Raw genomic sequence first — 466,781 nt, forward strand, 5'->3', positions numbered from 1 at the left:
CCCATAATTCTTGGAATTTTTCATATCCACTTTCCTCATGGCCAGCAAGACTCCATTACAGTTACATACCATAATTTGTTCAACCATTCAGCAATCGATGGATACGCCATTTTCCACCTTTTTGGTATCACAAATAGTGCTGCTGTGATTTTTTCATACAGATCTTTTATTGAGTTGTCAGCCTTCCTTGGTTACTAAGTCAATAGTGGGAACCATCACTAAGTCAAAGTGTATGAAGAGTTCTGTGATTTTTCTTGCATAATACCAAAACATTTTCCAAAATGCATGGACCAACCCATAGCTTTGACTGCAGTGAAGTATTGTGCCTATCTTCCCTCATTCCTGCCAACACTGAATGAGAGTCACATTTAAAGAGTCTGGCAAAATGTATTAGACAGACCCAATGATGGATCCAAATGGTCAGAGTAATGGCGTAGGAGACTTGGAACTATCCAGTGTCAGGAAAGAGTGAGACTTGGGCCTCTCAGCACATGAGATCTGGGAGTCAAGGCAAGGGGTAGACAAGTGGGGATGATAATTCAGTTAGGTAGGCAGGGTGGTATGGTGGGAAGAGTCCTGGACCTGGAGGTCAGGGGAGATCTCTAGAGGTTCAAACACTAGCTCTGACATTTATCAGCTACATGAGTCTGGGAAAATCAGTGAAACTCTCTGAGCCTCAGTTTCCACATTTGTAAAAAAAAAAGGATGCAATAATACGCTACATATCTCACAGATTTTAGGAGGAAAACACTTTTTATATTTCAAAATATGATGATGATGATGATGATAATGATAGTGATGATGATGACGGTGGTGGTGGTAGTGGTGATGATGATGATGATGGTGATAGCTAACAGTGCTTTAAGGTTTGTAAAGCACTTTAAGTGTGTTATTTCATTTGAGCCTCACAACAATCCTGGAAAGTAGTTGCTATTTTATCCCTATTTTACAGATGAGGAAACTGAGGCAGACAGTGGTTTTAATGGCTTGCTTAGAGTCACACAGCTAGTAAATGTCTAAGCCAGGATTTAAATTCAGGTCTTCCCGACTCCAAGCCCAAAGCTCAATCTACTGTACCATCTAATTGAGGATACAGAATATAAGTTACAATTTTATGATTTCATGATCTCTAAGCCCCCGACCAGCTCTTTTTCCACATGGTCCTTTATATTTACTGAATACCTCTGATGTGCCCAGCTCTGTCCTAAGTCCTGTGGGGGTCAAGTCTATGACAACCTCTGGGGAGCCTACAGTTGTGCTAAGGAAACCAGACTGACATACAATTCAACAATTAAGCAACTACTGTGTGCTGGGGTACAAAGATAAAAACAAAACAGCCCCTGCCCTCAAGAGGCTTAGATGCTACCAGAGGAAAGCAACATGTATGCAGACAAATGAGATACAGATATGTAGGAAAAATTATATACATGCATATATATTATATATGTATGTATATACATATATATATGTGTGTACGTATATATATATATATGTATATATATATTTGTTGTTGTTCAGACATTTCAGTTGCATCCGACTCTTTGTGACGCTGTTTGAGGTTTTCTTGCCAAAGATAGTAGAGTGGTTTACCATTTCCTCCCTAGCTCATTTCACAGATGAGAAAACAGACAAAGAGCATTGAGTTGCCCAGAGTCAAACAGCTATTAAGTGTCTGAGCCAGATTTGAACTCAGGAGGATGAGTCTTCCTGACTCGAGGTCTGGTGCTCTACCCACTACAGCGCCACCTAGCGCCTATATGTGTGTATGTACGTATATGTGTATGTATGTCCGTATGTATATGTGTGTGCATGCGTGTGTATTCATATATAAAAATCACAAAGTAATTTCAGCATAGGAGGAAAGCACCAGCAGCCTGGAAGGTAAAAATCTAAGAAGACTTCTGTAGGAGGAACCCCCTGAGCTGTTCTTAGAAGGAGGCTAAGGATTCTTCAAAGTAGAGGTGAGGAGAGAGGTGCCAGAGGGGGGGGGGTGGAGGTGGGGGTGGGCACAACCTTGGCACAAGTAAAAAGGCAGGAGATCAAACACTCTCCACAGGGAACAGCAAGGAAGCCAGTTTGACCAGAAGACGGTGCGTGAAGGGGGACAGTATAAGTCAATCTAGAAAGAAAGTATGTTGGAGCCAGACTGTGAAGGACTTTAAATGTCAGACTGAAGAGTATATTTTATCCTCGAGGTAATAGGGAACCATTGAAACTCCTTGAGCAGAAAAAAGAACATGGTCAGAGAATAATATGAAACAGATAACAATCCAAAGCAGCATATAACTGGCACAGAGAAGAAGCACTATGGAAGCACTATCAGACAGTAAGCCCCTTGAGGGCAGGATCTGTATTTTGCCTCTTTTCGTATCCCCAGCACTTAGCCAAGGGCCTGGCACATACTTGGTTGGTTGCTGTCCGTGTTTGGACAGGACCAAAAGGACATCACTATGTCAGGGTAAAGGTACAATGTGTCTGACTGTAGTAGATCAGACCCATATGAGCATGGAAGGCTTGACCACAGGTTGGGCACAAAAATTTGGAGGGGAGATGTCTCTAAATTCACACTTCTCATGTTCTGTTTGAGCTACTGCAGTTGTGCTTCACGCATAGAGCACAACGCCTTCTCTGATGAGGACACACTATGCTGGTTGGTCCTGTGCCAGTGTTTCCCGTGTCTCACAATCAATTCCAAAGTTCTTCAGAGAGACCTTGGGAATGTCTTCACATCAGTTCACTTCTTCTGCCCTCCATGTGGGCGCTTGCCTTGTTTAAATTCTCTGTAATATAATCTTTTAGACAAATGTACATTTGGCATTTGAACAACGTGGCCAGCCCATCTGAGCTGTGCTCTCTGCAGTAGAATTTGAACACTTGGCAGTTTAACTCGAGAAAGGACCTCTGTGCCCAGTACTTTATCCTGCCAGGTGATCTGCAGAATCTTCCTAAGATAATTCAAATGGAAGTGATTCAGTTTCCTGGCATGGCTCTGGTATTCTGTCCAGGTTTCACAGGCATACAACAATGAGGTCAGCACAGTGGCTCTGTAAGAGTTTGGTAAGCAGCCCAATACCTCTTCTGTCCCACACTTTCTTTCCCACAGTTTCTCTGAGCCTTCTAAACACTAAGCTAGCTCTGGCAATGCATGCATCAGCCTCATCATCTATGTTGACATCCCTGGAAAATATACTGCCAAGGTCAGTGAACTTATCCACAGCATTCAAAATTTCTCCATTTCCTGCAATTAATGGTACCATGTAGGGATGGTGTAGTGCTGGCTGGTGGAGAACCACTACTTTCCTGGGGCTAATTGTTAAGCCAAAATTAGCACTAGCAGCAGAGAATCAATCCATACTCTTGCATCTCAGCCTCAGAGGCTGCATTGAATGAACAATTGTCCGCAAACATAAAGTCACACACCAACTCTCCCTCCACTTTAGTCTTGGCTTGTCGCCTTTTCTAATTAAATAATTTACCATCAGTATTGCAGCTGACCTTGATGCCATTTTTGTCCTGGTTGAAAGTGTTTGACAACATCACTGAAAACGTCATGCTAAAAAGCATAAGAGTGAGCACACGGTCCTACTTTACTCCACTGGTGAGTGGGAAAGTGCAAGAGCATCATCCATTATCCAGAACCCAGGAAAGCATGCCATCAAGAAACTGGTGTGCAATACTGATGAACTTCTCTGGGCAACCAAATTTTGCCATTATTCACCACAAGCCCTCATGACCAACAATATCAAAGGCCTTGGTCAGATCAACAAACATTGTGTGCAGACCTCTGTTCTGCTCCTGACATTTCTCTTGGAGTTGTCAGGCAGCAAACACTATAATGACCATTCCTTGGCCCTTTCTGAAGCCACACTAGTTCTTAGGTAGATGACCATCTTCTAGGTAAAGGATCAGCCTATTAAGGAGGACTCTGACAAGAATCTTGCTGGCAGTGACTAAGAGAGAGACGCCCCCATGACTGTCCCAGGACAACATATTTCCCTCTCATTTATAGAGACAAATAATGGAGGCATCCTTGAACTCCTGGGGGTAACCTCCTCTTACCTTCCTTACTGGAAGATTTCAGTCAGTTTTTGTATGAGCAGTGGACCCCTGCCTAAGTCTCAACTGGACTAGAATCAGCACCAGTGCTTGGCCACATGAGAGGAGCCTAATGGCTTCAAAACTCTTCTTCAGTTGGAAATTCAGGTAATGAGAGATTGACTTCAACCTGAGGTAAATGGTCAGTGGCTTCAGCATTGGCTGAAGATGGTCTGTTGAGAACACTATGGAGGTGTTCAGCCCATCTCTCCAGGATCATATCCTTATCACTAATCAACGTGGCTCAGTCGGCACTGAGTAGTTGAGATATACCATATGTCTTTGGCCCATAAATAACCTTTAAGGCATCACAAAAGTGCTTTGGATTGTTACTACCAGTGCAAAACTGAATTTCATCTACCTTCTTACTGAGCCAAGAATCCTGCATCTCTCTAAGCTTCACTTGCACTTTACTTTTGATGGAATTAAATGCTGCCTTCTTATAGATGGATGAATTATCCTGCTGGTAAATCCCATAGCATTCTCCGTTTTGATTTACCAGCTTCTGAATTTCCCCATAATTTTCATCAAAGCAGTCTTCATGCTTGCGTGAGTGTTCTGGCCCAGACGAGTAAATGCGATGCTGTGTACCAAATCTCTGAAAGTTCCCCACTTCTTTTCTGCTGCTCCACCATGTGTTGGTTCAGCTTTTCCTCCAAGTTAGCAACAAACTGTTCATGCACAGCTGGAGAAACTCTCTGATCTGTTGACACTAAGTCTTCTGGTAGTTGTCTTGCTTTGGAGCTGGTGCTTTTGTTGAATGTGAATGTTTGGCTTGGAGCAGATAAGTCTATGATCAGCCCAGCACTCTGCACCACACATCACTTTCATTAATCTCGCATCCTGTCTTTCTCTTCTCCTTACAATGACAGGGTCTATTAAATACCAATGTTTGCTGGCATTTAAACCCTCATCAGGGTTCATCATGGTGGGAGCATACACACTGATGATGGTGGCATGGTGCTTTCCTGCAAGGGACAATCGTGTTGTCATGACCCTGTTGTTCACTTCTTTTGGTAGACATACAGGCCTGTTGACTAGATTAGTTTTGATTGAGAAGCCTATGCCCACTTCACAGGGCTCCCCATCACTGCCACCACTCCAGAAAAATATGTATCCTGCTCCGACTTTGGTAAGCTGGCCTTCATTTGTCAGCCTTGTCACTCAGGGCTGCTGTTTGGATATAATACCTGCTGAGTCCTCTCACAACAAGAACTATTCATCTTTCAGGTCTACTGGATTTCATGTTGTTCATAAGCATGCACACATTCCATGTACCAATGGTAAGTGGAATCATCTTTGCAAAAGTTTTTGTAAATTTTTCGTGTTTTGACCACAGGGAAGGATTCCTGCCTGGCACAGTAGTAGGCCAGGGTTAAGTTGGATGAAGCAGAGAATTTTAGGGTCCTTTTTCTAACCCATTCCCCACACCAGGAGGTGAGCAATATGGTCCTTAAAAAAAGGCTGTTCAACCCAGAGGGCTGCTGCATCTCACTGCTGCTTCAGTCCAGTGAGAAGATGACCCAAAGCCTGGGTTGCCTGTTTGCAGGGTTGTGACTACAGCTCCCAGTGTATCCATACCTGCTGCTTCATCACTTTTCATCACCATAGAACTTTCAGGTAGATAAAAGTGTTAAAATGTTTATGGGTGATGTCTTTTGACTCTCACGTAAATTGAATTTAAGTGAGGCAGAACTGAATAAAGTTGTTAACCTCATCCTCTCTTCTAGAGTCACTGAAGTCCAGTGGCAAGAACAAAAGTTAGGATGACTGGCGATGACCTGGGATGTAGTGGATGACCTTGGCATCTTCTACATCTAACCAAGCTCTAAGCACTCCACATCTGCTTCAGCCACCTTCATGGCTATTGGTACAAATTGTTCTCATCCACCCATTCTGCTAGGGAAAGTCTTCACATGCTTGCAGTAGACACCCCACTAACTCTCCAGTTACCCTTAACCTGGTTTAGCCCATCTGCCAAGGCAGTCTTTACTGGGGAGTGGCCACTGCACATGCTATAGCTTCTTGGAACCACAGGTGAGAGTTGGGTGAATCAAGTGGACACCAAAGGTGGAAAACAGTCCTGGAAAGGGGGTTGGCATAAATACTAGTTGACTAACTGGTCCCTCAATTTTCCAACACAAAATAACAATCTTTAAGTAACTGGAAGGCTTTCATATAGAAAAAGAATGAACTTAATAGGTATAAATGTAAAGTCTTACACTTGGGAATCAAGAAAAATCATTTCATGAGTCCAAGATGAGAGACAGCTGGCTGGTCAAATGGTTCATCTTAAAAAGATCTGGGGGGTTTAGTTGACCCCTAGTTAAATCAGTCACTCACTAATCTGACACAGCAGCCCAGACAGCTAGTGTTACCCTAGGCTACATTAAGAAATGCCCATTATCCAGAACTAGGCAGGAGCTGGCATTACTGTAGTCTGCTCTAGTCAGACCACATCTAAGATGGTGTTTGGTTCTAGGTACCAAATTTTAGGAAGGATGCAAATAAGCTGGTGAGTATCCAGAGGAGAATGACCAGGATTGTGAAAAGCTTCATAATTGTGCCATCACACAAATTGACTAAAGGAATTTATGACCATTAGTCCCAGTTGGGGAGGAAGATGGGAAGAGAGGCATGTTGGCTGTCTTCAGTCATTTCTTTCACATGGAAGAGGTAATAGATTTGATCTGCATGGCCCCAGAGGGAGTGGTGAATAGAATTTGCAGAAGCAAATTTTACAGAAACCCAGGACTGGACCTCCAAAGTCCATCAAATCTAATCTGTACTTGAAGCCAAGTCAAGTCAACCAGCATTCATTTTTGTTGTTCAGTCATTTCAGTCAAGTCTGTGTCTTCGTGAACCCTTTTTGGTCTTTTCTTGGCAAAAATACCAGAGTGGTTTGCCATTTACTTCTCCAGTTCATTTTGCAGATGAGGAAACTGAGGCAAATAGGGTTAAGTGACTTGCCCAGGGTCACACAGCCAGTAAGTGTCTGAGGTCGGATTTGAACTCAGGTCTTCCTAACTCCAGGCCTGGCACTCCATCCACTTTGCCACCTAGCTGCCCTTTATTTCAGCTGCATTTACTGCTGCTACTATATGCAAGGCACTTTGCTAGGTGCTTGGAGATACAAAAAAAGGCAAAAAAAAAAAAACCCAGTCCTTTCTTTCCAGAATGCAAACAAATACATAGGATAAATTGGAGATAATCAACAGAAGGAGGCTACTAGAATTAAGAGGGATTGGGAAAGGCTTCCTATAGAAAGTGGGATTTTAGCTGGGACTTGAAGGAAGCCAGAAAACAGAAGCAGCCAGTGCAAATGTATGGAGTCTGGAGACTTAAACAGGAATCCTTTTTATAGTATCCCTAAGGAAGTGGTCATTTAGGTTCAGTTTGAAGATTTGGGTTGGGGGGGACCCACTACCTCCCAATGCAGCCTATCCCATCTCAGGACAACTATTATTATTAGACAACTTTTCTTATTTAGACTAAGATTTCTTCAGCTTTCTTGGCTGCCACCTCATATTGGGCTCACTCAGATTGGGCTTGTGGTCCACAAAAACATTTGGATCTTTTTTTTCAGAAAAACTGTTGTTTCATCATGTCTCCCCCAGTTTATACTTGTGAAGTTGATTTTTTGCACCTTTGTGATGCTTTACATTTATCCCTATTAAATTCCTTCTTAGGAGATTCAGTCCAATCTTCTAGCCCATTAAGATGTTTCTGAATGCTAACTCCATCACTCAGAGTGTTGGCTTTCCCTCCCAGCACTGGGTCTTCTAAAACCAGACAAACATGCCATCTATGCCTCTACTCCAATGTAGAACAGCCCAGGGCCAACTGTACATTCCTAGGATATTTCACTGCTGACCTCCTGCCACGCTGACATGGAACCATTAATGATATGGGTGAGAATACTGAACAGTTTACCATCTAACCTAGTTTGTGGTGTTGTTCAGTAATGTCCGACTCTTTGTGACCCCATTTAGGATGTTCTTGGCAAAGGCACTGGAGTGGTTTGCCATTTCCTTCTCCATCTCATTTTACAGATGACGAAACTGAGGCAAACAGCATTAAGGGACTTGCCCAGAGTCACACAGCAAGTAAGTGTCTGAAGCCGGATTTGAACTCATGTCTTCCTGACCTAGCTGCCTATCAATCCTAAAAAAAATAAAAATAAAAAAACCGGTTACGCTCTAACAAAAGGAACCCTCCTAAGCCAATGAGAGACACAGAAAAAAAGGGAAGAGATGCCTTAGGAGATGGTGGATTCCTCCTCGACAAAGAAATCTCCACCTGTCCTAGGGTGGATTCTTGTTCAGGGATGGGTTGGGATGAGAAGGCCTCTGTGGTCTCCTCCAACTCTGAGATTCTTTGAGTTCAAAGGGGAAGTGAGGGCGGAAGTCGTAAAGAGGCAATTTGGGGTTTGGTGTCAGGAAAAACTTCCTAATAATTCGAGCTATCCAGAAGTCCCATGGGCTGCTCCATGAGGTAGGGAGTTCCCCATGACTAGAAGTCTTCAAGTAGAGCCTTGTCAGGAAGATTGTAGAAGGCTCGGGTTGGGCCAGATGACCTCTGAGACCTCTCCCAACATGGAGGTTTTGTGAGTTCTCAGATGTACAAGGGGCAAGGTGGATGAGGTAACTTCCAGCTCAGACAGTCTGTGCTTCTGAGACCGAATAAGTGAGGGATGTGCTCGGGCATCCTCTCTGGATGGCTAGGTACCTGGGCCAAACCTCCTGTGTCTGGGCTCCACCCCTGTCTCCTATCCGAGGTCCCATAAACCATTCGAACGAAACTCAGGTATTTCTGGGTTAAGACGCCTCTCTTGGGTAATCTCCAAAGGGTCATGGGGCCTCTTCACAGTCCACTCTTGCTTCCAATACTCACCATTGGGCCACCTCACTCAATTCCCTTCTTTGGGGATTTCCTTTGGAAATTTGGAATTCCTCTGGAATCCCTCCCTTTGCTTCCTTCTGCCTGTGTTTCCCCGAAGGTTCTTGAGCTACCTCCTTACGTGTGTCCCCCCACATTGGCTGGAGGCAGACACCCCACCCCCACCCCCAAGCCCCCTCAAGCATTAGCCTAGCTCCTAGCAGGCTGCTGGTAAAGGGTTAAGCTTCCCCTCCCCCACGGGGGAGGGGTGCCTCCTGACCTTGGGCAGCCCCGGCCCAGAGCTGTGTAATGGGGACAGCTGCGCTCCCACTCTCCCCCCTCCGCGCGTTAGTAACGCAGCCGCCCGTCTGCCCCGTCCCCCTTCCCCAGCGCCAGCCCGCCCCAGCCCGCACAGCACATGGGCTGTCACTCAGCCAGGCCACCGGCTTATTTTAGCTCGGAGCTCAGGCGCTCACCCAGAGAGAGCCGGGCACTCTGGCCCCGAGCTTGCGAGCTCCCACTCACCGACCTCAGTAGCACCCCTCCTGGCCCTTGGCCCACTTCGGGCTCCCGCTGGCATGGGCACAGCCCTCCTTTTTTCCCTCTGCCTCCTGGCCCAGGTAAGAGATGCTCCTCCTGCTGTAACTTTGCCAGGCTCTCGGGGCTCCGGGAGCAAGCCCTCGGCCCCTGGGCGAAGGGAGGGAATGAGGAAGGGCGGAGAGGCCAAGGAGCCAGGTGGGGCTGGGGCTACCTCCTCCTCTTCTCCTGTTTCAGAGGAATCAGACCCAGCTCCTGGCGGGGGGAGGAAGGGAAACCTTACTTAGGGTGATCTTTGAAGGGGGAGGAGACAGCCCCACCAAAGTTGGTAAGGAAGCGCGGAGGGCGAGAGCTGGGACATTCGGGGTGGGGGCAGAGTGGGGAGGCCTCTGATCACTTCGGGGAACTCTGGAGAGACGATCCGACGTTCTGCGTGCTGCTCTGACAGTCTCTATTTGGAGGGATCCCCTGCCTTGAGCGCTAGGTTCGAGGCTCTAACATTCTCTGTTCTAGGTTCCTTCTGACTTCATGCTAGGGTAGGAGGCCACCTGTGTGTTTCTAATATGTACATTGTGTGACCTGTTTGTGAATATGTATGTCGAAGCCTTCCTGTTTGTGTTTTGGGGAATACGAGGGAAAGATCAGGACGAATAAGAGAACTAGCATTAATTAAGCATTTAACATTAAGTGGGGAAACAGATCCCCACTCCCTGAGAAAGATGGAGTGAAAAGAGGGCTGGATTTGGAGTCAGGATCTGGGTGGAAATTTGAGTTCTGATACCTGAGACATGTTGGACAAGTAATTTTGCCTTTCTGGGCCTCAGTTTCCTTATCTGTAAAGTGACAGGTTTGGAGTAATTGGCTTCCCTCCAGCTACCTCTCTCCCGCAGCCCCCTCCCCCCACTCCCTCCCTTCTTCTTTTCTCTCTCTCCATCAGCCCCCTTCCCCCCTGCCTGCCTCTTTGCCCTCTCTCCCTCAGTCCCCTTCCCCCCACTCCCTACCTCCCTCTTTTCCCTCACTCCCTCAGCCCCCCTCCCTCCCTCTTCTCCCTCTCTCAAGATATATACATGCTACAAAGATTTTATCTCTAAGGTCCGTTTAAGCCCCAAATCTTTGATCCTATGAAATTACAAGAGGGGCCTTCCAGGCTGGAGTTTTTAACCTTTCTGTGGGCCTGGGCCCCTTTGACAGTCTGGGGAAGGCTGTGGGACCCCTTCTCAGAATCATGTTTCCAAATGCAGAAGATAACAAAAGAGGCAAAGATGAGCGAAAATGAAGATGAAATTTTTTCCCACCCCAGTTCACTGACCCCCTGAAATCTATGAGTCAGTAACCTTTCTTTACCAGGGCCTCTCAACTACACCCATACTCCCAGGGGTCAAGGCCCAGCCTCAGCCAGCCAGATTTACCTAGATTTTCCCAATTCTACAAATAGTTGAGGATTTCAAAGGAGCTAGAAAGCCAAGTTGCCTAGAGGTGGCTAGCCAGGGTAGCTCAGTGGGTAGCGTGCTGGGCCTGGGGTTAGGAAGAACAGCCCCGATCATATCCTAGCCATGTTATCCTAAGCAAGCTAACTTCTGCCTCAGTTTCCTCAGCTGTAAACTGGGATGATCATGTGTTATTTTTTAGTTGTGTCCTATCTTTGTAACCCCATTTGGAGTTTTCTTGGCAAAGAAAAGTGGTTTGCCATTTCCTTCTCCAGCTCATTTTACAGATGAGAAAACTGAGGCAAACAGGGTTTGTTCAGCTGGTAAGCGCCTGAGGCCAGAATTGAACTCACCAAGATGAGTCTTCCTGAGTCCCAGCCCCGTGCTCTGTCCACTGTACCACCTAGCACGTATCTCCCAGGGTTGTTGTGAAGGTCAGACGAGATAATGTTTGCAAAGCACAGTACAATGCCTGACACAATGCTTGTTTTCTTCCTTTACTGGATTTCCACTTCCTGCCACCCAGTGACCCAGGATGCCAGCTACTGATGTCCTCCAGTGGCATTTAGGTGCCCCCTTCAATTATGGCCCACATGGTCTCTTGTCTAAGAACCCATGTTCTAGAAAGCATGTTTGCTAGATAAGGGGTGTCCTTTCTCTGAAAAGCACTTTGGGAATCAGAGAGCTGGAAGGAACCTTCGAAGAATTTAGAACATGAAGTGTTAGACCACAGAGTGGAACGTTACAGCTGGAAGAGACTTTAGAACATAGAGGGTCAGAACTGGGATGGCCTTCAGAACCACCTAGTTCTACACCTTCATTTTACAGACGGAGAAGCTGAGTCTAGAGAAGTCCAAGGTCACACGGATATTCAGTGTGTTCTGCTGATTTTCTGGGCCCCAGGACCTCTGTCTGTCTGAAGTAGTCCCTAACATTTCTCATGCTGATATCCTCTGTGTATGTGTGCGTGCCTGTGTGCGCATGTGTACACACACACACACACACGCACACACACACTGGTCAAAGAATGTCATTCTTGCCCCAACCCAGCCCAAAGCAGCTGGCTCTGGAGCAAAACGGAACAGCTGCCTCTTTGCAATGTGTCTGTCTTAGAGCACCGCAGCAGCTGGGGCCAGTTCAGGCTGAAAGCTCGGGGAGATTGGCCTCTTGACGCCTTGGCAGCCCATCTTGCTAGCCCTGTGCTGCCCAGCCACAGTGTGCCCCCATCTCCTCCTTCCTGGAATGGTCCCCAAGCACAGATCCTGCCCATCCTCACCCTTGCCATTTTGCTCCTTCCCTGGGCTGGGGTACAAATGGTACACATTGTCTTTGTGAAGCCCCAGGCCTCATCGCTTCCCTAGACTTGGCCCCAATGCCAAGTCTGGGACTAGGGCTCATGCCCATGGGATCCTGGCTAGAGCCAGCCGGGGTGACTCTGTCATCCACAGTTGACTTTCTGCATGTTCTCAGCCAGCTACTTTTAGTCCATGAGTGACTGCCCCAAAATGGGAGGCTGAGAACCGGCTCGCAGAAAACCTCTGGCCTAGCTGGGAGATAAAAGCCCAGGTGTGTCCACTGTGTAGACAGATCATCTGCTCCCTGCTGTAGACAAGGATGAATCAGGGCCCTCTGAGCCACTTTTCAGGGGTACTGATTTCACCTAGGACCCTGAGGCTCTCTACAGAATCACAGCTGACCTGGGGTGGGCCTAAGCCTCTCAGGGAAAAGGAGAGAGCCTTCAAGGTTGAAACAGGGAAATGGAAGAACCCAGACATGCCTTCCCAAAACCAAGCTGCCAAGCCATAGTGGGCTTCAGCCTTCCTCCTGGACACAAGACTTTGTAGGGGAATACCCCCCAAGTTATAGGGATCGATCCCTCCTCTGCCTAAGGCAGAGAGACAAGGTCTCTACAAGTCCGAGCCACAAGGCAGAGACCCTGCTACCCTCACCCTTAAGAAGTCCAAAGCTCCCCCAAGGCCCTGTACCCAGTTGCAAGGCTTTTGATGTCATCACACTAATGTCCCCAAGGGCCCATACCATAATAAGCCTAGGGGTAGGAAATGGACCTGTGATTTCATGAGTGTAGGGAATTCCAAAATGTGGAAGCTGGCTCACCAATGCAGGTTGGCACCCTCTCCGAAAATCATGGTCTTAGAGGTGGTTCTAGAGCAATGAGAAATTAAAGTGACTTATGTAGGATCATGCAGCCAATAGGTAAGAGTCCTCTTTCCACCAATAACTTGTATAACCTCACTTATTTAAACTACTTAGTGGCTCTGGGGCTTACTTTCTCCCACTTTGAGATCAGGACCACAATCCCCATCCCATCGCCTAAATCAGGTTCCCCACCCCAGCCTAGACCTGGCTTCCAGGGCTGTGCTCCCTCCAGGATGGCACACTTCTTCAAACACACATAGTAGGTATTTAATAAATACCTGCTGCACAAATTGAATTCGATGCCTGCAGCATATGAAAACACTACCTCCAAAGGGGCCCCCAGCAACGGGGTGTCTTGGTGGTTTCTATAGCCTGGTAAGGTGTAAATCTGTGTCAAGTGACAGCTGCTGGACCCTCCTGCTCCAGGGGGTAGATTGAACTGGAATGGAATGGGCCAAGGGACTGGATCTGAGTTCAAATTCTGCTACTTCCTCTATGTGTGGTCACACAGTTGAGCTTCAGTGATGCATGTCAAGGACAATGGAAGCTGGAAAGCCTAGAAAAAGCAGGGAGGCCCAAGGCAGAGATAGTGAGTCCTTTGGTGTCTCTTGCCACCTCCTGTCCCTAGGCTTGGCTTTAATCCCCTGGCTCTGGCCCAGGTCCCCAGGCTCCAGCCAGGCCTTTTAACAGCTGGGTCTCTGGAGGGCACAGAGCCACTGTGACTCCAGCCTCCACCCACCACAACCTTTCTGCTGTGCCTCCAGAAGAACCACCGAGAACTGCCACCTCTGGGCTGCCCACATCCTGCTGGTTCAGCTCTCCCAAGGTTAACCTCAGGTCCCTAATCACAGAGGGGTGTGTGGCTCAGGGGGGGGGGGGAGGGGCTGGCCCTCTAGTCCCGTCTACTTGTCCCTTCAGCTAGAAGACCTAGCCTAGTGGGACAAAGGCCGGACTGTCTGTATCCCCCTCAGGCCTGTCCCGTAAGGGAGCTCTCTCCCAGAAATGCACAAAGGAAAAGTAACAAAATCCCCAAGGCCCCTCGCTTCTCTTCCTTCCTCTGTTTCTCTTCTTTTGCATTTCTGTTCCCCTTCCCTGGCTGAAAGCTGCAGAGGGGATGGCAGTGATGGTTTCTGCCCTGGTCCTAGGCCAATCCTTCTACACCCTCCCTCAGGAAGAACATTGAAGGCCCCAGGAAGACAAGAGGAGAGCAGGGCCATGTGAAAACCTCAGGCCCTGGGGCTGATGGCTCAGGGTGTCAGCCAATGAGAGAGTGTTTTCCAAGAGCTACCGAAGCTCAAATTAGCTCCAGAGGGAGGAGGGGGAGCACATCTCTTCCTAAAAGGCAGAAGGATGCCATGTCACGACCTAGGGAGCCTCCTCCCCCCAACCCGGCTCAGCTTTCAGCCCTTTGTCCTGCTCCCCACCCCCTCCCATCTGTGAACACAGCCAGCTGCCCTGAGGCCCCTGACCTTCCCTCCTCAGCCCCATGGGGGGCCTTCCCCAAGAGCGGACAGAAGACCCTTCCCTCTGCCGGGCCCCAGGGACTTAGGTCCTAGCCCTTTTTCCCCCAATTAACTTGCTGCATAACCTCACTCACTTAAACTCCTTAATGGCTCTGGGGCTCACTTTCTCCCACTTTGAAATCGGGACTATAATCCCTGTCCCATCGGCCTGAATCAGGTTCCCCACCCCGGCCTAAATGTTGGTAGGCTCAAAGCAAGCCCACCCGTCCTTCACTCATTCGACCAATGAATCATTCGTTTGTCTAGATTGACGATTACTATTTTAATAGATCATATAATATGCTAATACATAATAATCAATATAATGATATGGTTAAGATACTTATTGTGTTTTATGATTACAATATAATCTACAATAATATATTTATATGTATTAAATGTACAGCTTCGTGCTACATAAGACATTCTGTGCCTGCCTTCAAGGAGCCTCCAGTCGAGTTGGGAGGATAAATGAATAGTTAATGTGAAAGCCATAGTACAAGAGATACCCCAAGGCAGACCATGGGATCAGAGATTGGGGGCTGAAAGGAACCTCAGAGGTCATTTTAATAAGGAAACCTGGAGCCCAGGTATGTTACATGACCAGCCCATGGTCACACGGCTCCTGTGTGTCCATGGACAAAGGACTTTACCTCACAAGAGACACCAGATAGTAGAGTGTAGATTGCTCCATGCAAGCCCAGCCCCACTGATTGGGGAAAATTCCATCCCCAGTCACCCTGCTTTTGTCCAGGAATGCCTGGAATGCACCCCTTCCTACCTTAGAATCCCTGGTTTCCTTCTGAGCTCATCTCAGGGGCTACCTCCTGCCAGAACCCTCTCCTTGCCATGCAGAGGGCATGCCTGTCAAGTGTGTGCTGCCCCCAACGCCCCAAATGATGCTGTATGCATTTTGTATTTACATATCTATGGTCATTATTTTGTTATTTGTATTTATTTATATGTCTACATATTGTCATTCCCCACCCCTCCACTATATACCAGCGAGCTCCTCAAAGGTAGCGGATGTTGTGTCTTTGCATCCCCCCCATACCATGTGCCAGGTACACAGTAAGCACTTAATAAATGTCCATTGAATAAATGAATCTGATGGATGGTGGGATCCTAGGATCATAGAACTTGAATTGTAAAGAATCTCAGAGCCCATTTTACACACGAGGAAAGAGAAGTCCAGAGAAGTTATGTGATTTCCCCAAGGTCACACAGGTAGTATCAAAGGGAGGATTTGAACCCAAGACTTCTGACACCACAGCCCAGAGTCTTTGTGAAGGAAGACCAATTACAGAGACAAAATTAACCTAGTAGAGCCCCAAAGGGAAATCGGCCTGGATCCATGAAGGGGATGGGTGGGAAGGTGAATATGGAGGTAGTTCGGGGAGTCAGAGCCATCAGGACTGAAGTTGCCCAGAGGTGAGAAAGACTTATGCTATCCTGAAGAGAAAGAGAACTCTCTCCGTAGCCTCTGGGATCTATCCACCATCTGATGAATGAGGCAGCTGGGAGGCTGGGAACAGTGGGCCCCCTCCCAAACTCATTGGCTTGGGGGCCCCCTCCTCGGGAGGCTAGACCTAACAGCTGAATCCATTCCAGGCATGCCTCCCACTCCACCCACGAGAATGGAGAGGCCGGGGTCATAAGAGCCAAGAAGGGACAGAGGCCCAGGTCCCAATACCCCTCCTGCAGTCTCTGCCTGGGACAGACCCTCTCTCCACTGGAGAACCTTTCTGAAACATTGGCTCGATGACCCAGAATGTTTTGGCCCCAGATAGAAGAGAAAGGCGCCTTCCCCTCTTCTACACCTCCCCACCTTTCACCAGATTGAACCCCACCCATGTCCTCCACAGCCACTCTGGTCCATACGAAGCAGGCTCCTCTGGCATTCTATGGGCCCCCCGCCTCCCCACAAAACCCGGCACTTGTAATCCTACATGATTTAGGCTGCAAGGAACCTTAGAAATCTTCCTGGCCATTCTGCAAACGAGGAAGCTGAGACTCAAAGAAATGAGGTGACTTTTTCAAGGTCATACAGCTACTAAATGGTCCTGGCTGGCAGACTAGAACTGAGATTTCCTGGCTCCTTCCTTTGCCCCTTTGAGTGCTCCTCACTCAACCATACGCTGTGGAGGACTGTTTCATAATGATACCATACGTGTCCAGGACCTAAGGTTAGAAGGCCTGGGTTCAAATCTTGCCATCACTTCTCATTGGTTGTATGATGTTGGTCAAGTCATGTTAACTTCCCTGGGCTAGGGTTTCCTCACTTGTAAAAGGAGAGGGTTGGATTAAACGGTCTCTAGTGTTTCCCTTCAGCTCTAAATCTCTTCTTTCTAATAGTATAAAACTCATTGAAGGCAAGAGTAAAGGCTCCTAATTTTTGAATTCCTAGTTTTTAGTACAGCGCCAGAGCTCAATAACACTTGTTGGCTGATTGAGATAGGTGAGGAGGTGATAAGAAAGACAGAGGGGGGAGGAATATGACAGAGACCCAAATAACTATTCCCTGGCCTGAGAGAAGTGACCTCACAGGAATTGTTGGATCCTGAAGCTAAGACTCTGGAAAACCAACTACGCACATGTTTTAGAATCAGTGTGGCCAAGTAGAGAGAGAGCAGGAAGACTTGGATTTGAATGACGCTTCAGATACTTACAAGCTGTGTGACCCTGGACAAGTCACTTCACCCTGTTTGCCTCAGTTTCCTCATCTGTAAAATGAGCCGGAGAAGGAAATGGCAAAGCACTCCGGTACCTTTGCCAAGAAAACCCCAAATGGGGTCATGAAGAGTCAAACACAACTGAAACACTGGACAGTCACAACAACAACACCTACCTCCCAAGGTGGTTTGAGATGATATATTTAAAATGCTTTGCAAACATTAAAGTGCTTTGTTCCCCTTAATCAATGACCAAATTCAGCGCCCTTGGCCCTCTTGGATGGTATTAAGCTTATGGAGAGGGAGAAAGAAGCTGCTGGGGATGGGTCATTTCTGACTCTCTCCATTGTATAGGTATGTCCTGGGCCTGCCTAGGCAGGAGCATGGGCTGGTGGTGGGATTTGGGGCTCCGCATCAATGGCTCCCCAGAGCTCCTAATAACCATAACAGCCCCTGCCATTTATACCTGCTCTATCATGTACAAAGCACCATCACCACCATTATGTTCCATATACCTTCCACCAGAGCTGAGTTCTTCCCCCAGATTCCTTCTTCATCGTCTCCTCCTTCTTGTTGTCATTTGTTCTTTGTTTTCAAAAGTGACCGGTGAAAACATAGGGTGACGTCTCGACTTGTGAATGAATTGGGTTTAAGCGAGGCAGAGTTGTGTGAAGTTGTCGGCCTCACTCTCTCTTCCTAAAGTCCGATGGCAGGACAGAAGTCAGGACGACCTCAGTGGCTCAGGACGCAGTGGCTCGGGACGCAGTGGATGATCTTTGCCGTCTAACCAAACTCCACACTGCTTCGGCCACCTTCATGGCCATTGGAACAAACTGTTCTCATCTGTCCATTCCACTAGCATTCCCGTGTTTGGGGTAGACACCCCCTGACTCACCAATGGCTTCGAGGCCTGTCAGTTACCCTGAACTTGGTTTAGCCTGTCTGGGGTGTGGCCGTGGCGCATGCTGCAGCTTTCTGGAGCCATGGGTGAGAGTTGGGTGAAGCAGGTAGATGAGCAGCCCTGAAAAGGGCTCAGCACTCCTCACACAAGAGGTGCCAGTCCTCTCTGAACACCACCCCCCCCACTTCCATGTCTCTCCCTAGCTTGGAGGTGACCCCTACGTTCCTGAAGTTTGTGATGACCTGTGCGCCCAAGCTCTGGGAGGCTTTCCAAAGGTGAGCCCAGTGATGGGCTGATAAAAAAATGAAGAAACTGAGTCTCAGAGAGCAAGTGGCTTCCTCAGTCCCACAGCTAAGTTTTTGAGGCAGAATTCAAACCCAGGTCTTTCTGCCTTCCAGTCCATCAGTCTATTCATGCTACCATGCTCCCTCTAAGTGATGAATTTTTGGCCACAGAAACTCACTCCTCGAAACAGAGAGGATCACAGGCTGTATGAGGAAGGATTGTCCCACACCCGTAAAATCACTGGTTCTTGAATGATTGAAACAACAACCCTGTGAAGTAGGTAGGGCTGAGCAGAATTGTTTCCATTTCACAGAAGACTCAGTTTAAAAATTGTTAATCTAGGGAACTAGATTGTTCCTAGTTTCAAGATCTTATTCCCAGGCTTTTTTTTTTCCTAGGACTGGCCACGTCTTCTTGGAAAGGGGCGGTGGGAGGATAAAGAATGAGTATAACAAATGCTCATTGAAAACTGGGCATTTCAGAATGAGCCCATCCCTTCCCTACCCACCGCAGCCTCTGATCTGGGAGCAAAGGCCCAGGGCCAAAGGACTGTGGCTTCTCTTTGACCTCGTGAACTCAAGCTATGGACAGGCGGGGGCTGCGATTCCCAGGCTCTGTAGAATAGGGGAGCCTGGCTCCTCGCCAGCTTAGTGGACTTCCTGGAATCTCAGCCTCCTGCAGCTGCCAGGGACGGGAATGGAAGGGAGAGAGGCAGCCGGGATGAGAATGGCTGGGAGGCCAGGTTTGGCAAGGGCATGGACCGTGATGGTCACTGCAGGAGACAAAAAGAGAGTGGCCTGGGGATGGAGAGTAAAACTACTTAGGTAATGAGAATGTTTCTGCTCTAAACCAGCAAAGGCAGATTCTTAGCCCTTCCATGTGTGACAGATACCTTCTAGGCTACTCAAAAGTTCCTGTCCATTGTATTATCTACTCTGCTTCAGCCAAGTCTAAGGGCACTCAATTTGCTTCATCATAGTTCCTCTTTGAACATAAGTTGGTTCTAAATAGTCCTGGTTATTTACCTTAAACAAGGATTACCTAGTTATCTGCAGGCAGTCAGGTTTCTACATGCAGGCTATAACCTATAAACAAAGATGGCGTCATGGACCAACCATTGATAGGATACATACTTTGAGTTAGAGTCAAGTCAACAAATGTGTATTAAGGGGGGCAGCTAGATGGCATAATGGATGGAGCACCAGCCCTGGAGGCAGGAGGACCTGAGTTCAAATGTGGCCTCAGACACTTACTAGCTGTGTGACCCTGGGCAAGTCACTTAACCCTGATTGCCTTTAAAAAAAAAAACAAACAAGAAATGTGTACTAAGCACCTGCCAGTTGTGAGGTACTATGCTAAGCACTGGACGTAGAAAGGCAAAAAACCAGAACCTCATCTTGAGGAGCTCACAATTCAAAGGGGGAGGCAACCTCAATGGATAGGATATATTGGGAGTCAGGAATATCTGAGTTCAGATCCTGCCTTAGATAATAATACCTACTAATTGTGTGACTCTAAGAAAGTCACTTAACCATTCCCAAACTCAGTTTCCTCACCTGCAAAATTAGGATAATAATAGCACCTACCTCCCGGAGTGGTCATAAGGATTTAATATTTGTAAAGCATTTTACAAACCTTAAAGTACTATATAAATGACAGTATTTAATGTGACTTTCCTTGAACCAGCCACTCTGTGGCTTTCCCTTCCCCCTTGTGACCCAGACTATTTTCAGTTGCAAGATAGAAGGATGCTGTTAAGGAAGACAATGAGATGTAGTCTCCCTCTCTCAGCGATCTAATTTTACTCTTACCTCTCTGTGATATACTGAGGGTGAATATAGAATCAGTTCCACTTCCCAGACAAGGAGACTGAGGCCAGAAAGGTTAAGTATCTGGATTATCATCTTTCATCAATCCAAAGGCAGGGCTAGATTCTTGGCTTCCACCACAGAGCTCTTTCTTTGCGAGAGGCAGTATGATGGAGCAAAAAGAATACTGGAGATGGGGCAAGGTCACCTGGGTTTAAAGCCTGGCTCTGAGACTTACTAGCTTTGGGATCCCCAAGGTCACTTGAGAGCTCTGAGTCTCAGCTTTCTCTTCTGAAAAATGGGCATAATTCTAGTAGCATCACCTTCCTTGTGGGACCATTGAAAGGAAATATCATTGTCATCGCCATCATCATCATCATCACTCCCACCAGGCCAAGCGTCATCTAAGGCAGAGGTTTTTAACCTGGGTTCGTCCCTTTCCCAACATGTCTGTGGATAGATCTCAGAGAGTCTGTGAACTTGGATTGGGGGTGGGGGGAGGGATTTATATCTTTACTTTTATTTACCTTTGTTTTTCTCTGTAATCTTATGCATTTAAAAATAGGATTCCAAGAAGGATCCTAGCCTTCTGATTGACCAAGGGGTCCTTGACACACAAAAGCAGCCCTGGTCTAAGGCTTGGGCCCTTGGCCATATATGTCTCCCGTCACCCTGTGCAAACCATCGGAGCAATACCCACTGCTCGGGCCCAGAGCCGTCAGGCCTTCTCCTCTTTGTGCACTGGCTGGGCCAGCCTATGGCGAACACTGTTTATGGGGTCAACACAACTGGAGGGAAGCAGGAGGTGAAGGGCCGGGAAAGTACGATTCTTCTCAGTCTCGAACAGAACAGGAAGAAATAGTAAGAAACTGGAATACCAGGGATGTAGGTTAGACCTAAAGAAGGACTTTCTGACAGGTAGTAGGGAAGGTAGCCAAGGAGATAGATATGAATTCCTCCTTGAAGAAGACGGGCTCCCAACACAGGGTGTACCCCCTTCTGCTTGGGTGTGGTCAATATGAAGACATGGAAAAGGAGAGAGAAAGAGAAGAGGGGAAGGAAAGGAAGGAAGGGAGGAGGGAGGAAGGAAGGAAGGAAGGGTTTATTAAGAACTGACTACCTGTCAGATATTCTGTTAAACATTACAACTATCTCATTTTACCCTTACAATATCCCTGGGAGGTAGGCTCTGTTATTATCCCCATCTTACAGATGAGAAAACTAAGGCAAAGAGAAATCAAGTGACTTGACCGAGATCACAGAGCTTAGGAGTGAGAGAGCCAGATATTGAACTCCAGCCTTCTGACTCCCACCCTATTGATCCATCGGCTCCATGAGGCTGTGAGATGACCCTAGAAGGTGTTTTCCAACCCTGGAAGACTGTCAGGCTGCCCAGTTCTATTGCTTTTTAGCTTTTCCTGTTCTGCTTCAGAATAATGTCCGCTGGCAGCCTGAGATGTGAAGAGATCAAATAGGGAATGATCTGTGAAAGGATCAGATAGTGTCTGCAGGGCTCCCAGGCCCCCAGGGCTCTGGAGAATGAGTCGGGATCTCCTTGGCCCCTCTCCACTGCCCCCACCCCCTCAGCAGCCCCTCGGAGTCTGGGAAGCAGAGTCTTGGCTCAAGAGCACAGGAGGCAGAAGGGCTGAAGTGAGGATCTGGGAGGGGAACCAAACAGCCAGCAAGCGGGAGGCGTCCCCCTCACATGGGCTGCTTGAAGCAGCTACTGCCCAGCTTGGAGGTGGGAACCGGGGGGCGCTGTGCCAGCCGCACAGTCGGTGCTCCTGGGAGGGAAGCTCTTACTGGCCTGCCAGCAGCTTCCTGATGCCAGCAAGAAAAAAGCCCCAACCCCAGGGCCTGGATGAAAGGAAACCCGGCCTGGCTTCCATGGCATCGAGTGCTCTGCTATCGAAACAGGATCAGTTGTTTTAGAAAATACATAGACCACTGTGGGTCCCGTGCCAGATGGATCCTTCACCATGTGACTTTTCTGCATACCACCTGTGTGGCCCTGAGCGAACACTTAATCTCCTTGGTCTCAGTTTTCTCATATGCAAAATGAGAGAGTTGGAATAGAGATCCAACTAAGGTCCTTTTCAGCTAGGAGTCTATAATCCTGTGTTTTTTGAGAGAAAGAAAGGAAGAAAGAAAGAAAGAGAGAGAGAGAAAGAAAGGAAGAAAGAAAGAGGAGGAAGGAAGGAAGGAAGGAAGGAAGGAAGGAAGGAAGGAAGGAAGGAAGGAAGGAAGGGAAGGAAGGAAGGAAGGAAGGAAGGAAGGAAGGAAGGAAGGAAGGAAGAAAGAAAGAAAGAAAGAAGGGAAGGAAGGAAGAAAGAAGGAAGGGAGAGAGAAAGAAAGAAAAAGAGAAAGAGAGAAAGAAAGAAAGGAGAGAGAAAGAAAGAAAAAGAAAGAGAGAAAGAAAGAGAAAGAAAGAAAGAGAGAGAGAGAGAAAGGAAGGAAGGAAGGAAGGAAGAAAGAAAGAAAGAAAGAAAGAAAGAAAGAAAGAAAGAAAGATAGGAAGGAAGGAAGAAGGTAAGGAAGGAAGAAGGAAGGGAGAGAGAAAGAAAGAAAAAGAAAGAGAGAAAGAAAGAGAAAGAAAGAAAGAGAGAGAAAGGAAGGAAGGAAGGAAGAAAGAAAGAAAGAAAGAAAGAAAGAAAGAAAGAAAGAAAGAAAGAAAGAAAGAAAGAAAGAAAGAAAGAAAAAGAAAAGAAAAGACAGAAACAGGAAGGAAGGAAGTCTATGGTTTAGACATGTGGTTTCCTCAGAGTTAGGAATTCCTTCCATGAATACAGATCAACAGCTCATGTCTAACATTTTATCTTGCAAAGTTGTCTGGGGCAATGAGAAGTTACATGATTTACTCAGGGTCACATGCCTGTTAGGTGCCAGTGTCAGAATTTGCACCCAGGCCTTTCTGACTCCAAAGACAGTTCACTACCCATGATGCTCTGCTGTCTCTTTTAAAATAGTGATAAAATAATCTCTGGGCTTTGCCCAGTAAGTTCCATCTTGGCTTGGGTTCACACAGGACTGGACTGATGGGAAGGTGCCGGATGCTGACCTTTCTCCCAGGGGGACTCACTCAGGACTTCCTGGCTAAGGCCAGGCCTGATTTGGCCTTTTCCTCTGGGGTCAAAGAGCGATTGAGGCCCCTGCCTGACCTGAATAGTGGTTTTCAGACTTGGGATGGGGAAGGAGAAGATGTTTCTAAAGAAGGGCATATGAGGAAGGCGGATGGGGAAAGGGCGCTCAGTCACCTGTTGGAAAATGGCTGAGTCCCGAGGGAGCAGCTACGCTTGCAATGCTGCCTCTCGGCTGCTAGCAGCGTTAACCATCCAGCCCTTCACGTACCTTGCCTCAACTTTCCCAGTCCTTCCACCGTGCCCTCTATGTTAGGAGTGTGGTCATTCCAATTCTTCTCCCCCCGAAACTTCTTCGGCTCTTTCCTCCCCTGTGATGTGGGGAGGATGGAACTGAGGGCCTGGTCAGGAAGGGATGACTGTCACCAGTGCAGAGGGGGAGGGGAGTTGGGTTTCCCTGAGACAAAGTTACTCTCCCACATAGAAGAAATATTGGTCTAGAGCTGGTCTGTCACAGTGCCTGAAATTCCACCATTCAAGTGTCATTCATTTGGGTTTCTCACAACATCCTTTTAACAGGAATCCCCACGGAAGAGTTGACCCATTAAGTCACTAACGTGAGCCCCTCAGCCTTGGGGGAGCAGCAAAGCTAAAACAGGAGAGATTTCCTCTCAGGTGTGTTTCCCTCAGTCCCTCGCATGGCCCTGGGCACCTGGGGTAGCAGGCATTCAGCGAACACTCAACTGGATGAGCCAAGCGAGGTGGGCATCTCAGTTTTGTCAAACACCACCTCTGCCCGGAGCCCCCGGCTCACTGACATGGCCTTTTCTCAGTCCAGACTGTGGCTTGGCTCCCCCCAGGCCAGCTTGGCTCAATGCACAGATCCGCCATCTGCTCTGGGCCTCCAGAACATGCCTCCTTCCCTCTCCAAGAGGGCAGAGATGAGAGCAAAGCTGGGGCCCTCTGCCACCTTCTGCTAACTCCTCTTGGAAGCCGAGGTCCCCTTTCCTCCTAAGGAAGGGAACCCCACTCACTACACCTGGCCCCTCCCAGCACTCCACAGGGGCGGGTTTCACCTTCTCAGAGCTCTCCCAGTGTGGAGCAGGTCCGAGAATATCCCAGCCTCCCAAAATAGAATGACAGAGGGAACTCCCCACACGCCTTCACGGGGACAGTCAGGTGGCAATATTTCCAGGTCCGTAAGGGCTGGCAAACCTGGGAAGTCTTTTCTGGCTCCCTTGTTCCTTCCCTTTCCCCATCTTTGTGCCTTTCAAGTGCCCCCTGTCCTCCCCCGCCCCATCCAAGCCTCTTCCCCCTGCCATACCCCTTCACACTGAGGTACCCAATGATGAGGAGGCTTAAGGGGTGACTTCTCCCCTGGGAACTACACTTTAGCAACGGACCCGGCTTTAAGCCAGAGCAACGCCTCCCTAACCGTAGAGCCCTGGCTTGGACCAAGGAACCTCCATACAGCCATTATGTTCACAGCCTTGGCCAGCCACACAACCATCTCATCACACACCCCTCCCACCCAATTTCCCTGCCAGTCCCCCTAACCACCATCCCACCCCACCCCTTTCCCACCCTAACCATCCCCCTCGTTCTTGCAATACATGTGAATTCTTACAAATCCATGGTTCACCAGGAGGGATCACAGGGGAAGACGGGCCCCCAGGGGTTAATCCCCAGATTCTTGGGTCCAGCTGTTTTTCTCTGCAGCTGTGCTGGCTCGTCAGGTGCCCTCCCCTTTTCCCCCGTAAAAACTAGCTCGCCCCTAAGCCAAGGGAAGGGAGAACAAGCCAAGTTGGTGGGGTTGTTTTGAAACAAAAGAAGTCACTCCCTCACCCCCATGGGAAGGGAGGAGGGAAGAGGAGGGGCCGGCTACTTGGAAGTAGGGAGCATGAGCAAGTCTGGAGAGGTCTGCTCCTCTCCCCGCCCCTCCACACCCCTCACCGCATGGCTCATGAGAGAGATTTCAGAGGTAAAATCAACAGGGCCTGGTGTTAGATTGGATACGGGAGGGGGGAGGTGAGAAAGAGGGAGGAGTCCAGGATGACCCTTTGGTTGTGAGCCTGGGTGCCTGGGAAGATGGTCGTACCCTCAACAGTAAGGGGCAGTAGGAGGGAGGGAATGATGAGTTCAGTTTTGGACATGTCTGCGAGACATCCAGTTTGAGATGTCCAATAGGCAGTTGGAGAGGGGATCCTGGAGGTCAAGAGAGAGGTTAAGGTTGGGTAAATAGATCTGAGAATCATCAATATGATGATGCTCATTGAATTTATGGGAACTGTTGACATCACCAAGCAAGACGATATAGAGGAGAAGAGGGCCAAGGACAAACCCATGAGGACAGGGGACAGCCATAGGTAGTGGGAGTGACCTGGATGAAGATCTGGCAAGAGAGACTGAGAAAAAGCAGATGGACATAGGAGAACCGGGAGGGAATAGCTCATGAAAACCTGCAGAGGAAAGATTACCTGGGCGAAGGTGATTGACAATGGTAAAGGCTGCAGAGAAGTCAAGAAGGACACAGATTGAGAAAATGTTGCTGGATTTGGCAATTAAAAGAATGCTGTTAACTTTAATGAGGACAGTTTCAGTTAAAAGATAAGGCCAGAAGCCAGACTGCAAAGAATTTAGAAGAGAGTGAAAGGAGAGGAAGGGGAAACATCAATTAAGGTGGCCTTTTCAAGGTTAGTCATGCACTAATGCATTGTTGGTGGAGTTGTGAACTGTTCCAACCATTCTGGAGAACAATTTGGAACTATGCCCAAAGGGCTATAAAACTGTGCATACCCTTTGACCCAGAAATACCACTACTAGGTCTGTATCCCAAAGAGATCAAAAACAAAAAGGAAAAGGACCCACATGTGCAAAAATATTTATAGCAGCTTTTTTGTGATGGCAAAGAATTGGAATTTGAAGGGATGTCCATCCATTGGGGGATGGCTGAACAAGTTGTGGTTTATGATTGTGATGGAATACTATTGTGCTATAAGACATGAGAAGCAGGATGATTTCAGAAAAATCTGGGAAGACTTACATGAACTGATGCTGAGTGAAGTGAGCAGAACCATTGTATGATGATCCACTGTGAATGACTTAGCTCTTCTCAGTAATACAATGATCCAGGACAATTCCAAAAGACTTATGATAAAAAAGAAAATGCTGTCCACATCCAGAGAAAGAATTGATGGACTTTGAATACAGATTGAAGCATACTTTTTTTAATTTTCTTTATTATTTGGGTGGGGGTCCTGCATTTTCTTTTGCAACATGGCTAGTATGAAAATGTTTTGTTTAACTGTACATGTATAATCTATATCATGTATAATCTACATGTCTATGCACATGTACATGTAAAATCTATATGCCGTCTCATCGGGAGCATGAAGAGAAAGAAGGAGGGAAAGAATTTTGAATTCAAAACTTAAAAAAAAAGAATGTCAAAAAATTTTATTTACATGTAATTGAGAAAAAATTTTAAAAAGTGATGTATGAAAGGGAGGAAAGTTATAGCAGGTTTTTTTTTTTAAAGAAGAGGGGATGTAGACATGTTTGTAGTCAGAGAGACTGAGGATTAGTGAGAGATCGGGGATAACGAAGGAGGGCAATCTGCTGGAAAAGGTGGGAAGGAATTCAGTTAGAAGGCAGACTGTCTCATTTGATCATCAGAACAGCCCTGACCAGACTGAGGAACAGAAAGAATAGGTGACTTGGTCATAGTCACACAGCTAAAAATAGCAGAGCTCAGCGTCAAACTCAAGCCTCTCTTGGGGCTTCATCAACTCACTAACAACCCTTCAGGTGTCTTCCCCTGTTGGAGCATAAGGTCCTTCAAGGCAGAGACTGTCTTGTTGGTATTTGTAGCCCCAGCTCTTAACACAAATTTCCCCCTCTTCTCTCTCTCTCTCTCTCTCTCTCTCTCTCTCTCTCTCTCTCTCTCTCTCTCTCTCTCTCTCCTCTCCCTTTCCCTCTCCCTCTCCCTCTCCCTCTCCCTCTTCCTCTCCCTCTCCCTTCCCCCCCTCCTTCTCTCTCCCTCCCTCTCTCTCTGTTTCTCTCTCCCTCCCTCTCTCTCCCTTTCCTTTCCTCCCTCCTTCCCCCTCCCCCTCTCTCCTCCCCCCTCTCTCTCCCTCCCCAATTTCCCTTGCTACCCCCCCACCTTGCCTCTCTAGTAGCTGGCAGAATCTGTGTTTGAACTAAGGTTTTTCTAATACTAAATCCTGTGTTCTTTCCATTATGCCATAGCCATGGTCCACTCCTGGGCACACAGCTCCCTGGTGATACTTCCAGCTGGCTCAGAGCTTGGCATCCCATTCAGGTCTTAATCTCCCATCAAGCTCACCTCTTGTGCTGCTATCAAAGGCTTCATTCACTGTCAGTTCTCTACCCTGGGGTCTCCTCTGAGTCTGGGAGGCTGTCTCTGGCTAATTTCCCATTAAGGGGAAACATTGGGTTAATGGTGAAACCAGCCATGCTGGGAAGTAGGAATCATATCATGGCACCGATGTTTTTCATTTCTTAATTCTAGGGCCTCAACCTCTCCATGGGGATGACTGTGCCTCCTAGCCCCCTTTATCTCTGGCGACATCCAATGGGGCTGAATCGAGTCCGGAGAGCCTGGGTCATCCCACCCATCAGTGTGTCTGAGAACCACAAGCGGATTCCCTACACCCTGGTGCAGGTTGGCAGGGGCACTCAGGGGCTTGGGGCAGGGAAGGGAGGAGAAATCAGGACAGGCTTTGTAATTGCCCTCCACATGTGCAGGAGAGAAGAACACCATATTACACAGAACTTGACATTACTGCCAAAGCCCAAGGGTGATTCCCACCTACACCCCCACCTCTCCCCAAGGCCTCCCTGTGACTTTCCCAGCTGAAGCCAGAAACTCCCAGGCCTACCCAGAATTCCTGAGACTTGGGGGGCAAGGTGGGGAAGGTGGGGGAGGACAGGACTGATAAGGGGGAGCCAGTCACCCTGTTTCTCATCAGGAAACATTTAAGATCCTGCTACGTGTAAGACATCATGCTAGGTTCTGGGGATACAGAGATGAAATAAAATAATATGTACCTACTCTCAAGGACCACATAGTCTAATGGGGAAGGGCTGGGGGAGGGATAGAAGTGACACACTAATAAATAGGAATGATACCATGTCGAATGCCACAGAGGCAAAGGAGAACCCAAAATGTTCATGCCAGTTTGAGGAGGGGCCAAATACTTTAGATAGGGAGGAGGGGTGGCCAGGAAAGCTTCATGGAGGAGGCAGCACCTGACCTGAGCCTTAAAGTATGAGAAAGATATCACCACATAAAGATGAGGCACCTTTTGTTCCCTCTTCCAGAATCCCTTGGTAGGTAATAGTCCCTACCAAAGGACAGAAGTAAGAGAATGCGTGTCGATTACCTTTCACCAGGAGGGATCACAGGGGAAGATGGAGTCCCCAGGGGTTAATCCCCACATCCCTGAGCTCAGATTTAGAATTAGAAGAGACCATAAAATCTTGTCCAAATGCCATCATGTTATAGACGAAAAGACTCAGGATTCATCAAGGTTTAAGTGACTTGTCCAAGGTCACATGGGGAGTAAAAGGAAGAACAGGATTTGAACTCAGCTCCCCCGAATCCAGATTCAACACTGTTCTACTATACCATAGCATTGCCTCTCTTACCAATCCATTTTCTCTCCCGGGGCAGATCAAGTCTGATAAACAACAGCTGGGTAATGTCATCTACAGCATCAAGGGCCCAGGGGTAGATGAAGAGCCTTTTGGGGTCTTTTCCATCGATAAGTTCACCGGGAAAGTGTCCCTCAATGCCATGCTGGACCGAGAGAAGACTAACCACTTTAGGGTAAGAGCTGCCGGCAGGAGGGAGCCTGTTCTAGCCTCACCCAGCTCCCCATGGCTCAACCCACTGCAAGTCCCCCACCCCCATCCCCATCAGGGTCCTTCCCAGCGCTCCTGACATGTTCTTGGGCTCAACAGAAAAGCCACACCTGGGACTTAGCCTCTAGCCCTAGACACGAGAAACTAAGAGTGGCCTCACAAAGTCAGCCCTACCCAGAGCCCATCCATATACAGATGTGCCTATTTTGCCCCTTTAAACAGATGAGAACCCCACAACATAATGTGGTTCAAGTAACCTTCCCAAAGTCACTTACTAAGTGATGGAGTAACCCCCACCAGAAGCCAGGACTCTGGATTTCTGTCCCAAACTCGTTGCATCATCCACATGGCTGCTCAGACAATGTGCCCGCGATGCCAGCCCTGGCTCTCTCATTTAGCTCAAGGCCTTTGCCCTGGATCTGGGGGGGTCCACGCTGGAGGACCCGACTGACCTGGAGATTGTGGTAGTGGATCAAAATGACAACCGGCCAGTCTTCCAACAGGAGGTATTCACCGGCCACGTCCTAGAGGGAGCCATCCCAGGTGAGGCTGATCAGCCTTCCTTTCCCCAAGCATGTGCCGTATAATGTTGGGAAATAGGACCTGGGTATGCTGGGATGCCCCTGGTTTACCAAAAGCTTAGACGTTCCTTTAAAGGGCTCTATGTAAGTAAATGCGGTCATTAAAATTGGGCCAAAGACCATCCAGGTAAACAACCACATTTCATCAGGTGTTTCCAAAACTTAAAAATGTTTCCAAAGACACAAAAACAGAATGCATGAAAAAAAAATAAAGCTAGATTCGAGCTTTGGAAAATAAACTACCTGCAACCTGTTTATAGCAAAGGGGCTGAAGTCTTAGCAGTAAAAAAAGATGATGACCTTTCCACCTCCAAGCTTATCAATATGCGCCGGGCAGTGAGGACACATGTAAATATAACAAGATGAGTTGTTTGATTCCCAGACCGGAGCTAATCTCCTCTCTAGGAACTGTTTATGTTGGATATTGGACAGTTTCTTTATTGAAATTGAATCCCCCCTTCCTCGCCTATCCATGACATCTGCTCCAGGAAAATTACAGGCTTTAAAAGGTTGGAAAACATTGAACTAATCCGTGTTTGTTCAAATACTGGAGAATCGCCAGCCTGGGCTGTTTCACCTTGGTGACCCCCCGCCCCGGTTGACATTGGGACATCCCCAGTAATCGTCCCTCTTCATTTTGCCTGGAATATACCCTAGGCTCCCCCACATCACGCATTGATTCTTTGAGGTCTGCTTTGATAGATCTATGTGCACCATGGTTACTGGGGATGCTGATGGAGTGAGATCTTGGCTGTAAGTGTATGGGTCCCATAGGGGAGCGGGGCGGCTGGAAGTCAATATGTCCATCCTCCCTCTAGGCACCTATGTGACAAAGGCCGAAGCTACGGATGCTGATGACCCAGACACAGACAATGCAGCCCTGAGGTACTCGATTCTGGACCAGGGCGAGACAGAGCATTTCAGCATCGATGAGCTTACGGGCGAGATCCGAACTGTGCAAGTGGGGCTGGATAGAGAGGTGAGGGCCCTGAGGAGCATGAAGGTGCAGTGAGGGGTGGGTGTGTGGATGCTGTCCACACTGCAGGGCACCCTGATCGCGTGTATTCCCTGTGTCTTACTATAATCCGACCCAGAGGCTCCTCAGAAGGGCCACGTAGAGAGGCATCCCTACTCTGTAATCCAGCCCTTTGAGTATTAAACCAAGGCGCCATAGTACATAGACTCAGGAAGACCTGAGTTCAGATCTGACCTCAGACTCTTACTTGCTGTGCGACCCTGGGCAAGTCACCAAACCCTGTTTGCCTCTTTTTCCTCGTCTGTAAAATGAGCTGGAGAAGGAAGTGGCCAACCGCTCCAGTGTCTCTGCCAAGAAAACCCCCACTGGGGTTAGTCACAAAGAGGGGGACATAACTGAGCCTCAACACTATTCCAAGCACTGTTGATTTCCTGGGAGCTTCTCCAAATAATTATAATAGTAGCCATAATGGCACTTCTATTGTGCCTTATGTTTCATGAAGAGTTTTACATATGTTATCTAATTCTCATGACAAGGTGGGGGGCATTATTATACCGATTTTACAGATAATGTGAAATGGAAGTTGAGGGAGATTAAGTGACTTGGCCAAGGTCGCACAGCTAGTAAGTGTCTGAGGCTGGATTTGAACTCAGATCTTCCTGAAAATTAGTCCATCATTCTATCCATCCATTGCCAGATGTGCCCACACTGGTGGTGGAGGGGGAAGCCGTACCCTCTGGTGTCCTCTTCTAGCTTCAGGCCATGACTCTGTCAGCAGATGAGAAAAGGGTGGGGGGACACTTTTTCATTTGCTTGATACTTCTCCCCCTCCACCGCCCAGCAGCGAGCCCCTCTGGGAGCCAGACCTCCTTCTGAGGTGCTGGACACCTGAGCCAGCTTGCTGCCCCCAAGCCCCAGCTGGGGAGGGGAGGGAGCTTGGCGGGGCAGGTGATGATAAACCTGGACCTCTGAAGCTTCCTTCTACCCACCCCCGCCCCCGCCCCTCCTTCTAGAATCTCACCCCTTGGGATGGGAATCAGTCCCCAATTCTGAAGTTCCGACAAGTCTCTCCAGCATTCTTTATCCCCTCCTCATTCAGCAGAAGTCCCCAGCTGTCAGGCGGATGAAGGAGCCGCTCTCCAGATGGCTGCTGACCTTTCCCAGCTCCTAAGATTGTGTCTTTATCTCTAGTCTCGCTCCTTTTTTTTTTTGCCCTGGCCTTCTTCCCCTCTCCCCCAGGTGGTCGGAGTATATAATCTGACGCTGCAGGTGGCCGACATGTCTGGGGACGGGCTCACCAACACCGCCACAGCCATCATCTACGTGGATGATATCAATGACAATGCCCCGGAGTTCACCAAGGAGGAGGTATTGCCCTCTCTCTGCTCCCTCCCCTATCCCCACACCCACCCCCAACTGGACTATAGTGGGAACTTCAGGTTCTCCTCCACTCCTAAAGTCAGTGCTGGCCTTAGCAGCAGACACTTCTCTTCCAGAAATCTTTAAACTATTCAGCTGTTACTCATGGGTGGGTCAGGCAATCAATAAGCATTGATTAAGCACCTACTATGTGCCAGGCACTGTGCTAAGAGGTGGGGAGACAAAGAAAGGTAAATACATCCCCTGCCCTCAAGGAACTTATAATCTAATGGGGAGATGGCATGTATTTGTATGACTATATGAATAATACATATACAAAATGTTAATGCAAGATGGCCATGGAACAGGGGACACTAGAAGCTAGGGTAGCAGTGAAGGGAGTCAGCAGAGGCAGCTAGGTAAATGTTCCAGTGGCTAGAGTTCACATCCTACTTAAGATATTTACTAGCTGTGTGACTCTGGGCAAGTCACCTAACCTGGGGATAATAATAGCAGCTATCTCGAAAGGCCATTGTGAGGATCAAACGAGATTAGATTTGTAAAACATGTGGCACAGGGTGTGGCACTATAATAAATGTTTATTCCCTTTCCTTCACCCTAATGTTAAAGGTGGTACTTGGCTGAGTCTTGAAGGAAAACAGAGATTCAGATAGAGATGAGAAGGAAGATCATCCTAGGTATGACAGCACAAATATGGGAAAGGTAGTGTCATGTACCAAGAACAGCAAGTCGGCCAGTAGGACCAGTTCTAAGAGGGATATAGAAGAAGCCTGGAGTGGTAGGAAAGGGCTAGCCTGTAAAGGGCTTGAAATGCCTAATGGACGAGTTTATATTTGATCCTAGAGCTAAGAGGCAACCATTGAGGTTTATAGAAGAGGGGAGTGAGTAAGGACTTGCTTTCAACTAATGAAAATTCCACTGGCAGCTTTGTGGAGTATGGATTGGAAAGGGGAGAGGGGAGAGGCAGGGTGACCAAATAGGAAACCATTGGGTTAGTCCATTTGGGAAGTCATAGGGGCCTGAACTAGGGTGGGAGCTGTGAGTGGAATGGAGGGGTCCTGTTGGTGAGAAGCGATAGGGTAGAAGTGATAAGCTTTAGCAAATGATCAAATATGTGTAGAAAGAGTGAATTCTGCTTTGGACGTGTAGACTTTGAGATGCCTCAGGGACCTCCAATTTGAAATGTCCAATAGGCAGCTGGTGACACAGGAGTGTAGCTCTGGAGAGGGGCTCACCAGGGCTAGATACTGAGATGAGTGTCGTGTCTGCCTAGAGATGGCCAGCCTTGTTTGGAGCCCAGAATGATGAGAGCAGCTCACATTCACACAGAGCTTTAAGGTTCACAAAGCACTTCCCTCAGAACAACTCCAGATAGGGGGAAGTTATTATAATCTTTTTTTTTAAGATAAGGAAATTGAAGCCTGTGGAGGGTGACTTTCCCAAGGTCATACAAGCTATAAGGCAAAATCCAGTCCCTAGAGGGATCATATCCATCAACCAGACCTCCCTCCCATGCCAAACTCCCTGTTCTTCCTGGGTAATAACCGGGCACTGTGGCATCTCTCCTAGTTCTCCATGAGAGCCGATGAGGCCATCGGTGGAATAGATGTGGGGAGACTCGAAGTTCAGGACAAGGACCTTCCTGGCTCTCCCAACTGGGTGGCCAAGTTCACCATTCTGGAGGGAGACCCTGGTGGGCAGTTTGCCATTCGTACAGACCCCAAGACCAATGATGGCATCCTGTCTGTGGTGAAGGTGAGCAAGGCCAGGACATAGACTGTGCCAAGTCCAGGTAGGTGGGAAGATTGCTGAGTTCACTGACCCTCCCCAGGTGGTGGATGGGCAATGGACTTTGCCTTATTTCACAGTAAATTTTAGGACTCCTGGCTCCTTGGCTTGGAACTATCTCATCACCAATATACCTAGGAAATCTGCTCTTCATCCCAGCAGACCATCATGCATACCAATTAATCAATGTTCATTTGTTAAGCACCTATCATGGGCCAGGCACTGAGGATAGGAAGACTACTCTGGAGGAATTTATACCAGGAGAAGATGGACTGAGGGAATGGGAGTAGGGAGGGGGAACCTATCTATCTCCATCCCAGAAACTCTAGCCCAAGGGTGGGGAACCTACAGCCTCGAGGCTACATGGGGCCCTCTAGGTCCTCAAGTGTGGCCCTTTGACTGAATCCAAATTTCACAGAATAAATCCCACCCCTGGGCTAGAGGTTCTGTCCTATGAGTCAGAAGTCAGGGCTTTTGTTTTTGTTTTTTTCTCATTCAGGCCTGTTAGTGTTTTATGAGGAACAAATATGTCATGGCCCTAGATAAAAACCAAGGCCCCAGGGCTCACAAATGTGTGCCCAGAATCATGTATGTTTGGGGGAGGGGAGTGGCAATAGAAGGAGATGGAGGTCTTAGATGTCACCATTGGTTCCCATAGCCCTTGGACCATGAAAGCAGAGAGCAGTACCAGCTTCGAGTGGCTGTGCAAAATGAGGCCCCCCTGCAAGCTACTGCCCCAAAGGCTGCCCGAGGCTTAGCCACAGTGACTGTGAAGGTGCAGGATGTGAATGAGCCACCCGTCTTCCACACCAACCCTCTTCGAGTCAGTGTGGCTGAGGGGGCTGCCCCTGGGACTGATGTCACCACCTTCTTTGCCCGAGACCCAGACACCCAGCAACATCAGCATATCAGGTGAGAGCCAAGGAGGCCTCAGGCCTTCCCCCCAAACCTTCTCAGGGTTTCAAAATTGCAGAGGCCTTCTGCAGTCTGGGAAAGAGGCAGGGGGCTTCTGTCCAGCGGCCTGATGGGTAGGGTCTATAATCCAGCTACAGTAACATCCCACAATGCATGTGTCTCAATGTGTATGCATGGAAATGCACTTAAGTTTCTGTTGATGCGTGTGATTGAGTGTGCTAAGTGAAAGCCCAGGTCCATCAACATCTGACCTTCCCCTATCTTACTTCAGTTACTTCAAAGACTATGACCCCGAGGACTGGCTTCGAGTGGACCGTGCCACTGGTCGGATCCAAACTAAGCGTGCTATCAACCCAGCCTCACCCTTCCTCAAAGATGGCTGGTACAGGGCCATCATCCTGGCCAGTGATGATGGTGAGGGGATGGTGGGGGGAGGAGGCAAGGCCACGGTGGACCCCTACCCCATGGAAAACTATAGGCTTGAGGGCAACGGACAGAGACCACCCTTGCTGGCCATAGCCATGAATTTCATATGTTATATATGTGTTCCTAAGTACAGAGGTCTGGATGTGGGGTGAGAGTACAGAATGTCTCAGAGGCTAAGGGTCCCAGATTCCAAGGAAAATGGATCTGGATTCATTGATGCCCATTTGGGGCTATCGTGGAATGTCAGGGATAGGATCATCTAATCGAGTTTCACCATGACATGGTATGCTGTGACACCACAGAATCTCAGAGGCCATCTATTCTGACCCCTTCCTAAATAGAAATGCCCTCTCCACCAGCCAGGATGAGTAATGGGTGTTTGACAGCCACTGCCCATAGGAAAAGCAGATTCCCCCTACCCCTTCCCCAGGTGCCAAGTTCACTGTAGTTCCCAAATGTATCCTGGGACCATGGATAAAGGTCTAGATCAGGGCAGGGTCAACAGGTCCAAAAATTACATGTAGCCTCCCCCTTCTTGTATCACCAGCTTCCCCAGCTCGCACAGCCACGGGTACCCTGTCCATAGAGATTCTGGAGGTCAATGACCATGCACCACTCCTGACCACACCAACCGGTACCCTGTGCAGTGACCCTGGCCAGGGGTCTGGCCTCATCCTCAGTGCTACCGATGAGGACTTGCCTCCACATGGGGCCCCCTTTCACTTCCAACTGAGCCCCAGCTCTCCTGAACTGGCAAGAAACTGGAGCATCAGCCAACTCAATGGTAAGAACCCAATCCTCTTCCTAAAGTTAAGCCAAAGAGTTAGGATACTTCAGGTCTTGGGGCTTAGGGCAAAAAGGAGGAGAAAATAGAGGTAAAGCAGTTATATAGCGGGACTTGGGATCAGTAAGACCTGGGTTTGAATCTCACCTCAGACACTTATTAGCTTTGTGGCTTAGGTAGATGGCTTAACCTCCCTGAACCTCAGTGTCCTCACCTGTAAAATGAGACTAGTAATGGCACCTGACTCACAGGGTCGCTATGAGGGTCAAATGAAGCAATGGGTGGAAATCATTTAGCAAGCCCCCAAATGCTCTGTGTCGACTGTCATAATGAACAATGCCCGGTGGGGGCTCAATAAGAACTTGTAGATTGATGGTGATGATGACTGGCCATTCTCGATAGACTGAAAAAGTCAAACTATTCACTCAAGGTAACACAGCAAAGCAGCTTGGACAGCTGGGATTAGAACCCGGGTCTCTTGACCCAGTGCTATGCAGTGCCTGAAAGGAGGGTAGAACAGGGGTTAGGGCCAGACAAGGAGCTTTGAGGGTAGGGGTGGGGTGTGTATGATGGAAAGAAGAGGAGCTGGGAGGGGGGTCAGGGGAGAGTTGGGGGAGGGTGTTCTTTCTCTCCCCTCCTCTGTAACCTCCTCTCCTGACAGTGACTCATGCCCGGTTACGCTTGCGGACAGAGGCTCAGGAGGGGCTGTACAGTCTGGCCCTCCTGCTCCAAGACTCGGGGCAGCCCCCCCAGCAGCTGGAGCAGCTGCTCAACGTGACCGTGTGCCGCTGTGGGGAGGCCGGGGTCTGCACCCCTGGGGCAGCTGCCCTTCTGGCCGGTGGGGCAGGCATCAGCCTAGTGGCCCTAGTCATCGTCCTGGCCAGTGTCATCCTTCTACTCTGTAAGTCACCCTTCCCCACCTCTACCCCACCTCCTCCTAGAGAATCTCATCTGATTCCCCCATGCTCCTCATTGAGGGTCTCACTCGAATCCTCACCCACCTCCTCCTAGGGAATTCTGCATCACCCAGAGACCCCCCAGAGACCCCATTTAAGGCCCCCCTTTATTCCTCCCACCCACCTTGCATATTCCTGGGGAATTCTGTCTTGGTGTTGCCTAGAGGTCCCCTGTACTCCCCCATTTGCTCTCCCCCTCCATACCCATGGGAGCTTCTTCCCCTGGGGACAGCACTCATCTTGTTGGTGGCCATCTTTGAGCGCTTTCGCCAGCGAGTCCGGGAGAAGGGCCTGCTGGATGGGCTGCAGGATGATGTTCGGGACAATATCCTCAACTATGATGAGCAGGGAGGTGGAGAGGAAGACCAGGTGAGAAAGTGGAGAGGTGGGTCTGGGAGAGAAGGGACCCATTGAGGGGAGAGAGGAGGTGGGTCAGGGAAGGAGGGAGGGGGACCAGGTGAATGCCAGGCAGAGGGAGGACCTGGAGACAGGTAGAAATAGGGAAGAGACCTCACTTTGGGTTTGGGGAGGGACAGAGATCCAAGGACAAAGATGGAAGACCTAGATAGACAGTGTTGGGCTTTCTTCCAAGAACCCAACCTGTTGATCTGGGAAGAGGCGTGATAACTGAAGACTTCCGAGTCCCCTAATGATAGTAATAGCTAGGGTTTCGTAGCATTTTAAGGTTTGCAAACACTGCACATATTATCTCATGTGGGGAATATCATCTCTAACCTGAGGTCAAGAATCTAGAGAATTCTCAGCCCGAATCCTAGGGCCAGCCTATGGGGCTGGGTGCCCCCCCACCGCTGATCTGTTACCCCAGCTAGGGCCGCGCCTTTCCCCCACTCACCCAGGGAAGGTACCAAGACTTTGGATATTGCCACAAAGAAGGGTGCAGGGAAGGGAAGGGTGCAGAAGATGGGGCACAGGTATCCAAGGACTCGGGTCCTGCTGCCATATCAGTACCCAAGACCTACCCTACGATGGGAAACACACCGTTACTTCCTAGGATTTATAAGGGACTTTACACATGCCTTCCCCACACTGCAGGAGAGGAAATGGACACCCAGGGAGACCAAAACTAAGCGTCCCATGTAGGTACCATTTAATTTTTCAAGGTTTGGTGATCCCATGTGTGGGTTACCAAGGTCTGACTCCCCCTTGCCCAGAAGGCTGGCAAGTAAAGGAAACCACAGTAGGTTGGTCTCTGACCCTCTGTGAGCAGCTCTGGTGGGATCAAGAAAAGGGGAAAAGGCTGCCTAAGTTGTGGTCGTTTGTCCAATGCTACAGGATGCCTACGACATCAACCAGCTTCGTCACCCTGCAGAGCTGGTGCCTCAGACCTCCTTTCGGGGGAGACAGCCTCTGCGAAAGGACACACCCTATCACCGGGTACCTCCACAGCCCTCCCGGGCCCTGCCCACCAGTCCCTCGGACATTGCTGACTTCATCAGTGACGTAAGTGCTTCCAGGGTGAATAGAGATAGACCTAGCAGCGGGGACCCTCCTGGTCTCTCTGGGACTTTCACCTCCTACTGTCTCCCAACCATCCTGACTCCCGTTCTCAGCTATGCCCAAAGGAAAGGTGATGGACAGGAAAAACTCCCCTTCTTAGGCAGTGACTGGACCCAGCCTTGTAAAAAACCCCCAGGGTCAGAGCTTCCCATGACCTCCCTTTTCCCCAAAGCAAGAAACTGTCTCTCTCTATTGTCCTTCCCCTGCTGTATGTTTTTACAGAACCCATCAATGACGTGTTTCATGCCTTCTCTTATGGATAATTCTCATAGGTCCTGTGGCCACTGCCTCAGTTTCCCTAGGACCTCCTATCTATCCCAATCCAGCTGGTGGACCCCTGTGATCTCGAGCAAAGAGGATGCAACAGCATCAATAAAAGCTAAACAGCCCACCACGCAAAAATTACTTCATTTTGGCTTTCAGATACACTGTCTCAGTAGTTCTCAAAGCCTTGTCCAGGGACCTCTTTGGGTTGCCAAGACCCTTCCAGGGGGCCTGCAAGGTCAAGGCTATTTTCATAATAATAATAATAATATGTCTTCATTTCTAATACAATGCATATCAATAGGTTAACCCACATAAACAAAAGCTCAGGAATTTTTAAGAGCATAAAGGGATCCCGAGACCAAAAGCATGAGAATTGCCATGCTTCGATGATTCCTCTCGCCTGTGTCTCTGCCTTCCAAATTATTGTCCTTAAGCTGACTTTTCGATGGATTTTCAATCCCTTGGCCCTTGGCCCTGGAGCATCCACCAAAGAGATCACTGAGGCTTAACTCCAGCATTCCTGTCTCTCCCTGTCACCAGGGTCTAGAAGCAGCTGACAATGACCCCAGCGTCCCACCCTACGACACAGCGCTCATCTATGACTATGAGGGGGAAGGCTCCTTGGCAGGAACGCTCAGCTCCATCCTCTCAAGCTTGGGAGATGAGGACCAGGACTACGATTACCTCAGGGACTGGGGGCCCAGATTCACTCGGCTGGCGGACATGTACGGGCAGCCCTGAGGGCCAGGGGGGACTTGGGGGTGGAGCAGGGGAGAGAAAGCTAAACTCTTCCTTTTCCGAGGGAAAGAGGTGCTGGTGAGAACAGAGAGGAGGAAGGGCAGCACTGTAGCCCTTTGTGGGGGCTCAGACATTCCTGTGGCTGGTGGGCCCTCTCCACCGTCCATCCCAGGGGGCTTACTGAGAGCCAGGGGAGCCTTCCCCTTCACCCTGAGCTCTACCCACTGCTCCCTCCCTGTTTAGACCTAGGTCCCTAGATAGGGCCCAGAGCAGTGAGGAAAAGCAAGCTAGAGGTCACCCCATGGCCTCCTCGAACCAAGCCAGAGGGCAGCTCTCCAGGGGAAACCCCTTTGCCTCCCCTAGCCTCACCTTGAGGTTTCAGAGAAGACCCTCGGGGGACAGGGAGGGACCAGGGGTCCAGTCAGCCCTTTTAAGAGAAGATCACGGTCCATTCCAGGCTCCAACCATATTCAAGCTTCAGATTGGACTTGCCTTATTCTTACAAGGTCAGGGGTGCTGTATGGTACCCATGTGTTCCTGAGGAAGCAAAAGCTCCATGGTGCTATTGGGTTAAACCTTCTTGGAGCAATAGAAGAGGTATCCAAAAGCCAAGAAACACAATGAAAATCCAGGGACTAAGTGATATCCCTTGGATGGGGTAGTGCCAAGCTGAGCTGAGCCAGGCTGGGCCTCCAAGAGGGATCCTGCCTGGCTGCCCAGATATACCCTCCTTCTACCAACTCCTCCCAGGTGTGGCTCAGACCTTCCTGTGAAATTCCCCCAACAACCCCCACCTACTCACCCAGTGTTTACCCAGCTCTGTTGCAATGTGTTTTTATAAGAGGAATTAGCTGCATGGTGCAGTTTGAATTAAAAAAACCACCTTAGAGACATTTCTATATAAGGCCCTGAATCTTCTGGAACAAGATGGCAGGGGTCTTTCTGGGTGCCAAAAGCCAAGTTCATGCTCACTGACCACCCCCTGACACACCACTGGAACAAGAGGAGGAAGGAACGGAGCCCTGGAAGGCCTAGAGGGAAACCCAGAAAAGAGAATGCAGAGGGTCCTTCCCCAGTGGAAAGCACAGGGAAGACAGAGTGGTTGTCACAATGCTTTTAAGTAAGGAGGGGAAAGAAAAGCCAGGGCCGCCTCGAACCCGGTCAGAAGGCTGGACATTCTGCCCCAGAAAGAAGACTATTACTTGAGGCTGACGGCTTCAGAAGTAATTCCCAGGGTGACAGGAGGGCAGCCAGAGCAGCATTTGTCTGTCTCTTATGTAGAGAAAGCTTAGTTGGTCCAGAATTTGAGTTCAGCTAAGCTGGGAATCTCTGCCCCACCCCAGGCAGCTCAGTGGTTTCCAGGAGACTGCCCGGCAGAGTCCTTCCCTTCCTCCTCATCCAGAAAACAGGTGAACTGGGGATGAGGAGAACAGTCAGGGCCCACAAGCAACACCCCAGACTCATTGCTCTCCACAGCCCCAGATTCATCACTCTCCATAGCCATCAAGGCCACGGTAACAACACCATCCTGTTTTCCAAGCCCTCCATTGATAAAAGCAGTTTCCGTGGGTGGCCTCCTGAAGTTCAGGCTTGCCTTGACTCCTGTGTGGCCTGGGACTCTGCAGTTAGGTGAGCCCTGATAGGTAGAGGTCATTGGCCACCAGTCCTTTGGGAGGGGACCACTGAACAGGAGTGTTGCTGCCATCCACGGCGGGCCTGCTTACGAGAGGGCAGAAGCAGTGGGACATGGTGCTCCTGGGGGTGGCGCCAGCCAGGCAGGAAGAATGGGGAGGACCGCCGGCCATCAGCATCCTCCAGGGACTCAGGGAGATTCCTGCCCCGGCTCTCTGGTAGTAATAGAATGCAGAGCATGGAGAGGACGGCAAAAGAAGCAAACACCACGTGGTGGAGGAAGAAGCCTCGGTTGTTGGAGATGCTCATGATGGGTGTAGCCACTTGGCCCAGAAAACCAGCTGCCATGATGAGGCCCAGCCCAGCCCCTCTGAAGGAAATGTGGGGCAGGGGCAGAGGTCAGAAACACAGAGAAGTGAGAGGGAAAGCCTGAAAGTCACCCTCAGTCCCACCCCCCCCACCCTCCCTGGACAAAAACACTGCCATGAGGCTGGAATGAGGGCTGGCCAAATTTCATCTAGAAATGTGAAGGCCTGGGGATAAAACCTGAAAAAACCTTTGGGAAAATAACTTATGTTTCTCCTTTTCTCCTTCTCCTCCTCCTCCTCCCCAGCAAAGAAAAAAAGCCAAAAGGGACAAATCTCTTTTCCCTTCAGGCTGTCTCTCCTCACCCTCCTCCATTCCTGCCCTGGCAGTCTCAGGCCCAGATATCAAAAGTATTCAGGATGTACCAGACCCACCCCTACCCCCCACAACCCCCAGGGTAAATGCATTTACAGGCTCAGGATCTTAACCTTTTCCCATCCAGGGGTTTTAGAACAAGACCCACAGGGAGACAGCAAAGCTAGAATGTTGGGCAGCAGCAGGATAGCGGGGATATGTTTTGGGGGTGGCATGGCCATGTGGGAAAGAGGAATGGCTCTGTTCAGAATATGGGGCCTGCTGCAGGCAGCACCCTGTTCCTGGCTCTCCTCCAAGCGTGAGCTTGGGGCAGGCTTACCTGATCATGGTGGGGAGGATCTCACTGGCGAAGAAGATGCTCAGAACAGACATAGCCTGGGAGGCCAGGAGCCCCAGGGCAGAGAGAAACACCACTATACAGACTGGCAGGTCTGGGAGGAAATGAGAGAGGCACTGGAGCCATTGCTCACCATCCCCCTTCTCTTGGCCTCTCCCAGCCCTGGCTGACCATCTCTGCTGGATAGTGCAACCCCAGAGAGGGAGGTACCTTCCCCAGCCCCTGCCCCTTCCCTGGGGTGACTGGCACAGGAACTTGGCTCTCTCCAGTCACGATCTGATCCCTGCTCAGGGCCCTTTGTAACTGGTCCAACTCCCAGCCTAAGCTCCATCTCCTCCGGGAAACCTTCCCCAACTATTCCAACTGGCACTGACCTCTCCCTTGTCTGAATCTGGGTATCACTTAGAGTCAGTGTCAAAGGAGCACAGATTTGGAGCTGAGAGGGACCTAAGAGGTTATCTTGTCCGGATCACTTTATGATAAGAAAGCCTAGAAAAATTAAGGCCATTTGTCTAATAATAATAATTAAGAATAGTAACAGCTGGCACTTGTATTGTGCTTTGTGACCTTACAAAAGTTATCTCGTCTGAGTCTCACGACAACTTTGGGAGAGAAGTGCTGTTACTATCCTCATTTTACAGAAAGGGAAACTGAGGCAGAGACCTTGCCCAGGGCCACAGAGCTAGTAAGTATCAGAGGCTGGATTTGGACTCAGGTCTTCCTGCCTCCAGGCTCAGCACTATCCACTGCAGCCCTAGTTCAAGGTTCCCCAGAGAACAGAGGCAGACCTGCAATGTGAACCCCAGTACTCTGGTCCCCAATCCAGCACACTCTGTAGGACATCACGTTGTTCTGTGATTTCATCTGTGTCCTCGGAATTCCTCAACCAGACTGAAAACCCCGTAAGGGAAAGGAGCCAGTGGAAAAAATGCTGAACTGGGAGGGGAGGGGTCCTGAGAGCCCCGGCTGGCTGTGTAACCTCAGACAAACTCTAAAACACGGGTGGGGGTGGGGTGGGGATGGATCTCTTCCAGCCTGGAGATTCCTCTACCTGCTCACCACCCCCCACCCCCAGACCGTGCTTCTGCTTCCAAGGCCCTGCTTTCCTCTTACACTGGCCAAGGGAGAGGAGTAGCAGGGAGGCCAAGCTGGTGAGGACAGTCCACAGGAGCAGGCTAGCCCGGCGGCCACAGCACTGGCCCATCAGGATCAGCAGAAGGCTGGCGGCCACCTCCAGCCCAGCCAGCAAGAAACAGGGCAGGTAGAAGTGGGGCAGATAGGGAGCCAGGTTCTGTGTAAAGCTGTACTGGATGCCATTTCCAAGCAACCTGTGAAGGGAAAGAGGCAGGGTAAGGCCCAGATGGGGATCACCTCAGGCCTAGCAGGATGCTGAGGTTGCTGCCCAGAGGGAGAGAAAGAGGATCTCCGAGCTGGAAGAGACCTCAGAAGTCTTCCTGGTCCAAGGGTTCCTAACCTGGGCTCATGGGGGGATTCCAGGGCATCCATAAACCTGGATAGGAAAAGCATTACATGTTTATTTTCACTAATCTTTGGTTTTCTTTTGGTTTCCCTGTGCATTTTATTCATATAAAAGCATTATTCTGAGGAAGGATATCCAGGCTCCACCAGACTGGCACATGGACTTGGCTCTCTGTCACCATGATCTGACCCCTGCTCAAGGCCCTTCCTAACAGGTCCCACTCCCAGCCTCCTCTGGGAAGCTTTCCTCAATGATTCCAGCTGTCACTGACCTCCCCCTTGTCTGAATTCAGGGATCGCTTAGTCACAAAACCTTGAATAGATGACATTTCCAAGGGATAGGCAGGCAGACAGCCTTTGCTTGAAGACTTCCTGTGGAGGAGGCTCACTACCTCCTGAGGGCACCTCATCCCACTTCAGGACTGTCTTAATTGTCACAAAGTTCCTCATGCCGAACTTATATTGGTGTCTCTGCGTCTTTTCCTCAGAGGGGCCAAGGAAGGGTCCCAGCAAAGCCATAAAAGGTGAAAGCGCCCAGAGAGGGTAGGGATAACTCCCAATTACATAGTAATTTACATTCAGTGCTACCCTTTTGGAGAGGAGGTCAGGGGATTATCACCTCCATTTCAAAGAAGAGACAGCTGAGGCCTAGAGAGGCGGTGACCCACAAAGATGGCTCCTCTGACTGCTCCCCAATCCCACCTGACTCCGTGCCACACATCCCAGCATCCTCCTGCCCACACCCACCACAGCCCAGCACCCCCACAGGCCCTGGTCCTTTCTGCCTCCCTGACTCCCTGCTGGGTGTGGTAGTTCCTTACGTGGTGAAGGCCAGAATGAGGATATTTCTCCAGATGAGCTGAGTGCTGAAGATCTCAAAGATGGAGTGGTACTGGGGCAAGGCCTTCCCCTCAGACAGCCCGTCTAATTCTTTGGGTATAAGGAAAAGAAAGAGTTAACTGAGCCTGGCCCAGCTCAGGGAAAGACTGAAAAGGTCTCCCCACCTGATCCCACCAGGGAGGGCTGATAGTGGACCACTGAGGAACAGAGTCCCTTATGTCTCAATGAAACGCCCAGAAACAGTCTGCTGGAGGAACTCAGTACATGTTATCTCCTCATCCCCCCAACATCTGCCTTCAAGACAAGTGTGCACAGATATGTCTCACACACACACACACACACACACACACACACACACACCTAGTCTTTCTTTATCGTGGTTTCTCATGATTGACGGGATTCTGCCCTAATTCCTCAGCTCGGCATTCAATGCCCCTCAAATCCATAGTACCCTTCCACAAAGACTCACCGCCTTTGCCTGCCTGACTTATCTCTAAATACATCCCTGCACATTCCTGCTTCCAGAGACCAAGCCAGTCGCGGCCTTTGAATCCCCAGGTCCTGGCAGCTTCTCCAACATAGTAGGTGCTTCATAAATGTTGGGAAATTGACCACCCAAATGCTCTTCCTGCACCTTCACCTGAACAAATGTCCCATCTCCAGGAACATCATCACATTGGCATTTCGTTTCTACAGCACTTTAAGCTTTCATAATAATAAAGGCAGGGGCAGCTAGGTGGCACAGTGAGTAGAGCACCGGCCCTGGAGTCAGGAGGACCTGAGTTCAAATCCGACCTCAGACACTTGACACATGTACGAGCTGTGTGACCTTGGGCAAGTCACTTGACCCCAATTGCCCTGCCTTCCCCCCTCCAAAATAATAATAATAATAAAGGTAGTTGGGTGGTACAGTGGATAGAGCGCTTGGCAAAGAGTTAGAAAGACCTGAGTTAAAATCCAGCCTCAGACACTTACCAGATGTGTGACCCTGGGCAAGTCACTTAATTTTGTCTGCCTCAGTTTACTCAACCACAAAATGGCACTGAGCTCCCATGGTGGTTAAGAGGATCAAATGAGAGATTTGGAAAGAGCTTTGCAAAACTTAAAGCACTCTCTAAATGCTAGTCATTATTAATAGCTAACATCTTTATTCTGGGGGTAGCTAGGTGGCACTGTGGTTAGAGTGCTGAGCCTGGAATCAGGAAGACCTAAGTTCAAATCTGACCTCAGACACTTACTAGCTGTGTGACCTTGGGCAAGTTACTTAACCCTGTTTACCTCAGTTTCCTCATCTGTAAAATGATCTGGAGAAGGAAATGGCAATCCGCTACAATATCTTTGCCGAGAACAGCGACATCGTTATTCTGCCCTGAGGTCTTCAAAACACTTGACATAATGATCTCATTTGGGGTCCTCATTGAGGGTTCTATGGGGCAGGTAGTGCGAGCATTAATATCTCCATTGTACAGATGGGAAAAACTTCAGGTTGGAGAAGCCAAGGGAGTAACCTGCCCAGGATCAGATGACTGGTGAGGGGCAAAGGGGAAATGCAAAGCTCAGCTCTCCTGAGGTTGTGGCTAACTTAGACTTAAAAAGATCCAGGTTTTCTTGGGCTCTTTTGTTTCTACATCTGAGTCCTTTGCAGATATCAGACTCCCCTTCCTCCCTCCCCTCACACACAGGGAGCCTTCCCTTGTAACAAAAAAAATCGGCAAAGTCAAAACCACCTGACACCGGAACCTTCTCTGATGGTGTATGCACCATTCCATCCCCCTGGTCCCCAACTTCTCCAAGGAAAGAAAAGAGGCACTTTCATTTTCTCCAGAGCAATGACTGGTTTTTTAGCTGCCCGTTGGCCTTCATTTTTGTGTTTTAGCTCACTTGCTGTAGTTCTTGTAGATTCTAGGAGCTCTTTAGTCACGTGGTCCTTCTTGACTAACTCCAGGCAGTAAGTTGCAGAGATCAATTGACTGAGAGTGGGCAGGGCTAGGTTTCGAGGCCCAGCTTCACCACTCTGCTGGACCACCTCGAGCTAGCTGCTTCATGTCTCTGACCCTGTTTCCTCAACAACCAAATGGGATTCCTGATTCTTGCTTTGCAAACCTCCCCAGCTCCCGTGAGAATCATAGGAGATAATGTGTGTGCATGGGCTTTGTAACTGACAGTAGTAATGATATGTAGCTTTGCAACAGCCCTATTGGGTAAGTGTTACAGGTATTATCACCCCCATTTGAAAAACAGGGCCACTAGAGCTTTGCCCAGGGGCGCCCCCACCAACGAAGCATCCAGGTCTTCTGGACCCTGGAGTCCGGATCTGGGTTCACTCCTTAGATGACCGGGAAGCTCATCTCTGGCCATTCCAGGTACTCAGGAGCCACCATGTCTGAAGTAAGGGCCACCCCTGGCTTAGCCTGGGCTCTCTCCTCCTGATCCGCCTGCCTGAATATCCAGAGAGGCTCTCCTCCCTGGAAATCACACATCCAACCATCCTCCCAGCCACCCATCCACCCATCCAAAAAAATATTGATGCCAAAGACGGGATTATTTTTGCAAAGCTAAGACAAAATAATGCATGCTAAATCCCTTTGCAAGCAATATATAAATGTTGGTTATTATTAATTATTGTAATTATGGGTCAGGTTCTGTACTAGGTGTTGGGAATAGAGACAAAATGAAAACCACCCTCAAGCATTATCCTCTCCAGGGTGGGGAGAGGGGAGGAACGGGGATCAACACATACTTATACTCCTTCTCTCTACATATATGTGTGTGTACATGTGTATATATAGGATAGGCATGTATATGTGTATATTATATGCATCGTGTATATATGTGCATACATGTATGTATAGTCTATGCATGTATATGTGTATATAGTATGCGTATGTGTGTAAATGCACGTATGTGTGTATACGCAAAGTAAAGACAAAGTCATTCTTTTGGAGGGATAGAGGGGGACCAAAAGAGACATTGTGTAGAAAATGATAACTGAACCGAGTTTGGAAAGAAACTAGGAATTCTCAGACATGAGGAGGAAGCGCATTCCTGGTATGGGGACCAGTCAGTGCAAAAGCATGGAGATGAGAGATGACAGAGGAAAGAGCTTAGAATGCGAGGTCTCACCTGCAGCCAGAGCAGCACCCTCAGAGGCAGAGTCCCCAGGCTTGAGGTTGTCCCCTGCCAAGCGCCACAGGATCTCCTTGGCTCTGCCCAGCTGCTGAGTGGCCACCAGCCATCGGGGGGACTCTGGGAACAGGGAAGGAAATCTGCAAGTAGATGACACAGAGGACAGGGTTTTGTGCAAGTTCCTTCCAGCCTCTGGACTCCTGGAGCTACTCCCACCTCACCAGGCCCCGCCCAGAGTCCTGTCACACTTGGTAAAGCCATGGGGATCCAGGAGGCTGTGGTGACTCCCCAGCTCCCAAGCCTGGCTGAAACCAAGACAGACTTTCTGCAGGAACCTTCATTAAGGAACAAGGTCACAGCCTTGGACACTTTCATATCTTGTCCCATAGTAGCTAAGAGTCTGTCTCCTGGACTCTTAGAACTAGAAGATGCTAGAGTTAAACTCAGTAAGAACTGGGTTCAAATCTTGCCTCAAACACTTACTGAGTGACCCTGACTGAGTCACTTAACCTAAGCTTCTGCCAATCCTTTATAAGATGAGGGGGTTGGATCTGACGGTCTCTGTGGTCCCTTCTAGGGCTGAATCTATAATTCTCTGATCTTGTCTACTCATCAAAGCCCACCAGACACAGACGGCAAGCCCTGGGTAAGTTTTTCCAAAGCTTGGTTTCCCCCTCTGTAAAACGGGGTGCTTTCTAGCTCTGAATCCATGACTCTACTACATGGTCTGTGTGCCAGAGTGGTATATCACTCACTCAACCAACAAGCATTTCTTAAGAGCCTACTGTGTGCCAGGCACTGTGCTGAGCTCCAGAAAGACAAACAGAATGAAACAATCTCTACTCACAGGGAACTCTTTCGAATGAGGGGGAGAATAAGGACATACAAGGATATATACACAGTGGTGGGATTCAGCCGGTTTGCACTGGTTCAGCAGAACCAGTACCTAATTTTAGGTTGATTGGGTGAACCAGTTGTTAGCGGGGGCAGGGCCTGCCACGTCAGTGGCGGTGGCAGTGCCTCAGCTCAGTTCCATGGAGAGCCTGTTGTTAATTTTTTTGAATCCTGCCACCGTATATATGGAATAAACAAGAATAAAATGTGTAGGAGGAAGTGGAATAGATGGCAGTTAGGGAGTTGGGGGGGCTCAGGAAAGGCTGATCTAGGTGAGAGATGAGAAGGGCCTGAAGAGAGATGCTGTGGAGGCAGAAACAGCCAGATTTAGTGAGCGCTGAGAACGTGGAAGTTAAGCATCTGAGAGACAGAAAAGATGGCAGTGCTTTTGACAGAGATGGGTCAGTTTGGAAGAGAGCTGGGTTTGGGGGGAGGAGAATGAGTTCTGTTTCAGACATTTTGCGCTGGAGATGTCTCCAGGACACCCCTTTGGCAATTGATGATGTGGGACTGAAACTCAGGAGACAGACTTGGGCTGGATATATTAATGACTGTAGAAATGGGCACTAAACTTCTGAGATGATGAGAAACAGAGACAGACAGAGATGGGACGAGACAAGAGGAGACAAGGAGAGAAGTGGAAATCTGGTCCAGAGCCTTGGGAGACAGTCACATTAAGAGGACCTGATGTGGATGATAAGCCAGTAAAGGAGGATGGGAAGGAACTGACGGACAAGCAGAAGGAAAACCAGGAGAGAATGATGTCATTAAAACCCACAGAAGAAAGGGTGTCTATAAGGGAGGGAGATCAGCAGTGTCAGACACAGCAGGCCAGATGAGAAAGCATGGAGCTTGGAAAAATCCATCAGGTCTGGCAACCAAGAGATCATTGGTAACTTTAGAGTGAGCATATCCAATCAAATGATGAAATCAAGAATCAGATTACGAAGGGCCAAGAAGATGGTGAGAAGAGACAAAATGGGAGGCGCTTTTTTCTAGGAGTTTGGCTGAAGAGAGGAGAAATAGAGGACAATATCTGGAAGAGACAGTAGAGTCTAGTGAAGGCTTTTTAAGGACGAGATTTGGAAATGTTTGAAGGCAGCAGGGAAAGACCCTACAGATAGGGAAAGACTGGAAATAAGACAAGGGGGGAGGGATGCAGCCTGCTAGGGACAAGATGGACACAGTCAGAGGGGCTAGCTTTGGCAATGCAAAGGGACATCTCACTGACAGACACCGGGGAGAAGGGGAGGGTGGGAGGTGATGTCAGAGGGTTTTGAGATAAAGAGAAAGGGAGAAGAGAAAGCTCCGATTAAATGGCCTCACAATCAAATAAGTGAGAGAGGGAAGAGAGAGAATGTGGGAGGCTTGAGAAGAGAAGGAAAGAGCTGGAAAAACTCTTGTGAAGAGAGATGGTCAGCACTGAACTAGAGTAGAAAGAGGGTTGCCTTGCCAGAATGAGGGCTCTGCAGAGGTTGGCTTCCATGAGTACGTCGTACTGTGCCCTGTACAGGCAGAGAACACTGTGGGACTTCATTCATGAGGCTCATTTGGGCAGCATCACACAGAGGAGCAGAGGAGGCAGATGAGGCAGATGGAGGGTGGGAGTAGGAAGAGAGGCCAGGACTGAAGCATACGAGGGATGGGCAGTGACAAGGGATCGGACAGAAGGAAGAGTGTAGAGTTGAAATGACTGCCAATGGGGTCAAGACTGGAAAGGGAGGAAAGTCAAGCAGGAGTGGGGGTGATGACCTGAGGCAGGACAGAGGGAGGTGGGGAATGGAAGTCTCGAAGAGGGCAAAGAGTGGGCGGAAAAGTGCCGAGGTGTGGGAAGGCATGGAATGATGGGAGGTTCCCACCAGACGGACCTGGGCACCAAGAGTGTTTGATGAGAGAAATGGAACCACCCTGAGTGATGGCGAGAGCCGGCGTGTAGCGGAATCCGATGGCTGATTGGAAGAGCCATCATTTTGATAGCACGAGGTTTGCTTTGTGAAGTCCTTTCCAGATGTCTCCTCATAACAACCTTGGGAACAAGGTGCTATCGTTGTCTCTATTTTACAGATTAGGGATAGAAGTTAAGTGACTTGATGATAACAGCAGTGAGCTTTCATATGGTGCTTTTTAAAGGAAGGCTTGCAAAGCATTCTATAAATATCATCACCTTTGATGCTCCTCACAACTCTGGGAGATAGGCACCAATATTATCCCCATTTTTACAGATGAGCAAACTGAGGCAGACAGGTTAAGTGATTTACCCAGAGTCACACAGCTAGAAAGTATCTGAGGCAGGGGTTGAATCCAGATCTTCATGATTCCAAGTCCAACATGATATACTTTTTCCACCCAGCTGCCTACCAAAAGGTATTATCCTTCTGGAGAAGGCTTCATGTGAAAGGTGGCACCAGATGGGCCACGAAGGATGAGGAGTGGTAGAAAGAGCATGGCATCAGACTGGAAAGAAGGGAACTGTGGGTTAGCCCTTATGACCCTCAGCTTCCTCATCTGTGAAATGGGCTTGCTTCTACTCATACCACCTACCTCACAGGGCTATTGGGAGGAACGTGCTTTGTAAACCTTAAAACACCACAGAAATGGGGATTATTATGATTATAGATGAGGAAATGAAGGAAAACCCAGAGAGAGGAATCAGCAGGCCTGGGACTAGAGTCAAGGTTACCAGACTCCTAGTTCAGCAGCCTCCCCTGGCTCCAGCCCAGAAGCCTGAGGACCTCGATGTCTGCCCCTTTCCCCAGAGCCCAGATGCCCCAGGGTGGAGCAAGGGCAGCAGCCTTGAAGGGCACTCACCCCCAGAAGAACAATACCAGGCCCAGGATGAGGGTCACCAGCCCCTGCAGAAACCTCCAGTCTTGACATATGGCTGCTAGCCCTGGCAACAGGATCATTCCAGAGGCAAAGAAGAGGCCGGCCACCATGGAGAATGGGAGGCGATGGTCGGGGTCACAAAGCTCCAACCCTGCCAGGATGGATGGATAGGTGGATGGGAAGACAACTTGAAGAGGGGCATCCAGGGATGAGGGACAGGTTGGCCTCCTTGGAGGATTCACTTTGGCATTCCCCTTTCCCTCCTAAGCTTCCAGAATCAAGCAGCGACTTCCCCAACTCGGGCCCCACTTAGCACCCAACATTCTCACTCTCCCGGGACAGAAGGGGGCCCTGAGCTGACGTGCTGTGCTCTCCATTCCCGGAGGGGTCTTGCAACATCGTTGCCAGGAACAGTCACTCCTTCTCTGGGTAAACACTTGAGCTCACTGGGCAAACAGGAGAGGCACTTCTACCCTCTGCTCATGCCCTGAGAGCCCCAATCTTCCCCCATGCCCACCCTCACTATACATGAACCTGCTTTTCCCCTTTGCCTTCTGGCCTCTTTTCAGTCACTGGCATTCCCTCCTCCCCCCCCATTCTCACTGTGGCATCCCCTCCAGCATGGCCCTGGTACCAACCCTGCTCCCCTAACTGGTCACCTTCCTTTTCTGAGATCTACCTCAACTTACCAGGCCCCTACCAAAAATAAGGTCCTAACGTGTCCTCAAAGTGGGAGGGGCTAAAGTTCCATAAAGGAAAAGAGAGAGGGAACATGAGCACAGGTACCCCAATTCCCTGGTCTTAGCCCAAGGATTAAGTACTCAGGGTCTGGGGGGGATGCCTGAAGGTTCTAGATCACCCATATCTCTTTCTAGAGCACATAGGTTTACAAAGTGCTTTCCTTACAGCAAAGCTGGGATGTATACATCTCCCCTTTCTCCCAGTAGAACACAAGAGCCTTGAAGGCAGGGATCACTTCTTTGTTGGCTCTGTATCCTCAGAGCCCAGGACAGCAGGTGCTTAGGAAAGGACATAGAGTGTAGTAGATAGGAGTCAGAAGGCTTGGGTTCAAATCCTGCATCAGACACACCAGCTGGGTACACAGCTAGGCAAGCCACAGAAGCATTTTGGGCCTGTTTCCTCATCTATAGAATGAGGGGGTTGGCATCGATTGTCCAAGACCCTTCTAGCTCTAAATCAATGACCTTATTGAAGATGGCAAGAAGGATAGACTTCATTTTAGAGATGAGGGAAGTGGGATCCAAACTTGCATTGTTTGTCCAAGGTCTCACAGCTAGTAAAGATGACACTTGAACCCCCATGTCCTGACTGCAGGCCCGACAGCCTTGCCATCACACTATTCTGTCTTTCAAATCACGGAGCGGGTGGAGCGGATTCTGGGGAACCTCTACTCCCCTGATACTCACGGGCCATGTAGAGGGAGAGGAAAGCACCAGCCAGGGCGGTCCCATAGAGCAGCCTCAGGGATAGCAGCATGGGGTAGTTAATCGCCAGGGCCACCCCACTTCCCAGCACTGTGGCCAGAGCCAGGGAGGTCACAAAGGTGACTCGCCGGCCAAACCTGCAGGCAGGCACAAAGGATTGGTGAGAGAAGACCAGGGAAAGAGTGGGAGATCCAACTTTTGGGGTGCCAGCTAAGCTGGTGGAGGGCACAAGTGCCCTGGTGGAAATTGTCGTACCCAACAGAGCTCAGCGTCCTGGGTGCTCACACAGGGAAGGTGACTCCCTAGAAGGGAACTATCTCCTTCCAGGCTGAGGAAGGAGAGGAGAGAAGGAAGGACAGGGACACTTACCGGTCACAGGCTGAGCCTAGAGTCACACAACCCAACAACCAGCCCAGAAGATAACTCATCTGCTCCAGGGGCACCTTCCATTGATCCCCACATACGAGATTCCACTGTAGGAGAACAGAGAGGACCCACCTGTAACGGCCCCAGGGTGACCATGTGTTCCATTTCCCACCCACCCTCATCCCCCAGACCAAGAGGTGATGCAGGGCTAGACACTATTTCATCCACATTTTCCTGGGGCGGGGAGGGGGGTGATAATCACACAGCCTAGGAGCTGGACAGGACTTTTAAAAAACCATCTTGTTCAGCTACTTCTTTTTATAGAGCTGAAGTTACATGCTTATGGTCACACAGATGGCAGGGCTGAGATTAGAACTCAAATCTCCTGACTCAGTCCAATCCCCTCTCCAATTGGACATCAATCCAGCTCCCCCACCCACCCACCCCAAATGCCCCATCTAGCATGCTAGTGTCAAGGAAGGACCTGGCGGGTTTCCCAAACGGACTCAGCCCTTTCCCCCGACCCCTGACCCCCATTCTGGGCCTCAGAGGTGATATTAGAGGCAGACCTTGAACCAGCGGGACCCCCAGAGCTGTAGTCTCAGGTGGGAGTCTCAAGCTGAGAGTAAGTGGGAACGAGGGAAGGAGAAAGAAGGGAGGGGGAAGGGTAAGAGGGAGATGACAGCCCCCTCCCATCATTGAATCTGAGCTGGAGGGTCCTTAGAGAGGTCATCCACCCAGGCTATCCTGAGCAAGGAACCTGTCTACAACACCCTAACAACTGGCCATCCAGGCTCCACCTGAAAACTCTCGGTGAGAAGGAAGCCCTACCTCCTAAATAGCTCTTGGGAAGTTTTGTTCCTGATATCAAACACCACCAGACAGCACTTCAGATACTTGAAGGCTTCTACCGCATACTAAACACTACCACCAGACCGTAAAGTCCTGGTCTCTCTAGCAGACCTGGGGGCCCCTTGCCCCCTGCCTCAATACAGTATTGGGCCCTGGTCTCTTAGAGCAGATCCACCAGATTTGAGCCCGTTCAAGCTGAGTGTCTCTGGACTTTGAGGTGCCCCCAGGCTGGTGCAAGAACAGAGAGAACCCTAGGTTTGGAGTCAAGAAGCTGGGCTCGAATCCCTGCTTACTAACTGCATGACCTTGAGCAAGTCACTCCCCTCGGCTTCCTTCTCCGATAAATGAAGTGAGGACGCCTCAGTTTCCCCTCGGGGCTCCGCACCTGGGTGATGGGGGTGCGCAGCAGGCCGGCGGCGGGCAGCGCGAAGGTCCAGCCGCGGGTGCAGGGCCCGGTGCCATTGGGCTCGGGGCCCGGGCCCGGGTAGCGGAGCAGCAGGCAGGGGCTCCAGCCGCGCGCGGGCGGCGGCAGGCGCGGGAGGCTGGCGTTGAGCAGCTCCGGGCCGGCCAGGGAGCGCAACTCCGGGGGCAGCAGCGCCGGGTCTGGCCGGCAGTGGTGAGCGGGCGGCGCCGGGAACAACAGCACCTCGGAGCTCAGCGCCAGCGCCAGGGCCACATTGGGCAGCCAGGAGGCGGCGGCCACAAGCCGGAGCTGGCGGCCCCAGGTGCGCAGCGCGAACACCCCACGCGCGTCCAGGTCCATGGCCCCAGAGCAGCTGTAGCAAAGAATCACTGAGCGTGGCCCCAGGTGCGCGGGGATGGGCGGGGATGGGCGGGGATGGGCGGGGGTGGGCGGGGATGGGCGGGGACAGAAGGAGGGGAGGGGCAGAGGGAGGGGAGAGGTGCCAACCCCCACCCGCTACCCCAATCCCGAGATTTAAGAGGCGCGCGCCAAGGACTGGACCTGATTCTGGTTGGCGACTGGGCTGTCCCGGTGGCTTTCCCCGCCCCCGTTTCAAGAACCAACCTTTAACCACCCAGGAAAGCCCCAAGGAGGGACGTTGGTCCTTGGTTCAGCTCCCCAGGGTAGCGGCCTGAGCCCCTACAGGTGGGTCCTGGAGGCCTGGGAGAGGAGGCCCTCCGGGGAGGAGCTTACAGTGAACCTTGGGAATCTGAGCTGGAAGAGATCTCGGGAATCCTCTCAGCCTACCCTTATCTTGAGTTTCCTCTGTCTTGTAGAGGAAACTGAGGTGCTGCAGAAGCCAGAGATTAGCCCTGATCAGTCAGCCGCAGAAGGCCCTCTAGCTCCATAGAACCCAGTGATGAAAGCTGGCTGTGTACCCTGGCCAAGGTCCTGAAGAGGGTATGCTTCCTTCCTGACGCTCAGGTGGTGAATGAGGAGGAGCGCTGGTCTGGGGTGCTGCAGAGGGGCGCCGCTTAAGGGATGCACTAACTCAGCTTAGGTTCCTTCTAATCCAGTTTCTTTGACCTTTGCCATCGCTCCCCTCCCTTTATTAAGGGAGAAGCCTGGGCCCAAAGGCAGAGAAATGACCCGTTCAAGGAAGGAAACAAGGGTTTATTAAGCACCAATTGTGTGCCAGGCACTGTGCTGAACACTTTAGAAGTTTTCTCTTATTTAAGACTCACATGGACCCTAGGAGGTAGGCACTATCATTAACCCCATGTTACAGTGGAGGAAACTGAAGCAAACACTGTGCCCAGGGTTTCTTTACAGGCTGCTTCATACAGTCGGCATCTGAAGCTAGGTTTGAACACAGATCTTCCTAGCTCCGGGCCTAGCGCTCTATCCAGTCCACTACCTAGCTAGCTCAAGGCTGTCCAAGGCTAAACTCAGGTTGCTGGGACTGGAACCCAGAGGATAAGTCCTCAGGAGAATTGGGAATTCCAGCAAAAACTAACTGCAAACCACTTGTCAGGTAAATTGGAGAAGAGCTTTTTATTCCTGCATGAATTACCCTGGCTATCCTTTCTCTGGAGTCCTTTCCAGCTCTGAGCTCCTGTGATCAGTGTGGTACAGGAAAAAGGGCACCAGGTTTGAAATCGGGAGAGTGGGGTTCAAATATGGCTTCTCCCACCTGTGCGTGTGACCTTGGGAAAGTCAGTTCACGCATCAGCTACACGTTCTTCATCTGTAATGTGAAGTTAGGACAAAAGGAACTTTAAGGGTCTCAACAGCCAAAGGAAAGATGCTGTGACGTTTCGTCCCCACCTGCCCCTCCTAACACCTTCTTCTCCGGAGACAGGCAGGCTGTTTCAGACTCTGGTGCGCTGAAGATCTGGATCTAGCAGCAGCTCGGGGATAGAACTGGGGGTCAGGACACCTGAGTTCTGGCTCTGCCACTGGCTTTGTGTGACTTTGTCAATCCTCTTTGACCCCTGGGAGAAGAAACCGGGACTCTAGTCCCACTCTGCCAGAAACGTCTTGTGTTACCGCCGACCAGTTCCCCTAGCCTCTTGGGGCAGAGTGTGTCCATCGATCAAGTGTGGTGTAGTGAGTAAGCCATTGGACTCAGAGGCAGAAAAACCCTGGTTTAAATCTTGCCTCTGACACTTACTGTATATAACAACTCTATGCCTGGCACATGGTAAATGCTTAATAATAAATGTTTGTTGACATGTTGACTGACTGTGACTCCTCTGTAAAGTGAAGTAGTTGAACTTGGTGACCGCTAAGATCCTTTTCCAACTGTAAATCTTAACTGTGATCCTACATGAAAGTACCATTTACATGTCAGCTATTATTTCTGGAAAAATAAATGGGCAGGGAAGACAAACTGTGTTTGCTTTCAAAGAGCTGGTCCTGGAGTTAGAGGCTCTTTTCTTTGAGATTCATGATTCTCACCCAATCTGATGAGATGGATATACCCAGAAATTCAGTAATTCAGGGCATAAAATTTGGACCTGCCTACTGTGATCTGTGGTGTGCTGCTGCCCCCTAGTGGTCAACTAAGATATTAAAGAGTAACGGTCTCGGGTTGGCTTCTCCTTCCATTGCATCACTTGATGGGAGGATAGTCAGGAAGGAGTGGGCAAAAACGTGTTTGTGAGTCATTGAAGCTAGAGCTGGGGAAATGAATTTGTGTGCTCAGGGTAAATGTTGAAAAGGATGTGGAAAAATTGGAGCACTAATTCATTGTTGGTGGAATTGTGAAATGATCCAACTACTCCAGTATCTTTGCCAAGAAAATCTCAAATGGGGTTGACGAAGACTTGGACACAACTAAAAACAACTGAACCAAAAAAAAAATTATAAAATTCTTTACCATTCTCGTGCAGACCCTTATCATCGCACACCTGGACTATTGCAGTGACTGCTGGTGAGTCAGCCTGCCTCAAGTCTCTCCCCACTCCAGCCCTTCAGATCTCATCATGTCACCCTCCTACTCAATAAACTCTAGTGGCTTTCTATGGCCTCCAGATACAAATGCAAAATGCTGTTCAGCATTCAAAGCCTTTTATAACCTAACCCCCTCCTACCTTTCCAGTCTTCTTACACTACACCTACTGTGGGACAGGTACTCTCTGATCCAGCAATGCTGGCCTCCTGGCTATTTCGGAAACAAGACCCTCCATCTCTTAGCTCTGGGCATTCTTTCTGGGTGTCCCCCGTGCCTGGAATGTTCTCCCTCCCTGTTCTGATTGTTGCCTTCCCTGGCTTCCTCTAAATCCCAACTCAAATCCCACCTTCTACCCAAAGCCTTCCCCAACCCCTCTTAATTCCAGTGCCTGTCCTCTGTTCATTTCCTACGTATAACTTGCTTTGTATCATTAAATTATAAGATCCTTGAGGGCAGGGACTGTGTTTTGCCTCTTTTTGTATCCTTAACACATAGTAAGTGTTTATTGAATTAAACTTCACCACCCTGTGAGATAGTTATTCCAAGTATTATCATCACCCCTCTTTTACATAATAGCCAGCATTTATATATCCACATTAAGGTTTGCAAAGCACTTTACAAAGCCTGGGAGATAGATGCAGTTTTTGGCCCTGTTTCACAGATGAGGAAACCAAATGCCCACAGTCAGAAAGCTAAGTGTCTGAAGTCAAATTTGAACTCAAGTCCAACACACCAGACTGCCTAGCTGTCCTAGGTGCCATGGGAAAGGTTTGGGTTTTTTTTAACAAAATAAGCATTTCCATAACATAGTGCAGTAAAAAAAAAAAAAAAAGATGGTTAGACATGATATCATGTACAAGTTGCTATTCCTTTCAAATATACAACAAAATTATCATGTAAATTTCTTTTTTCCCTTTTTTCTTCTCTCCCAGCCTCCCCCCCCCCAATCTAGAGACGGCTACCATTAGACACAAACACGTGTGTGTGTATGTGTGTATATATATATATGTATATACGCATATATATGTATATGTATATATATGTAAAATTATTCTAACTAGGTGGTGCAGTGGATAGAGCACCAGCCCTGGAGTCAGGAGGACCTAAGTTCAAATTCAGCTTCAGACACTAGCTGTGTGACCCTGGGCAAGTCACATCACTCTGATTGCCTCCAACAAATAAATAAACAAAGTTACTACAGGTCTCTTCATTGTCAAATCTCATGACCTTTTTTCATTCCTTATTCTTCTGCCTTTGACACCATTGATCACCCTCTTCTCCTTGATGGTATCATTATTATATATGTTCAGGAATCCTCTCTCCCGCTTCTCCTCCTTCCTATCTGACTACTCTTTCTTAGTTCCCGGTCACACCTGATAACCATGAATGTCCCACAGGGCTCTGTCTTGGGCCCTCTTTTCCTTTTATGCTTTTTCACTTGGTATTCTCATCAGCTCCCTAAGGATTCAGTTATCATAGCTTTTTAATGCTTCTTAAACCTACTTATTGAAATCAGCCCTAACTTCTCTACTGACCTTCAGTCTTGGGTTTCCTACTACCTACTAGACATTGGGAACATTGGACATCTTAAATTCGACAAGTCCAAAACTAATTATCCTCCCCAACCCTGCCAAACCTTTCCCATCACTGTCCAGCCCATCACCATCCTGAACATAACCTAAGTGAGAACCTCAATTCCTCATTCTCTCTCACCCTCTATATCTGATTTATTGGCAAGGCCTGTCCATTTTAATCTCTCCCACATGGCCCTTCTTTCCTCTGACACCGCTACCACCATTACTTCCCAGCTGAGTACTATCGAATGGTTGCCCCAGATCTCTCCCCGCTCCAGTCCATCTCCACTCAGTGGTCAACAGTGATCTCCCTAAAGCACAAATCTGACTATGTCACCCTTCCTCCATTCAATAAGCTCTAATGGCTCCCAGTTACCCCCAGGATCTAATATAAAAACCCTCTGTTTGGTGTGTTCAAAGCCGGATTCCATAACCTGCCCCCACAACCACCACCTTTCCAGTCTTCTTATACCTTACCCTTATGTGCGCTGCTATCCAATGACACTTGCCTCCTTGCTGTTTCTTGCACAAAACTTTCTGTCTCCAGACACCATGCCTGTTGTCCCTCATGCCTGGAATGCTCTTAGTCTTCATCGCCACCTCCTGGCTTCCTTGCCTTCCTTCAAGTCTCAGCTAAAATCTTACCTTCTACAGGAAACTTTTCATAGGACCCGTTAATTCTAGTACCTCTCTCTCTCTCTCTCTGTTGATTATTTCAAATTTATCCTGTATGTAACAAGCACATAGGTGTTGGGTTGTGTTCTTCTTTTTTTGCTAGTTGTCATTCCCATTAGATTGGCATCCCCTTGAAGGCAGGGACCGTCTTTTGCTAATTATTATTGTAGAAGGGATTCTTAGAGATCATCTGGACAAGACAGTATCTAAGTTTCTGTTTAGCTCTGAAATTCTGATTTGTATCTCCACCACAGCACACACAAGAATGTGTTACTGTTGTGTAATTATATATGCTTCCTGTTTCAATAAATTATTTGTTCCTGTCCTTCCTGCATTTAAAATAAATTTTAATCAGCAAAAATCTGCCTTCTGTCCCCGCTCCAACTTCCCACCACTGAAAATGAAAGAAAAACAAAACTGCTGTTATAAACATGTATAATCAAACAAAATAAATTTCCTCATTGGCCATGTCCAAAAAATTATACATCTCATTCTGCACCTTGAGCACTTTACTTCTCTGTCAGGAGGTAGGTAATATGTTTTATTATTAATCCTCTGGAATTGGGGTTGGTGATTACACCAGAGCTCCAAATTATTTCAAAATAGTTTGTCTTTACTATATTGTTGGCACCGTGAGTTGTTCTGATTCCACTCTGTATCCGATCATATAAGTCTTCTCAGGTTTCTCTGAAATCATCTCCTCTTTTTTATACCACAATAGTATTCTATCACATTTGTATACCATAACTTGTTCAGCCATTCCTCAATTTATGGGTCAGATTCCCATTCTCAGCCACCTCAAAAAAAGAGCTATAAATATTTTTGTACATCTTAGAATTTGTTTTGCTTCGGATTAATCCCTCTCTTAAACAATTCCCCCTTCTCTCCTTTCCCTTCTATTTCTCTGTTGAATAGAATGTATTTTTGTACTCAGTTCTGTGTGTCTTCTTCCCTCTTGTCTAGTTCATATGTGAGGTTCAAGTGTCAGTTGCTTCCCCACCCCCTCCTCCTTATTTGTGTAGATGTCTATTTGTGCTCCTTCATTACATGAGATAATTTTTCCTAACTTTCTTTTCCCTTCTATCCCTAGTGCATTTCTCTTCTTCTTCCTTTCCATTCTTCTCTTAAGATCAATAAAAAGTAACAGAGCCACTCCCAGGCTTTTGTCTATGTAGATCCCTTGTATGACCCCTGATGGTGATAGCATTTAGAGAGTCTGTAGGGTTCCTATTGGGAAAAAGCCATAAAATACAGCAATAAGTGAAAAGCTATAAAACCTTAAACTTTGTGAAAGGTGGAAGCCTGAACATGGTGACCTGCTACCAATCATAACTTAAATACTGAATCATATTTTAGTCACTGAGTCAAAATGTAAGATACCATGACCTATGAAAACTAAAACAAGAATATTGTGACTTATATGTGACCAGGACATGATCGATATCACACTTATGTTTGGGCATAACACTGGCTTAACTCCCAAGCTCATCACTAAGCAGAAAACCAAAAATATCCAGCAATCAGTAATGATGCACTCTCTAGCTCTTCCTTTTGTCTGTTTCCTATAATTACCATGGGGATTTGGGGGGTTCTTAGTGGAGACCCATTGAACTGTCTAGCAGCCACCCCAGATTGCCCCCATTTGTAAGTATTCATGATTGATCAAACCACTAACTATAATCATTCTAGAACTCCATGGCCTCTTCCTTTGGTATCAAAAGAACACCCCACAGTTATAGGGGAGGTACAGGGTTCCCTAGTTAGAGGAATTGTGGACCTTACAGGGCCACACATGTCATTTCCCCATGTGAGAATGTAAATAGTCTATCCTTTTTCAATCCTTTGTTATAGTTTGTTCAGGACTACCTTTTTATGTTTCTCTTACCCTGAGTGTTTGAACTTCACTTTCTATACAGCTTTGGACTTTTCATTAGGAATGTTTGGAAGTCCTCTATCTTATTAAAGATGCTTTTTTTTTTCATCTTTAGGATTATATTCAGTTTTCCTGGGTAAATTTTCTTGGCTATCAGCATATATCCTTTGCTTTCTAAAGATAGTATTCCAATCTCTCTCCAGTTCTTTATGGTGGTGAGTAAATCTTGTATGATCCTTATTGTACCTCCTCAGTATTTGAATTATTTCTTTCTGGCTGCTTGCAGCATTTTTTCTTTGACCTGGAGGCTCTGGATTTTAGCTCTAATGTTCTTGGAAATTTTGACTGGGAGACTCTTTCAAAAGATTGGATTGGTAAATTCTTTCTCTTTCCATATTGCCCTCTGGTTCTAAAAGATCTGGGAAGTTTTATTTTATTTCTTGAAATACATTGTCTAGGCTCTTGTTTTGGTCATAGTATTCAGGTAGTCAATGATTCTTGAATTTTTTCCCCTCAGTCTGTTTTCCAGGTCAGTTGTTTTTCCTATGAAATAGCTTACATTTTCTTCTGCTTCTTTCAGTCTTTCTACTTTAATATTTCTTGTCGTCTTGTGGAGTCAATGGTTTCTATTTGCTCTATTCTAGGCAAAATTTTGTATCTCTTTTGCAAAACCATTGATTCATTTTCTAGTTTTATATCTCTAATTTCTTTTACAATTTTTTTCTCTAGCATTCTCATTTCACTGGCAAAGGCACTTTTAACTCTTAAAAAATGTCTTGCTTTATCTCTTCCACGAATTCTGGTTGAATGTGTGCCCCTGCTTTGCTTATAGATGTTTTGAGGTAATTGTCTTCTGCAAGGTTTTTGTCTTGCACATCCCTGTTACTATAATGGTTGATTATGGTGAGATTTTTTTTTGTTTGCTCATTCTTTCAGCCTACTTTTACATTTCAGATTTAATGCTAGGGCCAGGCTTTGTGTACTTTTGGAGGGAAGGTCTAGACTTGTCCTTTTTCTGCTTTCTTGGAGTATTACATTTTGTGTGTGTGTGTGTGTGTGTGTTCTCAAGGACAGCTAAGGCTGAGGATCTGCAAGCTTTTAGTGCTCCCAAAGTGGTCTGAACCATGGCAGATCTGATCACTGTACCCTCTAGTCTGCAATTTGGGACCTGGGTTTCAGTCTGAGCAACAGTAGATCACTGCTGGACTCAACCACTGTCAGCCAGGTGGGAAGCTCAGTTACAGAACTGCAGGCTTCCTTCCTATTCATTTAAACATGTTTCAATGACCCCCCCCCTCTTTCCCTCTCTCTCTCTCTCTCTCTCTCTCTCTCTCTCTCTCTCTCTCTCTCTCCTTTTCCTTTCTTGCCTTTCTTTCTTCCTCTTCTTTCCTTTGCTTTTCCTTCCTTTCCTCCTTTATTTATTTCTCTCTTTTCCTTACTTTCTTTTTGTTTTTGTATTACATAATGGCACTGTTTCTTTTGTAAGGGCTTAGCAAGGTGCCTGGTACACAGCTGTATAAAAACTTAGTTCCTTCTCTCTCCCCTCCAGAATAATACTGAATGGAATCAACTCTAAGCAGGTGCCAACCAGCATTGGTAGAAAGAATTCTCCATACAAATGAAATCACAGATCTGATGCTTCCATCCCCTCCATTCCCCCCTTCCCTGCCCAAGTAATAATAATAATAATAATAATAATAATAATAGACATTCACAGTGATGATCCTGACTCATATTTTATATTTTTATAAACATTCATCTGTTTCACTTAAATTGTTAGATTTATTGACATATAATTGGGCAAAACAGCACTTCATAATTGCTTTAATATCATCTTCATTGGTGACAAATTCACCCTTTTCATTTTTGATAGTAGTAATTTGATTTTCTCCTTTCTTTGTTTTTTAAAGTCATTTTGTTTTTATCTTGATTTTTCCATTAAATCAGCTCCTAGTTTTATTTATAGTTTAGTGGTTATCTTACTTTCGATTTTACTCATCACTTCTTTGATTTAAAGGATTTCTGATTTGGTGTTTAATTGGAGATTTTTAATTAGTTCTTTTTCTAGGTTTTGGGTTTGTTTGTTTGTTTTTTAGTTTCATGCTCAATTCATTGATCTGCCTTTTCTCTATTTGTCTGAGATCACAATTGCTACCCCTACTTTTTTTTTTACTTCAGTTGAAGCATGATAGATTCTGTTTCAGCCCCTTATCTTTACTCTGTGTGTGTGTGTGTGTGTGTGTGTGTGTGTGTGTGTGTGCTTCAAGTGTGTTTCTTGTAAACAACATATCATTGGGTTCTGATTTTTAATTCACTCTGCTATTTGTTGCCATTTTATGGGTGAGTTTGATCCCATTTGTATTTATAGTTATGATGACTAACCGTATATTTCCCTAAATCCTGCATCATTTTCTCTCTCTTTTACCTTGTTTCTTTTCAAAAGTGTTTTGCTTCTGAACATTGTTTCCCCCAATCTGCCCACCTCTTCCCTTATTTCTCTCCCCTCCTACTTCCCTGCAGAGTAAGATAGATTTCTATACCCAATTGAGTGTGTATGTTATTCCCTCTTTGAGCCAATTCCAATGAGAGTAAGGTTCAAGTGTTCCCTGCCACCACCACCCCCATCTTCCCCTGTACTGGAAAAGATATTTGCACCTCTTTTATTCAAGATCATTTACCCCAATCTACCTCTCCCTTCCCCCTTCTCCCAATGCATCCCTTTTTCTCACCCCTTAATTTTATTTTTTTGTATATCACCCCATTATAGTCAACTCATACCTGTGCCCTCTATCTGTGTACACTCCTTCTAACTGCCCTAATAATGAGAAAGTCCTTAGTTGTTACAAGTATCATCTTCCTATGTAGGAATGTAAACAATTTAAACTTATGGAATCCTTTATGATTTCTCCTTCCTGTTAACCTTTTTTATGCTTCTCTTGAATCTTGTATTTGAAAGTCAAATTTTCTATTCAGCTCTGGTCTTTTCATCAGGAATGCTTGAAAGACCTCAATTTCATTAATTTGGCTATAATATTTGGCTATAATATTCTTAGTAGTTTTCATTTTGTGATCTCTTTCAGATAGATTCTTTCAATTTCTATTTTATTCTCTGGTTCTAGGATATCAGGGCTGTTTCCTGTGATAATTTCTTGAAATATGATATCTAGGAGGATAGCCTTATACCCCTTCTCACTGAGGAGAGCAGTGTGTCTGGCCTCTGGCCCCAACATACTGCTCCAATTTCTGGTAGGAATCAAAGTCTCCCTTGGAGAAGGATGGGGAAAGGAGATGCTAGAATTACTTAGAACCCAAATCTACCTCTCTGAAACTCATACTCTCCTGATTGGTGACTGACTCTTTTAGACCACGACTTCTCAAACACACACACACACACACCCCAGTTCTGAAACTATGAAACACAATTAAATCAACTCTGCCATTTTGCCTGGACCTGGTCTATCTATTCCCCTATGTTTTCACTCACCATGTCTCTATCTTTTAGGACCAAAGTGCTCCGTTCTGGCTACCATTCTCTTATGTGTGTTGTCTCCTCCATTAGAGTACAATGTCTTGCCTTGAGGTCAAGGACTAACCACTTTTGTTTTTGTACCTCCAGGGCTTAGTACAGTGCTTGGCACACAGTAAGGTTTTTGATCAATACCTTTTATTCATTCACTCATGTTCTTTTATGGTTAAGCAGAATAATAAATCTAATCTTTCTATGTGATAGCCATTCAAGGATTGAAGTCACATCTCACTCAAATCATCTCTCGGGTAAATTTTCCCTGTCTTCAAAAGATCTTTTTCTGGCATGATCTTGAGGCCCTTCTCTATCCTGGTGGCTCCACTCTAGACACTGTCTAGCTTTTCAATGTCCATTCTAAAATATTCCCTGACAACTGAACACAATATTTCAGATAAGGTCTGACCCAAGCAGAAGACAGTGGAAAGATCACTTTCCTGGTCCTGTATACCCTACCCTAACATTAGCTTTTTTGGATGCCAGGCCATACTGCTGACTCATTTTGCAGTCAACCTCAACACCCAAACCTTTTTCACAGAGACTGTCATGCATCCCATGCCTTGTCCTTGGGAAGTTGATTATTTTTTTTACCTCAAATCAAACACTGCATGTATCTATACTAATTTTCACCTTCGTTTTGGCTCACTGTTGTAGTTCATTAGCTTCCTAAGTGTGAATGTCCCATGAGGCTCTATTCTGGGTCTTTAGCTTTATATTATCCCCCTTGATCTAATCAGCTCCCAAGGATTCAACTATCTCTACACTGATGACTAACAAACCTGTATATCTTGTATGATGTTATGAGTGGTAGCTTAGACAGAGAGATGGGCTTGGAGTCAGGACCATCTGGGTTCTAAGCCTGCCTTGGACATTAACTCTGAGGTGCTAGACCAGTGACTCACCCTCTGTGTGCCTCAGGAACTTGCTTAGGAGTTATTTACTAAGTGTAAAGAGGGCATTCTCTAGCTGATTGAAATCACAGATCCTCTGTATTCACCCAGTTCTTATGAGGAAGAAATGAGTGTGTACACACACACACACACACACACATACATATATACACATACATACACACATATGCACATATATAATATACACACATGTATACACATATATACATATACACACACATATACATATATATATAATGTCAGCCATTATTTGCTAGATAAACCCATAATTTTCTTAGTGTTGTATTTGAGTCACGATTATATTTGTCTGAAAATGAATTAGTAAGAACAGCATTCCATCTTTTTCTGTGATTGGAAACAATTTATATAACATAGGGATTATAAATTCTTGGAAATTTTGAGAAAATCCTCCTCTGTACCCACTTGGCAAACCTTTCATTTTATAGATGTCACATGCTAAACTCCATGGAGCAATCTGTACAAATCATTGGGGAAGTGGGCAAAGTCCTCAGGTGTGGCACATAGTCAAGTGCCAGTGGGTAGAGGAACACAAGGAAGCCCATGTGAAGTCATCCCTCTCCTCTCTCTCCCTTTTTGTCCTTGACTTCTAGGGTCGCTAAAATAGAAATGTGTATGCAAACACACACACACACACACACACACACACACACACACACACACACACACTATATATATATATATATATAATATGCATAGACACACACATATGTGTATATATAGTTCATGTAAAGAATTAAAGGTTAAAATTCAGATTCAAGTTCAGTTTAAAATTCTTCTCTTTGTTCTTATTTCTCCTTGTTTATGATCTTGGGCTCGTGCAATGTTTGAAAATTTTGAGAGACATAATTTCTGGGTAATTAATCATTATATTATTAACGCTAGCATTTTATTAATAAAAGGGTCAGTGACACTCTTGAATGCCAAAGACCAATCATGGCAGTAGCCTCACAGTTTATATGCCATTGGAAGAATGGGTGTTCCTGAGGGTGGCAATCAACTCTGATTGGTTGACAACAATTAGTGAGAGAGAATGACTATTACAATGAGAGGTTGACCTATTCTAATGAGGGGCCAGGGTATGTAACTTTGATTATGTCATTCACTTCTAAAATGTCCAACCTTGGGCCACCTAATTAAAGAATTTATCCCCACCCAAACCTGTGTAGAGGACAATAGGCTTCCCCACCTTAGATGAAATTCCTTGTAAGGTTGGGTGGGGTCTAACCAATATTGAGGAGAAAGTTAATTCAACCTTCAGAGACTGAGCTTTGAAATGAGGACTTTAGAAAAAAGGGGAAGTCTGGGTCTCCCCAAATCATTGGTTATTAATAAGCATTTCTCTCAGCTGTCTAAAGGTTAATATGCTGATGTTGGTGGAAATGGCCCAGGGCTGGTCCCACTACACAGCTGCTTCTTCATTTGCTAGCCTCACACTAGATGTTAGGTGAATCTACAGCTTTTATTCCAGACCAACTCTATATCCCCACCACCAGTGCCCCCCAAATAATCACATATGCCAGGCTAGTGTGCTAAATTAACTTTATGTATCAGGAAAGATGAGAGAACAGAAAGGGGGAAGAGAACAACACACTTGGCGGGCAGAGAAATTGATCAGCACAGAGACTGGAAATATGGCAGCCCAAGATTTTCCCACTGCAGGAAGAAAGGGCTTCCTGCTTAGATGTGGAGAGGGGCAAGTTAATACCTTCCGCCTGGGCTCAGAGACAGGGAAAGGGAGACTGTCTCTGAGAGAAACTATTTCATCCACACTGGATTAGGCCCACACCCCAGTGGCAACACTTCAGAGACAACAGCTCTGTGATCATTGGTTCTCATAGCCTTTCTAGATTCAGGTGCTGAGAAGGAAACAAGTTAATTGTTAATTGATGCATCCCCACATGTGATATCTCTGTTTCTGTAGATGTGTCTCTATTCATGTCTTTGCCTCTTTTTCTCTATCTCTGTCTTTCTGCATCCTTTCTTTTTGTGTTTCTGTCTCTCTGACACCCCTGCCTCAAAATGGAGGACATATCTGCCCTCTTTGAATCCAAAACTCTCTCTTTTCTTCTTCCTTTTTCCTTTATCTACTCAGAGCACCCTCCCTTTTTTTTTTAATTTTTTTTGTTACAAGAGATGGCTTGCTGAGTGAAGGGGGAGGGTTTAATTCATAAATGAAGGTGATATAAGAAATTAATTCAATTTTTAAGATGTTCCCCCTTCTAGGAGTACTTCTGTCTTATTAGAGAGCTCTCAAAGACTCTTAAAAATCTTCAAGAATGTTGGACAAGATCTCTGGGGTCCTTTCTAGCGCCATGATTCTCTGACCCAAAAGAATGAAGCTCACTGGTGACACAGAGAGGAGGTGTTTGTTTTTGTTTCACTAGGGGTAGGTGTTGGTGTAAGGGGAATGAATATCCCTCAAATGTTACCTATTACCAAGACTAGCCCTCTTTTATAGGGTGATAGGAGTTGTAAGGCCTTAGAGAACATCTAGTCCTGCCCATTCATTTTACAGATGAGAAAACAAAGTCCTAGAGATTGGAACTAAGTTGCCCAAGATCACAAAGCTGTTAAGTGGCAGACCTAGGATGGGAACTTGACTCCATATCCTATGCTTCCCTACAACATGCAGTCTGCTCCATTTTCTTCTTACCTTTCCAGTTTTTCTTTTTTCTTCTCCCACTCCTCGTGGTCTAGTGGAGACTGCTTTAGTGCCCTGGGTCATTTCAGAGGCTAAAAGGCTCTTCCACTGATCTAGGTAATGCGAACAGTGAGGAGTCATGAATTCTTGGGCACCCCCAAGGGGCTACCATTAACTTTGGTGTTTTCTTTGTTCTTCACACACACACACACACACACACACACACACACACACACACACACACATCTCTCTGACCCTTTTTGGAAGAGTCAGTGAGTGAACAGTATCACCAAAGGGAGCATGTAACATGGGCTTCTAGGGTCACCCCCATTCTGGCCCCTACCTTTCTTTGCAACATACCTCCTGTTCACCCACATATCTGGTCTTTGCTCCACTCTTCCCTGAAAACACAGTAGAAACATATTTAAAACCTCCTTTTTAGTTCAACTGAAAATAAGAATAAATATTTCTCTAGTCCAAGGTTTTCTCCAAATTTACCTGAAGGAAGAAAATTTTATCAGTTTATCATTTAATCAACCTTCTCGGAAAACAATGTCCTCTGCTTGAATTCTTCCTCTTTGACCTAACTCCTTTTTCTTGGGAAAGTATATATAATGTGTGAAAGGAACAACAGCTATGGGCCCCCAAAAGGATGAATGATGGTAATCAAACTTAGAACATGCAGTGAGGTGACTCAATAGATAGAACATTGGACTTGGAATCAGGAAAGCTTGAGGTTGAATCGCCCCTTAGATACTTCACCTCTGTCAGCTTCATTTTCCTCTTCTGTAAACTGGGGATCATAATAGCACCTTCCAGGGTGGTTGTAAGTGATAAAATGAGATAATATTTATAAAGGGACTTATAAACCTGACAGTACTATATAAATGCTAACTGTTTCTGTTATTCCATTAGATTGTGATCTCCTCGAGGGCAGGGACTGTCTGATTTTTCTGCATATCCCCAGTGCCTGGAACACAGTAGGTTCTTAATAAATGCTTTTTGAATGACTGATTTTGAGAGGCATGGTCAAGAAAGAATTGAGTGATTTTAGGAGAATGATTCTCCAGGGGGCATTTCCAAAATATTAAGGGCCTATTTTTCTATTAGATAAGTCAGAATATTAACACCAAACTGTCATATTGTAAAATTTTTCTTGTTCAAGATTCCTATAAATGTTCATTCTAAATGTCTTATGTTAGAGACATGTCCAAGACATCAGCTCAGACCTCTCAAGTAGATCAATTTCTTAATTTAGAATAATGAAAAATTAATTTTAAAAATTGTTTCTGGGAGATTTGTACCTAAGACACAGAGTATGGTCATAATCATTTTCCCCTTACCGTAGCTTGCATGTTCCCTTAGTTTGCTGCTTGGAATGTGGCATCCCTTCCCTAAATCCTACCTGGTCTTAAAGGCCCAGGCCAAAGCTCCCCCTCCCTCCCTGAATGAATGTTGGAAAATTACTAAGAAACCAGCATGGCCCCAAGGAAGAAATAAGAGAATATACCTCCTTCCATTCTTTTGCAGAAGAGGGAGTTGGAAGTGGGGAGCATCCTTAGATGTGGAATATTATATATGTTTTCATGTATACTAGCAACTCAGCAAATTTATCCCCCAGTTCTTTCAGTGCCTGGGGATACATACAGGCCTTGTGACTTGAATTTTTTTTTTTTTTTGAGGGCAACTAGATGCTATCTGAGCGTTCTCCTCGCTTATCTTGGATTTTACCTCTTCATTAACCATTTTCATTCAATCCTTCTACTTCAAGGACAGAAGAAAAATTGGGGGTTAATTCTGACTCCCTATAATTATCTGTTAGCATCATCTCATCCAACCCAAGACAGAGAATCAGTCTCTTTAAATATCTTCCACTTATGTTAGGGGTCTTAGAATTTTGCTCTCAAGTGTCTTCCATCCCTTTGTGGCTGACTATCCCCTATAGAATTTCAGGCCACAGTCTTTGATTCATCCTAACTGAATTCTGAAACCTATTCATCAAACTGTGCCTGGCTTTTGCTTTTTTCTTTCACAAACTCTGTGTGCTCTTTGATGCTCCTACTCTATCTACTTACTGGTTTCTTGACTCTCAAGACTAGAAGAGCAGCCCACTTTGTTGTTTCCTCTACCTTTAAATTTCATTAGAGTAACTCAAGATGTCAGTGCCTTTAGTGGAGAAAGTAGTGGAGAGTTTCGGCAGTTGTGCAGATAGGTGAAGTCTCCCATCATGACTCCATGACAAGATTGGGGAATGTTTCCTAAACTCCTCATCCATTTCTCCATTCTGGCTCGGTGGATTATAGTATACTTCTTATCATAACATTGCTTCTATCAGCTCCTCTTAATACTTTCCATCATGTTTTTGCCCCACTCGCTAATGGATTTCCTTACATGAGCATATGTTCTTGATTTAAAATGCTACTTCATCACACCTTCATCTAATGTTCCTTTGAATCACTTAACCTCCATCCATAATCCAGTCTTGAACCATATTCAAAAAATGATGGGAGAGGATAGTTCCAGAAAAACGTGGAAAGACTTGTATAAACTAATGCAAAGTGAGCAAAGTCAGGGTAATGATTTACACAGTAAAAAACAACATTGTAAAGGCAAGCACCTTTGGAAGACTCCGATCAATCCAGTGAGCCAATCAGGATTCCAGAGGGCCAATGATGAATCATGCTACCCACCTCCTGTCAGAGAGTCCTTGACAGACTCAAGATTGATACTGAAACATTTATTTTTCAACATGGCCAGTTCAAGAATTTGTTTTGCTTGTATACTATTTCTTACAAGCGGTTTTTTTTTTTTCATTTTGGAAGAGGTAGAAGAAGAGGTTAGGATGGGATTTTCCCCCTCCCACCCCAATCCTCCAGATAAGAAGGGAACAAAAGGAATCACAGATAAGTAAGATAGCTTTGAAAGTTACATGTTGAATTTATTATATACTTCAAAAGAGAAGCAAACTGTATGTAATAGACATTCCCAATTTCATGGACAATCCTCTCCTGTTCCATAATGTACACAGAAATGCTCATTTTAGTTGGCATTTGCTAAAACTGTGATTAAAAAATGAAACAAAATTTTTTTAAAAAATTAAGTAGTCCATCTTATTTATAACCCATAATCTGTGCATTTGCTTAGGGAATAGGGCATGGTTTTGTTGCTGCTCTTCTTGATATCGTCTCCAGTGAATTACTGGAGCTCTCGTGTGCCATGCCCACTACTCTGCCAGTATCTGACTTGGCAAACTCATGGATGTAGTTATTTTCTCTCTTCTCTACCTTCAGCTTATTGCCCTCATGATGAGATCCACAAGTCTTCAGGTGAATCTATTTTTACCAGCCCCCATCAGATGTACTCCTCTGTGGCCACCAAAATGATTTTCCTAGGGCACAGGTCTGTCCATGTCACCCCCTCCCCCAATTCAGTAGACTCCAGTGGCTCACATTGCCTCTTGGCAACAGATCAACTACAAACTGCTCTGACACTTAAAACTCTCTGACAATTTGGCCCTTTCCTACATTTCTACTCTTCCGGAACATTGTCTCCCTCCACATACTCAAAGGCCCATCCCTAACTGGCCTTCTCACACAGCAAGGATTGGTCTCCCATCTCCTTCTGTCCTTGTCTCGAATACTTACCCTTTGCCTCTTGGAATCCCTGGTTTTCTTTAAGACTTCGGTGAGGAATCATTTTTTGTAGGCGGCTTTTTCTGGTCCTCCAGCTGCTAGGGCCCTCCTCTCCAAGGTTATCGTGCATCTGCGTAATATCATATACATATATAAACACACATGTATAAATGTATATGCACATGTATGTATATAGAAATGTGTGTGCACATGTATATGTGTGTATGCACACAAAAAAACATACAGACACACATTACCTAAGACATGAGAATGTAATCTTCTTGAGGGCAGGGGTCCCTTCTTTTGTCCCCTAACTTAGCACAGATTAATGCATACTTGTCGACTGACCTTAAGGTGTGGTTAAGAAGTCCAAACCCACGTTCTCAGGTACCATCTTCTTAACCAGCTGTTCACTTCACAAATTCCTCTTTTTCTTTCTGAAACCTGCACCTTCCATCAACCGTAGCAATGAAATAATCACCTATTTCCCTAAGGTTAGCTTTTTGACCATGGCTTCACAATCCCAGCAATACTTTCTAGGTTACTTCCAGAACTGTAATTCACTCCCACAGAAATCATGAGGTCCATCTTGGTTGTTGAGTTTGACAGGCCTTGGAGAGGCTCCCTGTCGCATCTTGGATACGTGTCCTAGAAATGCAGCATTTTACCTTACTGTCGTTGTGTCTAGTTGGTATATGGCCACCTAGATACCCTTCATCAGAAAGTCATTACCCGGTATACCTTTTCTTGCTGAGAACATTTCCGTCAGTAGGTAAGCATTTATGTGCCAAGCATGTGCCAAGCACTGTGGATACAAAGAAAATTAAAAGAACGGAGCTCTCCCTTATTCTTCACATTCCCCTCCCATACATCACCAACAGCGGCTCAGGAGCACCCTCTAATTACACCCTTTATCTGGTCTGAGTAACTTGGAACTCATTCAGGACACCTAGACGTTTGACCCCTCACTAGAGTTTTAATTTCCTAGTTAAGTATTTTTGTTTTCATTCCAAAGATTGTTCTTGGTTGAAAAAAATTAAAGTGAGAACTGAAGTTTCCTGTACCCGTTATTCTGGTCCCAAATACTCCATCTTTTGACCTTCCTATTTCTAGTCTTCATTTGAAACTTCATTTTCATCTATTAAGAGATGGGCTTCTTTTTTTAGAAAGTATATACAATTCAGTATGAAGTTGTGCCAGCTAAGAAAGAGACTGGTCTATTTCCACACAGCTACCTTACAATTGCTCCACTCTTTAGGACAAAGACAAGAAAGGCAAACCAGCAGAGAATTCTCTGGGCATCACTTACCCAGGTTATTAAAAAACTTAGTGCTGGTAGTCAAAAAGCATTTATTAAGTACCAACTATATGGAGGCAGCTAGGTGGCTCTGAGGATAAAGCGCTGGGCTTGGAGTCAGGAAGACCAGAGTTCAAATCCTACCTCAGACACTCACTAGGTTTGTGACCTTGGGCAAGTCACTTAACCTCTGTTTGCCTTCATCCACTGGAGAAGGAAATGGCAAACCACTCCCGTATCTTTGCCAAGAAAACCTTATAGACAGTGTTGGTGTGATATGGTCCATGGAGTAATAGAGTCAGACAGGACTAAACAGCAATATGCCAGGAATTGTGCTGGGCTAGATTAAACAAACGATGGTACATAGAATATTACTGCTAACATAGAATGAAGATTTCAAGAAAACATGAAACGATACAGGGCCAGTTAAGAAGAACCAGGAAAATAACACACACAAGACTACTATGTAAATGAAAACAAGAAAGAAGAAGCTGAATATTGGTTATTGACCAAACTTTGCCCCAAATGAGGAAAAAATGCTCCTTTTAATGAAGAGGTTGGGGACAATAGGTATGTGATGTTTATATATGGTGCCAAACTTGGTTTTGTATTATAGTTTGCTTTTCATCTTTGGTCAAGGGAAGGCTCCCTCAGTAGGGGAGGAGAGAAATGTTTGGCAATAAATTCAAAAGTAAAAACAAAACTCTCACTTCCAAAGGGAGTAGAGAGAACATCTAGGGACTGGCAGAGGAGGGTTTCAAGCTAGTCTGTGAATGCCAACATAGCTAGGAAAGGTAGGTAATCAGAACGAAGGAAGCTGTACCCAAAAGTGACATCAAGTGTTGGATCTTGTAACAGGCAAGGGTAGGAATCAGGTCTGGATGTATTGGGCTCAGAATAAATAAGTGGTCAGAAGCAGTGACATCAGATAATGCCCATCTGCCTTGTCTCTAAAAGCCTTTATATCCTCTTTGCTTTACTAAGCAGGAGCCAACCCCTTAATGGTTTAGGTGGAAGGGCTCCAGAAAAAGCCAAGTGGGAACAAGTGTCTGAGAGGAGGCATCAAGGAGGGCCCAATTCTCAATTTTACGAGGGCGTTACTTGCCCAATGTCACATCCGGGTCGAGTGGCAGAGGCCCAATTTGACCCTAGGCTGATGTTTGGGCTCCATGCTGAATCAGACACGGGGTCTATCTATCTAAATTATGTTTCTCCCATCTGACAATTGATACAAATGCTTACCGTCACCCTATACACCCATCCCATCCCCCTTTCCAACCCACCCCAATAACCCTGGGAGACTTAAAAAGGACAGACAAGGTGGTAGTAGTTGTTTTTTTAAAATTTATTTACGAACATTATCTCTGAGGGACAACAGCATGTCTCTGGCGCTCATCTCTGTACATGCAACTGTAGAAAATAACATTTGTATTCACTTTGTCTCTTTCTGCAGGAAGTTGTACAGCTAAAGACAGTACTGGAGCGGCAGAGCTGTGGCCGAGGCAGCACCAGCACTGCCAAACAATATGTACACACACTACATTGTAAAAAAAAAATTACATTGTTACATTACAGACAATGCACTGTCGCTGCTGTTATAACCCCACGTTCTACGCAAATGGACCTAGTACAAAGAAAAGGGTGTGAACTGACCTGTGAGCTATTTACATCTATATACACTGTCTCAGAAGCATTACAAGGAGGGAAATTTACACTGTCCGGGGAGGGGGGGGCAGGGGGGGAATCCACAAAGCACATGGGTCAAAGGTAATACGTTACTTTTGCTATTGTTCCTTGAAATTGCTGATTAAAAGGACTCTCCATGCTTATACAGATTAATTTATGGTTATTTAACCAAAAAGGAAAAAAAAGAGCAGGGCTTGAAAGATATCTGACTGTAATTTGGTATGTCCCTTTGAGAAGGGGCAGGGAAGCGGGGAGAAATACATAACCTAGTTCATTCCTTCTGAATCTATGTGGGATATTTCTTCTCCCCACTTCTTCCTCCATCCTGGGAAATGAATCTGTGCTGGCTCTTTGACAGTAAGGAAAGCCAGCCTCTGAATTGGTTAATTTAGATTAAAAGAAAAGTGGGGGGGGGGGGGTAACAGTGACAGGATAAGGACCTGAAGAGTCAAGATGGGAAGGAAAACAGTTGTAATACATCCATGAAGCTCAAAAATACTGGAGCAAGGGGGCATCGTTACATTCCACTACGAGCAAAGTGACGTTACAGCGCATACAGAATCGCATCCTCACCGTGCACTGTCCACTTGAACAAGGCTGGGGGCATATTGAGGAGGGGGCTGTGCATAGCACCCACAAACAAAACATTCCTGTCAGGATAACTAGATGTTCAGAAGGAAAAGGAAAGTTGGAAAAGATTCATAGCAAACTGCTGGCCACACACAAAAGCTGACAGGTCTGTTTGCTGCCCTGGCTGGCTGCTCCCCACGTAGAGGAGGCTGGCGGAGTTCTTGGGCAGCAACGCTCTATCCTCCCCCCACCTCCCCAGAACCTGAAGATCTAGAAGGTGGCCCATCCAAAGCCCGAAATTCTATTATCTCTAAGCAGGGCTTGGAGAGGTGGGGGAAGAGAGCAGGCAGACAATTGGTTCCAAGAGCTTGTGTGGTAGGGCTAACCGTGGTAATGAACAGAGGAAGACTGGAGGCCTCTTTTCACTTGCCAGATCCATCTCCCCGCCTCCCCCTCTTAAATAGACTATAAAAATTGTCCTAAAGATTTTTTTTAATCCTCTCCCACCGAATAAGCTGCCCTTAATTCTACACCGATATTCCTACAGTGCCTCACACTTGGTGCTAACTCTTCCGAAAGAGTGAATACATTTTGACTCATCCTTTGGGAAGAGCTGCCTCTAGGCTGCCTCTTGTCCACTGCTGCACCAAGACCTTCCTCTTTCTCTCTTTCCTCTCTTTGCTTTCCCAAACACGTGTGTAATTCTGAGAACTCCGGGAATCTGATGATTGATCCCCAGGTGTGGGTGGAAGGGAGGAAGGGAGAGGTGACTAGGAAGAGAAAGGAGTCCGTTTGCTTCTCACGTGGCCAAAGCCAGGCTTCCTCCTCTTTAGCATTCAGGGACATCAGCACAGGAACAGAAGACACCAGACAAGTAAAACAATTTAAAACACTTTAAAATGCTGATAAAGTTGGACTTCTTTTCAACATGTCGAGAGCATACAGCGTTAACAAGGATTTCAAGTCACCATTTATACAGCACCAAATGTCTCTTTGCACATATTTCTGGGCACATTTCTGGAGGCCCAATGTCTCAACTGTCATGCAACTAACTTGTTTGGGGGTGGAGGGAGGGAGAGTTGAGCAGATATTTCATCTTAGGCATTTCCTAAATTGAAGCTGATTTATAAATAAATAGGGAGAGTGCATTGGGGAAAGGTGCCTGGATTGATTAAAACAAACAAAAACAACAGACCATTTGGGAGAAGTACTTAAAATCTGTTTCCACTATTCATCTTTGCTTGGAACTTCACCTCACCCCACTGCTACTTTGAGGATGGGTGCCTTCATTAGAGCAATATAATCCTGATGAGCCAAACCATAGCCTACCCACCTCTGCATAATAGCTGGGCCTAGCTAGCTACTCAGTCAGGTTCTGATCCACTGCTTTCTTGGGGGCCTTTTGCATTTTCTCTGTAGTAGGACTTACACTCTCATAAATAAACCCAAGGCACATGCTCTGTCCTCCAACAAAGCAGGAGCCCCAGAGGAAAGCTTTCTTTTACTTCTGTCCCCTTTCTACCCAATCCTTCACTCACTTCCATGCACTGCTTAGCTGTCCCCCACGGTCCTCACACCACCACGGGAACCAACAAGGTTCCACTCCAAGTAAACTCTAGTTGTTCATGGGCTACAGGTACCCCTTCAGAGAAACATGAAGGCAAGAAGACACTTTCTTTGTCCACATGGGTTTCTCTACCTTTTCCCTTCACCCCAAGGCAACTTCTGGAACAGAAACCTTCATGCCCTGTGTCTAACTTCTAGGCAAACGCAAGGAACTCAACTGAGGTGACATCCAACTGGCTGAATGATTCAGCAGGCGGCATCTCAGCCTCTCAGACACCACTGTTTTCGTCAGTGGGGGCCCTTTCCCTTAATGCTGGAGTAGCCCGAGGAGAAACATGACAAAAAAGGTAAAAACGTTGGACCACACCATTTCTCCTTCCTGCGCGCTGCCTCTGAAACGAGCCCAATTAGCTAAATAGACAAGCTTCTTCCAAATAAGGCCTGGTCTGTCTCTGTGGAATGGGAGATGTCCCCCCAAGGGGCACAAAGTTGGGAATGGATTGTCCTAGGCCACCAGAGGGCTCCAAATTTCCCCCCATCATGGACTAGGGGTCATTTCTTCCACAAACTGCTAAGACATCCTCTTGTGATGATTTACTTTCCATGCTTTCGAATAGAACAATTCTTTTTCCACCAAAAAAAAAAATACCATTTCCTAAGGGTCTAAGGAAGCTTAGCTCGTCCACTGCACAGGAGAGTTTGAATGAATTCCCCTTGACCTAGGGCGGGAAGCTCATCTTAAAGCAATAGTGATGACAGACTTCTCTTTGGGGCCCCTCCAAGCTGGACCAGACATCTCCTTCATCGCCTGCTTACCACCCCCAGCCTCATAAAGAGAGGAGAAAGACCCCAGCACAAGACCAGGGAAGCAGATTACAGGGTGGACCATGTGGGCAGGGAGTTTTGCTACTTGTCCTAACTGAAAGGACAGGGAAGAAAGGAGGAAAAAAAAAAGGGCTAACATTTCAAGAAAGCGAAGAATGCAAATTCCGAGTGGAGTTCTCTTGTCTTTTGGTTAGAAGACAGGCTTCAGAATACTGAACGTTGCACGCCCTTTTGGCCCTTCTGTTTCCTTGAAAGGGAAAGTGCTGCCTAATGTGAACTATACATATACAAAGATAATTTTAATTAATTTATTTATTTCTTTACACATAACTGAAAGTGATGTTACAGTACATAAGTTATTTACAACTGTGCAGTAATGTGTTGCAAAATAAATTATCTAGAAGGCAGCAAAAGTACATTGTTAATGTATATAAAAACTGTACAGCATTTATGGGATACATTTTTATATGAGTATTGGCTCTGTAGTGTTTTCAAGTTATGTTCTCAGAAAGAGAAACAAAATGCCCAAGATTAAAGGAAAAAATATATAAACCACATGGATTTGACTCCATTAAAAACACAATTGGCAGAGTCCTAGCTCTGGGTCACCACTTGCCCCCCAGCTTCTGGAGGGGGCGGTTGGCGCCGCCTGGGCCCTCGCTCAACACAAGCGTCCACAGCCCTGCTGTCTGAAAAAACGGGGACCAGTGGCTGCCCTGTGATTTTTAGCTGGAAAGCATCCTTAGACTTGGAAGTCCATTGGCTCCACCCCATTTTAATTTTGTCCATGAAAGGTGGATTGGGTGCCTTTTATTTTATTTTTTTCTGTTAGATCCAGATGGAACGAGAAACTTAAAAAATGAATTCTCTTCTGCAACTTCTCTGAAATGAATCTGCAGCTGAATGGAAAACACAGATCTGAAAACTGCCATTTCCACCAAGATGGAAACCACCGTGACTCCTGGCCCCTGCTCAGCAGCTCCCACTCCCCACATGGTGGCAGGGCAGCCTTGAGCCCGTCCAGGCCCTCCGTCAGACACGCGTAGCGTGCAAGCTTTTCACCCTCCGCTGAAGCACCTGGTTCATACAAGAGATGCATTTCCCACTTCTGCGGCTGGGTGCCTGCCATCAGTCCAGAAGTGACGGATACATTGTGAAGAAAGTGCAACTGTTCTCTCGCTCCCTCTCCCCCACCCCCCTGAGAGATGCTTCTTCCTTCCACCCACGGATTCATCAACAAGCGTTCGGGATGAACAGGAGCTCAGCCATTCGTCCAGGAGGGCTCCTGCCTTTGCCAGTTTCCTGTGACACTGTCTTGGGATCTGGTCTTGTCATGCTGGCAAGAGCACAAAGTCATCGTTGACATCGACCATTGGCACATAGAAGGACGGCACCTCATTCACACAGAGGGATTTGTGCCCTGCGGGGTCCAGCTCCTGGACCTTCAGCTGCCACTCCATCCTTTGCACCGCATTGAGAGCCGCCGCTTCGTGTTGCTGTCGCATCAACAGACACGTCTGTGCAGGAGACAAAATCGAGCGGTGAGGAGGGGGAGCAGGGACACAAGGGACCCCTCCCCAACCCTCGGCCGCTGGGCCAGAGGCCATACCTGACTGACTGGTGGGATGACGATCACACCTGGCAACCACCCGGGAGCTTTTTGGACAGAGCCAGCCTTGTAACCAATATTTCTGACTTCCACAAGCGATTCATTATTATCACCAATAACGTATGTGGAAGCACGGTCACATGGTCCTTTATGTGGGTCTTCCCTTAAGGGGTTCCTGCCTGACATCGGGACCATCATGCTGAATCTCACAGCAGGGCAGCTAAACTCCACATGTCAATCTGTCAGATAACATGGTTTAGCCCATAGAAAAGGGCTGACCATGAGCTATAGCTATGCAACATTCACCTGACCAAAGCTCTGCTTTTCACTGACATCAAAGCAAAGATAAAATCACCATCCCTTCTACTCCCCGAAATGAGAAAATGTTTCTGACCCTCATGTTACAGGAAGACCAGGCAGCATCAGCCAATGATTGAATGAGTATTGTGATCGCCCCAGATTGACAGCACCCAGACAGTGAGGACAACCTCTCCAGAGACCTTTCTGTGTGGCAGACTCAAGATGACTTTATACGCTGTAGATTTTCTTGGGGTCAAGTTGTAGAGATGTTACTGCTTTGTCATGAGTAGGATCCCAAGGAAGGAAAAGGCCCATGTCTCACAGTGCTTGACTAATAAAAATATTGGATATGCTAGCTTTCAGAAACAGAAGTCTCCTTTAGAAATGTTCGATGGAACAGTGACAGACTCCACGAGTAGCTTTTTTGGGCCCTAAAAATACCCCAAGATTACAGAAAAGGAAAGGGTTCTGACCTTCATCCGGTCGTATTTGTCATCTACATCCTGTAACCAGGAAATGAATTGTCGAGCGTTGAAACGATCTCTCACTGACTTATTTTCGTCCCCCTGTGGAACCAATCAAGGAAAGAGGAAATTTAATGAGGGGAAACAGGTATGATAGATGGAAATGTCCTATCCCATCTTCTGGGGAAAAGAATAAAAACAGATTGAGAAAACAGACACTGGAGTCTCCACACTGCCTCACATGGAGAGCGGCGGCATATCAAGTCCAACAGACACTTTTCCATTTCTATCTCAGACCTGCTGAAGCCTTTCCCTAGAGGAGGCCAAAGCTTTTTAAGCCATAGTGTGTATCCATCTTTCCTGGTGAAAAGGCATTGCTAAGCTCATAGTAGGTGTCACGCTGAGGGCTATGTAAGGAGAAGCAGAGGAAGAGGTGGATGAAGATGGGTCACCAGGTGTAACCCCGGTGGGGCCCAGGTCCCCAGGGGCATCACTGATATTATCGAGCAGTTGGGCCAGAGGCCTTGCTCTGCGAGCCACAGACAGGAGGTGCCACATCAACAGTCTCCCAAAAGCTGGCCTGGCTTTCACCAAAGCAGCAAGCCGCAATGCTGTTGATGCTTTTTAAGTCAATAATCATTAACTAATATCTACGACATGCCAGACACCTTGCTAGGTGCATGAAAGCACAACATTTCCAACATCCTTGATTGTTGGAGGCTCTATTTTAGGAGCCAGGCTAAGGGCAGATGCATGCTACGTATCTTAAAATAGACAATGATGCACCACCGTTGTGACCTGGGACGGAAGTTGGGAGAGAGAGAGAACAGCTCCGGCTAGTTTTAATTTGTTTATATAATTTAGAATAAAAATTTGGTACAGCATGACCAAAAGATGTTCCGTAATTAGGAGGTAAATTGCTCTGAATTAAATGACAGGTCAGGATCTCAATTAGGAAGCATGAATTAATTGGCCTCCATTTTAGGCCGCTTTAGCCAAATTACCTTCTCCCCTGCAAAACGAGATGTGATGTCAGTAAGACGGACAAACATCCTCTCAAGAACCTGGACAACCAAGAACCAAGACACCTGGAGAAAACCACTGACCTGGCTTTCCAGGGGCATGTTGTAGACTTCCGAGTCCAGCAGCATTGTACAGGCACTGAATGGGACAGCCTGGTTAGCTATCGTCCGTGCTGCTCGACAGTGAACCCGCAAAATCTCCTGTTCACATGAAACAATCAGCTTTTCCTGGGAACAAGAGAAGCAATTTAAAATGGGGCATGCCTCTTTAAGCAGAGGCCTGAGAGGCAAGTAACAAATTCTGCCATTCTGATACTTTCTTACCCGCTCTATGCTGTGTTGGAGACGGAGTTTTCCCCTGACAGTTTCCTGCTGCTTAAATAATTCCTTCAGTGGTTCTGCCAGAGATGGAGGCGGGGCAATCTGCAGACCCAAAGAGAAACACACACCAATTATCAGAATACCTAGCTGACAGAGTCTTTGGCTACTGTCAACAAATGGTGGTAACAGGAAGCTTCCTTCACCTCTTTCCCCAAACTGGCCCCACCTCTTCAGTAGTCAAGATTCCTACTTATTTCCAAAGGCCAGTCACCAGCGTGTTCTAGTACTGTTTCTAGTATTCCCTGTGCGAGGTGAATGTTTCTGAACTCCACAGGAAGCCGGGTAGGGCAGTGCATAGAGCACAGGGCCTGCACTCACGGTCAGACACTCACTAGCTGTGTGACTCTAGGCACGTCCCTTAACCTCTGCTGCCTCAGTTTCCTCAACCATAGGAGGAGGAGGCTAAGAAGAGCACATGTCTCCCAGGGTAAAACACCTGAGAGTGCCTGGCACATGGCACGCAATTCAGAAATGCTCATCCCCTTCCCTTCCACTGTGTTTAAAGGAATCAGCATGCTTGCGGGGGCCCCTCAGCTCAGCACCAGATTGGGGCTGGTTCTTTGTGCCTAGCACCAATCGGGTTGGCAGAGTTCCCCAGCCTCTGGGCAGCCTCACATGGTCCTTAGGCCTGTGTCTGCTAAGCACCTCTTGACTCTAGCTTGGATTCCCTAGACTTAGCCCCCAGGTCCCTTCCACAGGATCATTCTCTTTAGCTCTACCAAAGCTCCTACCCCTCAATGAGTGGCTCTCTTGGAAAACAAGTAAGATAAGAGCTGAGGATTAACTTTCCCCAAGTATGGAGAACAGTGAATTTTGCAGTGACTGACGCCATGTACAATTGGTGTATTTTTGCCATGGCCAAGTGGCTGCTACCCATAATGATGGCTACCATAATAATGACAGGGTTAATAAGCTATAAGAACATCTCTCAATTATTGAGGAGAATCAAGTTTCTTTTTTTAAAATGAAGGACTTTAATGTAAAAACAAAGAAGAAAAAGGATTTAAAGATAGTGCAACAGAGAAGAAAGAAGGGAGACTGAACACTGGGAGCCAAAAGGAGATATTCCCAAAGAGAGGGGGATGTAGACCCTGAAGATGAACATACCTAACAAGGGCTGGATAAAATCACCTACTTACCTGGAATATTACAAATAAAAGGGAGGTTATTTAGAATGAAAAGGAAATAGAAGAGAGACAACTACTGGAGCAAATCCACCAAGCTAGATGATGGACAGGAGCTATAAGAGAAGAATCAGTATAGCAGCAGACATACTTGAAAGGTCACAGGAAAAGGAAATCTAGACCAGAAACCACTGAAAAAGCACAAAGCCTCACAGAGGCAGCAACTCTAGAATCAAAAGGCCAGACTTCAAACCCTACTTATTACTGATGGAACTTTGTCAAGTCATTTTTAATGTCCCTGGGACTCAGTTACGTCACTGGCAAAATGTCAGGGTTGGGCTAAAGCATCTGGGGTTCCTCTAACTTTAAAGCTATAACACTATGCCTTCCTCCAAATGCATTAAATATGGGTAACAATCAAGACAGACAAGGCAAATCTGACAGCATGAGCATTCCTAAGACTTGGTGGAATGAGAACTACAACAAGAATACAACTTTGGAAAACTATTCCATGATCAATGGAAACAGAATAGGTGACAGAGGAGTGGGTAACATCGTACTATAAGAAAACACAGAGAATCGTGAAGCATGGTAGGGACCAATAAAAAGAAAAATAGAAGCAATACAATCCTCACAGTAGACTGCTGTAGTTTGTCCTTCATTTTCAGGATTCAAGTGAGGCAGAGGTGCACAAAGTCATCAATCTCACTTCTTTCCTCCAGAGTTAAAGTCCTGTGACAGGACAAATGTCAAGATGACTAGCGATGGCCTAGGATGCAGTGGATGACCTTGGCGTCCTCAATGCCTGACCAATCTCTGGCGCTCCATAGAATGCTTCAACCACCTTCATAGCCGTAGGAACAAACTGTTCTCATCCGACCATTCCCTGGAGAAAGTCTTCACATGCTTAGGGCAGATCATGCTCCTAACTCACCCATGGGTTTGAGGCCTGTTGGTTACCCTCAACTTGGTGGAGCCCATCTGCCAAGATGGTTTTACTGAGAGGCGACCTCTGCCTATGCTCAAACTTGGAGCCACAGGTGACCATTGGGTAACAGCTAGACACCAAAGGTGAATGAGCAGCCCTGAAAAGGGCTCAGCAGACCTCACAGAGTTGCACCTCTGGAGTGAGGGCTTGCCGAGCCCATTCTGGGGCTGCTCATCTACTTTTGGTGTCCAGCTGTTGACTCTCATTAGAATACACTAAAGACCTGGAGAAAGAGGGAAAAGGGAGAAAGCTTGACAGGACACAACAGTGATTTCACTTATCTGAATATCTCCTGGAGTTCTCTCTCATTTTAAGATGGATCAGTTAACAATTTCTTGATTTGTCTTAATGAAAATGTCAGTCTTCAAAATGCTGAGGAACTTCAAAGGGGAAATCATATTTTGAATCTGATTTTTACCACCAAAAAAGAACTGGTAACCACTGTGAAAACTATGTCAACCTCAGGAGGAAGCAACCACTTCGGGCCAGGAATAGTCTGATGTTCAACCTAGATATCAGAAGAATGCATCTGAAAGAGTTCAGATGAAGGACTGATAGGATCCCATGGACTAAAATCCATGAAATGAAAGTTTTCCCAGGAGTGGTGGGAAATACTTAAAACTGAAATTCTGAATATCCAAAGAGAAGCAATTCTAATGTGGAAGAGGAATGTCTAAAGAGATTGACATGGGTACAAAGGAAATCCAAGAGCCAACTTGGATTTTTAAAAGATGGAAGGAACTGGTACTGGTTAAGAAACAGGGGTGTGGATCAGTGGAATAGGATAGGTACACAAGTAGGTGAAATCAACAAGTTTAGCAATCTACTCTTTGATAAACCCAAAGAGGCCAGTTTCTGGGCTAATAATTCACTATTTCACAAAAACTGTTGGGAAAATTGGAAAATGGTAGGGCAAAAACTGGGCATAGACCAATATCTTACACCATATACCAAAATAAAGTCAAAATGGGTTCATGATTTAGGAGTAAAAGTTGATACTCTAAGTAATTTGGGAAAGCAAGGAATAGTTTACTTATCAGATTTGTGGAAAAGTAAAGAATTCATGACCCAACAAGAGATAGAGAGCATTACAAAATGCAAAATGGATAATTTTGATTATGTCAAATTGAAATGTTTTTGTACAAAAAAAGCCAATGCAACAAGAATTAGGAGGGAAGAAGAAAATTGGGAGAAAATCTTTGCAACTAGTATCTCTGATAAAGGCCTCATCTCTAAAATATACAGGGAGCTGAGCCAAATATATAGGAATACAAGCCATTCCCCAATTGAGAAATGGTCAAAGGATATGAACAGGCAGTTTTCAGAGGAAGAAATTAAAGCTATCTACAGGCATATGGAAAAATGCTCTGGATCGCTGCTGATTAGAGAAACGCAAATCAAAACAACTCTTAGATACCACATCTCTCCTGTCAGATTGGCTAAAATAACAAATCAGGAGAATGATAAATGCTGGAAAGGATGTGGGGAAATTGGAACAATATGGCATTGCTGGTGGAGTTGTGAGCTGATCCAGCCATTTTGGAGGGCGGTTTGGAACTATGCCCAAAGGGCTATAGAAATGTTCATACCCTTTGACTCAGCAATACCACTTCTAGGGTTGTATCCCAAAGAAATCACGCAAGCGGGAAAAGGAAACATGTACAAGAATATTTATAGCAGCTCTCTTTGTGGTAGCCAAGAATTGGAAATCAAAGGGATGCCCATCAATTGGGGAATGGCTGAACAAGCTGTGGTATATGAAGGTGATGGAATACTATTGTGCCATAAGAAATGGGGATGATGCAGACTTCATAACAACCTGGAAAAACCTACATGACATAATGCTGAGTGAGCGGAGCAGAGCCAGGAGAACGTTGTGCACAGCCACAGATATATGGATTCCGTGAGGACCAACCCTGACATACTGCGCTTTTCTCAGCAACCTAAGGGGCAAGGACAACTCCAGGGGACTCACGATGGAGAATGTTATCTTCATCGAGACAAAGAACTGCGAAGTTTGAATACAGACTGAGGCACACTACATGCTCACCTTTTCTGCTTCTCTTTTGTTTTTGTTTTTGGGTTTTTTTTTTTTTGGTTCTGTTTCTTCTTTCTCATGATTCATTCCATTGGTCAAAATTCTTCTCCACGACTTGACTAGTGCATAAATTAATTCAATGCGAAGTTATACATGATAGTTATATGATACTTCATGCCGTCTTGGGGAGGGAGGGGGGAGGGAGGGGAGAAAAACTGGAACTCAAAACTATGTAGAACCGTGTGTGGTAAACTAAAAATAAATAAAGAAATTTATTTATTTTTAAAAAAAAAAGATGGCAGGAAGGCCAAGTAACAGACAACAGAAACCAAAGTATGACACAGTAAAATCTGGCTAAGGCTAGAGAGGAAACACAGGTAACAAAACAGTGTGCTTAAAAATATATTGACTACAGGTACGCAACACACAGCAGTAAATGACTAGTAATCTAGTGTTTGATAATCCCAAAGATCCAAGCTTTTGGAGAAGAACTCACTATCTGACAAATATTAGTGGGAAAACTGAAGAGCAGTTTGGCAGGATCTAGGCATAGATCAGTGTTTCACACCTTATAACAAGATGAGGACAAAATGGATAAATAATTTAGACGTAGAGGGTGACATAAGTAAATTAGGAGAGCATGACACCTGTTAGATCTATCAATAGGGGAAGAGTTTATGACCAAAGAAGATATGGAGATATAATCATTTTGATTATATGAAATGAAAAAGGTTTTCTCCATTTCTCAAACACATAAGGAACTGAGCCAAATTTATAAAAATAGGAGCCAGTTACCAATTGATAAATGGTCAAAGAATATGAACAAGCAGTTTTCATAAGAAGAAATGAAAGTTGCCAATAGTCACATGGAAAAAAAAATGCTCTGAATCACTACTGATTAGAGAAATGCAAATTGAAACAACTCTGAGGTACCACCTCATACCTATCAGAGTGGTTAACATAACAGAAAAGGAAAATGACAAATGCTAGAAAGGATATGGAAAAATAGGTACACTAATGAACTGTTGGTGGAGTTGTGAACTAGCCCAAACATTCTGAAGAATAATTTGGAACTATGCCCAAAGGGCACTAAAACTGTGCCTGCCCTTTGATCCAGCTATACCAAAGAGATCAAAGAAAATGGAAAAGGACATCTATGTACAAAAATATTTACAGCAGGTCTTCTTGTGGTAGCAAAGAATTGGAAATTGAGGGGATGCTCATCAATTGGTGAACAACAAGTTGTGGTATATGATTGTGATGGAATACTATTGTGCTATCTAAGAAAGGACAAGCAGGGTGGTTTCAGAAAACTTTAGAAGACATATGAACTGATGCAAAGTGAAGTGCGCAGAATCAGAAAAACACCGTACACAGTAACAGCAATATTGTAAGGATAATCAACTGCAAAAGATTTAGCTACTCAGATCAATACAATGATCCAGGACAACTCCAAAGGACCCATGATGAAAAAACCTATCCATCTCCAGAGAGAGAACTGATGAACTTTTTTTTTTAATTAAGATTTTTTATTTTTAGTTTACAACACTCAGTTCCGCATGATCCTGAGTTCCAGATTTTCTTCCCCCTGCCCCTTCCCCAAGATGGCATGGAATCCAATATATCTTCTACATATAACTTCACAATGAACTTATTTACACAGTAGTCAAGTTGTAAAGAAGAATTATTACCAATGGAATGAATCACGAGAAAGAAGAAGCAAAATCCCCCAAAAAAGAGAAACAAAAACAAAAGAGAGGAAAAAAAAATGGAACGCTTCACATGCTAATCTTCTCTGTATCGTTCCAGTTTTAGTATATGTGCTGCCGAAGCAAGCACAACTGATGAACTCTTAGTTCAGACTGAAGCATACTGTTTTTTACTTCCTTTTATTTTTCTTGTGTGTGTTTTCTTTTGTGACATGGCTAATAAGGAAATACATATTGTATGACTTCACATGTATCAACTGCTATCATATTACTTGCCTTCTCAAGAGGTAGAAAAGAGCAAGAGGGAGAGAATTTGTAACTCATTTTTTTAAATGAATATTAAATTTTTAACATGCAGTTGGAAAATATGTAATGAAACAAATAAAAATATATTTTAAAATATTGGATAAAAGAGGAGAATCAAAGAAGAAAGAAGATAGCTGCTGAGGGTGGATAGTATAAGAAGGTAGAGAGAAATTCTCGACTTCTTATTTTACCTTTATTCCCTCTGCCAAACAGAGTGACCTTTGGACTAGAAAATGCCAAACAAGAATAGCTCAATAAAGACCTAATTCTAAATAGAACAGGATAGCTAGTTAATCTTGTTGAGTTCAAATCATCAGGCTGAGGTAAACAAAAAAGGCATATCTAATTACAGAGCCATTGCTAGGGATCTCTGAAAAATTGAACATATGTATGGATCCTTCTTCAAACAACTTCCCACTTCCTCCATCCACCTCAGCTATACACACAAAAATAGTCATACCATTCACCGTATTATCACTCCTAACTGCTCTACTTAATGAACCCTGGTATTCCTTTACTGGATAATAATCATTTATTATTCCATCTTTCTTTGTAACTCCTAACCCTATTCTTTGTCCTCATCATGACCTCCATTCTGTTCACCCTCCTGTTCTTTTATCTGCCCTGCACTGGCTACATTCTCCTCCCTTCTCCATCTCAACCTGTTGGTGAAACAACTTAACCCTACACTATCCTCTGATCCAATCATGCCTTGCCAAACCTCAACCCTAGATTACTCTCACCACCTGACTGGGGGCATTACATGTGTCATCTCTCACCTCAGCTGATCCCTTACTGCAGCAAGGCAAACATTTTATTTCTCCCCTAACTGAATCACTAGCCCACTCTCCATACCAGCTGTGCCAAACATTCTCATCTCTCTTCCAGGCTTCCTTTCCCTATTCTCTCAGCTGACGACCTCAGGGGAAAAAAAAAAAAGGTAAGTTGATGAGATTACCTCTTTCCCTCTTCATTCTTATCTCATGTAAATTAAGATATTTCCCCTCACTATCTCCTCCTTCACTCTTGTCTCACATGAAAAGGCAGTTTTCCATGCCAAGGCCAATCCTTTGACATGCGCCCTGGATCCCATCTCCTGCCATCTTCTTTAGCAGATCACCTCCTCTCACACCCCAATATTCTTAGATTCAATCTCTTATCTACTTGCTCCTTTTATGCAACCTAAAAACATGTCCCTGTCTTCCCCCACCCTCAAAATCCCTCCCTGGAGCCTAATATCCCTGAAAGCTATCATCAAGGCAGCAAGCACATATTAAGCACCCAGAGTGCCAGGCACTGTGCTAAGTATTAGGGGTTCAAAGAAAGAGAAAAAAGTCTCTGTTCTGAAGGAGCTCAGAGTCTACTGAGGACCACCACATGCAATCAATGACAGTTATCCTTTCCACATCAAGGGAGTTAGGGGCACAGTGCCCTTGTGATCTGGAAAAATCCAAATAAAATTTTTTGGCCCTCCCTTTGTACCAGAGAAGTCTGAATTTTTTCTTTTTCTTTTACGGGATGTTTACGGCACCTTACTGTAAAATTTGGGTTGATATTATACAATACTATACATATATTTTATGCATTTCTCAGTTTCTAAATTTTCTGCACTGTCTGCTAGCCTTTGAGTGTTGTCTGCAGCTTTTCAAAACTCCCCAAAAATTCCCATTTAATTTCTTATGCCAACCTGTGATGTATTGAAACAGTGATGGGGAAAGCTGCAACATGGAAAGGATAGCTATATATACAAATGATATATGCAAGGCAAAAATGGAGATAATCCCAGAGTGATTAAGATTAAGGAGGGTTGGGAAAGGCTTCTTGTAGAAGGTGGGACTTTACCTGAGTCTTGAAAGCAGCCAGGGAAGCCAGAAGGTAGCCAAAAGGGAGGAGAAAAGTCCAAACATCGGGGATGGCCAGTGAAAATGACTATAGTCAAGAGGTATCTTGTGTGAATAGAAAAGAGGTGAATGTAAAGAGATTGTAGAATATGTGGAAGGGAGTAGGGTAAGGAAGGAAATGGAGGAAAGAATCAGGTTATAAAGGCCTTTAACGTCAGGATTTTATAGTGAGAGAGTGTGTGTGTGCGCGGGCACATGTGCAAATGAGAGAAAGAACAAACAAAAGAACTTGCATTTTAGAAAGATTCATTTGATAGGTGGGCGGAAGATGGACTGGAGGGGAGATCCCAGGCATGAGATGATAATGGGAGCAGCTGTACCAGGGTGGTGGGAGTGTCAAAGGAGAGAAGGATGCATATGAGATGAGAGGAAGGCAAAATGACATGGCATGGCAGCTGACTGGATATAGGGCAGAGAGAGTGGAGTCCTAGTTTGGGAGCCTGGGAAGATGGCAGTACCCTAGACAGTAAAAGGCAAGCTAGAAAGTAGATAAGGTTTGGGGCGGGGGTGGGGGCGTGCACGGGCAGAGGAGAGGAGGATGATGGGTTCAGTTCCGGGCTGATGAGTTTAAGTTTTAAGTTTTTCAGGATGTGCTGAGTTTAAGAGGTCTATGGGGGACTGGCGGTCAGGAGAGAGGTCAGAGCTGGATGGAGGAGGATTATCTGAATAGAGGTAACGGCTGAAACCATGGGAGTTCATGAGATCACCAGATAAACTGTAAAGAGGCTCAGAGGACCCCCACCATCAGCTGTCAGCAGATAACAGCCAAGAGAATTTTGATTCAGTGCCAAATGAGGGCAATAATAGCACCTCTGTCCCAGGCTGTTGGGAAGATCAAATGAAATATTTGTAAAACACTTGGCATGCTGCCCGCACATGATAGGTGCTGAACAAATCTACGCCCCCGTCCTGAAAGGGGTGGGATGCTGGGGAGACTGAGCTGAGAGAGATGGCGGTGGTGACTGAGAAGGGGGAGGTTCAGCATCACTGGGATGGGGGAGTATGATGAAGGGGGTGTTAACCACTGAAGAATGAATTCATGTAGACTAGGGCCTAATCCTCCATTTCTCCATCCCTTCATGCCTTATCTTCTTAGAAAGCCACCCACATTCATTGCATCCCCACTTCTCCTCTCACTAAAGTCTAAACCCTTACCATCTAGCTTCTGGCCTCATCATTCACCTAAAACTTCCATCTCCAAAGTTACCAACAATCTCTTGATTGACAGATTGAATGGTGTCATCCTTCTTAATATCTCTGCAGTATCTGACACCACTCACCACCTTCTCCTGCTTTTCCAGTTTTCTTTGCAGATTTTTCATCCATGTCATAGCCACTGACTGTCAGTGTTCAAGGTACTGCCCTAGCCCCTCTTCAAGTCAATATTATTTCATTTGGTTATCTCATCATCTCTGAGGTGTCCAATTATCTCCATGCAAATGATCACCAGATTTCTATGTTGGACCTGAATCTCTCTCCTGCCCTCCAGTTCCACACCACAAAGCACCTACTGGACATCTTGCACTGCGTAACACAGAGGAATCTCAAATTCGACGTGCCCAAAACAGAATTCCTCTTCACCAACAAATCCTCCCTTTTTTCCAATTTCTATCGCTATCAAAGAGCAATACTATACAATCTCAGTGTCATTTGACTTCTTACTTTCACTCCATATTTCCAAACTCTGTCATTTCTATCTTTACATCTTTTGTATTTGACTGCTCCTTTATTCCCATTCCCTTCAACTCAACCCTCCCAAGATCTCCACTTTAATGCCATCAACACCCCCCCACCCCCACCCCTTCCAGGAAGGAAACAAGCACTGACTAAGCAGCTGTTAAGTGCCTGACACTGTGCTAAGCACTTCCATATCATTAGAGGCATTTGGTAGTGAAGCAGAGAGAGCCCTGGCCCTTGAGACAAGAATCTGGCCCCAGACACTAAGGAGCTGCGTGACCCTTGGCAAGTCACTTAACCTCTGTGTGCCTCAGTTTCCTCATCTGAAAAGGGGATAGTAATACCATCTATCTCCCAAGGTCATTGTATCAAATGAGATAATATTTGTAAAGGGCATAGCACAGTGTAGTTGTTTTAACAAATCCTTCCTTCATTCCCTCCACTCATTCAGACACAACTCTAGCTGAAGTCCTTATCAACTTTCACTTGGACTATTGCAGTAATTTTCTAGCTACTTGGTTTGCCTGCCTCAAGTGTGTTCCCAATGCAAAACACCATCTACTTTGACTGCCAAGGTGATTTTCCTAAAGCACAGATGCAATCACATTATCTTGGCTCCCTATCAACTCTAAAATCAGACAGAAAGTCCTCTGCTTGGCATCTGAAAGCTTTTCTCAGTAAGATCCCTGCCTAGATTTCCAACTATCTCACACCTTACAATCACTCTGACCCAGATACCAGCAATTCCTCAAACCTGAGGCCGTCTAGTCTGTGCCTTTGAAGGCCTCTTCTGCTTACAGTGTTCTGCCCTCTCACCTCCACTTCTTAAGTTTTCCTGGCTCCTTTCCAGATGAAGATCAAATCCCACCCTCTCTCTACTCCATAGATTATCCACTTTCCTAATTATTTTCAAGTTGTCACTCCCTGAGTGTGAAGACCATTGCAAAACTGATTTATATCTCAAAACTTAGTACAGTTCCTGTCACATAGTGCTTAATAAATGCTTGCTGACTGTGTAATATTGAAGGTTTATAAAAGGACTGAAGGACAAATAATATTATCTGGATATTCAAAGAAGGGAAATGAAATCCACTTTCAAAATTGTGGAAGAGAATAATTTTTTTATGGAACCAGTTAACACCTTTAGGTGGAAATATCCCTCACTATTACCCTTCATGTTTATCTTGAGGAATATGGAAAAGAATGGGTCAAAATTGGTACCAAACCTCCCAGTTACACTGAGGCAAGACTCAAACATTCCTAGATGAACTTGGATCAGTTCTAAGCTACTTTTTAAAGGGGCTTTGACCTTGATGCTCGGGCCATTAGCAAGTTACAGTGTTTGCTGGAACTGGTGTTCTGATATGCTACATAAACATGTTTTGCTATTAGGATAATCAAGCCTTAAAGTGATACCCTTAAGAACACAAAAGTTAAAATAGGCTATGGTATTTCATAGCATTCTAAAAGGGAAGGTGCCTTGAGGAACAGGAGGCATTTAAAAAGGAGTCTGATGACACAATTCCAAGTGATTCTATTAAGGAAGATAAGAGGGAACTGTTAAAAAAATAAAGATATATAAAATGCTGTGATCCTGTAAAGATTGGAACTGAGGGCATGAAACAGAGGACAAATATAAAAGTGTAACCTGGTCTTGTAACAATCACGTTTCAAAGGTTAAAGTCCAGAATGAACTGATTTGCTGTAGACAAAAGGGTCTTTTTAAATTATATTAGGGCAAGAGCAAGGAGAAGGGACTGGAATGTCGCATTAGATGGGTAGGACAGTGATAATAGAGAAGAGAAAGCAAGCAAACCTGTTCCACCTTGATGCCAATTCTGTTTTCTCTACCAGGGAGAATGACTGAAACTCAAGATCAATTATGAGACATCTGAGTGCCTACCTACCAACTACGTGCCAGGTACTGTACTGAGAGTGAAAGAGAACATTTGGTGCTTAGGGCCATGATAAATACTTACTGGGGTACTGAAACAAAGTTGTGAGGGTAGCTGTTGCTGGTAATCTATGGGGGACAAGGAGACAGAGAAAATGAGAAATTATCTCAAGGGAGTGGAAACTCACAAATGTGCTGATTTTTAAAAAAAAGAAGGCTCATTCAAAGTGCAGGCCAATGAGCTTATGTTCACTCCTGGCATAATTTTAGAACAGATGATTAAAGGAACTGTTTGTGAAAGCAGGCAAAGGAAGAAATGTTCTCTATGAGTTAAGATCAGACTAATCTTATTTTCTTTTTGAAGAAGGTTACTAGATTGAGGCAGGTCAACCAGGAAGTATTGTAGACCTCTAATCCCTGAACTGAAGTGCTCAAATGATTAATTTCAGCAAAGAATTGAACCTGGTTAACTGGCTGGCCCCAAAGAGTGAGGTATTTTAATGGCTTCATGACACCCTGAGAGAGGATCTCTAGCGGAGATTTTCGACCTTGACCCTGTTGTTATACTGAATGTTTTTTATCAGTCAACTGGATGAAATATGAGAGGTAATATTAAATTTACAGGTGAAAAAAACTGGGAAGAACAGTTTATTAGATATCAGAAATGGAACCAAAAGAAATTCTTAGCAGGGTAGAACTAAGGGTGATACTAAGATAAAATTTATTCCTACTAAATTTTAAGTCATGTGTTTCTACTTTTAAAAATCATCTACATAAAGCACAGGATGGGGATGATGTGGCCAGAAAGTATTTAATAAGAAAAAACAAAAAAGATAACTTGATGGTTTTAGTGTCCTGAAAGCTCTATATGAGTAAGTAAAGCGATATCCAACAGCTAAGAAAGCCAGCAAAGCTTTCTTAAGAGAAACAGAAAGTCTACACTGCCTTGGCCATGCCATGTCTGCAATGTAGCATCAAGTTCTGGGAGGTGTTTTTCAGGAAAGATATTGACAGGATGGTGCATCTACAGAAAAAGGTGACCAAGACTGGTGATAGGGAACAAAAACAGGCCATATGAAGATCAGCTAACAGAGCTGGGCATGTGCAACCAAAAGAAAGGACGTCCATTAGGGAAAGGACTTTACCTTCTGTCAGCTTTATGTCCCCAGGGGCCCAGCCCAGAACTCTACAGACACAGCAGGATAATTAAGACACATCTGTTGTAAAGCACAGGGGACAATGATCACCACCTTCAAATATCTGGACTAGATGACAGACAGAACTAGGACCAAGGAACACAAAGTTTCATTCATGGAGGCAAATCTTGGTTCGATAAATACAAAACCTTCTAACAATGAGAGCTACCCAGAAATAGGATGGGGTGGCTCATGAGATTCTGAGTTCCCCGTCACTGGCAGCCTTTAAGCAGACATGTAAAAAGGATTCATGTTTTAGTTCTGTGTTATACCAGATGGCTCTGGAAGGCTCTTCTAAACTCCAAGATTCCATGATCTGATGATGAAGTATAATGCTAAAATTAGCAAACTCCTTTACCACTAAGAGGAATTTTGTACATATGCAAATGGATGGCACATGCCCACCCACCCTTTTCCATTGAGAATATCAATATTCAGGGAGGACATACCTCTTCCCACTGGGTGAGGGTTCCATGACGATCCTCAACCTGCTTCTCAAATTGCTTGAGAAGGCAGAATATGATAAGCTGACTTTTGAGTTCCCTTTTCATAACAAATGACAGGGTGGTTTATAAGGACCAGTTGTAAAGAGAATTTCACCCAAGATCATAGATAAAGGCAAACTGAGTGAACTGCTAATGAAAAATTTTTGAGGAGCTCTGCAGATGATGACAGATTCATTAATTTTTTTCTTTTTTTTCCAGCTTCACTGTGGCTGACAGCACATTAGATTCACATACTGCAAAAAATTTTATTATCTAAAGCTTTAGAAACCTGACATGAACATTTCACCTTCTGATCCCCTTAAAATATATAATGATCATGCTGCAATTAAGATTTTCAAAGGTAGGCCAACTTACCAAAAAGCGATTCTATATATTTAATAAGTAAAGAGTAAGTACTGATGTCTTTAAAAAAAAAAAGCTACAAGAAAGTTTTAGAATGATTACGTTCATGACTCAATCACCCAGTCCCAGGTCACTGAGTGAACACTGGACAGCATTTTGCCATGTGGTAGCTCACTGAATCTTCATAGCAGATGGGGGAAGTGCATGCTGCAGATGGGTTATTACCCCCGCATTAGAGAAAAGAATCTGTATGTAGCGTCCCACAGAACCACCTCTAGAGCCAAATTCTCAACTCTCTGAGATTTGCCAAGGACTTTTAAGTACTCGGGAACTGAGGAGTAGTGTTGTCAAAAATTCACCCTTCTTTGAGGTCCATACAATCCACATCTTCCATCTAATCAAAAGCCTGGTATTTGTTGTCCACAGACCTCCCCTTCTTCAGTAAGTTTAGTTCATAACTCTCAATATTTTTTCTCCTCCTCAACTCCTACCTTCTTACCAGGGGACTTCAATACACATAGTGACTGTCCCTCAAACACCCTAACTTACTCAATTCCTCAACCTAACCACCCAGTTCCCATGATCTACTTCCTCCACCACACCTAAGCCACATAACAAAGATGCTCATACCCTTCGATCTTGCCACCATTGACATGCACTGACATGGATCCCCTCCATGTTCAAGAACTTTGAAATCTCCTTTTCTAACCATTAGCTTTCCATCTCTCCTTCTCTTTTCCTATACCAAACCCTATTCTTCATCCACAATGATGACCTCCAACCCGTCAGTTCTCTCCCAGGTCAACCCTACAGTAGATATTCTCTCCTCTTTTCCCCATCTTGACCCTCTGGTTCAACTCTATCATCTTTTCTTGAATCCCTGACTCCCTCATCATATTGTACCCTACCCAAGCCTCAGCCTTGGATCACACTCCCACCACTGCTAACTTGGCCTCTATACATGTGCTGCTGAATAAAGTGGAGAAGATCATGCAATCATTCTAACTGGGTCCACTACAAATTTATGTTACAAAACCTCAACAGGGCCCTCAATGTAGCTGGGCAATCCTTCTACATGTCCCCTGCCAATTCACTATCCTACTCTCTACAGAGATCCTTTTCCTCCATCCTCAAACCTCCTACAGATTCCCCACTCCCCAATCTCTCAGCTGAGAATCTTGCATAATATTTGAGAAAAAAATGAGGCCCTCTTCTCCCTCCCTTCTCAAATATCACCCAGATACCTCATGCTACCATCTTCTTTACCCAGTCTCACATAATGAAGTGGTCCTTCTCCTTGCCAAGGAGAACCCCTCTATACACACAAATGACCCCATTCCATCTTGTCTCAAACAGAATGCCTGCCTGCCCCCCACCCCACCCCAGTCATCCCTACTCTCTCATTTATCGTCAGTTTCTCCCTATATACGAGCTCAGGACAGGTAAGAGGCATAGTGGATAGAGTGACAGGCCTGGAGTCAGGAAGACCCAAGTTCAAATCTAGCCTCAGATACTTACTAGCTGTGTGACTCTAGGCAAATCACCTAACCTTGTTTGCCTCAGTTTCTTCATTGGTAAAATGAGCTGTAGAATAAAAAGGCAAACCACTCAAGTATCTCTGCCAAGAAAACCCCAAAAAGAGGTCAGGTAGAATTGGACCTAACTGAAAATGACAAAAAAAACCCAAAAACAAACAAACAAACAAAGAAAACCAACAAATCTACTGGCTCCTTCCGTACTGCTTACAAATATGCCCAACTCTCCTCTATTCTCAAAAAATCCTCAATGGATTCTTCCATCCCCACTGACCATCACTCCCTTTGTGGTAAAACCTGTTGAGAAGGCCATTTACAATAGATGCCTCTACTTCCTCTCTTCTTAATCCTTATAATCTGGCTTTTGATCTCTTCATTCTACCATATTTACTCTTTCTAAAGTTACAAAGGATCTTCTAACTGCCAAGTCCAACGGCCTGTTTATCTCAATACTTAATTGTCTTGAACTCTTTGGCCTCTACAGCCTCTGACACTGTCAATCCTCTTCTTTTCCTCAATACTCTGTTCTCTGTAGGTTTTCAGGACACCTCTCTCTCCTGGTTCTCCCCGTCCTCTCTGACCACTCCTCAGTATCCTTTGCTGGATTCTCATCCAGGTCATACCCTCTAACTGTAGGTGTCCCACTAGGTCCCTGTCCTGGGCCCTCTTCTCTTCTCACTCTATACTCCACCTGATGATATCATCAGTTCCTATAGATTTAATTACCTCTATGTGGATGAGTCCCAAATCTACCTATCCAGCCTTAATCTCTCTGTTGACCTCCAGTCTTGTATCTCCAAATGCCTTTCAGGTATCTTAAATGCAACACGTTAAAAACTAAACTCCTCTGCCTTCTGCTCTAAATAGTACCTCCTTACTTCACTATTATTGTCACAGGCAACACCATTCCCCTGGTCTGTCAGGATTGAAATCTAAATGTGATATTAAAATAAGCAAGCCTTCTTGAGTTCTCCCTCATTATTTCTCATGCCCCATATCCAATCTGTAGCCAAGGCCTGTCCATTTCCCCTCAAATCTTCCCCCTTCTGACAGGGCCCCCACTCTAGTGCATGCCCTCATCCCCTCATGCTTCCATGACTGCAATAGTTGCTGGTGGGTCTCCCTGCCTCAAGTCTCTCCCCACTCCAATCCATCCTCCACTCTGCCACCAAAGTGATTTTCCTAAAGCGTAGGTCCATTCATGTTACACCCTTATTCAATAAACTCCGGTAAAACCTACTGCCTCCAGGACTGAATACAAATGCTCCGTTTCTCTTTACTCTTCACCATAGCCTTTCTGATGCAGTGATCCTGGACTCCTGGACATTGACAAACAAGATCCTTCATCTCTTGGCATTTTCTTGGGCTGTCTTCCATTTGTGGAAAGTTCTTCCTCCTCATCTCTGTCTACTGCCTTCCCTGGCTTCCTTCAAATCCCAACTAAAATCCCACCTTCTACAGGAAGCCTCCAACCTCTCTTAATTCCAGTGCTTTACTTCTGTTAATTATTTCTTGTTTATTCCATATATAGCTTGTTGGTATATTGTTGTCTCCCTCATTAAATTGGAAGCTCCTTGAAAGCAGGGACTATCTTTTGCCTTTCTTTCTATCCCCAGTGCTCAGGCACTAAATAAATGTTTACTGACTGACTAATGGAAGTAGTTAAGGACAGGAACTAGGCTTCTGTAATTAAAGATCCATAAACCCCAAGAAAAATAGAAAGAGCATTTACTGTGGAGTCAGAAAAGCTGGATGTGAATTTAGGCTCTGTTATTGACTGAACAAGTAAACAAGTTATTTAATATCTTTGTATCCCAGGTCTCTCATTGGAATAGGTCAGGTGTCAAATTCCCTAAGACTATAACCAGATGAAAATGTAATTGGGAATGTTAAACAAAATAAATAAAAACGCAATATAGATAATATTGATTTGTGTTTTCCTAAGTCAATATGTGCCTCAGCAGGAATCTGTTTTTATTTGGGTTCAACACACTTAACTAAAGTCCCTTTGAGCTTTGAAATCCTATAGGGGCAAGCACAATAGTGAAAGGGAAGGATTAATAGGAGACACAGGGTTATGATGCTCATATGGTGATTTTTCTGGGACATGTAGGTTATAATCCTATTTCTAAGGTAAATCAGAAATGCTTATTCTAGGAGACAAAAATCCAAAAAAATCTCAGAGTATTAGGAAGAAAGTCCCAAAGTCAGTTATCCTAAAACTAACAGACTTAAGCTAATCTCAAAAACAAAACAAAAAACTGTGACCTTTAATGTAAACTATAAATGCAACCAACTGATACCTGCTCAGCATGGGTAGGGAAGTCTTTTCAGGTAAAATGAAATTTCCTGATTAACTGAAAATTGTCACCACAGTGAATATGAATCACAAACTTTCAAAGACTAAGAACATGACCAAATACACAATAAAAAAACCATGCCAAATATAATGCACTCTTTCTTTAATGATCCAAAACCCCTCAAGACCTAGGTGTGTTACAGGAACATCAATGTGAATATCACTCCATGCTATACAAGTGATAAGAGCCTTGTCTGAATCTGGACTGATTTTGTGGTTCTGAAAAATTCCCTATCCCACCCTGCCAATCTTCCCTCTCCTAAGCAAAAGGTACACAATGTCCCAAAAAGAGAAAAAGAAATTCTAGTAAGTGCATCCAATCCAAATAGAAGGTGGGCCCTTGGTTTAAATGTCCATATTTGCATAAGAGGGAGGAGCACAGAAAGGGACTAAACAATGGGGGAACATCTGCTGCTTTTAAAAAAAATACATGCAGGTTCTTGCTACTGGGGAGGAGCTAATACACTAAAAATAATACCACCTTTGGGGGGAAAAATACACACAGGAGCAAATATCACCTCACTCTATAAGCATCACCCAGTGAATATCCAGGCTAGAACAATGAAGTCAACTTTTACTTCATACAGGTCAAGTAACTACAGCATCCACCCTACTCTTCACATCTCCATCCAGATGGCTTTCCTACTCCCTAATTCTCAAGAGATTCAGTAGCCCTGGAGTACTGACTACAGCTAAGGGGTAAGAGGATGGAACATCTGTCAGGAAGACAGGAGTTTGAATTCTGCCTCACACGCTTGCTAAGTGTGGGACCCCAGGTCAGTCACTGAACCTCTTTTCTCAGATTTAATTTCTAATCAGTAAAAAGGGGATATCAACAGCACCCACCTCACAGGGTTGTTAGGATCAAGTGAGAAAACACTGGTAAAGTATTTTGTAAACCTTAAAGGGCTATAAAAATGCCAAATTATTGTTATCAATGTGATAATTGCTGCTGCTGCTACCTCTATGCCGGGGAGCAACTTACCACTGGAATGTGAAGCTTGCTGAGAGGCTTGCCATCCAACAGGTAAGAACCTGTGTAAGTGACATATTCCGCATAACACTGGGGGGCCTGGGGAGTGATGTAGCAGAGAATTTTCCGCTTTTCCTCAATCTTTTTTCTGATCTGAAGGTATTCAAAATATGGGTTTGACCTATCACTATGATAAGGTTCAATGTCATCCAGTTTTATAGCATCTACAATGGCTGCCAATGTTTGCTGTATCATTTCCCTTGTCTGCTGGGTAGATGTATTAATTTGCTGCTGCAGCTGTTGGTTGGAGCGTTGGAAACGACGTTTTCGGGGATGCTGGGCTTGAGAATCTTCTTCTTCTGTGACTCGTGCCTTTGCTCTTGTGGAAGGAGTAGACACTGGTGGAAATTCCTTTTCCGAGGGGGAGGTGTTCTGTTTGTTTTGATTGGCTAGCATTTGAGCACGGTTCCTGGTGATTCGTTGAGGAATTTCTTCTACTTTGGGAGGTTTAGGGACTTCAGGTGCTGGTTTGGGTACAGACTCTACAGTTTCTGGCTGGGCATTGCCTTGGGGTGGTTCCACCTGGGAAGAAGCTGTCTGACTGACAGTGTTTACTACAATGTCTTCTTGAGTGCCAGCACCATCGGCACTTGCCTGGGGCAAATTATTCTCAGCACAACTCTCCAATGTACAGTTTGAGACAAAAGAGTCTTCAGGATTTGTTTCCCTTTCTTGGTCACCTGTCTGAGAAGAAAGTTCAGTAGATGCCACTGGCTGAAAAGAGTGGGACTCTACTAGTTCTGAAGTCTTCTCCTCAGGCACACTCGCTGCTTCCGCAGCAGATTCCACAGAAATGGCTTCTGGCTTTGGCTCCTCGGGTTCTGGCCCTGGTGCCACAGGGAGGAGGGTGGCTGCCTGGCTAGGAGGTAGCTCCTCTTGCTCATCTGCAGCTAATAAAGAAAGGTTCCCATTGAAGACTCCTGGGTCTCCAGGATTTGTACTTTCTGAAGCAACAACAGGACCTTCTCTCATAGGTTCTGCTTCAGTCATTTCAGCATCTGGGACATCTTTAGTTTGAAGTGGAAGTTCTGGCAAAGAAAAAGGACCCAGATCTAAATCATCTTCTGCATTTGTGAAAGGATCAGGCCATGCCACTGGTTCTTCTTGATTTATGACAGAAATGTTATTTTCTAAAAAGTTGTTTTCTAGCGAGCCTAGAGCTTCTACCTGAGTTACCGTTGGTATGCATGTGGATTCTTGAACAATCTCAGGTGTTTCTTCCGGAAGAGGCTTACAGTTAGTAAAGAACGAGTCTAATCTAGAAGGGGGTATGTAAGAAGTTTGTTCCTCTGACGTTGTTATTTCTCCTGGAATTGCTTCTTCAGCAACTTCCTTTACATCACTAAGACCTGGTTCAGACACGGACAAGGGGTATGAAATAGGAGAAACTGGATAAGGAGAATCAGAAGGTATAAATGGCACAGGAGCTGGATGTATGGGATCTGATGAACAGAAAGGTTTGGGAGACTCTGGAAATCTCTGTGGGGATTTAATCAGAAGTTCAGATCCTACTGTCCAATTTACAGGGGTTTCAGAGGAAGTTCCAATTAAACTCTGAGTAATGGGTTGCTCTGAGTTTCTGGAAGGGTTTGCCCAATCTGCATTATCCTCTTCTGAAATAACAGCATTAAAGGGGCCCTCTTCAATTGGTTGTAGATAACTAGGCTCTGGTGGAATAATAGCAGCAGTTGCTTGTTGGTCTTCTGTGGCATCTAATGGGATGCCCAAATCAGGGGGAAGAGCACTTTCTATAGATGGAGCTAAAAGTTCATCTCTATGAGAAGGAGAAGATTTTGCTTGCAAACCAGAGAAGACACTTTCAGGAGATGGGGCAACATTTCCAATAGCCCCTGACGTACAATGTAATGTTTCAACTTTAGGTGAAGGAATCCCATAATCTGGAGAATAGTACCCAGGAGACAAACATGGAAACTTTTCTGCAGGAACAGATGGTAAAGGAACCTTTTCTTCCATTAAATGTTGCACTGGAGAATCATAATTTGATGTAGCAGGTACACTTTGCTGTCTGAAAAACTTATCCCCAACAGTGAACTCCTCTTCAGGGGTTCTCCTGATATCAACAGAGATTGAGCGATAAAGGTTAGTGGGGAGAGTCCTTGTGGGAGTTTGACTTGGGTTTTCAGGAAGCCCACCGGAAGTATTTGTATATCTGTCAAAAAAGGATGGTGAGCATGCATTCATGGACATGGTGGAGACAGGAATAGAATGCTGAGAATCAGCACAGTCAAACATCAAATCAGTGTAATCTTCATTGCTGCACGATGGTGTTCTGGGAGTCTGCATCACTTCCTCGTAACTAGGGCAAGAAACCACAGAGGCTGGAGCGGGAACCCCCGTGGGACGACTCTGGTCTGGTCGTGGGGAAGCAGGTAGGATTTCTTTCATGTGAGGACCAGCCAGCCAGTCTTTAGAGTCAGTGCCCACAGCAGGGTGGGGCTTGCTTTCCGTTGACAGCACAGGAGTCAGTGGGCCTAACTCCTTCATCTTTTTCTCTTTAAGCTGAGAATCCAGTCCCAGTGGTTTTTTGGAAGGCAGATCTAGACTCCTCTTCCTCATCTCCTCTGAGGACTTCACTTTGTCTTTCAGTTTGGGGTCCCCAGATCTGTGTCTCATCTTCTCCATCTGCTTCATCCGTTCTTTGTGCCTCTTGTGACGCTCCTCTATCTCCAGGTCTTTCTGGCACAGCATTCTCTCAAAACTTGTCATCATCAGGTCACCATCTCCTAAGAGTTTTTCTCTGGGTCTGGTATCCTTCTTTCCTGTGTCTTTGGATGGTGGAATTTTATCATTTCCATTACTAATCTTCAATGAGTCAGACTTTTCCTTCTCTTTTAATCTGCTTTCACTAAGCTTTATACTTTCATCTTTTGATTTATCTTTGAAAGCATTCACTTGAGGATTGTCCTTCTCTTTAGTCACAGACTTCTGTTCATCCTTATGATGCTTAAAAAATCCATCTGTGTGTTTTTCTCTGTGTTTCTCTTTTTCATCTTTCCATTTTTCTCGATGTTTATCTCTTTTCTTCTTCTCTTTAGTTATACTGATGGAATTTGAAGCATAAACTTTTTCCTTTTCTGATTTCTTGGAAAGTTCTCTCTCAGAATCATTTTTGTCCTTCTTTTCAGTTGAGAAAAATTCAATAGTTTTGTCTAATTCATCTTCTACGTCTGCTTTCATGTTATATGACATGCCAAAAGCATCACCATCCAAAGAGAAGTCTTTTTCATACTGGGATGAGTCTTTTCTACTGTCCTTAAAATCATCACTTTTTTCTTTTTTCTCAGACTTATCTTTCTTGGCTTTTTCCCTTTCATGACTTTTCTTTGATGAAGATGAGGAATGCCTGTGTCGCTCCTTTTCTTTCAGTTTGTCTTGTAGGGAAGGAAAGGGAATAGAATCCTTAAATTTATCCTCAGCAGGCTCTGTGAATGATGATTCAAGCAGACTGCTCATGCCCGGATCTTGCCCTCGGTCTGTAAAGCTGTCAGATGAGAGTTCACTTATCTTATCATTGGAGTCATCTCTATATTCATTGAGAGCTTCTTCTTCCAACTTCTCCAACAAGCTTTTCTCCATATCGCCCCCCTTCGAAGATTTCCTCTCTTTGGAATGTTCTTTATCTGGCTTTTCTTTATGTTTGTTTTTAACTTTGTCATCAGTGGAGTGTTTCCTTTCGACCTTCTCAGGAATTTTTTGTTTACTTTTCTTTTCTTGGATAGAGTCAACAGAAGTTCTATCTTTTCTATCTTTATATTTTTCAATAGAATCTTTATCTTTCTTCTCTTTGTGTTTTTCAAAGTTTTTTTCTTTTTTATCTTTTCCTCCTTCTGTTAATCCCTTTTCCTTTTTCTTCTCCTTGGATTCTTTATCTTTCTGCTTTTCTCCAGAGTGTTGCTTATCTGAAGAATATTTCCGGTGTTTCTCTGAGGTGTAAGGTTCTTTATCCTCATCTTTTTCTTGTACATTCTCCACTCTTGGCACCTCATTGCCAATAGCATCCCCAATTTTGAATCCACCTGTACTATACTCCTCTTTCTCATCTTCACTTTCATCTGTGAAAATATCTGCAATGTACCAGCTTTTATCTTTAGTCTTTTTTTCATCCCTTTTTTCAGCAAAGTCTTCTGAGATGGATCCTGAGAAACTTTTGTCTTTCTTTTCTTTAATTTGATCAAGGGAAGACTTCCTTTCTTTGTCTTTGTTGTGCAAATCCTTGTATTTTTCCTTTGTCTCTTTTTTGTCTTTAAAACATTTATCCAATTCTTTGTCTTTCTGATTTTTTTCAAGGATAGATTTTTCATTTTTTTCTTTGTCTATTTCTTTAGATTTTTCTTTATATTTATCTGATTTCAGCTTCTCTTTTTTCTCCTTATCAGTAGTGTCTTTTTTATCCTTTTCTTTCCCTGAATGATGCCTTTCCCAAGTCTCTAGATTTTTTCCAAATTCAGAATCTAATTTGTCCTTAAAAAAATTTTCACAACTGTATTCTTTAAGGTCATCTCTGTAGGTTTCCTCTTGTTTAACCTTGGCATCTTTTCTGTCTTTGGAACTATCAAATGAGTCTTTTCTCTCTTTGCAGCTATCACCCACATCTTTTTCTTTCCGGTCTTTAATACCATCTGCAGAATCTTTCCTCCTTTTCTCTTTTTCTGACAAGTAACTGGGAATACTTTTGTGTTTCTCAGTTAGGTCTTTCTTTTTTTCAGATGTTTTGTCCAAATAGTCTCTGTCTTTCTTTTTAAAGAAAGAGTCTTTTTCATTACGTTTTTCATTATATTCTCTCTTTTCTTTACTTTTGTTATCCCTTTTCTTTTCTTTTGTTTCCTCCTTTACTGTTTCCAAGATTAGTTTTGCTACTGAGTCATTTTTTATCTCCCTATAGTCTGTCACTGGAGAATCCCAACTATCTTCTCCTTTGAAATCGAATGATGAGTCAGATAAATCAGAAAACCACCTCTCTTGCTGATCATCAGAAAGGCTGAATTTGGTATCTTCATTCTCTAAAAACTGACTTTTATTGCAAAATTCATCAAAACCAGATTCTTCCCTATACACTTTTTCTTTTTTAAATTTTTCTTTATCTTCTTTAAAACTCTTCTCTTTCTCAGATTTGGAAATTTTTTCCTCTTTCATGTCATTTTTCTTTTCTGACTTTGATTGCTTGTCTTTTGATTTTTTCTTTCGTTCTTCCTTGTGAATTCTAATTTTCTCCTCTTTTGGAGACTTTTCCTTTACTGATTTCTCCTTTTCAGTTTTACTTGATCGGTCTTTCTCCTCTCTGAAAGCTTTACTGAGTTCTTTGTTCCCCTCTTTGACTCTCTTTAGTGATTTCTCTTCTTTGGAGACTTTTATTATGTCATCTTTAAACAACCATTCCTTTTCCTCAGACTTATTTTTGATTATTTTCTCTTCTTTCTTGAAATGTTCTCTATCATGCTTTAGTACTTTTAATTTATTTTCAATCGGATTTTCACTATCAACAATTAAGGCCTTATCTGACTTTTGCTTAGAGTCCTCATAATCGTAAGGAAAGCTTTTCATTTTAATATCTTGATTGTTTGAACACTGTCCTTTCTCTTTGTTTTTGTGTTTATGTTTTGTTTTATGCTTTTTAACAACTTTCCCCTCTTTATCTAGTTTTGGAATTGCTCCATCCACATTGGAATGGAATGAGTTCTTCTTCTCAGATATGGTATTATGTGGAGTATTTTTCTTTTTGTGTTCCTGTTTCTTCCTAACTGGTTTTAATGATGCCAAGCTGGAGTCTTCAGATGTATAATCAGACTCACTGGTCAGTCTTGTTCTTGTAGAGTCCGATAAGGAACTGACATCTGACCAAGCTGGAGAAGAAATGGTTTTCCAATTATCTGTTCTCCAATGCTTGGAGTGCTGTTCTGCAAGATTCGAGTTATGTTTCTGGGATGCTAAACTTCCATGAGAAGAAGTAGATGAAGCAGAAAGTGAGCTGAAAAGTGAGGGTTCCTTTAGCACAATAGTGGAGTCCTTGATACAATTAGAACTTTCAACAGAGTCTCTATCATCCTCATCACTCTCCAAATTCTCACTCTCTGACTCTGAAGAGCAAAACTTGTCATTTTTTTTGCCAAATCGAACTTCCTTGCCTTTTGTCTCTTTCTTCCGCTTCTTTTTAACTTTATTTTTCTCTTTCTGTTGCTTGATGTTCGATGACTCTCGTGTCTTGTTACTGGGCAATACAGAATGAGCTGAAAGTCTTAGCTTCTCTCCAGTGCCCACAGTGACACTTGCATCCTCTTCATCTGAGGTGTCTGAAAGGATGCGATGGGCAGCTTTCTTTGGTGCAATTGTGTTATTTTTAGTATATGTTTTAACTTCCATTTTCGGAATAGATATAAAACTATTTGATTTCGTTTCTTTTCTGTAATCCTTTTTCAGTAAATGCTTATCATCGACTGGAGGAACTCGGTCTTGCTCATCATCCTCATCAAATTCATATTCGTCCTTCACAGGGGTAACTGTTTTTGGTGGCTCCTGATTCTTGGCCTTATGTTTCAGGCCTTTTTCAAATTCAGAGTCCGTGTTATTGCCATCAACCGAGCTGGAAGGTGCAAACGATGGGGCATCTTCTTCTTCTGAACTTTCTGTTAGGAAAAAAGAGGGAAAAGAAAAGCATTGGAATGGGGAGTCAGAAGACGGAACTCTCATTCCCTTCACAAAAAGACGGGAAAGCATGCCTTTCTGAAATACTCGCATCAATATAATAATAAAGGAAAACAAGAAGTCTCCTCCCCCTTCCCCCACAGGTAACCTATGCACATGAGAGGAAAGGAAATGACCTTCATTCAGTAAAGCTCTCAGACCTGCTGCCACTACCTTCTTAAACATACCAGTGGTAGCAGGAAAACTAAGAAATAACTCCTTGGAGGCAGTTATAGCCCACGGTGGATGAGGCCAGGTACAGTAGCCCAAAAGTTCTATAAATTCCAGTTCTTTAATGAGGACCCTCTGACTGACTGTCTTGGAAGGAAAGATTACTTTGGAAGCCATAATAGTTTTCTAATCATCACCACAGTAAGCAGCCATAATCTCTGTATACATATGATACAGTTTAATGCCCACATTCATAAGTACACAAAGCCGCCTTCTTACCTGTTGAGCTCTCTTCACTGGAGGTATAGGTACCCTTCCCCAGTAGGAGATTCACCATAGTCGGAGAATTGGCTACTTTCAAAGGCGTCTCTCCCTTCCTGTTACTCTGATGAGGATTACCTCCATATCGTAACAATAACTTCACCACCTGACAAAACAAAACAACAATCTCATCAGAGAATGTTTTCAGGGAAGTGTAGCTCACTTTGTCATACTGGTATGGACCTGTAAATGGGATATGCTTGAGATGTGGTCATATTTTTCTCTTCAAGAAAGAAAGCACCTAGACATAGGCGTGTCAGGAAACAGCAGTTTGGGGGTGGTAATGAGAATACAAGAAAGCCAAGTATTCACGTTTAGAAGACAAAGAAATGGGCCATGGCAACTATTTAAGAAGTGATTCTCTCATTTACAGAAGCTGTATGAAGGATAGCTGTCAAAAAGAAAATGCAGAGCCATGGCAGAGCCTTTACGACAAGGAATAATCCAGGAAATGGGGTTACTCACCTTGTAGTGACCATTATTGGCTGCATCATGCAGTGGGGTGTCATCATCCAACCCCTTTGTGTTGACTTCAGCACCTGCGGCAAGCAACTGCTTTGCAACATCATAGTAACCTCGGTTACATGCCTCATGCAATGCTGTCCAGCCTGGAAATGGACATGTGATATTTAATACTGGAGGAATGACAATTGAAAAATAGGCAGGCGTATGGGGTCTTTTAGATTTCTGTGTCCCAAAAACTTCAGCTTTAATGAAAGAACTCTAATAATAGAAGACTTTTCTTTGAGATGGGAGTTGTGTTAACCGCTTGGATCTCAGGACGATCTGGGTAAACGATGTGGGCAGAAATCTGAATTGAATGGAACAATTCTCCAAACAACCTGGACAGGATCAATAAGATTTGTCAGTGGTGTAGGGTAAATTCTTTTTGATTCCACAGAGAAAAGAGCCAGATAATTTAAATTCAGAAGCTCAGATATACAGACTTACCCTAATACAGACCCTTATCTTCAAATAATATAAACAGATTAACACTTTAAAATTCCATTCTCAGGTATATTTTGGGAACAATAAAAAGGGAATGCAATTTTATTTAGAAATAAATTTCCTGTCTTTATATTTCTCATGAAACAATGATTGTAATGACTCTCAGAAAAGTCAAATTACATATATATATAGATATATATATATAGACATGTGATAGTAACAACTCTATTCATACAAGAAAAAATGTCACTACATATGAAACACCTTTTTCCAAGCCCTGAAAAGAGAAGTTGGTGCCTCCAAACCAAAAACATTTATGGAATCCCTTTAACAGTCACAAAATGTCAGCAATGGAAGGACCCTTGCAAGAAAGCATCATTATCCAACATCTTTTTTCTTTTTTTTACTATTTTTGATCTTCATCTTCCTCTGCTTTTCCTCTTATTACATATACTATTAATACAGATAAAAGATGAATGAACATTCTTTAGTAACTACATTCCGTTTAAGGGAGTGTTTCTTGCATTCTATTTTTCCTCCTATAGATACAAATACTGTCACATCATACATTCTAAGTATGTACATGAAAATGAGACAGAGAAACACACAAAAACCTGAAGAGTCAGAGCTCAGCTGAGCATGCTGTTAGACCTTTTTCTTCTCTGAGTGAATCTGCCTGTTTGCAAAAGGGAACTTTGCTGGATTTAGTAAGACACTTTCATGGGACAATGGCTTTGGAGCTAAAGAGACCTTAAAGAAACCAGAATATAGGCTCCGCAAAGACAGACAGTCTGAGTTTCTATGTCCCCAGCATCAAGCACATTGCCTACAACATAGCAAGTGAGATGTATGTGCTTGCTGAACTGAACTGAATAAGGGAGGAAGCAAAGCCCTGAGAGGTTAAATAACTCACCTGACATCACGCAATCGGGACTGAACCCCAAGGGCCTCAGCTCTAGCCTAGGACTCAGCTTGGCTGCCTCGGGGTTAAGTCGACTCCCATTCCTCCTATGGGAAGGAAGCCTGCTGATGGTCCCAGAGAAAAAGACAGCCACACTGAAGGGTTACCTGCAAAGTCTTTCACGTTGACGTCGGCGCCCTCACTGATGAGTTCCTTGATGCGCCGGGCATCTCCTCTGATGGCAGCTCGGTGCAGGCGAGTTTCTCCACGCTCATTTCTCTTATTTACTTTATCTTTGGTTTTGGAGGCAGAGTTAGGAGTTCCCTTCTGACAAACTGTAGACTGAGAGGGATGCTTTGGTGTTGTGTCTACTGCTCAACAAGGAGATCATAAGGGAAGAGTTTTACCAGAAAGAAAACCCACAGAGGGAGCTGTTGCAGCATTTAAAGCTCAAGTGGCCATCAGACACCCTAGCTTCTCTCCCAGCAGCAATGAAGCCTGGTATGACTGGGGAAGGGAACTTAAAGCGCTCTATGCTGTAGGAGGCTCAAAGCTTTAAGCTGGACATAAATCACTTAGCGCTTCTATGGAAACAAGGCACATGGAGATCCAAGGCCAGGCAGTGCTTTTTTCTTTCTGTTTTTAATTGTATGGGGAGAAGGAAAAATTCCATCAGGGACACCACGGGCAATATGACACAATCTACTATCTTGAGTGCAATAGGGACTTATACATCTGCTATACATCTTCACTGAACGATGCCCTGGATCAGAAGGGCTCAACTCATGGTCAGCATTGCTCCACCCATCACAGCAGCTCCAAGATGGAGCGGCCAGAGTGGAATGCAGTGAGTGGCCTAACCTTGCCCACCAAACAATCACTTCAGCGCTCACCTGGGCTATTTGCAGACTCCTCTGCTGTCATCTGCATGAGAAGGGCGACCTGCTGGCGCTCTGACAGTGGATAACCTGCTCTAATTCCAGATAGCCCCATTCCAAACAGTAAACCAGGCTTCCTGGTGGCGGGCTCCTTTTTAATCCTCTTCCGCTCAGGACCCTGCTTTTCTGTGAGGTATGTGAAAGGAAAAAGAAAAGGGAGGGGAAGATTTCATCTGGTGGAAACTTTCACAACTGAAACACTAATTAATTTTTAAGGGAAGAACTAATAACAGCACTTTCATTCAATCTGACAGCTTAAAGAACAAAAAGAAAGGTCATTGAGTGTTAAAAAAAAAAGTCAGAAGCACTGATGCTACCCAAGAATGACTCTCCTGGCATTATTTCTGAAATGTAGAGCAATTTAAATGCCTTACAAATCAGCCAACAAATTCAATGCTAAGACTCCAGCTATCAAGCCTTCACCCCACTGTGCCTTGGCAGTAAAACACACAAGGTACAACCTCATTTGCTCTTCTGAACTTCTCAATAACATTTGGGGCCAGAAAAATATTAACATACATGGGGAGCCTTGCTTAAAACCATTATTTTCTGGTCTGGGTCAGCTTGCTTGCACGTACAGCAAGTTTTTAGCCATTAAGTAGAAGTAGCTAGTAACGTTTCTCTCCCCCCCTCCCCCCCCAAAATAATGCAGAGGTAAAAGGGGAAAATAGTTAAAAATAAATAAGTCAAGGCCAACTGGTCAGTACTGTACCTTTCTTCTTGCTTCTAGGAACCTCCATTTCATGCCATGATGCTTCGAGGAGAGTACCAGCCTTGTAGTACCACAACATGGACTGAACTGGAGGCATCTAAAAGCATCAACACAAAGCACTAACAAGATACAATGTAACAGCTCTGAAATGTTTCCATCTCATTCTCTTCATAATAAAGCAAATCCTCGACTTATTGTCTGAACCGTTACAAAATATCCTGTCAATTGGTAGCAAAAACACATTGTGCTTTTTTTTCCTTCTTTTGTTTTTTTAAAAGGTGTAGGGAGGGAGTGGGGGAGGGAGGGGAAGGAGGGTTTAATACCTTCAACTTTACGGATGTTTTCTTCCCTCAATTGGGAAGTCACTAATCTTTGTCTTCCTGATCAAGGCCACAGCAAAGCCGGAATCTAAAGTGCTTCCTGGTTAGTTCCAGCCTGGCCTGGCCCAGCTGGCACTGAAGTAGCCTGGCCACAGGTAACTGGCATCTCAGTGGAAATCTGGGCCCTCTAGGTTGAGTACAGACATGGGGGGTCTGGTAGTAATGGCTCTTCAAAAGCAATCTTGTGGCAGGCCTTTTTAGGACTCCTTGTAGGTAAAGTTACCAGAACTCAGAGGTTTCTCCTTTCTGCCACAGAGATCTTCAAATTTTTGAAATACAACTTCAAGTCAACATAGCCATAATCTCCGTAATTCCTAGGTCCCTTCTAAAGGCACTTTTGAAATGAACACCAGAGACCAACTCTTTAAGAGTTATTAGTTTCTCAGGAAAAAAAAAATGTTGAGGAGAAGGGTTACATCCTGGCCTGTTCTGTTACTAACAGTTTAAAAAGAGGTATATTATTGCTGAAATGTGATGTACTCATTTAAATCCAAAAAAGTCAAACCAATTGTAATGGTTACAAGAAAAGGTAGATTGGGGTGAGGGGGAGACAACTTCAAGAAATTCCCATTTTATAAAATTTTCCTACATGATTCACATAGATTTCCAGGTTCCATGATTATGTCTATAATATTCTAGCTTTCAAAGGAGTCATCCCATCAAAAAGGCAGATTTCTTAAAAAGCATACTAAGAGACAGTGTTTTGTCTGTTAAACTGAATCTCTTACTTTGCTGGGAATGTTTATTACTAGATTATGTGTTTGGGTTACTTGGCCCCTAAACACACATATGTCAAGCTAACTTGCTTTAATAAATACCTGGGAAGTCTTCCTAACTACTTAGGGCTAAGAGAGCTGGGGGAAGCAGGGGAGAGCTGGGGGGGGGGGGGGGGAGAAGATGAAAAGTTCTTAAAATCAACTACACTAGATTTCATGAGGTCAAAAGAGGAAAAAAAAAATTCCAGAAAGGAGGCTCACTCAAAAAACTGCTTATTCTCTAATATTGTAGAGTTTAATTTCCATTATTCTGGAAATAGACAAGCAGATTCAAAAAGGCCAAGCTAGTAAGGCCAGTTATTTTGGATCTTTTTCACTCTAAAGCCTAGAAAGATTTTATTATGCCTCGATATAGAATTTGTGAACTTATAAATAAAAGATTCCTAAAAAGGATGTCTTCTATAGTAGATGATCATAAATAGCTTTTTTAGGTCCAAAGGCTAAAGGAGCTCCATGCTTAGAGTAGCAGACTTTCAGTAGTTGTTCCTATCTATTAATTTACCCAGGAATATTTAGAATGTATCACAAACTTATTTTTTAAAAAATGGTATGGAAAAACTACTTCCAAACTTTAGCTAAACTGTCTAAGACACTGGTATCAAACTCAAACAGAAATGGGTGCCACTAAACTGTACAGCAAAGTGCATATTAACATTACCTATGCTCTTTGTACTTTTATTTTTTTGCTAAATATTTCCTAATGGCATTTTAATCTGTTTTGCCTCAGCCTGGATTCAGAATAAAGGACAACACTACCAGATGCCTCCTTTTTCTCTCCAAAGGCAAAAACACTCCCAAACAGTTCAAATTTCAGGATGGCTTGAGATAGTATTAAAAGGATCCTTTGCCAAAATTTTTTAAATCTTGAATTTATTTCTATGCAACTGTACAAAATCTCAAGACGTATGGACATCTATTTTAATCCTGGCAATCTAAAGAGTGTATGTTTCTTACACATGCTTACTTTGTGTATTCCCATCTCCCGAATGCCCATTCTGGAAAGTTGTAAGGAAGGGTAAGACTGTTGTAGAAATCCATTGTAGATGTCACCCTACATGAAACAACATAACTGTACCCTGCCATACCTACAAACTTATTAACCTTCTGTAAAATACCACCTGAAATAACTTTGCTTAAGAAGGACCTGGCAGAAAATTTCTTGATATCAAACAAAATCTGACCCGAAACCACTATGTACTAAGGAGCTGAAACGGATCATGGGTTATAACTACAGGATGGTTCAGTCTGGGTGATCGGTCCAGGATGAAACTGACTATTAAAACAGGATCTGACAATTTTTCAAAGTTACTGTGCCTCTAAGTTTGCATGTGTGGATCCTTGTAAAACAAAGGAATGAATGAATGCATGTTGGTGAGAGGAACTGGTCCATGCAACCCTGAAAATCGGCCTACATCTATTTGAGATTTGAACCACAGGATCCCAACCCCAGACCTAGGGCTTTGGAAAATGTTCAAGAACTTGTCGGTGAACAGGATAGCATGGCCATTTGCAAAAGTCAGTCATCAATCGTTGTTTAAGGGGCTGCAAAGGGATGCAAAAAGACATCCAGCTCTCAAGGAGCTCACAGTCCAAGGGAGGAGATAACAAGCAAACAACTATGGACAAAGAAGATAAACTGGAGATAATCGCAAAAGGCACCAACATTAAGAGGGATTGGGAAAAGCTTCCAGAAAAAAGTGAGACTTGAAGGAACCCAGGAAAGCCAGGAGACAGAGATCTGAAGGAAGAAAGTCCCAGGCATGGGAGACGGCCACTGAAACTGGTGGAGAGTAGAAAGAGTGAGTATCTTGTGGGAGTGCAAGGACACCAATGGCACTAGATAACACAGGATTTTGTATTTGATTCTGGAAGTAATGGGGAGGAACTGGAATTGACTGAATGAGGGGAGAAGAGGGTGACATGGCCAGACCTGTATTTCAGGAAGATGGAGGATGGACCAGAGTGAGGAGAGATCTGAGAGGCAGGGAGACCAACCAGGAGGCCACTGCAATAGTCTAGGGGTGAAGGGACAAGCACCTGCATTAAGGGAGGCAGTGTTGGGAGAGAGGAGGGTATAGAGAGAGATGCTACAAAGGCAGAAATGGCAAGACTTGGCAACTGACTGGATGTGTGAGGGAGAAGGGGAGGTTGAGAGAGAAGTTGAGGAGTCAAGAATAGCAATATGTTGTGACCCTGGGTGACTTAGGAGGGAGGTGGTGCCCTTGACAGTGATAGTGAAGTTAGGGAGATAACACCAAGGTAGTATATACCTAGTGTTTCCTGAAACGATGATAGTTAATGGGGCTTTAAAGACCTTTACAGTTTGCAAGGCTCTCCACAAATTTTATTTTTGAAGTCCTTTATAAACTAGCCACCTCCTGCCTTTCCTATCTTCTAACACCTTAACACTGGTCCCTAAGCGCTCTTCATTCCAGCTACACTGGCCTCCAGACCCAGAGAGAGCCAAAGGGATGGGGTAAGGAAGAGCAGGCAGCCTTGAATTCCCCATGGAGAAGTTTGTCTTGATAAGCAGATGGCAGCTGAGAATGCCCAGGGCCCTTCAGGTTCGGTGTCATGGGCAGAGGGTTTCCACGTCAATAGGCATTAATACACATGTGGATAGCTCTAGGATTGGGCTATCCTTTAAGGTTCCAAAGCTGGGTAGGGAGGAAATTTCATTTCCAGGATGTGTCTATATATTATGAACTGCTGCAGAAATTACAACCTTTGGATGGAAAGTCTGCTTTGACCCACTATGAACATAACTATCAAGATTATGATTCCAGAGTAATTTAGAACCTGAAATGTCTGGCTAAAATCACTATAAAGTCGATTCCATCTGAAAATAACATACCAAAAGTATGACATCATGGAAGGCACACACTGAAAATACCCTGAGCCTCTCCCTGTAATTGGATGGCTCCTCCCAGAACCTCTATTCAAAGAGAATGTCCAGGCTAACTATATTTTGTTCCTTTCCAACATCATTGTCAGATCAAATGAGGTAATATTTATCAAACGAAATATTATTTGCAAAGAGATTACATATTGCTAGACAAACAGTAGGCACTCAGTAAATTTTTATTTCTTCCCTCCCTTCTAGGCTGAACTCACAACTTCTCTACCAAGAATACTAAGGAGCAGAATGATCCTGTGCTGGGGGGTCCTACTGGCAGCAATGTCCCCTGACTTCTTATTTGGGGGCAGATATATTACTTCTAGAGACATCATCCTCCCCTCAACCTTCATGTTAAAGCTAATGATGAAAAAGGTCATAAAAGGAGGTCAAAACCAATCTGAGTGAACTCTTGCCACTAAATCTATTCCAGAACAACAGGAAAGTACCCACTGCAACCATGTGGTAACAGGCAGTCCATTAACTTCATCTTCTTTTCCCCTTCCTTCTACCTATACCTAATGAGACCCTACTTTCAAACAGTGCTCTGGCCAGGATTTAAAGTGAAGTTCTTACTGAATTTAGTGGCTGTTATTTTTCTAATTATTCTAACAAACTTAAGTCCTCATTTTTGTTCAGCACTATAGTCACAGAGGATTCCACAGCACTACTACCAGCCACTTATTTACTCTTTTGTTGCTTTCAGGCTGGTCCTCTCGTCTAGTCTGCACCCCTGGTAAAATGTTCTTCCCTTCAGTATTCCATCTGCATAGGGTAGAACTCTGAAGAATGTATCTCCTGCCTTTCTAGTGCATGCATGAGTAGCTGCTCTATCTTGGCTTCTCTTAGGCCTGGCCCAGCAGGAATAGGGTAGTGAAAATGCAAGCTCTCCATTTCTTTCTCTGACTCTCAAATTCAGTGACTGAATGCTTCAAATGCTAAATCATTCCCAAAATGATTTGCGGGTTTGTTTTTTTTTTTTAACAGATTTTATATATGTTAAGTGTATGGACATGTTAAAAACTAATCTATTTCACAAAATGGTAATTAAGCCCCAGTATAACAAAATATGGGAAAATCAGGATTAAAGAAAAGTCATATGACCAAAATATTTTTTCAAAACTGAAGGTCCCTCGGGACTTTTCCCCAGAACTCTTTTATCTGCAACCAGAGAGAAGCTTTCAGTTATTTCAAAGTCCTCAATTCCAAGCCACGTGGGGCCTCTTACAACCAATTTTGTATTTACCTATTACTCCCATTTACCATATAGTATGATCCTTCCTCCCAGGTCAAATTTAGTAAGTAGTCAAGTATGTGTATGCATGCGCATCACCAAATTCTCTGACTACAAGTGCAAAAAGTTCTGATATGCATATGTACCAGGTACATCATTATATAACATATTCATCTCTTGGACTGTACTAATGGGGAAAATGTATATTTCACCATGGCAATGGCAGTGCTATCTTGTGGGGCCTAAAAGATCATGTTAGCAAAATACAGGCTCTGGCAAGTCAAGAAGCACTTATTAAGCTCCTATTATTTGCCAGGCACTGTGCTAAACACTGGGGATGGGGCATGCATGGGCTAGAGGCCTTTGATCTCAGGAGTTCACAATCTTTAATTCTACACACATCTACCAAGATTTCAGTATGGATATTGTGGCAGACTACATGCCTGTTGTTTGAGCATTTGTCTAACTAGTTTTGATCAGGCTCATCATCAAGTTAGCTGCAAAGTGACACATTTTTTTGGTTAAAGAGGCTCTCAAAGACCATTTATCAAGTTGTGGAGGGGCTGAAATCTATACAAGTAAAAGGAAGTATCTTCGCTAAAAAAGAAACAAGTAAAACCACCGAACAGATTCTTGAGGTACTTAATTGGTTTAGAAAGCCACTGTATATTAGAAGCTAATCTAGTCTAATCTCTCAATCTAGCTGAGGAAAATGAGATTCAGGGAGTTTAAATGATTTGTCTAACCCAGGGCTGTCCAAAATGCATGCAATTTATGCGGCCCACCTACAAGCATAGAAATTTACACAAATGCTTTATTAAATAATGCCTAGCTACCTCGGAGCTCTCACTAAAATGGCAAATCAAAATATATTGTCTATTGTTTCAATAAAAAACTAAGGTTGGACAGCCCTGGACTTAGCCAAGGAAAGCTATGAGTGGCAGAGGAGGTACTAGAACTCAGGTTTCCTGACTCTGAGGTCTGTGATCTTCCTTCTATAAAGAAAATGATTCCCCAACAGGACCTATAATTCTTCAAAAGTTCAAGCATCCTAAAGTTCAGAGTAAGAATGAATTTATTATCTGAAGCATATAACAATGTATTTATAGCAAGGGCCATGTATACCAAAGGCAGCAAAGATTAAAGAAAGCAGAACTGAAGAGAAGACCATTCATGTGACCTGTGAAATCTTGTGGTCCTTCTCTGCACTAATCATTTCTGTTGTTTTGTTGCTGTGCCTAGAAGCCAGACTCCCCTCCTGTTCCAGCAGTCTCTGCTTCTCCTTGCTTGAGTCCAGCCTCTCTCAGAGGTTCCCAACCCAAGTATCCATCATGCACTCTTCTCTCGCTCTCACAACCCTTTCATCTGATCAGCTACCAAGGTCTGTTATAGACTTTCCCAATCTCTCACTCCTCTTGACACAGCCACCAGCACCCTGGCCCATGCCTGGTCTACTAGCAATAGCTGCTAGTGGGTCTGCCTGCCTCAAAGCTCTGCCTACTGTAGTCCATCCTGCACTCAGCTGTCGAACTGATCTTCCTAGAACGTTGGTCTGACCAGGTCACTCCTCTCTTTCATCAACTCTAGTGACTCCCTATCAACTTCAGGATCAAATGTAGCCCTCTCCTACTTTTCCAGACTTCTTACACTTCCTCTTCTCTACCTACGCTGTGATCCAGGGAAAACAGCCTCCTTGCAATATCTTACACACAATACTCCATCTCCTGACTCTCAGCATTTTTTAGAGGATGGCCTCAACACATGGGATTCTCTCCCTCATTAAATGTCTCTTGACTTTCTTCAGGCTCCAGATAAAATAGCAATCTTCTATGAGAAAGTTTTACCCGACCCCCTCTTAATACCAGTGCCTTCTGTGATCATTTTCGGTTTATCCCAAGTCTAGCCTTTCATCTAGAGTTGTTTGCACATGGTCTCCCCTGCTAGACTGTGAGCTCCTGGAGAGTGGGGGCTATTTCTTGCTTTTCTTCCTTTCCCTAGCTCTAACCATAAAATGTATGGAACCTGGTAGGCACTTAAAATAAATGCTCGCTGACTTGACCAAATACCATATGCATAGTTGAAAGATTCCAAACTAGAATGTAAGTCATTTTTGCATTATCAAATAAGTAAGAGTAAAACATTTTTCCAAAGTCTTAAGGGAAGCTTTGAGCATCAATCACATTGTAGCATCACACTTCCACATCCTACTCCAATTCGTTCTTGGTGTTATCGTTGTTTCAAATTTATAAACGTACTTTTCTCCAGGTCAACAATAAACAAGCAAGAAGTTAAAAATACTGTCCGTTTTCTTTTTCTTTTTTTTTTAATTGTAAGAAACCAATGTTTATTTTCCATCAGCATTTTTCCAACACTATTAGAGCATCTGGGGCAAAACTTAAGACCATTCTGTGGTAGTTCCTACCCATTCAGTGGCCTGAGCAGTAGGAGCCGCAGACCAGTCCTCAGTAGCCGGCTGAGTGCTCCAATCTTCGGTGGGAAACTGCTGAATGGGCACAGATGGCACCTGTACTCCCTCAGACCAATCCGCCACCTCCGGCTGAGTAGCAGTGAATTCTGGGGCAGGTGCGGTCCATTCACCCTGAAACTCTTCCTTTGTCACTGCCTTCTCAGCTGCGGCCTGCTCTTCCTTTTCAATCTCCTCTGGATCCCTGTAGAAGTAAAGATCAGGCATAACCTCCCACGGGTGTTCACGAGAGATGGTACCACGCATACGCAGGACTTCACGGGCCAGCATCCACCACATCAGACCCACTGAGTGAGCCCCCTTGTTGTTACATGGAATGGCAATATCCACATAGCGAAGTGGAGAGTCTGTGTTGCACAGTGCAATGGTTGGGAGGTTAACATACGATACTTCAGTCAGAGGCTGGTGATCTGCCCGAGGGTCAGTGACCACCAAGAGGCGAGGCTCCCTGAAAGCTGCCTGAATCTGGTTAGTGAAGGTGCCCGGTGTGAAACGTCCAGCAATAGGTGTAGCGCCAGTGGCAGCAGCAAATTTCAGAACAGCTCGCTGGCCAGTGTTCCTGGATGAGATGACACTAACATCGGCTGGGTTTTCAATGGCAACAATAGAACGAGCTGTCAGCAGAAGCTTTTCCCAAGTTCTCTTCAAGTTAATGATGTAGATACCGTCACTCTTCCTTTTGTAGATATACTGTTCCATCTGGAAGTCCAAATTGGTGCCACCCAAATGGGTTCCTGCAGCAAGAAATTTGAGGACATCCTCCTCCTTCATCTGCAAGACATCCAGGGCTCCGGACATTGTGAAAGTTTCCCTTTAAAGTTACGACGGAAACCGAGAACAACGCCATATGGAACCCTTTTCGGGGCAGCGCGGAAAGCTACTGTCCATTTTCAATTGTCCTGCATTGCAGGTATTAAACATAATAAACCCTCTCCACTAAGATGAACACCATGCCTACAACTTGAGGATTCTTGCCTCATCTTTTCTCTCGAGTGTAGGTTACTCACATATCTATTCTCTGGCTACTAGGAAGGCCAAAGATTTTCTTCTTTTTTAGATTCCTATAGCACTTAACAGTATGAACCACAACATTCAGCATTTATTTATAGACTGTTTTGTCTTATTTGTTATTTCTCATGTGTGTTACATTGCCCCAAATTAATTACAAATTCCCTAAGGGGAAGAAGCATGTTATCTAATACTTTGTATCTCCCTTAAGATACAGAAGTTACAAAATAGTTATCTGTTGATTGATGTATAATTATCTGCCCACACAACTAAAAAATTTTCTCTGATCTTTTATTTTTTTCATCACCTTCATAAACATAAACTTCTCTGACCCCCCAGTCCCAAATCATCCCTTAAATGGAGAGAAGCAGTTCAGAAAAACTAACAAACCAACCGTCTAATGGCTAATGTGTGGTTCCCCACCCAAAGTTCCCACTTGTGCAAAGAGGGGATGCTCAATTTCCTCATCTCTTCTTTGGTTATTATAAAATACCTAACATTCAGTTTTATAGCTGTCATCTCCATGTCACCCAATTGGTAAAGCATTTTCCCCGGTAGACAGTGAGTTCAGGACCAATTAATATCCATAGAGATAAATTTAATCAAAAGCAATAGGCTGGGAAGTCAGGGAATCTGAGCTATGCTCCTTGCTCAGAGGCCAAAATGGTAAGTGCCCGCAGGGAAGACATTTACTCCCTGATGAAGGGTCTGGATTAGCTCAGGGCTCTTCACCTGCTATCAACGAACCTGCTTGTAAAACAATTTGATGAATGTAAATACATCATGTGTAATCTTATGTATTTTAATTTATATATTTTATAATATTAAACCAGAAGCGTTCTGTGGGCTTCCTTTGACTACCAGGATTCCGTGGCACAAAAATGGTTAAAAACAGCAAGTTTCCCTCGAGATTTTATATTCTGAGTTTAATATCATATATGCCTTTTTCTCTGGTCTCCTGATGCATCTCCACTTCTCTTGGGATATCGCTTTATCTTTCTCCAGGGCCGGCCTATGCTCCTGCCTCAGATAACAAGAAATTTTTCAGTTCCAGAAATTTCCTAGCTCTTGCCTATGTCACTGTTCTGTCCTAGAGACTCAATCTCCTTACTCTCTTGTTAAAGGCCTTAAGAACAAAAGTTCCAGATAATGGCTTGCCAGTAAAAGCACTAAATTAGGAGGCAAGAGCACTTGGATTCAAATTCCAATTCTGCCACCTAGGAGACTCTGCCTAAGTTATTTCTCCATTGTGGGTTTTATCAATAAATGGCTAGAAGATCCTACACTCACTTAACAGGAGAACTAGGTCTCAATTGGCTCAAGTCACAGAACCAGTCACCTTTTAAACCCCTTAAAACAATTAAACAAGCTAGGAAAATGAAGAGAAAAAAAATCAAACTGTCTTGTTCAGAAGTGTTGGGAATTCTTCAAGTCATAGATACAGGTCATTCATTTGCTTATGACGAATAAAAGAAAATTAGCATGTCAGAGCAAACAGTGATATGACCAAGTAGAAAAAAAGTTTCCTGACTGTTGTGTTATCTGATACAATCCAGCTCTCTGTTGGCACTACAAGTTTCTTTAAGATGAAGGACAACTGGAATCCTTTTCCCTTCTCTAATTTCCTACACCTGTAGGTAGAATGTCAATCAAAGAAACAAGCGCCAAGAAGCCCGGAACTGAGCCTTGGCTGTGCCACTGAGCCTCTTTGGCCAAGTTAACTTCATCTGTGAAATGAAGGAGTTGAAAATGAAAGTCTAAAATCCTTTTTGAAAAAATTTTTATGGTTTCTTTTAAAAGTTACTATGTCAAAAGTCATAGATTTGAAATGGGAATATGGCTTCCTACAGTATGATGCATAAAAGGTAGAGCTCCTGGTTCAAATCCTGCCCTTGACATCAGCTATCTATATGACCATGGGCACTTCCCTTAATCAGCTCTCCATCCCTGTTAAGTACCTACTCCACAGAGCTGCTGCAGTTTAGTGTTTATTGTTATTGTTATCATCGAGATGGCTTTTCAGTTGGCCCACAAAAAGTCTACTTAACCGAAACCAACTTTCCTTTCCTTTTGATCCATGGAGTGTTATTATATATTACACTTCTCTAGAAGACATGCATGCTCCAACCTGCACGGTGCTGAAAACGTTTTTCCTTGACCCTGCCACCTCCTTAAGCCACTATTCTTTTTCTTCCCTTGGCTGCCAAATTTGTCAAAGCACAGTCTAGACTCACTGTCTCACATCCACTCACTCCTCAAATTCCTTATGCTTATTTATACCCTTACAATTCTATTGAAACTTTTCCCATCCTTATCTTCTCTGACCTAGCATGACACTGCTACTCACGAAGGCCTTTCTTGAATTTTCCACCACACTGGCAATTGTGACACTGCATTCTCCTCCTTTAACTTTTTTCTCAACTGGTCTCCCTTGATGGCCTCTTTCATTCCCACCATAATCAGTTTCATGAGGAAAATTCCCAAATCTCCATTTCTATAGCTGTGACAACTGACTGCCTAGTGTGAAGGGAAGTCAATGACTCAAAACATGCTTTCTTCTTTGGACCTCTGGGGCTAATCTTCTCCTCACTCACTGCATAACATGGGCAAAATATTCATATTTATGACTATTATTCTTAAAACAAATGAGTGTTTGTAATTGGGGGCAGGGTGGAATAATACCAGACTTCACAGTGCAAGTTTTTAAAGCAAGCTCTGTCCCAGGATTTTGAGAGAGAAGGTTCCCGAAGCTCCTGGAAGAAAGACTCGCTCCTCTTGCTTTACTGTGAATCTGTTAAGGGACATTCTCACTATGATACCTCTGTGGCACAAAGGTGACACTTGGTTCTTGGAGGCAATGCCAAAACACAAGGCCTAGCAGTTCCCACAATATTGGGTGAGTTTGGGCTTAGTGACTGACTCTTGCCCAAGATCTAGCTCAGCTAAGTACAGAGAGGCTCACTGCCAAAAGGTCAGCCAAAGGGAAAAGGAATCTTACAGCCAGAGGAACTCATGAAACCCTCGACTAAGGCATGAAAGGTTGATATTTACACTGCTGGAGGAAGTACCCACAAAAATGAAATCACAGATCTTTTAAATAATTAAAGTGTTTACCTACCAAAAAAAAAAAAACCAACAACTCATCTTCAACGTTTTCACTCTGAGAATAAAGGTGTCATACCAAAGTATTGCTGTCTTTTGATTTTTGGAAGTGAAAGGAAAATAGGAAGAAGCCTACTGAAAAATCTAAATATTTTATAAATACATTTAAGACTTTCCCCAATCTTAAGCTCCAAGGCTCCTTCATGAATGCCATACCTCCTCTCTTCTTGGTTAGGACCTACCTAGACAAGCTCTTAAGAGGACCAGAGTCAATGTGGTGTTGCTGCTTCTCTCATGCTGTTCCAGGTGCCTGAGCTGAATGTTCCTCCTTTCTCTCTGATGCCCTTTGACACCCTTGTATAACCTGAGTTGCCTTCCCTAATTAAGAGGCACCAAGCTCCAGGCACTCAAATCCTGATCCTGCTTTAGACAGGAAATTAATCAATATGAAGAACCTAAATGTCAGTCACAAAAGAAGAAACACAGAAATGTTGAAATACCAGTGTCCATGAATGTACACATTGAGTTATAACTGTATCAATACTGTTGTTTTAGACTCTTCCTTCAGATGAGCATTTTAAAATATGCTCTGTCTAGTAACTATCACAGTAATGTGTGCACCAACAATCACTGCTAAATGCTACATGATAAAAAAGATTTACTGCCACCACAATCAGTAAAGCCACTTTACCTTTTAAAATTCTCGTTGTTTAATGGGAAAAAAAAAATCAAACATTCCCAAGGGGACAACAGTGGGGAAAAGCCCAATATGTAAAGTTCATAAATGAATTCTGTTTTACTCTTAATAGAGATGGCTAGACCTAATAAGTCAGTTCAGCCACTCCGAGATTGTCTCACAGCGATCAGGGTAAGTCTGGTTCTCTTTCAGAACTTTCAGGGTCGGGGGAGGGGGGGTGGGGGGGATGGAGTACATGAAGTTGGCTTTTCAATTGGGTGAACTTTGTTAGATACAAATATAAGATTGCTTCCTCTGACACAACCCCTCCACTTAAAGCTTGAAAAATGTTTCACATGTAAAAAAGGTAAAAAAGCCCCTTCTGGCTAGAAAAAGCATCTTCTCTGTACTCACTTATCTTTTGAGACAAACAACTAGACTCATACTTCCAATACAGTTTGTTTCTAATCCCCTAGTATTCTAGTGCCACTAATATTTATCAGCTTTATCAAAGGACGCTCTCGTTTTCTCTGCGGGGGCTAACATCCTCCTCCTTTTTTTATCCTACACTGTCTTCTCACCTCCTTCTCTCTCAGGGCCCTTCCAGAATATCCACCTGCTCCTAGTGGCAGCTGGCTGCTGAGATAGCACATAAGCCATTGACAGTCCCCAGAGGCCCAAAGAGGGCATCCTTCCCACTCAGACCCCACAAGAATGCCTTAACATTCACCCTAGACCTATTTCCAAGATGTTGTGGACTAAAATAGCCTAGCTGAATGACAGTTGTAAGGCAGGCCTTGTGCAAGAGTCTCATCTTTGACTCTGCCCCAAATTGAGTGAAAAGACAGAACAAGATAGCATACAGCCATCAGAGAGCAGTGTTGAGCTACTGTCTTAGCTATGCTCAGAGAAAACTTTTTGGCTCTGCCACAATTTAGGCTTAAGCATTCCAATATAGATTCATTCAAGCTGGCAAAAAAGCACAGCCTATGTCTTATATAACCTTAAGTGGAAAAAAGCATTTCTGTGTTTTGCAGTCACAAGAAAATCATTCCCTCTTCCCTAAGTGATTTTTTGGGCATCATTACCCTACCTGAGTATACATTCCAACTTTATTTTCCATACCAAAAGGCATGGAAAATCAGTGAAAATATTTTTTTCCAAGAAATTTTTGCAGAGCTAAAACTGTTCATTCAAAACATCTCTAACTTTAACCATGAAGGTACCATTAAGGGTACGGATGTTATGATAAAAGGATCTGTTTACCCATTTAGAATCTTAAATCTCACAGGACATAAAAATAGGGATTTTTTTTGGGGGGGGGGGGGCGGAGTCTTTTTGCTTTTATATATGTCTTCCTCCCACCCCTGTCTCCACACAGGCAGTCATGCTTTTGTTAAAGAAAACGAGAGGAGGAAAAAATTCAAACTAATCTATGTAATAGTCAATCCTGAAAGTATATGGTGGTGTTGACCTCCACAGTCCCCCACCTTTTGCAAAGATGGGATGAAGGTGCATTTTTTTATCTTGATACAACGGAATTATTTCCAAGTGGCTGAGGTACTGCCTTCTAATAGCAAAAACCGCACCCATCCATGGCTCATACTTCTTTTCCCTGCCCTCCTATAAAAACCTCCTCTGAGGGTCTATCCAACCCACTGAGGGAGAGGTTTCCTTCCAGGTCTTTAAATGTTTCATGAGTAGCAACATGGCTACCCTGTGCAGCAATCAGGTGATTCACATTTCATCTCAGACTCTTGCCACCTGACTTTTCTTTGTTTTTTAATTTTTCTTTTTTTTTTTTTGAGGGTGGAAGGCAGGGCAATTGGGGTTAAGTGGCTTGCCCAAGGTCACACAGCTAGTATATATGTCAAGTGTGTGAAGTGGGATTTGAACTCAGGTCCTCCAGACTCCAGGGTTGGTACTATACTCACTGCACCATCTAGCTGCCCCTGGCTTTTCTAATCATACATTTCCTCAAAGACATTTTACATCACTCTTCATGCATAATTAAAAAATAGGATGCAGCCTACTTGTGCCCATAAGATCTCTATACATACACATTCATAATACAGATTTACGTGTGTGTGTGTGTGTGTGTGTGTGTGTGTGTGTGTGTGTGTGTGTGTGTAAAATGGACCTCATTGATTATCTCTAATTTAGCCTGTCTGGAGTCTGTTTGTACATATTTGTTTGTTTACATGTTGTCTCCCTCATTAGACTGTGAGCTCCTTGAGAGAAGGCACTGTCTTTTATGCTTCTCTATATCCTTGTTGCTTAGTACAGTGCCTGCTACACAGTAGGATCTTTTAAAATGTTTACTGACTAAGTTAATGGGCATGTCATTAAACATTTAAAACGTTAACCTTCTGATTAACTCATAAAAGAAAGTACAGGCACAATACCAATGTCTACTTGAGATCGACCCATTTTTGCACATCTAGTCCAGAATCCAGGAAGCTCATTACATTACAGCCTCAAGATGGCTTTTTCCAAGTGTTTTTCACTTAATGTGTTATGCATCCTTTTCGGCTAATGTGATTCTCTCAGAGGAATTTCCTGGGTAGATACAGATTTTAAATGGTCTGGGTTCTATGGAGAAACATAACATTCTATGGGCTTCTGATGAGACTGAAATGTAAAATGACTTCTGAAAGAAAACGCTCTGCTATACCCTTGGTGTGATGAAAGATTTCCTTCATTCTTCAGGCCTATTTTTAGGGGAAGTTGTGGTCATCCTTGTGCTTTTTGTTAGCCTGATATTTCCTGTTGCAAAATGGATAAACAACGTTTTTTCTTTCCTACTCCCATTAATTATATTACAGACAAACTGGACCTGACCACCACATCTTAAGATTTTTACACAAGTCTCTGATTTCTTTCCAAATAAGCACTACAACAAAAGAGCCAACTACAGCAGAACAGAACAAAGTTCTATCTTTCATTTTCTTGGTCACTACTGCTATTTGCTTTGTTAACAGCACCTGACTCAATTATCCTCCAGTGCCTGCATTTATTAGTTTTGGTTTCACAGGTTGGCTCTAATTCTGGTACCATGTACAAAGCTTGTTAATAGGTATAAAAACTTAACTTTGATTTTGATACATCTCTTCTCTCAAGAAGCTAAAAATACACAATATGTAACATATAAATATATGTAACACATAAATATATGTTAAATATATAAAATATAAATAAACCTATAATAAAAATCAGGACTTCATTATTTCCTACTTGCAAGAGCTGCTCTGTCATCAGGCCAACCCCTTTATGGAAGTGAATGTTGAAAACTGAAAATAAGTAAATTTTATATATATTTAGGAGAATTTGTCACACAGAAAAAGACATACAAAAAGTTGACTGAAGAGAAGAATCCTTTAAAAGTAGAACTGGCCAAAGGAAAAAGGACGTATGAAAGCTCAATGAAGAAAATTATTCCTTCAAAATTAGAACTGAGCAAGTGGAAGCAAATGACTCCATCAGATATCAAGAAACAATAAAACAAAATCAAAAGAATGAAAAAAATAGAAGAAAATGTGAAATATCTTATTAGAAAAGCAACTAACCTGTAAAAAAGATAGAGGAGCATAATTTAAGAATTACTGGACTACCTGAAAGCTATGACCAAAAAGAGCCTAGATATCATAGTTCAAGAAAATATCAAGGAAAACTGCCCTGAAATCTTATAAACAGAGGGCAAAACAAAAAATGGAAAGGAATCTACCATCTCCTGAAAGAGATCTCAAAATGAAAACTCCCAAGAATATTGTATCCAAATTCCAGAGCTCCCAGGTCAAAGAGAACATACTTCATTCAAATATCATGGAGCCACAGTCAGGAAAACACAAAATTTAGCAATTTCTACATGAAAGGATCAGAAGGTTTGGAATGATATTCCAGATTGCAAAAGATTACAACCAAGGATCACCTACCCAGCAAAAGTGAATATAATCCTTCAGTGGAAAAAACAGAAATTTAATGAAATTGAGGTCTTTTTCAAGCATTCTTGATGGGGGAAAAAAAAGAGCTAAATAGAAATTCTGACTTCCAAATAATAAAAGTAAAATAAATAAGTAAACAGGAAAGAGAAACCATAAGGGATTCAGTAAGGTTAAACTTTTTACATTTCTACATGGTGAGATGATACTTGTAACTCCTAAGAACCATATCATTATTAGGGCAGTTAGAAGCTATATACACAGACAGAAGGCATGGGTGATATCTAAAAAATAAAATTAAGGGGTAAGAAAGCAGAATGCACTGGAAAAGGGAAAGGTAGAATGGGGGAAATTATCTCACGTAAAAGAGGTACGAAAGAGTTTTTACAATGGAGAGGGGAAGATGGAGTGCTTTAACTTTACTCTTGTCAAAATTGGCTCAAAGAGGGAATAACATACACATTCAACTGGGTAAAGAAAGCTATCTTACCCTACAGCAAAGTAGGAGGGGAAGGGAATAAAACAAGGTGTGGGAGCTGATAAAAGGGAGGGCAAATTGAGGGAAGTACAGTCAGAAACACTTTTGAGGATGGACAGGGTGTAAGGAGACAGTAGGATAAATAGGATGGAGGGAAATGCACAGTTAGTAATCATAACTGTGAAAAAAATTTTTGCAAGTTGATCTGATCAAGGCCTCATCTGTCAAATATATAGAGAACTGAGTCAAATTTATAAAAATAAGAGTCATTCCCCAATTGATAAAGAGTCAAAGGATATGAACAGGCATTTTTCAGATGAAGTAATCAAAAGCTATCTGTAGTCGTATTTTAAAAAAAAGAAAGCTCTAAATCGCTCTTGCATAGAGAAATGCAAATTAAAACAACTCTAAGACACTCCAAAACTATCAGATCAGATAATGTGACACAAAAGGAAAATGACAAATGTTGGGGGGATATGGGAGAATTGAGACACTAATGCACTATTGGTGGAGTTATGAAGTGATTCGACCATTACAGAGTACAATCTAGAACTATGCCCAAAGGATGAGAAAAGCATGCATACCCTTTGACCCAGCAATACTACTATTAGGTCTATATCCCAAAGAGATAAAAACAAAAAGGAAAATGACCCATATGTACAAGAATATTCATAACAGCTCTTTCAGTAGTTGCAAAGAATGGGAAATTGAGGGGATGCCCAAAGTTGTGGTATATGATTGTGAGGGAATACTAGTGTACTGTAAGAAATGATAAGCAGAATGCTCTTAGAAAACCCTGGGAAGACTTATGTGAACTCATACAAAACGAAGTGAGCAGAACTGCAGAACCAGGAGAACACTGTACACAGTAACAGCAATATTGTAAAGACGATCAACTGTAAAAGACATCTACCTTTGATTACTACAATGATCCAAGACAATTCTGAAGGACTTACGACGAAAAATGCTATCTACCTCCAGAGAAAAAAAACTGATGGAATCTGAATGTCAATTTTAGTGTTCTTTATTTTTCTTGGATTTTTTTGGTCTGTGTTTTCCTTAATAACATGACCAATGTGGAAATATTTTGCATGACTGCACATGTATAACCTATATAAAATTGCTTGCCTTCTCAATGAAGGGAAGGGAGGAAGTAGGGAAAGAATTTGGAACACTCAAAATTTTACTAAACAAATGTTAAAAATTGATTTTGAGGAAAAAATAAAATATTAAATATTTTTAACAAATAGCAGACAACAGGAAAAGCCAATGAACTCAACATGAACTCACTAACAATAAATTGACAAAGAAATGTTGAACAAGTGGCTAAGTCATATGGATTTATTTACAGAAATAAGGAGTTTAGGACAGTGATTCCAAACTGGGTCATTGCCCCACATTAATTATAGAAAGGTTGTCCTTAAATATCCTAGACTTATTGATCAATGCAGACCATGAAAAGAAATAGTACACTACAAGTTGCAAATCCAAAGCTTATTCTCTTCCATGGACTGTCACCTGACAAATTCCTATATTATGAACAAATTTTAAAATCTTTTTTAGAATACAAGTAAATTGTACTAGAACCAGAGCATTAATACTCCACTCTGCATCTGCTGTTCTGGTTTTCAGGGCAGCAACTCCATGGAACAAGAAGCTGCTGTCCTAGTTTAAGTTTGTCATTTCTAACCTTAACAGCACCATGCTGGTTGACTCAAACATCCCTCAGCCTCCTCTTCCCCCTGACTGGAAGGAGGAGTACCAAACTCCTCCCTATGTCTTCTTTTATAGAGGGTAGAAACTGAACTCTCAACTCACTCCTCTTTGCATCTGCTGCTTTGCCAAGTTTCAGCTCCAGGGAACAAGCTGGTGCCATTCCCCTGCCCTTATCCTTCCTGCTTCCTTTTATGTGCTGTCTCCCTTCCATTAGACTCTAGACTCCTTAAGGGCAGAGACTGTCTTTTTATTAATGGTATCCCTAGCACTTAAGCACTGTGCCTGGAACAAAGATGATGCTTAATAAAAGTTTTTTAGACTGGATTATCATAGACAAAACTATTGAACAGCAATCACCCAGACATAATGTTGATATGTAAAAATTTCAGGACATTTTAAATTATTGAGTTGTCCCTGCCAAACACTCAGAATCTAAAAGCCTTATATAAGCGATGAGAAGTTTTCAAAATACAGAGATCCAGCAGAAGAAACAAAATCAGTAACGGAATGAAGTATGTATCCTTTCAGTCTGCTACTGAGCAGTCCCAAAGCATGCACTCGATGAACTTAAAGAAGACAAGCTTATTATTCATATTTTTACTTGAATGCAAAAAGCACTTATTTTATTCACCTGTGCAACAGTCCCCAGAATGAGACAGACATAGCTATATAAATAAGAAGATAGTGTCCCAGTACTATTTCTATCTGAACTCCACTGCAAAAGATGAGAATGAGGTAAATAATAATGACAATAGATTCAGCTTGTATAGCACAATAACAACAACAGCAAAATAATTTGAGTTTCTAGTGAACTACAAGGGATTTTTTTCCCAACCCAGAGCCCAAATCTTTCTCTAACTTCTCCTAAGTGCCCCTAGTTCTGCCCTCTAGGGACCAGCTGAACAAATCTAATCTCTCGCAGGATGGCTATGATGTTGATTCAAGTTTTTTTTAAGCCTTCATTTGTATTCCCAGAGCTGAACATAGTGCCTAGCACCTGGCAATTACCTATTTTGCACAAGGCTCTCTGCAGGACTTTATGGATACAAACACAAACAGTCTCTGCCCTAAAGAGCTTCAATCCTACTGGGGGATGTAGAGCACACATGGAAAGAGAGAACACAAGTACGTGGATGTTCATGTAGGAAAGGAAGTGGTACCTGAGTCACGATCCTAAAGACAGGAGTTTTCTAAGGGGAAGCTGAGGAGAGACTGTGGCAGGCTCAACAATGTACTTCCTCAAGTTGGTTCTCAAATAGCATGATCTCAAAGCCTTTCACCATCCTGTGAATCGTGTGCCATCCTCTGGATGTTCTCCAGTTTATGAACATCCATCCTAAAACAATAGCATCTCAGAACCAGAATGGACCACAGAAGTTGAGAGCAGAGATGTCAAACTTGTCCAAACTAGATGAAAACGCAAAGATAATACAACATAGGTGTTTTGATGTGTGGTTTTCTAAGCCAATGTGTGGCCCTCCAGGATCCGTTTGTGTTGCTTCCCAGGTCTAGACTACGTTTTTCTAAACAAAAATCCCCAGGGGCAGCCCACTCTGCTCTTGGAACACATCACCAGGAAGCTCCTGTGTGCACCTCAATCTGCCTCTGCAAACTTGTTACCAAACTGCTCCCAGTTCTGTCCCTGGGAGAACAAGCAGAGTCACTGTTTCACATGATGGCTCTTCAATACTTCATGACTGGTATCATGTTCCCCATCGTTTCCCAGGTAAAGGCCTCCCATTCCTTCAACTGAATCTCACATAGCACAATCCTGAGGCCCCACACAGTTCTTGTTCACCTCTCCCATAGACATCCCCCAGATAATTAATGAACTTACCAGAACCAAAAATAATACTCTAGAGACAGTCTTACTCAGGGGTGTGTGTGTGTGTGTGTGTGTGTGTGTGTGTGTGTGTGTGTGTAAGAGAGAAACACTATTATCTATCTCCCTAGTTTCAAATGAAGCCTAAGATCCAGGTTTTCTGACTGCCATATCAAAATGTGGTGCCCAGAAATGAAGACAATCCTCTAGATGTGGCCTGAGTAGGTGACATGAGAATTAGATGACTACTATCCCCACCCCCATGTTCTGATCATCAAATCTCTGAGAACCAAACCTGCATCTGAGGCAAGATTTGAACCCATGACTTCCTGGATCTATTAGAGAATCCTGGAATCAAAGAATTTCAGAGTTGGAAGAGACTTGAGTGGCCATCTATTCCAATTCATACCTGAAAGAGACTCTTTTCTGTAACACAACTGATGAGTGATCATTCAGCCTTTTTATCAAGACACAATGAGAATATACCACAGTACCAGGAGGCTCTTTCCATTTTTAGAAAGCTCTTTTCGTTAGGAGTTTTTTCCCCTTACAAAGACTAGGTTTGCCTAATGGAATCCATGGTGCCTCATTCTTCCCCTTGGGGCCTAACACAACAAGTCTAATCCTCATTCCATGTGACCACCTTTCTTGAAGAAGAGTATCATGGCCCCATTCTGTATGGTATGGACTTGAGAACCTTCCTTCACCTTAATGCTGAGAACAGCTGAGAACAAGAGCCAACTGAGAGTTTCTTTCTTTACAAGATCCTAGAGCTGCGATCTTTGGATATATGACCTCAAATATACTTACATCTGATATCAGTCTTGAAATGAAATAAAAACCTCCTCCTGCCTGCCTCGTAAAGAGAGTCAACAGTACAATGGAAATGGTCTGGGAGTCAAAAATACTGAGTTCAGATTCTACCTCTGGCACTTACAACCTAGATACCTTAAGAAAGTCACTTCACTTAAACGGAACTAAGTTTACTCATCTGCAAAATGAAAGCATTGGACTAGACGGCTTCTTAGTTCCTGTTCTGGGCTAAACCTTTGATCACACTATTGTACAGGCAGGTCAAGGAACAACATGTCTGAAGCTACTCTCTAAGGGTCTAGAGGTAACTACATATGGCTCATATGGAAATGTGACAACTTACAAGAACCCCACAAAGGATTTTCAACTCTAAAGGATAGGCCTTTAAAAAGAACATATTGCTAGAGAGCACAACAGAAGGGTGTCCCAGGACTAAGAGAATACATGTACGTAAGTAAGTGAATGAAAGGGAGTGGTGAAAATGTGTGTGTGTGGGGGGGGGGGGGGGGGTTTAAGTCAAAGACTAGAAATAGGCAACTTTTTCCAGTTTACATCACTCCTCAAATTAGGATGAGTGGCTGTGGAAACCAACCATTGTTCTACATGAGATCCTACTTGTAACCTATACCAACATGCCCTAATACAAAAACCTCTGATTTTCCTGAAAATCCAAGTCTAATTCTTGTCACAGAACCCCCACACCCAGTTGTAGTCCCATCTGTAAAAACACTCTCATTCCTCTCTACTTAAGTCTTTATACGAGGCCTACCTCCTTTCATTCCAACAAACAATAATTATGTGCCTGTAAGTGCAAGGCCATGGTGGATTAGGCCCTGAGATACAAGACAAAAAGGAGGCAATTCTAGCCTTCAAGAAACTTGAGTTCTGCTGGAGAAGGGAAGGGAAAAATTAACATACATACAAATCAGGAATACAAACCTCTGTGAAACCTTCTGAGTTCCAAAGCATTTACTGACTATTTATCTGGCCCTTAGCATGAACTATTTTGTATTTTTCTTATATGCAAAATCATTTCTTTCCAGCTAAATAAGTCTTTGAGAGTAGGATGGAGAGGACACCTTACTGAGATAGAAATAAAGCTTTCAAGTCAATTTTCAATTGCATCCGACTCTTCTTTGTGCCCCCATTTGGAGTTTTCTTGGCAAGGATACTGGAGTAGTTTGCCATTTCCTTCTCCAGCTCATCTCACAAATGAGGAAAGTGACTTGAGCAGTAAATGTTTGAGAAGAGATTTAAACTCATGAAGATGAGCCTTCTTGTCTTCAGGCCTGGTGCTTGCTCTATCCACTGCGTCACCTAGCAGCCCCAGAAATACAGCACAAAGCCTTAAACAATATTTTTATAGATCACTTCTAACAATTAAAATATCTACTATATCTGAAAGGATTCTCATATTCTACTTTTTTAAAGTTTACTTTTATAAAGTAACCATTTATAAAATGAGCAACAAGTTTATTTGCTTAAAAATGAGGCACATTCTGGGAACAACAATGTAATTATATAGTTTTACTGAAAAATCTTGAGTGTGTCTCATAGAGAAAAAAATGCTAGAGTGAGTTATATCATCAGTAAAGATCAGAGCCTTTCACAATAAAAAAAAAAAAGGTGCCTGCATTCTCTAGCTATACCAGAATTTCAGGGATATGAATACTGTTTGGAGAAAGTGGGTCAGTGGATGGGGTTGAAAATCTTTCTGTCATAAAGAGAATTCTTTATGTACTGGAGTACGACATTTGGAAGCTGGCAATGTTGAATATTTCCGAATTAGCTATAAAAGTATCTGACTGCAAAATTGTGCCACAGAGAAATCTTTTCCCATCCATCAATCGGGTTCTGATGTAAAATATGAACATATTCAAATGCTAGAAATTTTCATCTTACAAAAAAAAAACCTATATGGTCATTTCAGTTGTACCTGATTCTTTGTGACCCCATTTGGAGTTTTCCTGGCAAAGATACTGGAGTGATTTGCCATTTCTTTCTCCAACTCATTTCACCAATGAGGAAACAGAAGAAAATAGGGTGAAGTAACTTGCCCAGGGTCACACAACTAGTGTCTGAGGCCACATTTGAACTCAGGAAGATGAGTCTTCCTGACTCCAGGCCTGGCACTCTATCCACTGAGCCACTTAACCTCCCCATACTGTAATTTACAATGTAAATTGTTGGCTAGATTAGTTACACTGTTACTAATGTAACTAGTATAATAGTTACAATGTAAATTGATAGCTGCCCCATAATGTAATTTGTATTGTTCAAAAAGGAAATTCTTCAAATTCATATCCTTTTCAAAGTTCTCTCTAAAGCTTAGCTTCTTTATATTATGGGAGAAGACTCCTAAGAGTAATATCTAGCTGGTTTTCCTTGGTCCAGTCATTTTTTCCCCTCTCTTCCTTTATTTCCACGGGGGGATTCCTCCAAACTAGAAATTATAATTATAGCTATAATTTCTCCAAACTAGAAATTATAATAAATGATCCTAAAGTCCCTAGTGAACCCTAGATTCCATGATCCTTAGGCACAGTTGCTCTAAGTAAAGTAAATACTGGTATTTCAATAAATTTATACAGTGCATAGGAGACTTAGAAACTATCACAGAGCAAAGATCTATAGCATTTCCCAATATATTAACGCAGAATTTACAACTTCTCTTATGTAGCTGGACTTTGTAAAGGATAAGTAACTATCCAGAGGGCCACACTCCACACAAAATATACTGTACCACAGCATGCCAAATAAAAAAGCAGGGCATTGCATTTGGTTTAATGACTTTGGTTTTAATGACTTTTTTTCACATAGGCCACGATCCATTAGAAACAGTCATAAGGCCAAGTAAAGTCACTTGGATGTCTTGAATGCTACATAAATGCTTGCTGAAGACAACAGAAATATGGTGGCTTGCCCCATCTGAATACTGAAGCCACTCTTACTCAAAGCGCAGAGAGGAATGGGAGGTTTGGCTAATACTACCGCTTAGTTCAAAGCCTCATCTTCTCCTGTGACTGTTTCCAATAAATGTACTTATCTATTTGCCTGAAATATGTCCTCGCTGCTGTGGGGGGAGGTGAATCCAGCTAAGTGGCTTACCTGGCTTTATCTGGCTGGTTGGGCCAGCATATGTACTAATAAATAAGCAAGAGAACAGGCTGCAATGTGTTAGTGGAGATAAAGTGTGACACAATGGTTAATTTTTTAAATTCTCAGAGTATACTTGTGTTTCTCCCAGAGGAGAAAGTACAAGTAGATAAGAGGAAATCAGGCCCATAAGCCGGTTTCATCAGTTCTAATGCACTTTTAAAAAAAGAGGACTCACACAGCTTCTTAAACATTTTTGGAAATTAAGAAAAATGTTCATTTGTACAAATGACATTGCAAAATGCTTATTCCCTACAACACTGGTAAGAAATTAATGATGACATAGCTGATATGGAAAGGCTTTGCATGACTTCACATGTATAACCGATATCATATTGCTTGCTTTCTTAAAGGGTGAGGGAGGAGCAAAAGAGGGGGAGGAAAATCTGGAGCCCAAAATTTTTTTAAATGAATGTTAAAAATTTTTAATTCAACTAGGAAATATTAAATAAGAACATATTTTTAAAACATTTAAAGGAAATTAATGATGATTTCTTTTCCACAGTAATGGAATTGTATCTGAAAGGGGTAAGCTGAAGCTTAAAATGGAAACTCTAACTTCTTTCAGTAAACCTCTTGGGGAGACGACTCAGCTCTATTTATAATATTTCAGGTTTAGCTAGCAGTCTCAGTGCCTACGTTCCCACGCAGGCTGTGAGTAAAACAAATGAAATATATGTAGAAGTACACACTCAGAGGAGATTCCAAAGTAATGCAACCCAGAGTTCCATCACCCCTCTGAGGAAGGTCTCAGAACAAGAAAAGGCAAACCAGATTTTAGACTGAAGATTACATGTGTGTATGTGGCTGAGTGCATACCTGTTTGTTCACGTGTGGGAAGGAAGATGGAGAAAGAGAAGTCCAAGAAAGATGCAAATGAAAGAAGAGCAACTATTCAGGAAATATGGCACATTCTTCAAAAGTTTTGGTAAAATTTGTTTCTTTTATCCCAAACAGAAATAAATTGGAATTTATTCAAATTCCAAACTAAATTGCCAAATTTCAACATGGAAAGTTGGAAGGCTCAAGGAATTATGTTTTTCAGTTCAATCTGTGGCGATAAGAGAAGGAGGAAACCAAAGAAGATAGCAGAGGCAAACAGAAAGAAAGCAGAATGTATATGGTACTGACAGCCTGTCTCTAACATCTATCTTAAATAGGGAGGAAAAACATGGGTAAATTCAAAACCAGGGCTTTTATGTTCAGGCTCTTGATTCTAGAGATTCAAATTCTTTTCTCTGTTAACAACCACCACATATAACCATTGATAGGTGATTCTAATCCACAAAGTCTCATTGGATCTGTCCAGTTAGATGTGAAATTTATATTCATCATTTCAATTAAGTTCACTTTGTATGTGTCTGTATACATTTTATCTGTCCCACTACAGTATAAGCTCCAAGAAGACATATGCCAGGTCTTTGGACATAAACACTTAAATGTTTTATGAAAGCATATTAAAATGCAGTTTTCAGGGGGGTGGAACCAAGATGGTGGAAGGAAAGCAGGGACTTGCCTGAGCTCCCTGCCAAGTCCCTCCAAAAATCTATAAAAAAATGGCTCTGAACCAATTCTAGAACGGCAGAACCCACAAAACAGCAGATGGAAGCAGGGCTCCAGCCCAGGACAGCCTGGATGGTTGCTGGGTGAGGTCTATCACACATGGAGCTGGGAGCAGAACGGAGCACAGCCCAGCGTGGGCCGCACGGACCGAGCAGGCCCTAGCGCCCTGAATCACCTACCCAGCAAAACTGAGTATCATGCTCCAAGGCAAAATATGGACTTTCAATAAAATAGAGGACTTTCAAGCTTTCTCAGTGAAAAGACTAGAGCTGAATAGAAAATTTGACTTTCAAACACAAGAATCAAGAGAAGCATGAAAAGGTAATCAAGAAAAAGAACAAGAAAAAGAAATCCCAAGGGACTCACTAAAGTTGAACTGTTTTGTTTACATTCCTACATGGAAAGATGATGTGTATGATTCATGAGACCTCAGTATTAAGGTGGATGAAGGGAATATGTGTGTGTGTGTGTGTGTGTGTGTGTGTGTGTATGAACATATGTATGTGTGTGTGTGTATACATATATATATGTATATATATATACATATATGTGTGTGTGTGTGTGTGTGTGTGTGTGTATGGCACAGGGTTAGTCGAATATGAAGGGATGATATCTAAAAGAAATAAAATCAAATTAAGGGATGAGAGAGGAATATATTGAGAGAGGGAGAAAGGGAGAGATAGAATGGGGTAAATTATCTCGTATAAAAGTGGCAAGAAAAAGCAGTTCTGTAGGAAGGGAAGAGAAGGCAGGTGAGGGGGAATGAGTGAATCTTGCTCTCATCAGATTTGACCGGAGGAGAGAATACCATACACACTCAATGGGGTATCTTACCCCACAGGAAAGAAGGAGGAAGAAGATAAAAAAGAGGGGATGATAGAAGGGAGGGCAGATGGGGGAGGAGGTAATCAAAAACAAACACTTTCAAAAAGGGACAGGGTCAAGGGAGAAAATTGGATAAAGGGAGATAGGTTAGGAAGGAGCAAAATATAGTTAGTCTTTCACAACATGAGTATTTTGGAAGGGTTTTACATAATGATACGCATGTGGTCTATGTTGAATTGCTTGACTTCTTAGGGAGGGTGGGTGGGAAGGGAAGAGGGGGGAGAATTTGGAACTCAAAGTTTTAAAAACAGATGTTCAAAGACAAACAAACAAAAAAGGTTTTTGCATGCAACTAGAAAACAAGATACACAGGCAATGGGGCGTAGAAATTTATCTTGCCTTACAAGAAAGGAAGGGAAAAGGGGATGGGAGGGGAGTGGGGTGACAGAAGGGAGGGCTGACTGCAGAACAGGGCAACCAGAATATACGCCATCTTGGAGTGGAGGGGAGGGTAGAAATGGTGAGAAAATTTGTAATTCAAACTCTTGTGAAAATCAATGCTGAAAACTAAATATATTAAATAAATTAAATAAACTAAAAAAATGCAGTTTTCAAACAAGGCAGGTTTGAAATGATGAAGTGATTTACTCACTCACTCACTCATCTAAGTTTGGACTCAGCTGAGAATTAGATTAAGTGCCAACTGCATGCACTTCTATTCTTACCTAACCAATTCTCTCACTCACCAAAGCAGCTGCTTTGAACTTTCTCTTCTCTCTTCAAGTCTCATATGACAACCCATCTTTCCCCACAACTCTTTCAGCTGAGGACCTCACATCCTACTTCACTGAAATACACTGAGGCCATTTGCTGTGCTCCATCTCTCTCTCCTCTCATTTCCTGCCCCTGATATCATTCCCTCCTAGGTCTCCTTTTCCACAACCTTTTGATGAAAACATTCCTGTCCAGACAAATCTATGTGTACCCTTGATAGCATTTCCTCACATCATCATCAGCAGATTACTTCCCCAACTATCATTCCCATTCTTTCTCTAAGCTTCAATCCCTCCCTATCTATTGGTTCCTTCTCTGTTGCCTACAAACACATCCATGTCTCTCTCATAAAAACCCTCACTAGATCCTTCTATGCCTGCAAGCTGTATCATCCTCTATCTCTTCTCTCTTCAGCTAAATTTCCCTGGAAAAATTTTCCACCTCACTACCTCCACTTCCCTGTGTCTCACTCTCTTCCAAACCCTTTGCAACCCAGCTTCTGACCTCGATCAAATGAAACTGCTTTCCAAAGTTACTAATGATTTGTTAACTGTCAAACTTTCTGGCCTTTTATCAATCTTCATCCTTCTTCAAATCTTTGTACCACATGACACTGTGACTACCTCCTCCTGATCCTTCTTTCTCTCTAGATTTCTGAGATACAGTTCTTTCAAGGTTCTCCCCTAACTTGCCTGATTGCTCCTTTTCAGTGTCCTCTGGATAAGATCCATATCATACTTCTGGGGTGCACCACAAGGTTCTGCCCTAGGCCTCTCTCTTTCTTTTTCTTCTGCTTTTTCCCTGGTGATCTCATCAGCTCCCATGGGCTCAATGATCATGTCTGTGCAGGTGATCCCTAGGTCTTCTTATGCAGCCCTAGTCTCTTTCCCGAGGTCCAGTCCTACATCATCTCTTTTCCCCCATGAGAGGGCAAACTCCTTGTAAACAGAGATTATTTGTTTCTTTTTCTTTATATCCCCAGAATTGTCAGTGCCTGTCAAATCTTAAGTTCTTAGTAAATGCATGTTGTTTGACTGACAAGGCTATATAAAAGGTGTAAAAAGTCAAACAGCTGCATCACAGAAAGGAGGAGAAAAACATTTCATTAGATTATTCAAATAAAGTCATGCCTGAGGAAACAATAATCCCAAGTTCTATAATCTGAGACTCACTGATACATCAAATAGCATTTTCTGCAAACTTATCACCTCCTTATATGCACTACAAGTGTTTTAACAGCCACAACATGATGCTATAGGAATACAAGGTAAGGCCCTGAGTAAAAATGCCATTACTCTAAACGGGATACATAACCTGAAACTTTTCAGCACTGCTTGGGAAAGTGTTCACTACTTAAACACACACATAAATACCAGGTTCTCTCACTATATTCTCTGTACTGGCAACAATGACCAAGATCAATAGGAGTGAGTTAAAGAAGTCCAGCCAGAAATGGAGACTGTTATACCTTTCTTTGTTCAGAAGCTAGCAACCATCAAATGACTCATGTAGAGCACAGATATTACAGTACAGAGGGAATTGAAATTCTCAGTTATATGAACAAGAAAAGCAAACTATTTCACCTAGGTTCAACTTGGAGTTTAAATGCTGAAAAGCAGAACACAGGGATGATACTTGGGTTTCGTTGTGGTTTTTTTTAATGACAAGTACACTCACAAAACCAGAGACTCAAGGAAGGGGTCTAAGGGGTAAGGGGTCAAGAGAGACATACAGAAAGGCCAAAGTGATAGTACAGCTGGATAAATCATATACTTACAAAATGTTACTGAGAAAATGAAATTGATTCTATTTTGTAATTGATTCTGTTCTGTATAACTGCCAACATTTCATATCACTGCCCAAATCAAGTTTGTCTCTGAGTTAAGTTCAGAAGCTTAATTTTCATCTCATGTTTAAGTTGAAAATTTGGTTTCCCTATAAATGACTTAAAAAGCCCATTATCTCTGTATCACTACCTGCCCTCATATAATTAGAAGAAATCTGTTATCTATATACCATTAGTTATTCTTGCAGGTGAAATACATTAATCAGAATTTCCTAGAGGGTTTGCTGCCAAGCCGCATTCTCTATTTCCAGCCAATCACATTTCCCTCACATTTGATAGACTTCGGAACTGCCTTCTAGTTCTCAGACGGTCCTCCTGTTGTCTGTAAAAATGATCTCTCCGCTTTCATTTGAGGTCTTTTGGCTTGCTGAGGCGATAAAGACCCCTTTTCATTGGTGACTGCTAGCCTTTCCAACAAATTGAATGTGCTTAGAGCTTTGATGTCAGTTTACCTTAATTTCCATTGGAACACTCTGACCGGAAGGACACAATATGTCACACTACAAACCCTTTCTAACAACGAACCTTGCTCAACCTACGACAACGCAGTATAGAAAGGACATTAAAAAGAAATAAAGTAATGTATGTTTTTACTGTAGATATAAGAGAAAAAAATCAGTTCACAGTGAAAGACATTCAAAAATACTGAGATCAAAAGATGAAACATACATGTTTTACACACGTTCTTGCTCACATTTAATATGCGTTCATTACATGATCAACAGGACGTCAGGCCAAATTCGTTACTTTCTCAAGAAAACATTAAGCTGGCAGCAGGATGAGTAAGTACAGCACGCAGGATAATGCCGGTTGCAATTTTTCTTCTTCCAAATAAAATAAAAATGGAATTCAATTCAACAACAACAACAAACCATTTATTAAGCGCCAACTGTATGTACAGGACTGTGGTAGGGGACTGGGCGAGACACCTTTGGAATGGTCCTTAAACTCAACAGTTTTATAGTCATTAATGAGACAACAGAGACGAGCGATGATAATAAAAAATAATAGATTTTCTGTGCACAAGAGGTACGAGGTACTCTGTGAAGGAGGAAGAAAAAGGTCACCGCTGACTAAGGGAATTAGGGGACATTTCACGTTACAATGGCATTTAAATTTAGCTCTCCAGGGTGAGGAGGAATTTACTGGTGGAAAGAAATGAGGGTAAAGAACTCTAGGCGTACGGCACAGTCTCTACAAAGCAGAAACACATGGCATGTGAAGAGGAGAAGCAAAGACAGTCTATGGGGGGATGTGGAGGACACAGTACAGGAAGCTTAGCAGGGGAGATGACTATTTGCCGAGAAGACATCTTCAACGCCAGATAAAAAGGATTTCCATTTACTCAGTAGGCAATAGGGGGCAACACAGGGTTTTAGGTAGAAGTGACTGTGAATGGTTTAGATGGCAAGTGAACATCAGCATTTACTTGAAGAACACACAATTTGCCAATTTTAAAGAAAATTTAATAGAGTACAAAGCTTCTGCCCTAACGAGGGCTTTCATAAATACATTTTATAAATGAAGAAACTACTACTGCTGCTACTGCCACCACTGCCACCGCCACAGTCACCATGACCACCGCTGCCAGCTAACATGTACGCAGCACTTCCTCTGTGCCAGGCTCTGTGCTAAGAGCTTTACAACTGTTACCTCTTTTGGTCTTCACAACCACATGCTGAGGCAGGTGCTATTATCATGACCGTTTTACAAGTGAAGAAGCTGAGACAGACAGAGGCTGAGTGACTTGTCCACGGTCACAGAGCTAAAAAATGTCTGAGGCCAAGTTTGAACTCAGGTCTTCCTGATTCCAGGCCCAGTGTGCTCCATCTACTCTGTGGCCTAGCTGCCTGAAATGTTAGGTTTCCTCACCGGTACTTTTCTGAATATATGTACTATAAATAACTGTTTGTTCTCTAAGTAACAGTTTAATACAAAATCCTGTAACTTCACAAAATTCGTCTAAGTTTCAAAGGAATAGGCAGGCAAGTCATCCAAACTGAAGTAGCAAGATACCAGAGGGAGAGACAGGGGGAAGCATGTGCCAGCAAGTCAAACCGTCCTGAACACATTAATCACTATGACCCCCCGCCCCCCACCCCTATGAACACATAAACACAGTCTAAAACCCTGATCCAAAGAGCCTTGGGAATAGCAGGGCAATATTGCAAGGATAATCAACTGCGAAAGACTTAGTTACTCTGATCAAGACAATGAACCAAGACAATTCCAAAGGATTTATGGTGAAAAATGTTATCCACTTCCGGAAAGACAACTGATACAGTATGATGAGGGCAGACCGAAGCATACTTTTTTCACTTTCTTTATATTTCTTGCTTTTGTTTTTTTTTCTCAACATAGTTAATACGGAAATATGTTTTTACGATTTCATGTGTATAATTGATATATTGCTTGCCTTCTCTATGGGTAGGGGAAGAATGGAAGACAATTTGGAACTCAATGTCAAAAAACAAAAAAGCAAGTAGATCATATAGTAAAAGAAAAAGAAAGCAGACTCCTTGGATATCAAGCAATTGCACCTCATTATCATTGTTAATATGGTTATGATTGAACACTCTTATTTTAGCCATCTTTAAACCCAAGTTGAAGTAGTCAGTCTTCAAGACTATATAAAATACTATTCAGTCTTAGATATTTAGACGAAGTCTTATATAACTTTCAGGTTTTAGACACAACACGCTTTGATTATGGGCTACTATTCAGTCTTAGATATTTAGACGAAGTCTTATATAACTTTCAGGTTTTAGACACAACATGCTTTGATTATGGGCAAACCACATAATTTGCTTAAGCTACAAATTGGATTATAATTTTTAACAATAATACACAGATTAACTTAGAAATATTACAGAATAATATTTCTTCAAATAAACTGAGGTAGAAAATAAAATCTAAACTCAAACTACAGTTATCAATACACTAAGGAGAAATATATTGTATTTTTAAACACGCAAACATTGTGTGATAAGCATCAAAGTATAATGGATGGGATTTGTTTAAAGCAACTCAAACCCATTTGAAAAGTCACAAGATGAGTTTGGGATACCGGGCAAAAGAAGGGCCATGCTATGTATTACTCTGCCTCCCAAAGTCTAGATAATGTTACTTTAACCAGACACCTCAAGTCAACCACAAACCAAATCAACCAATAGTGAATTATTGAGAGCTAGCTTCATTTTTTCAGCTCCAAATCTTTGCAACTGAACATTGAAACATATCAATTATGTGGCATTTGAGGTTAGGCTTATGAATTGCTTGGGCTCTAAAAAGGTAGAAGAACTCGTGGAATAAAAAGAAAATATACTCTCACCACAGGAAAAGTATATAGGAACTCTGAAGTGAAGGAGGGGAAACAAGTGAGGTGAACAAGAATTAATTAAGCACCCACCAGGTTCTAGTCACAAGGCTAAGTGCTTTACAAATATTCTCAAAACTTACATACCCAAGTGGGTTGGCTGTATAGTAGGATAGCATTGTGAAAAGCTTCATCTATTCCAATGGCCAGGTGTCAGGCCTCTGAGGCTCACCTCGAAAATTTCTTCTTTGTTCCTCCAAGATGCAGCTCAAGTATACCACCTTCTTTAGCAAACCTTTCCTAATTGCTAGCACCCCCTACACCATGCTGCTCAGCTCTCAAAACTGTAGTCTTGCCCCATGCCAGTTTCCTTTTGTGTCTTTCTTCCTCTATTAGAACATTAGATCAAGAGTTGGGACTGTCATATTTGTATCTCCAGGACTTACCATAGTGTCTGACACATAATAGGCACTTAATAAATGCTTTATCTCCCTACTTTGTATTTAAAACCACTTTGGATTTAATTTTAAAAATATTTATATACAACTCCATCCACAACAGTTGTCTTGCCCTATGCCTGTTGGCTGGCCTCATACCAAGCCACTATTTCATTCTACTCCAGGCAGCCTCTCTAGCCTCCTATAAGTCTACAGCAGTTGCCTGGCCCTCAACCTGCTTTCTAGATACACACAATTGCCTGACACTGGGATAATTCCACCCCAAGGTGGAAACCTTATAGACAATGGTAACCTGTGTAAATTTATCCCTCAATAACCTACCTTAAATCATTCCTCAACTTCCCTCTGGTAATATGTACCAATACCGGTGTTTTCAAACCCAAGGTTGGCATCAGGCACATTTCAATCTCCATCCCCTACTACCCACTCCATTATTCCCATTTTCTATCAATCCAATCCCTACAACATCCCACACAAAAGCTACATACTATTTCTACTGTGCCTGCTGGAACATATACTCTGTAGGTAAAAAACTAGCTTTATCTTGAACCTTTTCCTTTCTTCTTGCACACTCTGAGGCCTGGATGCCTTTTGAGTAAACAGCTTTCTTGACTCACTGGTCATGGTGGGAAAGTTGGAATATTCCTTGCTCCCCATTGCCACTTCAAAGCCATACTGCTCCAACTATCATTCAGTAACCTATCCTTCTTTGAGATTCATCTTATCTATATTTATAACCCAGTCAGGATTCTGGTGGCTACTTTCAACAGTCCTCTAACATACTCTCTTCTTGCCTTCTTAATGAGTTCAGTGCTTGGTTGGTTCATGGTCTTTCCGTTCTTGTCAATTCTTGCCCTCATACTAGGAGACTTCAAAATACATACTTATGCTCCCTCAAACACCTTAACCTCCCAGTTCTTCAACTTACTCATTTCTCATGACCTCAATTCCACCTCAGCTCAACACCGAAGTCATGCCCCTGGTCTTACCATCATCACCTGCAAGTGACGTTCCAGGTTAATGAATTTTGAAATTCCTTTACCTGATTAGAATGGTTGTCATTCTACATCTCCTTCTGCCTTGCAACTCCAAAACCAGTTCTTCATACTCATCATAACCATTAATCCCTCCAGCTCTCAATTCCTTCCCAGGCCATCGCCAACGAACCAGCTACACTCCCTTCCTTTCCCACCTTAATCTCTTAACTCTTAACTCAGTTCAACTCTTCATTTTTCCTCTCTCTCAAGTACTCTTACCCCTTATGCTATCATCGTCAATCTTACCCTGCCAAGCCTTAGCTTTGCAATATTCTCACTATACACTGCCCCTGCTCTTACTCACACAGTACTGAGTGAAGATAGAGAAAGTCACAAAATCATGACTAACTACAGGGTTCGCCACAAATTAATGTTATATAATCCCAGTCGGGTTCCCATTATAAAAAGGCAATCCCTTTATAGCTTGTTAATGAACTCACTATCATACTCAGCATAGTTACTTTTTCCAAACCTTTTCAGCACTCCTCAAACCCCTCCTCACTCTCTCATCTAAGAACCTTGCCTTATATTTCATTGAAAATATCAAGGTCATTTGCTAAGAATTCCCTTTTTTACTCTCTTCCTCACCTCACATCACTCAAATGCATTCTGCCATCATCCCTTCCCTCACCCATCACACACAAAGAGGCGGCTCATCTCTTTGGCTAGGCAAAGCTCTCTATACACAAGTGATCCCGTTTGATCTCATCTTCTCCAGCAGATTGCCCCCTGTCATCTTCACTGTCTCACTTCTCCTTAATCTCTATTGGCTTCTTCTCTACTGACTGCCTAAAACATGCCCATGTCTCTCCCATCATGAAAAAACCCTCACTTGATCCACCCATCTCTACTAGACACTGTCCCATACCTCTCCTCCTTTTTGAGGGTAAACTCCTTGAGAACATCAACAATCAGTGCTTTGGCAACCTCTTCTCTCACTTTCTTCATTTGGGGTTTTGACCTCATCATTTCACACAAAATGCTCTCTCTAAAGTTACCACTGATTTCATAGTTGCCAAATCTAATGGTACTTTTTCAATCCTCAATCTTCTCGATTTCTCTGTAGCTGGCACTGTGTATTGCCCAGTTTTCCTCTCACCTCGTCCTAGATTTTTGTGATACTGTTATCTCCTCCTATTTGTCTGGCTGCTACTTCTCTGTCAACTTCGCTGGATCTTCATAAAGGTCACTTCCACTAAGTCTGGCATGTCTCCCATGACTCTGTCCTGGTCCCTCTTTTTTCTCTCTCCATACGTGTCCTCACTTGAGAATCTCATCAGGCGCATGGATTCAATTCTTTTTTTTTTTTTTTGTGCAGGGGGGGGCGGGGGGGGGAGGTGGCGGCACAGGGCAATTGGGGTTAAGTGACTTGCCCAAGGTCACACAGCTAGTAAATGTGTCAAGTGTCTGAGGCCGGATTTGAACTCCGGTACTCCAGACTCCAGGGCCAGTGCTCTACCCACTGCGCCACCCAACTGCCCCTTCAATTCTTATCTTAATGCAGATAATTCTCAGATCTGTTTGTTTCCTCCTAGTTTTTCTCTTGACCCCTAGACTCCTATTTCCAACTGCCCAGTGACATCTCAAACTGGCAGTCTCATAGACATCGTAAAACTCAACGGGTTCAAAACTGAACTCACTGTCATTCTCTCCAAGTCCTCCCCACTTCTTAACTTACCAATTACTTGTGAAGTGACCACTAGCTGCCCAAAGACCAAGGCTTGCAACTGAAATGTCACTCCCCACTCTGTTATCCACCACTGCCAATATTTTATTAAATCTTATCATTTCAACCTTTGTAAAATCTCTCACATATGTCCCTTTGTCTCCACTGCCACCATGATGGTCCATGTCTTCATCACCTCATACCTGGACTATTGCCATAGGCTACTGGTTGTTTTCCCTTCCTTAAGTCTCTCTCCACACTAGTCCATCTTCCAATCAGCAGTCAAATTGATCTTCGTAAAGCACAAATCTGATCAAGTCACATTCCCACTCTAATTAATCAACTCCAGCAGCTGCTGTAGTAGGGAACTCCCTACTCCTCAGAGAAAATAAAAAATTCTCTGATTTTCTTACCCTCAGAGATTACTTTCTATCTACTCTGTATATTCTTGTATATACTTATTTATATGCATTCTCTCCACTGCCCCACTAGAATGTGGGTGCAGGGATCCCCTTTTGATTTCTTTGTATCTTCAGCAATTAGCACAGTGCCTAGCACATAAGTGCTTGATAAATGTTAGCCACTTGACAGACTCAATGGACATAACTCCCCTTTGCACACTCTGCAATCCTAACAAACTGCTTTCCCTCTGTTCCTCAGACACTCCATCTGCCATCTCCATGTGTGTTTGTGCTGGTCATGCCACATGCTTTGTATACAGTGGCTCCTTACCTCTACATCACAAGAGATCCTTTATTCCTTTAAGACACAACCCAAACACCACCTTCTGTGGGAAGCCTTTGAAGGTTCCCAGTGCCCAGCTAGGACCCTCCCTTCCTGACTACTTTAAATAGGTATGTATTTACTACATATTTATGCTGCATGTTTTTATATACCCACAGTATCTAGTATAGTGCATAGTGGCTACTTAATAAATGCTTGTGGATTAAGGATACCTATATGATTAAAGAGGCAAGCCAGAAAGGTCACTTTGGTGTTAAACATAATAACAACTTAGGGGAATAGGGCAGGGGTTCACAAAGAGTGACAGAGCCCCCTGATGGGCTCTGGAATGGTCCGGGGAGGGGGGCAGTAGTAGCCTCTGGCACAACTGGGGGACACTGAACAAAAATAAGCATAAGGAAAGAAGAGAATTTTGAAAAACCGATCTTCCAAGTTTCCTCTGTTGCGTGACAGAGTAAAAGTTGCAATAATTACATTATTTTCCAAATAAACACAAAATATGTAAGTTATAACCAATCAGTGGTCAAGTCCACCAACAGGTCTTAACAAGCAAGTGTTGGCAGAAGAGTCTTGCGTTGTCGGGAAGTGCAGGATGCATCAGCAGGAATATGTGCGTGTAATGACTTGTCTACAATATAATTACTATGTAGTTATAGGATGCAATATTGTGTCATCAAAACTTCAATGCAGGAAAACCCCTCACAAATTTACAATAAATTATTAAAGTGTCACTTTTTTTTAATTGTATTTTTTGGAAATGATGCAAAAAAAATTTTTTTTTTAAACATTAAAGGGTTAAAGAATATAGATTTCCAGGTGAGCACTGAGCAATTTTTTTTTTCTTTTTGAAAAGAGGGTAGGAGGCCAAATAAGTTTGGGAACCTCTGGGTTAGAGACAGCTATGAAAATTACTTCAAAGTGAAAAGAGGGAAAGTTTTTACATGTTATCCTTCATTTTTTGGTAAGGAAATGAGATTGCAAAGATGAAGAATTTTTCAATGATGAAGCAAAATTTGAAGGTGACCTGAGGGAGAACAGTCCAGGGTGGACACTAAAATGACATGTTATCTATATTTAGATGACAATTCAAAATGTAGAATTATCAAGAGGTAATAAATTGCATGGGAATGAAGCTAGAGAACTAATAAATACTCACAATACAGCTTAAAATACCAAAAGTATGTGTCTTAGAAGAGACGCTAATTGATCAGAATTTAAACTTATAGATTTAGGGTAAAAAAAAAGGTTTCTAAGGGAAGCCTACCATTTGAGGAACTTGAGATTAAAATAATTCATTATGAAATTATTGATTATATTATCAATTACAAATCACTATGAAAAATGGCTTGCAAGCACTCATAGCACCAGACCTACCTACAAGCAGATAAGTGATCATAGGCACAAAGCTGGAGATATTCTGTGACAAAACAGACATCATACTGTTAGCAGCCACAGAGAACACAACCAAACTAAGATCCTAACCAAAGGTTTTGTCAGACAGAACCATTGCTCAATATCTAATTATAATATGATATCTAATATAATCTCAATATCTAAATAACACTCTTGTTTTCAGTCTTTCCGAAGAAATAGCTGACAAAGGTAACTAACTGTAATTTAGTCATCTCTTCATTAGGAAGGAGACCTAGAGCAAGGACAGGAAGAAGCCCATGAAGAACAGCATTACAGTCACCAAGAAAGCAAAAGGACTCTTACTGCTGAAGTATCTGTGAAACCTCTGGCATTAACAATTTACAAAAATAAATTAGATAGGAAATGCATTACTTGTGGCACTCTTTTGATAGGCCAAAGACTAAGCTTGTTTCTGAAGGCACAGGATCACTAAAGTTTAGGAAATATATTCCTACAAGATTATGGGAGAAGCTTAATCTTTGCCCAGGAGATCAGATTACCACATGAAGTCCATAGAAAATGCATATTTTTATTCTTTAATGTATTTTCTTTTGACACTCAGCATACAGGGGTAATGGGACAGAAACTGAGCTAGACTTGACATAGGCTAAGCATATATATGGACTAAAATCACTTATGAAAAGGACTAGGGACAGAAATTTGAGTTCATTTGGAAAGTCTCTTCTCTACAGTCTGGCAGAGCCACAAAACTTGGATAAGACACTCAAGCTTATTTGCTACAGAAACTTGAGCACACATGCAGGTATACACACAATGTTAGCTAGCTCTCAGCATGACAGTTAACCTGATTTCAAGAAAATGTAGGTAAATTAGGAGGTAAATAACAGTTAACCAAACAAAAGGAGCAGATATAGGATTTAGAGCAAGTCTATCCATCACCATTTTAGAGATGAAGAAATTGAGGACTAGAAAAGAAAATCAACCTGACCAAATTAACACAGAGTAGCAAGCATAGCCAGGTGCTCTGATTGCAAACCCAGTTCATCCTGACTGCTTGAAACAGATAGTCACTCAGCTGGATGAAAAACAGAATTGCAAAATATAGGTCAAGTAATTTTTTAGGGAAAAAATAGATTCTAAGCCTCACAAATGTTCTGCATTTTCAGCCACCAAAACCACAGTACTAAAAAAATTAAATTAAAAGCAGATGTACTGGGAAGTTGAATTTTTAAATCAGTTACCAAAATTAGGGGCAGAAAGGGATAAGGAAAATATTTACATGCTCATTTGCATAACTAGACCTGTTACTTGTGCAGTTAAGACTGTTCTCCTTCCACATTTACATTTTGTAAAATAGTTCTTCTGCCTTTAAACTTATATTCAACTGTTCCTTTCTATAATATTCCTTCTAGCTCATCACTATCATTTTCTTGCATCCCAACCTGAAGAAAGGGAAAAGGGAAAGAGAAGCTAAGAAAGACTTCAAGAAATCAAAGTAAAGTTAGAGACATCCTCAGTGCATTAAGAATATCCTATGACTTTAGAACTGATAGATTTCCAAAGGACTTACTTCCCTAGAGTAGGTTTACAAATGAAGAGACTGTGACTTAAGAACTACTTTCTAGGGGCAGCTAGGTGACCCAGTGAGAAGAGCACTCAGGAGGACCCGAGTTCAAATTTGACCTCAGACACTTGACACACTTACTAGCTGTGTGACCTTGGGCAAGTCACTCAACCCCAATCACCTTGCCTTCCTCTCTTCAGAAAGAAAGAAAGAAAGAAAGAAAGAAAGAAAGAAAGAAAGAAAGAAAGAAAGAAAGAAAGAAAGAAAGAAAAGAAACTATTTTCTATTGCTGTGATTGATAGTCATGATGAATAAAAAATCTCTGTGAAGATGTCCAAAGCTTCCTAGGAGTTTTTGTTATGACCTCTTAGTGCTTTCATCAACAGAGAAGCTGTTTCTGTTTTCCAGACTCTCAGAAAGAAACTATTCCCATGATTCAGCAATGAATAGACTAATTCTATTGACCAGTGATCTCCAAAGCCAAGGTTGTGCACCCCAATGCACATGGAGAACAATTAGTGAGGTGTGGGAAGACAACAAAAGTCCTCCCATCAGTGTCAGGAGCTGTTCTATCTGGGTGCTAGAAGTGACAATGGGACAGCTTGACCTTCCCACCTCCTACCAAGAGCTGGGCAACAGAGACAGAATCAGAGTAAGTGAGGGAGCAGTACAGCTGGAGTCAGGCCTGAGACTGGATCTAGAACCTGCTGATTCCTGAGGAACAGAGAAATGGAGTATCTTGTTCATACAACAGCCAGGAGGCCAGTGTCAGCTGGAAAAGGAGATGATGGGGAGTAAAGTATTAGATGACTGGAAAGATAGGCAGGGACTAGCTTATAAAGGGCTTTAAAACAGATCCTTTTGTATTTGACCCATAAGGTGATAAGGAGTCACAGAATTTTGCTGAGTAGACAGGGTGACACAACAGGACCTTCACTTTAGGAAAATCACTTTGGAAGCTGAATGGCGAATCCAAGTATTGAGTCCAAGTATTACAAAACAAATCTTTTTATTAAAGGGATTTGTTCTATGAAGTTTGGAATCAATCAAAGAGCTGTGATTGAGGACCTAGAAGGTCACATGTGGCCTCAAGGCTGCAGGTTCCCCACCCCCAGGCCCTACACCATAATGATGATGGTGTTTGAGGAGAGAAGTAGATATGTTGAAGAGATGTTGCAAAGGTAAAACTGCCTCAGCAACAGCTTGGCTATGGGGGTGAGAGAGAGTGGAGTCCAGGACAACTCCTATGTGAGTCTAGAGGGCTGGGAGGATGGGGTTGCCCTCTACAATAAAGAGGAAGGTGGGCAGGGAAGGGAATAAATTCTGTTCTGACCCTAAGAGTGTAAGGTTTCTACTGAACATCCAATTTGAGTTTCAATAACATAGAGATAGTACTTAAAATGATGGTAGCTAAAGAGATTTCCAACTGAAGTAGTATAGAGGGAGAAGAGAGCCCAGGACTGAAACCTGAGGGATACCTGATAGAAGATGCCAAGGGGCTGGGAATGAGATAAGACAGTCTTTAGGGGTGGTTGTGGCAGTAGTTTCTACCAGCCATCCAGTGCTCGCAGGTAAAGGTGAACTCAGGCTCCATTCTGTGGAAGCTCACCATAATATCATTCCTCCACTGCAGTCAAATATGGGCCATATAGATATGCTATTACATGAAGATAGTCCTATAAAAAAAGATTTACAATCCTAAACTGACATCTCACTACCTCAAGAGTAAGAACAGAAAGGTGGCTCAAGAGAAATGTCCCAGAAAAAGTCTCTATGATTGAAGAAAGGACCTTGGAATCTTAGCAACCACCAAGTACAACCACAACCATTACAGAGGCAGAGCTACCAGAGCACTCGACGGCATCACTTCCTAGGGAAAAAAGTACCTGAAAACTGAGATGTCTGAAGACTTAAGGGGGGGGGGGGGGGGGGGGCGGCCTGGTGAAAAAGGAGACAGAAAATAAGACAAAGCCCCAGGAAAAGATTCTTATAGGCATATCCAAAACCAGCACTCCAGCATGGTTACTGCAATAGGCCTAATTCTATATGACAGAATTTTTCTTTTTATTATGAACCTGACAAACATCAACAAACACGAACATTTCTCTATGCTAGTGGTTCTCAAAGTGTAACCCAGGGATGCTGGGAATCCCCTAAAACCCTTTTCAAAGGGTATAAAAGGTCAAAATTATTTTCAAAATAATATTAGGAACTAAATCTTGTCAATTTTCTGCTATCTATATGAGATAACCGAAGGGTTGGAATGATCTATGAATGGCCTCTAAAATTTTTTGACTCATATCCCTATCAATAAAAATATTAAGCATATTCTTCTAATATATATTTACTTAAAAATCAAATACATGTGCTACTGTACTAATAAAGTGTGGCTATTATAAAAAAAGAAATTAAATGAATAAGATAAATATAAAGTATATCATCTGAAAATAATTTATAAATGTTTCAAAACTTTTTGCTCTTATAAAAACCAATAATATCATCTTTAGTGAGAGAAATGTTGCTGAATAGTCTTCATTACTTTTAAAATTTTGGTTTATCCACTTTGCAGTACAACACACTGCAAAATGGTAAAAGCGAATGAATGAGTGAAGGTGCCACTCCTCCATACTGTGAGTCTATGCAGCAACATTCCACATAGCCAGAAGTTCCTCATACACGTCTATATATGCCCTAACATAATCACAAGACAGAGCTCTACCATAGGAAAGATGTAACCAACAGAAGAGTACTGATGGAAAATGATTACAAAAAATTCATCTATTCTTATGGTAACTGAAAAAAAGGATCACCCAAACAAGTAATAAAAACTAGTACTATCTATTGAAAAGGAGAAAGCTATAGACTTAATCATAACTTAATAAATATAACAATAAAAATAATAATACTCAATTAATACTTGTTCATGCACACCAAGAAAAGAGAGAAACAGTAGGTTTCAATTATAGCAGCACCTTTTATGAAAACTAAGAATTGGAAACAAAACAGATGCTCATCAACTGGGGAATGGCTAAACAAATTGTGGTACATGAAGGTGAAGAAATATTACGATGTTTAAAGAAATAACATGCATAATGAACACAGAAAAGCCTGGAAAGATCTACATAAACTGAGGCAGAGTGAAGTCTGCAAAGACAAGAAAACAATAAGCAGTCATCCCTCGCATTCATGGGTTTTACATGTGTGGTGTTGCTTCTTTGTGGGTTGGCCATCAATAAGTAAATGAGGAAATTTTTGGTATACTGTAGAAAATCATAGATGACGTGTATATGTGAAGAAAAGTAAAAAAAGTTATTAAGTCACAAGTGCATAAATACTGCATATTATTCTTTTGTCTTTTTGTTTGTTTTTTGGGAAGGGGAAGGCAGGGCAATTGGGGTTAAGTGACTTGCCCAAGGTCACACAAGTTAGTAAACGTGTCAAGTGTCTGGGGCCACATTTGAACTTAGGTCCTCCTGACTCCAGGGCCAGTGCTCTAACTCACTGAGCCACCCAGCTGCCCCAATACTGCATATTGTTAATCTATCATATCTTTTACTGCCATAAGTATACACAAATTTAAAGTTTCATTACTAGTCTCAGTGTGCTTCAGAACCACAGGCTCCACCCTGTCTCTGGGAACTCCTCCTCCCAGTGTCTCATCCAGACTCAGCCAAGTGATTTTCCTCCCACAGTGATCTTAGTATCTTGCACTTTTAGCGGCTGCAGCTAAACCCGAAAGACCACATACTGTTTGAGATAGTAATCTCTCTCATAAAGAAACTGCAACATTTTCATGGGTGCAGTGGGTTGTTTTACTTATTTAGGGTGCTAAATAAATATGATAAGAATTATTAAAAATAAAGGTTCAGGGTGGGGCCTAGAGGTATTTGCAGTTTTTCATATTCATAGGGATCCCTGTGCCCCTCACCCTGACCCCCACAAACATCGAGGGACAACTGTACACAGTAACTACAACAATGTAAATGGAAAGAACGACACATCCCCAAATCTAAGTAAATGTAACAAAATTGTAAATATCGAGTGGGATTCAAATGAAGAGAGGTGACAGGACCCCTTCCATGGAGGCGGGCAGCCCACTGATGTTAGACACTGCCCAGGTTTGCATACTTTGTCAATACTTTGCATACTTTGTCAGCTGGGCTGACTTTTTTTCCTCTCTAAGAAAATATATAGTCTGTCAAAATGAACGGCCCAGGGTGGGTGTGAGATAGGTAGGCATGCATGGGATAACCATGCCAAATTAAAAACAGAGAATATCAATGAAAACTTAAAGGAAAAAGAAAGTGAAGGCTTCGAGCTTGACTATGGAAAGTCAAAATTGGACCAGTAGATGAAAGCAATTCAAATAACTTCATGAAGAGCACAAACTTACCAAGGAGAAACCTGTACATGAATATTAAGAGACTACTGGCATCCCAAAAGCAAAGCTCAATAACACAAAAATAACTTAATCTTACATAAGACTGGCCTTAATGTGTAGTTTCAGAACTCTAAAGTGGACCTTAACAGATTCAGAAAGCATTCTCACAAAAAACATACTATTAACAAAGAGAAAGATGTCTCATCGAAATGGGGGAGAAGAAAAATATTCTCATAGCACATGATAAACAGGTCAAAAAACCAGAGAAACACTTTTGAAACAAGTAATTCAACAAGTAATAGTAAATGTTGAAAATGGATATATGCCATTAAATTTTCTGAATGGAACAGAAAGCAACTTCCCTCTGGATGGAGCCAATCAATAAACATTTATTAAGCACCTACTATGTTCTGGGAACTGTGCTAAATGCTGGGGAAGCAAAAAAGGCCAGAGGACAGTCCCTGATGTCAAGGAGTTCGGGCTACTAGAGGAGACAAAATGCAAACAACCTATCTGTAAGAAAAACTGGAAATAGAATACAGAAATAGAATTCAATAGAAGTAAGGTACCAGAATTAAGGAGGATCAGGAAAAACTTCTTGTAGGTGAGTATTTTAGCTAATAGCTGAAGGAAGCAAGGAGGTGGAGATGAGAAGGAAAAGGAGTTACCATATGTATTATGTTTACATCTGTAATTTAACTACTTTTAATAGGCCTCACAACCAAGTGGTGAATTTTTTTGGCCACACTGAAGCATAAAATCACCTAAGTCATGTAGGATTTTGTGATCTGTCTCAATACATATCCGTAAGAATAAAAACAATATACCTTTACTCACAGCAATAAATACAAGGCTCTTTTTGCATGCTAAAACACATACAAATAGATGATCACTTAAAACCTGAGCTGTATTTCTTTAGGTGGTTTCTGATTAAGGATCCCAAGTTTGCCATCAATGTAATTCCTTCTAGAAACTCTAGACTGATATAGTGCTGCACAGAAGATTATAAGACAAAGACCACTTACAAATTAATGTCTGATGAACATGCCAAATGAATTGATATTCTAGTTGTAAAGACCACACTCAGAACAAGAGGGTCTCTCAGCTAGACCGCCATGAAGACCCACTTCCATGTCTCCTCACTGAGCACAGACAGGTGGCAGGAGGCCTAATCTCTGCTGTTATCCCTGAGGCCCATTTAAATGTGCAGAGAAACAGCAAACCTGACAGAGTTCCCACCCTCACAGGTTGCACTTCCACTCACCTTTCCAACATATGAGGACTTTCTAAGAGTCCAAAGATTAATCTTGCCTGTCTCTAGTCCTAGAAAGTTCCAAAAGTAACATGAAAACAAGCTTTCCAGGCCTCTCTTATGAGTATCTTTTTGTATTCTTTCATCCTTTGGAGCAAATTACATCATACTTTTCCCACCCCCTCAAGATTTGGCTCAAATATTTCTTTTTCTTGACTCACTTATAATATTGACTATTTTGAATGGGTACCTTGGGGAAGGGCCCTGGGGATGGTACTGTAACCTCTGAGGAGGCAGCTACCCTCATCTTATCACCATTTCATCCTCACAGGACAAAGTCCCGGAGTGGGTGACTGAAGGTAGAACTTGGGCTGGGTGGGGAACTTCTCCCCATCCCTTGTTGAATATGAGGATACTTCTTGGAGGAATTGGGATTTAAGGAGACTTTTGAATGTAGAGAGGAGGTAGTTTGGCAGATGTGAGATGGAAGGTTGTTCCTGGGGCAAAGGATAACCTGGAAGAAGTCAGAGGAGGGAACAGGAGAAAGGAACGGAGGGGGATACAAGGAAATTAGCTTGACTGAATTGAAGACAGTAAGACATTGGACAGTCAAAGGAAGAAAAGACTCACTGTGAACTTACTATTTTCCAATTAATTTTAACATTAAAACAACAGTTTTTGTAATTGACTTGGCCTCTGGCTTTCAATTAAATATAGAGAAAGGCAGCCTTACTAAGATTTAATTCATTCAGGAGACATATGTAATTAATAAAAAATGACTTACAGAAGCTTAAAATCTGCCTTTTGTGCTGATAAGGATCAAATAAAAGTGTGTTGATTCTTTACCTGTATCTGAGTCTTTTTGATCTCCATTTGTTCCAACAGTGAAGGGCAACTTTCGCTTTGTAGCTCTTTCTTTTACTTCTTTCCCTCCATCACTCCGGTCCAATTTTGGAGTCTTGGTTAGAGAAACTTTATCTTTATCCTAGAAAGAAAAGCAAAAACTTCAGATATACTTTAAAGGGCAAAAGTGCAGCAAGAAGTCTTCCAGTGTTGCTTATAAATACTAAGACAACTCAGTGCACAAAGGGGAAAGGAATAAGCATTTATTAAGGGCCTATTATGTGCATGGCACTGTGCCAAGCCCTTTACAATTATCTCATTTGATTCTCACAACAACTCTGGGAGGTAAGTACTCTTATTATCCCCATTGTACAGTTGAGGAAACTGAGGCAAACAAGATTAAATGACTTACCCAGGGTCACACAGCTAGGGAATATTTGAGGCTACATCTGAATTTAGGGCTTTCCAGGCCCAGCCCTCTATCTACAGGATCACCTAGTTGCCTCTGAATTCTTAGCACAGAGATAATATCTTAAAGAAATAGCTACATAACTTAATTCATATATTTTCCTTATAAGTACATACTTTTACAAATGTCTTAGGTTTCCTTTCAGAGGGTGGTAATATAGTACTGAGGAAAGATCACTGAACAGAGAGTCAGGAGGACACCTTCAAATTCCAATTCGCCCATGAATTAGCCAAGTCAGAAAACTCTTTCAGAACACAGGTACCTCTTTTTTTTGGGGGGGGGGCACCAGTGGTGAGGAGAAAGTGGCTTTGTATCCCCAGTGATTAGCACAATGCCTGGCACATAAAATCTGCTTCATGTTAGCTGACTGACAGTGTAACCTCAGACAAGTCACCTAGCCTCTATGGGGCCTCAGCTTCCTAATCTAGGAAATTAAGGAATAAGAAAAAAATATCTGTAGTATTACATTTACATTTTGGTTAGATATGGTGGTGGTGCTCATAAAGTTTCAATCCAAGTGAAAAGACAATATGGAAAAAACAAAAGTAAAGAATAAATAAGTGAATCAACCAATCAAGGGATTAACAATCTTACTTTTTGAAAACATACATTTATCATTCACTTAGATCCTGGGGAAAAAGTCAGCACTCTGAACTTCAGAATAAATACAAATAGAAATTACAGAGAACATAACAAATCAACAGACAGATTTCTAACTGCCTGACCATAGCAATATATACATAGTTACCAGAGAGCGAGAGAAAGAGTTCTTGGCCACCACAAAAAGAGCTGCTACAAATATTTTTGTATATGTGGGACATTTTCCCATTTTTATGATCTCTTTAGGATACAGCCCTAGAAGCGCTATTGCTGGGTCCAAGGCTATGCACATTTTTATAGCCCTTTGGGCATAGTTCCAAATTGCTCTCCAGAATGGTTGGATCAGTTCACAACTCCACCAACAAAGAATTAGTGTTCCAACTTTCCCACATCTTCTCCAGCACTTACCACTTTCCTGTTTTGTCATATTAGCCAATCTGGTAGGTGTTCTGTGGTACCTCAGAGTTGTTTTGATTTGCATCTCTCTAATCAACAGGGGTTTTAGAGCAATTTTTCATACGACTATGGATAGCTTTAATTTCTTCCTCTGAAAACTGCCTGTTCACATCCTTTAACCATTTATCAATTGAGGGACAACTTGTATTCCTGTAAATTTGCATCAATTCTCCATATATTTTAGAAATGAGGCCTTTAGTAGAAATACCAGTTGTAAAAATTCTTTCCCAGTTTTCTGCTTCCCTCCTAATCTTGGTTGCATTGGCTCTGTTTGTGCAAAAACTTTTCAATTTAATGTAATCAAAACTATCCACTTCGCATTTCATAATGTTCTCTAGCTCTTGTTTGGTCATAAATTCCCCTGTTCCTCATAAATCTGACAGATAAACTATTCCTTGCTCCACTAATATTTGTTTATAGTATCAGCCTTTATACCTAGATCATGTACCCATTTGGACTTTATTCTGGTATACGGTGTCAGACATTAAGTCTATGCCCAGTTTCTGCCATAATATTTTCCATTTTCCCAGCAGTTTTTGTCAAACAGTAAGTTCTTATCCCAGAAGCTGGGGTCTTTGGGTTTATCAAACAGTAGATTGCAATAATCATTGGCTACTGTGTCTTGTGCACCTAACCTCTTCCACCGATCTACTCCTCTATTTCTTAGCCAGTACCAAGGGGTTTTGATGACAGCTGCTTTATAATACAATTTAAGATCTGGTATGGCTAGAGCACCTTCCCTAGCATTTCTTTTCATTAATTCCCTTGATATTCTGGACCTTTTGTTCTTCCAGATGAATTTTTATATCACTTTTTCTAGCTCTATAAAATACTTTTTCGTAGTTTGATTGGTACAGCACTGAATAAATTAATTTAGGTAGAACTGTCATTTTTATTATATTAGCTCAGCCTAGCCACAAGCAACTGATGTTTTTCCAATTATTTAGCTCTATTTGTGTGAAAAGTATTTTGTTATTGTGTTTGAGATTGGTATTTTTTAAATTAAAAATTCCTCCTTTTTGTCTTCCTCTTAAGGAGGCCCTTAAAGTGATCATGTTTAGAACTGAGAGAGGCCTTTTGCTGTTTTTCAGTCATACCTGACTCTTCGCAATCCTCTGTGGGTTTTTCTTGGCGTGGTTTGCTATTTCCTTCTCCAGCTCATTTTACACATGAGGAAACTAAGGCAAACAAGGTGAAGTGACTTGCCCAGGATCACACAGCTAAGAAGTGCCTGACGCCAGATGTGAACTCATAAAAATACTTCCTTACTCTGGGTCCAGCATTCTATCCACTGCACCCCCTAGCTGACCCATCAGGTTCATCACTATGGCTCTAAATTACTTTTGGCTATTTCAAATCATCAGAATTAGAGTAAAAGAGTACAGATTTGATGAGATTTTGCACTATCTAGGATAAGGCTGTCCAAAATGCATACTGCTCACAGTGATATTTATGTGACCCATCTACAAGCATAGAAATTTACATAAATGCTTTAGTAAAGGAAGGTGAGCTACCGCAAAGCTCTCACTAAAATGGCAAATCAAAATATATTGTCTATTGTTTCAATAAAAACCTAAGGTTAGACAGCCCTGATCGAGGCTATACAAAGAACATGCTATATATAGGTGAAGAAGAAAACTCTCCAAGAAGAGTCCAATGGACAATATTGCTGGGATAAATATCTAACCTTTCAAGGTTCAGATATGGGGGAAGGGGGGGGGGGGGGGAGGCGGCTCCAACAGGACTCAAAATTTTGAAGGTTTACTCAGATTCTCAAAGAGTACTCTGGCCCCCTAATCTCAATGGCTGGCTAACCTCTGTATTCAAGGTGAAACTATTCCCCTTTCCCTCCTCTGGGTGGCACAAGGTCAAGAGAAACAATCCACTGTGTCCCTCCATCCCCACTCCCAGCATCCTTCTTTGGGGTTGGAAAAAGTGGTGGTGTTGGTCATCATCTGAAGCTGCATTGTCACAAGATTCTCCAACTTTCACAACTATACTGTACTGATGGAGTGTGTGAGTCCAGGATTAACAAGAAAAGCCAAGTAGGAATCAATGAAAGTGAAGGCTAGTGTTTATTTTCCTAAGGCAAAGGATCCAAAGATCTTGCAGCATTTAGGTCACCTGCTCCCTAACTCATCTAACCTGGCTTGCCCTGTTGCAGCGATCTGGATTGCAGAGGAAGACCTCTGTGTCTCTCTCCTCCATCTACAAACATTTTTTAAGGTCCTTGCTCATGGCAATAGAATTGCTAGTTATGGCTCTGAGAGATAGCTGCCTGTGAGTGGACACATTCATTTGGATCTATTTATCAAAATATTACAATTACATTCATACTTTATTGCTGCCAGCGGCCGTGGCCAGGCCACCAGAGAGTGAAAAGGATGCCACAGAGAGTGAAAAGATTACACGGGCCAGGTGGAAGAGTATAGGACGGCTCCATTTATTAAGCTGAAGAAAAGGACTTATATACCTTTTTAGGCAAGTAGATAAACAAATTCATGTGCGAGACATTTGTTATATAGCATGACTTCCGCATGCTTTGTTCCCCTTTTTTAAGAATATTGTGTTAATAGCCCACAGGTAGTGTTTAGCATGTGAGTGCCAAGGGAGCTTTGGGGAGAGGGGGAGAGGGAGGGAGGGAGGGAGGGAGGGTTGGAGAGCCCACTTGCTGAGCTATTAGCCCAAGGGCAAGAATAGGCTTCAGGGAAAACCTGGCCTGTATCTTATTCCAGAATGGGCTTTTTCGGAGCTGGCCCTCTACACTTTATGTTTCTGATATGTTCAAATTTGTGCTTTTGAATGCTAGAAAAGAGCTTGCAAAGCAAGAACAATTTTAACTATCACAAAATACCTACTAGGCTCCCTCACTCTGACAGGAGAAGGGGAAGGGGAAGGGGAACAACATCTTCAAAGAGATAAGCAAAACCCTCAGGAAAAAAAGGTTTTTTGAAAAATAATCAAAAAGCTACATTTTATTTTGGCAAAATTGCTTGTTGGGACTAACTAGAGGATTCACTAGCTGAGAAACATCAGTTCTAGAGAGCCAACTGCCACATTTAAACTAGAAAAAAGAGAACTTTGATTATAAGAGCGAGGAAGGGCAGTGGATAAGATAGTAGGTATGGAACCTGGACGACCTGAGTACAAATCTGGCTTCAGACACTTGGCTGAAAGTGTTTACCTCAGTATCCTTGTAATAAAATGGGGATTACAGCACCTGCCTCTCAAGGCTGTTGTGAGGAGGCAATGAGGTAATAATTTTAAAGTGCACGTGCCTGAAACACAGGAATCACTATACAAATATTAGCTGTTATTATAAAGATAAAGATAAAAAAATCTATTACAAAGATTAACTTATCAATATTCTTTCATGGCTAACAAGAATTCTGCATAGTCACAAATAAACTTTCCTAAAAGGTTCCATAAAGAACAAAGAAATATATGAATAAATTTTCTAAATATACTTATATGAAAGTAGCTTGTAATACTACCACATGAAATCACTGTAGGCAAATGTTGATTTCATTTACAGCAGTAGATCATAGCAAGGACAAAAGGATCAAACAAGGACTGGTATTATGTCGAAAGAGATAGACACAAACATATACTATTATTCAATGTAGAGCTTTTGGAAACCTCAGTTATGAGTTTTAATTTTGAAAAAGCCTCACATAATGGAAACTTTGAAAAAAAATTCTGGTTATACATCTTGAAACTCAGTCCTCACTAACTAAAGCAGAGTTCTTAACTTGGGATCCACGAACTTTTAAAAATATAGATAACTGGCTGCCTTTGTCATCTTAAGCACTTTATTTATATATTTTAAAACATTCTACAAAGAGCTCAACAGGCTTCACCAAACCAGAAAAGAGGTCCATTGCACATAAAAAGGTTAAGAAACTTTACCCAAGAGCTTGTCAATAAGTATATATACACTACACAAATACAGAAGAATACACACATGTGCACTATTATCACCACTCCCAATTATTTACCAATTATTTTTATGTAGATTTCAAAAAAAAAAAAAAAAAAGACAAATGGAAATGAGCTGATGCCAGAACTAAAAAGTAGGAGAATGGGCTGAAGTGCCCACAGAGTATATTACAAAGTTCCTTTAACAATTCAAATATTTCCCAGAATCAGAGGTTCATCTTAACATGCCAGTATTTTAGGATGTAGATATATAACTGAAGAACACAAAATGTACTAGTCTTTGGGAAACAGAATGGTAGAAGCACACAGAAGGAAATGGAGACACTAAGGTACATGCATGAAGGCAAGATGCAATAATATATCAAAGAATAGGAATAAACTTGTGAAACTGAGTGTTGTAAACTAAAAATAAAAAATAAATTTATTTTTAAAAAAACAATAAGACTAAAGAATAAGGAAAATACCATTTTTTAAAAAAAGATGAACTGGTCACATAGCAAAAAGATATTAAGTTAAAGGTGGAGAAAGTCACTAACCGCCTGAGCAGATCCTCTATGAAGAATTTATAAGAGGACATTAAAGAGTACACAAGATAGGCAGGCACAGATGGATTGAGATTTATATCACTGATGGGAATATCTTAATGAGTGAAATCACAGTCAACTGAGTTTCTTTTTTCTATTATTTCTATTATTACTATTTTTTCCTTTTCATTAATATACATATAGTATGTAGAACTGACCAAGTATTCTCCTCCTAAAACATCTAGGATGTAAAATAAATGTGATTAACTTCTACTCTTCCAATTAAATCTTACCCATAGTTCAAACTCAACTTAGTTCATAATTCAAACTCTGCTTCAGAGAATGCAACTTCGATGGGCTGGCTACGTTCGAATGCAAAATGTATGGTTCGCAAAAAGACTAATTTGTGGAGAACTCACACATGGCAATCGTTCACGTGGTGATCAGAAGAAGAGATACGAAGACACTCTCAAAATCTCTCTTAAGAACTTTGGAATTGTGTGACATGGGAGAAACAGGCACAGGACTACTCAGCATGGAGTGTCCACATCAGAAAAGGTGCTGTGCTCTATGAGCAAAGCAGAATTGAAACAGCTCAAGGAAACAGAGGATGCACAAATTTAGAGTATTGACCCCAAAATGTTCACACAGACTACTTGTGCCCAACCTGTAGTACAGCATTCCGAGCTCATGTTGATCTGATCAGCCACAGTCGGACACACTGAAACTTGACTCTAGCATGGTGATGTCATTTTGGTCCTCTTCGATAACGAAGGATAACAACCAATTAAATCTTAGCCACAGTATTAAAGAGGCAAAAAAGGAGAAACTTTCAGGCTTAAAGGAAATTTTTATACAGAGTTGGTATTGTTAGTTGGTACTTGAATCTCACTAGCTGGAGTATGACAGCTGTATCAGTTGCCATGGAAATGGTTACAAAATCAAATGCAAAAGATTATGGTTTTATAGTCATAAAACTTAGAAATAGTAAGGTGAATTTTACATACTACTGTGAACTACTGTATAACTGGGATTAAAAAGTAATATCCACCAAATATGGCAAATATATTAGGTCTTTCTTCAGTACTCATTCATTAAAAAACATTTTTACTGTTGTCTTTTGTTCTTACGTTGCAACCTTTTCCGTGTTACTATATTTAAACCTTCCCCTTTGCAACAAATTAGGCAATAACATCTGCTACAATAAATGTAATATAGAAATGAACATTGTATGATACTAAATACAATATTCTATTCTAATTGTTACCCCTTCTTTTTGGCAAGGGAGGGCAAAGTATGTTTTGTTATCTCCTCTTCAAGTTCTCAGTCTTTTTGATCTCCCTGTATCAGCTGGCACTGCTGACCAGCTGACATCACTATGGGTTTAAAAATAATCTACATATCTAACTCAATTGTCTCTGGTTGGCAACAGTCCGGCATCAATATTTGCCTATGAGAGATCCTGAACAGATTGCCCATGGCATCTCAAATGCCTTCGTTGTTTTAAAAGGGACCACCATCCTCTGTATAACCCAGGCTTGCAATGTCAGTGTTACCCATGATTCATAATGAATCTACGTGTCCCTAACCATTTTAAAATGTTATTTTTTTTAAACTTTGGTTCTTGTCATTCAGTCGTGTCTAACTCATTGTGACCCTGTGAACCATACCATGCCAATGGTGTCCATGGGCTTTTCATGGCAAAGATACTGGAGAGGTTTGTCATTTCCTTTTCCAGTGGATTAAGGCAGACAGAGGTAAAATGACTTGCCCAGGGTCACACAGCAAGTGAATGTCTGAAGCCAGATTGAACTCAGGTCTTCTTGACTTCAGGCTCAGCACTCTATCCACTGCACCACCAACCTGCTTTTTGTTTTGACCCTTACCTACATAATATTCCCTTGATCTTCTTTCCATTCACAGAGCCACAAGCCCACTACTATTAACTCTTGCCTGCATTACTGGAGCAGCCTTGTTCCTCATGTCCCTGCTTCACTCTGCTGCTAAGACAAGTTCTACAAAGCTCAGGTCTGATCATGTCACCCCACATGCTCCATGAACTTCAGTGACTCCTCACTACCTCTAGGAGCAAACAGAAATATTGCTATTTTAGCACACAAGTGCTTCTCAATCTGGCCAGTTCCTAGTTGTCCAGATTTCTTACACTATACACTCCTCTTTGACCTCTATATTGTCTTATGCTTAGTTCCTCAAATACCGTACACTCCCTCTCTTATTTCTGGACCTCTGCACTGGCTTTCCTTCACTCTTTGAATCAATGCTTTATCTCCTTGTACCATACTCTTGGTTTCACAGGATATTTCATTTAAGACTCTGCTCTAACCCAACCTTCCCCTGGAAATGAAAATTCAGATCCCTACCAGCTACTTCTGTCTCTTCCTCTCTCAGACTATATTCAACTATTCTATAGTCTATTAACTTGATTTTTTAAATATATTGATAACTATATTAATATAATTGGTTTCCATTATGAACTTAATTATGTATTTGAAAACATTCAGAGAAAAGGTACATGGAATTCAACAGTCTGCCAAAATGGACTATGATAACCTCCCAAGTTAAGAACCCCTGATTTATTCAGTATATATCTTGTATATACTTAGGGATATATACCTTATATACCAGTATATATCTTGTGTATACACCTAGCTGTATACCTAGACTATGTTTTCTATCTAAATAGAATGCATGCTCCCTGAGGGCAGGGACTGCTTCTGCTTGGCTGCGTAGCAATCAGTAACTCAAACACTTAAGTACCTGCTATTTACCAGATACCATAGTGCTGGGGATACAAAAGCCAACCATTGCCCTCAAGGAGATGAAAATCTAATGAGGACAGACATTGTGCAAACAAATATACACACAGGGTCAATAATAAGTAATTAACAGAAGGAAGGCACTAGAATTAAGAGGAGTTGAGGAAGGCTTCCAGTAAAAGGGATTTTAATTAGGGCTTAAAGAGAGCTAGCAAGGCTAGCATATGGAGTAGAAGAGGGAAAGCTCTTGGCATGGTGACCAGCCAGAGAAAAGCCTAAAGCTAAGAGACAGAATGGTTTCTTTGTGGAACCACCAGGAGGCCAGTGTCACTGGATCAAAGACTGAAGGTTGGGGAACAAGAGCAAAGTGTAGGAAAACTGAGAAGACAGAGAAGGCTAGGCTATGAAGGGCTTTAATGGCAAGCAGAGAATTTCGTATCTGTACCTAGAGGCAATAGGGAGCCACTGGAGTTTACTGAGTAGTTTATTGACAAGATCAAACCTGTGTTTTAGGAAAATCCATTTAGTGGCTGAATGGAGTGGGGAGAGACTTGGGGTAAGCAGCCCACCAACAGGCTTTTGCAATGGTCCAGGCATAAGATGATAACGGTCTGTATCAGGGCAGAGAGTGTAGGGACAGAGAAGAGAAGGGAACATACATGAGAGATGCTATAAAGGGGAAGCTGACAAGCCTTGACAACAGTTTGGATGGCACGCACAAATGTGAGAGGGAGGCATCCAAGAAGACTCCAAGGTTGTGAGCCAGAGGGACCGGATGGTATTGCTTTTGACAATAACAGCGAGGATAAGAGGGGAGTGAAGATAGTGGCACTAAAAGCATGACATAGCCTGATTAATAACTTCTACAATGTCCAAATAAAAAATGCTTCGTGAAAGATGGACAGAATATACTCAATTCTCTAGGAATTTTTATGACACTGCCCACTTCTTTATGGCCTTGCCCGGGTTCTCTGTCAGTTCTTTTTTTCAGTCTCCTTTCCTGTGGATGTATTCTATCCTGAGCATCCAACTTCTGAATACTCTCCTTTTTAGTATTCTCATCCAACCTCATGGCTTTAAATACGACTGAGAGGTCAGGAAGTGTCCTAGTGGATGGAGCACCAGACTTGGAGTCAGGGAGATCCAAGTTCCAATCCTGACTCAGACATTTACTGGCTGTGTGGCCCTCAACAAGTCACTCAGGTTTTTGGCCAGTTTTTTTTGTTGTGAGGATCAAATATGTTCACATAAGTAAATGCCTTGTAAACTTTAAAATTCCATGTAAATGTTAGCTATTATTAGTATTATCAATATTCAGATGAATTTAGTTCTCTTCTGCATTCTGTTCCCAAGACACCAATTGATTAATGGATAATTACAATGGATGTTCCAAAGACATCTCAAACTGAACTGTCTAAAAAATAATTCATTATTTTTCCTCTTAAACCCACTCTTTTCCCAAACTTCCCTAATTCTATTAAGGGCACAACCATTCTTGCAAACATCTAGATTCACAATCACCCCCCCCCCCACATACTCCCCATTCATTCACATGGCAACCACCCTAGTTTAGGCCCATATAACTTCTGTTGTTAATGAAACAGTCTACTAATGAGACTACCTTCCCCAAGTCCTGAACCAAGTCCCTATGACCCTGGGGCTCCCAAATTGACATTCCTAAAGCACAGGTCTCCTCATGTCAGTTCTCAGCTTCAGTGACTATTTAATACACTAGAATGAACTAGAAAGTACTTTGTTTGGTTCTTTAAGTTCTTAACAATCTGGCTCTAGGCTTCATTTACAACCATAATCAATAAATGCCTACTCAGTACCAGGCACCGAAAAAGTAAAAAATCAAGGAAGGTCACGGTGTAATGGGGAGGCAACAAAATACTATCTAAGATAAGAGGAGTGCAGGAGAAGGTGGTGATGACCAACAGAGCGAAGGTTCTAGCAGCATTAAAAAGGATAAGGAAATATGTCTCCTAGAAGGCAGGATTTTAGCTAGCATTTAGGAAAGGAGAGAGGGAGTGAGGGAGGAAGAGAGAGAAGTACCTGACATGAGAGACAGCTAGGAAAAAGTGCACACAATCAAGAGATGGAGTATCTTGTGCAAGGAATACCAAGGAGGCCAGTGTCACTGGACTGCAGAGTTATGTGGGTAGGGAGAGGGAAGCACAGAGGAGTGGGACAGTTTGCAAAGGGCTCTGAATGCAAAACAGAGGATTTTATATTGATCAGGGAGGTGACAAGAGCCACTAGAGGGTGTGGTATGTGCAGGAGAGGGAGCCAGTTTAGAGGAAAATATAATCAGCTTAGTTTTAGACATGTTAAGTTAGTTTAAGATGTCCATGAGGTATTCCGTTTTAGATGACTAATAAAAAAGGGAATTGGAGATGTAAATATGGTGGTTAGGAAAGAGATTAGGGCTAAATAAAGAGATCTGAGAATCATTAGTATAGGGAAAATAAATGAATCAATGACATCTGATGAGACCAACAAATGAAATAGTATAGAGGGAGAAGAAATAAGGGTCTAGGACAGAATCTGGAGGTTAGCAGGAATGAGTTGGATGAACAAAGAAGACAGAGAAAGAGCAGTCAGACAAGTAGCAAGAGGGCCATCAGAGATGGCCTACAGAGAAGAGAGAATGAAGAAAACCTGCATGATTTACAATGCCACGCTGCAGAGAAATCAAGAAGACTGAAGATTTTAAAAAGATCATCATATCTGGCAACACTGAGAACAATGGGACCTTTGATGAGAGCAGTTTTAGTGAAATGATGATGTCAAAACCCCAGATGAAGAAAGTGAGAGGAAAGGACATCAAAGCATTGATTGTAGATGCCTTCTCAAGGAGTTTATCCACAAAAAGGAGGAGAGGTACTGGACAGTGACTAGAAGGGATGGGTGGATCAAGTGAGGGTTTTTTCATGATGGGGGAGACACGGGCATGTTTTAGGCAGTGGAAAAGATGCCAATAGACACAAAGATTAAAGAGAAGTGAGACAGTGGGGATGATGGAGGAGGCAATCTGCTGGAGAAGATGGGATCAAACAGGATCACTTGTGTATAGAGAGCTTTGCCTAGGCAAAGAGAAGAGCCACCTTTTTGTATGTAATGTGTAAACGAAGAAATAATGGCAGAATGCAACTGAGTGATGGGAGGTGAAGAGGAGGGTAAAAGAGGGAGCTCTCCACATATGAGAAAAAAGAATGGTTTGATATTTGAAAATAATAGGAGAGGTAGAATGACAAAAAACTGATAAGAGAAGGGATTTTTTCAGAGTTCAGCAACATGAAAGTGATGCAATGGTGAGGGATGGAAGATCCAGGGTATTACAATCAGATGTACATGAGGTAGTGTGAAGGAGTGGGTCATTTGAAATGAGTAAGTTTAAGGAACTATGAGTCTATGGTGTCTGGAGAAAGTATCAGTGTGTATGCTGAAATCCTCATATAACAGCATGAGTTGGGAAGGAAAGAAGGTTATTTCCTACAATGTGTGCGATACATTTCAGCCAAACTGGTCTATTTCTTGATCCTCATATATGTCATTCCACTTTTTACCTACATGTCTTGGCACAAACTGTCTCCAAAGCTGGAATGCCCTCCCTCATCTTCACTTTTTTGAATCTTTTGATTCAAGAATAAGAGAAATTTTTAACTAGGAAATTATCTTTGTGATAATTTGCTCTTAAAAAGGTCTTTTCAACATATAAAACAAATGGGTTCAAATTTATAAGAACAAGGACACTATTTGACAAATGCTCTAAGGTGATACAGCCAGTTCTAGAGGAAAGAAACCCAAACCACTGACAGCCAAATGAAAAAAATGTTCCAAATCAATCATTAATATAGAAATGCAAATTAAAACAATGCTGAATTTACACCTCAAACCCATAAAACTGACAAAGAAGATCACAAATATTGGAGGGGCTTCAGAAAAACAGGCACACCGATGCCCTGTTTTTGGAGCTATGAATTAGTAGGCCATCCTGGAAAGCAATTTGGAACTTTTCTGGTTACTCAACTGAGTAAACTGAACCAACAATTTCAATACAAGTTCTATAACTAAAAGAAATCAAAAAGGAAAGGTCCAGTATTTACAAAAATGGTTATATCAGTTCTTTTTATACTGGGAAAGATCTGGAAGCTAAGGGATAATTTCCACTGTTTGGGGAATAGCTAAACAAATCATCATATGTGAATGTAATGAATACTGTTGAGCTATAATAAGAGATGAACTCAGAGAAACCTAGGATTATTTGCATTAACTGATACAGAATAAACTGACCAGAACCAGGAGAATTTGTGAGATTTCAACATTATAATAAATCAGCAATTATGAAAAGCAAGAAGTTTGATAAACACAATGATTGACCAGGATTTCAGAATACTGATAGTGAAGGATGATGTCCACTCCATGACACAGAGAGGAAGAACTATGAGAAACAGATTTCTAGATGGGGCTAACGTGGGAATTTGTTCTGCTGGACTATGCTCATATGACACATAGTTTTAATTTTTCACATGGATGGGGTGGGGAGGACAAAAGAAAAAATTTTAAATAATATATTATTGATTTGGTTACAATAGAAATTTCAGTCAGTGAAGTATTTTTTCCCTTAGCCCCTATGTATGGGACAGCCATTGTATATAGAGAAATACTATTTTCAAGACATTTCTCATCTGCTAATTCATTTTAAAACTTAAAGGGCTAAAAGAGTGAAGAGATAGTTGAGCTCTAAACATTATTATTAGTGATTATAATATATTCAATATTCAATAAACATTTATTAAGCACCTACCCTATGCTAAGTGCTGGGGACACAAATTTGAAAAACAAACAAAAAAAAGAAGATACCTATCCCCAACGAGCTTATAATGGGGAAAAGACAACAGAAAAAGAAGATGAAAAGTAGGGGCAGAGGAGAGAAGGTAAGCAATGTGGGGGCAGGACAGAAATATCAGAGAAGTCTCAAAATAGTACAGCCAAGTGAGAAATGAGGGGACTATTAACATATTGTCACTATAAAATATTAATATTCTTTAGCATTTTATTTCGATGCTTCAAGAATTTGTAATTTGCTTCTTATGGGTAGTCACACCACGTATCTCCCCCATTGCCAATTTAACAGTTGGTTTTTCAGAATTGTTATGATTGAAAAATGTCTTGTGCCTCAAGGGCAAAAATTCCTCACAATAAAAATTTAGTTAGGCTAGTCCTTGGGAAAACGCCAATGCAGGTCATGATGGAACTCATTCCAGTTTGGTAGATAATAAAAATGTCCTGTTCAGGCAGAATAGCCTTTAAGAATTCCAGGGTCATTTGCTTGCCATAGTGAAGCATCACAGGAAGATGTTTTAGAATTCTATTAACATAGGATAATATTAAATATATCTTGCTAAATCTAACTTCTTAACAAGACACACTCTAATCCAGTCACTCTCTTCTGAACATTGCCCTCACTGTAAAACACTTACTAACTCTTCAGAATCTGCCAACTGAGTCAACTCTTCAGACCCTAAAACAATTTCCATGAGAAGCAGTATGAAATGCCTGATAAAAAGGCTAGTATGGAATCAGGAAGATCAGGGTTCAAAATCCAGACTTAAGGGTTCTTAAAATTGTCTTATATCTGACCCCTTTTGGAAGTCTTGTGAAGTCTATGTAACCCTTTTATAGGGTACAGCTTTTAAATGCATAAAGTCCATAGAATTTACAAAAGAAATAAATTATATCAAAATAGTTATCAAATCATTTTTTTAAAAAAAAGTTATGGGTTAAAAATCCCTTGCCTTAGACACACCGGAGTTAGACATATCATTTAACTTCTTTGTGAATAAGTTTCCAACTCTGTAAAATGGAGATTTGAAGCTCAAATTAGATAATGCATGTGAGAGCAATTTGTAAACCTTCAAGTACTATAAATGTGAGCTATGAATATTCCATTTCTCATTAAAATATCTTCCTCCCGGTACACAAAGAATTAGTTCTTCAAAACCTACCAGGTTTTGAAGGTCCCTATCTTCATCAATAAGTTTTATCAAGATAATCACTTAATTGTTTCCTTTTCTTGTTCTTGCTTCTAACAGGATGCAGACTGTAGAGATATTTGAATAAAATTTTCATTTCCCATCCTCCTATTCCACTTAAAATTTCTGAATCCAAAAAGTATTAATCACCTATGCTAATGAGATATATATAAAATCCCTGCGCATATATCTTTAAATAATTTAAAGTCACATTTTCTCGCTAGTGTATCTGACTGTTTCTGGACTATGAATTTCACAAGTTCAGAAATTGTTACTTCACTAGATTCCTTTAGAAAGTTTTATTGAGGCCCTTTGTATTTAGATGATGTTTATTTCTCAATATTCCCTTCAGATTAAATGCTTCCTTGTGACAAAGAGAAACAATTGAGGAATATCATCTAAAATAGAGACCGTGTACATTAATGTGGAGAATATTCTGTCCCAGTAGTGAGGTAAGAGCTATGCTGCACTATCAGTTTTCTGAGGCTTGCACAGGTTTTTCTGTCACTCTGAGCTCCATTTACTTTTGGTGATCACATCCACATCATTGTATTATCATTTTCTTCTGCTCATTTTGCTCTGCATCAATTCAAAACTCTTTCCATATTTCAACCTGAATTCCTCATTTTGTTATTTCTTACTGTATAAGAATCCTCCATCATATTTATATATCCAAGTTTTTTGGTCATTTCCCCCTTGATGGGCACCCGCATTATTTCCAATACCTTACTACCAACAAGGAGTTGCTGTGGAGAATATTTTCCTATATAATAGACTTTGTCTTCCTTCTCTGATGTCCTTAGGTATATGTCCAGAAGATGGATTACTGGGTCAAAGGGCTGGACAGTTTAGTTACTTTCCTCTCCTAGTTCTGATTCTGAAACTCCAGACTTCTCCACCAATGTCTCAGCTACTTTCTCACTGTGGAAATTCCCTAGGTGCTTATGGCCTCCTCACCCTAGAACATCTCTTTACCCCAGGCCTCTATTTCCCACTGTAGAGTTCTCCCTAGAAGCTCTATTTTGAGGAAGGGCTTAGGATCTCATTCCTTCTGGCTCTATTTCTGAGTTCTGCAGTATTCACTACCATTTCCTGGCTTTTCAGCTCCCTTTTATCTATTGTCTTAACCCCATTAGAATTCTGTAAGCTTGAGGGAAGAGATTCTCTTCCTTTTGCTTACATTTGTAACCTCATAACTTAGCTTAGCACCTGGCACTTAATAAATTGTTGACTTTCATAATTTCAACCAAAATCCAGAATTATAGAACAACTTTTCTGCTCTATGACTGGCTTCCTACTGTTCCTCCAAAATTATAATTTTCTGCCATCTTTGCTAATTTGTGTGGTGTAAGGGGAAACCTCAGAGCTGTTTATTTATTTGTATCTCTTATAATTAGTGATTTGGAGCACAATTTCATATGGTCATTTGTGGTCTACAATTCTACTTCTGGAGATTGTTAACATTCTCTGTCAACTTATCTAGATAAGACAAGAAAAAGAATCCAAAGAAAACAGTAATCTCATGTTTGATAAACTCAAGAACATTTCATTAATGGTAGGGCTCCCTTGATAGAGAGCCTGATGGGAAAATTATCAAACAATCAATATGAATGGGATGGATAATTGTGAAGACTTCACAGGGTATGTCTAAGGGAGTAGGAGAGGTTTGGGATTCGGCCTTGTGATTCTGGAAGGTCAGGGCCTGCAGCTGTGGGCATGCCCTTCCCCCTCTCTCTCAGATGTCAGAAGATAATGAACTTCCTGTGAGCTATTTGTTCTCTGCTCCAGGAAGGTCTCTCCTCCCCCTCCACCCCATTTCTTCTCCTACACTTTCAGACGCCATCCCGGCAGTTGAGTTCTGATAGGGAAAACCTGAATGGACCAGATCAACCTTGGTCCTCTGCCTAGTTTTCCACCTAGACTGTAAGCCCACATCCCAGCCAATGGTGAGAAGGGATAGAGGTGGGTGGGAATCTTTTCATTAAGAGTATAAATTAAGGCAGGCTCCCTTTTACCTCGCCTCCTCCATTATGGAGGTGTGCCCAAATCTTGCAAGGTTTGTAAAATAAATTTACTTTATTTCTCCTAAGGATGGCTCTCCTATTATTTGAAAATTATGTCCCACACAAATAAATCAACATTAAGCTCCAATAATCTCTAGAAGATTCAGCCCAGAAGCTCTCCCCTTAGAAGTCCCCTTTGCCCCTGCGGCCCTTTCCCCTGATTGGAAGGTGCAGAGCTTCCTTCCAGGACCTCCACTGAAGAGAGACATAGAATGGTCATCTTATCTTCATTTCCCACCATGCCTTCCTTCTACACGTCCTCTTCCCCTATTAGAGTGTAAGCACCTAGAAGGAAAGGACTCTCTATCTTTTTGTGTCTATCTGTAGTCCCAGCATTTAGGGCAAACTGGCACATAGTAAGCACTTAATACATGTTCAGTGACTGACTGGTAGAATGAGAAAAAAATATGCATCACATCATACTGATAAAAGTTTCATATCCAATATGTACAAAGAATTGACACACATTTATAATTTCATTCTTCAATAGACAAGCAGTCACAGTATGGCTTCATGAGATTCAGAAGCCATTCATCTCATGCAGTGATATTTATCAAGCATCTACTTGCTACAGGCATAGTCCCAGGCACTATGGAGGATATGAAGATAAATAAAACCAGTTCCCTGACCCCAAATGATTTAGTCTGTGGTGGGAAAAATAAGGTAGGTTGCATGCATAAAAATACTGTAATAAAAGGTAAAACTGTCATGTAAGTGCTATGTAACTGAAAAAAGGAGACAGCACATCACGCTGGTCAGAAAGACTTTGTGAAGAAGTGAGATTCAAGACAGATTAAATCTCAATCACCAGAGACCTAGAGAGGCAATCAGAGGGAACAATGTGAATCACAGGACCAAAGAATCTTACACATAAGGCTAACATACTTAAACAAAAAAATCACTCTGCAACATACTCAATAAGTAGTCCTCAAACCTTTACTTGAAGAAAGACCTCCAGAGAGAAGGAACTTACAAAATCTTGAGGAAGATTATGGCATTTTGGGGTAGTTTAGTAGGTTCTGCTTATGTGCATGGTAAATTTGGCCTTTTAAAAAAAAAAATTCTGCCTTTTAATCATAGCCTGCTTTCTGGAGGCCAGAAGAAAAAGGTTGTATTTCCTCCTCTACAAGACTTAATTTTAAAGATATGAAAGACAACCGTAGTTACTATGTCTACTCTTCTCTAGGCTAAACATCACAAATACTCTCAAATGATCCCAATAATATGCTGATTCAAAGTCCTTCAAAAGCTAAATTGTATCTCTTTCAATACAGCTTACTCATGCCCTTTAAACACGGCAGGGCCTAGATGGGAACCCAACCCCCTAGAGGTGGTTTGACCAGAGTTCATTCAGAGGGATTCCCTTGTATTAGCTTTCTTGCTGACCTGTCACACCCAAGTTTGCATATCACCCCTCCCCACCTCCCAAAAAAATCCCCTGATCTTTTGGAGAAAAAATGCTGTCTAGCAATATGTATCTCCTAATCTGTGCTTGTAAAGTTGTTGTTTCTAAAATTCTAATTGTGATACTTCCCATATATCCTACTAAATTTCATAGCTAGCCGAATGATCTAACCTGTGGGGATACTGGGATCCTGTCATACATAAGTTGTCTTCATCTCTATATCATATTCAAATCTGTAGCTTTATGCCAAGTACTGATAAAAATGTCAGGGAGCAAAAGGTATCAGGCACAGATCCTGGGGGCATTCTACCAGATAGACTTCCAAACTGAGATAGAAAAGAACTGCTCTTTTTGTCCAAGGTATTAAATCAGTTGTAAATCTACCTAACGATACTAACTGCCTAATCAAAATTTCTCTACCTTTTAAACAATAGCATGAGAGACTTTAACAAGTGCTTAGCAAAGATACAAAGATATAGGAAAACATGAGGCATATTCAAGGGAAGGCTGAATATGCAGTCTGACTAACACAGTTTAAAAAGAAATACTGTCTTTGGCCCATTTGCTACCAGAATGAAGACCATTCCAAGCAAACGGACTATCAACATCCCAGAAAATGTTGACATCTCTCTTAAGGGTCAGACAGCTGTTGCGAAGGGCCCCAGAGGAATCCTTTGTAGGGATTTCAACCATATTAATATTGAGCTCAGGCTCCTTGGAAAGAAGGGGGAAAAAAGGACTCTGGGTGGACAAGTGGTAGGGAAATTGAAAAGAATGTGCAACTATGCACACAATCTATAGTCATGTACACAACATGATCAAAGGCGTTACCTGAGGTTTTCATTACAAGATGAGGTCTGTTTGTGCTTACTTCCCCATTAATGATGCTATTCAAGAGAACGGCTCACTTGTTGAAATCAGAAATTTCTTGGATGAAAAATATATCCTAAGAGTGAGCATGGGACCAGGTGTTGCTTGTGCTGTTTCTCAAGTCCAAAAGATGAGTTAATTTTTGAAGGAAATGATATTGAACTTGTTTCAAACTCAACTGCCTTGATCCAATAGGCCACCACAGTCAAAAACAAGGATATTAGAAAATTTTGGGATGGCATCTATGTTTCTGAGAAAGGCACAGTGCAACAAGCAGATGAATAAGTTGGAAAAGATGCCAAAGGCCGTGTCCTGAGGCATCAACACTTATTCAGATGTCAAAATAAAACTACTTTTTTGTCAAAAAAAAAAAATACTGTGGAAAAAAGGATGACGATAAGGCAAAGAAGCTTGGACTTCATTTCATTACAGTGGGAAACTATTAGACTATTTAGTACAGAGAAGTGATATGATCAGAGATTTGGAGGATGTTCTAAATCACTACTAATAAGAGAAATGAAAATCAAAACAACCTGAGGTTTCTTCTCATACACTAAAAACTGACAAAGATGACAAAAGATGGAAATAGTCAACGGTAGAGGAGGGACATAAATATAGGAAGACCGATGCATTGTTGGTGGAGCTGTGAACTGATAAAATCACATTGGAAAGTAATTTAGAATTATGCTAATAAAGTAATAAAATATCAACACACTTTGACTCAGAGATGCAATTACTAAACTTATATCCAAGGAAGATATTGATAAGGAAGTCCGTATACATACCAAAATAATTATGATGCAGCAATTTTTGTGATAGCAAAGATTTCATAACAAAGTGATGTGTATCGACAGGGAAATAGCCAAACAAATTACAGTTCACAAATGAAATGAAATATTACTGTGCTGTTAGAAATGACAAATGTGATAAATACAAAAGAATGGAAAAATCGAAATTAACTGATACAAAGAAAGTAGGGCCAAGAAAACAACAAACACAATGACTTTGACAATGCAAAGGGAAAGAACAACCACTTATTTTTTAAAAATCGAAAATGAATGTTGCAAAAATATAAAGAACAAACATGGCTCAAAAGAAAATTTATGAAAAAGCAAATATAACCAATGCCTTCACAGAGAGTGGGAAGTCCATAACTGTGAAGATTGAGTGTATTTTTGGACTTTTTAAATATGTTCATCGGCAATGCTGATTTTTTTCCTGTCTCTCATTAGTCTTTAACATAACTAGCAGCAGTTAGAATGAAAAGCACAAAGGCTACTGCTAAAACAGTGGGCCATTAAGTGAGGGTAGATACCAAATAGCTGCATCGTGCTATAAGAACAGTGTCAGGAGGGCTACAATGTCAAAGCAAGGTGAGGCGAGAAGGAAAAGCTACAGACCAGGGAGGAGCTTTTCTAGGGACTTGAGATGGGAGATGAGAGGAAAAAAAGACGGACACGGGTCTCACTCACCAAAAAGGAAAAGACATTACTGGGCCTAAGTCACTACAGCAGGAGAAAGGAAGATTAACAATTCTTTTAGAGGTCATGTTCAGTACGAACTAGTCACAGCTAATTCTCATCACTCCTGTATGCTACAGAAATCTCCACACAAAAGCAGCTTGATGACACAGGCAAAATCCAAAGATTTTAGAGAGAGAAGGGAGTGTACTAGGCAGGTGTGTCTGAATGGTTTCCCATCCTTGACATCATAAGCCAGTAGATGTGGATTTGCTCTAGCCAAGCAATCAAGGTAAATTTCCAAGAACAAGTTGCGTGGTATAGGAAAGATCCTAGGAATGAAAGATTAGATGAAAAAAGGTATTGCCCCCCACCCATCCCACTTCAGGAAAGGAGTGAGGGGGTGGAGGAGGGAAGGGGGGAATTTTTTAAATAATTAAAAAGGAAAAAAGGAGGCATAGGGAGAGCTGAGAAAACCAAGCACCTTAAAGATACAAAGAGACTCACCAAAATTAGACCGGGTGGGGAGGCCTTTTGTCAAACCACATCTGAGGTAATATATTCAAATTCTGTTCTAATCTAGGAAATACACTGACAGACTGGACCACATCTGTATGAGGACTGCCAAAATGGAGAGAGGAACTGGACCCACCCAAGGACAAACCGTTGCATAGATATTGATGGTGAAGATTAGACTTGTTCTGCTGTATACAACGCAAAAAGGGAGGCAGATTTCAGCAGGAAATAAGAGAAAATTTCCTCAAAACCATTCAGTCATTTTTAGTTGTGTTAGACTCTGCATGAACGTCACTTGGTATTTTCCTTGCAAAGATATGGGAGTGGTTTGCCATTTCCTTCTCCAGCTCATTTTACACATAAGGAAACTGAGGCAAAGAAGGTAAAGTGACTTGCCCAGAGTCACAGAGCTAGTAAAGTGTCTGAGGCTGGATTTGAACTCAGGCCTTCCTGACTCCAGGCTGGGCACTCGATCCACTGCACCACCTAGCTGCTCTGCTTTTCACCTTTAAGATTCTATGCTTCCATACAAAAGAAGAAAACTGAATGATCAAGCACCAACTAAAGGCTTAGAGGTTGGGTTACTGAAACAAAAGTTTTACGATAAAAGAGAAAACAGTGAAGTTAGGAAAGGGGGCCTTTTTGGAGAAATCAAAAGGGGAAAAGGAGATTGTGATGATTCTAACTTAGGCACATGGAATACCAGATAAAAGGAAATAGAAACAAGTATCTGGAAACAGAGCTTCAGAGAGATTAAGATATGTTTTACGGGGCTTCTCACACACTAAACTACTTGTATGACTTTGGGCATGTGAATTAACATCTCTGAGAATATACAATTTCTGTGTAAAAAAAAGGATTTTTTTAAATTAATAAAGCTGTTATAAGGAAAGCACTTTGTAATCCCATACAAGTGGTATTTAACATAAGTTAATACAATTCTTATTAAAATAACAAGAAGAGATAACATCTTCAAGGGAACAAGTATTCAGAGTGAAGAGTGTTGAAAATAGAACAAGAGAGAAGGGAATCAAAAGAGACTTATGAGTAGTAAGAAAATGAGAATAGTGGGGTGATATAGAAATCAATAGAGGTGAATGACAGATTTGAGGAGCAGCCTCAGAGGCTACTTAATACAACCCATATCTAAAACTCTGTTCAACAGCAACATAGGCACCGAACGGCAGGTTGATCTCTGCCTAAAAGCCATCAGGGGCAGCTGTTATTGAGTTGTGAAAAAAAAGGGATAAAAGACCAGAAAGAAGACCAAAATGAATTTGAGAAAAACAGGATAGCTTTGTCTCTAAGGGCAGCTAGGTGGCACAGTGGATAGAACATCATCTTCCTGAGTCCAAATGCAGCCTCAGTGATTTACTTGCTGTGTGACCCTGGCCAAGTCACTTAACTCTGCCTCAGTTTCCTCATCTGTAAATTAAGCTGGAGATGTGCAAACCACTCCACTATCTTTGTGAAAGAGGCCTCAGATAGTCACAAAGAGGCAGACATAACTGAAACAACTGAACAACAACAGGATAGCTTTAGAAGTGAATTTACTATATGCTAAAAAAAGAAAAGCAAGCTCTAAATAACAGGGACTCGGTGTCAGGTACAACACTTTCCTTCTATTTCATACTGTGTATCAAAAGCTCATTTTAATTTTTGTTTAATGCAAAATAACAAAAAATGACAAGAGTGGCAAGCCCTGAACACAAGCCTCCAGATACAATCTGATCAGGTTTAAGCACAACACAACCTTCACAGGCCAAGATGCCCCGATGCCTAATACCTCTTACATGTGCTTTGGGGGCTACTGTGTCCTGCCATAACACACACAGAGCTTGTAATATACTTAAACCTGAGGTCTTTGCTCCAGACACCTAGCCACACCTCATCCATGTGGTACACCTGTGAACTTGAACAGAACATAACAATCAACACAAATATTCTATTTCTCCCTCATTGATTCACTGCCCCACTCTCCAAATTTCTCTTGAGCTTGAGATGGCATGCCTTCCCCAAACGCATAGTCAAGGAACTTGGCTCATATTTCAACGAGAAAAAATGGAGACCATGTGCAAAGTTCTCTTTTCTCCCTTCCACTTCTCAGCATTTGACAATACTCTGAAATCTTCATCCTCTATCTCTTCCTTCTTTCTAATTACAGAGGAAAACTTGGCTTTCCCTCCTTCCTAAGTCCTTTTAAATGAAACCATTTTCCCATCATCTCCAAATTTTACCAGCAAACTGCCACCACTATTACATCCAACTTTTCTGTTATTTTTATGCATACCCTGTCTAACTGGCTCCAACCCATGCCACCTACAAACACGCTCATGTCTCCCTTATTTGTTTAAAAACAAAACAAACAAAATACCCTTCACTTGTGCTGAGCTTTGAGAGAAAAGATAAATGAGATCTGTTGTGGATATGCAGGGTTGGCAGCCTCTCTGTTTCCTGCACTTATAATGTTGGTGTTATTCTCAATTCCTCACTCACCCTCACCCCACACCTCCCATAAATGATGAGGATCTTGTTTCTACCCTCACCTTCACATGACTTTTTCACATTCACACAACCCTAACCCTAGCCCAAGTCCTCATGGCCTCTCAGTTGGTCTCTCTCTGCCTCTTATTTCTTCCCAGTCCAATCTATCCTTCACTCACAGTGCCTCAAGCACAGTACTCATCATGTCCTTTCCTTACACAGAGGGCTCCAGGTGCCACTACCTGCAGAATCAAATATAAACTACCGTTTGGCATTTAAAGGTCTTCATAACCTGGCCCAGTCTCCTCACTGTCTACAATCCACTGCATCAGCTCCTGAACACATTCCCATTTCCAGTTTCTGTGTCTTTGTACAGGGTAGACGCCACACCTGACTTCTCTCACACCCATCAAGATTCAGGTCACGTTGCATTTATACAAGAGGCCTATCCTGGTGGCTCCAGCACTCTAGCTGCTAACTTCTTCACACAAACTAGGCATATGCTCAAATATTCAATTATTATGGATGCTGCCTCCAATAACGTCTACCCATCTTGTGGCATTTGGCCAGATACATTGCTAAGTTTTCCATAGGTGGCCCAGTCTACATGCATTGAAGGTCTTTCTCACCTCCTTTTGACACAAAGTTGAGACCAGCAGCACACATAGGTTATCCATGTTATACGTCACTCTGGTGACATCACCACTCCATATTTTGTCCATCTTTCATGGCATGCTTTAGTTCAGTGCCAATTACTGGTTTAATTGTTTTACATTATAGCCTATTAATACCGCCGCCTATGTGCCTCTCCAACGTCCTCTGAATGAACCTCAATTGTACTTATTAAGAAACCATGGATGACTTACACACACACACACACTTACACTTACACACACACACACACACGCACACACGCACGCACGCACGCTCTCTCCGCCCCCAATAGTAAAATACTGTTATTAAGAAAATAAACTTTTGTTTCAGGGAAAAGCTGGGGGACAGTATAGTGTGCTAAAATCACTGGGTTCACAAGTATAATAGTTTTAGTGAAATAAAAATATTACTATAGTTCCAAAGTCTGACTTAATTTGCTGGAAAAAAGGCACAACAATGAGCATCCTTTCAGCTTTACAGAGGAAACCTTGCTATAAGTCAAATGAGGTGACTAATCAAACTCAAACCAAGTAAAAGGAAGGGACAAAATGAGAAAGACCTTCACTCAGTTCACTTTCTACCTACTGGATATTTCTCCACCAAATTTGCCAGGAATACAGGAACAACCACTAAGAGTAAACGAAGTCAGTATGACCAAAAGAATAAATCACGTGGTAACTAAGTAAGGAATACATTTAAATTGTCCCTATGATTCTGACATTAAAATACTACCATTCCAGCTTAGTGATCTGTAAGCCACTGAGCAATTATTTTGATAAATACTAGAAGATCTGTTAATGATGAAGGGAAAATGGATCTTTGTAATTAATGCTTTCTTTTGGACATGTTGACTGGTTGTTGTTCTTTGTTCTCAAAGAGGACCAAAATGACATCAGTAAGTTGGGGTCAGGGTACAGTGTGTCTGACTGGCTGATCAGACCAAAATGAGCTGGGAAGGCTCTCCTACAGGCAGAACGCAAATAGTCCATGCAAACATTTGGGAAGGAGAAGTCACTAAATCTGTACATGTTGTATTTCCTTTGAGCTACTACAATTCTATTTCACTCATAGAGTACAGTACCTTCTTTGATGTGGGCACACCATGCTGAGTAGTCCTATGCCTGTGTTCCCCATGTTTCCCAATCAATTCCTAAGTTCTCAAGAAACCTTCAGAGTGTCTTTCTATTGCTTCCAGGTGAGGGCTTGCCATATGTAAGTTATCCATAAAAAAGTCTTTTAGAGGGGCAGAGCCAAGATGGCAGCTGGAAAGCAGGGACTTGCTTAATTTTCTCCCCCAGGTCCCTCCAAACAACTGTAAAAAATGGCTCTGAACAAATTCGAGAGCTGCAGAACCCACAAAATAGCAGAGGGAAGTAAGGCTCCAGCCCAGGAAAGCCTAGATGGTCCCTGGGAAGGGTCTGACACTGGGAGCAGAGCACAGCCCAGCATGGGCCGCGCCAGGACAAACCACACCGGGAGCCGGGTGGAACAGGCAGTAGGGCCCTGAATCACTGAGCTGTGGGAGATACCAGACTTCCCAACCCACAAACGCCAAAGACAACAGAGAAGGTTAGTGGAAAAAATTGCTGGATCAAAGGAGTGCACAGTCCACCCTAGCCCTGGGGGCGCAGAAGTGGTGAATCTCTGGGGCTACTTCCAGAGCTCCAGCTGAGGTTGTTTCCAGCCCCAGGCCCATCCTGTGGGAGGAATTAAGTGGCAGATCAGAGCAGGCATGCAGAGCCTGCTTGGGTCTGGGCTGTGGTCCAGGATGGCAGTTCTTAGGGGAGGAGGAGTGTAGCAGAGCTTACTGCGTACAAATAGCTCTGAAAACAGCAGCACCGCCCCTCAAACTTGGGACAAAGTACTCTCTACTCTACAAGCAGTTGTAGCCTGACAAAAAGCTCAAGTAGTTGGCTGGGAACATGAAAAGGCAGAGTAAAAGGACTCAGAAACTAACTCAAACTCTAGATTCGTTTTTTGGTGACAAAGAAGATCAAAACATACAACCAGAAGAAGTTACCAAAGTCAAAGAGCCTACATCAAAAGCCTCCGAGAAAAATACGACTTGGTCTCAGGCCATGGAAGAGCTCAAAAAGGATTTGGAAAAGCAAGTAAGAGAAGCAGAGGAAAAATTGGGAAGAGAAATGAGAGTGATGCAAGAAAATCATGAAAAACAAGTCAATGACTTGCTAAAGGAGACCCAAAAAACCAGACTAATTCAAATGGCAAAAGAGCTCCAAAAAGCCAACGAGGAGAAGAATGCCTTGAAAGGCAGAAATAGCCAAATGGAAAAGGAGGTCCAAAAGACCACAGAAGAAAATACTACCTTAAAAATTAGACTGGAGCAAGTGGAAGCTAGTGACTATATGAGAAATCAAGATACCTGAAAGCCATGATCAAAAGAAGAGCCTAAACATCATCTGTCAAGAAATTATCAAGGAAAACTGCCCTGATATTCTAGAACCAGAGGGTAAAACAGAAAGTGTTACAGTGGAAAGGGTACCAGTTGTGAAACTGGGACGGCTCCAGCTAAAATGCTGCTCGAGGTAAGATGGAGATATTTAACTACTACAAGCCAAAGCTTCAGGATACAGATTTTTACAAAAATGTAAGGACACTGGTGACACATGAAATACTAACAGTAGCAATAATAGCCAGCATTTAGACAGTGCTTTAAGGTTTGCAAGAGACCTTACATGGGTTACTTTATTTAAATTCTCACAACACCCCTGGGACACAGGGGCAGTTATCATCTCCATTTTAAAAAGGTGCTCCATAGCCAGCAAGTGCCTGAGGCAGCATCTGAAGGAAGGCCTTCCAGAATGCAGGCCTAGAGCCTAGAGCTCCGTGCCCTGGATCACCTAGGTTAGCCTAGAAACTCTTCTCTTTGGTTCCTATGCTGTTTTAGCACATATCTGTGAACAAGATCTCAGTTTCAGAAGCTCAACAACAGCCATGGGATTGTCACAAAGAAAATTTATATTCATTTGCAATTAATTATAACGATAAATGCAGGCACATTTCTAATATAAAAATACTTAAAACTTTCATTTTAATTTAAAAATCAGGGCAGCTAGGTGGCGCAGTGGACAGAGCACCAACCCTGGAGTCAGGAGGACCTGAGTTCAAATACAATCCCAGACGCTTACATGTGACCCTGGGAAAGTCACTTACTGCCAATTAGCCTTACCTCCCTCAAAAAACTAAATGATCAAATGGTACCTAATTGGCAGTGGTAACAGGCTTCTGGGAATATTGGACTTCTCATAGTTTCTTTGTAACAAGACTAAAATGGTCGTATAGACATTTAATTGATAAACTCAGGGCTTTATTTTGTATGTAAAAAATCATGGCTATCTTTAAAAGGTAATCAACCATAGATCTTGTGATCAAAAGATATGTTGGGCCCAGATTTCAGCTAGGAATTAAGACAAAGATTGAATATTGAATTAAACTAAACCATCAAACAAAAAAGATTAGACTAAGTATTTTGAGGAATCCTGGCATGCAGGATACTTCTTATGAATTTTGAGTATATTCCCTTTCCCTTTATGATTCTACCCTAAGATCATTTTTAAAAATCACTGATTGGGAGATAGAGGGACTTAAGATACACTCAATCCAATATCCTCATTTTATAAATGAGAAAACTAAAGCACAGAAAATTAAGTGACATCACCAAAGTCATAAAGACATTAAGAATCTGAGGCAGGATTCAAATTCAAATCTTTCTGACTCCAAGTCCATCACTCTATCTCCTAAGCTACCATCTACTGACTGGGGAGAAAACACATTATCTGTATAAAAATATTCATAACCGCATCATGCAGAATAACAAAAACCTTAAAATAACCCATGTGTCCAACAGATGGTGAATGACTAAGCTAACAATGCTATAAGAACCTAATGAACGCTATTGCACCATAAGAAATGACAACGTGGAGAGAACTCAAGAGTGTGGAAAACCAGGAGCCAAGGGCTTCCTCTGACACATACCAGCCGTGTGAATCCTGAACAAATGAATGCATGTCTCCGTACCCAGGCAAATCCCTAAAGATGATCTACAGCAATGAGAGCAGAGAAGTTTAAGGATATGGCTATGTTCAGTTTGTACAGAACCTCCTCCCCTAATCCTCCTCTACGGTCACAATAACAGCAAAAAAAATTGGAGGTTTGCTTCCTACTCCTACAGGGTCTAAGAAAAGTATAGGGGGAAAAAGAGTATAGGAACAGGGACGAAGGAAGGGGAACAGAAAGAGAAGCAGAGAAATCCTAAGATGTAAGTCATAACTGGGCCTAGGGGCTTAACTAGCAATAACTCCCTTCTTTTTTTTTCTGCTCTTTTTCTTCAATTCGTCTACAAATTCTTGTTAGGCTTGTGTCCAATTGTCTTTGCTCCCCACCGGGGGTGGCGTGGAACAGGCATTCTGAACATCTCTGTCACCAAAAAAGCTGTTAACGGTCAGGGTCTCCCCATTTTCCAGCCTATTTCTTGACTCTGGACTACATTAGAGTTGAATTCTGCTCACCTCAAGGTAGGGTGAGGGGTGGATTGATGTGGGGGACCTATACGTTTTGGGTGAAGTTTAACAACTAGTCATATTTTAAAATATCATTTGGAAGTCATGTATTTGAATAGCTTAATACTTACTAAAAATGAAGAAGAATTTTAATGGAGGAGTGAGAGAGAAGGGGCTGCAAGGAAGTCAAAGAATGACTATGCAAAATTGTGAAACAAGTTCAATTTGTCTATATTTCTCCCACCCCTCAGCCACTTCTCACTCCCTAGGGCTCTCATCTAAGCCCTCTAATTTCAGATCTCTTTACCAGGCCTACACTCTATTTTCCCATTACAATCCCACTGAAAATGTGCCCCTGTTCAAAAATCGTCTATTTTCCTATCCAATCAAAACCCATATTCAATCAAAATTTCTGTTTCAGCTAATTCAAACTAATGGAAGATACTCTGTTCTTCCTCTAAGTGATTATCTGAATTGTTAGTATAGTTAAATGGGAATATTTCAGGAAAGGGGACAATATGATTATGACACCACAGAACAGTGTCTAAGTAGTGCCAGACCTTGAGGCAGGAGCCTCTGGTCTTCTCCACATTAAGAAAGTAGTTAAACTGTTGAAATAGTTTTAAATTATCAAGTTTTGCTAACTTTCCCCAAACAAAAAGCACATGCTTGTGAACATTACAGCACTGTCCCATCCAACTAAAATAATTTTAATTCTTATGGTATAGTTGAAAAGGAATCAATACATCAAATCCTAAATAAAACTTTCATTATGTCAGACGCATTCTGATGGACAGTCAGCTACACGAACAAAAAACTTCTGAGATTTAACTGCATAAGAAAGGACCACCCCAGCTGCAGTTTAGAAGAAACTATTCTAGATTCTTTACTGGAAACAGGAAAATCTCCCTTCTCTTGAGCAGCTGTTGAATGTCACATTAGACATTCAGCTCCAGCTCACTTCAGAGGGTAATTTTTTTTCAACCTAGAAAAAAGCAGCAGTCAGCCAAGAACTGCGAGAGAAGCAGCCAAAAAACCCTGGGAGAACCAGGGCTGTTTTGTTTTGTTGTTGTTCTAAACACAATAAATGGGAGAAGAGAACGGACCAGTCTTCAGAGAAATAATAAATAATTTATCTAACAATCCAGATGTTCGAAGATTTTAATAGTCACTAATCAACATAAGCAAAAAGAGGGGGAAACCACTCACTTACCCACAAACTTTGTAATTTGGTTAATGAAAGCCAAGTTAAAAGTGAACTTGGGGAGAGGTTGGCAGATAGAGCTAATGAGGAGAGAACATGTCAAACTAGAAGGTGAAGATGTGCATGAGAAGTTCCAGGATAATTATTCAGATAATCAGGCTCAATTATGAGGCAAAAATGCAAAAGAGGGTACTATGAGAAAGATCAACGGAGGACTTAGGAATACATCCCAAAGAGTGTAAAGAAAGGAAAAGGACAAAAATATGTATAACAGCATTGTTTGTTGTAGCTATGAACTGGAAGCAAAGTGTAACTGCCTCTTAATAGCAGAATGGGTGAACAAATAATGATATTAAAATAATGATAAATTATTCTGCCATAAGGGACAACAAATACGAAGGAATCAAAAGAAATTTGGAAAAACTTTTTGAAATGTATGAAGAATAAAATACAGAAATCAGGAGAAAATCCATAAGATGATTATAAGATTAAAAAGGAAAACAACTCTGAACGACTTTGGAATGCTGAAAGAAATAGTGACCAATCAAAACTCCAAAGAAAGGTGACAGAGCATACTTAATGACTTGAGGCTGAGAGAAGGTGATACAGAAACACAGCAGTATGCTGAGGTCTTTGATTATTTCATTAGTTAAAGGGTGGGGATGGGGTTGAGTCTGAGGTTGGAAGTTAGTAGGTGGTAAAAAAGAAAACTCCAGTCAGTCTTACATTCCAAAAGAGATGGAAAAATCAAGTTCAGAATGACACAATCAACTAAAACATTTATTCTATGTCTATTATGTGTTTGGCTAGGGAAGAGGGAGTGGGGAAAACAGAGTAAGAGAAAAGGAAAAGGGGGTGGGGGGAGGGTAGTAGGAGAGGGAGAGAAGAAAACAATACATCAGTTCAAGGACAGCTCAAGGACACTGCATTCTGTCTGGGGAGATGGAGAGAGAGAGAGACAGACAGACAGAATGTGTGCGTGTTTAAGTATATCCTGAATGAACACAAAATAAATACAACATAGTTAGGGAAGGGGAGGAAGGGGGGAGCAAGGCAGAGATAAGGGGGATCAACAAAGTCTCGAATTTAAAGAAAATCAGAAATACAATGAAGAACAGCTGAGAAGGGAAAACAACGCAAACAGAGATGAGGGATGGAGTGCACTGTGAGAAACAGAGAAGTAGACGGCTGAATTGTAGAAGTCAATAAGGGGATCAATATGAAGAAAGAGGAAAAATAGGATAGGCTTAGGCTATGAAGGGCTAGGTACCGAGGCTAGTGAGTGCATTCAGATTGGGAATACCGTACTACAGTAAGGCTAATGCCAACGAGGTGTCCATATTAAATCTGACAGCAATATGGTGAACCCTCAGGATGTGGTGGTCATTAGGATGTTTAAAGAAGGGTGAGTTGAGCACAGCTAGAAATGGAGCAGGTCAAAGCTTCTGTGCCAATGAGCAGTGGAATGAGATGTATGAATTTGGTTATGGTATTTCCAACCTGGGAAAGGTAGAGACACCTCCTTTCTATCACCATCCCTAAAAGAGCTTATTCTTGATTATCTTATTACCTACAGGTAGTAAGGAGTAACTGGAGTTCACTAAGTAGATACGGCATTAGTCAGATCCTCACTTGAGGAAAGTTACTGTGGCACAGTATGAGTACAGTACTGCACGAGACGGACTGGAGTGGAGAAAGAACTGAGAAGGAAACCAATTAAGAAGCTATTGCAATAGTCTGGCAATGCTGTTACTACCTGTAAAATTTAACAATACATAACAGAAGTTCATGGTTAATCAATCTGGATTGTGTTCTTATTTGCATACTGAACTATTTGTGCTTAAGTTCATAATAAAAAAGAAAAAGAACTTCGCAGGATTTGAACAAATCAGTTCCCTCAGCTATTAAAATGAAGAGTTGCTATAGCTAACCTATGGTATAGCTCCAAGTTAGTATGGCTAATCTTTTTGGCTGTAAAATTCTATGAATTCTATACTCAGCTTTTACTTAACTATGCACATCCTTTGGCCCAGCATTACCACTATTAGGTCTATAATCCAAAGAGATCAAAGAAAGAGGGAAAGTTCAATATGTAGAAAAATATTTATAGTACGTCTTTGTGTCAGCAAAGAACTAGAAACTAAAGGAGTGCCCACCAGGGGAGAGATGGCTCAACAAAACAATGTATCAATGTGGTGGAATACTAGAGTGCTATAAAAAAAGAATGAAAGAATTGGTTTCAGAGAAACCTGGGAGGATTTATATAAACTGATAACAAATGAGTAGAACTAGAAGAAAAATATACGCAATAACCACAGCATTGTAAAGACAAACCCTTTTCTCCAAGACCGAGGTACTCTGATCAACATAATGACCAACTGCAACAAACATGCACTCAGGGTACAAAGTGAGATATACTTCTATTTGAACAAGGCCAACAAGGGAATTTGTCTTGCTTACCTACACATGCTTGTCACGGGGTTTTGTTTTTCTTTTCTTTTCTTTTTTTCAATTGGGGGTGGGGGGTGGGGGGTGGGGATAAGAGGTGTATTTTAGTAATCTAAAATAAAATGGAATTTAATTTTAAAAATTATTCTGGGTCTACTTTAAGGAGCACTCTTAAAGTAATTCAGGTAACACCTTAGTGCTGGGGCAGTCAGGTGGCCCCGTGGATGCAGTGCCAAGCCTGGAGTCAGGAAGACTCATCTTCCTCAGTTCAAATCTGGCCTGAGACACTTACAAGTTTCTGTGACCCTGGGTGAGTCCCTTAATCCTGTTTGTCTCAGTTTCCTCATCTATCAAACGAACCAGAGAAAGAAATAGCAAATCACTCCAGTATATCCACCAAGAAAACCCCAAACAGGGTCACAAAGAGTCAGACGCAACTGAACAACAAAGCACCTTAGTTCTATTAAATAATTTCTACAGATGAAGAAATGGCTCAAACAGGTTTTGAAAAAAACTATTCACAAATTTTAAAACAAAAAACCTGTCAGAATCTGTCCTTTGTGCATCCATTTTGCTGTAGTCCATCTAGGCACTTACACCCTTGAAGTGAATGTAATATCACTGTAATTCTCACCTAGTAAAAAGGTACTTCATGATTTTTGTTGATAATAATGAAGAAAGAGGAAAGTGGCATAAAGGAGAGAGAAGGTAAAAGAAAGTATTCCACAGCTTCCCTGGGAGGAAAAAAAGTTTGTCAGATGTCAGCTTTAAATATCTGGCTCACATCCCTAGAATTCTGAATGCTGCATGGCAGCTGAATTCAAAACGCATTGTTAGACACTATGAATAAGAATGAATGAACTCCAGAATCCATGACTGTTATGCTTACACTGCAAAACAACTTTAAGGAAAATATATAGATCAAACAGGAAACCATCCAAAAATTTTACTTAAAGAACCCATCAAGCAACTGGATTACACATGGAGAAAGATGGTGCTGCTTCCCATACCTTATCACCATGTTCATTTGCTCTGTCAGTTTCACCCAGGTTAATTTTCTTTTTTCAAATGACCCAACATCAAGCTTATTCATTATCCATTTTTCTTTCTGCATTTCTTGACATGACCTCTGATGCCCAGAATCTTCTGTTTTTATTACCTCCTTCCTAAGCTGTTTCTACTAACCTTCAGGTAAATACCTCCTTCAAACACCATTCTATGTAAAGGAAGACTTTGATGTTCATCTAGATTTCCATCTAGATCAGAGGTCTTCAAACTTTTAAAATCGTGTACCTTTTGAGCCACCCACCATTATGTGAATATTTACTTATTTTAAAATTATAAACAGGTAATATTGGACTAAAATTTTATATATCTATGTCTGCAGATATATAAAACTTGAGCAAAAAAAATTTTCAAAGACTAAGCGATGAAATAATATTTTATCTTAGAGTCAATAAGAAACCACTGTAGGAGAGTAACATGGTCAGACTTGTTCTTTAGGAAACTAACTTTGGTAGCGAGGTAGAAAATGGGTTGGAAGAGTGGACAGACTTGAGACAGAGAGACCTGTAGGAAGCAACAGTTTAGGAGAAGAGTGATAAGAGCCAAAAATGAGATGGTGGTTATGTCAGGAAAGAGAAGGTGACTGATGCAAGAGATGTTATAATGGGAGAAATGACAAGATTTTGTAACTGACTGGGTATAAAGGGGGTTCCTGACAAAAACAAGTGGTAATATAGACAGAACAGGAGTTCTTAAGCAGGGTTCTAAAAACTTGCTTTTAAAAATATTTTAATAACCATTTTTAAAAACAACTGGTTTCTTTTATAATCCTACGTATTTTCTCTTATACATCTAGTAACATCTTTCATCTTAGGCATCTAATAACCTGCTGAGAAGTAGTTTATATATGCTTCAGACTGGTAAAAGGGCCCATGACACAAAAAAGGTTAACACTAGAAGAACAGAGAGAAATATTCTAAGGAGATGAGTATTTGTTAGGCCATAATGCCCTGAGGGACCGAAGTTGAAAACTTAGATAACAGAGGGACAAGTGTGCTAGGATAAGGACAGAATGGTTGTGAAAACAATCCCCAGACCAAGGTATCATAAAATGAATATGTGGAAAGGAGTATGGTGTTTAAAAAAGTGGAATGGTAGGAAGGAGCCATATTACAGAGGGCTTTAAAAGACAAACACAGGAGTTTATATTTGATCTAGGTAATGCATATGATCTTATACAGTGTACCAGTTAGCAAAGCTGCTATATTTTGTTAACAAGTGAATGTTGCACATCCAGTCCCTGCATGGTAGTTTCCGTTTACATAAAAAGGAGGAAATTTTTTTTATTAAAGCAATTATAGACTCTTTTTGGCTACTAGGTCCTGCATAAAATAAAACCAAACCAATGGGTAGAAGCTGCAAGAAAGTATATCTGGGAATTAAGAGGAAAAGTTTGATAAGTACAAGCTGTCCAAAAGCATAACAGGGCTGCTTCATGAGACTGAATTCCCATATAAATCCAATCCCATAAAGGGGATTCCTGCTCAGGAACAGACTCAATAAAAATGACTTCTAATTCCTTTCTGGTGTTCTATGATTTTATATGTGACCCACCAAAAGAGGAATGGTAATGTAAGGAGTAATTAAGATTAAATGTAAGAAAGAAAATTAAGATTAAATGCAAGAAACAAACAAGGAAAAGCTGTTAAACTGGATATGGAAGCCAATATGGGAGAATCTCAAGACCAGCAAAATTTATTTCCTTCCATCAAGGACCCAGGATTTCACTGGTGTGGGCAACTTGTTGGCACAAAGAAAGCACTAAATAAAAGCTTGATGACTTAATAGAGATTAAGTGGTATTGGAAACAAGAAATTAATCTGGAAAGAACTTGGAGAAATGTCACTTGGCTTGTGGCAATTACACAATTCCACTAATCTTCTTCAGCATACTTAGAACAAGTGGAAAACAAAGTATATACACTACAAAGTAACATTTTTTTCAGTCAAGAAAACTCAAATGGTTAAAATGTGGACAACAATAAAAGAGTAGGTCATCCATGGCCTAGATACAAGAATTGCAATTAGGAAGGGGCAAAAAAAGAATACTGTAATTTTTTTTTTTTTTGCCATTAACTCCAAGAGTAACTTCTCCAGTATCCATCTATTATTTAAAACTCAATTTTGGTCACCTAATAAGAAGCAGATCCCTAAGACTTTTTTTTTTAAAAACCTATTACTCTACATATCACACCCACTCAAATAATTATTTACTATTAGCCATCATGTTGGGATTTTTTTTTAAATAAATCTACTGCCCAAGGATAAAGTTTGATTCAACAAATACAAATGACAACATAAACTGGATTACTCTGAGGCTTTGAAAAAATATGCCCTGATAAAAGAGATTCAAAGAAAGTAGAACAGACAACAATGGTTACACTAAATAGAAAATGTTTTGAACTCAATGAAGGTAAGACTAAAATGGAAATAATTAAAAGATGAAAACCTTTTTAGGAAATTTCTTTGATAAAGGTCTTATTTCTAATATGTATAGCCACTTGATTCAAATGGTCAAAGGTCATGAACAGCTCAAGGGAAAGACATACAAACTATCTATACCCAAATGAAAAATAAATGTTCCAAATCATTAATAATTAGAGGTGCAAATGCACCTCATACCCAGACAGGCAAAATTGACCACTCCCTTCCCCCCCCCCCCCCCCCCCCGCAAAAAAATTGTTTGAGGGAGTAGAATAAAATAGGCACTTTCATGCAAATCAGTCTATCCATTCTGGAAAGCAATTTAGAACTATGGCCCAAATGTTACTAAACTGTGCATACACTTGGTCCCTGCAAATACCAAGAATAAATAGGCTGATATCCCAAACAGAACAAAGAATGAGAAAAAGGTCATAGAAAGACTGAGGCAATATAACAAGGATGATAATACTACCTAAATTAAAATGACTAGAAAAAAAAATTAAATAACCAAAGAAGATTTGAAAAGGATAATTTTCATTACATAAAATTTAAAAGATTTTAAAGAACTATAATAAAGCCAAGATAAGATTAAAAGGAAAACGAAGGGTAGGGATGAACGGGGCAGGGGGTGGTTGAGGAATTGCTGAAGCAGGTTTCTCTAATAAATGTTGCATTTCCAAGATATGTAATGAATTGAACCAAATTTTATTCAAAACAAGTTTCTGGTGTCTTTTTAACAAAAATAACCATATTTTCACAAGTATCTCTCCCACTTCCCCTCCCAGACACTTAAAAAAAATTTTAAAGACAAAAAAAAAAAAAAAAAAAGAGGAAGCGGGGGGGGGGGGGGGATCAGTACAGCTGATCAAAGGAGCAAAAAAATCTGAAAATGTGCAACATATAGAACTTGTGAACCTGTCACCACTTCAAAACATGGGGTGGGAGTATCTTCTCAACTGTCTTTTTTTGTGCCATATTTATGCCCTATAATTTTCACCATTGATTGTTTTTGTGGTTATTCTTTCCATGTATACTTTTGTAATAGTTCAAATTATCTTTTCTTGGTTCTGGTTGCTTTATTCTGTTATTAATTAATAAAGATCTTCCCATGCTCCTCTGTATTCATCACATGCCATTTCTTATAATATAGTAATGCTCTAGCATATTCATTTCCCACACGTTGTTTAGCCACTCTCTAGTCAATGGACATCTACTTTGTTCCCAATTCTCCACTATTGCAAAAACTGTTTTTATGAATATTTTGGTGACTTACGGGGACTTTTTTCTTATCAATGTCTTCCTGGAGATATAAGCCTAGTAATGAAATTTCTATATCAATGGATATGGACATGTTTATCATTTCATTTGCAAACTTCCAAGTTTACAAAATAGTTGGGCCAATTCACAGCTCTACCAAGAATGCACCGGAGTGCCTACCCTTGAAACTGCTAGATGTCCCAGTGAAATGATATCAAACTCAGAGAAATGGGGGCCACTAAACCATATATAAGGATCTCTGCTGGGCACGAGTTGACTCAAATTTTACAATATAATGTTAATGATGTTTAACGAATTATTATTTCTTGAAATATTTTAATCTGGTTTGTATAGCACTCCAGACGGTTCAAAACTACAAATTTCATATCTCTATCCCAGTGGAAAGAATGCTAGGTCTGGAGTCAAAAAGAACTGAGTTCAAATCTGGCCGTGGACACTTATTTAACTGTGTGACCAAGGGGAAGTCACATAATCTCTATTGGTCTCTGTTTCCTCAACATTAAAGGGTAGATAACAGCACTTCTGTCACAGGGTGTTGTGTAGATCAAATGAGATGATATGTGTAAAGTGCTCAGAACAGTGCCTGTACATTTATATAATGACTGCCATTATCACTGTTATCTACCCACAACCCCTTTGATATTGACTGTTCCCATCTTTTGGCATCTTTGTCAATCTGCAAGGTGTGAGATAAAACTTCAGAGTTGTTTTAATCTGCATTTCTCTTATTGTTAGTGACTTGTAGCATTTTTTCATATGGTTGTTAACAGTTTCAATTCTTTTGAGAACTGTTTGTTGATATTGTTTGACCAATGATCTTTTGGGGAAAAGGCTTTTCATTTTATATGTATAATACATGTGTATGTGTATATAAATACATGTATGTACATACCTCTGTTAACTGTCTATGTATGGATACCGAATTTTTATCAGAGAAATTTGATAGATTCCTCCCCCAAAAAACCACTTCCCTTCTCATACTAAGTGCATTAATTTTGTCTGTACAAAAGTTTTTCAGTTTCTTATAATCAAAGTTATATATTTTATATTCCATAATTGCCCCTTTCCATTGGTTTAGAATGTCTGCCACCTATATCTGTGAGAGGTATGTGATCTGCTGCTTCTCTTATATTTTTAGAGAGAGAGAGAGAGTGAGAAAAGAAAGAAAAGATAAACTTTGCACAGCCCTCCCTTACTTAAATCTAATTCTCTTGCATCTCATGGCATCACCTTCATGATGTTGTGGTCCTCTTCGACAACAAAGGACAAACAACAACAAGAGTAAGACGAGTATGACCTTTAATATTAAGGTCACATATCCACTTAGAATGTATTATGGAACAGCAGCCTATTTCTGCCAAACTGCTTTCTAGTTTCTCCATCAGCTTTTATTTAAAAATAAAGAGAGCTCTTTCCTAAGTAATTTATGATTACTGGTCAACTGAACACTGGATTATTGAATGCCAGCATTTCTGATTTTCCATTGTCTGGTCTGTTCCATTGATCTACTCCTCTACTCTTTAAATAACACCAGATGGTTTTGATGACTGTGGTCTGACTGATAGGATTTTATGTAAAACATTTAAATCATTATTCAAGAATTATATTGTAGTTTTCCTTTTGTGCTTTCTCCTTACTAGGTTTATGTATTTGAACTTTCTATTTCTCAGAAAAGTAATCTAGAGGAATCTAGTAGAGTGCTTTCTGTTTCAATTTTGGAGAAATATATGCAGCTAATTGATCTTTAAAAAGCTTGACAGAATTCTCCTCTGAATCCATTAGGATGACGGTTTTCCCCCATTGGTCACTCTTTAACAGCTGGTTCTGTTTCCTTTTCTGAGACTGGATTGTTTGAGAGCTCTAGTTGGTCTTTGGTGAACTGGGTTTATTTTACATTTTTGAAGGCATTCTTCAATTTCTTTTGTGTTTTCATTTTTGTTATTATCGATCTAATCATATTAAATTCCAATCATTCTTTTTTATTTCTTCTGCATTCATTCTTTTGTAATTTCACCTTGTTCATTTGCTGTTTTGTTGATTTTATTTTTTGTACTCTTCTCTTGGATCACATAAACTAAAGGTTTATCAATTTTATTAAGACTTTTCAAAGAACTAGCTTTAAATTTATAATTTTTATAGGTCTTTTGGGTTTCAAATTCTCCTCTAATATTTATTATCTCCTCCTTTGTGCTTATTTTAGTTTTATTTGTTGGTTTTCTAACTAATTTTTAAAAGGTCTATTATTTTTTGTATTTTGTTAATGTATTTTTGAATAAGATTTTTTTCCCTTGAGGACTGTGTTAGCTGCAATACAGAAACTGCAGTATGTTCTTATTTCATCATTACTGTTTTCTTTAACAGAATTATTAATTCTTTCTATGATTTGTTCTTTTGACCTAGTCATTACTTAGGAATTCAATGATAAGTCTCCAGTGGGGTTTCTGTCTTGTTTCTGCTCCCTACATTGGTTACTAGTTGGATTCCACTACGGTCTTCAAATGACTGTGAAGACTCCCCTCCCCACCCCCAAATGTGGGTTAGCTGGTCTTCTGAAGACAGATACACAGTCTCCTGTTCACTATGCCTACATTTAAAATCTTTCTGGGTTAATAAGATTAGTCAGGTCTTAAGTTACCTTTGTGCTTTAATGAGACACAAGAGGAAGACTATCAGAGAAAATATTCACAAAAAACCGCAATTACCTTTTTCCCAGTTTGTTTCTCCACCATGTCGTTGCTGAGAGAGAAATCTTCTAACTGTGGTGCTTTAGAACACCCACCCTTGGGCATCGTTCTGCTGTCCTTACTTGATCTTCATTTATGCTGCCATCGCTTCGTCATCAACCGTCTGTTTAAAACAAGAAAGAAAACACTGAAATAGCTTTCAGACCTTTAACTCCAACAGACACAAAATGTGCTAGTCTCACTGAACTAAATACAATCAATAATAATTTACACAACAGAACTTGAAAAAGAACATAAGCAGCTATCTGCCAAGCCAAGATACCTGAAAATAGAAAGTTATAAGGAAGACAAAGACTATGGCAAGGAAATCTCTGTGCATAATCTAAGCCTTACAGAGAACATCAAGCAGAGGCTTACCTTTACCTACCCTTTCCTCACAAAAGGCGTTATGAGTACTAGAAATCTGCAGGGGCTATCAATGAGGTTAAGTTAGAGCTTCTAACATTAGTAAGAGGTACGCCCTGGGTCATTTACTTATGACTTGCCCCAGGTCCTAGACCACGAAGGTTGTTCTCTATGATTTCCTCCCTTCTTTGGAGTGGTCTCCAAAACAAGCTCCATCACATCAATGACCCTTATGCCCATCTCAACTCCATTTTCTTCGGTATTTCCTTCCACCAGGGGCATTGAAAGGGACTAAGCTGTCCCTAAGTCTCTTTGGTTCAGAATGTGTTAAGTAAAGAAAATGAGAAGACTTCACAGGAAAGATATGTAGATATGTGTGTATGTGCACGCATGCGTGCATGCGTGTGCGCACACACACACACACAAAGAAATGTTTAAAAATCAAGGAATAGGGAAGTGGAAAAATTCTGAGGCTGTGAGAGTCTGATCGCTCAGCCTCTGGGAAAGTTTACCCTGAAACTTTTTGTTCTTTCTTCTGGTTCTGGTTTAAAGATTTGCTCAGTAAGAACAGGGTTATAATGACTTGTTTTTCTCTACTGTAAAGAATGGAGAGGGTCTCCCCCTCCCCTTATCCTATTCTCCTTCTTTAGATTTATAGATGTCACCTCAGTTGTAATCATTAACTAAGAGAATGGGAATTGGAGTTTCTGTGCCTCAATTTCCCGGTTCTTTGTCTAGCTTTCATGCTCAGATTGTAAGCCCATCTCCCAGCCAATGGTGAGAAGGGTCAGGGGTGGACGGGAATTCTCTTGTGTTAGGTATAATTATGGGTGCTTTGCTCCTTGTAAAGCGCCTCCCTTACTGGATTTGTTCTAGGGGGGATGCCCAATTCTCGAGAATTGAATAAAATTTATTTTCTGTTCCCATCCTGAGATGACTCATTAACTTTTAATTGGTGAGGGTCTTTCATCCCACACAAGAATGATCCACCTGTCTAAATTTATAGAAAGGCTAAATTCTTTATATCATGCTAATAAACTAGCTGAAACTTGTAAAAAGCTGGAACTCCCCCACATAGACTCTAAAGTATGTCTTCCCAGCGGCAAACCAGACAAGTTTTTGCTTCTACTTTCAGGTGACAATCCAGCCTAATAGTGATCTGGGTGTACATTTAAGATGGTAACTTTTCAGGCATGGTATTTACAACTCAAACAAAGGTACAATGACCTTGCGACAACCACTGCCAGGAGCCTAGCCAGCAATCTATGGTGCAGAAGGGTGATGTGAGGTTATGGGTAGTAATAAGAAGAACCCAAGGTGTGGTGCATTTTCCTATCTTCATTCTAAAAATCTAACAGTAATCGTTAACTTTTAGCCACTAAACCTTGAACCTATTAAGAACTTCTTTTCTCAACAGCTGCTGCATCCCCCAATACCACCCTGGGAATCAAACACAGCCAATACCATGGAATGAATCCATGTGACTTATCTAAGAAAACATTTTTGGTGAAAACAAGACACTTCTAGAACAGCTCTGCTTTTTACTATGTACAGGTTAATGACATGTTAGTTCTCTAAAATAGATGAAGCCTTCCTTGGGCACTTGAATAGTACTTGTATATAAAACTGGGTCACATATATTCTTGGGATGGTCTTTATTCAAAGAAATAATCTTTCCACAGAAAATAGACCTTTTTAGCCTCCAAGATCTCCTATTTCAATCTTCCTCTCCTCCAAAAAAGTACCTTTGTAAAACAGATAAAATGGAGATTCCCCCCGCTTCACAGAACGAATGGTGATTTACTTTAACCTAATATTATACAATTGTTAACACTAAAGAAGAAAAAAAAAAACCAAGCTTGTGGCGGATATGGCTTCTCTGTACTGAACCCACATTATTCAAAAGGCTTCAGAAGTGTTAGCATTTTTTAAAAAATTAACCTTACTATTAATGTTTACATACAAACCCTTTAAAACACTGGCCTGGAGCCACAGGATCCATTTCTCACACTGTGATTGAGCTGGCACCATTCACTCCCCCACTCCGGATCCCAGCTTTCCCTCATTAGGAGGGGGTTTGAATTTTTGAATAACAGTCTTGGAGGTTCCCTCTAGCTCTATGTATAATCCTATTGTTTTCTCAGCGGTCTATAATTGGCCTCTGTTCTACTAGAAGAACAAATGTTGGAATTGGTATCAAATTGGATCTAGATTTGAATCCTACCTCCATCTCCCAGCATTTCTGAAGACTGTTTTGAGTTACTTATCCTCTTGAAGTTTCTTTGCTCACAAGAAAAATGAGAGTGATAATAGCTATAGGAGCTATAAAGAGGTTCTGAGGATTACATGAGATAATATATGTAAAGAGCTTCGCAAATGGTCATCATAACTGTCACCACCATCATTACTCTTTACTATAAAGACTTGAAAGTAATTTGGAAAAAAAAAACACAAGTATAGATTGGTAAAAATAAAACTTTGTCAGCTTATAGAAACTCCTCCAATCCTATGCCACACAAATTACAAAAATCAGGCTGATTCTCACACACATGCTCTCAGAGCCATAGAAAATGTAACTATGGAGTTCGATACCTAAGAAAATAACCCCGGCCGTCAAGAGATGTATAATCTCTTTGTGGAGGTAAGACATAGGTGCATAACACATTTAAATAACAATACAAAGCAATACAAGATTGAGTGTTCAATGAATGGGGGAGGGGGGACTATTGGGAGAAATATGGAATTGGGAGATCTGGAGAATGTAGGAGGGACAGTCTGGGGAGTCTCAGGAGAGAAGCTGGAATTCCAACAAGTGAACCAGGATTTAAAAAAAAATTTAAAGATCAGTTAGTGGAAATTTGAGATGCACAGAAAGAAATGGAAATGAGATTGGTGGGGGGTATTCAGACTTAAGAGTTTTCTTCACAGAAATGATAAAGAAGCCATGGGAATAAATAAGAACACCAAAGGATAGGGAATATAGAAAAAAGAGACAGGAATGAAGTAGAGGAAACAATTTAGCTGATAAAAAAAAATCCGTTCATATAAGGTATCGTTAAAATAATCAAAAGACAAGAAAGATTCACTAAGAGAAGACAGTGCCATTTCATGGAGGAGAAGCAAAGAACATTTTTCAAATAGTAAAGAGAATAAAGAGGAATGAATACATTGATGAGGCCTTTGGATTAAGGTGACCTCAAAAAGAGCAGAATATGACGTAAGTCTGTATGTTACGCTTACATAGAGCTGTAACCCCCTTCTTATTACAGACGTCAGAATTTGATTTGGTTTGCTCATTTTACACAATATAATCTATATTTTCTTCCAAGTTTATTCTATACTATTAGAAAAACATAATCTATTTTGAGTAAATTTTGTCTAAAAAGAACATAGATGTTTAAACTCATTATATTGCATAACTATGAAGAGCTATGCACAATTAATTTACCATAATAGTAAAAGTCAGTAGACAATCATTTAAACTTATTCAAAGACCATCATGAAGCAGAAATCCAAACCATATGCTCTCATATGATTAAAAATCAATTCCAGTCAAGATGCAGAACAAAGTTTTCCAAATACGGGATATGATTAAAATCTAATTCTATGGGTTCACTGTACAAGCAAAAAGCCTGGTAAAATCCCATAGTGTAGTAACAATGTAGACTTCAAATCAAAAATTAAAACTAGATTTTGATTATGTCTAAAAAAGAAGAGACCTCAGACCACATTTGCTTTAATTTTATTCTTTAAATAATTCTGCCCACTCAATGTCATTTAGTTAGCTTTACTAAGATATCTTTTCATGTAGGGACCTGAAACCTTTTTCATCTAAATAGTGCCAAGCAGATAGATGCCAGATTAATTTTACCTCCTTCTTCTTCATCTAGCTGACTCATTACCCTTGGAAAGCTTTCTACCTCATCATACAAACAGAGCACTGACCTATTTAACAGCTTATAGGGAACATTACTTTCACACAATAAATACTAGCATCTCACAATTCTTAATTCATTTTATAACTACCAGCGAAAAATCTATTGAATTTAAGTAGGTATCTGAAGAGAAGTACAGAGGGAAAACAGGACTTTTTAACAACAAAAATTTGTTATAATCTGAATATTCCATGTCAGTTAGTTCCAATTACTCTTTATTAGAATATTGGCCATAAAGCTCTTTTTACATCAGTTTGAACTTTACTTAACCAGGAAACAATAAGATTTTTTTTTAATTACCTGAGCTCCCAAACAAGATAATTCCATCTATGTCTATCTACCGTCTGGGAAATAGAAAGCCAAATTATACAACATTGCATAATCCCTAATACTTTGCTACAGTAACAAGAGAAAAAAAAAAAGTTTACATTTTGGCAAGTAGCCAAGTACATTGCTACTGGACTTTTATAGCCTATGAACAAGCAAAATTCAGCAATTCCCTTTCTGAAATGGCAGCTGTTCTCAGAGGCCTAATTTTTTTTTCTTAAATTTAAAAGAAAACCGTGCAAAAGAATTTCATATAGAAAAGAAGAAAGAAGAAAGTCAGCCAGGAGACCATCGCTTTAAAGTTTAAAGCATCAATGACTTTACCCATTAGAATCCTCCCCCTACTGACACAGATAAGAGAACCACAACACAACTTTGCAGAAGAGCTTCCTAAGTAAAACTGTAGCAGAGAAAAAAATTATCACTTTTTCCTCAGACTAGGGGCAACCCCACACTCAGTTTGCTAAGACTTGACACAACCCAAATGAACCAATGGTCACCTTCCAACTACAGTGAGGCATCAGAAGACTTCAGGGAAAGTCAGACATCATCAACACTTCACTTTTATACAATGTCTTTATTGCTGTTGTGTTCTTTTAAAGTCCACTGAAGGGTCAGTAATACAAACCCCGTTTTATCAAGGAGAACGTGTGTTCTCAACACAGTCTACAGTAATTAATCTGTACAAATTCTAGAATTAGCTTATAAGCTCTTAAGGTTGCTTGCTTGGTGATGGGTGATGAAAGTGAAAATAATACCAAAAAGTGGCGTTGTACAATTTTACACTGTAGGATATATTTCACACATTTCTAGACATAATACCTTTCTAAATACATGCAGATATACACTGAATAACATTGCTGCAAACAACATCATTTTAAGGTACCATTAATATTTGTACTTTCTCCCCAGGCAACCTATAGGACAGGAAGAAAGATATCACCATTTTAACACATGAAAAAACTAAGGTTCTAACAGTGCAGGGGAAAGAGGGCTGATTTTAAAATCTTAGTAACTGGGTTCAAATCTGCCATCTGCCATTTACTACCTGTGTCTTAGATTCTGAAGATCATCTGGCAAGAGAAGGTACCAGACACTGAGGTCCTTACTGGAACTTAACTGCCAAGCCTTCAAACTCTGCTTCAGAGAACGCAACTCCGATGGGCTGGCCATGTTGTTCTAATGCAAAATGCATGCTTGCCAAAAAGACTATTTTATGGAGAGCTCACACAGGGCAAGTGTTCACACCGTGGACAGAAGAAGCGATACAAGGACACTCTCAAGAACTCTGGAACTGATTGTGTGACATGGGAAACACTGGCAGAGGACTGTCCAGCCTGGCGTGCTCTCATCAGAACTGAAACAGACCAAAAGAAACATCGGATGCCCAAATGTTCAAAGGGACTATTTGTGCCGAGCCTGTCATAGAGCATTCCGAGCTCATATTGGCCTGATCAGCCACAGTTGTACACATGAAACTTGATTCAAGCACAGTGATGTCATTTTGGTCCTCTTCGAGAATGAAGGATAACCACCAACCAACCTGTGTAATTTTTAAAAAATAAATTTATTTTTTATTTTTAGTTTACAATACTCAGTTCCACAAGTTTGGGGGTTCCAAATTTTCTCTCCCTCCCTCTCCTCCCCAGGTCCCCAAGACAGCATGTAATCTGACATAAGTTCTACATATACCTTCACATTGAATTTACTTACATAATACTCCAGTTGTAAAGAAGAATTATAACCAATGTGTGAGAAATGTAGTTTTGGGGATCACTGGACTTCCCCAAATTGTGAGAACACGTGGCTTTGGGGAATCATTGGACTTCCCAGGCAGGGCCAAAGTCTGAGGAAGAACCCTGTGATAATCCCTAGGGAAGGCTGTACAGACCACAGTACTCCCAGAGGAAGATCAAGTGGTACCCACCCCTTAATCTGTGGGGATCACAGGGCCTCCTAGGCATCAGACCCTAAAGAGGACCCAAGTGATGACCCCTTAGGATGGCAGTAAGATCACAAGGCTCCCAAGACAGGGCCATAAGTCCCAAGTGATGTCCCCTTAAGAAGGCTGTACAGACCATAGCCAAGGGAATCCAGAGTAGTAGCCCTCCTAACACCACAGTGGAGAATCACAGGACACCCCAAGACAAGATCCAGAAGTAAGCCTGGTGAACTTCCGCTGCCTATTGCTTCCCTTCACTTGACCTTAGGAAAATACATATGATTTGCCCATTCTTACCCAAATAACTCAAGACCAGAATGGGCAGAAGAAGGCATTTCATTATGCTCCTGGAAAGAGCAGATGTAGTGCTCACAGGAACACTCATGGTGATACAGCTACAGGAGCAGGGGTAACCATTCCCTCCACTCCTGCTAGAGTCATGGTTAGTTTATAGTCTTCGTTTTTTACATAGTTTTCCTAGGTTATACAGTTTATACAGGTAGGATAATAAGGATACAGAAGCAAAAGTGAAGTTAATTAGATTTTCCTTGTCTTAGTTTAGGATTAAACTATATTCTTTTACTTCCCCTACTTTCCCTCTTTAACATATGCAAATTAGGCAAATCAGAAGGCCTGGATTCTTGACCAAGACCAGACCCTAGATAAGCTTGAACTGGTTCAAGTGGGTTTGGCCTCTCTAATTCCCCAGGCTGCCTTCTCCAAAAGCATGCCCATGTGTACAAGCCTCTGACCTCTCACTTGGGGGGGGGGGGGGGGGGGGGGGGGGGGGGCGGGGGGGACACACAAAACTCCTCCTCCCATTTCTTACAAATGGAATAAATCATGAGAAAAAAGAAACAGAACCAAAAAAGAAGGAGAAAAAAGAGAGCAAATAGTCTGCCTCAATCTGCATTCAGAGTCCATAATTCTTTCTCTGGATGTGCATAGTTTTTTTCCATCATGAGCCTTTTGGAGCTGTCTTTGAACCTCGGATTGATGAGAAGAGCCAAGTCTATTAAAGTGTAATTTTAAGCAAATCACTGAAACTCTATGGGTTACAGTTGTTTAACTAAATCAACTTTAAGGTCCTCTCTAGCTCTAAAACTTTAATCCTAAATTAAATCCCATATATTTAATGATCCTATTCATATTATGGCCCAAATCTCTACATCCTGCTCCTGAGTGCTCTATGTCCTGCTCTCTTGCACTCCACAGCAGCATATGTACAAACACCCCCTGGAAAGCTGTATTTCCAAATTTTGTTTCTTTATTGCTTCTGGCAATAAGTTACTTCCTTGGATTAAACCTCAGTTTTAAAGCCTGCAAAATATGGGGCTCAGATGTGATTATCTCTCATTCATATCTATAATCTATGAGAAAAAGAGGCAGTGTAATATGTAGATGAAATGACTGCACTGGAGTGTGGAAGGCTTAGGGGCAAGCGCCACCTCAGGAAGGCCCCAGCAGTATAACCAGGAGCAGGTCACTTCTTCTTCCCCCACTCCCAGCTTCCCATTGAACCCCTACACAATGGAGATGACAGTATTTGCAAGGGTTGAATAAGTAGTGAAAAGACATAACATAGGTAAATGTAGAGCAAGCTAAAGCTTGGGAATGGTGAACAGTAGTTTACCTGCACTTCCTTCCATAGGACTTTCTTTCTCCTACCTCTGAGTCCTCAATGCCTGGAATGCTCTATCCCCTTACCTCCATATCCCTTTCTGTAAGAAGCCTTTCTGGAACATTCTAACTAGTTAATGCTGTCCCCCTCTCATCCTCTCTTCATCCTTGTTACTGAAATGCTGACTCCAACATTAGAATGTAAGCTCCTTGACGGCAGGGAAAACTGTGATTGTCCTTTCTTTGTATCCTCAGTGCTCAGCACAATGTCAGACACATAGCAATTTTTTAACATTCATTTTTTAAAATTTTGAGTTCCAAATTCTTTCCCTTCTTCCCCTCCCTACAGCCACCACCTTGAGATGGAAAGCAATTTAATATAGATTACATATGTACAATACTGCAAAACACATTTCCATATTAGCCATGTTGTAACAAAAGCTACAGGCCCCTCCCCCCAAACACACACACACACACACACACACACACACACACACACACACACACAGAGAGAGAGAGAAAAATAGTGTGTTTCACTCTGCATTCAGACTCCATCAATTCTTTCCTGGATAAGGACAGCATTTTTTAATCCTGAATCCTTTGGAATTTTCTTGGATCATTGTATTGCTGAAAATGGTTAAGTCATTCACAGTTGATCCTCACATAATACTGCCATTGTGTACAATGTTCTCCTGGTTCTGTTCACTTCACCTTGCATCAGTTCATGTATGTCTGTCCAGGTTTTTCTAAAATCATCCTGCTCATCACTTCTTATAACACAATAATATTGCATTACGATCATATGCCACAACTATTTTAGTCATTCCCTGGTTGACAGATATCCCTTCAATTTCCAATTCTTTGCATGCACCGTTTAAGAGCCCTTTGGGCATAGCTCCAAATTGCTCTCCAGAATGGCTGATCAGTTCACAATTCCACCAACAATATAGGAGTGTCCCAATTTTCTCACACCCACTCCAAAGTTTATCATTTTCCTTTTCTGTCATATTAACCAATCTGACAGGTATGAGGTAGTACCTTGGAGTTGTTTTAATTCTCATTTCTCTAATCAATACTGATTTACAGCATTTTTTCATACGATTATAGATAGCTTTGATCTCTTTGTATGAAAACTGCCTATTCATATTCTTTGACCATTTATTAATTGGGGAACGACTTTTATTCTTATAAATTTGATTCTGTTCTCTACATATTTGAGAAATGAGATCTTTATCAGACACACTGGGTGTAAAAATTGTTTCCCAGCTTTCAGCTTTCCTTTTAATCTTAGTTGCATTGGTTTTGTTTGTGCAAAAACTTTTTAAATTTAATATAATCAAGATTATGCATTCTACATCTCTTAATGCTGTCTATGTGTCATAAATTCTTCCCTTCTCCACAGACCTAACAGGTAAACTATTCCTAGCTCTCCTAATTTGTTTATGGTATTTCCTTTATGTCTAAATTTAAACAAGAACCACTTAACAATTAAAAGAGGCAGACCCACTGTCCCCGCCCAAGAGGAGTTTACAACTGGGGGGGGGGGGGGGAGAGGAGCGGGGCGCAAAGAAGGAGAGAGAACATTAATGTATGTGTGTATGTGTGTATATGTATATGTATATGTAGTTATATGCATGATAAATAGGAAATTAACAGAGGGAGGCACTAGAGAGTGATTGTTCACACTTGCCTGAAGACCTCTAAGCAGGAGGAATCTACCACTAACCCTGGAGGTAGCACATTCTACTTTCGGGACATCTCTAATTTTAGTGCTTCCAGACAAGTCTAAATTTAGCCTCTGTGCTACCCCACCCATGATTCCTTCTTCTGCCCTCAAGGGTCAAAGAGAGTAAAGTTTAATGTGTCTCTCCTCCACAGCACCCTCTATAACTATATAACTATCAAGTACTTCCTAAATCTTCTTTTCTCCAAGCTAAAAAAAGCTCCATTCTTTTAAGTGATCCCTCTTGGACCCTAGACTTAAGGTCCTTGATCACACAGGGTGCCTAACTCTGGACACCGTGGATCGAACCAGGGCCTCTTAAACTTAGTGCTCATCACTTCACAGGCCGACTGACCGGGCAGAATTCAGTGAGATTACCACCTTCCTAATTCCTGGAAGGTCTGCACGCCTTAAGGAAGCCCCAAGATCCCATCAGCTTTTTTGGTTGCCTCTTCACACTGCCTCCTACTGAACTGGCGCCTACTGAACTGCCTACTACAAGTCCCAGATCTTCAAAACTGCTGTCTATTCATGGTTAGACATTGTATAATATTTGTAGACTGTACCCAAGTGAAAGACTTTACATTTATCCCCAATGAATTTCATTCTACTGGGTTTAGCCTAAATGCCTTTTTTAACATGTCAAGATTCCTATTAGATTATAAATCTTCCAGAGTGTAAGCCCAGCTTTGCATAATCTGCATGTTTGACCAGTACACTGTTTTGACCAAGTCACTTCACTGATAAAAATGTTAAATAGCAAAGGGAGAAACTGAGATTTGTAAGGTAATTATAAAGAGACCTCTAGCCACCCAAACATTTAACCATTAACGACTTGCTGTTCAGTTGTTTCAGTTCTGTCTGACTCTTCCTGACCCCATATGGGGTTTTCTTGGCAAAGATACTGGAGTAGTTTGCCATTTCCTCGTCCAGCTCATTTTATACATAAGGGAAACTGAGGCGAGCGGGGTTAAGTGACTTGCCCAGGGTCACACAGCTAGTAAGTGTCTGAGGCCAGATTTGACCTCAGGAAAATGAGTCTTCCTGACTCAGGCCTAGCACTCTATCCATTGTGCCACCCAGTCACCCTCATTAACAACTACTCTTTGAATTCTACCAGATTCTATTTTGTAAATTATTTTAAAATCATATTAGATTGTACGCTCCTTGAGGGCAGGGACTGTCTTTTGCTTCTTTTTGTATTACCAGAGGTCAGTCAATGGTCAATAAACATTTATTAACTGCTTGACAATGTGCTAATCACTAGGGACACAAATGTGAAGAAAGACAATCCCTTATAGTCTAATGGAAGAAGACAACACACAAAATGAAGCCCAGGAAAAGGGGGGGTGGGAATGGGGGGGAAGAGTGTCCCCTAATGGGCAGGGGCCTGGTGGAGACGACACAAATGAGAAATGAGAAGTCTGAAGTAAGCTCCTTCCTTAGATGGAGGTTTTGGAATCCAGGCTGCCACTTCCAATTAGAGGAAGAGAGAGCAGTGAAGAGGTGGAGTTCCAAGACTGATGAAATCTTGCAAGATGCTGTTTTCCTAATAGTAAGCTTCCTGGGGCATGGCAGAGAAGTCACAAAGTAGGGCAGTCAATGCCTGGCTTAAAAAATGTTTCTTGATTGACTGACTGTCCAATTGTATCTCTGCAACTTCCCTGTAATAAGAGTGTGAAATTCTGTATGAAAAATCATGCTAAAGTCTAAGTAAACTATATCCACAATGTTCCTCTTGTTTACTAGTTAGTAACACTGTCAGATGAGGAAATGAGGTTAGTCAGTTATGACTTGCTCTTCTCAAACCACCACAATTCTTTATAATGACTTTTCCCCCTTCTAGATATTTGCCAACCCTTTCTTAAATTAGGATGCCTTTGAGAAGGTTAGAATCCTTACATCGGCCTGAGTCCAATCATTATCTTAGTGCATCCTAGGCATCTTCTGGTTATGGTTCACTTGGAAAGCAGGAATTCTAATAATATCATACACTGTCTAACCATGGATAGACAACTTACAACTCGTAGTTATCAATGGAGTAGAAATAGAATTTGAATAAAAGAGACTATAAGATAAACTGAGTTGTGAATTAATTCGATATTTTAACCAAACCCTTATTTATCATGTTACAGAAGGCAATACAGAATGGCCCAATTAATGTGATCATTAAATGGGCTATCTTGTGTCTTTCAAAAGACCTGACAATAGCTGGGGAAGTTTATTTGATGTACCTAAAACACATTCTTGGTAACTCAAAACTTGTTACTACAGGACATAGAGATTCAAGCTGAATTGATTTCAGTGGATATGCAGTGATTTGTTGTTCAAACTGGAGTGAAATTCCTATTCTTGGTCCTAGTGAAAAGAGACCGTGTGAATATAACTCCCCAATTCACTTTGCTGGCATCCAGGATCATTTTCATAGCGTTACTAACTCATATAAAATCTACAAACATTTTCAAGTTTCTGATGGTCTCCTCTTCCTGTTTTCTCTGGCTTCCTTGAATACAATGCTATCTTTCTAGATTACAATTCCTCCTTCACTTCCTGGACAGAGGAAAGAAAGGTGGATCTTTTTGTCAGTAACAAGTTCTGTGAATTATAATTTATACACACACACACACACACACACACACACACATATATAACCTTCTAAATGTGTGTGTGTATATCATGACCTTCTAAAAGACCTATTTAAAAAAAAACAACACATTAAGATCCTGATATAAATACACAAAAAACCTTCAAAATATCACACTAATTGCATCTGAGAAAGTCCACGTAAAAAAATTAATCACTGCTATAATTTCTCCCCCAAACTCTACCACAAGGGCAAAAAGAGCATCTGTCTGCCTGTGTCTGTCTCCCTCTGTGTGTCTCTCTCTTAAATTGGACTGGGCCTGTCATAAACAGAATAAAATCAACATAATATTTTAAAGTTCATAAATGCCTATCATGATTATAAATTCTTGGCATTATACACAGTGAGCATTACAGAGACTAAACCTGATACACAGTTAGTCCTAAGTGCTAGTGAGACATCAACATTCATCAAAGATAACCAGAATCTCAGTTGGTCCCAGCCTCTCCCATGATGGCATGTTGCCCAGAGCAAGAAACTCAGAAGAAACTCTTAAGGATGGTTGCAATACCTTTACATGAAAGGAAGCTAAATTTCTGTGCATTACAATGTTCAGTGGTAGGCTGAACAATAATAATAATAATAATAATAATAATAATAATAATAATAATGATAGTAATTTAACTCAAAAATATGCAACTTGATAGATTTTTTAGATGTAGTTCACAGTAATATTTACCAAAGCTCTAACCTACCTGCACAAATGGTGATTTATCATTTGATGTTATAAAAACCGGACTAATAGAATACCTATATTCACATTCACCAAGATTATTATTTATCCCTTCATAAACAATTATAATTACCATATCCACACACCCCCACCCCTGTATAAGAGTCAGCTAATAGTCTAGCTGGAGAACAACAGCACAGCTAAGGAAAAGCACATCTAAAATAATGGGGGGTAAGTGGAGTGGGGGACAACACTAAGGTGGAATCAAGAAAGTCCTACCCATTCATATATTGCATATTGGGACTTTCACAAACCAAAGAACCTATCTGTGCAAAAAGATGAACACTACTAGAGGCGAACAAAACTGGTCAGGCAGTGTCCTGGTGAGGCGGCGCCCCACGCCACCGCCAAGGGCTGCTGTTGCTGTCATTACTACTGCTGCTGCTGCTACTTTCTTGTCTTTTTGATGGGATAAAAAATAATGCCACAAGTAGTATCTCTTCCTTTACATTCAATATTCTACAGACTATGCCATGTGAATCCTGTCATGGTTTGTATCACTGACATGAATTGTCACAGCCAGCTCCCTAAACTTTGGAAGCTTTGTTCTTTGTGGCTTTGAGATTACAAGTAGTTGAGATACTGACATTAACTGTTCTTGTATTTTTATGAATCAATGCTATGGTCTAATGACACTGTTCAGATCACGATGATGGTCTGGGAGTCAGTACAATTTATTGTTTTAGCCTTCCAGGACATGCGCACCATCCGTGGGAGTCACCTGTTAGCCCCCAAAAGATAATGCATAATTTTGGCCAAAAAATCATGGCTAGTTAGCAAGACATTCAGAAGAAGCCAAATTTTTGCATCTCATGGCACTATTCCATTTTTCCATCCTTTCTTTGCATAACCTAAATTTTCACTAGTCCAAGCTCTTTAAGGATAGCTCTTTTAATATTTCCTGTGGCTATGACCTAATGCTCAATTGCCTTCATAAACCCTTCAATTTCCACAAAGAAATGTTTATCAGTCATTTATCAATGTATTCTTGGTTGAGTAAATGAGATGCCTTTTGAGGATTCTCTTAAATCTTAATTATTTCATAGCTATACCCAAACAATAGCCACTTTCAGCTGTAGTCCACAAATCCAAAGGCATGTATGTAATCACACATTAGAACTTTCTGGTGAAAGGCTGTCATCCATCCCCAAAGCATTTCACAGGTATCTGCTAGAATTTCACCCCATCTGTACCTTCATAGAAGAATATCTATTAACTTTCCTCCTTTTTGTTATTTATTATTATTTATTATTATCACTATTACTTTTACTCACGTCATAACAGGGAAAAACTACAAATGACCTAAGACTAGGAGTAGTATTCTTTAGACTATCCCCTGGAAAAGTCAGAATAAAGGGCTTACAGGCAGGTAATTTTTTAGGCTAAAGAATTCTTTAAAGTACCAGGAAGTTAGGATGGTGACGCTGTGTTCTTAAAGGCCAAGCCAGTTACTGATCTCCTAGGTCCTAGCTTAAGGTTTTAGATATAAGTGTCAGTAATGGATTATACATCTGTCACATGAGAACCAGATATGTCCAGGTCTTCCCCATAATTAAAAACTTTGATTCATTCAATAAATATTTATCAAGCCCCTACTATGTGCCAGGCACTACACTAAGCCATGGATTGACCAAGACATACAAGTTAACCTATCTTTCTAAGTCATTCTTCCCTCATAGCTAAATATCTTAGTCTTCCAAATTAACAGCCACAGTCTGACTGACACTGCTGTCTCCAAGATTATGAACAACCAAGAAAAAGTCCCTCAGTAAAGATTCTGTCACCTTGGGCAGACTGGAGAAATCCATGGCACACATTCTTACAATGTTTTCAAATACATAAACTAAAATACAAAGGATTAAAATGAAAACAATTTATATTGGAATATAGTTGCCAAAATATCTTTTCGGAAAAGTTCACAAATCTCCAGGTAAGAGCCCCTGACTTGATCCGAATCACTTTCTCACACTCAATTTAAAAATCTTCAATGATTCCTTATTGCTTGGGGGATAAAAGTTAAACATACACACCCACAGGCTTGTCTGACTGTCCTTCAGAGTGAAAACAAACTGAGGAGGGGAGGAGGAGAATGAGAATCTTTTGACCTTTCCCTTTTCACATAGCAGTCTCCATCCAAGCATACGCTGCTCTTATTCAACAATGAAAAGAACACGCTAAGGCAAAGTATTCATTCTGAATGAATAACCCAAAAGAGGAGATTCAATTCCTGCATCAATCAACAAAGATTTATTAAGGACTTACTATGTGCTAGGTGGTGTGAGTGCAACTATAAAGAATGAAAGAATCCTTATTTTCAAGGGACTTACAGAGTAGAAAATTATTAAGTATATAAATCATTCATTCCAGAGTCCTGATTCTGCTTTAGGGCAAGTCCTGAGTTGACAGCAAAGAAGAAAGAAATTAAATTGATCATGGAGTACTTACTTCCCAAAATAAATGTTGATCATCAATCAATAAGTATTTTAATAAGCACTTACTACATGTACTGTGGGGCAAGTACAAAGAATGAAACAATCCCTTGAGGGCAAGGAGTGTCTTTGCCATTCTTTGTCTACTCAGGGTTTAGAACAGGTGTCTGGCACATAGTAGGTATTTAATAAATATCTATTGAGGGGTAATTGTCTGAATGTTAAAAACAAAAGGCTATAAAACCTTGCATTCTTCTGATTAGATGATAAAATACTACTACTACAGCCTAAAGAGTAAAACTGTCTTAAGGCTTCAGGTTCGACACTAATTGTTGTCAATATGATACACAGAGTACTGCAGTAAAATACTATTTCCCATTTTTTTAATGTGGTTTTCTTTTCCAACTGTTTTCATAGTTCATGTTTTATCCTCCTAACACTCCTGTGGGAAGAGACAAGTATTTTCTCCATCTTAGAGGTGGAAAAGTGGAGACACAGTAAATAATGGAGTACAGCTACTACTGGCCTTCTTTTAACTGCCCAGTCTGTGCTTCAGGACTTTACATATTACATGAAGCTATATGGCTCAAAATCACTTCACCTAGAACTGTGATTTTCAATTACAATATAAAATAATATAAAATCTCATCTGGAAAAATCTCAATGGTCTATCAAGTCAGATTTTCCTTTCAGGTCTCACTCTAGATATACCTCAGTTCATTTGGATAATCATCTCAACAGCAGATAATCTTTTTCCTTAACGATGTAAACTGGCAATCCTAATCAACAACAAAAAAAAAAAAAGGAGGGGGGGGTAAAGATGCCCAACACACCCCCAAATACATACCAACACAGCCAACATGGGTACTAATATAAATTCTCTCAGTTGCAATAAAAACATCACTGTCCTTGTGTCCCGGGCAAGTTTGTCTTCCCCCTCATTTACTGAAAAATATGTTCTATACAAAGGATTTTTGGTCAACCACCTTCCAAAGTCCATAACAAAGTGAATGTGCTGGTGAAGCAACTGCTCTTCCAATGCCCCACAAAAAAAAAAATATTTTTAAACCCCTACCAAGGCAGTGAGCAGCTGATATGCCGGGAATGGGTGGGAACAATATTTTAGTTGTATACAACTTGAACAAGTAGCACTATTTGACCATGGCTAAGGCATTAAAGTCCTGACATGATGAAGACTGAATGAACTTTCTATTTCTCAGAAATAAAAGGAAAGGGATTTTACAAAAGTCTATCAGTTTAAACAGTGAAACAAAGAAATAACAACACTACAAGGGCCGAATTTTAAGAATACTTCCAACAATCGATTTGTGTTAATTGACAGTGTTTTTTTTATAAATCGGTAAGACAACCCACATAAATCCTTGGCATTCCTATACATTACTAACAAAGCACAGCAGCAACAGATAGAAAGAGAAATTCCATTCAAAGTAAATGCTGGAGAGGATGTGGGAAAATTGGAACATTGTTACATTGCTGGTGGAATTGTAAACTGACCCAGCCATTCTGGAAAGCCATTTGGAACTATGCCCAAAGGGCTATAAAAATGTTCATACCCTTTGACCCAGCAATACCACTTCTAGGGTTGTATCCCAAAGAGATCACATAAGTACAAAATGTACACAAATATTTATAGCAGCTCTTTTCGTAGCTGTAAAAAATTGGGAATCAAGGGGATGCCCATCAATTGGGGAAGGGCTGAACAAGTTGTGTATATGAAGGTAATGGAATACTATTGTGCGATAAGAAATGGGGATGATACGGACTTCATAACAACCTGGAAAAACCTACATGATATAATGCTGAGTGAGCAGAGCAGAACCAGGAGAACATTATACACAACCACAGATACATGGATTCTGTGAAGACTAACCTTGATAGACTTTGCTCTTCTCAGCAACACAAGGTGCAAAGACAGCTCCAAAGGACTCACAATGGAGAGAGCTATCTACATCCAGAGAAAGAACTACGGAGTCTGAATGCAGATTGAAGTCCACTTTATACTCGCCTTTTTTTTTCCCCTTTCTTTCTCTCTCTTGTTTTTGTTTTTGGGTTCTTTTTTTTTTTTTTTTTTTTTTTTGGTTCTTTTTCTTCTTTCTCATGATTCATTCCACTGGTCATAATTCTTTTTCACAACTTGACTAGTATGTAAATAAGTTCAATGCAAAGTTATACGTATAAGACATATCTGATTCCATGCCGTCTTGGGGAGGGGTGGGGGGGAAGGAAGAAAATCTGGAACTCAAAATTATGTAGAACCAAGTGCTGCAAACTAAAAATAAATAACTAAATAAATAAAGGGAAAAAATCGATAAGACAAGGAAAATAGAGAAACATGATTTCTTTTAAAATTTTAAAGTAAAATTATAATACATTTCTGTTGACATTCCTAGACCTTCTACAGTTAATAATAGTTCCTTAGGAAAATGAAAAGATTGTCTATCTCTTAAAAGAGGATCCCTGACAATTATTGGTAATTATACATTTTTCTTGAATATTTAAGGAAATATTCAGAGATTATAAACCAGCAAACCTTCATCTTTATCTTGGTACTATGATCTTAATAGATTGCTGGTCTTGGAGTAGGATGAAAACCCACTTCTGACACTGACTATTAAAAAATCACTCAGCATCTCTCAATTTCCTCAACTATAAATGGAAATCAAGTGAGAATAAAGTGCTTACTATACTTAAGTCACAAATCAAAATATCAAGAGCTGTTATTATTGCTGTCGTTATAAACCAGCTTTAAAATTATCATGAAAATAAATTATTTTTTCTTTCTGTCACAATCACCTCAAGACAAGTCTCAATATCACATAGATTTTTTCTGAATTCCTCTGAACATTAACCAAAAATGTCCAAACTTTGCCACTACAAAAATACTTCCCTTAATACTGCACAATTTTTGCTTTTATAAATTTTTGAGTCTTTTTGGAGGGGTAAAAAGTTTGCTGTGGTTACTTTGAACTTTTAGCCATCTCCTGATTTGAAAGCAACATCTTTGATATGAAACGTTCATGGGTTTCAAAGCTCTACGAGGCCCATGAGCCTCATATTGTACCCATTCTCTATCAGGGGTACTTAACTTTTATCTGCCACCAACACATGCATGTGGCAAAATGCTTTTCTCAGAAAAATTTCATAATACATGAAAAATACGTAAGATTACAGAATGAAAACAATTATATTTGAGTTGGCAATCCGTTAAAAAAAAACCACCAAATTCCCAGACATTACATTAAGAACCACTAATCTATAGAGTTGTCAGACACATAACGAGCAGGTTGTGTCACATTTGCCCCTTCGAAATTGTAGAATTATTTGAAAGACGCATAAGATCAAACTGATACAGTGAAAATGGAGAGAAGGGGGAAAATGATAAGTGCATGATACTTGGCCAGAGTGATTTCCTCTTGTGGTGCCATTTGCCACAGGACCTGCACAAGAAATTAAGATGCCAGAAAATACTTCTTTTCTGCCCCATATAAAAGGTTGTCTCAGTCATACAATCTAGATCATCAAGACCATCACCATTCTGTCCCAACCAAGTCACCAAACAGCCCACTACTCAATAATATGTACATGAATGAAATAGCATTCATTGTCTAATAGAGTTTAAGTACTGTGCGTTGGGGGACTCTGGGAGGTGAGGGAGTGGGAGTTGTGCCTGGTTATTGTCCTCAAGATGCTGACATACTAATAATGGGAGATGACGTGCATACAAACACACTGAACTGGATGTCCAGTAGACATTTAAAACACAATCTATCTAAAATAGAACTCATTATCTGTCCTTTCCATGTAGTGCCTGGGTATGAGACCACTACTCACATTAAAAATATACAAAGACCGTTCTTGAGAAAAGGCAAAAAGGAGTTTATCACTTTCTCATGAGAAGGGACACACCCCAGTGTGGCCCAAGATGATGCCAGCGTGTGTGTGTGGCATACAGGTCAAAGCAAGTTATATAGACCCTAATGCAGAGTTCCCCCACTCCCTACTGAGTAAAAGCTAGATTAAAAACAGGACTTGGCAGGTATCTGTCTACTGATGTAATTTCTTATCTCTACTTTCTCAGCAGAGCAGTTTCTAAAAATACAGAAGGGGTGCAGGGTGGGGGCGGGTGGTAGGAGAGGTAAGATCCCATCCCATACTGAGAGTGCTTCACTATTTCAGTATTACACTCAGTAGTTACCTCCTGAGCAAACCTTAAATTCCAACTAAAATTCCACCTCCTACAGGAAGCCTTTCCCAACTCTTCAATTCCAGTGCCTTCCCTCTGCTAATTATTTCCTGTGCAGCATGCATAGTCTGCTGTGTGTGTGTGCATGTGTAAAAACCCTCCCATTAGAGTATAAGCTTCTTTGAGGGTAGGAACTGTCTTTTGCTTCTTTTTGTATCCCCAGTCTTACAACAGAGCCTCACACACAGTAGGCATTTAACAAATGTTTCTTTACTGATTAAATTATTTTTTTCTCTCCCAATCAATTTTGGACCATCTCCTTGCTCGTCACCTCCACCACTCTAGAAACACAGAGCACACCACAATTTCTACATAAGCAATGGCTTACCTCAGAAGTTCAGATGTGCAAAATAATAAAGAGGACATGAAGACCAAGAAGTTGTACAAATATATGAAGTTAAATTGAATTGTGTCGAAAGCTTTAGATATGGCAACTGGAAAGATAGGTGATCTTAACTGGACACACTCTGACTCTGCAAGTTTAAATTCACGTAGAACCGCTAAAGGGTTGAATCTTTACTTTGCAAGGGTGTCTGCTGCATGAAAGATGAATTTCCCAGGATAGCCATTTTGACAGTTTCAATAATGATAAGTAATAACACTAATGATTACCCTGCTGACTCCAAGGTCTCACTCAGTCTCTAACAGTTGGCCCATCACTAGGAGGCAGCTGAACAGGAGCTGTTTTTGTTGTGTACCAATCTTTAGTTTTTAAATGTTGCAGGAAACTTGGAATGGTTAGATGTCAACATCTAATTGGATTTAACTCGCCAAAAAGTATTTCACAGCAGGTAGAATGTTCTCATTTACTCTTTGATAACAGACAAGGCAATCAGAATAGTTGTTTCTAAAGGACTTCTGGCGAGAAAGGATGGAATTGGGGTAGAGTGACATCTAAACAAATAACTTCTTTTTTAAAAGCATTCCTTTTCTGGTGACCAACAAGCACAGTCAGCTAGGTGGCATAGTGGACAGTGGGAGACGGTGCCTGGAGTCAGGAAGAATTATCTCCTTGAGTTCAAATCTGGCTTCAAACACTTACTAGCTATGTGACACTGTGTCACACCACCTGCCTCAGTTTCTTCATCAGTAAAATAAGCTAGAGAAGAAAATAGCAAACCAAGAAAACGTCGAATGGGGTCAGGAAGAGCTGGACACAACTGAAATGACTCAACAACAACAAAAACCATACTTGGGCAAAACATGTCCATACATCTGCCCTGTCAAAAAATGCCTGTTTCCGTTTGCCCCTTGAGTCCATTATCCTTCAGTCAGGAGATGGCGAGCACACTTCAACAACAACCTTGTAGGGTAACAGCAGGTCTTTGCCCTATACTCTTGAGAAAAACTCACGGTCCTTTCTGCTAAAAGAGAAAGAAGAGCTCTCACGGCACCTGGGAATCCTATCCACTAAGATTTTCTTTCACCCAGAACTCAAAGAGAAAGAAACGTTAGACAGCTCTAATGGTGACTAACCAAACAATCCCAATTATCTTTAGGTCACAATTCATCAAAAAGACTAACAATAATCCATCAAGTGATAGGTTTCTGAGCAATGTGGCAAAGCGTTCACAATAGAAATAAGCCACACTGCGAAAAGACACTATTCTCTGTCAAATTCTTACTCACTTGAGGATCCCAGGTTTATTGTCCCCACTGAATACTTTTATAAATGCCAACACTTCAGAAATGTAATTTTGTGAGCCGTATTTCCACTAAATCTTACATTAGATTAAGTTCTTCTTAGAGAAAGTACCCTGAACACAGGTGCTTAATACTGTTTCAATTATTCATATATTATCAGGGGTCAAAATACCATGATCTTTAACCCTCAAAATACATGGACCCCAGAGTCTATCAGACAAGGGGGGACAAAATGTGGAAATCATCCCCAAAATGGCAGAATGGAAAGACCAATAGATGAAGGGTCAGAAGAACTAGTATTTATTAGGTATGTGACACTGATTAAGTTGCAGCCTAAGGCTCCTTATCAGAATCTACTCATGCACAAAAGCATTTGGCTAAAACACACACTTGGTAGTGATGGGGATTTCTGAATTCACAGTAAAATATCTTTGACCTCATCTAATCCCCCCCCCCCATTTTGCACATGAGACAACCAAGGCCCAGAAATAATGAATTACTTAACAAAGGTCACATAAGGGTTAAGAGGCAGAAGCAAAAATCAATTGCAAAACCTTTGAGTACAGAATCAGAATTCATTACACCATAAAACAATGCCCTATATTTAGCTACCTTGTGTTTATTCAACATTTACTCTAGACATATTTCTGAATACATTTTTCCACGCCCATGGTGTCTCCCCAACTAAATATAAGGTCTTGGAGAATGTACTAGGATTACCAGTGCCCAGCACTAATACCAATAATACTTGACAGCATTTACAGCATTTCAAGATAAACGAAGCATTTTCCATGCATTTTACTGAAGCTGAGAAGGTAAGTGTGAACCAAGGGGTTACAGGGTATGAAGCAAAATTTGCACAAAGGACTTCCAGACTTCCAAATTCAGCACCTTCTCTACCTTTAGCCCAGCCCCAGCCTCAAGGGGCCCAGGTCAGGTGACCACTAGAGAGAGGGCAAAGATTACAGGGCCTAGTAGAGCAGGCAAAACCAGTAGGTTGAAAGATGGCTAGGGGAGAGAGAGAGAGCTAGTGGAAGAAAAAAGAATGGAAAACAAACTACATAAAATGAAAATGAGATATAAATATATCTCATTTATATATATTATATATATATAATATATATTATATATATTATATATAATATATAATATATAATATATATATATATTATATCATTATAATAAATGATATAAATAGATCAAGACAGACACATACCCAGATAGTTTTGAAGCAAGCACCTTAATAGTTTTTTTAGCCTTCTCTTAAAGACTTAAATTATTTGAAAGATAATGTTCATGCGATGTGGCTTCCCATACACTACAGGAACAGATGTATGTGAGGGAAAAGCTCTTTGTGTGGCTCTTATCTCTGGTGTTTTCAAGAGCTAGAAGACTACACTTTTGCAGACTGCCACTCTAGGGTGGGACACCCTTGCTTCTCCTCCTGCCAGTGTGCTGACCAAGAGTGAAAAAGAAAGAGCCCAGAAGCCCTAGAAAAAGTGCAAGAACAAAGAAAATGCTGTTTTATTAAGGAATGTTTTCACCCTTAAAATAGGAAAAAGGCAGCATATCCTTAATGTTAATTTGAAGTTTTTATTGATCTCTTTTGTTCTTCTATCACCTTTATTTTGTTCTATTAAATTCTAGATTCTTTTATTCAGCAATAGAAAACCAAAAGTCAAGAGGTTGAAGAAATGCAAGAAATCAAATCAAGGTAGAGAACAAAATCAAGAATTCAACATCCATTAAACACTATCTAGAAAAGCTTTGGGAAGCAGATACAATGGAGATGAGAAAGGGCTGCAGAAGGGGAAGTGGAAAGCTCTGGATCTTCGATATGATTCCAATAAATATGACAATAAAAATATCTAGTGGATAAACTGAGAAATAAAAGGCATGTGCATGGCTAATAGAATGACCAAAAAATTAAGTCAAGGGGGGTGGATGGGACTTTAGCTTCTCTGGCAAACCAGAAAGTATTGGCGGGGCTTATTATTATTTATACTTATAAGCTCAAATGCTTTACAATGGTGGGCAAATTTCTAGCAAAGAATTTTGCCAGTTTTCCCTAGGATGCAAGTTGGACCCCACTTTTCTTAAGAGAAAGCATTAAATATCTGACCAAAAGATGAGAAGACCAATAATCCTCCCAAATATAAGCCATACTGCTTATATCACACAAATATATTCCCCCCAAGGAAGGGCTGGGTTTAGAGGTGTGTTTTGCCTGTTTTGTCTGTATAGGACATGTGTGTCCACGTGGATCTGTTTAGATGTACCATATTCATTTTCAAATATTTTTATTATTATTACCCTATCCAAAAAGTTATCACTTCAATAATTTTTAAAAGGGAGAGGAAAAGAAGGGCAGTTTACCAAAACAACATATTAAAGACATATCATAGTATAAACAGTGCTTTTTTCTATTCTCTTCTTCAAGATCACGTCGATCATTATCATCATAGAGCTGTTTTTTGAAGCAGTGAGGTGGTGTGGTACACCAAGTTACGGACACACGACTTTAAATCCTACCTTAGACACTCACTAGCTATGCGACCCTGAACAAGTTACCCCCAGACTCAGTTTCATCTTCTGTAAAGTGAGGGTAATAATAGCACTTAACCTCCTAAGAGTTGTGGTGAGGACCAAATGAGAAAATATATGTATAATGCCAAAGTATCGAATAAATTTTAACTATTACTATTATATTTACATTATTTTAGTCATTCAGTGTTAATTTTTTTCAGTTGAAGTTAGAAGCTTTAAATGGCAGTTTGACCCAAATAATAATAAACAAATAGTCTTCAGAGAAGACAGGTAAGAAAACATGCTGGTCTCTTTAAAAGGCAAGGCTCTGCAGTTGATACATACAAATTGTTAACAAGGACACAGATGTGGTCTCTACATATAGTTCTCCTCAACGTTGTTTTGGACATGGGAGATTTTATCAGAGGTGATTTTATCAGAAGGAATATTATAAATAAGATTAGCTGGTTTGAGACTTCACTGTTAAGAGACATTAAAGACTACTGGTTTTCATGCATGCATGCGAAAAAAGGCTAGATTGACATACTTTCAATACTCATCTTGAGGTTGAACAAGATTAAGGAATAATTTAAATCCCTGTGACACAATCTGCTCGTTATCAGATGAGCCCCCATATCAAAGCCAAAGCCAAAAGGACCAACGTGCTTTCTCTCTGTTGAGCCTGCATGGAAAGGAGATGTCTGCAGACCACTAATCACAGGGCAACTGAGAGCACTTCACATGAGGCCATGAAGCTCAGAAGAGGAAAAAGGGGGAGAACTTCTGGCAGTGTTAACGTCTTCTGTGTAATCAGCTCTAGACATGATTCCAAGGTCTTCCCCTACCCCTGCCTTCCTTGCTATTCATACCGAGGTCTATTTTAACAAGAACTGGAACAAAAATAACAAGTTTTTGTATGTATAGGGGGCAGCATGATTGAGAAAACATTTGTCTATAGTCCCCTATTTCCAAAGGACAAAACCATAAGAGCAGTCACATTCCTATAGCACTTGATGGTTAGTTAGCTAAATACTTTGCAAATATGATCTTCATTTGATCTTGAAAACAATGCTGGAGGTAGGAGCTATTATAATCTCTATCTAGATGAGGAAACTGAGGCCAAGAGAAGTTCATTACCTAAGTCTCTGAAACTGGAAGTGAACCTAGACCCAGCACTCTCCCTGCTACGCCACCTCCATTTCCCAACAGACCCAGCTGGGCTGCTCAAGTTCAAATTTCACTCTTTGACTTCTTCCATGTTCTTTTTCTTGGCATTTTACTATTTATCAAAAACCACATAACCAAGCCAAATACTGTACAATTAATTACTATTTTGAAATAACCCATGATACATTGTAATGTTGAGTCAACTATCTTTAAACCTAAGCTGTTGAACTAACAAGGAAATATCTAAAGTGTGATCCTACTGCACAATCAGACCTCTCCTTCCCACCCCCAAAAAAAGAATTGTCACTCATTATATTGAAATAGTGTATGTTTTTAAGGGGCCATATGGTTCAGAATAAGAACAGTGGCTCATCTAACATCACATCATTCTGCAATGGTCCCCGAAGATATTTATCAGAAACTCAGGATACAAGATAGGTATATTTGCTGTGCTTTGAGGCAAACAAAAAGCATGAGGTACATCAAACACCAATAATATCATGACCTAATATCAAGGTTCCACTAAGAAAAGAAATTAAAAACAGATTAGGGAATAAATTCTGACCTCTGATAAGAATTGGGAAGAGGTCAGCAAAGACAATGACTTCTCCCAGAAAACAAATTTTTGATAGACGTATTATGACAAGTGTCTGAGGTCCATTTCTCTAACAAGAAAGAGAGAATAAGTGAAGAAGGTGCTGCAGATAATAAATTAGTCGGTGGGCACAATGGGGAGAGAACAGCTGGAGGCTGGGGGACGTCAGTGCTAACCATGAGCATGGTATTAGCTACAAAACCTGGGCCAACCACTCCCTCTCACCAGGTTTATTTCACTTACCTAAGAAATGAGGGGAATGAATTGTTTAGGCAAAGAAACTGTAAGCTTCTTCCCTGCTCTATGAGATCAAAAAAAAAAAAAAACCCTCCAATTCTCTTCAAAATGACCTCCTCTTAACTCTTTCAACTCAGGGTCATAAAGAAGCCATAGTTCATGATTAGAATAAGCTTCCAATGAGATTCAACTCAGACACCATGATGTAACCATTCTTTCCCAAACATGTCCTTCCTTAAACAAACAGGATCCCACCCCAACTGGTGCAACAAATGGTGAAAAGATCAATCAAGTCAAGGGAGATGAGAAAGAAGCTTCTGCAAGAATACCTTGCAATAAGCAGTATCTGAAACCCTCTAGCAAGACTGTTTCAAGTCAATTATATAGAGCCCCGTGATCTATAAGAACATGACATTGCTTTGAGAATGTTGCATAGCAACAAGGCAGTTAAAATTTTGATTCTTTGTATCAGAAATCTCAAACTTCAGTCATAAAGACATCTTAAACTCACCACATCCCAAACTGAATTCATTATCTTCTGCCTAAACTTTCCCTCTTGCTCCTTTCCCCAAAATTCTGAATAAAACAACATCCTCCTGATGACCCAGAATAGCAACCTAGACATCATCTCTAACTCGTTACTTTCAGCCTGCCCTGGGGATACAGAAAGAGGCAAAAAATTATCCCTGACCTTAAAGACCTTGCAATTTAATTGGGGAGACAGCATGTAAACAAATATATACAAAGCAAGCTATATACACAAGATAAATAGGAAATAATAATTAACAGAAGGCAGGCACTGGAATTAAGAGAGGGGTGAGGGAAGGCTTCCTGTAGAGGGTGGGATTTTAGTTGGAACTCCAAGAGAGCCAGAGAGGTCAGCAGTCAGAGCAGAGGAAGGAAAACATTCCAGGCATATGGGGGAGAGGAGGGGTGTTGGGAGATGACAGACTGGTCGGGACTGGTCAGGACATCAGCGTGTAGTAGGGAGAGACATGACCATGCTGGGGAGTAAGACTGGAAAGGTAGGAAGAGGGTAGGTTATGAAGGATTTCAAACACGAAATGAAGCATTCTATATTTAATTCTAGGGGTGGTGAGGAAACACTGGAGTTTTTTGCGTAGAAGTGTAACATAACTCAACCTGCACTTTGGGAAAACCACTTTAGAGGCTGAATGGAAGATGGGCTGGAATGGGAGAGATGAGGCAGGCGGACCCATCAGCAGCTATTTCACTATTCCAGGAGTGAGGTGAGGCAGTCTGCCCAAGAGTAGTCAAGAACTGTGAAAGAAGAATCAGAACAAATGGGAAAAGCCACGAGAAAGAAAAAACAAAAAACAAACTACCCGAAAAGTAAAAATAGTAGGCTTTGATCTGCACTCAGACTCCATAGTTCTTTCCCTGGATATGGATAGCATCTTCTATCTCAAGTCTTTTGTAATTGTCTTGGATCAGTCCATTGCCAAGAGTTAAGGCTATCGTCACACAGTGTTGTTGCTACTGTGTACAATGTTCTCCTGGTTCTGTCACTTCACTCTGCATCAGTTCATGTGAGTCTTTCCAAGTTTTTCTAAAGTCCACCTGGTCATCATTTTTATAGCACAACAGTATTATTCCATTATATTCACATACCACAACTTGTTCAGCCATTCCCTAATTGATGGGTATCCCCTGAATTTCCAATTCTTTGCTTCCACAAAAAGAACTACTATAAATATTTTTGCACATATAAGACCTTTTCTTTTTTTTGTGATTGGGATACAGACCTAGAAGTGGTATTGCTAGATGAAGTGATATGCACAGTTTTATAGCCTTTCGGGCATAGTTCCAAATTGCTCTCCAGAATGGTTAGATCAGTTCACAACTCCATCAGCAGCGCATTGTGCCCCAATTTTCCCACATCTTCTCCAACATTTATAATTTTCCTTTTCTGTCATAGTAGCCAACTGATAGATGTGAGGTGTTACCTTCAGAGTTGTTTTAATTTTCATTTCTCTATTCAATAGTGATTTAGAGCATTTTTTCATAGGATGATAGATAGCTTTGATCTCTTTGTCTGAAAACTACCTGTTCATATTCTTTGACCATTTCTCAATTGAGGAATGACTTGTATTCTTATAAATTTGACTCAGTTCTCTACATACTAGAGAAATTAGGCCTGTATCAGAAATACTGTAAAAATTGTTTCACAACTTTCTGCTTTCCTTCTAATCTTGGTTGTGTTGGTTTTATTTGTGTAAAAACTTATGGTATCATCCTTTCTGTTTATTTCTTGTGTACTGTGTACACATTACATACATTCTTGTGTTATTTCATTGTATATCATCCCTTATGTTTAAATCACAAATCCAATTTCGACCTTATCTTTGTATAGGGTGTGAGATGTTGGTCTATACCTAGTTTCTGCCATACTATTTTCCAGTTTTCCCAGCAGTTTTTGTCAAATAGTGAATACTTATCCCAGAAGCTGGAGTCTTTGGGTTTAACAAACAGCAGATTACTACAGTCATTGACTACTGTGTCTTGTGTACCTAACCTCTTTCACTGATCCACCACTATTTCTTGGCCAGTATCAAATGTGATGATTGACACTTTATAAAATAGTTTTAGATCTGGCACAACTAGGCCACCTTCCTTTGCATTTTGTTCATTAATTCTTTTTTTTTTGGGGGGGGGGGGGGGGGGAAGCGGGGAGGTCAGGGGAATTAGGATTAAGTGACTTATCCAAAGTCACACAACTAGTAAGTGTGTCAAGTGTCCAAGGCTGGATTTGAACTCAGGTACTCCTGACTCTAAGGTCAGGACTCTACTCAACGCGCCACCTAGCTGCCCCCAGTTCCTCGGGAAATATTTAACAGACATCCCCAAACCTACCCCACCCAAGGAGGCTGAACCAACAGTTGAAAATATTATAGAGGAGATTCTTTGCTCAGGTAGTGGTTGATCTCTCAAGTTCTTTCAAACCTTGAAATATATCTGTTTTTTGCTTTTGGGTTGATGAAAGCATCACCATGCTACCAAGGAGAGGCAGGGGTGTTGGAGGAGGAGAGAAGCAAGCACATGAACACATGCCACTTATGTGACAGGGTTTGTCCAAATAAGAAAAACAATAAATATCACGTCACATATAGAAAATAAGTTTTATTAGTAATGCTAACAGTTTTAAGAGTGATCCCTCTATTAACATGCTAACAGATATTAGAGAGTAGGGCTTTAGTCTCATGTATTATTCCCTTTTTTCCTCCAATGGTTTGTAACCAACTAGGAGTTATAAATGTATCAAGTAAAAGTCCAGACAAGAATACTTTTCCATTTCTTTGTTTTTTTTCCCTTCTCCATCCATTACCAAATGTTAACAGCTACCTATGGCCATAGTTTATTATTCATCTGAACGACAATGAGCTCCATACTTATACTGGTGCTGCAGGCTTCCTTAGGCTTCTCACTATTATAATACTGCTTAGATGGTGTTGATATAATCGATCAATCAACATTTACTAAGTGCCCACTACAATGCCAGGCCTTATGCTAAGTACTGGGGATGCAAAAGACAGTCCTTGCCTTCAGTTATCAGAGAAAATCAAACCCTCCATTGGACTTTCAATATGCCCTCCACTGAAATGAGCTCATCTCACCCAATTCATTTCTTATTACGATCCAAAATCCAATGTTCACAGCAAAGAGTCTCTCAGTATTTTGATTAGCTGTGCCCCATGTCAGGAATCTCTCCTTCCTTGCCACCTATCTTCCCTGGCTTTCTTCAACACCATCTGCAAGAAGTCTTTTTTCCATCCTCCTTAGACTTTGAGTGCCTTCCTTCAGAAACTACCTCCAATTAGACACACACACACACACACACCCTTGCTCTTTACTTTTTCTAAGTGGTATTACTCTCATTAAGAATGTTTTCTCCACTTGAAAAAAAAAATAATCAAAAGCCTTCCAAACAGGCAGATTTTTTCCCCAAAACCAGCCTCCTAACAGCAAAAAAATGCCAATTTTGCTTACTCAAACTTGGATAAATCAACGAAGTAAAACATGACAGAATTCCCCTTACTTAAGTGCAAGGTTTGCCAAGTGGATACAAAACAAGTCTAATTGCTAACAACTTAAATACTCCAAAATAAATACAAACCACCTCATCTCCTCCTCCCAAAATCTCACACAGACATGTGAAGGCAATTGTGTACTTACATTAAATTGTGAAAAAGGAAATTACCTAGCTAGGATCAAGAAATTCTTTTGAAGAATATCCAAAATGAAATAATTCTTCTATTAATATACAAAATCAAAATTTCCAGTCTGTTTTCAGTGCTTAACCTTTGACCTGGAACAAGTAGATATTCTTAGTAATATCCTTTAAAAAAAACACTTATATAATCTATTTCAAAATTCTTTATCTGGAAGTTCCCTTTGAAACTACAGGCTTTTTAAACTAATGAAAACTCAAGTTCTGTGATTCTGTTTGTCCTCACCATGTAAACAGACTTCAGGAGCTAATATGTGATGCCCAAATTCATAGGATCTGAGGAATCTGCAATCATCTAGTCTAAATTTGATCAATTTTACTACAAAAATATTTGTAATCACCTTTTCCATTTCGCTAGAAACACAAAGAAATAATATTTCTCTGTTCTGAAACTTCTTTCCAGACTTGGCCTCCTCCACCTCCACAAAAAGCCCTTCTTTCAAACTGGATTAAAGGTAGAAATTAAACTCCAAACAAATAACACCTGGTCACCATATTTAAATCATTGCCTTCAAGCTTCCTCTTTCCCCATCCCTTTAAAGGGAATGATCATACTTTTGCATTCAGAAAGGATATTGATAACTGATTGCACGGAGAAACAAAGATATTCATTTTTACCTTTCTATTCAACAATTCAACAACAAATATTTATTAAACAAATAATTTCAAATGCAAAGAATTAAAATGCTAGGACTTGGGGGTTGCAGAGTTAAAAAAAAAAAGAACAAAAACCAAAAACACTAAAAAACCAAAACCAGAGAAGCCTGCCTTTAAGGAGTTTGTGCACTTATACAATCTTACTGTAAAAATACTAATCAAAAAGGGAATAAGCATTTATATTAAGTGTCAGCTATGTGACAGAGACTTTGCTAAGAGCTTTAGAAATATTATCTCATCTCTAAAAGCTAGCATAAAATCAAAGTCACTGTAGTATTCCGGTACTATTCCTGTGTAGAAAAGTAGCAGCACTGTGCACTACGTACTGCAGCAAGGACACTGTAGCAATTTTCGAATGGATGAAAGGAGGATTTGCATAGTGATATTCATGTAGAGTCAGACAAGTTTGAACAACAACCATCTTCTTGATGGTCAAAGTACCATGCCTACATTTAAGTCTACCTAAAGGGTACCAAGGCCCAGCTTATTGTACTTCAACTTTGTTTTTAATTTTATTGAAGCTTTTTTTGGACACAATCACATTCTGGCATTTAGACACTAGGCACTGAATGATTGCTTAATGACTGACAAAAGTCAAAAGGAGAAAAGGTCTTCTATAGAATGACACCTGGATGCTACATACATTATGGTACAACAGGCAACAATCAATTAATGTTTCCAAAACAGACCACCACAGTCACAGATCTCCAACGGAGATTCTCACCAGTCTTCTTAAAAACTAAAAGATCTCACCACAAACTGATACCAGATCTGACACAAACAAATCTATGCCAGTCCTCCGGCCATCACTATTACTTCAACGCTATACAAAAGACCAAGCTGCAGCCTGAAATTTCTGATACAATGAACAGTCAATTTTCACGTTTTCAAAATAATTTCATGTGCACAGTTTACACTTATTTAAGAAAATATGCTTCACTAGTTGCATTTCTATGATTGTGCTCCATTAGGTTTTCCCAACTTGCCCCATTTACATTTGATGGCAGACTGGTTTACCAAATGTTAGTTGTGCAAATAGAGACATTACAGTGTGCCTAGCCCAGCTCAGTATCCTGGCAACGAAGCCAAAGCAGGCTTTATAAACCCAACCCCACAAATTAATCTTGGTTTTTCCTCCTGCCTATCATGAGGAGATGAATAAAACAGCCTGCTTCAAAGTATACCAAAGTACCAGAGCACAAATTAAAGAGGTAGGCCAAACCGGTGAGAACAGAAAGAGAAAACTAGTCTTATTGTTACAAAGCACCACAGCAACAAAGAAGTCTGCAATTGAAGCCATACTGTAGACGTACAAGCCTTTCCCCTTAAAAATAGAAAGAAATGAAAAGAAACACTCCCATAAATTAACTGAAGTTGGAGTTTCAAGTACCTTTCACTAGGAACAGCTGAAACACTAGACTCCGGAAGACCAGCCTGGCCAATGGGATTTAGGGTTCAGCCACCTTTAGCTCCAGGTCTGCCGAGCCAACAGCTTCAAAAGTAAAAAGTCACTCTGTATGAAAACTTCCCTCAATTTGTACCCAAGGAAAAATAAGGATCAAGGGAAATTAATAGAGAATGTTCAAGCTCATAAAGGTCCTTGCCCTTAGTGTGTTACTGTTCCACAAACAATAACAAGAAAGGACTCCAGGAAAGGAAAAATAATGCGGATTTGCCCAGCAGCTATGTAGTACAACTGGCCCTCGGATATTTGTACAATGACTGTTCTCAAAGATTATGCTATGGAACCAGTTAACCAACTAAATTAAATAATTCAGTGCAATGAACCACGCTAAAAGATCATGACTAAAATAAACAATATTTAAGATCCAAAAGTGCCCAATATTCCCTTCCCATCAATGCCATGCTTATGTGTAAGAAATGGGAGAAGGAGTTTTGTTTCCACAGAACTAAAGGTGTGCTTCCCTGCCCTCCCCCACCCCAGCTTTAGCAGAGACCAGGCCTCAAGGTCTGTCAGGTGAGAGGTCAGAGGCTTGTACGCATGTGCATGCTTTTTGAGAAGGCTGTCTAGGGTTCAAGCTTATCTAGGGTCTGGTCTTGGTCAAGAATCCAGGCCTACTGATTTGCATAATTTGCATATGTTAAAGAGGGAAAGTAGGGGAAGTAAAAGAATATAGTTTAATCCTAAACTAAGACAAGGAAAATCTAATTAACTTCACTTTTGCTTCTGTATCCTTATTATACTATTTATACAAACTGTATAACCTAGGAAAACTATGTAAAAAAACAAAGACTGTAAACTAACCATGACTCTAGCAGGAGTGGAGGGAATGGTTACCCCTGCTCCTGCAACCTTATCAGTGTGAGTGTTCCCATGAGCACTACATCTGCTCTCTCAAGGAGCATAATAAAATGCCTTCCTCTTCCAGCCCTATCTCAGGAGCCTTGTGATCTTATCATCATCACTTAGGTCCTCCTTGGGGTCTAACCCCTGAGAGGCCCTGTGATCCCCATGGATTGAGGGATGGCTGCTATCTGGTCTTCCTCTGGGAGTCCTGTGGTCTGTATGGCCTTCCCTGGGGATTGTTGTGGGGTTCTTCCTCAGGACTTCGGCCTTGCCTAGGAAGTCCAGTGATCCCCAAAATCTTGTTTCTCAAAATTTGGGGGCTTGTCATGGGATTCTGAAGACCCTGGAAGGGTGAGTAAAATAGGGCAGAGGGAAGAGCGCTCCTGCTCACTGTTAGAGCGGTCCTGATGAGGGCACAGTCTCTGGGAACCCCCTACAACCTGGAATACAGTCCCTGGGAGCCCCCTTGAACTGTCCTTGAATCTTCCAACTGGATCTGGCCTTCCCCTAAGGCCACAAGCTTCACATTATCATTAAGCCCAAATCTCTACCTAGCCTTTATTGTCCAGCTACTTCCCACCCTTAATCCTATTACCCCACCTTATCCTCCTTAGACTTCCCCTCAAGACCCTCCCTAAACCCCTCCTCTAGTCACCCCAGACCACCCCTCAATCCCTCCTACAATCTTTGTGTATATAATCTCCATCTTGCCTCCATGAAGGTGCTCAGATCCAACCTAGCTCAGATTGATCTGGCCCGCTTTCCTTACAGGCGTCGCAAGGGGTGGGATGTCTTGGGGCAAGCCTATTTGGCTAACTCTTAATAAACTTTATCTTTTCCCTTGGCTGAGAAAGCTTGAGTCAAATTCTTTCGGTAGGACCCGGTGTGTTGGTACTTTGGGGTGTGGAGCACCTGTCACCCCAAACCCTCATCAGTCCCACTGTCTAAGCTGAAAACCCTCTGGAGGCTCTGAAGGACCCAAGACCTTGTTTGAACAAGAAGAGTGTTCAGATGAACGCAAAGGGAACGGCCGGAGACTGCGCAAGTCAGGTCACCTGAGCAAGGTAGGAACAGGTAGTAGTACTGCCTTGTCACGTCTGGGGGTTCTAGGTTGAGAAGTAAGGTTTGCCTAGAACGGGAAATAAGAGCTCTAAGAAAAGGTAGCTGGGGAAGATGGAAAGGATCCTCCTAACATTCCTCCTCCCGTTAGGAAGAATGTTGGCTAGCTGGGAAGACAATAAGTTGACCCAGGCAAAGTGCACCTAAGTGGGGAGAATGGATTTCTCGTAGTGCTTGGAAGAAAAGCACTCGTGGGTCGACCCAAGGAAAGTGATTTGGTTTAATACTGGAAGTGAGTCTGAATGCAAATTCTAAATTGTTCATGTGAAATGTCTGTCTAATGTTTTGTCTGTGCTTTTTTGTTCTATGTTCAGGTAAAAATGTTTAACTCTAGGAGACCTTTGGTATTAAAAGAGATAAGGAATCAGAGCTGAAACTGCCAGTCGGGAGGACTGGGGGCTCTGAATTAAGGTTTGGTTAGATTCTAAAGAAAAAAAAAATCCATATTTTGTTTTGAGTCGGTCTAACATCAAGCAAAGGGTTTTAAAAACTGGAAATAAAAGGGGTCTGTATGAAAAATTGGATGACCACTTTAAAGAGGTTTAGTGGTCCTCTTAGAATGTGATTAAAAATTGTTGGTCATTTTTAAGTTTTAAGGTGAAAAGAAAGCGGCTGGGAAAAAGGAAAGCTGGGTGAGTATGTAATTTATTTATTTGAAATTTGGTATTCAGTCCACGTGCTCCTCTTAGCTGCCCTGTACTCTTGGCCACCCCCACCCCCCACTCCATCTTAGAAGACTGGGTGTGTCAATTAGGATTAGTTAGTGCTTAGAAAGGTAGGCTCCTTTGCCCTCAAGGGGCTGCCAGGCCCCACCTAGGGAGGAGCCTTTAGAAAACTAAAAGGGATTTTTCCCTTTTATCAGAAGCAGCAGGCTGAAGGAGAAACTGAGAAATATTTTAGCTTGGTATAAAGAATGAGTGGGGGAAGTTGCAAGCCCATGTGGTCCTTAAGAGTCCAAAAAGTTTAAGAGAAGTGCCCGCACCCCTTCCCCCTCAGAAATCCTTAGAATCCTTAGGCATTTTGTTAATTGCCAGTATGCATAAGATGAAGCTTGGAGAAAGCAGGGTGCCAAATTCAAAACTGGATGGTTCTTAAAGCAAATAATGATATGAAATAAAGTTTTCTTTTTTTTATAAGTTTGACCAGGCAAATATTCCTAATACTAGGCAAAATTAATGTACATACTCAACCTCCTGTTTATGGGAAAAGAAAAGGGTATGATTAGAAAGGCAGCCATGGAGGGATGAGAAAGGGGACACCCTCCAGGACCAGGAGTGGTAGCTGTGGATAGAAAATTCCCAAACGAAGATCCAAGCTGGGATAACAATATTAAAGAACATCATAGGAATATGCAGGATCTTAGACAATTGGTAACAGAAGGGATAAGGGAAGCTGTGCCAGAATCACAGAATATAAGGCTTTTGAAATCAGGAAAAAAAAAAAGAAGGAATCTCCTTCTCAGTTCCTAGAAAGAATTAGGAGATATTCAGGATCCTGTTAAAGAGGTTAAATCAAAATGAAGGTTGTTAGTGAAACATTGGTTTCTGGGGGTGCTCAAGACCCCAAGGTGCCCACATGCTGGGTCCTGCCAAAGGAATTCGGCTTGGGCCTTCTCGGCCAAGGGAGGGGACGGGGTATGTTGGTTTGTTGGAGGTTCACCATGACAGGTTGTCTTGGGAGGTCCCACCCCTATGTGACGCCTGTCAGGCCGGCCAGATTTAGTCTGGGCTGAGCTAGATTGAATCTGAGCACCTTCATGAAGGCAAGATGGAGATTATATACACAAAGATAGTAGGAGGCATTGAGGGGTGGTCTAGGGTGACTAGTGGAGGGCTTCAGGAAGGGTCTTGGGGAGGAGTCTAAAGAGGATGAGATGAGGTCAGACTCCAGCAACCAAGAGAATGGAATTAAGGGTTGGAAGTAGCTGAAGGCATGGATATTGATAGTTATCAAGGCTGGGAAGTAGCTGGACAATAAAGAGCAAGGCTAGGTAGAGATTTGGGCCTAATGATAATGTAAGGCTTGTGGCCTTAGGGGAAGGCCAGATCTAGTTGGAAGATTCAAGGACAGTTCAAGGGGGCTCCTAGAGACTGTATTCCAGATTGAAGGGGGTTCCCAGGTTCCCTCATCATTGTGGCCCAAGGGATGCTACAAATAAGAAATTGCACAAATTAGAGAGATGGAGTGAGAGGCTCAGAAAGTATATGTAAGGCGGGAGGATGAAAGGCAGAAACAGAAAGCTTGGGTGGTGGCCAATACTATGAGGGAAATTATGAGGAAGCAAGAAGGAAGAGGCGATCATAAACAATCCTTAAGGGAGAATCTCAAAGGGCACAGGGCTTCAGGATATAGGAGAGATGTGGGTAAATGGGCAGGTAGGACAGTCTGTTGTTATTGTAATAAAGGACATTTTAAGAAAGAGTGTCCTGACTTAAGAAAGAACAGGTAGCTCCCCTCCTCACTTTTGAGGAAGAAGACTATTGGGGTCTGGGGTTCTTTCTCTCTAGACCCAGCTGAGAACCCCTAGTAAACCTAAAGCTTGGGGATCATAAAGAACACATAATATTCTTGGTAGAGACAGGGACAGAGAGATCTTCCTTTGTACACTACCCACTGGGGTAAAAATTGGGAGAAAAATCCTAAAGGCTATGGGAGTTAAGGGTGAGGATTTCCAGGTACTGATCTTAGACTGGACCCCTATCTATTGGAAGGGTCAACAGGTTTTCGCTCAAATTTTTATATATACTAGAAGTAATAGGATCAACAATTCCTATATGTGGTAATCTGGAAGTGCAATTGATGTCTTCTCTTAGACTGTGAAGTTTGAGAAGACCATTGTGATTTTAATCTGAGTTTGATATACGTGAATTGGGTGCTTTTAAAGGATGTGATGAAAATTTGATATTTGTCATATCTGTCATATTTGGTTTAGACTGAAATGGGTAGTTCAAATTTTACATACATAATGTTTAGGGCATTATTACATTTTTTAGAGCTGCATTAGCTTAAGAAGTTGGACAGTTGCTATAACCTAAGAAATTATAACTTCCAAGTTTTGTCTGGAAGTTCAATTGAAATTGATTTTGCTATAAATCAAGTATTTATCAAAGGCCTTGTTGGGCCCTCCTGTCAATTCAGGATACATTATGAATTTTGAATTTTCTTACAATGCTAAGAGTATTGGGCCTTAGAAATGAAAATGTTAGTGATTAAAATAATTTCTCTTGTAATCTAGAGGTTAGATTAAGAATTGTACTTAGTTAAGAAATTGATGTTTTTAAGTGGACCAAGGATTTTTAGATATTCAATCTTGTGTAAAGTTTTCAGGGTAGAGGGATTCCTATGGACAAAGGGTATGTAATGTATCGAAACTAAGTGTTCTCCCTATTACAACACCTTTTTGACTAAAGAATTTTGTGATATCTGGAAATTGTGTAATAACAAAGAATTGAGTTATAATACTTTTCAAGCCTGTTATAATATTTTCAAGCCTGTATCATCTAAAGATATATTTATGTATGTTAATCTGGAAGTTTATGGACTAATTGGTGATGGCACTTTGGGAATTTGAATTAATCCCACAATGTTTAAAGGTTATTTTGCTTTAAGAAGGAGACACATCTCATTTTAGAGCTGTAAAATACTTTTGAAAAACACTCTGTAAAATCTTTTTGTATAATTTTTAGAAGGCCTGTAAGCTAATTGGCTGCAGTTCAAACCTATTAAGACTGGGTGCTGATTAAATCCTGGAAAGAAACTAAGCTTCAGCCCAGCTGAGAGGGACCGTTCCAGGTACTTCTCACTACAGAGACCGCTATACGAACTGCCGAGAAAGGGTGGACTCATTACACCAAGGTAAAAGGACCTGTGGGGGAATCCCAAGAATGGACTATTAAGGACAATTCTGATCCCTTGAAGATTATTCTACACCAGAAGGGAGAAAACGGACTAATAACCTTTGTATTAATATTGTTTCCATTATCTTGTGAATCATTCAGTATATACCAGCTTCAACGAAGGATGGAGGGATTATTCCACTAGTTGAAAATTAGGAATAGTGGGGATAACAGGGACAGTGGCATTTTTTTTCCTTCCATCAGAATAAGGGGGGAGGCATAAGGGAAAGCACAGGCTTATTTCTTCTGGAAAAGGTAAGAGAGCTAAAAATTAGTAAAGTTAGGTAACTTAAGGTAAAAATTAGGCAAGAAAATGAGATCCAGATACACTCCTATTGTCCTGGTTACCTGGATCGCTCTGACCATTGGAGCCCCTATCTCCTCTCCATGGAAGGAGGAGAATAAGTTTACTCAACTGATGCAAGTCATTGCCAGAACTTTTAACGTAACCAATTGTTGGATCTGTGGGGGTCCACAACAATTTGAAAATTGGCCCTGGGTACCTGTACCTCTGAGTCCGGCCTGGATCCTTAGTAATTGGTCTCTTCCATACCAGACCTAATGACCTCTTGTGGTATAAGGCTTATGAGTAAGGGTAATATAGGTCGGAATTTCTGGCACTCGGTAGCTATAGCAAGGTGTCAAGCAGAAAGAAAAACTAGTGGAATACTCCTGGATCCTTATAGACAGTGGGGATGGGATAATGGTTCTTATTTTGGACATTTTGATACTTTTTGGAGTAAAAGTAACAAAACAAGTAGCCCCCGGGCTACTCCCTTTCTTTGGAATGCTTCCAAAATACACAAGACAGAGCAACCAGCCCTAAAAGGACATTAGTGGATTTGTGGCCATACGGCCTATACCCATCTCCCTTTAAATTGGACAGGGGTGTGCTGTGTGGGGTTGGTTAGACCAAAATTTTTCTTTTTAGCAGGACAAGAAGGGAACGAATTGGGAATACAGCTATATGACGATCTAATGCCCCCACTTGAGAGGTTCAAGCGGGGCTTAGATACTTCCCTAACCAGGGATGCCAATGGGTGGGGAGATGAGTGGCCCCCACAAAGAACTGTTCAAAATCTGTGGTAGAGACTATCACCAACCAGACTGCCAAGGCATTGGACCTACTGGCTGAACAGGCCACCCAAACCAGAGAGGCTGTACTGCAACATAGATTGGTTCTTGATTATTTGCTAGCAGAAGAGGGAGGTGTTGGAGGTGTTTGTGGGAAACTCAACCTCTCTAGTTGTTGCATAAAAATAGATGATAACGGACGGGCTGTAAAAGAAATTACTAATAGTATCAGGAAACTAGCACATGTCCCAGTTCAGACATGGACCAGTCCATTCAATCCTTCTTGGTTTGATTGGTTCAAGGGTTTCTGGTGGAAACAAATTATTGGAGTCTTCCTGCTAGCATTATGTGGCCTATTCTTGTTACCTCTATATATACCCTGTAATATACAGCTGGTTACCAAAACTGCCATTCAGGGTATGGGGGCAGTATATTTTAATGAAGGAGGGAGGGTAAAAATGTTGATTGTAAAACAGATGATGAAGAATGTGAATTAATGTTAAAACAAATTGAGAATAGGAGTGAATAAGAAGTGTGGGAGCAAAAATCTGAAAAGGGGGGGAAGAAGTTTTATGAGATAATATTATTGAATCATCCCCTAGACTAAGTTTAGTTTAGGATTTAAAGTTATTATATCTTTGTAGGATAGGGTACTTATATGTTTTAAAGTGATAAGAGCAATTAGGTATTGATACAAATGGTGTAATTAATCACTGGAACTAAATCAGAGACATCTTTCAGTTTGGGAATTTGGGAAAGGAATTTCAATGTAAGTCTCTTTAAGAGAAATAAGTTTTAGAATCGTGTTGATGGAAAAAGTTAAACGTGGATTTGAATTCATCGTCTAAAACATAAAGATAGAGGAGAAACTGATGCAAATGTGTTAGAGCAGTAACTTACGATCTTAGAACATTTTAGGAACAAGGGAGGAAATGCATGCAAGCTCTTTAGAGCTAGCTTTAAGGATGTCCCTTAGGCAATAGTCACTGATCACTGGAACTTGCCTTTAATGGGACTGTTAACTGACTGTTTTTCTGAGTCTAACTCCAGGTGTGAGTATCAAGGAAGGCTGACCCAAGATGCCAGCAGCCCTGTGGGAGGGCAGGCATGAGCTGCAGGTATGATTTCTTGGCAAAGTTGAGGGGGCAACTGTTCAGCATGTGCTGAGGTGGGACCGTCTTGACCTGATGCCTCAACTGAAACCTGGCAGACTAGGCCTGGCTCAATGCAGCTTGCAGTTTGACACAGCCTCTGCCTGGAGTGGACAGGAAGCTGGGGAAAATATGGTCCCCTTACTCGTAAGTCCCTACTCTCTTGGTGGCAAATTTCTATTATGGAACATCTCTAGGACTGGGACTAGTGTTTTAAGTTAGGTTTTTTTCTTGGAAATGGTATGGAGACAATTAGGCTTGTGAGAATATTTTGTTATTTGGTTAATATCATGCTTGTCTAAAGCTTTGTAAAGTATGTAAAGAGTTAATGTAAAGTATGAGGAACTGGATTCTGATGTAAAATTTCTTAAACGTGGCAACTGGCCAAAGTTCCAATTTTGAATTTGTAAAAATGATCAGGGTATAAGAATATCAGGGTATAACCAGACAGCTTACGGGAAGAGACTTTTGAATCTAAAATTATCGTTTTCTTTTGGGTCTCTGTATCTGTATTTACAAAGGGGACTGCCCCCTTTGATTTGTCAATGCGGCGACCAATCCTTCCCATATTTAAGGGGGTGATGATTAAGGAGAAAAATTCAGATGAGAAAGAGAGTAACATTAAAAATGTGGAAATGGGAGGAGGAGTTTTGTTTCCACAGAACTAAAGGAAAACTTCCCTGCCCTCCCCCACCCCAGCTTTAGCAGAGACCTCAAGGTCGGTCAAACCCACTTGAACCAGTTCAAGCTTATCTAGGGTCTGGTCTTGGTCTGGGCCTACTGATTTGCTAAGGATATTAAGGAGGGAACTTAGGGGAGTAAGGAATGTAGATGTCCTAAACTCAGGTTTAAGTCCAGGCCTACTTATCTGCATATGTTAAAGAGGGAAAGTAGGGGAAGTAAAAGAATATAGTTTAACCCTAAACTAAGACAAGGAAAATCTAACTTCACTTCTGCTTCTGTATCCTTATTATCCTACCTGTATAAACTGTATAACCTAGGAAAACTATGTAAAAAAGCAAAGATTGTAAACTAACCATAACTCTAGCAGGAGTGGAGGGAATGGTTACCCCTGCTCCTGCAGCTATACCAGTGTGAGTGTTCCCGTGAGCACTATATCCGCTCTCTCCAGGAGCGTAATAAAATGCCTTCTTCTGCCCACTCTGGTCTTGAGTTCTTTCGGTGAGAATGGGCAAATCACATGGATTTTCCTAAGGTCAAGTGAAGGGAAAGCAATAGGCAGCGGAAGTTCGCCAGGCTTACTTCTGGATCTTGTCTTGGGGTGTCCTGTGATCCCCACTGCGGTGTTAAGAGGGCTACCACTCTGGATTCCCTTGGTGAACCCTGTGGTATGCACAGCCTTCTTAAGGGGCCATCACTTGGGTCCCTTCCCCACAGATTTAGGGATGGCTGCCACTTGATCTTCCTCTGGGAGTCCTGTGGTCTGGGATAATGTAGGGATTATCACAGGGTTCTTCCTCAAGACTTTGGCCCTGCTTAGCTGCCTAGGAAGTCCAATGATCCCCAAAACCACGTTTCTCACACAAATAAGCAATGCAGTACTAAATTAAATTTTAGGAAGCATGAATTCTTTCCCTTATACGCAATACACAGCTTAAAGAAAATTTTCATATTTTAAAAAATAAATCGCCTCTCGCTATTAAGGTATTTCCAAAGGACTACAAGTCTATGAAATCATTCGTCCCTTCATTCTAAGTTAGAAAGCACCCCATTTCCTAAGCAGTATCATGAAAATCGAACTTGATCAATCCATTCAAAAATAATTATCAATTATCCATTACAAGAAACAGCAAAGCATATTCTTTGGCAAGTCTCTGAAACACAGAGTTTCTTTGTTTGACTTGCTCCAAACCCTTTCCAGGAAAAACTCCTGATATGAGGAATATCTGATCTCTCTCTCTCTCTCTCTCTCAAAAAAAAAAAAAAGGGGGGGGGGGGGATGACAGACAGAAAGGAACTTTAATGACCAGTTGTTAATCCTAGTGTTGTCAAGTCATTTAACTTAAATGGAGGAGTTGATGTGGTTTTTTTAAGCTCTATATACCCTCAGAAAATAAAACACTTGTCATTTTGTTAAAAACTTTAAACCCATTTAAAACCAGACCCAGTGGAAGAATCAGGACTGGTTTTAGTAAAAATAATCTGGCAAGACTGATTGCGGCAAAACCTGCAGTCCCATGTGCTCCTATTCTGAACTTTTAGCTTAAAAAAAAAAAAAACCTCCTCTTGCATAACTCCTTTTATAAGATTCCTTGTTTTATAAGATTCCTTCCCATTATTTACAAATACAGTCAGACATTATACTAAGTTAACTACACATCTGACAAAAAAAAGTTTTTAAACAATTGAAACAAACATGATATAACTACTCCATTCCTACAACAAGGTGGTCTAGGAGCAAAAACAAGCAAAATACTCTTAGTATCTGTCTCAAACTTCAGTGGAAGCTTTCCTGCAGCAGAGGCTCTCAATAAATACTTAATGAATAAATGAATTTTAGGCAGGCACAGTCTCTCTCTCTCTCTCTCTCTCTCTCTCATCAGTGATCAGTTCACACAGATTCATTTATAATCTCTATGCAGATGACTCTCAAGTTCTATTTTTCCATCCCTGATCTCTCTCCTGACTTCCTACTGCTTACTGGTATCTCAAACAATACCTTGGGGTCATCTTAAACTCACATATCCAACATTTAATTCATCAGGCTCTCCTACACATATCCTAGAATCCTTCTTCTCTTCCCATTTCCCCATTACTGTGGAGGGCAACAGTAGCATCCCAGTCTCTGAAGAGATACATTGACACTACAATATTTAGTTTTTTAAAAAAAAAACAATCTGTACATTAAACATCTCTTCAAATTTTCTGCCCAAAGTGTTTTTTTTTGCCTAGAGTGAAAGTCCAATTATGAAATCTTATTTTATGCACTTCAAAACTTGAAACTATTTTTGTCATTTACACCATGTCAGGAAAAGGAGAAAAGAAGAAAGGAGCCATAAGACAGTTTTGTAACATGACTGGTATAGAAAAGTAACATACTACAGTGACCTTTTTGCTTCCCTTTCTGAAAGCAAAAGATGGTGGGTGATGATTCATAGTACAATAATTCAAACAATGTGGGAGTGTAGGGATTCAAAGTACATTAATTTGAAAGCAAGCCTCTGCTTGAAAATAATCTTTGACTAGATATATTTGATATGTGGATGAAATTACTATATTCCAATATACTTTAACTGGGGTTTGTCTCAAGCCACCAACAGTAGAGTGGTTTGTTACCTACCTCCAGTTTCAGCTGTCCATAATGTACTAAAGAAGGCTGGTAGTTATTCCAAAAACAAATAGGACATTGAAAGGACAAAGTCGGGGGCAAAAAAAAGCAAATACAATATGGAAAATTATAAAATTGCCTTGGGGGAGAGGAAGAATAATTTCTATGGCATGAGTTAATCTTGTATTTATAAGGATTAACTGCCTATGTCATGAGAGGAAACTGAAATATTGAGGCCACAGTCAGCATAGAGGGGCTTTGAGTATGACAGGCAAGTGGATCTACCCCATGCAGAAGTAACCACTGCCATGCCTCAGCAAAAGAGGTAAGCCTCGTGAGGAAGGAAAGGAAAAGGAGGGGCTTTCAAAATCTTTCAGATGCTAGGTCCTTTAGATTTCAAATGCTCAGATAAGTCCACAGAGAAATTGCATCTTCTGCAATACATAGCTACAAAGTATACATAACAAAGATCACAAAGCAGCTGTAGAGATTAGCGGTGGGTGTGGGGGGTGTCCAGGGGTGTGGGGTGTCAGAGACAGAGACAGACACAAAAATCTCTTAAAATAATCACCTATTTGCTCTGCAAAGTTTAGAATATAGTAAAAATCCAGAATAATTTGGCCCTCAGTTTTCTCATTTGGAAAATGAGAAATGGACTAGGTGAACACGAAGATCCCGTCCAGTTTTAAATCTCTGTCTATTCATGAGTTAAAAATCCAAAAGAAAAAAAAAAGTGATAAATTGGGAACAGTAGTTTCACTGATTAATGTTGAGCATGTATTCTCCTAAGCACAACTCTAGAAATCTCATTTATAGTACTTTAAAAAGAGGGGCCACAGAGTGGTACAATGGATAGAAAACTAAGGGTGGCCTCCTATCCATACAGGCTGTGTGACCATAAGTGAGGTCATTTCATTGCTTAATGCTGAGGAGGCAACTCTCTCTAAGCTTTAAGTTAGGTGCCCGCCTGCAGTGGCATTGGGAGCTTCCTGACTTGAGAGTTCTCTACCCACACTACAGGTGTCAAACAGGCAGCAGAGGGTGTTATACACTCCACAAACACTACTGACTCCTACTCAAGCCAGATTAAAATGTAACTGGAAAATATTTAACAAAATAAACAATGAGTGCTTTTCTAAGCAATAATGGGGCCTGAAAGGATCTTCATGACTGATTTAGTGGACCCTGTTTCCATTTTGACACTGCTGTTCTATAACAGTGAAATAACAGGACTAATGATTATCCCTGATATGAAAAAATTGTCTATTTTTAAAGAAGTCAAAGCAGTTATATTCTGAACAAGAATAATTTGCGAACCTAACGTAATACCTGATTTAGGTTAGACTTCATTTCATGACTGTCTCTCATGTATTCTGATATATAAGAGAAATAATATATCTAATCCTTACTATTTTAGGAAAATTTACACACAAACAACTTACAAGTGTGACCTCAGGTTGCTTTTAATCACAACCCTTAATTCTGAGTGGAAGAAGTCCACATCCTAGAATTCAATGATACAGGTGATAGAGATCAGCAACTACTATATAGTTATATACTATATAGTAAGTCCTAAAGAGTCATCGTAGCCCAAAGGCATCAACAAAACTTCCAAGAGTGCCAACCCAATGAGATTAAAATGCATTGGGAAATGTTTTACAAAATAATTAAAATTCAATATATTGCAGATAATGTTAATTTTTAGTTTCCCCCTCAGGGATCCCTTCCTATATAACTTTTCAGTTACCAATAGGTTAACTGACTTGATCCAGCACCTAAAATAGTCTTTTCAAGAAGTGGATATTAAAGAGCAATAAGGCTTCCAGACCACAAAGCTCAACACTCTAACCATTACAGAGCGCCTCTATTTCAAAAATACATATAAAGCTCCCCCCTCCCTAAATGATTTGTTTAAAACTAATAATAGCTTATTATTACCCAAAGTTAGCATTCTATGATTTCTTTCATTTGAAATGGAAATAAATCAGTAACAGCAAAGCAAGTATATCCAAGCTCAAGTCATTTTGATAAGGAGTAATCTAAACAAAAAGGTGTATTATAATACAGCCTAGAGGCTGATTACTATAGAATAAATCAAATGGAGTATCTAAATGAACAAATAGCTCTCTTTCCCATCCTCCATTTCAAGTAAAAGTTTAAGAAACACCAGCTCATCTAGAAGGGACGGGAAATGAAATAAATGTGCCAGCATACATACTGTTCATCAACAACCATAACTCAGCCAGCCATAGGGCGTTGATAAACTACAATGTAATTCATACCAAAAACTTTATAAAATTTAAGATACTCTTTTTTAGAGATTCAAACCAACTGATTGGTTTAAGGTTGGAAAAGGAGTACAAGAATTTTCATCTTGTTCATTTAACTTATATGCAAAAAGCACCACGTGAAATGCCAGGCTGGATGACTCAAGAGCCAGAATTAAGGTTGTCCAGAGAAACAGCAATAATCTCAGATATGAAAATGATACCATTCTGATAGTATAAAGTGAAAAGGAATTAAGAAGCCTCTCGACAGCAGAAAAGTAGTGTAAAAGCTGCCTTGAAGATAGACATCAAAAAAAAAAAAAAAAAAAAACACCCAACACCAAAAATCTAAGATCTTAGCAAATGGTCTCAACATTTCCTCAAAAATAGAGAGAGAAGCAACCTAAGAGTAGTGTCAGATTTTATATTCTCGGTCTCAAAAAGCACTGCAGATGTTGACTGCAGCCATGAAATTAAAAGATGCCTGCTCCTTGGAAGGAAAACTATGGCAAATGTGGACAGCATACTAAAAAGAAGACATCACCTTGTTGACAGAGGTCCATATAGTCAAAGCTATGGCTTTTCCAGGAGCGATGTATGGCTGTGAGAGCTGGACTATAAGGAAAGCTGGGTGCTTCAGAATCAACACTTTTGAATTGTGATGCTGGAGAAGACTTTTCAGAGTCCCTTGGACAGCAAGGACATCAAATCAGTCAATACTTAAAGAAATTAATTCAGGCTACTCATTGAAAGTCAAATACTGGAGCTGAAGCTTAAATACTCTGGCCACATAATGAGAGGATGAGACTCGTTGAAAAAGACCCGGATGTTTGAATACTGAAGGCAAAACAAGAATGGGACACTGGAGGATGGGATGAACACAGTGTCATGCAAACAATGAACATGAACCTGGATATACAATCAAGAGAGAGTGAAGGAGAAAAGTGTGGTCCGTGAGATCACAAAAAATGTGATATGAGTGAACAACAACCAAGAACAAAACAAAACAAATTTTAAAAAGTCACACCACCTCCAAAGTCAAATAAATGTGTGTGTGTGTGTGTGTGTATGTGTATATGTACACAGACACAGACACAAAGAGAGAGAAGAGGGAGAGCGCCAGCACACTGAGAACCACAAGTGAAGGGCTGCTAAACATAGTAAAGGGGTTTGAAATTGGGGGTGGCAGAGGCAGCTAGGTGGTACATAGAGCCGCAGACCTGTAATCAGAAGGACCTGAGGTTCAAATCCAGCTTCAGACAAGTGCCAGCTATGTGACCCTGGCCAAGTCACTTCACTGACTCCAAAAAGAAAAAGAAATTGGGGGTTGGAAAGGGAAGACAGGAGAGATGGAGAGAGAAGATAAGGATTGGAAGGTAATTTTGCACTTGCATGACATTTTTCCAGAGATATATCACTGGATTTTAAAGCATTAAATGTTCAAGATAAAGTATCTGGGTTAAGTCATTCACCTTCAAATTGGGCAATCTGCTCTTAGAAACCTACAAGTCAAGCTGCCAGTGAACAGAGATGTGAAATGAGACTAACCACACCAAGCAGTTTGTCTGCCTTTCAACAGTACTGGGGAGGTGGCATATTCTGAAGCTAATCACTGTAGCAACAGCTCTAAACATATGTGCGGTGACATCAGCCTATTGCTGAATGCCTCAAATAGAGGATAATAGCAGAATAAATATGGATTAATGCCAAGGACCACCCACCTCTCCTCTCCTCCCTTCCCCTCTAACCATACTGCTACAAAAGCTGACTCTAATCCAATGTATGCAAACTTGTTCTTATTCCTTCCACACCCCAAACAATCTTCATAATTACATACCTATAGAAAAAGTGAAGCAGAAAGCAGCTGCTTATGAAAATCCTTATGAAAATGTGTACTGAGACGAGAAACAGCCAAAAGGAGGGAGGAATGTATGAGTGTGTGTATGCCTAAATTTGCAAACAGAAGTTAGGGTCAGACATAGTTATCTATGGGAGAATCAGTGGTCCATAACTTGCCCTTGTTAACTATTCAAGCTAGGAAGTTAGGGGCCTAAAACAAGTAAATGATAACACTAGACAATAAGAGGCTGGGCTCATGGAAGAAAAGGGAACTAGACTACTAAATCTGATGAGGATCCATCATCATAAACACAAAAAATTATCTGAAGCTAGGAATGGAAAGAACAGAGGCAAAAGGCTAAGTCCTAAATTCTAGCAGGACCCAACTTGTTGACTTAATATAACTATCGAGATTTGGTCACTAGAAGGGAAAATGATAAAGGGTGACAAGCATTTAAAACAAAAGTAACATCACACTAGCCAAAATAATAAATAGGCCACTTACCAACACCACTGCCTGTCCAATCATGTGACATACACACATAGAACTGATGTGGTTTTGAGGGGTTCAGGGAGCCCACAAGGACTAGGGGGCAGGACAGGAAAGATTTCATGGACTCAAGCATTCTTTAAGTCAAATTGGCAAAGGTTTATTTTTACGCCTTTCAGCAGGCAAAGGGTTCTTAAGACACCTGAGACCTTAGAGGGGTACAGTTAAAGCTTATATAGGATAAACCACAGTAAAACACAAGGCAGATATGCTAATTAGGTTGTTCAGGGTGGGATTAAGAAGTGGTTAAGGAGTGGTCAGTACTTAAAAGAACATGTGTCTTTTGTATCTACTATGCAGGCCTTTTACCCTGAGTTTCACCAAGAAAAGCAAGAGAACCAGAGGGAGGTGTAGTTTTTAGGCATGCTACTTCACTAAATTAACAAGAGCTCAGGGTCGACTGAGGATTGCCCAGTATGCCACCAATCGCCGTCTTGTTTAACAAAACAGATGCAGGAAGTATACAAATGTCTTAAGTCTAGGATACATATAGTGAGGAGTCCAGGATGCATACAATGAGGTAGGGAGCTCGTATAGATGGTCCAGTGTGTACTGAATATCTTTGTGAGCCAGTACAAAGCAAGTTCAAACTGTAATTCCTACAGGTTCATTTTATTACTATACTAGGAAGAGATGTAAGTGTTTAGCTGGGGCCCACTCATGAGTAATTGCTAGGCATAGTGTCCTTGGGATGGGAAGAAACTGCCGGGGATAGTGTTTTGACGCTAGGAAGAAATGTAATCTTGGAATTGGGGTCCAAGCACAGGCACCCAAGCACCCCATCAGAACCTGAGTGTAATTTATAATCATGCTTAATTTTATTTACAAAGACAATAGCTGATAAAAAAATCAAATTATCTTTAAAGGAGAGAAAAAAACCTTTCAGAGTAAAGTTCCATTTTATATGGCAATATTGTAATTAATTTTTACTGAATATATGCACACACCTTTTTGTAATTCAAAAAAAATCTCATCGGAAAGAAAATCTGTATTTTAAAGCAATAGACAGAGACCAATTAGGTATTTGTTCTAGCTAAAAAATGGTCACTGACTTACAGATTCCTGGGAAGGTTACAGGAAAAACAGAGCAGAATCTGGGGAATAGCCTAAATTCTGGTTCCTTTCTTATTTTCACTGTTGCAGTCCAAAAAGCCTGAAGCATATGGCAAATTAAAAGGTACCTAGTGGTGCAGAAGATAGAATCCTGGAATCAGGAAGTTCAAAACCAGGCACAAATACTTCCTAGCAATATGACCCTGGGCAAGTCACTTCACCTCTGTTGGCTTCAGCCAACTCTAAGTCAACTCTAAGATGGAACTAATAATAGCTTCTACCTCATAGGGTTGTTGCAAGAATTAAATGAGATGGTATTGGTAAAAAGTACTAAGGACAGTACCTGGGATATGTCAGAGGCAACATGAAATGTTTATTATTCCCCTTCCCTGCCACACCACACCTTACCAACCCCAACCTCCTCCCCCCATCCTCTCAGATCCATAAGAATCTCTGAACTGGACTTAGGGCACACCCACCCAGAGTCTGTTTCTGGAAACTCTTATAATCCATGCTTGTATTCCATTCCCTCTTTACTTCTACTTGAGTCTCTTCCAATAAACAAAATCAATCTAACAGCTACCTGCTTGTGAGAAAGGAAACACTAAGTAGACACCCTCGCATAAAATTCACCACATTCAGGTGTGTCTCAGGAAGCTGCCCTGCAATAATGATGACTGCCAACATGGACAATTTTTTACCAATTCACTAGAACTGATGGAGAACTTGATGGAACTAAGTTTGCTGACCTCCCTTCCTTTACTCTTTAACCATGGTCAGAAGAGTAGAACAACCAAGATCATGGCGACCACCTTGACTTGAACCTGGCCTGCCACTGAGAAAGTTTTAGGGTGCAGTGGATGGGATACCAGGCCTGGAATCAGTAGAGCTGAGTTCAAATCCGGACTCAGTCACTTATTAGTTGTATGACCCTTGGCAAGTCATTTGAAAAGGAACTGGCAAGCCACTCCAGTGTCTCTGCCAAGAAAACCTAAAATGGGGTCACAGAGTGTCAGACACAACTGAGAAACAACTGAACAAAAAAGTTTTCTCCATGGGAAAGAAAAAGAAACTATCAAAAAGGTTTAATTCTTTACACATTACTAATCCGATTCTTTTGTAACCCCCTTTTTAGATCTCATAACTGCTGCTGAAGACCAGAGTGACTACACTGCTATTTTGCTTGAAGGGTATAATAAATCTCATTGAACAGAAAAGGAAATATATTATTATATGTTCAATCCCTTCTCAGCCCTTCTAAATAAGGTATTAAGTCCACATAAAAATAAAAAACAGTAATTAATTTATTCAAGAACACACTCAAAGGAAACAAACCCTTCTAGGGCTAAAAGCTTGGGGATACATGTGTATACGGGGAGGGAGCTGGGGAGGAGAGCACAATGGGAGATTAGGAGTAGGTAACAGGGAACAAAAAAACAACAGCATTCAAACATTACCCCCTGAATGATACCTTGTGAAAACTGTGCCTCATCCCTTCCATTTCAATCAATGATGAATGACAAGAAGATGATGGCATTTTCTTTATTTTATAGAATTAAAATTTTGGAGGCCTATAGAGAAAGCGCCACAAGTGCAAGAGGACAGTTGGTGGCAGTGCACTGTCTGTCAAGAAATAGACTTCATACAGCATTTTTTAAAATCCATTTATTGATAGTACTGATGGATGTATCTCTCAATGTGGTATACAATATTCACCTTAGGTAAATGCACAGTATACTATCGGAATGTAAAAATCAGCCTGCAAAGCTCTATATAATAGAGAATAGTAACACAATTAACTTGGAGTTCAAGTTCTAAATTATTTCAATTGTAATAATAACTATAATAACTAGCATTTATATAGCGCCTACTATGTGCCAGGCACTGTGCTGAGTGTTTACTAACTGTTTTCTCATTTGTAATCCTGGGAGGTAGGTAGGTGCGGTGATGATCACCACTTATACTAATGAGTGCCCCGAAGCAGACAAGGGAAGGAAGTTGCCAAGGAGCTTAGACCAGGTCTGAAGCTCCATTTGCCTTCAGGTCTTCGTGACTCCAAGTCCAGGGCTCTGCCCACTGCACCACCTCAGCAGAAGACCTTACCTCATACTTGACTAACAAAAAGCCAAGGGTTCCCTTAGAGAACCCTCTTCTCCAACTTCACGTTTCAAATAATTTAGTGCCATCCTCCAGTCTTCTTCCCTCTAAATAGTAAGACATTGCTTCTCGTCTGTTCCTACTTGATCCCACAGACTTGACTTCTCCAGCAGGTTGTTCTCTAGCGTTCAGCTTTTTATACCCTGCTACTTACAAACATGCTCAGATTTTTCTTCCTTTAAAAACAAAAGGCCTAAATCCTCATCTCTCTCCTGAATCCAGTACCAAGTGCCCAAATGACCACTACGCATCTTTATTAGCGTCCACGAGGCATCTCAAACTCAACACATACAAAACAGACATCAACGTCTTGCTCCTAACTTCCCAGGTTCTAGGGGCACCACCATTTCTCCAATCATCCCAGTTCATAACCCAGGAATCATCATGAATTCTACATTCACCATCAACATTGAGCTGCCAAGTCTTGTCAATTAAAGCACTTCAACCTCTGTGGTCTACATCTGCTTTCCACTCACAAAACCACCCAATATTAGGCATTGGTATGAACCAAGGTTCTAAAATCTCCATTTTTTCCTGACTTCCAGGTCTCACTTTTCCATTCTACACAGAACTGCCAAAATATATTCTGAAGCAAAAGTATCATTATAGCATGCTCTTACAAAAACCTTTAGCGACTCCTCATTTCCTCTAGAAGAGTGGTTCCCAACCTTTTTTCCTCTATGAATCTCTTAACAACAAAAACATCTGCTATGAATCCTTTAGTGATTAAAAAAAATTACTAGTAGTATTTTTAAGTATTTATTCCTTAGTCAATCAATTAACATTAAACACCTACTATGTGCCAGGCACTGTACTAAGTGCTAGGATACAAAGAAAAGGGAAAGAGGGAGCTCACAATTTAATGAGAGAGATGACAAGCAAACAAATAATAGGCAATATATAGGATGAACAGAAAATAGATAAGAGAGAAAAGGCACTAGATTTAAGAGCGAAAGGCTTCCTGGAAAGAATGAGGCTTGAGTGAAGCCAGGAGGCAAAGATGAGGAGGAAGACAATTCCAGGCATGGGAGCTATCCAAAGAAAATGCTGGGAGATGAGAGATGGAGTGTCTTTTTCAGAGAACATTGAAGAGTACATAGTAGGGAATAAAGTACAGGAAGACTAGAAAGGTCCAAGTTAGGTTATTGAAAGGCTGTATATTTGATCTTGGAGGTGACAGGGAACCATGGAGATTAATGGCAGAAAATATGCGTGATATGGTAGTAGCTGTGCTTTGGGAAAATTACTCTGGTGGCTAAGTTGAGTATGGAATAGAGTACGCAGAAGCCTGAGGAAGGCAGACCCACCAGCAGACTATTATTGTATTTGTCCACAAATGAGGTGATGAGGATCTGAATCAGTGATGCAGTGTTAAGGAGAGAAGGGGCCAATTCGAAAGATGCTACAGAGGCAAAATCAAAAGGCCTCGACAACAAAGTGGCTATGAGGGGTGAGAGCTAATGACACTGAGGATGCTACCTAAATTGCCAACCCAAGGGAAGGGGAGTGGGAGGATGATGTGTTGCCCTCAAAATTGTAGGCAAGTTTTGAAGGTGGGAGGATTTAGGGAGAAAGCTAATGAATTCAGTTTTGGACATGCTGATGTTAAAACTGTTGGTTGAGCATCCAGTCAGAGACATAGAAAAACTAATGTGTATGACTGGAAGTCAGAAGTTAAGGCTTGCAGCAACTACAATGCTAAACTTTTTGCCCACAAAAGTGCCAAATTAAGTTGTGCATTATAACAATTATTAATATTATATCTCTATAACTATGAAAATTCTAAATTTCTATTATAAAATATGAATATTTATGGGAAATTTCTTAAAAATTAAAATACATCAAAACCCCAAATGTTTATTATTACTATATGTATGACTTCATTTTAATTTCTGTACTTTGCAAATCTTATTGGACAAAAACATTTTTACAAAATAAATTACAACATGAAAGAGCTTTAATAATAATAATAATAATAATAATAATAAATTAATTCAATGCTGGGCTTTTTCATTTGAACGAAGGTTTACGATACTTGGTTTAACATCTAACAGACACAGTATTAAATCAAGTTCAATAACGAGTTTGTTTCTGTTTTGATTTAAAACAGGAAGAAACTGAAGATGCTCACTCACACAAATATGTAGTTTAAAAAATAGTATGTTAGAAATTCATTTTGTATTTTTTCCTAAGGTGTTTACATTTCCACTGTGTGACAAAAGTAGGATTAAAAAAGCGTGTTTAGTGCAACTGCAGATATTGCTTCATTTTTAACAATATACATAAACCAATCTTTTAAGGGAAAAAAATCTCTCTTGCTTCTCTTCAACCACTAGCTGTACTCTCACAGAAACTGGGAATGACTGACCAATGTTGCCAACCAGTTCACATGAAAATATGCCCACCAGAAGGATGGCAATATAAGTGAAGAACACGCTCAAATAAGAAAACAATCTTAATACTATGATGAGAAACAACAGAAGGCTTATTTCTGCAGAATGTCTGTGACGGCTGGTGATAACTTAAATTTGTGAAGCATGCCCAGTGAGCATGGTTTTCAGACAGCCTGAGACATTTGTGATACAAGAATAGAAATATAAGGTACAGCAGTCTCTTGATCATTTGACTATACTGCTGATGAGGTGTAATTACTGGATAACAGAGGGGTACCAGGGAGTGAAAACAAGTAGAGGTGTGCATATGTGTCCCACGACCCACTGGGAATCTGTTTCCATGCTCAAATGCCAAATCCTTGTGGCAACTAGGAAACAACGTGATCCCAGCTTGAGAAACTGCAAGAACATAGTACACTTAGAATTAGTTAATAGCTTGTCAAATTGCTGCAGAAATAAACCTATATTGTTTCAAATACATCTGTATGCTTGTTATCACAGAGGAAAAAATATCTCTGTAACCTAAGTAGACAACTATTTTACTACTTAAGGCGGCATTCCAGACTTTTGAGCTTGAACCCCTGGGCCCACTCACTGTCCCCAATGTTCCAAGGGGTTCCTGAACCTTTTAGCAAAAAGGGAACTCCTGTTATAGGATAAGCACATGGCCATCTTGCCATTTTTTAAAATCCAGCCTTCCTTCCCATCATGCCATTATTATTCCCACATTCTACCTCAGGTATATAAACTAATCTTTTAAGGAAGTAATTCCTCTTGCTTCACCTTTTGGCTCAGGGGTTGACTCTGTCCACTGTGCGCGCTACAACACTGCCTATCACACAGAAGCTGAGCTGTCTACTCAGGATAGATTTTCCTGAACTTCTCCCCTAGGAATTTTGTCAACTGATAGAGCATGAGGTATGTTTCACACAATCTGAAATATGATTTTCAATATTTCTGTATGCACACGTTAGATTTCAGCCTTGTACCTTGTCTTCCACTTTTTGCCACTGTTACTACTCCTGAACAATAAACATAAAATAGCAACTTTTCCAACACTGAATTTTGCAAGCATTTTTCACCACTGTTATATTTGCAGTCAGTTGTGCATTTCTGAATACAATCAATTATTTCAACAAAAAAACCCAGTATCCTTTGACAAACAGCCGTTATTAAAATTAATTTCCATTTATAGAATGCCAATCCTTCAAGCCATTGCTCAAAAGGAGCAAGCTTGTGGTCATTCCTAGCCATCTTTTTCTATACTGATTAGTAACAGATTCAAAATAAGTTTTTTCCTAAAATCCACTCTTTATTTGACTATAGAAAGGCTCTGCTTGCCCTGTAAGTATTTATACCTTCAACCACATTTGGGAATAATCATATCTATACCAGAAGTGCCTTCTCTATGACAGGCAGCGTTGTATAGCACATAGTGGACAGTCAGCCCCTGAGCCAGAAAGACCTAGCTTGTTCAAGGATCTGAAATACACTGGGAAAGCCATTTACCCTCTAAATAACTCTCTATACACTAAGCTGCACAGAAGGTGCTCACCTATTCTGTTGGAGGATGTTTCCTCACCTGGGAGTTCCCTAATCCCAGACCTAGAAATTTCACGTTATTAAAACCAATTTGGAGTTCTTAAAGGAAGATATGTTTCCATAACTCACAAAACCATATATTATATTTTATAGAGCCAGAAAGGGCTTTAGATGAAGTCAATTCCTCTCATTTGACAAACTCACAAAAATGGCAGCCCAGAGAGAAGACATTAGTGGAAGCTCAGTATTTCATTTCCCAGGGCAAACAATCAACCAAAAAGCATTTTATCAAACATCTACTATGTCAAGCACAGCAAAGCCTCTGGGGAGACAACTACAAAGAATCAAAACAATGTCAGCTCTGTAGGACCTTCCATTCTAGCAAATCTGTAAAGGCACCATGCTCACTAATGAGGGCCCACCTAGGAGGAACAAGCTCAAGAAAGTGAGTGTAGGAACTAGCCTAGGAAGTGCCTCAAGCACTTCTGACATGAGGCCATGTTCCTCAAATTCTGTCTGGAACTGTAATCTGACTCTTAGCTAATTAAAGCTCCTCTTAAACTTCTTGGTACCATACCCCCCATTATATATAACCCACCTTTGGCAATCTGGTGAAATCTATACATCTCTTCTCCAACAATGTTTAAGTGCATAAAATCAAATGAGTAGGAAAAAAGAGAAACCAAAATACACTGGGAAAGTTGACAATTATTTTTTTCAAAACAGGTTCACGGACCCCAGGTTTAGACTGTTTGATGAGAGGGAAGTACAGTCCAGAGCAAAGAGGATGAGCTGTGAAGGACAAACAGGCCCTGCTAGAGTTATGTGGAGCAGGTCTACATGACAGAGAAGAGAAATCTGTAGCAAAGAGAAAATGACTGAAATCATTTTCCCCATGTGGAACTTGCAACATATGGTTTCTAATGATGCTTGCAAAAGTGCGTTAAGATTGAAGGGGTCTATTTAAAATATAATCTAAGAAACTAATTTTAGGGGAAAGCTAAAAAATATTTTGCCTTTGATATATATCCTACATCTATTAGCTAATAAATGCAACATTTACTATAAGTAGTGCATTAGAAAGAAAGAGTAAACTGGCAAGGAAGTACTGACTCAGGACCACTAGAAAATCACCCCACTTATAAAGTAGATTCCACCTTAGGGATATTAAGAAAATAGACTTAAAGGTGAAAGAGATTTTGTAGGCACATTATGACAAAGATAAGGAAATTGAGGGCCCAGAAAGATTGAGTGACTTGACCAAGGTCACCCAGGTGGCACACAGCACAATCGGCATCATAAAACCCAGACTCCTAGATCTCAAATTCAATGCCGTTTTCAGTGTACTACCAGTCATGGAACTCAAGGACACTGAAATAGGAAAGGAAGGGCACCATTTTCAAGACTGTAAGAAATAGGAGGAGGAATTTTGTTTCCACGGAATTGAAGGTGTACCCTTCCCCCTCCCCCACCCCAGCTTTAGCAGAAACCAGGCCTCAGGTCGGTCTGGTGAAAGGTCAGAGGCTTGTACACATGCTTAAATGAGTCATTGGAGCAGGGCATGATGTAGGCAGTCAGGGGTTGTATCTGGCCAATGAAGAGCCTGGCCAGAGACTTGAGGTGAGGGTCTATTAGAGGAATGGCATCCATCTGAGTCCTTTGTACTTTCCCCTGTACTCTGTTCAGGGGAGGTACCCATTTAATCAGGGGGAATAAATGTAAATTATAATTAAAACGTTCCTGGCTTCCTAAAGAGTCTTATTTATTCCTAGACAATGTAAGTATGTTTCTAACAGAGACTACGTGGCGATACACAAACATACACAGCCAAACAAACAAAACATGGCCTACAAGGTTTCTTAGATGATTTTTCAAAACTAAATTAGCAACCTTTTTGAGAATAATAAACCTAAATAAGACAAAACCTTTGAATCCTTTCACACTACTCCAAGAATGTATTAAATTAGTGAACAGAATGCCAGCTGGCCAGGAGGCTGGGAACAATGAAGATAAAGTTCAAATTCCACATTGTGACCCCCGCCAGGCTGTGGGCCAGAAGACTATAAATAATTGACAGGAGCAGCCAGCCTAGCCAGGCATGGAGCTAAAGCACAGAACGCCATTCCCCATTACATCACCACTCCTCTCCACTACCCTATCAGCAATGTAATTTCACTGCTTTTAAATAATAAATTGTACTGATAGTTGAAAATACTCCTTGCCCATTCAAGTCTTTCAGAGTGTTCATCTACTCAAATGAATTTTACATATGGTAAAATAAATTTTGCATTAAGCTAAACAACAGTTCTCATTGCAACGCAGCTAAACCTCACTTAGTATTTAATGGCCTGCTTTCTTTTCCATCATTTGCACAAAAGGAAAAAAGAAATACTAAGAATTGGTATTATGGATAATTAGAAAGGGCCCTCAAAGTAGCAATTGTTAGCACAAATCAATATCACAGCAAGTTAAATTTAATTTAGTAATTGTCTGAAATCTAACTCCCTAGCATCAGCAATTTCACTGCATTCAATACTAGTGATAGATAAAGTATTTATTAAGTGCTTACTATGTGCCAGATATTGTACTGTTGTAATTTTTACTACACTGGAAAATCCTGCTGTTCTAATCACTTTTGTGAGAGTGAGATAGTGTACAAATGTCTTCATTGCGCAAGGGAGAATTATTCAAGCATTTTATACCCAAATGTAAATAAGGAAGTTATAAAAAAAAAAATCTCGTTTTTTCTCTGTATCCCTGGACTTAAAAAAAAAATGCATGGCACATGAAAGGTGTTGAACAAATACATGAATACATCTCATCTATCTTTAAAAGGGACATAAAAGGAACTCAATACCAAGTTCTAATAATCCATGAGATTTGAAATGTTCTACCCAATAAGCTCTGATCAGAAAATGCTGAGAAGGCTCTCCTGAAATATCACACATTTTCTATTCTTTTAGTTCCCCTGAAAGTCCAAGAGGATGATGCCTCCACCCTTCTCCCCTCAAGCTGTATAATAAAGGCTCCAAAGGGTTTTTACAGTATGACAGTGTGAAAACTGCTTGGATTCCTCAGATTCTCAACAAGCCAGTAAAAATGCCTTAGAGGAGCTCACATTTTAATGGAATTACAATATGCAAACTATGTATATACCAGATATAGACACTGTAAATGGGAGGTAATCTCAAGAGCAAAGAGACTAACATTAAGAGGAACCAGGAAAGACCTCTGGCAGAAAGCAGGATTCCTTGAAAGAAATCAAGGGATCCAGGAGGCGAAACTAAGAAAAGCAAGCATTGCAAATGTGAAGGATGGGCAGAGGAAAGGCCTAAATGGAATCAAAGAACAAAGTGAAGAGTAAAATAGTACTAGTAGGAAAATTACGTGTGAGGTCTCTGAACAGTCTGGGGATGACATGATAAAGATGATAAACCAGGGTAGGGGGGCTTACTCAATGTAAGAAATGGGAGGAGCACTTTTGTTTCCACAGAACTAAAGGTGTGCTTCCCCACCCTCCCCCACCCCAGCTTTAGCAGAGGCCAGGCCTGAAGGTTGGTCAGGTGAGAGGTCAGAGGCTTGTACACATGTGCATGCTTTTTGAGAAGGCACCCTGGGGAATTAGAGAGGCCAAACCCACTTGAACCAGTTCAAGCTTATCTAGGGTCTGGTCTTGGTCAAGAATCCAGGCCTACTGATTTGCCTAATTTGCATATGTTAAAGAGGGAAGGTAGGGAAAGTAAAAGAATACAGTTTAATCCTAAACTAAAACAAGGAAAATCTAATTAACTTCACTTTTGCTTCTGTATCCTTATTATCCTACCTGTATAAACTGCATAACCTAGGAAAACAAAGACTGTAAACTAACCATAACTCTAGCAGGAGTGGAGGGAAGGTTACCCCTGCTCCTGCAGCTATATCAGTGTGAGTTTTCAAGTGAGCACTACACCTGCTCTCTTGAGGAGCATAATAAAATGCCTTCCTCTGCCCAGTCTAATCTTGAGTTCTTTGGGTGAGAATGGGCAAATCACATGGATTTTCCTAAGGTAAAGTGAAGGGAAGCCAACAGGCAGCAGAAACTCCCCAGGCTTACTCCTGGATCTTTTCTTGGGGTGCCCTGTGATCCCCACTGTGGTGTTAAGAGGGCTACCACTCCGGATGCCCTTGGGGAACCCAATGGTCTGCACAGCCTTCTTAAGAGGACATCACTTGAGACTTGTGAGTATTCTCACAGTTTGGGGAAGTCCAGTGATCCCAAAAACCACATTTCTCACACTCAAGAAGCTTAGCAACAAAGGGGATGAGAGATCTAGTCCAATGGCCAGTGGGGAAGGACGACGGATCAAGGGAGACTTTTCCAATGATGGGGGAGACACAGGGGTTATTTGCAGGCAGCTGGGAAAACAGGCAATAGACAGAATGAAACAGGTTAGTAGTCAGTGATGGTGGGATGACAGAGGGGGCAATGTGCTGGAGAAGTTAGGATAGAATTGGGATCACTTGTGCAAAGAGAACCACCACTTGGGGGGTGGGGGGGACAGCAAGAGTAGTGAAGGAAGACACCTGACTGATGTGAGATGGAAGAGAAAAGAAGGAAGCTCTCAGTGAGAGGCCTTAATGTTTTCAGTTAAGTATGAAGCAAAGTTCTCAGCAAAGAGGGTGTGAGGAAAAGGTGGCTCAAGATGAGGTGGTTTAGAAAAGCAGCAGTGCTGTGTGGAATATGAATAATAATTAGGAAGGTGTAAAAGAATTGCCTTGTAGCAGTGAGGGCCCAGTGGAGACAACAAAGTGTAAATGTGCAGGGTAGTGAGTCAGCACTTCGATAGAACAGAGCAATCCTGAGATTGGGTGAGAGCAATCCAGGGCTGCTGGAGGAACTCAGTGTAAGCCTTAAATGATTCACCAAGTGATTAAGATAGGAAACAGGAAATTGGAGCCACTGAAGAGGTGATGACCTGGGAAAAACTGTAGTTTTTTTTGTAGAGGGATCAGAAGACAAAGAACAAGATGAGGCAAAGCAAAGGATGTAATGATAAAAGGTTAAGTTCAGATAAAAGAACTTCAAATTTCATGAATATGGAAGTAGAACACTTAAGGATAATGGCAAGATCAAGGACATAACTTCTGTGGAAGATTAAATCATGGAAAATGAGCAATTTGATAAATTAAGAGGTTAGGGTATTTGAGGCAGTATCAATATGTATGCTGAAGTCCCCTACCATGGATTCAGAAGTTGGAAAGGAAAGAAAGCCTATGAGCCAGATACTGAACTCTGGAGGAAGGACAGAGAATGCCCTTAGTGTTCCTGGATAACTACCATCAGATTCCCAATCAGGAGATAAATATGGACTGAATCTCAAAAAAAGAAGATGACACTGAACATCAGTTGTAGAGGGGGAGTCTAGAAAAGTAAAGAATATTTGGACCATTTTTTTTTGGCTGTTCCCTCCCCCACTTTATAAGTGAAAGTGCAATAGGCATTACAAAGGGTGGGCAGCAGGATTTCATAATCACTAGGGAAGACAGGGTGAGGGTATGCTAAGGACTGAGGAATGGATTTAAGGTTTTAAGTTACTTAACCCCAAATGCCTCCTAACCCTCCCCACCCACAAGACTACTTTCTCATCCATATAAAACCTTCCATTTTCCTCAGGTTTTGTGTGTGTGTTGGGGGGGTGGGGGGCTGCGGGATTAAAAATGTTTCTTGTAAACAACATATTGTAGAGTTTTGTTTTCTTATCCATTCTGTGCCTCTTTTTCATTTTACTGGATTATTTAATCTATTAATCTATTTAATGTTATGAGCTGGGTTCATATTTTTCCTCCATTTCTCTCTAATATTGATTTCCTTTCAAGTTATGATTTTTCCTTTACTCCTGCTGTGAATATAGCTGTATATTCCTTCAGTTACTTTACCTAAATCTTTTTTATTTTTAAGGTGGTCCTATTTCCCCTCACCCCAATCTTCCCCCTATGTGACCCCCTTTTTCCTTCGGAGTTTTACTTATTAGCTCCTTTCTCTCTTCTACTTTTATCTAAATATATAATTCTTCAACCCCTTCCCCAATTTTTTCCTCCGAGTCAGTCAAGGAGACTTTCTTTTCTTTCTGGATCAAAAGGGCTCACTTCTTAAACAGCCTTAATCATTGAATGGGCACTGCCTCAGTCAAAGAAAGAACTCAGAAAGACCCTTGCATCCTGGGGCATCTCCAGTCCTCCATTTCTACATCTTGCCACAGGACCCAGATGGCTCCACAGGATAAAGTGAGGCTGTTGACACTGCACAGACCTACCTAACTTTAATCCAATTCACTTGTGTGTGGGATGAAAGACCCTCACCAATTAAATTTATAATAAGGAGCCATCTCAGTGTGGCAACAGAAATAAATTTTATTCAATTCTCAAGAATTGGTCATCCCCACTAGAACAAATCCAGCAAGGGAGGCGCTTTACAAGGAGCAAGGCACCCATAATTATACCTAACACAAGAGAATTCCCGCCCACCTCTGACCATTCTCACCATTGGCTGGGAGGTGGGCTTACAATCTGAGCATGAAAGCTACACAAAGAACCAGGAAACTGAGGCACAGAAACTCCAATTCCCATTCCCTTAGTTAATGATTACAACTGAGGTGACATCTATAAATCTAAAGGAGACTAGGATAAGGGGAGGGGGAGACTCTCTCCATTCTTCTACAGTACTTTTACAGTAAAGGAAAACCGGTCACAGTGACCCTATTCTTACTGGGCAAATCTTTAAACCAGAACCAGAAGAAAGAACAAAAAGTTTCAGGGTAAACTTTCCCAGAGGCTGAGCCATCAGACTCTCGTGGCCTCAGAATCTTCCCCTTCCCTATATCTTGATTTTTAAACACTCCTGTATATAGATATGAATAGATATGAATATTATACACATCATCCCCTGTGAAGTCTTCACATTTCATTTATTTACCTCACACAACTTGCAAGTCACGGCACCATCTTCCTGATGTCATGGTCCTCTTCAAGAACAAAGGACAAATAGCAGTGACTGCAGACAAGTCCACTAAGAGAAGCCTTAAGGGCCCTACTAGATGTGTTATGTATACAGTTAAGTATATAAGAACAACTGTACAATAATGGGGAGTCATTCAGAACTCAGATCAAAAAAGCCTTCCTATAAAAAGCAGCACTTAAGCTGAATTTGGAAGGAAGGAAGGAAGGAAGGGATTCTTGGAACACAGAGGCGAAGAGGGACTTCATGCAAGTTATTCAGTAAAAGTCACAGGGCAGGAGGAAAGAGATAAAATCACAACATCACAGATTCTGAGCTGAAAGGAACCATCAGGATAACTAAATCTGTTCCAAGCCTCTTATTTACAGAGGAAGAAACCGAGGCAACTGAAATCAGTTTCCCAAAGCCAAAATTTACAAATGACAGAGGCCCGGTGCACTGAGAACAAGTAGGCCACTCTGCCTAGATAGGGAGTGCATCTCAAAGTAGAGTGATGTGGATTAATAAAACAGGATAGAAGTCCCTTGAAGGTAGGAACTAATTCCTTTCTCTTTGTATGCTTGGTGGCTAACTGTGAGAGATGGGTAAAAGTTAGAGAAAGCTAGGTTTCCACAGAAGAGTTACTTGAACAAAGGAGGAGTAAAAATTAACCAGGATGAGGGTCCCCAGACAACGGGAATAAAGTTTGCGGTTTTGCAGAAACCAGATTCAGGATGTTATCCAGGACATTAGGAAAACTGGTCTAAACTGTGCAGGTAACCTTCAGGATTGAAGAGAAAACTGGGTCAAATGGCTACCATGGTCTTAACTGGCCAATTGAATATTACCTTACACACCCACAGGGAGGAGTCTTCCGCCAGTTGAGGAGGGGGAAATATACCAAGGAGCTGCATGTTGGAGCACCTAGGGAAGACTGTAACCCAGAAGGGAGCGGACCAATCCGTTCTCTGAAGGGAGGTGACGAGCTGGTGGTGCTTCAGTCTGTGTCAGTCTAACAGAATAAAGCCGGTCTCACTCCCCCTTCCTAAAGAAGAGTGAGCTCGCTCCTGGCCAGGAATGTTTACCAATTTCTTTGAATTCCTCAATAACAATAACTGCCCTTGATATCTGAATTTCAGCGTCAAGTGTATTTCCAACACTAACACAGTGGCAAAGTACAAAAGAAGGCTCTTAATAAATGCATCTGGATCGAAAGTCTTTAATCTGAAGGGCTATAGAGAGTCACTGAACTTTATTCAGCAGAAGAGCAAAATGATCTGACTTATTCTTTGGAAATATCAATTCAGATTTCATTTCAGGAATGCAGTAAGTGGAACACGGGTAGAAGCAGAAAAGAGAAGGAGAAAGATCAATGAGGAAGCTGTTAAAACAATGAAGAGGTAGTGTCTGAACTAGTGGCTGTGTCCACTAATGGTATGGAGAGAAGGGGATATCCATGAGCAATGTGGTAGGTTAAAGTGAGAAGCAAGTTGTGGACTTAGGTGACTGGAAAAATGGTAATGTCCTTCCCCAGAAACAGGGAATTTGGGAAAAAAGGAGGTTTGGAAGATGCCCAAATGGTCAGACACAATGGTCAAAAACAAAATCTATCCTATTCATGGCTATATATTATGACAATGAACCCTTGTAAAATCATTTTAGCAACAGTTGTATAATAGGATAGAAAGGGGACATACTTAAGGAAGGATAAACAATTCAGAAATGACCTGAAGACCTGGGCACAATAAAGAGAAAGGAGGATGGAAGGTGGAGGAGAAACAAGATTTGGGATTTGACTAGACAGGTGGGGTGAGTGATTAGTAGAGGAAAATGTAATCTGATGTTGAGAGCAGAGGATGGACACTGTAGGAGAAACAATGGTGGTACTCCACTATGCTACCTTTCCCCAAAGCACAGCTGCAAGCAGGAGTCCTGCCCCAGTCATAAAAGCAATGCAGAATGAAAATTCCTCAGGTCAGGACACACAAGCTAGAAACCTAACACTGTGATGTCTATATACAAGTAATGGCAGAATGTACCTTGCTACTAAAAAGAAGCAATGTCTTCCATCTGAGCATGCTGCAGCCATAACTAAGTTACCCCCCCCTCCCCATAACCTGTGACTCTACCCAAAATCCTACTACTACTCTACAGCCCACAACTGTCTACACACCTACTTCAAAGGAAATTATATTATCACCAAGAAAGGGATGTTAGAAGCCTTTTTAAAAGTATTACTACCATACAAATACAAATCTAACTACATCTATGCATCTCAAGTCCAATTCTGAAGGTCTGAGGAATTAAGTGATTTTCCTCAGGATCATACAACTAATATGAGCAATGGGATTCAAAACCAAGCCCCTCCTAACTTTTAATTTAGTGCTCTTTCCAGTATACCATATAAGACTAAAGCTTATTAACTAATCTGAGCTTTTCAAATATTGTACAATGTCATTCACAAGATTAAAAATCCACTGTTAAGCTGATGCCACAAAACTGAACTAATTCTATATATGGTTCCCGAGCACTTCCACCATCTAAGCGCATCCGCCATTTGTCTCATGTAGTTTTCATTCATGATTTCTAGAAATATAGCTCTGGTAAACCAGGCTTTGATAAAGCCCACTGGGATTCAAAAGGAGCGACTTGGCCATGGCTTTAAACCAAAATCACTCTGGCTTTTGCTGACTGGTGAATAACAGGTCCCAGCCCTAGCCTCACTTGCTTGATGTTTAGCTGTTGATGGCTCAGAGTGAGTGTAAAGAGAAACTGTTTCTGTTCTGGCCAGAAACTCAGAAGTCCTGACCTCTCTTGCTGACCTCCACTCCCACATCTCTAACTCCCAACTGTTCATCTCAAACTGAATGTCCAATAGACATCTTAAACTTAACATGTCCCAAATTGAACTCATTTTTTTCACACAAACCCTAACTTTCCTAATACTGTTGAGGGCACCACCATTCTTCCAATTCCCTAGGCTCACAACTTAGGTATCCTCCTAGAGGCTTCACACACTCTTACTCCCACAGCTAAATCCTGTTGAAAACACTTCTCTCCTCTGTCACTGATACCACCCTGGTGCAGACTCCTCCTCACCTCCTGAGTGGATTACTGCAATTGTCTGCTAGTTGGTGGGCCAGCCAAGTTGACCTACTCAATTAACAAAGAAATCCCAAGTCTGACCATTCCCACCCCGGTCTTATAAATAAGTGGCTCCCTATCACCTCCAAGACCAAATTTTTTAAAAGAAATCCAATTTGATGTCAAAAGGTTTCCAAAACCTGCCACCGCCCCCTCACATTGTCTTCTTATATCTTGTACCCTCCCCCCAAAAAAACTCTTCAATCAGTAACCCTGGCCTCCTCCCTATTCCCTGAAAGAAACGCTCAATCTCCTGTCTCCTCCAGGCATTTCCATTGACTGTCCATCTCCAACTCTAGGTTTCCCTAGGTATCAGCTAAAATCACACTTTCCTTGTTCTAGTTAATTGTAGTGGCTTTTTTCTGAAATTATCTACAATTCGTATATAGTACACAGCTTATTTGTACACAACAGTGGTCTGTGTGTTATCTCCCTCATTACACTGGAAGCTCCAGCAGAGCGAGGGCCATCTTTACCACTCTTTGCATCCTCATGCTCAGCACAGTGCCCAGCACACACTGAATGAGTGACACCCACCCTAGGCTTCATTTTCATCACCTGTAAAATGAGGGCTTTAGACAAGATGGCCTCTGAAATTCTTCCCAGCTTGAGGTTTATGGTCTTATGTAGGAAAATACTGCATTAACCTTCTCACTTCTATTCCCTCCACCATGGGAAGGTAGCTTGATGTAGGAGAAAATAGCCATGAGGTCAGAGGTCCTGACTTGAATGCTGGGCCCTGGCATTCACTACCTACATGATAAATCCCTTCATCTTAATTTACTCATCAATAAACTGAGAGGGTTGGTGGCTCCTAAAACTTCTTCCAGGGTAGCTTAAGGTGGCACCACAGTGCACAGAGTGCCAGAGTTCAAATCTGGCCTCAGATACTTCCCAGCTGTGTGACCCTGGGCAAGTCACTTAACCCTGTTTGCTTCAGTTCCTCATTTGTAAAATGAGCTAGAGAAGGAAATGGCAAACCACTCCAGTACCTTTGCCAAGAACACCCCAAATGAAGTCATGAAGAGTCAGATACAACTGAAAAACAACTGAAAAACAACAAAAGGCCTCTTCCAGTTCTAAAATATGATCTAAGGACCTCCTTTATGAGAGGGAGAGAAAAAAAAGGGCAATCTCTTCCTTTGTCAAATGAGAACAGTAACTTGAGAAAAACAGCCATTTTATGGTTCCATTATGAAAATGTTATTTTGGGAAAGCACTACGCAAATTATATAGTGGGGCACAAATATGATTTACATATGTGACAAAACAGATGTGCTATATAATGCACAGTAGTAGAAACTTAATGTTGTAATCGTAACACATAATTGGTCTTTATCGCAGCCATAAACACCTTCCCCTACTTACTCTGCGGCTGACCGTTCTAGGTTAGATTCTCCCAGGAGTCATGGAAGCTTGAGGAAGGTCAATCTGACACTCCACAACTTTGAGGTCCTTTCCAATACTGATACCACTGATTCAGTCAGCACTCCTGAGAAACAGGGCAAAATCTGGTTGCAAGCTAGCCTTACAAGAAACCATCCTAAATGACAGATAACTGCAAAAAGAGGGCCTTCATATTCTGGTACCACAAGGAGCAAGATACAGTAGGAAAAAAAATTAGAAATAACAATATTCCACCTTTTAAAAATGCTTCAGTGCAGATGGCACAAATCACTAATGCAGGAAAACCACAAAGGCACATAAAATGGAATGCCAACATAGATACTTTAATTATGATCCAGTACCATAGACCAGAAAAAGGAAAAAAAAAAAGAAAATCACCCCCTGCTATTTAAATAGCTACTAATGGGGCTATAGTGATGGAAGAAGAGCATCTGGACAAGAATTCGTCTAACTGGAAAGCAAGCATTCAAAGATGATCTTTATAAAGAAATTTTCAGTTCAATTCATAGTAAGGGTCAACTTTTAAGGTCCCTTCTAGTTCTAAAATTCTGACTTTAAAAAATAGATAGCACTTTCATGGTCAAACTTCTATGACTAATGGAGACAGCTCTAAAAAAAAATACCTTCTACTTTGAGGCACTATTAAAGAAATCTAGGGATGACTAAAGACAAGTCAGTCATTAAGTCAAAGTATTTATTAAGTGCTACTGTGTGGGCCAGAGACCGTGCTCAGTCCCAAGAACACAAAGAAAGGCAAAAAGCAGTGCTTACTCTAAAGAAGCTTTATATTTCAATAAAGGAGACAACATAACTAGGTACAGAGGAGATAGAGGCAATAAAAAGGGGGGGAAATGGAGGTCGGGAAAGGGAGAGCACAGCCAAGAGATTCGAGTGGGAAAAGCCTCCTATAAAAACTGGGATGTGAGCTGAATCTTGAAGAAAGCCAGAGAAACTAAGAGGAGCAGATGAATGTAGACATGGACAGAGGAGGGCTGCTACTTAACTTTGCATCAAGTTATTGCTTTCCATGCTTCTCTGTATATATCAGTCTCCTCAGCAGTGTGGAGCTATTACCTAAAGTTCATGGTAGAGAATATAGAAGACAGGTATAAGCAATCTAGGAAGTCCAGTGATCCCCAAAGTCGCATGTTCTCACAATTTGGGGAAATCCAGTGATCCCCAAAACCACGTTTCTCACAGATATTAACAAATCAATCCCAAAATTGATCTTGTGAATGCAGATCCTATACTATAGAGGTAAGCAAACAGCATTTTCCCAACAAAACCTCTCACACTGACCCACACATCCAGGGAAGTGTTTTGCTTTGTCTTTACCAAACAATATCTAAACAGAATCTGTTGTCTGTAGAGGGGGCATATTACAAAATCCTTTCCCTCTCCCTACTTCCTGCTCCCCTTGACAGTCAAACAACAAAACTGTGCAGCTAGATTCTTCTTTTTAAGAAACTTAATTGGATGTTTACACTCTAGAGCCTCTGCAGTAAGGGGCTGCAGAAAACCCACTATCCTTATTATAATCCCAGGAGAAGTATATTTCATGCATTTGGTTGGGGGGGGGGGGCAGGGTGGGAAATGAGGGGAATTGAACAGAGAAAGGGTAGGTAAGAATTGCATCTACATTATATAACAGTGCAGTTTCAACAAACCCAGGGCTAGTTAAGCCTTATTTTGTTAATCAAAGGATGTAACAATATCCTGTAACAGAATCAACAGCCAGCCATTTGTGGCATGCTAAAGCAAAGGATTTCAAGATTTAAACACAATATATTATAATAGTCTCTTAGTGTGAAAATGAGAGTGTTTCCCACGCAAATAAGCATCCTAGTCTTTGAAACATGCATTTTCTTCCTAACATTTCAGTATGTGGGTGCAATTATAATACTGCTGCTCTCTCTAAGAAAACAAAGTTTATCCTTCTCTATCAAAACCAAACAACTTTCCCCACTGTTTTAAAAATGGTAATGAGCAAATGGAATTGCAAAGAACCTTAAATTTAGGTACATCAATTTAGAAATCTTACATTTACACTATAATAATGAAATGAAAGAGCAAGCATTATTTCTTTATTATGGTGGGTAACTAGGTAGGATTCAGCTAGAAAGCAAATTGTGCTTAGATCCCTCAGGCTTCTTTGTACTTTGGCTATTTATATAAATTACAGTCCATTAGATGTGGTCCACACTTTGAATCTTTCTCCTCTCATCATCTTCAGTAGTCTTTTCCTTCCTTTGTATTTTTCCTTCTAGTCCCTTTTTCCCCTGTTCTTTTCTTTGCCTCATTTTCCTTCTCTGAATTCAGCATGTAATCTTCAACTCTTTTAGGCAACAGCTTGGACACCCTATTTATTCTAAGGGCATCTGTGTGAGAATAACAATAGAGGTGCCTAAGGCCAGCTCAGAACATCAAGGAAGTGTATGTCTGGCACAAGTGACTTACAGAAGTCACACTTGAAAAAAGGATGCGAAGTGAGCGACATAAACTATATTCCTACCAATAATTCAGTTATTGTGGGATTAAAAGCAGTAATTCCTCGAAAGACCAGAATCTGTCTGCTTCTTAGGAAAGGGTCTTATTGAATAGATCACCTCTATGAAAGGATAGGGAGCAGAATAATGTCTGAGATAAACACATACATAAGAAGGGATAGCATTTGTTTCATGCCCACAAAAGTCATTGGGAGATAATCAATAGCTATAAGGAAGCTTGCTTATCTCAATTTACTAAGACAATGGCCCATCCTGGCACCAGGGGGGACTAGAAAGGTTGTGATGGAACAACCAGTTCAAACCTGAGGGGTCATGCCCCAGTCACAAGTATCCTCACTACCACACCTATGCATAAGGAAGGAATATAGGGTAATGAAGAATGTAAACCTGAGGAGTCTGCACCAACTAACTCTGACAGGAAGGACAGAACTGTTTAACCTCACTCAGGGTTTTGTATTGGTGAAGATGTTCCTAGTGAGCACCTAGTTACAAGTGTAACAAATGCCTTCCTCTGCCAACTCTGTTTCTGATTCTTTCCCTTAGAATGGGCCTATCACTCGGAACTTCCTAAGGCCTTGCAACCAGGAAAGCAATGAGCTGCAGAAGCACATCTCTGGCTTACCTCCTGACCCTGCCTGAGGAGACCTGTGATCCCCACAACCGTATTTCTCACAATGTAGATGTATGTGAAGTCAATCCTCATGGTCTTCTGATTCTTGGAAAGGGAGTAATGTATTGATTCTGTTGAGTATTTTTATTTCTCAGGGTTGGAAAGAAAAGAATGGCAGTACAAAGCTTAGAGAAGAAATCAGGAAATCTTTGAAATCATTTGGATAAAAAACTCAAGGCTTTAATTCCCCTTCTAAAAACCTATTCTCCCCTGACAGCTGCAAATCCCATTATTTTTTTAAGCATGAATAGGACAGTAATCACATCTTTCCACTAAACTAGACTGCTTATATAAATGGAAAGGCTATTTTTCTCAGACCAAAGGAATTCCCCTTCTTCCAAGGGTATGCTAATAAACTAGAGCACAATGAATTTAGACTGAAACATAACATACAAATGGTATTAAATCTCCAACATGACCCAATTTTATATTTCCCAAAGGCCTAATGATAGGCACACCACAAGAGGAAAGCTGAATGGTATTGTCTTCTGAAGACCCATGTATTGTTCCTAAAGCAGCACCAGCATAATAATCATCCTATGATAACAGATGCTTGAACCCTTCACACAGGACAGCTCTGGGTGCTCTGAACAACATATTTAAAGAAACTTTTTTAAAGGGGAGGGGAGGATCTAACATGTTTCTGAAATTTTGGGACCTTTTTTTACATGCATATTAGGAAAACTTTAAATATAACTAAATTCTAGAATTTTATTTCAAAATAATACTACCAACATTATACTTTTAAGTTAAAAATAAAAGCCACTGAAATTCACAATAAATCAAGAAGGAAGAGATAGTGGGTGTGCGAACTCATACTGCCTGGTAGTGTGGAAAGCTTATACTGACTGGTGAAGAATAAAATCAGCTGTCTTTTCAGCTTACTAGATATATATTCTTACCCTTCTAAATGCGTGAGTGGCCATTTCCCAGAGTGCATTAAAAACTAAAAACAAAAGAAAGCACAGCATCTGAAATGATGATTACATACAATAAACCAAGGTGCTCCCTTTCCAGATCCTATTGTGTGAGGTAGTGAGAGAATAAAGTGTGAAGACTTCACAGGGGGTATGTGTGTGTGTGTGTGTGTGTGTGTGTGTGTGTATTTATATCTAAAATGTTTGGGAATCAATATTTAGAGAAGGGGCAGGAATGGGAACCAGTTGAGCAGGAGGACTGACTAGATCCTGAAGAGAAGACCAATGAGTTAGATCATGAGGTTGAAGGAGTGTATAAGGATTGGTGTGGGAAGCTTTCAACTATGGAATAAGAGGGAGGACTTTGAGTGGAATACAAGATTGTGAAAGCTTCTCTATGAATAACTCAGGTAAGGTGATACTCAAATAGTACAAATTTAGCTAGGATGTGGACCTCACTAGGCCTAAGTTTCGTTTTCCTATAAATCACATGATTTCGGGGAAATCAGGTGATATTCCCCTCTCCCCCTCCCCTAGCCTACTTTCAAACTGCCATCGTAACATTAAAGTTTCCCTATAAGATAATTCTGTAGTTTCTGTGCTGATATTGGGTAAAACTTATTCCTGGTTAGATTGTGAGGTCACCTGTCCCCGTAAATGGGGACAGGGGTCCAGCCTCTGGGGTGGGATTTCTTAGAATTGTTTGTACAAGGATATATATCCCCTTGCTTGCCTTCTTCCCCTTGCCTCTCTTCACTACTATCTCCACCCTGGTAGTGGGAGATGCCCAATTCTTGAGACTTGATCAAATAAAGCGTCTGTTTTTTTCCTACCTTGAGGAACCGAGACATCTCTGGTTTTTTTTACTTGAGCCAGTGATGTTTTGTCCCACACACTATAAAATCCTGTTGACTTAAACCTTGAATCTAATACTACTTCATAATCAGGGATCTATCAATTCAAAGTCCACCAGCACTTACAACTCTTGTCAGTCGAAAAGATATTTCATATCAATAAATATATTTAGTCTAACATATGTGTGTATGTGTGTATATATTGAGTTGCATTTTCAACATTATTACTTAGCCCACAAACCTGTTTTAGGATCCCACATAGATTATTTTAGGTCCTTGACCATTAAAGCTACCCAATGTCTTTAATTATATTTGCCCAGTGTTTTACTCAAATCCATACAATTATTCTTATGTAAAGTAAATGTTAAGATTCCTATACTCCAGCTAACCCCAAAAAGTGAGGATAAAAGCAATTTATTCTTTATATTATGTTAAAATGGAAGAAAGCCAAGAAGGTCCAAATGCATTTCTGTCCCTCCCTGTGGATAGATAAGGAACGATTACCTTGAAATAACATTTTCTTCCACATCCTGAAAAAATCCTTCCCCCTACAACAGCCTCCTCTTCCTCCCCAGAGCCTCACAGGCCAGCCATGCTCCCCCTCCTGTCTGGGGCTCTGGCTTTGTCTCCCCACACCCATTAAAGTGTAAGATCCTGGTGTCTCTCAGCCTGGCACGGCAGTAAGCCACACATAGCCTGATCCACTTTTCACTTCTCCTTAGAGGTGCACCTCTCCTGCTTCCCTCTGTACTTCACCTCATAGGTGCCAGAATTAGTGGGGAACATGGAACACACTTTAGCCCAACTACAGATCAAAACTCCTATGTTCTATTCAAGGGCTTTCCTCAGAAGCTCCCCCTGAAGATTGGTTTGGCTTGTATTTGTAGTCCCAGCATTTAGCATGATGCCCAGCACATAGGAAGCACTTGATAAATGCTTGTGAAATAGACTTGACTTTTTGAATGAAACCAAAGAAAGAAAATTCCTTGGATAATCCAAAGATCCCTGCATCCACAAAATCACAGATATCTCTATACTTACAAAGACATATACACACATGGCACTATTTAATATTAGAATTTTTAAGGTACCAATTTAGTGAACTGAAGCATATCTATATGCAAGATTGATTACTGAAAAAATGATTTGCTCTGCTGAATCTGGCAACTCTTTACTCTGGGAGTACTGAAAGGAACAGAAATAAAAGAGAAGTTTCTCAGTTATGTTTATGTGCTGAGAGAAGAGATGGGAAAATATTTTGCTAACAGCTAAAGAAAATGTGGGCTTCCCAACCCCAACTTGTATTTCATTGCATTTACCCCAAAAGAGAAGAAGGGAGTCTGTGTTCCTCCTGCTACAAGTCATGAAATAACCCATCCCCAATAACTTGAAGATTCAACTATAAATACAGTAAATCTAGGTTTAAAATTGATTAGTGATTACAAGCTTCTTACGTAATTAAAATTCAACCACACACCCCCCTCCCCAGCCCCATAAAATCATTTCATAGTCAGGGAAATTAGATGAATTCTTTGCCAAAATAAGTGCATGAGCTACTACCATCATAAAACCCAGCTCTTCTGGAGAAGGTGGCACCTCAGCTAACTTTTCCAGTAAACAAAGCATTCTAAGATGCAGAGAGGAGAAAGAACATTTTAGGCAGGAGAGACCTGACCCAGAGAAAGGATGAATGACTGGCCCCACCACTGTAAAGTCAAGCCTGCAAGAAAGGAAAGGATTCCCAAATACTTCAAAAAGGGCATTATGCATAACTTTTCCATTTGCAAGATTTTACACATGCACGCATGAGAAGACATATTAACTGATGCAAAAATGAACCAATACCATCAATAGCAAAGAGTGAAGCTGAATTCTGAAAAATCACAAAAAAGAGATGAGAATACATCTCCCTATCTTTGCAAAAAAGATACTACAGGGGTAGAACACTGCACTTATTATTGGACTTAGTGGAGGAGTTTGTTACATTTGGCTGAACCTTTTGTCTTCTCCTTAAAAGTTATAAGGGATAGTAATCTGGAATGGGGAGAGGAAGGAAGGCAGTATTAGGGAACAAAAGTGATTTGTTATCACTAATCTGAACCTATGATAGGTGATCTGAGAGTCATCTAGGCCAATGTTCCTTTCCTCTTATAGGATCACAAACAATAGACCTGAAGCTTTGTTTACATTGCAATGGAGTGCTGTGGCAGGGTGGGGGAGAAGTACTCAGATTTTTACTTGCTTTGCCTCCCTTACAGCAAAATGTTTTAGATGCTTTCTTTTGAACTGAGTTTTCTCCAAAGAGAAACTGACAGGTTACAGATATCATCTCTGATGACTGCAAAATGTCACAGATTGAGTTATTAGGAAGCCATCAAGCACCATGATTAACACTGACTGTTACCTTAAGCTCCATTTCTACCAAGATTCTCAATACAATTTGGTCATTTCTGAAGAAGCAGCACTAAAGGTGTACTCTAACAGTAATTTTCTACACAGGTCTCTATCAGACCCAGGTTCATGTACTAATAAGATATGTCTCTAAATGGAACAAAGTTGTGCCAAAGAAATCCAAAAGGAAAGGAGGGTCCATACAACAAAAAACTAAAAATACAAAAACAAAACACAAATGTGGACAGATATTTTTTTCTCTTTAAAAATAATTGAGATTTCAACTATTGAGAAAATTGGTGCCCCGCCTTCCAGCAAACTTTTATTAAGGAATTCAAAAGCAGTCAGACAAAAGGATGTCTGAGTTGTTGCAGACGCGGATATTTTTAGCAAACACTGGAAAACTTTATTAGATAACAGTGGGACACTGTTTCCCTCTTAATAAATTTCAGTGCCTCACTTTTAAGTTTAGGTCTTATGCTCAAGATTCAGGATTGTTATTTTCATTTCTAGAAGGTGACCCTTCTGGTAGCATAATAAGAAGCTTAATTCAATATAAAAGTGTGTGTGTGTCTGTGTCTGTGTATCTGTGTGTGTGTGTATCACTACATTTTGCTGTTTTTTCATACACTTCCTTATTATGATGCTATCAAAGTTTAAATAAAATATAAGAAATGATTAATGAAATACTAATAGGCTTTCTGATATTGTCATTTTTCCCCATCCAACATTATTTCCATGCACAATTTCACTAGCCAAAAAGAACATTATCTCACCTCATTGTATAAGAAAGAGCCAACTGATTATTCTAAAATCAACTCAGAATGGGGAATAAAATGGTCATCTCACCCAAAATGCTTGCAAATACAGAATCAAAAATATTCACATTCAATAAATTCCTTCTATAAAACTGCATTAACAATAAAACTACTTATTGAACAAGGCTCACCTGGTCTTGGAACTAATTCCAAGATGTTTTTATTAACATGCTATTCAAAAGACCTCTATTAAAAAAAATTCTTATGAAAATCATAACTAAAATAATTTACCTTGTTTAATATATATTTTAACATAAAATTCCACCCCCAGACAAAAGCTGAATTCTAATTAGATGTGCAAATGGGTATCTCTTATTTAAATTATATTTTTTAATAATGTTACTTCCATCGTTCTTTTTGCTAAGTCACCCACAAGCCTACGGAAGCCATTTTCCTCTTCAACTAGAGCCTTCACACTGGAAATCTCCAAAAGGGGCTGATCTGCAACCAGAGCCAGCCCATTTCTCCTGGTCCTCCCCACTCCCCTCCCACCACTGCGGCACCGCAGATGGCAGCAGTGTGACCTCGCTGTTCCTGCCTCCTTGTTTGGATCCTGCAGTCTTGATTGTACAGGCTAATCCCACACTCTGAGCTTGGCGGGCAGCCAGAACAGTTATTAATGGCACAAAAGCTTCTCATTTCAGCTACTTCTACATCCGCTAATGCTGCTGGTTCCCCTCTCTTCCTCCCCACACGTTACAACCTGGAGATGGAATACTTAGAAGAGCCACCTTTAGCAGTCCTCACACATAACTCTAAGAGTACAATAACAGGTGTGAAATTTTAGCCAACATTATAATCACTAAATGATTCAGAATAAGAGACAGTGCAGAATTCTTCAAATTACCCTGTAAAAACTACAAACTAAAAAACCAAATGCAAAACCTAGTAACACAATTTTTATAAACCAGTAGAAGACATACGGGTTTTACATTATTTAAAGGTAGCAAAGAATACACTATTTCCTAAAATACTTAAGGGAAAACAAGAGAAGACCAAGTCTAACCAATTACCTGCAATGAATATTGTTGTTTTCTAGTATTTAATTTTCCTTTTCATATAAAACATTATTTCAACATGAAAAGACAGGGACAATGTCATATGCCTTGGAGTTTATATGTGAGATTAAATCAATGGACACAGGCCAGAATCTCTAAAAAACACTTAAATACTTTGGGGAGAGCAAGGGTTTCTGATAGAGATCTTTTTAGTAATTTCATATAATGTAAATGTGCATACTAGTACCTATTTATGGGGAGTAAGAGGTAAAGGTTTAAATAAGAAAAATAATGTAGTCATCAAAAACAATGTATCACAGTAGTCATATATTTTCCTACTTACCTATGTGCCACCTGCTTAATTTTGACTTAGATTTAATTGGTGCTTCATTTTTCACTGGCACTTCATGCCATGTTAAGCCTATTAATAATGTCCCTCATAGTCATGACACCTCCTTAGTCTCGATAGCTCATATGTTACCAAATCTGGCTCCTCTCAGACCACTTGCAGGAGTTTCCTGTGACTAGATTTCATTCAGGTGTGGAACTCCCCGGTAAGCAAACTGAAGGAAGCAACAGCTCTCTAAACTCTCCAACTCTGCTGGTAGCCCCTTCCCCACTAAGTCTTTTGTCTCTCATTACTCCGCTAGAATCAAGCTCACACATTTCAACTAAAGTCATCTTTTTCAACTCCATTAGCTATGTGGCCCCCCCTTCAAAAACCTATAATGGCTCAAAAATATTCTTTCCAGTATGACAAAGCACTTGACTGTAAGCTTTAAGGCCTTAAAATACAAGGGCTCCTCAAACTACAAAAATTCTGCTTCTCCAATCCCTCACCTTCTGATCTCATTTACTCCCACTCTACCCAAGTTAAATTGCTCTTAACCACTCCATTTCTAACACTGCTCTTTGAACCAGACTGCCTTGCCTGATTTTTCAGTAAGCACCCTTCTTCTTTTCTTTCACAAACTCCCTGAAATCTACCCCCCCTTCCTGAAAAATAATCAGAACCAGAATATGCCAACTATCAAACTTCAAAGATTAAAATACAAAGCAATAATACTCCTAAGTCAATGGAAACTAACACTAGAGCCTTGGTTTAATGGGGAGTTCAGAGTTCTCTTTCAAACTGCCTACTTGATGAATGCTTACCCCTCCCCCCTTCCCAGCCAAAACAAGGTGTGTACAAGGCTCACCCAATCTCAACTCCTGGGGTGAATTAGTGGAGAAATAACTAGATACTCTTCCCAAATGTAAACCTAGGTATATTACCCATTGCATATTCATCTCCTCTTTTAATTCTTCATTTCTTAAAGTATTCAGCATAATATTATCAAGGACTTTTTAAAATCTTTTCATCAATATTAGATGACATACTAAAAGGAATCTGACCTATGCATCACACAGATTTTCAGTTGCCTTTGGGGCCAACGTGTGCATGTGTTTAGCATCTATGCTCTTGTTGGCAGGGGTTTAGATCTGGCCCAGAAAGAGTTGTCTTTTCTGTTCCACTGGCAACTCAACTCAGTAACTTGCTCAGGGTACTCACAGGGTAAGAGATTTGGCCCAAGGTCAAACAACAACTACTAGTACATCTCACAGTCCAGCACGACTCATTTTGAAGTCAACTATTCAGCTGCCTCTTCAACGGGATTTTCGCAAACTAATAAACCTAACGTACTGTGCTTACAATGTGCTTACATTATAAATTCTTTTCTAAGTGGAAAAATTATTAGGAAATTTGGCCTCATAGTGTTAAAAGATATTAGGATTATATATCCTGGATAAGAATAAACCAATTTTTTTTAGTCACTCAAAAGAAAATATAACAAAATAAAAGTTGAGTTTTTTTTTTTTAATTAAAAACAGTGAGTATTTCTATATCACTGTTTTTCAGACTAAATGTGATTCTACTGGTGCTGAGTCAGCCCAATGATGAATTCCTTCTGCTCAAAGTAAATTAGCACCTACTCTACTATTTCCTTCTATCCTTAAGGGTCATTACAAGAACTGAGAACTTATAGGACTTGACCAGGGTTACATAGCTAGTATGTGTGAAATCTGGCTTGCAACACAGGTCTTTCAAACTCCAAGGATGGCAAAAGTTTGCAAAAGAGCATTTCACACAACTAATTCCACCATTCTAGAGAGCAATTTGGAATTATGCCCAAAGGGCTATAAAACTATGCATACCCTTTGTTTCAGCAATACTACTACTAGGTCTGTATCCAAAAGAGAATAAAATCTTCAAAAAAAGGGAAAAGTATCTATTTGGAAAAAAAAAATACATAGCAGCTCTTTTTGTGAGGGCCAACAACTGGAAATTGAGGGGATGTCCACGGTGTGAGGTAGTGAGAAAATAAAATGTGAAGACTTCACAGGGTATATGTGTATAAATACATATCTATGTCTATTCATATCCATACTTAATGCTTAATAATCAGGAAATAGGGAAATAGGGAGGTGGAAAATTCTGCTGAGGCTCTGAGAGCCTGATTGCTCAGCCTCTTGGAAAGTTTACCCTGAAACTTTTTGTTCTTTCTTCTGGTTCTGGTTTAAAGATTTGCTCAGTAAGAATAGGGTCACTGCGACCTGCTTTCCTTTACTGTAAAAGTACTGTTGAAGAATGGAGAGGGTTTCCCTCTCCCCTTATCCTATTCTCCTTCTTCAGATTTATATATGTCACCTCAGTTGTAACCATTAACTAAGGGAATGGGAATTGGAGTTTCTGTGCCTTGATTTCCCAGTTCTTTGTCTAGCTTTCATGCTCAGATTGTAAGCCTACCTCCCAGCCAATGGTGAGAAGGGTCAGAGGTGGGCAGGAATTCTCTTGCGTTAGGTATAATTACTGATGCTTTGTCCCTTGTACGGGGCCTCCCCTGCTAGATCTATTCTGGCAGAGGATGCCCTATTCTCGTGAGAATTGAATAAAATTTTATTTCTGTTCCCACCCTGAGATGGCTCCTTATTAAAATTAACTTTTTTAATTGATGAGGGTCTTTCATCCCACACACATCCATCAATTGAGAAATGGGTGACCAAGTTATGGTATAGGATTATAATGGAATATTGTTGTGCTATAAGAAATGACAAGCAGGACGATTTCAGAAAAACATGGAAAGACTTACATGAACTGATGGACAGGGAAATGAGCAGAACCAGAAGAACACAGTACACAGTAACAGCAATATTGTACAATGAACGAACAACCATTAATGACTTTGCTATTTTCAGCAATACAATGATCGAAATGTTATCCACCTTCAGGGAAGGAACTGATGGCATCTAAATACAGACTATTTTCCCTTGTAAGAAACCATGGAAGCAGTTTTGTTTCCACAAAGTTGAATGTATCCCACTTCTCCCCGCCAGCCTGCCCCCCAGCTTTAGCAGAATGTATGTCAGGTGACTGATTAGAACTAGTTCTAATCTAACCTGAGGTGTGATCCAGCAGACACCAAGCTTGTGTTCCAGTGAAAGGTTAGAGGCTTGTATGCATGCTTAAAGGAACCATTTGAGGAGGGTATGATGTAGGCAGTCAAGGGGTTGCATCTGGCAGGAGATTCGAAAGCCGGGGGTTAGGGGGGTCCGTCAATAAAAGGACTGGCATCCATGAGTCCTTGTACTCTTCTGTGGTCTGTAAAATATAATTAAAATTTTTCTGGCTTCCCAACAAGCATTGTTTATTCCTAGACAATGTGAGTATTTTTATAACACCCCTCTCTTTGATTTTTCTTTTTCTTTTTTTTTTGCTTCAAGCTTTCTTCCACAAAATGATTAATGTGGAAATAGGGGTCATATGCTTGCACATGTATAACTTATATCAGATTGCTTGCCATCTCAGGGAGGGAGTGATAGAATCTGGAACTCAAAACTTAAAAATTCTTTTTACAAGGAATTCATCAATTCATCATTGGAGAAGGGGTTTAAAATATTATTAAGAAAACCAAGAATATGGGGGGCGGGGTGTACACACAATCTCATTTATTGTACCAGAACCGTGTATCCTGTAAATATCATTATCATCATCTTATAAATGAAGAAACTGGGGGAGTCAGAGAGAAGAAGTTCATGGACCACTGGTCACATAACCAATGACACAGAGAAAAAATGCCAGCTAGCTTCAAGACTAAGACAAATAACAGAATACATTTACTGAAATAATTAGCCTTGTAAAATCTTCCTGCGGGGTTTAAAAAAAATAGAATGCATGTTGCCAGGCCAAGGAGGATGATTTGGGGGAGAGGGGGGCAGCACAACACCCTGGCCACTCACCAGGCATGTCAACTTTTTTTAAAAAAACTGAAGAAAATGAGTGTCAAGAATAAGAGTTGATGAGTTTAATTTTAGTGATTCTCCATAGTCTAAATAGTCTCCAAAATATTGGCAAATATATAGCATTAGACCTTAAGAAATGATAGATGCTGTATTCGTACAAAGGATTTCACAGCCCACTTTAAAAGCCATTTTTTACATTAGTGTATAGAGCTTGCCCAGTATTTGGGGCTTTCCAAGGTGAGCTGGCTAAGCAGCTCGTGAGGGTTTGAACAAAAGGTCAAAGCTCCCTTCGGACAAAAATCTAAGATTACAATTACAAGTGAAATGTAAATAACATTGAAAGCCAGAACCAGCATTAATGTTTATTTTTTTAAATCATCTACTAACAATTTATTGAAAACGCATGAAACTTGGACACTAGATAGTTCTCACTAAATATATTGCTATTTTTCAAGTTCCAACTGTATTTTGCTCTAATGGGTTCCATTGCTTTGAGTCCCACCTAAAAGACTCTCTAGATTTATTCCTAATTTCGACAACGCATTAATTAATAAAAGCTACTTTTTATCCCTAATACAGAGATAAAGCAATACAGAGATACTTTCTATGTGGTAGGCACTGTGTAACTGTAAACCCTGAGGATACTAATAAAAGCAAGTCAGTCTCTAACCCAAGGAGCTTACATTTCCTATGGCCAAGAAACCAGGCTCTAGGCAAGAAAAAATTTCACATGAGTTTATTTTCACTAATCCAAGGGGGGGGGGGGGGTAAAGAAAATAGCCTGAAAATAAGCAGCATGGTATGGAAAAGGCCAAAATTTTCAACTTTGGGGATTTGGAAATCTCTGACACAAATTTTAGGTAAAATATATTCTCATTTCTGGAAATGATTGTGCTTGCTTCCTTTCTCGTACCCAGCACACAGTAGTTGTATAATAAATATTTGACTTGCAACTCATTTCATTTATACCGTGAAAATCTATTATCTCCCTTACTTCCTCTCCCAAAGTCCTAGCCACTCCATGTGACAAGTGTTCAAACAGGTCATGAAAAGGTCATAAAATATGCTGCCCACAAATACAGTTTTTTCTGTGTGCCCTGTGGAGCAGTAGCCAAGAACTTGAAGGAATACACACATAAAATAGTCTCTATCTTGAAGCTGAGGGCATTTTACATTCTACCACAGAGATTATTTAAAAAAAAATGTAGCAGAAGAAGTAAATCCAAGAAATGGGAGGAGGTAAGAGAAGTCTGAAGTAGAAATGGCAGTTAAGCTGAGTCTTCCCAGAAGCCAAGGACTCTGAGAAGGAAGGAAAGGACAGGGCTGGACTAGGCTGGGGGCAGGAGTGACAGATGGCCTGTTCCAAAGCAAGAATCAGGGGGACAGAATATCAAGTTGAGGGAAAGGCAAATAGGTCAATTCAGCTGCAATAAAAAGGACATTAAAGGGACAATTAAATGACTTGGGAAAGATGGGTTAGAAAGCTAAAGGGCTCTCAACACCAGACTAAGGAAATTTTTATTTTATTTTATCCTAGAAGCAACAGAATTCTAAGATTTGTTAACAAGAGAGTAATATGGTCAAACATTATCTTATGAAGATAAATTTGGCAATTGTGTGTAGGATGAAGTGGTAAAAGATGAGCTTTGAGGTAGGAAGATCAATTAGAAGGCTATTACAATATTTCAGGCAAGTAAAGATGAAAGCCCTCAACTAGCTAAGCTAGTGGTGATAATGGCTGGAAAAGGAAAGTGAATTACAATAGCAAACAATGGGTTTTATTTATTTTCTTTTAAAGAAGACTGAGGAAGGAGGCAGCAAGAAAGGGGATTGTAGATAAGAAGACAGAGAATGAGACAGGGAAAAATTATGAGGACAAGTTCTCCAAGGATCCTGGAGGGGACAGGCACAAACAAAGGTCTACCTCCGCCTCTCTGACATTTAAGTTAATATGGAATTGAGGGTAATGGAAAGGGGTTCTTCAGTAGAGAAGATTGATGAGGAAGCTTTAAAGACACATGACCTCTATTCTGTCAGTAAAGTGAGACGCATGGCCCTCTGTTGGGGAGGCTAAAAGGTGCTAAAGGGGGACCTGGAGAAGAAAGATGAGGGTTTGGAACAGCCCCTCTGGAGAGGATGATATAATTACTCAGGTAAGAAACAAAAGATTTCCCTATAATAGTGAAGGCCCAGTTGAGATTGTTTCCCGTGCTATTTCCCCAATTAGACTGTGAGTTCCTTGAGAGCAGGGACTATTTTTGGTTTTGTTTTTCTTTGCGCACACAGTGCCTGGCATAAATGCTTGTGGATTTTACCCAACCTGAAAAGATAACTGAAATTTACAAAAAAACTAGTTTGGCACTATCATGTAATTTTCTCCAGCAACCTTCATCGACCCCATAGCAGGAGACTAAGGGAAGGAGGAGTGGAAGAAAGAGAGGAAGCCAATGACAGTGGAAATAATGAGGGCTAGGGAATATGTCAAGACATTCAAGGGCAAAAACTAGTCAACTATAGGCCAAGACCCCGAAGGAAAGAAAACCAGGCTACAGAAATAATTGTGCAGTGGGAGAACGAGAAGGGGTGGGGGAAACAAAAAGTCAAAACGAGTTGAAGAATAAGTTTAGGAGAAGTGAGGCAAAAGGAGAGATGGAAGCATTGAAGGTTATGATCAGAGAGTAATTTCAGAGTTCAAGATGATGTTGGCAACACAGTTACAGATGACAGTAATACCTAAAATATGCCAATCACTCTACATAAAATTAAAGCACTTAAGAGATAGGTGCTTGTTATAAATATGTATATGTGTGTGTGTATATATATATATATGCTGGAAAGCCAGGAAGGTTTTAATCATATTTTACACTTATTCCTTCTGAATAAATGGGTATGGCCCCTGGATGGAGTACAGGAGAGTACAAGGACTCAGACAAATGCCAGTCCTTTTACTGACTCCCAATTCAAATCTCCCACCCTGGCTCTTCATTGGCCAGATGTAGCCCCCTGACTGCCCAAGCCATGACCGCCTCAAACGGCTCATTAAGCATGCCTACAAGCTTCTAACCTTCCACAGATCAGAAGCCAGGTTTTGCCTAGATCACAGCTCTGATTAGAACCAGTCACTTGACTTACAATCTGCTATCATTGTCCTGGGGAAACAAAACTCCTTCCACCATTTATCACAGTGCTGAACTGTGAACTCCAATGTAAGAAGTCTGTGAGCCAAGTACTGAACTCCTTCAAAAAGCATATTCCCACTAATACCTAAGCCCTAATCAGTAATATGCCTAATGTCATATGCCTAAATTCAATTAATACAAATTGTCATATGGTGCTACAACTGTACAATTATTTCCTGATTAAAAGCACTGATAAAACCACCATTCCTGTATTACCTCCTTGCAACAATGCAAGTAAAAGGCCAAATAAATAGCTTCTTAACCAAAAGGGGGGAAATAAACGTTATCTTTTCTTCTGAACAAAAATAATGACAAAGGATCCAGAAAAACGGTTTGGAATGAATTAAAGAGTGATAATACTGTGTTACTCCTCAAAAGTCAAGCTACATTCCATTAAGGACCTTTCTAGACAACCAGCTCTTTGGAGAGTTAATATGGCACCTTTCTGAAAGAGGAAAAAGTCTAGGCAACAACATAATCAAAACAGAATTCTGTGGTGGTTTCTAAAATATATGGCAAGGCTTTTTCACCCACAACATCTCACAGACCTAGAGACAACAACACAACTGGTCTACTTAAGGGCTTATAAAGCCCTACTGAAAAGCACAATTTTAGTAGAATGCATGACAGCTTAAGGTAATCTTTAAAGAATTCAGTACTGGGGTGGTACCACAGAGAGACATTTTCAAATGATCAGTAATAGCCACTTCTCACTCTCACTCACTTGATGTTTAATCAGTTGCTCTGTATTATTTATCCAATTTCAAATATAAAGTCAATCAGTCAAGAAGCATTTGTTAAGCTCCAACCATAGCCAGGCCTATGCTAGGCTGCCAGGGAATACAAAGAAAAATGAAAACAACTCCCCCTCTCAAAGAGCTTTCAGCTAACAATCCACTAGCTCAGTACCATTTATTGTGAGACTGGATGCCAAGCTGTGCAAAAGGACAGCAAATAAACATACAAAGAAAAAGGGAACCCTGCCCTCAAGGAGCTGGCATTCCAACGTGGGAAAGCCACGCAAAAGGGAAGAGAAGGGGGCGGTACAGTAGATATGAAGCCAGGAAGGAAATCAGAAAATAGGACAGAACTGGCCTGTACACCTTCTGGGAGGAGGAGCCATCCAGTCTGAGAGGAAGGCCAGCCTGTTGGAAGGGGCTTCCAATGTGTGCATTTCAAGGCTAGATGAGACTTCTGGATGAAGAGCTCCAGCACGGCAGGAGTTCAAAGTGCAGCCTGAACAATAACAATGTGCCCTCTTACTCCCTTTTCCAGACTTCTTACACTCCACCCCTCCACAATTTCCACAAACTAGCCGTTGAGTTCTCAGCTACATTCCTTCCTCAGAGAGCCAGTCTATCTCATTTATGCCAATCCTTGACAATGATGGTCTCCCAGGACAATTATGTTCCCTCTCCTCACCTCTGCCTGAGTGGTATAGTGGACAGAACACTGCACCTGGAGTCAGGAAGAGCCGAGTTCTAATCCAGTCTATGACCCTGACTAACTGGGTACATCAGGATACCTCCGTCAGCCTCAGTTTCCTCATCTGTAAAATAGGGATGATAATAATACCACCAACCTCCCAGGGTTGTTATATGAGGATCAAATACGATAACAATTACAAAGACTTACACCACGCCTGGCACAGAGTGATGCTATATCAATGTTTATTCCATTCCTTTCCCTATACTAGGGAAAGAAGATAAATCCCAATATAATGAACATAAGGCAAAGGTCCAACACAAATAGGACCACAACTTGAGAGGTAGAGGCGACCTCAAATTTCACAGATGATGAAACTAGGGTCCAGAGAATTTAAGTGACACCTGCCCCAAAGTACCACAGGTAGAAAGTGGCAGTGGCAGCGGCAAACTTTGAAGCCAGGTCTTTAGACTTCAAATCCAATGTTCTTGATGAGAAGAATGGGGAAAAAGGCAGAGACAGTATGATGCCATGAAATATTCATAATTATAGCCTACAACTCTATAGCATTTTTAAAGTTTACAAAGCAATGACTTCACAACAACTCCACAAAGTAAACAAGTAAAGAAACTAGGCTCAGGAAAGTTAAATGATCATGCTCTCTTTTCATTCTACTATACCATCCCTCTGGGGTAAGGAAACAGAGAGCCATCCCGTTTGTGCACACTGTACACTTTTTCAAAAGTGAATCAACAATGGACAGAATGACACATCAAAATCCAAAGTAAATGATACAAAATTATAAAGACTGAGTATGACTCAAATGAAGAGATGTGAGAGGACGCCCTTTGCCCTTCACACTTCATGGAGGGGGGCAGCCCACAGATGTTACACATATTTTCATAATTTTTCAATGTTATCCATCAGCTGTGCTGACTTTTTTTCCCCTCTAAAAATATTATTTGTAATAAGGGATAGCTCTCTGGGAGAGGGGAAAGAAGGGAAGAGAACTTCAACCAATCCACCTAATTTTGACAGCACAAAATTGATTTCAGGGAAGTTTACTTATGGATTTGTTTAAAACAACATATCTTGCAGGAGGAACTGTCAATTTTCAAAAACTACTACCATGATGAAACAGAAGTCTAAAATAATCAAAGATGCTTTAGCAAGTCTTTTCTTTTACAAAGGACAATTTAAGTAGTCACCTGCTCAATGGTTTTCCTACTGGCCTGGATATTTAAAATAAGAAAAAAAATCAAACATAAGCATGCAAAAATGCATAGTATATCAATCAGATATAAAACGTGAACTAAAAGCAATGATTAGCATGAAATTGAGTATAAGGAACTTAAATGTGATACATATACATGAGATAAGGTAAATAAAAGAATTGCAAAATTTAACTGTAATTTAAGTGTTAACTATTACACTTGCCAAGGCAAGAAATTATAAAATTAGTGTTACTAACGCCATTTTGCATCATTTGTTTGATACTTGTTTCTACATTCTGGGTGTCAAGGTGGAGGCTGATGTCTGCCCAAAAATAAGTCTCTTCATCTGACACCACCTAAAGCAATTCATGAGAAAGTTTATGTACAATGACAGGTGTACAGATTAATGACCCTGAAGGGAGATTCTTATCCACCTTAACCCTTTTGTATAGTGTGGCCAGAATGGCCTTTGTTTTCTTTGGGTGGATCAGGTTATCTCATTGGGCCTTGCTGGATGCCAGGCTTGCTGCTCCTCTTCCAGGGCAGGAAGCTCAGAGACACATGCCTGTGAGCACAGAACTTCCTGTGTGATGAGTCATGGGTCTGGCTGAGAGGAGGTGTTGACTCCAGAGCCACACCCTATTGGGTGTTAACCTAGGGGAAGGGGCCAACTCAAGAACCAATCGGCCCTGGTCATTCAGGCTTGATGATGTCAAAAACTCTATAAGAGGGAAGAAGACAGCTTGAAGATCTTTCTTTCCTTTTCCGGTTGGCGTGGGAGCAGTGGTGAGCATGACTCTGGGCCAGTCCTTGCTCTCAGGCTGAGCCCAGATGTTGGTAACTATGAATTCTACTGGGTCTGTCTGTTGATATTTGTAATTTGTTTGTATTTTGCTCTGAAGTTCGGGGTGCTGGCTTTTTCCCCTGAAGTAAGTGAATGAATTTGTATTGGGTCTGTTGATATTTGCGATTTGTTTGTATTTAGTTCTGAAGTTCGGGGTGCTGGCTTTTTCCCCCAAACTAAATGAATGTTGCCTGTATACTCCCCTGAACTAACTGAATGCTGGATTAAAGTAAGCTGGTCAACCCCTTCACCGTGCTTTCCTTGTTTAAGCAGATAAAAAGAACCTGTGCTTTCCCAGCATGCCGGCAGCCTCCTCGGTGCATCTTATGCCCCCACAGAAGCTGCTAGCCCGATTGTTAAAACATATAGCCTCTCCAGCACTTTCTAAATCATCTCTCAAAATGGGAAGGAGCATTTGATTTGATCTACATTTCATTGGTACTTGCTATATTAGTTGAATTTTGAACAAAGAGGGATGAGAATTAGAAAGTCTTGTGTTGCCCATTTAAGAGAATACATGACATGATCTGAGCTAGAAAACTACAAATGACAAGAAGAAAAAAATTAGGAAAGCAATTCTATAAAAGTGGAACACATCACATAGATATTTGGAGGGGTACTCCCTTGTTCACACTAACACCACCCCTCTACACAACGTTCTTACCTCTGATTCAGAGCCTATAGCCTACAGCCTAAAAAGCATTCTCCTTCCTTCAACTAACCCACCCTTTTTTTCCCCAAAGACTTACTGAAATTTGAAACTTTTCTAGAAATTGTCCAACCAAGTTCAATACTAAACTTTCCCCAACTAATGGATTTCCAGAAAATTTCTAAAACAATGCCTCTTCTGGAAAATATCACATCTGGAATCCTTTATGACATTTTAAATTTATTTCAGTACATGACTGATTAGTGGTCTCTACTGTAAATTACAATTATTAAATAATATGATGATACTACTGCTGTTCCCTTTGTGTTGTGTAAATTTAAAATATCGACTGTAGGGGCATCAAAGCTTTCTATACTGACCAGTCAGTCACAAAAACAACTGTAAAATAAAAGACAAAATCTTTTCAGTAAAATTTTAATCAGAGAAATTTCTATTTTCCCTCAATGTTTTGTTTCTGACTCCTTAATGTTGCACATGCTCATTGGTCTTTACTCTAGATTCTATGATTCCCATTTTTAAAATAATTTATAAATACCACCTTTGGTGTTTTGGACAAAAAAACTGTACGAATATGGACATACAAGAAAATCTCAGAGCTTAAGCTGAGATCTCAGAGGTCAAAATAGGATAAAAATGTAAATTCAAAATAAAGTTAGATGACAGTTGCTGTACTCTTTGAAAACTTCTTCTTATGATTTTTTTCCTAATGGGAAAACAAAAAAGAGAAGTAAATTTACTGTCAAGTTTGTTATTGCATCACTGAAAAGGAACTAGAGGAACCTCAGAAGACATGGAGACTGACCCCCACACCGTACAAATGAGGACACTGGAATCTGGGGAGATTAATGATTTCCTCAATAATAAAATGTTGGTAAGGGTCAGACACTGTGTGAAATGAGGTCCTGTGACTCCAGCACCAGTGACAATCTGCTCTGCTGCCATTTGTACAAATACCAAGGGCAGTAACAAAATGATTTAAGTGAGGACAGACAATTATTTTAGGGTTAGCATACATGATGTACTCATTCTAGCTTCAAATTTACACAGCTCAACTATGCTTTCTATTAAAGGAAGCCAATAACAAAACCACCCTTTAAAAAAAGATTAAATTTCACACAACTGGATTTCTTTAGAAAACAATGCACAGTTGTCTCAGGTGACTCTTTTTTTCCTTCTTAAAATGAACTTCCTGTTCTAAAGGGGAAAAAAGGTGATTTTAAAAAAGGAAAAAGCAACTTTCCCCTCTGTGAGTGTGTGTGTACGCACATGCACATGTGTATATGTGTTAAACAGTTCCACTACAGTTTATTTGGGGTCTTAAACTGGTAAACGAGAAGGGCTCTAGCCTGTAGAATAAACTCACCCAAAAAAACCAGAGATAAGAAATCAACCTGAAACAGGCCTGGCTGAAACCAACCTCAGTATAGACTGTTCCCTGACTAAACTACCAACGTGAACAGTCTAGAATAGGCCCCAAATCTTTGAGTCCAACCTTGAGAATGTTTAGGCTTCCCATAAACTAGTCTAGATCAGTCCTTCTTAAATTGTGGGTAATGACAAAATTTGACAACAGTAAAAGGTTTTTGAACATGCAATGATCAAAAATTAATTAAAAATCAAACAAAAATTCATCATGTATCCAAGGAGTTTCTGGCAATGTTTGCCCCTGTGGTATCAAGCAACTTCACTACAGCCTTGGTTCTGAACACAAAGCACATGCACTTGGCACTGTTCGTGCAATCAGACCACACAACACCAACAAATGCTGGTTTATATAGGTTACATAGTAACAGTAATATTGTTAGGATGATCACCTGTAAAAGATTTAGCTACTCTTATCAAGACAATGATCCAAGACAATTCCAAAGGACTTACAATGAAAAACGCTATTGACCTCCAGGAAAGAACTGGTGGAGTATGAATACACATTGAAGCGTAGCATTTATCCCAAACTTTTTTCTTTTCTTTTTTGTGGGGCAATGGGGAGCAGTGTCCCCTATGTTTTCTTTTGCAACATAGCTAATATGGAAATATGTTTTGCATGATTTCACATGTGTAATCTATATAAAATTTTTTTTTTTTGTCTCAAGCAGTAAGACAGGAGGGACAGAAGGAAGGAAAGAATTTGGAACTCAAAGTTTTTTTAAATTAATGTTAAAAAAATTTTTACATGCCATTGAGAAAGTAAGAGAAAAACATAAGAGCAACAACTACAGTATGTGTTTCTTAGGGAGTAGGGAGTTTGGGCAGGAATCACTGGAAAACTTCATAGATGGACCATCAAGGGTTGTTGAAAATTAACTATATTAAATGTGGGGGGGAAGGGAAGGGAGAAGGATGTGAAAAGAAGAAAACTATTAGATATATACATGAAATATTTTGAGGTTGGGGAGCAAAGGCCATATATAAAGTTATTATGGAGTATAAACCATAAAACAATGAAAAGTCTGCCCTAGAGGTGTCAAATAGCATTCACAGGCTTCTCCAACTAGAATAAAATGTAATTATGAGATACTTAAGAAAATAAATAAAAATACAATAGAATACAGATAGTGTTAACGTGTAGTTTTCTAAGGCAATTATGTGGCCTACAGGGAATCTTCTGTAGTATCCCAGTTTCAATCTGAGCTACACATCACTGGTCTACACTAAAAGGGGAAACTGCTTTTAAAAAACTATCAAGGAGTTTAGCAGGCAGTGTCAGTAATAGCCACTTAAATAACTACGAAGAGCAATGTTAAGTAGGAACAAAACTACACACTTTGGGGAAACTGAAGCACTTTCTATTTCCTCCAGCAATGCTCTTATGCCTTGGTACTTCCTTACCAACACTCTAAGGAGATTACAGTACACAGACGAAGAACCAAGTCAAACACGCAACACCTAAACTGCAATCTCCCCCAGGGATAAAAGGAAATTGAAGAAGCAAATTAAAGTTTTCAATGTCCATGTTTCAGCTCAATTATTCATCACCCTTTTGGGCAAATGAACCCCTTTCCTCCCAAACTCTTTCACAAACATCTCCCTAAAAAAAGACTATTCTGATATAGGAAGGCTACATTCCCTGCCAATATCCCTATAAACACTTAATACACCAGTAGATGTTAATTACTCATCAGAAAAAGAAACCAGCTATTTTTGGAATACATGTTTTCTCCTGTAATTAAATGCATAAGTAGAGTGAAATCTAAAACACCGCAGAACCTCATTCTCTAATGCAAAATAAGAATGATGTCATTGCACTAGGAAAGTACACAACTGGAAACTAACACCAATAACAAGAAGTAGCAGATCTCCTAAATGACCTAACCAATTCCATTTCCACAAATACTAGGCACTAAGTCTAGACAGAAGTATACTACAATTGATAGCTAAAGGATTTTAGTACAATAGTGGCTCATATTACCCATCTCCTAAAGCAGATAAAAGAAAGGAATATAAAACTTGACAACTTTTTGTTTGTTCGTGTATGTGTATGTGTATGTGTATGTGTATGTGTAAAGTAGGACTATGGAACTATATATCGTAATGGAAGTATATTTGGCCAAACTCTAAAATGCTTTTTTCAAAATAAAGTCGGGTACTCCAAACTGTTCCCTAGAAAGAGAAAACTAAAGAAATTAAAGGAATAAGATTGTGCTATTTGCTAGGCTTTAAGAGAGTAGGAAAAGAATCACAAACACAAATCTCTCAGTTAACAGTGTTAATAATATCAAGACTATATAATGTACCAAAAGCGAAGATATTATAAAGCCATGACAAGTATAAAATGTTTTCCAAAAAATTCAAGAGATCATGAATTTTATCCAATATTGTGCATACATCTATTCTCATTCTGCTTTTCCCTCAGCTGTTCACTTTGGTTTGTGTGTCCTAAGGACACTATCATTCTCCTGCCTGGAACCCAAAAGGCCCAAACCCAGAAGCCTGGCTCTTAACATTAAGAATCAGACACACAAGGGGAAGGAAGACTCTGTGGAGGCACACTATGAAATATTCAGGTTAAGAATTGTATTTGCAATGTTCGAACCAACTTACTCTGCAAGGCTTGAAGACTCGAAAGAGTCGGCCACAGAAAATTACTTTCTACATTACTAGGAGACTCACTCAAGTGACAGGTTTCATATTTCCTCCAAAAAACAAACATCTATTAAGTATCACATCTCTATTAAACTATATGACACCTTCAATCCATCTACTCTCCTACCTCCACGATCTTCCTTCTAAGGCCCCAGTTTAACTGAGAACACTACAAAGGTGGCAAATTTCTTGTTGATATGTCTCTTCAATATTAATAACAAAGAAAATAAATCACATTTTTATCAAATGAAGCAGAAAAACCTTTTTGACAAGATATAGCACCTCTTTCTGCTTTTAAAAAACTACGAATTGGAGACACAGGAGGAAACGTGAGCTATGTTTTTAAAAAATGAGATGTCAGCTCAGTTTCAATCTGGTCTGCATACATTAGTGATATAAATGTTCAAATTCCTTAAGAATCTAGCCAATGCTGAGATTCCTTAAGAGTCTGGCCAACATGGTAGATTTTTAGACTCATGCCTACCTAACAGTGTTTTAATAAACCTTGTTTTTCTTTGGCTGGGGAAAAAAATGAGATGTCAATAAAAATGTATTTTAAGAGATGGCATTAAAATATGAACAAAGAAAAGCCACGACAAACCACAAAAAATAAATGAACCTTTCTTTAATATGGCAAATAGTATCTATCTAAAAACCAAGAGGAAGCACTGTATGGGACATGGATAAAGCAGAGACCTAAGATCAGGATAAAATAAAGATGGTCATTATCACCACTATTATTTAACAAAGTACTAGAAATTATAACTATAGCACAAAGACAAAAAAATCAGGGGAATATGCACAGGCAACAACAACAAAAATATCACTTTTGTGGATGTTAAGATAGTCTTACTTAAAGAACCCTAGAGAGTCAGCAAAAAAAAAGAACAATTTTAACAATGTTCAGAATACAAAATAAATCCGCACATATTATCAGCCTTTCTCTACCCCCACAAAATTGAGGGGACAGAAATAGGAAGGAAGTCCATTCGATATGACTAGAGAATGTCAACCTACCATGGAAACACTGGAACTATAGGAATACAATTATAGAAGGAATACAAAATACTCTACAGTAATAAGGATAGACCTCAATAATTGGTTACACCAAGCCAATATAACAAAAATAATAATACAATGTCAGTTTGTTTATTTATACAGCATTACACCATTCAGATCACCAAAGAATTATTTCACAGTTATCTGGAAAAACAAAAAGTCAAGCATCTCAAGGGAAATAAATTTTGAAAGGAGAAAGTTGAAATCGAAGGTCTATATCTCAAACTACACAACAAAGAAGTAAGCACTGAAACTATGGGGCTGGTTAAAGAACAAGGAAGTTAATGAGTCCTGCATAATTTACATTAATTACCATAGTATTTAATAAACCCTAAGATGACAACTACTAGGAAAAGGACTCATTATTCAACAAAACTACTGAAGGAGGATTATTTGGCAAAAACTAGGTTTAAGATACACAGACGAATAACATTAAAATCCAAATAATTATTTCACCAAGATAAAATATAAAAATTCACATCATGCATAAATCAGAGCAACAAAGAAGGAAATACCGATCATAACGATAGGTAAGGAAAGTATTCATGCCTCAGTGGGAGATACAAAAGATCACTAAAGGTAATTTTGGTGATATAAAAAAATTTTCACACCAAATTAAAATAGCTTAAATTAGAAGAGAAAGAGTTACTTGGGAAAAACAGTCTTTGCAGCAAGTTTCACTGATAAAGTTCTCATACTCAAGAACAATAAGGAACTAATTCAAATTTATCCCCAAAAGATAACTGGTAAAAGGATATATGTACAGGAGGTTATCAAAGGAAGAAATTCAAGCTAACAACAGACATGGAAAAAATTGCCCAAATTGCCAGTAATTATAAAAATGCAAATTAAAATTTTGAAATTCAAAATTACATCAAACAAATTGGCAAACATATAAAAGGGGAAACAACTACAGTTGGAAGGTATACAGGACATGCAGTCACCCTGAGGCTCTGTGATCACTTAGTCCAATGATTCTAGAAAGCAATTTTGAATTATGCCCTCGAAATTACTAAACTGTATATATACTTAGACTCAGCCATATCGCCACTGCAGATACCACACAAAGATATCAAAGAAGGAGGAAAGGATTCATATATTTTGTGGTAGTAAAGAAATGGAAACAAAGCAAGAGTTGACTATATATTCATGAAATGGAGAATTATTGTGCCATAAGTAATAATGAAAAAGGTGGTGTCAAACCTAGAGAGCCTTTTATGAAATTATGTAGAATGAAGTGAACAGAGAGCAGAAAAAATTTGTACAATAACAACATCACAAAGAATAACAGCTAAGAAGGACTTAGAAGTTCTGATCAAGACCAACCATCACCGATAGGAATAGCCACCTAGAAACATTCTATGCGACAGTGAGGTCATGAAATCAAGGTGCAGTAGTAAGACATACACTTCCAAACATGGACAATGCAGATTTGTTTTGCTTGATGTGTAACTGGTTTTCTTTGCTTCCCCCCTACCCCAATTTTCTAACAAGGTGAGAAAAGGAATGAGGGAAGAGTGAGGACAGCTATTGAGTTACCAAAATAAAAAACAAAGAAAGAAAAATAAGAAAAAGGATTGCTGAAATGTTATTTTAATGAAAGAGAAGATTAGACAGCTTTGAAAATAACATTTAAAAAATGTTTTTAAAGAAATGAGTGAAAATGGCAGGACAAACTTATTGTATACTTGAAAACATTCACAGCTGCATGTTCAATTTTCCTTCTGTTCTGTTTTCTTAATGTTTATCCTACTTAAGTTCAAAATAAATTAATGGCTTGATATATTAATCAAATGATGAGTAGATGAATAAAAGAAGCTCACATTTTCTGCCTATTGCTTCCCTTTCCTGTGCTTAACAGTAGTATGAGGAATGAATGAAAAACTCTATGAATGAAATGAAATGAAAAGAAATGAAAACCTAGGCCTAGAGCACCAAAAACCTAACGGATCAATATACAAAACATGGATATAAAAACGTTAGCAGATACACTTTCTTATCATAATCCATCACATCAGTAGAAACCTCGAGCTGCCTGAGATAAACCAAATAAAACTCATTCTTAGCATACCCAAAACTTACTATATTCAAAAAGGTCTTTAAAAAACCAACTAATGATAACTCAAACGAGTACAGGGAAAAAAAGCATGGTGTATTTAAATGATTTCCACTAATTCAAACTAGGAAGCAAAAGCTTGGATTTAAAGTAGTTCAAACCATCATGTAGCAGAAGCAGCTCAGATAAAGCGAAGAGTTTCATGTTGAAATTTTTTGTTTCAAGGTTTTTAAATACAGGGTATCAATAAAGTCCGGGCGCAATTTAAAGTAGTTGTAACTTTATAACTATATGTGATAGAATAAGTAACAAGGATTAGAAAGCTTAATGTATCTAGTTTACTTTTGTCTTCAGAAATTTTATGTTTATTTTTATTTTTAGAAATTCAACTTTTAAAGAAGTGTACAACATTCAAGTGCATCAAATGTTGTTAGAAGAGGATTATCATGCACTACTAACTTTCTGTCACCAGTTCAATGAAAAACTTAGCCATGCTGATGTATTTTTGAATAATTTAATGTTCTCCAATGAAGCAACATTCCACATTAGCGGCAAGTTCAAGAAGACTTGCAAGCCAGGTTAACTGATGTGATTGCTGGCATTACTGAAAAACAGCTTGAAAATGTTTCCCATGAATTGTAGTACCATTTGTATTAGTAATGATGGTGGACATGTTGAAAATTAACAAGAACGATAAAAAAATCAAGTGTTTCTTCTTTCTTTTGCTTTTTACAGATTCTATCACATATAGTTACAACTGTTTTAAATTGCACACAGACTTTATGGACAATAAGTATAAGTAAGCAATGAATTTTAAGTGATTAACTCACAAATTCCTCAATTCGATGATTTCTAACTCTTTTGCTAATAAACTGATCTAAATTCCTAAACTAAAACTCCTAAAAATTTACATTGCTGTATGTTTTAATTTTTTAAAAGCAACATCCCAAAACCAAACTGCCTCCTACAAATAGCAATGACTAGTCCACAATCCATTAAAAACTACGCTTTGGTTCTGATGTCTTCCACCCCACCCCAAGCTAAAAGAACTATGGTTTAGGTTGGTGACTTCGCCAACCAAGGATACAAACACTTTTTAAAAAGGCTGAGGGGAGAAGAGAGAGGAGACTATGACAGGGGTTTAGGAAATGCTGGGCTTTTCTCACAAACAGTACTGGATGAAGAAATTAAAGACTACAGAGGCAGAAATTGGTACAACGGACCTTACTGCTATTCCCGTACAGAGAATACACGAGTCTTTTCTGCTGCTGAGTAGAAAAGAAGGTTGCTACATACCCAGAGTTCATATGAAAACACCACTGTACGATATACAAATAAGACCACAGACTAACAAAACAATGTCAAGAAGATTGAGATGCATTTAAAATCTAAATATCCCCTGAAAAAATGACTATATTTATAAAGTTGCAAAAGAGCAGCAGGATATTCAGTCCCATTTAACCAAGTTTTCATTCAATTCTTTCACCCAGTCAACATTTTTTCACCCAGGAATAACGTGCATGCTGTGCATACACACACGCACGCGCGTGCGCGCGCACACAGAGCTAAAGAACCATGCTGAAGGTGTACTCTATTGCTACCTCTATGTCATCTCCTAGTATTATTTTACTTTAAGAAAATACACTTTTAATGATACTGTCAATCCCAGATAATCCCCATTTAAGTAGTTTCATGAATTATCTGTAAATTATTAAATTCTAGGATGGTGCTCCCTAAGACTCAGCAGGTTTCCAAGTAACTTCTTCTCATCTGTTGTGAGTGTTCTTTCTCAGTCTCTGTTTGTCATTTCCCCTAAGTGTCGGTGTTCTACAAAGTTAAGACCTAAACCTCATCAGATCCTATGGATTTAACAATCATCTCTATGTAGATGACTCACACAGTAGTCATCTTTTATTCCCACCCTCAAGTTTCTCCCTGAGTTTCCAACCTTCATCACCAACTGCCTATCACATACTTGCAATTAGATGTTTCAGACACATCTCAAATGCAACATACTCAAAGGACAACATCTCTGCTCTGAAACTCCCTTCAAATGTCCTATTTCTGGCAAAGGCACAACCATTCTTCCAGTTTACTAGGTTAGTGACTTAGACATCACTGAGATTCTCAATCACTGATCGTCACAAATCTCTCACATGTGACCCCTTTGCTCAAACAGTACCACCTTGGAACAGCTCCCCAACACTTCTTGCTTGAATGATTCTAACTATCATCTAGTTGGGTCTCCCTGGCTCAGGTGCCTTCCTGTTCCATTCAAACTATACCCACAACAACCAAGTCATTTTCTTGCAGTCCAGATCCAATTCCAGGAGCTACGTATTGTTTCTAGAATAAAATACAAATTCCTCTGTTTCATCTTCTAAAGCCTTAAAACCCAACCAAATTCATTATTCCCCCTCCCATGTAACAGGTAGAGAAGTGGGGGGGGTGGGGGGTGGAGGGGAGGAGATGTCAGAAAGGTCCAAGTTCTAACCTCAGATACTTACTAGCTATGTGCCCCTGGGAAAATCATCTAAACTCTGTCAGCCTCGATTACCTCATCTGCAAAATGAGGATAACAGAAGCACCTACCTTATTCGATTGCTACTGGGAAGATCAAATGAAATAATATTTGTAAACTGCCAAGAGCCTGGCAACGAGCAGGCACTTAAGAAATGCGGATTCCTTCCCCTCCTTCCCCACACTCTATAATCTAGCCAAAAAGGCCTTCTACCTGTTCTTTTACACTCCATTTCTGGTCTTCATGTGTTCACACATGCTAGCCTCCTTACCAGCTCAAGCACTATCTTTCTAGAGAAAGTATTTCCTAACAGACCCAAATCTGAGTACCCTCCCTCCTATACTTCATAGATAGATATGGGGGTAGATACATATATAGAGACAAATACACACACATGCATGCACCCACGATCTTTATAATTATTCTATGTGTGCTTTATATGTATTTGTTATCTTTCCCATTAGAATGCACACTCCTTGCAAGTAGGGATTTAGAGAGCTTGAAGAAGGGATCATTTACAAGTGAGGAAAATGAGACTAGGAGAAGTTAAATGAGTGACAAAATTCATACCAGTCAGGCAAATCTAGCAGCAATAGGCAGAGACCACACAAATCATGATGAGCTGGCAAGCAAACTGTCATGAGCTGGTATAGAGAGGTGTGGCAGGGCAACAGTGTCGCTCATTGCATAGAGAAGACTCTATGACAGAAGGTGAGTTCCATCATGATGCCTTATGTAACCATGCTGTCTGCGGCAGCATGCCTAGAAATCACAGCACCATCACTGTTTCTCTACCTCAGTCAACAATCCCAGGCCCTCTCGCTGGCTTAGCTTGGATTTTTAGACCCCATAAAACATATTCGGAACCATGTTCCATCAGTATATGCTCTCCACAAATGAGCTATCACACTGTCAGCCAAAGGTACAAAATCAGATGATGTCTTTCACTGAGGTAAAGTAGTAGTATGTTGTCCCTGGAGAAAGGAAGATAAGAATCAATGATGTACTTTAAACACTCAGAAAGACAATGAAATCAGCTGCAATGCAGGGCAAAAGATCTTTCACAAATCAAAAGATTTGATTTCCAAATACAGTCATGAAGATAAAGTAACCAACCACAAGTGGCCCTAAACTAAATCCCAAAAGCCACTGTAACCCACTGATGTACTTTGTATTTAAGGATATCAGAACAAATCCAACTCAGATCTGGATTTTAGAAACAAGGATCAGAAACTCAACGGATGATATAACTGGCACATGACAAATTCTAACATGAGGCTTTTACTGTCATGCGATCCTTTAACTCTGTGGATTCAAAATATTGTGCAATTCTCACCAACAACTTAACTGAGCTCTTTTGTAACGCTCTGACAGAAGTTCAAGTGACTACTTTGAGAGCAATAAAACCTAGCAAATATACTCTTCATAACTACATGATTTGTAGAACCAACATAACCTATTGCAATTCTTTATTCCATTAATTTATAAGAAATTCGTTCTTTTAGAGATATGGAAGTGGCAGAAAGAAGAGCAAATACTTTCTCTTTTCCATTTTTCTGCAGGTCTTTCCTTCGCTCATTTCTGTCTTAAGAAGTCATGGGCTTAAAGAAGTTATGGAATAAAAGAACAACGAATTGTTTCTTCTATGCTTCCCTTTTAGTTTAGTTTCCCTGTTAGTTTATTCTAATAAAAGGCTGCTAGTTCTGGAGTGCAAATTTCTGCGAAGAGGAAGAAAATACAAGTAGGAAACAGAAGGAAAATTATAGGCATACGGAAAGAGGATAATAACCTTATTAAAAATATCAGTTATCATATCAACACAATTCCTCCATTGTAATACATATATCTCATGTTTCTTCCTACCTTTCTAAACTTACCACCATCAAAAATGTACATGCCCTCATCCTCCATCACCTGAAGGTCAGCAATGGTCATCCCCTTCTAATACTTCCCACACAAAATAGTAAGTCATCCCAAAGTGAAGATCCTATTTGAACCTGGTTCTTGCTCACTCCAAGGCCAACCTTTTATGCACCTTCCACGCAGTGAGAAACATGGATTGGGGATCACTGGACTTCCCCAAATTGTGAGAAAATGTGGCTTTGGGGATCACTAAGACTTCCTAGGCAGGGCCAAAGTCCTGAGGAAAAACCCTGTGATAATCTCTAAGGAAGGCTGTGCAGACCACAGGACTCCCAGAGGAAGGCCAAGTGGTAGCTCCCTTAATCGGTGGGGTTCACAGGGCTCCTAGGGGTCAGACTCTAAGGACGACCCAAGTGATGGCCCCTTAGAACAGTTGTGGGGAAATCACAGGACCTCCTAGGGTTGGACCCTGGGAAAGAGCCACATGATGAATCTTTAAGGAAGGCTGTGCAGACCACAGGACTCCCAGAGGAAGACAAAGTGGTAACCCCCTTAATCTGTGGGGATCACAGGGCCTCCTAGGGGTCAGACCCTAAGGAGGACCCAAGTGATGGCCCCTGAGGAAGGCGGTAAGATCACATGGCTCCCAAGACAGGGCCGGAAGACCCAAGTGATGTCCCCTTAAGAAGGCTGTGCAGACCACAGGGCTCCCCCAGGGAATCCAGAGTGGTAGCCCTCTTAACACTGCAGTGGGGATGACAGGATTCCCCAAGGCAAGATCAGGAAGTAAGACTGAAATAAGCTTCTGCTGCTCATTGCTTTCCTTTCCTTAACCTTAGGAAGATCCATGTGACTTGCCCATTCTCACCCAAAGAACTCAAGATCAGAGTGATCAGAAGAAGGCATTTTATTACACTCCTCAAGAGAGCGGATGTGGTGCTCACTGGAACACTCACACTGATACAGCTGCAGGAGCAGGGGTAACCATTCCCTCCACTCCTGCTAGAGTTATGGTTAGTATACAATCTTTATTTTTTACATAGTTTTCCTAGGTTATACAGTTTATATAGGTAGGATAATAAGGACACCGAAGCAAAAGTGAAGTTTATTAGATTTTCCTTGTCTTAGTTCAGGATTAAACCACATTCTTTTACTTCTCCTACTTTCCCTCTTTAACATATGCAAATTAGGCAAATCAGTAGGCCTGGACTCTTGACCAAGACCAGACCCTAGATAAGCTTGAACCCTAGACAGCCTTCTCAAAAAGCATGCACATGTGTACAGGCCTCTGACCTCTCACCTGACTGACCTTGAGGCCTGGTTTCTGCTGGGGGGGGGGGGGGGGAGAAGTATACCTTTAGCTCTGTGGAAACAAAACTCCTCCCATTTCTTATAAAGCTGCCTTTCATTTTACTCCTACAAAATACCCAAAAAATACATGGCATGTAGCCATTTTATAGTAGCTGAATTAGCTGGTGTGCCTACTGCCAAAAATGTAGCAGATGCTATACATAAAGCTGCAGCCTTTCAGTGAATTTCTTATTATAAGCATCATAAGAGCATAAAATTATGTAACTAAAGCTTTGTTTCCCATGTCTGCAATGCTCAGTGATGTATGCCATAACTCGGGAAACCACCCCTTGCTGCTCCTTTAATGCAGTTCATTTTTTAGCTCATTTGTGTTTTTTGCCTCAAGAGATAAAAGGGAGTAACTCCTGCCATTTAGAAATCTGTTATTTGTTTCGAAAGCTGTTTTAACAGGGATAAGACCTAGCTCAAGTGCAAAACTTATAATCCTTAAAAATAAGCACTCTACAGACCCTGAAAGAGCAATGGGGGAGCCTTACTTCGAGGTTCCATCAAGTTTACTCCTGCCCAGGCCTGGAGTTTTCCGTCTACTAAAGGTCATTCTTTGGCAAAGTTTTACTCTGATGTCACACTGCAATGTGAAGATGTCCTGGGTCCTTGAAAACTGTGACAAAAGTAAAACACAAACTTCAGTAGTTTCTATCGTGCTACATGGAAATATGATGTGTGTGATTCATGAGACCTCAGTATCAGGGTAGCTGAAGGGAATATGTGTGTGTGTGTGTGTGTGTGTGTGTGTGTGTGTGTGTGTATATGTATGTATGTATGTATATATATATGTATATGTATATGTGAGTGTGTATGTATGTATATATGTATGTGCATATATATATAGAGAGAGGGGGGGGGGGCACAGGGTGAGTTGAAGATGAAGGGAAGATATCTAAAAGAAATAAAATCAAATTAAGGGATGAGAGAGGAACACATTGAGAGAGGGAGAAAGGGAGAGATAGAATGGGTTAAATTATCTCGTATAAAAGTGGAAAGAAAAAGCAGTTCTGTAGGAAGAGAAGAGAAGGCAGGTGAGGGGGAATGAGTGAATCTTGCTCTCATCAAATTTGACCTGAGGAGGGAATACAATACATTCTCATTTGGGTATCTTACCCCACAGGAAAAAAGGAGGAAGATAAAAAAAAAGGGGAGATGATAGAAGGGAGGGCAGATACGGGAGGAGCTAATCAAAAACAAACACTTTCGAAAAGGGACAGGGTCAAGGGAGAAAACTGGATAAAGGGGGATAGGTTAGGAAGGAGCAAAATATAGTTAGTCTTTCACAACATGAGTATTGTGGAAGGGTTATACATAATGATACACATGTGGCCTATGTTGAATTGCTTGACTTCTTAGGGAGGGTGGGTGGGAAGGGAAGAGGGGAGAGAATTTGGAACTCGAAGTTTTAAAAACAGATGTTCAAAAAGCAAAAAAAAAAAAAAAAAAAATTTTTTGCTGCAACGAGAAAATAAGATACACAGGCAATGGGGCGTAGAAATTTATCTTGCCCTACAAAAAAGGAAGGGAAAAGGGGATGGGAAGGAAGTGGGGTTACAGAAGGGAGGGCTGACTGGGGAACAGGGCAACCAGAATATACGCCATCTTTGAGTGGAGGGGAGGGTAGAAATGGGGAGAAAATTTGTAATTCAAACTCTTGTGAAAATCAATGCTGAAAACTAAATAAAAAAAAAAGACATTATTTACTTTCTAAAGAACCACCAAACTATGGAGAGATTCATCTTCATAGACTGCTCATTTGATGATGACTCATTTGGCAATAAGAGCACATTAAAACAACATACAACTGAGTCCTCTGTGATACTACCCATGATTTTTTTTTAATTCTGTGGTAACCATTAGAGAACACCCCCCCTGCAAGAGGCAGGATGCTAATAAGAATTAAAGATTTGTTGATTATCTCAAAATATTATCCTAGCTGCTTATAAATTAGCTAATAACATACTATTACAAGAACTGAACACTAACAATTTTGACACGATCATTACATGCAAAACAAGGAAAAAAAGACATGTTCCAGCTAAACAAAAAGATGGCTTCTAGATTTTAGCAACAGTCCAAGGCAACACAAAATATCTCATGGAACGCTTGGTCATTTCATGTTGGGGTGCTTGTGCTTAAGGAGTTGAAAGAAAAATTTCCATTTGTGTGTCAACATTTATGTCGTAGAAGATGAAAAGGTAGAAAAATTTCATTTAATAACTTCCTAAGACTTTCAAATTAAAACAACATATTCTGTAACTTTAAGATAATGGTAAATACAAATAAGGACAAGTAAGAAAAACGCCGGAAAACTTATTCAAGAGTAAGGAGAGAGGGTAAAGACCTGAACACTACCTACAATCCTCATGACTACACACCATGAATACTTTAAGGGGAAAAAAAAATCATAGAACATGTGAGAAGCTGAGTAATATCACCAAAAGTGAAACAGATTACATTTTAACAAACACAAAACTGATTAATTGATGTGAGTATTCCTAAATTAGCAGTGTTATAATAGTATGATGGGCTACTTAGAGCAAAGATAAAAATTAATAAAGAGGGAAATATAGAGTGAAACAACAACCTGACATATTTAACTAAGTTATTTATACACACATACGCACATACACAAATGCAAAATGGGTGAAGGAAAGGCCGAGGATTATTATAAAAGTTTCATATACATATTATAAAGAAAATACCATAAAAGACAAAACAAACACAAACCCTGCAAATCATCTACTTAACATTCTTTCCAACGGAGATATGGTGGCAGCAAATGGCAACGCCGGTTTAGAATATAATTTCATTAGTTAAATCTCCCTAAGAAGGATAGTAGCAAATTATAACCATTATTGCCTCATAAAACAGTGAAAAGCAATAGAAAGAAAAGACACTTTGAAGAAAGCTTAATGAGAGACCCAACTAAGCAAAGTCATTCTGAGGGAATTTAAAGATGAAACTGGAACAAAGGTTAACATATACGAGGGGAAAGATCTGCAAATATTTTCACCCTGAATTCTTAACCACCAAAGACAGAAGAATCCCATTTAGAGTTTAACAACAGCATTTTCTGGATATACTTACGGAATAAGCAGAAATGGCAGTGAATAAAACAAATTTGACAAGGAGAAGAGAAACAGTGGGATCTGTGTGTTTACTGCTGAAAATGGACTGAAAAGAAATCTACAGACTAGATGAACTTTGGCAAAGTCCTTCGTAGTGACTTCAAGAGTTTCCTTGAAACAAAGGCCCATCTTTTCTATTTAAACTAATGGTGTTATATAGTTCAAAGTAATGGGACACTACAGTCTCCAAAAGACTCAAGCTAAGGATCTCCCAAAACACAATGTAGAAGCACATGATGAAAATGTGCTACAGCACACTTCAAAGACGAAAATTATGAAGATAGGATATCAAGGATGTCATCAAAGAAAGCTAAGATTATTCTGGTGACATAGCAAAGGTAAGAAATAAGCAAGGAACAACTTATGTGCCCTAACAGTCTCCTCATGATGCATTAGAACATGAGGAAAAGGCCCACTCCAAACAACTTGATTGGATCTCCCTGGAAACCTCAAAGGACAGAGATAATACAAGTAGTTATACAAGAAGGAAAGGCTTAGACTAAAGGGAACGAACACACACACACACACACACACACACACACAAGCACGCACGAATGAAATCACAGGCCCACTGGACAGTTCTGGAAAGTCTACTGATATTAGTCTGTGAACTCCTTAAGGACAGAACCTGTCATTTGCCTTTCTTTGTATCCTTAATGCTTAGTATAATGTGTGGCATATAGCAGGCAATTAATAAATGCTTAATAACACATAAGAAAAAAATAAAACTACTAAGAAAACACATAAGAAAAAAATAAAACTACTAAGAGAAACAGAAAAACTGAAAGTAACTTACTTAGGTTAGTTTTTCTTTTGGGGGACTTAGCTTGAGGTCTTTATTGTAAGGCAAGCCACCTCACTGCTCATTAAGGCTTTATCCTTTATTCCATTATCAGAAATGGGAAGGTAGAGGTACAGGAGGGAACCACAATGGACTAGGTATTAGTGGGCCCAGATTCTACTCCTCATGGTTTACATGCGCAGTTTTGTAAAAGGTATGACTCCAAAAAACCTTATAATTAGAAAAGGTAATGGATCTAATCCTAGGGAAGAGCAAAGGATAACAGAGCTACACAGAACTTGAATATGCATAAATAATTAAAAGGGAAATAATTAAAAGACTTCAAAGAAAGCCTCCAGTTTCACTAGAACAACATGGGAGATAGAGAGCTGTGTGACCAGTTCTACTGGATAATCCACTAAGTGCCACTTCACAACCACAACTAACACCGCTCCCCACCAACTCCCAAAACTGTTCTGGGTCCCCCTCTTCTCTTCTTTCTCTTAGTGATTTCATCAATTCCTATGGGCTCAATTACCACCTCTGAGTAAAGGACTCCACAAAATTTATACATTTAGTCCTAATCTCTCTCCTGAGCTCCAGTCCCTCACCAAGAATTGTCAGATGGACATCTCCACCGGCATGCCCTCAGGCATCTCAAGCCCAGTATGCCCAAAACAGACTGAACCTGCCCAACAAACCTCAAATTTCCTCTCATCTACCCTATCTAATTTGCCTACTTATTCACCTGCCATACCTCATCAGTTACCGGGTCTTACTGATTCCACCTTTCCTCTTTAATATCTAACTCCTTCTCTAACTCACACAGCCGCTAACCAAGTTCAGGTCCCCATCACTTTACTTGAACTACAGCCTCCTAATTAAGACTACCTATTTCCATTATTTTCTTCTCCCCTATCTTCTGGCCAAAATAATGTTATTAAAACACAGGTAGGTCTGACAGTGGTGCTTCCCTACTTAAGAATGTTCCCATGTGTATGTATGTGTATATATATATATATACTTTATATATATATACTTTATATATACTTTATATATATATACTTTATATATTTTATATATATATATATATATATATATATATATATACTTTATATATATATATACTTTACATATATATATGTAAAAGAAAGAGAGCAGACACAGGGTGAGTTGAGGATGAAGGGAAGATAGCTAAAAGAAATAAAATGAAATTAAGGGATGAGAGAGTAACTTACTGAGAGAGGGAGATAGGGAGAGATAGAATGGGGTGGATTATCTCCCATAAAGGTGGCAAGAGGAAGCAGTTCTAGGAGAGGAGGGGAGTGGGCAGGGGAGGGGGGAATGAGTGAACCTTGCTCTCATCAGATTTGGCCTGAGGGGGAATACCATACATACTCAGTTGGGTATCTTACCCCACAGGAAAGAAGAGGGAGGAAGATAAAAAAAAAAAATAAAAGGCAGGGGGATGATGGAGTGGAGGGCAGATGGGGGTGGAGGTAATCAAAACAAACACTTTGGAAAGGGGACAGGGTCAAGGAAGAAAATTCAATAAAGCGGGATGGGTTGGGAAGGAGCAAAATGTAGTTAGCCTTTCACAACATGAATATTGTGGAAGGGTTATACATAATAATACATGTGTGGCCTAGGTTGAATTGCTCAACTTCTTAGGGAGGGTGGGTGGGAAGGGAAGAGGGAAGGGAATTTGGAACTCAAAGTTTTAAAATCAGATGTTCAAAAACAAAAAAACTTTTTGTATGCAACTAAAAATAAGATACACAGGCAATGGGGCATAGAAATTTATCTTGCCCTACAAGAAAGGAAGGGAAAAGGGGATGAGAGGGGAGGGGGGTGATAGAGGGGAGGGCTGACTGGGGAACAGGGCAACCAGAATATACGCCATCTTGGAGTGGGGGGGGGAGGGCAGAAATGGGGAGAAAATTTGTAATTCAAACTGTTGTGAAAATCAATGCTGAAAACCAAATATGTTAAATAAATAAATTGCATTAAAAAAAAAATAACATATACAGAAAAATAAATAAATAAATGAATGAATGAATAAATAAATAAATTAGTCATTTAAAAAAAAAAAAAAAGAATGTTCCCTAAGTTCCAAATGACTCCAGGTAAAAACACAAATTTGTCTGTCTGAAATCTGATGGCCCTCAAAGTCTGCTTCTAAATTACCTTTATTTCCAGGTTAATTTTACATCACTACTGCCTTTACACAGTACACATATCAGCTAAATTGCCATACAGGGAGTAGGCCCCTTACCTCAAGCAGGGTACCATGTCCCCTCCCTGGGGCTTTGGACAGGCTCTCCTACACCTTTGAACTGACGAACCCTACGCTTCTTCACTTCCACATGGATTATGTAGTTGCCTTCAAGAATAAGCTCAAGAGTGAGCTCCGACAAGAAGCTTTTCCTTAATTCCTTCTCAAATTATACTTCATGTATCTACTAAACACTGTTTCCCACCTACCCAACCCCAACAGAACGTGACCTCTTTTAGAACAGTGGCTGTCATTTTTGTCTTCGCATCCCCAACATACAGGAACCAAAACAGAACATACAGCCTTGAATTGATAGTCAATTTAGTTTTGCCTCCCTGTTTGTTGGATCCTCTGAGGTACTAATATCACCAAAGGGAAGAATTCAATAAAGGACTAATAGCTTGTTTTTAAACCCATGCTATTCTGATATACCACTTCTTTCCTTCTTCCTGTCAAAAGTTCTAGGATATCCTATGTGGTAAGAGAATCCTATATTGTATCTCAGGCCTATGCTTACTACATAATCCTAGCATTTGGATGGAAGGATGTGGAGGGAGACAAAAGGACTATGTTTTAAGTATAAAATGAATAAAAGGGAATAAAAAGAAACTAATATAAACATATTACCTGAAGTACTTCCCAATGAGCATTTTCATATCTAAATTTATTTAGGTAAAAATTCTCTTATTTGAAGAAGGAAAAAAAATAATTTAGTACATAATAAAATATAATCATTTTAACTCATCAAACTAATTCCTTATCATATATTCCTCTTGAATATTAATAAAAATCTAGAAAGGCAGTCAGATCCAATACAGGTAGAAAAGGAATGAAGAGACCAGAGCTCTAGTCTCTCAGGTCTGCCATCTATAAAGCCTTAGTGACACTTCTTGAGGTTTCAGTCTACTAGGCATTAAACTATATCATGTTCAGTCATTTCAGTCATTTCTGACTCTGCATGACCATATTTGGGCTTTTCTTGGCAAAAATACAGGAGCGGTTTGCCATTTTCTTCTCCAGTGATAACAGAGGTTACGTGCCTCCCTCAGGGTCAGGTAGGTAGCCAGTGTCTGAGGCCAAATTTGAACTCAGGTTTTTCTGCCCTGTCCCCTCCAGGACCTACATTCCATCCATGCACCACCTTACAGCATTCCTCAGTGTTACTTCGGTAAGAAAAAAAAAACGATTGTCTTCCACTTTACTTCAAAACATCCGATTCCCCTTTTGTTCCAGAAGTGTAGCATATGCCCAGAATCCCTGGACCAGCATTCATGGGTCCCATCGATGTCTTTCAAGCACCAAAATGTTTCTTAGTCAAATCAGGCTAGGAACTATTCAACCAGACTACTTCATAACATCCTTTTTAAATCTACATATAATATATGACAAATTCGTGAAAATTGATCTAGTTCTGCTGCCTATGTAAAACAAGAAAAACAAGAACTTAAAACATTCTGCGTAACTAGAAAGGTCATTTCCTAAAAATAATTATTATATAAGTATTTTCTAGAAAGGACAGGTTAAATTAATATGAAAATATTATCATCAAAATATCTATCATAATCTTTTTCATACTTTTAAAAATCTTAACCCCAACTTAGGATCAATATATTTTAAATATGGTTTTAAATTATTGATGCTAGTGATTAAGAAAAAATTACTTAGAAAAAAAAATCAATAAAATTTAAAACTATGACCCAGGTCCTTGTATCATTGAAATGCAATACTTAATTAACAGCTCCATTGTAGTTTTTTAAAACGAGGTGGAAAAAGCTGGTTTTCCTCATCATGGTTCCTTGACTGGCCCTGGGTACCATAATTGCGGGGTGATGGGGTGGGCTACAAAGTCTTTGAGTCAGTGTGGCATTTCACCAACAAGTCCTAGTAATTGCCTATGAAGCCCACCCTTAGCAGTTGACTATTACTCTCTGTATCTGTATCATCTTGCCTCGTCTTTAGGTTGCCCAGCTTTCCAAACAGGTTATGCCAGACTCTTTTAACAATAACCCTTTTTAATGGTAACTGGCAAAATGGTCTCCTGTTGGAACTACAATAAAAAGCTACAGCAGCCAGCCTGGTCCCTCTCTCACAGTTTATGGCACTGTCAGGAGACTGCCCTCCTCTTGCCCATTACATACTCCAGAGTATGCTCACTTTGTGGAAATGGATTAATCTCTGTTTGAATCACGTTCAAATGTAGAGTAGCCAGCCATCAATTTCAGCTCAGACACAACCTTCTGTAAGAAGACCATCCAGGTTCTGGGCTGCTGAGCTCTTCTCCTTTAAGACTGCCTCCCATGTTCCATTCTGGTATTGTGTAAGCTGTAGTTATATAATGCAGTACAGCTAAGTTTTGTAGATACATAAAACAGTGGTTGTGTTTTTCTTTCATGCTAATGAATTCTTCCTACTCTCCTATTCTTTCCATCTTTTGGAAAATACAAATTAAAATGGAATTTGCTGTAGCATGAGGGGTTGCCTTGCCTTTATCATCCCATTGTGCTTCTAGGTACCCACATCTACCACCTACAGCTCCACAAGGATTGTCTTGTCTCTGCCAGGACTAATTGCTGGCCAGTGGTCTCGCCCCATACAGTTCTTTGTGCCCAACATGGGGCGACGCCCACTCCTCACCTTGACTTCCAGGCAGGCGTCCTCCGAGAATTTTCCAAAAATTCTCGGTGGCCCGCAAGTCTAGTGGGGAAGATTTCCGATTAGAGCTGGCTAAAGACCTGAGAAACAGAAAAACAGTTAGGTAGGTTAGCAGGATTACTCTGATGGTGTTTGGGAAGGAGCACAGGCAAGCAGACTAAGAAAAGGCAGTCAAGCAAGTTGTATGCATACAGCCCAGAGGTAAGCGGGACCTTGTGACAGCCCTTGACTGGAGTGGACCTAGGTGGTCTCCGACCCTGGAGCCTCACTTGGAGGGACCTTGAGTCATTGGGTCTTTGACCATGGAGTCTGGCTTGGAGGGAAACTTGTGTCTTTGAGTAATTAATTGGCAGAGGTCCAAACTGTAGGCAGAGCCTTACCTGGAAGGACTGTAAACGGGTCGTTGGGTCTCTGACCCTGGGGTTTGGCTTGGAGGGGCGCCAAGTGAGCACCCGGGTGACTGAGAGAAGGAGGTGGACCTTCTTCTGAATAATTGGCAGGCCAGGGGCAGAAAAAAACTCCCATCTGCCAAATTGTTAGTAACAGGCACGTCGGAAATGGAAGGGGAAACGGCCAAAGAAAAGAGCTCTTAAAATATTTGACCTAGGTGGGGAGAATGGATTTCTCCTGGTGCTTTGCGGAAAAGCACTAGTGGGTTGACCCAGGGAAAAGGGATTTGGGAGTTTGGTGGCATTTCACAGCCCTTTGACTACCAGAGCTGATGTTGGGAAATGGAGAAAATTCTCTCTCCTGGGGAGAGGTAGATTGATTTGCATTGCAAAGCCTTTCACTGTTTCACAGAAAAGGAGGTTTTTAGCCACAAGGGGAGATATGGAGCATGAAAGGTGTTATTTTTAATTTAATGCTTGGGATGTGTCTGAATTTGATTTCTAAATTGGTCGTGTGCAATTTTTTTGTTTACTGAAATTGAAGGAATTAGAATAGGAAAAGAAGAAACTAAATTATCACTTTTGCAGATGATATTATGATTTATTTAGAGAATCCTACTGAAAAACTACTTGAAATAATAAATAACTTTAGCAAAGTTGCAGGATATAAAATAAACCCACATAAATCCTCAGCATTCCTATACATTACTGACAAAGCCCAACAGCAAGAGATAGAAAGAGAAATTCCATTCAAAGTTACTGTAGGCACTATGAAATATTTGCGAGTCTATTTGCCAAGACAAACCCAGGGCCTATATGAACATAACTATGACACACTTTTCACGTGAATAAAATCAGATCTAAATAAATGGAAAAATATCAGTTGCTCATGGTTAGGCCGAGCTAATATAATAAAAATGACAATTTTACCTAAATTAATCTATCTATTCAGTGCCATACCAATCGAACTACCAAAAAATTATTTTACTGAGCTGGACAAAATAATAACAAAATTCATCTGGAAAAACAAGAGGTCTAGAATATCTAGGGTATTAAATGAAAAGACATGCTAGAGAAGGTGGCTTAGCCATACCAGATATTAAACTGTACTACAGAGCAGCAGTCATCAAAACTGCCTGGTACTGGTTAAGAAACAGGGGTGTGGATCAGGGGAATAGGATAGGTACACAAGAAGGAGAAACCAACAAGTTTAGCAATCTACTCTTTGATAAACCCAAAGAGGCCAGCTTCTGGGCTAATAATTCGTTATTTCACAAAAACTGTTGGGAAAATTGGAAAATGGTAGGGCAAAAACTGGGCATAGACTAATATCTTACACCATATACCAAAATAAAGTCAAAATGGGTTCATGATTTAGAAGTAAAAGCTGATACTATAAGTCATTTGGGAAAGCAAGGAATAGTCTACTTATCAGATTTATGGAAAAGTAAAGAATTCATGACCCAACAAGAAATAGAGAGCATTACAAAATGCAAAATGGATAATTTTGATTATGTCAAATTGAAATGTTTTTGTACAAAAAAAAGCCAATGCAACAAAAATTAGGAGGGAAGCAGAAAATTGGGAGAAAATCTTTGTAACTAGTATCTCTGATAAAGGCTTCATATCTAAAATATACAGAGAACTGGGCCAAATATATAGGAATACAAGCCATTTCCCAATTGAGAAATGGTCAAAGGATATGAACAGGCAGTTTTCAGAGGAAGAAATTAAAGCTATCTACAGGCATATGAAAAAATGCTCTGGACCACTACTGATTAGAGAATATATAATATATATATATATATATATATATATATATATATATATATATATATATATATATATATATATATAACCTTTTTTGTCATTTATTTGAAAATGTTTGAGGTAGTTTGGGTCAAGATTAGGAAAGTGATTGAAGATGGAATGCAGAGGGTAAAATGTTTCAGTAAAAAACTGGGAAACGGGGCCACTAGGTGGTGCAGTGAGCAGAGCACCGGCCCTGGAGTCAGGAGGACCTGAGTTCAAATCCAGCCTCAGACGTCTGACACACTTACTAGCTGCGTGACCCTGGGCAAGTTAATTAACCCCAATTGCTCTGCCTTCCCCCCCTTAAAAAAAAAAGATTTTTTAAAAATTGGAAAAAAAAAAAAAAAGAAGCTGGAGATAGGGGATATGGCTGGGGGTAGAATGGCAGCTGAGTCCAGGTGCTCTTGGCCTCCCCCTCCCCACCCTCCACATTGAAAGACCATGGGTGGGTCAATAGGGGACTGATTTGTATAATTCTTAGACTCTTTAGCAATTGAGAAAGAAAAAAAACTTTCTCAAATTATCTGAGGCAGACAAATAGAAAGAAAAGGTTTTGGTTTGTTTTTTTTTTTAACTTGGAGGAACGTGACCGCACCCCCTTAAAATCCTTAGGAATTTTGTTAATTGCCAGTATGTATAAAATGAGGCTTGGAAAAAGCAGGAGGCCAAATTCAAATGGCTAGGCAAATTTTCCTAATTCTTCAGCCAGAGGTAGTGGGTAGCTCAGTGAACAGCTGCTGAGTGCTAAATAAAATGTATTTAAGGGAATACATAAATACCAAAAGTAATAGGATTAATAATTTCTATATGTGATAATATGAAAATGTAATTGAAGTCACCTTATTTCAAAATTGTATATTTAGAGTTCTCTTAGACTGTAAAAATTTGAGAGACCCTTGTGAGGTCTAAATCTTGTTTACATATATAATACATATATATGGTCTTTTGAAAAAAAGATGTGACAAAAATGTTTGAAACTTTTATTTTTGGTTATGAAAAAGTAATATTACCTTTAATATGCATTCACCTAATTTGATGGGTAATTTCAAGCTTTCTTAAATACGTAAAAATGTTGAAGACATTAAATTTGTATGGTTTACTATCAGAGAAAAATGATGAATGGGTTAAAAAGCTGTTATTGTTCAGTTAAAATTGCTTTGCTATCACATAATAGCATTTGTAAGATTATTAATTAATACTTTGTGAGAATTTCCTGTTGTAATTGTTATATTCAAGAGCTTTTGTGAACAGAAAATCTGATATCTAGAAATTCTGTAATAACAAAGAATTGAGTTGTTATAATACTTTGAAAAAAAAAATATAGGGTTGTGATTTTTAAGCCCATATCATCTAAAGATATATTTATGTATGTTAATCTGGAGGTTTATGGACTAATTTGTGATGGCACTTTGGGAATTTGTGAACGAATCCAAACGTTTAAAGGTTATTTTTGCTTTAAAGAGGAGAGAAACACATATTATTTTAGAGCTGTCCAAATTATTTTCTTCATGAAAGTTTAGTGACAATCCCTTTTAATATCAAGATAAATTCTAATCTGTTTTTAGAGAAGGGAAAATACTTTAAAAAATGTTTTATAAAATCTTTTGTATAATTTTTAGAAGGCCTGCTGAATTTGCATTTGTAAGCTAATTTCGTTACAGTTCGAACCCACTGTGAATTGTCCAAGTTTCTGTGTGAGAACCTTATATTGGGGGAATTAATGCTTATATAGCGGCTTCTATAGAGGCTTTGGGGGGAGGGGCAACAGTTACTAGGATTTAAGCTGTACTGAAAGAGGGACGACAACAAGGGTTATAAGCCAGTGGCCGCCCTCCCCCCACCCCCCCAATCCCCCGCACCTGACTTTTTAAAGTTAGCAGAACCGATTTAGGATAAGATTAGATTTTGAGATGTTGGCCTTGGTAGTTTTGATTAGTGAAAATTGCCATCTGATGTAAAAGAACTCACTCTCAGGGGGAGATTATATGATGCTCCCTTTTTTTTATGGCAGGTCTCTGTAGTCATAATGAGTAGTTAGTGATGAAAAGAAAGGTATATACCTACAGACCTAGACGATTTTATGGGGAGAAATGGAAAACTAGATTAATGCAAATACGTGAAATCTTGTTTTTAATCAAATGATCGGGTAAATTGGTACTCTTATATAGTCATATGAAAGATAACATTCTGTCTAAATATTAATGGGAATAATTTGGATAAAGAGAAAAGAAGTTTGTGAGATAAGAATATAAATGTAAGGTTGAAGCATTACCCCACAGACTAAGGTGAGGATTTAAAGTTACTTTGTATCTATGTGGAATAAGGTCCTTGAATGTTTCAAAGTGATATAAGAGTAATTGGGTATTAATACAAATAGTGCAATTAATTGCTGGAATTAAATCAGAGAAATTTTCAGTTTGGGGAAAATAATTTTAGTGTTGCTTAGACAAAGTTGTAGAATATCCTGGCATTAATGGAAAAAGTTAAAAGTGGATTTTAATTCATTCCATTGTCTAAAACATAAAGTTATATGGTGCAATTCTTTCAGATCAGGCATAATTAGAGAAGAACAGAAAAAAAGAGGAGAAGCTGATACAAATGTGTTAGAGCAATAACTTATGATCTTAATGGGAAGATTTTATGAATAAGGGAAGAAATGCATGCAAGCTACTTGAGGCTCACTTTAAGGATGTTCCTTAAGCAAGGCGAGATTATAGTCATATCTTAAACTGATCATGGGAGCTTGCTAATCAAACACTTAATGGAACTGTTAACTGATTGTTTTTCTGGCTGACCCAAGATGCCAGCAGCCCTGTATAGGGGCTGCCATGAACTGCAGATATCATTTCATGGCAAAATTGAGAGAGCAACTTCTGCATATGCTGAGGTGGGACTCTCTTGACTACCTTAACTGAAACTTGGCAGACTAAGCCTGGCACAATGCAGCTTGCAGTTTGACACAACTTCTGCCTGGAGTGGACAGGAAGCTTACTCTAAGTCCCTAATCTCTTGGTGGCAAGTTTCTATAATCAGAAGGTTTTGTAAGTACAGTAAAAAAATCTCGTAAAATAATTGATTATGGAACATCTTAGATTGCTATAGGACTGGGACTAGTGTTCCTGTGTGTGGTCCTATATAAGTTAGGGTCCTTTAATTCTTGGTAATGGTATGGAGACAATTAGGTGAAAGTCTTGTGAAGATATTATTTAGTTAATATCAAGCTTGTCTAAAGTTTTGTTACAATTAATAACATTAAAAGAAGAATGGCTTGGGGTTTATTTTGTAAATGCCATCAAAGAAACATGGCAAGACTAAAAAGTTTATGATGTTACATGTACTGTGTTAAAAATTGATTATTTAATGTATTTATGTATATACTGGAGCCTGTTGTTAATTCCTTAGTGAGAGCTCACCCTCCTGGTGAGGAAATTAATAATGGGTTACTGTAAAATAAAAGAAACTGGGTTCTGATGTGGATTTCTTAAACAGGACAATTGGTCAAAGTTCCAATTTTGAAAATGTAAAATGATTAGGGTATAAGGACTAGAAATGGTAGTTTTTAAATTGTGCTGAAGTGACTTTTACAGGAGGATGGACAGAAAGCTGATTCGTACAAGAAGACAAGAAAAAGAAAATGCTGAGATGCTGTGCTGGAGAGATGGCTGGAGCAAATGCCAAGAAACAGAGGACTTCAGGGATGATGCCCACTGCCAGACAGCTGTATTGGAAAAGACTTTTTGAATCTTAAAGAGACAACTGCATTGTTATTTTCCTTTGGGTCTCCATATCTGTATTTACAAAGGGGACTGCCCCCTTTCATTTGTCAATGCATAGGTGTAACAGTTCGAAGATCATCCTCTCCCCCCGCAGGATCATAATAAAGAAATTTTTCAGTTCCTGAATTTGAGAGCCCTCTGATTTTCTTAATTAATTGCTGGTGGGTGGTCTCACCCCACACAGAACTATTCTAGGTACTGGAGATACAAAGGAAAATAAAGCAGCAGTCCCTATCTTCAAGGAGTTTACACTCTTCTCAGGGGAGACAAAAGAGATGCCCACATTGTCAGATGAAACCAATTGAAATTTGAAGCAAATGGGAGGTTTGAGGAGGAAGTGGAGTGGCCTGAAAAAAAAAAGCAACAAAGACTGAGGATGAATCTCCTATGTGAGAAAAAAGCAAGGTGCCCAGCTGGGTTGGATATCAAAGTTCCGGTGAGGGCCATGGAGATCTACCTACACTAAACCGAAGGTCCAAGGTGGAGTGTGAAGGGCTTTCAATACCCACAGAGGGATTTGTGCTTGATGCTAAAGGGAACAAGGAACCACTGGAGTTTATTAAGCTGGGGAGTCACATGTGCACTGAAGCAGAATCACTGGTACGTCTGGAGGATACTGTGGAGATGCAGGATAGAAGGGAGACTCACTAGGCCTCTAGAATAAAATACAAACTGTTGGGCATTTAAACACCTTTCCAGCCTGGTTCTAGCCACTCTTTCCTGGTTAAATCCATGTGATTTCCTCCTCCACAACTCTACACTCCAGCAAGCCCAGCCTGCTTAATGCTTTCATACGAGGCATTCTGTTTCTTCCGTTTCAGTCTTTGAGCAGGTGTCCCCAGTCTGCTGCCCTCTGCCCCTCACCTCTATTTCCTGAAATGCCAATTAATTTCAAAGTTAAACTCAAGTGCCACTTGCTACCTAAACTTTCCCTCATACACCTGTTAGTATCCACCCCCCCCATTAATTGGATGTTTTATATTTTCTATGCGAGTGTTATTTCATTGACCTTTTGGTCTTTCTATTCTTTACCAAGCACTGAGCGTGGGACATAGCAGTCATTTAATAAATTCTTGCTGAATACAGGGATGAGGACCTATTTTGGGCCTAGGTATGACCGTTTCCTGTTATGCATAGTGAGTAGCAAAGGAAGGTATAATCAGGGAATGTGACGACTACACGGTGGCTTCTTAGTAGCCCTTCCCACCTGAATAGAACACATCATGGCAGGTATGGTAAACAGAAAGGACTCAGCAGGAAAGAACCATATGCAGGTTGGAAAACTGTACTGGCAATCAAAATGGGCTCTTAGCACTTAATTCAACCAAGTGCCCTTGAAGAGTCTGGCCTTTATTTCCTTGATTAAATTAGGAGTCCTTGATGACCTCCTTGCCTCAAGGTAAAGCCTAGTTTACAGGGGTTTGAGTGACATGTTTGTGACATCAGAGGCTTTTAGACCGCCTGGGTTTAAGTCACATTTTTTGTGACTCACCCTTGACCCTGAAAAAGATATAAAACCAGGGGTTGGCTTTCCTTTTTTGGAGCTCTGACCCACAGCAGTAGTGGAACTCCTCACTCTGGGCCAGCCATTGTTATGAGCTCCCTGGCTGAACTCAGATGTTGGTAACTATGAATTGTATTTGGTCTCTGTCAATGTTTGTAATTTGTTTGTATTTGCTCTGAAGTTCAGGGTGCTGGCTTTTTCCCCTGAACTAAGTGAATGGTATTTGTATGCTGGATTAAAGTAAGACTGTCAACCCCATTAACGTAAAGCAGATCAAAAGAACCTGGGCTTGCAGCGTTCTCTGAGCTGGTTGTTGTTGGTTTTTCACCCCCACAGCTGCTGCTAGCTGTGGACTGTTGAAGCAAAGACAATTTCATAAAATGGAAGCCTTCTGCCAACTACAGAACCTAAGCAAGCTTCACCAAGAAGAACAAAAATGTTCCCTTCTCTTGTCATTCCTTACTTTTACTTGGATATGCTCCTGGCCACTAGTTTCCCAAGGCCACAAAGTGGTATCTGTAAGACCCATAGATCACTGCCTAGCAAAAACAAAAAGAAAACAACAGAAAATACAACAGAACAAAGACTATCAGTGAAAAGCTGATAGGCCAAGAGTCCTAGAGTCAAAGAACCATCACACAGTGGAATAGTAGGCGTAAATAGTCAAAGTCAGAAAAGAGAAATCCCACTTCTTGCTTGGCCAAGTGGTTACTGCCATACACCTCCTTTATCTAGCTATGAAGCTCCAATTTTTGGTAGGAAAAGATGGATGAAAGTGAGAACCAGACATGGGGGAGTGTTGATAGATTTTATTCATAAAACTCACACATGCTGAGGTCAAATGCACAGTTTACAACTAAGGAGACATCAGATGTTTAATAGATGAGTAAGCCAGTAACACACCGAGGACCCCATGGGAACTCACCTTACATATACAGGTGGGTTTAGTAAACATAAATGCATGCAGCAGGGATTAGTAGGATCCTGACAAGTACCCACCCTTGGTGAAAAGGAGAAAAAAGGTACATAGCAGCAAAGAGACAGAGAATGGAGACAGCAGAGAAGACAAAGTAAAAGTGAACAACAGAACAGAGACCAAAGAGAGCAGAAAGCAACCACACTTATGCACCCCCTGTGTCAAATGCATGAGTGCCCCACATTCAAGACTGAAAACCTACCAGAGGCATGTCAAAATCAGTGTGCTCTACTGTAGGTTCCAAATGTGGAGTCCTTCTAGGAAGCTGATGGGCAATTCCATCAGGTTCAAGGTCAGGCTTGAGAACACCCAGTGAATAAATGGGGATTGGAAGTAGATGCCTAAGAGGGCAGTGACTGTGAGTTAGCTTCAACTTGCAGGGCATGGAAGCAAATTAGTGCAAACCTTAAGCAGCAGCCCAAGCTGAGAAGCCACAGGGCTGTTCTCCTGTCACGTGGGGGAAGGCAGCCTAAGCAGGCCTAAGGAGGAGAGTGTGCATTTATTTTCTCCTTTCTCTAGGCAGCCATTTGTATTTGAAGTTATTCAGACATAAAAATACTGAAATCTGAATTACCTAATAAAATAAATGGGACTGAAATTTTAAAAGTCAGCACTCCTCAAATCCTCTATCACTACACAGAAAATTTAACCATATCCAGCAACGACAGTTAGAAACAGAAAATGCTAGCCTTCCCAAAGGCAAGAGAAATCAGAGTAGGATAAACATGGCCGGGGGGGGGGGGGGGGGGGGTTGCCCACAAAATAACATTGAGGTATCCTCTCAAAATTTTGCCAGGATTTTGCTGAATAACAGATAAGAATTTGGGACTCATCTATTTCAAAACCCTTAACTTTACAGATGAAGAAATTAAGATCTAGGGACTAAAACTTAATTACCAGAAAGCTGTAAATCTAGCGAGAGACAGAAATGCAACTAGAACCCAGATTTCTTGACTTCCAATCCAGTTCTTTCCAATGTCCAATGCTTCTGAAACCACAACTAAAATTTTGTGAAATCCCTCAATGTAATGAATTAGCATTTGGTTCACAAAGAGTTCAAAATTAAAGTGAGAATTCTTCATCCCTAAAAAGCAGCATTTAGCTGTGAAAAATTAAGCATATATACATCCTAAATATCAGAATTTAAGGCATTCTAAATTGAGTTTCCTAGAGATCCCGCTAAAGAATTTAAGACAAGAACAGGGACATTTTAAAATAAACCTATTTTTCTCGGCTTTACACACAACTAAAACTAATACTACTATGCACTGAATTAGATAAAAATGTAATCCCCACACCAAAGAAACGTGCTCTCTTACAACACTCAAGATGCCAATATTCTCTCCTCACAAATGTCTCAGCATGGCCAACTGTCCAAAGCTCTGTAAATAATCCCCTCCCAAAAGAGTAAAGTTGCCCCTATCTAGAAGTCCATTCAGTAAGTAAATAGCACTCAAGTTTGCTCCCCACCTATGGGCTAGCTCACTCAGGCATAGGCACACACACACACACACACACACACTCATGATGCAGACATGCACACGCACACACACGAATGCCGGCAATAACTGTGTGAGGATCTCTGCTGCAAAGCTGGGAAGGTGAGACGAGGGCTCCCACTTCTCCAGCCTGGCACTTGTGGCTACGTGATCTGCTAAAAGGGAATTATTTCCTTGTTGTCTGTAAAAGTGTAACTTGAAGGTGAAAAAAGACTTTCAGTTACTATTTCTAAGAGCGCAATGAATTGAAAATAAGGAAATGTACATCAGAAATGACATAGTACAGATAATAATTATTAACATTTCCAAAAATATGAAACAAAAGTGGATACATTTAAGGTCTTCCCTTTTCCCAAAAAATTGGCTTTCCAATGAACATGATGTTAAAAGTGGGCTAGACCACACGATGTTAACTTATTTTGAAATGTAATGTATTGTATTTTAAGGATATACCAAGGATTTATATATTCCATACTTAATTATGTTGTTATTAATCACTGAGTGAAAAAGATGGTGTTTAGGTGGAAAAAAATTTATAGGAGAAAAAACCACCCTCAATACTTCCATTGATATTCCATTTATTTCAATGTGGGGACAAGGCTATGAAAAGTTGAGGTGTGGGAATAAAAGACAAAAGCCCAAACAAGACTAATTCTAAGTCACGCATGACAACTTTCATAACCATCACAAGCACAGTAAAGAGTAAATTTAGTCTTCATTTTAAAAATCAGTATCTTTGTGTAATATCTAAAGTGCCTCCTAATGCAGTCTCTAGTTCTATTATTGTGGATAGAATCAAGTCAAGTCAAGTGAAGAAGCAGTGAAGTACCTCTTACAGACCAGGGCCTGTGCTAAGCACTGGGGATACAAAGAAATACAAAGTAAAATCAAGAAGCGTACAGTCTAAAGACAAGACAACAGGCAGACAACTTGGTACAGAGGAAAGAAATGAAGAGGAGAAATTCGAGAGAACCTCAGAGAGGCATGAAGGCTATGGAGGACACAGAAAGGATTTCTTGCAGAAGTTTGGGGCTGGGGGGGTTCTGACAGACCTCACTCGGCACACACATGGCACATCATATTATTTCATTTTATCTAGACGATGGCCCTGAGATACAGGTCCTATGATTATGCCCATTCTGTAGTTGAGGAAACTGAGGCACATAGAAGTTGTTACTTTACTTACACAAGGCCATACTACTAGATGTCTATGGTCAGATGTGAACTCAGGTTCTCTTGAGTCCAGGCTGGCCCCCTCCCCCACCTGGACAAAGAGACTGAAAAGGTAAAAAGTTGCCAGGGTATGATGAAGAGGTGTGACATGGTCAGACCCATGCTTTAGGAAGATTACTCTGAAACTGAACAGAAGGGGTGCCAGAGTGAGTAGAAACTTGAGGGAAGAAGATTAACCAGTAGGTATTACAACAGTCAAGGTTTGAGGTGATTAAGAGGGGAAGAAAAGGGAAGGGAGTAAACGATTATATAAAACCCCAAGTGAGGACCAGGCACTCTGCTAAGTGACTGACAAATTATTATGTCATTTAATCCCAAGAGCAAGCCTATCAGGTAGGTGCCATTATTATCCTCACAGTTGAAACTGTATGTTTCCACAACTAAAAAAATGACAAACAGATGTTAAGTGACTTGCCCAGGGTCATACGGCTAGTAAGTACCTGAGGTCATATTTGAACACAGATTTTCTTAACACCAGGCTTAGCATGCTGAGCTACCTAACTGAACCAGGATAATAGCAGCATTAAGAGAACTATATGAACAAAAAAAGCACTCTTCACAAAAATGAAGGCATCTAAATAACTAGAGAAAAAGTTGCTTGTGACAGAGTTGAGCCAATATAATAAAAATTCCAATACTACCTCAATTAATTTACTTATTCAATGCCATAGCAATCAAATTACCAAAGATTAAGCCTAGAAAAAAAATACCAAAATTCATCCGGAGCAACAAAAGGCAAAGAATACCAACAAAATCAATGGGGCAGAAAAAAAAACCCCGGGGGGGGGGGGGGGCACCCGGGAGGAAAAGACAGACTCTCTGTACAAAGCTAGAACCATCAAAATAAGTTGTGACTGAGTAAGAAATAGAGAGGGTAATCACTGGAACAAAATAGGCACAAAATAAAGAGAAACAAAAGAGCATGGTAACTTAGCATTTGATAAATCTAAGGATCCCAATTATTGGAACAATAACTCACTCTCTGACAAAACTTACTGGGAAAACTGGAAAGCAGTTTGGCAAAAACTAAGTATACACCAACCTCTCACACCACACCTCAAAATAAATTCCAAATGAGTACATGATTTATATGTAAAGAGTGACATAATAAATTAAAGGAGCATGGAAGAAAGAACCAGTCTGTCAGATTTAGAAATAAGGAAAGAGTTCATGACCAAACATGTTCAAAGGAAGTAAAATGGGTAATTTTTATTACATAAAATTAAAATTTTCACACAAATAAAACCAATGCAGCTAAAATTAGAAGGAAAGCAAGGGGGGAGGGAGAGAATCTTTGGAACAAGTTTCTCTAATGAGGGTCTCATGTCTCAAATATATAGGGAATAAAGTCAAATTTACGAAAATAAAAGCCATTCCACAATTGATAAATGGTCAAAGGATATGAATAAAAATTTTGAGAGGAAGAAATTAAAGCTATCAATAGTCATAAGAAAAAATGCTCTAAATCACTAATACTTAGAAAACAACTCTGAGTACCACCTCACACATACAAATCAGGGGGAAAAAGGAGAAAAATGACAAATGCTGAAGGGGATGTGAGAAAACAAGCATATTAATGCACTGCTGGGAGAACTGTGAAATTGTCCAACCATTCTGGAGAACAATTTGTAACTATGCCCAAAGGGCGATCAAATTGTGCACTCACTTTGGTCAAGGAACATCACTATTAGATCTATATCCAAAAGAGAAAAATGACCCATGTGTACCAAAATACATATAGTAGCATTTCTGTGGTAGCACAGAATTGAAAACTAAAGTGATGCCCATCAATTTGGGAGTAGTTGAACAAGCTAAGACTCGTATGAAATGATACAAAGTGAAACGAGAAGAACCAGGAACACAATCTCTGCAGTAATAGCAATATTACAAAAATAATCAATTTTGAAAGACTTAACTGATCAACACAGCAACCACCTAAAATTCCAGAGAACTCATAATGAAACACAATATCCACCTAAAGAAGTAAACTTGGTGAATTCAAGCATGCACCCTGAAGCGCATTTTTTTTTCTTCTATTTGCTCCTCTTGCTGGGGGGATTGGGAGGGGAAGAGAAGAGAGAGAAATATGGCTAATGCAGAAATTTGTTTCTACATGACTATTTCTTATGATGTTTACTGTTCTTGACTCATCAATGGGTAGAGGAGGGTAAGGGAAAGAATTTGGAACTAGAAATTAAATTTTTAAAATTTTATGATAGATGAGTAACAAATTTATAGAGAGCAGTTTCAATTCTCAGAGAAATTATAATGCTTGTAGCACCAGGAAGATTTAGGATAGCTGCACTTAGTTTTTGTTGTGTTTGGTTTTTTGTTTTTTTTAACACCCTGTCATGCTCATTTCATTACACTTGAACATTATACCTACTTCTTACTAGTCTAAACAGTGGCATTGATAGTTACCAAATACTAAAGGTTAACTTTTTAGTCAATGTTAATCTCAAAGAAAAGTATCTCAATTTGACTATACTGGAAAATACTAAGAAAACAACCAAGACAATGGTTGTGGTCAATGTGAGAAACGTGGTTTTGGCGATCACTGGACTTCCTAGGCAGGGCCAAAGTCCTGAAGAAGAACCCTGTAATAATCCCTAGGGAAGGCTGTACAGACCACAGGACTCCCAGAGGAAGACCAAGTGGTAGCCATCCCTTAATCTGTGGGGATCACAGGATACCCCAAGACAAGATCCAGGAGTAAGCCTGGCGAGCTTCCGCTGCCTGTTGCTTCCCTTCACTTGACTTTAGGAAAATCCATGTGATTTGCCCATTCACACCCAAAGAATTCAGGACCAGAGTGGGCAGAGGAAGACATTTTATTACGCTCCCTGGGAGAGCGGGTGCAGTGCTCACGGGAACACTCACACAGATACAGCTGCAGGAGCAGGGGTAACCATTCCCTCCACTCCTGCTAGAGTCATGGTTAGTTTACAATCTTTGTTTTTTACATAGTTTCCCTAGGTTATACAGTTTATATAAATAGGGTAATAAGGATACAGAAGCAAAAGTGAAGTTAATTAGATTTTCCTTGTCTTAGTTTAGGATTAAACTATATTCTTTTACTTCCCCTACTTTCCCTCTTTAACATATGCAAATGATGCAAATCAGTAGGCCTGGATTCTTGACCAAGACCAGACCCTAGATAAGCTTGAACAGGTTCAAGTGGGTTTGGCCTCTCTAATTCCCCAGACTGCCTTCTCAAAAAGTATGCACATGCGTACAAGCCTCTGACCTCTCACCTGACCGACCTTGAGGCCTGGTCTCTGCTAAAGCTGGGGTGGGGGAGGGCAGGGAAGCACACCTTTAGTTCTGTGGAAACAAAACTCCTCCTCCCATTTCTTACAGTCAATATTTAGTGATTTTTTTTTAATTTGCATAACCATAAAAAGTAACTTTCTGACAATGAAAAGGGAGGTAGTAAAAAGAAAGTAAAATGCCCAATGTGTAAAACTCTACTGATTTAGTAAATCCATCCCTAGAGATATTAAAGTTACAGGCGTTTTTCCAAAGCAGAAGGATAGTACTGTGTGAGGTAAATAAAATGTGAAGACTTCACAGGGAAGATATAGATATAGATATAGATATAGATATAGATATAGATATAGATATAGATATAGATATAGATATAGATATAGATATAGATATAGATATAGATATAGATATAGATATAGATATAGATATAGATATAGATATAGACATAGATATAGATACAGATATAGATATACTAAGAAATGTTTAAAAATCAAGAAATAAGGAAGTGGAAAAATTCTGAGGCCATGAGAATCTGATGGCTCAGCCTCTGGGAAAGTTTACCATGAAACTTTCTGTTCTTTCTTCTGGTTCTGGTTTAAAGATTTGCTCAGTAAGAACAGGGTCATAATGACCTGTTTTTCTCTACTGTAAAGAATGGAGAGGGTCTCCCCCTCCCCTTATCCTAGTCTCCTTCTTTAGATTTATAGATGTCACCTCAGTTGTAATCATTAACTAAGAGAATGGGAATTGGAGTTTCTGTGCCTCAATTTCCCGGTTCTTTGTCTAGCTTTCATGCTAGACATTGTAAGCCCACCTCCCAGCCAATGGTGAGAAGGGTCAGAGGTGGGCGGGAATTCTCTTGTGTTAGGTATAATTATGGGTGCTTTGCTCCTTGTAAAGCACCACCCTTGCTAGATTTGTTCTAGGGGGGGGATGCCCAATTTTCGAGAATTGAATAAAATTTATTTTCTGTTCCCATCCTGAGATGGCTCCTTATTAACTTTTAATTGGTGAGGGTCTTTCATTCCACACAGTATCAAAACCCATTTTACATTAAAATCTTTTTCTTACAATGTTTGAAGGAAAGACGCTGTGGAAAATGAATTGAAGTAAGCAAACATCAGGAAACCAGGTTCTTTGTCCTAGGATCTGTCACTTCATTTGTTAGCCCTTTGACTTTATCTCTGACCCTTGGTTTCCTCATGAATGATGACTTCAATCCATCAATCAACATACATTTATTAGATACCCACAATATGGCATGTATTGTGCACTGAGGATACAAATATATAAAATAAAATAAACTGTACTTACAAGAAACTTACATTATAATATATAAAGGGGAAGACCACATATACAAAATACATACTGAATAAGTGTGAAGGGAATAGACAAAAATATAAAGAAAATTTTTAAAAAATGTGTTAAATAATACTTTGCGTGAGAGCAGTAGTATTTGAAGGTACCAGGAAAGGTTTAATTTAGAAAGCAGAATGCAGGAGGAAAGGAACAGTATCTAAACAAAAACAAATGGGCATCTCAGATATCAGGAATACAGATATTTGCTAGAATAGCAACTGCAACTTGAACCAAAATGTGATTCAGATTTCCTAAATACTGGCTCAATGGGCTCTTTCTCCTAGAAAACAGAAGTCATGAAAGCAATTCTTCCATTTCATTTAACAAGGAGTAAGGAAGAGTTGCCATCTTAGAAAGGCCTTTAAGTTGAAAAAGAATTGCAGATTTTGACCTAGTAAAGTCACTTTCTATGCATGTTCAGGACAGAAGCAGACTGCTTTATTTTGATCAAAAAGAAAGAGGAGTCAGTAAGATTTTCATTAACATTTTTCTATACTGTGTGCATTACCTCATAAACCAATTGATTATATTTAAATTGCAGTTTTTGCCCAAAGTAATATTTTTTAAATAAAAAGCTATATTTGAGGGAAGTTATGAGTAATAAAGACTCAAAACAGAATGGAGCTGAATCATAAAGGGCTTTGAATGCCTTTTGTTTTATTTGTCCTAGAGGAAACTGGGAGCCAACAAGGCTTTTTGAGCAAAAGAGTTACAATCATGCCTTTATCTATCAACAAATAATTACTATGGTCTTACAAAGAAATATCTTCTCCCAAAGTAGCTTATATTCTAACAGGGGAAGGATATGTGACCAAATGATGTTACAGGGGACAGGAAGGATTCTTTAGACATCAGCTAGCTTCTTATTCTTAATACAGACAGGTATTTCATAAGAAAAGGATTTCAAATCCATATTGTTCTCAGAGACCTCCAAAGAATACGATGGCACAAATATATAGGTTAAGGCTAAGCTCACAGGGATCAGAGTCTAGTCTAATCCAATCACTTTACACATGAGGAAACTGAGAATAGGAAGGCGTCCGGCAATCAAAATACCAGGACCAGAGGTGGAAGTGGGACTTGGGGATGCTGGCTCCTGTCTAGCCCAGGGTTTTCCCATTTTCTTCTGTACCTTTAGGAGAAATCCCAGACAATCAAGCCACCATTGTTGGTCAGCTGTTCCACTTACATTCTCCAGCTCAAATACTGATGGAGGCTTCAACACAGGTTCCACAAGGCACTGAGCTTCTATCCACAGTCCACAGTGGCTTTTTAAAAAGACACACATGGTCACCTAAGTGGCATCCAGCCTAACATGATGGAAAGCTGTGGAGTATGACAGTAAAGGCACACCTGGAGTCAAAGGGCCTGGGTTCAAATATCTTAAGTGCTATCTTGTCAACCCTATCAAGATGATCCCTAAGGTTCCTTCCAACTCTAGATGTAGTCTTAATTCCTAAGTATGTTATTCCTGTTGCCATACCTTATATTAAAATCCCAGCTTACTTGGTCTTATTCTGACTCTGGGAAGATGGAAACTATATCATCAATCCAGTAATAGTTTTCATATGCAGTGTTGTTGATGCATGCACATTTTTTGCTTTACAATATCATTAATCATTAAATTTATTAATTATTATCAATTATTAAAAACTACAATCCACAACTGAATAATTGACAACTTACAAATGAGATAGAAAAGAAGCCTGATTGGACAAAGAGAATTAGACTTGGAAGTCAAGAGAAGAAACAACACTCATTAGCTGCGTAATGCTGGCCAAATCACAGCCTCTATAAACTGATTCTATCATCTAAAAAATAGTAATACTACTACATGGGCTAGAATCTTCACAGCATTGTTGTAAGGAAATAATTTTGTACCAGTTACAGCATGACTGTGTAGAAGCATAAGGGTGTGTTTTCAATTCCCTGGCAACTACAATTATTCACTCATGATTCTGGACTCCTGTAGTAAGTATCCTTATAGAAACATTAAAGATCATCCTAAGAAAGGTTAAGAATATAAAGGACAAAATCCCACTTGAAAATTGTGAGTTTATATTCACCAATGATATCAGTCTATAGTTCTCTTTTTAGGCTTTATCCTTTGTTGACTTAGGTTATTGGGACTTGGAGAGATTTTTTTTTATCAATTTTGGAGAATAATGTATGTAGTGTAGGCATTGAATTTTCCTTAAGAACTTCATAATATTATTTCCTAAATCCATCTAGACTGGGAGCTTTCTCCTTTAATAGTACCTTTACAGCTATTTCAATGTTTTCTTCTGAAACTAGATTAAGAGCTCTATTTTATGTCCTGTTAATTTCGCCATTTCATAAATAATTCATCCCACTTCTTTTAAATTCTCCTAACATATACTTGTACATAGTAGGTTCATAGTAATTCTACTTATTTCTTTTTTTTTCATAATTTCTCCTGGTTCATTTTTTATTTTGATGGTTTGATTTTATTTCCTCTTAATTTTAAGACATAGTATGGTATCCGGACAATGCCACAAGACAGAAAGGGTCCAATTCTATCTCTAACACATACTGATTGAGTTACCTTAGATAACTCATAGAATCCCTCAATGTTCTAGGCCAAACTGTACTGGTAGACTGAGATGAAATGAAGGTCAAGTCTTTATCTCTAACTTCTTAGTACAGCTTTATTTGATTTTAGTCCTTAGGTAGTTGCTAGGTTATGCATTTCTCCTGATTTACTTTCAGTTTGATTGCTAATATTTTAAAACTGAACATTCTGTTTATCAATCCTTTTTTATTTAATCAATGTGTGTTCTGAGAGATATAATTTTTCCTATGAAAACTGTTTTATCTGCATCCCAAAATTTTTGGTAAAATCTCACCATTATCATTCTCTTTACACACAGATAGTGCTTCTTTCATTTGTTTTTCAGCCCATTCTGCTCAGGATATGATTATTAAGTCTACATTTAGATCTACATTTTTGTCTGTTTCCTATGCTAATTACAATTTTGCTTACATCATGGTCTTTAAAAGATGTATTAGGATCAGCTGAAGGAGCTAAGCCTGGGGAGGAAAAACTTATAAGTGACATGATAGCTGTCTTCAAGCTTCACAATCTCTGCTTTCCACCGTTCAATAGAGCAAACTGAAAGCCAGGGATTGAAGCTGCAGACAGATTTGGATTTGATGAAAAGAAAAGCTACTGAACTACATAGAGCGATGTCTAAAGTATGAGGTGGTATCACAAAGAGTTGACAAAGGGCTCGCCCCCTCTGAGGATGGGGGAGAATGCTCAGAAGTTTCCATTCAGATAAGTGCTGTACTAAACAGCTCCAGATCCAGTCCCACCACATGTGTGCTAGGGATAGAAGGAGGGAGTCAAAAACAAGGAAGTTAGAGAGAGATAACTAGCTATTTATATACTGCTTCCTCAAAAACATTCCAGGTACAAAGTGCAAAGCTGTGTTGGAGAAAATCATCACGATACCGTCCCCACTGAGGCTCAATCAAAATGTGCCATTTTAAGGGGAGACCTTAGGGAAACCTACAATGCTACAAAACCGAGACTGAGAATCATTGTTCATATTTATAACTACCATCTGTGTCTTAATAGCTTTGCAGAATGTCATGCATTAGATTGTTCTGAAACAATTTTAAGAGAGACTCTACATGAAAATGGCATGAACTTTAGCTGGCACTTTTCTTTCCCACCAAAACCCTCAATTTCCAAAAGTTTACAATTTACTGTGCTTATATTTAAATGATAAGGCATATGCAGTAAAATACTGTTAGGCTCCAAGAGACAGAAGAGATTTACATTTTAAAATCAGTATATTAAGCAGTATTTTCAATATATGTGGATAGAGACTATGAAAATCTCTATTACTGACATAATGCTAGAAATCACTTCTCATTTATGTCACTTGTCCAAGTGTGTAAAATGGCTCCTGTAAATTATATCATTTAATCTCAGCAACCCTAAAGCTGAGGTTAATGTGTTTGCCAAATACTAGAGAATCAGGCTGACTGACTCCTAGGCCATTCCTATTTCCATACCAATGGACTTATCCTCTCTAAGTAACAAATATCTAAGGAGGAGTATTTTGGGAAGACGAGTTGGGGGTGGGGGGAGATGCTCCCAGAGCAGGGAGGGGACAAAAGTATGACACGTCAGGAAGGGATCTAGATCTAACATACAAGAACAAAGCTAGGTGCCAGCCTAGCTCAGCCACTTACAGATGAGGCTTGTCAAGGAACTGACGTCTGAGCTCCCAAGTTGCTAGTGATGGTCCTCTACCTAAGCCATACCCCATAAAAATTATATTCCTTGTTTAAATTTGGTGTTTGTGTTCATGGGATTCCCCTCCCCAATAAAGTGTCAAGTCTTTCAGAGAAGATACTAGGTTATGTGGTTTTCTTTTGTCTTCGTATCCCACCAGTACAGTGCCTGGGAGAGTACAAGACTGGTGATTTTATTGGACCAGAGAAGGAAATCTTGCTAAGGAAAAGCAGGGCACACAGAAAAGAACACCTAAGTTGCTCTACTCAGACCTCAGTCCTGACTTTGCTATGTACTACCCATATGGCCTTGAGCAACTTTCTTCATCTGTAAAATGAAGAAGTTAAGGAGCTCCGGGGTCCCTTCATGGTCTACATCCATGACACTATATCCTACAAAATGGTCTACCATTTATAACCTTTGAGAGGTGCCTCAGACCCTAAAAGATTCAGGGACTTGCATAAGATCATACCACCACACCATTTGGGGGACTTGAAGCAAAGTCTTCCCAATCCCAAGGCTGGCTGGTCTAGCCACTATACCATGCTGCTTCATACAAGGCACACTGCAGGAAATTAACGCTCGAATGAATGGACCTCTATGAGGAGGGGCTTCGCATACGAGAGAGCAATTTGGAACTATGACCTAAGAGCAATCACACTGCGCATACCTTTTGATCCAACAATACCACTACTAGGTCTGTATCCCAGAGATTTTTTTTTTTGAAGGAGAAGTGGGATGAGAGGGTACGGGGGCCCACAGGAGAAAAAGGATCTAAATACTTATTCATATCTTCTCTTTCTGTGGTAGCAAAGAATTGGAAATTGAAGGAATGCCCATCAATTGGGGAATGGTTGAACAAGCTGTGGTATATGCACGTAATGGAATACTACTGTTCTATGAGAAATGATGAGCAGGATGATTTCAGAAAAACCTGGACTTACATGAACTTACATGAACATTGTACACAAAAACAGCAATGCTGTACATTGATCAACTATGAATGACTTACCTATTCCCAGCAACACAATGATCCATGACAACTCCAAAGATACGAGGAAAACTGCTATTCGCATCCAGAGAAATATAACGTAACATATAGAATGTTTTTATAGAGAATATGTTATGTCTAGAAAGCATAACATAAAGGAAAATATAATATAATATGACATATAGAAATGTTTTCATGATTGCACATATATAACCTATTTCAAATTGCTTACCATCTTGGGGAGGGGGGAAGACAGTGAGACAAATGAAGGTAAAAATTTGCCTTTACATGTAAATAGAAATGAAATACTATTCAATAAATAAATAGATAACTGGGCAGATACATAAATAAATAAATGAAAAAGAGAGGGTTGGATTAAATGGTATCTGAGGGCCCTTCCAGCTCTAACGCAGTGACCCTATGATTAGCAGCATTAAAGACCCTGATCTAGGAATGGAAGACAACATGCATTTATTCAGTACATATATGTGTGTATGTATATGTATGTATGTATATGCATGCATGTGTGTGCATAAAACCTATAAGTCATTTTGAAAGTCACTAATCTAACCAACTCTGACCAGCTTCGTACATTCCTTGCTATGCTCTGATGGTTCTTTTGAAAAGAACTCCAACAGGAGGGAAAGGTACCAAGAAATACTTAATAGCAACAATAAGCATTTATATATTTCTTTAAAATAAGAATATCATTCAAGTTAACAAATATTTATCAAGCATCTGCTATGCTACAGGACCTTAAGGAAGGCAAGGAAGATTAGTCCGTGACTTTGGGGAGCTTGATTATACTGCACAGGCACCACGTTTGCAGGATCATGGATCAAGACGTGGAAGGTCAGCTAATCTAACCCTCTCACTGTACAGATGAAAAAAAAGGAGGCCCAGGAAGAGTGATCTGTCCAAGAGCACACAGGTAGTCAGTGACAGAAATGGCATTTAAACCCAGCAAGAGCTGGACGTGGCAGAAAATGATGGGAAAATGCCTCAGTTTCTCGCAAAGCCTTCCACACAAACCACCTATTGGTAGAGCCTTTTCGCAGAATGCTTTGGAGCCAGGCAATGAAAATGTGTAAAGTAATTTGAGGAAGGAGAGCAGGTAAGGGAGACCAGAAGAGGTTTCACTGAAGACAGGACACCAAAAATGAACTGCTCTGAGAAACAGAGATGAGGAGACAATGTGGCACAATGGGAAACCACAGGAGTCAGTTACCTTTGCCATCTGGGATGCTTGGATGTCATCAAGCCCTCATGTTTCTGGGCTACATAATAAGAGGGCAGGACTGGGTGGCCTGGCAGACCCCTACTAGGACAAGAACAACAGTCTGAAAGGAATAACAGGGTGGCTTATGAAGACTGCAGTCCAATTTGACGGAGAATATGGGGAGACAAGAATAACAGCTGCAAGGGTCAGTGACAGTTCAGCCTGACTGGGAGAGGACACCATCACAACATGAAGACAGTCAAAGCTCATGAGAAGGACAGTACCATGAAAGAGCCCTGCACCTGAGATCCCTGGGTGACATGGAAAAAGGATTGTAGGAGAAAGAGAAGGTAAGTAGAAAATTAACATAACTGTCAATTAAAGAGCACTTTTCTCACAAGATCCTGTCATATGGACAACACAGATATTTTTTACAGAAAGCTAAATGACAGCGACCAAGTGGGAAAGCCAGAAATTAGAACTAAGTGAGATAATGAATTATAATAGAGAGTATGATAGCCCTTTAATCTCAAGACTTTACTCCCTTGGGGAAATTCAAGAATTCTAGGAGAAACAAAGTTGCTTTTTCCATTGGAGGTTTTTTTTTTCCATTTAAATGGTAACTAGCAGCAGCTTCTCATTACAATTTATGCATGTTGGACATTTTTGAACTACACCAAAAAGCTAACCAAGTGAAAAGTAATTTATGACTCTTGCACTTCCAGCTACAACTTCTAAAAAGTCCCTATAACTAAAGCTTACTAATTTTGCTGAGGAAATAAAACAACTCAGGTTCAGGAACAGCTCTTGAAAAGATGGCAAGAATTTGATTACTAAGCACCTATCATTAGCTCCTTTGGATAAAACAGAAAATTAGGGCTACCAAACTTACTAGTGGAAAAGAAAGGTGAAAGAGAGGGAGATTGCCTATCCAAGAGTTTTAGTGCAAGTTTTTAATTTATGTTTCTAAGGATGCTACAACGTAAGAATAAGAAGGGAGTATACCCAGACATGAATGGTATTTGTGGAAAGCATTTATATAAGGGGAAAAGCTAGCATGCCAGAAGAAGAACAATGATCAAGTTCTTAGAGTACATGATAAAGAGGCTTAAAAAAAAATTAGAAGAAAACCTTTTGGGAATGCCTAGACATCACTTCACCAAACAATAATAATGGCTGACAAGAGATACATGCTACTGGATGTCCAATGTAACCAAAAGCAGAGTAGCTGGAGATACACAGACAGCTAAGATTCAAGAAGGAACTCAAAAGACTCTCCATGAATTGACATCCTCTACATAGCCAATAACATGTCAACAGAAGTGGCAAACACTGAGTCATCTATATGGTTCACAGAAACAAAGGGATTTATGGTGACAACTCAAGAAAAATTAACTGCTACTGGAAATTAAAGGATTATCCTCTAGAAGCCTATACTTGAAGTAGAGTCAAAGGTGGCACAGTAGCAGATAGCACAAACCCCCTTCAAAAAGACCTAGAAAACTCCTAAAATAAACTGCTCATGGGAAGATGCAAATAAACACACAATGATTCATTTGTCCAATCAATGACCACATATGGAGGCAGAGAGGTTGACAGACACTGGGACAGGATATGGTCAGAAGCATTCCAGTGTCCAGAGATGCTGTGCACAAGGTGAAGGAAAAGACCCAGGGTGATAGAAAGTTCAAATGGACCAAAAAGAAGCCAGTGACTCCATAAGACAAAACATTTCTTGAATGCGGCCTTATTTGATTACAGGTAAATGTCAATGCGGCCTTCCAACATGAAAAGGTTCCCCATCTCTGTTCTGAGGACTTTTGATGAAAAAAACCAACTTATGGGTTATAAGAAGCATAAAAGAGTAAATATGAATACTGATAAGGAACTAAAAAAAAGGATAAAATGCTTACACACAAAAATCAGGAGGTTATCAATGGATCGCCCTCCCTCCCCCTTCCTAATCATCATCTTCAGGGGTCGCAGAGAGAATCTAAATAAACAAGTTCTGGGATAGCTGTGTGTTGACAATCTTAAGAAAAGAAAGGAAAGAAAAGGGAAGAGGAATACACAGAGGGAGAGGAAAAAAAGATTAGGGAAGATGCATGGGGATATCTCCACAAATAAGGAGGAAGAAGGAGAGCAAGCAACCTCAATTTTATCTGAACTAAATAAGAGAAGGAATACAAAGAGGTGAGCACAGAAATACATATCATTCAAGGAGAAAATAGGAGGGTAAGGGAAGAAAGGTAAAGGGGGAATTGGATAGAAGGTAGATTAAGGAAGGGATTAGTCCTAAGCAAAAGAAACTAAAGACCTTCAAAAATATTTGAAGTTTTTTGTGTTTTGTTTTGTTGTTTGTTTTTTTGAGGCTGCAAAGAATAGGAATAGAAGGGGTACTCATCACTCAGGGAATGGCTGAATAAGTTATGGCATATAAATATGATAGAATTATATTAAACAATAAGAAATGATAAAGGAGATGGTTTCAGAGAAACCTGGAAAGAATTCTATGAGCTGATGCAGGGTGAAGTGAAAAGGACTAAAAGGAAAATTTGCAGTATCAACAATATAGTAAAGATAAAGAACTCTGAAAGAAAGACTAAGAATAAAATGTGGTACCCACCTGTTATGAGAAGGGAGAAGGATTCAGAGAGCAGAATGAGGCATATTTTTCTAGATATGGCCAGTGAAAAAATTTAATTTGCTTAATTTTATATGTCAGTAATGGGGTTTCATTTTTCTTTAGTTCTAAACTGTAGGTGAAGGTGAGCAGGTGAGAAAGGGAATTTCTATTGAAATTCTATATATTCTATTATACAGATCTATATAGAGATCTGTTTTTAAACATATTGATATAAAGATGCGACTCAGGTACCATCTTCTACATGAAGCCTTTCCCAATACCCTCACAGCTGCTAGTGCTCTTTCTCCCTAATACCTCTGTATTTAACTACTTGTGTATTTATTAACTTATGCAGTAATGTGTTTATATGTACTCATTTGAATGTAAGCTAATTACCCCAGGGAGGATATTTGAAAGGATACCCCTACTTTGCATGGGTGAAAGGTTCACCAGTGAAGTATCTGTTTTCAAACATTTTCTATGTGTGGATCAGCGCTGCTGATTTTTTCTCAGTCTTTAGAAACAAATGCTTGTATAGGATGGCTCTCAGGGATGGAAAGGAAATGCTGGTACAAATTTTGGCAAAAAAAAAGGCAAAAGATGTCAATGAAAATTATTTTATTTAAAGAATCACACTTAGTAAAGTTGGTTATGAAAAAACATAGCAACTGTAGCAATGTCATCACACGTTGAAAAAATTTAGCACCTACTTAGGAAGACAAAAACCCAATGTCTAGTATTCATAAGAAGACTGCTATCTTCCATGAAGTAACAGATGACAGATCCTATTACAGCAAATACAGCTGTCAATAAATCCTAAAGAACTCAATACGCTATGTATGGAAATGGAAACGTTAACAAAAGGGTTTTAATAGATGCTGCCATATCAACTACCCAAAACGTTCAGGCAAGATGAAATGTTATATAAATGCTATTATTATCTTCATTATTACTCATGAAAAGTTTTCAAAATATAAAGACAGATCAGAAAAAAATTAAAGAAAGCAGAGATAGGTCACCCCATCATCTTCTGCACTTTTCTTATCCCATGAGCCTAAACAAAATGAATTTATATGTGAAAACCTTGTTTCAATTACAAAAGAGCTATGAACCTAGGCAATAATGTGCACAAAATTCATTATAAAATTAAAAAATAAAATATAAAATTTAAGTATAAATACAACTTCATAAAAATTTCAATACATTGTATCAATAAATGATATTAATAAAGCAATTAAAATTTAGAATAATCATGAAATAATAATAAATGCACATTTAAATATAAAATTGAACAAAATATAAAATTGTCCCAGAGTGTTTCTTCCTGATTTCCATTCAAAAATAGAAATACAAGATGAGGATTCTGGTGGTAATGTTACATTTCAAGAATCCTTTAAAGTGTTCAAAATGCAGCTTCTTCTATGGTCCCCACAACAAATGTACACACAGGCAGGGTAAGGATTGTTGACACTTTTCACAGTTGTGAAAAATTAAGACCTATGCCAATTTAAGCTGCAGCTCAAGGACTAAAACTCAAAAGTTTTGAAACCTTAGAGTCCAAGGCTACTTCTACAACAACCTAATTCCCTAATTATGTAAAGATTAACTAAAGCCACAAAATAACGAAATTTTCAAAAATCTAAGTTATACAAGTACCAAAAGTGAGTTGGTTGTACATAACATATACAAATATATACCAATAAACAAGACTGATGGTACACCTCTACTCCCTGCTGGTGAGTCGGGGGCACGCGCGCGCGCGCGCGCACACACACACACACACACACACACACACACACACACACACACATATACACAACATCAAATCAAACCTCCTACTTTGTAGATATGGTTTGTACTTGATCATTCTTGAAAATCTTTACATGATACCAATTATGTGCTAGGAAAATAAGATACATTGGTCTCAAGACTTCCAGGGGCTCCAAAAGTTTTGAAAAAGGAGTTTGTATAGCTCACACGGAGACTAAGAGAATAGGAAACTGGTTCGAGCAAAGGATATTGCTCAAACAGGAATAATATGAAAATATGAAGAATTAAGAAAACTCTAACTGTAACACTAAAATGTAATATATACACAAGTGAAAAATTAAGTCCAACCCAGACCCTTGATTTAATTGTAATTAAGTCAGAAGGCAAATGGTATATCAGAGAATAAAGAGGACTGTCAGACTCTAGTTGGAGTTTAGAAAAAAGGGGATGGGGGACACAACTCAGCTTAAATGTTATACGTTTATCTCAAGTAAGGTCATTAATTATATGCAGTCTTTCACATCTAAGACCCTACCTACTCTTCAAACATTCCCTAAAGAGCTTGAATAGATTTCTCTCTCCGCAGATCTGACAGGGGCAGCTAGATGATCCAGTGGATAGACTCAGGAAGACTCGTCTTTATTAAGTTCAAATCTGGCCTCAGACACTTCCTAGTTGTGTGAACCTGGACAAGTCACTTAACCCTGTTTGCCTCAGTTTCTTCATCTGTAAAATGAACTGGAGAAGGAAATGGCGAACCACTCCAATATCTTTAGCAGGAAAACCCCTAAATGGGGACATGGAGAGTCAAACATCACTACCATGACTCAACAAAAATAACTGATTTGATAGTACCTATAATCATTTACAAATTTGCTAATCAGGTAATATTGATTATGTGAGTCTACTAATATTTACCTTTTCACTGATTCATGATTTGTCTTAGAAACTGGACTCTAAGCTACCTGTAAAATTCTTATTCTCCTTTTCATTCCAGATCCCTCGTTTTTTGGTAGAAAATATAGCGTATCATCAATGAATATATTCTACTTACCTAGCTCATTTGTAACAGAGTAAAGTTTATAGTGGATAATAAGGTTCAAAAAAACATTTTCCAAAAATTGAATTTGAGCAAAATTCAATGTGACAGGAAGGCTAAGGAAAATCCCTTTATCAAGTGGGGAAAAGCTGGGTTGACAACGAGAAAAATAGCTACCACACTTTAAAAGTACTGGCAACAAAAATTAATCCACACATGGTAATGTCTTTAGATGACAATAAAGATTTACAAGGCAAGTTCTTCAATGTATTCGCCAAAATAACCACCAGAGAGCTGTCCATACAATAAGGACCTGACTTTTTTTTTGTCAGTTAACTAATGAAGGCCAAGTAACAGGTACTAACAACATTCTTATTCTCTTATTATATATGCATATTGAGATCCATGTATCCAGACAAGTAATTTCATTGGAATTAGAAGCTCTCTCTACCAATACTGTTTGAGTCCTATGTGACTTATGTTCTTGGAAGTCGCTTGAGGCTCATGGGCAGAAGGGTAGTACGAGAACCAAGGTCTTCCTGACTCCAAGGTTGGCCCTCTATCCAATATGAGAGAATGCAATATAAATAGGTACTTATTTAAGTCTGTTTCTGACACATTATAGCTGTTCTGATTATGAACAACAACTCATTTAGCGTCTCTGTGCAACCAAACAATACTTTAAGACTATGAATGTTAAAGACAAGTTGTCAATCTTCAATGAGAATGTTTGTTTCTGAGTCACAACTCATCTGTTCCAAAGATCTACTGATCTCTCTCTCTCTTTTTTAAACTGTTATAGATTAAATGGTTTGTTGTTGTCATATTCAATCTCCATTATCCCATTTAGGGTTTCCTTGGCAAAGATACTAGAGTGGAGAAGGTGGAATTTTAGCTGGATCTTGAAGGAACCCAGGAAGACCAACAGGCAGAGATGAGGAAAGAGGGCATTGCAGGCATACGGGGAGAGCCAGTGAAAACACCTCGGAATTGGAAGACAGGAGCATTTGTTCAAGGAAGAGAAAGGAGGCCAATGGAAAGTAGAGTACTTAAGAGTAAGAGAATGTACTGCAAGGATCCATATAAAAGGACAGTGAAGGAGGCAGATAAAGGGGAATGTGTGTTGTTACCTGGCCATGTTTAGTGCCAGAAATGAGGGAGAAGTGACTCCTGTGGTCTCTACAGAAAAATAAAGACTGCAGGGAAGTAGGTAAGGAAGTAGGAGAAGGGACTGAAAAAGGAGGGGAAGAGGAAAACCTTATATTGGTTGAGGGAAGGGGTTTGTGGGAAATGATGGAAGGAGTTTTGTTTCCATAGAGTTGAAAGTATCTCCCCCACCACCACCCCTTAGCAGAATATAAGCCAGGTGACTGGTTCTAATCAGAGCTGTGACCCAGGGGGCTTCTGATGAGGTAAAAGGTTAGAAGCTTGTATGTATGCTTAAGGAGCTGTTTGATGGAGGCCTGATTGGGCAGTTCAGGGGGTTGCATCTGGCCAAAGAAGAGCCAGGCAGGAGATTTGAATTAGGAGCCAAAAAAAGGACTGGCATTTGTCTAGTCCCTTGCACTCCCCGTACTCTGTTCAGGGGATGTACCCATTTATTGGGGAGGAATAAATGTGAGATGTAATTAAAACCTTCCTGGGCTTCCGACAAGTATTGTTTGTTTCTAGACAAGGTGTGTTTGTAACAACTGGGGGCTTGTCCGGGATTTGAAACCATTTAGAGAAAAAATCCTGGACAATGAGAAACACACGACCCATTACTTTTAAGTGGTTCTTGTGGTTCCACACTTTTGCTCGCAGACTGTTAAGAATCTCAGGACCAGATTAACTAAAATGGCCAAGAAGGACAAAGGAGTGGATTCTTCTGGAAATAAGGAGCGGATTCTCCTGGAAAGGGGTGGATTCCCCTGGGAAGAGGATTTGAAATATACCATAATGTTACAGATGCTGGGGCAGAAGAAGAGATCTTGAAGGGGTCTCTGGGAAGGATATCCTTTTGTAACTGGCTTAAAAAGTCAGAATAAATTACAACTCTTTTTTCTTTTAAAACTGTTTTCTTTTAACTGGACTGAGTTCAATTTTAAACTGGATTCCAAATTGCTTTTCTTATGTATGCTGTCCTTTAAATGTCTAATGTCTTGTCTATACGTATGACAAAAGTTTCATGGTTTGGGGTGAGAAATTTCCAAGGTCTGTGATTAGGGAAAGAAAACCCTGAGAAAGAACCTCCATTTTTAGGCTTTCAGTGGGAGATTAAGATTCTTTTTAGTTTCAACACTGGCGAAGTTTGAATACTAGACTAAAAATTGAATTATGAAAAGCCAGCAGCTTTTAGAACTGATAAGGAATCAGAGCCAAAGCAGCCTAAGGGAAGAGAGGGCTGATAGGGAAAAAAATAACTGAGGGTTGTGAATTAAGGCTTAATTAGATCCTAAAGGTTAAAAATCGGTATGCTTACATTAACTCAGTATATCTGACATCAAGTGTTTCAAAACTGAAAAAATAAAGGGAGTCTTCTGTATGATAATGGGATGATCACTTTAGGGGTTCAGTGGTCTGTTTAGAAGGTGACTAATTGTTAGACACTTAACTTTAAGTCTTTAAGGTAAAAGCAGCTAGAGAAGAAGCTTAGTGAGTATAATTTTTTTTCATTTATTTGAAATATTTGCAGTAGTTTAGGTCAAGATTAGGAAAGAGACTGAAATTGGAGCAAGAATATGGAAGATAAATTAGAAAGATAAGGATTTCGTTGGGGGTGAAACTGCAGTTTGTAGCCTCATTGGAAAATAAAGCTGATTAGTTGGTAATGAAAGATCTTACTGAATCTGGGTATTGACTATTGTAATAACACTGATTTGTATAATTATTAAACTTTGCCTGTGTAAAGTATAATTGAATTTTGTTTCCACAGAAATTATATAAAAATATGATTTGAAGCCACACACTACTGGCTAGGGCTACGAAATAAAACTGCCTTCATAAGCAGTTGAGGAAGCTGGAATTCTGAAAATCAGCATGTCTAAAGGACTAGCTCCTTTAGAACAAAGAAAGGCCTCTGGAATCTCAAAGGACTGCCAGATCAAAGGTAATTCACCTAGAACTGAGATCTTTATTACTGATAATCCTGGGCTCTTAGTCAATTCAGGAGCAGCAAACCCAAGTGCTCTTAGCCACTCTCTCCTCATCCTTCTTTAGAAGACTCAAAGTCTTTAAAGAGTGAGAAGTTTTTTTGCTTCAAAGGGAAGTGGCTGCACCTCCTTCAAATTCCTCAGGCATTTCATTCTGAAGGGTAAGAGGGGGAACTGAAATGTAGAGTGAAAAGACGTAATAAAGGTGTGGGATTGGGTGAAAAGCGGACCAGTGAGGGTCAGGGGAAGAACTTCAAGTCTGGATGATCTATAAAAGCAAGTAATGATGAGAAATAAAAATCTTTTTTTTTTTTAAATTCACTCATGGCCATGCAAATATTCCTAATACCAGGGACAGAGGCAGTGGTTCTCCCAAACGAAGAACTATTCAGTGCTGAAAATGTTACATAAAATGTATTTAAGGGAATATATAAATGGGAAAAGTAAAAGGATCAGTAAATTCTATGTGTGATAATCTAGAAATGTAATTGAGATCATCTTATTTCTAAATTGTATTTTTAGAGTTCTTTTAGGTTGTAAAATCTGAAAGACTGTTGTTAGGTAGAAATGTGTTAAAAACAATTTTAATTGGAATTTTGTTATATATGAATTTATTTCTTAAATGGGTGTGATAAAAATGTGGTAGTTTGAAATTGCCATATTTGGTTTTAAATAAGTCAAAATAACAGAAATGCATTCACCTCAGTTGATGAGTTGTTTCAAGTTTAAAATACATATTCAGATAAATTGTTTTATCAATTATAGCATTTGTGAGATTGTTAAGACTTTGTGAAATCTCTAGTAATTTTTGTCAATCATCTACAGAACAGTTTTCTGACAATTTGGCACTTTGTGTCTGGGAATTTAGTTGTCATAATACTTTAGGAATTTATGAAAAGCAATTCCTCTTATAATCTAGATGTTGTTAGATTAAGAATTGTACTTAATCAGGAATTGAGGCTGTTAACTAAAATAAGGATTTAGGGCAAAAGTTCTTATCAACCCTGTGTAAAATCTTGAATTTTTTGAGTCTCTGCTTCTGGGCAAAAGTTAATCCCTCCCTATTGTGACCTAGATCCACCCCAGACCTCATTTTAATATGGCTCTCCTCCCAGCATGCAGGCCAATCAATTGGCATCCCTTGGGAACACCTACTCTTTGAAGGGCATATGATTTATGACCCTCATTCAGGAAGATTGTTAGCTAAGTTATTTATGGTCACTGTTTTAACATTAATTAATCACTGTATAGAAAGGAAAGGGGGGGAGGGGCAGCAGTTAAAGTCAGCATAACTGATTTCTAGTGAATGTTTTTTAGGATAAGATTAGAATTTGAGATGCGGGTCCAGGTAAAGTTTGATTTGTGAAACTCGCCATCTGATGTAAAAGAATAAACCTTCTAGGGGAGATGGCATTAGTTGAGAGAGGTAGAGGCAATTTACAAAGACTTTCTACTATTAAAATCCACTATGATCCTTTAAGGTTGAGGGAGAATCTATATATTAATTGAGTCACATCTCAGAATTGCTTAAATTTAGATAAAAAGAAAAGGCTCCGGAAATAAAGAGGTAGCAAATCAATGAACAAATTTATAGGGAAAAAGAAAAGTGAGACATAAAGACTGGGCCCCTTCAGTTGAAGGAGCTGGAACACTGTAAGAAATGGGAGGAGTTTTGTTTCCACAGAACTAAAGGTGTATTTCCTCCGCCCGCCCGCCCCCCCCCAACAGAAACCAGGCCTCAAGGCTGGTCAGGTGAGAGGTCAGAGGCTTGTACACATGCACATGCTTTTTGGGAAGACAGTCAGGGGAATTAGAGAGGCCAAACCAGGTTGAACCAGTTCAAGCTTATCTAGGGTCTGGTCTTGGTCAAGAATCCAGGCCTACTGATTTGCATCATTTGCATATGTTAAAGAGGGAAAGTAGGGGAAGTAAAAGAACACAGTTTAATCCTAAACTAAGACAAGGAAAATCTAATTAACTTCACTTTTACTTCTGTATCCTTATTATCCTACCTATATAAACTGTATAACCTAGGAAAACTATGTAAAAAATAAAGATTGCAAACTAACCATAACTCTAGCAGGAGTGGAGGGAACGGTTACCCCTGCTCCTGCAGCTGTATCAGTGCGAGTGTTCCAGCGAGCACTACACCTGTTCTCTTGAGGAACATAATAAAATGCCTCCCTCTGCCCACTCTAGGCCTGAGTTCTTTGGGTGAGAATGGGCAAATCACATGGATTTTCCTAAGGTTAAGGAAAGGAAAGCAATGAGCAGCAGAAGCTCATTTCAGGCTTACTTCCTGATCCTACCTTGGGGAGTCCTGTGATTCCCCACTGTGGTGTTAAGAGGGCTACCACTCTGGATTCCCTTGGGGAACCCTGTGGTCTGCACAACCTTCTGGAGGGGCCATCACTTGGGTCCCCTTAGGGTCTGACCCCTAGGAGGCTCTGGGATCTCCACAGATTAAGGCGGCTACCACTTGTTCTTCCTCTGGGAGTCCTGTGATTCCCCACAACTGTTCTAAAAAGACCCCTAGGGGCCCTGTGAACCCCACTGATTAAGGGGGCTACCACTTGGCCTCCTCTGGGAGTCCTGTGGTCTCTCCACAGCCTTCCTTAGGGATTATCACAGGGGCCCTGCCTAGGAAGTCCAGTGATCCCCAAAACCACATTTTCTCACAATTTGGGAAAGTCCAGTGATCCCCAAAATTGCATTTCTCAGAAACACTAACCTACATTTCCCAAGGTTTGCCCACTTCCCCCACCTAAGTTCCACTACTTAAAGAAAGCTTCTGGTAAAAAAATTCCAACAAATGAGAAACATTCTCCTGAGTAAGAAAATACCAGAGAAACAGAGGCATTCTCATTCTCTTTGTTTTTAGACAAGAGAAGGGAAAAATGTGTGGGTATTTCCAGTTAAATTTTCAAACACTGGGTCACAAAGCCTAGCAGAAACTTGGCAGCTCTCACTGCCAGAGTAAATACGTTCCAAGGCTATATCAGGCCTTAGCACTTGCAATGTGAATACTGCAAATTTGCTCCTCTTGATATCACTGTAAAAAGTGGTCATTCTAATATTACTGAAGCACCCACCTACCATAATGAGGTAAAAACTTTCTAGGGATGTATCAAATTTCCTTTCTGTTCCTGGAGACCAGCACACATTGATACTTACTAATTCTTACTAATACCGTCTCATTATCAGCCCACCCTCAATCCAAAAAACACTTAGCCATCTGGCTAGATCCAAGAGCTAGACATGCACAGAGACAACCTGATTCTCCTCTAATACAATTCAAGTATACTCTCTAGGAACAATTCATGGAAAGGGAGAATTACTTTAGAGAGTCTCTATGATTAAGTACTTCACTGTGTTATTCCAAGGCTGACTCAAAGTTCACAAAATGGGAAACAATTAAATGTCTAAGCCAGGGGTAGGCAACACATGTGGCCCCCTAAGTCCTCAGCTGCGACCCTTTGACCAAATCCAAATTTCATAGAACAAAGCCCTTCAATACAAGGATTTCTTCTGTCAAACTTGGACTCAGTCAAAAGGCCACACCCATAGAACTAGAAGGCCACAAGTGGCCTCGAGGTCACAGGCTCCCCACCCTTGGACCCTAAAACAAGTTAGGAATGAACATAAAATTCCCTAAGTCATTGGTCACAATACATATTACAATGGCGGTTACTTCATATGGAAACGGTTAAGATAAAATACAACAGCAGAACTTAAGTCATCCAAGAAAATACCTGAGTGGGATATTGACACTCCCACTATACCTGTCAGTCAACTAACACTTATTTAAAGAACAAAATTTGGAGCAAAGCAATGGGTTAAGCCCTAGGGATACACTGAATGTTCAAAAGACAGTCCAAGTTCCCTAGAAGTTCCCAGTCTAATCAGGGAATGTCAGCCTTGAAAGTCGTCCAAAACCTATTCCATCAGTCAATAAACATTTATGGGGGCCTACTATATGCCCAACACAGTACTACGCACAGATGATTCAAATACAAGAAAGACAGTCCTCCCCATCATTTAAAATCCAATGATGGTATTTCTGGGTCAAAGGGTATGAACATTTTTATAGCCCTTTGGGCACAGTTCCAAATTGCTCTCCAAAATGGCTGGATCAGCTCACAACTCCACCAGCAATGTAACAATGTTCCAATTTTCCCACATCCTTTCCAGTATTTATCATTTTCCTGTTTTGTTATTTTAGCCAATCTGACAGGAAAGATTTGGTATCTAAGAGTTTTGATTTGCATTTCTCTAATCAGTAGAGATTTAGAGCATTTTTTCATATGCCTATAGATAGCTTTAATTTCTTCCTCTGAAAACTGCCTGTTCATATCCTTTGACCACTTCTCAATTGGGGAATGGCTTGTATTCCTATATATTTGGCTCAGTTCTCTGTATATTTTAGAAATGAGGCCTTTATCAGAGATACTAGTTGTAAAGATTTTCTCCCAATTTTCTGCTTCCCTCCTAATTTTTGTTGCATTGGCAATACCACTTCTAGGGTTGTATCCCAAAGAAATTACACAAGCGGGAAAAGCACCCATATCTACAAGGATATTGATAGCAGCTCTTTTTGTGGTAGCCAAGAATTGGAAATCAAAGGGATGCCCATCAATTGGGGAATGGATGAACAAGCTGTGTGGCATATGAAGGCAATGGAATACTATTGTGCCATAAGAAATGGGGATGATACGGACTTCATAACAACCTGGAAAAACCTACACGACATAATGCTGAGTGAGCGGAGGAGAGCCAGGAGAACATTGTGCACAACCACAGATATATGGATTCCGTGAGGACCAACCCTGACAGACTTCGCTCTTCTCAGCAACACAAGGTGCAGGCAGAACTCCAAAGGACTCACGATGGAGAATGCTATCTACATCCAGAGAAAGAACTATGAAATTTGAATGCAGATTGAGGCACACTTCATGCTTGCCTTTTTCTCTTCTCTTTTGTTTTTGGGTTGGGTTTTTTTTTTTTGGTTCTGTTTCTTCTTTCTCATTATTCATTCCATTGGTCGTAATTCTTCTCCGCAACTTGACTAGTGTATAAATTAATTCAATGCGAAGTCATTCGTGGTAGTTATATGAGATTCCATGACGTCTAGGGGAGGGAGAGGGGTGGGAGGGGAGAAAATCTGGAACTCAAAATTATGTAGAACCGTCTGTTGTAAACTAAAAATAAAAATAAATTTAAAAAAAATTAAAAAAAAAATCCAATGAGGGAAAGATTGCAAGCCCACCAAGGGAAGCTGAGTGGTGTTTGGGTGTGTACTGAGAGGTGGGGGCACCTTAAAGAAGGACACCAATGATATTCAAGAGTGTAGCCACTTGGGAAATGAAGAAATGGATGGCCTGCCACTCCCCCAAACTTTGTAGTTCATGGCTGCACCCACCAAATGTGAGGGGCAGAGGGTAGTGAATAAGTTTAAGTACCAAGGGTGACAGGATCTTTTCAAGCCATCCTTGTTGCCTTCCTTAGGCCCTTCCTTTCACTCAGCTTCTAATATTATTCAGAAGCTCAAGTCAGAATGCTCCAGGCAACAAAGGTCTTTGAGTCAGACACATGGGAGCAACCCTAGCTAATAGTAGCTACAATGTGAACATCAGACTGCAAGCAAATAAGTCCCATTTGGGACCAAGAGAAAAGCAATCACTATAATATGTGGCCCTAACTCTTTCAGAATTTTGGGGGGGTTTTCTTGGCAAAGATACTGGAGTAGTTTGCCATTTCCTTCTCCAGCTCATTTTACAGATGAAGAAACTGAGGTCACCAGAATTAAGTGACTTGCTCAGGGTCACATAGTAAGTGTCTGAGGCATCATTTGAACTCAGGTCTTCCTAACTGTAGGCCCAGTGTTCTATACACTGTGCCACCTAGCTGTCCCATGATGTATAAAAGTACAGAGAACAAAATAAAAATTTTTATGTAGTTATAGTTTTCATCTTCACTAAGGTCTACTTCAATTTCTGGATTGTATCATGGAAACGCCTCTGGGTTTTAGAAGGCTGTGCCAATGGAGTACAAGTCCTGACAAGTCCTGCCCAGCTGGAAAGGTCATGACTATAAGCCCTGTAATATCTGTCATCTAAGGACAAGCCACCTAAGTTTGAAAAGACCTAACAAATCCAGAATCTTTGAGAGTGACCATCTACCTAAGTAATTAAGAGGGTTGTAGATTCCCCTCAAATGCCTTAGGAATAACCACATTAGAAACATCACATTTTAAAGTACTGAAATACGACTTTTAAAACCTCTTCATTCCTAAATCCTGTCCATCCACAAAAAAGACTTAAATTTACTTTTTCTAGAAGTGGTGTTTCTATGAAATTGTCAAAAAAAATTTTCTTCTCTCAAGAGAACAGACATCCGTAGCACAATTACCATTTTACCACCTACCAATAAGAAACAAAGCAATATTTCTAAAAACAAACAATTCATTCCAAATAGCAAACATAACTATTTCTTATCTAAAATATATCTTCTTTTTGTGGTTCCTTTGTAACAGAAGACACCAAAGTGAGCCAACAGCTCCACCCCAGTTGAGAAAATGCAGGGGAAGAAAACAGGAGCCACAACTATTCCAGGCTAGCCCAGCTCACTGTTTTTAGTTGGTGTGTGAGTGGAATTCAGCTCATGCCTTTTTTATTTTACCTAGTTTCCAATTCTCTTTTTTCTTGTGTACATTTTTCTACCTGCCAATTCAGTCTACTTGAAAGAAGGGATCATATCTCTTAATGTTCTACAATAGTTGCTGTGTTTCTAAAAAGCTAGGAGTGTGTTTTGGGAAAAGATTCCATGATGATTCATTTCCGTGCTAAGAAAAAAAATAGACACTTTTTCTTTATTAGCATCTAAAAGGATGCACTCTAGGTCACCTGTGGACTTATAGTAATTTATAGTATAGCTTTACCTTAGTATCCTAAATGATAATCAAAACTAACATTCTAAAGTTCAATAAGTGTTACCTCATATTTAAATGCTTGTTCCTTCTTCTGTAATAAAAAAAATTCACCATGAAGGAATATTGACATTTATTTTTAATTCCTTACAAGAATTATATAAAATTGCTTCCTGTTTTCAGAAGTGGGGAGAGGAGGAAGTTTGGAACTCAAAACTTTTTAAAAATTGAATGTTAAAAACTGTCTTTACACATAACTGGAAGAAATAAGATACTATTTAAATAAATCAAAGGAAAATAATTTAGCTAAGTCAAAGTGAAAAACTTTGTACATCAGTAAAAATCTAACCTGGTCTTGCAGCTGTATCAGTAATGCTATAGCATTATATATAGCATATAGCAAATATGATCAAAATATCACAGGAAAATGGTATATAACAATGGTACCAACAAGTTTTTATCATGACTCCAGCAAATACCAAAGGGAGAGGGGAGCAGGTGAGGCACAGGACTGGAGAATCTCGGGCTCTCCAAGGCCCCTCTCCCACAGTTCCCACATTTTCCACAATGCCCTTCAGCCTTAACTTCTCACTCACCCCTACCTATCTAGGCAGTCTCCAAATCTTGCTATTTCTATCTCCACAACATCCATATCATTAGGCCCCTTTGGTCTACTCACACAGCCATCAAATCTTTTACTCCCATCTTTGTACTAGCTGCCCCACCCCCCCACCCCCCGTCCCCCACCACACTCCATGACTGGAACTGTACTCCCACTTCCAAGAATTCCTTTCTTCTTTCAAGACCCTTCTAAACGAAGCCTTTCCTGATCTCCCCAACTACCTTGTATTAAACAACTACCCTGAGTCAATCAATCAACCAATAATGCAATAAATGTTGGCTAACTGTCAAAGTCATGAACAGGGGATACAGAGAATGGAACAATCACTACTCTCCAAAAGGCTTATAAATACAAATATATGCAAAGCAGTTCAATATAAGATTCTTTATAAGGGTGGGCAAAAGCATTTGGAGGGAAAGGGTCAGGAAAGGATTCCTGCAAGATAGTACTTGACTGAGTTACTTTATAAAGAGAGAGATTCTCCAAGACAGAGGTAGGAGTGAAAAAGAAGAGAGATGGGAGACCTGTGAGAGAAACAGAGAGAAGGCCAGTCTAGGTAGATGCAGAGTATGGAAGGGGGAATGACATCCAAGGACACTAGGTTGTACAGGCCTTAAAAAGTCAAATGGATGTTCTGAAAACCAAATAAAATTATTTATATAAGGCTAAAAAAAAGTTAGAGTTTATATGTACACATCTCCCCCAAAAGAATGTAAGCTACTTGACAGGTAGGATCATCTTATTCTTTTTTGTGTGTGTGTGCAAAACCTTTTAATTTTTTATTTATTTATTTTTTTTTGGCAACACATAGTTCTACATAATTTTGAGTTCCAGATTTTCTCCCCTCCCTCCCCAAGATGGCATGGAATCCCATATAACGTCCACATATAACTTCGCATTGAATTAATTTACACACTAGTCTGTCAGGGTTAGTCCTCAGAGAATTCATGTATCTGTGGTTGTGTATAATGTTCTCCTGGCTCTGCTCTGCTCACTCAGCATTATGTCATGTAGGTTTTTCCAGGTTGTTATGAAATTCGTATCATCCCCATTTCTTATAGCACAATAGTATTCCATTACCTTCATACACCATAGCTTGTTCAGCCATTCCCCAATTGATGGGCATCCCTCTGATTTCCAATTCTTAGCTACCGTAAAAAAAGAGCCGCGATAAATATTTTTGTACACATGGGTCCTTTTCCCACTTATGTGATCTCTTTGGGTTACAACCCTAGAAGTGGTATTGCTGGGTCAAAGGGTATGAATATTTTTGTAGCCCTTTGGGCATAGTTGCAAGTTGCTCTCCAAAATGGCTGGATCAGTTCACAACTCCACCAGCAATGTTCCAATTTTCCCACATCCTCTCCAGCATTTATCATTTTCCTGTTTTGTTATTTTAGCCAATCTGACAGGAGAGATACGGTATCTAAGAGTTGTTTTATCAGTGACACTAGTTGTAAAGATTTTCTCCCAATTTTCTGCTTCCCTCTTAATCTTTGTTGTATTGGCTTTTTTTGTACAAAAACATTTCAATTTAACATAATCAAAATTATCCATTTTGCATTTTGTAATGCTCTCTATCTCTTGTTGGGCCATGAATTCTTTTCTTTTCCATATATCTGATAGCTAAACTATTCCTTGCTCTCCCAATTTGCTTATAGTTTCAGACTTTATTCCTAAATCATGAAACCATTTTGACTTTATTTTGGTATGTGGTGTAAGATATTGGTCTATGCCCAGTTTCTGCCCTACCATTTCCAATTTCCCCAGCAGTTTTTGTGAAATAGTGAATTCTTAGTCCAGAAGCTGGCCTCTTTGGGTTTATCAAAGAGTAGATTGCTATAGTCGTTGACTTCTCCATCTTGTGTACCTATCCTATTCCACTGATCCACAACTCTGTTTCTTAGCCTGTTCCAGGTAGTTTTGATGACTGCTGCTCTATAGCACAGTTTAATATCTGGTATGGCTAGGCCACCTTCTCTAGCATTTCTTTTCATTAATACCCTAGATATTCTAGACCTCTTGTTTTTCCAGATGAATTTTGTTATTATTTTGTCCAGCTCAGTAAAATAATTTTTTGGTAGTTCAATTGGTATGGCACTGAATAGATAGATTAATTTAGGTAAAATTGTCATTTTTATTATATTAGCTCAGCCTAACCATGAGCAACTGATATTTTTCCATTTATTTAGATCTAACTTTATTCGCGTGGAAAGTTTCATAATTATGTTCATATAGGCCCTGGGTTTGTCTTGGCAGATAAACTCCCAGATATTTTATAGTGTCTACAGTAACTCTGAATGGAATTTCTCTATCTCTTGCTGTTAGGCTTTGTTAGTAATGTATAGGAATGCTGAGGATTTATGTGGGTTTATTTTATATCCTGCAACTTTGCTAAAGTTCTTTATTACTTGAAGTAGTTTTTCACTTGGTTCTCTAGGATTCTCTAAGTAAATCATCATATCATCTTCAAAAAGTGATAATTTAGCTTCTTCTTTGCCTATTCCAATTCCTTCGATTTCTTTTTCTTCTCTTGTTGCTAAAGCTAACGTTTCTACTTCCAAATTGAATAGTAGGGGTGATAATGGACATCCTTGTTTCACCCCTGATCTTACTGGGAATGCATCTAGCTTATCCCCATTACAAATAATGACTGTTGATGGTTTTAGGTAGATGATATTTATAATTTTAAGGAAGGCTCCATTTATTCCTATGCTTTCTAGTGTTTTTAATAGGAATGGGTGTTGTATTTTGTCAAAGGCTTTTTCTGTATCTATTGAGATGATCATATGGTTTCTGCTAGTTTTGTTGTTGATATGGTCAATTATGCTAATCGTTTTCCTAATATTGAACCAGCCTTGCATTCCTGGAATAAATCCTACCTGGTCATAGTGTATTATTCTCATGATAAGTTGCTGCCCCTAGAGTCTAGCACTGTGCCTAACACATAGAAGCTTGTTATTAAATGCTGGCTTGATTGATTTATTTAATCAACATCACATGAAATGAAGGACTTTTTCTTTGGCTGAGGAAATTCAGGCTCCCACCAATCCGTCACCTGTTAAGGAACAAAATACCTGCCTCCTGATCTATTTCAATGTGCCCAAGATCTGAGGAACCAAGGGATGAGGTGAGGAAATACCAGTCCAGGTTGTGAGCGTGTTTTTCTGCCCAAAGTCTGTGTGATTATTGCCAATTATTGCTACAACTTATTTCATAATCCTAAAAGAAATTACAAATTTAACCCTTCTAATATTCTACAACATTCAACGTCTTATTCCTAGGCAAATCAGCACACATTTAAATATTAGTCAAACCTGTTACATGTTTTTTAATGTAAATGTTATACTAAATACTAAAACTAAATACAAAACACTATACTAAACACTAAAAAAAAATCATATAAATGATGCTGCCTTCATTAGGATATGCAGCTTTCAAAGACCTATTTCTTTTTGGACAAATGGTTTGAAATGGTCTTTGCACAATAAATTTAAGCTTTACAACTGTATCTTTCCAGGCAGGCAAATTCTGAAAAGCAATCCTGTTTAGTAGCCCCACTTTATGCATTCTTTGAATCTTACACCTAACATGTTCATTACAAACCCAATAAAACTGTGTGCCCCCAAAAATTACTCTAGAAAACCATTTCCATCTCATTGTTTCTCTGAATAGATTTGACCCCTCTCCCTCTGCTTTTTTAATGAAGATGTTAAAGGGGTGAGAATCATACCAGCTGTCAGGTTAAACTAGGGAACTAAATTAAAGAAAGGTCAAAACTACGCAATATATTGCACATGAGATCAACAAATCTTGGGGCTAGAAAGGAAGCTTGAAATAGAATCTAGACTATTCCTCTCCCTTTGTGAAAATCTCTCCTAGCCACAACGGCCTGATGGGAGAAAATGTTATTTTTAAAGAACGCCCATTTGAGGAACTTGAAAGCATCAAAACACTACTCCTAAATTTCTCATAGTACCATAGCTCAATGCTATTTCTTTCAGAAATCAAAATATTACTGTATATGTGGTTATGGTAAAAGACATGACAAAAGGAGCCAGAGAGTCCACATTAACACCTATAAGACATCCTTTCTTATACTTGTCAGTAAAAAGGCACCGAGCTACTGGTCTAAGAAAAAAAGGGTATTTCTGTCTCCAGGGGTTGTGAGAATTAAGTGAGATCATGTGTAAAGACTTAGCACAGTGCTTAGAATATAGTGGGCACTTAAGAAATGCTTATTCCCAATGATATTCCCTCTTCTCACTGATTCTCAAGGTTGAAGGTGGAGTGTGAATGAATGAAGGTGGAGAAAGGAAGATTGACAGAAACATAAAGCTCACTAAGTCTATGATCTCCCCATGTCCTAGTTTCAATCCCCATGTAAATGAGCTTGCCTAACTCCACTCACTCTGTTTTGTGACCACATACCCTCAACCCTATTTCACAAATGTCACTAAACACAAGAGGGACCTAGCTAAGTGTGGCTTGGCCAATAAGTCAACAAGCATGAGTCAAGAATTGTGCTAAGTCCCTGGTACACAAAGAGAAAAAGTGACACAATCACTGTTTTTACAGAGTGCACAAAGGGGAAAGGGGGGAGGGAAGGAGGAGCCACAAGCCTGGGCCTCAGAGACAATACAGGTGTGTAAACTGATTTATATAAAATATCCATGCACCCAACTCTATTAGGAAAACAAGTTAAAAATGTCTTCAAACAGCAGTCGGTGATTTTTTGCAAAAAGGAGATGAACTCATTTAAATTCAAATACTGTCAGAAAGGACTCAAAAACAACAATCATCTAAATGACTTTCATTTCAGTGATAGATGGCACTAAGCATCCTAAATTGATTAAAATTCTGCATTGAAAAAAATAAAACTTTCCATGTTCCTAGATAGAAATCTGTCAACAAAATATTTATTACAACCTTTCCAGGAGAGCTCTTTATAACTTGAATTCACGGCAATACAATGGAAGACTTAAACTGATACACTGCTTTCTTTTTGTCAAGGAAATCCTTTCTTTTAATTATTTGAAATAATATTGATGAAGGGAAAGCAAAAATGCCTTATCTTGGTCTCAAACTGCTAAATACCATTGAGTCAAATGTTGTTATAATCAGTCCTAATAGTATCAACTCTTCCCACTCCCTTTATCTTAAAATAAAAAACTTTCAACATATTCTCATTGCCTACTGAAATAAAATCCCAAATCAAGAACCTCAAAAATCAGAAGTTGATCCTCAACATATAGCCCTCTAGCCATAGTAATCATCTAAATACACCTAAACAGGACTTACTTATTTCAGTTTCCTGCTCTGTTTCTTGTTTAACCTACCCATCCTTAAAGACTCAGCTCAAGTAATCAACAAACATTCACTAACCAGCTACTCTGTGCCCAGTAATGCCCTTCACAGGAAACCTGATCAGTTAATTCCAATTAATGATCCTTCCATTCCCAAGATGTTTGCCTTCATTTGCCTGCATCCTCACTGACCGATGTTCCATTTACTATTATTTATCCTTTCTAGTTCTGTCTCTACCTAGATAATAAATTTTCATGGGGGAAAAAAACATCTTAAACATCCAAAATGAAGTGTTCAACAAACCAATAAATTGAACCAATAGATACTTTCTAACAAGCCAAATGGACCATCATTCATCTGAATCTCCCAAATGAATGTGACCCAGTATTGCAAATAAGTTTCTAAAAATTAACAGACCCATCAATATTTCATTAATTCTCTCCTCCTTGGTACAACAGATTCTCACACACGCACTCTTCCTCAGACATGCTGGCCTGTCTGTACTAACACTCATTTCCTAAACTAAGAGAAAACAAATATAAGCATGCACAGAATCAGAAGCACTATATTCCCTTTCCACTGCAAGCACAAATTTTAACAACAATAATTAACTAAAACGCAACAAGCAAGAGGCTGAAGGAAGCAGTGATAACAAGGCAACATTGCGCTTCCAAGTGGCCTACTTCACTTAAGACTGAGGTAAAAAAAAATAAGGAAATTCCTTTGAGCAAAGGTAAGAAAGGGAAAAAACTTATTTTAAAATCCAACTGGCCCCACTGCCTGATTTATTTTATGGTAACAGGCAAATTTTGAGGATGCACCAGGTTTTGGGGTGGCAGGGATGTATTTATTATACAATAAGAATGGTCATGTGAAATAGCTTGCTTTGCCTAGACACACCTTGTTAAGAAAATCAAAACCTGAAATCAATTACTAACATTTTCCTTCGAACTCTTCCTTCCAGTAAAAGAGGAAGAATCCTGCTCAGTTTGTGGTCATTGGCCTGAAGAGTGAAGTGCCATGCAGTGGAATTTTTCTCAAAACCAAGGAAAAGAAAGTCATCCAAGACAAACCATCCAGGCAGATACACTACAGGGTCAACAAAACTTTACCACATTTAGCTGTGATGATTCAACGACTAAAACAAGTAGATATGAAACATAAGCAACCTTATTACAAAATGAACAAAAATAATATTAAAATATGATCAGTCCTACAAGGTTTCTAAAAACAATACTACTAATTCTAAAAAGTATAAAAGCTACTATTACCCCAAACTATCAATCCACACTGAGAAAGGTTATCCCAGAGACAACTATCTCTGACACAGGATTTAGACAACCAAAGAAAACACAACCAGGCTGTGGGCTTATATCCACTCATTTAATTACTCAGAAGAATACTGTAGACACTATAGAGGCTATTCATTGATAGCCCAATGCTAATTACCATCACTGAGAAAGTACTTAAGGCTACAATAATTTGTCATGGATACAGGCTAAAAGTAATTTGTAAAATGATACAGTATTTTCACAAGATCTCTGCAAAATAATGCAACATACATAAAAAAAAATGAGAAGTAAACCACTAAAATATTTACCGATTCCATAGTTGAAAGCAGTCTTTTATCAGGATGTATATATTAAATCCAACACAAGTCACAAAACAGCTGTTTGTAATTCTGAAACAAAAAAACAAAATTTGTAAAAGTTATTACCTTGTTTATTCCACGCTTCAAAAGGAAAATCTTCCCATTTGGACAAAACATTCAAAGCAAAATATGCTACAACTTCAAAGCTAGGAAATCCTGTACTCATCCCCAAAGTACCCTGTTTACCAACAAGGTTGTCCATTTCTACGGACAAACACTCCCCTTCTAATCCATCAGTCAGGTTCATACAAACTAAGATGCAGTCTCTCTCCTCCCACACACCCCAGTGGCACAAGCAAGAGTCACATCACATCTTCTAGAACAGAATAATGGCAATTGGGGGGGGAGGGGGGGGCGCACGTCAGTATCAAAGTAAACCTTCAATGAAGCCCATACTGACTTTATATGCACTAAGTAATGTAAGTTTAATTATACTTTTGCTTAGAATACTCATAATCTACCCTTGAAATCAAGGGAGGGGGATATTTAACATGCTACCAAATCACTCAGGCTTGCAATCTTGTTATGGTCCTCAAATCCTCCCTTTCACTCACTTCTCACATCCAAGTCTTGCCCTTCCCGTCCCCTCCCCGCCCCCCCCCCCCCCCCCCCCCCCCCCGCCAAAGTAAGAGAATAGAAATTGGGAAAAGATTGGAGGTCAAGGATGACACACAGGTTGGAAGCCTAGGTGACTAGGAGGATAATGGTACCCTCAACAATAATGGGGAAGTTAGAGAGAGGGGAGGGTTTGTGGGTAAAACAAGTTCAGTTTTGAACACACCAAGTTTAAGATGTCTATGGGACATCCAGTTCCAGAGGCATAAGACATCTAGTGTAGACAGAGAAATGAAACTGAAGGTCAATAGGTATTTTAGGGCTAGAAAGTAGATCTAAGGATCATCTACACAGACGTGAGAACTGAATCCATGGGAGCTGGTAGGAACACGAAGTGAGAGTATAAGTGAGAGAAGTGAGGAGGGCCCAGGATAGAGACCTAAATATAGGCCACTGAAGGTTAGCAGGCACCATCTAGATGAAGATCCTCACCCAGAGCACTCCACCTCAGTGCTCTGTACCTTTGTACACACTGGTCATCCATCCACTCTGCCCAAGAGTCCTCTATCTCTTCACCTCAGCTTCTCAGATATTTTCCTCAGTGGCTGGGTCTGCCATTACATTCCAGCTACTTTGCATCTATCTATAATGGATGGATGGATGTAGGAATCTAACTTACAGGTTGTCTCTCCCATTAGAATGGAGCTTCAGGGCAGGGACTATTACCTTTCTTTGTATCTGTGTTGGTAATCAAAATGGGCTCCTTAGCACTTAGTTCAACAAGTACCCTTGAATAGTTTGGCTTTTGTTCCCCTTTGAGTAATTTAGTGTATTTCATTGAGCATTACTAGGTGCTAAGCCCCAAGCCCAAACCCTTATTAGGTGTAAAACCTTAGTAGGTGTGGATTGGCAACTAAGGTGGGGCTAACTCCAGCAACGGCTTAGTTTACAGGTCTGGGAAAGCAGAGGCTTTTAGACCACGTGGGTTTCAGCTGGCCTCTTTGTGACAATTCTAGGTCACATGGGTAAGTCGCATGTGTGACTCACCCCTGACGCTGAAAAAGATATAAAAACCAGGGGTTGGCTGTCTGTTCCTTGGAGCTCCTCCTTACAGCAGTGGTGGCTCGTGGCCCTGGGCCAGCCCTTGTTCTGAGCTCTCAGGCTGAACCTAGATGTTAGTAATTATGAATTGTATTGGGTGTGTCTGTTGATATTTGTAATTTGCTCTGAAGTTCAGGGTGCTGGCTTTTTCCCCTGAACTAAGTGAATGCTGTCTGTATGCTGGATTAAAGTAAACTTGTCAACCCCTTTAACCTTGCTTTCCTTATTAAAGCAGATCAAAAGAACCTGTGCTTTCCCAGTGTGCCAGCAGCTTTCTGGGTGCTGTCTGTGGGTGGATCTTACACCCCCACAGAAGCTGCTAGCCGGATTGTTGAAACAATATCCCTTGAACTTAGGTGAACATATAAGTACTTAATAAATGTTATTATTTAATTGATCTCTAGCTAATGCCTCGATTTTTAAAAACCTTTAACTCCCTCTATAAAAAAAAAAAAGATCAGATCCATTCCATCTGGCTTAAACCTATTCATAATTATTTAATAACAGTATGAAATAGAAGATCATAATTTCCAACATTAGAAATACGAAAAAGATTATCACTCCCTATGCTATCTAGGGACACTGCAGCAATCACGTAGCTTAACTGTACTGAACAGTCTTAGATGACTTTAAAAAAATTAATTTCAGCTTCTGATCCTTATAAGAACACACGTTTCTATAAACCTACCTCCCACTTCTAGGGACTTCTCAGACTTTTGTTTTTGAGTACATAAAACACATAGGATTATAATGGAAAACAATTATACTGAAACATAATTATTAAAGTATAAAAACAAGCTGATAGTAGGTTATGAACACCTGATCTAAAGTCAATCAGTCCATGAATCCCTACTATCACCAAAAAAAGTGAGTAGAATAAAGGCTTTCCAGACAAGCCCATGAGGCTGCCTTTTTGAGCCTTCTTTCCAATTGCCAAGAGGCTGCTATTAATGTTCTTCTGCTGTCCTAGACTACATGGAGGAACCTGATGGTGTTTCTCTTGAGTTTTCTTGGTCACTCTTTTTATCTTGTCCAATTTTAGAATTTTGCTGGCATGTTTGAGGGAGAGCTTGATTCTAAAAGACTCTTCACATTTCCATATTAATTAGAAGATAATTTACTGTTTTTCCAACGTGATGCCCTTTGGAGAAAGATCTGAAGGAGTGAGGTGAGCAGAAGCCATCAATAACAAATCAATAAACATTTATTAAACACGTACTACACATATGGTGCTAAGTGCTAGAGATACAACAAAAGGCAAAAGATAGCCCCTGCCCTCCAAAAATTTACAATCTAATGGGGAGGAACAAGCAAACAACTATGAACAAACAAGCTATGTGCAGGGTAAGTAGGAAATAGTTAAGAAAAGCAAAGTCCTAGAGTTAAGAGGGATCAGGAAAGGTTTCCTGTAAAGCAGGGCTGTCCAACCTTAGGTTTTTATTGAAAGAACAGACAATATATTTTGATTTGCCATTTTAGTGAGAGCTCTGGGGTAGCTCAGCTTCGTACTAAAGGATTTATCACATAAATCACACCACTGCTACATTTTGGGCAGCCCTGATCTAAGACAATTCCAAAAGATCCATGATCCTGATGTAAAGCATGCGATTTTAGCAGGGACTTGAAGTCAGCCAGGGAAGCCGGAGTCAGAGATGAGAAGAGGAAGCATTCCTGGCATGAGCAACAGCTAGTGAAAATGTTAAAAAGTGGGAGATGGAGCATCTTGTTCTAGGAACTCTGACACTGACACTGGATGTTATAATCTGTGGTGGGGAAAGGGAGTAAGAAGTTTAGAAATGGAGGGGGTAGATTATGAAGGACTCTAAAAGCCAAACAGAAGGTTTTTCAATAGTATTCTGGAGGTAATAGAGAGCCACTGGAACTGAATGGGGGGGGTGGGGGGGGATTAACAAATTTGGATCTGTGTTTTAGGAAGATCAATTTGACAATAAAGTGGAGGATGGACTGGAAAGACTTGTGGCAGGCCAACCAACACCCAAACTATTGTGACAGTCCAAGTGTGAGAAGATATGGGCCTGTACCAGGGGTAACAGTATCAAGAAGAATGTGGTATATTCATGAGATGTTACAAATATAAGAGGACAGACTCTGGTAAACAATTTTAGGGTGCAGGGGGAGACAGGCGCCAGTGCCAGTCCACACCCACCATTTGCTAAGAGAGAGTGAAGAGTCAAGGGTTGGGAGCTAAATGACTGGGAAGACTGTAGTGCCATCAACAACAACAAGGAATGTTCAAAAGGGAAGAGGGTTTGGGAACAAAAATAACTGTATTTCAGACATGCGAAATTTAAAACATCCATGGGGAATCCAATTCCAGACGTCCAATAGATATTTGAAGATGAAAGACTAGAGGTCAGAGGGCAGGTTAGATTTGGAAAGTAGATGAGAATCATCTGCATAGTTATGATTACTGAATCCATAGGAGTTGGTAGAAGAGTGCCCAGGATAGAGCCCTGTAGGACATCCAAGGTTAGCAAGTATGATCTGAATGAACGATTTATGTAAAGACAAACAACTGTGAAATACATGGAGAGTTTCATCCACACAATGACCAACCACAATTCCATAGATCTAAGGATGAAACATGCTGCCCATCTTCTGATAGAGAAGTGATGACTCAGAATTGAGACCTCTTTTTTTTTAACATGACCTATGTGGAAATTTTTGCCTGACAGTACATGGTTTTAATAGAGGGTTTGTTTTTCCTGTTTCCTCAATGTGGGAAGAGAGAGATAGGGGGGAGAGAAGATTTTTTTTAATGAAAATAATTTTAACCAATTTTTATTTTCTCTGAAAGTTGCGGAGCAGATGAAAAATGAGGGGAAACCCTAGGCAGACATACTAGAATTTGCTTCTAGCTCATAACTTTGTGAATGATCCAGCTTTCTACGTACCTGAAGGATATATAATTTCTTCTCCTATCACTTGATCAACTCCACCAAAATTTCTTTAGGTTTTAGTTCACACAGAGGATCTTTAAGAGGACCACATGCTAGGTCCTGGGTCTTTGTCTCTTTCAGTATCCTTACCAGTTCACACATTCAATCAACCTCTATATCCAGCCCTAGTCTCTCTCCTAAATTCATCCTACATCACCAAGAGCCCAATGAACATTTCCAACAAGATTATCCAGTCTGAAAATGCCTAAAGTAAAACTCATTCTCTGCCACCTGAACAACACATTTTTACTTCCCGTTTCTATCAAGGGCATCACCAGCCTTCAAGTCACGGGTTGTTTCGCAACCTCAAAAATCATCATCAGCTCAGAATTCCCTCAACCCACATTTCCAATCATTTGACAATGTTATAGATTCTACCTCCACAACATCTCTCACATTCCCTTCTAACTCACTCAGCCACCTTAATCCTAGCTTAAGCCATGATCACTTCTGGCCTGTTCTCCCAGTCCCTGCTCCTCTCAGATCTCTCCCAACTCCAATCCATTGCCTACTCAGATGCCTATATGTCCCTCCTAAAGCACAGGTCTGACAACATCATATCCCTGTGATCGATAAGCTACAGTGTCTCCCAGTCACCTCTAAGATCCAACAGAACCTCTCTTCTGATTAGGATTTAGAGTCATTCATAACCTGGCTCCAAGGGGACCTTACTAGCCATTATTGTACCCTACTCCTCCTCTTCCTCCATGCTCTTCCCAACCAGACTGGCTGTCTTGCTATCATTGGTCATAGCAAACACTCTGTGTCTTGGTCCAGACTGCCTGCTTTATATCTGGCCAACAAAGGATTGAGAGTTGTCTAGTTAAGCTCAATAGTAGACAGGAGAACTGCAGAACACTGAGTTAAAATCAAGAGGCACTATTTTGTAAGAGAATGGTTCTTCCTCGCCCTTTTCTCCATAACCTAAAAAAAGCTGAAGTCAATCAGTCAATAAACATTTATTAAGCACCTACTACATTCCACTGGAGATACAAAGAGGCAAACCAGTAGATACAGATGAGGAGGGAGCATGGAACAGCCAGGAGGCCAGTAGTACTGGATGGAAGAGTACTTGGAGGGAGTAAAACATAAGACTGGAAAGGTGCCCCATACCCCACCAAAGGTTAGTAAGACTATGAATGCCAGAGGATTTTGTATTTGATCCTAGTGGTCATAAGAATGCCACCAGAATTTACTGAATAGAAAAGTAAACTTACCAGAAAACTTGTTTTCAAATAGGACCAAAGAGTCCTTTTGTTGATTACAGTATAAAACAGTAATTTGACACTTTCCTGCTAATGGGTTCTAAACGGATCCATACATTATAATCGTCTGGAAGCAAATTCCCTTGGCTTTTGGTCCTAAATACGCTTAAAAACTCAATCTCCAGGAAGCATTTCACTAAACTAACTTTCGTTCTATATGTTTTGCTTGCTTGCTCCGTGTTAGAAAGGTTGTGTTACATAGAAAGAGGCATATTTTAAAAACTCAAATAACAAATACAGTTGTCTCTAAATTAAAAATTAAACCTACTTCATCCAGTCACAAATTTTTTTCTATAATTACATAAAGGAAAAGGGTTCCTGAGTGGGATGGTGAAGCCTTTCTGCGAGCTGAGTGGGATGAATGGGGGGGTAAGGATTTTTGAACATGGCTCAGGGCTTCTGATTGTCAGCTAGGCCTAAGTTTCAAATCACCTGACCCACAGAAATCAGGAACTTAGAGTAGCTAGACCCACTTCCTACCCACTACCACCTCAGCATGAGCCTCGCCAAATAAGGAAAAAGATGTTTTTCACTTCCTTGTTCCTAGGTTAGATTTCTCCCAAGATTGTGAGCCTAAACTCCACCAAAGAGGGTGAAAGTCAGTGGTGGGAAGAGGATGGAACTGCTAAGGTAAACAGTAGTCACGCTTCACTTCCCGCACCCCGCCTCTGGGTTGGGAGATCAACCTTTCTTGCAAGATCATAATAAAGAAGTTTTCTGTTTCAACCTTGAGACCTCAGAGACCTTAATTAATTGCTGGCAGGTGGTCTCACCCCACACATTCCCATGCTTGATATACAGATGTGACAAATCAAAGATATCTTTTTGAAAGCTTATAGAAATGTGTCCTAGGTGAAAAGTAAAGAACATTGATTTCACAAATTTTACAAACAAAAATCAATCCTAAGAGAGAAGGTGGAATAAAGGGAGGGAAGAAGAATGGATTCCTAGAAAGAGGAGGCTAACAAGGAATGCTCACAGACTGGAGTACTAAACAATCCCTTTCAGCCATTCTTCTTGGAATTTAGGTCTCCAGATCCTTAGTCTAGCAACTTTCCCTTAGGATTAAAATTTCTAAACCTTTCTGGTCTCTAGAGGTTAATGTCTTCTCTGCTTCAGCACCCTTTTCCACTGCTATTGGTGACTAAGAATCTGCTGCATTTGCAACTATCCACTTTACTCTGATAGCCCCTTTATCGGGAACTGCATAAACTCAAATTTTTCAGCCAGTGACTTAGTCTAGGCTTTTCTTCCTTCCTAAACAAAGCATCCCACTGAGTGGGATGGTGAAGCCCTCTCATGGAATCTGGATCTAGGCCTTTCTGTGAGTTAAGTAGTATGAATGGGGGTGGTGGGGTCCCAAGATTGTGAGCCTGAACTCCACCAATGAGAGTAAAAGGTGGTGGTGGTGGGGTGGGGGTCGTTTGCCTTAGGGCATAAAGCTAAGCTCTGCCCTCTGGGCGCTACCTCTCTCTCCCAATTGTCTACCAGTTCAGAGATCATAATAAAGAAGTTTTCCATTTCTAAATTTGAGAGACCTCTGACTTTTTAAATTAATTGCTGGCGGGTGGTCTCACCCCACACACCACCTCATGCAGAGAAATCCTCACTGTCTTCATACTTTTAAAACACGACATTTTGGAACGGGGTCTACTTTTTAAACACTTACCTTGCAGAACTTAAGAGCAATTCATACAGCATGAAGACCCAAGACCCTCTGCATCCAATACCTAACCTTCGGGCACTCTGATTTAAAAACTGGGTGTAAGAAATGGGAGGAGGAGTTTTGTTTCCACAGAACTAAAGGTGTGCTTCCCTGCCCTCCCCCACCCCAGCTTTAGCAGAGACCAGGCCTCAAGGTTGGTCAGGTGAGAGGTCAGAGGCTTGTACGCATGTGCATACTTTTTGAGAAGGCAGTCTGGGGAATTAGAGAGGCCAAACCCACTTGAACCTGTTCAAGCTTATCTAGGGTCTGGTCTTGGTCAAGAATCCAGGCCTACTGATTTGCATCATTTGCATATGTTAAAGAGGGAAAGTAGGGGAAGTAAAAGAATATAGTTTAATCCTAAACTAAGACAAGGAAAATCTAATTAACTTCACTTTTGCTTCTGTATCCTTATTACCCTATTTATATAAACTGTATAACCTAGGAAAACTATGTAAAAAAACAAAAATTGTAAACTAACCATGACTCCAGCAGGAGTGGAGGGAATGGTTACCCCTGCTCCTGCAGCTGTATCTGTGTGAGTGTTCCCGCGAGCACTGCACCCGCTCTCCCGGGGAGCGTAATAAAATGCCTTCCTCTGCCCACTCTGGTCCTGAATTCTTTGGGTGTGAATGGGCAAATCACATGGATTTTCCTAAGGTCAAGTGAAGGGAAGCAACAGGCAGCGGAAGCTCGCCAGGCTTACTCCTGGATCTTGTCTTGGGGTGTCCTGTGATCCCCACTGCGGTGTTAAGAGGGCCCCTGTCTCGGGAGCCTTGTGATCTTACTGCCATCCTAAGGGGCCATCACTTGGGTCTTCCTTAGGGTCTGACCCCTAGGAGGCCCTGTGATCCCCACAGATTTAAGGGATGGCTACCACTTGGTCTTCCTCTGGGAGTCCTGTGGTCTGTACAGCCTTCCCTAGGGATTATCACAGGGTTCTTCTTCAGGACTTTGGCCCTGCCTAGGAAGTCCAGTGATCGCCAAAACCATGTTTCTCACACTGGGTAAGGCAAGGTATAGATAGGTGAGAATCTGAAACAAGGGCTATGGCTGCTCACAGAGCTACATTTTGGCCATCTGCACTGGCAATTCCTAAAGTATCTGTCAACAAAACAACAAAAAACCAAAATCACCAGGCTAAGTAAGCCATAAACTGAAATCATTCCTGTAAAAGAAATAACAATAAGCACTCCTTAGAGGAACTAAAGGACAAAGAGAACACAGGGCTAAAAGATTTCTATTACTTTAAAATGAATTTCAAGAGCAAAAAAAAGCACTTACAATAATTTTAAGGTCTAAGCCAAGGACCCAGTGTCCAAGTGCAAATGATACTAGTGAGAAAAATACTTAATTACCACAAAAGCCAAATATTCTGTTTTGGAGCCACATTTATTTAAATTTAACAAATATTTTTGGGCACAAAGGGGGTGGGGAAGACAAAAGAATTACCTAAGCCAGGAGAGACATTCCAGGAAAAGCCATGGTTTATGTAACGATAGGAAGGTTATTGTATGCAAGATATCATCTATGAGAATTATTTATGGATAAGAATTCTTCACTTTGGATCCAAGTGTTAAAGTATTCAATCTCATTGTTTAAACAAGAAAAGTATACTGCCACAAGTCTTAAGATTGTCATCAAAAAGACATTTCTAGCTAATAATAATTGTGAAGAGAACCCTGTTACTGGAGAGAGTTGTGTAATCTCTCTGGGTATCTTTAAAAGTAAACAAAGCTACATCTGTAATTAAAAATCAAATATCATCCACACCCATTCATTCTTTCCCAACATTTGGCAGCCCTCCATCCACAAACACTTCTAAAGAAATAACCTAGGAGAGAGATCTGTGCAGTGGGAGGGGTTGTGTCAGGGGTAGGATGCTGTAAGAGACAGGCAGCATTAGCACAAAATACTTTACAAAATTCTTGGACATGTATTCATAATTTGTAAGATAAAGTAACTATTTCCTAAACTAGACAACCAGGGTATTGCTACTGAATCCCTGGGTGCCAAAAAGCTGGGGAGAGTAAGTGAAGTCTTCCTTATTTCTAGGTATTCTAATTCCCAAGTTTAGAAACAACTAGTGGCTTATGGAATCCAGCCTGAGACACTTACTAGCTGGGTGACCCTAGACAAGTCAATTAACCTTTTTTTTTTTTTGCCTTTCCTCCACTTTAAACTAAGAGAGTAGTAACATCATCTATTTCACATGGTTGTTCCTAGGCTCAAATAAGATATTTAATTTTTTTTGAAGTGTTCAGCGTAGTGCCTGGCACATAATAGGTCCTATATAAATGTTTATCCTTTCTTTCTTCACCAAGGAAGATTCCTCAAAGCTGCCAACCAAGAACATGAATCAGACAAGCAGGAACTTATAGCAACAAATGATCAAGTAGCAATAGAGTCTTTCCCTTAGGGTCCAAATAAGTCTAAGAAATTTCATCAAAGATGGAGCTCCTAACTCCATAACCTGCCCCCTTGCAAATAAACGGATTTGGTCTGTGTGAGAAACGTGGTTTTGGCGATCACTGGACTTCCCCAAATTGTGAGAACACATGGCTTTGGGGATCATTGGACTTCCTAGGTAGGGCCAAAGTCCTGAGGAAGAACTCTGTGATAATCCCTAGGGAAGGCTGTACAGACCACAGGGCTCCCACAGGAAGACCAAGTGGTAGCCCACGCCCCTTAATCTGTGGGGATCACAGGGCCTCCTAGGGGTCAGACCCTAAGGAGGACCCAAGTGATGGCCCCTTACAACAGCGGTAAGATCACAAGGCTCCCGAGACAGGGCCAGAAGTCCCAAGTGATGTCCCCTTAAGAAGGCTGTGCAGACCACAGGGTTCCCCAAGGGAATCCAGAGTGGTAGCCCTCTTAACACTGCAGTGGGGATCACAGGACACCCCAAGATAAGATCCGGGCGTAAGCCCGGCAAGCTTCCACTGCCTATTGCTTCCCTTCGCTTGACCTTAGGAAGATCCATGTGATTTGCCCATTCTCACCCAAAGAACTCAAGATCAGAGTGGGCAGAAGAAGGCATTTTATTACGCTCCTCAAGAGAGCTGGTGTAGTGCTCACAGGAACACTCACACTGATATAGCCGCAGGAGCAGGGGTAACCATTCTCTCCACTCCTGCTAGAGTTATGGTTAGTTTACAATCTTTGTTTTTTACATAGTTTTCCTAGGTTATACAGTTTATACAGGTAGGATAATAAGGATACAGAAGGGAAGTTAATTAGATTTTCCTTGTCTTAGTTTAGGATTAAACTGTGTTCTTTTACTTCCCCTACTTTCCCTCTTTAACATATGTGAATTATGCAAATCAGTAGGCCTGGATTCTTGACCTAGACCAGACCCTAGATAAGCTTGAACTGGTTCAAGTGGATTTGGCCTCTCTAATTCTGCTGACTGCCTTCTCCAAAAGCATGCCCATATGTTCAAGCCTCTGACCTCTCACTTGACCGACCTTGAGGCCTGGTGTCTGCTAAAGCTGGGGTGGGGGAGGGCAGGGAAGCACACCTTTAGTTCTGTGGAAACAAAACTACTCCTTCCATTTCTTACAGTCTGGATTGGTGGCACACACGCCGGTTATTCCTGCTACTTTAGAGGCTAAGGGTTGGTTGACTGCTTGAGCTTAGAAGTTCTGAGCTGCATTAAACTACGCTGATCTGCACAAAACCTCGGACCCAGTAAGGTAAGCCCCCAAAAGGAAGGAAACAGGCTGCCGAAGAAGTAAAACTGAATAGATCAAATCTCCCCCAGTCATGAGTAGATACCACTTCCAGTCAGACCAAGAAACCCAGTGACTCCCCTCCCCACTGCACTCAGAAGACCTAGATGTGAACTGGGCTCCACAACTTACTAGCTGGGCTGAAGTCCTGTACAGCCTTGATCTAGCACTTCTCTGGACTTCAGTTTCTTCACCTATCACAGATAAACCCTATGGTCCTATTGAGTGGGATGGTGAAGCCCTCTCATGGAATCTGGATCTCAGCCTTTCTGTGAGTTAAGTGGGATGAATAGGGGTGGGGATCTTTCAGCATGACTCTGAGCTTCTGATTGACAGCTACGCCTAAGTTTCGAGTTACTAAAATCACCTTAACTGTGTCCTCGCCAAATAAGGATAAAAGTGTTCTTAAGAATGGTTATTGGCTCAATTAGCGTTTCCTTGTCCCTTGTACATGGGTTAGATTTCTCCCGAGACTGTGAGCCTGGACTCCACCAATGAGAGTAAAAGGTCACAGTGGTGGTGGTGGGGTGAGGGTTATCTGCATTAGGGTATAAAGCTAAATTCTGCCTTCTGGGCACCGCCTCTCTCTACCAATTGTCTATCACACACTACCAATTGTCTATCACACACTATCAATTATTAAGATTACTATATTCAAAATCCAAATACATAAACTTTCATGTATAGAGGGAGACCAAAGAATCATCTTTATTTTCTGTTCAAGAACCTTAAAAAAAAAAAAAAGTAACATGTCCCAGCACACACTCGCAACTCCCCAAAGAAGTGGCATACATTAAACCATGCAAGAGGGAGAAAAGTGCCAGAAAGGAAAAATTTCCATTTCAATCTTCAAAAAGATTGGGAGGAATTGATGTGAAAGCTGCGTGATGTAAAAATCTAAAAGCTAATAAAAATATTAAATGCATATTAGATGTCAAACTGATTGTACTGTCATAAAAAACTTTAGTTAATTATAGGTTTGGTTTAAATCTGTACATGTTAAAGATCTCTTATGATATTATCGATTAAATATTAAAAATGCTTCTAAAAGACTACTCTGAATACCTGCTGAACTATCAAAAGAATCAGCCTCTGCCACTCATTGCCCAGATTAGCCTGGACAAGACAGAACTTTCCAGTGCCTCAGTTTCCACAAGTCCAAAACGGACCTCAAATCGCCTATCCAGTTCTTAATCTAAGATTCATATGAATCTAAGTGACTAAGCGCATCTGCAGCCTACAAGAACAGAATTCTACTTCCATGGTAACACTCTCTTTTCCATATAATAAGTAACAGATTAAACTGCAGTCCCTAACTACTGCTCAGGCATTACAATCCATGCCACTGCCTAGTCCTGAAAGAGTTGGTGTTTTCACGGCTTTCTTTGATTCAATCAATCAACAAACATTATTGAGTACCTACTACGTGTCTGCCACTGTGCTATAGGTGTTAAGGATACAAAAACATAAAAGTGTCTATTTTCATAATGCTTCCTAAGGAGAGATAAGACAACACCTGACACAATTTGATGGTATGTATACTGTGTGAATAGCAGACCGTGTGCCAAATTGGGGGGTGGGGGAAATTACATACCTTTATGACAGTTATGTGAATGAGCCTTCTCTTATTTTAGTTCCTTCCCAATTCTCCGTACAGCAGTACACAAAATTCAAACAAAAATTGTTTGAACTAGTTCAACACCCAAGATATTTAGTTATAAAAATGGTCTTTACCTAACATTTTTATAGCAGCTTTCCGATAAATTCTCAGTGCTTGGACCAAATATTTCCAAATGATATAATACCTCAGCATTTTGCCATTCATTATAGATGATTGATTTTCTAGTGAGAAAGTTTAAGTTCCTTTTCTATATGATGAAAATACTTTTGCTAAATCTTTCAAACCCTGGGAAATTCATCCTGAATATGTAGTTCAGCTAGGTAACCCAGAAAACCGGTGAGGCCATGGCAAAGTCACTAAATACAAAGACTGTCCTTTGCATTTCTGACACTGAGAACCCACAAACTCTTTGGGGTCTCAGCAACAATTAAAACAATGAAACCTCCAGTATAGTTCCTGATGGCCTCAGCCCTCATAGCAGGTAAAAAATTTGACAAAGATGATTAGCCAGGACTGTAATAGAAATCAAGAGAAGGAGGATGTAGAAGTGCAGAGGTGTAGCAAATAAAAGGCCAAGGACAAATCTTAGAGAATATCCTCCTTAAAGGATAAGTGAGTGATTCAATCCATTATGTCCATTTTTGTATTGATCTATAACACTACACTTGATCACTTATTTCCAAGGAAATAAGCTTTGACTCAAGGTCTTTGCTTTGTTTTGTTAAAAAATAAAAAAAAACCTATATAGTTTTAGAAACAGACAAGATGGAGACAAGGCCAAAAGGAAAACTTCTTAAAAGAGCAGTATCTCCTCCCACACCACTTGCCCACTAGTCACGTGAAAACAAGCTATCAAAGCCTTGCCACCTACTACACGTGAGGAAAGCCAGACCTTTCTGTTCCCTACCCTCCTTGCCTTACTGCCCTATTCCCACTGTGCCAAGGATGCCCACCATCAGCTGAATGCTGATCTCCTCACATCCCCACTTTTGCTGGAAACCTAGAACCCACTCTCTTCTGATCTCTGGACATCCAGCCACTGCTCCACAAGATCCTTCTGTGTCACAATCCATCATTTTCAGCTGCTTTAAAACAAACATAAACATAAACATTGTCTCCTCCCAACAGAATGGAAGCTGACTGGGAACAGAACTGCCTCAGCTTTCTTTCGGTATTTCTAATACTTGGCTGAGGGTGTGGCACACAATAAGTATGCAACATAAAGATTTATGCAGCCTGTACACTTAACCCTGAACTAACATACTGAAGACAGAGCATAATGAGTAAGAGCACTAAGGTAGGAAGGTAAAAACAGGATCTATTTTGCGCATAATCCAACTAGATGCCACTGATCAAATGGCTAGTGGGAAAAAGACTAATAAGTACAAATATTTCAAAACAAGGAATACTTTTTAAAATCACTTCATATCCCTGGGCCCGTGGTCAAGGGTAACAGGAATAGTACTTGGTAAAGTAACTGGGGATGACTAAATAATCTCTAAAGATACATCTTAAGTATCTATATCAAACTGGAAATCTCTAGAACACCAAACAAAAATGACAAAGCCATCAGCAAAATCTAAAGCTGTAACTCAATGTATCCTATGCACCAAACTGATTGCTAAACTCACCATTTAACGACCAGATCAACTGATGTTACGAATAGCTATGCTGAAGCCATCAAAATGAGGGAATTGGGGATCCCCTATATTTGGAATGCATCATCACATTATCCCTCAAGTTTCTGAAATTCCTGGATTTCTTCAAAACTCAGCTTAAGCCTACCATCTGCAAGAGACCTGCTCTCTATACTTGAGCGGACTCCCCCCCACCCCCAGTATACCCACTGATTTCATATACACCTGAAGTTGCATCTACCTGACAAGAATATCTTGTAATGGCCCAGCCTAACGACAAGCATTTCTTAAGTGCCAGGCACTGAGCTGAAAAGAGAGACTTTACTTCTGTCTTCTTCATCCTCAGCATCATGCCTAGCACACAGCTTAGTGACTTAGCTTACTGACTGAGCACAAGCAAAAAAGAAGCTAGCAAAGGCAAGTTTCTTGTCCGTAACTCCGAGAGCAATGCTGTCTGACTTACATTTACTCAGAGATGGCAAAAGTAGATGCTGCTGGCAAACTGTCTTCTGTCCACTAGCACAACTATCATAAGAAGCAACACCAAGTCGGGAACAACTCCGAGTATTTACTATGTGTCAGATGCTATAGGGAGTAATTATTTAGTCACTTTCTTTTTCCTCTCTATTAATTTAAAATATTCTGCCCAATAAATGCTTCACTAATTTCAATTTCAGACAATTCAAAAAACAAAAAAGTAAATGTATTTCTGGTATGGAGACAATTCACCAACCAGAAAAACTTTCTAAAAATGAAAGAATTTTGAATATCTAACATTTATATAGTTCTAACTATGCCCCAGGCACTGTGCTAAGTACTTGACAAATGCTATTTCATTCACTCCTTCAACAACTCTGTGCATTGGGTGTTATTATTGCCCTTTTACAGTTGAGGAAATTATGGTAGACAACGGTTAAGTTACTTGCTCTAGATCACACAAAGGGAGACCCAGGTCTGAGCTCAAGTCTTCCTGACTCCATGCTTTATCCACTGCACACCCTAGTGACCAAATTACAAATACCATAATGGACTCCAGACTTCTGCAAAAGATGGGATTTTAGTTGACTCTTACTGAAAGTCAAGAAAGCTGATGAGGGAGAGCATTCCAGGCATAAGGGACAGCCCAGAGAAAACGCATGCAGCTGAGTCAGGAGGCCAGGGTCACTGGATCTAGGTATATATGTTGTGGAGTAAAAGTCTAAGACGACTGTTAAGATAGGAGGGAGCTAAGCTATCAAGGGCTTTGAATGCCAAACAGGATTTTGTATTTGATCCTGGAGGCAATGGGGAAAACACTGGAATTTACTCAGTAAGAAGGTAACATGAGATTTAGCAAAATCACTTTAGTGGCTGAATGGAGGATAGACTGGAGTGAGGAGAGACTTAAGGCACGCAGACCCATCAACAGCATATTGCACTAAAAGAAAAAAGGATAAAGGAGATGATGTAGAGAAGCCTTAGGGTTTATAATAGAGAGGGTTCAAGATTACTGAAAAAGCAAATCCAAACAAAGTAAGGATATTCTCTGTGAGAGAAAGAACATGAAGAGAAGAAAAAGTTTGGAATAGACACCGTAAGAACCAAGAGAGCACCAATCAGGAAAGCTAAAAGGACTGCCCTACAATGAAAGTAAGTTGAAATGAAGTAACAAATCTATAGTAAAATCCATTTAGTAAAGTTGCCTGATCTCCAATTGTGGTAGTTACCTAGGGTTTTTAAATCGTGTTTGCCTCTTCTCATTTTCCAGTCCACAATTACAGCACAGACAATCAAGAGCAGACTATTTCCAAACTGAACTTTCCCTAATTACTGATGACCAGCCTACCTACTGCTACAGCTAGGCTAAAGTTTCAAATGTCAAAATCCACATGAAGTGTGAAAACAACTCAACCTACATGACACAATGACAAGGAAATGGTTTCCAAACACAGACTGAAGCAATAAAAGAATTAGGGTACTTCAACTAAAAAGGGAAAAGCAAAAGAAAGATTATGAAGAGGAAATATCTGTCTCTGGTCACTTTTGTATGTTGTGGTTTATACCATTTCATTAACAGGACAATAACACAATGTTTATCAAATATCTGATACACAGCTTCCTGAAACTTCAACACTTCCTGAATCTATAACATTCCCACATCTACCAATTTAATAACCGGTTTACAAAAATAATAAGGTTGGCTTGGCAGAACCTGTTCTTGATGAAGCCTTGCTAGCTCTTTGTGACTAACACTTCATGTTCTAGACATTTACTAACTCACTCTCTATTAATATGTTACAGAATTTTGCCAAGAATCTAAGTTAAGCTACTAGCCTCTAGTTTCCAAATTCCATTGTCTTTCCATTTTTTGAAAAGGACCTTCTCCTGTACTGAGTACTGTTCTGCTCTCAATCTTTCAACTGTCACTGACAGAAGCTCAGCAATAATGCCAGACAGTTCTTTCAGTAAATAAGTAAATAAAAAGTACTTTAATAAATGCTTCCTGATTGACTGGCTGATCAACTGAAAATAATGCAAAGCAAAATCAAGGAGAGAACTAATCACAAGAGGATCAGAAAGGTAATGATGGTGATTTTATGTAGGCTACACTCCTACCCTCCACCTCCTCCCCAAGGTTTGGAAATATAAAAAGGCAAAAGACAGTCCCTGCCCTCAAGCAGCTAACAATCTAACAGAGGAAACAAGCTATATACAGAATAAATAAAAGAGAGACGGCATTACAAATAAGATGAATTGGGAAAGACCTCCAGTAGAATATGTGATTTTAGTTGGACTTAAAGGAAGCCAGTAGACAGAGATGCAGAGGGAGTATATTCCAAGAACAGGGGACAGCCAGAGAAAATGTTGAGAGATGCAGGGTATTATTCTATTATTATTAGGTAAAGAATACATTCCAGACAGTGAGACATACAATGGAGACTTCCGAAATGCCAAATTTAGGAAATGGAGAGCAAGCCCAGTCCATCTGACTGAAATGTTGAGTGCACAAAGGAGAACAATATGAAAGGGGGGCGGGGAGTCACCACATATCAATGATATATTTTTAAAATATGGAGAGCAGAAAAATGCTTGTGAGAGATAGCCCACAGTGAAGTTTCCTCACTATTATCTCCCTGCTACACTCATCTCTTTGTTTAGCTTCATTTCCTGAGTAACTCACAAAAGGAAACCATACTAGCCCTCTTCTCACTTGGCGCTTCCAAATTTGGTAAAAGGAAATGCCTAATGAAGTTTTGTAAAACACAGTCCTCTGATAGGATAGATTAGTTATGAATAATTATGGTAATGAAGGATTGAAAATGCTTTGCACTGATTAGTCAGACATTAGTAAGATTGTGGGCTTCCCTCACCAGCCAGTGGTGAGGTAGGACAGGAGTTAGAGGTGGGGCTAGGATTAGGACAAAGGAAGTCTTCCAGCTTCCACATCTGGCACTTCCTGGCTGACCCTGCTTGAGCCATGAGGGTTGTGCCCTTTCTCATGAGAAAGAATAAAAAAACCTTTTCTAATCTCCGACTCAGACACTGAACTTTTGATCCTGGTGGTCATCGTACTACACACATTCAAAAGGAATGAGACAAGCAGGTCAGTGTTGGCACAACTGAATTAAGTTCATATATACTTTTCTTTAAAACTTGTAAACAGGGATTTACAGAGTCATATACCATCTTTCTATTCTTTGCATGTAGAAACGTTGGCACTAATGTTGAAACGTTGATATTTGCTGAGTTCCTAAAAAAAAAAATAGAAAAAGTAGGAATAGGAAAAGCTTTAAAATGCCAAACAGAATTTTGAATCTTGGAGAATTTATTTTTTTTTTAATTTATTTTTTATTTATTTTTAGTTTACCACACACGGTTCTACATAGTTTTGAGTTCCAGTTTTTCTCCCCTCCCTCCCCCCTCCCTCCCCAAGACGGCATGAAGTCTCATATAACTGTCATGTATAACTTCGCATTGAATTAATTTATGCTCTAGTCAAGTCGTGGAGAAGAATTTTGACCAATGGAATGAATCATGAGAAAGAAGAAACAGAACCAAAAAAAAAAACAAAAAAAAAACCCCAAAACCAAAAACAAAAGAGAAGCAGAAAAGGCGAGCATGTAGTAGTGTGCCTCAGTCTGTATTCAAACTTCGCAGTTCTTTCTCTGAATGAAGATAGCATTCTCCATCGTGAGTCCCCTGGAGTTGTCCTTGCCCCTTTAGGTTGCTGAGAGAAGCGCAGTATGTCAGGGTTGGTCCTCAAGGAATCCACATATCTGTGGCTGTGCACAACGTTCTCCTGGCTCTGCTCCGCTCACTCAGCATTATGTCGTGTAGGTTTTTCCATGTTGTTATGAAGTCTGCATCATCCCCATTTCTTATGGCACAATAGTATTCCATCACCTTCATATACCACAGCTTGTTCAGCCATTCCCCAATTGATGGGCATCCCTTTGCTTTCCAATTCTTGGCTACCACAAAGAGAGCTGCTATAAATATTCTTGTACATATGGGTCCTTTTCCCGCTTGCCTGATTTCTTTGGGATACAACCCTAGAAGTGGTATTACTGGGTCAAAGGGTATGAACATTTCTATAGCCCTTTGGGCATAGTTCCACACCGCCCTCCAAAATGGCTGGATCAGCTCACAACTCCACCAGCAATGCAACAATGTTCCAATTTCCCCACATCCTTTCCAGCATTTATCATTCTTGGAGAATTTATTTTGAATTCAAAACACAAAATCAGGGAATATAATTGTGTCCACCACATGAATTTTAATCAACCCCTACTTGTTATATACTGAATAAAGAAGGTGACAGCATTCAAAGCTTTCATTTAAAAAAAATAGAGCTCTGAGAACAGTTATAAACTGGACTCAGGGTGGAATAGGGTAAAGAATCACCTGCCACTACAATTTAAGTGTCCTAATAAAATAAGGTATAGCCTAAATTTCCAAAATTCTTGAATTTGGGGGGGGGGAGGGGAGGAGAGGCGGGGAGGGAAACACAGGTGACACCTTACCAGCACACATCCATTACGTCAAGGCTACCTGTGTTTTCTTAAAAGTGTTAAAAACGGATTTGGAAAAATGAATGAATACTATCTGCTGCCCCCTTAATGGAGTCTATAGGACATTTGTGGGTATTCAAGACCTAGTATACTTTGCACCATACCACACTCCTTCCCCCTCCCAAAGAACTACTCTTTAATTTGCTAGAAGGGAAAAGGAAAAGAGGATAAATTTTTTTATTCTTTTCCTCTCAAATGCTCAAGGTATTTTTATACCATGCACAAAGCACTTTAGCATGCACGTTCTTTTTTTAACAAGTTTGCAAAAGTGTGGAAAGGGAGGAACTAGGAAGGAAGGCCCAAAAGAGAATGGCAGGCCCAAGGCAGAAGCAGCAGACAGACCACCAAGCAACAAATCCAAGTGTGTGGGTCAAAAGACCACTGACTCAAGTGAAAAAAACAGACGTGTCTCGGTTTCTCAAGGCAGGAAAAAAAACAGAAGCTTTATTTGATCAAGTCTCGACAACTGGACATCTCTCACTACCAGGGAGAGATAGCAGTGAAGAGAGGCGAGGCAGAGACAACAAGCAGGGAGAAATATACCCTTACACAAACAATTCTAAGAACTCCCACTCCAGAGGCTGGACCCCTGTCCCCATTTGCAGAGATGAGTGGCCTCACAATCTAACCAGGAATAAATTTTTACCCAGTACAAGCACAGAAACTACAGAATTAACTTATAGGGAAATTTTAATGCTAAGATGGCAGTTTGTAAGTAGGCGAGGGGAGGGGGAGAGGGGAATATCATCTGGTTTCCCCAAAATCATATAATTTACAGGAAAAAGAAACTTAGGCCTGGTGAGGTTCACATCCTAACTAAATTTATACTATCTCTATTTGAATACTGCCTTGCATGAGTTATTCATAGGGAATCTTTCACAATCTTGTATTCCATTCACAGCTGAGGTAACATTAATAAATCTAAAGAAGGAGGGGGAGAAAGACATTCCTAAAGGGTAAATAATCAGATTCCCACAGACTCAAATTTATCCCATTTCCCTTTTCTCTAAATATTGATTCTCAAACATTTTAGATATAAATACATATATATATATATATATATATACACATACACATACACACACACACATATATATACACACACACACACACACACACAGATATTCCCTGTGAAGCCTTCACACTGTCACTGCCTCACACACAAGTGTTCAGTGGCCTATGACCCTGGACAATTTGACCAAATCCACAATGTCTCCTTCTATGGCCTCATCTCTAGAAAGGATGACTGATACTATATGGTATAAGCTGCTTCTAACAGACTCTATCTCCAAATTTAATCGGGCTGTGTACCAGAAAACATGAGAGGCAATATCTTTGGCGGCCCTTGAATCCCCAGCAGAAATGTCCTCTGATCTATTCCCAGGGCAACAAATGGGGTAGTAATATGAAATTTTAAAAACCAGTAAAATAGTTTCCTAATTTAAATATAAAACAGACCAACTTGACTAATCCCAAAGAAAGTGATGCTGAGACTGAACATATGAGAAATGGGCTTACATATGGTAAAGAAAAAAAGAAACCCTAGACTAGAGGATACTATTATACAGATGAAAAGCTGCCTCTCCTCCACGTTAACATTTATTTTGTAAAAAACTTTTCAAAAGCCATCTACAATCTTAGCCTTATACGACTCTGAGTAAATTCAAAAGAAATTCTACTCTAGAAATAAAGTTTAATTAAATACTAGAAAACAAGAATTACAGAAAGCAAACCTAAATTGGACAAAGTGTCATATAAGAACTTTCTCATGAAGATTTAAATTTTTTTTAAACATATGCCACTTGGCAAAGAATTGGAAATTAAGGAGATGCCCGTCAATTGGGGAATGGCTGAACAAGCTGTAGTATGAATGTAATGGAATACTACAGTGCTATAAGAAATGAAGAGCAGGTGGACTTCAGAAAAACCTGGAAAGACTTGTATGAACTGACGCTGAGTAAAATGAGCAGAACCAGGAGAACGATGTACACAGTACAGTAACAATGTGTTATGATCAACTATGAATGACGTAGCTATTCTTAGCAACACAATGATTCAAGACAATTCCAAAGGACTCATGATGAAAATTGCTATCCACATCCAGAGAAAGAACTGATGGAGTCTGAATGTAGATCAAAGTATATACTGTTCACTTTCGTGTGTGTGTGTGTGTGTGTGTGTGTGTGTGTGTGTCCTTTTGATCTGCTTCGTCTTTCACAACATGACAAATATGAAAATGATTTACATGACTGCATATGTATAACCTATATCAAATTGCTTACCATCTTAGGGAGGGGGGAAAGGGAAATTGAGGAAGAAACCTTTGGAAATCAAAATTTTTAAATGAATATTAAAAATTATATTTCACATGTAATTGGGAAAAATAAAATACTAAACTTTATTAATATACCACCCCACCCCCTTAATTACCAAAAAAGCAATATATATTTAAAGCTTCCCAAAAGTTATATTTACATAGAATAAACATTGGCTCACGAACTCCATGAGTTTATCATTAAGTGATAACATACCCTAATAAAAACAACCATAAAGTCACTAGTTTCTACTTGCTCCAATCTAATTTTTAAGGCAGTATTTTCTTCAGTGGTCTTTTGGACCTCCTTTTCCATTTGGCTAATGCTGCCTTTCAAAGCCTTCTTCTCCTCATTGGCTTTTTGGAGCTCTTTTGCCATTTGAGTTAGCCTATTTTTTAAGGTGTTATTTTCTTCAATATTTTTTTGGGTCTCCTTTAGCAAGTCATTGACTTGTTTTTCATGATTTTCTTGCATCACTCTCATTTCTCTTCCCAATTTTTCCTCTACTTCTCTTACTTGCTTTTCCAAATCCTTTTTGAGCTTTTCCATGGCCTGAGACCAATTCATATTTTTCTTGGAGGCTTTGGATGTAGGCTCTTTGACTTTGGTAACTTCTTCTGGTTGTATGCTTTGATCTTCTTTGTCACCAAAAAAGGAATCTAGAGTTTGAGTTTGAGTCTGAGTCCTTTCACACTGCCTGTAGCTCCCACCAGGTGGACCTCGGGCCTGCAGCAACTGCACCTGTAGCTCTGTAGCTGCACTTCCATCACTTGCCCCCGGGATGGTGGCCCAACCAGGAAATCCTTTCACTCTGTCCCCCAGCAGCTTTTTCCCCACTAACGTTCTCTGTTGTCTTTGGTGTCTGTGGGTTGAGAAGTCTGGTAACTGCCACAGCTCACTGATTCAGGGTGCTAGGGCCTGTTCCGCCGGGCTCCCAGTCTCATTGGCCTGGGCGCGGCCCACGCTGGGCTCTGCTCACCTCCCCTCCCAGCACAGTGCAATAGACCTTACCCACCGACCATCCAGGCTGTCCTAGGCTGGAGCCCTGCTTCCCTCTGCTATTCTGTGGGTTCTGGGGGAGAGCCCTAGGCAAGTCCCTGTTTTCCAGCCACCATCTTGGCTCTGCCCCCAGAAGACCACATTCTTTATGAAGTCTTGATGGTCTGTAAGGATTTAATTGCAATGTCAATATTCAAACAATACATATAGGAAAGGAGATAAGTTTTATGCAATATAAGACTATAAATGAGATGGTACCCAATATCAATAGTTGAGGATCTAAGTCTCTCCTCTCCCTTCCATGATACAGGACAGGCAGTCAGTCAACAAGCATTCCACTCAATGTCAGATGCTATGCTAGGCACTGAATAGAGAGAGAAAAGCAAAGACCATCTCCTGCTCTCAAAGAGCTTATTCTCATGGGGGAAACAACTATGTACAACTTATGTTTAAGATAAATTGAAGATGACTGACAAAGGGAACAATAGCATTAAGGGTGATCAGAAAAGGAGTCTGAGGAAAGATCCACATAAATAATGATTTTGTGGGGGCAGTACAACACACTGTAGACAGACAGGTACAAAATTGTAATTCACACTAAAAAGCTATGTGAAAGCTTTTTGTAAAGGGAGAAATTAACTTGTTAAAGTAATTCTCTAGGAGTGTGGTAAAATGTTTTTCCACTATCAAATTGAATAGACCAGTAGCCTAGCCTTTTCCTGACTGTGCAGGAGATGAAGACATGCCATTTGATAGCTCTGCTCTCCTGGCCTGGCTTCTTCTGGCCCTCAGGGGACACTTCCTGACCGCAGGGGACAGAAAGAGTCCACAATATCATATTCCCTTCACCTTTCTCCTGACCTGACCTGCAGGGAAGGAGAGAAAAATTCACAAACGGTCCTCTTACTCCAGCAGCCTAAAAGGAGTCCTTGAGAGTCCACCCTGATGCCAAATCATTAGAGACATAGATAACCTAACCTAACTGAACTAATTCCTCAATGAATAATAAATTCCTACCTGGTGATTCTGAACCTTTCTGACATTATTCAATGCACTTTCTCCATCCCTCTCTGGCCAGTTCCCTTATTCCCATCCCCCAAGACATACACCCTATACCCCACCCTAAAGCTACCTACCCCTTCTACTATGCTCTCTAGAATACTCAATAAGTAACAAAGACTATTACCTCAAATCTTTTCCTTTCTAGGTAATTTATATGCCTTAAAATATTAAAAATATAAATTGCCTAGAAGAGGAGAAAAGGAAATAAAATATCTAAATAGACCTATTTTACTAAAAAATTGAACAAGGCATAAATGAGCTTCCTAGGAAAAAAGCCCTGGGACAAGATGGATTTAAAAGTGAATTCTAGCAAACATTTAAAGATCAATTAATTCTAATATTAGATGAATTATTTGGAATAACAGGCAAAGAAGAGATCCTACCAAACTCCTTTTATGCAACAAATATGATGCTGATAACCTAAGCCAGGAAGAGTAAACAGAGAAAGAAAATTATAAACCAACTTCAGATCTTACCCTTTCCCATTTTTTCTGTCTTCTTGGTTCTCACTGAAACTTCTGAGATTTTAGGAGGTCCAGTGAGACTCCTAATGACAAAGCCTGTCTGGTCAACCTTGTCAACACTGATTGTACTTTCACACTCTTGTGAACAAACTATTTAGATCTCAAAAAGTAAGATAGCCCAATGATGGCTTCAATCTTTTCATTGAAGTTGGAGGTAGAGGCAAAGTGCTCAGCTGAGAAGGCAGGGAAAAGGAGAGGCAGGAAAGATTTGAAGAGGGATAAAAAAATTTTATTCAGACTTGATGTAGAACCTCTTTTAGAACTGCTTTGTCCTCTAGTGACAGATATACGGTGTACCACTAAATCAGTACCTTTCCAGGTTGGCACCCAGTGCCCAAGCTTCATCAACTCTGAGCCACAACTATGCCATGATGAAACATGAATCAGTTTAAATTAGTTTTAAAAACATTCGCCAAATGGATAATTCCACTTTATTTAAAAGTAACTATTTAATGCCATTAAAAAGTTTAATCGGTTTAAACATTTTTCAAAATTAAAGTTGTCCTGGTCATAAATGCATTCTCTACTATTTAATGTTACATAGTAAAGGTATTGTATGAAGTTCTAATATATAACTCAAATAAGCAGCTATGTCAATGACTAGGAACTAGGACTGCTCAGTAGTCAGCTAAGTTACAAATTAAATTGGAGGCTATGCCTCATAATACCTAACTCGCCCTCATATTTATAACGCAAAACGCAGAGGCAACAAAATGGGTCGTGATCCCTTTGGATAAACAGGCCCAATCTAACTTTTTAAATTAAGCATTTGTTAAGAGGTAACTATAGCCATTAAGAAAATTTTAGTTTTTCTTGTTTGTACTACACAGCAAATATAAAAAGAAGACTTTAAGGAAATTCAAAGACAAAAAGTAAAGTCAAAAAAATGGATGGAGAAAGGGCATAAGGCAGGTTCTTAGAAAACTAAAATCACCAACCATATCATTTTTTTTTCCAAATTAGCATGCATTAGAACCTGGGCTTCCCTACCAAGAACTCTATGAATAGATTTTAGGAGGTCCAAGAACTCAGATGGTATGTGGGTCTGAGACCACTACTCATATTAAAAGTAAGCAGAGACTGCTCTTGAGAAAAGGCAAAAAGGAGTTTATTGCTTTCTCATGAGAAAGGACACAACCAATGTGGACCCAAGATGATTGATGCCAGCAAGTGTGTCTTGCGTACAGCTCTAAGCAAGTTATATAGACCCTCACACAGAGTTCACCCTACCCTCCCCACTGGCTCCTCTTCCCATCGACTGGGTTTGGAGCTCACATTCTAAATGTCGAATCTTTTCCCAGCAACAGAGAACAAAGAACAAAAAGAGAGGCGTGAGACCAGGTACTGGTATTCAGTAAAAAGGGAGTAAAAGCTAGATAAACAGGACGTTGCAGGTGTCTGTCTAATGAAGTAATTTCTTTTATCTCTACTTTCTCAGCAGAAGTTTCTAAAAATATAGAAGGGGTTCAGGGTGGGAATGGATGGTAGGAGAGGTAAGGTCTTGTGCCATACGGTTCACTATTTCAGCATTCTACTCAGAAGGGAAAAAGGTAACATCTTTACTTTCACTAGCTGACTTAAATTTCTCATCTCCTCTAATTATTTAACACCAGGTGCACTAGAATTGAAGACTACTTTGAGGGAATTATCTGTAAAGCAGAGAAAATAAAGATGAGAGGATGAATATTTTTAAAGTCAAACTATAATACTGCTTGCATCAAATGCTGCTCCCGGTCGTTCTAAGCATTAGCATATTCTGAGAAGGGAGTTAGGTGCCAAAGGTGTCCATAATACAAAAAAGAAAAAGTTTTAAAAAAAACCCTGATTTAGGAGGAATCATTAAACTCAAATCCTTTGACATAATATGGTATGAAAATCCCAACTCTACCTATTTATTGCTAGTTATGTGAACTTATCTATTTCCTTATCTATAAAAGAGGAACTGAGGGTCAAAAGTCTCTCCTGGCTCTATATCTCATATTCCTACTCTATTCTAAAACGTAATCTACACACTTCATTATGCTTTTCAAATGTGATTATAAATCCATTGTAATGCCTATTTTATACTCAATCCTAGATGGGGAAAGGCTAGAAATGATCTTTTATATAATAATCTTTCAAATACCCAAAGATTCATCAGACTAATTCCAATTCATTCTTAACTTTTTATTTCTAGGATTTTTTTTTCCATTGCTATTCCCTAAGAACTCTGAGTACCCCATCCCTCTTCAGTCACAGCATCTCAAAGTAGATAGAATGCCTGAGAGACAGGAAATAAGGGATCTATTCAGAAATGTACGTGATGTAAAAACAAAAGATATCAATCTTTTTAAAAAAGGCTAGTGATGAACCTGTGATTTTTAAAGCTACAGAGGACTCCCTTTACCAGTGCAGAACAGCCCTTTGTTTGCCACTTTTAGTCTCAGAGAGCTGCCAAGAGCACTGAGAATAGATAAGAGACATTAAGAGAATAAGTCTTTTTCTCTGCTAAATGCAAAAGGGATGACATAGGAGAGAGAATGTGATGCTCTTTCAGTCAGATCTCTAGCACCAGCAAATAACCAACAAGAAATGTCTAGGTGTAAAAATTACACCACCCACAATCTACTTCCCATAAAACCAACCCTGTGCCCTTTAGCTTCCTAGAGTAAAGGGGTTTGGATCCAGAAGCATCATACTGCCTAGGAGTGACAGGAAGCTTGAAAAGCTCTTGTGTGTATGAGGGAGGTAGGGGTGGGGGTGGATTCTACTTTAAAAGCAGAATTTAGGGTCATCACTAGTCCCTTTCCTGTTCCAGAACTGAAGACCACCACAAAATCACTTTTCTGATTGTGTGTGGGAACCATAACTTCTGTTGAGAATTGGGACAATTTGAAGTCATCATGGAAAGATTTACTTTCTGCATTCCACAATCCTGTTTACATGTTCCAGGTTCACTTTGTTAAAAATGAGGCTCTTCCACTGACTTTTGTTTGACTTCCTGTCCCTCAGACTGCCAGATCCTTTTAAACACTTTATCAGTTCTTTGTTCCTCACCATGCTGTGCATCACCTCATCATCCTTTCTTTCCACTCTGCATGTGTCCCTATTTCACTTTAATTCTAATTGCTTTTTGCTCATTTCTCTGGAAATCACTTTGTATAATAATCCTACCTTTTGGTAATTACCTATGGTAATTTGGTAATCTTTTGGTAATTACCTTTAGTAATCTTACCTTTTGTCATTCTACCCAATTTAGTATCAGCAAGTAACTAAAAGCAAAAGTGTTTTCCATTCTATCTTCTAAATGAAAATGTAAACTTAATGAATTTTAAGACTGGCCACTGTGAAAATGCCAAGCTCTACTCACCTAAGAATTCTGGCATAGACTTCACTTTCCTAGTTTGGTGATGAGTGTTCTGCAAAACAATCAAAAACCTTACTTTAAGAAAAATTCTATCTTTTCAGGTTTCTTTACTGTTAAGTAATGTATAGCTGCTTTTACTGATGTTTTAAGTTTTGTTTTCTATTTTAAAAGTTAGTAGCCTAGATAAAATGTGTACCCTGAAGCCTAATAGCTTAAGATGTAATAAAGCACTAAGGAAGTTTACTCAAACTCATGGAAAGCATATATACTGTAGATAACAAACGAAGGATTTGGTTCGCATCGTTATCAGACTGAAGAATGAATGTGCCGTGCAATCAAGAGAGAAGGATGATCTATCACCTGACACAAGGGATAGGAGAGAGCATGATGTTCCTTTTTGTGCTAGCATAATTATCTACTTATAAATCAAGAAAACGACAATGGGGGGGGACGCCTTGAACTACAAGGTTGGTAGTAAAGTTCATTTTTATTATCAATAACATGTAAAAAACTACAGGGTCTCTATTTTCTTATTATTATTTTAAGACTATTTCCTTTTATTCTTCACAAATATTGCTTTCCCTATGCTACATTCTAAGATGCTTTGGAAATTATACACCTTTAAGCACATTTTAAATCTTTTTCTTTTTGAGGTTAAAAATTACCTATTCCTTTGTCATCAGATTTTGTTGCTGACAAAACCTTTAAAAGCCAGAAATGAGATAATTACAGTACAAAGTAAATACTGCAAATTCACATCAAATAGCCTCCAAATTAAAAGCTGGCTATGAATTTCTGGCATAGCATGTGTACTTTCATATTAATATTTCCTCAAAAATTCTATAAAGAATTTATAACTAAGCTGACACATTAATTACTAATATTACAAGATACAATCTCCCTTCAAGGAAAGGAAAAATTATAGACTTATCTGTAAGCAATACTACCTGCTAAATAACCACTCATCCGGTCCTGCTTGTTTAAAATTAAAAAAAAAATTTATAGAGTAGAAGGGGCTTATTTATGGCAATGCCTTTAGTGGCAGCAAAGAACTACAAAGCAAATAACTTTCAATTTCAATTCAATTCAAATTCAAATTTCATTAACTTTCAAAGTCAATTGGGGAAAGCCTAAAAATTGTGGTAGGGGAATGTAACTGAATAAACTATGTTGTAAAAAACAAAGAACTTGACATGTACAAAGAAACAGTGAAAGCTATTAACTGATGCAAAGTGAAGTAAGCAGAGTCAGGAAAACAATCATACAAAATGACTATAGCAATACAAATGGAAAAAAAGAAACACCAAGGAAAATTGTTTAAGCTTCTCAAAGTTATAAAATTTAAAATGACCAAGCTCAGACCCAAAGACAGCTAGCTTTCTGCTTCCACCTTCCTTTGCACATGTACAATAGTGCATAAAATAACAGATTTTTCTGATGGTTAACTTTGTTTAGATGAAGTTTTCCTCCTTCCTCTGTTTTATTCTTTTTTATAAGTAATCACCCTCTGGAGTACAGTAAGGAGAAGAATAAAACAGGAAATGTCAGTGATGTAAAAAAACAAAATCTGTAAGGATGTATTTTTTAAAAATACATAAAGTTCTGAAAGAACCATTCACCAGAGACTGTATTTCAGGTGATTGCCTTTTCTTTTTAAGCTTCAGTGAAAGGGAAATTTGTTGTGCCCACACGATAAAATGAAGTTTACAACAAAGTACCAATAGGTCAGTCAATAAACATTTATTAAGCACCTACTATGTGCAGGGTACTGTGTTAATTGCTATGAATACAAAAACACCTCTCCCCCGCCCTGCTCCCCCCCCCAATTTAAAATTGGATTTTCTGGGGGGCGGGGGGTGGGGTGGGGTGGGGGAGAACAACACACAAAAGGAAGCTGAAGGGGATAGGGTACCCAAAGAGGGGACAAGCCCAAAGGGGCATAGCCTGGTGGGAAATGGGCACCTTCCTTAAATGGTGGCTTTCCAGTCACAGAGGGGCAGAGGGTACTAAGGACTAAAGACTAAAGTCTCTAGTCCAAAGAAATCTTTCAGGATGATGAGGTTCTTAATGAGGAGGAGGAAATTTTAGCCAAAATAAAAAAAATTGCCAATAAAGTGGATTGCACACATGATACATCACATAACTCCATTTATAACTAAAACAAAACACAAAGCCTGATCTTTTTGTCCTTTTTTTTCCTGAACTGCCATAATGTCTTTATTCTGAACGGTGAAATTAATTACAAAATAAATTATTTTTTTAATGGACAACTAGCTAAAGATGATAAAAGTCAAAAAATTCCAAAGAGAGGGTAAAAGGAAAAACAAAAGAATGTACAACAGATTTTTAAAAGGAACAAGTTAAAGGATTCAGTTTACTTCCAGAAAAATTGAGGGAAAGAAAAGATGCTACAGGCAAAAGGAACAAAATTAAAAACAAGCTATACTCAGCAGATCTGCAGCTTCATGTAAAATATTCTTTTTTTTTAATCATGAAAACTGAAATGAAAGAAACTGACATTTCTTTTCAATTATGTATATAAAAAAGCCCATTTTATTTAGTGTAAAATAAGTTCAAAATGAACTTTTTTTTTTTTTAAATTTTAAATGGAGGACCAAGTTTTCAGAAATTATGACCACTTTGGCTGGCCCAGTATCTAGGACCATGTCAAACCTGAAATTGTTTTTTGAAGAATGTTTTTTTGTTTTGGGGTCGGAGGTGTCAGGGGTGATGCTACTGTTCAGACCAACTACACCAGGGGTGGGGAACCTGCAGCTTCGAGGTCACACATAGCCCTCTAGGTCCTCCAGTGTGGCCCTTTGAATGAATCCAAACTTCACAGAACAAATCCCCTTAATAAAAGGATTTGATCTGTGAAACTTGGACTCAGTCAAAAGGCCACACGAGGACCTAGAAGGCCACATGTGACCCCAACACCACAGGCTCCCCGTCCCTAAAATAGATCATACTAGCTGCTTCTTTACATTTACCTAGTTATATGTCATGAAGTATTAATGGGACATGTCTGCAGCAAGAAAGGTCATCTTAGAATGTGGAAGCTTGTGATAAGCAATAACAGAACTTGACAGAGTCCATGAAACAACCCCTCCCCAAAGTGGGTGATCCTGTCTTGTCTCATCATTCTCTCTCTATAAATAGTGAACCTCCCAGTTCTCCTTCTTCATGGTTCACTCCACCTTCTGACTATTTAGCTGGTGAAGAAAATAGATTAATCAGAGAGTTGTGCCAGCTGCTTATCCCACATATCTGCTTGGGAATATATCAGGCTCTGAATCCACAAAAGATTGGAGAAAAGGGAAATACGGGTGTAATGTTTTGTACATTGACTGTCATAATCATGACTGACGTCTCCAATGGTTTTGGAAAGAAGAGTCCAGAGAACAGCAGGACACTTAGGTTACATAATCTCAGCTGCACCCTCACTGCAGCAAGGGGCCCTGGCTCTTTTACACCTCTGTAATAGATTCATTCTCTCACACCACAGTGGCTTTTTCCTTTTCTTCTCTCCTCAAAACTCCTATGACTGTCACTCCCCACACTCTTTCGGCTGACAATGTTTCCTCAAACTTCACTGAAAAAATTGAAGTTATTCTCAGACCCTTGACCCATATCATATGAAGGGGTGACCCTGGTCCTTGTCAACACAAACCTCCATACAACGTACAATATTGATTCCACTCCATCCCATCTTCTCTAGTAGAATGCTCCCTCTGTCATCCACATTCACATTAACCTCCAATCTTTCCCTGTCAACTTACTGCTTCTGTGGGGCCCACAAACACACACCAGGACTCACCCTTCCTTAAAGCCACAATAGATCCAAACATGGGAGAGGAGATTAGCTATTGCCCTATAGCATTTCCTCCTTTGTAGGCTAAACTTCTTGAGAAAGCTTTCAAAACTGGGTGCCTCCACTTCCTCTTCTCAACCCTTTATAAAAGTCTAGCTTCATTTAACTGAAACTGCCTGCTCCTCAAAGTTACCAATAATCTCTTAATTGCCAAATATAAATGCCTTTTTTCAACCCTTATTTTCCCATCTCTCTCCAACTTCTGGCACCTTCTCCTCCACACTCCCTACTCTCTAGGTGTTTGCGACACTGCTCTCCTAGTTCCCTTACCTCTCTAACCACTCTTGCCCAACCTCTTTTTGCTTCATCTAGTTCACACTTCAAAACCCTGGGTGTCCCCCAAAAAACTGTCCCAGGTGTTATTCTCTTCTCCCTCTATACTATTTTGCTTGGTGATATCTTCTGCTCCCATGGATTCAATGACCATCTCTATGCAAGTAGCTTCCAATCTATTTATCCAACACTAACCTCTCCTCAGACCTCCAAACTCCCATCTGCAACTGCCAATTGGACATTTTTAACTCAACACGTCCAGATCTGAACTCAGGACTGCTCCACGCAAACGCTTCCCTCTTCCCAATTTCACTATTATTGTCAAGGGCAGCACCACCCTGCCCCACTTGGCCAGACTAAAAAACCAGGTAATAACCTCTCCTCAGTCACCTAAACTGTCCCAGGCCCTGTCGTTTTTGCCTTTACAACACCTGACATGGCCACCAGCCTGCTGTAGCACCTTATGCATAAATTACTGCATCGGCCTTCTGGCTGAGCTCACCATCTTAAGACTCTCCCCACTCTTAATCCAAACTCCGCAAGTATATCAAACAAAAAAAAAGGAATAAACTCTAAGAGTCCCACACTTCCAAGAGTAAATATAAAATCCTCTGGTTTTTAAATCCCTTCACCTACAACCTGACCCCACCTCCCTTTATTCCACTCTCAGCACTCTACCACCCAGGGACACCAGCCTTCCTGCTATTCTTCATCAGTTGATATAGCCATACTGTGTCTCTGTATGTTTCTCATCTCCACTGCTTCACCTCCTTAAATACTAAGCTAAAATACTAATTCCTCTGAGAAGCCTTGGTCATCCCCTCTCAATGATAGCAGCCTCCCTTTGATTCTGCCTCCAGTTTACTCCGTGTATGTGTGCACGAGCCACGCACACCCACACCCTCACAGAATTGTTCCCCAGTTGCTTCCCCTCGTTAGAAAGTGAGTTACATGAGGGCAAGGACAATGTTTGCCTTTCTCTGTATCCACAGCACTTAGCACAATGCCTAGGAAATAGTAAATAACTTAATAAATGCTTTTTGACTTGACTGTGATATAACAAAAAGAATCAATAAGCTTTTAGCAACAATCATTTTGACCAGGACAGACAAGGCTTGCCAGAGTTATTAATTCTGGTTAAACTCTACAGATTTTAGACAATTCAGCATAACAAATATCTACTGAGTATGTACTATGTGCATGGCACTGTGCTAAAACAAGCTACTGAACGCACAACAATTCTAAACACATGACAGTCTCTGCAGATGGGCAATGAGGCGGTCCAGAGAGATGGAATTAAGGAAACTGTCCAGTGCTTTCAGTGACCCCAAGCTGCTCACAGCCAATAGATCATTATTATATTAACACAAATGTTCTCCAGATGAGGCCAGCAGATAAATTTCAAAAGAATCAATACAGTGAGTGGTTTGAAGGGCAATGTAAGACATACAATGAACATAAGAAAGCTGAAGTTTTTTACCAAGAATAAACTGTTTAGGAATATTTAAAATTTGATTTCCATCACTATACTAAAACTCCTCTGTCCAAAGTTACCAACAATCCTTACGACTAAATTGAAATCCAATTTTGGACCCTACTACTCTAACTCAGACTATTGATCACTCTTCTATTCCTGGACAACCGTTTCTTCCTCAGCTTAGCTTCCCTGACCCATTTGCCTAGGTCTCCTCACATCGTCTCACCACTCCTCAGTTTTATTTGCTGAAACATCATCTATGTCCTTTCCAACTCTCCAGGACTCCAATCTGAGCCATCTTTTCTTCTTTCCACACCATCTCTCTTGGCTCTCTCTTCAACTCTGCACGTAACTCCTAAAAATCACACCTCCGGTTCTAAGCATTCACCCACATACTCCAGTCTCACTTCTCCAAATAACTTAGCTGGACCTCTGAAGCTAAATGTTCTATGTAGGCATCTCAAAATACAACACACAGAAAAACAGAACTCAATCACCTTCCAAAGCCCACTCAATTGCCAAACTTTCCTATTTCCACCACATGATACCATCGTATTTCCCTTCACCCAAGTTTGCTACCTCAGAATCATTTTCCTCCTGGCTGTGCTTTTGACTCTTAAGACTTTTCCACCATGACTCAAATGTCTCTCATCCTAAAATTTCTCTCAGTGCCTGAGGCCTTCTCACCCTAGAATATCCTCTAGTCATGCCACTCCCTTCTCTCACTGTAGCTTTATTTCTAAGGCCTCCACTTTGGGTGGCTGTATTTTATTCCCCTCCTAGACAAATTTTTCACTCTATGGAATTCACCATCATGCCCCACTTGGGTATGGCCACTCATGTGGTGAGAATAAAATTAGCCAAATGGGTAGCACAAAAACTTCTGTGCCATACATAAACTTTTAAAAGAACCACAGGCCTCTAAACCTTCATGGGAAGGTGTCTGGAAAGACAGGAGCAAAAATCACACATGATAAGAAAACATGGATGGGCTGCTACTTTCAATGGATTAAAGAACCAGAGAGGAAGATGATGTAGTGCAAGAGGGGTTGGGGTGCTGAACTCGTAATCAAGAAAACCTGGGTTCAATGTGTAGTTACTCCTCAGTCATTTAATAGCTGTGTGTCTAGAGGTAAAATATTTTAACCTCTGGGACTTCATTTTCATAATATGTAGAAGGAGGTGACTGAACTCAAAGGCCTTTTCACATCTCAATGTAAGATATTATAATCCACTGAAGTACAGGGGAAAGAAAATAGTAGATAACATTGAAGTTTCAAAAAAATTTTAACATTTCTTCTATAAGGGAAATTCTTAGGTTTGAATCGCAGTATTAAACAGACTGGACCGTACATAAATAAGACAAAAGATATTTTATATCATTAGTCCGAAAAAAATTAATCAAGTCTTTCTATTCAAGCACACTTGTGGTGTAAAGTTTAGGCATCATTCTTCAAAAGCAGACACCAGGTTATCTCCTACAAGTAGTGATTTCTTTTTTATATTTTCATTTTCATTTTATAGTTCCATCAGATAGGTGGATAATAATCCAGTACATCTAAATATGTTCTATTCCTAATCTCATCAATGCAACTTTTCCCCAATTTTCATTGAAGTCTTGAATTTTTGTCATAAGAACAATTTCCACTTACACTTGTGAAAAGGAACTTAATATTCTTAAATGAGGTCCGTTATGACTCCATATAGGTTCCAACCACTGCCCCACCAGTCCCAATGACACATATTTCCTACCTTATATTTCAAATCTGTTATTCTGATATAATGATCCCTGAAAATTCAGCTCAAAAAGTTTCTCTTTATTTCTAATGCCCTTTACTCATTTCATTTATATTCAGTCTCATTTTTTTTCTTTGTCACATTCTACATTCCTTTTCCAATAATTCTATTTGATTTCTTGAAATTTTATGAAGACCTATAAAAGCTGGAGCTGTGAATGAATTTATAGAGTAACAATAGGATTGATTAGGTCTGTTACCTCATCCCTAAACACAGGGAAGCCTTGATTAACTGGGACCGTAACTGACCTTCATTATTACTTTCAGGACTCAGGACAAAGAGACAAATCTTAAGGAAAAGATTAGATTACAGAGACTGGGTATGTTCTAGTTTCAAATTCAGCCTACATTTTATACACCTACTTCACTATACAAAGATGATTGCTATTCCTTAGACAGGAAAGGCTCCTCAATCCAGGAAATAGGATTCACTGTACTCAGTGGTGTGCTATTAAATGGTTACCAGAAACATTTAATATGCCCTATGAACACTTTCTCTACCACTTTCTTAAATTTAAAAAACTGACCAAACAATGAATCAAGTCCTGATTTGTAGTGTTTGCCAATTTCTGAGGTATAAATACTACCCTAAAAATATTAATATCAGCTGTGACTTGCACAGATTCCAGCACATTCCTGACTTTGTTACAAGAAAGGCAAACATAATTCTGTACCATGACATTCTAAAAAAATTTTCCAAAATTAGTAGAAAGTCAAAAAATCCACCAGAAGTATTTAGGGATTTAAAGGAAACAATAGGGTCTTACTTTCTAAGAGGAAAAGACTAATGTTAGCATATAAAATGTTTAATAATAAGATTAAATAATCCAGTTCAATTTCTTTAAACATTAATTTTGTGTCCATTATCTGCTTAGGCATTGTGCTACACACTGGCATTACAAAAAGGAAAAAAAAAACAGTCTCAGCCTTTGGATTGGGAGTATGGAGAGAAATATATACACTAAGTAACAACCAAATAATTTCAGTGAGGACTCAAAGTTATAAATATTAAGGTGATAACGAAGGGCTTTAGCAGGTACTAAACACTTTACATGCATCTCATTCAATCCTCACAACAATTCAATATGGGAAGTGCTATTACTATCCCTATTCCATAACTAAGGAAACTGAGACAAAAAGTTTAAGTTACTTGCCCAGTGTCACAGACCTATATCTGAACTCAGGTCGTCCTGACTTTGAAGTTTCTGGGAGGAAAGGCCTCTCCTAGGAGATGGCTTCAGCTGTGCTCTGAGATATCAGGATTTATACATCAAAGAAGAAGAAGAGCATTCTGGGAGGGGGGAGGATACAAAACTAGATAAAATCAGTAGTTCATTAAAATGAAAAACAATTAACTCTTGTGACCCAAGGTGCCCTTCTCTGGTTGTTTCTCTAAGCACCATTCCTTGGGCCAAGGTAAATACCCAGATGTTGGAACTAAGTAATCAAGATGGGTGTCCCTGAAACTACGGTCTAAGGAAGTGGCCTGAGAGCTTACTACCCAGGAGCAAATAAAAGAATAAACAAATCTCATTTATTTGGGGTATGTTTATACCAGGAACTGTACAAACACAGAGGAAATTAAGGGGGCAAAGAACAATCCTTGCTCTCTGATGGTTCTTACCAAAACTAGGGGTAATTAAAAGGATTCAGCAGCAGGTTACTTAATACGCATCAATAATAACAACCATGACGATAGATAGCCTTTATACAGCACTTTAAGGTTTGCAAAGTGCAAATATTATCTCATCTTCACAATAACTACCCAGCTACCTGCTATTATTGTCCCCATTAGAATAAGTTATTTGCCCAGGGTTGCCCATCTAATCAGTGTCTGAGGCTGGATCTGAACTGGTCTTCCTGATTCCAGGACCAGTGCTTTGTCCACTGTGCTACCAGGTCCTGCAGACAGCGCCGAAGCATCTAGAGGGTCTAGTGGGAGTAGGCTAGTCATTGGTGCCTCTCCGCTCACCCAAGTGGTGTGAACAAACCTGTCTTATGACGAGAGTGATGAGGAAGGCAAGGGAAAGGGGAGCTGTCACAAGCAATCGTTCCAACGGCTCCCTGGGGATCCTCCAAAAGCTTTGTCTTGGGTTGTCCTCTGATCCTCCCTGAAGCTTTTGCAGATCTAAGTCCCCCTGCACTTGACATGCTACTGAACCAAGCTGTAGAAAAACAACGAACCCTGCTGACAAGATACATTTTAAATATATGTTATAGAACTTATACTTACTTGTCCATTTGCAAATTATATCCCAGGAAGAAAATAAGCTAAGTCCTTTTTTTTCTTTCAGTGTCCTAGGCCTAGAACAGCATGTTATTCAATGGTTAATAACTAACTATTGAAGTCTGAAGTCATCAATACAGTTTTATTCCTTAATTAACTAGAAAATTAATTTAAACAAGACAGTTCATTCTTCAACATTCTAGTAAAATCAGGATTTTTGCAGTGTGGCCAGCCCCTATTTAAAAACAAACTACATATTGAATGAATGAGGTTTTTACTGCCCTCACCCGGTCTGATTTATCAAACTCATCCTGAAAAAGTGTCCCAGTATGCTTGCATGGAAGGGGAGGGAGGAGAGTACTTGCATGTTTCCAAACTTGGAATGTTTCCCTCTTAAATAATGTACAGTGGCTCTGCTCTATAATACTAACTATTCATTATATTATACATTAAATAGGTTTTTGTGGCTAGCCTTGGAAAACGTAATTCTAATTCTTAACAATACAAGTTAACTTTTTAAACACAATCATAAAAAGTTACAGATAGCATATAATGCTATTTTTAAAAGATGTTATCTGTAGAGAAAATGCACATTTTTGGGAATCAAATTACCATTACTAGGGTCTTCTAGAATGAATGATAAATGACTTCATTAGATAACATGGCTTATCTTTCCAAATGATCCACTGAGAAAATTAGGGTAAATGCATAAGCCTTTGCTCTATATTGTGATCATCAGTTATGTAAAGCTAATTAAAATTTACACATAATTTTGATCACACAAAACTTAAACATTTCTGTACAAACAAAACCAATGCAGCCAAAATTAGAAGGAAAGCAAGAAACTGAGAAAAACTTTTACTTAAAGTTACTCTGATAAAGGCTTCACTTCTCAGATATACAGGGAACTGGGTCAAATTTATAAAAATAAGAGCTATTCCCCAATTGGTAAATGGTTAAAGGACATAAATAGGCAGTTTTCAGACAAAGAAATCCAAGCTGACTACAGTCATAAAAATGCTCCAAGTCACAACTGATGACAGAAAAGAAAATTTTAAAAACTCTGAGGTACCATTTCACACCTATCAGATTGGCCAACATGACAGAAAAGGAAAATGAGAAAAGCTGGAGAGGATATGGGGAAACAGGCAAACCCTTTGACCCAGCAATACCTCTACTAGGTCTGTATCGCAAAGAGATCAAGGAAAAAAGAAAAGGACCCATCTGTACAACAAATATTTCTAGCAGGTCTTTTTGTGATAGTGAAGAATTGGAAATTGAGGAGAGGTACATTCATTGAGGAATGGCTGAATGAGTTGTGGTATATACATATACATATATATGTGTGTGTGTGTGTGTGTGTGTGTGTGTGTGTGTGTGTATGAATGGTTGTGGTAGAATACAATTGTGCTGTAAGAATGACAAAGGGGATAGTTTCAGAAAAACCTGGGGAGTCATATGAACTGATGGAAAGTGAAGTAAGTAGAACCAGAACATTGTACAGAGTAACAGCAACATTTTAACAATGATCAACTGAGAAGGGCTTGCTAATCGAAACAATGATCCAAGAAAATTCCAAAGGATCCCTAATAAAAAATGTTATTCCACTTCTAGAGAGAGAAATGAGAAGTTCTATGTACAAAGTTTTCACTTTCTTTTTCTTGCCTTTTTTATTAAGATGGCTAATATGGAAATGTGTTTTGCATCATTTCATATGTACAACTGATACCATACCACTTGCCTTCTCAATGGATAGGGAAGAGGCAGGAGAGAGTTAGATTTGGAACTCAAATTTTTTTTAAATTAATTTATTTTTAGTTTCTAACATTCAGTTCCACATGCTTCTGAGTTTCAAATTTTCTCTGCCTCCCTCCTCCTTCCCCCCTCCACCCTCCTCTAGTGGGAGTGGAAACTGATTTATAGGCTCCATATATACATTCATATTAAAGATATTTTCACATTAGTCATGTTGTAAAGAAGAATTAGAACCACAAGAAATTAGAAACAAAACAAAACAAAATTGAGAGAGAGAACAAACAGTATGGTTCCATCCGCATTCAGATTCTGTAGTTCTTCCTCTGAATGTGGATTCAGAAATTTTTTTTGAAAACATTTAAAATAAACAATTTTTAAAGAAAAGAAATAAGCTTACATATAAATGACTAAAATGTTCATAATTTTTGACCCAACAATCTCAATGCTAAACATGTGCCCCAAAGTGATCAAATATAAAAAAGAAAAGCCTCACAGAAACCAAATAACTCTATCAGCACTTTTTGTAGTAACAAAGAATTGGAAATAAAGTAAATGTCCATCCACTGAGAAGTGGTTAATCCGAGTACGTTATAAGAATTAATGGAGTTTTACTGTGCTGTAAGGAACAAAGCATATACATACAAAGATTTTTATAAACTGATGAAAAATGAAGTAAACACCACCAAGAAAACAAAAGATATGATGACAACAATGTAAACATAAAGAGGAACTACAACTGAAACTAAAAGCTGTTAAATAATAATGACCAAGCTTGTCCCCAAACAAAACAACCACCCTCCTCCTTTTACAGAAGGGAGGGAACAGGGACAAGATGCAGAAGAACACTGCTGTGTGGGATACAAGATTGTGAAAGCTTCCCATGAATAAATCAGGCAAGGTAATACTCAAATAGTACAAATTTAGTTAGGATGTAGACCTCACTAGGCCTAAGTTTCGTTTTCCTGTAAATCATATGATTTCGGGGAAATCAGGTGGTCTCCCCCTCTCCCCCTCCCCTGGCCTACTCCCATGACGTCATCTTAACATTGAAATTTCCCTATAAGGTAATTCTGTAGTTTCTATGCTAGTATTGGGTAAACTTATTCTGGGATAGATTGTGAGGCCACCTGTCCCAGCAAATAGGGACAGGGGTCCAGCCTCTAGGGGTGGAATTTCTTAGAATTGTTTGTACAAGGTTATATATCCCCTTGCTTGCCTTCTCCCCCTTGCCTCTCTGCACTACCATCTCCGCCCTGGTAGTGGGAGATGCCCAATTCTCGCGAGACTTGATCAAATAAAGCTTCTGTTTTCTTTCTACCTTGAGAAAACTGAGACACCTCTGTTTTTTTATTTGAGCCGGTGGTCTGTTGTCCCACACACCGCTAATAACTTGCACTTGGATGTTATGTTCCTTGATTTTTTTTTAACGTTTTTAACTTTTTATAAGATATGGTTCTTTAAAAGAAGGAGCTAGACTGGGAAGTATAACAGGTGATCTAAAAACAGAGATTACATATGAAATGTCTTAAAAGATATATTATTTGAATTTAAAATAACTATTTCATGATGATTATCTTTTAATTTTTAACATTTAAATCCCATCTTCACCTAGAGATATTTGATTTTTTACATTAAAGTTTGTGGGGTATAATATTCAAAATATAATAAGGCAGAGCTAAGACGGTAGAAAGGAGCCAGGAAATTGCTTGAGCTCTCCCTAAGTTCTCTTGAAAACAACACTCAATCAAGCCTCTAAATGATTCTGCAACAACAGAACCCACAAAAAGACAAAGTGAAACAATTTTCCACCTTGAGATAACTTAGAAGGACTTCAGAATAGTTCTGTCTCACTTAGGAAAAAGGGGAGGGCAGCCCAGCGCAGATGGTGCCCAGGAACGGCAAGAAGAGGGTATTAGCTACAGCACATGTAGCAACCCATGACTACTACCAAAGGCGTCTTGGGTTCCACTTCCAGCAACAGCTCCTGTGGAAGGGCTGAGTACTCTGGGGAAATGATCCCCCACCATCCTGGTCTGCCCAAATCAGACCCAGGCCACTGGTGGGCAAGCTTCTTCTTCGAGAAGTCAAGTCATCTTTCATGACAACTGTATTGGAATCCCCAGAGCACTCAGGAACTTTCCAGGTTGCTCATGGCATGATCACCTGTGACCTGGCTCAGGAGGCCATTAGGAAGCAGCATGTCAGCGAGCCCAACAAGACCAACACTGGGCATTCTGCACGAGCAGCAGAACCCTCCTTGCTGCTCCCCTGCTTCTGAAGTGTGCTAGGCATCAGAGCCCATTTCCCTCTCCCCTCCCCCACCTTCCCTTTCCCATCTATTCCCTTAGAATAGATAGACTGCTTATGTGTAGAAGTAGTTGTGTTGTGGTGTATGTGTGTGTGTGTGTGTGTGTGCTTGTTTTAAAGGAAAACAGAAGCAAAACACCAAAAAAAGAGCAAAAGAAACCACACTGTTATTGTGAGTTTTTTACTATATGAATCACCTATGTGCTTCTCAGCAGGCTCAGTAACTTGCATACTTTGTACTCAAGAGAAACTAATAAACTTTTAGCAGCCTTTAAAATATATATACACGCTCACACACACACACACACACACACACACACTCACTCACTCACATCAAGGAGTATAGCATCAAAATTCTTAGAGAAGTTAAGACAGTTACAGGAAGAAATAGACAGCAAAACTGTACTAATGGGGGACCTCAACCTCCCCCTGTCAGAATCTAACCACAAAATAAATAGAAAAAGAGTAGGTGAATAGAATAAGGTCAAAATAGGTATATTATTTAGACATAAAGGGGTAATACCATAAACTAATTAAAAGAGCAAGGAATAATTTACCTGTCAGATCTATGGAGAAAGGAAGAATTTATTTAGATTATTTTGATTACATTAAATTAAAAACCTTTTGCACAAACAAAACCAAGGTATGAGAAACATACTTAGTCTAGGAATAATTAATACTCATTGGAAAGTCAGGAAGGTTTTCATTATATTTTACATTTATTCTTTCTGAATAATTGGGTAGCCCCTTTAATGGAGTACAGCTTGTTGAAACAAATGTGAGCCCTTTTATCCTGCTCCCAATTCGAATCTCCTACCTTGCTCTCCATTGGCTAGATACAACCCCCTGAACTGCCCACATCATACCTGCCCCACCCCAAACAGCTTCCTAAACATGTGTATGTATGTATGTATGTATGTATGTGTGTGTGTCTGTGTGTATATAATATAAATATATATAAATAAATATGTATATAAATAAAATAAAAGCTTCTAACCTTTCACCTGATCAAAAACCTGGTTCTGCTAGATCACAACTGTGATTACAGCCAGTCAACTCTGACTTACATTTTGCTATCACTCAAAGATAGGAGGATTATTTTTAATCCTGCAGAAACAGAATTCCTCCTGTTGTTTCCCACCAAGGCAACCAAGATTAGAAGGAAAGCAGAAAGCTGGGAAACAACTGTTTACAACCAATGTTTCTAAAGGCCTCATTACTCAAACATATAGAGAACTGAGTCAACTTTATAAGAATACAAGCCATTCCCCAACTGAGAGAGAAATGGTCAAAGGATATGAACAGGCAGTTTTCAAATGAAGAAATTAAAGCTATCTATAGTCATATGAAAAAATGCTCTAAATCATTATTGATCAGGGAAATGCAAATTAGAACCACTCTGAGGTACCACCTCATACGCATCAAATTGGGCTAATATGACAGAAAAGGAAAATGATAAATGTTGGAAAAGATGTGGGGAAATTGGAACACTAATACATTATTGGTGGTCTTGTGAATTGATCCAATCATTCTCCCAAGCAATTTGGAACTATGCCCAAAGGGCTATAAAACCGTGCATACCCTTTGATCCAGCTATACCAGTACTAGATCTGTATCCCAAAGAGATCATAAAAAAGGGAAAAGAACCCACATGTACAAAAATATTTAAAGCAGCTCTTTTTGTGGTAGTAAAGAATTCGAAATTGAGGGGATGCCCCTCAATTAGGGAATGGCTGAACATGCTGTGGCATGTGAATGTAATGGAATACTATTGTGCTGCAAGAAAAGATGAGCGGGTAGATCTAAAAATAAACCCAGAAAGACTTCCATGAACTGATGCTAAGCAAAGCGAGCAGAACCAGGAGAATCTTGTACACAATAACAGCAACACTGTGCAATGACCAACTCTGGCAGACTTAGCTCTTGTCAGCACTACAATGGCGTTGGCTGGCTGTTGTCCTTAGTTCTAGAAGAGTACCAAAACAATAGAGCAAGACAATTCCAAAAGACTTGTGATGGAAAATGCTATCCACATCCAGAGAAAGAACTATAGAGTCTGAGTGCAGATCAAAGCAGACTATTTTTACCTCTGTTATTGTTGTTTTGTCTTTCTCTTGTTTTTTTACTTTTGTTCTGATTCCTCTTTCACAACATGATTATTGTGGAAATATGTACAATGTGATTGTACATATATAATCTCTATCAGACTGCTTGCTCTGTTGGGGAGAGGGGAGGGAAGGGAAAAAGGGAGAAAATTTTGAAACTCAAAACCTTACAAAAACAAATGCTGAAAACTATTTTTACATGTAATTTGGAAAAAAATACAATAACATTAAATTTAAAAAAAAGTGTTCCAGAATGTAGTGGCTGCATCTCTATCAGGAGCAAAGAATAAATTAGAGACAGCAAAGAAAGTTAACTGTGGAACTCTTCAAAGGGGCAAGGACACTCAGAGGCCCTGCAGGAAAGGGCTGTATCTTGGAGGAATGTTAAAACACTAAATGCGCAATAAAAGGTGAGAAGGTCTTCCATCAAACCAGGCACTATCTATATAAGTATCTGTGGGAGAAAATGAACCAAACTTTGTAGAGAGATATTATTGGAGCTCCATCTCTGCAATTCATTCTCAGTAAATAGCCCTTTGTAAAAGCCAATTCATGTTCAGTAATATTGGGGATATATCAACTGGTTAAATGATAATGGATATAGCACATTGGATGGCAGCTCATGAACAGCAGCACTAGGGGGACAATCAGTCAGCCATCTTCTGGGCTTCATCTCTAGCCAGTTTGTGGAAGGAGTTGGAAGAATGAACCCAGAACTTGGGTGACAGCTGCAATAACGTATACCAAACCCATAATGAGTCACAGATTCTGTACTACATTAAAAAAATATTTTCACTAATGAAAAGGAAAAAGTTCCTCACTGCTCCCAACACCACCACCACCACCAATATACTAAAACACCCTGAAGAATGAAAATACTTCCTGGACAAATTTTTTAAGCTAAAGACTCAAACACAACCTCTTCTGGGGGGAAAAATTTAATGGCCAATTTTACCAGGAAAGAGGTGTGGATATGTGAGAAGAAAAAAAACCCACCCTCCAGGAAACACCCTTTAAAAATTGCTTAATACTTTTAGTTTGAGATTATATAAAGTCACAGGGACTATGCCATCATTTCTTAATTTCTCTATTTGTTACCATTTCAAGTCATTTTACAGTTACTTTCTCAATGGCATAGCATCCCTTTGAAGTAAGAGAGCAACTTCTCTCCACCCCTCTTTTTTTGAGAAATAACTGCTCCCCCACCCACCCCACACCTAGCCCAGGCACAGGCATTAAAGTCTTTGTATAACGGCCCTACCCCTTCCAGACTAGGCGTTTCATGCGTATCCGTCTATGCTGATGGGTAAAAAAACTGGGGGGGGGGGGGGGTTGTTAAGCTGGGAAGCAGTTTTGTTTCCACAGGAAGTATCCTTCTCTCCGCCCCCCCCCCACCCCAACTGTAGCAGAATGTAAGTCAGGTGACTGGTTAGAACTAGTTCTAATCAAAGCTCTGGGGCTGAAAGGTTAGAGGCTTATACACATGCTTAAACAAGTGTGTTGGTAAGCAAAATGGACTCTTAGCACTTAGTTCAACCAAGTGCCCTCAAAGAGTTTGGCTTTTGTTTCCTCTGAGTAATTCAGTGTATTTCACTGAGTCTTACTAAGTGCTAAGCCCCAGACTCTCACCCCTATAAGGTGTTAACCTAACCTATGTGGATATGAACCTCCCAGGGTCCTAAGGGGAGGGGCTAACTCAAGAGCCAATCATAGGAGCCTAAGTTCTGGTCATTCAGATGATCTTTGATGACATCTGAAATCCTATAAGAAGAGAAGACAGAGCCATTTGCTCAGGGCTCTCACTCTTGATGGCATTTGGAGACTCCCAGGCAGCGGTAGCTAAGAAGCCCTACAGCTCGTAAACCCGATGTTGAGACTTTGTTAAACTCTGGTAACTAGGTATTGGGATTTGAATCAGACAAGGTCTGTCTGTCAATGTTTGTAATTTGTTTGTATTTGCTTTTTTCCCCTGAACTAAGTGAATTGTATTTGTATGCTGAATTAAAGTAAGCCTGTCAACCCCTTAACGTTGCTTTCCTTAGAAAAGCAGATCAAAAGAACCTGTGCTTTTGCAGGTGCTGGTAGCGGTCTTGTTGTTGGGCTTATGTTGGTGTTTCACCCCCCACAACAGCTGCTAGCCGGATTGTTGAAACAACGAGACATATGAGGAAGGCATGACTAGGCAGTTGGGGAGGGGGGGGGGGGGGTATCTGGCCAATGAAGAGCCTGGCGGGAGATTGGGGGTGGGGGGTCAATAAAAGGACTGGCGTCCATCTCAGTCCTTTGTACTCTCCTGTACTCTGTTCAGGGGACATACCCATTTATTCGGACTAAATTAACGTAAAATATAATTAAAGCACCTCCAACCTCTGCTGCTTGGGTGGAGTCCTTTCTCATGAGAAAGTGTAACCAGAATGGCCTTTGTTTTCTTTGAATGACTCAGCTTACCTCATTGAGCCTCTGGACACTGTGGCTTGCTCTTCCAGGGCAGGAAGCCCAAAGAACATGGCAGGAAGCAGACAACTTCCTGTGTGATGAGTCATGGGGCTGGCTGAGGGGAGGTGTTAACGTCTACTCTAGGGGGAGGGGCCAACTCAAGAACCAATCGGCCCTGGTCATTCAGGCGGTGCTTGATGATGTCAAAAACCCTATAAGAGGGGAGAGGACAGCTTGAAGCTCTCTCTTTCCTCTTCCGGTTGGTGTGGGAGCAGCGGCAAGCAAGCGTGACTCTGGGCCAGCCCTTGCTCTGGGGCCGAGCCCAGATGTTGGTAACTATGAATTGTATTGGGTCTGTCTATCGATATTTGTAATTTGTTTGTATTTTGGTTTTGAGGTTCGGGATGCTGGTTTGTTTTTCCCCCGAACTAAAGGAATGTTTTGAACCTCAGGGTGCTGGCTTTTTTCCCCTGAAGTACGTGAATCTGTATTTGGTCTGTCTCTTGATGCTTGTCTGTATGCTCCCCTGAACTAACTGAATGCTAACTGAATGCTGGCCTTTTTCCCTGAACTAAATGAATGTTGTCTGTATGCTAACTGAATGCTAGATTAAAGTAAGCTGGTCAACCCCTTCACCGTGCTTTCCTTGTTTAAGCAGATAAAAAGAACCTGTGCTTTTCCGGCGTCCCGGCAGCGTCCTGGGTGCATCTTACGCCCCCACAGAAGCTGCTAGCTGGGTTGTTAAAACAGAAAGGAATAAAATTCCTTTTTGCCTTTTCTCAAGAATGGTCTCTATTTTTAATGTGAGTAGAGGTCTCAGACCCACACACTATTATGACTACAGCATCAAAAAACAACAATTTTCTTCAAAATAAGAAATGACTGTGAATCTCATCTACTAACACTTCCAGGTAGCTCTGATCAAATAGCCTGCAAAGGAACAGCCCACCTTTCAGCTTCTTCCTTTTATTCACATGTTTTAAGGTAATGCTTACATCTGAAAGGTCAGCATGTGTTCTACAGAAGAGAGAAAAGGACTACACCATAAAGGAAGAACACGCACGTATAAGGAACCCCTTAGCCTTGAAAAAACACAGTAAGCAGTTACAAGTGATTACCTTACAATTATGAGAGAGAAAAAATAACAATGAGAGTTTTGCTTCCAGTCATTTTACTTAATCTTCTCAAACTTTCCTATTTAGGGGATGAGGGTGGGGGAGGGGTGAAGGTCTGCATACAGAAAAAAAAAATCATAGTGTGCTCCACAAAGTAGGTGCTCAGTATTTAATTCATTTTTATCAGTACTTGAGGAACAAAGTTGAAGAAACCCTAACAATGGCTCATTATACTGCTATACATTGTTACAGAACCTTTAAAGTACATTATTTTACACATAACATCAAACATGAAAATCTCTGTAAAGGAGATTAATATGAGAAAAAATAGTAGGGACCTACAGTAGATTTTATAACAGGCTATTTTTGCACAACAATGGATTAATGATGTTCTATGTACTACAAACAAAAACATCACTTTCACATCTGGTGGGTCTTGACAATTTTCCAAAGAACTGATCCCCTTACAAGGAGGAGGGGAGAAGAAAAATTCCAAAAGAACCTTCTCGTCTTGCAGGCAGCAGCAAACAATGCACCACTCCCTTTCCTCTCAAAACCAGGGATGCTCCTATGTGCACCCACTTGACAGCTTCCTTCATACTGAGAAACAGCTGTTTCAACAGGTGGGAGAAGTCAGCAGGAAGCTAAGCAAAGCTGCTGTGCAGAAAGAACTCTAGACATTACCAGGCGAGGAAAGAAATACCCTTCCTTCCCCTACAAGTGGAAGCCTTTCTTTCTCAAACTTAATACAATAATTACATATATGCACACACACACACATGCAAATGCGCTGCCTCTCCCAATCACCCAATGCACCCTGGCATTTCTCCTTTTCATCCTTCTGAGCCTCAAGATTGTTCATGAGGTCTTTTTTAAAAAGTGAGGTAAGTTATTTATCAGAATCAATCCTGAAACTGTGTCATTCTGTTTTGTAGTCTTGGATTTCAACCTCTCATCTAAAAATTCCAAGGGCAAAGTTGCAAAATAGGGGCCCAGCAGCAGAGAGAGAGCATCATGAATTCATCACCAGTGTTAGAAAGTCCCCAAAAGCATATCTTATTGACACTGGGTCTGTAGAATACTTACATGAAGGGATATTAATATAATAATATATAATTAATATGAAATAAATATACTTATATAAATTATAATCAAATAATCTATTGACAGTGCTTTGCAATTTTTAAATAAAATAGCTACTGTGTGATTTTAATGAGAGATTTAGTCCTTATTTTAAATTCAGTCACTTAAATTTTTGATGTAAAAAATATTTTGAGATACTACTGAACCTTGTGTGTATAAATTATTTGAAACTGATTTCCACATCATAACTTAAAAACTGGCTAACCTAAAGCCCTAAATTCTGAAGCCATCTCAAGTCTATAACACATGATTAAAAGGGGTTCAGGACAACTATTTTTTTTTACAAAGCAGAAATAATTCCCCCCAATTTTGTAAGAACATTTTGAAAGAAAAAAGAATTTCACACGTAAGAAATCATCCTATCAGAAGTTTCCTTAGATGATGCTAATTAAATGTGGGAAAATGTTACAGTCATTTTTAAGTCCATAATTATCAGAAGCTATAATTAACATACAATAGTCATTATGGCACACATAAAGAGTATTTCTTTAAAAGATTCTTTTGTAAACCATTGATCCTGCACATTTTCTCTACATCCTGATATAAAGATAGTAAAGGGAAAAGCCTACTTCATACCATAGTACCTATACGGTAGTACCTGTCAGCAGTTTTTTTTTTTTTAAGGTCTGTATATAAATAAGAAAACCTTGAAAAGCAGGTCTGCTATCCACTCATTATTTGAATGTCATGACCATTTTAACTTTTCACATTTAATCTAACAAACAGATAAGGGTGTAGAAAATGAGATGGAGATATATGAGATAGAAGGAGACAGAGAGGGATACAAATAGCCATTCCATAACAGATTAAGTGGTCATAGGATATGAACAATTTGCAAAAGAAGAATTGATAATTATTAACAAGCACATTAGAGGAAGCTCCAAAAGACTAATAATGAGAGAAATATACCCCTAAGGATTCTCCTTACACCCAGCAAATGGCCAAGGCAGGGCATCGCTGAAGATAAGAATAGTCAACGTCAGAAGGGTTGTGGGAAGATAAGCAGCCTAGTGCTGGTTGAAGGTCAGAATCAGTATAACCATTTTGGAAGATAATTTAGAATTATGCAAATAAAGTGACTCAAAAGTCCATACCCTTTACCTATTTTTACAAAAATATTTATAGCAGCTCTTTTTATGGTGGCTAAGAATTGGAAATTGAGAGGATGCCCATCACTTGAGGTATGCCTAAACAAACTGTAGTGTGTGACTGTTATTAAATATTATTGTGCTATAAGAAATAACAAGCAGGATTATTTCAGAAAAACTTAGAAAGACTTACATGAACTGATGCAAAGTGAAATGAACAGAACCAGGAGAACAACATGGTAACAGCAATATTGTTCAATGAAGAATTGTGAGTGACTTAGCTATTCTCAACAATAACAATGATCTGAAACAATCCCAAAGGTCTAATGATGAAGCGCACCATCTTTCACTTTCTTTCTTTTACGCAAGTCTTGTACAAAATAATTAATATGGAAATGTTTTACATAATGGCACATGTATAACCTTATCAGAATGCTTCTCAGGAAGGGAGGGAGAGAGGGATAGAATTTGGAAGCCAAAACTTTAAAATGTTTTTAAAATTGTTTTAACATGTAATAGAGGGACAAATACGTTAAATAAAAAAAATATCAAACTCCATAAGCTTTGACAAAGAGTTTCTATTACTGGGCTTATCATACCCCAAGAAGGTCATACGAAAAAATACCCATATTCACCAAAATATTTATAGTGGTATTTTTGATAGCAAAAAATTGGAAACAAAGTACATGTCCAGTGACTAGGGAACCACTAAACAAACTATGTTACAGGAATGTGATAAATGAAAATACTATGTTTCTTAAAAAAAAGACACATGATGAATAGAGGAGCAATGGAAAGATCTGTAAACTCTGATGAAGAGTGAAATAAGTAGAAATATGCATAATGATGACAACAATGCAAACCACGAAACAATCAAAAATGTTGGAAAATTATGAAGTACAAACACGGCTCCAAAGAAGAGAGGTGACAAGACGCCCTCCACACACTCTGGAGATATATGTGTGTGCTATATTGCTCATGTTTTTAATCAGTCTTGCTGATTTTTTTCTTTCATAAAAGTCATTATGAGATAAGTCTCTGGAAGAAGTAACACGAGGGACGCTGGGAGAAATTTTGGTAATGAACAGATATTAATGAATTACATACACACACACCCCCTACTTTTTTTAATCCATATCTACTCCTTTTCAAAACCTAATCACTCACTAAACATTAAGTACCTACCATGTACTAGGCACTGTGCTAAAAGTGGGGAATACAAAGAACGGCATAAAACAATCCCTGTGCTGAAGGAACTTACAGTACATTGGAAGAAAACCCGTTAAAGAAAAAAAAAAGCTGAGAAGGGAAAAGATAAGCGTCTCTGATATGATGAAGTTCTGCAACTGGATGGGGAAAGAGATGTCTTCCCTGGGCCTCTTCCTTAAATAGATCACCTATGAGGCGCTCTCAGATCTCCAACCTCAGTTCTTTCTCTCAAATCAGAGAGAGGAAGGAGCCTGAGAGGCAGGAGATTCAGAGCTGATTTCATTTAGCAAAAAGGTGAGTTTCTGGAAATAAGAGTGAAGTCCAGGTAAGCAATAAGGTGAGGAATAATGATGAGATGTCTGTCCCAGGCTGCCTCCTTAAGTAGAGTATTTAGGCACTGGAGAAACAAAGAAAAAGTAAAAAACATTCTCTGTCCTCAAGGACACATTCCAGGGAGAGGCAATATAGGCACATACCAGATATGTAGTAGATGAAAAGTCATTTTAGGGGGAAGACTCAAAGCAAGACGAAATGTAGCAAAGTAAAGGCAAATCAGCATTTCTAAATTAATTATCATTCACCTTTACCAAGTAAATTTACCAAAAATCACCTACGATAAAATGTCCTCTAAGGTCTCATTCAAATACCATTCAGTGATTTCAAAGTCTTGAGCTGCCTGGGAAAGGAAGAGAGGGCAGTAACTAAGGAGTTGTAGGCAGCAGGCACATGAGGCTTCCAACACGATCTTACGAAAACTGATGGTGCTCCTGAAACAGCTTCAAGCTGGCCAGCTAAGTGAGCCTTGCCCATCCATTTGCCTAACACAAGATGGTGGCAACTGAGAGGAAACAAGGAGAGAGCTGAGGGAAGTCCACTACAGAGGGTATTCCAGAAGGCCTAAACCTAGTGAATCCTAATTTAGCCTTAAAAAGGGTAATGTCCGCATCTAATGATTGCCTCTAGGCAGTTATTTAAACTCCTTGAAACTCAGCATATGTTAAGGGCCTTGGAGCAAAGAAGCCAGAAAAATCAGGTCGGCCTAACAGAAAGGAATGCAGTGAGTGTAGCCAATTAAGCAACTGACTGCATTGGCCCCATGTGGATCCACAGAAAAGGAGCTGGGCCTGGGTGTATGGGCACTAGAGATTACATCATTGTCACTTCTTCCCCCAGCTCTCTCCACAACCAACAGAAAAGCACCAAATGCTCCTCAACCCACTGACCTTCTTCCTCCCTCCTAAGAGGTTCCAACACCTTCAACGGAACCCCAAAACTAGATAGCCAAAAGTGGCCAGAACTATGAGGTGGTAATTACCCATGCCTCACTGTTAGCAACTCCAAGGACTGCATGAGCCGAGCCCTAGGTGCACCTCTGGAATGTGGTCAATGCAAGGAGGACTGGACAGAGATCAGCTATAACACCACCTTCCATTTTTACAGCTCTTAAAAGCAGAAAGTACTTTCACACTTGTTCCTCACAACTCTCAGGGGATTGAGAGAAAGTAAATAGCCTCTTTTTACAATCTAGTCAAACATTCTGAACATAGACTCCTCCTACCACCTTGTTTTGCTCATTGCTTTAAAGAATTAAGTAAAGTACTGCCCCCAGAATACAGTGAGTAAGAACAGCTAGGTAGCGCAATGGATGCAGCACTAGACCTGGAGTCCAGCTTCTCATTCAGGAACACCCAAGCTCCAATCCGGTGGAAGACACTACTAGCTGGGGGATTCTGGGTAAATCATGTGCCCTGTCTGGGTTCAGTTTCCTCATCTGTAAAATGAGAATGACAATAATACCTACCTGCCAGGATTGTTATGACAATAAAAAGAGATTTACAAAGTACTTTGCAATGCTGAAGGCACTATACCAATGTGCAGTTTTACTATGGTTATGCATACATACATACATACAAATTGTTCTTTACTCCATATCAAAACATGAAGTTTATTAGAAAGGAAGAGGCCAGGCCTTATTTAATGAACCTATATCTAAACTTGAACAGTAACTGTTCTCAAAGGCTACTGTAAATTTAGCAGATTGCTGCTTTTAAGGTAACATATTTGGCATTAATATCAACCACATGGCAATTGATAACTAAGCAAAACTACTCATTTACAATTCACTAAATAACAAGATGACCAAAAATTCATTTGCATGAATGACATAAAGAACTAATGAAAAACACAATTAAATACATTGTCAAGATGTCATCTGGCTCTCTTGGGTTGTTTTTGTTTTTTTTTTTTTAAACTTGCCATCAATTCCCACACACCCACCCAATCATATAAGCTAAGGTCTAGAACTTCGAAGGCTAAACAATATTCTAAGGACGGGAAACTTCAGAGTTGAGTGAGGTGGCACGATTCAGGTCCAGGAAACCAGACCACAACCTTAATCAGAAACACAATTCAAATACTTTATATAATACTACGGAAACTTTCACAACCAAAATTCAGAGCCTTAGAAGGTATTATATGTATACAAGAATCTAGAGAAAGACTTAAAATTCTGGGAGAACAAGACTTCAGATTCTGAAATTATAAACCTCATACCCTATTCCAGTTGTTTAGTTAGCTCCTGAGGTCCCCATGACGAAACAGCAGCAAGACAAGATAATTCGATGCCCCTCCTCCCAACCCCCAAGTGCCAGGCTGCTTTTACTGAAAGCTGCAGGATGATTAACATAGAACTCCATTCTAAAAGCAATGTAACCTAGCACTTGATTAGCAGTCACTACCACATTGGACTGAGTTTCTATGGCAACCAAGAAGAAAATATAAAGCAAACCAGTTTTACATGAAAATTATTCTCCATTACAATAAAATGTTGTTGCTAGGAAAAAGATTTTTATCAAAACCAACCTAGAAGGAAGACACCAAAAACATTAATGCTATTTATTCTTACACTAAAAGTATACACACAAAAATCCTACAGCATTCTAACAGTCCAATACTCTAACTCCTTACACCAAAGGTCTAAAAACCTGTTTTGCTAGCACAACCACATAGCTATAAGGAAGGTAATATGCCTCTTCTTACAAGAAGGAAACCATATCCAAAAGCCATTACCCAGACAGCAAGTCAGCAAGAGAGCTCACAATTAAAAAACCAGCACAAACTTTGTCCGTGCCTTTGAGGAATCATCCCTCCATATCTCAGAAAGGATCAGCTCAAGAGCAATTTGAGAGCATAATATAACATGGCACATGCACTGACCAAAGCTTGATCAAAGAGAAAATAAATATGGTAGCAAGGCAATGAATTCTGTGTGAAGCCTGCCACTATTTTTTTAAACTGTGCTGCAAAAACCCCAAAGTAAAAATTTATAAACCCAAGACAATTATTCTAACAACTCTGTCACAAATAAGAAAATTAACATAATAAAAATCCTCTTAGTCTCAAACACTTCTACAATTAATTCTTACCCATCAATAACTTCATACCCTAACATAGTCTTAAAAGAACTCTGCCTCCAGTTCCTCATAACCAATGGAATCAGAACACTAAATTAGAAGAATTCCACATTATTATCTTTCTGGTTCTCAGCTGTTTATATAACAAGAAAGTAACTGCTTTGTAACTATGTGTGAAGAATGCGATTTTGGGGATCACTGGACCTCCCCAAATTGTGAGAAAATGCAGTTTTGGGGATCACTGGACTTCCTAGGTAGGGCCAAAGTCCTGAGGAAGAACCCTGTGATAATCCCTAGGGAAGGCTGTACAGACCACAGGACTCCCAGAGGAAGACAAAGTGGTAGCCCCCCACTTAATCTGTGGGGATCACAGGGCCTCCTAGGAGTCAGACCCTAGGGAGGACCCAAGTGATGGCCCCTGAGGACGGTGGTAAGATCACAAGGCTCCCGAGACAGGGCCAGAAGTCCCAAGTGATGTCCCCTTAAGAAGGCTGTGCAGACCACAGGGTTCCCCAAGGGAATCCGGAGAGGTAGCCCTCTTAACACCTCAGTGGGGATCACAGGACTCCCCAAGGCAGGATCAGAAAGTAAGCCTGAAATGAGCTTCTGCTGCTCATTGTTTTCCTTTCCTTGACCTTAAGAAAATCCATGTGATTTGCCCATTCTCACCCAAAGAACTCAAGATCAGAGCGGTCAGAAGAAGGCATTTTATTACACTTCTCAAGAGAGCACGTGCAGTGCTCACGGGAACACTCACACTGATATAGCTGCAGGAGCAGGGGTAACCATTCCCTCCACTCCTGCTAGAGTTATGGTTAGTTTACAATCTTTATTTTTTACATAGTTTTCCTAGGTTACACAGTTTATATAGGTAGGATAATAAGGATACAGAAGCAAAAGTGAAGTTTATTAGATTTTCCTTGTCTTAGTTTAGGATTAAACTGTGTTCTTTTACTTCCCCTACTTTCCCTCTTTAACATATGTGAATTATGCAAATCAGTAGGCCTGGATTCTTGACCTAGACCAGACCCTAGATAAGCTTGAACTGGTTCAAGCTGCTTGGCCTCTCTAATTCTGCTGACTGCCTTCTCCAAAAGCATGCCCATGTGTACAAGCCTCTGACCTCTCACCTGACCGACCTTGAGGCCTGGTCTCTGCTGGGGGGGGGGAGGTACACCTTTAGTTCTGTGGAAACAAAACTCCTCCTCCCATTCCTTACACTATGTAATTATTCCCATTCCAATCTGAAAAGGAAAGGAAGCTAAACTTATGAGCCAAACTAGCAGGGATCATACAGGTAGATTTAAAAACCAACATTCGGGGGTGGAGCCGAGATGGTGGCTGGAAAACAGGGAGCCTAGTGATCTCCCCCAGGACCCTCCAAACACCAATAAAAAATGGCTCTGAACAAATTCTAGAACGGCAGAGCCCACAGAATAGCAGAGGGGAGCAGGGCTCCAGTCCATGACAGCCTGGATGGTCAGTGGGTAAGGTCTATCGCGCTATGCTAGGAGGGGAGCAGAGCCAAGCGTGGGCCGCACCCAGGCCAATGAGACTGGGAGCCCGGCAAAACAGGCCCTAGCACCCTGAATCAGTGAGCTGTGGCAGTTACCAGACTTCTCAAACCACAAACACCAAAGACAACAGAGAAGGTTAGTGGGAAAAAGCTGCTGGGGGACAGAGTGAAAGGAGTTCCTGGTTGGGCCACCGCCTCGGGGGCAGGAGGTGGCCTAACTACAGAGCTACAGGTGCAGTTGCTTCAGGTCCCAGGCCCACCTGGTGTGGGGAATTAAGTGGTGGATCAGAGCAGGAGTGCAGAGCCTGCTTATAAGATCTGGGTTGAGGCCCTGGTTGGTAGTTCTTGGTGGAGGAGGAGCACTGGTGTGACAGAGCTTGCTGTGTAAAAATAGCTCTGAAAACAACAGCCCATCCCCTCAAGCTTGGAACAAAGTACTCTCTACTCTACAAGCAGTCATACCCCGACAAAAAAACTCAAGGGTCAAGTAGTTGGCTGGGAACATGGCCAGGCAGAGAAAACGCTCTCAGATTCAGACTCAGACTTTGGAATCTTTCTTTGGTGACAAAAAGACCAAAACATGCAGCCAAAAGAAGTCAACAAAGTCAAAGAGCCCACCTCAGAAGCCTCCAAGAAAACCATGAACTGGTCTCAGGCCATGGAAGAACTCAAAAAGGATTTGGAAAAGCAAGTTACACAATCTACTTGTGTAAAAATTGGGAAGAGAAATGAGACTGATGCGGGAAAACCACGAAAAACACTTTCAAACACAAGAATCAAGAGAAGCATGAAAAGGTAAACAAGAAAGAGATATCACAAGGAACTTACTAATGTTGAACTGTTTTGTTTACATTCCTACATGGAAAGATGATGTGTATAATTCATGAGACCTCAGTATTGGGGTAGCTGAAGGGAATATACATATATACACATATACATACACATATACATATACATATACATACACACACATATATATACACAGAGGGCACAATGTGAGTTGAATATGAAGGGATGATATCTAAAAAAAAGAAATCAAATTAAATGAGAGAAGAATATATTGAGAGAGGGAAAAAGAAGAGATAGAATGGGGTAAATTATCTCACATAAAAGTGGCAAGAAAAAGCATTGTTGGGAGGGAAAAGGGGGCAGGTGAGGGGGAACGAGTGAATCTTGCTCTCATGAGATTTGACCTGAGGAGGGAATAACATACACACTCAAATGGGTATCTTACCCCACAGGAAAGAAGGAGGAAGGAGATAAAAAAAGGGGGGATGACAGAAGGGAGGACAGATAGGGGGAGGAGGTAATCAAAAGCAAACACTTTTGAAAAGGGACAGGGTAAAGGGAGAAAATTGGGTAAAGGGAGAAAGGATAGGAAGGAGCAAAATGTAGTTAGTCTTTCACAACATGAGTATTGTGGAAGGGTTTTGCATAATGATACACATGTGGCCTATGTTGTATTGCTTGCTTTACATCTATCTTACCCTCCTAGAAAGTAAGGGGATGGGGGAGAGCGGGGTGATAGAAGGGAGGGCTGACTGGGGAATGGGGCAATCAGAATATATGCCATCTCGGAGTGGGGGAGGGGGTAGAAATGGGGAGAAAATTTGTAACTCTAAATCTGGTGGAAATCAATGCTGAAAACTAAAAATATTAAATAAATAATGATTTGAAACAGGAAAAAAAGAAAAGAAAAACATCACAACAACAAAAAAAATAAAAATAAAAACCAGCATTCAGGGATGGCCAGGTGGCACGGTGGATAGAGTCAGGAGGACTTGTATTCTCATAAATTTGACTCAGTTCTCTATATATTTGAGAAATGAAGCTTGTATCAGAGACATTTGCTTTAAAGATTGTTCCCCAGCTTTCTGCCTTCCTTATAATCTTGGTTACACTGGTTTTGCTTGTACAAAACCTTGTAATTTAATGTAATCAAAATTATCTATTTTGCATCTCATAATGTTCTCTATCTATTGCTTGGCATTTCCCTTCTCCATAGATCTGACAGGCAAATTATTCCTTGCTCTCTTAATTTGTTTATGGTAACACCCTTTATGTCTAAATCATATACCCATTCTGACCTTATCTTGATAGACAGTCTAAGATGCTGGTCTATGTCTAGTTTCTGCCATACTATTTTCCAGTTTTCTCAGAAGTTGAAGTTTTTGGTTTTATCAAAGAGTACATTACTATAGTCATTTACTACTGCATCTTGTGTACCTAACCTCTTCCACTGATGCACCACTATTTCTTAGCCAGTACCAAATTTAACGACTGCCACTTTATAATACAGTTTTAGATCTGGTTTGACTAGGGGACCTTCCTTTGCATCTTTTTTTTCATTAATTCCCTTGATATTCTTGATCTTTTGTTCTTCCAAATGAATTTTGTTTTTATTTTTTCTAGCTCTATCAAAAATGTTTTGGGTAGTTTGGCATGGCACCGAATAAATGAATTTAGGTAGAATTGTCATTTCTATTATACTGCCTCAGCCTATCCATGAGCAATTTATATTTTCCCAATTATTTAGATCTCATTGTATTTGTGTGAAAAGTGTTTTGTATTTGTGTTCATATAGTTCCTGAGCTTGTCTGGGCAAGTAGACTCCCAAATATTTCATGCTGTCTAGTTATTTTAAATGGAATTTCTCTCTCTTGCTGCTGAGCTGTTGGTAATATACAGAAATGCTGATAATTTATGCGAGATTATTTTATATCCTGTGACTTTGCTAAAGTTGTTAATTATTTCGAGTAGTTTTTTAGTTAATTCCCCTAGGATTCTCTAAGTCAATGTTAAAAACTAAAAGCAAATTTTTTAAAAAGTATTTACTTGCATCTTAAGAAACTTCTTATTTAGTTGCAAAAATTAAAAATAAACTGTCTTTACTTTGTAATGCCTTCAATTTCTTTTTCTCCTCTTATTGTCAAAGCTCACATTTCCAGTACAATCTTGAGTAACAGTGGTGACAATGGACATCCTTGTTTCACCTCCGATCTGTTTTTATATTTTTAATAACACTACAAACATATATGGGACACCACTGTTCTAACTTCTTTAAGTTCTCCCCTTGTCTTGTTCAAATCCCTCCTGAAACCCACCTCCTTCCATGACAACTTTCCCAAGGAATGTACACATTTCACACTACATTTTCCAACACATAACTCAAGTCAGACTTTCTCCTAATGCCACCAAGGCAACAAATGAATACTTGGAATCCAATTTTCCAATTTTATCTATGCTCTTGCCATTAATTAGCAGCTGTAAAGTACACCAAGGAGCTAAGACATCCTTTGGATAGCAATGTTCTCTATTTTAGTTGGCCAATTACTAGTCAGGAACATGGAAACTGTATATTAGAGGATAATCTCCATTTCTGCTTTATTACCCCCCAAATTTCTCTCTCACAGACACAGAAAGGCTGCTTCAAAAGGGGGAAAAAATATCCATATAATCAAAAGATCCACCATTTATACATAAATGCATAGTATCCCAAGTCCTTAGAAAATTAGTAGTTCTAAACCAGTAATAATTCATCTATTTAAGGACCAAAAGAATTTGTGTTAATTTCCTGAAATGGAAATCATTCTAAAATATACTACATGTTGCTCTGCCTTCTCAAATGGGCACACTGAACACAACTGCACAGTTCTCCTTAATTCAGGGTAATCACTTCTATATATTACAGGCTTTTTCCTCCCTTACTTTCAGACTCTCCCCAAGTAAGGTGTACACTGTTAGAAACATACTTACATTGTCTAGGAATAAACAACACTCGTTGGGAAGCCAGGAACATTTTAATTATAGATTACATTTATTCCTCCTGAATAAATGGGTACATCCCCTGAACAGAGTACAGGAGAAAGTACAAAGTACAAAGATGGACGTCAGTTCTTTTATTGACCCTCACCTCGAATCTCCTGTCAGGCTCTTCATTGGCCAGATGCAAACCCCTGACTGCCTATGTCATGCCCTCCTCAAATGGCTCGTTTAAGCATGCAGCTAAACTTTCACCAGACCGACCAGAGGCCTGGTTTCTGCTAAAAAGGGGGCGGGGCTTTCAACTCTGTGGAAACAAAACTCCTCCCCCATTTCTGACAACACCAATAGCAGTCTTTCAGAATCCCTCTCCCCTTGAAAAATTTTTCAGGCCTGAAAACTAGATACTAAGATTAAATAGAATGCTTTGCAAAATAAAGAATACTAAATTGTCCCTAACAGACTGGAGTCTTTGCCACAGGAAGTATCAGAACCTCAAATATTTAGAGATGGAAGGGAAATCAGGCCCATCTATTCCATCTCTCCAAAACATGAATCCAATCTACACAATCTACAAGTGGCCATGCAGTTTTAAACCTCCAGGAACAGAGTGTTTGCTACTTTGTGAAGCAGTCCAATTCATTCTGGATAGCTTTATTAGGAATGTTTTCCTTATACTTAGCCAAAAGCTGCCTCCTTGGGACTTCTATTCATTGGTAATCAGTCTACCCTGAGGCCAAGCTAAACAAGTTTCACCCAGCTTCCAAAAGAACCCTTCAATTATGAAGGCTGCTTCAAGTTTCCCTTGATCTCCATTATTTCAGGCTCAACATCCCCTACCCATTTGCCTGCCCTTCTCTAAACTCCCTCAATGTGCCCTGTAAAAAAAGGTTCACAGAACTGGACAAGATACTGCAGACATGGTACAAGCAGGGAAGCATTTAACAGACCGAGCAACAACCTTCCTCTGAACACTGATCTTCTTTCTACTGGCAGAGGCTCAAATTTTTTGGCTAAACTTACATTAAGTGTCCAGGCTTCAAAAACCTCTTCTCCACCTTTTTTTCAAACTCAGTGATTTAAAGCCACATCTCCTGAGCTTGTATTTAATGAAGCAGTTTTTGATCCCTAAGCACAGGACTTAAAATTGAAGGAAAAAGAAAATTTTATCAGATTCAACCAGTGTTTGTGCCCTATGATCTTTTAGATCCAAATTCTGTTACCCAAGTTATAAGCTTTCCCTTCCTGCTTCATATGATCTTAAAATTTGCTAAGAACTACTCTAATCCAAGTCACTCATTTAAAATGCTGAACCAAACACAACTCTGTGGGACTCTGCTGGAAATCCTCTCCTATTCTGTTCCTAATTCCTTAATCACCTCTTTAGTCCAGTCAACCATCAAGGTACATGAACTGCTGAACAAATACTTGTTGACCTGCAAGGTCCCCAGTGCTGTTCACCTTATCAGTTTCTGCTATATGTCAGATACCTCGGGACAGTGGCTGAATCACTGAGTTTGGAATAAAGGAGGTGTTACTATAGCAACTTGAATGATAATACAGATTAACCTTGCTTCATGTAATTAATATAATTTGATTTGTAAACACATAACTCTTCAAAAAACACTTTTTAAGAGATTTCTTTTGAATTAGCCCCCAATGCAGTGTAATGGTAAGCACTTTCCCAAAGTAATTAATGATAATTTAACTTTTTATATATGCATAAACACTCACATATGGGAAAGGGTGGGGCCAGTGCAGAATGTGGTAGTGTGGGTAGAGGGGTCAATTTCAGCATCAGGAAGACCTTGGTTCAACCTTATTCCCCAATACACACCTTTCCTTTGCTGGTCCTGGTACTCAAGCAACTCTCAGGAGATTCTAAATTACAGAACAGTTGCCTGTCTGCAATCGTAGCCAAGTTTCCTCAATGGGAGCTCCCTACACTGATGAAATCACAGTTCTAGTATACAATGTCTCAAAAGTCAGGGCTTGAAGAATTTTAAAATGCACCACAACTTTTGGGACATTAAAGGGCAAGGGTCTCACACAATTAAAAATATTTAGGTTACTTAAAGCAAAGTAGATCCATGTGTACAACTCAACAGTGTACCAAGCAAAAATTGTCATTTTATGCCTCAAACATACTTCATGAAGCTGAAGACTCAGAGAGATTTCCAAAGGTCATACACGTAGTAGGTAACAGAGCTAGAAATTTAAATTCAAGATCCAGTGCCATTCCCACTCTCCTGTGCTGCCTCCATCTCCTTTTTGTAACCACTCTCCACCTATGTTTCAGGACAGGAGAGTGCTGCACTCATCTGAATCCATAGCACTTTGCTAACTAACCAATGCAAATTTACAATAGGGTTTCTTATTAGGACATTTTGTTAGTGATAAATTCAGGGTGGGGTATTGTGGTTGTTTTTCTCTTGAATTAATATGCATCAGTTGAAACTGGAATTAAAATAAATGTTTGCAATTCTGTGCTTAAAAAAGAATACTCTTATGAAATAAGAATTAAAAGAACGCACTGTTAATATTAATTTATGAATTTTCTTAACACATGGTCTAATTTTAATTTATTTTATAATTTCTAATTTTTATTACTCAGAACATAACATTTAAGAAATATTCATATTTGTATGAAAATTGCATCTTAGCACCAATTCAGGTTAAGTACCGCTCTCTAGTTTTTCACATTTCTTTTTTTTTTTTTTTGAGGGGGAAAGGCAGGGCAATTGGGGTTAAGTGACTTGCTCAAGGTCACACAGCTAGTGTGTCAAGTGTCTGAGGCCGAATTTGAACTCAGGTCCTCCTGACTCTAGGGCCAGTGCTCTACTCACTGTGCCACCTAGCTGCCCCTGCTCTCTAGTTTTTCAAGTAAAACACAATGACTTTTTTCACCATCAATAAAAAACTTGTGTAACCCAACAGGCTTTTCTCTCTCAGTAGTTCAAGAGTTGGTGGCTTGGAAAAAAAACCCAAAATGCCTAATATAATATCCATTTGTAACGAGAAAAGGGGAAAATGTCCTAAACAACCACTGTGCTGTACTTGTTTTCTTCAGGAGAAGGAAAAATGTGTGAGCTAGGACTCATCTCTGTGAAATCTGCCACAAAAAGGGACTGACAGAGAGGGGAGCAAGTTTTCATTTTCTGAAGAAAATCTGTGGTTTCTAGAAATTGAACCCTCGTGAAAAATTTTTCCTAGTATATTGCTTTCTTTTCATGAATATTTTGAGGTTTTACCTGGAGGAAAATGTGCAAAGAATCCAAAGGTCCATGAAACAAGGCATTATCTTAGGTTTTTTTTATGCTTTTATTCAGGTTCTTAAGTATCTTGCTTTCAATTTACTTCTTTCTTTAAAAGATGTTTATCTTCTGCCATTCTTAAATAGTATTGCTATTATGTCCCTCACTGAGCAAAGCACCTTCAATGGCACTCCATCCCCTAAAGTCTAAAGATCCAAAATCCTAACCTTACTACTTCAAGAAAAGGAGCCCCAAAACCTGACTTCAAGCTACTGTCCAGCGTTTTCTTCTGCTCCTTTTCATTCAAACTCGTCTACTTTTTTCCCCCAAATTCACCTAGATGCCTTACAAAAGAGCAACTTATCCCCAAATACAAAACACCACCCGCACCATGCAATCCTACACATGCTACCAAGGATCTATTCAAATGATGTCCTTTCAAGCCTGGCCTTGTCAGAGCTGAACCAGAGGTGAACACGAACAGCTGTTTTTAGGAGCCACTTTATCCTATCTTTTTTTTTTTAATCAATAGTTATCTTGTCATATGTTGTACTTCACCCTAGATCACAGAAACAAGCACTTGAGGGCAAGAATTCAGTTATTCTTTTCATACCTCTTCTCCAAATTCAGTCTATAAATACTTGTTTACTAATTGAAAAAGTGTCCAGAGCATGATTCTAGTACCAAACATTACCCATGTTCAACAGGCTTATTCAATACTAGCTTATATTTCTATGAGAAACCATACCATCAGCATCAAATATTTTCTGAAAAATAGAAAAGCTATCATTTCCAGAAAAAGGTATGGAAATGGCAACAATCTCAACCATATCACACATTTATTAAATATACTGCTCAGCTGTATCTTTAAATGGAGTAATGCAGTGTCGAGCTAAACATTTCCTTTCACCTTAAATTCACATACACAGGCCTACTAGTGACTTGAATTATACTTCATCAGCAGCCATGAACACTTTAGTCCCAAACAAGCTTGATTAGACTATTGATCTTTTAAGTTATTTCTATTTAATTTGATTTGTTAAGTACATATCCCCTAAAAAGCCTCAGGGCAAACACAATATAAAAGTACAGAACAATAAAACAAAAGACAGAAAACGCTAGTCTTCTGTCTGCTTCATACAAGGCCCTTCAGACTAATCTAATAAAAAGCTAAACAGATCCGCCTCACACCATGACCTTTAAGATAATTTTGATGTAATTATTTCCTTCATCCCTATCAGCTATTTTAGTTGCTGTATTCATGGCTGCAAATATGATAATTAAGATTACCCAACAGTTTCCATTATAAAGCCAGATTTCACTGTTATACAGCTTTTAAATATAGTGGATATTCTAATATTCAGAAAGGAAGAGTAGTTTAGTATAGTTGGAGAGAGCATTATTTTACAAATCTTCCTCTGTGTGTATCCATGTGTGTATACACACACATATAAATATATAAAAATATTTTGATAGCAGAAATAACAAAAGCTATGAAAAACAAAAGAAAATAAATAATTTGGGGGCTACAAGGAGAGAAATGAAGGACCAAATATACCCTCAAGATTTAGTAGTTGTTTCATTCTCCAGGAGGACCAAAATGACATCGCTATGCTAGAGTCAAGTTATAGTGTGAATGGCTCTGGCTGATCAGACCAATACAAGCTCAGAATGTTCTACCACAGGTTGGGCACAAACAGTCCATGTAAGCATTTGGGGTGGATTCTCTAAATTTGCAATCTCATGTTTCTTTTGAGCTACTTTAATTCTGCCTTGCTCATAGAGCACAGCACCTTCTCTGATGTCGGCACACCATGCTGGGCAGTCCTGTGCCAATGTCTCTCATGTCACACAATCAATTCCAAAGGTCTTAAGAGAGAGACCTTGAGAGTGTCCTTGTATCACTTTTACTGATCACCGTGTGTGAACACTTGCCCTGTGTGAGTTCTCCATAAAATAGTCTTTTTGGTAAGCATATGTCAAGATCACATGGCTTATTGAAAGCTCAAATCCTTCCTCCTTCTTTCCTAGGGAAATTTTTTCCAGGATCCTTGATAGCAATGCAGACCTGACTTCAGTAAGCTTGGCCATCCAGTCCTAACTCCAGCTATAAATCCTGGGTTTTTTGAACATAAAAGAATTGTTAAGTTTTTATTAGTAATTAAAGCAAGCACAATAAAATAGATGACAAGTTACAGACCTCTATGGGGAGGAAAAAAGGCATAACACACCCCCTCCCAAAAAAAGGCATGCATTGTCATTCCTGAGTTAGCTTTCCACCCATGGAACAAAAGTTTGTCCCTCAAAGTTTGCTTCCTGGGATTCACTGATGATTATGCCCCACTCCATTTTCTCTTCTCCAGAGATAAATACACAAGTTACTTCACAAAAATCTTCTGTACAGGGTGTTCCTAAAGTCTGGACACATAGGCAAAAATGCCTATTTTCAAGAAATGAAATGAATGAAATTTTCAACAACATTTTATTTAATTGCAATATTAACAAATAACATTTTCAATATGATTTCCATCATTTGCAACGCAAAGGTTGATGCGCGATGCGATAACTCTACATGGCTGTAAATTTTAGCACATTCACTCTTTATGCATTCAATCAAGTGTGTTGCATCTGTGATTTTCATTGAGCATACCTTCTCCTTTGGCATACCCCAGAAAAAGAAGTCAAGGGGGCTAAGGTCTGTTAATATTCCAAATATTTCAAAATATGCATTTTTGCCTATGTGTCCAGACTTTGGGGACACCCTGTACTTTTAACACCAGTAATGAATTCTGTAAATATGAAATGGAGGTGTGTGGGATGAAAGACACTCACCAATTAAATTTATAATAAGGAGCCATCTCAGGGTGGGAACAGAAACAAATTTTAATCAATTCTCGAGAATAGGGCATCCTCTGCTAGAACAGATCTAGCAAGGGAGGCGCTTTACAAGAGGCAAAGCACCCATAATTACACCTAACACAAGAGAATTCCTGCCCACCTCTGACCCTTCTCACCATTGGCTGGGAGGTGGGCTTACAATCTGAGCATGAAAGCTAGACAAAGAACCAGGAAATTAAGGCACAGAAACTCCAATAACCATTCCCTTAGTTAATGATTACAACTGAGGTGACATCTATAAATCTAAAGAAGGAGACTAGGATAAGGGGAGGGGGAGACCCTCTCCATTCTCTTACAGTACTTTTACAGTAAAGGAAAGCAGGTCACAGTGACCCTATTCTTACTGAGAAAATCTTTAAACCAGAACCAGAAGAAAGAACAAAAAGTTTCAGGGTAAACTTTCCCAAAGGCTGAGCCATCAGACTCTCACGGCCTCAGAATATTTTTTTTACTTCCCTATTTCTTGATTTTTAAATATTTCTTAGTATAGATATAGATATATATATATTTATACATATCTTCCCTGTGAAGTTTTCATATTTTATTTACCTCACACAGAGGCAAGAGAAGAAATACACAATTATTCCTTGTGGTAGCAGCGAGTAGGAAATTCCAGGTCCAAACTTTGAGGGGTTCCGTCAAGAGCACAACTTAGACACTCAAGGTTTGGTTGACGAGATGCCAAGTGAAGGATCTGGAGTCAGATATCCTAGGTTGAAAACTGGCTCCATAAACTTCGACTCTGTTCTCATCTCCATCAATACTACTGCATTTAGTGATCTCTCATCAGCTTCAATGAATTCAACTCTCATCACTCTGCAGAACATTCTCACATTTATTGTCCAGTGTTAACCTGTCTCCTGATCTCCAGTATTTCACCTCCAACTGCCTGTTGTACATCTCCTAGATGTTAAATTTGCCATGTCCAAAACTGAACTGATCTTTTCCAAAAAAACTCTCTTCTTCTTAACTTTTCTATTACTATCAAAGGTACCACTATCCTCCCAATCCCCAGGCTTTGAAACCTAATTGTCACCTTCAAACCCAAACTCTCTCATCCTCCATTACCCAGTTACCAAGTACTATCATTTCAACCCTTGTAACATCAAGCATCCACATCTTTCTTGTATCCACCCCCTTCTCTCCTGTGAAGCCGCCACCACCCTGGTGAACACTTGCCATCTCCTCATGCTTGGGCTGTGGAAATGGTCTGTTCATTGGTCTCCCTGAATCAGATTTTTCCCCATCCTGTGTCAGATTTTTCCCCATCACATGACATCTTCTCCTTAATTGTCAAACTGATCTTCCTAAAGCCCAATATGCTCATGTCTTCCTAAAGCACGAGCCACAGACAAGTCTGATTCATAAAACAGAGTATCTGTAATGTGCTTTGCAAACATTAAAGCACTAAATAAATGTTAGCTGTAGAGGGAAGTGCAGCGGATGGAGAGGGAGACCTGGAAGCAGAAAGACTTCAGCTCAAATCCATCTCCAGATATTTACTAGCTTTGTGATCCTAGGCAAGTCACTTCACCTCTTTTTGCCTCAGTTTCTTCAACTGTATAATGGAGATAATCACAGAACAAACCTCAAAGAATGGTTTTAAGGATCGATTGAGATAAATTTTGTAAAAGGCAGTTAGCAAAATGCCTGGCATATAGTAGGTGCTATATAAATGCTTTTTTCCCTTCCCCCATTACATACCACCCTGATGGCCCCCATTTCAATGAGACAGTCAATAAACATTTTATTGAGTGCCTATTATGTAACAGAACTGGCAGAAGATGGTTCCCTCCTTTCGAGAAGCTCATAGTCTGATAGAGGAGACAACATGGCGACAATCACGTACAAACAAGGTATAGATAGAACTGAATGGGAGACGACCAACAGAGCGAAGACAAGAACATTAAGGAAAATGAGACTGGAAGTCGGTAGAGGTTAGGGCTTGGTAAATAAATTTGAGTAACATCAGCAGAGATGATAATTGAACCCATAGGAGTTAATGAACCCATCAAGTAGAATAATATAAGGGGAAAAGAGAACAGGTCACAGGGCCATACACAAGTAACCACATGAGCTGGACTCTAGCCAGCAAAGGAGACCAAGAAGGAATGCTTGGACAGAGACCCAGCAGTGGTATCATAAAACCCTAGAGAGAAGAGTTATCAGTGTGTGATCCACAGCGTTAAAGGCTGCGAATTGAGGAAAAAATTCATCAGATGTAATAAATAAGAGATCACTGGTAACTTGACATCAGAAGCCAGGTTGAGGGTGGAGGGGAAGAGGAGGAGAAACAGCAGTTACAGCCCCAGTCTGGAGCACTGGGCTTGGAATCATCCTCAGAAACTCCTTTGCCATGTGACCCTCAGCAAGACGCTCAACCTCTCCTTGCCTCAGTTTTGTTATCTGTAAAATGGGGATGATGACAATAGCACCTGCCTCTGCCAGGGTTACTGAAACGATCAAATGAGATTAAAATGATGAAGTGCAGAGCACAGGCATGGCTCGTCATGATGATGATGATGATAATAGTAATGAAAACAACAATATATTATGTTTAAGGTTTGCAAAAGCACTTTACTATAAGCTGTCTCAAAACCACCCTGAATTATCTCAGGTGATCCTCACAATGACCCTGGGACAAGGAAACTGAGGCACAGAATGGTTAAGTGACTTGCCCAAGGTCACAAAGCTAGTAAGCGTCTGAGGCAGCATTTGAACTGAGATCTTCTTGTCTCCAAGTCCTACGCTTGACATAATTTGAAGTTTAGAACTGGAGAGAAGAGACAGCTAAGTGAAAGATTCCATCACAAGTTACGGTGAGAAATGATAAGTATCTCTATAACGTGTGATAAAAATCAAAGATAACCCTCAATCTAAGTCCACAGCTTTAGGTGAGTGAGTGTTTCTCCCATAATTTCCCATCTGGTTTCAAATATTACTCCTACCATAATTTTCAGGCTGAGTCAGAAGCAATACTAAAAAAGAGGAATAAACAAGACCTCCCAACAACTTGTTATATACAATTCTAAAAGTAGTATAAAAATGCCCAGAAAACTTTTGATATAATTCTTGTTTTTACGTGCATAGTTAAAGAAACACTGCAAATTATCCAAAGTTCCCATGACTTAGCCATCAACAAAAACCAAAACATGAATTAGTGTTGATGCAATGAAAACAAATGGTCAAAAATCCTTTTTTTTTGTTTGGGGGTGGGGGTTCCTTGCTTCTCCTACTCAAGCTATCCCTTCTCTACACACTGCCTGTCCTTTTGGGGAAACTTCTGGAAGATGGTCAGGTCCTCCACTAGATTGTAAACTCCTTGAGGGCTAGTATTGTCATTTGTCCCTTTTTGTATCCCCAGCCCTTAACGCAGCGTCTAGCACGCAGTAGTCACTTAATAAATGTTTATTTATGGATTACTGCTTCCACGTCCAATGCTTTTCCAGCAAGCAGAATTCCTCGGACCTATGTCTGTGACAAAAGAAATAGGAAGCTCATTAAGTGAGAACGTCTCCTCCTCATAAAAATCCACGGCTCCTACCTGGAGCGCAGAGTGTCTGGTTCTGTTGTGGAAGTGACCCAAGCTACCACAGATGTCTATTTCCTTTGTTGCCCCTATTCCCTAACTCCCTTAAGCCTTCCCTTGTGTGAGTTAGCACGCCCTAAAGGGACCCACCTGTACTAGATGGTATAAATCTTGTCTGAAATTTGTCCTAAAACCCAAAAGTGGTAGGAGAGATAAAACAGTATGACGCACTCTGATTTTATATTCTACATTGTATAAGGTATAACGTGGAATGAGTAAGAAATCAATACTCGAGTGAGAATTTTTCTAAAGCTCTATAATTGCCATGAGATGTCATTGAGTGATCCTCCAATGCCAATTTTCAGGCAAGAAGTTAGAAATGGAAAAAGTGTTCAGAGGTGGCAAGATTTCCAAACTCGGTTTCACTGATAATTCCAGGATAATTCTTTATTGGTCCTTTGACTTGCACCAGTTGATAAGCAATTAATAGTTTCTTTTTTGAAAAAGATAGCTATGAAAAATCAATAATCCTGTGGTAGATAAATGTTATTTTAAATAAGAAACTACAACTACTACCTTTTTCCACCAAAACCATACCCAAAGAAAAGCAACTCTATTTCCATAACACTGGGGGGGAAGGAAGGGAAGAAAAGATTTTTGCTGTCTTCACTCACAAGACTCATACTCTTAATGCCAGATAGGCAAAAAGAACTGCCTGCTTTTTCATTACCTACAGCAAGGTGAAAGAGCAGGTAAGAAATCATTCACCAACTAAGCCAAAGACTTAGGTTCCTAAGTGAAGCAATTTAAAATTAAATTAATTAAAATTAAAATTTAAAAAAAATCTGTTGGGAGTCAATCTTCAGATCTGTTTCCTTATCCACATAATTTTTTTTTCATTAGTAACCTCATTTTTTCAATTACTAACCTCAACTTGCTCTCATCTATTACTAGGACCATCATCTATCCCCTTCTCTAACTTACCCCAACTCACACCTCTTTTTTGTTGACTAGCCATCTATTTCCCCTACATGAATTTTTCTGAGTAAGGATAAAATTTTCTGACTGGACTACAATTAGTTAAGTTCATACTTTATTCATTTAAATGAAACAACCTTTCATGAAAAACAAGCATTTAAACTGATCTTTAAAAGATAGTATATGTGGCAACAGTGTGGCAACCAATACAAAAGAAAGCAATAATCTAGAAAGTTCCAAGTCAGGCCACAGAAGTCATCTCTGGCTCTTCTTTCACCCATCACAGCCCCATCCAGGTCCCTTTCCCTATTCCAGGTCACCAAGTCCTGCCAGTCCTACCTCAACAATGTCACTCGTTGTACAGAATAGGAAATGGAGGACAAAAGAACTTGAGTAATTTATCTAAGATCACACAATACACTATTGACAGAGATAAGACTAGAATCCAGGAGCCCAAACTATCCTTTTTTCCCTTTGGTCTACAATAGGAAAACTTCCCAAAAATATCTCACGTAAAATTGTGTTCAACATATATCTGTCTTTTTCTTTTCATTTCCAATGCCATCACTTAAATCAGATGTTAACCTGTTACCTAGGGGACAACAGTCTCCTAATTTGTCTCCAAAAAAGTAAATTAAATGTGCTGAGTATGGCACCAAATTAAAGTATAACTGGGCAATATTTAACAAAATAAATAAAAATGCAACAGAACATAGATAATGTTAATATGTGGCTTTCTAGGTCAATATATGCAGCCCACAGAGCTGCCCCCCATTTCTACTTGAGTATGACACCACTGCTCTAGCCTATAACATACCCTATGCCATCCACCCAATGTATGATGCTACCATCAAGATTCCTAAAGTATAAATCTGCTTATGTCATTTATTTACTCAAAAACTTATTAGTCTGCTGCCAATCAAGACTATGAAGCCCTGACTTATCTTTCCAGACTTAGGATACACTATTATACCCCTAAACTCAATACCCCTATGTTCCAACCTATGCTAATCACTGTTACCAAACATAACTTCTATTATCCTGGGTCTGCACTTTTACTCATGTCATTCCTTCTGTAAAAAAGTAGAATGTCCTCTCTTCTGACTCTTACCTATCAAAAATGCTCCCCATTCACTTAAGTGTAGGTCAAATGACACTTCAGCCAAGAAGCCCTTCTTAGTTCCCCAAACTAACAGTGATTTTTCTCCCTCCTCTCTAGGTGGTGTGATGGAGGAATGAAGCACTTCCCAACTCCTTGGTAGTATGCAAATTATACAAGGGGTCCACAAATCCCTATGGACATTGACCACTGTCACTTTCTCATTACATATTCTTAATCACTGGATATTAATAACACAAGTACTAACATACAGAAGAGCAAGACATTTTTAAACATTTCCTACAAAGTAGTTCTCATTCTCAAAAGTCAAGGCAGCGCTTATACAGTGGAATAAGAGTAAAGCTTTGTTATTTACTACAGCTGTGAGCTTAGGCAATCCACTTAACCACTCTAGGTCTAAGTTTCCTTATATATAAAATGGAAGAATTGTAGGGTTCAATAACATTACCTCTAAAGGTCAGTTCAAGTTCTAAGTTTATGATTCTCTGATCTTATTTATAGCACACTGTAATGGCAAGCAAGATGGGACTTTTTGCAGTTTTGTTTTTTTTTTTGGAGTACTTCTCATCACTAAGGTGCTGAGAAGCTAATCATGTGCTTTAGATTGAGTCTTACCTTTGTTTCAATCAAAAATCTTTGATTGAATCAAGAGTCTTTGATGACTTACTTGAGTCACAAGAAAGCCTAAGTCACATGAGTTTGAGTCCCATGGTTGTGATGCCCTCTGACCCTATAGAAGTGTATATATACTCTGAGGTTAGCATTTTGCTTTGGGGGCTTATTCACTGGAAGAGCATTCCTGTGACTTGGCCAAACAAGCCTCTGGGTAGCTGTTAAGGAACCCTGCCCCCCCCCAACCCCCTTTGAAACCCAGATGTTGGTGCTTCTCTCTCTAGTAAATGTGTATGTATTGCTATGGACGGTTAAAAGCCCTGTCTGCTGATTTGTGTTATTTGTTCTGTTTATATAATTCCTGCTTGTGTTTTCTCCGAAGTTCAGGGTGCTTTTTCGTCTGAACTAAGTGAATGATGTATGTATGTTTAATTAAACTGAGATTGTTAATCTCTTAAAGTTGCTTAGAAAAGCAGATCAAAGAACCTGTGCTAGCAGCACTCCTATGTGTTGGTGCTACTGGCCTTACAACTCCAAAGCAGCTGCAAGTAGCACTGTTGTCACACATACTTCTTTATTCTACCTCATATTACAATTCCTTCTGTACATCCTCTCCCTATGAGTTTCTGGGCTTCTTGTGAACAAAGAATGGCTTCTTTTATAAACAGATGTTTATCATGTAAGATGACAGATACAGGGGAGGCAACAGCAAGTGTAACACAGAACCCAATTTCTCTATCCCTGTTCCTCCCCCAAAAAGTTAAGTGATGAGCATCATTTCACACAAGCACTCAAAATATTCACCAAGACATTCTTTTTCTATGATAAGTCAGGTTATGGTTATAAGTATACCAAGTTTGATAACATAAGCAAATTGGGAGAGAGCATTAAATAATTTAGCTGTCATATCTAAGGATAAGGGTAGAATTTAGGACCAAATAAAATATAGAGAGCATTACAATATGTAAAATGGATAACTTTCACTACATAAAACTTCAAAGGTTTTGCACCAACAAAACCAATGCAACCAAAATTAAAAGGAAAGCAGAAAACTGGGAGGGGCAGGTGAAATTTTGCAGCCAATATCTCTGAAAAAAGCTTCATTTATCATATATATATATATATATATACACATACATACACACACACACACACACACACACATACACACATAAAACTGAATCAAATTTATAAGAATACAAGTCATTCTGAAATTGACAAAGAGTCAAAGGATATGAACTGATAGTTTTCAGACAAAGAAATTAAAACTATTTATAGTCATATGAAAAAAATGCCCTAAATTACTATTGATTAGAGAAATATATATTAAAGCAACTCTGCTATGACAGAAAAGGAAAATGATAAATGTTGGAGAGGATATGGAAAAATGGTACATTACCATACTGCTGGGGGAGTTGTGAACTGATCCAACCATTCTAGAGGGCAATTTGGAACTAAGGCCAAAGTGCCTTCAAATTGTGCATCCCCTTTGATCCAGGAATACCACTACTAGCTCTGCATCCCAAAAAAATTTTTAAAAGGGGGAAAAAATGACCTATTTGTACAAAAATATTTATAACAGCCCTTTTTGTAGTAGGTAACAATTGGAAATAGAGGGGATACCGATCAATTGGGGAATGGCTGAACAAGCTGAGATAAGATTGTAATGGAATATTATTGTGCTATAAGAAATAACCAACAGAAGAATTCCAGAAAAACCTAGGAAGACTTAGATGAACTGATACAAAGTGAACAGAACCAGGAGAACATTGTATATAGTAACAGCAATATTGTATGATGATCAATGGTAAATGACTTAGCTATTCTCAGAAATGTCATGATCCAAGACAATCCAGAAGAACTCAATGAAAAATGATATCCACATCCACAGGAAGAACTGATGTCATCTGAATAAAGATTGAAGCATACTATTTTTTAATTTTCTATTCATTTTATTCAAGTTTTCTTGCACAAAATAACATGGAAATGTTTTACATGACTGTGTGGGACGAGTGAAGACCTCTCATAAAAGAGGACAAATTAAATAAATAGAAATAAGTAGGATAGTGAGTCCCATTTCTGTACTTAGATGTTTTCCCCTCCATAAACTAAACTAGTGACCGTAAGGCCCCCGAGGTTAAGAACAGGACACAGGATGCTCGCATCCTGTGTATTTACCTAATGGCGAGAGGCCTGAAAGAAAGAAGGGTTGAGGTGAGTAAGTCAGCAACCATAAAATCCTCTGAAAGTAAGGATAGGACACAGGATGCTCACCCCCTGTGTATTGACCCCAGTATAAGGGACCCTCAGCTCAGCAGAAAAATGGATGAAAAGCCGGAAAGCCAGGTGCAATGTAGACGTGCAAGACCAGTTAGGTATGAATGATGGGAGACAAGGTGTAAGGGTGCTGGGGATATCCGTCACAGATGTATGGGTGACGGGAAAGGCTAGTTTGCCGCAGATGTGAAGATGAGGTAACCAACAACTGGCTTCTGCCTGTCACAGATAACCAAATCATTTGTTCATTGTTATTGTCATTAAGATAGATTTATCACTTCAGATTGATTGGATAATGGGATAAGAATAGTGGGAAGGTTATGTCCGTCACCTACTTGTCAAAAATAACCATGCTGTTTGTTCCTTGCCATTGTCCCTAGGATAGATTTATCACGTCCAGATTGTACCCTCAAAGCTTACGTCTGCAAGCTGAGAGGAAGGAGGTTGGGAGGGGGAATTGCGGTTAGGGAACTATATAAACACCCCAATTTTCTGTGTCCAGTGCGCTCCGACACTAAGAGGACCCCCAGTCTTCCTGGTGCCCGGGTTGCCCTTTCCCGCGGGATCGTAATAAATTTTCCTTTCTACTTTCACCTTGAGATGCCTCTGTTTTTAATTCTTGGATTCGTAAAATCCATCCCACACATGACTCAACATGTATAACCTATATTAGATTGCTGACCATATCGGAGAGAGGGGGATGGAGAGAAGGATAGAATTTGGAATTTGTTTTTACATGTAACAGAGTAAAAAAAAATTATTTTTTACAATACACATAACATACCAAGTCTCCCCACTATTATTCAATATAGTACTGGAAAGGTTAGCTATAGCAATGAGAGAGAGGAATTAAAGCAATAAAGATGGGTAAAGAGGAGATAAAACTATCCCTGTTTGTTAATGTTGGAAAAATGCCAGGGAATCAGCAAAGATACAGAGACAATTAACAATTTTAGCAAAAGTGCAGGATAAAAAAATGTATTTTCAAAGAGCAACAGCATTTCCATATAACAAAACACAAAATTAATAACAGAAAGGGAAATCCCATTCCAAGTAATTACAAAAAGCATAAAATATCTGGAGATCAACCTTCTAAACTACACAAAAGATTTGTACAGACTCAAGTATAAAGCACTCCTTAAAGAATTAAACAATAATCTGAGTAGCTGGAGGAATATTCAGTGCTCATAAGTATGCTATGCCAATGTTTGAATGCAGAGTGAGGTACACTTCATGCTCGCCTTTTTCTCTTCTCTTTTGTTTTTGGGTTTGTTTTTTTTGGTTCTGTTTCTTCTTTCTCATGATTCATTCCTTTGGTCATAATTCTTCTCCGCAACTCGACTAGTGTATAAATTAATTCAATGCGAAGTTATTCGTGGTAGTTATATGAGATTCCATGCGCTCTTGGGGAGGAAGGGGGGAGGGAGGGCAGAAAATCTGGAACTCAAAATTATGTAGAACCGTCTGTTGTAAACTAAAAATAAAAATAAATTTAAAAAAAAAAACCAAAAAATAAAAAAATATATAATTGTAGGGGCAGCTAGGTGGCGCAGTGAGTAGACTACTGGCCCTGGGAGTCAGGAGGACCTGAGTTCAAATACGGTCTCAGACACTTGACACACTTACTGGCTGTGTGACCTTGGGCAAGTCACTTAACCATGCCCTGCCTTCCCCCCTGCAAAAAAAAAAAATCATAAACTCCCAAGTATTGTTTTTATTCAAAAGGAAGGTTAAGTTAAAATTATTTTTCTATAAAATATTTATAAAAGTATGTTTGTGAAAGGAAACTTGGTAATTATGCAAGGAAGGGCCTTGTTTAAGATCTCCTCTTGTAATTTTTTGTCAATTATGTACAAGAGATTTTATGACAAGAAAATCTGTCACTTTGTGATAGCTAGGATTTTAGTTGTTATAATACTTTGGGAATTTATGAAAAAGCAATTTCTCTTATAATCTAGAAGTTAGGTTAAGAATTGTGCAAATAAAAAATGTAAGGAAGAATGAATGAATTAGGATAAACTTCCAAGCTTTATCTTACAAAGTTCTTATAAACTCTGTGCAAAAGGTTTCTGTGTTATAGAATTCCTATTGAGCAAATGAGAATCCTTGAAAAAATACAGGGGTGTGATTTTCAAGCCTGTATCATCTAACGATGTTATGCATGTTAATCTAGAAGTTTATGGACTACCACATTCCCTATCTACATGAGATTCCTGAATGTAATTAATTTTTAGTGATATATTTAAAAACAAAGGAAGGAAAGGATACTGAGTGAATTTGGAAGGCCTGGTAAAGCTTGTTATTGTGATGAGGCTAGTTTAATTGGGTATGTTCTTGCCTTAGGAAAAAAAAACTGAACTTCCTCTCCAAGGTAAACACCTTTTGGTACTTAAGAATTCATGATGGCACTTCTGAATCTCAATGTTTAAAGGTTTATTTTTGCTTTAAGCAGAAGAGAGACACCTATCATTTTAGAGCTGTCCAACCGATTTTCTTCATGAAAGCTTAAGTGACTACTCCTCTTAACATCAGGATAAATTTTGAACTATTTTTAAAGAGAAAGTACTTTTGGAAGAAATGTTTTGTAAAATCGTTGTATAATTTGTCGTAATAACTTGATACTGAAGTTTATATTCAAACCCACTGTGAATTTTGAGTCCCTCGGTGGGACCCTGAAGTCTGGGAGACATGCTTATATAAGAGAGTTAAGAGACTGAGGACGGGAAGAGGAATGTTGATGGCACAAGATAAGGGAGACAGGAAATTTTATGACCCAGGATAGGGAGAGAGACAGAAGTTCTATGAAAGTTCAGGATGAGAGGAAGAGACTGGGGGACACCTTCAGGTTAGAAAACAAACTAGGAAATTGAGTAAGGAATTTTGAAACAAGGTCCTCAGGCTCCTCATTCTCTATCCCTCTTTTTCTTCAAAGCCCAGTCCTTCTTCAAAAGGACTTGAAAGATCTAATCTAAATGCGCCTATTCCTACTCACAGAGATACACAGACAGGTCTGAGCAAATGTTGACTCCTCCCTATTGTTGAGAGAGATGGAAATTGATGTCTCTTTGACCAGCATCCAGTGACCTAGGTCACTACTCAAGACCTCATTTTAATATAGCTCACCTCTCAGCATGCAGGTCCATCAGGGTTGATCAGCATCCCTTGTATTAATGTGTATGGAAAGGAGAAGATAGGATGAAAGCCTTACCTAGATTGGTTCTTGCGAACTCCTATTTAGAATTTGCAAATGATCTCTAGTGGCTAGCTTAGGACAAATTTTGAAATTTAAGATGTGAGTCCTGGTAAAGTTTTGATTAATGAGAAGTGCTATCCGATGTAAAAGAACCCACCATCTGGGGAAGATACTATTAGCTACTCAGAGAGAACAGGTGGATGCAATGCCGCATGTGGAAGGCTATGATGCTTTCTTTTCCTTTTGATGGCAGGTCTCTGTAATCAAAACAAATAGTAATAAAGGGAAAAGTATCTGTCAGAATTTGTTACTATTGTGAAGTGGTGGTACCCAAAGACCTAGAAGGTTTTATGGGGAGAAATGGAAAACTTGATTAAGGCAGATATGTGAAATCTTGCTGTTTTCAATCAAAAGCTGGGTAAATTGGTACTCCTGTATAGTCATGTAAAAATAAGAACATTCTTTCTAAATGTTATGGTAATAATTAGATAAAGGAAAAGAAATAAAGATACAAATGCAATGTTGAATCATTATCCCACAGACTAAGGTTGGGATTTAAAGTTACTGTATAGCTATATGGAATAAGGTCCTTACATGTTTCAAAATGGTGTAAGAGCAATTGGGTATTAATACAATTGACTGAATTAATGACTGGAACTAAATCAGAGACATCTTCAGTTTGGGTTCTTAGAGGAAGGTAACTTGTGGAATACTTTTGCACTGATAGGGAAGTTAAATGTTTCTGTTTTGATTTGTAATCATTCCATGACCTAAAACATAAGATAAAGTTGGTGTTTGAACCTATCATGTTTATATGGTTCAATTCTTGAAATATATCTCATTCTTTCAGATTGGGCATACTTAGAGAAGGATAGAGAAGCTTGGGAAACAGATGCGAATCTATTAAAGCAATGACATGATCTTAATGGGAAAATTTTATGAACAAGGGTAGAAGTGCATGCAAGTTATGTAAGACTTGCTATAAAGATGTTCCTTAACCAATGTGAAATTAAAATCATATCTTAAACTGATTATTAGAATTAGCTATTCAAAGACTTAATGGGACTGTTAACTCTTTTTCTGAGTCTAACTCCAGGTATGGATGTCAAGAAAGGCTGTCTGAGCCACTGATCCATAATGCCAGCAACCCTATGGGATGCATCTATGAACTGCAGAGGATGATCTCATGGAAAGGTTGAGAGAGCGACTGTTTAGCATGCACTGAGATGGGATGCTCTTGACTCGATTCCCCAGTTGAAACCTGGCAGACTTTAAGTCTGGATCAATGCAGTTTGCAGGAGATACAACTTCTGCCTGGAATGGACATGAAGTTGCGGAAATATTGTTCCCCTACTACAAGTTACGTCCCTAATTTCTTAGTGGCAAATTTCTACAATCAACAAGTTTTCTAAGCACAATATTAAATCTATTAAATAATTGATTCTGAAACATCTGAGGTTACTATAAGACTGAGCGATCAAGCTATTTAGACTTGAAATCTGTTACCAGTATGTAGATAGAGATATATAGATATGTATATTCCTGTAAATTAAGGTCCTTTAATTCTTTGTAATAGTATGCAGACAATTAGGTCAAGGGCTTGTGAGAATATTATTTTGTTACCTAGTTAATATCATACTTGCCTCAGTTTTCTTACAATTAGTTAATATTAAAAGAAGAATGGCTTGTGGTTTATTCTGTAAATGCCTTAAAAGAAACAGGGTATGAATAGAAGTTGGAATTGTTTTATGACTTAATATGTACTGTGTTAAAAATTGATTAATGTATTTATGTATGTACTAGAGCCTGATATTAATTGCTTAGTGAAATCTCATCCTCCTGATGAGGGAATTAATAATGAATTAATGTAAAGTATTAAAAAAAAAACCAGGTTCTAATGTGAATCTCTTAAACATGACAATTGCCCAAGATTCCAATTTTGATTTTGTAAGAATGATAATGTGTGGAACGAGCAAAGACCTGTCATAAAAAGGACAAATTAAATAAATAGGAACAAGATAGTAAGGCCTCTCATGAAATCTAAACTTCAACTTTCTACTTAAGTTTTTCCGTAAGACAAGTTAGTGACCATGGGAAGACAAGTCAATAACCATAGGATCTCCTGAGAATAAAAATAGGACACAGGATGCTCACACCCTGTGTATTTACCTAAGGGCGAGAGGCCCGAAAGAAAGAAGGGTAGAGGTCAATAAGTCAGCAACATAAAATTCTCTGAGAATAAGGATAGGACACACGATGCTCACCTCCTGTGTACTGACCCCAGGATGAGGGACCCTTGGCTCAGAAGAATGGATGAAAAGCCAGGTACAATGTAGCCGTGTAAGACTTGATCAGAAAGACCAGTTAGGTGTAAAAATGATGGGAGACAAATGTAAGGGTGCTGGGGGATATCCGTCACAGATGTATGGGTGATGGAAGGCATCCGTTGCAGAAGCAAGGGTGGTGGGAAAGGCTAGTTTGCCACAGATGTGAAGATGAGGTAACCAACAACTGGCTTCTGCTTGTCACAGATAACCAAACCATTTGTTCATTGTCATTGTCACTGAGGTAGATTTATCACTTAAGATATAAGAATGGCACATCACCTGCTTGTCAAAAATAACCATACCATTTGTTCTTTGCCATTGTCACTGGGTAGATTTATCGCATCCAGATTGTACGCTCAAAGCTTGTGTCCTCAAGCTGAGAGAAAGGAGGCTGGGAGGGGGAACTGCAGTTAGGGACCTATATAAACACCCAAATTTTCTGTGTGCCACGCACTCTGACACTGAGAGTGCACTTGGTGGCTGAGTTGCCCTTTCCTGCGGGATCGTAATAAAATTTCCTTTCTACTTTCACCTTGAGATGCCTCTGCTTTAATTCTTTAATTCATAAATCTGTGCCACACAATAACAGTAAGATTTAGAAATGGTCATTTAAAATTGTGCCAACGTCACTTCTGTAGAAGAATGGACAAAAGAAAGCAGGTTCCTACAAGAGGACAAGAAGAAAAAGATGCTGAGATGCTGTGTTGGAGGTGGCTGGAACAGGTGCCCAGACCAAAGGACTTCATTGCATGATGTTCCCAGCCAGACAGCTGTATGAGAGAAGAGACCTCTGAATCTTAAAGGGACAACTGCATTGTTTTCCTTTGGATCTCTCTATCTGTCTTTACAAAGGGGACCGCCCCCTTTCAATTTGTCAATGCATCGATCAACCTCTCCCCCTTATGCCTACTCAAAGGGGAGATAGATAAGGGGAAGGATTCATATGAGAAAGAGAGTAAAGGAGTATTAAGGATGTGGAAACAAAAACTTGAATAAAAGAAAAGAGGGGCAACTGTTTGTTCCTAGACTATGTTTCTCAGTTACTTAGGAAGAAACTCCGTATTTGGTAAAAACTGCTAGGAAGGGGCAGCTAGGTGGCGCAGTCAGTAGAGCACAGCCCTGGAGTCAGGAGGACCCAAGTTCAAATCAAGCTTCAGACACTTGACACACTTACTAGCTGTGTGACCTTGAGCAAGTCACTTAACCCCAAATGCCTTACCCTCCCCCCTCAAAAAAAAAAAAAGAAAACTGCTGGGAAAACTGGAAGACAGTCCAGCAGAAATAAGGCTTACACCAACATTTAATACCATACTCCACAATACATTCTAACTGGATAAGTAACCTTAATATCAAAGATCATTCTATTAACTGGAAAAAGAAAGAGATCATATGCCTCTCATGGCTATGCATAAGAGATGAATTCTTAATTAAATGAGACAGAGATGATATAATACACACACACACACACACACACAAATGGAATAATAGCACAAATAGTTCTGAAAAGAACTACAAAGCATTCACAACCATATGAAGGATGCTCCAAATCACTAATAACAAGAGAAATACAAATCAAAATAAATCTGAGGTTTCACTTCACACTCTATAAATTGGAAAAGATCTAAAAATTGACAAGAGTCAATGCTGGAGGGGTTGTGGAAAGACAAACATACTAATACACTATTGGTGGAGCTGTGAAACCACGCAACCATTCTGGAAAGCAATTTGGAATTACGTAAATAAAGCGAATAAAATGTCCAGGGCAGTTAGGTGGCCAGACATGGAGTTCAAATTTGGCCCCAGACACTTACTAGCTATGTGACCTTGGACGAGTCACTTAACCTTATTTGCCTCGGTTTTCTCATCTGTAAAATGAGCTGGAAATGAGCAAACCATTCCAGCATCTTTGCCAAGAAAACCCAAATGGGATCACAAAAGTCAGACACAATTAAAATGATTAAACAGCACGAAAATGTCCATAACCTCTGAACCGGCGACTGTACTATGGGACTTATACACAAAGGAAGTCACCTATAAGAACAGTCTCCATATTCCAAAATATTTATAAGAGCATTTTTTGTGGTAACTAAGAATTGGAAACCAGGTAAATAGAAGCCCGTTAATTGAGGAAATCACTAAACAAATTACAGTACATGAATATAATGGAATACTACTATCTGTAAGAAATGATGGGTGTGATGAATACAGAGAAGCATAGACATGTATATATGAACTGATGATGAGTGAAGTAAGCAGAGCCAAGAAAACATACACAGATATATACAGTAACTGAAATGAACATGGAAAGAATACACCAAAAAAATCAAAAGTAAAATGTAGCAGAATTATTAAAACCAAGCAATATTGAAAAAGTATGAGAAGACGCTCCCAACTTACCCAGTTGGGAGATGGGAGGTCCACTGATGGTATGCACTTCACATGTTTTCAGACTTACTCAATGTATTATCAATAAAAGGAAACACTATCATATGAAATCACTCTTGGGAACAGGAAGGAGGATACATGGGATACTTTGCTGATTTAAGAAAAAGAAAACATCTATTAACAATTATTTTTTTAAAAAAATACCAAGCATGAAAAACAGTGGTCCTTAATTAGCTATACATTTGTCTGACAACTATGCCAAAATAAGAAAATGATTAGGCGGATAATATCAGGCTTTAATGAAAATGGTTCCATTCTAGCAAATAATGATCACAGCTAGGATTTTCAACCTTTTCTTGGATCCCCCTACCACTGCCATAGTTTGCTTTTCACAGTTGAAAATGGGGGAAGAAAGGAGCCAGGCTGGTGTTTCTGGTCCTTAACCAAATCAAAGCAAACCACTGCAAGCAGAACAGAAGATAAGTTCACATCTATCCCTGTGCGATAATGGCTTTTATGAACGAACAGGAACAATGGGGAAAGAAATCACCTCAGATAACAATTCTCCAAATTCTATGACCACAAGTTTTCTTTGCTCATGAATGAATAAATGATAAGGCATTAAAAATTGCTATGAGCAAAGTACTGTGCTAAAAACAGAAATACAAACAATGAAGTCAGTCAGTCCCTGGTCTCAAAGAGTCCACATTCTAATGGAAGAGACAACACATATGGAAGGTTTCAGTGGTTAAGTTAGATAGAAAGGTCCTTATGGGGCAGAAGCAAAACAGATTTTAATGCCTCTTCTTTCATATCATTTTTCCACTGAGGAAAATGAGAAGATCACATGAAGAAGGGTGGAGGGCACCACAGATTCAAAATGGCAGAGTAGGGACCCAGCTGAACTCCCACAACATTCCCCTGCAGACAACTACCAGACACTTGTGCCTACTGAAGAGCAGAGGACTGGATCACAGCTCCTGGATCAAGGAGAATGCTGCAGGAGAACAAGGGCCCTTCCTGGGTAAAGACAAGAGCAGTGATTGCACCTTTCTCCCAGGATCACACCACCCTGGAAACACTGAAAATTTGCCAAACCCCAGAACTAGCTCTGAAAACAGCAGAACAAAGAAGCCTAAAGCTTGGCACACTGCCTCTCTAACCTGAAGTGAGCAAAGTCTAATTTAACAACGTTAACTCAAGAAATAAGCTGGAAAAATGAGCAAATATCCAAAAAAAAAAAAAAAAAAAACCCTTGACCATAAAAAGCTACTACAGAAGCAGGGAAGACTAAGACACAATCTCAGAAGACAGCAATGTGAAAATAGCATAAGCAAATCTAGAAAAGAAAAATGCTAATTGGACCCATGCACAACAATAATTCCCAAAAAGGTTAAAGAAAGATATAAGAATGGTGAGGGGAAAATTAGGGGAAAAAATGAGAGTGATGCCAGAAAATTATGAAAAGAAATTAACTGCTTGGTAAAATAGGCACAAAAAAATAGTGAACAAAATGCCCCACTAAAAAACCAAACTGGCCTAATGGTAAAAGAAGAAAAAAAAATTCACTCCTTAAAAAGCAGAATAGGTTAAATGGAAAAGAAAGTACAAAAATTAACTGAAGACAATTCCTTAAAAAGAATAGGACAAATAGAAAAAGAGGTACAAAAGCTCACTGAAGAAAAAAAATCCTTATAAATTAAACTTGGGCAAGTAGAAGCTAGTGACTCTAATAAAACAAATAAAACAAAGACAAAAGAATGAAAAAATAAGACAAAAATATGAAATATCTCATTGGAAAAACAACTGACCTGGAAAATAGAATAAGGAGATCTAATTTAAGAATTACTCGACTACCTGAAAACCAATGACCAAAAAGAGCCTAGACATCATGTTTCAAGAAATTATCAAGAGCAGCTAGGTGGCGCAGTGAGTAGAGCACCGGCCCTGGAGTCAGGAGGACCTGAGTTCAAATCCGGCCTCAGACGCTTGACACTTGTACTAGCTGTGTGACCTTGGGCAAGTCACTTAACCCCAATTGCCCTGCCAAAAAGCAAAAAAAAAAGAAAGAAAGAAAGAAATTATCAAGGAAAACTGCCCCAGTATCTTAGATCCAGAGGGCAAAACAGAAACTGAAAGAATCAATCACCTCCTAAGAGATCCCAAAATGAAAATTTCCAGAATATTACACCCAAATTCCAAAGCACCCAGCTCAAGAAGGAAATATTACAAGCACTGAGGAAAAAAAACATTCGAATATCAGGGAGCCACAGTGAGATCACACCAGATTTTTCAGCTTCTACATTAAAGAAGCAGAAAGAAGACTTAGAATGATATTCCAGAAGACAAAGGAGCTAGGACTGCAACCACAAATCACCTACTGACAAAACTGAGTATAATGTTTCAGGGGGAAAAGAACAAATAGAGGATTTCCATGTATTCCTAATGAAAAGAACAGAGCTGAACAGAAAATCTGACTGGGGAGAAGAATAAAAAGGTAAACATGAAAGAGTAATCATAAGGGACAAAGTTAAACTGTTTATATTCCTATATGGGAAGATGACACATGTAACTCTCAAGAATTTTTCATTATTAAGGCACTTAGAAGTCTACACAGACAATGGTCACAGGTCTGAGTTGATTATGTTGGGATAGTCTCCAAAAAAACTGTAGGGGTGAGAAAGAGAAATGCACTGAGAGAAGGGGGAAGGAAGACACAGAATGGGGAAAATTTTCTCACATAAAAGAGGGAAGCTTGGTTCAGAGAGTGAAGAAAAAAAATTTATATTACATGTGTGTGTATACACACACATATATAAATTTATATACACACAAACACGCACACACATACATTTCCATATATAAATCTATCTTACCCAACAGGGAGATAGAAGGGAAAGGGGATAAGAGATACAAGGCAGGGATGATAAGGGGGAGTGCAGAGAGAAGGCAGCGATCAGAAGCAAAACACACTTTAGAAGAGGGTCAGGAGAGAAAGAGAAGGATAAACAGGGGAAAATGGGATAGAAGAAAATGCACCGTGAATGATTATAACTGTGAACAGGAATGGGATGAGCTAACTCATAGAATAGAAAACTCTTAGCAGAATGGATTGAAAACCAGAATTCAACAGTATCTTGTGTGTACAAGAGGTACTTGGGACAGAAAGACACAGAGTTTAAATGAAGGGCTGGAGGAAAGTCTATTATCCTCCAGTGGAAGTGAAGCGGGCATAGCTGGCAATCATGATCTCAGACAAAGCAAAAGCAAAATTAGACCCAACTGAAAGATATAATCAGGAAAACTACAACTTGCTTTAAAAAAAAAAGGTACCATAGAAAACAAAGTAATAACAAAAAATTTCACAGCAAGTTTCTCTGATAAAGGCCTCATTTCTTAAGTACATAATGAACAGAGCTAAATTTATTAAAATAAGAGCCATTTCCCAATTAATAAATGGTCAAAGAACATGAACAAGCAGTTTTCAGAAGAAATAAAAGCTATCTGCAGTCATATGAATAAAATGTTATAAACCACTACTGATTAGAGAAAGGTACCACTTCCCATCTATCAGAAATAACAAATGGGGGGCAGCTAGGTGGCGCAGCGAGTACAGCACCAGCCCTGGAGTCAGGAGGACCTGAGTTCAAATCCAACCTCAGACACTTGACACACTAGCTGTGTGACCCTGGGCAAGTCACTTAACCCCAATTTCTCTAAAAAAGAAATAACAAAAGCTGGAGATGATAAGGCAAAATAGATACACTGATGAACTGTTAGTGGAGTAGTTCAATGTCCAGCCATTCCAGAGAACAATCCGGAACCATCCCCAAAGGACTCTAAAACTGTGCCTACCCTTTAATCCAATACCACTACTAGGTCTGAACCCCAAAATGATCAAAAAAAGCATAAAAAGATATATATGTACAAAAATATTTTTGTAGTGGTAAAGAACTGGAAATTGAAGGGGTGCTCATCAATTGGGGAATGGCTGAACAAGTTGTGACACATGATTGTGATGGAGTAGTACTGTGCTACAGGAAATAACATGGGGGTGGTGTCAGAAAAAAACATGGCAAGATCTATATGAACAGATGCAAAGAGAAGTAAAAAGAACAGGAAAATCATTGTGCACAGTAACAGCAATGTTGTAATGATGATCAACTATGAAAGGCTTGGCTATTCTTGAGCAACACAATGTTCTACAACAATTCCAAAAGACTCAAAATGAAATAATACTATCCACCTCCAGAGAGACAAATGCTAAATTCTGAATGCAAGTTGAAGTATAATTTTCTTGGGTTTTGTTTTGCAATATGGCTAATATGGATGTGTTTTGAAAAATTTTATATATAATTGATATCATAATGTTTGCCTCCTCAGTGGGTGGGGGAGGAATAAGAGGGAGAGAGAATCTGGAACTCAAAATTTAAAAAGTAAAGTGTCTTTTACAAATAAATAGATTGGAAGGAAAGCAAAAAAAAAAAAATGTCAGTTTCTGTTGTTGAGCATACATAGGCCAAGGCTTTTTCTGGTGGCAAGAACTTTCTTTCTGGGTCTTATTAAAGCCCCTTCAAGAACCACCACCAAGCTGCCCTTCCCCAGATACCTCCCAGGACGATTTCTGAGGGCTCTGGGCTAGAAACCCAGCTATTCCTAAGGCTCTTGGGCTCAAGGCCCAGGGTCCTAGGCTGTCTCCATAGGGGTCGAGATGGAGATGGTGGTCAAGGTGGTAGGGGTGGTTTGCCTATTCTTGTCCATGCTGCCTGTCTCTCCCCCACTCAGGGAGCCCCTCCCCTATAAAGTTGCTTTCTCTAAATCTAGCATCCCATTCAGTTCAGTGACACTGCTACCTGGAGGAGAGTGGTCAAACAGAGAGAGCTGGCCCTAGGAACTAGGACCACCTCCATTCAAAAGTCCTGCCTCTGACACATGTTGGCTGTGTGACTCTAGACATGTCGTTTAACTTCTCAGTGAGTGCACCATCCCCACCCCACCCCCATGCCCCCAAACCATTTTAAGGCTGTAAACTCAAGGAAAAAGTGCTGACCTGAACTGGTCCTTCTATCAATGAAGTCACAGATAATATCTCTATCTCTATCCTATCTTGTCCTATTCCCCAGAAATGGGAGTGCGGAAGAAATAAAGGTTGAAGAAGAAAGAACTGAGGCAATAGAGATTAAAGAACCTAAGAAAGACTAGAAGTTAAATTTTGATTCAAGGATATTCCACCATTATTTACAAGTCTTCATTAATAAATGAGTCTCTAAATAGAGTAAATGGGAGGCAGGATAGGATGGAGGGAAATATGGTCAGGAGTTCACAATATGACTATTATGGGATTGTTTTGCATGATTACACATGTATAACCTATATCGAGTTGCTTGCCTTCTCTATGAGGGTGGGTAGGGAAGGAGGAAGTGAAAAAATTTGGAACTCAAAGTTTTAAAAACAAGTATTAAAATTTGTTTTTACATGCAAATGGACAATAAGACACACCGGCAATGGGGGATAGAAATCTATCTTACCCTACAGGAATATAGAAGAGAAGGGGTGGGAAGTGATAGAAGTGAGGGCAAATTGGGCAAAGGGGTAATCAGAATGTATGCCTTCATGAGGTGGGGGGAGGGGGGAGATGGGGAGAAAATTTGGGACTCAAAATCTTGTGGAAATCAATGTTGAAAACTAAAATACACAAATAAATTGGGGGAAAAAATTAGTCTCTAGTTAATCATCCTTTTTTTTTTCTCCATAAAGTTATTCCTTCAAAATAGCTTTTTCTTTTAATAAGTCAAACAGGACAAAAACTCAAATTTTGGAAGAATCAGATCTAATCTCCTCACCACAGAAAAACAGAAACTTCTCATATGAATCCCATAGATCTTACATGTGCTGAGAATTATTTAAACCACAACTAAAAGGACTCCTCTTTTTTCCCCCAAGTTCCAAATTATATACCAGATCTCAACATTTTATTGATAGAACTCCTCTGTCAGGTGTTACAAGAAAAGTTTCTGTAAACAAATGTTCAGTGTTAGCACGCTGGTATAATGTATTAATCTTCAGAAAAGCCAATCTCAAAACCAAGGTACAGGAAATGGCATTATGGTCAAAGAATCATATCCTTGCAAACAACAAAGAATTCACAAGAACTAAAGATTCCTAGAAATAAGGATCAAAAGTCTTGTCATGGGGCATTAGCAAAACCCTGAGAGGCTCCTTCAAACTTTTCAGACATCCTGGTTTATGGTTTAAAAAAATGTTCCCAAAAGGTAACTGAGGAAGAGAGACACTTAAAAATTCTTTTCATTACCCAGACATGTTAGTTGTAAGAAAAATAAGTTAATTCTTTCTAAAATGCTTCTTTGAGGGTTGAGGTTTTTTTTATTTCCTGTTTTACAGGATGTAAAACCACATGTTGAAGCATGTTGCTTACTATTACTAACAAGATTTAATTTCCTAAAAGAGTAATAAAAAGGTTTCTCTTCTATTTCTTCCCCTCCTACTAGTTTAGACAGGATCAAATAGCATATTAATGATGTTCTAAAGTTTACAGTATAGCCCTGATTCAAATGAATTTTTTTTAGCTTTTCTAGATATGACAACAATGGAGAAAAGAACCAATCAAAACCTGAATGACAAATTTATGAACCAACAGATCTACTATTCTTCTGATTAAAAAACATTTCTATACCCTAGGACAATCACAACTGTGAGTCCAAAGGCTGGAAGCCACCACCATTAGGAAGAGGTATCCAGGCTGGATCTAGGAATGCCTGCTTGCCACTAGAGAGACATGAGATAAGGAGGAAGACAGGTCACTTTGCTGCTCCATTTCACAATAAATGAAATTTCTGTTATACCCAAAATATGGCAGCATTTTAAAAACAAATTCTCAACTTTTCAACCATTCAATAAAGGTCACATTTTCTAGAAGTAAAGCAGCATTGTTAGAGTTCTAAATTTTACTTTATTCTGACAAACATGAAAAGAATTAGTCTAACTTACCAATAAAAACATTTCATATCAAGAAAAGGTGATTTTATTTTTAAAATGCCAAACAGGTACATATTGGTTTCTTGACGAGTAGGAAAAAAAAAGACTGCCTTCTGATTTTTAGAATAATAAATAATTCACTACACAGATGCTAAGGGCAGTTCTGGAAACTTGAGTCTTATATTTACCCAGATGGTAAGGATACAGTCATTTAGATATGCTTCACATTACCAATCTGAAAGTGAATTCAACCTTGGTCTTTAAAAAAAAAAAAAGTCAAGATGGAAAAGTATAACAGGAAACCTCTTTTGGGACCCACTACACATTTTTTTAAAGCCCGAATAACACAAAAGGTATACAATATATGTTCCTAATATTTCCCTGAAAACAGAACTTCAGCCAATCAAGAAATATCTTTTACATTCTTTTTTAAAAATAAATGTTACTTATTTTTAGCATCCTTTTTTTAATTCAAAGTCTCTATTCTGTCCTTCCCTCCTGCCCCTCCCGATCCCTTAAGAAGGCAAGAATTGTGATATCAATTATACATGTGAAACAGTAACAGCAATACTGTATGATGATCAACTGAAATGACTTAGCTTTTCTCAGGAATACAATGATCCAAGCCAGTTCTGAAGGACTTATGATGAAAAAGGCTACCCATGTCCAGAGAGAGAAGTGATAAAGTCTGAATGCAGATTGAAGCAGACTTTCTTTATTTTTCTTTTGCTGGGTTTTTTTTTTCTGTGTTTGTTTCCACAACATGACTAATATGGAAATAAAAAAATCATACACGTGAAATAGTGCAAAACATATTTCCATATAAGCCATTCAACAAGCATTTTAAGCACTTACAAAGAACTGGGTACTAGATCAGGGGTGGAGAACCTTCAGCCTCAAGGCCACATGTGGCCCTCTAGGCCAAAGGTTACCCTTCCCTGCACTAGACTAAGCCCTGAGGATACCCCCCAAAACAAGCAAAAACAGTCTCTACCCTCCAGAAGCTCATATTCTAGTGACAGAGCTAACATGAAGAACATACAATATACAGATAGATAGAAGGTAGCCTTTCAAGGACTTTAGGGGGAGGGAAGGTGACAAGAAAGGCCTTCTGAAGGAAGGAGTAACATTTGAGTCCACGGAAATCAGTGATCGAAAGAATGGAGGGGGGAGGGGGGAGAGAAGCACATTCCAGGTATATGAGATAGCCAGGTTCAGATGAAAATAACAACTCCCTAGAAAACAAAATCTTGAAAATTGCTACATTTCTTAGTTTCTTGTTTGCAGCCTTAAATACTCAAGACCCTAACAACCAAACTCTCTCTCACTTGTTAAATAAATGTTAAAACCATCCAAAACCAAAAACTAGTTACTGTTTTGGTCAAAGTCAAACCTACATTACTAACATATCCCAAAGAGCAGTAAAGTTACAAATTGTTAAGATTAAATTATGATTAAAACATTCAAGAGAGTATAAAGTATACTGGAATGTTTTTCCTGTTAAAATTTGGGTGCTTAAGGTCTCAGACCAAATATATCATACAATAGTAAAACAATGAACTTTTACCCTTCAGCTAAACTTTCAATTAGGGTATAATAGCAGAGAAATCCCTTCTATTAAAACTTATCAAGTGATCAACTATGATTGACTTGGCTCTTCTCAGCAATACACTGATCCAAGTCCAAGACCACTCCAAAAGATTAATGATGGAAAATGCTATTCATATCCAGAGAAAGAACTGATGGGTTCTAACTGCAGATCAAAGCATACTCTTTTCACTTCTTTTGGGGGGGGGGGGGGGGAGTCTTTCATTCAGTTTCTTCTTTCTCAACATGACCAACATAGAAATGTTTTATATTATGGCACATATATAACCTATATAAGATTGCTGGCCATCATGACAGAGAGAGATAAATTTGGAACCCCAAATCTCTCAAAAAATTAATGCTGAAAATTGTCTTTTCATGTAACTGGAAAAAATAAAATACTATTAATTTTTTTAAAGATTTGTCATGGAAAATGTGGAAAACCAAACAATAAAAAAAATCTGAGTATTTCTCCATTAGAGACAAAAGGCAAAAGCAGTCAACCTAGGCCTATTTCACAAAAGGCATTTCCTTCTCAAAACTGTAACTCCTTTTCAAATTTCATGAAACAGATTTTTAGGACAACTAAATGTCAATTCTTAATTCACTTCAAATAAATTCAACAAACATTTATTATGAGCCTACTGAAGGAACAAGGCACCTTAGTGGAAGCTGGAACTACAAAAATAACACAACCCCTACTTTCAGGGGCTTCTGGTGTTTTACTGAAGGGATATGTTGTTGTTCAGTTGTTTCAGTCATATCTGACACTCCATAACCCCGTCTAGGATTTTCTTGGCAAAGATACTGAAGTGGTTTGCCATTTCCTTTTCCAGCTCATTTTACAGATGCGGAAACCAAGACAAACCAGTTAAATGACTCGCCCAGGGTCCCACTGAAGTGATATGCCAGGTACACAAATAAGAATAGTACAAGAAAATTTGGGGGAAAGAGTGAGCATTAACTTGGGAAATTACCAAAGTCTTAAAGGAAGAAGTGGGACCTGAGTTCAGTCTGGAAGGAAAAAATTCCAAGAAACAGAGATGGAAAAGGAATGTTTTTCCAAGGAAGGGAGTGTGGCAGAAGGAAAGGTTTGTGAGAATGAAGAAAGGGGTATCCAAAGCGAGCACCATCTAGAATTGAGGAGGCTTATAGCCTATGTAGTTCCTGAAGGGAGTGAGATTTGGAAAAGTAGGTAGGAGACAAATTATGGATGGCCTTAAATATCAAACTAAGAAGTCTATATTTTATCCTCTAAATAAAAGGCAGTTAATGAAGGTCACTGCTTCTTCCTAAATTGTTCATTTACTCATTCATTAAAAAAGCATTTATTAAAGTACCAGTAACACTGTGTTAGGACCTAAGGATACAAATAATCAATGAAGCTATCTCCCCTCAAGAAGCTTATATTTTATTGGTGAGACAACAGGCACGTAGAAAAACAAATACAAACTATGTACAAGGTGGCTTGTGATGTCTAGACAGTATTTCAGTAGTAGGCAGCACTTTTGCTGAGCTGTGAGAGGAACATGCCAGCATTGGGGACCTGGAGACAAGAGATGTAAGGTAGCAAACATGAGCACAGAGATGGAATACGGCATAAAGGCAGAAACTAGCAAATGAACATGGCTGAAATGGAGAATTCCTATATGTGAAACAAAGAAGGGCAACGGTGTTTCATAAGAAGGAAGTATCTGAAAGCATCTTGAAAATGCTTCATCAAGTGAGGCAGTTGACAACATTTGAGGTATCCTAAGTATCTGCTGAAAAGAACACTACTTAAACTGGATGAAGAGCTGAAGTGAACTACGATTGTTTTCTCCAAGGTTATCAACAATCTCTAATTGCTCATCCACAGACTACTCATTCTTCATCCGTTCTTGACCTCAGCAACTCTAGAGACACTGTTGACCCTCATCCCTCTTCTTCAAGATCCTCTCCTCACTTAGTTTTTATGACACTGCTATGTCCTCTTTCTTGCCTTTTCCTCACCATGCCCTGGACTCCATTACTGGTCCCTTACTTATGTCCTGGGCTTCTTAAAATCCCTTCACTAGACCTTACCATCACCTCAAGCTCGCATCCTATTACAACCAAACTCCTTGAAAAAGGTGTCTAGATTCATTTCCTTGACTTCCTTTCTTCTCACTCATTCCTCAGTCCTTCACAACCCAACTTTAACCTCCCTCATCACTAAGCTGAAACTGTTCTCTCCAAAGTTACCAATGCTCTTTCTTTTAATTGCCAAGTGCAACAGTCCTTTCTCTATTCTAATTCTTCAAGACCTAGGTGCTACATTTTAAACAGCTGAACAACCTCCCCTCTCTGGGTTCTTTGACAACATTCTCTCTGGGCTCACCCCATACTTCCTTACATATAGTTCGTCAAGGTCCAAGGCCTTCTCCTCTTCTTTCATAGGCTTAGTAACTTCATCCAATCCCATGAGCCTAAGTCTCATTTCTATGCTGATGACTCCAAGATGTAAAGAGCCAGCCCCACCCTCTCCTCCAAAACTTCAATTCTGCATCACCAATTTCCTATCAGACATTTCAAATTGATTGCCCTGGAGATATATTAAACTAAACATAGCCAAAACAAGGCAAATCTTTTCTCAAAACCAGGAGTTCTTAAACCGAAGTATGTAAACTTATTTTTTGTTATTTTTATACATTGTATTTCAATGAAATTTGTTTCCTTTGCAATCTTACGAATTTTATCATTTAAAAAGTTAATTGTGAGAAGGGGTTCGTAAATTTCACCTGACCATACAAGGAGTCCATGACTCAAAAAAGGTTAAGAACCCCCTGCCTCTCTATGACTATCATTGCAGTGTCTCAGGTTCATAATCTCAACATTTTCCTCAACTCCTTACTCTCCCTCACCCCACATATCCAATTAATTGCCAACTCTTGCCCTTTCTATCTCCGCATCTCCCACATCTGATCCCTTCTCTACTCACAGCTGCCACCTCAGTTCAGACCCTCATCACCTCTCATTTAGATTAGTGCAAGAGCCTCCAAATTGGTCTCCCAGCCTAGAGTCTCTCTCCCTCAGGTCCACTGCTGCCAAAGTAATTTCCTTTAAGTAATTTTCATTAACTGCAGATCTGACCACGTGACTCCCTTACTTGATCAAGGACATCAGCTTTCTATTGCCTTGAGAATAAAATGGAAACTCTTTCTTTGTAACTTTTAAAGCCCTGCACAGCCTGGCCCCAACCTCTCCTTCCACACTGAGTGGACATCATCCCCCTCCCAACTCTGGGATCCAGCCCAAGGGGCGGGCCTTGTTTCCTCCAGCTCCAGGCCCCAGCTTCTGCACTGCCCGGCCCCCAGGCCTTCTATGCTCACACACACCCTCCTCCTCATCTCTGCCAGAGTGCTCTTCTTCCTTTTCAGAGGCAGCTCAAACATTTCTGCATTCAGCATTTCCTGATTACCCACACACTGCCAGTGCCCTCCTCACCAAACTACCTTGAATATATTTGTATTTATTCATTTATAATTATAGTATATATGTATATTTAAGGTACTTGCTGTCTTCCCCATTCATATGCAAACTCAATGGGAGCAGAGATTACTGTATTTCGTTCTCTGTGTTTGTATGCCACAAGCCTAGCACAGTCCAGGGTACAAAATAGGGACTTGGTACTTTCTTCTCTATCCACACCCTCTCTTGGTGATCTCATTACAGGTTCAAATGCCATATCTGTGCAGACGACTCTCAAATGTTCACAAACAATCAGAATATCAAAATCTAGAGCTGTAAGAGACCACAGGCCAACACCCACATTTTAGAGCTGAAGAAATTGGGCCTCAGAGAAGCTAAGTAACTATGCGCTTGAAGGTCTTCTGCCTTTCTTGTATCCCCAGCATTGCCTGGCACTTAATAAATGCTTACTAACTAACCCAAGGAGCAAGCATCAGAGACACGGCATGAATGTAGTCCTTTGCCTCCAAAAAAGACTCGGATCTTCCCCCCTTAAAGCTATCCCTCTCCCAAACTCCCTTTCTGGGGAAGGTGCCACGATCCCTACAGTCATCCAAGTTCACAGCTTTATATTTACCAACAACTCTTTCTTCCTTTTCCCTCAGCCACCTCCCCTTAAATGACAAACATTGCAGATTCTACCTGTATAACACCTGTCTCCCAACTCATCCCTTCTCTTCACTCAAAAGGCCATCAACTTATTGCAGAACCTCATCACTTCTCCCCTAGACAATCATCTCCTAAGTGTTACCCTGTATCTGTTCTTTCTCCTCTCAATTCATCCTCCAAACACCTACCAAAATGCTGGTCCTCAAACACAGGCCTACCCATGTCACTTTGCTGCTGAAGAATCTTTTGTTGTGCCCTAGTACCTAAGGGTCAGCAATATTCACCATTTTCTTGTGGAGGGATCCTCTCTACTACTAGCAACATATTTCCAACTAAGTTTCAAGATGAGACTGAATACAGCACACAAGACTTCAATTTAAACCCCTAAATAGGCCACAAGTGTTTTATTAGTACATGAATATGTGTGCATATGTAAACACAAAAAATGTCTTAAAAAGCTGTTTTTTAAATACTGATGTCGTTTAAGTTCAACAGATTTTTGTTCCAGTTGTATGGAATGGGTCACTCATTTGAATGACGGTAAGTTGGCAGACACAGGTATGATAAACAATCATGTTTTGCTGCTCAATTATTAACTGGACTATACTATTTAAAAAATGCACCCTCAAATGGCAGTTCTGAATGATGTGCAGTAATGGACAGATCAAAACGTTTTTATTTTGGCAACTAAAGAAAATTCTTCATTGAACTAGCTTTTCTGATACACTCTAATTACGGTATTTAATTGATGGGCTCATTGCCCACATGTAAAATAAGTATAAGTACCTTCTTCTAACTGATGAAACATAACCTTAATGTGTCAACGCTGCTTTAAAATCCAAGGCACACAAAGCTTTATAAATATTATTCTCAAATACAAATATCATACTTTCTCTAACTAAATTTGTAGAAAGTTCTATTTGTCACTATGTCAACATGGTAATTATAGCTAAAATGACAACCACTAGTCATAAGCAGCCCATCTGGTTTAGTAAGATGAAAGGCACTGCTGGTGCAATGTGATTAACACGGCTAGTCTAGAGAGAGGCTATAGAAAAACATCTGACAGTTGTACTCTAAGTTAAAAGACTGCCACACAATCAGAACAGCAAATGAGGAATTGAAGACATGTCACTTAAAAAAAAGAACTTAGAAAAGTTTCATGACTGGATCAAATTGCAGAATGTATCTTGAGTAGCTTTTCACTAAATATTCACTAGACATACACAAATTCGGCAAAAAAAAAAAAAAAACCAGAGCAATTTGATCTTTGTTCCCTTCTCTTCCCCAAAATGGACAGTGAAATAAGCTCCTGCTCTAAACCGTGAAAATACAGAAACAGAACAGCTGAATGGGGGAAGGGACAGAGAGGCCTCTCAGGACAAAGCTGTCCAATTAAAGTTTAAGAATCAAAGGTGAGTAAGATACTTTCCAAGTTGGAGAGCAACCTAAGAGAGCTTCTGCACCTCTCACAAAACAACCGTAGGTCTTCCAGGACTGTTACCATTTCAATGAACTGATATAATGGATCAAAAACAGTAAGAATGCAGATACCAGGCAAACATAGGGTTTCAGAGCTCCAACCAAGAACTATCCAAATTATGTCACTGAATGAATTTGCCCCAAACCAAGATTATGCAATGGCACCTCTTCCAAAAGTCAATATAAATCACTGACAGCATGGTGGGGTGGAGGGGGTGGATGCACTTCAGGCTGGAGAGCATTCCTATGGGAAACACAGGGAGTGGAAACTCCCTCAACTAATTCAGATTAAGGAAGTAATTTGGTATAATGAAAAGAGCATTAGTTTTGGAATCCAAGAATCTGTTCAAATTCCAGTTCTGCCATCTACTACTACCTGGGTCCCAATTGGTAGTCTTGTCTCCAATCTCTCCCTTCTCCCAACTGATGTCTAAACAGCTGCCAAATTAATATTCTTAAAGCATTGGTTTTGACCACTGTCATTACACTACTCAGTGGTTCCCTATATTTCTAGGATGAACCACAAATTCTTTTATTTGGCATAAAAGCTTTTACAACCTGACTTCAACCTACCCTTTCCACCTCACTCTACATTACTTTTCTTCATACATTCCACGGTTCAGCCAAACTGGCCTATTTGTTTCCCCTCAAGTCCTACCTCCATGGCTTTGCGCAGGTTGTTCCCCTTGCCTAGATTTTACTCCCTCCTCAACTCTTCTTGGCCTTGTAAAATACCTAGCTTACCAAAACCAGCTCAAAGACCACCTCCTAGTAAAAAACCTATCTTGATTCCATCCATCCCAAGTTGCTCATTGTCTTCCTTCTCCTAGTGAGGATTTCATATTTTCTATACATGTAGCCCAAGCCACCGACAGAATGTAAATTACCTGAGATCAGGAACTGATTTGTCTCTGTCTTTGTGCCCTGATTTTAACACTTACTACTTTTGTGACCTTGAGCAAATCACAGTCTCCAGGGACTAAGTTTCCCCATCTGTAAAATAAAGTTGGAAACAAGAGCTTCAAAGGAGCTTCCCAGTTCCAGATCCATGATCAACTGGAAATTCTCTATAACTTAGTCCTAGAGAGTTGCTGAGGCCCAAAGCTGTTAAATGACTTGTCCATTACCACACAGCTACTCTACGTCTGAGGAAAGACATAAATCCAGGTCTTCCTGCTTCCGAGGCCAGCCTCCTATCTAAGTACACCCATGGAGCCTTTCACTTATGCGATGACCAAGGAAGGAGGATTCTAAATATTGCAGTTCAACCATTATGCACATTTCTACACAGCGAGAAGGGCGAGAGATGTTTAGCACACGGTTCAAATCACTGCTTTCAACACTCATCTGAGAGAAAAAAAACTGGCCCAAAATAGGTAAACACACCTGTACGGAGACTGCACAATATGACTTAACAGGATTTTCAGTTCACCAAGTCCTCTTCATCCAACTATTCTTTCTCAAAACCATAGGAGACGACCTCCAAACTCAATAAAAGTTAGCACTTTAAGACTATGTTTTGCAAAGGACATAACAGAGACGGGGCAACTATAACAGAGCCACAAGAAATTCAAGCACCGAAAAGAACTTGGGCTTCTCAAAAAAAAAAAACAAAAAAAAAAATACAAGAATAAAAGAACCCAATCCCTAGCAGACTGACTTGTGGCAAAACCGACCACACACACACACACACATACACACACACAACACACACACACACACACAGTAACCGCCCTGCTAGGGGATGATGAAATGAGGAACGGAAATTAACATTTCAGGCAGCGTCTCACATTGTTCCTTGAAGCCAGCTCTGCCGTAGCAGCCGCTGCCGCGGCGGCTTCGCGGCTCCGGGTCCCCTTCCCCCTCCCTCACACACACACACACACACACACACACGCACTCGCGCGCACACACACATATATACACACACAGGCCGCCGCTGCTGCCCCGCATTCCTCCCCCTCCTCCGGCGCTGCCCCCAGACGCCCCCGCTCTCCTTCCGGGGGCCCCCTCCCCCTCCCCTTGCCTCTCCCTCCCCTCCCCCGCTCCGGAGCCCACCCTGCTCGGGGTCGCCGCTCCGGCCCCACCCCCTCGGGAGCCCCGGCCCCCTCCTGCGGGCAGCTCCCGGTCTCCCGCAGCGCTGCTCTGGCTCCCTCGCTGCCCGCGGGCCCGGGATTCCCGGCGGAGGATCGGCGGCTTCCCCGGCGCGGCGCCCGGGTCTAGAGATCCCGGGGCTGCCGCCGCTGCCTGGCCTTCACCACACCCCCCTCCTCCTACTCCTCCTCCTCGTCCCCGCCTTGTCCCGTCCCGTCCCGCGGGCCCGGGCCCGCTCCACGGCGGCCTCTCCCACGCCCCGCCTGCTCACTCCCGCCGCCGCCGCCACCTCTCCCGGGCCTGGGCTCGGGCTCCCCGCCCCCGCCCCCACCCGTGGGCCCCGGGGGAAAGACTCCTGCACCGCCCGCCGGGCCTCGCCCGGGCCAGGCCTCTTCTTCCTACCTCCAAAGGGCTGCTCGCTCCGGCCGGGGCAGCGCGGGGCGCGAGCAGGGTCAGCGACGCCAGGCCCGGGCCCGGCGGCCGCTTCCCATGAAGCCCCGGCCGCGTCTGCCGTGGGGGCCGCGCCTGGCGCGGGGGCCGCACGCGAAGGCCCCGCTCGGCCGCGGGGACGACGAGCCGCCAGCGGCGGCCTCGGCCTCGGCCTCCCCGGGAGTCGACAACGGCAAGAGGCAAGCGCCGAAGGCCGGGAGAGCCGGGGCGGGAGGCGCGCCCGCCCCTCGAACGAGGACCCACGGCGAGGGGGCGGCGGACGCGAGCGGGACGAGGACTGGACCGCTCTCCTAGGGGGCCGTCTGGCCGCAGACTCCGCGGCGGCGCCTCCTCGCCTGGGGCTCCCGATCCATAGCGCTCAGTTCCGAGGCGGCCTCTGACTTCCAGCACCCAGCGGCGGCTGCGGCGGCCGCAGACCCACATGAGACGCGCGCTCCCATTGGCCCGCCGTATCCGCCGACGCTATTGGCCGGACGGACTGAGCACAAGAGACCGCGTACGTCACGCCGTCGGGGAGGAAGTTCGCTAATAGGGGGCAAAGGGGCGGGAGTGGGGAATGGGCATGCCCCCTCCTCCCCCCCCCCCCACCCGCCTCCTCCAGGGTACAGATGGGAGGCAGGACGAAAAGGCACCATTGGTCGCAACCGTTTTCGACTGTGTGTATCTACGTAGGGTGGGCGCGCGAGGAGGAGGTCGGTGGATTGGCTGCCGACCCGGATTGGTTCTTTGGTGTTTCTCGTTGGCGATTGGTCCTTTCTAAATGCCGGAAATGATCAGGAGAGCGGCGCTGGACTTCAGTGTGGAGTGGAGGAGCTCTCGAGCGAAAGTCCCTGCGATTCTCGTCTCCTTGGCCCTGAACGGCCTCACCCGGCCTGGGAGACCGCCTGACCGCCCCCCCCCCCCGCATTGCTCCTGCTCGGAGGGCCGAGCGCCCAACCCTGACAGGGTCACGGCGGGCCTAGTCCTTGCGTTATCCCAGGGCAGCCTCGGGGGAGCGCGGGGCCGGCCCGGCCCAGCCCAGGCAGGCCTTTCCTGGCGGGAGGAGCGTCCTTGGATCCCGCCGCGTAAACACGGGGCCGAGGGAGCCGCCCCTGACTCGGCCCGCCCGCCGCCGCCCCAACCCCAGTCATACCAGTGTTCTGCCCGGCCTGTCCTGGCCTCCGGGCTGGTCTTAATGTTTGCACTAGGGCTCTCATCTAATGCATCTCTCTTGTAGTCTTGTATATTTTGTTTTAAAACCCTTCACCGGACTGCCCAAGGGGTCCAGGACTCACAAACGTCTAAGAGCCGCCACTTTTTAAAGCCTTAGGGAGCTTTCATAAAGTTACTTGTTTTCCCTATTCGCGTATCCTTATTTGCAGTGTTTTTTAAAATTACTGTACTACTGTTAAGAGTCCCCAGCATACACTAAGCGTGTAATAAATTCTTGTTGACTGCAAAGCCCCTTAAAAGGAAGGAGCTGCCGTCTAAATTTCCTATCATGCCCCAGCTCCCACCAGAGTCCCTTGTGCATATAAATGTTTATTGATTTAAACAAATTTTATCATTTTGTGATTTGCGGAAAAACGCTTTCTCCACAGTCCTATGAGGTAGGGAGTACACATATTATTGTAATGAAACACTTGAGTTTCTTTTCGGTGGATAAGTGACTTAAGCAGGGAATGATCCAAGTCAGCAAACCTTAAGTAGCTGCTTTATTTGTAGGCGCTTGGGAGGGATACTAAGTCCAAAAGGAAGTAAAGAAAGCGATCTAGGGGGCGGGGGAGGAGGGGAGGTGTTGCAATATGTAAAGTTGGTACCTGGGCAGGTACTACAAGTAAACAGGTTGGGTATGGTTCTTTGAACCTAGCACGAGGAAGAGAGCCGTGACTACTCAAGTGACAAAGGAAAGCTTCCTGTAGGAGATGGCCTGGGCTTGGCTGAAGGGGGCTAGGGATTCCAAGAGAAGGTTAGGAAGCAGTACGTTCTAGACCTCGGGCACAGACTCGGAAAAACAGCACCAAGTGCTTCTTGAAGCACATGTAGGCCAGTTTCACTAGAGTGCCTGGAGCGGAGTGATGCGCAATAAACCTGGTCAGGTTAGGCTGGGACCAGGTGATGAAGAGCCGTAAATACTAAATTGAAGGGTTTGTGTTTTACCTTAGAAGCCATGGGAAGCCTTTGAAGTCACCCAACTAGTGGGGTTGGAACTGGAATTCTCCGTTGAGGGGCATCCTGACTGCTCCTGCTCTTTTGATTATATTAGCTTTTAATGTGGGATGAGGAGGAGGAGGCAGTGACAGGAGAAACTGGGATAACAGAAGAAGGCCTTGGGGAGCCCTCAACACACCCTTTACCCTAGAACCCAAGCACTGGCCCGCACATTCCGCTAGCTCCAAATCCTGGATTTTCTTTCTTCTCCTGCCTACTTCCTTCCTCTCCTCTCCCGCTCTTCCATAAAGGATTTAGAAGAATGTCGTGTGCCCTAGGCTGGACAGCATTGTCTGCCAGCCCTCTTCAGAGGTAATATGATTATGGGATTTTAGTATTCAAAGACACCATAAGTCATCCAATCTACTCCCATTTTACAGATAAGAAAACTGTGTTTTAGCAAAGTATTTTTATTTACTATCTCCTTTTTTTGTGTGACTATCAGTGAATAGATTAACCCCTCTTGGCTTCAGGTTTTCCATATTAATAACACAAGTTGTTGTGACAGGTGACCTGTGTATATAAGTTTTTCATTTAATTGTTGACGTTAATACACACAGTGAAAGATCATGTCAGGCCACCTCTTTATAACCTTTAGGTGTGCAAAAGCATCTTATTATAAATATGAATAATGTATTAATTGGAGACTGCTATGTGATATAGTAGATAGAGTCCTAGACATGGTTTCAGAAAGAACCAAGTTCAAATCTGGCCTTAGACACTGTGAGCAAGTCACTTAACCTCGGTCAGCCTCAGTTTTCTCATCTATAAAATGGGGAGAATAATAGTACCTACCTCCCACAGTTGTGAGAATCAACTGAAACCATATTCATAAAGTGTTGTGCAAAAATGTTATATAAATGCTAGATGTTATTATTATTTTCTATTCAGGCACTATATTTCAAATTCAATAATCGCAATTGAACTAATCAACCAACATTTATTAATCACTTATTATGTTGCAGGCACTGTACTAAGCACTGAGGTTAAAAATTAAGGCAAAGATAGGGTCCCTGACCTCAAGGAGCTCACTTTCTAGGGAGGAAGACCAAAAGCAAATCTACATGAACAAAATACTTGACAAGAAAATGGAAAGTAAAACAAGAGGGAGGAGGATCAGGAAAAGCTGAAACTCCCTTCTTGAGCTTGTATCTTGAAGTAATGAATGCCCCCTTACTTATCTAATATAAACAAAAGGCTTTGAAAATAAGAATAAAGCTTTATGCTGGGGAACAAGCAAAGAATGTGACTTTATTTTATTCAAAGAATCATATATTTAGAGTAGGGGGAGGTGTATTCAGGAGTCCTAGAGCCAGAATCTGGTGTCATTCAGTCCAACATGTTCATTTTACGTATGAGGAAGCAAAAACTCAGGTTAAGCCATTTCCCCAGTCGCACAAAGCCCCCTGACTCAAAATCCAGCTGATATCAACTCACTGCCTCCCTCTCTCCCTCCCCACTGAGTGTCTATGGACCTAAGGCAATCCTCTACTTCACAGGGTAAATCCCTTAAGAAAGATTAATGGGGAAAAAAAAAAGATTAATGGGGAAACACAGAGACATACATCCTATAGGATGAAATGATATGTACCTCTAAAGGAAATATAGACAATAACAAGGCATGAGATAGTAAAGAATTGTGGACTTTAAAAACATTTGTTCCAGGTTAGATTAAAATAGCACAAAGTACTAAATAATCCTAAATCCAGTAAGCAACTTCATAAATCCCTGTCAAAATTTGTGTTCATTCAAGAAGATTGTATGTCTGTTTATCCAAGGAAGGGCAGAAGTACAGAAAGAGAAGGTAAGTGGGGAAGAGGCCCCACCTCCATTGTTCTGTTCAATTCAACAAGCCTGGCACAGTCCTAGACTCTTGGGATATAGGAGAAAAAAAAAAAAAACAAGGCTCCAGCTCCTTCCTGGATCCTGCCTGCCTTCTGTTCAAGGCTCCTCCCACAAGAAAAAGTGACTGCCACCTTCTGTAGTCTCTAAAAAAAACTTGAGGATAAATACTTTTGCCTACTTGCCCCAAACAAGTAACAATTTTAGATTAATGAGTGGAAAGAAATGCTAATTGGATTCATTTCGATTCCATGGTTTTTCACTAGGGGTATAACAGCAACCACTGAACAACTTCAGGCGTAGTGACAGCTTTGTTTTTGTACGTTTTTCTTTGTTACTGGGAAGGGTGGGGGTGGGGAAAGAATATGAGGAAGTGTCCCTGGTATAAAAAAACCACACAGCAATAAAACTTTTTTTTTTTTATTTTGTGGACTGGGAAGTTTGTTGAACTTGTTTACAATGTTACTCTGAATGAAATATGGACTCTATATTACAGTAGGAGCATTTTTATTTTTAAGTTGTTTATACCTTCTTCCAAGCCATCTGTGAAACCAATCAATCAACCAGTGTTTGTTCAACACCCCACTCTGCTCTCTAGCAGTACAACAAATTAGAAACTCACAAGACTATTATCTTGTTGCTCCCAGTCCATTTCATGATACATGAGGATGGAAAAGCTGGGAGAAATCACTCCATCAACAAGCAATTATTAAACGCTTATTAAGTGCTGAAAAAATAGAAGTAGGGTAGATTTCAATATCATTTGGAACCCTTTGCAAATGTTATTGATCTATATAGTTACAGATTATCATTGCATTTTGGGTTTGGCTGACATTTGATAGGGTCCTGCAGAAATAAGAAATTTTTTCATACTTAAACCGTAGATTTTTTTTCGCTTTATTCTGATCATTATAAAGACTGAACATTTCAGAATTTAATCTTTGTTTAACAGCTCATAAAAAAAATCATACATTAATGGTTCATCTGAAAAGACTTTTTTAAAGCATCAAAAGGATTTTCTTCACCATATATAAGAATCTGACGTTGACCCTTTTAAAAAGTGGTGGACTTGGAACAGCTAAGAGGTGAAGTGAATAGAGCACTGACCCTGGAGTCAGGAGAATCGGAATTTAAATCCGACCTCAGAGACTTACTAGCCGCGTGACCCTGGGCAAGTCACTTAACCCTGATTGCCTCCTCCCCCCCAAAAAAAATAAGTAAGTGGTGGACTTATTTAACTTTGGAAGACTAGTAATGAAAAATAAGTATCTCTAATTTGTGTCAAGATTTCAAATCAAGATGCAAAACATAATAATCCTGAAATAGCTGTTTTATCTCAAAGTAAGTGAAACTTTCCTAGGTGACCAGAGGCAATTAATTGAAAGTAAAGCCAAGTTCAACCTCTTCCCAAATTTGCAACCAAGCCAAACATGAATTGGCTAAGGAGACTGTACTCTTTTCTCATCCCTAGAAGTGATCCCTTGGGAACACAATTGGGTTAAACTGATAGAGTCTGTTGTCGGGACAACAGCACTGTGGCTAGTGCCAGGGCTGGGGAGTTTCCAGGAGTGTCGATTCAGAATTTTTAATACTGAATTCTGTCAACATTTCAAAAATAAATCTTTTCCACGTGACCTTGTAATGTCATACCTGGAGAAGAACAAATGAAGGCTATTAACAGGTTCCACTGATTATCAGTTAAACTCACAAACAACTGTTCAGAAGAGGAAATTTTATTAGTCATTAGATGGCCATGAGTAAAATAATGACTCGTTTGTCTACCATTCAAAGGTCTCCAGAGTACTTTCCTCACAATTACTGAGGTAGTAGTATAGTACAAGTATTACCCCTAGCTTACAGGTAAGGACCTCCACCCAGAAGCTAAGTCACATAGATAGCCCATGTCAGAACCAGCCTTCAAACTCAAGTTCCTATAGACTTCTCCTTCCATGCTCCTTCCATCTCATCAGATCACATGTTCTCCAAGGTTACAGTTCTTCTAGCCATTCCTAAAAACTCATTGATAACATGCAAGCAGCTAATCAGAGTCCAGAAATTCCAAAGTGTCACATTGCCACTGATGTCATAGTTAAGATAAGCAACTCTTTAATTGTGCGTGTGTGAATTCTTCCACTAAAGCCCTATCTGCTCCATTGTCATACGAAGGTGACCCTGAAGCTCCCAGCACAGCTGGTGCTTTGGCAGGTTCCATTAAGCTGGAAAAGCTTCTGACATGGACCCAGCAGCTCTAGTCCAAGGATTATCCTAGCTAATCTTTCAAAGAGGCTCATTATCAGACTATTCATAGGTGACAAATTTCATAGCCATGGAAACTCTTGAAAACCACCTTTCTACAATGTCATAAAGGGGTTTCAAACTTCACCATCTGAAGAGCAAGGGAAATAGGAAAAATCATTGTTGTTTTTTTGTTTAGTCATTTCAGTTGTGACGCCATTTGGGGTTTTCTTGGCAAAGAATGAATGATTTGTTATTTCCTTCACCTTGTCTTACAGATGAGGAAACTCAGGGTTAAATGACTTGCCCAGGGTCACACAGCTAGGCGTAGTCTGAGGTCAGATTGGGACTCAGGTCATCCTAGCTCCACTTTATCACCTAGCACAACTACAACCTAACATTATTCTACAACTTGGAAAAAACTAATTTCAAAAAATATATGGATGGATTTCATGTTAAATTCGTAGTCCTATTATATTCCTGTAGATAAATGCCTGTTAGCTGATCAGACTGATAGTTTGTTTCCATTTGCAATATGAATCATGTTAAAATTATCTTTGATGTAATTAGCATCTCCTCTGTAATTAGTACACATAGTTGTACTAAGCCAGGCCTCCACTAGCAAAATCTCTATTGAAGCAATTATTTTTTTATAATCACCACAGTTTTCTACTCTATCAATAAAAATCAGAGATTTAACTTTCAACACGGTCTTCTAGACTGATTTTTAAAATTGTTTATCTGATTTTTAAAATTGTACCCTATGCAGGATTGCCTCAGAGTATGGTACAGAATTAAAACATCTATCTAAATCATGCCTACAACAATAGCTGCCATGATTATTGCAAGCGACAAAATTTTATATATTTTATAAAACAGTCACAAGTATCTCCCAGTCCTCAAACACTGATTGAAAAACTCATTCTTACATCATACCCTGAAGGTCAACAGACTCAGACCTTTTCAAAGCAGGGCAGACTAGGCATTCCACAAAGGGCCTTTTGAGGAAAACACATTGCCTGAATTCCCAGTAGGAAAAACTTGATAACTGACAACAAGAGTATGCTGCCCATTTATTTCAATAGTTTTAATGGGGAGGAAGGGAAGGGGGAGGGGAGAAATTGCTGAAGTGAACAAGAGCCCAAGCCAAATTATGACTACATTAAAATCAATCCTTTCGTTTGAGTAAAAACTCAAGTAATAATTAGTATAAACCATAAAGCTGCCCCCACCTGGTTCATATTATCAGACAAAACATATCAATACTATACTCGACAATTTAGGCATAAGCCTACCAGAAACAATTTTATTTATTTGAACACTATTCTATATTCAAGATATTTCTGTCCCCTTCCTATTTTTCCAGTCTTCTTACACGTTACTCCCCTCCCTGTGCTCCAAAATCCAGTGTCTCTGGTCTCTCACAATATACTAGGGCAGAGCCAAGATGGCCAAGTAAAAGCAGGGACTCACTTGAGCTCTCCCCCAAACTTCTTCAAATAACCTGTAAAGAATGACTCTGAACAAATGCTAGAGCAGAACCCAGAAAATGACAGAGTGAAACAAATTTCCAGCCCAAGATAACCTGAAAGGTCAACAGGAATGGTCTGTTGCACTGGGCTGGGAGAGGAGTGCAGTCCAGCATGGGCTGCACCGACACAGACTGGCCCTGGCAAACTAGGAGCAGGCTTCTGGGCACTGAATCACTGGCAACTGTTGCAGGCTTCTCAACCCACAAACACCGAAGAAAACTTAGAAGGTCAGTAGGAAAGATCTGTGGGAGCTGGTTGAGAGAGGAGTATGGTCTGGCATGAGCCCCAGGACTGAGAGAGGAGCGGGGTCAGGCCCCAGACCCTGGATGGTGGAGGCAGTAGCATCAGCAGCAGCAATAATCGTGGTGGCTGCTTACAGATCTCTTGGCCAACAGATGATGGGGGGATCAAGCAGCTGATCAGAGGGGGATTGTAGGGATCTCTTTGCTGACACTGAGGCAGGATTCTCTTGCTTTGCCCCTGCTTGGATCTGGGTCACAGTATTGGGTGGTGGTCCTGGGGTGAGAAGTAGCACTGGCTTGGTGGAGCTTGTGGTTGCAGTGTAGAGGGAATCCTCCTCATAGTTCCAAGACAGAAAAGAGTGCTTGTCGTAACTCAGACCAGAGCACAGGCCAGGTAAACACCTTTCCTTTGATCTCACCACCTTGGAAGAACTGAAAATTTGCAGGCCCCTAGAAGTATCTCTGAAAACAGCTGCACAAAACCCCTGAAGCTTGGGACAGTATAGCCTCCACACTGGAAGCAGAGTCCTACCTTAATAGAGTTAAAAGGTCAAGAAATTGGCTGGGAAAATGAGCAAATAGCATTAAAAAACTCAGACTGTAGAATCTTACTTTGGTGGCAAAGAAAATCAAAACACAACCAGAAGAAGACAACAAAGTCAAAGCTCCTATGTCCAAAGCCTCCAAGAAAAATATGAATTGGTCTCAGGCCACTGAAGAGCTCAAAAAAGGATTTGGAAAATCAACTAAGAGAAGTAGAGGAAAAATTGGGAAGAGAAATGAGAGTGATGCAAGAAAATCAGGAAAAACAAGTTGATACCTTGCTAAAGGAGACCCAAAAAAATGCTGAAGAAAATAACACCTTAAAAAATAGATAAACCCAAAAACGCAAAAGAGCTCCAAAAAGCCAATAAGGAGAAAAATACCTTAAAAAGCAGAATTAGCCAAATGGAAAAGGAGATCCAAAAGCTCACTGAAGAAAAAAATTCCTTAAAAATTAGAATGGTACAAATGGAAGCTAATGATTCTATGAGTAATCAAGAAATTATGAAACAGAACCAAAAGCATGAAAAAATAGAAGACAATGTGAAATACCTCATTGGAAAAACCACTGACCTGGAAAATAGATCCAGGAGAGATAATTTAAAAATTATTGGATTATCTGATGAAAAAAAGAGCCTAGACATCATCTGCCAAGAAATCATCAAGGAAAACTGCCCTAATATTCCAGAACCAGAGGGTAAAATAGAAATTGAAAGGATCCACTGATTGCCTCTTGAAAAAGATCCCGAAAAGAAAACTCCTAGGAATATTGTCACCAAATTCCAGAGTACCCAGGTCAACAAGAAAATATTGCAAGCAGCCAGAAAGAAACAATTTGAATACTGTGGAAACACAACCAGGATAACACAAGATCTAGCAGCTTCTATATTAAGGGATCAGAGGGCTTGGAATATGATATTCTGGAGGTCAAAGGAGCTAGGATTAAAATCAAAAATCACCTACCCAGCAAAACTGAGTATAATACTTCAGGGGGGAAAATGGATATTTAATGAAATAGAGGACTCTCAAGCATTCTTCATGAAATGAACAGAGGTGAATAGAAAAATTGACTTTCAAATACAAGGATCAAGAGAAGCATGAAAAGATAAACAGGAAAGAGAAATCATAAGAGACTTATTAAAGTTGAACTGTTTACATTCCTACATGGAAAGATGATATTTGTACCTCATGAGACCTTTCTCAGTATTAGGGTAGTTGAAGGCAATATACATACATACATACATACATGTATATATATATTATATATATATATACATCTATATACATATTATATATATATATATATATAGAGAGAGAGAGAGAGAGAGAGAGAGAGAGAGAGGGCACAGGGTGAGTTGAATATGAAAGGATGATATCTAAAAAATAAAATTAAGGGGTGAGAGAGGAATATATTGGGAGGAGGAGAAAGGGAGAGATAGAATGGGGTAAATTATCTCACATAAAAGAATCAAGAAAAAGCTGTTATAACAGAAGGGAAGAGGGGGGAGGTAAAAGGGAATGAGTGGACCTTACTCTCATCAGATTTGGCTTAAGGAGGAAATAACATACACACTCAACTGAGTATCTTACTCTACAGGAAAGTAGAGGGGAAGGAGATAAAAAGTTGGGGGGATGATAGAAAGGAGGGCAGATTGGGGGAGGGGGTAGTCAGAAGCAAACACTTTTGAAAAGGGACAGGGTCAAAGGAGAAAGGATATTTTTATATAAATTAAGATTTGCAAGAAAATATATTTTATAAATTTTAAATAAATATACCATAATTCAAAGAGATATAATAAAATACTATTTGAACATAAATATCATATATTTTTGGTCTAGCCTTGTAATTTCATTGATATAGAAATCCCCTCCACTCAATCAACAAACAGATCCTTGTCTTGTTTTTCATAGAAAACTTTAAAAAAAATCAATACCCTTGGTTTCATAGCCAGAAAAAAAATGATTTTAATTTTCAAACACTAATATTTTGCAATTTATACCTTTCAAGACACTTTCGTGCTCACTATGTTGGCTGAATTCATAGCAACTGTGTAGGCATGGGGGTTCAAGCTGAGCTCAGCACTGTACTGTATGTCAAGATAGACATGAGTTCAAATTCTGCCCGATTTTTACCTCTCTGAGACTCAGTTTATACCTAGTGAAGGAGGAATTTGGAGTGCAGGATCTTTAAGGTCCCTTTCTCCTCTAAATCTGGGAGCCTAGAGGCAGCTAGGTAGTAAAGCTGATAGCCAATCAGTCAGTAAGTATAAATAGATCATTGTATGTGTAGTCAAGAAGACTTGAGTTTGAATCATTCCTCAGACACATCTGAGCTATATGACCCTGGACAAGTCACCTTTCTTAACCATAGTTTCTTCATCTATAAAATGGTAATTATTATAGCACCTATCTCCCTGGGTTATTACTATGAGGATCCAATAAGCTAACATATGTAAAGGCTTTGTGAACCTTAAAGCACTCTATAAACATTAGCAATTATTATTAAAGTGACGCTTCTCATCATTTTATGGGACATCGAGGCATTTCAAAATAAATTAATAATTTATTCTATTTTGAAATTGTAAATTGATGAAAAAAATGAACTATTCTTTAGGGCATGGCTGGAATCATTGAGAAGGGAGGATAGACTGAAAGTCAGAGAGAGATACAATGGAATATAATCATATATCATAAAAGCAAACAAAAGGGAGGAATGACTCCTAATACGATGTAGTCCATCCAAGAGAGTTTTTACTAGATGATAACTGTTGAAGGAGAAAAGAGAAAGATAGGAAAAAGAAGAGACAAATTGACAGTGAAAGATGGTGCTGGATGGAGGGTCTAAGGGAAAGAGACTTTGGAAAAGAATTGATTAATGACAACAATTTTGCAAGTGTGCCTGTGATTTCATTGATGTAGAAACCTTCTTGGTGAGGAAATGCCTACTCTGAATGTGTTCTACTGTTTAAGTAATTTAATTTGCTTAGAATCACCTAGCAGGTATGTGTCAGAATTGGGACATGAACGTATTTCTTCCTAATTTGAAGATTGTATCTGTATTCCCTAGGCCAAGCACGTGCCTCTCAATTATTAAGGAAAACAAATATTAAGAACAACACTTTGGAAGTAGGCGCTCTTTTTATCGACATTTTTGTTGTTATTCAGTCATTTTGCCATCATGACTGACTCTTAATGACACCATTTGGGGTTTTCTTGGCAAAGATACTAGAGGGATTTGCTGTTTCCTTTTCCGGCACATTTTACAGATGAGGAAACTGAGGCAAACTAGCTGAAAGGACTTGCCCAGGGTCACACAGCTAGGACATATATTAAGACAGCCCAGAATGCTGAACCCAAGAGCTTTGGGAATACTAACACCTCCAGCCTAATGCTCTCAGCCATCAATTATCCTGGGAAGGGAACACTGTGTAGTTGCGGGCCCAGCAAATGCTCCTGCAGGTGATACGTGGCTGTACAGCCACAGCTGTTGAAGATGCAGAAAAGAAAGTTCTTGGCATCCAAGTTCTTGGTGCTGTCAAATGGTTCAACATCAGAAGTTGATTTTGTTTTATCAGTGCAAGTGGCATTAAAGAGGAGGTATCACCATCTTCTTTGCTGCCTCCCCCTAAGGACCATGGGACCTTTCCATCTGACTCACAGCTGAAACCTTCCACAAGTGTTCTTTCTCCCATTTGAATGTGAGCTCCTTGAAAGCAGGGAAGGTTTTACTGTTCTATTTTTATTCACAGTGCTTCATGCATAGAAAGCACTTAATAAATATATTTTTCATTCATTCGAGTATTTGAAGCTGGATTTGGATCTAGGTCTCCCTGACTCTAGTTCCAGCTTTCTTGTCTGCTAAATATACCACACTGACTAGATTAGCCATGAAAATTAATATGTGCTCCAGGGACCGGGGCTTGATAAGAATCAGGATGGAAATTTTTAAAAATATATCTGTGAGCAAGTAAGAATTGTAATTAAAATTGAACATTTAACCCACTACTATGATAATATATTTTTGTTTAGTTAATTTCTTAGGAACTTGATAAAATTATATGTTACCCCTTACAGAACTTACCTAAGCAGAGGATATTAGGGAGCCCACCTGATTAAGAGCCAAAATTGTCTCCTTGGGAACACAGGGCCAGATAATTCATCTCTCTCTCTTCCTGTGTGACCCTGTGTGACTCTGAAATAGGTCACTTCCACCATTTCCTAATTTATATGAATGAGAGGTTTGGACTGATTATGAACCTAGTTAGGTTTATGAGAGACATATACAAAGGTTACTTTTAGTTCTAAAATCCCTTAATTCTAAGAGATATTCGAAGAGCTTATACCTTGTAGTTGATAATTTCCAAAAGGAAAAAGGGACCCTCTGCTATTTGGAAATGCTGATCTCTTGCAATCAAAGCCAACGTGCCTCTATCAGGAATAGGGAATTATTTAAAAAAAAAACTACAGATAGAAATGTTCAAAGGGGCAAAGTGGGTAAAGAACTGGACTTGGACGCACTGAGAAGCTAGTTAGAATTCTGCCTCAGGCATTTACTAGTTGTGTGATCCTAGACCTGGACAAATGGCTTAATCTCTCTAGGTCTCAGTTTCTTTATCTGTAAAATGTAGGGTTCAGCTTGCTCACATCTAAGGTACATTCCGGGCTAAATCTACAATCTCACTGAATACATTGAAAGCCTTCTTCTAGAAAGAATATCTTATGGAGGTTGAGTGATATACCAGAAGCATCTTTTTGGCCATCGAATGAACATCACCAACATAGAATTTCAAAGCTGAAAGGAACCTTGGAGCAGTCCTTTCATAGTATAGAAGAAACTGATGTCCATTCAAGTGAGTAGCCCAAGATCACACAGATTATTGACGTCAAAAACTCTGACTAGAACTCAGGTGTATCTACGCTCAGTCAATTGATAAGTAAACAGTAAGAGTTTACTATGTGGTGGGCACTATGCTAGGTGCTGGTGATATAAAGCAAAAAAGTTCACATTCTAATGGGGAAGACAATGTGTAAGTAATTAGGTTCATAAGAGATAGATATAGAGCAGATAGAAGGTCATCTCAGAAGGAAGGCGGCGGCAGCTGGGAAAGGTCTCCAGCAGAAGGTAAGATTTGCGCTGAGTCTGGAAGGATGTCAAGAGAGCCGGGAAGTAGAGATGATGATGCGGGACTTTCCAGGGATGGGAGACAGCCAGTGTATGGAGTCACACAATTGGGAGCACCTAGTAAGCCAGTGTAGTTAGATTATAGAGTGATAGAGGGGAGCAAAGTGTAAAAAGCTTGGAAAAGTCAGAAGGCTGTTTTGAAGGGCATTAAATAACAGAAGAATTCATATTTGATCCTTAAGGGAGCCACTGGAGTTAAGTAGGAGTGACCTATACTTTTTCTCCCACTTAAAAGTATTTTATTTTTTCCAATTACATGTAAAAATAGTTTTCAGCATTCACTTTCACAAGATTTTGAGTTCCAAATTTTTTTCTCCCTCCCCAAGATTGCAAGCAATCTGATCTAGGCTACACACGTACAATCATATTAAACATATTTCCACATTAGTCACGGAGTGAAAGAAAAATCAGAACAAAAGGGAAAACCCATGAGAAGAAAAAAAAGAGAGAGAGAGAGGGAGAGAGAGAGAGAGAGAGAGTAGCCTGCTTCGATTTACATTCAGACTCCATTGTTCTTTCTCTAGATATGGATAGCATTTTCCATCATGAGTCTTTGGAATTTCTTTAGAAAATTCACCTCCACCTGGAGTAGAGAGCAGATTGGAGTAGGGAAAGAATTGAAGTGGGAGACCAGTTGGTAGAGTATTGTAATAATCCAAGGGAGGGATAATGAGGGCTGAGCGGATGTGAGTGGAGGGCAGGGATGTATCAAAACTAGGCAGTGTGATGGGAGAGGAGAGAACCTATCTGAGAGGTAATATGAAGGTAAAAGCAGAAATGACATTATTTGGCAATGGATCGGATATGTAAGAGTGAATGACAGTGAGAAATCAAAGATGACACTGAGGTGGTGAGCCTGGGTGACTGGGGGGATGATGGTGCCCCAGATAATAACAGTGAAATTCAGAAGAGGGGAGGATTTGCAGGAAAAGATGAGGTTTTTTTGGATGTATTGAGTTTGAGATGCTGCGCTAAGCAGCTCAGGAGGCCACCCCAAATCTAGGTTATCCAGATGGCACAAATGAGTGACCCAGCAAAAGCAAAGAGGTTAAAAAAGAATAGGTCTACTTAGAATGGATCATTCTACTTGGAATGATCCAGATATTGAATACAAAACAAGGACGCGGGTGGATAATTCTGTTTCTAGTCCTGAAGTAGGTTCTGGCTTAGTTGAGTACCAAGATATCTTCTCACCTTTCCTTCCACGGAGATTATACTTACAATGGTGGCTAGTGGTTGGTACGGCCTGCATAGTGTGAAATAATACTGGGCTCTCTTGAGCTGGGTAGTTTGACATATCCAGGGGTTAACAGACACCATGCCACTAGTGTAAATCTTGAAGTTATATTCATGAAACAAAGCAACCTTCATTCTCTGACTGGGAGGGGAGTACTGTCCATCAGCACCCCTTAACTCAAAGTAGCTTATAAAATAATCCGATCTATCAGCTAAAGATTCCCCCTGTGGGGGGATGCCCCTTGAAAGGCTGGCTGTTCCCTCAGACCTGTTTGTTTTGGGGTTGCAATTGGATTAGTTATTGCATTTAATCTTAAGTCTTTCAAAGTTGTCAGTGTGAAAATTCATGTTCTTCCCAATTAGCTTGTAAGCTCCTTGAGGGGAGGGACTATTTTTTTGCCTTTCTTTATACCCTCAGCATTTAGCACGTTAGGTGGCACATGGCGCTTAATAAATGCTTGTTGACTTAACTGAACACTCATTCTGCATCCATTCATGTTTTCTCATTTCTTAGTATTCCATTAATTCATATAGCATAATTTGTTCAGTCATTTTCCAATTGTCTTGGGGCATTTCAGTCATGTTCAATTCTTTGTGACCCCATTTGGGGTTTTCTTGGCAAAGATACTGGAGTGGTTTGCCATTTCCTTCTCCACCTCATTTTTTACATGTGAGGAAAAGGTGAGGCACTGAGGCAAATGGGGTTAA

General features: G+C 40.5%; 4 protein-coding genes and 1 pseudogene across 4 annotated transcripts; 1 reads left to right on the forward strand and 4 right to left on the reverse strand.

The window, feature by feature from the left end:
• The first annotated feature begins 18,230 nt into the window (after positions 1–18,230).
• Positions 18,231–39,557, forward strand: CDH15 (cadherin 15). The gene is made up of 15 exons (XM_036750069.1): positions 18,231–18,275; positions 18,373–18,444; positions 27,871–28,023; positions 29,035–29,190; positions 29,624–29,768; positions 30,625–30,785; positions 32,022–32,150; positions 33,732–33,917; positions 34,609–34,862; positions 35,137–35,279; positions 35,839–36,075; positions 36,737–36,976; positions 37,264–37,400; positions 38,325–38,492; positions 39,357–39,557. Exons 1-15 carry the CDS (start codon positions 18,231–18,233, stop codon positions 39,555–39,557), a joined length of 2,427 nt encoding a protein of 808 aa, XP_036605964.1.
• Positions 39,558–40,654: 1,097 nt separating this feature from the next.
• On the reverse strand, positions 40,655–54,820 carry SLC22A31 (solute carrier family 22 member 31). The gene is made up of 9 exons (XM_036752936.1): positions 54,418–54,820; positions 53,184–53,287; positions 52,797–52,951; positions 51,352–51,520; positions 47,647–47,789; positions 44,505–44,613; positions 43,318–43,532; positions 42,187–42,298; positions 40,655–41,556 (listed from the first exon to the last, which is right to left on the reverse strand). Exons 1-9 carry the CDS (start codon positions 54,793–54,795, stop codon positions 41,205–41,207), a joined length of 1,737 nt encoding a protein of 578 aa, XP_036608831.1. The 5' UTR covers positions 54,796–54,820; the 3' UTR covers positions 40,655–41,204.
• A 20,045-nt stretch (positions 54,821–74,865) lies between these two features.
• On the reverse strand, positions 74,866–352,434 carry ANKRD11 (ankyrin repeat domain 11). The gene is made up of 12 exons (XM_036750516.1): positions 352,376–352,434; positions 197,278–197,422; positions 157,386–157,524; positions 110,503–110,673; positions 109,777–109,980; positions 108,226–108,368; positions 107,719–107,866; positions 100,522–107,210; positions 81,905–82,003; positions 81,665–81,808; positions 80,568–80,660; positions 74,866–79,702 (listed from the first exon to the last, which is right to left on the reverse strand). Exons 2-12 carry the CDS (start codon positions 197,362–197,364, stop codon positions 79,517–79,519), a joined length of 8,103 nt encoding a protein of 2,700 aa, XP_036606411.1. The 5' UTR covers positions 197,365–197,422; positions 352,376–352,434; the 3' UTR covers positions 74,866–79,516.
• Positions 87,874–87,950, reverse strand: LOC118845161 (annotated as a pseudogene).
• Positions 118,879–119,869, reverse strand: LOC118843105 (40S ribosomal protein SA-like). The gene has a single exon (XM_036750517.1). The coding sequence runs from the start codon at positions 119,826–119,828 to the stop codon at positions 118,941–118,943; it is 888 nt and encodes a 295-aa protein (XP_036606412.1). The 5' UTR covers positions 119,829–119,869; the 3' UTR covers positions 118,879–118,940.
• Positions 352,435–466,781: the final 114,347 nt, after the last annotated feature.

The sequence above is a fragment of the Trichosurus vulpecula genome, chromosome 3 (assembly GCF_011100635.1).
Source record: "Trichosurus vulpecula isolate mTriVul1 chromosome 3, mTriVul1.pri, whole genome shotgun sequence".
Lineage (NCBI taxonomy): Eukaryota > Metazoa > Chordata > Mammalia > Diprotodontia > Phalangeridae > Trichosurus > Trichosurus vulpecula.

Excerpts from the sequence above, each read along its gene's own strand:
- ANKRD11 (XM_036750516.1), bottom strand. The coding sequence starts at position 197,364 with ATGCCCAAGGGTGGGTGTTCTAAAGCACCACAGTTAGAAGATTTCTCT. Across the intron at positions 108,369-109,776 it reads CAACGTGAAAGACTTTGCAG|GCTGGACAGCATTGCATGAG; the intron begins GTAACCCTTCAG and ends GTCCATTTCCAG. Across the intron at positions 81,809-81,904 it reads TCCAACACAGCATAGAGCGG|GAAAAGCTGATTGTTTCATG; the intron begins GTAAGAAAGTAT and ends TCTTGTTCCCAG.
- CDH15 (XM_036750069.1), top strand. The coding sequence starts at position 18,231 with ATGCTGCAGCTTTCTGGAGCCATGGGTGAGAGTTGGGTGAAGCAG. Across the intron at positions 18,445-27,870 it reads CTCTGGGAGGCTTTCCAAAG|GGCCTCAACCTCTCCATGGG; the intron begins GTGAGCCCAGTG and ends TCTTAATTCTAG. Across the intron at positions 29,191-29,623 it reads AGAAGACTAACCACTTTAGG|CTCAAGGCCTTTGCCCTGGA; the intron begins GTAAGAGCTGCC and ends TCTCTCATTTAG.
- LOC118843105 (XM_036750517.1), bottom strand. The coding sequence starts at position 119,828 with ATGTCCGGAGCCCTGGATGTCTTGCAGATGAAGGAGGAGGATGTCCTC.
- SLC22A31 (XM_036752936.1), bottom strand. The coding sequence starts at position 54,795 with ATGGACCTGGACGCGCGTGGGGTGTTCGCGCTGCGCACCTGGGGCCGC. Across the intron at positions 52,952-53,183 it reads CTAGGCTCAGCCTGTGACCG|GTTTGGCCGGCGAGTCACCT; the intron begins GTAAGTGTCCCT and ends GCCTGCCTGCAG. Across the intron at positions 51,521-52,796 it reads CCTCTCCCTCTACATGGCCC|GGTTGGAGCTTTGTGACCCC; the intron begins GTGAGTATCAGG and ends CCATCCTGGCAG.